General features: G+C 40.6%; 11 protein-coding genes, 3 non-coding genes and 2 pseudogenes across 25 annotated transcripts; 8 read left to right on the top strand and 8 right to left on the bottom strand.

The window, feature by feature from the left end:
* The first annotated feature begins 9,508 nt into the window (after positions 1–9,508).
* Positions 9,509–29,000, top strand: Slc25a51 (solute carrier family 25 member 51). 3 transcript variants are annotated; one of them, XM_027930823.2, is made up of 4 exons: positions 9,509–9,617; positions 13,755–13,879; positions 18,116–18,190; positions 25,273–29,000. In XM_027930823.2, the coding sequence occupies exon 4, from the start codon at positions 25,315–25,317 to the stop codon at positions 26,206–26,208; it is 894 nt and encodes a 297-aa protein (XP_027786624.2). In that variant the 5' UTR covers positions 9,509–9,617; positions 13,755–13,879; positions 18,116–18,190; positions 25,273–25,314; the 3' UTR covers positions 26,209–29,000. The 3 variants fall into 3 exon arrangements, with proteins under 3 accessions (XP_027786624.2, XP_027786626.2, XP_027786625.2); XM_027930824.2 differs by lacking the exon at positions 9,509–9,617 and adding an exon at positions 10,368–10,459; XM_027930825.2 differs by lacking the exon at positions 18,116–18,190.
* A 10,351-nt stretch (positions 29,001–39,351) lies between these two features.
* Dcaf10 (DDB1 and CUL4 associated factor 10) lies at positions 39,352–84,816 on the bottom strand. The gene is made up of 7 exons (XM_027931077.2): positions 84,187–84,816; positions 73,395–73,508; positions 60,435–60,632; positions 51,318–51,520; positions 49,057–49,170; positions 46,742–46,887; positions 39,352–45,482 (listed from the first exon to the last, which is right to left on the bottom strand). Exons 1-7 carry the CDS (start codon positions 84,735–84,737, stop codon positions 45,114–45,116), a joined length of 1,695 nt encoding a protein of 564 aa, XP_027786878.2. The 5' UTR covers positions 84,738–84,816; the 3' UTR covers positions 39,352–45,113.
* LOC114089275 (small ribosomal subunit protein uS14-like) lies at positions 52,938–53,176 on the top strand (annotated as a pseudogene).
* Positions 56,859–56,981, top strand: LOC114089327 (small nucleolar RNA SNORA38). Its single transcript, XR_003582153.1, has one exon. It is a non-coding gene; the product is annotated as a small nucleolar RNA SNORA38 (small nucleolar RNA).
* Positions 84,817–85,585: 769 nt separating the features above from the next.
* On the bottom strand, positions 85,586–102,931 carry LOC114089121 (uncharacterized). The gene is made up of 5 exons (XM_027930849.2): positions 102,853–102,931; positions 94,041–94,220; positions 90,697–90,796; positions 87,968–88,098; positions 85,586–86,021 (listed from the first exon to the last, which is right to left on the bottom strand). The coding sequence occupies exons 1-5, from the start codon at positions 102,889–102,891 to the stop codon at positions 85,758–85,760; spliced, it is 714 nt and encodes a 237-aa protein (XP_027786650.2). The 5' UTR covers positions 102,892–102,931; the 3' UTR covers positions 85,586–85,757.
* Positions 102,932–104,260: 1,329 nt separating this feature from the next.
* Exosc3 (exosome component 3) lies at positions 104,261–109,538 on the top strand. 2 transcript variants are annotated; one of them, XM_027930970.2, is made up of 4 exons: positions 104,261–104,608; positions 105,665–105,814; positions 107,677–107,828; positions 109,089–109,538. In XM_027930970.2, exons 1-4 carry the CDS (start codon positions 104,285–104,287, stop codon positions 109,288–109,290), a joined length of 828 nt encoding a protein of 275 aa, XP_027786771.1. In that variant the 5' UTR covers positions 104,261–104,284; the 3' UTR covers positions 109,291–109,538. The 2 variants fall into 2 exon arrangements, with proteins under 2 accessions (XP_027786771.1, XP_071456862.1); XM_071600761.1 differs by lacking the exon at positions 107,677–107,828 and having other exon boundaries at positions 109,089–109,204.
* A 1,596-nt stretch (positions 109,539–111,134) lies between these two features.
* Positions 111,135–125,380, bottom strand: Trmt10b (tRNA methyltransferase 10B). 5 transcript variants are annotated; one of them, XM_027931110.2, is made up of 9 exons: positions 125,329–125,380; positions 123,780–123,980; positions 123,204–123,312; positions 122,313–122,437; positions 119,957–120,109; positions 118,245–118,323; positions 117,304–117,371; positions 112,187–112,310; positions 111,135–111,631 (listed from the first exon to the last, which is right to left on the bottom strand). In XM_027931110.2, exons 2-9 carry the CDS (start codon positions 123,963–123,965, stop codon positions 111,525–111,527), a joined length of 951 nt encoding a protein of 316 aa, XP_027786911.1. In that variant the 5' UTR covers positions 123,966–123,980; positions 125,329–125,380; the 3' UTR covers positions 111,135–111,524. The 5 variants fall into 5 exon arrangements, with proteins under 5 accessions (XP_027786911.1, XP_027786913.1, XP_027786912.1 ...); XM_027931112.2 differs by lacking the exon at positions 125,329–125,380 and adding an exon at positions 125,226–125,282; XM_027931111.2 differs by lacking the exon at positions 125,329–125,380 and adding an exon at positions 124,927–124,998.
* Positions 125,381–130,050: 4,670 nt separating this feature from the next.
* Positions 130,051–299,601, bottom strand: Frmpd1 (FERM and PDZ domain containing 1). Its single transcript, XM_071600458.1, has 16 exons — positions 299,574–299,601; positions 178,787–178,891; positions 164,039–164,196; positions 163,146–163,248; positions 159,905–159,950; positions 152,961–153,068; positions 148,830–148,925; positions 145,791–145,916; positions 144,522–144,641; positions 143,359–143,495; positions 142,091–142,217; positions 141,855–141,950; positions 139,520–139,702; positions 138,473–138,617; positions 135,315–136,136; positions 130,051–132,377 (listed from the first exon to the last, which is right to left on the bottom strand). Exons 2-16 carry the CDS (start codon positions 178,885–178,887, stop codon positions 130,051–130,053), a joined length of 4,695 nt encoding a protein of 1,564 aa, XP_071456559.1. The 5' UTR covers positions 178,888–178,891; positions 299,574–299,601.
* Positions 299,602–308,389: 8,788 nt separating this feature from the next.
* Tomm5 (translocase of outer mitochondrial membrane 5) lies at positions 308,390–312,238 on the top strand. Its single transcript, XM_027930983.2, has 2 exons — positions 308,390–308,601; positions 311,721–312,238. Exons 1-2 carry the CDS (start codon positions 308,481–308,483, stop codon positions 311,753–311,755), a joined length of 156 nt encoding a protein of 51 aa, XP_027786784.1. The 5' UTR covers positions 308,390–308,480; the 3' UTR covers positions 311,756–312,238.
* A 16,920-nt stretch (positions 312,239–329,158) lies between these two features.
* Fbxo10 (F-box protein 10) lies at positions 329,159–381,145 on the top strand. Of its 2 annotated transcripts, XM_071600758.1 has the most exons (12): positions 329,159–329,304; positions 355,470–356,060; positions 359,610–360,443; positions 365,453–365,602; positions 368,358–368,494; positions 370,537–370,607; positions 371,071–371,133; positions 372,073–372,225; positions 373,102–373,371; positions 374,684–374,997; positions 376,897–377,078; positions 379,316–381,145. In XM_071600758.1, the coding sequence occupies exons 2-12, from the start codon at positions 355,476–355,478 to the stop codon at positions 379,488–379,490; spliced, it is 2,934 nt and encodes a 977-aa protein (XP_071456859.1). In that variant the 5' UTR covers positions 329,159–329,304; positions 355,470–355,475; the 3' UTR covers positions 379,491–381,145. The 2 variants fall into 2 exon arrangements, with proteins under 2 accessions (XP_071456859.1, XP_027786891.1); XM_027931090.2 differs by lacking the exon at positions 371,071–371,133.
* Positions 345,369–345,441, bottom strand: Trnae-cuc (transfer RNA glutamic acid (anticodon CUC)). Its single transcript has one exon. It is a non-coding gene; the product is annotated as a tRNA-Glu (tRNA).
* A 1,606-nt stretch (positions 381,146–382,751) lies between the features above and the next one.
* Positions 382,752–398,952, bottom strand: Polr1e (RNA polymerase I subunit E). The gene is made up of 12 exons (XM_027931069.2): positions 398,774–398,952; positions 398,183–398,286; positions 397,035–397,111; positions 395,688–395,773; positions 393,909–393,967; positions 392,796–392,940; positions 390,451–390,558; positions 389,748–389,844; positions 387,526–387,659; positions 385,719–385,800; positions 384,176–384,307; positions 382,752–383,082 (listed from the first exon to the last, which is right to left on the bottom strand). Exons 1-12 carry the CDS (start codon positions 398,847–398,849, stop codon positions 382,929–382,931), a joined length of 1,254 nt encoding a protein of 417 aa, XP_027786870.2. The 5' UTR covers positions 398,850–398,952; the 3' UTR covers positions 382,752–382,928.
* Positions 398,953–406,871: 7,919 nt separating this feature from the next.
* On the top strand, positions 406,872–439,378 carry Zbtb5 (zinc finger and BTB domain containing 5). Of its 2 annotated transcripts, XM_071600755.1 has the most exons (3): positions 406,872–406,993; positions 434,617–435,784; positions 439,295–439,378. In XM_071600755.1, the coding sequence occupies exons 2-3, from the start codon at positions 434,621–434,623 to the stop codon at positions 439,325–439,327; spliced, it is 1,197 nt and encodes a 398-aa protein (XP_071456856.1). In that variant the 5' UTR covers positions 406,872–406,993; positions 434,617–434,620; the 3' UTR covers positions 439,328–439,378. The 2 variants fall into 2 exon arrangements, with proteins under 2 accessions (XP_071456856.1, XP_027786879.1); XM_027931078.2 differs by lacking the exon at positions 439,295–439,378 and having other exon boundaries at positions 434,617–439,100.
* Positions 414,292–423,432, bottom strand: LOC114089122 (adaptin ear-binding coat-associated protein 1 pseudogene; annotated as a pseudogene).
* On the top strand, positions 426,528–426,662 carry LOC114089325 (small nucleolar RNA SNORA70). The gene has a single exon (XR_003582151.2). It is a non-coding gene; the product is annotated as a small nucleolar RNA SNORA70 (small nucleolar RNA).
* Positions 439,379–440,333: 955 nt separating the features above from the next.
* On the bottom strand, positions 440,334–450,890 carry Grhpr (glyoxylate and hydroxypyruvate reductase). 3 transcript variants are annotated; one of them, XM_071600756.1, is made up of 10 exons: positions 450,739–450,804; positions 450,274–450,384; positions 448,840–448,970; positions 447,971–448,043; positions 447,324–447,440; positions 446,169–446,257; positions 444,634–444,738; positions 443,869–444,004; positions 442,287–442,417; positions 440,334–440,669 (listed from the first exon to the last, which is right to left on the bottom strand). In XM_071600756.1, the coding sequence occupies exons 2-10, from the start codon at positions 450,276–450,278 to the stop codon at positions 440,548–440,550; spliced, it is 909 nt and encodes a 302-aa protein (XP_071456857.1). In that variant the 5' UTR covers positions 450,279–450,384; positions 450,739–450,804; the 3' UTR covers positions 440,334–440,547. The 3 variants fall into 3 exon arrangements, with proteins under 3 accessions (XP_071456857.1, XP_027786857.2, XP_027786858.2); XM_027931056.2 differs by lacking the exon at positions 450,274–450,384 and having other exon boundaries at positions 450,739–450,890; XM_027931057.2 differs by lacking the exon at positions 450,274–450,384 and having other exon boundaries at positions 450,728–450,800.
* Between the last annotated feature and the right edge of the window lie 567 nt (positions 450,891–451,457).

The following is a 451,457-nucleotide window of genomic DNA, read 5'->3' as shown; positions in this document are numbered from 1 at the left end:
TGTTCAGCAGACATTTCACTGAGTGCCTCCTGGTCCTCAGCTCTGATAGATACAGACAGGGGTGAGTAGACCCAGCCCCTGGCCTCAAGAAGTTTCCAATGTAGAAAAACAAAATTCTACATGATACAGTAGAGGTGGCCCCAGGTATACAAGAGCCCAGATGGGGAGGAATTGAATCCACCACCACCAGGTCAAGCTGGGCCTTGGAGGGTGTTGCAGGCCCAGGAGCAGGCATTGGGATCCTCGGAAAGCTGAAGGGCCCGGTGGGGCTCACCTGCCTTGATAGGAGACGGCAGGGCTCCTGAGGCTCCCAGGGCTTCTTCCTTTGGAGGCAAATCAGGGCAAGGGAACAAATGTTCACCTCCCCCAGCCTGGAAATCATTCTTTTTTTTTTTTTTTTTTTTTTAAATCTGGAGGGTTTGACATTACTAACTTTTTTTTTGAGAGAGAATTTTTTAATATTTATTTTTTAGTTCTCGGCGGACACAACATCCTTGTTTGTATGTGGTGCTGAGGATAGAACCCGGGCTGCACGCATGCCAGGCGAGCGCGCTACCGCTTGAGCCACATCCCCAGCCCCTGGAAATCATTCTTGGTCTCCCTGAAGGCTCAGGAGATTCTGGCCTCCTTTTCTAGAAGAGGCAAACAAATCCTTAAGGAGAGGAGGGTGGGGCACAACTCCTGGCACACAGTCTCCCATTGTCTGCCCATGCCCATGGTGACATCATCTGTGCAGACTCCGTCTACCTGAGGCAGGGAAGGCCCCTCCTCTGTCATCATCAGCATGGGGTGGAGCTTGCACTGGAGCGACCTCTAACCCTCTCCTCCCCCCATGCAACTCCCAAGAGTGGCCTGGACTCCAGGTGATGCCCCTGGGCTCCTCAGGCTTGGGTCTCCTCCCTTCTCACCCCCAACGACCAACCAACAGGACCACCAACACCTCCATCCCTCAGGTCCCACCCCCACCCCCCCTCCATACACACATACAGGATGTCCAAAAATGTCCCTGGGCTCAGCCAGAACCCAAGAGCAAGAGCAATGCCAGTTTCTGCCACCCAGGAATTTCCTGAAAGGATGCAGAAAAGAGCACCTCTAACCTACTTGGGGGGGGGGGTTATATCTGTTTAAGTTCAGTCCAAACACTGGGCATGAAAGAGATGGCATGGGCTGGTAAGCAAGAAGCAGCAGGCCAGACACAGGAAACACCTTCTTCAACAGAGTCTGCAAGCAGTGGTGGACCCAGCAGGCCCAGAGAGGGGCAGGGGCCCACCCAGGGCCATACAGCAAGTCCAGCTCCACATGCTTCAGGGTGCTGGAGGGTGGCCAGCGCAGCTCTGGGAAGACTGAGGTGGGGCTCATCTTAGAGGTTATGAGCCAAGTTATTCCTCACCTTTCTCTCCCCTTCTGAGTGGGAACATCTCAGGCAGGCAGTGGCTGGTGTCATCTCTGGTTCTGGGAAACAATTTCCAAAGGAGCCCCAGTCTGAGCATACATCACCCATCAGAATGACTCCAGTGTCCTCGTGTGGTTCTCCTCGGCATTGCAGCCAGACCCAAGGAGAAAAACAGCCTCCAAGTCACAGGGCCTGTTCCAGATGGAGAAACAGGACATCCTAGACAAAGGGAATGCACTGAGAGGCGCTCGCTCTTTGACCCCCCAGTCCAGGGCTCTTCCCTGTGTGTCCTACAATTCATGGCAGCAGAGGAAGAAGGTCAGGCTAAATCAGGACAGCTCAGTACAGAACAATTTTACACAATTTTTTAAAGTTACTGACTTTGTGGTTAAAAAAAAATTAATATGTACTTGCTGAATTTGTAAATTCCAGGAAAATTTGCATTTCAGAAAAATATAAAGATAACTACCCTAAACTCAAGAGAACAATTAGCATTCTGACATATCTCCTCAGTTTTAATTCTATGCCTGTATATTTTATCTTAAATGAAACTGGGCCTGAACTTATATAGTTTTATACCCTTTTCTTTTTTTTTTTTCTTTTTTGCATTTAACATAGTGTCATGTCATTTTCCCTTTATGTTATTAAATCTCCCACAACATGATACTTTTCATAGCTGATTATATCCTATCTTCATTTAGGTAATTTACATTTAAGTTTTTGTAAACAAGCTTCTGCGGGGAATACCTTTGTTCAGAAATCTTTGTCCATATTTTTGTTTTGTTTTGTTTCATTCAAGGAGAAATATTTAAAAGTGGCATTTCTGGGTCAAAGGCTAGGTACATATTTGAGTTTTTCTGTCCACCAGAGATTAGGAGTGTCTAGTCTATGTCTAGGAGTGTCCCCAAAGAAAAACTATACAGTTGCATTTAGGAACTTTTAACCATGTGGACTTTGCCAAAAACATGAAATGTGAAATGAGCATATGCTAATCAGTTTCCTTTCACCAAAGAGCTTTCATTCAGGCAGGGGGCCATGGGGCAGGACAGGAGACCACCTGGGCTTTGCTTATAGGGTGACCAGTTATCCCCAGTGAGGAGCTTTCCAGGATGCAGGATGCTCAGTGTTAAAGCCAGAAGGACTCCAGCAGTTGGTCACATCACCTTAGCTGTCATGCCCCTGGACAACCCCTTGCCTTCTGCTAGCAGAAGCTTCTTCTGCCCTAGGAGGGTGAGGTGCTGGGATGTGATTTGAGTCTGGGAGGACCCAGAGACACTCAGAAGGAGCTTCATCCAAGGGGCTGGGGTTGTGGCTGAGTGGTGGAGTGCTTGCCTAGCATGTGGGAGGCACTGGGTTCGATCCTCAGCACCACATAAAAATAAAATAAATAAATAAAATAAAGGAGCCTCGCCTCCCTTATGGGGTACAGGAGGTAGGTGAGAAGAGGAATAGCTGTCATGGGGTAGTGGTGCAGCATCTGACCAGGCTCACGTTCTAACTCCATCCCTTTCCAGCTGCATCCGCAGCTGCAGAGAGCTTCCATTTCCTCCAAAAGAAGCCACCTCCCGGGCTGGGGATGTGGCTCAAGCGGTAGCGCGCTCGCCTGGCATGCGCGGGGCACTGGATTCGATCCTCAACACCACATAAAAATAAAAATAAACATATTGTGTCCACCTAAAAAACTAAAAAATAAATATTTTTTTAAAAAAGTTAAAAAAAAAAGAAGTGACCTCCCTGGGCTGGGGTCGTAGCTCAGGGGTAGAGCGCTCGCCTCACATGTGCGAAACCCTGGGTTCAATCCTCAGCATCATATAAAAATAAAAAGGTGAAATAAAGGTATTGTGTCCAACTACAACTAAAAAAAAAATAAATATTAAAAAAGAAGAAGTGATCTCCCAGGGTTAGTGCAAAGATTGCCTGCAGTTTGGATGAATGCCCTTAGCATGGCTTAGCATCATCAACCCTCAGATAACATCAGCTAGCATGAGAATAAGGAGTAATGGCAGAGGCCATGGTCTAAGTGCCCAGAAGTTCTCCTGTAGGAGGTGAGAGTGGACTGTGTTTTACAAATGAAAAATGCCCCGAATTAAGGACCTCTAGGGATGGAAGCCATCTGCAGCACTCTCTCTAATACCCCACCTCTGCACTTAAATTAATTCTAACACACTATGGCAATTACCTAAGTAATAGGCATCTGTTGTGTTTACTATTTAAATAATTCCCACATTTGATATTTATTCCAACATTCGATCTATTTATTGTCTCTTATTTAAATGCTAAATCCCTGCTGCATCTCTACTTGTTTAAATATTAAACATACTTGTGTTCATTATTTACTGTCTGTCTCCACCTACTAGAATGTAACTAGAATGCCAACTCCACACGAGCAGGGATCCAGGAGAGCTCCTAGCACATAGTAGGTGCTCAGTAAATATTTGTTAGATGATGTAACAATGCTACAAGATCCCACGAATGATGAGCTTGCTCTGTGCATGCTTCATATAGTACGTGCATGGGTCTCCCATGATGAGGGCCTGCTGTCACGATAAGAAACTGAGACTCAGAATGGTTAAGTGACACTAGGAAAAGCAGACGTTGGATTTAGCAGTGGGATCCCAGAAGAAGGTCCCACCTGAGAAATGGATGGGATCTGTGGGGAACTACAGAGTCCCTTCTTCCCCAAGAGCAACAGAGGGTGCCATTCAGAGTCTCAGAATGTGGGCACCAGGAAGAACCCTCATTGTATAGACAAGATATTGAGGCTCAGAGAGGGAGACCTTTACCCCAGTGACATCACCAAAGGTGCTGGATCAAGTCTTCTGACCTCAGCAGGCTGTTTCTGGTTCGGTTGTTCCCAACTTGCCTGATCATAAGGTTCACAATTGGTTTTTGTAAAGCTACAAAGTCCTCAACTCTTCTGCTTGGAGATTTCGACTTGGGTCTTGGGTGGGCCTTGGGATCCTCTTTTTTTCAGAAGCTCCCCCAGGGTGTCTTATAATCAGAGCTTGGGAGATACCCCTCCATAGGAAAGGGCAGTTTGCAGGCAGCTCAGACCCACCTGGGCATTGCACAGTGCCAGAGAGTAGGGCATCAGCTACCAACTGTGCCTCTGTGTCTATCTGTTCCTAAAAAATGGAGGTGGTGGAGGCCCGGTCTCCCTCTCACCGGGCAGAGGCAGGTTCTGGGACTTCTCTGAGCACATGATAGGTGCAAATCGAAGGAAATAATGACTGTGAAACTGCTTAGAAAACCCAGAGAATTATGCAAGTGTCTGTCGTTGTTTTTTTGACTCAGCCCTTGCTAGATAAAAACGTGTTTGAATTTCACAAGTATGTGTCACTCAGATGCCAAATAAGGTGTCTCCTGGTCCTACTCAGAGGTCAGCAACTTTTCTGAGCCCTGAATTACCAGGGACCACAAACTTTGCTCACAGGTGTACCTCGGAAAGGGCAAAGTTAGCTACGGTAACCAGATCACAGACAAGGAGCAGCCTGGTGACTCCTCCCCTAAACACTTCTTCCTGTCCCATGTTTTCCTAGAGCCCACCTTGCGCGAGTCCTAGTCATCCTTTGTGAATCACCTCTTCCAGGCCGCCTTCCTGGACTGCAGATAGTACAACTTCCCTCTCCTATCACCACCCTTGGTATTCTCCCACTTCCAGCAAGCTGATCATTTCTCCTCAGGACTGGGCTCCCATTTTGCTCTGGGCTGCAGCCTCACCCACCTACAATTTCCTGAGTTCCAAAGGACCCTGTGTTTCAAATCATGGGTGATTATTATGGGCCAAGATATCAATGAAGAGCTACTGTTTCCCAAAATTGCCTGAGCAGTATCACCTGGGGCTAGTGTCACATCTATCCAGGTCAAGTGGGGCTCTCCCCTAGAAATTCGTGGGACTTGGGACCTATTTTCAACCAAATTTCTAGGACTTACAATAGCAATCTTTCCAATCACAGGAACCACCTGTGAGCCTGTTCAGTGCCAATCCTGGCTCACTCAGGCCAGCATCCACATTGCTCACGAGCTCTCGGGTGATGATGATGCCACAGGTCCATGGTCAAGTTCAAGTGATTCTCATCTTCAGGCACAATGGAGAAGCAAGACTTAGGTGCTGTTAATCTCAACCTCAGCACCTCAGGGAACTTTTAAACCTGCTAAGGTCCAGATCCCACTGCAAACCAGTTAAATAGGACTCTCTGGGGAAGGTGGGCTTTTGCTGCAGAGCTGAAGATGGAGCCCAGGGCCTCCTGCAGGTCAAGCATGGGCTCTACCACTGAGCTGCAGCCTCAGCCTTTGTTGGCTTTGAAGGCGATTCTTTTTTTTTTTTTAAGAGAGAGAGGAGGGAGGGAGGGAGGGAGGGAGGGAGGGAGAGGGAGAGAGAGAGAGAGAGAGAGAATTTTTTAATATTTATTTTTTAGTTTTCAGCGGACACAACATCTTTGTTTGTATGTGGTGCTGAGGATCGAACCTGGGCCCCACGCATGCCAGGCTTGAGCCACATCCCCAGCCCTGAAGACGATTTTAATGGTTCTAATTGCACTCATTAGACTCTGATTCTAAGGATTCCTATTCTAATGCGCAACAGCGTTAAGGATCACTGATTTCGCAGAGCCCCCACCTGCATTAAAATTAATGAATGACCAGCAGCTCAGGATGCTGAGGCAGGAGGATCACGAGTTCAAAACCAGCCTCAGCAACTTAGCAAGACCCTAAGCAACTCTGTCTCTAAATAAAATACAAAAAAAAATAGGGCTGGGGATGTAACTCAGTGGCTGAGTGCCCCTGACTTCAATCCTCCGTACCCCAAAAAATAAATAGACCTCACAGGCATGCCTCAATTAACCTTGGTCTTGATTATGTGTGTCATAAACACAAATGCATGTGAGCTGCTAGATTAAAGCAGGTTTGAAAATGAGCCAAAGGACTTCGGGTGTAGCTCAGAGATAGAGCTTTTGCCTAGCACGCGTGAGGCCTTGGGTTAGATCCCCACCAAGGGGAAAAGAAAAAAAAATTGAAAATGAGCCAAGAAGAAAGAGAGTAGGTCTTGGAGTTCATGGACCAGTCATGGGGACAAATGTTCTGCACAGATCAAGGACACAGGGTTGGGCCAGAGCTTCCAGCAGGGCGGGGAGTAGGGAGGTGCCAGGAGGGTGATGGGAGGCCATGAGGTCAGACCAGAGTCAGCAGTACTGAGGAGCCTGTTTGACCTGAGCAATGAACAGAACGTTGTCTTCTACGCACAGAGGACAAAACCTGCGCAGCTCTGGGTGTGCAAAAGAATGCAGCGTTGGGGGAAGGGAACCTGCAGTGGTAGCCCTGGGGATGAAGCCTAGAGGGCGGGAAGGGGAGTGGCTGAGATAGGCCCAGTGGATTGCAGAGGCCTGGGAAACATGAGAAAGGAAGGTCACTGACCCCTTGTTAGGGGATGACCGCAGGCAACCTTCTCTGGGCAGAGCCGTGCATAGTAGTGAGACTCCACTGACAAAGCGGTTGTTGGGGACACAAGGGACAATGAAACTCAGAGCACTAGACAATTTTCCAGGAAGCTTTTTTGTGGGGTGCTTAAGCAAAAATCCATCAGCAATATTCCCATGTCCCTCTTTTCCCAAGGACAGACCCTCCCTTTTTACTCTTTGGTCCTGGGGATGGCACACAGAGCCCAAAGCGTGCTAGGCAAGTGCTCTACCATTAAGCGATACCCCTTTTAACAGCTCTGCTCTTCACCAGCATTTCATTTTGGCAAACTTGTCCTAAGCACTATTTTTCCCAAGCCCTGAGTTGAAGGACCAAGAGTCAGACAGCTCTGCCCTCGTGAACTGGCAGTGAGAGAGACACACACTTAGGAGTGACTATAACAGAGGGTAGGAGGTCAGAAACGACCCCCAAAATCATGCTACGAAAAGGGAGAGGCAAGAGCAGTCTATTCTGCCTGGGGCAAGTAGGGAAGACTTCTAGGAAGAGGAGGCAAGAAGACCTTGAAGGACTCCTATGTTTGGTAAGGATCTGATGGTCACCGGGAGAAATAGGATTCAGGAGCTCAAGGATTTGCAAAACATGAAAGACTGCCCAGGTCTGAAGCATAAAAGGTAGTTTGGGATAAAGCGGACAGGGAGGTGTCAGAGCCAGGACAGGGAAAGCCCTGTGAGGCCAGTTAAGGGGTCTGGACTGACTGGAAAGCCAAGAGGGAACCGAGGGAGGTTTTGACGCTGAGTGACATGGTAACAGGAGGGCGAGAGGGGGCTATCTGATGGCTGAGAGGGAGGTGTGCAGAACAGTTCAAGGGACTGGATGATGTGTGAAAGTTCACTTTATGATGAATTGTGAATTTAAAAAAAAAAAAAAATAGAGGGTTTTTATTTCCAACATTTGACTGCCCAAGAACAGCCAATTAAGGGCCTGGAGATTTATGACTAGGAAGCAGAGGCTGGAGGGGCGAGGCCTATGCTGCGGCCTGGACTGGCTCAGCTCCAGACTCCAGTGTTCCTGGGGAACCTGGGATTTTTCTCACTCTCTTGAGTTGGTTATGCCCCAATTGTATGTTTAATTTTCATCTTTCCCTTCTCTTTATGTTTTTTTTCCACAGGAGAATAACCTCTCCATTCTAATGAAATTAATTATTTATGCCATATTCTGAACATACTGGATGCCTGCCTGCCTTATTTATTTTTTGAATAATACATCTGAATAGGAACTCACACAAGCCAGGGGCCAACATAATTTTGAGGTAAATGCCCTTTCCCCAATGGTTGTCTGATTAATTGTTTTAAACTATGGTGTAGCCTTGTCTATATTCTGTGGAGTCAAAAATTTATCCCTTACCACACTAAGGAGATGCCAGAGACCTTAACTGGCAGTCAAGATTCACACTGCCTACCCCCTGACCTTGAATATCCTTATCTTCTGCTCTGACCTTCTCCACAGGTCCAAATTCTGACCACTCATCCTCTAAAGCCCAGTTCAAACCCCTCCTACCCTAGGAAGCCATCACTGTTAACCTCTCAAAGGGAAAAGCCCCTCATGCTTCTAAATTTGCAGTCTTCTGTTTCTATGTCTTTTGTGAGATGCTCGGTTCCCTTGGGAGGACCTGGCACACAATAGGCACCTCCCAGAGTGTCGAAGTGGGGAGCATTGCCTCCTGTAATTAAGAAGCAGATAAACACAGGGCAGGGATGGTCCCTCACCTAGAGCTGATCCCACCATCAATGCTTCACTTTGACAGTGAGATCTCCAGCCTCAGGCTGGAAGGAGGGGAAGCATGAAGAAGGGCCAATCGTGTGGTCACCTTGGGGTCCTGGTCCTCTTCTGCACGCCCATAGTGCCTGCTACCATCCCCAGGTGTGCCCCAAGTACAGTGCATGCTCTTCACACATTTGATAAGCTGCTTGGTGCTCTCTCTCTTCAAGCTGACTTGTATCCTATAACTTCCCATATCTGTGGTGTGCTTTCCAGCTTATGAATTAGAGCATTATTTCCAGTAAGAATCATTTATGACGGCCAAGGGACGCGTTCAGGCAGGGGTTACTTTTCCGACAGGGATTTGGGTTCAGGTACCAGTGACTTGACCAAGGTCACTCCTAGGAAGGGCCAGGGATACCACTCTGACCCAGGACATCTAACTCCAAGACCCCACAAGTTGTGTGAGGGTCAAAGGAAAAAGGGTTTAATAGTGACTTGCATATCCTAAAGTACATTTAACAACAAAAAAAACAACGGTGTTTTGTGAACGGCGGTATGGAGTAGCTGACAAAATGCACCCGAAGGTTTGAGCACATCTAACCAAGGATACAAAGCGCTAGCCGCCCAGAAGGGCACTGTCGGGCCTTCCGCGCACGCGCTTGCCACCCCCAATGAAGGATCTCCAGGCTCCTCCCGCACACTAGGGAACGCGTTGTTGTTTCTGGCACAGTGAGGCCACCGTACAGCACCAAGGCAAGACACCCTGGCTAGCGGAGCTTCACAGTTTAACTATAGGTGAGACGACGAGCCCCTCAAACCGCGCGGACCGCAGCCGGAGAAATACACCGGCGTCCCACAGCAACGCGCGGGCTTAGGGAGAGGCGGTGTCCCTCTCACGTGACCGGAACGGCGCGCAGCGCTCCCCGCCTCGCCCCGCCCCACAGATTGGTCGAGGTCTGCGCCTGCGCGGGCGCTGGCTCGCGGGCTCGCTCGCCGCGGTCCTGCGGGCCGGTGGCTCGGGGCGTGGGGCCCGGCGCCCGCAGCCATGGTAAGTACGGGAATGTGATGGGGAACCCCGGGCTACGCTCGGCATCTGAACAGAAGGAGGAACAGCATGAAAAAGGATCGAGGAGGCGGCCGCCACCGTGGGGACTTGGCCTTGCTTTGCGCGCGCGCACTGCGTCTCCCTCGCGGACTTCCCAAGCCCCGCGCTACGGGCCCGGATCCGAGCTCTCTTGGTCCCTGGCTCTCCGGCCCTCCTGGACCTCTACGGGCGCCGGGGCAGCGTAGCGACCATCCGCGCGAAGACTCGGCGCCTTCGTTCTCTTGGGCGCTCTCAGGCTGAGGAGGTTCCTCTCCGGGACTTGGGAACCGCTGGGCGGGGAGGGGCCGTGCATCGCCGGCGCCCGGGGTGGCCAGCGCGGGCACCGGCGGAAGGGCATCCACCCACCGCCTCTGGAGGCAGGGATTCCGGCATTCTCACCACCGGACCCCAGACTCTGGAGTTCCAGAGACCGAGGAGATCCTGGTGATCTTGCTTGCCCGCTCCCCCCTATTAAGAGATTGGGGAAATGGACGCCTGGAGAATGCTTTTTCTTAGACACCATATTGCATCGCGTTGTACGAAAACAGTTTACCAAGGCTTTTTGGGATGGGTGTGTTAATTGTTAGTCTCTCTACTGATTATTTACTGTTAAGTTTGGCTAGCTGAAGCATGTCAGAGGCTCGCTCTTTTACCCCTTTGGCATAACCTTTATTTTATGCCTTACAGTTCTACCCAGTTGGTCTTAGTTCCACCTTCTGTTTCTCTACCTGCAATCTGTGAAACAAAAGCCCTTAAAATACGTGAATAGTGACCTTGCCATTTGGAGCTTCCTGCGCCTTTGCATTGTAAGGATTACACGGAATCAGATGTGCTAGACACTTCATGTCCCATAGTGGTTCCATGTCACAGGTTAGAGGCTTTGGACCTGGAGTCATCCTTAGGGCATCTCAGGGGAAAATAACATGCTCTTTACCTTGACACGTCTGGTCTCTCATTTGCTAGGTGAAAGTAAACTCAGATCAGTGGATTTTAAAGTCATAAACATTGTTTTGTATATATAGTGGCAAAACACTGTCATAATTAGGACTAGAACCCAATCTGACCTTGTTCTGAATGCTGTCTCAGACCTGCTGACTAGTGGGAATTCACATCCTTGGAGAATTATAGTCACCCTCTGCCCAGGGTGTCTTTTTGCACATAGACCTTTATACTGGAATCACTTCTGGGTCATTTGTATCCACGTGAACTGTAAATTACAGTGGCTAAACTTTACACTGTTTCTTTAGCCACAGAAGTTTAACCTTGGCAGTTGAAAGTCACGTTCATTAACTTTGCTTCTTTATGTTAAGATAGGTTGAGCGGTTCAGGTAATGAACAATGGTAAAGTTATGGTAAATAAATTTTGCAATAAATTGCAAAGGATTACTATCCATGTTAAGGAATTTAAACACAGATCAACCTAGCAAAGAAATTAAACTGTGTTCACAACATAGTATGCATGCTAAGTTCTAAACTCTGTTGCTACAGAATACTGTGCACACTCTTTCTGTTGCTAAATTAAGAACCTATTCAAGCCATCCTGGTGTTAGGATGAAAAGAGAGAAAAAAGCTCTCCAGCCATGCTGATGAACCCAGGAAGGCACCACTACTGAGCTACATCCCCAACCCTTTTTCATGAAATTTTAATTTTGAGACAGGGACTACTAAATTACCCAGACTACCCTCAAACTTGTCCTCTGGGTCCTCTTGCCTCAGCTCCCCATGTAGCTGGAATAACAGGCATATGCCACCACACTGAGTGGAGGAAAAGCTTTAAATCTGTGAAGTCCCAGAGGTTTTCATAACATTCCTCTTTCCATCTAGGCCTAGTTTTTATTTATTTGCTTTTATTTTATTTTATTTTGGTATCGGGGATTAAACTCAGGGGCGCTTAACCACTGACTTACATCGCCAGCCCTTTTCATTTTTTCAGACAGTCTTGCAAGTTGATAAGTCTGGCTTTGAACTTGTGATCTTCCTGCCTCATCCTCCAGAGCCTTAAGCCATTTTTTTTTTTTTCAAATATGAGAATTTAAATCTATGGTAATGGTCTTAAAATTTATTTGATATAGTGGTCAGTAAATGACTGGCTAGCTTCTCTTAGCCATAGTTTTGTTTGTTTAGTAACAAGTCCCCATTATTAGAGTCATGACAAACTGGATGGAGTAACTTTAATTTGCAAAATTTTGTGAAGTAACACAAGTACCATTCCAGTAAAAATGAAAAATAAATGTGGACAAAATTCTTATTGTTGAAGCACACAGATAACTTGGTTTGTATCATCCAGAAACATGTACAAAATAGCTTCTAGGTGATGACTTTAGAATTCAAAGTATATTGGGCCTGGGGATGTAGTTCCATGGGAGTGTGTTTTCCTGGCATGCACAAGGCCTTGGATTTGATCCCCAGCAACACATACAAAATGGAGAGAGTGTGCGTGCACATGTGAGAAAGTTATGTATTCAGTATGTCAAAATGAAGTGTTTTTAACATTCGTAAGTTGTTAAAATATTGATTAATCTTGTACATTGAATATTTTTGTTGATTTTAACTTTAATTGTGAACCCTAAAGAATAGCAAATTTCTTTGCTGTTCTTCATTTCTATACTAAATTTCAGTTTTTTAAATATTGGTTAATCTTAAATTGGTAAGTATAGTACTAGTATGAGTTTTTTGTTTTTGTTTTGAGATATATATATAAGTTGTAGTTGGACACAATACCTTTGTTTTATTTATTTATTTATTTTTATGTGGTGCTGAGGATCGAACCCAGGGCCTCACACATGCTAGGCAAGCACTCTACCACTGAGCCACTACTCCAGCCCACTAGTAAGAGTTTTTAACGAAGGCTGAGGCAGGAATATATCAAGTTCAAGGCCAGCCTCAGCAACTTAGCAAGGCTGTAACCAACTCAGCAAGGCACTGTCTGAGAATAAAATATAAAAAGGGGCTCAGTAGTATAGCACCATGGGTTCAATCCCTGATACCCCAAAAAAAAAAAAAAAAATAGTTTAACTCATGCCTGTCAGCTGAAACAGTGAAAAAGTAAGGCTGTTGTAGACAAAGTGGTTAATTATTGTCAAACTCAGTACCCTGGCATACTTCTCATCTATAGAACATTTTCTTAAATTTGGTCATATTAAGTCACAAAACCTTGCTGCATTAACAAAGAGGTTAGATGATATTCTGGTACCTTTACCACTGAGCCACATTCCCCAGCCCTTTTTTTGTATTTTATTTAGAGACAGGGTCTAAGTTGCATAGGGCCTTGCTGAATTGCCGAGGCTGGCTTTGAACTTGAAATCCTCCTGTTTCAGCTTCCAAGGCAGCTGGGATTAGAGGCGTGTGCCACCCACCACTATTCTTTTTTAATATAATTTTTTTTTTGCATATAACAACACTAAATGAGCAAACAAGATTTTAGAACACATAGAAACAACTAGAATAAAATGCAGAGTATCTTAAAAAGTAGTAGAGCTTTTTGCTAAAAAGAAAATGCATAGTCTTATTAAACACTCAAATTGGGGCTAGAGTTATGGCACGGTGGTAGAGCACTTGCCTAGCATGTATGAGGCACTGAGCTTGATCTTAGCACCACATAAAAATAAACACATAAATTAAAGGTATTCTGTTTATAAAATTTTTTTCTAAAAACCACTTACATTATGAAATGCAGAATAAATTAGAATAACCGTCTAATCTTAGAAATTAGAAGAAAACCCAGACAAAGCATGTGAAGGAAGTAAGGAAAAGGAAAAGCAAATTTAAAAACTGAAAAATAAGGGTGGGGTTGTGGTTCAGTGGTAGAGCACTTGCCTCGCATGTGTGAGGCACTGGGTTCTATCCTCAGTACCACATGTGTTCATTTACAACTAAAAATATTTTTTAAAAACTCTGAAAAGTAATAAAATTGATTATTGAAGAGCTGGTTCTTTGCTGGGGGTAGGAGAGGTACATATCAGATAAACTGATTGTTCTCAATGAAAAGGAAATAAAAATACACATGGTTAGAAATATTTTTTTTAAAAATAGCCAGTGCTTAATAAGACTACAGAAATCAAACCAGAGTTTATTTTTATTTTTTACTTTACTTATTTAAAGGGAATCCAGTTATCAACATTGACTCCAGAAGAACGAACCTGATAAACCAGTAACAATGGAAGAAATTGGGAAAGTTGCCAAAAAGCTAGCATCCCTCACACCATGAGGCTCATCTGGTGTCACAGGTAATTTTTTCAAACTTCCTAGGGACAAGATAGTTTTGATAAGATTTAAATTGTTCCACAGGATGAAGAAGGGAAAATCTCAGGTTCTTTTTAAAAAGCCAGTAGAACACTGATGCTGGAACTTGATGTGATGATAGCTGTAAAATTGAAGGCTTGATCTGTTGTGAATAGTATTGTGATTTTAAAGTAATACACTAGCAGATGGCAGGCTACGAGTATAACTTGGTGGTAGAGTGCTTGATTACCATGCTCAGGCCTTGAATTTGATCCTCAGCACCAAAAAAAGAAAAAAATTATCAAATGTTATTTAATAAAACATTGAAAATGTATTTTGCCAAGCCAGGTAGGGTAGTATATGCCTGTAATCCCAGCAATTCTGAAGGCTGAGGCAAGAGGATCACAAATTCAAGCAATTTAGCGAGACCCTCACTAACTTTTTGAGACCCTGTCTCAAAATAATGGCTAGGGATGTAGCTTAGTGGTAAAGTACCCCTGGGTTTCAATCCCCAGTTTGAAAAATAAATATATATATATTTAATTTTTTTTTTGCCATGGCCAAGTAGGGTTCATTCCCATTTTCTAGGAGTGATTACATAATACAGAGTCTGACTTATAACAGTTCAACTTATAATTATTTTGCCCTTTTTTAAAAAATATTCATTTTTTAGTTGTATTTGGACACAATATCTTTATTTGTTTTTTTATGTGGTGCTGAGCACTGAACCCAGGACCTCTTGCTTGCTAAGCGAGCGCACTACCACTGAGCCACAACGTCAGCCCTATTTTGCCCTTTTTTTGTACTTTAAGTTGCAAAGCATTAGCAGTGAGCCACAGCTCCCAGCCAACCATGCATTCATAAGGGTAAACCAACAGTACTTTGTGTTGCTGAACTGGTAGGTTAGGCATATTAGATGCATTTTCGGGGGCTGGAGGTATAGCTCAATGGTAGAGAATGTGCTTATCCTGAGGGAAGCCCTGAGTTCAATCCCTGGCACCAAAAATAAGTAAGTAAATGAATAAATGAGTTTCCAACTTAGGATATTTTCAGTTTATAATGGGCTCATCAGGATATAATCCCATCATAAGTCAAGGAATATCCATACATTAAATAAATACTTCAGGAAAGAACAATAGCAATAGTTCATACTTGCTGAGTACTTACTATACTTCAGACTATACTCCTGGGTGCTTTCTCTGTATTTACTCAATTAAGCCAGCCCATGAGCTAGCTAAGTACCTTGCCTATCTTATAAACAAGGAAGTTAAGTCATAAAGAACACTTGTCAGCTCAGTAGATTATGATAGAGCTGGGATTTGAACCCAGGCAAGTAGTAGATTCCAAAGGCTCTTATATGTTATAATGGCTCTGTGTCCTGCATCTTATAATTTTAGTAGCTACCTAAAAGCATTTCACTAAAGTTCAAGGTAGATTTCTTATTAATTATGGTAGGAAAGGGGGGTGGTAGTAAAAACTGGAATAAATATACTTTCTTCTCATATTTGTAAACTTTCTTTTTTCTTTCTTTTTCTTTTTTTTCTTTTTGGTACTGGGGATGGAACCCAGGGGCACTTTGCCACTGAGCTGCATCCCCAGTTCTTTTTATTTCTTATTTTGAGACAGGTCTTACTAAGTTGCTGAGGCTAGCCTTGAACTTGAAACCTTTCTTTCTCAGTCTCCCGAGTTGCTGGGATTACAAGTGTGCCCAGTATACTCTTTATCAGATCATTGTTAGTTGATCATTAGTAACTCGGAAAAAATGGAAATCTTTTTTTCTTTTTTAGTGGTACTAGGGATTGACCCCTGGGTGCTCTACCACTGAGCTACACACACGCCCAATTTTAATTTTTTTTTTTAATAGAATTTCATTTTTTTTTAAGAGAGAGGAGAGAGAATTTTTTTAATATTTATTTCTTTTAGTTATTGGCGGACACAACATCTTTGTTTGTATGTGGTGCTGAGGATCGAACCTGGGTCGCACGCATGCCAGGCGAGCGCGCTACCACTTGAGCCACATCCCCAGCCCCCAATTTTAATTTTTATTTTGAGGCAGGGTCTCAATATAATTGTCCAGGCTGGGAGTCACTAGGATTATAGGCATGAGCCAAACAACAGAATCCATTTTCAATGGCAAATAAAATTCACAGTAAAGAGATAGGGGCCTAAGTTATAATTGCCGCTATACTAATATGGGATTTTTTTATAATTTTTTTTTAAAGAGAGAGAATTTTTTAACATTCATTTTTCAGTTTTTGGTGGACACAACATCTTTATTTTATTTTTATGTGGTACTGAGAATCAAACCCAGCACCCTGCACATGACAGGCGAGCACGTTACTGCTTGAGCCACATTCCCCAGCCCCTGATAATGTTTTAATATAGAAAAAAAAAAACTAATTTTTTTGAGTATAGAATAAAATTTTTTTTTTTCTAAAATCTTTTTTTTTTTTTTAAGAGAGAGTGAGGGAGGGAGAGAGAGAGAGAGAATTTTAATATTTATTTTTTGGTTTTCGGCGGACATAACATCTTTGTTTGTATATGGTGCTGAGGGTCGAACCCGGGCCGCACGCATGCCAGGCGAGCGCGCTACCGCTTGAGCCACATCCCCAGCCCCTAGAATAAAATTTTGTAGCCTGCCCCCACCTTTACTGGGATTGACCCCAGGGTTACATTACCACCGAGCCGCATCCCCAGCCATTTTTTATTTAGAGACAGGGTCTTGCTAAGTTACTTAGGGCCTACCTAAGTTGCCGAGTCTGCCTTTGAATTCATGATCCTCCTGCCTCAGCCTCCTGAGCCACTGGGATTATAGGCATGCACCACTATGCCTGGCCATCTTGAGCCTTTTTTATTTTGCTGAGGCTGGCCGTAAACTTGTGATCCTCCTGCCTCACCCTTCAAAAGCTGGGACTATAGGTGTATGCCACTATGCCTGGCAGGTTTTGGGTTTTCTAAGCATAATCTTTCAGATGATGTTAAATTATAGCACTGAGAAGACATCCTTCACTTCTTGTTTGTAACATAATCCTAAAGATGGGCATGGATAAATGATAAACAGGGATGCTTGAGAAGGAATAAATTCATATGGGTCAGTTATCAGTGACTGTTTTTCCCATGTCATGGTGATTTACAGGACTTGAATAATAGATAACAAGACTTCCTGTTTCTCAAACCAAAAGCCAGTATCATGCTTACTGTTCATTTCTGAGTCTTCTTACAAATGTCAAGGCAAATAAAAGGATGTTCACTATATTTATAACTTTGTTTAGGAAGTATTTGTCAGTCCAGGAAAAAGATATGTATTACAAAAGAAAAGTCAAAAATTATTTGCAATTTTATTTTTTATATTATGGAAACTAAAACAGACCTATAAAAAGGTGAGAAATAGAGGATTTAGTAAGTGGGTTGTTCTAACCTTAATACACAAGAATTGGTAACTTTTAATATACAGACAAAAACAAATTAGAAAATTAATAGAAGGAGCCAAGTGCTATGGCACATACTTGTAATCCCCAAAACTTGGGAGGCCAAGGCAGGAGGATTGCACATTGGAGGTCAGCCTGGGCAAGTTAATGACACCCTGTCTCAAAATTAAAAAGGACACTGGGTGTGGTTGTGCATGCCTGTAATCCCAGCCACTCGGGAGACTGAGGCAGGAGGATTGAAGGTTTGAGGCCAGTCTCAGCAATTTAGCAAGGCCCTAAGCAATTTAGGGAGACCCTGTCTCAGGATTAAAAAAAAAAAAAGGAGAAGAAGAAAGGGGCAATCCCTAGTTCCTCCTTCCCCTGGGCCCCCCCCCAAAAAAAGAAAAATTGAAAAGGACTAGAGTTATAGGTAAGTGGTAGAGAGACTACCCATGGATTTAATACCTGGTACCCACAGAAAAGGAAAGGAAATTAATAGAAGGAAGCAACATATTGATAACAGTATCCATATGTAAGAAATAGTCAAGAGAATAATTTAAATGCTATAAGGTTTGTGAAAAGATGTAAGAAAGATTTTTATTTTGGGGAAGGGGTTGGTATTGAGGAAGTGAACCCAAGGGCACTTTATCAGTGAGTTACATCCCCAGCCCTTTTTTAATTTTGAGATAGGTCTCACTAAGTTGCTGAGGCTGTCTTCAAACTTGCAATCCTGTCTCAGCATCCCAAGTTGCTGGGATTAGAGGCATGTGCCACTTTACCTGGAATAAGATGCAGTTTTTAAAAGGTGATCATTTTAAAATCTATACTTTACAGCCACCTCCACTATAAAACACTAACAGATTTTTTGGGAGGAATACGATGAAATACACTGAAGTTCTCCTGGAAAAGGTAAGAGAACCAGGAAAGCAGTGATGATTCTTTGAAGCGTGGAGGGGGAGTCTTGGAATAAAGAGATACATTTGGACATCACAGTTGGCTAAAACAGATTAGTGCTGGAGAATGAAGAGTAGGCCAACACGGTAGAGAAGAATGGAGTTCAAAAATAAATGCAAATCCTGGGTATTTAGATTATGCAAACCACTAAGAAAAAGAGTTTGGTTGATGGTGTTTTGCACTTTGTTATCTTTGCCTTACTCCTTCCATTGAAAGTTAGGAGAGAGATCAGTGCAGTTGATAAATGAAACCATAGAAACTGTAGAAGAAAGCCTAGGTTACTTGTTTATAATTTTTTGGAGTAATGAAGGCCTACCGAGGCCATAAAATCTAAAAGACAAGTTTGATAGATTTACTGTCCAAAGTATTTTGTTAGTACCACAAAAATGATACAGACAAAGAGAGAAAAGGATTTGCAATTCTTTTATTAATATACCTAGGTTTGATTTTCTTCATAGACAAAGACATTTACAAATCAGGGGGGAGAAGTGCTTGCAAGAGAATGGGCACCATAAACGAAAGCTTAAGAAACTTAAATGGTGAATAAAAAGGAAAAATGCCGTATTTTATTCAAAAAAATTGAAATGTAAAATAGTGCATTCATCATGGTTTAGGTACAAGGTTGCCCATTGCCGTATTGTTTAAAGGCCAAAACAAAGAAGAACAAGAAACAGTGGTTATACAGGAGGATCAGTGGTGTACAGAGCATTCTTTTGATAGAGTGCAGCCATGCAGAGCTCTCAGGCACCCCTTTGCTGATCCTCAATCCCACAATGTGTGTGCTTTCCCTTTTTTTTTTTGCTTAATAGTATGTTCTTTTTGCTTATTTTTAAAATGATAGCTAGATTGGAAGAGGGCCAAAAATAAGAGGTGGAGTGAGAGTGGTCTCAGTCGGTTTGATTGCTAAAGATGAGTGGGCCAGTGAGCCCACTCCAGGAGGGAGTGTCTGTGAGTTTAATTGATATACAGCTTTTTTCTAATCCCTTAACACATTTCTTTTATGAATTTTTATTCAAATGGTTCATTTTTTATTGTTGGATCTACAAGCAGCTCAACTCCAAGGAAACTGGCATCTCTGTATTAAACATAGTGACTTTATGATCTAACTGATTTGGTACAGGCGAAAATTAGAAATAATTTTTCTGTTCAAATTGCAGTGAAGCAACTTGTCAAAACAAAAATTTTGTTCAAGTGAACAAAATTTTTGGACTTTAGAGCTTAGAGCCACAGCTCACCTGGTCATCAGAGTGTTTAGTGAAAGGTTTGAACCCTGTCACTCTGCAGTTCTCTAGGAACAACCTGGTGACATGTAGTGGACAAAAGTTTCCTGCTTTTATTACCTTAGAGGGTTGTGCAGGGATACTCAGTCATAATTCTTAACTGAAGGCGAGTTTATCTTTTCTAATAGAAGTGTTCAGCAAGCCTGCTCAAACTCTAAACAGAGGCTCTGGACCACACATGGTACAGATGTTTACATTTTCTTAATCTGTCTTGGAAAAGGCACACAGATCTTGGTGTAACATACCTAAGAAAGGTATGTTCCATTTGCTTCACATGTGATTGAGGATGGTCTTGGGATTTTCCTGAGGGTCTCCCATGATACAGGTCCTAGCCTGCTTCTCCTTTCTCATCAGCTGCCTGTCCTCCCACCTACGCTGTGCAGAGCATACATAAGTAATTTTTCAAATATGTGATACTGTTGATCCCTTGACACAGGACCTGTGCCTCAGCCTGTGCCATTGTTGGCCAGAATGTACTCTCCCATTATGTGCCTTACTCAGCTTTCAAAGCCAGGCCAGAGGCCCTCTCCTGCCTGCCACCCACCAGACTGCTGAGAGCCCTCTGTGGGCCTTGGATACCTTGTGCATGTTTCTGTGATTCTTGTCACCTTGTAGTCTAATTATTTGCTTATCTTAATCTCTCTGAAAGAGGCATCTGATACGCATTCTCTTCATCTAATTTTCACTCTAATCTTGCAGAGGGGATGGTATTCTAATTTATAAATGTGGAAACTGAGGCTCAGAAGGGTAAAACAATTTGCCTTAGGCCACTTTGTAATTTTCTCACGTCTATCACTGTTGGCTTTTTCTTATCCTCATTAGACCATTATTATTGTTGTTGTTATTATTTATTCATATGTGGTACTGAGAATCGAACCCAGTGCCTCATACATGCCAGGCAAGTGCGCTACCTCTCAGCCCCAACCCCAGCCCCAGCATTAGACCATTATTGTTACTGTTTTAACTTTTGAAAACAGTTGAATAGACCAAGGCAAATTTAATTTACATTGAAAAATGTAAAACAGGAAAATATAGCATTACTGTGAAATTAGAAAATATAGATAAACCACTCACTTTAGCCATTTTGTGTATGTAAATTTTGATTTAAAAATAGGATTGTGGGCTGGGGTTGTGGCTCAGTGGTAGAGCACTCGCCTAGTACGTGTGAGGCCCTGGGTTCGATCCTCAGCACCATATAAAAATAAATAAAGATATTGAGTCCAATTACAACTAAATATTAGTTGTAAAAAATATTTAAAAAAATACATAGGATTGTGCCTTAGTACTGTTACATGTCAATAAAAAATTTTATTTTGCTTTTTTCTGTAACATTGTTTATTCCTTGAATAAAGGACTTATTTAAATTTCATAAGCAACATTAAACATGTAATAATATTCTGAACCTTAAATGCTTTTTTTCATGTATTTATATTTATTTTTATTTTTTAAAATTTGTCCTAATTTATAATACATGTGTATTTCAATTCATTGTACACAAATGGAGCACAACTTTTCATTTCTCTAGTTGTAGATGATGTAGAGTCTCACCACATGTGCAGTCATATGTGTACCTAGGGTAATGATGTTCATCTAATTCCACCATCTTTCGTACCCCCTTGCCCCCTACCTTCCTCTCCCTCCCCTTTGCGCAAAGTTCCTCCATTCTCCCCCACACTCCCTCTCCCTCATGATGGGTCAGCATCCACTTATCAGAGAGAACATTCCTTGTTTGGTTTTTTGGGATTGGCTTACTTCGCTTAGCATGTTATTCTCCACCTCCATCCATTTACCTGCAAATGCCATAATTTTATTCTCTTTTAATGCTGAGTAATATTCCATTGTGTATATGTACCACAGTTTCTTTATCCATCCATCTGTTGAAGAGCATCTAGGTTGGTTCCACAGTTTAGCTATTGTGAATTGAGCTGCTATGAACATTGATGTGGCTGTGTCACTGTGGTATGCTGATTTTAAGTCCTTTGGATATAGACCAAGGAGTGGGATAGCTGGGTCAAATGGTGGTTCCATTCCAAGTTTTCTAAGGAATCTCCATACTGCTTTCCATAATGGTTGACCAATTTGCAGTGCCACCAGCAATGTATTGAGTGTACCTTTTCCCCATATCCTTGCCAACACTTATTATTGCTTGTATTCTTGATAATTGCCATTCTGACTGGAGTGTGATGAAATCTTAGAGTAGTTTTGATTCGCATTAAATACTTTGATTTTTTTGTTATTTTTTATTTTTTAGAAGTAATTGGACACAATACCTTTATTTTATTTATTTTTATGTGGTGCTGAGGATTGAACCCAGGGCCTCATGCGTGCTAGACGAGTGCTCTACCACTGAGCCACAATCCCAGCCCCAAATACTTTGATTTTTTAATGATCATATAATATCCCCGTTAAGAAGGCTCTCAACACCCGTAGATACATCTTCATTTATGCAGTGGGTCCCTTACTGTTGAGCATTTAATTTTTATTCAGAATTTGCTATTAAAAGCACTGTTATGCCTGATACTGTGGCACAGTCCTATAATCCCGGACACTCAGGAGACTGAGGCAGGAGGATCACAGGTTTGAGACCAGCCTGGGTAACTGAGCATGACACTGTCTCAAAATTTAAAAATCTCTGGGGATGTGGCCCAGTGGTAGAGTGCCTCTGGGTTAATCCCCAGTTCCAAAAACAACAAGAAAGCGTTGTGATGATGTTAGGGGTGAATCTTTGCATACATCTTATGTAAGTAATTATTTCCCTAAGCTTTATTCTTAGAAGGGAAATCGTGGTTGTGTGTTGTGGACTTTGTTGTGGACTGTGGCTCCTGTGGATGTCAGCTTTCAAGAGCTGCTGCTGGTTTTTCTCTGCCTCAGCTACATACTCTGCTTGACCGTGATCACATTTCTCTGTACCTTTAGTCCTGAATGTTTCACAGTTCACAGCGGCACATGTGTAGTATTTGGAGGGGAAAACATAAGGCACTTTGTAGTTTTTTGTCCTAAGACAAATATCTTGATGAGGTATCTGACTCTGTTTCTCGTGGAAGCCCTTGTATGTGGCTTGGATGCCTTCACCTCTGGGTTCTTTTTTTTTTTTTTTTTTAATATTTTTTAGTTTTAGGTGAACTTCAATAACTTTATTTTATTTATTTATTTTTATATGGTGCTGAGGATCAAATCCAGTGCCTCACATGTGCTAGGCAAGTGCTCTACCACTGAGCCCCAACCCCAGTCCTTGCCTCTGGGTTCTTAAGTAGAGCTGCTCTAAATGTGGATATGCATGGTCTTTATGGTTCTGCTTTGTTATTTTGGATACCCAGGTGCAGGATGCTGTTTTCCATAGCAGTTGTACCATTTTGGAGTCCCACTAAGGGTGTCTGAGCATTCCAGCTTCACATCCCTGTCAGCACTTGTTACTTTCTGTGTTTCTATTGTTGTTCTTTGGTTTTGCAGTAGTAGCCACCTTCATAGGTATGAGGTGATACTGTCTTGTGGTCTTGATTTGCATTTCTCTGATCACTGACATTGAGCATCTTCTCGTGTGCTTATTGGTCATTTTGTACATTATCTTCAGAGAAATGTCTGTTGAAGTCCTTTTTTGTTTGTTTTTTGTGGTGCTGGGAATTTAACCCTGGGCCTTGTTTGTGCAAGGCAAGCACCGTACCAACTGAGCTATATCCCCAGCCCCCTTTGTTCATTTTTAAATTGACTTATTTAATAGTCTTAGTAAGTGTGCTGACTTACTGTTAAGGAATTAAAGTCAATTTTAAAATATTTAGCCTGATATATCTAAAGTATAATAAAATGACCATGTCATCCCTAAATACAGTTTCCAGGACCACACTTGCAATGTAGGAATTGTTCTGGATAATCCAATTTGAATCTTTTGTTTTTGTTTTCTGTTTGGAAAAATCAGATTTTTTTTTTAAGAGAGTGAGAGAATTTTTTTTTTTTTTTTGAGAGAGAGAGAGAGAGAATTTTTTTAATATTTATTTTTCTTAGTTTTCGGCAGACACAACATCTTTCTTTGTATGTGGTGCTGAGGATCGAACCCGGGCCGCACGCATGCCAGGCGAGCACGCCACCACTTGAGCCACATCCCCAGCCCGGAAAAATCAGATTTCGATGACTGGAAGCAAAGAGCTTGCTTGTATTTTATGAAAGCAGATGTGTTACAGGGGTAGGACTTTGCCTTGGTGCCACTCAGTAAGCAAGCCTATATGTTTAGACTTCAGATCCTTGCACTCTCTGGTCTACCTGCCTCTTATCCAAGGCAGCCTCCCACAGTCATTGCAGTCTGTGGTGTGGTAGTAGGCATGTGAGCCCTGGAGTCAGACTTCATTTCAAAATGCTGGCCCCACCAGTTACTAGGTATACCTTGAACAATGGAGAAGTTGATTTTTGTTTTGGGGGGGAGGTTTATTTTGTTTCATTTTGTTTTGTAAAACTGAGAAAATAATATAGAATTGTTTTGAAAATTAAATTATGTAAAAATATAGTACAGCCTACAGGCCTTCTGTGACCTCATTTTCCACATCTCTCCACCTCCCAGCGTTCGTACCTCATGTGTCCAACAGCACATATTTATCATAGAAGATATTGCACTGCGTTGTAATTGTTTACATTGGCAGGTTCTTCTTCTAGTTTGTGAATTTCTTGTCTTTGAATCTCTAATACTTGCCAGCGGGCCAAGTTCAAAGGTACTAAATAACTTGTATTTAGTACCTTAGTATGAATAGAATGCATGCATGCACATTTTGCTGTATTAACTACCATGGGAAGACTTTGAGTTAATTTCAGTAAAATAATAGAGATATACCATTGTTTAGTACAGCCAATAGTTAGGAAGTAGTTCAGTGGTGTTTGAACTATTTTGGTCTCAGGATCCTTTACACTATTTTTATCTATTTGTTTGTTTGTTTGTATTTAGTACTAGAAATTGAACTGAGCTACATCCCCAGCCCTTTTAATTTTTTATTTTGAGATGGTATCTCACAAAGTTGCTGAGGCTGGCCTTCCTCAGCCTCCCAAGTCATGTGCACCACTGTGCCTGGCTCCCCTCTTTTTTTTTTTAATGTTTTTTTAGATGTTGGTGGACTTTAATTTGATTCATGTGTTTATTTACATAAGAGAATCGAACCCAGTGCCTTACACATGCTAGGCAAGTGCTTTACCACTAAGCCACAACCGCAGTACCTGGTTCCACTCTTAAAAATTATTATTGTGAATCCCAAAGAGCCTCCCCCTTTCCCACATACTGGGAATAGAACCCATGGGTGCTCTACTACTGAGCTATATCTCCATCCCTAGTTATTTTTTATTTTGAGACAGGGTCACACTAAGTTGCTGAGGCTGACCTTGAACTTGGTCTTCCTATCTCCCAACTAGCTAGGATTATAGGCGTGTGCCATAGCACTTGGCAAGGGGTCTTCTGAAAATACTTTAAAGAATTGCTGATATATAGTATAGTGCACTGAATTATCACACTGAATTCCATTCATATATACTAAATTAACATGATAATGAAAAAAAAATTTATGTGACGAACTACTTGCCTAGTCTAAAAGGGAAAACGTATGGTTCATAAATTGGAGGAGGGATTAAAGAGAAATTCCATGTGTTTGTCTCTCCATGAAAAGGTTTTCCCTTGGACTAGAGGCATAATTCAGTGGTAGAGCACTTGCCTGGTATGCACAAGGCTCTGGGTTCCATCCCCAGCACCACAAAAAAAATTTACCTATTATCATTTTTTATTTGTAGGTTAAAAAAAATCCTTCATGAAGAAGAGAGACCTTAAGCAACATGATGGATTCAGAAGCTCATGAAAAGAGACCACCAATCCTTACATCTTCAAAACAAGACATCTCGCCTCACATTACAAATGTTGGTGAGATGAAGCATTACTTGTGTGGCTGCTGCGCAGCTTTCAACAATGTAGCCATCACATTTCCCATTCAGAAGATCCTTTTTCGGCAGCAGCTCTATGGAATCAAAACCCGGGATGCAGTGCTTCAGTTGAGGAGGGATGGATTTAGAAACTTGTATCGTGGAATCCTTCCGCCATTAATGCAGAAAACCACCACCCTGGCACTTATGTTTGGTCTGTACGAGGATTTGTCTTCCCTTCTCCAAAAGCACGTCAGTGCCCCAGAGTTTGCAACCCGTGGCGTGGCGGCAGTACTTGCAGGGACAACAGAAGCCATTTTCACTCCATTGGAAAGAGTTCAGACATTGCTTCAAGACCACAAGCATCATGACAAGTTCACAAACACTTATCAGGCTTTCAGGGCACTGAAGTGCCATGGAATTGGAGAGTATTATCGAGGTTTGGTGCCCATTCTATTCCGTAATGGATCCAGCAATGTCCTTTTCTTTGGTCTTCGAGGTCCCATTAAGGAGCACCTGCCTACTGCAACGACTCACAGTGCTCATTTGGTCAATGACTTCATCTGTGGAGGTCTACTGGGTGCCATGTTGGGATTCTTGTTTTTTCCAGTTAATGTTGTAAAAACTCGCATACAGTCTCAGATTGGTGGAGAATTTCAGTCTTTCCCCAAGGTTTTCAAAACAATCTGGCTAGAACGGGACAGAAAATTGACAAATCTTTTCAGAGGTGCCCATTTGAATTACCATCGATCTCTCATCTCTTGGGGGATAATCAATGCTACTTATGAGTTCTTGTTAAAGGTTATATGAGAAAAGTCGTTGGTGAAGTGCCATGTATTAACTAAATAGACCTAAGAATGTAGTTTGGTCTTATTCCTAATTGGCTCAAATATAAGTTGGTGTCACTAAGTCCAGGCTGAATGAATTATGGGCAAAGTTAATTTCCTTAAGCCTCAACAACAAAAATAAACAATAAAAAGTTTCAGTAGGAAAATTTAAGGGTTTTTTGTTGTTTTTGTCATTACCCAGGAGCTTTAGGCTTGTTGTCTGGTAAATAGCTTCTGTCTGGTGACCTTTCACAGGGTAACCAAACAGCGAAGATATGATTCTTTTTTTCCAGAACAGCCTGAAGACTTCGTTATTGAAACATGAATGCCTGTGACCAGCCAGAGAGAATGCTCTAGGGCCCTGGGACTTCTCAGGCTTACTTTGTTACTCCATTTCTTGCTTCTTGGCTTTCAGGAGCACTTGCAAAGGGTAGTCTTCATTGAACTCCAGCATTTATGTGGTAGACAAAGGAACAGAACAGAGAAGAACAGCTAATTAGGTGTAGGTGTTTCATGATGAATTGTTGGTGTTAGTTTTGAAACTAAGCACCTGTTGGGATCGTGATTGTCCAAGCTGCCTGTTTTAAATGTGGTAGAATCAAGTAGCTAATGAAAGTTTTGCTTTCTAGCTTTGAAAGTTTTCTCTTTAATTCTGACTATGATCTTAAGCCCTTCCAAAATATCCTTGTGTTAATTTTACTGATTTCTTTGCTAAAAGATGGAGGACTATAAATATTTCATGCTATTAAGAGGTCATAAATGCATATGGATCACACTCTTTTATCTTGGTTTCTTTAATGGTGCCAACTTAGCAGAGGGCTTTGACGGTTTCCCCCCCTTGAGTAGTAATATATCATATTCAAGCATCCTGGTCTTTTGAAACTACTTTTAAAAGATAAACACTTCCATAAAAGATAAACACTTCCATATTAACTGATCCCCATTTTTTTTTTCCTGCTTTCTAAATGTTACAGGGCTCAATGGGGAAGCTCAGTATAGATTTTGCTCCATGGTATTAGCAGTCTTTATTTTACTTTTGGAAATAGGGACATCTTAGGATTTGGGCATTTGGGGAACTTAGTTCTACCAGTGTGACATTAAAACAAAATAATTTAAGAGCATATGATCTAAATAAAGACATTAGAAGGCTTATTTTGAATTTTAGAGCTTGGTATTGGCTCAACAACACACTCGTACCTTATTTAACAGATAAGTTATTTGTTAAAAGAACCAGGAAATATTAGAACTTTTTTTCGAGGTAGATGAAACAAAATGACTCTAGGATCAACTGAAAAACCAATGAAACATAAGGAACATTCTAGAGAAGTAGCTTATGAATCTTTAAAAAAATCCATCTGTAAATATTATATAGCTTTTGCCTCCCAATATATGACATGAAGAAGTGGGTGGGTTTGGGGGAGGGGGTTTGCTTTGGTTTTTTCCAGTGCTGGGGATGAAACCCAGGACCTTTTGCCTGCTACACAAGTACTCTGCCACTGAGCTATGCTTCTCACCCCCCCTCCCCCGCTCCCAACCTACTTTGAAAGGTTTTTTGATACAAATTTTTCATTTTTCTGGGTAATATGTGCACATACCAACCAAAATAAATCAGGGCCTCATCTAGTAGCTTACTCAAAAGTTTTTGTGGACTTATAGTCCAAACAGTCATTTACCTCTAAACACAGTGTGGCTGGTTAAATCAGGTGACCATCCTTTCAACTGTGAAGGGTTAGGGAGCACATTAAATATTTGCAAGGCAGTAATGGAATTAAATAGCATTACAGCAGCTCTGCTTCATATTTTTGTGGTAGATACAGCAGTTCAGAGACCAAGGTACAGATGTGAGGATTTCAGAAAGCAAGAACTTGACACCAAATAAATTTTAAATAGCTTCCCTTGGCCTACTGAGTCAGGATTTAAAGGGAGTTTCAGAAGTGAATGGAGATGGCACTCCTGACCCCCAGTCACGTTTGAGCAGAGGTGCTCCGCACATGGAGCAGCCCCTGGCCTTAAAGACACCTCCGCGGGGCCTCCATTCTGTGGGCCTTTTTGTCTTTACACTCCACACAGGGGAGAGATTTAAGTTGTAAAGCACTTTTGTGAAATAAAAGTGATACGAGAATTGAAAGTGCTTTGTTTTTTTTGTGTCTCAAATGTGACATTTAAAAACAACATTGTTAATGGTTTTAACTCATTTTTAAACTTGTCATTTTTACAGCTCTTGAAGACCAAACTGCAAACACATTACCAGAGATGGTTTTGTGTTTTCCTAGACTTTTTTTTTAATTTGTCAATTCAGAACTTGTAGCCAACAGCTTTATCTGGACTTTAAGTCAAAATGTGTACTTAAGAAATTCTAACTACTCTTTTTACCTTCAGTGTGAACTGTTGTGCTAATCATTTTTAAAAGGCAAACATGATTAAATAACTATCTGAAGAGCTTTAAGTGGCCTTTCTGTTACATACATGGCACAGGCAGCTCATGAGTATAAGACACTTGAGGTTTTGTGTCCTATGCTCCCTGTTTGATGCCTCCAGAAATGTTATGAATTCTGCATTTAACACACTTCAAGTGGTACAAGCCCTCAGGACTGCACCACAGAGCAAACACAGCCTTTGTATGGTGGCAAATCTTGTGTCTTGTTCTTTTGTAGTAGGGGACAAAGTTGATGTTTTTGTCTAAATAATCAAATGTTCATCTTGACTCATGGTTGATTATATAATCACCTGCTATACATTGTGACCTGTGCAATAAAACTTGTGTATATAAACTTACATTTGGATGCCTGAAATTCCCAAGCTCAACAACAGTGAGCTATAATACTCATATAAGGCTGTGCAAACCTCTAAGGGAATACTGAGCCGCAGACAGGGTGTATGTGGGATCTAGAGGGCTTGCTTCCAGGAAGCCAATCATGTCCAACCAACAGCAGGGCAATACAGGTGAAGTACTGTGGTGTGGGAGTCCGAAAATGAAGGCAAGGCCGGAGATGGTACTCGAACAAAGGGTAAGCACTCAGACTCGGTTTCCTTTATATTAAAATCTTTGTTTTTTCATGTGCAAATAAATGATATTGAAGACTTGAATGGCATTCTCTCTAAATTTGAGGATTTTTAGCTTTTAATGCTTTTTGCTTAATATTTGCTTGCCTAAATAGCTCCCAAATTGTGTTAAAGTTTTGTTATTAAAAGCAGTTAAACACACAAACTCTTTGCTGTTTTGAGTTATGTGACTATGAGTTAAATTCAAATCTGTTAACATACTTTTAAAAAAAGTATAAAAAGTTAACATACTTTTTGTGGTAATTGGAATAAAGTTTGTTTTTTAAGCCCATCCTATTTGGTGATTTGTGATTAATTTCTTACCATTAACACTTTCTTTTTTGTGGTAGTTTATTGATCTATTGGTAAAACATTTAGCACACTGCCTTGTCTTTTAGCAGTTCACCTGAGGAATGCTGGTAAAATGAACATTTATCCTATCTTGTTTGGTCAGGAGGAAGTCCACACAAGTTAATTTTCTACATAGCTTTACTACTAAGAATTTTGTCTTTTTTGTTGTTTTTTGTAGTGCTAGGGATCAGACCCATTGTCCCACTGACTTAATAATCCCCAACATGCTTTTTTTCAGACATGGCCTCCCTAAATAAGCCTCAATTTTGGAATCCTCCCCCCTCAGCCTCCTGAGTAGCTGGGATTCCCAGCTTGCCCCACTGCACCAGTCTCCAGTGATTTAATTGCTTTAGGGCAAATCCCTTGTTAGCTCTACTCTTCAACATCACCAGAAGTAAAACCAGTTTAGGTGTAATTAAGCAGTTACTTGTGGGCAAAGCAGTTACTTGTTCCTTACAAAGAGTACACTTTTGGGGGGAAAAATGCTTTTAGCTACATTGAGATGCTTCCTATTTGTTTCAGATAGTACTAACTGCTCTTTCAAGGGTGGTCATATCTAATAATAGTATTATGGTAAGTAGCTTTCTCCTTTCTCTTGGTGGAAGAATTCTCAGAATTTTCTTTAGCACTGTTAGACTTTTCTGGGCAATGAGTGACTAAAACTTCTAGGTTTTCTTGAATTAATCACTCCTTGCGTCTCCATTAAATAATTGTGATTGATAGAGTATTTTAAATTTTTATTTATTTATTTTGGTACTGGGGATTGAACCCAGGGGCACTTTATCACTGAGCTGCATCCTCGACCCTTTTTAATTTTTTCACACAGGGTCTGAAGTTGCTGAGGCAAGTCTTGTGATCCTTCTGCCTCAGCCTCCTGAGCCACCACACCCAGCTTAAGAGTTTTGAGAAAGACAGCGTAAGGAAAACTGGGAAAAAAACATTGGAACCCAGTATCTTCCATTTGTAATTTGTGTGTAAAATATGAAAGTAATGAGTAAAAAAGAAATTAGCCAGGTGCAGTAGTGCACACCTGTAATCCCAGCAACTCGGGAGGCTGAGGCAGAATGATCAAAAGCTCAAGGGGAGGGAGGTGAAAGGAGGGGGCATGGGGTTAGGAAAGACGGTGGAATGAGATGGACATCATTACCCTAAGTACATGTATGAATACACGAATAGTGTGACTGCATACAACCAAAGATGAAAAATTGTGCTCTATATGTGTAATATGAATTGTAATGTGTTCTGCCGTCATACATAACAAATTAGAGTAAAAGAAAAAATTTCAAGGTCAGCCTGGGCAATTTAGTGAAACCCTGTCTCAAAATAAAGGCTGGGGATGTAGCTCAGTGGTAAAGTATCCCTGGTTTCATTGATCGTAGACTTGGAGATAAAAGAGGTTTTATATGTCTTGAGAAAACTAAGGTGAAGAGAAGTCCAAGTAGATCAAAACTTGTTTACTATTTGGAGCTCCTAAAGCTTCTATTATTTGTGGAACAAAAAGCACATTGCGTTTTGAGAACAATACCAAATACATTCAAATTTATATCAACTCAAACTAGAGGAAAACAGAATCTTTAATCATTTCAGTTTGCACCTTTTAGTCTCTTGTTTAGCAAATTTCCCTTGTATCTGTTCTATAAAGTTGCCTTTTTAGTACAAATCATTTTGAATTATAAGATTCTACAGACAGAGCCTTGGCTGTTTAAGACAGATTCTGAAGTCAAAAGATAAACCTCCCTTGAATGGACACTACTCCCCGACTGGATTAAGTCCCTTTCTGGGGCATGTGGTGAGTGTGCATGCCTGGCTCCATCTCTGTGAGGCCTCTGCTATGTAGCCATAGTCAAGAGGTTCTTATAATAATAAATACCTATTCCATGACTGAATTATTTTCTGATTCCAGATGTTGTCTTTATCATATTATTCTGTTTCATAGGTGCTTTTTCCCCCCTTAGGAATTTCTTTTAAGAGAAATACATAATGTATGATTCTGTTTATATGATACTATAAGAGGCAAATCTAAAGTGGAAAAAAAAATGGACGGTGAGGACCGATTGAGAAGGGACAGGAGGGTAGTACTCTAATATCTTGAGATGGAATTCACCGGTCTAAACTTTGCCAAGGTACAATTGATATTTGTGTACTTCTATGTACTGAGGATTTTTAGAAGGATGGGTACAGATGTCAGTATTTTATCCAAAATACATAAAAAATTAATATGGATTGATGGATGGCTAGAGTAGTAGATGAATGATACAACAAGCTTAGTCAAGGTTAATGAAGAACCTTGGTAAATGGAGGCTCCCCGTAAAATTCAATATTGCTGTATGTTTGAACATTTTCATAATGTTAGAAAATCATTAGGGGGTTTATTACAGAATACAGTATCAGGTGTTCAGTTCTTGTAGTATGCTAGTCACACTGCCATGAAATTATAGGGTACTACAGAAATAGACTTGCTAAAAGGGAACACAGGCTGATCACCTAGGGACTTACTTATCTTCCCCAGAAATGATAATGCTATAGCAGTCTCCCCTTAGGCCCAGACTGTCCCCAAGATTTTGACAGGGCTGTTGGGTAAAATACAGACTAATCTTTTAATTCATTCTCTCTTAAAACTGCCCTAGGGGTGGAGAGTTACCTAACACCTGACTAGACACTGAAACTTTCAACAAATACCAGGAAATTCTTCTGTGAATTAAATACATTTGTTACCCATGCAAGTAAAACCCAGGTAATACCCTCTTAAGAATAAATGCAGGGCTGGGGATGTGGCTCAAGCGGTAGCGTGCTCGCCGGCATGCGTGCGGCCCGGTTCGATCCTCAGCACCACATACAAACAAAGATGTTGTGTCTGCCGAAAACTAAAAAAAATAAATATTAAAATTCTCTCTCTCTCTTAAAAAAAAAAGAATAAATGCAATGTATTCATGCTAGGTTTGATAATTTGTATGTAACTTCTAAAAAGCAATCCTTTCACAATGAGATTTGGATCCTTCATTTTACCCCAACAAAAAATAATCTTGAGAAGGGCCTTTACTATGTAATGCCAATACAGCAGACTCTCATATCCTTAACTTAAATGACGTTCATGAAACAACTATTTTTAAAAATTGGGTTTTTTTTGTTTGTTTGCAGTGCTGGGGATAGAACCCAGGGCCAGGGCCTCAATGGTTTGAATTGTGTATGCCCTGGTTAAAGTGTCAGTTGTTCCTTTTCTGAATTTGTGGTTGTTAGCCATTGGGGCCGCTATCTACAGCTCCTTTCAGGGAGTGTGTGTTGCTGTTTCCTCTGTTTGACTTGGAAGCCACAGAGCACCAGGTCTGTTCCACAGTAACTTCAATCACATGTTCAACTGGGGATAGCTTAGCCCCAGCTGAAGAAGTGCCAACCTGTCAAGGTACTGGAATGAGGTAGCCAATGGGACACAAATGATCCACACTACCAACCTTAGGAAGCTGTTTTCTAATTGACTTCCAAGGACACATTTCATTCATGAGAAATCTAAGCCGTAACTGCATTTTTTAAATATCCATGGTTTTCAGAATTCTAAATTTTAGAATTTAGTAAAGCTACAATACATTTCTCTTACAGCATCAGCCTAGAACAGGTTAGACAAAATTCAGGGCTCCCCCTTAATCCTATGACGTCAGACACAATGGATATGGACCTAGCCATAACCTCCTGTGGTAGAGCAAATCCCCCAGGTGCTGCTCATGCATGCTAGAATTGAGCATCACTTCTCACACCCTCTGCTGGAAGGGAGGCACCTGGAGGACAACTTAGTGGACAAGTCTGGTGGATGTCAGGAAAGGAAAGCTCAGACTTTCCCCAAAAGGGGTGGGGTGGGGTAGGGTGGGAGAGGGAAGAGCATGAATCTTCCTCAAAGAATGAGAATCGTACTCCATGACCAGGATCAAGCCAGAGCAAATTAATGCAATCCCACAGCAGGTGCTTCTCATTCCTGGTGCAAGAACAAGGAGAAGCAGTTTGGGGCCTGTGTTAGCTTCCCATTACTGAAACAAAGTCCTGAGATAAACTGATTTAACAAGAGAAAAAGTGGCTGGGATGGTGCCTTATCCTGAAATCCCAGCTACTCTCGAGGCTGAGGTGAAAGGATTCTAAATTTGAGGCCACCCTTGGCAGCTTAGCAGCACTCTGTCTTTAAAAATGAAAAGGCATGGGAGAAAAAAGCCTGATTTAAAAAAGAAAAAGAAAAGAGCTGCGAATGTAGCTCAGTGGTAGAGCAGCCAGGGCTCAATCCCCAACACCACCAAAAGAGGAAGTCAGAGAGGAGAGTTCATGTGGGCTCACCGTTTGGGAGGGTCCAGTCCACAGTGGTGAGGCAGCACCTTACGGTGGGAGCACATGACTGAGGGAAGCACTTACCTCATGGCAGCCAGAAAACAGCATTAGGAGCCCATTTATCCTCTTCAGGAGCACACCCCCAATGACATAACTTCCCTCAACTAGTTCCCATCTCTTAAAGTTATCACCATCTCCCAGAAGATTTCCTGAATGATACAGTGAGCTTTAAAACACGGGTCTTTGGGTACATTTCCGATTGAAACTAAGGCAGGACCCCAATACTGGCCACTATTTTTTTTCCCTTTCCTTTTTTGGTACTAAGGATTGAACCTAGGGATACTTAACCAGTGAGCTACATAGACTCCAGTCCCTTTTATTTTTTGACCCAGGATCTCACTTAAACTGTTTAGGGCCTAAGTTGCTAAGGCTGGCCTTGAATTTATCATCCTCCCACCTTAGCCTCCCGAGTTGCTGGCATTAGAGGCATGTGCCTGGCCTGGCCTGGCCACTGTCTTAAGTGCTACTATGGGGGAAAGGGAGTCAAAGTAAGAACCCAATTCTGAGCTGGGCTCAGTGTTGCACACCTACCATTCCAGTGGCTCAGGAGGCTGAGGCAAGAGGACCGCCAGTTTAAAGCCAACCTCAGCAAGGTTGTGAGGCCCTGAGTTGCTTCAACTCAGTGAGATGCTATCTCTAAATTAAACATAAAAAAGGGTTGGGATGTGGCTCAGTGGGTAAGTGCCCCTCGGGGTTCTATCCTCAGTACCAAAGGCAAAAAAAAAAAAAAAAAAAATAAGAACCTGATTCTGAGACCTAAGATATCCTAGAATATAAATGCAAACATGCAGTCTGTCCACGCTACTCACCAGGAAATGCTGGAAAATAGAGTTGATGCATTGTTTTCTTTTTCTTTCTTTCTTTTTTTTTTAAAGAACTTAACCTTTATTTTGTTCATTTTTTTTAATGTGGTGCTGAGGATCAAACCCAGTGCCCACCTGTGCTAGGCAAGTGCTCTACCACAAGCTATGGCCCCAGCATAAGATGATGCATACTTTTCTAACCCTTCTCAAGATAATCATTGATTACTGGTAATTTCCCTTAATACATATGTATTTATTTCACCAAGGGCCAGGAAATTGCACAATTATCCCAGTATATAGAACGACTATTTGAGTATGGGTTTCTTAGTCGATGCCACTCAGATCAAGAGAGAAACTTAAGTTATATTTTATGTAGGTATAATATGTCAAAATACACTCTACTGTCATATATATCTAAAAAGAACAGGTTTTTAAAAATTGTAAGAGGGAGGGAGGGAGGGAGGGAGGGAGAGAGAGAGAGAGAGAGAGAGAGAGCCAAAGCTTAAAAAGTTTTAAGCTTTAAACTAAAAATAACCCACCCCCACAGGGAACAGATCTGGGGGAGAAAAGCATTTATATCTCAGATGGCAACTCTTAAAATATTAGTGGACCTAAACACATAGGGAGAGGCTTTCCAACTTTTTTGTGCTGATACTAGAATTTAGTAAAGCTACAATACGTTTCTCTTACAGCAAGCAAGCATGACCATCAGTAATCATAGTGTTCTAAAACAGGCTAAATACAGTAGATAATTTCTCAACAAGTTATCAAATCAGTGATTGAAAGTTGGGGCCTGAACTCAGACTTGCATGAGTCTAACTCTGAAGATTATAGGTAAATTAATCTCTTTTAAACCTTATTTTTTTCCTCTATAAAATGGGGATAACAGTATCTACTACATAAGAATGCTTTAAGGATTAAGGAATGCTGTGAAAAACTAAGTGGGAGCAGAACACTAAGCCTATCAGCACACAGTAAGCAAGCAGAATAATCCCCCAACCAACATCCACATACTTAATAACCAGAACCTGTGAGTATGTGATGTTACAGAGCAAGGGGTAATTACAGTTGCAGATGGAATTGTTTGCTCACAACCAGCCTTAAAATAGGAAGATTTCCTTAAAGATACAGTGAACCCAAGGTATTCACTGTAAGTGAAATAGGGAGGCAGGAGAGTCAAGAATCAGAGCCATACCTGTAATCCCAGTGAGTCAGGAAGCAGAGACAAGAGGTTTGCAAGTTTGAGGCCAGTCTCAACAACTTAGTGAGAACCTGTCTTAAAATTAAAAAAAAAAAAAATTAAAAATAAAAAGCTGGGATGCAGTGACTCATGAGGCTGATTTATCAAGACCCCGTCTCAAACTTAAAAAAGGGCTGGGGATGTGACTCAGTGGTAGAGCACCCCTGGGTTCAATCCCCACTACTCCCTGCTACACTATACATACACACACACAAAGAAAAGAGATCAGAAGATGCTACACTGTTGGCTTTTAAGTGGGGGAAGGGGCAACAAGCCAAGGAATGCAGACAGCTTCTAAAAGCTAGACAGGGCAAGGAAAAGGATTCTCTCCAGTGTCCCAGAGGGAGTGCAGTTCTGCTGATGCCTGGATTTTGCCTAGAGACCCATTTTGGACCTTTTTTTTTTTTTTTTTTTTTTTGAGACATGGTCTCATTATGTTGACCAGACTGGTTTTCAACATGCCTAAGCCTCCCAAGTAGGTAGGATTATAGAGTGTGCACCAATGTGCCCAGTTTACATTTGTATTGTTTTAAACCATTGTGGTAATTGTTACAGCAATAGGAAATACATGCCATTAATTCATTAATATGAATGCATGCTAAATAATCATTTTCTCTTCAATAAAAACCCTATCTTTAAGCGGGGCACAGTGGCACATGCCTGTAATCCCAGCAGTTTGGGAGGCTGAGGCAGGAGGATCATTAGTTCAAAGCCAGCCTCAGCAACCTCAGCAATTTAGCGAGGCACTATGCAACTCAGTGAGACCCTGACTCTAAATTAAAAAAAAAAAAAAAAAAAGGGATGGGATGTGGCTCAGTGATTAAATGCTCCTGTGTTCAATTCCTAGTACCAAACAAAACTAAACAACAAAGCCCCCTATTTTTTCTTTTTCTTTTGTGATGTTGGGGATTGAACCCAGGGCCTTATGCATTCAAGGCAAGCACTGTTAACTGAGCTATATCCCTAGGCCCCCCAAAACCCCTATTTTCATTTTATTTGTTGGATGTAGTACCTTTGTTTTATTTATTCATTTTTATGTGGTGCTGAGGATGGAACCCAGTGCCTCACACGAGCTAGGAAAGTGCTCTACCACTGAGCTACAACCCAGCCCCCCAAAAACCCTATTTTTAAACAGGCCAAAATGTGTCAGAAATAGCTGAATAAAAATTAGTATCATAATTAAATCAGTCTAATTTCACAAAATAATCTGAATTGAAAGAGACTTTCTCTTCTATTTTTCATTTCTTTCTTTTTTTTTTGGAGATGGGTCTCAGTTGTGACCTCCTGGGTTCAAATGATCCTATCCCCACCTTCCAAATAGCTGGGACTACACCAATATAGTCATGTCCAGTTGATTCATTCTATTTTTTGTCTTTAATGACTTACCAAAGAAATGAATGTCCCAAATAGGACTGTCATCATTCTGGTGAATGAAAACAACATGATAAAATGAACTGTCAACCACATTGTTGAATAATACAAAAAAATGTATAGCTTGACAGAAGTAAAAATTATCAACTAACCTTTCCATTGATACAAATAAAATTTCCACTGAATAATAATTTTGAAAGCTGTAAAAACTATGATTTGTACCATTTAGACTTATAAATGGCCAGAACATTAGTGAACACATGAAAGGATGAAATCTCAGTTCACCTGTTGTCTTTCTGCAGTACTGGGGATTAAACTCAAGGGTGCTCTACCACTGAGCTACATCTCCTACCCTGTTTTATTTTGAGACAGAATTTCACTAAATTTGTTAGGCTGGTCTTGAACTTACAATCCTCTTGCCTCAGCCTCCTGAGCTGGGATTTCAGGCATGTGCCACTGTGCCAAGGTCAGAACATGAGTGTAAAATGCTAACTTATGTTTCAGACAGTGGTTCATACAAAATGAAGTGTGTGTATACCAGCCAAAGCACAGTTTATCCCTGGAGGTATAGGAAAAAATGTAAACCTTGGTTTTTAAAAATCTTAATTTTCTTTTTCCTCTGTTTATGTTTTACAATGTACATGATAGATAAATAAGATACTATAATTTATAAATAATTAAAATTTGGTATGTGGGCTGGGGTTGTGACTCAGTGGTAGAGCATTTGCCTAGCACGTTCGAGGCACTGGGTTCAATCCCCAGCACCACATTAAAAAAAAAAAAAACTAAATAAACAAAAAAAAAAAAAAAAAAAAGGAAAACAAAACAAAACAAAAACTTGGCATGTATTCTAAGGTTTTTTTTCTGATGCATGATGGTAAAAAGTTAAGACTGTCATTAACAAGAACCATCAAGCTACTGCCTCTGTCACAGTTTTGTGCTTGATTCTGGTCTAAAAATGTATATCCCTGAGGTTAAAGCAAAAATTATCAAATTACTACTAAGTACAAATTTGCTATCAACCTTTTAAGCAGGTTAACCACACACAAAAAGTGTGTAAAATGTTTCAAAGGAACGTTTTTTAAAAGCACATCATGAGGTAGACTTATACCAAAATATCCAGTGCACGTAAAAAAAGGAAGGTTTATTAAAACCTTAAAATTTTATGTGGGTATGTACATAGTTAAAATCAACTCACCTACTCTACATCCATCCATTTGAAAGACTCAAAATAATTCAATGAAAAAAGAAAAAGCCACTTAGATTTTTAAAGCAGCTTTTCTATTCTACAGTGATGGACATTTGTCAAAAACCTTGAAGGAGGGATGTAGTTTTGTTTAAATTTCACATTTCAGAAGTTATTTTACTAAATCATGCATTTTATAGCTAGTTTTCAATGAATGTGAATATTTACTGGAAGGCAGGTAAGATTATATATAATTCTCATGTTTCTACAGTGTCAAAAATAGTTAACATTTAAGCAAGACTAAATTCATAATTTGTTAAGCCCAGGGCAAAATAAAATGCAGGCTTGTTGTTTGAAACTTTTCAAGACAGCTGGAGCAAGCATTTAACCAAGTATGAGGCCTTTCTCTGTGTGGGGCCCTATAGGACTGCAAAGGCCCAACACCTATAAAGCCAGCCCTTCCTCTAAGTTTATTCCAACTGCCACGATGGAATATCAAGATCTTAGTTATCTTTCTTTTGGGTCCTTAGTACAAGACTAAGCATATAAGAGAGATTCAAATGCTTGTTTAAGAAAAACTGATTCTTAATTTGTAGTTTTTCAAGTCAATGAGAAATAGTTGGTTACTTATGATCAGAACAAATCTTACCCTGATGAAGACAGTCTGTTGGTTACAATAATAAACAATTTGATTCCTCTAGTACTAAGTAACTTGCACATCACATTCTGGCTTCATGGGAGCTGGAGGCCACATATGGTGAAGGTTCATTTGATTCATTCAACAAATATTTATTGAACAACTACTCTGTGTTAGGTTCTATGCCAGGCACTGGGGATACAAGAATAAATAAGACAGTCCTGCCCTCAAGGAGCTTACAGTCTAGCATAAGAATTTACAGCACCTTAGAACCGACTAAGAAAACTTTCTGGGTGTCTAGTATATTATCAGAAACACTCCCAAGAGTCCTGAAAATGTCTAAAATTTTCCAGAAAACACTTTGGAAATGAAGGATGCAGTGAAATTTAAAATAAAATTCAAACATTCATTTTTTTAATGTAAAAAGCATGATATCTAAAAAACTTAGGGAAGCTGAAAATTCTAGCTATTTTAAAGACTTTGGACCAGATTTAAATTTTATAAGTTATTTTATTATCTCTGGGTAACACTTTCATTTATAGTGACATTTATATACACGTACAGACAGGAGATGTATGTAAGATGTGCTCCTTGGGTTTTTGATAAAACCCGTATGTCTATCATTAATTCATTTACAACCAAAGAGAGCAGCATAAAGGTAACCTAGACTTTCTTTTAATAAAAATTTCCATTATCATTTGGGAGAAATTCTTCGGATATCATTTAGAATTATCTCTAGGATATAAATTTTAGTACAATCTTATCCTATGGGCCTAAACTGTCTTTGTAACAACATGTGATAATTTAACACACATTTAAATAGTTACTGACAAAGTTTAATGGCAACTAAAATGGCATCTAAAATAGTTTTAAGTCCATCTGGATTTTCTTATTTTCCTGCACTCTTCCTCTTTACTTAAAAGCATAAAAGATCCCTGTGCATACACAGAGCTTTTGTTGTTGTTTTGCTGTACTTTGGTACATTGCTATTTTTTTTTTTTCCTAGCAGCTTCCTTAGTTTGAAGTATCTTACTTGGTTGCAACTGAAAAACTAGCCTAGCTTTAACTGGGATCTTGTATTATCTAGAAGATAAGCAGAAAGCAATCAAGGGAGCTGTCCCAGACTGTGTACTGAGAGTTTGTCCAGTTCTAATTGTAGACATTCTGAACAGCTTGGTTATCTCATGTCCCAGCTCATAATAGATGAACACTACACAATTAGAAGAAAGTGGGGAGCCTGCTAGAGGCAGGCATGTTGACAAAACACACTACTTAGGAGATAAAAAAAAAAAAAAAAACATTTTTAAAAAGTTAGCAATCTGAGGCAAATGATATATCTCAGAATTGAAGGAATCACTTCATAAAAGATATTAACTCATATTTGTTTTAGCCCTTTATATTCTATGAAATGTTTTACATATTATCAGAGCTCTCTAGGTATTTATAATAACACATTATGAATATAACTTTACATCATGAAAAAGTGAATGATACTGAAGAAGGCAGGGAGGCATACTAACACACCTGAAAGACTTGCATCAAAAATAATTACAAGTTTTTAATTTTGGCACTTAAGAGATATGCATTACTTATCCAAAATTCATATGTATGGTTTCCTTCATGACCGACACAGAGTATAACTGAGTGGATTTTCACAGTACTCAATGACTGCTGGTCACTAAATGGGGATGATTGTCTTCAGTAAGTTATCAGATTTTTTTTCCTGCTAAATAAAAGTTTAACAGATACTTGTGGATGCCAGTACCAATATATTCTAATATAGGAAACACTAGGCTTCTAAAATATTCTGAGTGTTTTCCCTATATTGCACTTTCTAGAGAACACCACCTTAAAAATTATATAAGGTGGTCTTGGTTTTAGACCCAGGAGCAGGGAACATGTGATTTACCCTTCCTTGCTTGCTTTCCTAAAATTTTTGGTATGGGCTCTTCTCAGGGATGTAACAAGGAGGAATGATATATATTCATTTCTTAGAAGCTTTAACCTTCTAAGAAAAAAAGACCACACATATTTTTTAAAGACTAAAACTGAGGTTACCTACTGCTTAGTCACTTCATTTCAAAACTGAAAGTAAGGAGTTACCACATATTTGATGTACTTCATCAACACAGCAGTGTCGTAAGTACACTGTTCTGGAGAAAGCTTTTCAAAACAGGAGAATAATCTATATCACATTTATCAACAATTGTATTATATTACCAATCATGATACCTTTTATCAATTATCATGAAAAAAAATGACTGAATAAAATTTAGAGTAAAATATAGCTGATTCGATTTTTACACAGAAAGTGAAACGGCCTGGAAATGGTAAGAAGTCATTTCTTTCAATAATATAGCATTCCTGATGCCCTTTAATTCTCTGATGACTTTTTGATCATGACCATATCTCAAGGAGAGCAAGGGTTCTTTTGTTGAGTTTGCTGCTGTTAATATTTTTTTAGTTGTAGATGGACAATACCTTTGTTTTTTATGTAGTGCTGAGGATTGAACCCAGTGCCTCACATATGCTAGGAAAGGCTCTACCACTTAGTTACATCCCCAGCCCACTGCTGTTAATTTTTTAAAATATTTTTTTAGTTGTTGAAGGACCTTTATCTATTTATATGTGGTGCTGAGAATCAAACCCAGTGTCTCACACATGCTAGGCAAGCACTCTACCACTGAGTCACAATTTTAGTCCGCTGCTGATAATTTTTAATTCTAATTTGGATGGCTCTGTTTTTACACAATGCTCCATATTCTTCATTTTCTTTTCTATTTCACAGACATCCTGCTTGAGGTTTTTTAGTAATGAATGGACTCTATGTATGCCCTGAGTCTGTGGTATTTGAATTATTCTCATAGAAACAGTCAATCTTGTACATGTTCTTTTTACACAGTATACAAGGTAAGATAAGGCCAATGCTGTAATTAAAAAAAACAAAACAAAACTTCCAGAAGATGCTGAAAAAGTAAATTAACAGGCCAATTTACCATCATTTAGATACTAAAGGGCAAAAGGATAGAGTATTTTGCACTATCTTTGGATTAAATCAAATAAAAAGACAAACCTAGGTTTGAATCCCAGTTTTGCCACCCACTGCCAACTCTGTGACTTCAGACAAGTCACTTATGGTTTCTATCACATCATGGCTGCCAAAGATTTGGGGCTAATTCTAACTATCTTCCAAGTTTTTGTGGGGGCTAAGAGTAAAGCAGATACATTATTTAACACATGATAAGTTCCCTAAAGTGGTTCAAGAACCATTGGCTAAATTTGGAGTTGGGTGGCATGTGGGTCCAGCATTTGACATGGAATCCCTTTTTTTTTTGGTACTGGGGATTAAACTCAGGGGTACTCAACCACTGAGCCACATCCCCAGGCCCATTTTGTATTTTTTATTTAGAGATAGGGTCTCACTGAGTTGCTAGTGCCTCACCATTGCTGAGGCTGGCTTTGAACTTGAAATCTTCCTGACTCAGCACCCCCAGCCACTGGGAATACAGGTGTGCACCACTTGACATGGAATCCTTTCCAAAGTTAATAAAATTTGTGGTGTCTTCTTTTGAATTCAATTTGATTTGTACTTCATAGCTTTTTTTAAAAAAAAAAAAAAGTATTTTTAGTTGTAGATGGACACACATATTTATTTATTTATTTTATGTTGTGCTGAGGATCAAACCCAGGGTCTCACACTTGTGAGGCATGTGCTCTACCACTGAGCTACAGCCCCAGCCCCCCTTCATAGCTTATTTTTAATAATAATTTTCAGTGTTTTTATCTCCAAAATTTCATTCTGTTGAATTTTTTCTTTTTATGAAATTTATGGCAAGTCTGCATTTTTACTGTGCTTTTATGTATATTTTTCCAATGGCTACAAAATTTCCAATTTTTTCAACATCTGTGGTAAGATAATCTAATTCTGTTCTAGAGTTAACATTGTTCCAAGTAAGACAGAACCTCTTACATATATGTGTGTGAATGACTATTTGGCAGGTCCTACAATAAATGTCACTTTTATTCATGTATTAGGGTTGTTTAAACATTTCTGTAAGATTTAAAGTACTTTTCTTCATATGGCTGTAATCTCAGCATCTACTCTCAAGCCCTTTTTTTTTTTCCAACCTATAAGGATATTCACAATAATACAACTTAATGACAAAGTGTTCATAAGTCATTGATTTAACAGCCAGCATATCTTAGAAATTGCCCTGAGCAAGGAATTAGGAAACTTAAACCCATGTCATGGTTCTGTCACAAATTTTGCATGATGATCTTAAGCAAGTGACTTAACTTCTCTCATTTGTCAAATAATGCAATTAATTACATTCCAAGTTGTTTTATATCTCTAAAAATGTTTTCATTTACTTATTAAATAATCAAAACACTTTGTGGGAATTATGTTAAGCACCAAATGAGTACAGAAGTATATAATGCTGTTTAAGACTATGTTTTTAAAATTGTGATTCAAAGGTCACCTGAATAAAGATTACCTGGGGCTCTTGTTAAAAATAGAGATTCCTGTCCTCTCCCTGCCTAAATCAGAATCTCCTAAGGTGATATACAGGTTTCTGTATTTTCACAATCTCTACAATGGTTATAATGCACCCTAATGTTTGAGAACCACTGGCCTAAAGAGGACAAGGCTGGTGCATGGCTTAAATTACTCCAGCTTCTGGAAAATCCCTTCTAAATATAATACATTCCATGTAGAGGAGACAGGAAGAAAGCTGCCTATTCAACAGAGCATCAGCCTGTGCTTGCCCCTACCTGATGCTTTCACTTGCTGTGTTCTATAACAAAACAGAAAAAAGGATGACACCCAGGTCACTGCCAGGATCATGATAACATCTGGAAGAGGACTGCAGCTCTCTGTTCGCTAATGGTAAGTTGAGCTTGTGACCCTTGGCTCAAGGAAGAAAGATGAGTAAAATGCCATTTCTTTACTCTTAATTCACCGTCCACCCCAATACTGTTAATACATCATTCTGGCAGAGAAAACACAGAAAGTCTTAAGTCACATTGTTCCATCTCTCTGTGGCCAAATACTGTACTAATAGTTTAAATCCTCTTCTGTACAACAGAAATGACCAAAGCCCATTTCTTCTCCTCCTTTCCTCTCTGATGTTGCTGATAGGAGCTAAATACCAAATAAGGGGACATGAGAGAGACTATAAATTCATACAAGTAAATTACAAAGAGAGGTGGTAGTATTTTTTCTAGAATTTCATAAAATCTCTCACATGAAAAAACTTTCCTGTATGATTTTATCAGGAAACTTAAAAGACATTTTGATGCAAGACTATCTAATAGTTATGAGAAAAATGCCATTATCTGTGCTCAATATAGAGAAATATAACAGCAAATTTAAAAGGCCAAGTACATTGATAAATCAAGATAAAAATTTTTTTTCAACAACTGGCATGTCAACATCCAACTTCTGAGTTTTATTCAATACTAGTGTCATGGGTTTCTCTTATCCCAATCAAAACTCCTCTGCCAAATGTCCATACAATTCATACCAACATACCAAAACTAAAAAAGAGAAAGGAAGGAAGGAGAGAAGGAAAGAAGGAAGGAACAGAAGGAGGCAGGAAGGGAAGGAGGAAACTCAACTACCATGCAAAATAACCATAAGAACTGGAGTTCAGCGGCACAGACCAGCAGGAGCAGAGGAATGCTGAAAAGGACGATGCTGCATAGTCTACTTGGAGATGCCCATATGATGCTGGATGATCAAGTACTCAGGTCACAGGTGTATTCATGGACCCATAAGAACCAGGATCTTGACCCAAACTTATAAGATCTTCTAAAAAGAAAACACTTCACCTAAATTGAAGTAATTAATAAGTCAAACACCAGAGAGTTCCTTATTTGATGTAAGTTGTGCCTAAAACTTTGGCTGATACAAAGAGACCCGTCCACTAAGGCACCCTGAGGCAATCTGACAATGTGTTGGAGAGAACTTTGTTGTCAGTACCACATCATTGTGAGAGTACAGAGATCGGATCACCCGCAGGGGACTGGATTCTTTGGGTAAACAGTCAACAAGTTCACTGCACTGTTTGTCAAATCCCAACAAGCGAATCCCATAGCCATGTGGGGAAGAAATCATTCGCCCATCAGGGCTGAAGCAAAGTTCTTTGATATAACCCCTGCCTACATTGGCTTCTTCAATGTAATGAGTCAGTCGTAGGGAACAGCGAGGTGAGACTGGTCGCACTGGAGCTCCTTCTTGGAATTCATACACACAAGTCCACTAAGGAAAGAAAAGGGAGACAAACCATGGTTACAGAGTACCAAAGAGTGCTACAGAAATTCTCATTTTTCAAAAGCTCAACAGAATGCCAAAGTCACAGGATTGTTGCAAGATATCAATCAGATGAATACTATCTCCCATTAACTAACAAAACTTGTAGGCCCCATACCTTCTTCTCTTCATAACCTGAAGTTATTCTGCACTGTGAGGTTTTAAAACCTTTTGTTCCCTGAGGCTGCCTGTGACTTCTGTAGTAATACTTTTCCTTTTCTTACAGCAACAACAATCCTGATATTTTAAAAACTTCTGGGGTACGGGCTGGGGTTGTGGCTCAGTGGTAGAGCACTTGCCTGGTATGTGTGAGGCACTGGGTTAGATTCTCAGCACCACATATAAATAAATGAATAAAATAAAGGTCCATCAACAACTAAAATTACATATTAAAAAAAAAATTCTGGGTATATCCAAGCCCTAAAGTACCTCTTCCTCTGCACTTCAAAAGCTCTTTTCCCCTCCTTTTAGTTGTGGTCTCTGGAACCACTGAGATCCTTGCTTTCCAGAACACTCTTGCTATCCAGAATCCTAAGGTCATTTAACCTTTTCCCCTTAGTCATCAGTTTAGTCTCCACCTTGCCCAGATATTCCTGATTTTTAAAAAAATAAATAAAATTATGATAATTGGCTAAAACCTCACATTTATCCAGCTTAGCTAAAACATTTCAGTGCTATGTTTACTATATATTACCTTTATTTATTTATTTTGACAAGATGAAAGAGGCAAGAATTAAGAAGCCAGACACAACCTGAGCTGATGATGGCCATTAGAGTACTTGCTAGCCTGCTACACCCAAGCAGGAGAGGAAGAAGGGTTAGCAAGGGATAAGGATACCATAAAACCACAGGGGATAGAAAAAGGATCGTCAAGAAGAAGGGTCTCTTGCCAGTCATGGTGGTGTGTGCCTGTAATCCTAGCAACTTGGGAGGCTGAGGCATGAGGAACACAAGTACAAGGCCATCCTCAGAAACTTAGCAAGGCCCTAAGCAACTCAGTGTCACCCTGTCTCAAAAAAAAAAAAAAAAAAAAAAAAGGCTGGGGATGTGGCTCAATGGTAAAGTGTCCCTGGATTCAATCCCTGGTACCAAAAAAAAAAAAAGAAGGAGAGTCTGTGGACTGTGGTCTGATACACCTAGATTTGCACACACAGCAATGGCAATTTGTCCAATGAAACCTACTGAAGATAAAGCACTGCTAACTGTACCTCCTGATCATCAGTGTTGCTTGAGCACCGAAGAAGAGTGGCCCAGCCTTTGGGGTGCAGCTGTAAGGATGTGATGCAGTTTCCACGGTCTCTCTCACCAGGTACTTCAGGGGTTAAGACTTCAAGACTATTTCGTGGTGAAACGCCTGAGAAACAAGAAAATGAGGATTAGGATTTGTATTATTCAAGGACTAAGGCTGATTTCTGGCAGTTATCTTCCATGCCTTATGTTAACACATGTAAAAAAATATATTGTTCCTCAAAATACAGTGAGTTTTGGGATATGGGCATGGGGAAAGAATACTACTATTACGAAAGAATACAAGTCCCTAGCTGGGTGCAGTGGCACATATCTGAGACAGGAGAATTACAAGTTCGAGGCCAGCCTAAGTAACTTAGCAAGACACTGTCTCAAAATAAAAATAAAAAGGGCTGGGGACATAGCCTAGGTTCAATCTCCAGTATGGGCTTAGGGGGAAGGGGGACCCAAGTTCCAATAGTAGGAATCACTGGGGACTTAAGGCTAAGACATGGAAGCTGAGCAGGGGTCCTTTGGATTTCGATCTATACCTCAGAAAGCTGTTTATTTATGGTTTATCTCCACCCCACCCCCTCGTTTTGTACTAGATATTGAATTCAGGAGTAATTTATCACTTAGTTTTATACCTAGCCCTTTTTATTTTTGAGACAGGATCTTTATAAGTTGCCAAGGCTGGCCTTGAACTTGCAACCTCCCTGCTTCAGCTTCCCAAGTGTATGTGTGGTGCGGGGAGGTCACAGGCATGCACCACTGTCCCTGGCTTTTCTTTTTAAAAATTCCCTTGGAATTACTATACCACTGATGGAAACCTATAAGGCTCTAAATTACACTGCAACAACCAAACTATACATAAGTAATAATTTCACATGTGATTGGATTTTAACGATTTTAGAGAAAAACAAACCTCCATTTTAAGCATTAATTTTGTAAACCTCTAACAAAAGCAGAAAAGAAACGCACTCTAAATAGGTAAGCAAAGGTTTGATAGTTGTATTTTCTGAAGTTTCTCAGGAGTTGACAAAAGGGGAAACTATGAAGGAGCTGAATGGAGAGGGGGTAGGAAAGACTGGAAGATCAAGGATACCACTGATTTCACTTGAGCCAGAGCTAAGTTTAGTTTTATTTGTGCAATACCTTAGAATCCACAGAAGATATCATGTCAAAAATAAAAGTTCTGACCAGGCACAGTGGTGCACACCTGTAATCCCAGCGGCTCAAAGGCTGAGGCAAGAGCATCATGAGTTCAGAGCCATCCTCAGCAATCTAGCAAGGCCATGAACAACTCAGCAAGACCTTGTCTTTAAATAAAATATAAAAAGGGCTGAAGATGTGACTCGGTGGTTAAGCACACTGGGTTCTATCCCTGGTACCAAAAAAAAAAAAAAAAAAGTTCTAATGCTGCTCTAACTCTCAAAGGAGAGCTATACTTATTTCCAAAAGGTGACCTAAAAGGCCATTTTTGGCCAATAAAGAGGAGGATAAACAGCTAAGAGCTTAGATTTGGATTTAATATGGAGAGGGGTTATAATGGAATTTGTCCAGGTAGAAAGCATTTCAATCAGGAAGTGGAGGGATGGGCAGAGAAGCTAGTTCTTTTAGAATGGCAGGGGGCGGGGATGGAAGATACAGATTAGGGCCAGATTAAGCTCATTTTATCCCACAATCCCTTTGCAACTGTCATGCGATGTACAGAAAGGGAAGAAAATGGCAAGACATTTGGAGTATCACAGGTCTGTAATTCCTGCTTTTTGGGAGGTTGAGGCAGGAGGATTCAAAGACTGAGGCCAGCCTTGGCAACTTAGGGAGAGTCCATCTCAAAATAAGAAACTGAAAAAAGGGTTGGGGTGTAGTTCAGTAGTAAGGCACTCCTGGGTTCAATCCCGAGTACTGAGGAGGAAGGAAAAAAAAAAAAAGAAATGGCAAAAGACCTAGAGTAAAAGACTAGGTGACATTCACAATCACCTGATAAATTCATTTCTCATGTTTATATAGTACTTGCACATGTATACTCTCATTTAATTTTTCCAACAATCTTGACTAGAATCTACATTTCCCAACTACTTCCTCTCCAAACTAGAACAAAGTAAGTTTGGTACATGTGATAAAAACAAAGTTCAAATTCCATTACAGATTTCAGCATAAAACGGTTAGTTGACTGAGAGGCAAGAGATAGTCTCATCTCCACTAGTTATTTTTATGGATTAAAACCAAACCAAAGAAAATTATTTGATGGAATCTGTTATTGCAAGATTATAAAATCCAGCTTTTAACCTACCTTCTCTTTGGGAGGCTCGTGAAATGTGCTTCTCAGAAGATGAATTAGAATCACTATGATGACAAGGTGAACCAGAAACTCTGGGACCAGCTGAACTCGATGAAGTGCTCAAATCTTAAAAACACAAACGAGTTTGACAATAAATCTAGCATAACTCTGGTAGTATCTCTTAACTTTTTAATTATCTACTTGAACCATATTCTAAATCATCCAAAACATGGCCAAAAAAGCTCATATAAACCTGGGGTATAACTAAGATGAAGGAAGGCAGGACATATCTTTAAAGCGTTATTTAAGGCCAAATTCCTTTTAAAAACATTTTATGCTGGGCTGGGGATGTGGCTCAAGCGGTAGCACGCTCGCCTGGCATGCGTGCGGCCCAGGTTCGATCCTCAGCACCACATACAAACAAAGATGTTGTGTCCGCCGAAAACTAAAAAATAAATATTAAAAAATTCTCTCTCTCTCTCTTAAAAAAAAAAAACCATTTTATGCCAAAAACTTGTGTATGTGAAATAAAATAAACAAAAAAACAAACCCCAACCAAATAAGCACTGGAATATCTTTGGGTATCATTTCTGTACTAAAACAGAATAAGAAAATTTAATGAAAACTGAGTCGTTTAACATTAGAATAGGGTCCAAACAACAGGCCCCATTACTGGTAACATGAATAAATCTTTCTATAAAGCATACTAAAAAATTCTATTATGTAAATCTATGTAAATCCTCTTTGAAATGCAAAGCAAAACTTTACATTAAAATCTGTGGAAAAGATAAAATTAATATGAAGTTTGGCATATTACTAGAAACTCAATTTCATCATACATTTTCAGTAGTCCCACACCTCTGCAGGGAATTCTTATTTTATTGAATTTCTTATGGTTTTATACCAGAATTACCCTTAGAAGTCAGAAAAGCTGCTGCTTCTTTTTTTGGTACCATGGATTAAACCCAGGAGTACTTAACAATTGAGCCACAACCCCAGCCCTTCTTTGTATTTTATTTTAGAGACAGGTCTCACTGAGTTGCTTAGAGCCTCGCTAAATTGCTGAGGCTTTGAACTTGCAGTTCTCTTGCCTCAGCCTCCTGAGCCACTGGGATTATGGGCATATGCTACCACACATGGCTGAAGACTGAAAAGCTTGGTTTTGAGTCAAAAAATGCCAACTACACCTTCTAGATAACTATCACTAAGCTAATTATTAGTATTTAACTTTTTTTTAAAAAGGCAATTCTGAATCTAAAAGGATTACATTCACTTTTATCAAACACCTTGCTTGCAAGGAAGTTGGTAAACTTAAATTTCTACTTTTAACAGTTAAATTGGTCAATAATAGTACAATTATGCCTGTATTTTCCCAAAAGAGTCTTCAGGAGTGGCCTTGTGCACATATGAGAAAGATTCCAACCATTTAAAGTTATCTTTTAATAGCACTTCATGAAAAGTTTGTATTTGTGTTCCAAATAATTAAGTCTGTTTTCCTCCGCTCCCAGGCCACTCTTCTCTTTCCCAAGTCAGATGAAATATATTCTCTTTATCATAAAATATTGATGAAGTATAGTATTTAAGTTTTTCTGAGCCCCAACTTCACTTAAGTCTAATAGAATCAGCAATGGGAAAAAGGACAAAGCTTTGGCAAGAGGGTGTTACAAACAAGATGGCACCAGGTACCTATGTGTGGACATTTGGAAATCTAGGATACAATACAAATTTAAAATTAAAACTCTATAATCATAACTTAAAAAGTTCTGCTGGGGGCTGGGATTGTGGTTCAGTGGTTGAGCACTTGCCTAGCATGTGTGAGGCCCTGGGTTTGATTCTCAGCACCGCATATAAATAAATAAAATAAAAGTCCATTGATAACAAAAAAAAAATTTTTTTTAAAGTTCTGCTGGATACTTTATTAAAAAAAAACTTTTCTTTCTTTAAAAAAATTTTCTTAGTTGTATATGGACAAAATACCTTTATTTTTTATTCATTTTTACTTTTATGTGGTGCTGAGGATTGAACCCAGGGTCTCGTGTGTCCAGGCAAGCACTCGACCACTGAGCTACAATCTCAGCCCTACTAAACTTTTAATTAAAAAAAGAAAAGCTGGGGCTGGAGGTTGTGGCTCAGTGGTAGAGCGCTTGCCTCGCACATGAGAGACCCTGGGTTCGATCCTCAGCACCACATAAAAATAAATAAACAAAATAAAGATATTGTGTCAATGTATAACTAAAAAAAAATTAAAAAAATAAAAAGAAAGAAAAGCTTACCTGAACTTGATGTAGTTCTCCTTGCTCTCAAAATGGGATAGCTGCCTACTTCTAAAGACTTTGTTAAGTCAAGATCATGGAGAATCAAGAGATATCCAGAGGATGTTGAGATCAACATTTTGGAACAATCTGGTGTTAGTCTCATTCGCATGAGAAAACGAGTGTGAAAGAATTTCTTATGTGGACAACCATCTTCTGTACACCTATAAAGAAACAAACCCAAGAAAACCTAGAGTTATCCTAAATTTAATGATTCAGTGATAGTCAAATTGTTTTTCCCTTCAAAACAGAATTAATAATGTATGTTTACAATTATTTTGCTCACCATTCCTTCTCTCATCTCTAACCTTCCTTTTTAGATCACTCTTTTTTGTTCTGAAGTATATCCCTCAGAATTTTGTATGTAAAACTTTGTTGAGGTAAATTCATTTTTTTTATTGTTCTGAAAATATGTATTTCATCTTTATTGAAAAAAGGTTTGGCTGAACATACAACTTAAGGTTGACAGTTACTTCTTTCTGAATAATGAGGATGTTTTACAGTTCTGGGTTCCAATATCACTATTTATAAACTTGCTATCAGTCTATCTGCTACTTTTGAACAATTGATCTTTTTCTGTCTAGTTGATCTGTCTTTAGAGTCCTACAGTTTCACATTGGTATGTGTAACTTTGGATTTCCTTTTGTTTGTATTTACTGAGATTCATTTGACTTTCTAAATCTTAAGATTTATTTTACTCATATATTCTGGAAAGTTCTCAGTCATTATTTCAATATTGCCCTTCACCCATTTTCTATATTCTTTCAGCACTCCAAAAAACTTTTGAAACATTCATATTTGACTCTCCTTGTCTCACAATTTCTCTTTCATGGGTTTGTTTTTGGCGGGTGGGGCTGGGGCAGGTACTGGGGATTGAAACCAGGGACACTCTACCACTGAGCTACATCACCAGCAACCCCCCCCCCCCCCCAATTTTTGAAAGTCTCACTAAATTGCCAAGACTTGCTCATATTTGTGATCCTCCTGCCTCAGCCTTCTAAATAGTTGGGATTACAAGTGTGCTCCACTGTGCAAGGCTTTTTCATGTTTCATATTTCCCCATTTTCATATGTTGTATTTTGAGTAACTTTTAGATATGTATCTCCTAATCTATTGTTTTAAGCTAAAAAAATCTATTGTTTTAAAGCTGTGCCTAACCTGCTGTTTCACCTGCCCTATATGTACTTGCATTTCTATAGTTCTATTAAGTTTTTAAAGTTATCAAATCTGCCCATATGGTTTCTTTGATAGACTTTTATTCCTTGTATATTTTTGTTCCTGTTTTATTTCATTTTTGTTATCTAAAAAAACATACCTATAGAAAACACATAAATAAAACAAGTAGAGCTTAAAGAAAAATGAATATTCCTCACCCACTTTAATAGTACAACATTTATACTTTAGACACTCCATCTATTTCTCTCCACTGTTGCAACCCATTTTTGTCTCAAACAAAAATACAAATATTGAGAGCTCTTTTTAAAATTTTAAGTTTTCTTCTCTTATATTGTTATTCAAAGAAACTTTCCTTTTGTATCTCTATATTATAAGTTTTCCTCGCCTTTTTTTTTTTTTTCCTCATTGCACCCTTGAAAGCAAGATGGGTCACCAACAGCTCTATTGGAGCCACCCGCAAAAATTTGACCAGGGTTCTCGCTTTTGCCGCGTGTGTTCAAACCGGCACGGTCTGATCCGGAAATATGGCCTCAACGTGTGCCGGCAGTGTTTCTGTCAGCGCAAAGGACATAGGCTTCATTAAGTTGGACTAAGTGATCTTCCTCGAATGGATTACCCAAGATAGCCACCCAGTGAAGGAGAACATGCTAATTCTTTGTACATAAAATACATAAAATAAAATAAAAGTTCTAAAAAACTTCCAAAAATGTGAAGAAGTAAAAAAAAAAAAAAGTTTTCCTCAATTTCTGCTCTGCTCATGCTTAAGAGTGGGAAACTAAAGCTGACTAGAACTATATAGTTTATATAATACACACACATTTATATATATATATATATATATATATATATATATATATATATATATATATATATATATGTATATATACGTATATATATATGTAACCTTAGATCATCACCCGAGAGAAGGCCGAGGATCTCTGTAATCAATATTCAGTACACATGTCATTTAATCCCCTTGGTTTCAGCAACATACCTGAACCTTCAACTGTTTCTGGAAACTTTTAATAAAGATTCTTCATTTTACCCTCTCTATAAAGTAAAATTAGAAACTTCTGCTAAAATGGGAAGTTGATTGCACTGATATAGGTTAAGAAAGGAAGAAGTTCTTAAATATCTCTCCTGTGAATCCTTATTTAGCTACTTAAAAAGTACCGAGGGTTGCCAGTTCCTGTGATTTTGAGGATTCTATGACAATTATCTTAAGTTTTTAACTTTCCCCCTCTGCCAGCTTAGGGTTCAGATTCCTTGGACTTACTAAATCAAGTTGCTTAAAACAGCTGCTTAGTCAGTAGTCATTCATCTCCACCATCTTTCCGGCTTCTAAAATTCTATTGTCATATTTCCTCTCCTGTTTCCCCATCTTTATAAGTTTATGCCCTTGACTTTAAAATGTCTTTTTTGTTTACTTAGGTATTACAGTGACTTAAATGAAAATTTACAATTTTCTCCATCAAGGTTACACATCTTCTTTTGTAATTTATTCCTATGTATAACAACATATTTTTAAAAATTTATTTGTTCTAATCAATTACATATGACAACAGAATGGAGCTCAATTTTTCACATCTCTGGTTATATAAATTTTTTATTATGAAAAATTGTATACATGAAAAATTGTATACTTGAAAAATTTTGCATTGACATAATCCCAATAATCAATGGGAACACAATTGATTTTTAAAATTTTCATCCTACTTCCAGCCTGCAACGTTTTTTGGTTTGTACTGCAGATTACATGGACACTTAACCACCAAGCCACAGCCCCAGTCCTTTTTTTTACTTTGAGACAGGGTCTTGTGAAGCTGTTTAGGGCCTTGCTAAATTGCTGAGGCTGGCTTGAGTTCTTGGGATTACAGGCGTGCACCACCACACCCAGCTGGACATTTCATATAAACAGAAGTATACAATAAGTAGTCTTTAATCTGGCCTTTTCATTTAGCATAATTTCTTGAGGTTCTTCCATGACACAGCATATATCAATACTATTTTTATTGCCAAATAGTATTGTTGTATAGACACAATACATTTTGTTTAACTATTAACCACTGGATGGATATTTAGATTGGTTCCCTTTTTCTTTGGCTATGATAAATACTGCTATTGTAAATATTTATGTATAGGTCTCTGTATAGACATATGTGTTCATTTCTTTTGTGTAGGTATACCTAGGAGTGGAATACAGTAACTATTATTTTAACACTTTACAAAACTGCTAACCTTTATAAAATGGTTGTACCATTTTACTTTCCCAGCAGCAATGTGGATTCCAGGAATGAGGGTTCCAGTTTTCCACATTCTTGCCAAGACTTGTTATTCATAATATTGAGTCTTCTAATCTCTGAACATGTAATGTCTCATTATTAGTAACTACTTATATTTCTTTTAGAAATGTTACATAGCATTCAGTGTACAAATATTGTACTTTTTTGTGTGTGTACGTATGTGTACTCCTGGGGATCAAACCCTGGGTCTTGTGCATGCTAGGTAAGTGCACAATCACTGAGCTACATCCCTAGCCCAAATACTACTGTATTCTTTTTGATACTATTGTGAATGCAATTGTATTCCTCAGCCATTTCTGGATTATTCATTGCTTTTATTTTTAAATAAATCTTTTTTTTTTATAGAGAGAGAGGGAGAGAGAGCGAGAGAATTTCAATATTTATTTTTCAGTTTTTGGCGTACACAACATCTTTGTTTTTTTGTATGTGGTGCTGAGCATTGAACCCGGGCCGCACGCATGCCAGGCGAGCATGCTACCGCTTGAGCCACATCCCCAGCCCCTATTCATTGCTTTTAAGTAGAAATATCTTTGACTTTTGCATATTAATCTGCCATATCTTGTTAATTCAATGAACTTGTTTATTATTTCTAGGTTTTGGGGGGAATTCCTTAAGATTTTCTATGTAGAAAAACGCATAGTAGTATACACCCATAATCCCAGTGACTTGGGAGGCTGAAGCAGAAGGATCAGAGTTCAAGATCAGACTGCAAAACTTAAAGAGACCCTATTTCAAAATAGAAAATAAAAAGGGCCTTGAGATGTAGCTCAGTGGTAGAGGGACCTAGGTTCAATCCCCAGTACCAAAAAAGAAAATATAAATAATAGAGTCAAATCTTCTAAATATGAAAACTGATTTTACTTCTTCCTTTCCAATCTGGTAGCTTTTTTTCTTCTTGCTTCATGGTGCATCCAGAGTAATGATGTAGCTCCAGTACAATATTGAATAAAAGTGGCGAGAACTTTGTTACTGATCTTTTTTTTTTTTTAAATATTTATTTTTCAGTTTTTGGCGGACCCAACATCTTTGTTTGTATGTGGTGCTGAGGATCGAACCTGGGCCGCATGCATGCCAGGTGAGCGCGCTACCGCTTGAGCCACATCCCCAGCCCTTTGTTACTAATCTTATGGGAAATGTATCAGTCTTTCAACATTAAGATTTTAACTGGGGCTGGGGATGTGGCTCAAGCGGTAGCGCGCTCGCCTGGCATGCGTGCGGCCCAGGTTCGATCCTCAGCACCACATACAAAGATGTTGTGTCCGCCAATAACTAAAAGAAATAAATGTTTAAAAAAAAAAAAAGAAAAAGATTTTAACTGTAGGTTTTCCATTGATGTCCTTTATCAAGTTAAGGAAGTTCTCTTTTATTCCTAGTTTTAGCACAAATGGGTATTGAATTTTATGTTAATTGCTTTTCAGTCTTTATTGAGATGATTATGTGGGGTTTTAGTTTTACTAATATATTACAATAACTGATTTTTGGATATTAAAGCAACATGGCATTCTTGAAATAAATTCCACTTGGTTGTGACTTATAATCCTTTATATGTATATTGCTAGATTTGACTTGCTAATATTGTTTTCAGATCTTTGCATCAATTTTATTGCAGGATATTGGCCAGCAGTTTTCCATTCTTATGATGCCAGAGTAATACTAGACTCCAAAGAATTCAGCTGGGAAGTGTTCTTTCCTCTATTTTCTGAAATAGTTTGTAATGGAATATTTGGTAAAATTCATTGTGAAGCCATTTGGGCTTGGGCTTTTCTTTGTGGGAAGATTTACAAATTACCAACTCTTTATTTACTATAGGTCTTGTGTCTAAGGATTTTCCACTTACTCTTTGAATCTGTTTCAGTAATTTATGACTCTCTAGGTATTTGTTTACATAAGTTATTATAAAGAGGTTCATAATATTCTTTTATAACCCTTTCAATTTTCTTCTGTAAGGCAGGTAATGATGTCCTTTATTTTGTTTTTAATCATGACTGAATGTTGAATTTTATTCCTCAATTGAAATAATTAACCCTCCTACAAAGGTGTGTCTTTGGATCCCTGTCTTTGGACACATAAGAATTAGAGGAAAAGAAATATGAATTTGGAGAAGTCTTTTCCAAATTTTCCCCCATGGATCAATCATCCCACATAGAAGAAGAAAAGAAAGAATCATATGGATTTATTCATTTTATCTGTTAATGTAATTAATCATATTAACAGAGTTTATATTGACAAAACATCCTTTCATTTCTGGAATAAGAATTCTCTTTTTCTAGAATCTCATCAGTTTAATAAAACCAGAATATCATTTCAGTATCTGACAGGAGTCACCTATAAAACTGATAAGGCTGTTCTTTATTAGATCAGTTTTAATTGATTTAAAATTTTTATTCAATGTTTACAGAATTGATGTTCAGAGTACTTAAATAACCAGTAGTGCACAAACACTGGAGAGTCAGAATAGATATAGTTGGCAATGCTGGAATAGAGTCTTAGAATTGTATTACTGTGCAAGAAAAATTTCAGTTACTGGATGATGGGAAGATCTTGAGGGAGGTAATCTTAGAAGAGAGGCCTAGGTAGCCAGAGGGTGACTCAGGGCAGCAAATACTTAACAAATGGTAAGGAAGAAGTTCAATCTTTTAACAACTACTTCAGCTGAATCGGTACACATTGGTTAAACATCAGTCCTGGAAAATGGTTTATTTCTTCTTTGGTTAGCTTTGCTAAGGTGTCTTTTTTGTTTGTTTGTTTTTAAATATTTTTAGTTGTAGATGGACACAATACCCTTATTTTATTTATTTTTATGTGGTGCTGATGATCAAACCCAGTGCCTCACACATGCTAGGCAAGTGTTCTACCACCAAGCCACAACCCCAGCCCAAGGTGTATGTTTTTAGTAAACTATTTCATCGAAGTTTTCAATATATTTGCATACAGTTGGTAACATTGCTACACTTCCAGCCCTCATTGCTATTATTATTTGTGTTTTCTATTTTCTCTTGATGAGTCTTTTTTTTAAAATATTTGTTGACTGACCTTTATTTATTTATTTTTTACTGATATTTGGTGCTGAGACTCGAACCCAGTGCCTCATGCATGCCAGGCAAGTGCACTACCATTGAGCCATAACCCTAGCCCTCTCTTGATGAATCTTGTCAGAGAATTACCAATTATTTCAAACAACACTTTAGAAAATTCCTTTTTATTATATTATCATTTTCAATCTTAATTTTTAACATTTTTTTGTTGTAGTTGGACATAATACCTTTATTTATTTTTTTGTGGTGCTGGGGATGGAACTCAGGGCCTCGCACGTGCTAGGCAAGTGCTCTACTGCTGAGCCACAAACCCAGCCCTATATCTTATTAATTTTGTATTTTTGTTATATCCATATATCCACTTGTTTTTTGGTATCAGGGATTGAGCCCAAGGGCACTTTACTAATGAGCTACACCCACAGCCCTTTTTGAGAAAGGGTCTCACTAAATTGCTTAGGGCCTTGTTAAATTGGTGAGGCTGATCTCAAACTGGCAAATCCTACTCCCTCAACCTCCTGAGTAGCCAGTATTATAGGCATGTGCCACTACTCCCTGCTGTGGGGGCTGAACCCACGGGGGTGGGGGGCTTAATCACTGAGCAATATCCCAGCCCTTTTTTATATTTTTATTTAGAGACAAGGTCTTGCTGAGTTGCTGAGGCTGGCTTTGAATTCTAATCCTCCTGGCTTAGCCTCCCAAGCTGCTGGGATTACAGGTATGTGCCACTGCACCCGGACATACATCTACTTTTACTGGGTTTATCCTTTTAGTTTTTACGTTTTTAAAGTAAGTTCATCAATTTTCAGTCTATCTTCTGACATTCTGAATTACTTAGGAAATGAGTTTATAAGTCTCTAAAGATGGGGAGAGAATTTCTCTTTTCTTTTCAGTACTGGGGATTGAACCCAGGGGTGCTCTACCACTAAGCTATATTCCCAGCCCTTTTTATTTTGAGAAAGCATCTCACTAAATTACCCAGGCTGGCTCCTCCCACCTCAGTCTTCCAAGTAGCTGGGATCACAGGTGTGAGCTACTATGCCTGGCTAGTTTTACTTTTAAATCCAATTTAACACTATTTTTTAACTGGCTAGTTTAGTTCATATATATTTATCATTACTGATGTCTAGATTGATTTGTAGGTTATGTGCCTACCATATTCTGTGCTACCTTACTTACCTTTTTTTTTTTTTTTGGCGGGGGCGGGGGGGTGACTGGGAATTAAACTAAGGATGCTTTACCACTGAGGTAAACCTACATCCTCAGTGTTTTTTATTTTGAGACAGGGTCTCACTCAGTTGCTGAAGGTCTTACTAGGTTGCAGAATCTAGCCTGAAACTTGTGATCCTCCAGATTTAACGTCCTGAGATGCTGGGATTATAGGCATGCACCACTATGCCTGGCACCTGTTTATTTTTTAAATGATTCTTTTTTTCTCCCCTTCTCTATTTCTACTGTCTTATTAGTTTTTTATCCTTCTATAGATTTGGAAATTGTCGTTTTTATTTCTGTTCAAATTTTCTTTCTAGATTAAAAAATACACATTTGCCTCTAAATTCTAACATATATGTTTATGTTTGTCTAAAGATGATCAATAGCTGTATCCTCTACTCAAAATGTACATCTAGAAATCTTTAATATTATCCCCTTTTTACATATGATCTCTGAAGAGCATATTTGAAAATAATCCTGATGTGTTACTATATTATCATTTCACCAGTTTGCAATAGGTATATTTTAATTATTTCTCAAACTTCAATTTTCAAATAATCAAATTCTCTATTAGCAAACATTTTATTCAAATGTTTCTCAGTGGAGGTATAACTTGCATTTTAGGTGGGTCAATTGGTCCAAAGTGAAAAATAGACCATAGAAACTATGGTCCTACCAACAAATGCCATAGAAATCCTCCCTTTTCCCCAACAATGATAACCCAAACTGCCCCATACTGTGTTTCCAAACATTACTTTCAGGATCAGTGTCACTCACTTGAGAATACTCTTTTAATGTATGAAAAAAAAAATTGCAAAAATTACAAAATAAATAGATTTAGAACTGAAGGAACAAAGAGTAAGAAATATTTTAGTTTCACAAAGGAAATAATAAAAACATTTTTCCTTAATCTCAGGAAATTCATTTTATACAGCAGTTTTCAATCATTAGCTATATGCCTTGGTCTCTTTATCATACAAAATTTTTGCTTATTTACTTTTTGATTTTTGCAGTGTTGGGCATCAAACCCAGGGCCTCATGTGCACTAGGCAAGGATGCTATCACTGAATCATACCCTGAACTCTAAAGTTTTTAGTTGTAATATGATTAAGTAACAAAAAATGGAATCACTTTTTGTTTTTTCTAAAGCCAGTTTTTTTTCTTGAGGCTTCAGTAGAATACTGAATTTGTTCACCATTTTATCTGTTTATTTTTGTGGTACTGGGGATTGTGGTATTCAGGCCTCACACATGCCAGGCAAGTGCTCTACCACTGAGCCATATCCCCAGTCCTGCTCACAATTAAAAAAAAAAATGTTTTTATTCATAATCCTAATATGGTCTCCTGTTACAAACCTGTTAGTGTCCCAAATAATGACATTTCCATCAAATCCTGATGTTACTAAGAGTCTTGTATTAGTATCGTATTCGATGTTCTTCACCCAGCTAGTGTGACCATGTAAAGTGCATACTTTGGTGTTCAATTTTCTCAGATCCCATAATGCTATTGTAGTGTCATCAGAGCAGGTAGCGAACAGCCGGTTATCAAGAAATCTACAAAAGCAGAAAAGAAAAACTGGTTTATTTAATCTCTTCTTGAGGAAAATTTGTTGAGAAACGATCTCTATATTACCTAATCAAGAAAGAGGAAAAACAAATGACTATAAACTCATTGTACAAATCTAGTGATTCTGATATACAATTAACTGTAAGTATAATTTACATAATCACAGGGCCAGGCCACTAAGATTTAATAAGAGCCACAATGTAATTTGATCCATTTCCTTTAAATTACTGATGTTTTTTGGAACTGGAAGTAGGCACAGGTAGACAGAATAGAAGGAAAGAACTTAATAATGAGAAATATTTACTCTGCTATAATTAACATCCCTTTAAATCTAGAATATTTACATTAAAAATGCTTTTCAAATTGCCATCATTTTAATTTATTAATTCAAAGGCATTCCCCAAGGAATCTCATTTAGCAACATTTTATTAGGACCAGTTAAGATTACAGGACAGACTTATTTGAAACACTCTTATAATTTAGACTTTTTATTTTGCACTAATTTCTCAATCCTTAGCAAGAGTATATTTTTATACATTTACTTAAAAGATAGCAAAGTTAACATTCACACTTAAACTGGTTTAATTTAACATTAGGATGATCTCTCTAATATATAGTGTTATACACAACTTTCTTAATCTCTTGCAAAAGAAATAAAATCTAGAGATCCTTCCAAGATAAAACCATACAAATTCTTGTCAGAAATTAATTTCAATATCCACAAACACCATTGTGACCTCAAAACTTATCCTGGTTTTAAAATTCCAGGCCCATCTTCCCCCTGCCCCTTGATATGGCTAACTCTTGCTTTCTTTTTAATATTTAGCTATCATCCCTTCCAGGAAGCCTTCCCTTTCTGTCAATATGGGGTAGATCTATCAATTCTCTTAGTTCCCAAATCATTCTACAATTATATCATAATACCTCAAACTACAGTGAAAGAAATAACTTTACAAAGCTATAAACTCCTTGAAGGCTGCCTAGTTCATGCTTAGAATTGTAGTACCCAACAAACAGTGCCAGGCACATAGGCATCAACAAATATTTATTAAATAAATAAGAAGTGTTCACTACCTAGTGAAGACATTATAAATACATAATTACATAAAATAATTATGTGGAATAAAAAAAGGAAAGAGGATGACTAGGAAAGACTTCATGGTGGTCTCACTGGTACCAACAAAAGATAAGCAGGAACTCCAAGTAGCCAAGAGATAAGCAAAGGTACAGAGGCAAGGAATGCTACTTGCGGGAAAATAGAGACAGGTAGGGGACATATCATGGATTTATTCCATAACAATCCCCAATAAACAATTTTTTTAATTATAAGTTTTTCTTGAAAATATTTTTAAATGGGAAAAAATATATCACCAAAAATAACCAGTTATTGATGTTCAGCTTAATTTCTGTATTTTAAAACCAACATCTCAAATATTTCACCATCTCATTAAAGATTTATCAACAAAATTATTTTTTTTCTCAGTTTTTGTCTCTTTTAGCTTTTATCAACAAAACCACTTTTTTTCTTTTTGGGGGGGGGGGGGGTGGGACAGGGTACAGGGACTGAACCCAGGGCCTCCAGCATGCTAGGCAAGTGCTCTACCACTGAGCTACATACCTACCCTGCAGTATTATCTTTATTATTGAGTTGTAAAATCTCTCTCTCTCTTTTTTTTTTAAGTGGACACAATATCTTTATTTTACATTTATGTGGTGGTGCTAAGGATCGAACCCAGTGCCTCATGCATGTGCATGCTAGGCGAGCACTCTACCACTGAGCCACAACCCCAGCCCGTAAAAATCTCTTTATAGTAAAGATAATATATCTGAGATTTAAAAATACAATATATTTCATACATTTTCCACATACATTCCTATCTTTTAACGTAGTCTATGTTTTCTTACTACATCAAAATTTTAATTCTTTTATCATTAAATCTATTTTTTCTCATGTAGATTTACCTTTACTAATGAGGCTTTGCAAAGTACAGCTAGTTCAATGGCTTTCATACTTGATGGAATTTTATGGATGAAAAAAAATACACTCCAAAATATTTTAGGGCTGGGGATTACAGTACAGTGGCAGAGCATTTGTCTTTAACATTTGCAAGGTCCTGGGTTTGATCTCTAGCACCACAAAACAAACAAATAAAAATCTTAAAAAATACAAAAGGCTACTGGAAAGTAAGTCAACCTTAATGAGTATCTTCATATACTTGAAATATGTATTAATATACTACCAAATATTTTATTCAGTCTACAAAAATATTATATGTACAACAACTTCAGTGTGCATTGCTAATTCTAGCAACTTGGGAGGCCTAAGGCAGAAGGATCACAAATTCAAGACCAATCCAGGGAACTTAATGAGACTTTGTCTCAAATTTTCAAAAAAATAAAAATAAAAAGGACCAGGATGTAGCTCAGTGGTAGAACAACCCATGACTAAATCCCCAGTATTGCAAAACAAAAACAAAAAAACACCTCAGTGAGATTATATTGCTGTGGCTCACAGTGTTCCCCCTGACGGTTTTTTTATTTGTTTGCTTTGCAGTACTGGAGACTGAGCCCAGGTGTCTACCAATAAGCTACATTCCTAGCTCTGTTTTGAGACAGGGCCTCACAAAGCCGTCCAGGCTGGCCTTGAATTTATGATATTCTTGCCTCAGGTTCCTGAGTAGCTGAGATTATGGGGATTATAGGCATATGTCACAGTGCCTGGTCACTTGAAGGGTTTTAAGGAAGACAGCAAGATGATTAGAGAATAGTTGAAGGGATCTCTCCTAGATGACTAGGTTCCCAAACTCTTGAATTTTCATAAAAAATAAAGTAAGATGGGGGATCAGTTTTTAAATTTTTGTTATAGAATCAGTTGAAAAAAATAAATGTTACATAAAAGGATATTTAACTTCAAAATGCAGAAAAAATATAATCTTGGCAAAAAAGTTAACAGTTTTGAGTTGAGTTTACCTTAATGAAAAATTCAATACTTTGACTTTTGTTGGCTTGTTTTGTACCTTTTAAAAAACAAGAGAATGATTGGCAAAGAGAATAATTCATAGACTACTAACAATGTTGATGAGATCATCAGTTATAGCACCTAAGACAGCTTTAATCCCCAAATAAGCAGATGTAGAAATGTAAAATATTAGAGAAGTTCTCGGAAACATGGCCCTGTCCTCTCAAACTAAAACTCAGTATGGCCTAGTAATAATTGTAAAGTATTTATAACTCCACAGTCCTGAAAATAGGAGACACCTTACATATACTGAAATCTATGTGTTTCTGCATCACCGAACTTCTCTAAATGTCCCCACCAAACTTCAACATATGATTATAACAACTCTGGATAAACTCACATTTGGATTATATGGAAGTAGGTCTTCATTATCAGAGAATAATTGGCTAAAGGAAAAAAGTAATTGAATGAGAATTCTCTTAAAATAGGTGCTGACATTTCAATGTCTAAATGAAAATGGTGTTGAGTACCTTAAAAAATTTAAACTAAAAATTACAAAAATAATTTTTTTTTTCTATTTATGTAACCATGTGCAAATTCTGAGAGCAAGAATAAACTAAATTTAGGGTTTGGGGGGTATAATCCTTCCAATGAAATTATGACAGGATACACCCATTTCATATTTGAACTCTGTATAAATCAAAATGAGTGTAATTTTTAAATAAATATTCAAAGGCTTTATCAATTTTCCCAAAAGCCCTTCCTTAGTCCTGTGAGATAGTCACATCATCTTTGAGGTGTCTGTCATTATTTCTGTTATTTTTCTTTATTCTAATTGATAATTTGTCTAACTAAATCCAATCCTCACTTACCAATGATTTTATATGTAACTTAACCAGTTCTCTAATATCACTTTTAGGGTTTTGTGAAATTCTTTGTCCTTTACAAGAAAAATTCCATGTTCTCACAGATACACACTGCATTGCATCATATTGTTTTAAATACAACAATCAGCAAGAGAGCAACAAAACCAGTGGAAGAAATAGAGCCTGGGATATTTAAATGGGTATTAGTAAATATTCTTACAATGACTTCAGGGCTTCTCCCTATGCCCTCATAATAGGGTGACCTGAATTGCTGAATGGACTCTGAAATCTAAGTACTGAGTCCACATGACTGAGAAAGAAGTAAACCTGTCTGAATGGTGTACATATTTAAGTTACAGACTTTACCCTATCTCAAAACATGAAGTAGCAGAAAACAATCTCCACAACTACTTATGTTTTTATTTCACAAGATATGTAATCTACAAAACTAAGAAATGAACTAGAAGACATTTCCAAATATGTGCAAAACGACTATATAGAACCAAACAAGAACATGTATGCCCACATCTCTGAAGAGTACAATGAAGTAGTCTAATGGAGCTGAATATGAATTTCATTTCTACCACCTGCTATATATATATGACCTTAGGTAAGTCGCTTTATTTGAGTTGCAATTTCTCTATTTCTTAAAACTGGTACAATATCTGTCTTACATAGGAACACTCTAAAGAATGAACAAAATAATGTATTAAAAGTTCTTCCCAGGCTGGGGTTGTGGCTCAGTGGTAGAGTGCTCGTCTTGCATGTGTGAGGCACTGAGTTCGATCCTCAGTACCACATAAAGATAAATAAATAAAATAAAGGTAATGTGTCCATCTGTAACTACAAAATTAAAAAAAAAAAAGTGCTTCACAGAAGGTTTGGTTTATAGTAAGATCTCAAAAAACAAAAGTTAGTATTATTAATAAGTAACGCACACTTCAGCTCATGCATCAGAAGACCCCTTCAGACCCTCGCTGAAAACTCTTAAGTTAGATGTATTTCTAAACAAGCTTCAAAATCCATTTTTCTATTCAACAGATCAGAAGAAGCAGATTCAAATTCGTTGGCATGGGGTGCTGTGGCAGGCACATAATGACAGCAGCAAATGAAAGCTGACATTGACAAAGAACAAATTTTAACAGCAGATTAGTCAAAGGTCATTTTGAGCAGGGGCAAACATCTTGATAAAGTCTATTCTTTTTGAGATGAGAAAAATTTATATGGTAAAATATTAGAAACACAGAGAAAATTATTAATAATATAGCAAACATCTGTGATACCCACCACCCAGCTTTATCGAATTTTAACATTTTGTTATATTTCAGGTTTTTTTTTTAACATTACGAACACAGTTGAAGTATATTGTGTATCCCTCCCCAACCCCATTCCCCTCCCTCCCTCTCTCCAGAGGGAACCACTATCCAAAATTTGTTGTTATTCCCCATGCAAGTTTTTAATATCATGAATTCATATATATGTATCAAGCAATAATTTAACATTATTTTGCATCCAATTTATTCTGTAAAAGTTTAATGAGCACCCACTCACTATGTATAAGGCACAGTTCTAGGTGCTAGAATAAAACAGAACAAACACATGCTTTCATCAAGCTCATGTTTGTGAAGTTTTCAAACTTTATATAAATGGTATCACACTGTATAGTTTCATTCTACAATTTGCTTTTCTGCCTTGATCTTAACATTTCTGAGGTATGTATCAGATGTCGATGCTTTTAGTTCATTTAACTGATGTATAGTATTCCATTGTAAAGTATATCAGAATTTATTTATGTTTTCTCCTCTTGATGGACATTCAAATTATTCTTAGCTCTTCTCTACCACTAATGATGCTAAAATGAACTTTCCGTTCTTTACATACCTTTGTTCACAAGTGCATTCTCTTAAAAATAATGATCTTCAATTTTACAAGATATTGCCAAACTGCTTTTCAAAGTAATTTTTACCAATTTATACTCCAATGATATCTAAGAGTTCCTATTTCTCATCATCTTTGCCAATACTTGATATTTCTTCACTGTTATTTTTATTTGTATTTCCACAACTAGTAAATTTGAATATCTTTCCATATTTATTCTCTTATGTGATTCTCTATTTTTGTTATAGGGTTATTGTCTTATTTATTCTAGATATTAATCTTTCTTGAGTATGATATTGAAAATATCTTTAACTAGATTATATCTTCTCATACTGTTATATTGTCTATAGTAAAATAGAATGAAGTCTTAAATTTTTATGTAGCTGCGCTTATCAATCCTTCTGATTTCTGCTCTTAGTGTCTCAACAATCTTTTCTCACATTTAAGACACAAACATATTCTATACTTTCTTCCAAAGCTTTAAAGGCTTGCTTTCATAATTAGGTCTTTAACTGGAAGTTATTTTCACTTATGGTATAGGCAGAGATCTAATTTTATTTATATATCTAAGTCATATGTTTTATATATTTAAACTTTTCTATTTTTCCTCCCATCAATTTGTAATGCCTCTGCTATCATATATAAATTTTTCATATATCCATAGGTCTGCTTCTAAGAGCTCTATATTCTAATATACCATCACTTAATCTATCCCTGTCCTGAGACTACATTTGATACCTGAATGGGGTGATTACTTCCATCTCCCCCCCCCCTTTTTCTTTTTTGCAGAACTGAGAATAGAACCCAGGAGTACTTTACCCAATGAGCTACATTCCCAGTCCTTTTTATTTTTTTGGTGTTGGGGATCAAACCCATGGCCTTGTGCATGCCAGGTAAGCACTCTACCAACTGAGTTATGTGCCCAGCCCTCCTTTTTATTTTTTAAGATAGGGTCTTGCTAAGTTCCCCAGGCTGGATTTGAACTTGAATTTGTAATTCTCCTGCCTCAGCCACCCAAGCTGCTGGAATTACAGATATGCATTATTATGCCCAGCTCTTACTCCCATCATCTTAAGTCCTCCAAAATTCTCTCAGCAATTCTTGGCCCACTGCTGCTCAACATGAATTTTAAAATTAAGCTTTATGAAAAACTTTGTTGAATTTTGACCCTACACATGCATGAGGATTGGTCTATAGTAAGATAATCACAAAGAAGATTTTCTGACATCACTTTACCCAATGCCAGTCTAGATGAACAAAATGGCTTCTTTACAGACTGCCTTTATGTTGAAAGTGAACTCTTTGGTGTCTTATGCAGAGTTTCCTGTTAGAATCTTTATTTTGAACTGGCCCTAAAATTAATTCTCCTGTTCCCTGTACTTCTCATACTTGTCAAAACAGAAGCTTTGCCAGGTGTAGTGGAGCACACCTATAATCCCAGTGGCTCAGGAGGCTGAGGCAGGAGGATTGGGAGTTCAAAGCCAGCCTCAGCAAAAGTGAGACCCTAAACAATTCAGTGAGATCCCATCTCTAAATAAAATACAAAATAGGGCTGGGGATATGCCTCAGTGGCCAAGCCCCTGAGTTCAATCCCTGGTCCTTGCCCTCCCCCTAAAAAAGCTTTGAGTTTTCGGGTCATCTGCACTTGGCAGATGCTTCTGGGCTAAAAGCTAGTGGAACACCTGTTTAATCCTTTGCATTCATTTTTGGCATGAGGAATTCTTTGTTATCCATTCAACTATATATTTTAAAATATATGTATATGCACACACGCGCGCGCACACACACACACACATATGGATAAAATACTTTATTCAGCATTTGCGTTTTTACTAGGAAAGATTATTTAGGATATTTAACAATTTTCTACAGGCTAGTTTTCATCTGGTCAATTTACAAGTATTAGAACTGTACTAAAGCCAGGCACTGTGGCACACACCTGTAATCGGGAGGCTAAGACAGGAAGACTGAGAGTTCAAGCCAGCCTCAGCAATTTAGTGAGGCCTTAAGCAACCTTGTCTCTAAATAAAAAAAAAAAAAAAAAAGGGATATGGAGATACAGCTCAGTGGTTAATGCCCCTAGGGTTCAATCCCCCACCCCCCAAAATAAAACAACTTAAATATTTCACTATAGTTTGGCACAGTGGCACACACCTATAATCCCAGCAATTTGTGAGGCTGAGACAGGGAAATCAAAAGTTCAGGACAGCCATGACAATTTAGCAAGACCTTGTCTCAAAATAAAAGTAAAAAGGATTAGGGATGTTAAACCATGGTAGAGCACCCCTGGGCTCAATTCCAGTACCAGCAATAAAATAAAATAAAATATTCTCATTATGACTGTAAACTTGTAATTCTTAATATTGGTTTTGCTCTGTACATTTAAAAGCTATGTTTACGGTACATAAATGTTCATGATTATTTTATCTTTTTGGCAGATTTCTCCTTTTATATGTACTGTTGTTTTATCCTTATTAATGCCTTTGTTGTTTCACCTGTCTCATAGTGATAATCTCCTACTTCTGGTTAGTTTGGTATCTCTAAAATGAATATATAATGATTTTGTTTTTTATTCAAATTGTTGACTATGTGTTTTTTAATAAAGAATATCAACACATTATATTTACTGTGAACTATTCATATTTTTGGAACCCTTTCTTTTTTTTTTTCCTTTCTGGTATGGGGGATTGAACCCAGCAGTGCTTAACCACTAAGCCACTTCTCCAGCCCATTTTTTTAAATTTTAAAATTTTGAAATAGGGTCTTGCTAAGTTGCTGAGGCTGGCCTCAAACTTGTGATCCTCCTGCCTCATTTAGGGCCCATTGCCTCAGCCTCCTGAGTTGCTGGGATTATAGGCATGCACCACCATGTCTGGTCCCTTTCTACTTGTTTTCCATTTATTCCCTCTTTCCTTTGCTTTAATTTTTTTTTGTAACTTCTTATAGCTTTCCTATCTTCTAATGATCAAGTTTTCAATATTCTCTCCCCACCTTTAGCTTATTTTAAAGTTATAACTTTTATTTCCATCACTTTAGGGTTTTTTATTGTATATATTTAATTATGCATTAATTTTAAAGCATTTGAAATTACTTAATACTACTATCTTCTTCCTAAACATGGTTAAAGGTCTTAATATATTATATCTTCACACTGAACAAAACTCTCCCATATATTCAATCTATTTGTTTTCACTGTCTAGAGCTATACTATGCAATTTGGTAGCCATTAGTCAGTCACATGATGAAAAAAGTGAAAGTAAACTATCTCAATAATTTTTATATTTGATTACATGTTAAAAGGATAATATTTTGGACATTTTGAGTTATATGTTATTAAAGATTAATGTTGTCTCTCTTTTTTTTAACATAACTACTATAAAATTGATAATTACATGTGGCCAACATTACATTTGTATTGGATATTGCTAAATCCAGAGGTTTGGTTTTTTTTAATTATTGTTACTGTTTTGCAGTACTGGACATCAAACTCACAGCCTTGCACACACTAGGAAAGCTCTCTTCCTACTGAATTATATCCCCAGCCCCAGTTTTTTTGTTTTTGTTTTATTCCTCTTTGAGATAGGGTATTGCTTAGTGGTTCAGGCTGGCCTTGATCTTTGGGGTTCAAGCAATCCTCCTGCCACAGTGGCTCCCTCCTTGCTGGTACTACAGGCCTGCTCAACCATGCTTGGCTTTGAGTTTTAGTTTTAAATGTACTCCTCAAAAATCTCTAAATTATATTCTTTATGCTATTGACAATAACATTTAACCTAATTAAAATTATTCCATCTGGATTAATAGTTACTTGGAATATAATGTGGTACAGAACATTATTTTGCTTCTCTATTTAATCAGGCTTCTAATCTAAGTGGCTTTTAAATTTTTCCCTTGATCTTTGATATTCCCAAGTTTCAGCACAACATGTAGATTTATCTTTATTTAATTTGCTTTGTCTAAAGCTAACTTTCTTTTTAAAATATTTTTCTTAGTTGTATATGGTCAAAAATACCTTTATTTTTTACTTATTTATTTTTATGTGGTACTAAGGATTGAACTCAGTGCCTCACATGTGCTAGGCAAGTGTTCTGCCACTGAGCTACAACCTCAGCCCTAAAGCTAACTTTTTTTGGTACTGTGGATTGAACTCAGAGGTGCTCAACTACTGCAGGACATCCCCAGCCCTATTTTGTATTTTTATCTACAGACAGGGTATCACTGAGTTGCTTAGTGCCGCGCCATTGCTGGGGCTAGCTTTAAACTTGCAATCCTCCTGTGTCAGCCTCCAGAGCCGCTGGAATGATAGCATGCGCCACCGATAGGGGCCCTAAAGCTAACTTTTGATTTGAGAAGTCTGGTCCCTCTCCAATACTAAAAATTTTATGCCATTATAAAATTAATTTTCCACCAATCCTTGAAAAAAACTTTTTTTTGCAATCCTTCCTATACATTGGAGTCTCTCAATTAATGCTGTCTTTTAACAGCTTACATTTTTAAAAGTTTTTTTTTCGTGTGTGCCTGAAATTTTTAGTACTATTTTCTAACTCATTAATTAATTCATCTATCATATAAAGGGTAAAGTCTATCTCATCTACTGAGGTTTTTTTTGAGGGGTACCGGGGTTTGAACTCAGGAGCACTCAACCACTGAGCCATATCCCCAGCCCTATTTTGTATTTTACTTAGAGACAGGGTCTCACTGAGCTGCTTAGCACCTCATTTTTGCTGAGGCTGGCTTTAAACTTACAATCTTCCTTAGCCTCCCAAACCGCTGGGATTACAGTTCTGTGCCAACACTCCTGGCTTCTGAGTTTTTTATTTTTAATTTTGGTGCTAAGGATTAAACCCAGGGTCTCACATATGCTAAGCATGTTCTCTTTCTCTGAGCTATACAACCCTACAATCGGGCTTCCAACCCTACAATTGAGCCAGCTCTAAATATACCCTTGCTACTCAATGGTAGGAATCAAATCAAGGGCTTTGTGTATGTTACGCAAGTGCTGTACCATTAGCTACACTCTCAGCCCCTCTCCCTCTTTTTGAGTTTTTAATATACCAACTACATTTTAAATTTCCAAGTATTCTGGCTGGTTCTTTACTACATTGATGTGTTCTTGTTTAAGCTGTTTGTTTTATAACTTTGAATTCTCTTTGAGAGTATCCTTTAATTCATTTCTTTGAGCATCCTAAAAAAAAGTTTCAAAGTTTCTCCCAATCAATGGAATACCATGCAGCTGTTAAAAAGAATAAGATCATCCCATGGATACTAATATGGAATGATCTCTATATTCAGTGAAAAAGACAAGGCATATAATAATGTAGAATGCTACCATTTATATAAAATATATGTACGTATATATTTATATGGTTGTACATGCATAAACTATCTTAGAAAGGAGAGCAAGAATTGGTAATAGTGGTTGCCTCTGGGGAGGGAAACTGGGTGGCTAGGCGACAGAGGTGGAAATAGACTTACTTTTCACTGTTTACCCTTTTGTACCTTTGAATTTTGTACCACGTGCATGTATTACCTAGTCAAAGAAAAAATAAATAATTTATTTTTTAAAATAAAGACTTTGTTGGACTACTCCATAAATTAATTTCATCCAGAGACAATGCCTGTTCTGGTGGTTGATTCTGTTATAATATTAATTTTAGATGTCTCCATGAATTTTGGAGTTTTGGTTATAGGCCAGAGTAGGAAAAGTTTTTAACTTTTTTCTGTCTCCCTATTTAATGTTTTTAAGAGTGTCTACACTTGGCCATTTGGGGTCCATGTCTACAGCCAGGGTTTATAATGACATTTCAGGGCTTCAGTTTCAAGATATTGGAAATATCACACGTAACATTCAGTCACTGATAGGATAAGCGGCTTTATTCAATTCTTGTTGATGAGGCTGAGTATTTATCAGCTAAAACCTATAGCACCAAATAGTAAAGAACTTTTGCCTTTTTTTCAGACTTTCACCAATGAGACAAAGATTCCAACTAAACCCTTGGATTCATGTACTAATTCTGACTCTGGTTCCTGCCTCACAAAAAACTAGCATTTTAAATTCTTTTACCTGAATGCAACAAAACCATTAGATATCAATGCTAGAATGAAACCCAGTAGGCCTATGGTTTCAGACCAGCTCAAAGTTTATCTGTGCTCCATTCCTGGCCCACAAAAATGTTTATATTATTTCAGAACCTGGCTATATTTTTTGTGCTATTTAATTTTAATTTACTGTTCTATTGTGTTTGGAGCAAAGCGGTTATATCAAAACTCAGTATGTTACCTTGACTAGAAGTAATTTCCTCAATTTTTTCATTTATAGAATATTTAAATAATCATAAAAGTAACAAATCTCATTTCATACAGTTTATAAAATTAAAGATAATCCATCCATTCCAACTAAACTACTGTTAGCACTTTAAAGCATTTCTTTTTAATCTTTTTCTTCTGCTTTATTTCATATTTGCACAATTTTATCATTATTTTATTCTATATCATCCCAACCATTTGACTATGTTGCTATGTAGTCTCTACAACCATTGATGACTGCATATTAATCCACCAAACCATTCAATTGTAATTTACTTCCCACATTAATGAGAATATAAGGAGCTTCAACAATGCTACAAAGAAATTCTCTATGCATGTCTTTCTTCCTCATCTGGACTTAAGGGGTAGTGGTGTGGTGAGAAATGTTAACTAACAGGATTGCCATAATTCTACACAGATTATTAGCACAAAAGGCATTACAGGACTAGCATAATACATGGCGAGGTTCATAATGATGGTCTTGATATACAAAGAGAAAAGAAACAACAACAACAACAACAACAAAAACCACCATGGAAGTGAACAGTATATTTCAGAAAAATTCCAATCCAAAATAAATAATAGTAAATTTTATAATTAAAGGAATAAACTTTATAAGGAATTAGAATCACAATTTACACACGTGGATCACTGAGGGACAAGGCATGACATATTTTCACTAACTTATAAAACAACACTTTGAATCACACTTATCAAGTTCATATGTTCACTATAATACTGACCTGATATTATTTACACAGTCTTCGTGAGCTTCAGAAAGTGTTTTTATGTGCTTTGAAGATATAGGGTCAAACAGGAGAACTTCAGTCTGTTCACAAGCAACTGTCAGAACTGACCTGAAAGCAAGTAACACATTTCTCTTGTTTAGTTTTCTAGCATTTGCTGGTTATTGATAATCACATCCACTGTGAGAAAAAATAATAGGAAATGGTACTCTCTCTCTCATACATGTGATAGGATGTAAAATAGTAGACCTAATGTTTGCAAAGTACCTCTAGTACTCGTATATATCAAAAATTTAAATATGCACAATTTCTGACAATATTTTCTGAAAATTTAAATCAAGAGAAATAATCATTATAAATACAAAGAAAAATTAATACTAAGACATGCTTCACTTTAAAATGGAGAAACTGAAAGTAATCTAAATGTACATGAAAAGAAAATGAAATAAATAAGCCATGGTATGTAACAGCACTCCTCCCTCACCCATAGAGAATACATTCCAGGACACCCACACTGGATGTCTGAAACTGCAGATAGTACCAAACCCTATGTATAGTTTTTTCATACACACACACACACACCTAAATAAATTTAAATAAATTTAATTTATAAATTAGGCACAGTAAGAGATTAACAACAATTACTACTAATAAAATAGAACAAAAAAAATCGTAAAAATATGCTTTAGTAAGTTATGTGAATGTGGGCTTTCTCTCAAAATTTTATTGTACTGCACATCTAGCAACCTTAGCATATGATTTTTTTTTTTTTTTTTTTTGTCTTTCCTTATTGAGAATTTTCACCTTTTTACTTAAAGGCCATATTTTATGGTTTGTCACTGGCATATCCAAATTGCTAGCATTGCTACTCTTGCACTTTTGGGTCATTATTAAGTAAAATAAGAGTTACTTGAACACGAGCACTGTGATGCCATGACAGTCAATCTAAGTGCCTAATGGGTGGGTGGGTAGTATATGCTGTGTGGATACTAAGGACAAAGGGACCATTTACATACTAGGTAGGACAGAGATGGCTGATGAGATTTCATTAAACTATGCAGAATGTCGTAAAATTTAAAATTTATTAGTTTATTTCTTGAATTTTTTATTATAATCTTTTTGAACTGTGGCTTACTATGGGTAATTCAAACCTCAAAAAGTAAAACCATGGATTCAGAAAACTAGCATACCATGCAGAAATAAAAAAGAAAGAGTTATCTTTACCTGGATATGAAAGAACTCCAAAATACATTTAAAAAAATAGATAAACATGCATATATGAATAAACTCAGTGAAAAAAATATACGAACAAATAATATGTCTCTTCATCGGTTATCTATAAAATGTATTGAAAAAGGTCTGGCTTACATCACCAGGTCTATTAGATATAAACTTATCAGACTTTTCCTTTATAATTTTTAGTTTTCTTCCTTCTGGCTTTCCCTATTGTAAGTTATAGTTTTACAAACCTTTTATCAACTCAATTTTGATTTGTGAAAATCCAATGTCTTTTATTTAAAGTTTCAATTTTCTATGGGCACTTCTCCTTCAGATTCAGATCTAGCAAATGAAATCCTAAGTTTTTGAAACCTCAAGTCTTCCCAGTTTTCAGTACCAATAACAGATTTTTTTTTTTTTTTTTTTTTGCATAGGATCTTGCTAAATTATTGAGACCAGCCTCAACTTGAGATCCTCCTGCCTCAGCCTCAGCCTCTCAAGTCCCTGGGATTACAGGTGTGCAGCACTATGCCTGGCTAATGGAAATGTATACACACAAGATGGAAGTGCATAAGACAAAATTTTAAATAGTCAACAGTTTCTATTCAGAACAAATTTTTTAGATAAAGCCGGAAACAGAAAAACCTCTACTAAATTGAAAATTTTTTCTTTATTTAGTAATCATGTAATTGTCCTTTAAAAGATATTACCAAAAACACTTTTATGAGATATACGAACTTCAAAGTTTAATAATACCTGAAGGATTTTGCCATGGTTTGAATGTGTTCTCCAAATTTTATGTGCCAGCAACTTGGTTCCCAATGTAGCAGTGTTAAGAAGAGGGACTTCTGGGAGGTGACTGAATCATAAGGGCTCTGTTCCCATGAATGGATAAGTCCATTCATGAATTAACAGGTTACTGTAGGAGTGGCTTTGATATAAAAGTGAGTTCTCTCTGGCATGCTTACTCTATCTCACCACTTGATGCCCTCTGCCATGTTATGATATAAGCAAAAGGTTCTTATTAGATACAAGCACCATGCTCTTGGACTTCTCAGTCTTCTAGAATCATCAGCTTAAGAATTCTCTTTCTTTTGGTGCTGGTTATTGAACAAGACTGAACTACATCCTCAACCCCCCACAATTCTATTCTTTAGAAATTATTCAGCTGTTGCATTCAGTTTTTGCAACAGAAAATAGACTAAGACAGGTTTTTATGCTAGTTAATCAACATGAATAAAAATATTCAAATTAAAATATATCATTTTTAGAAGCCACTTTTTTGTTGTTAATTAGAAGAGCCATGGAAGGAACTTTCCCACCTTTTGTGCATAAGTAAATGGATTAATGATTCTAAGAGATTCTTAAACATTATAAATAAAGATCTATAAAATTAATAGTTATTGTTTTAAACTAGTTACATTTTTATACATGGTGTGATATGTAATTTTTCTAATAGAATCTACTCCAATATCAAATTCTACACTTTTCTCATTTATAATGCCATTTTTATCACGTATTAAGTTTTGGTTTTTATATTGTGTTCTGTGCAACACCACACTATCTTTTTTTCTAAAAGATTTATAGTATATTTGCTATATGGCAAATCAAGATCTTTTCATTGTTTTATAAACATTATTTTTCTTGGCTAAATCATTTTTTTCCCCAAATGAATTTTATATATAGCATGTCAAGTCCTACTAAGAAATACTGTTGGGATTTTTTTAATGGGATACAGTGGCTACAGGTTAATGGGGTAGTATTTATAACAAAAATATTGAATCACCTCATAGAGTAACAATGTGTACCTTCTCTATTTCTAGTTTAATTGTACTCCCATTAAGAATATACTCTGGTCAATTTCAGTCCTTGGAAATTACATGAGATTTATTTTTTGTGTGGCCTGATATTAATATAGCATATCATCTTTCATTTTGTTAAATCTAGCAGTAGTATGCCTTGACATCCTTTTACTTTAAAAAAACTTCTACATTCTTATTTTCAGTAAGAAGTTTTTAAAAAATCTAACCAGGGCTGGGGATGCAGCCCACTGTAGAGTACTTGCCTAGCATGTGTGAAGCCATAGCTTCAATCCTTAGCACTACAAAATAATTAATTAAAAAAATCTAACCAACAATCTGTCTTAATTGATTTACATTTAACATAAGTACTAGTAATTTTTGAGTTTGAATCTATTATCTTAGTTTTTGCTTTCTATTTGTTCTGTTCTAGGTCCTGCTTCATCTTTCTTGCTTTTAAAATTTATTTTCACTATTCATATCTCACCCTATACTACTTAGTATATTAAATATACATTACCTTTTCCCCCAGTGTATACCCAAGAGCTTATAACATGCATCAACTTTTTAAAAAAATGAAGTATGAATTATTAGTTCTATCACTTCCTGTATGATATAAGAACTTTGGTATATTTCAATTCCTTTTATTCCATTCTAATATTAAAAAAAATTTTTTTAGTTGTCAATGGACCTTTATTTATTTACATGTGGTGTCAGGGTCTCATTAAGTTGCTCAGACTGGCCTTGAATTTTCTGATTCTCTTGCCTCAGCCTTCCAAGTAGTTGGGATTACAAGTGTGTACCACTATGCCTGCCTAAGGTATACTACTTACCAGTCTTAAAATTTGTGGCCTTGTAAGTGAAAATGAAAATTTTGTACAACTGTCACATATAGTTAAATGTAGTATTCAAAACTTAAATAATCAGTGATAATGTGAGTAGCTTATTATAAAAATACTCACCAAGTGATATTAGTTGTAGTTCAAATTGTTCAACAAATTATTCTAGTAATTTCCAATCATTTATTAGTTTTGGAAACTATAGCCATAATCTTTTGTCTTAGATATCCTTTTCTGAACCATGAATAGGAAACTGGATAAAGCTCCTCTAAGAATTTTCAATTTAAATTGATAGTCATGAATTAACCTGTAGTCTTGATAAGTTAAAAAAAAAAAAAATCACTCTTAACAGAATAGTGGCACACAACTAATCCCAGCTACTCAGGAGATTGAGGCAGGAGTATCCAGCCTCAGCAACCCTCAAAATTAAATAAAAAGGGCTGGGAATGTAGCTCAGTGGTAGAGTGCCCCTGGGTTAAAACAAAAAAAACAGAATCAACAGAAAGTTATCACTGGGGCTAAATTTTCTTTTTAGCTTTTGGGGCAGTAACAATAAATACATTAAATTTATTTAGCCCTTCAATGTTTTCTATTAATTTTACATACTATTTAACTGTAGTAACAAGTAACAGATAAGAGATAATGTAGTACTGCAGTTAAGAGCATAAGCCAGGATATAAGTCTTTTGTATTTAATGACCTTTCTGCTTTGAAGTTCCCCCAACCAAATGCAACTATACAGAGGGGAAAAATCTATTTTTGTGATCATTTTCATTGGTAAAATGAGTATTATTAATGCTTATGGAGGGCATGGAATCAGTGGACTTTGGCAAACTTATCCCACTAAATAATGATAAAAATAAACAAGAATGATAAAAATTAGGGATTTGTAGTTCAGGAATTATTCACCCATAAACCATTCCCATAGGCTTTATTCATCTGCTGTAGATTCTACTCTGCCATGGGAATGTACTATGAACCTGTAGCAGTACTACTATTCTCATCTGATTGCTTTTCGTCTCTCTGGATCTCCCCAGGGGCTGCAGTTCCCACAAATGACTAAGAGACAATTATAGGGAGAATGCCTCGAAGTAGGCTGAGCTACCTTTAGGGAAGCCAGATGATCACTGGACATTTAAGCATTTTCTGTGTGGGGGAAGGTACCAGGCAGCAGTGAGGAATAGTTAGAATAGATGCTGGCCTGCAGTTCTCTAGTGAGATGGTTGTTGACAGCCCCTTGCTAGGCCATTTCTTAACACTGTAATCAACGCTGAGGCAGTCAGATCTAAAATTTAAGGCCAACTCAAGAAATTTAGAAAGGCCCTGTCTCAGAAAATAGTGCTGGGGATGACTCAGTGGTAGAGCATTCCTAGTACTGTAAAACAAGACAAAAAAAAAAAAAAACCTGGTACAGTGGAATCAATGTTTATCAGCTTGATATGAGGCCTGACTGAATCCAGCATCTATATATACCCTTGAAAGCAAAATTTTAAGTGATGCTGTTCACACCTTTTATATCCTTGTGTTTGTCTAACTGAGGCACACTAAACTCAGTTTAACCTTCTATGAGGTAGTGTATTAAAATCTTCTATGATAAATTTGCCTGTTTTCTCCTTGAAGTTATTGAATCTTGATGTTTATATTATATTTAAAATATAAGACTCATTCAAGGCCAGGTTCATTTAAATCCATAAGCAAATACTCATTCAAGCTTCCAGGTGAACTGAATATTTATCGTTAATAATTCTATCTCGGGCTGGGGATGTGGCTCAAGCAGTAACGCATCGCCTGGCATGCGCGGGCAATGGGTTCGATCCTCAGCACCACATAAAAATAAAGATGTTGTGTCCACCGAATACTGAAAATAAATATTAAAAAATTCTCTCTATATAATAATAATTCTATCTCTAGTAACTTTTTTGCATGAAGCCTATTTTATTCTGATAATATAGCTTACCAGTTTTCTTTAGAATGTGTTTTGTTATATTTTTCTATATCCTTTAACATTTTTCTCTATAATAGTCCCCTTTTTTTTTTTTTTTTTAAAGATAGAGGGAGAGAGAGAGAGAGAGAGAGAGAGAGAGAGAGAGATCGAACCCTGGCCGCACGCATGCCAGGCGAGCGCATGCCAGGCGAGCGCACTACCGCTTGAGCCACATCCCCAGCCCCCCCACCCCCTTTTCTTTGAGACAGGATCTTATGTTGTTGCCCAGGCTAGTCTCAAAACTCATGGGCTCAGGTGATCCTTCTACCTAAGCTTCCTGAGAAGCCAGAATAGGGGCATGCCATACCTCACTTACCTTTGTTTTTAAGTTGGAGTTTGTGTGTCTATGGGGGAAGGAAGTACCAAAGATGAAACCCAGGGACACTTCAACCATGTGCTGCATCCCAGCCCAACTTCTTTCTTTTTTTGAGACGACTTGCTAAATTGCTGAGGATGGCCTTGGTCTTCCTAGTCACTGGGATTACAGACATGTACCACCACCTTTGTACTTATTGTAACTAGTAATATTGGGATTTATTTTCAGCTATTCTTTGAGCTTTTATGTCTTGCCTTACCCCATCGCTTTCCCTTTCTTACCTTCTTTTGGAACCTTTTTCCTTATTATATGCTTTTTGTTCTACTTATCTAGAAATTTTATATTCTTTCTTTTGGTTCCTCAAAATTTTTAATATGCACACTTACTGAAGTCTATCTATCTATATATATGATTTATATAATATTAATATGTGTAACATTATAATATACAATTCTTCCTCAAAGAACATAAGTAACTTACAATATTCCCTCATAATGTACATGCAATTGTTGTATATTTTACCTCCAGCTTTATTATTCTCAAAGTACATTTTTGGATTTAGTTTTATGAACATATGTAACACATTCTCTGCTCTTCATTCCTTCTGGCATCTCAGACTTTCCATTTGAAAACACTTCCCTTCTCTCTGAACTTAGAATTCATTTATTGAATTGGTCTGCTGGCAAATTCACTAAGCTGAATACGTATTTCATCCTTGTTCTTGTTAAGGACAAAAAACTGTTTTTACTGGGTATAAACATCTAGACTGCAAGTTTTTCTCCAGCATATTGAAAATAATTACCACTGGCTTTTGTGTATGTGTCAGATTAGCCAGACTAATCAGCTGTTATTCTTGTAGTGTTTCTTTGAAGGTTTGTTTTCCTCTTTTAAGATTTTACACAGCTGGGCACAGTGGCACATACCTATCTGTAATCTCAGTGACTCAGGAGACTGAGGCAGGAGGATCACAAGTGCAGGGCCAGCAACTCAGTGAAAGCATGTTTCCAAATAGAAAAGGGCTGGGAGCATATATAGCTCAGTGGTAGAGTTCCCTGGGTCTGATCCCCAACACAAAATAAATAAATATAAACATAAAGAAAAGATTTTATATTTACTTTCTTGAAGTGTCTAGGGAGGATTTCTTTTCTTGTTTTCTCTTTTGGTACCAGGGATTGAACCCAGGGGCACTTAACAACTGAGCCACATCCCCATTTTGTATTTTATTTAGAGACAGGGTCTCACCGAGTTGCTTAGGGCCTCACTAAGTTGCTGAGGCTGGCTTTGAACCTGTGATCCTCTTGCCTCAGCTTTCCCAGCTGATGGATTATAGGCCTGAGCCACGGCACCTAGCTCTAGGGAGAATTTCTGCTTGGGTTAGTTGTGCTTCTTAAATCATAGCCTGGTGCATCTCTTTAATTCTGCCTCTCTTCCAACAGCTGCCCCTCTCCATTAATCTCTCGTTTTCTTTAGGAACTAAGTAAATGTATGGGCTTTTCTCTCCATGCTCCATGTTACTAAACTTTCTTCATATTTTTAATCTTTGAATTTCTATTTATGGTGTAGATAAATACTTCATTTCTATTTTTCAATGTACTAAATTCTTATGTGTTTTTATACTATTATCTAATTTCATAACATGAAATTTACTTTTTCAGAATGTCACCTTAGGAGGTAATATACTTATTTTGACAATTTTGCTGTCACTTAAACCATTTTTTAAATTCTTTTGGAAATTACCTTCTAGTCCACATATCCTTTCTTTTTAAATACTAAATCCCTTCTAATCTGGTCTCCATTAGATTCATAAACTTGATTCTTACATTCTATGTCATTCTTCCTCCCTGTATTATAAAGTCCTTGTAAATGGCAGTGGCTATCATACTTGAGATATGAGAAATCATCTTTCTTACTACAGATATGTCATTGTCTATAAAATTACTTCAGCTCCTACACAAATGTTGGGCACACTAGTAGATAAAGTAAAAATACTAAAAAAATTGAAACACTGAACTATTTCACCTTGACAAAGATAAAAAAGAATGGCAATAGCAGTGCTGGCAAGGGTATCCAGAGATAGGCACTTGCATATGTGTTTGATAGGAATGAGAACTGGTTCTTTCTTCAGAGAACAATTTAACAATGTTTCAAAATTCCTTATAACTTTTGACTCATTCCAGGGACTTAGCTTTAAGGACATAAATTTAAATTATTTTTTGTTCACAAAGTTTTATTTAAACTTATGAAAAAATTAAATAATGCAGAAATATTAATGTGTTCACAAATTTTAGGAAAAAAGCAGGCTACAGAATAGTATGCTTACATGTTTATATTAAGCTAAATATACAAAGAAAAAATTTTCCTTGGAATCCATTCAGTCTCTAGAATAAGTGATGTTTACCTCATTTATTACCTAGGCTTTCCGCAACATACTGGCAATGAAAAATGACTGAATTATTTTAAGTATATCAAAGTTCCTAACAGATTTTTTTTAATTTTATACATTTATTAATTTTTATGTGGTGCTGAGGATTGAACCCAGTGCCTCACATGTGCAAGGCAAGTGCTCTACCACTGAGCCACAACCCCAGCTCCCCCAATCAGATTTTAAAAATTCTCTTGGAGGGATGGTGAATATGGCTCAGTGGTAAAGCCCATACCTTGGGTGTCCAAGCCTTGAGTTTGATTTCCAGCACCACAAAATAGATGAATAAATAAATTAACAATAAATGTGTGTATATATGTCTGTGTCTGGGAAAATGCAGTCTGGATTTAAATAAAAACTATGAATAATATATCCTTCATTCTAATATCCCTGGCAACTTAAATTCAATATTCATAACTCATTCTACCATTGCGTCCACCTAAAATTTCTCTCACAAAGAACAGAAACAGCTACTTCTCAAAGTCCTAAAAGTATAGGTAGGAAGTTAAGAGGAGAGGGGCCAGGATATAGAGAAGAGAGAAACTGAATGTTGACAAGGAACAGACCCTCAGTATTGGAATAGGTTAAGAACAGGACTTGTAGGAAGGAGAGAAGCTTCTCCTTTAACCAGTTTTCTCCCTTTCTCAGGCACATTCATTGCTACAAGCTCCACCCAACTGCTATGAGAAAACCCAGAGATCCCAGCACCAGGTGTGATAACCATGGCATTTACATGAGTGAAGTGGAATAGGACTTACCAGCTCAGAGTAATTCCTGATTCTGTTCTTTTGCATCTTCCTTAGTATACTGGAGGTCTTTCTTCAGAAAAGTTTTGCTTCATTGTTTCTCAGCTTTTCTAACATGATATACTGCCTCTCTTCTACCATTGGACCTTCAACATATCAGTTTTCATCTGAAATATTTCTACCCTCTCTCCAACCCCATCTTGACTCAAGATATTTACTCCTACTAATTTTTCTGAACTTGGTTCAAGTGTCAACTTTCTCTGGGAAATCTCAAACACCCTAGTCCACAACTAATTCCTTTGAGCCTTTATCCAATTTGTAGGTATACATTATGCATTATTAGTATAGTTATCTAACATCTAGTTGAACTGATGAAGTTCCAAGTTCAATAAAAGCAGTACCATTAACTAATTTTGCTCACCACTGCTAATCCTGTATTTAGAACATAACAAGTGCTCAAGAGGCATTTGTTAAAGGAGGGAATGACTAATTTTTCCTTTCTTTGCTGTTAAACTTGAGAACTCACAAGACATAGTTTTAAATATATACAGCATATTATTTTGACAATTCCTAGAGCCCAAAAGTAAACCAAGACCAGATATTAAATATCTAATTAATCAAGAAGAAGGCTGGTTTCCCTTAGCAAAAGTAGGTAGTCCAGCCTGGGAACTTCACAAATGGCCTAAATCATGAGAGCTGCCTCTCTGCAATGGCTTAGTATTTCTTTTTATTTTTTTAATATTTTTTAGTTGTCAATGGACTTTTTTTTTTCTTAAAGAGAGAGAGTGAGAGAGAGAGAGAGAGCTTTTTAATATTTATTTATTTTTTTTAGTTCTTGGCGGACACAACATCTTTTGTTTGTATGTGGTGCTGAGGATCGAACCCAGGCGGCACGCATGCCAGGCGAGCGCGATACCGCTTGAGCCACATCCCCAGCCCTGGACCTTTATTTTATTTATTTATATGCTTGCCTCACACGCGCTAGGCAAGCGCTCTACCACTGAGCCACAACCCCAGCCCCTGGCTTAGTATTTCTTGAGCAAACGAATGCACACTTGTCTCTTTCTGGCTGGTTTAGGCACAGGGGTACAGAGATTCTATAGGCTCTCTACCCTTAACAAAAGCTTAGATGAGTGAAAAGCAAACCTCGGATGACAGCGAAAGAATGAGCATTTATTAAAGATGTATTTACTGAGCACCTATGGTGTACCAGAAAGCCCTAGTTCTGGGAATTTTTCCTTCAGTCTCCCGAGCCTGAAGAGAAGCATCCCAGGCCTGCCTACTTCAAAAGGCCAGGATGGGGGTTCCGTAACGACTACGCGCTTCTGAAAGTACCAGGGGGCAGAAAAGCCAGAGGCCGAAAAAGGTCTCCAAAGCCCGGGCAGAGCGAGCGAGCTCTGGATGGCTGCGCATCCGGAGCAGAGCTGGCGGAGGTGGGGACCCACCCTCCGGGGGACCGCGCTTACCCGTCGGGCGAGTACTCGAGGTTGAAGACCGCTCCGTGGGTGCGGGTGCTGAGATACACCGAGTCCGCAGGGTGGATGGAACCATAGAGGTTAGTCATGGTGCGAAAATTGTCTCGCGCCGGGTCCACGAACAGCCCGCGGCCCAGGCTGCGTTCTCTCAGCCACCCGAACAGTCTGGCGCCGGGGCCGCCCAGGCCCGCGCTGAGGCCGTGCAGACCCCGGCTCCCGGCCCTGCAGTCCTGCCCGGGACGTCGGCGTGACGGGGAAGGAGGTGAGGGCTCTCCCAGGGCGGAGGCGGCAGATGATTCCACAGTCCCCGGCGGCGATAGGTCTCCCGCCCGCGCGGCCGGGGGCAATGGGGGAGCGCCAAGGCGGCGAGGGCTCCGGGCGGCCGGCGGGGGAGGGGCCGCGTCAGTCCCGGGCTGCGGAGCCACGGGCGGGGCAGCGGGAGAGGGCGGCCTGGCGGTAGTCGTTTGTTCCCCGTGGGGCGCCGGCTCCTCAGCTCCGGCCGCCGCGTCTCCGCTGGGGCTCCGGGGCCCGAAAGAAAACATGACCAACACCCCCGCCCCCAGCTCCCAGCCGCTGTCCTGCCGGCCGACACCTCGGCGCTCCAGCTCTAGCCGACACTTCCGGGTGCGACGGCGTAAAGCTGCCGGCTGGGAAACCTGCCCCACCGCTTGGTTGCCCTCCACCGGGGACAAGGAAAGCGGGGACACTGCAGTGTTGCGGTTTTGCAACCCCGAAGGACAGCAGTCCGGAATGGCTAGCTGTTCGTGTGAGCGACTGAAGATGCCAGGGACCCGGGTGGGTACTGACTGACTGAGGCTGGGAGTGGGTCTATAGAGGTCAGTGAGCGGTTGATGTGTCTGACCAGTATTATGAAGCTGGGCAGGATTATGTTACTATTGTCCCCACTATACACTGAGGGATGGATTACCGTATTAGGTGCAGGTCCCGTATGGTAAGCTGAATGGCATACTACCTGCTCAGCCTATAAGTATGAGGGCTCAGGTTAGTAAATTTTGCACTAAAAAGCCCTGTCTGCGCAGTACCTGAAATTGTGGACTGTTGATGCCCTGAATATCTCTGCCTAATTGCCATCTATTGTCTAGTAGACCAAGTCTTTATCGACGCTCCTTCCTACAGGAAGGGGCACATATCCAGCCAGGAGGGACTGAGAGGCACTGGAGATCTGAATCAAATCAATCTCACAAGCAACAGAGCCCAGGGTCAGTCCTCCTTGTACTGCATCTGCCAGGGAGGTCATGGAACCGTGATGGAGGTGAGGCCTCCATCACTGTCGCTGAGGATAATATATAGAACTTGCTAACAGAAAAGGGTTAATAAGAGCTGGCAGTTTCTTGGGGGAGTGAAGCAAAGTCTTCAGTAAGGGAGAGGCTGAGGCACAAGGAAACACATTTATTTACTCTTCTTCTCTATCCAATGACAGATATTTTTTTAAAAAATTACTTTCCAACTGATGTCTCCTAATACAACATGACTGAAATGATAAACACTGTTTTGTTTTGTTTTTTCCCTTTTCAGGCTTTTATACTTTGGGAGCAGCACGTTCACTCTCGATGATCACTAGTTCTGCCCATAAAGTAGAATTCTTTGTTGGGAATGAGTTTGATAAAATGAGCAAGGCGATTGGCCATGGCATAAAAAGATGAAATGGCAGCTATGTCCCAGGCATCTTCTCTACTGAAGCCATATATCTCAAGCTTTTTGAAATGGTCATCTGTTATATCATCAGCTTGGGAAACAGCAAGTGCAAACTCCAGCATTGCTTTTTCCCGAGCAGGAAGGTCAGACTTTCTCCAATTCACACAGACCTGCAAGAAAATATAGTCAGAAGCAGATTATCTTGTCTACTGAAAATAAATAATCAAACAAGGGCTTAATAAAATTGACATTGATGGTTAAAAAAAAAGTCCCTCAAGGTTAGAATAAAGGAGCAAAATCAGACTAAAACAAAGTTTTCTGAGAAAAGTAGAGCTCAAAGACTCTCTTTGACCTGCCCCCCATATCAATACCAAACAAAATATAATATTTGCAAAGAGTTTACATTTAGCAATTACTATAAATTAAGAATGTGCTCAGTGTTTTGTATTCATTATCTCATTTAATTCTTATAAAAACCCCAGACAGTTGTATTTTTATTATCATCCCCTTTTTATTGACAAACTGCAGTTCAAAGAGGTGAAGTGACTTTCCCAAGGTTATATGGCTAGAGCACAGTATAGCTGGGATTTCAAATACACTGGATTCCAAAGACTATACTAGGTAATCAATTCCCTTGCTAAAGCAAAATACTAGAAACCACTACAAACCTTAAAATAAAATAGTTTGGTGTTTTAGTCAGCTTTTTTGCCACTGTGATCAAAAGTCCTGGCAAAAGCTGTTAGAGGAGAAAAAATTTACTTGGGGTCTCATGGTTTCAGAGGTCTAAGCCCACAGATGGCCAACTCCATTGTTATGGGCCTAAGCTGAGTGTAGATATGGCAGAGAACAGCTCAGGACATGACAATCAGGAAGGAGGGAGGGAGGGAGGGAGAGAGGGGGAGAGGGAGAGGGAGAGGGAGAGAGAGAGAGAGAGAGAGAGAGAGAGAGAGAGAGAGAGAGAGAGAGAGACTGACTCTGTTTACCAGGGACAAAATATATACCCCAAAGGCATGCCCTTAATAACCCAACTCCTCCAGCCACACCATCTACCTAGAGTTACCACTCAGTTAATCCCTCTCAGTGGATTAATGCACTGATTAGGTTAAGGCTCTCTTAAACCAATCATTTCACCTCTACTTTCTTGCACTGACTCACACATGCGCTTTTGGGGGACACCTCATATCTAAACTATAATATTCAGTAAACCATTGTGTGACAACACATTCTATGACCACTTGGGAGAGAGATCCTGGATGAGCAAAAGTTGGGTGTCGAGGCAGGATGCACTCAGCAGGGCAAAGGGGATGATCATGAAATCATTTTTAGGCCAGCAAGAGATACCTTTAGGGAATAGTTTACAAAGTCTCTATAGATCAGATCAGAAGAGAAGACTGGGGAATAGTGAAAATGATGAACCTCAACTCTGAGAATAAATGCAGAGAACAGATATTTCTGTTCTCCAGTCTTAAGGATCAGGGATTTCACTATAGGGTTCAGTAGGACTTTGTAATGAAATAAACATAGTAATGATACCCAAAGGGCATGACTTTGGACAAAGTAAGGACAGGATAAGTTGTTGACTGAAGAACTGATGGGCAAGAGCAGGTGGAGGCAGTTCCAGAATGAGAAGCAAACTGGCCAATACCTGGGGTCAACAGTAAGAATTCAAAAGCCTAAAACATTGGTTTGGGCCCAGAAGGAATAATTAGTGGATGGACAAAATTCATACTGGAAGTGCAAACAGTATAATTAGCAGAAAGATGGCAAGTTTTGAAAAGAGACTCTTGCCACATTATAGTTATATATTCCATACTAAGTTAAATCTCTGAACCTTGAGTCTAAAATGGTTATAAGGCTTGCCTTGGACAGGTAGTTATGTGCATCTGATAGAATGTATGCCAAATAACCACCACTATGACTGATATTAATCTGGGGCATAGCTCTTCCTAATACTAAACATCACATACATGCAAAAGCAAGTGGGCACATAACAGGAACTGGAAGGGAATTCAAGCAATTAGAGATTTTGTTCCCTGCACCATATCATAACATGGGCTTTGTCCATTCCTCAGGTATGAAAGGCCCTGAAACTGGAACAGGAGAGGTGGGCACTAACCTGGTCAGAGAGCACTGGGTTCTTTGAGTAGACCCTGTACCAAGCACTATGGACAACCACATGGTATAAGCTCCTGTTGACCAGGCTGGTCACTACAATGATGAGTTCCTTATCTGCTCTGCTGAGCTGTCCTGGGGAGGAAGAGGAAAGAAGACCTGTTCATAATTCCTGGGCAATGGCTTAGAACCTAAACAGGTTTAGCTATATTTTAGCAACAGGCTCCGCCCACCCACCAACTTGCCTGCCATTCACTTATACATTTATACATTCATTCATCTCTTGTCCCTAGCTACCAACTGACCTATTTTGTTTTTGTTTATTTATATGGTGGTACTGGAGATTGAACCCAAACCAGGATCTAGTGCATGTTACCAAGCACTTTACCAATTACCCACATCCTCAGCCCTTTTTGAATTTTATTTTGAGGCCCTAGGATGGCCTCAAACTTTTGATGCTTGGCTTTAGCCTCCTGACTACAGGCAGGCCACCATGCCTAGGCTATTTTACTTTCTTCACAGTATGTAGTACTTTCTGAAATCAACAGACTTCTTTCTTTCTTTCTTTTCTTTTTCTTCTCCTCCTCCTCCTCCTCCTCCCCTCCCCCACTTCCTCCTTCCATCTTCTTTAGTTGTTCACTATTCACTTTCTCCTCTTAAGAGTATGTTCAAGGGGCTGGGGTTATAGCTCAGTGGTAGAGCACTTGCCTAGCATGAATGAAGCACAGGGTTTGATCCCAAGTACAACATAAAAATAAATACATAAAATAAAGGTATTTTGTCCACCTACAACTAAAAACTATATTTTTAAAAAGCAGTATGTTTGAGGGGCTGAAGATGTGGCTCAGTGGTAGAACGCTCACTTAGCCTGTGCACGACCCTGGGTTCGATCCCCAGCACCACATAAAAATAAATAAAATAAAGATATTGTGTCCAACTACAACTAAAAAATAAATATTAAAAAGGAGCATGTTTGAAATCCCATTTTTTCTCCCAGGCATGCCCATAATTATGATGATCTGGGAGGCTGAAGCAGGAGAACTGAAAGTTTGAGGCCAGCTTCAAAACTTAATGAGACTCTGTCTCCAAATAAAAATAAAAAGGGGTGGTGGGTTCAATCCCTAAAGAGAGGGAGGAAGAAAGGGAGGGAGGGAGGAAGGAAGGAAATCCATTTTTTTTTAAATTTGTTTTTTAAAATAAAAATCATATCCTCAAAGAAATACCTGGCAGATAGTACTTGCTCAGAAAATGTGTTAATAAAATACTAAATTCAAGAAATATTTTGTGAGGCCTATCAGGTACTAGGCTAACACTTAAAAGAGGAGGAAAGAAGTGGGTGTGGTGGCATAGGCCTGTGATTCCCAGCTATTCAGAAGGCTGAGGCAGGATTGCAAGTTCAAGGCCAGGATTGCAAGTTCAAGGCCCTGTCTCAAAATAAAAAGGGCTGGGGATGTAGCTCAGTGGCAGAACATATGCAAGGACCTGAGTTTAATCCCTAGTACTGTAAATAAGTAAATAAAGTAGAAGAAAAAAGAACAGACTTCCTAACTTCATGGAAGCTACTATTTGAGATAGGGATAGGCAGAAAAGGGGAGAACCCGCTTTGGTACCGGGCACAATTCTGGGAACTTTACATATGTAACCTCATTTACTCCTTACCTCAGCTCCTCAAGTGGGTATTATTAATGCCATTTTACTAGTAATGAAACTAAGGCTCTGAGGTGTTCAAATACTTTGCTGAAGTTGCTTGGATTATTTATGGCAGAACTCACATTTGAACACAGGGTTGGTCTTTTTCTAGTAGGATAGAGAAGCTGCAGAAAGATATGATGAAAATAAAAGGCAGACAGGACTCTGTATGCCATTAGAAAAGGGCAAGGAGCGGGTTGTAGGCAATCGGACAAGGAATTCTTCCTTATACATGAAGGAAGGTGAGATGGACTTTGAAGGAAAAGTCAGATTCACAAAGGCATAAATAGGAGAAAAAGCATCCCAGGGGCATAGCAAAGTTAGAAGATCTAATGAGATCAAAATGCTGAAGGGGACAAAATGTAGCTCCCATTTTGACTTAGAACATAAAGAGGGACTGAGGGTAGGAAGCAGGCTGTGACAGACCAAAGAGAACCACCCCATAACTGCTGGCTGTCTTCCAGTATCTGCCTTCTTCCTTTAGTAACAGAATCTCTTCATTTAGCTGGGCACATGACCAATCAGCTTCCCTCATAGCTAGATGTGACAGTGAGACAAAGTTCTACCCAATGGGATATAAACAGAAGTGATATATGCAACTCTTATGTCAGGACCTTAAAGAGAAAGGGCTTGTGCCCACCAGTGATGCTCCTTTCTGCTGGTACAGTGGTGATCCAGCTAAGCTTGTAGGCAAGGGCAGTCCCAAACTGTAAACAACACTTGCCAGCCCTTAGCAGCTTATATAGACTATCAGGTGAGAGTGAAAGAGTGAGAGAAAAAAATATTATTTAAACCAAAGTCTTTGTCTCTGATTAGCAGCAGCCTAATCTGAATCTAGTATCACATCCATGGTTGCCAGTTTATTTCAGTTATATATCTATAACCATAAAGCTGGATTCAGTCCTCACAGACTCAAAATCCAGAGTTGTCACAGAAGCTGAGGTTTTCCCTAATCTCATCAATCTGGAACACATGGGAAGCAATGTTGGCAAACAGGCACCTATATCTCAACCAAGAATGATTTAGCATTGTTTCTCTCTTTACCTGTTGTTTTGTTGTAGATGGCATTGTAATAAGCAAAGAAGGCTCGGAATTCCAATGGCCGGTAAGACAAAACTTTCAATATATTTGGTAAAAATCCTGTCTGCAGGGAAGAAAAGACAGGGTCACACAAAATGAAAACTAAGAGCAGAATAAACAGTAATCTGGAACTCCCCATATTGTCTGAATCCAGATGCACTCTTGGAAAGGTCATAGCCTTTTTATACATATCTTAACCTTTCAGGGTATTATAATTGTTATTTCTAAAGGTGTATAAAATGTCTTTTTGATACACAGTCTGATGAAGTTTAGAGAGTGAATGTAACAAATAAAACAAATGAGACTTATTTGAATTTAGATTCTACTGTTTAGGTCCTACCTTTTACAGACGGGCTGGTGGTATTCATTATTTCTAAGAATTAAGTTAGTAACAAGCCCCAATATTAGTAAAGTATTTTGTAAGGTTCTTTCACATATCCAATCTCATTTATCCTCTAAACCTTGTAAGGTAGGCAAGGGAGATATTATTATCCCTGGTTTACAGATAAGGAAACCAAGGCCCAGAACTGAAGGCCATACCTTGGGATTTTGAGTTTTCAGATGGCACGCTATGGCAAACAACTGTCCATTTCTTCCCTCTTGACAACAGAACCTGGATGTTGTTCAGATATGAAGTTGTCATGGATTTCAGAACAGGTTAAACCCTTCCCCACACTTAATGAGTGAATCCTGATTGTTCTAAATAAATTATGGTGATTTCATTCCACTTGTCAGTGATAGGCTGAGAAATGGACATGTGACACCATGGTGGCTACTGAGAAATGAAGGGAAGTCAGCTGGGGGCCTTCCTGGCTCTCCAAAAGGAATATAAGGAAAGGGTATGCCCTCCTCACTCCTGCTAGAAGTTGTGCAAGGATGTAATGTTTGCTGATACTATAGTCATCTAATGACTATAGGGAATAAGTCTAAGCAGCTATCACACTGAGGAAGATAGAGCTCAAAAAGGAAAGAATCTACTGGATACCTGCCTGTAATCCCAGTGATTTAGGAGGCTGAGGCAAAGGATCACAAGTTGAAGGCCAGCCTTGGCAACTCAGCAAGACCCGATCTCAAAATAAAATATAAAAAAGGGCTGGGATAGAGTGCTTGCTTAACATGTGTGAGGTCCTGAGTACCCAATTCCCAGTACCACACACACAAAAAAAGGAAAAAAATCTAGTCCTTGATGGTAACAGTAAGCTACTGAATTTTAACAATATAGGAATTTCCCTACCGCTAGACCAGCAATTAAGTGTGACATTGAATTATCCTTACTGTTAAACCAGCTAAATTGGATTTTCTATACAACTATAGCTGAAAGCACCCTAGCTGATAACAGATGCTAAAGGTTTGTTAGTGGTCTAAAAGACAGAGCATAAAGAACTATTTGTACTAACCAGGGAGAGTCTGGGGAGAGGGTTGGGAAATGGGAGAGGTGTGGAGAGCTGTTGATGGTGCCAAGGGCTCCAAACCTTTCCCACCAGAACAGCCATATTTTAAAAAAATATTTTTTAGTTATAGATGGATGCAATATCTTTATTTCGTTTATTCTTTTTTTTTTTATGTGTGTGCCTCAAATGTGCGAGGCAAGCGCTCTGCCACTGAGCCACAGCCCAGCCCCAACAGCCATATTTTTATCTTTATATAATGGATTTCCATGCAATATTTTGTTTGGAAAGAAGTGCCACAAAATTCTACTACCAAGTTGGAACAACAAAGGTTTAGAACAAATGTATGTTTAAGGAAGCATCTTATAATTTAGCAGCATAGATCACACGCTTTAAAACTACCATCAGGGGGTCGGGTGAGTGGTCATGCCTGTAATCCCCAGTGGCTGGGGAGGCTGAGACAGCAGTTCAAAGCCAGCCTCAGCAACAGAAGGTGCTAAGCAACTCAATGAGACCCTGTCTCTAAATAAAAAACAAAAAAGGGCTGGGGATGTGGCTGTGGTCAAGTGCCCCTGAGTTCAATTCCTGGTACCCCTCCCCCCAAAACAACGTCCATCAGGAAATAATATACAAAAAGATATATGTATAAACATAAATATGTATATATATGAAAAATATATACATACAAAAATTGTTACAAGTCCTAAAACTCTAAGATTTGGAGATTGTTGAACTAAATTACAGTATCTCTTTTATACAATGCTATATCATGTAACCCTAAATAATGTTTTGACCTAGAAATCAAGATAACATGATCTCATTTTAAAAAGTACAAATATATTTTTTTAAAAATATTTTTTAGATGTTGTTGAACCTTTATTTTATTCATTTATTTTTATGTGGTGCTGAGAATCCAACCCAGTGCCTCACACTATAGGCAAGCACTCTGCCACTAAGCCACAACCCCAGCCCTAAAAAAGTACATATATAGATTTATACAAACAAAATAGGGAAGAAGAAAACACCAAGATGCTAAGAGTGGTTGACTTTGTATAGTGAAATCATATTTTTATTCTTTTTAAATTTTCTGCTTTTTGTCTACTTTTTCAATAATTTTTCTTTTTTTTTCTTTGATATTGGGGATTGAATCCAGAGGCACTTTGCCACTGAGCCATATTCCCAGACTTTTTTATTTTTAATTTTGAGATGGTATCACTAAGTTACTTAGGGCCTTGCTAAGCCGCTGAGGCTAGCCTCAAATTTGGAACACCCTTCCTTAGCCAACCTCAAATTTGGAACTCTCCTGCCTCAGCCTCCCAAGTCACTGGGATTCCAGGCGTGCATCACCATCCCAGGCTTCAACATGGAATTTTTTATTTTTTGTACTGGGGATTGAACCCAGGGGCACTTAATCACTGAATCACATACCCAGCCTTTTAAAATATTTTATTTAAAGACAAGGTCTTGCTAAATTGCTTAGCACCTCGCTGTTGCTGTGGCTAACTTTGAATTTGTGATCCTCCTGCCTCAGCCTCCGAACCACTGGGATTGCAGGCCTGCACCACCACATTCGGCTCAACATGTAATTTTTTATTATAATTTTTTAAAAAAAGAAAAGATACCTGTCACACTTGTTTAAGCAACTCCTCATATTCCAATGGTTTTATCTCAACACTACAGTGCTAAACAGAACTATAGAGTGCACCTCAGTCACTGGTGGGTAGAGAACTGAATGATAAAGAAAAGTCCCAGAACCCAAAAGGAAAAAAGTAAGAGATACAACAGGACCCAAAGGAAGGGTCCATCCACAGTGGGGAAGTTGGACAGTTGGACAGGCTGCGGCAATTAGTACCAGGGGATTTCATTTAGGTAGACAAAGGTCTGCAATGGCTGTGACTCCCTGCACCAAGTGTGTCTCACCTTCTTTTCTATCTCCTCCATGAGCTCTACAATGTCAAAAGGCAGGTCCTTCTTGTAGGGAATAGGGTAACGACTGATGGGTTTGGACTTCTCTTCCTGCTGAGCCTCAAAAAGACGCAGGTTCAGGGTCACCACAGGCAACCTGTTCCAAACTCTACTTGTCACAAGGCGAAGAAAAGACTGAAAGGAAACAAAGACAGGTTGAGATGAGTTACTGAAGGAATGGCTGTACATCTGGGCTTAAAGGAGAGATGGAAAACAGGTTCCATCTCTTGGGCCAATTCCCACTGATCAGAAGTTACTGCCTTGAGAATCCAGAAAAGGATCATGGGCCCAACCTGAAACAATGCTGTAATCAGTTAGGAATGTCTGATGTGGGAATGGGTTATGGTGGCCCAAGTAATTTATATTTGCAATACTTGGTTAAAGTCCAGCCTAGTACTTCCTATTAGTAACATAATCTCCTGGGGTTCTTCATGGCTCTAGTGGCTCTTTTAAAGTCTATTAAGTGATTGCCAGGATTTTGTCATCCTCTGTCAACAACATTAACTATTATATAATGAGCACTTAATATGTACCAGGTGTTTGTTTTGGTACTGGAGATTGAGCCTAGGGTGCTCCACCACTGAGTTACTTCCCAACTCTTTTTATGTCTTAAAATTTTGAGACAGGGTCTCACTAGGTAACTAAGGGTTTTGCTAAGTTGGCCAGGTTGTTTCTCAAACTTGCAATCCTCCTACCTCAGCCTCCTGCATTGCTGGGATTACAGGTGTGTGCCACTGTGCCCACCTATACCCAGTTGCTTTTTTTCATATATTCTCCAATACTCCCAGCAATCCTGCATTTTACAGATACGAAAACTAAGAATGAGAAAGGCCACACAGAGCTCAATGTTTGAGTTAGATTAAAATTCAGAACTGCCTAACTCTAGAATCTATGTTCTTCCCACTATGTAGTCCTGTCTTTTAAAAGGAAGAAAAAAAGTAACAAAATCACATTATTCTAAGTGAAAAGGGTGAAACAGAAAAAACCTGACTAGGCAGCCCTCTCATGCCTTTTATCATGTAAAGTTATAAGAATGCTACAAGAAAATCAAAGATTATGCCTTTCTAGAAAGCTCAGTCTAGTTAGGTAATCCAAGGCTGTGAAAGATAATATAACAAAGGGCTTTCTGAAGCCAGGCTGCTTGGGTGAAAACCCGTTTCTGTCCTTTTAGTTTATTCTTTTGATAAAGTGTGGATGAAATAATACCAAATCACAGAGCTGTTGTGATGATTTAATGAATATATATAAAGCTTTTAAAATAGATCTTTGGGGCTGAGGATATAGCTCAGTTGGTAGAGTGCTTGCCTTGCATGCACAAGGCTTTGGGTTTGATCCCCAACACCAAAAAAAAAAAAAAAAAAAAAAAAACAACCAAACAAATAAAATAGATCTTTGCACTTAGCAAATTCTATATATTTATTAAACAAAATGTTATAGGTTTAGAATAAGGGTGTCATTTTTTATTATTTTTAAATTTTCTGCTTATTTGATTTTTCAATAATTTTCCTTTTTTTGGTATTGGAGATTGAATTCAGAGGTGCTTCACCACTGAGCCATATTCCTAGATTTTTTTTATTTTTAATTTTGGGACAGTCTCATTAAGTTGCTTAGGGCCTTGCTAAGTTAGTACACTGTGGACCTATCAAATGACATCTGCTTACATATTTAAATGCTAGATACACAGAAAAGATCTGGGCAGCTCCCCTCACACCCTTGTGACAGTTACTTTTTTGTGTGTCAACCTTACTGAGCTAAGAGATGCCCAAACAGATAGCTGTTAAAACATTATTTCTGGGGCCTGGGGTTGTGGCTCAGTGGTAGATGCTTGCCTACCATGTGTGAGGCACTGGGTTTGATTCTCAGCACCACACATAAATAAGTAATTAAACTAAAGATCCATCAACAACTAATAAAAATATTTTTTAAAAACATTATTTCTGGGTGCACCTTTTAGGGTGTTTACAGAAAAAAATTGCCATTTGAATAAGTAGATTGAGTAAAGAAGATCCATCCTTACTAACTTGAAGGGCTCATCCTATCTGATCCCTAACAGAACAAGAAGGCAGAAGAAGGCAGATTCACTCTTTCTTCTTAAACTAGAATGCCCAAGTTCTCCTGCCCTTAGGCATCACAGATACTGGTTCTCAGTGGCTCCCATTCTCAGTTCTCAGCCTTCAGACTTGGACTGGGAGTTACATTATCAGCTTTGTTGGTTCTCAGGCCTTCCGACTTATATGAAATTATGCCACCTTCTTTCCTGGTTCTCTAGCTTGCAAACCACAGATAGTGGAAATGCTCTATAATTGTGACCCCGTCTCAATTTAGGTGTCCTTTTATATCTATATCTGTCTCCTATTGGTTCTGTTTCTCTGGAGAATGTTGAATAATACACCACGTGAGAACTCTCCATGAATGCCACCTACTGTGAGAGCCTGCCTCTTTGATGTTCATATCCGACACTTCATCTTTGTGCCAGCAATGTTCTCCCTACGAGTAAAGTCTAGGCTATGAAATTTTATAGCTCTGTTACCTCAGCTTTCTATATCCTCTAGCCAGTGTGGTGCAAATATCCAAGTCACCAGGCCAAATCCACTGGTCTCTGAAGCTGCCAGGGAAAAAAGCTCTGCTTCATACTTTTACTATAGGGGATTTGGACTGGGAAACCAAAAGTGAGGCAGTTGACAATGACATCTGGGGCTGAAAAGTCATAAAGCAGAGTAAGGCCAGGTGGAACCATGATGTACCATAAGCATATCAAAGGAGTGAGAGGCAGAAATTGTGCGAAAGCAGCAGCTATGATGGGGAGAAAAGACTCAAGGTAGATGGGAGGAAGAAAGTTGTTAAGGACTGGGCCTGTGGCTCAATGGTAGAGCACCTGCCTTGCACATGTGAGGCACTGGGTTCGATCCTCAGCACCACATAAAAATAAATAAATAAAGGTATTGGGTCCAACTAAAAAAAATATTTAAAAAACAAGAAAGTTGTTAATAGAAAGAGATGCAGATAGATAAAAAGATACTGAAATAGGAGACAAGACTTGTTCCTGGCAGATTTCCTGGGGCCTTGCTGCAGCGGTACCTGGAGGTATCAGAACAACTTGTCGGTTTCAGTTTCCATGTGGAATGATTTAATAATGCCTGAAACAGAGTCATGCACTGACAAGAAAAATCAGAATGAAACCAAGAAAGCAAATGGGTCCTTCAACTTCTATAATTCAAAGGAAACAATGGACTTAAGGAGTAAAGCACTCCTACCATATAACTTTTTTTTTTTGGGGGGGGGGGGTACCAGGGTTTGAACCCAGAGTTAAACCCTGGGCTTAACTAACTTAAGCACTGAGCCATATCACCAGCACTTTTTGTATTTTATTTAAAGACAGGGTCTTGCTGAGTTGCTTAGGGCCTCACTAAATTGCTGAGGCTGGCTTTGAACTCTTGATCCTCCTGCCCCAGTCTCCTAAGCCACTGGGATTACAGGTGTGTGCCACTGTGCCCAGCCCATATAACTTTGTTTTAAAAATAAACAGAAAATACTCATATAATGCTTAGAACAGCTAAGAGTATTCTAAGTTGCTTTATATATATATATATATTTACTCAAAACTCATGGTACTGTTATTCTCTCCACTTTAGAAATGGGAAAGCATAGGCATAAAAAAGTTACCAAGTGTATAACTAGTAGAGCATGGATTCAGAGCCAGGCATCCAGCTCCAGAGTTCTCACTCAGAATCATGTACAGTACTGCCAAGGATGGTAACTCAGCACTATTTCTTTAAAACCTCTAAATCCAAGTCCATCTATAAATCTCAGGTCTTGTCCCCACTTTCCCCTAAATACTTTTTAACATTTTATTTCTGAACTGTGAGTAACTGTAATATCAATAAAAAGTACAAATTTTATTTGTTGAGTGAGTACTTCACTAGGCTTATTGATGGAGCCTCACAGGCGCTGACTCTACTGCTATAGTTTGGATTTGGAAGTCCCCCAAAGGCTTATTTGTTAAAGGTTTAGTAGTCAGCCTGTGGCACTACTGGGAGGTAGTAGAACCCTTAGGAGGTGGGGTTTATTGGAAGGAAGTTTGGTCACTGATGGCATGCCCATGAAGGACGCTGCCTGCCATGAGGTACTGCCTCACCTCACCACAGGCTACAGATTGAAACCTCTGAAATTATGAGCCCTAACAAATCTTCTTGAAGTTGATTATCTCAAGAATTTTGTCACAGCAATGCAAGGCTGAAGTAACAGAACTACCATCTCTCTCTCCACTGGGGGAAATCATGGCTCAGCTACCATGAGGGAATACAAGCTTATATATTTTCAAGAGAAGCTGAATGTGAAAATTCAAAATGTGGCTTGTGGTCACCTACTTTGAGGGAGGTTGCAAGTTTGAGGCCAGCCTCAGCAATTTAGCAATGCCTTAAACAACTTAGTGAAACCCTGCCTCAAAATTGAAAAAAAAAAAAAAAAGAAAGAAAACTGGCTGGGATGTAAACTCAGTGGTGAAAGTGCCTCAGGGTTCAATCTCCAGTATTAAAACAAATTTTAAAAAAATAAGACACACAAATGGCCATTAGGTACAAGAAAACTTGCTCAGCATCATTTGAAATTAGGGGAATGCAAATTAAAATCACGAGATAATATTTCATACCCACTAGCATAGCTGTAATCAAAAAGACAATAAAAATTGTGAGATGTGGAGAAACTGGGCCTGTATACAATGCTGATAAAAATATAAAATGGTGCAGCTGTTTTAGAGAAATTTGATAAGTTTTTAAAGAAACTAAATGTAAATTTATCATATAGTCCAGCATTTCTACTCCTAGGTACCTATCTATCCAGTACAAATGAACATATAGCTCTCCACAAAGACTTGTATAAAAATAATCATAGCATTAATAATAAAAAAGGAGAAAGAACCCAAAAGTCCACAGACTCGTGAATGGATAAACAAAATGTGGTGTACTGATACAATATACTACTATTCAGAATTTAAAAGAAATGAATTAATACATGCTACAAATATGTACAAAATTTAAAAAATTAAAGAAGCCAGACCAAAAACTTTATATTATTCAATCCCATCAATATGAAACACTCAAAAGAGGTACACTACAGAGACAGAAACTAAATTAGCAGTTGGGTAAGGCTGGGGTAGGAAAGGAATTGATTGCAAATGGGTACAAAGGATCTTTTAGAGTGACAAATATTCTAAAACTGTCTTTTTTATAATTGCTTCCTAGTGGGGTTGAGACAGTTTCTCATTGTGGTTTTACTTTACATTTACTGGATGACTAATAATATAAGCATATTTTGTGCTTTTATTGGCTATTTATCTATTATTTTAAGAAATATCTTTGGTCCTTTCCCCATTTCTAAATTGAGAAATTTATAGCTTTATTATTGAGTTTTAAATGTTCTTTATATATTCTAGATACATGTCCTTTATCAGTTATGATTCTTCATATATTTTTTCCCATTCCATTGGGTTTTCTGTTCTAATTTTATGAAGTCTAATTTTTCTATTTTTTTCTTTTGATGCTTGTGTTTTTGGTAATGTCATATCTAAGAAACTACCATCAGAATTGTCTCTATGTTTTCTTCCAAGAGTTTTATAATTTTAGTTCTAACTTTTAGATCGTTGATCTATTTAGAGATAATTTTTGTATTTAGTTTGATATGGGTCCAACTTTGTCTTTTGCATGTCGCTACCTAGTTTTCCAAATATCATTTGTTGAAAAGACTGTTTTTCCCCCACTGAATCATCTTGGCATCCCTGCCCAAAATCAATTGAACATTAAGTATAGGGTTTATTTCTATGATCTTAATTCTTTTCCATTGATCTATGTCTAATGAGTATTCCAGGAAAAACACTGTCTTGATTATTGTAGACTTGTGGTAAAATTTTGAAATCAGAAACGTAAATCCTTCAACTTCTTAAACATTGTTTTGGTTATTCTGGATCCCTTAAATTTTCGTATGAATTTTAGGAATACTTTGTCAGTTTCTGCCATAAAGCCATTTGGGACTGTGGCTGTGACTAGGTCAAATTTTTATACAAAGCTGGAGAGTATCATTGTCTTAACAATATTGACTCTCCTCATGTATGAACATAGGGTGCATTTCCAGCTATTTGCATCTTGTTTATTTCAACAATGTTTTGTAAGTTTTCAGAGTATAAATTTGGTAGGTCTTTTTGTTAAATTTATTCTCAAATGTTTTATTCTCTTTACATGCTACAAATATGTGCAAAACTTAAAAAATTAAGTGAAAGAAGTCAGACCAAAAACTATATATTATTCAATCCCATCTATATGAAATATTTTATAGTAGTATTTATTATACTACTATAAATGGGATTTTAAAATTTCATTTTTGGGTTGTTCATTTCAAATGAATAGAAATACAATTGAATTTTGTATATGTTCTTGAATTCTAAAACCTCAGTGAACTTTTTAATTGTAATGTATATGATATTAGCTGCGGGTTTTTCATGGATGACCTTCATCAGGTGAAGAAAGTTCCTTTCTAATCCCAGTTTAGTTTGTTTTAAATCACAATTTGTCAAATGCTTTATCTGCAACTACTGAGATTTTTTTTTTTATTGAACTTGGGCATTAGACCACTGAGCCACATCCTCAGCCCCATTTTGTATTTTATTTAGAGAAAGGGTCTCACTGAGTTGCTTAGTGCCTCCCCGTTGCTGAGGCTGCTTTGAACTTAGATCCTCTTGCCTTAGCTTCCCAAGCTGCTGGGGTTGCAGGCATGTGTTACTGTGCCCAGCTAGAGATTCTTTTTTAAATGTGTGATATTATTCACCAGTGAAACCATCTGGGCCGGGGCAGACTTCATTTGATTGCTGTTACTGATGAGTTGGCTCATAAACCTCACCAGTGTACTGCCTCTCTACACCAAAATCACCTTCACTGCCTGCTCTAGAAAATGCATTTGAGCTTTAAAATAATTTTTCAGTGCCTGCTTCTGCTTTGCTTGGAAACCCAAAACACCCAGCAGCCAAGTTTTCCCTGGCACTCTATTGGGCAGCTTTGTGGCAGAGGCTTCCAGGAGCTCCCTTCCAATGAATAACTGTCTTCAGCATTTCTTCAGCAAAGTTCTGGAGGGTAGACTTGTGTAAAGTTTCGCTGGCATATCCCCAGTCACTTGCTGCTATTTAATGAGCCATGGCCGGCCATACCTGTTCCCAAAAGATCTTGATCACTGCTACTTGGGGAGGGATAGAGCTCTTCTTTGCATATTACATCTCCACAACAGAGGTATAATGGTCATTCTCTTATATCTGATATTCCTGTTCTGTTTCTTTGTAGTATTGGCGATTGGACTCAGGAGTGCTATACCTCTGAGCTACATTCCCAGTCCTCCTTACTTTGGCTGGCCTCAAACATGATCCTTCTGTCTCAGACTTCCAAGTATTTGGGATTACAGGCATGTGCCACTATACCTGGCTCATTCTTGTACTCTTTAATGCTCCCTTTAATTCTTACTAGCCATTCCCTCATTATTCTAATGCCCTATTCTAGTAATTCTTTAAATTAATCTTTCCTTTTCAAAGTACTGTGTTTTTTTTTTCCTCTTGAATATATTCTGACTGATAGACACTATGCTTTTTCATGTCCTCCTATATGTTTGGGCCTGGTATATAGAAAACACTTTATGTGTTAATCCAACAATAGGATCATGACCCATGATGTTCATAGGCAGTTTTTACTATTTTAAGCTCTCTTTTAAAATTTTTTTATAGTTGTAGATAGACAGAAGGCCTTTATTTTATTGGTTTATTTATTTTTTATGTTTGTTTTTAAATTATAGGTGGATATCTTTATTTTTATGTGCTGCTGAGGATTGAACCCAGTGGCTCACACATGCTAGGTGAGCGCTCTACGTCTGAGCCACAATACCAGCCCTTATATGATTATTTTTATGTGGTGCTGAGGATCGAACCCAGTGCCTCACACATGCAAGGCAAGTGCTCTGCCACTGAGCTACAGCCCCCAGCCCTTTCTTTCTTTTGCCTCCTTTAGGACACATATCTTGACCCCTAACCCCCAAACCCAGGTATGTAGAGAGAACCATTTCATCCTCTGTACTGGGTGTGGGAGGATGCTCTAATCAGTTTTTTTTTTTTTTCAGCCCCATAGCACTGGGTATCTGCTGGCAAAGATAATGAACTCTCCCAGGGCAGGGACCAGGATTCAGCTGCCTGCCCAGCTCAATTTCTAATCGGAGCAAATGCGCAAAAAAAGCTTTGAAAGCAAAAAAAGCCCAACTTCGCCAGTAAGAAGTGAAAAACAACTGTGAGATGTCATCTTTCCCAACTCCTAAAGTAGCAAAAATTTCTGAAAAGTAATTTCTGGAAAAGAATCTGGAAGGTTTTGGTCATTCCCTGCAGGAAATACTCGCTATAAGTAGATGAAGGCCAGAGGTATCGGGGCACATTGGTCTTGACTGCAGGGCTCCAAAACCACGAGCCTCTAGGAGAGAACAGGCCTAATCCACTTGGGCCATCCACCGGCCAACAGCCTCAGATTTTCTATTTCTCAATCACCGCGGCCACTTTTACCACCAGAAAAGGGAACACGTGTTGTTCCAAATGTGAACTATAACTGCGAACCCATCGGAAAATAGGGCAGGCCTACGCGACTTTAAGTCCAAGGAGGCAGCCCGGAGCCGCCCACAGATCCCAGGACCTCGGGATCCCACCTGCTGCACGCGGGAGGAATTCCGCCTCCCCGCCCCACGCGCTCCCACTCACCGGCTGCTTCAAGGCGCCGAGGCAGCGAAGCACCGACATGGCGGTGCTTGGCACTCGGCACTCTAGTTGAGCAGGCAGCCTTCCGGTGTGATGGACCCTCTGGGCGTCGGGGTGCTCCGCCCCCGAATTTCCGGTCTCGGGTGACTCCGCACCTGCTTTGCCTTCGAAGCTAGCTGGGTAGATCACCCGGTGCCACAGGACTGTGGGCCTGATAAGGCTCAGTCTCCACTAATAACCTTGGGGGGTGGGGGGAGACGCTGAGGGACAATTCAGGGAATATTACCGACCTCCCTTGTTTCCTCAGTGGGACTTGAGGTTATTGCCTGAGGCATAAATTTTAATCAGCCTTAATCTATGTGAGCTTGGTCATCAGTACCTACCTGCTGGTTCCAGGCCCTCTGGAGTTGAGATGGAGTGGGGAAATAGACGAGCGCAGTTCATATCATCTCTGCCCAGTGAACTCCCACTCCTGCCAGGGTGATTAAATAAGAACAGCTATTTCAACAATCTGATTGCAAAACAAGTTTTATTTCAGTTGGCCTTTTATTACTCCAAGAGAAAATGGCCCTACAGCATCTTGTCAAATTTGGAGGTGTTAGTGATGTCTATCTTAAAAATAAAAAAGAATCTAAAAATTCACGTTGGAAGCAAAGATATGGGCAGTAGCTAAGAGACATGGGTCAGAGTCCCGCCCTCTCGATCTCCAGGAGCTCTCACCACTGCGGGGGAATTTGAGCAATTGCTCACGTGGGCAACTGAAGTGTGCTGCAGAGTACGAAGCAACAAGGCTTCGTTACTTTCTCAGGCCATGTAGGGTTAACTCATGCATATGAAAAGGTAACATATTTTATTTATATTTGGAGAGGGTCTAGCGAGAAAGATATGTGTTACACCAGTCAGGTATTGTCTATTCATGTCAGACCACCATACAAACTTAGAACTACTGCTGACAGCACAGCAAATCAAATGGGCAAGACCAATAAATCATTTCCTTATTTTATTGTTTTCCACTCTGGAAACAACCAAAAAGGTTTTATTTTGAAAAAGAAAAAAAAAAAAAAAATTCTGGTGAAAAGCCAGCTGCCTTTCTGAGCGCGAAGTCGACAGGCATGGCCTCTGGGCCCAGCCAACTTCAGTTGACTTCGTCCCTCTGCACAGCTCCTGGGGTTCTCAATCTACTCGAGCTACGCATTTCTTCTACCGGTCCGCGGACAGACTGCAAGATGGATGAACGGTTAAATACACAGTCACTACCACTTGGAAGAGGCGGGGGTGGACCGCCAGGCTGATAAAGACCAAATTTCATAGACTAAGGTCCAAGACCCAGGGATCGCACTGACGGAAACGGAAGACCCTGAGGGAGTTGGGGATTGGAGGAGGGGCAGGAAACGGAAACGGGGTACCGGAAGTGGCGGTTGGTGGCAGCTTCAGAATGGCTGAAGCTGTGCAGTTTGCGGCTGAATCTCTCGCGGGTGGCGGGGCACGAGCTGCGCGCACAGTACTTGATCAGGTGGTGCTCCCGGGTGAGGAGCTGCTGCTGCCGGAACAGGAGGATGTGGAAGGCCCTGGTGGTGCGGGGGAGCGACCGTTGCGCCTTAATGCTGGGACGCGCTCGCGATTACGTGTAGTGTGTGGCCCCGGCTTGCGGCGCTGCGGCGACCGCCTGCTGGTTACAAAGTGTGGCCGTCTCCGTCACAAAGACCCCGGGAGTGGCAGCAGTGGTGGTGTTTACTGGGTGGACTCGCAACAGAAGCGGGTGAGCTGGGACTTCGGAGGGGCAGTGCGGTAGTGAAAGTCTAATCCTGCGCCTAGGAGACTTCCTGGAAGAAGCAGGGCCGGGGCCCTGGAGCCCTCATTTTGTCAAGGTTCGCTTAGAGGCATCGTAGTCTTTTGCTTACCTCTGTCCTTTTTAGAGGGACTACGAACAATAGAAACGTTGCTTGAGAAGAGCGATCAGGAGAGAAAGCCTCTAGAGACCCTGTGTCATGATTGTCTTCAAAACCCAAAGGTCAAGAAGCTGTAGGCTTGCCTTTGGAATCCCAGAGGGCAGGACCAGCTTCAGTGAATGGAAGTCACAGGGAGTTAAAATGCTCTTAGAATAATTAAGAACTTTTATATAGAAAAAAATATCTTGACAATGGAATGGTCTTCCTTGGCTTTAAGCATCCCTGTGCTACTTACTGCTCCTGTGTGCAACAGAAGTTAGGGCTTTCTGTAATAATGCTTAAGTATGGGATATTGCCTCAAATTAACAGACTATCAGAGACTGCAAAGCCGGGCTGGGGGCACGGGCCTGTTGTCCCAGCTACAGAGGAGGGTGAAGTATGAGGATCACCGGAGCCAGGAATTTGAGATGAGCCTGTGCAAGGTAGACCCTGCTAGGTGCTGTAGTGCACGCCTGTAATCCCAGCAACTTGGGAGGCTGAGGCAGAAGGATTGTAAATTCAAGACCAGCTTCTGCAACGTAGTGAGACTTGGCCTCAAAAGGGGGTGAAGATTGCCCTGAGGATGTAGGTCCTAGATAAAAGACCCTTGCACTTGATCTCTAGTACTATGGGTACTAGGGGGGGCGGGTGGGGGGGAGGAGAACAGAAAAAACAAAAAACCCTGCAAACCCAAGAGTTCATGTTGTGATTTTCTTTTATTGAAATAGTATCATTGTTTTATGTAAGACTTACATGAGTTTGTAAACTTGAATTTTAAAATATTTTAAACATCTCTTTAATGAAAAACAAGAACTAAGGACTTAATGAAGATATCTTCCATTGATTCCTTGTTGTTTATGGCTGTTTGTTCTGATGTTTTTTTGTAGTATGTACCAGTGAAAGGAGACCATGTGATTGGCATAGTGACTGCTAAATCTGGAGATATATTCAAAGTTGATGTTGGAGGGAGTGAACCAGCTTCTTTGTCTTATTTGGCATTTGAAGGTGCAACTAAAAGAAACAGACCAAATGTGCAGGTAATGATGGGATTATTTGGTTTCAACAGTAAGAAAAATATCCATTTCTCAGAATACTTATCTGCCCCAAAGGCTACCTGAATTGTCTCCAAAGCATGAACTATTTTCCTAGTTCTACAGGATAGACTCTAAGCATCTGCTTAATGTCCTAGGCTCCAAGAGTTCTTCAGATGCTCCAGTGCCAGACCAGAGCCACTACATTGGTTCTGGTGATATTTGATCTCTAGTGAGTTAAAAGTTTATATCTGTTTTCTCCATTGTTATATGTCATGTCCATATCCATTGCACAAGGATATCAGCCATAGGCTTCAGGAGGAAAGGCAAATCATTAACATTGTCGGCCATCCATCTTGCTTAGAGGTCCTTAGAGCTGATTTAGGAGTAAACTTGTTATTGCAGATTTTCAATTTGGGCTTTTTAGATACTATAGCCATATTCTTATGTCTCCTCAGCCAGAAATTTTGACTTCTATGCACCTTTCCATCCACCTTTTATAAGTTTAACCCTATTTTGATTCTCTTTGACTCTCTGATCTTTATCTCCACTTCATAAGTTCAGATGTCAGCTTCCTTTTGGCAGGACTCAGTCAGTAGTCTCCTCATTAACATTCCTGCTTATATACAAGATTCTTCAAAGCCTGCAGAACTCCTTGGCATTACACGCTTCTCTCATCCATGTTATATCCGTCATACAGCCATGCTTAACCCATACAAACATAAATGAATTATTTCCTACTCTTGTACATTTGCTCATGCTGTTCCCTCTGTCTGGATTTGATTATCTCCTCAGTCTGTAGAACACATGCTCATCCTTTGAGGCCAAGGCTAAACATACCACCTCTGTAAAGCTATCGCTAGTTGTCACTTTTATATCTGCCCTGGCAGGTAGACATTTAGCCCTGAAGGGATTTTGTTGTTTACATGTCTATTCCCTCTGTCCTCCAAGATTAAATGCTTCTGAAAGACAAAAGTGTTTTGTTCCTCTCTGGTTCTTGTAGTCATCAGCAAACAATAGGTACTTAATAAACATTTTGAGAAGAAAACAATTCATTTTCCATTTCCTTAGTTTCTTTTTTCTTTTTTTAACCATACGATTTATTTTTATTTTTTTAGTCATACATGACAGCAGAATGTATTTTGACATATAATACATACATGGAATGTACATACATCAATCATATTGTCTATTCTGCTGCCCTTTCTATCCTCCCTATTCCTCCCCTCCTCTCCCATCCTTTCTCTCTATCCAATCTAATGTGACACACTCATTTCCTTAGTTTCATTATTTTGAAATTCAGTTCTGTGAGGTTTTTAAGCAAATCATGTATAGAGAAGTATCCGTTAATTACCACTATTCTATAATAATTTGCATGCCAGGTTTTTCCTTTTTCTCTATAAATCCGTAATTATTCAGAATAGTGCTAATAGAACTTTATATGATGGTTCTATTTTACATCTGCACCAATATGGTAGCTCCTAGTTACACAGGGCTGTTGAGCATCTGAAATGTGGCTAATACAACTGAGGGACTGAATTTTAAATATCTAATTTTAATTAACTTAAATGTAAATTTATATAAATACATGGGTACTGGTTACCATATTGAGCAACACAATGTTGAAGAGTATTCTTTGGCTTTGAGATGATTCCTACTCTAATGATTTCTTGGAGGGTGAAGGGAGGGTTACATGTATTAATTTTGCCTTTGAAGACTCAACTCCAATGTGGAATCCTAGGGTGTAATCAGCCCATTAGCCACAAAACTGTAGGTTGCTGGTATTGCTGCCTATGAAAAAGAGCCAATAGCAGCTTTTGTAGCATGGTATGCTGAGAGGATTCAATTATTCTTTTAATGTCTTGTAGGTTGGAGATCTCATCTATGGTCAATTTGTAGTTGCTAATAAAGATATGGAACCAGAGATGGTCTGTATTGACAGCTGTGGACGAGCTAATGGAATGGGTGTGATTGGACATGATGGTCTGCTTTTTAAAGTGACTTTGGGCCTAATTAGAAAGTAAGTCCTAATGCCTTCTAGCTTGCCTGTGTTCTTTTATTTTTACTACACCTGCTTTGAAATTTGGATTGTTAATAACATCCACATTTCTTCAGAGTTAAAAATCAATATCCATTTAGCCTATTTATAAACTCATAAATTTAGTTCTGCCCTTTTTTTTTAAAGTCAGTGTTTCAAATTTAGATGTATTTGGCTGTGTTGTTTACAGTGTGGTGATCCATCCTTCATGTTTCAACTCTGTCCTTTTCATTTCTTCTCTACCAGAGGCCCGCTGCTCCTTATAACCAACATACTCAGCCTAAATGTGAAAACTGGCCTTTCCTCATTCTAAGTCACTTGAATACAGGTGTATCTGCATTTGTACAAAATTATCAGATTTCACTAAGGGTGGCCAAATGCAGCTAGACTGATGGATCCTCAGTTAGGTATCATTTACAGAAGGTTCCTGTTATTCTGACCTGGTAGTTCCCACTCAGGAGAGTCTCTTCATTAGGTGTTTGGATCTTTATCTGCCTAGCTGTTTACTTCTATAGGCACTGAAGTTCAGATCTATCTTCTATGCCTTTCCTTTCTACCCATTCTGCAGATTGGAGATTGTTTGGGGTGATGTTAGAGAAGCCTGTTATTTAACTAGATAGTAGTACCTTTGTACTTTCATAGAGCCAGTGCTTTTCTCCAAGCATTAAATTTAATACCAGGGAATAACTTACATGATCAGGAAAACAAATTTAATGTGTTCTCTTAATAATAAATAAAAAAATAATAATAAATACTGTTGGTAATTGGAAAAAAAAAAAAAAAACTAATGACCCTAAAGTCCAGAATTAAGTGTTCTGACAATCTCTGGGAAGAACTTTATATATTATGCTATGTTGATGACAGAAGGAGTTTGACATCTTTGTAGTGAAGTAGCTCATTACTGTGACCTCTGGTATACCTTTGAAAAGTGTTAAAACTTCTTCGAAGAAAGGGGGCTGTGAGCTGGGTATAGTGGTACATGCTTTTAATCCAGTGTACTCAAGAAATTGAGGGCAAGAGGTTCTTGAGATCAACGAGGGCAACGTAGCAAGACCCCATCTAAATGGGGTGGGGTGGTGTGTAAAGAGGACAGTAAGTGTCATTTTATGGCTTATTCTTAGTGTGATGATGACAGTGCCTTAAATAACTTAATAGTTCAGAAAAGGAGTCTCCTTCTGAAGGATATCTAGAACACATCCTGCCTTTTTATTAAATTTCATTTTTATTCCTCTTTACCACTAGGTTATTAGCTCCAGAATGTGAAATCATACAGGAAGTGGGAAAACTCTATCCACTGGAGATTGTGTTTGGAATGAATGGAAGAATATGGGTAAAGGCAAAAACCATTCAGCAAACTTTAATTTTGGCAAATATTTTAGAAGCTTGTGAACACATGACAGCAGATCAAAGAAAACAAATCTTTGCCAGATTGGCAGAAAGTTGATACATGTGGACTTCTTCAGTGGGTCATTTGAGCCAAGAGACTATGAGTTTCCTGGGAAGTTTTTTTTTTTTTTTTCCAGGTTAATCTCTCCCTATTAAATCTTCAGAAGACAAGATGTGAATTTTGTCTTCTAAATAAAATATTTTTATAAGAAAGTTACTGGTTTTCACTCATGTTCTTGTGTGGGTGAGAAAATTTTTTAAAAATCATGTTTGTATGTTCTATACAATAAAATTTACTAAAAAGTATCATGGCTTATTTGAAGTCAAGTCCCTTCATTTTGCTAGAGGCAACTTCAATAAGAACAAGAAGTCGGCATTAAAATATTTTCTGATCATTATGATAAAACTTCTTACCAAAGGAAATGTAGAATACATAAAAAAGTATATAGAGGTAAACACAGGTCTCCTGTAATCCCATTAGTAAGTGGAAGAGTAAAGCTAATAATGTTTATCATGCAGCATATATTGTTCCAAGTGTTTTCACATGGATTAAGAAAGTTATTCCTAGTAACTATAGAAGACATTTATCCTCATAGTTGAAGAAACTGAGGCACAAGATTAAGCTTGTCCTACATTCCCAAGCACTAGGTGTATGTATTTTTTCAAAGTGGAATTAATTACAGGGTATTTTCTTAGACTGAAAAATTCATGATTGTTAAAATTCACCCCGTGCTGTGGCACATGCCTGTAATCCCAGCAAATCAGGAGGCTGAGGCAGGAGGATCTCGAGTTCAAAGCCAGCCTTAGCAATTTAAGCAAGGCCCTAAGCTACTCAGTGAGACCTGTCTCAGAATACAAAAAAGTGCTAGGGATGTGGCTCAGTGGTTAAGCACCACTGGATTCAATTTCCGGTACAAAAAATAAAAATCCAACAACTGTATATTTCATTTTCATGTTACAGAATATTTTGGACATATTTGGCTTTTTTGTTACACAAATTTCAACATGATGAGGATTTCTGAATTCAAGTCTGGCCAAATTTTGACAACCATTTTCTAGAAGGCAAACAAAGTATACCTGCTTGGGTTTTGCATAAATGGGAGAGGTCTGTGATAGGGTTGATGAGAAAATTCTTCCATGCTATTTGGTGTACTAACCAATGCCCTTTTAGGTTAAAACGAAGACTGGCAGATGATAAAAGCTCAGTAGTTCTGGGGTCAGACCTCTTAGAAGAGCTATGGGCTCCTTGAAGCCTACCTACATAGTCCCTTTAGGATGAAAGAGATTATAGCACTTATTCATTATGTTGGTACTGATTAAGAAGCATTATGTGTTCATAAAGATGTTTTTTGAAGGATGGCCTATTTTAGTTAAAAAAAAAAAAAAAAAAAAACTGATATTTATCAAATGACCATAATTCACAAAGAATTAAATGGTAAGGGATGCAGACAAAGCAAAATAATCTTTTGGTTCTGAGATAAAACATTTTCTGAATTTGCTAGCAGGTTAATTAACCCCAATTGGCAACAGTAAAAGAAGCAACTGTATATAGGACACAAGAAAAGGAAGTATATTTGATAAGAGGTAGATTAACATGCTTGCATGTCAGAACGCAACATTTTCTAAGATTCATCAATACTTTGGTTTTGTTTTTAATTTGTTACAAATATACATGAAGAATGTAGTTTGTACAAGGCTCAGAATGCAAAACTATTCACACAAATTGGAAGAGAGAGGCCCTGCATTCCTATATTCAGAACAAGGGAGTACTGGGTGAGAGCCACAGGCGGGAACAAAGTGTGCTCTGGGGGCTCAAAGTAGATAGGTCAGGTCAGGCAGATTCTGCAAAGCTTATGTGCAGCATATCACTCAGCTGGAAAAATCAGCATACTCAGAGGCAGCTGGAGAAAGTCATACAATTTAATGCCAGTTTAGTATATATAAAATAATTGATATAACAATTATTTTGCCACATAAACAGTCTTTAAAAGTAGGGTCTTTCACAAATAGAGAAGTATAAAAGATGAATTAACATATCCAAAGTCATGTAGTTTTAGAGCTAATCCTTGTTATATAATTTCTTTTTTAAAACATTGATCAGGGCACTTCCTGAGACCCAGGCACTGTGGACAATGCAAAAGCATAAAATATGGTCCCTGTCATTAGTTTATACTATGAAGATTCAAGATATCAAGTAAAGGCAAGTGTATGCCACTACTACCCTCTGCCCTTTTCTTTGGTTGAAACACCTCAGGCACTTCATCTCCTGCAGCTGCAATCTTAGGCTGCCCGTTATTCCACTGAATTTCGAAGAACATAGCCTTTTCCCGAAGAAACTCCTTTCTTCAATGCTTCAGGCCAGTTGTGAGTCTCCAAGAAAGTGGACAGGATATCAAACACTGTTAAAAGGTAAACAGAAGACAACAACCATATGAGAAAAGAGAACTAGTAAATAAATAATGAGAAAAATGGGTGTTCCAGTATATTTTATTGAACATATGTCCTCTGCATCTCACATGGTACCAGGACGGAGGCAAAGACACAGCCTTGCCTTACCATAAGGACCTCATCCTACACTAAGATACAGGCCTGTCAATGGGCAATACTGCAATACAGAGACACAGTCAACAAAGAAGGGGCCCTGACATGGCTTGGGAGAGGAAGGAAAGTTAGCTTACATGTTCTTGAATTGAACTCTGAGGAACAAATAGGAATTCATCAATCAATAAAGCAGGTCATAGGCAAGGAGAACAATTTCAACTATCCTTAATGTAGTTGGGAAGCAGGAAGAAAATGAAAAATGCCTCTTGGTGGCCAGAATACATGTCACAAAATGCACACGATGAAGTCCAAGCATATAAGTCATAGGAGACTGAGTCAAAGGGCATTATACTTAATGCAATATAGCAGCCTCAGAACTAATGTATGTTGGGCAAGGGTCACGTAAGCAGTACCTTGATTGATAGCCAATATCTCTGAATGATAGTTTTTCCCATTCTGGAGCCTGACCATGTATTCCTGGATTGGTAAGCGGGCTGTCTTGACAGAATACTCCTGGGCCTTTTGAAACGTCACCTTCTGTAAATCAAAGTTAAATACTTTTCATATTACAAAAATTATAAATGAATTATTATCACACATATGGACATGAATGGTAATCATGTAATATGCAAAGCAAACTGTGAGATCCCCATTTATGCCTATGCTAGTTTCCACCAGTAATCACAGAGACAAACATTAAAAATATGTAGTCTAGGGCTGGGGTTGTGGCTAAGTGGTGGAGTGCTTGCCTAGCATGTGTGAGGCACTGGGTTCGATTTTCAGCACTGCGTGTAATTAAACGTCCATTGATAACTGAAAAATACATATAAAAAATAAGTATATGGTAGAATGGAAGACACTTCAGAAAATGAAGAGTACTCATCCCAAGTAAGAAATGGCAGCAACACCTCACTTTCTGGGGACCATTTATTCACAAGCTTCCGTTTACTATCACTTATAAGACAAATAAAATAAGCAAAAGAGGCAGATCTATAGCTACAAGGCTTCAAAGAGCCTAAGCAGTTTAACCAGAGACTGCTCCTGGCTCGAACTGAGTAAGACTTGATTCTGGATATCTGGTGTTTTAAGCTCAGTCAATTGACAGCAGCAAATGAAAGAAAAGGAAAACAGGATTCAAGAAAATTAGGCAGCTGGCAATAAAGCAGCACTGAGGGGCTGGGGCTGTACCTCAGTGGTAGAGCACTTGCCTAGCATGGGTGAGGCACTGCGTTTGATCTTTAGCACCACATAAAAAAATAAATAAAATTTAAAAAAAGACAGCACTGAAGTGTAAGTTTCAACAATCCCATCAAAAGGAAGGGCAGAAACTGCAAAACGGAGTCATAAGAATCAAAAGAACTTAAAAAGTCCAACCATCTAAAGTTCCCCAGGGTCAGTGCACAGAACTGATGACTCTATGAGATGCCCCTGGGCCACAACTGAAGCTTCACAACATTCACTACCTTGTAAGAAATACAGGAAAGATATATATATATATTTTTTTACAATCTTTTTTAAGATATCAGGATTAAAGAGAAAGGTTTAGATCACAAGGATAATCTTCAAATTTGGGTTTAGAGGGGGCCTCAGCCATGTTGACTTTTATTTTACTTTTTATATTTAAAAAAAAAACTTTTAGTTGTCGATGGACTTTTATTTTATTTATTTAAATGTGGTGCTAAGAATCAAACTCAGGGCCTAACACATGTTAGGTAAGTGCTCTACCACTGACCTACAACCTCAGCCCCTATGTTGACTATTTCACTTCAACCACCTACCCAGTGTTTGTCTATCCTTTATAACCTCTTTCCCATTGGCTATCTGGCCTCTAGATGGACAGCCATCATGACAGAGTTCATATACCCTGGGGTGACCCATTTCAAATTGATGGTACCAGATAGCAGGAAATTATCCTTTTTTTTTTTTTTAATATTTATTTTTAGTTTTCGGAGGACACAACATCTTTGTATGTGGTGCTAAGGATCGAACCCGGGCCGCACGCATGCCAGGCGAGCGTGCTACCGCTTGAGCCACATCCCCACCCCAGGAAATTATCTTGATATTGAAATAAATTTTCCATTTGCCTTTAGTCCTCTACTCATTTATCTAGGTCTTTTATCCCAATTAAGCAAGTAAAATGGCCCTGCCACAAGATGGCCATTCAGATACTTTAAGTCAGGGATCATTCATTCCCTATGGATGCTCTTGTCTCCAGACCGATAATTTCAGTTCTGTCACTCTTCTTTGACTATAACTTAGTTTCAAGTCCCTTCATCATTCAGGTCAGCCTCTTCTGAACTTGTTCTAGTTTGTCAACATCCTTTAATTTATGGTCCTATAACTTACTGGTCAACATGAATTACAACCTTGTGTATAAGGAGGTCTAACATCTACTCTGCTTAGATGTTGGATGTGATGGCCAATCCTGAATTGTCAATTTGATTGGATTAAGTGATACCTAAGATTAAGAGGCTTCTGAGTGTGTCAATGAGGGTGTTTCTAGGAATGATTGGCATGTGGGACAGTAACTCGAACGGGAGACCCACCCTAAATGTGGGCTGCAAGATCCAGTTGATTGGGGCCCTGAATAGAACAAAAATGCGGAAGAATGAGGAAGCAACAGTGGATGCAAACTCTGTTCTTCTTGAGTGAGTGCTTGGATTGCTGTGCAATCACCTGAGGACATCAGACTCCAGCTCTTTCACTCTTCCAAAGCAGACTCTGACCAGTAACTCTCCAGGGAGTTTCCAGGCCTTTGATCCCAGACAGAAGCTAGACCACTGGGCCCTTTTGTTCTGAGACTCCAGATTCTTGGACTGAGCAGCTACTGGTTCCTCAGCTCTCCAGCTTGCAGACTATCACTGTGGCACTATCTAGTTCTGCAATCTAGTCTAATAAATTCCCTTTTTATAATCCTAAGAATATAGATTACAGACATCTAACCAAGGCTCACGGTATTTGACAATTATTTTTATCCATTCTCATATATATATATATTTTTTTGTACTGGGGATTGAACTCAGGAGCACTCAACCACTGAGCCACATCCCCAGCCCTATTTAGTATTTTATTTAGAGACAGGGTCTTACTGAGGCTGGCTTTGAACTCGCTATCCCCCCAAGCCATTAGGATTACAGGTGTGTCACCACGTCCAGCTATTCATATATTTTTGAGATGGACTTAACTATATTTCCCAGGCTGACCTCAGGGCTCTAAGCTCATGTGATCCTCCTATCTCATTCTCCCAAGTAGCTGAAGCTATAAGTGACACCACTGTGCCAGGCTATGTTTTTTGTTTTTTTAATCTCTTTAATTTACAACAGATGCCTTCTATTTTAGTTTCTATTACATTGGCCTTTTTTCTGCAAGATTTTTTGTCTTGCAGAATGGCCCCCAGTCTGGATTTGTCTGTTTCCTCATCATTAAATTCAGTTTAAACATTCTTGAGTAAGAATATATCACATCACAGGTGAGATTCTATCATACCAGGAGGCACACAATGTCATTATTTATGATACTATGTTTGATCAAATTTGGATTAGACAGATTGCTTCAATTTAATAGCATATTTTTGCCTTTATAATCTGTATTATGGTACTTTGAGATCATGTAAATGGTTCCTCCACAACTTTTCATTTATCAATTGCCTGAGTTGATGACTACATTGGGAGTGATAAAAACATTAATATTCTAATTCTATTATACATCCCTTATTTATTAGCTGTGTCTTCTTTTTTAAAAATTTTTTAATACGTTCTTTTTAGATATATATGACAGTAAAATGTGTTTTGACATACTATACATACATGGAGTATAACCTATTCTAATTAGAATCTCATTCCTGTGGTTGAACATGATGTGGAGTTACACTGGTTGTATATTCATATATGAGCATAGGAGAGTTATGTCTGATTCATTCTACTATCTTTCCTATTCCCATCCCTCCTTGCTTCCTTTCATTACCCTTTGTCTAATCCAATGAACTTATATTTCTTTCCTGCCCCCCTTATTGTGGTTATTAGTTGATATTCTATAAGAGAGTCCTGCATTATGTTATAAGTTAATGCATATAAGTTAGCATTATGAAGTCATGGAACACTAATGTTTTAAAAATAAATGCAATTAAATTGAGCTATCATTTGAGCTAAATATATTTCATATATGTGCATCACACATATGGAAAAAATATAAAAACATAAAACCTACAAAAACATTTATATAAAATAGACCCACCAACATATACTTGTGGGATCACAAAACATATCAAGAAGGACACATGTTGGGGCTGGGATTTTGGCTTAGCAGGAGAGCACTCACCTAGAATGCGTGAAGTGCTAGGTTCGGTCCTCAGCACCACAGAAAAAATAAATAAATAAAATAAAGGTAATGTGTACAACTAAAAAATTATATATATATTTAAAAAAAAAAAAAGAAGGTCACATGTTATGGTTTAGATGTGAGGTGTCCTCAAAAAGCTCAAGTGTGAGACAATGCAAGAAAGTTCAGAGGATAAATGACTGGCTTGAAAAAATGTCAACACAACCAGTGAATTAATCCTCAAAAAGGGATTCACTAAGTGGTAACTGAAGTGGGAGGGTGTGACTGGAGGAGGTGGGAACTCGGGGCTCTGGGGTATATATTTGTATCTCGGCAAGTAGAACCTCTCTCTGCTTTCTGATCACTGTGTGAGCTGCTTCCCTCTGCCACACTCTTCTGCCATGATGTCCTACCTCACCTCAAGCCCCAAGGAATGGAGCCGGCCTTCTATGGACTAAGATCTCTGAAACTGTGATCCTTCAAATAAACCTTTCCTCCTTTAAAATTTTCCTGGGCAGATCTTTTAATCAGAGCAGTGAAAAAGCTGACCATAAGAACACATAAGAAAACAGCGATTGCCTTGGGGAATAGGGAGAGAGAGACTTACTTTTCCCTATACTCCTTTATGTACATGTTAACTATTATATCCATTATAAAATTTAATAGCTACATAACATATATTATTTAGTAAATATAAACAAAGAAAATTATCTTAGAAAATATTTGTATAGTAGAAACAAAGTTTAAAATTTTAATAACACCCAAATTATTCCAATACAATTCCAGTTAACAATAACAAAAAAAAAATCTGGACAATTTTACTGAGTTTGAAGTTTTGGAATAAGATACATATTGGCAGGGAAATTAGCCAAGAAAAAAATGGCTGATAAAAATATTGTATCAATGCTTACTTGGTCAAGATCAGAGTTACCCCGGTAGATCTGAAGAGAAGACAGAAGAAAGAAACTCAAGAATGACTATTTCTGTAACTGCCACACACTACCTATATTAATTCCTGCTTCTGACTTTTGTGAGGTTCAAGACTGCCGAACTGCTGGTGAGAAGAAGGAATGCACTGATAGAGAGCCAGGCTCTTTCCTCCTGTCCCTCTAAGCTCCAAGACTCTTTGGGTAAAATTACAACAGGGCAATCATCTATAAAAGTAAGCACTACTTTTCAAAATATAGATATTGGGGCCAAAATGTACACTTACCTTCTGAATGCTTTCATCCACAAGTCCACCAAGGATGTAAACTTTGTTTAGGTCAACATCTTGAAGAGCTAATGAAAAAATAAAGGCCATTGAGATCAAATCCGTTTTATAATTTCAAAATCCAAAGAAAGCAAAAGTAAAGAAATATTAACAATAAGTTGAAATTTAATGAATAGAAAATAAAGATTTTAGACTTGTTCAATGAATCCAAAAATTAATTCTCTAAAAATACCAATAAAAGTCAGGCACGATAATGAATGCCTGTAACCCGAGCAGCTTGGGGGGCTGAGGCAGGAGGATCATGAGTTCAAAGCCAGTTTCAGCAAAAGCGAGTCCCTAAGCAACTCAGTGAGACCCTGTCTCTAAATAAAATACAAAATAGGGTTGGGGATGTGGCTCAGTGGTTGAGTGCCCCTGAGTTCAATCATCCCCGGTACCAAAAAAAAAAAAAAAAAAAAAGACCAATAAAATAGACAACCTATTGACATATCTAATCAAGAAAACAAGACAGAAGGTCTAAATCAATATTAGATTCAGAAAGGACAAAATTAAAACTAAAGAGGAACATGCAATAATTAAAAGAGAACATTACAATCAACTTAATACCAATAAATTTGAAAACTAAGTGAAATGGATGATATTCTAGAGGAAAAAATATATATATGTTGAACACTGACCCAAGAAGGGACAATGAAGAAAGCTGACCAGAGGAACTGGACTGCCTGAGAATGGAGACCCTGAATCTGTGCGGCAGTTGATCAAGGCAGGACACCTGAAGAAGCCTCTGCTCAGAAAAGGTGTACAGTTCACACCCTCGGCAAAGCAGTTCAACAAATGCCTTTTTGGGTACTTCTTGAGTGGCTTTAATAAATGGCCAGAGAATACTTAAACTAAGGGCTAGGAGCAAAGTGCTATACGAATCTGTGCAGTAAGATACATACCATGCTCTGAATCAGGAGTCAGGTATACAAGGGTTTCCAGGGGAAATAAACTAAAGCAGTCTTCTTCTGTTACATCCAGCTGAAAAATGCAAAGAACCCAATATGGTAGGAATGAGGTTAGAAGGTGGCCCACAGTTCAACAGCTAGTTACGTGGCATCTAGTTTCCATCAGGCACAGTTAGCTCTAAGTGTATCAAGAAGTGGCATGTCTGACAGTTTATTCTCAGAAAGTACTTGGTCAGGGAGCAAAGACACGTGAAAGGGGCTGGGGTTGTGGCTCAGTGGCAGAGCGCTTGCCTCACACATGTGAGGCACCGGGTTCGATCCTCAGCACCACATAAAAACAAATAAACAAAGATATAGCATCCATCTATAACTTTAAAAAAAAGACTCGAAACTATGAAGTGAGACAGAAAGTGACATGGGGCTCTCATGGAGGTACAGGGATCACACAGGACTACAGGTGAGGGAGTAACAACACCAGGGACAACCTTCTGGTAAAGGAAATGCTGGAGCTGGGTTTCTGGAAAAACAAATGGAAGAAGAATCCAAAGCAGATAGAATTGCCTAAAAAAGCAGTAAGACAGCAATAAGACAGAGAAGTAAGGAAACCATATGTAAGTGAGTCTGTTCAGCTTACATACAAGAATTATTAAAAAAAAAAGTATAGAGAAGTAAATCTGGAAGTGGCTGTACTACACTAGGGACTGCTCAGACAGTAACAGCAACACAGTCAGCTGCACAGTACCACAGAGCACACCCTACACACTCACAGCCTCTATGGATCTCCATAGGGAAGGCCACAAGTGCTCAGCCCCAGATACAAAATGCAAACACATAAGGCTGTGTGTGTGTGTGTGTGTGTGTGTGTGTGTGTGTGTATTGCTGGAAACTGAATCCAGGCCTCACAAATGCTAGGTAAGCACTCCAACAATGAACCACATCCCCAGCACCCATGAGGCATTTTTAGTGTCATTTCTTAGAAACTGATCTGGATTCTCACTTGCATATCTATCATTTATAAGATCCTAGGTATCATTTATAAGATCCTAGGATAAGAATTTAAAAGTACCTAATATTCCCTAAAACTCATCTGGAATCTAAACTACTTCAAAAAATATTATTTCTTTTCCTCCAAAAATCATGTTTCCTAGTTTTGCACCTAAGAGCAAGAAAGAAGTTATGGCATTTCCAAAAATAATTCTGGAGTTTATAGTCTATCATGAGCTATACAGGTAGCAAAACAGTCCTATTAAGTAGTGGTGATATTAGCTTGCCAATGCAGTGGAAACAAATTAAATGTTAGTAACTAATAAGTTCTGAATTTTAAATTGCAATAGTGAAAAGATGTAAATTACAGTGGCCTCAGTACCCATGGTGGACTGGTTCCAGGAACCCCTACAGATACCAAAATCCAAGGATGTTCAAGTCCCACATATGAAATGGCCTAGTATTTGCATTGAAGCTAAGCATATCCTCCTGTATACTTTAAATCATCTCTAGATTACTTATACTGCCTAATACAATGCAAATGCTATGTAAACAGTTGTTATATTGCATTATTCAAGGAATAATGACAAAAAAAAAGTTCACACATGTTTGGTACAGAGAGAGACCAGCTGTATATCAAAATAAGAAAAATTTAAAAAAAATTACTATTAATCCGTGACTACTTTTTAGATAATTCAAAGAACAAGCAAAAAGATTCTTACCAGGTAACTAGAAAATCCATCATTCATCCTCAAACATTCTTCATAGAGAGGACTATCTGTCATGAATCCAGTAAGGCAGATCCAAAAGGGTCTGTCAACTTTTTTGTTTGAACCATACAACCTTCGGATCTGTCCAGCCAGCCTACTTAATTCCTTCAAAGAAATAAGGACAACTCAGGGTGGAAACATGCCAAATCACTTTCAATTCACTATTGAACAATCGCTACACAAAATGCTATTCCAGAAAATCTCATGGACTAGGATGGCACCTTTATCTCTAGAAATAAGTACATGCAAATGTGTTATACACCCTGTGATACCACACCTCACAGATGAAAGTTCAGATGATATCAACCCAGAAATGATGAGTGAATGGAAAAACATTTTCCCTTCTGCTGACCCCACTCTTGCATATTTAATACATAAATTGGTTATGTCAGCTTTTTCCCCCCAATTATTTTTTCAAAAATTTGTACTTTTTAGTCATACATGACAGTAGAATGTATTTTTTTTTAAGAATTTTTTTTTCCTTTTTTTTTTTAGTTGCAGATAGGCACACTACCTTTATTTTAGTTATGTGGTGCTGAGGATCGAACCCAGTACCCCATGCATGCAAGATAAGAACTCAACCCCTGAGCCATAACCCCAGTCAGTAGAATGTATTTTGACATATCATAAGTACATGGAGTTTAACTTCCCATTCTTGTGGTTATACATGGTGTGAAGTTACACTGGTTGTGCATTTATATATTAACATAGGAAAGTTATGTCCAAATCATCCTATTGTCTTTCCCATTTACATCCTCCCTCCCTTCCCCCATCCCCCCTGTCCCAATCTGATGAACCTCTACTCCCCACTCCACCCCTCTTCCTATGAGTCAGCACCTGCATATCAGAGAGAATATTTGGCCTTTGGTTTTTGGGGACCGACTTATTTCACTTAGCATGATAGCCTCCAGTCCTATCCATTTACCAGCAAATGCCATAATTTCACCTTTATGTTTGAGTAATATTCCATTGTATATATGTACCACGGTTATGTTAGCTTTTATCTTAAACTTTACCAATTGATATTTACTATTTAAGCTATTAAAAAGAAGCTGATTACTGAAATTTTTATACTTCTTCAGGAATATTTGGCATCTCTGCCCGTAACTTAGGGAGATGTCATAGGGTTGGAAGTTTTAACTTTCCACCCTCATTCTAGAATGGTTATCTTATAACCTAACTTGATTTGTTTGGTAGAGGAAAAAAGTCTTTGTATTTGATTTAATCTGCTATATCAAGTAATGTAACTAGCAGAGAATTCCTAGTTCACCTTTTCAGAGGGCTAGAGGTTCCATGTAAATCCCCAGATCTACAATTCTCCTAGTTTCTCTGAAAAACATGTTAAACACTAGCACATATAACAGGAAAGTTTGAAAACAAAGAGATTTGTTTAAAGTCTCCACTGCAGTATAAGGCCTAAAATTGAGGAACATTATATGCTGCCATGACTTCTGGTGAAAACAGGAGGACCTCAAATGACCTAATTCAAGTTCCCTTGCCAACTCTGCCCCTACAGATGAGATGAGGCTCCCTAGCTTAAAAACCCTTTTTATCAAGGGGATGCAGTATAATTCCTGTTTATCCCTGAGTAGCAGGTTTTGGTTCCCTGCCAGCTCAAGGAAAAAACTAAACGAACTAGTCATATTTTCCTATAGGAATCAGGAGACACTTCACCCCCTTGATACCACAGAGCCCACATCCCATCACCCTGGTTGCTCATTTTATTCTCAAGTACAACCCCTTTTGTGGCTTTGTGGGATGGGTAAAATACTCCTCCCTAAGGCAGTGAGTATATGAGACTAAAAAAACTGCTGTTAATACCTGTTGTCAAGTACACTTTTTGTATCTGACCATCCCCAGAACCCTAGGGTGAAAATCCCTCCCTCACCAATGGGATGAATGAGAAACAATTAAAACATACACTGCAAAAAAAACTTCCACCAGGTAACCACCCCACCACATACTACCAGGTAAATAGTCCTCTTCCCAGCAGAAGGCCAAAGATTTAGGGTCTGGAGAATTGAGCCTGAAAGGTTCCATCCAGACTAAAGACACCATGAACAGAGAGATAAAGGTGGTGGGCTCAAAACAGAAGACAAGGTAACATCTGCAAATAAACCAATGGATGTATGTTCTCTTTCAGATTCTTTCCAACAGCCATATCAGAACTTAGTAGCCCAGTGTAGAGAACACTTTGGCTGGATTACTAAAGAACTACAGAAGCTGATGATGCATACTCTTCATGAAGGCTGTACCCTTTGGACCTCCCTCAGGTAAGCAGGAATTCCAGGCTTAGTGCATGTTCTACCTTCTTTGACATGTGATGAGTCATACTCAAATCGATACACAGTCTTGGTCCTGAATGTTTGGCCTCCAAGAGTTTCTCTTTGGTTAAGGCTCTCAGAAATCTTTTGCTGTGCTGGGGGCAGATGCCTATAGCAGAAATATCAGAAAAAAAAAAGAAATGGGAAAACAGGAATAATATTCTGTAAAAACAGACTTCCCGGGGCTGGGGATGTGGCTCAAGCAGTGGCGTGCTCGCCTGGCATGCGTGCGGCCCGGGTTCGATCCTCAGCACCACATACAAACAAAGATGTTGTGTCCACCGATAACTAAAAATAAAATATTTTAAAAAATTCTCTTTCTCTCTCTCTCTCTTTAAAAAAAATAGACTTCCCTTTTATTTTTGCACATAAAGAGAATCTTGAGACTCATGAAAGGTATTCATTCATTAGATTTATGACTAGCAGAGTGGTGAGGAGTGTGGGATCTGGAGCAGACAGTTGGGTTTACATCCAAGTACGGTCTGTTCATTCATTAAATTAATTATCTTAGGCATACAATTCAATTTCTATGAGTCTCTGCTGCTTTTCTTACAAAATGGAAATAATCATTCCCTTTAGAGAGTCCAGTAAAATTTTTAGAACTGAACCCAACACATAGTACTGTATAAATGTTAGTTGCTGCTGGAATCTTTACTTCTGAGTTTATAAACACATATGTCAACCAGACTACTTATATTTAAAAAGCAGCATTCAATTTTGCTTTGATACTTTGATGTCCAACAAAATCAGATAATGGGTCCTACCTCCCAGATACTTGTTTTTCCTTAAAACATAATTCCTACTCTCCTAGGAACATGAGGACATGAGTTTGCTAAAAAATAAATGATTACATCAATAATCTCATTAATCATTACCTGGATTTTCTACACGGTTGGCTTTTCTTCTTTCTTTTTCTTGCTTTCTTTTGCTCTTCTTTGCTGCAACTATCTTTTCCCAGTGTCTCTGTTTTCTCTGGACATTTTTCTTATGTTATCCAGAAAAAAAATTGTTTGAGAACTTCATAAGCAACAAAAAGGAAAATGAATATTAGAAAATTATATTATTTTTTAAAAATTATTATTTACAGGTAAAGTTAGGAGAGAAAAAAAGATCTCATCTTAAAAACAAACCTAGACTGGACTGTTTAGAGAAAATACAGCCCTGGAAAAGATATGTGACCTAGTCAATGTCAGTAAAATTCATCAGGGACAGGACCTAACCTACAGTTTAGATTCCCTGACCCTTCTCAGGTATGTAAAAAAATTTCTTTTGAACTTTATCTACTTTTCCCATGACTCAAATGAAACGGAAATATTATGATGAGCAGAAAACTAATTCACTATTTTAAACATACAAAAATCATTCCCAGTCTCTTTTTATTACTAGTAACTACCCCTGAAGCAGGGGTCTTGGGGACAATCAGTCCATCACTGAAAGCCCCCTGCACTCACCGAGCACCATGTTGCACTGCTTGTGGGGAGGGGCTCCCTGTCTGGGCAGTCACATTCCACATCAATCTGCAGAAGCTGGAAGCTTTCAGAGAGTCCATCTTCACCTATGTCTTCTAGGATGCCTTCTTGCCCCTGCAACTCTGGTGACTCTGTTCTCTGAACACTCCTTTCCAATTTCCAGTCCATGTGCCAGTCTCTGTCCTTTCAACCAGATTGGAAAAATACAAAATTACGTGAGATAATACACTATTTCACTTACAAGGCTAATTTCCTATATCCAAAAGATAAATAGTACTACTGTGCTGCTGATGGAGCAAACAGGTGTAAAATACTGACCCCTATTTATTGACCTAAGAAAAGCATGTGTCTTTCAGAGAAATATCCAGCACAGAAGCAGGTAGTAAGGAAGCCAAACATACTTTTTTGAGGACAAACATATTTCCTGACATCTCCAAGCAATGGGTGATTATTCCTTTTTACTGTGACACAGACAACCAAGTTATTTATTGTGTGGATGTTCTTTCTGAAATACACTGTATGACTATGTTTCAAACAATTTACTTTCAAACCAGTGATTTAACAAGTACTTATTAAGCATCTACTACATACAAGGTCCTATACTAAAAACATCATGGGAGAATGAAGAACCAGCCAAAAAATATGGTAAAAGGTCATGAAAGCAATCAAGAATTCTTCTAGGTTTTGGTGACTATCAAAATTCTTCAAACTATACACCACCCCCTCCAGCTGTGTGTCACTGCAGCTGAAAGCCAGTCACCAGTGTGACTGTTTAAATATCCCTTAGAAATGCTTTGTTGGAAAATATAGAGAAGCACTGTAACAGCTCACTTAAGAAATGATGTCATGATTCGGGTAATTTCTGATCTGAGAGAAAACAGGTCAGAAATGTTCTACAGTCAAGTGTCAGAGACCAAGAGTGGCACAAATAATGCCCCTGGCTTGTTCAATATGCGATTCATGTATATGATAAAAAGACCTATTTCTGATGAAAAGTAATGATCTTCCGTCCCACCTGCTTCCACCTCTAGTGGCAACCCTCGTTAACCAGTTATTTTTAGTTCTAACTCCTTAGCCTTGAAACTATATGCTTACACATGACTTCTTGATTCATCTGCTTTGAACTTACCGGCTTCGAATGATACTTCAAATCACTTAAGCAAATCCCCCTCACATTTTACATCTTTTATTAGTTTTGTTGGTTGTTTTTTTTTTTTTTTTTTGCTGTTGTTGTTATTGTTTTTCTTTCTTTCTTTTTGCGGAGCTGGGAGTGGAATCTAGAGCCTCGCGCATGGTAGGTAAGCACCCCACCAGCACTAGAACACCCAGACTCCAGACCCGGGAGCACACGGGTCCCTCCTGCCCCGCAGGCCACGAGCGCGAGCGCGAGGGGTGGGAAGAAGAGGAAGCACTAAGAAGGCAGCGTACCTCGGCCACTCGACCTCAATGCCGCCACCGGCCAAGAGCATGCAGGTGCTCGCATACTGAGCCTCTTAACTCCTAACCAACCGGAAACGAGCCCCGAACATACCTGGGACCAACGCCTCGCGCAGCAGCAGCGGCGCCCATCTGGCCCCGCCCCGAGCCCACTTCCGGTTCCGGATCCCGCTCCGAGCAGCATCCTGGGAATTGTAGTTTTCAACTTGGCAGCAAGATGCGCAATGATCTATTTTTTTTTAAATTTTTTAACATTTATTTTTTAGTTGTTGGTACACAATACATTTATTTTATTTTTGTGTGGTGCTGAGGATCGAACCCAGTAATTCACGCATGCTAGGCAAGCGCTCTACCTCTGGGCCACAATCCCAGCCCTTTTTAAATTTTTTTAAAGTGGTAGATGGACACAATACCTTTATTTTCTTTATTTTTATGTGGTGCTGAGGATCTAACCCAGTGTCTCACACGTTTTAGGCAGGCTGTCCAACACTGAGCTACAACCCAAGCCCCGCAATGCTCTTCAGAGCCTAGATTTCCTCATCTGTTAGTCGAAGATTACGATCCCAGACACCTGCCAAAGATGCAGGGCTCCTGTAGGTGACCAGGAGCCTTGTTGGCTGTCAAGGGCTGATCATTGCAAAACAGGTGAAACCATGTCTCGAATCACCACCATCTCTCAGCCTAGCGCTCCCCAACTCCCCATAGCCAACAGGGTCCACAAGCTGACACCGCCCTTCTCTGAGCACATAGCCTCTGGTCACTCTCCCTCCTCCATTTCCCTTCATACATCGATGGGGACACTGAGACTCCAGAGACATGAAGTGACTTGCCCAAGCCTTGTCTTGATAAAGACTACTAGCTACTCTTTCCTTCACTCCTGCAGTCCTGGGGGAATGCCCTTTCAGAGAGACCCTACCATAAGCAGGCCAGAAATATCTCCTCAAGAAACTAAGGCCTGGCTGGAGCCCTCCTTGGCCCATTTTCTCCTCTGGATTTCATTTGCACAGTTCCCTGCAACCCATGCTTCAATCCACTTTTTAACCACGAACACAAAACATTGCTCCCCAACCCCCACCCCCATTAAGTCTTTTTCTAAAACCCAGCACTATCAGCTATTTGCTCAGAAGCTGGCCCTGGCTTCCTACTGCCTGCTTGCAGTGCCTTGGTGAGGCCTGAAAAGTGGTTCAAATGACTTTCAATGATCCTTTCATGACTGAGCTCACACCACACCTGCCTGTCCCTATACTTCAGACTCAGCCATATTGAATAGACCCATCATCACCACCACCAAGCTCCTGTGTCCCTTCATCACTGAATGAGCTCTCATGGCTACTCTCCCATGGAAAACAAAGACATTCTGGCTGGTGTCACTGCTTCCCCATCCCCACCACATCTCTTTGCTGGATGATTATGCATCCCCTACTCCAGATCCCCCAGTGGCTTCCCAATGTACTTACATGTAAAATCCAACCATCTTCCTAAGGCCTTGAACTAATAGGTTCCTGCCTGCCCCCCCACTCTCATATCCTCTCTGTCTTCCTCCCTCCAGTTCCACTCACTGGTCTTGAAATGCCTGAAAAACACCAAGGGCCTTTGCACATACTGTTCCCTTTCCTCTCACATTTTCCATAGTTGGCTTTTATTTAGGTCTCAGCTCAAATATTTCCAGTTCAGAAGGGCCTTTCCCATCTACACTAGGTAAGACAAGCTCTTCCTATCCCTGTCTTGACACCTTCTTTGTTTTTAAAAATCACTTTTCAGTCAGTAATTTATTTTTTTAATATTTATTTTTTAAGTTATAGGTGGACACAATATCTTTATTTTATTTTTATGTGGGGCTGAGGATGGAACCTAGTGCCTCACACACACTAGGTGAGTGCTCTCCCTCTGAGCCACAACCCCAGCCCAGTAATTTATTTTTTTTCCTCTTATTCCTTCTAACTATAAGTTCTTTGAACATGTCTGACATGCTCACATTTGTATTCTTAATGCCACTGCATAGTAAATATTTGTTGACAGAATAAATTACTTTTGTCCTTTCTTGATAGATCCAAATCCTAACTACCAAATCTGGGGCCTGATACATAGTAGATACTCAATAAATACTTCCTGACATATTAGTTCTAATGAATGCCACCTCCTACAGGAAGTCTTCTCTGATTGCTGCTCTGCTTCTCACCCCCAAAATGACTTCTCACAGCACCTTACCTCCTCTCTTTGGTAACCTTGAGTACATTGTGCCTTATGTTTTCAGTCTCTTTCTCTATATGCCATGTAACCTCCAATAGGAGCTCTTGAAAATAGGATTCTCACCCAATTACTTACATCCATAGTCTGGCGTCAGGCATCACCTGGCATGGGTGTTCCATAAGTGTTTGTTGAGAGACAAAAATCAGTTGATACGATGGTGGTTGGGAAAAGAAAGGAGGGGTATACATGTCCAGCAATTTCTTAGTCATTAAACAAATGACTCTTGCACTGTAGGGTAGGTAGCTTCATCCTGCCTATCTCATATGTCTCAAAGAAAGGGCCGACTTTCTTTGAGACTTCTCCTGCATTACCTTCTCAACAAGCAGCGAAGAGTTCCCACCACTTCTGGGACTTAGTTCTTCTCATGGGAACTGTCCAGAAAAAGACCATCTCCATACAATTACTACCCAAGAAAGGTGAAGGATTTGAAAGGACAGGAGGAAAAGAAAGAAGAAAGCACATACTTCCTGAGTGCCTCAGCTGGAGGCTTCAATCCTCCTTGGCCTCCATGACTATTCTCACAAAAATGCTGAATATATAGTATATAACAATCCCTGGGATATTGGTCATGTTAAAAAATGTTTTCAGGCTATCTAAAGGAATGAGTTAGATATTATAACCCTAAGTATATGTATGAAGACAAGAACGGTGTGAAAACACGTTGTATACACTCAGTGACTTGAAAAATTGTGCTCTGTATGTGTAATATGACATGAATTGCATTCTGCCATCATGTGTAACAAATTAGAATAAATAATTTAATAAAAAAGGTATTCAAGCTATCTAAATAAGGCATCTGTTCTACTAACTAAGTGGAGACTAGTATTATTTCCTTTTGCCAGATGGGGAAACCGAGGCCCAGAGAAGTGCCTATAACACCACAGGCCACAGCCAGGATCCAAGCCCTGGTTGAGAGAAGTTCTAAGCACCTTCCCTAAACTCATGAACACATAGGCTCTGTTCACATAAATAAGTTAGTTGACTCTTTATATCCTTCTAATGGAGAAAGTTTCAAGTCCTTTTTAACATCTTATGTCTAAAAAAATTAATGCCCTATTGTTCCTATTTTCCTTACCATTAAATTACTTCAAATTTGTGTTCAAGAGCCTCATCTAAATTGTATTCAAAATATTATGTGGAAAGAAATAGCCCTCTAAGAAAATAAATCTTTTCTTGGTGCAAGTACTGAACAGGTAGTTACTCGTTAACAAGTAACTGAAAACGGTTCAGGAGAGAGATATCTTTCTCTCTTCTTCCAAGTATTGCTTTTCTGCTGACTGCAGAAAGCTGAGGAACATGATCTAATATACTCATCCCTGATCTTGCTTTTGCTAGGTGAAGGGGAGGAACCAGGGAGCCGACAGAGGGGAAGCTCTGAGCTCACAATTGGTCAGGAGTACCAGAAGGACAATGGCACCCCTTTAGTCACCTCTATTAGCCCAAGGTGAGCCACTGAACCTGGAGAGAGAACCAGGGCAAAACATTTCTCAAAGGAGTCTTAAATGTCTCCCAGAAGTCTAAGAACAAAATGTAGGGAATGGTTTCAGACTAGGAGAGCCATTCATAAATGTTGAAAGTTATTACTAACATTGATTGAGAATCTATTTCCTAGATCAATGTCCCATAATATGGAAAGTGTCAGCATCTCCAATTATAGAGCGTAAAATCAAAACACTGAGAGGTTAAATAGCTTGTCCAAGGTCCACTGCCGTTTACTAGGATTAACTGGTTCAGCTGGGATTAGTTAGAAAGGTACTGAATGTATTTCTTTTGACCTAATATTATTATTTAAAAAGCACATCTAACTGGAGCTTTAGAATTTGCCTTTTATATATTTAAAAATGGAAATGGGGGGGCTGGGGTTGTGGCTCAGCGATAGAGCTCTCGCCTAGCATGTGCGAGGTCCTGGATTCAATCCTCAGCACCACATAAAAACAAACAAATATATTATGTCTAACTAAAAAAATATATATTTGTATATATATAAATATATATATATATAAATATTATATATATATATAAATATCTATATGAAATAGATTCAAGATTCAGGGATGCAATTTCAGATCAAATACAGAATACACCTGCCTGAGGTTGGCTGTACAACTAAGGAACTTACTGTCACCTAGTGGCAACCTATGTTGCTACAGTGAGACAGCCAAGAACACCAGGCCTCCTTGGGTGGGTTGAAAACCTGGGAAGGTAATCCATCCAATATCACCCCATATGCGAAGTTTGTTGTCAAAAGCAGTGTGACATGAGAATGTATGACTATGTTTTATAGTCGCCTCCATCTTTCTCCCTCATTCCTGCCTATTTGTAATTCTCAAGCTACTAATACAAGGCCTGGCACAAAATAAGTATCCTGTGAATGTTTGTTGAATGAATATAAGTGAGTGCTTTTGACCCATACTTGTTATCACTCAGTATGATTCAGGTCAAGATTAAGCAGCAGTTTATTTGAATACTCTGTATAGTAAACATTTGAATGGGGGCAGGGGGACTGGAAGGGGGTCCTTGGGGAAGTGTCCATGGAAGGGAAGGAGCCCCTGGGCAGTTGACCTGCTTATAGGGCAGTGGATGCCCTGAACTTCTGGGTCAAACAGAACACAGCAGCCGTGAGGGCTGTGCACTGACGGGCCAAGAGTTTCACACTCAGGTCATGATAGCCTCTCTCACAGGTCAGTTTTGCAGCCTCCACGAACTGGTGGTAGGTGTACACCACATCCCTCAGGTTCCCAGCTGCTTCCCTGTGCCGGGCAGAGCAACGGCTGCAGTCTGTGAACTGGAAGCACAAGCCAGCCAGCTGGACCAGGTGCTGGAAGGTGTCACACACAGCACCCTGCATCTCTTCAGGGGACTGGTCCATTCTGATCACATGCTGACAGCTTGAAAGGAGCTTCTGAGAGCCCATGCAGAGGCGGCTCCGGCTTTCTGAAAAGTGCCAGGTGCACTTTTCTGGGGGGTGTTTGTTTCCAACCCCCCAGGAAGCTTCTAGGATGTCTTGTAGTTCCAGCAAGTTTTCCATGAGTTGGATGAAGCCCTCAGGGGTACTAGTAGGGGCAGCTTTCAGCTGTCTCAGTGCCCTGGAACAGTACTCAGGCCAGATGTGGCTTTCCCTTGACAGCAGTGCTGTGCTGCAGCTGTGAGACCGGGCAGGCCTCCAAGGTAGAGCCATCCTGCTTCCTGCAGAGGGTGGTGAGGTGAGCGGGGCCATGGGGTGTGCCTCAGGGCCCCTGTCTTCTTCCTCTGTGTCAGGCTGTGGGCCACGAAAGCATGTGGCATAGGAGAACTGGCAGCTACACTGTTCCATCCCAATCCTGGGGGCTACTACCTCCTCATTCATGCCTGCGAAACCCAGAGATGTGGCCTTCCCAAGACCGACAGAAACTGCAGGATGGCTTTCTGGGGCAAAGCAGAGGAAAGACTTCTCAGTAGGAAGGCAAATACTAGAACTGCTATCTTTGCTTTCTGATAGTGAACAATGGTTTGATGCTTCATAGTGGGACTCCTCTTGGCAGGGTTGTGGCTTTGTTAGGGAAGGATTAAAACAGACCTGCTGAGGAGTGTCTCTAAGGGCTGTACTTTCCTCTATGACATGGTTAAGTGACTCTGCCTTGACCCCCTCTGGAGGGAAGGCTGATAGAACAGTCTGCTTCCCAAGTAAAAAATCAGGGTCTAAATCCAACTCTGCCAAGTGTTTTTGTTCTTGGGCCCACAAGGCTTGGCTTTGGGCTTCTCTGCATTGTCCTTGGGGGTCTTTGGGAGTATGTAGTGGGGTCTGCTCAGTGCCTGTCCCAGAAGCTTCCAAGGAGAGGGAGGTAATTGTTTCACCATCTGCAGTACTAACGTCAAGAGCCTGAGAAACAACATTTGACATATCACCTTTCAGGCCACCTGCATTCTCCCCAGATTCCTTCTGAAATAAGTTGGTATCATATTTGTTTGTAACTTCACTGTCACTTTCCAAAAATAGTTGCTCCTCTTTTGTAGGGAATGTGGCCATCTCTCTTGAATTCATTCCACATTCATCATTTCTAGGTCCATCTCCAGGAGACAACAAAAGCTCTGTGTATTGGGTGGTAGTTTCTTGAAGATGATTTGTTAAAAAAGATCCCAATCTCATTGCCAATGGGATGCCTCCCAGCTCCAGTGAGTCTCTTTGAGAGACATTATGTGGCCTTGGGCTGTCTGGGTTGGGGTCTGCACTGGAGAGGGGGAAGGAGCTGTTCCCAAGCTCTAGGATGAGTTCTTTGGGGGCACTGCCATCGGAGTCTTGAAATGGAGACAAAATTTGGAAAGGCCTAGACTGAGCAGTCTCTGGGCCAGAGGAACCTGGGTTGGAACCACGAGGAGTGCTTTCTGAGGAACTGTCAACAGTGGCAGTTCCTTTATTGTTGGGGTCAATCCTGAACCGAATGGCAGAAATAGAACACACTCGAGAGTCAATGACCGACTTGGTTTCCATGGTCTCGGGCTCCATTTCCATGACCCTGGAGGCTGGGTTTTTGCTCTTGGTCTCCTTCAGGGGAGCCAGCAGCCCCAGGGCCTTGGTCTCCAGGAGGCCTGGTTCACCTTGCACGTCCTGCAGGGAGGACACAGTTGGGGAAGGTGCACTGACAGTCAGGTAGGGCTCCCTATCATAGTAGCACACGTCATCCACACTCTCCAGGGAGGCCGATGGCACCAGGGGGAAGGAGACCTGAGACGTGTAGTCAGTCTGCAGAAAGGACCTTCTTTTCCTCAGGGTCCTGGCATACTTCTTCGCTCCTCCCTTTCTACTTGGCTGTATTCCTTCTGGCCTGGGGTGTAGGCCATCATCACAAGTGCAAGTGTTGGCCTTACTCTGCAAGCCTGTGGCACTGGGTTCTATGGCAGAAATGGCTCTGGGTCCTGGGAGTCAAGAAAGAAAAAAATACATAAAGAGGAGAAAAAGAAAGGTTTATAGAACTTGAGCTCAGGACATGGGCCTGCCTGGATTCAAATCCTGACTGGGCTGTGTATCCTAGGCAGGTTAAATATTGATCTTCTCAATTTCCTCATCAAAAGATGGGAACAATAATTGTGAAAGACATTCTTTGATTTTTGGTTGTCTAAGATCTGTTTTATTGTCTTTTGGTCAAATCACTTCCCCCCAGGCAATATCCTTTCAGGGGATGACATCTTCCCAATAGTTACAGTCATCTGGAAGAATTACTATTATTAGGGCTGGGGTTGTTTGTAGCTCTGGTAGATTGCTTGCCATGGGAGGCACTGGGTTTGATCTTCAAGCACCACATAAAAATGAATAAATAAAACAAAAGTATTGTGTCCATCTACAATTAAAAATTATATTTTAAAAAAAGAATTATTATCATCATTATTTTATTTTTTTGCAGTGATAGAGATCAAACCCAGGATTTCATGCATGCCAGGAAAGTGCTGTACCACTGATTTATGCCCTACGCCCCTAGAATTATTAATGAAGTTACTCCCACACAAGTCAAGTGATCAGATTTACAGCCCAGTTAACTCAAATTCTCCAGGATTTCAAACTTGAATACATTGAGTAAAAACTAGTAATGCAAGTAAAGCCTATGCTTTCCAGCCATCATCTTCTGATAGCACAGATGAGGAATTCTGCTACTCAGATTCCTGGGCTGGTTGTTGTCCCTGTCTGAGCCCAGTTCCCCAGGCTTGCTGGAAATTCACAAGCTCTTACCTCCTTCTAACACTTTTTCTTGGTGCTCACGTTAACCTGAATCAGTACCAGTCAATGCTGCCATGCAGGTTAGATGAAGCCATGTGTTTTTGTAACTTGCCTAGTGTAAGGCCTATGTCTAATAGGTATTCATGAAAAGGAAGCTGCTCTTTTTGTTATTATGGTCATTTCATGTGTGAGAGGTCTAAAAGAACTTTCTTTTGACAAACAAGGGCCCCAACCTCAGTCACAGGCATGAGGGGTTTTGAGGAAGCTGGGACGGATCTTTCCGAGGGAAAAAGCACTGCTGTGAAGAAGTCTTGGGAATCAGCCAGAAGGAATCAGGATCACAGATTTGCACTTAAGAATCAGAGGAATCATCTACTTAGATGAGTTGTTCCCAACCTGGTTGCAGTGTTAAAAAAATCTTATCAAATCCCAGGTAATTCCCTAGACCTTTAAATAGGAATCTCTAAAGTTGAACCAAGGAAGGAATCCATAGTTTTAAAACAAGGCCCCTTGGGTGATTCTGATGGCCAGATATGTTCTGCCTAGGCTAACCTGTAGCCACTGATCAAAGGAGTTTCTGAGGCCCAGAGAAGGAAGGGCTCCCACAGCAAGTTAAGGCAAGACCAGAACTCAGGAGCAGGAATCACAGTTCTGGGATCCTGTTCAGGACCTCACTGGCTCCCTCCCTGTGAAAAAAAAGAGCATCCACAATGGAACTTAAGTCCCTGGCTAGACTCCTGTGATAGGGCCTGTCTGACAGTCTCTGTAGCACCCCTACCCTAACCCCAGCTTCATGGCTGGCCCAGTGAAGCAAAGTAGAGGCATGGAAGGCTGTTGTCTGGGCTCTTCAGGGACAGCAGTCTGGCCATAGCTATTCCTTTCTTTGGGGGCAGAGTCAATAACTGAACTCAGACTAGAGGGTGGCCAGTTCATTCATCATTTAGCAACAACTTTCAGGCTCTGTCCAGAGACACAGTGATGAGTGAAAACACACAGTAGCTAGGCTCAAGGAGCTCTCAGTCTTGTGGGAGAACAACACAGAATCATACAAATAAATATACCTCTACAGGCAGGGCTAAGTGCCAGGAAGGAAAGTCCCAAGTGTGAGAGAATATGTGACCAAGATGGGCAGACCTGCTCTAGTTTGGGAAATCTGGGAACCATTTCTTGAGGGAATGGGCCTCCAGTGAGACCTGATGGAGGGATGGGCGTCAGCAGCTGAAGGTCAGGGCAGACAGTAGCAGGTACAAAGCCAGGAGGTAGGAATGGGGTTGGTGCTTCTTAAAAATGGCAAAGAGATTTGTGTGTCAAGAGTACAGAGAGAGCTCAGGAGTAAGAGAGGCAGAGGTCATGTCACAGAGGGCTTCACAGTGTCCACTCAGGATCTGGCCTGTCTTCCAAGAGCAATGGAAACTGCTGGGGAGCAGGAAGTGGTGTATCAGGGAGCAGCAGGAGAGCACTGGAGTAGAAAGAAGAGAGCTGCAGCACTCCCAGCTCCTAGGAGGTCACCCAGCCTGTGTGCTGTGAGTGTGATGGTGTGTGTGATGGTGTGTGTGATGGTGTGTGTGTGTGGGGGGGGGGAGAGAGAGAGAGAGAATGAATGAATGAATATACATATGCATGTATGTCCAGCTCTCAGGTCTAGTTGGAAGCCATTATATGTGGATACTGCACACTCTCTATAGAAAAACGTACAAGGAACCTGGCAGAAATGTAGTCAACGGATCCCCTACCTTCTGGTGTCAGGGTCCCTTGGACCCCAAAAGGCCTTGAGTGCCTCTGAGAGCCTGTCAATTACAGTCATCTTGCTTCAAGGCCTCATTTAAGGTAGCCTTAGGGTCAACAAAGACACAGCTACCTCCTCTGCTGGGTATTTCTGTCAAACCCTTTTCTTTTTTTGTAAATTCTGTCAATCCACAGGACCCAGCACATATAGCCCCTCTTCCTGGAAGTCTTTCCCACTGGGGAATGAGTCCCTCCCATCTCTGCTTGCAGTCCTGACTGGAAGCCATGATGCTGGTAATTTGGTCCAGGGAACCCAGGTCTACCTTCTTGAAAGTGGACAAGGGCCCCATTTTACTCCTGTGTTGTCTTCTCAGCTTGGCCCCAGCCCTTAGGAGCTGGCTGCTGAGCCTGCAGACCTGCAGGGGGCTCACCTGAGAGCACATCTGGGGGTGTGAGCTTATCAGCTGCATCATAGTACTCCTCATCCGAGCTGCCATCCTCAAAGGCCAGCGGTGGGCGCAGGGGCAGGGCTTCCAGTGTGGAGCTGGGCTGGGGCTCAGTCCAGCCCTGCTGGCTCCAGGCTGGCAGGATAACCCCCTGCCTGGAAGTTGTGCTCTCTGAACTGTCACTCAGGTGGCTGGCTGGGGAGACGCTGGAACACAGGCTGTAGTAGTTGTCCCGGCTGCCCTCATACAGCCTGGGGTCTAACCTGCCCACACTCAATTCTGGCCCCCAGCTGCAGTTCTCAGAAGCTAGCCGTTGGGAACACTCCATCTTCTGGCACTGAGCACTGGCACTCTGGGCCAGGTCCAGGAGACAGAGGAAGCCACTGGTCTCAATCCTGTTCCTGTCCTCTAGGCTGTCAGAATCAAGATCTTCCGAGAAGCCTGATGAGCCAAAGCGGAAGAAGTCAGACCTGCTGGAGGAGCAGGCATCTAAGTCATCCTCTTCCAGGGCATCCATGGACTCGCTGGAGCCACTGGTCCTGCAGCCGCGGCTCTCGGTGTTGGCTGAGTCGGATGCTTCAGACTCGGCACTGTCTGTGGTGCTGCCAGCCCCGCAAGTGCTCGCGCCCCTCCTGGCCAGCTCGGGAGTGGGGCTGTTCCCAGGAAGCTGGTCCTCTTTGACAGACATTCTGCAGGGGCTCAGCTTCACCAGGCATCTGTCCAAGAGAGGCTCCAGCACACAGTCCACTTCAGAGGACTCCTCCGAGTCACTGCAGGCCCTGGACTCATAGCCTGCAACACAAGGGACAAGGGTTACAAAACAGCCTCCAGGACTGGCAGATGGCTGTGAGTTCTCCTGCCTCATCCAGTCAGAAGGGAAAACAGAGGTCTGGAAGTGGACGGGGCTTAAATCCCACTTTACTGACTGACACAGGATCCCCAATCCCAGGTTTCCCCACACTGTTGGGCTAACTGAGCCCCACATCTGAGCCACCCAAGGAGAGATGATTAACCCATACTCTCTTCTAAAGAGGCCTGTCTGCTCTGTCTGTGGAAACATGTTGACTGTTGAATTAGATTTTACTTTGCCATGAGCAGCAGTACTCAGCTTGCCAAGCCGCTCCTCAAATCTTACCTCTGTCCTATTTGAGCTTCAAAACCATATGGGGAATCATATTTAAAGCACAAAAAAACATCTTTAGTCCTACTCCTGATGCACTTAGTCAAACTCTACAGAGAATCTATTTTTAGCAACTTCATGGGGATTCTGAGGCTGCTAGGCTGGTACTATCCTGAAGCCTGGACTTGGGGACCCATTGGTGCTATGGGCCCTTCAGGACAGTGAAAATTCATCTAGCTGCAGGTAACTACATGGTGGGAATAGGGGCGGGGACACTGAGCCAGGTCTCTGGTCTTTCCCCCAGTGATCTTTTCTAAAACTTCTCTCTGGTCACGTCTTACTCTGCCCTCTCATGGAAGGGCTAAAACTCTCCCAAAGGAGTTAAAGATTCTCACATATGGACTTGCTGCCCCTGTCACAGGATGGACCTGACCCCCTGCACTCCTCAGCAGCCTCCTTGCTCTCCCTCACAGTGAAGTCACCTGCCTTCCAGGATAGCCCTCTTCCACAGTTCAGTCACCCTTCTCACAGTATGGCTTTGACCCTCCTCAACATCTTCCTCACCCACACCCTATCATGGTTTGGATAGATTTTAAATGTCCCCCCGCAAGTGTTCAAAGCTTGGTCTCCAGTTGGTGGTGCCACTGGGAGGCAGAGGAACTTCAGGAGGTGGAGCCTGGTTGGAGGCAGTAGGTCATATAGTCTGACCCTTCGCAGTCTGCCCCGACACCTCTTCCACAGTCTGTTGCTTGCCTCACATTATGGCTTTGGTCTATCCTCAGGCTTGCTTGTCACACCCCCTCACAGTATGAACTGACCCCTCCTCAGCAGCCTGGTGGCCTGCTGCAGACTTCCTCACCACATTCCAGCTGCACCCGGAGCTTCTCACAGACCACAGCCTTGTCTGGTGTTCCCACCTCCACGCTCCCTTTGCTCAAATGATTGTTCCTCCTTTTTTACCTGGTAACTTCAACATGTTCTTCAAGATCTATTTCAGGTACTGCCCCCTCCAGAATTTATATATCAATTCTAAACCATTTTATAGAAGGGGCTTGAACATCTGTGGATCTGGGTATCCCAGGGGGTTCTGGAACCCATCCCCCAAAGATAACATGGGATGACTACATTTTACTTTATTTTACTATTATCTATTCTCTTGAGGTGATTTACACCTATTTTACCCACGTGGAGGAAACATTGTATAAGGTGTTCTACTGAGCACCTCGTCCCACCTCCACATTCCCTGATATCATGTGGGGCACTTGAAATTGGCATGGTGGGAGTGTTTATACCATGTTTAATATACATTAAGCAACTGTTTCAAGTCAGGCTGTTTTCCCCCTGAAGCCAACATTGAGTATGGGCAGGTTGGACCCCAGGCTGAATGAGGGCAGCTGGGACAACTACCACAGCCTGTGTTCCAGCATCTCCCCAGCCAGCCACCTGAGTGACAACTGTTAAACATTTATCAGCACACCACTGGAAAGTGCTGCAGGAACAGAACAGTGCTGACCCGAAAGCCTGCTGGAAGCTGGAGCCTGGAAGCTGGCCCAGAGCCTGCCTCCCACCTGCCCTCCAATTCTTCACTCCTTACAGGACACCACCCCTAGTCTTTTTTGTCTCCAGCTATCATTCCTAAACTCAAGGCTGAGAATTTCTATTATCATTCAAGAGAATGCAAAAGAGTGCAGAGGCCTGGAGGGGAAACAGGCCATCTACTTTCTGAACACATGACACTTCCTTTTGCTGAGAAATGATGATAAAATGCAGTGGATCTTAGGGATGATTTCAGGAACTACTACAGAGAATCAGAGCATTAGCATTCCTTGGCTTAGGAGAATTTAGGTACACAGAAAACTGTTTACTTGGAAATAAATGGAGAAATATCTTCATCACCTTGAGTGGATGTCTGGGTTCCATTCAATCCACCGCCTCCCTTTGGGCTGCCCTTACCTACAAGGTTGGGGAAATGGGCCTCTCCTTTCTGGGGAAAAACTCAGCATCTCACCTTCTTCAGCAGACACGCGGTGCACTTGTTTATTTCCAGGCCAGAGGAAAATGGAGGTAACTGGGTCGACAAACAGCCTGTAGTACCCAGCAATCAGGCAGGCTAGATCTTTTGCACTGTTGGATTCTAGCAGCAATGTTAGAACCTTTGAAGGCAAAGAGAACTCTTGCTTAGAAAAGGGCAAGGGAAACAAGGCCATGTGGGGCCAAAGAGAAATACCAAGTGAACCCAGCCATGGTTCACTGACAGGCCTCATATTTGTATCAATCGGGCTCTAACTGACTGTATGTGTACACAACTGCCCCTGCCCAGTGGGGTTTCCCACCAAATCTATACTATATCTCTTTTCTCTATCCTCCACCCCAGCCCTGGCTCCACCCAGCACATTCATACAATGGGGCCCCTTTGAGACCTGACCTAGAAAAAGAAACAGGCAAGAAAAAGTAGCAGAATGAGGGAGAGGGCAATGAGAAGAATACAGCACAATTCTTGAGCATATTAGGTTAAATCAAAAGAGGGAAGGGTAAGTGTCAGAACTTCCGAGAGGCTCAGGAGGTACCTTGAACTAATTATCCATTTTAGTTTCTACCACTCAAAACTCTTGGGCAGCCATTCTGGTCCCATGCATGTGATCAAATCCTCTGGTGTTCCCATCTACCTTTTCGGAAACCGACAAACTTTGGGTTCAGAACTTCCCATCACAAAAGCACATGATCCATCTCAGTTTATATAAAAATAAACAAACTCTTCTACTCTCCTTCCTCCCTTCCTTCCACCCTCCCTCCCTCCCTCTGCAATCTCTTCCCAGCAGCTAGAACTGTAAGAAATAAATCTGTTTCTTATTGTAAAGCAAACAAAAATACTTTTAGGACCTTCTCAGGCTAATGTGCCCTGTTCACCCCTTGCCATTAGGTGGGATAGGATGGATAATCCATCCTTATAAGCAGATGTTGATTTTGTTACTGTTCAAAATTCATATAAATAATCCTAGAATAATTTAGCCCCAAATTCCAGAAGCTAAATTCAGAATCTCTTCCCCTGTATTACCTTAATGTCCTGAAGATACACTCTGACCATGCTCACTTTCTCAGACTCTTCTGTCAGCTCTACACGGCTGATGTTGGCAAACTCTGCCAATGAGGACATGATGTTGAGTTTACTATTGATAATTTGGCTAATCCCATACTTGGCTCCAACTAGAATGGCAATGTAGGATTCTCTATCCTGTAACTGCAAAAGGGAGGAAGGGGGATTAGTTTCCATTCACAAGCTAGTGAAAATACAGTCCTCATTCAAGAAATGAGATCTCCATCTGCATCCTCCTTGATTCCTATTTTAGGCCCTAAGCACGACTTTCTAAGACTATTTCTGAATATAGCCAGGTTAAAAATTTTTTTTAGGTGGGTGTGATGGTGCATGCCTGTAATCCCAGCAGCTCAAGAGGTTGAAACAGGAGGATTGCGAGTTCAAACCCAGCCTTAGCAACTTATCAAGGCACTAAGCAACTCAGCCAAACCCTGTCTCTAAATAAAATATTAAAAAGGGCTGGGGGCGGGATATGGCTCAGTAGTTAAGCACCCCTGGGTTTTATCCTTGATGCTAAAACAAACAAAATTGTCTCCCATAAAACCTCTTCCAGTTAGAGGACTATTACCTGCTCCATAAACACAATCTATTCTTTCTTTATTTTTTTTATAGATGGACACAATATCTTTATTTGTTCATTTATTTTTATGTGGTGCTGAGGATTGAACCCAGTGCCTCACACGTGTGAGGCAGGCACTCTACCACTGAGCCACAACCCCAGCCCATGTACTTTCTACCCCTATGCCTGTTTTCATGCTATGTCCTTCTCTAGGAATATCTTCTCTGCCATTGTTACCTAATGAAATCCTGGCCCTCCTTTAAAAAGTTTGCATCAAAACATATTGTCTACAGAGAGCTTCTACTTGGTCTCAGCCTCCACCTAGAACAGCCCCTTTCCTCCATATTCTCCATGTTCCCATGGTACTTTCTCTGGGCTTCTCTGATCAAACTGGGCATGTATGGCTTGTCCTAATTATTTCTATTCAAATTTTGTATTCATGGTAAGTTCCCTGACAAGAGGGTCTATATCTACTTATACTTGTAGGTACCCAGCAAGCACCCTGAGCCATTCTCTGTGACTGGGCTGCTTTCCCCATTACCAGTTCTTTCCTTTTTTTTTTTTGAGAGAGAGAGAGAGAGAGAATTTTAATATTTATTTTTTAGTTTTCGGTGGACACAACATCTCTGTTTGCATGTGGTGCTGAGGATCGAACCCGAGCCGCACGCATGCCAGGCGAGTGCGCTACCGCTTGAGCCACATCCCCAGCCCACCAGTTCTTTCCTTAAATAAGAAAGGTAAAGAGAGACTGGGGACAGAACTCCAGCCCTTGGAAACTTTGGGAAGTTTTTCTTATACCTTTGAAAGCTTCCTTTCTGCAATCTAGACTTTTCCCCACCTTTTGGGGCCTCTACTTACACAAAACCTCCATCTATTTCCCTGCTTTTCCTAACTACCTGGCACTCTTCTTTTCTCTCAAAACATTGATTCTCTTTCCATCTACATTGTTCAGTCAGCTGATTAAATAGATCCATCACTGAAAATAACTGAGAGGTACAACAAATTCTCTAAAAAAAAATTTGTTGATATTAAAAGAAAACAATAGCACACAAACAAAAAATAAGCAAAAACACTCTGATGGCAAGTTGGCTTTGTTCTGAGAGTTCTGGGGCTGACCATGTGGAGGGTAGAGTCCCTTCAATCACACCCTCAGATGCTGGTCTTCTGAAAAGCACGTGCTCCAGGCCTAGTACCAAAGGAAGAACAGCACAAAGCAGGGGGCTCTTCTGCTTATGCCCACCACTCATTTCCTCCCTTTTTCTGAACAATCAGGACCCCACCCTGGCAGTCAGTCTAACATTTCTATTTTCCTTCATGATTCCCAATTTTTCTTCTTTACCTTCGTGTACCCAAAGCTCCAGAGTACACTGCTTACAATACCCTTCACCCAGAATGCCTTTCCGCCACACTGACATCTGGCCCCACACAACCGTCTCACCTGTCCTTAATGCCTTCTCCCACCTAGACACACCCTATGTTAGCAGTGGTGCGACAGCCCTCTCCCTGTCTCATGCTTTGCTCTGTCTTGTTGGGTAGCTTGTTTTGTCCTTTAGGGCAGGATGATTCAGCTCCACCTCCCCCAGCATCTTCCATAGGGCTAATCCCAAGCCAGGGCATGATAAGTAGTTGCCTATGGCATGATATTTAGCTTCATGAATAAATTCTAGTACATGGCAGAATTCTCAGGATACACTGATCCTATTTAAGAGCATAATTCCACAGTTCTCTAATACATACCATTAAAGTAGCATTAAAGATTCTCCCACCATATGTCTTGAGCTCCCCAAGGATCTGTAGATAATTTAAACGTAGCTGAGCAGCAGAAATAAGTTGCTTAAATAGAAAAACAAAAACAAAAAAGATTGTTGAAGTCAGAGTTACTCTCGCCTAAAATCTAGGTAAGTTGAAAATGTTTTCCCTGAGGCTCACAACAGACAGCTGGATGGGGTGGGCAGAGACCGCAGCTACACTACCTTCTGTCGGGGTTCCAGCAAATTCTGGTTCCTCTTCATGTGGAAACTAATGGCCTTCTTGATGTCTTTGCCTTTCATGTTTCGGAGTAAAGTTGGAGATATAAAGTTCTCTATTCCCCAGTCTTTCCTGCCACGAGACATTGAAGACAAGCAGGCCCTTTTGGAAAGTGTACTTGGCTTTAACGAAGAGCATAATTACATTTGATTCAGTACTTATTGTTCCCATAATATAGCTATTATAAGCCTGCTTCTCCAGCAGAAGGAGTGTGCGTGCATGTGTGCGTATGCACGCGTGCTTGTGTGCTTCCCCTCAGTAGATATACATCAATACACATACTCCACACAAACCACCACAGATATTCAGGAATCAAATTCCATTGACCATTCTGGCAGCAGATGACTCTTGGTGTGGTGTGATACTCCATTAATCAGAGCAGAAGTTCACAATCTTTTTCACTATAACATATGACAACATGTGTGACACGATCACATATAAAGTACTTTTTTTTTTTCTTTTTACAATGCTAGGGAATTGGAACCCAGGTCCCCAAACATGCTAGGCAAGTGCTCTTCCACCAAGTTACATTCCCAGCCCAAATATTAGTTGTGGGGCAAATAAAAGCACCTACGAATCCTCAAAGCCAAGCTTCAGAATGGTGTTAGCCTAGAAGCCTCAAAATTCCTCATAAACTTGTTAAAAAATAAAGCATCTCGGACCCCTCTACCCTCGAGTTTTGACTAGTATATTAGGGGGTAAGAGCAAGGATCTGTTCTATTTTAAAAATATGATTTGCCTGTATGATTCCGATGCCAAGGCAAGATACAGCTGAGATTTGGGGAGGGGCTTGGCAAACCTGGGTGATTCTACTCAGAGTGATTCTAAGCTCAGAATCAGGAGTTACTAGATCCTAGGACTTGAAATGCCCTAAGGGGGGTACAATACAATAGAATTTGGTTTACACCCCATAAAAAATTAATTTCTGGGGCATTTCTGCCTTTGGAAGAGCTTTACTGAAGTTGTTCACTGATTGACCAGAACCTCTTTCCAGAAACTGGAAATTTACAAGGGAATCCTTTGTCATTCCCTTTGGAGTTGTCTTCCGCCCCAGAGGGAATAGGTGGGTTCTGACAGCTGGGCAAGAAAAGGGTACAGAGGATGGATGAAAAGACAAGGACAGACAGGCAGGTGGGTGAATATCAGCTTCCCATGGAGTCCGGCCACCTGCAGAGTCACAAATGCAGCACAGCAGCTGTCCCCTGTCACTCACTCAATGTACTTCAAAGAGATCTTCTGTGGCTGGGCACATGCGTAGATCCGCTCCTGGATGTGCAGGGCTGCGAGTCGGAGTGCAGAGCTGCATTTCATTTCTACAGCAAAACGTTCCTGGAGCACATCACTGCAGCTCTAGAAGAGATTAGATAGAGTAGTTGGAAAACAAGAACAGGAATATTGTGTCTCCTAGTTCTTTCTAGTGAAAGGCCCCAGGAGCAGGAGCTGAGTTTTGAGATGTGACTCTGACAGTTCTTGGCTGTGTGACCTCAGTTAAGTTACTAAGACTCTCTGAGCATTGGTGTTTTCCACTGCTAAATGCAGTCAGTCAGATCTACCTTACATGGTTTCTTTAAAAAAGGTAAAGTATAGGGCTGGGGTTGTGGCCCAGCGGTGGAGTGCTCACCTAGCAGGAGTGAGGCCCTGGGTTCAATCCTCAGCACCACATAAAAATAAATAAAAGGTTTTGTGCCCAACTACAACTAAAAATAAATATTAAAAAAGATAAAGTATATAGAAGCAGGTTTGAGACATATAATTTCATATAAATAGAGCGCACTGACAATATTATTCCTGCTGTTTTTTTCTGCCACTGTTTCTGTAAAACTTCGGGCAAGTCAATCCATTTGTATCCATTTGTTCTGTAGAATACTGATGCCTCAAAAGATTCTTTCCATCCAAATGAGAATGGTGTAATAAATGTCACCTCAGGGGCAGCAGAGGGGAGGACCAGGCTAGGAGTCAAGGAACCAAGTTTTGGCTCTGCCACTAAGTCGGTCCACACGCCCCCAACCCCTGCACCCAAAACCATATGTCCTTCCCAAGACTCAGTTTCATTGTCTCTAAAATGAGGCTTTGAAGCACTAAAGCCCCATTTAGCAATAAAAACTGAAATGATAACAATCTTTAAATGGATTTAGAAAATGTATCATCCACATTCAGGACTAAGCCTAAATTTCATTATTATACTGCAAATCTCCTATTACAGCAACTCAATAACAGAAAAGGGAATTCTGAGGGATAATCAGGCCCCTCCTCCTTGAGAAAAAAGGAATCCCTACTAAAGAGTTGTTTAATTGCCTGGAGCTCATGTTCAGAATAACCCAATGTGCCATCTTTGAGGACAACCACCATTACTTCAGGAAGCACAGACCCAGTCACCTGCAGATAGAGGTACTCAAAGGCCACAGGGTCTTCTTTCAAGAGGTCCAGGGGGTCCTTTGGGACAAAACACACCCTGAAGAGGCAGCGGGAGTCATGTAACTCCTCCCTTTCTACCACCTGTCAAGGGTAAAGAAGATACTGTTAATCTAGCTACCCTTATAGCTATTCCATAAAACAACTTCAAAAAGGAAAAAAAAAAAACAATGAAAGATGGACCCCAGTTTCTATTTTAATGCTACCCAAGACACAGTCATAGACCTTCATTCCTGATTTGACTCTTTTTCCCATGAGTAGAAAAAATAAAAGGTTCAAAAGAGTGATGCATCCCAATGACCCATCTCCCAGATCCCCTTTCCAGAGGAAATCCCTTTCTAATTCCTTAAATGCCTCCAGAGGTAGTCTATGTATATGTGCCCACTGACACAGGTAAATTCTTTTCCATAAATAATAAACAGTCTAAACACCATTCTGCACCTTATTTTTTCCATTTAAACTATCTTAGAGATTTAATTTGGTTTTCTTTTTCACTGCAAATGCAATATAAGTAATTTGAAAAAGACGTTGCAAGCAGCAAACTTTCTAATGGGAGAGGGACGGGGCCAGAACTCACCTGCAATGAGGAATATCCAGAGCGATTCCCTTGAGGCTAGACCTTACTCTTGCTGTCCCCCCTGCTTAAAAGGCCCCCTCCTCATTTCTAATTGTTCAACTCTTTCCCACCTTACACACTCAGCAAGGATATGTTGAACTGACCAAGGATTTGTTGTTTGGCTTTAGAAAGTGGGTACAACAAATTACTGGTTGGCTGAACAACTGAGTGGTACCCAGGGACCAGCTGTGTTTGCTCTATCCTGAGAACAAGTCTCTATACTTGTTGGATAAGTCCCACAAAAAGAGGCTTGGACACAGGAACCGATGCTCCCTAATAGCTCAATGCAGCAGGTATAGGGGAAGCTCATAAGAACCTGGAAGCAAAAGATTGGGGCTCTCTCAGCTGTGTTACCTTGAGTGAGGGGTCATCAATTTACCTCTCTAAGCCTTTATATCAGCATTGGTAAAATGGGGACCTTAAATCTGTGCTCTGCCTACCTCAGAGGAGCAGATGAAAATCAGGCCTGATTCCCATCCTATTATCTCAAGCCAAAGGAGCTCTGAGCTTCTTGGGGCAGGATAAAGTATATCAAGCCTGAAGAAGAGCTGAGTCTTTCCCTGGACTGAGGTGTGCAGCCAGCCCAGGCCTCCCAGCAGCAAGTCTGTCCTCCCTACCTGCTGGATGAGCTCCTCCTCATGCAGCAAATGTAGACGTGAGACATTGTACTGCTCTTCCAGGGCCAGGGCAAAATACTCAATACTTCGGATGGACAGCTTCTCCTTCACAGTGAGGATGATGTCCTAGCAGGCACAGAGAGTCACAGGGTCAACTGAGGAGCAGGGAGGACTTCCCTAGCCTCATTCATTGTTCCTTGATGCAACCAGGGAAGGAAAAGCCTGTTCTGAGGGGCCCACTGCCAGGTCAGCAGGGCTCCAATTCCTGCATGTCAGGTCCTTGTGGCCCTGCACCCTGCTCTCCTCAGCCCCATGCTCCAATACCCTGACATGGCCACTTGCTCTTGAATGACTTGCAAAGCTGAAGCCACCCAGTGGAGGCGTCTCTCTCCTCAGTGACTGTGCTTCACCCTCTCTCGCAGCTTCCAGTCTGCATAGTCAACTGCTTTCCAGGCAGATTCCCACCACCCACCTGACACATGACTATGGGAAATTGTCCTGACATATCCAACCTCAGTTTCTTCCTCTGTGAAATGGAGGATAATGATGCCTACCCTCTCAGAGTGGCTGGCAGGATGGAATGATAATTATGGCTGTGCTGAGGTTTTTATAGTTGCTAGACCACACTCCCTTCATTTGCCATGGTGGCTTTCCCTCTATCATTGTGAATGCCTTGGGGCACTCACACATTGTTCACTCTCATTGCACACTTTTCCCATTACTAATCAGAGGCTGCTTCTCTCCCTTCAAGTTTCAGCTCAAATGTCACCTCTTCAGAGGCCCTCTCTGGTCTCTGTATCTAAATGTAAATGTCCCTGTTATTCTCTGTTCCAGGGCCATGTTTATTTCCCTCATTGTTATTTAATATTAATTTTTTTTAAAAAACAGCCATGTTTTTTTTTCCAGTTACCTTGGAATTTATTTAAACTAAGAGGAAAAGGTCATAATGTTTTCATGCAATACACACTTGGTTCTTTAAATAACAATTGTGGCAAATAGCAGAAAGAATTAAGGAATGCTGCACTGGTGATCCATACAAAACACCAACATTTTAGGTTGCACATAACTAAAGAAATATCTTACTTTTTGAAATACTGTAATAGCCAATACACAGATATATGCTTTAGGTAGGCATAGAAAGCAATTTTAAAAAGGAAAATAAAAATCACACTGGAACTACTCAATTTCTTTTAAACCACTGAGCAAGAAAAGCAACATTGAACTTCCATATTGATTTTACATGATTTATATACAGAACCTTGACTTAAATCCAAGAGCAAAAGTTAAGACTCTCCTCCTCTATTTTTGGTAAATAATTGCATGGTAAACTTATATGACTTTTCCCTCTGGATTTTACCTGGGAGTGGCTTTTTTAATATTTTATTTAAAAGAGGGCAGGTTTGGCACTTTTATACAGATGTCACCAATGTTAATATTTCTTAGGATCTCAGGAAGATTCATATTATTTACAGCTGATAACACATAGGCTGGAGCTCCCACTAAGCCAGCCTTAGGTTTCTCCAGTTTATTTTGTGCATCAATTTGTGTAACAATCTCATCCATGTTGGTCTCCAATACCATTTCCCCCATCACCATTTCTGCAATAATATTGTGAACCTTGTCTACTTGGAAAATTAAATCCAGTTCACAGGCATTTTCAAAACATTTGTCTAAGGTTTCCACGAATACTTGAATTAGATCTAAAATGCCAACTCACTTTCTGATCTGCACATAATCTAACTGGTTTCCCCCTTTATGTAATCTGATTCCTTTCTCTTGTGGCTTTTAATATTCTCTCCTTATTCTGTATGGTAGGCTATCTCCACTTCATTCCTAGTCCTTTCCTGTAAAAAGCCCATCTACCTTTCCATGTCTGCCACAGAGGCCACTGTTTTCTGGAAGCCTTTCATTGCTACCCATCTGGAAGTTCTCTCTCCCCTGAGCCTGAATGGCACCATTCCAGGTATGTGTCTACTGTGTGTGTGTGTGTGTGCGCGCGCGCGCGCCTGCATGTGAGAGTGTATATTTTGGCTACTGCCAGTTATCTATAGCTGCATCAGCTCACCTAAACCTGCTGGTCTCCATGTTTACTCTTTCATGGTTTTTAATGATAGAAAAACTCTGTTTGCTTCTTCACTACAGCTTCACCCTAACACCACTTCCTTCTTTGTTCATATTAGAGTCATCTTTCATTGTCTCTGGATAAAATCCAAACTCTGCTGCCTGGCCATGTGAGGCCCTCCATGCCCACTCCCCAGTGACCCCTTAGCAAACAGCCTGTGTCCTGCTGCATAGTTCACTATTGCCTGGGCAAGGCCTGTTTTCCTGCTCTCTGCATTTGTTCACGTGACTCCCTCAGACTGATATGTGCTCCACCCCACAACTGCCTGTCCCTGCCTGCACTTGTTGAAATCTTAGTTGCCCTTCACTGCTCAGTTCAGGTGCAGCTTCTTCCCCAGCCTTGGTCAGCATCCTGGCAGCATGGAAGAGACAGTACTCTGCCTTTTCCCTCTCTTTATAGCCCTTATTTCATCTTGTCCTAAATACCTGGAGGAAATCTAGACTGTTCACTCTCCCTCAACTAGACTTCAGGCTCCTGAAGACAGATGCCACCCTTTACCAGAGCATCTCAAGTGGGTGCTTTTTAAATATAAGTTGAACTGACTTCAAGGCAAAACAGAGTATGCAGGGGCCTGGGCCTGTTCTCATATCTTGCCTGGGTTTTTAGCTGCTCTTGTATTTGAATAGTAGTTGGAGACAAGAGGCAGAGAAGCCTGATTACCAGTGAAGGCCTAGGAGTGTTAGAGGACCTTGGGCAAGTCACTTCACCTCTGAGTCCCAATTTCCTCCCTTGTAAGAGGTGATATGTATACTTGCTGAGGTTGTGTAACTAAATGAGATAACACAGTGCCTGGCTGATCACAAGTGCTCAGACCACAGTGACTGTGAGAACACCAAGGCAGATGTAGGGCAAGATGCTACAGGTCCTCAGAGCCAGCCAATTCTCCCAAGAAAGAGGTTCAAGTTTACTCCTATTACCTTCACAGTTGTGTTTGCCTCAAACTTGAAAGCTTTGGTCTGTCCATTCTCCAAGTACAGCTTGAGCACATTGGGCATACACAGTAGAGAATTTCCCTGGAAAACATAAGAATAGGGTTGTCTCTCTGACACAATGTTCCTGCCCCTGGGTGTGTCAAATCCTTGGCTGCCTGGTTTGGAGAGTAGGATCTTCTCTAAGCTCACCATGTCAGGGGTTGCTTCTTGGCATTAGGGAATTTCACCAAAGGTCAGTTATGCTTTGCCAATGGACACCCATGGGAACTGTTAGATCTGATGGACTGTGGAAAACAGTGACCCTTGCACAGCCCTCTGCAGTGTCTCATAACCAACAGCTGGCATTTCTCTGCTGGTTGCCACCTTTATGGGACAAATTTGGCAAATGAGACCACCAGCACACATGCTCTGCATATTGGGCTTTTCTGAGATTCTTGAACCCTGCAATGAGGGTCTGGCATGGAATGGGGGGTGGTGAACAGCTTCCTTAGCCTGAGATCCCTGTCATTTTACTGCTATATTCCCCATAATGAACCACTGCCAAAGGACAGAGGGATGCACTCCACCTCCACCCACCCCAGCCAATCACCCCAGATTTGTGAGATCTTTGAGGAACTATGCCACTCCTGCAGGATTTTTGGAAAGAAGACACAGGGCTGGTCTTGGTTTGATGACCCCATGCCAGTCAGGATTTCTGGGGTGGGGCAGAGCAGGGTTTTGGAGAATTTCCCCAGGACCAGTTCTCATAAAAAGTGATTTCTGAGTGTTCATCTACAAGTGAAAAGGGGTCTTAGGGCTGGTGTCCTCTAGAACCACTGTAAGATTATAGAGCCCAGGATTTGAATAGAATTGCCCTTCTCTACAAAGGGTTTAGGTATAAAGCTCACCTGGGTAAAGAAGTTTATCACCTTTACTTTTTTCAAAATTCCTGCGGCCTTTTCTGATGAGAATCTTGAGTCTTCTAAATATAAGAGTGCTTGTATCTTCTAAGCAAGACTCACAATCCTACTATTCTCTACACCATTTTTTAAAAACCACAGTGTTTTGTAGAGACAAAAAAGAAATATGGTCATAGTCCAGTGTCACTTCACACCTCATGAGGACAAAGGGTTTCCAATTGCTCACTCTGCTGTCATCTCACTTTTCTGGCTTTGGGTGCTTAGAAATCCTAATTTTTGGATTTCCCATGGGGGAAATTTTTTCCTTGGTACTTCATTATTCAGACTTATCAGGTTTACAAAAACATCCACAATATCACATACTTATCATCATCTAGTTTTTTCTACATTCTCTAATTTTCACTTGTATTTGTAAGTTACTTTTAGAGAGATTCAATAACAGCATATATCTAATTATATGTTCATTTGTTTTATTTTTGTATACAATTTTTAGTGGGCTTAATATTTACACTTTTAATAGCTTTCTAATATTCTATCAAATTGAAATATCAGAATTGATGTAATTATTCCTCTTCCCCGAAGAGTTAGCATTTTTTTCTATTTCTTAGTTATTTAAAATATCAATACTATAAATATCTTTAAATATATTTTTAAATAGATTTTTGCATTTAAATTATTTTACATTCTAAATTAATAGGAAACTGGGCTACTTTTTACAGCAGTCATTAATTTGTGCTTTTTTCCTCCCAAAAATGTTGGAGCCAATTTATAAAGTCCCAGTTAGTGCAGACTGTAGTTATTTTCTCAGCATCAAGGTTTCCATTTTAGTGACATCAAGCACCAAGTGTCACTTTATATCTTCCTTGGCATTTCTTTAACTGTGAGCAAAGTTAAACATATGCCAGATGCTAGTTTACTACTTAAAATTCTTCTAGCGTGGGCTGGGGATGTGGCTCAAGCGGTAGTGCGCTCGCCTGGCATGCGTGCAGCCCAGGTTCGATCCTCAGCACCACAACAAACAAAGATGTTGTGTCCGCCGATAATTAAAAAAAAAAAATTAAAAAAAAAATTCTTCTAGCGTGACTGGGTGTCCCTGAAGCTGCCTTATCATTTTTCAAAGGGAAAAGTTTAACAATCAGTTTTATCATCTTTTTAAGTATTTGAAAGGATGAATAGACAGGTCGCCCCATGAGGCCTCAGTGTTTCACAGTATCTGCCTCTTGTGGCTGATGCATACTCCCCAAGACTCTCCTTGGTGCCCAAACCTGCAAGTCTTCCCAGAGACATCATCTAGAGCCCTGCTCCTCTAAGCTCCCCATCCCCACCTAAACTCTGAGCCAGGATGACAGTAAGTTCAGGCCTCAGACCTTGTCCTTATCTGTCTTCTCAGTGAATGCCAGTTGTGGGGGAGCCGTCATAGCCCTTTTAACAAATTATTGTCTTGGCAATCTGGTCCACACTTGAGGTGACCCTATTCTCTACCTATCCTGTTACCTCCACTGCTCATTTCTGTGCACTGCTCTTGAAATCACATGTCAAATCTAAACTTAATCTGCTAAAGAGATTCAATCCACTTTCATAAATATGGACACCCAGAGACTCAAATATTGTTGACCAACAACATCATAGGTCTTTTCTGATTATTTATTTGGCTACCCTCTGGCTCCTTCCAGAAAAAATTCACCTTTCACTCAGGTCTAATGAAAGGTCTAAAAGACCTTTCTCTCAGGTCTTTTAAATGGCTGGACAGAGAGAGAATAAAGGCTTTGTAGATGTGGAGCAGGTCACCTGGATCCTTTGTTAAAAGGGCCAGGAATCCCTCCCACCCAGTACTCCTGCCCCACAATTTGCTGGTCTCTGTAGCAAGAAGACCAGATAAGAACAAATTTTTACTTCAAAGTTTCAAAATCTAATATTTGCCTGGGCATGACAGCATGCATCTGTAATCCCAGTGGCTCAGGAGGCTGAGGCAGGAGGATTGCAAGTTCAAAGTCAGCCTCAGCAACTTAGCAAGGCCCTATGCAACTTAGAAAGGCCCTATGCAACTTAGAAAGACCCTGACTCTAAATAAAATATTTTGAAAGAACTGGGGAGATGGCTTAGTGGTTAAACATCCCAGGTTCAATCTCTGATACCTGCTCCCCCCCCCCCAAAAAATCTAATATTGGCTGCTGTATTCAGAATGGCAATAGTTACAGATTATTATGTAAATTATGAATAAATGAGCCTTTATCCAATAATCCACATCAGAAACATCAAACTTTAGCCAACATTTTCACTTCCTAAATGGGTCTTCTGGCTGCAGATATAGCTCAGTTGGTAGAATGCTGGCCTCATATGCATAAGGCCCTGGTTTAATCCCCAGTACCACACACACTAAAAAAAACAAATAGGTCTTCTGAATCTCCAACCCTGGGTCTTTATGTTTCAATGAGAACTAGATAGTATGTCATAATGAAAAACAGAAGAAATGAAGTCACATAGATCTGGGTTCCTGTCTTTTCTTACTATGTGATTTTAGTAGTTAATTCTCTTAATCTCTCTAAGCCTCTGCTTACTCTTTTATTAAAATACCTCGCTTGTAGAGTATTATTGTGATTTAGGATTATGTACATAAAAAGTTTAGGTCACTTAATACAGGCTTAATAGATAATGGACTCCTAAAAAAAAGCAATCCCCACCATGTACATAACTGTTATCAATAAATCACTCTAGAGGGGATAATTAATTTGAAGGTTCATAATAAGAAATTAACTACTGGAATTTATTGAAATTACATGGGCAGAAGAAAGAAGCCTCAGGATAACATGGAGCTACACCCAGGACTTCTTTCCTAGTCCCACTCATAGCCCAGAACTCTCACCGGCATCCGTTGTTCAGGGCCTGCAGGTATCTGACTGAGGGTACACGAAGCCTCTAGCAAAAGTGCTGCTCTGTGTCCTCTCTGTGCTATGGGATTCCAGGGTTTCAGAGAGTCTATGCTAGAAAGTGCTCACCAGTTTCATCAAAAGTAGTTTCTGTGTGTGTTACTAGGAAATGAACTCAGGGAGGCACACTATACCATCCCCAGCCGCCTTTTTCTTTTCATTTGAGACAAAGTATGGCAAAATTGCCCAGGCTGGCCTTGAAACTGTGATCTTCCTGCCTCACCCTGCCAAGTGGCTGGGATTGTCTGGCTTCATCATCAGTAGTTGCAATCCCCTGACTAGTGACGCACCTGGCTGTGTCCACTGACAAGCACTTCCTCAGCAAAATGCACCTTCACAGGATTGGTCTTCAGCCTGGCCCTCTTCTCCTCAGTCAGGAAGGAAGATTTGGGAACTCCCTAAAAAACATCAACATGACATATTTTAGAACAGTGCTTCCATAAAAGCCATGTATATCTTCTCATTTCTTAAAAACACTCTGACAGCTATTATGGATTTAATTAAAACTTATAGGAAAAGATGCCATTCCATTTCAACATCTCTTTTCCTAAAATCTAGGGATCCCAACACAGACAATGCTTTCATGTGTTTGAACAGCTGAAAATTCAATATGGCAGCAAAGAGGCTATGATATGATGAAGACAGAGAACTGACTTGTGAAGGAGGAGGACTGGGTTCCAACCCAAGCTCTATTAACTTGACAGTTGTAAGAACTATCTCAAACCTAAATTCCCATGAAAGAAAACTAGAGGTGTCTGCATGTGTAAAACAAAACAAAATAATTGTGTGCCTTTGGCCAAGTCCTTGCCCCTCTCTGGCCTTCAATCTTCCCATCTGTACAATGTGAGAGGTAGAATTCCCTGAAGGTCTGACCCCTGTGACTTAACCTTTGGCCCTTCTTTACTCTGTTCTAGAGAAGAAAGATCATCATTGGTTGGTATATATAAATGTTGAAGCCCTTGGACTTAAGATAAACTGTAGCACTTGACAAGAAGAATCTTATATGATTTAGAGCAACAGGATGTGATCTTCCTGGATGAAATCCCAATACACTATTTCTCAGTCTAGCATCCTATGTTGCCCTGGTCTGAATGGCCCTTTAAGCCAGCCTCTAGGATGTTAAATGTGTAAGAGTCCTGATAGGGAGCTCTGTGTGATGTTCTGTGTAGCTGAGGGAAGAGATACGTAACAGCAATCAGGAAAACTGCTGGAGATAATGCTCACAGATTCAGATTTATCAACATACCAACATCATAAAGTATGTAACATAAGAAAATAACCCTAAAAATTTAATGCAAGAAGATATATAAATTTATTGGTAATTAGAATCTTGGTGTGACAATTCAGCACCTCAAATATATAATTTGCTTTAAAATAACAACAACAAACATTTAGTAGAAGAGAAGGGGAACTAGGAATGTTCCAAGAGACATTCACCTGTAGAAATTACTGGTCAAAAGGGATAGAAGAAATAAGTAAAAAAAGAAAATCACAATATAAGCTAGTGAGGAGAGTATCTGACTACTTTGAATGAGTTTAAAACTCTTTCCCAGGTGAATCTAGGGAGCTCATGGACAAGGTCACAAATGACATTCCACATGGGAAAAGAATGGAGGAAACATTAGGAGACTAAAGATGTTCAAATAGCAAGTTTCCCAGACAATGAATATGGAGGAGTCAGAAAAACACATACTGGTAAACTTTGTCATTAATTCTTGGAGAAATCTAAGACGAGATGATCAGAGAGCTTTTAGGCAGCAATCACTAACAACTAATATGGAGTTACCAAGAATAAGTCAAAGTCAACCAAGTTCATTTTTCTTTTGAAGATAGGATTCCAGATTGGTAAGCCAGGGTCTTGTGGATATGGAAGTATTCCTTCATTCTTGTAAAGCATTTGATAATCTCTCCTATAATCCCCCTGTGGAGAAGGCCAAAGGCAGAGCCATTAGGTAGATTCAAAACTGGTTGACCTACACTCAAAATAGTCTTGATTTCTTTCTTTCCTCACCCACCCTTGACATATTGGGCATTGAACCCAGGGTTTTGCACATGCTAGGCAAGTGCTCTACTACTGAGCTACACCCTGATTTCCAAATGAGAAACTCAGGCTCCCTTTGGCTCCATCTTTATCAATGCTGTATAGCAATGCCTTAGTTGAGGTCAGAGAAAGTGAATTTATAGTGAATGACACAGAACTGCAAGGTTTTGTTCAGAAGATTTCAAGCAGCAGAAATTGAGAGGAAAGATCAAGGAACTGGGAATCTAAAAGAAGGCTGCACAGAAAACTTGAGAAGCTAAGGGTCAAAATCCAGGAAATCACCAAGAACAAACATAAGAGGGTAAAGAAAGAGCTGAAAGGAACAAGATAAAGTGAGCAGTCAAAGTGACTGGTATAACCATCCCCACCCTAGAGACTCAAGGGAATGAGAAAACAGGCAGAACAGAGGAGAGATGCAGAGAGAGGAGGAACTTGCAGGAGGCAACCATTGTTGTCTCTAACCTTAGGGAGAACAATTCTGAAAGACTTAGATCCAGAGCTAGATCATGCTAAAGAAAATTAACTGGCCAGCAGCTGGGGGAGTCTTGGAAGAGGAGGTTTCCTGACAGAAAGGGAGATGACTGCAGCTGGCAACTGTATAAATAAACCTTTCAGTCCCACAATTCTCTGACTATAAAATGTCAGCATGCCAGAACACCAGGCCAAATCGACATGACCTGACAGGGATTAAAGTGAAGTGTGGCACTGAGGATCAAAAATACTAATTGCACAAGCATGGGATTGGGGGTGCTTGGCTTGAAAGCTATTCATTTGAAAACTAGCTCGGTATTTAGTTGACCACAAGTTTCACCCAAGCCAACAGTGTGATTGGGCTTGCCAAAATGTTAATCCAATCTCAGACTTCACTAGCATTCTTGGTGCATCTCAGAAGGGCACCCTCCATTTCCCATGGTCCTTTTTGGTTGCTGGTGGAACTGTAATCCTTTGGGGGTGCCACTATTTGGGAGAATCACCATGAAACTGGAATCCATTCAGAAAGCTACCATGGAAGTGAGAGTTCAGAAAAACACATCTATGAGAAGAGTTGATGGAACAGTTGTTTAGATTAAAGAAGAGAAGGCCACAGTTCCAGATCTGTGGGGAGCTATTTCATACCAGGTAGAGTTGTTTTTAACTAGGACTAATTGGTGGGAGTCACAGGGAAAAAGGGCTTCTCTTACATTTGGAGCTACCCAACTCTGAAACTGGCTGCTTTGAGAAAGAAAGAGCTCTCTTTCATGGAAATGTCCAACCCACAAGACCCACAGTGGTTCCTACATCTGCATATCAGTACCATGTACCTTGGCATCTAGAACTGTAAAACACCCACTTAAGTGCACTTGGGTTAGCTGGTGTTTTAAAAAGACAACTGGAAGAATATGAGCTACCCTTGATTCTAGTACTTTTAAGCTCTCCCAGGGCTCTGACCTAATTCATCAGAGAGAATTCAGCAGACACATGCTGATAACATCTCTGTGTTTTTGCTGAGGTAAGAGTTAATGCTTAAAAGAGCATTAACATGGACAAGTTGGAAAACATTTTTACATCTTTTTCGAATACCCACCCCCTGCCCTGAGTTACGCAATGTGATTTTATGAAAACAGCAGGGGTTAAGGCATACAACAGCATAATGTTATCAAGTGTGTGTTCTGCAATCTACTACCTGGAAAACAACCCAACCCTGGATATGAGACAATGGGCGTGTGAGGCCCCATGTCCTCATCCATAAAAGGGGGATAATGAGTGTACCTGCCTTGGAAGTTTTCCTTTTGGAGACATTCACTATCAGTATTAATTTTGTTATAAATAATTAATATAGTATAAATTAATATCAACAAATACAGATCTTTAAAATTAAACCAAAAATACTTTTCCATAAAATTGTATGTCCTAGAGAAGCAGTAATTAATTTCCAACTTTGGATTTTATCATTTCTAATTGATTTCAAGTCATCTGAGGATTCCAAGAATCTAAGTCTCCTTGCTGAAGCAAGACACGTATGACTGTTTGCAATGCTTGCAAAATGCTCCAGGACATTTCTGGTGAGAGGCCCAGTGTGGGTGGGGGACGGCCAATGTTCAGGGAATTTCTCAGAGGCACTGACAGCCATAAACTGGGCTGATACCTGCTTTCCCTTTAGGACCTCCAGAGAAACAGGATTCATATTACTCCTTTCCTGGAAATCTCGTGGGATTCTAAGAGTGGAAGAGAAATACAGCAATTTTCCTTTCTTTTCCACTTTTCATTTTTTAAATTTTTTTTTAGTTTTTGGTGGATCTTTATTTATTTATTTATTTATATGTGGTGCTAAGAATCGAACCCAGTGCTTCATACATGCTAGGCAAGTGCTCTAGCACTGAGCTACAACCCCAGCCCCCTACTTTTCATTTTTTAAAGGATGGTGCTATATGATGTTTCCCACCCTATTTATGTAAGTGTTTTATTTTGCTCATTTCTTGGAAATGGAGTAAGGAAAAAAATTCCCACCTAATTAAGATTAAGAAGTTTCCCATTGAGATGATAATCAGCTAAATAAAAAGAATGTCTTAACACCTGCACCACCATTTATACTGATTAGCCTTCCCTGTGCTTTATTGGTTTCACATTATTTCATAGGTTTAGAATAGAAAAATCTCCACTTATTGTGCATAAAACACTTGGTTTGTCATATACCTGGCAAACATCTTAATCCTAATTAGGTGGATATTTTCCTACTCTATTTCCAAAAAATAACACTTGTCGAGTAAGGAGGGGAGATCATTTCTTTGCTTGTGAAGTGTTTAGGAACACTTTATAGTATAAATTAATATCAACAGGAACTTATATTTTCACATAATGAAATAGCCATTTGTCCCACTGTACTGTTCCTATTGCCTAGGTACTTAGGAAATTTTTCTAAAACCTGTGACCTTATACATATCCATCCATGTTGTTTACATTTCTATGGTTTGTTTTTTATATTTAAATTCTGTAAAACCGTGTAAGTCCAGACTGTATATTTTCCAAATGTCCAAGTATGTCTTCTTGAATAATTGTTTTTTCTCCTCCTGGTTTGGGATGTCATGTTTATCACATACCTAAATTCCATACAAGTGTCTGTTTTTTTTGTTTTGTTTTTGTACTGGGGATTTAATCAAGAGGGGCTTTACAAATGAGCCACATCCCCAGCCCTTTTTATGTTTTATTCTGAGACAGGGTCTCGCTAAGCTACTTAGGTCCTTGCTAAGTTGCTGAAGCTGACTTTGAACTTGTGATCTTCCTGCTTTAGCCTCCTGAGTCACTAGAATTACAGGCATGCACCACCACACCTGGCTACAAGTATCTATTCTTGGCCTTTCTATTTGATTACATCCATATGTTCAATATTTTACAATATCTTACTGTTTTAATGATTGTGGCTTTATTAGTTTTAAAATCTGTACATCAAAGTCATCCTCATTGTTCTTGTTTAAAAATATCTTCTTGATAAGTCTCACTTTGGTATATTTTGTTAATACACAAATAAAAGTTCCATGAGAGTTTTTTGAATTTTCATCAGCATATACATTAATATAAGAATAACTGATGCACTAAGATAAAATGAGAATACTTCATCTCCCCATCAAGGAGCTTGGTATGGATCTCTTTTTATATTCAAGAATTGATTTTTTACATTCATTAATAATCTTCCTTCCTTTCATCCTTTCTCCCTTCCTGCCTTTCTGTGGTGCTGGGGATCAAAACCCCAGGGCCTCACCTATGCTGAGCACGAGCTCTACCACTGAGCTCCCCAACCCTTTTGCCCCCTTCAGGGAAATTTTAGTTTTCTTCACAAAGGGCCCACATATTTATTTTCCCTAAGGTTTTCCTATTTTTATATTTTCCCCCTTAAAGAACTAGTTCTTGAATTTATAACTTTACAACTTTTCTGTTTTCTAAATCATTATTTAGATTTAGATTATTTTCTTTAGTCATATTAGTTTTATTAGTCTTATCTACCTACTTCTGGTGCTGATTATTTAATTGGTCTATTTCTTTTTAACTAATTAAAAACAATAAAGGCTATGAATTTTACCCTGAGAATTGCTTCAACTGTGCTTAAGTTTTAAGAAATAGGTGCATGCCTGGGAGCAGTGGATGCATGCCTGTAATTTCAGCTGCTTGAGATACTGAGGCAGGAGGACTGTTAAGATTGAGGCCAACCTGGGCAACTTAGTGAGGCCCCGTTTCAAGATTAAAAAATAAATAAAATAAAAAGGACTAGGGATATAGTTCAGTGGTAGAGTAATTCTGGGTTCAATCCCCAGTACTTCCAAAAAAACCCCATAGGGTTCTAATTTATAATTATTTTTTAAACTATAACAATAGCTTTGCTTTTCTACTTGATGCCATCTTTATTTAGGAAACTGCAAATTCCAAAGGGTTAGATGCTTTTAATTAAAGTTTTGGCAATTATCAGTTTCTATTTTAAATTATATTCAGGAAAAGGAACCTATACAGTTTTTCATTTGGGGAACTTATTGCATTTTCTTGGTAGCCTGGTGTGTGGTCAATTAGGTTAGATTATTAAATTTATCTATGTCCTTTCCACCTTTTTTTGGGGGGTGTATCTGTATTAGTGTATTAGTCATTCACAATGAGAATTTTCTATCAACTTTCCTCCTTGGTAGTTGTTGCCCTTATAATTTGATCATAAACTCTCCCTTGAATAATAATAAAAAGTGCCTCTTGGCCTGTGGTGGTTCAGGATTGCCAGTTCATTCCTGTGCTCAGATCTGCCACACCTTGTCTTGTGAGCCTCAGAGTCAGTAAAACACTGTCACATTCAACAGTTCATTTGGTCCTCAAAACAATCCATTAGACAGACAAGACAATCATTGTCATAAACACTAATTTAAAAAAGTGAAAACAAAAACTAATAACTTGCCCCAGGTCATACCACTCAAAACCCATCTCTCGACTCTTAGTTTGGTGCCCTTCCTGTGGTCCCCTCTGCAGAAGCACAGGTCTGTCTCCTTCACTGGGCCATAAGTCCTTGAGGCCCAAACCATGTTCCTCCAAAGCACCTACAAGCAGGGGGTCTTCAAGCCACCCACTGCCCAGCAGCTGTTGCCTTCTGCCTTTTGACTTTCCTGCTGATTTTATGAGAGATCTCTTCCAGGGGCTCCAGGCCAAGAAGACTGAGACTAATACACAGGACAGAGAGAGATTTACCGATATGCAGCGAACAACTGTGATTGAAAGAGACTCTTCGGCTTCCCTGAAAGAAAAAAAGAAAGAATAAAAACAAAAACATTCAGTCATTCTGTATGATATGTGTGTGTACGCATGCACGTGTGTGAGAAAAAAAAACTGATGGCATAACTATAAAGCAGCCTCTTCCACATTGATTTCTTTGCTCAGCAAAACTGAGGAGGGCAGTGAGGAAAGCAGCCACCTGAAAAGGAGCTAAGCTGGCCCCAAGTGCTTCTTCTACCTCAAGGGAATTTTTAGATACACCTTCACCATGTAGTCTACACCCAGTCACCAAATTAGGGTTCCTGATTTAGTCTTATGTGATGGACAACACATCCAGTTGATACTAGCTAGTCTTATGTCCAAAAAAGTTTTAAAGAAAATGTGGCAATGACACAGATAAGTTGCTATTTCAGAAAACTTAGAGTAAACATTTCACTAAGTAGAATGAATGTCTGATGTTAAGATTTATCAGATAAAAGCCAACCAGTTTGTTATGTTTGGGTACATGAAGTTAGTAATGAGCACAAACATAATCAAGATACTAAACATTTTAGTCTTGAGTTATTTTAGATTTCAAAAATGATTAAATCAATCAGATACTTGACAAACCTCCACTTTCTACTAGTAAATGGGATCACAGAATTGATTCATTTTATCCTTTCTCTTTGCCATTGCAATATAGAGAAGCAATTTGCAAAATAATTTCATCTGACTTCTTACAATATGAACATTTAAGCCAATGCCAGCAGGTGTGTTATTTCCTCCAATGAATAACTCAACCTGAGTTTTCTTAGTGTCTGGGGACTCCTCTCCATTTTATGTGATAACAGGCCTCTTCTGAGAAAAATCACAATAAACCTAGGTCTCAGTAGCTCTCGAAAGGACATTTTGGCCTCACAAATATTTGAAGGAATTAGAAAGGTTTTATTGCCATTCCTGGTGTGTTATTTTGTTTTGCTTTGTTTTTCCCCCCTTTATAACTGCTTTTAGACACTGGAAATTAACATTAAAAGATAAGAGGTCCTGGGATTTTCACATGCAAAATATGGACGGGCCACATGTGCACAGCACACCTAGTGTCATGGCCTGCTCAAAAGCCTGAGGTGGCATGCCTCACCCCACTCCAAGAGTAGAACACTGGAACTTGCTGTGTTGGCATCCAGGACCCTCCATCATCTAGGTTTCACTTTCTAGAACATTTCTGGAGGCAAACTGAACTGTTTAGCGTCCCCTGCTACCCACCCTGCTGTTTCTACTCATCACTTTGCCTAGTTACATCTACATCTTTGGGGGCCAAACTCAACGGAGCGTTAAAGGTTCAGTTAAACACTTCTAGAACCTTTTCTGCTTTGTCAAACTACAACTTCCTTTGAAGCTGGAGGAATCTCCAGTATTTATAGTCCATTTTCTCTGCTTTTCTCAAGTACCTGCCCTCAGTCTCAGAGGGGTGTGCACAACCAGCCTGTAAGTGACTGAGCTGTGGAGCTGCCTTGCCCCACAGGATTTCTTGCCCAGCATCTGTGCTCAGTGAACAGACAGGGGGTAAATCATTACCTAAACATCCCAAATTCTAGTTTATTGCTTAAATGTTATCAATACATTTATTGATTCATCAGAGTTTGAGCTAGTCTGACAGAAATATTAGTAACACTGAAAACCTAAAAGTGCATTTTCTGAAAGTTATCATATTTTGGAAATTGCTCAATAACTGGGAAAGCAAACTTCATGATTTCCATACCAGTATTTCTTTATTTTTTAGAAATATTTTTAGTTGTAGATGGACACAATATCTTTATTTTATTTACTTATTTGTATGTGGTACTGAAGATCCAACCCAGTGCCTCACACTTGCTAGGCAAGTGCTCTACCACTGAGCCACAACCCCAGCCCCAGTATTTCTTTATTTTTAAATGAGAATATCCAATCTTTTCCTGATAATCCCATCTACTCAACTTTGTCTCTGGCATTTCTGAAACAATACTGGGCTTGGTAGAAGGGATTCTGATTTCTATGATTTGACAGACTTTCTGTCAATCTTTTATTGGCACCAAGGATTAAACCCAGAGGTACTTTACCACTGTGTCACATTCCCAGCCATTTTTTATATTTTATTTAGAGGCAGGGTCTCACCGAGTTGCTTTAGGGCCTTGCTAAGTTGCTGAGGCTGGCTTTGAACTGGCAATCCTCCTGCTTCTAGTTCCTGAGCTGCTGAGGTGACAGATGTGCGCCACTACACCAGGCTCTGAAAATCTTAAATTCTCTGTGTGTGTGTGTGTGTGTGTGTGTGTGTGTCCATGCTTCCCAAGGGTGGAGACTGCATCCTTCATTTTCTCTTCTCTGCCTTGCAATTGTAGTTGCCTATTGCTTTGTATGGGCTAAGATGATACGCCCTCAGAAATGAATTCTAGTCCCAAAGCATATCAGTCAATTTACAAAAACCACAAGTTAACTTTCACCTAATTCTACTTCTCATCTCTCTGTATATTAAAGTCATTAAAACAGTGTTGAGTAGGAAACTTAAAAGCCAGAACCTGCACATGCCTAGGGAATGTCTGGTAGTCCCTTCCCTCCTGTTGCTGACATTCCTCCTTTAATCAGGGTCACCAGTTCCAAGTGCTAACCATATTTCCTGTTTCAGCTGAGCACCCACTGTGTGCCTGCCCTGGTCTCAGTGATCATGGCATAGGTAGAGAGTGAGGCATTTACTCAAATCACCAAGGAGGCATTTAACTCAAATGACACCAAGGAGACAGTTGCAGGTTACATCAGTGAGATTATACGCCAACCAGGCTGAACCTGCAGGAACATTTAAGAGATATCAAAAGGATTAAGAAGAACAAACAGATTTGGTATCACTTTAGCTCAGTCTCTGGCATAAGTACAACAAGTTCATCAATTCTTAGAAGGTAGGACCTACGGGATATTCATTACTATATCTCCCGCTATGCCTAGCAGTGTTTTGGGCAGAGGAGGTGTTTGACAAATAAGCACCTGTGATGGCTAAGTTCTTCTGTAGGCAGGTGAGAGCAGATAGTACCAGCCCCTACCAAGAAGCCACCTCACCAGACATAGTTAGAACTCTAAAGACGGTGTTGCTCTTACTTTTTAAAGGAGACTGGACCTTCCTAAAATCACAAGATCAACTATACCATTCCTGTTGCTCATCTTGCTCTGTGATCATCTATACAGCTCTGGATGATGGGAAACAATCTGGTACCTTAGAATGTCGACTGCTCGTTCACAGGAGAGGTCTTCAGTGGTCTCATTGTTCATTTGGAGGATCTGATCACCAGGGAAAAGCTTGCCATGAGCGGAGCCTCCTGTTGGACAGAAAATAAGTAATTGGTGCTCAGACCAGGAGTGCCCAGACCCTATGTGTCACAGAGTCACAGCTGAATGGCAGCCTGAGTCCCTTGGACACTGGTTCATATGGAACTTAGTGTTCCACTTTATAAACCATGTATAATGTATATATCATCCATCAACTTCAAGGGGTGTTAAGATACTATCCTGAGAAAGAAATCTTCCCAAAGCAATAGAGCTGGTTAGTGAATCTGTTATATTCTTCTCTGAAGGACTCTATTGTGTGTCTGTGCATGTGTGTATACAAATTGAAATTAATATATTTTAACTAGTCCCAGATTTAACATCACTACATAGCTCATATATGAAAACAAACACTTGGTTTTCCCAGCCTGCTATTCTCCACCCCAGGCACAGCCTATATTTCACAAAGACTCAAGTGAAAACAAATCAATAGTTTCTATTATTGTCTGCTCAGAAACCGTTGCCAGCTAGAAGCACAGCAGGGTTCAAAGACGAGGGCAGCTTATCTAAACATTTTCATTGCCCCTGAGATTGGCCAGGTAGCTGGGGGAGGACAGACGCTTTTGGGGACCTGGGGCTCAGAGCAACAAGTGCTCTAGGGGCTCCTTTCCTCCTAGAATCAAAGAAAGGTGCAAAGCCCAAGACAGAATGTGGTCAGAATTTTCTAACTTCTTGGAGTAGGTTTTTATGCCTTTTGTTATAGGATAGATCGATGGGAGGAGAACCAGGGCTACTTTCCCCCAAGAAGCCAAATTCCTTTCACATTTTCCAGTCAACCCTTACCTGCTGTGACAGCCACCACTGTGAGAGGCAGGGTCTCAGAAATCTGAAATCCATAGTCCTGGAGGAGGGCATCTTTTTCTATCTTTACTGTGTGCCTCACAGGGGTTAGGGCCTGTGGTGGGTTCCCAGGAGGCACATCAGCTGCAGCGATTTTAGCCCTGGAAGAGACGGACTGTGTGAAAACAGAGAAAGGGAGGATTCTAGTTGGTGGCCACAAACTGGGTCAACCCCAGTAATGACAGAGAAAGATGCAGAGCTGAGCAGACATCAGTTCTCCTCTTGAGAGGGATAAGGCACAAACACCACTAATTACAAAACCATGCAGAACTTCACCCTGTGGGTTTTTGTTTTTATTTGGTACTGGAGATTGAACCCAGGAATGCTCTACCACTAAGCCACATTCCCAGCCCTTTTTGTTATGAGACAGACTCTCACTAAGTTGCTAAAGCTGGCCTCAAACCCCCCAAGTTGTTGGGATTACAGGTGTGTACCACTGCATCCAGCTTTAGCACTGTGCTTTAAAAGAGAGGTTGTGAGGTGCTGTGGGCACTCAGAGAAGGTGGAGAATGGTTTCCACTTTGCAGGGCAGGGGATAAGAAATCAGGGGAGCATTTGTTACCTGGAAGAGGTAGAATTTGAGCCACATCTTGAAAGGTGTCTAGGGTATATCTACACAGCCCAGATCCTGGAACTCATTGAATATGCTGCAGACTCAATGAATGGATAGATGAATGGATAAATGAACAGAGAAGTATTCCAAGCAGGAGATACTGCTTGAGCAGAAGAACAGGAGAAGAAAAACATGAATAGTGAACAGGAACAAGGAGTTATTTAGTTTGACTATTTGATGATGGCTAATTTTACAGATGGATTGTTTCTTTGGGGATTTAAAAAAAACTTTATATATATGTGTGTGTGTGTGTGTGTGTATCTATGATAACTTTTACTTCCCTTTAAACTATGTAACTGTGAGGATTCCAATATAAATTCCAAATAGCAAGGACTCTCTATAGTAATTTTTATAAACATATATATTGTGTCTATATCTAAATGCAGGGTAACTCGAAAATTGTATTTTCTCTTAAACTGACAAAGTGAGTCACAAGCTATTTTTCATTTGTCTGTGGCAAATGATTTTTTTCCTTCTAAAAACAGTGGTTCTTTCTGAGGAAGGTCAAATGACGATGAGATGAGGTGTTTACTGTCATTATAAACAACAGAAACGTGGAGAAGTAACAGCTTCCTGGGGTTCTGCAGTTAAGGTCTATCATTTATTCTCATCCATTTACTAAACACTGTCAGGAACTGGGCCTAATGTAACAGGACCTCACTTATTGGAAAATCACCTCTGTCATTTATAATGATCTCGAATTTCAACAAGAATCAGGAAACATGAAAAACGGTTTCATGGGGTCAAAATGCACATGACAAGTACAAGTGCAAAGCCTCCTGTGCTCCACATGTCAGCCACCGAGGAGCCCCTCAGATGGGAAGTAGATTTAGGCTCTGTCCAAATAGGTGACGTAAGCTATACAGTGAGATAAGCAGAGAGAGGATTTCTTCCCAGCAAGCAAATGGGTAATACTGAGAAGGGCCAGCAGAGACCTACTACAAGGGAAGTCACAGAAAACAGAAAATTTCTACTGAGTAAAGCCCATAGCTCTTCCTGGTTTAAAAACAAAAACTTTAAAGCTATAAAACAGCTGTTAAGCACAGTGGTGTGTGCCTATAGTCCCAGTTACTCAGAGGCTTAGACTGGAAGATTATTTGACTCCAAGAATTGGAGGCCAAGACTGGGCAACATAGAGACCCTGTCTCTTATGGGGAGGAAAAGGGCATAAAAGGGCCTTTCTAATTATCATACTGTATACTAAAAATCAGAAATCAACATTTACCTCCGTCTCCTCTCCTTCTTCTCTCTCTCTCTCTCTCTTTTTTTTTTTTTTGGTACTGGGGATTAAACCCAGGGGTGCTTAACCACTGAGCTATATCCCCAACCTTTTTTATGTTTTGTTTAGAGACAGTGTATCACTGAGTTGCTTAGGGTCTTGCTAAGTTGCCAAGGCTGGCTTTGAACTCATAATCCTCCTGCCTCAGCCTCCTGACCCACTAGGATTATAGGTGTGAGTCACAGTGTCTGGCAACATTTGCCTTCTTTTTTAAAAAGCCATAGGAGTTTGATATGGTGGCATTTGCCTGTAATCCCAGAGGTTTAGGAGGCTGATGCAGGTGGATCCCCATGTTTAAGTCCAGTTCCAACAATTTAGTGAGACCCTGCTCAAAAAAAAAAAAAAAGGACAGGGGATGTGGCTCAGTGGTAAAGTACCACTGGGTTCAATCCCCAGTACAAAAAGAAAAGAAAAGAAAAAAAAAGCCACAGGATAAAGATACCCTAGACAATAGACTTATTTAACATGACAGGAAAAATGCTTATACTATTAATCAGGGAAAGAAAAATGGTAAGAAGAATAATAAGCATAAAAATGGAGAAGTACCTTTTTTTTTTTAAAGCAGATGATGACATATACCTAGAAAATGATGAACAAAGAAACTTTCTAGTGCTACAAAATAAGTAGAGTTGCAGGATAAAAAACTCAGCCTAAAAAAGCATTCAACAGGGGCAGGGGGTAAGGGTTAGCTCAGTGGTAGAGCTCTTGCCTAGCATGTGGCCAGCCCTGGGTTCAATCCCCAGCACTACACAAAACAAAGCCAAAGCAAAAGCATCCAACAACTCATTAAAAACAGATTAGCTGAATGTACATCAAGTGCCAGGCATTCTTAATGAGTTGATACTCAACAGCTAGAAAATGCCATGAAAGGATCTAAGTCATAAAATTAGTGGTGTATATTAATTTAATGCAGGGTAAGAGAAATCAATTAAGGAGAATAATACAACTTTCCTTGAAGCAATAAAGGAAGATAGAAGTAATTGGGCAAAAGTTGTGCTGGGTTCCTGGTTGGAAAGATTAAATATTGAAAAATAAAAGCCCTAAGTTAAAATATTGACTTAATGTAATATAGATAAAAAAATCCTTCCAGATTAAAAAATATATGAGAAATTGACAGGAATTGTAGTGGTAACAACAATGGTATAATAATAACACAAGCACAACTATATATTGTAGAATAATCTAACTTGTTTTCTCATACATCTCCTTCAACCCTCTCAACAAACATGTGAGGTAGGTGTGATCATTATCAACTTTTCACATGTAGATAAGGAGACTGCATCTTGCTTTGATAATATTTAACTTGGTAAAAGTCACCTGGCTGTGAGGTAAGTTTCAAATTGGGGCTACTCTCTTTAATAGGCACGTCATAACAACTTCTAGGACACAGCTGCCCAAATGAAATCTAAGGCAAGCCTTAGATAAAAATGTAAGTTTTCTGGTAGCCATGTGAAAAAAAGGAAAAACAAGCAAAGTGAATGAATTAATTTTAGCAATATATTTAAATTTACCCAAATATACTTCAAATACTATTAACATGTAATTAATACAAAAATTATAGATGCTTTATTCATTTTCCCCCATATAATACCTTCAAAATCCAATGTGTATTTTACACTTGGAATCTATTTTCATCACACACAAAAAACTTAGCTCTCACAAAATTTACAGTTGAAAAGTAAACTTTTCATGTCCAAGTTGTTTCAAACATACTTAAAAGTTTTTCCATAATTAAATTGTCATTCCTCAAATTTGAATTACTTAAAATTAAATATTCAGTTCCTTGATCACACTAGCCACATTTCAAAAATTTAATAGCTATCTGTGGGTAGTGGTGACCATACCAGACAATACAAATCTAGAGTCTATAAAAATGCATGAAAAATGAATGAGACTCCTATGTGTGGAAAAAAAAACTTTAAACATCAAAATGGTAATTAATACATATCAGAGTAAACATCTAAAATGTACTTTTATAGAATGTGTCAAACCTTAGAGTCACAAAAACTATTCATTGTGAGATATGGGTATATTTCATGTACTATATATGATATCATGTAGATTTGGGCCTCCAAACAGAGATGTTTGAACCTAGATGGTCTGATTTGAGAGCCTGAGCTCTTAAACTCTAATACTGCTATAAGAATGAGAGCAAGTTCAACATGTAATCACACATTTGACCTCTCTCTCTTCTACAGATCGTAGCTTCATTGTGCTCCTATCAGACAGAGGCAATGATCACACGTGCTTGCTTGCTGTGGCTTTTGGCAATGAAATTGAATAGGGATTCTTTCTCATGTCTGGCAGTTCTCAAGTCTAAACATGGAGCATAATATGTCCAGCAGTTTTACTCCTGGGTATATATCCAATAGAAATGAAAATGTATGTCCACATAAAAACTTGCTCACAAATGTTTATAGCAGCATTATCTCTAACAGTTCAAAAGTGGAGACAAATCATCCACTAATGACATAGATAAAAAAATTCCATGACAGAATATTATTCAGCAGTAAAAGGAATGAAATATGGATGCGTGTGCTATAACATGGATAAGCCCTGAACACACTGTGCTAAGTGAAAGAAGCCAGTCAGAATACGTGTTATATGATTCCACCTTTGTGAACTCTCCAGAATAGGTAATCTATAGAGACAGAAAGTAAATGAGTGGTTGCTTAAGGCCAGACAAAGGAAGTTTGGGAGAAAATGAGGAATGACTGCTAATAGCTATGAGGTATCTTTTGGGGGTGATGACAATCTTTCAAAATTGACTGTAGTGATAGTTATACATTTCTGTGAATATACTAGAAATAATTGAATTGTATACTTTAAATGGATGTAAGAATGCAAAGTATATCTCAATAAAATAAAAAGGAAAGAGGTTAAAAACTAAATAAGTAAATTGATTAAAAAAATAATATCCTAGCCGAGCATGGTGGTGCATGCCTATAATCCTAGTGATTCAGGAGGCTGAGGCAGGAAGATTGCAAGTTCAAAGCAAGGCCCTAAGCAATTTAGTGAGATACTGTCTCAAATTTTAAAAAAAGAAAGAAAGAAAGGAAGGAAAGAGAAAGTAAAAGAAAAAAATCCTGCTGTGTGCCACAGCACATGCCTGTAACCCCAGTGACTCTGGAGGCTGAGACAGAAGGATCGCAACTTAGCAAGGCTGTAAGTGACTTAAAGATACCCTGTCTCAAAAAAAAAAAAAAAAAATCTAGGGATGTAGCTCAGTGGTAAAGTGCCCCTGGTTAAATCTCCAGTAACAAACAAAAATCTCCTGAGAGGAGAAAGCTTATAATACAAATATGAGAAGAACAAGCACAAATGCATATGGTAAATATCCAGATTTCAAATGCTCAGAGCAAGAAAATTGATGATTATCACATGCAGAAACAAAGCTGGTAAATAAGAAAATGTACAACCTTATTAATTAAGAAGCAAAACAGAAAGGGCTACAGAGTACTATTACATTTCTACTAAATTACCAAATATGAATAAATATAAAACCCAACATGTATTGACGCTGAGATTCAGGGCTGACAATATAAATTGGCTATTTCATTTCTCTAGGAAATAAATCAGGGAAATTATAATATGAATTTAAAACTTGATCATTCTCTTCAACCACCTATTACTCTTTGGACTAGTAATGATCCCAAAGGGAAAATATAATATAATTGCATTAGACCATAAGTTCCTAACAAGGCAAACATGGCATCTATTCATCTCTGTGTCCCCTGTGCCTAGTGAAGTCTTAGAATAGAGTATAAACTCAGAAAGACCCTGGCTCTTGCATGTTCCAAAATATTCATCACAGTTGTACTCAGAATAGTAGAAACACTTGAAACAACCCAAGAAGGGATAGATAAACCAAGAACAGCAAAGAATTACCCAAGACTATATATCAACAAAGTGTCACAGACCTATGAAACTTCAGACATGCAAGGAACCAAGGCTTTGAAAATGCAACTTCTAAGCTGTAGTTGGAATCCCTTTCCTAAAGGAGAACTGGGATTATTCTGTCCCCATGATTCCCTTCCACTCACAGAACAAAAGTCAAACTCCTCAGCTTTGCCCTTGTGGTCCTGTGTCCTCAGACCTAGGCAGTGGCCAGCATCCATATGCCCTACACTCCTTCTAGGACATTACTCTGGACAAATAATATCTTCTACACTAGTTTTAAGTGCTGGGCCTCAGCCAGCTGCCCCTGTAGGAAAGTATAAAGCCAGGTCAAAGTCCAGCTCAAATGTCACCTCTTCCTTCTCTGTTTTCCTAGCTAGACATAGTTTATCTTAGAGACCTGACTCACCCTTTATTAGAAGTTATTAGATCCCAAATATAATAAACTTTGTATTCTTTGGAAGCAGCAGGAACCACATTTTATCCATCTACATTGAAGATCTCTGCTTACAGGAAGCATCAGTGCTCAGTGGACAAATAAATAGCAAAATACTATGCATATATAGCATGGTACCTTCTATAGTTTTACCTCTCCTATAGTTAGAAAAAGGTGAAAATATATATAGAACTACAATTTGAATATAAGTTGCAAGTTCATTTTCCTTTATGTTTGCTTAATTTGGTGCATTACTCAGCCCTGTGACTACTGTCCTAACCAGGATTCATCTTCTCCATATCCCAGAGCTCAGTAAAGGGTATCATGAGGATTATGGCAGTTGCCCAAGCCAGGCTCTTGGAAGTCATGCTTGATCATTCCCTCCTCTCATCCATAACATCACATTAGTCCCAACATCAAAAGATCTCTAAAGATGTGCATTTATTTCATACATCTCCACATCTCCCATTCCATTTCAGGGTCCCACCACCAGGCCTACAGATAGATTTCTGAAATAGGCTCCTGACTGCCTCCTGCTCTTTATTCTTTTCTCTCTGGATAATTCTCCATGTAGCAGCCAGACTGATTTTACAAATGAAAACTTGTTCATTTTGCCCCTGACTTAATGTCCTAATTCAGACTCCTAAATATGGCTTAATACCACTTCTGCCCTTCACTCCAGTCTCTCAAACCAAGCCAGTCATTTTCTTTGAAACTTCTGTTCCATCCAAACTAGTGTCTTTTGAGTTCCTCAAACACTGGCCTCTGGACAAGCTCTTCCCTCTGTGTGCATGCATACATATTCTTTCTCTTGCTCTCTTTCTTTCTTTTTCCAACATGCCTAACCATGTACTCTACCTGCCTACCTGCTTCTCAAACTTCCAAGTAGGTGGAAATATCTACGGAATGTGCTGAATGTGCCCAATAAACGGTACATCTCTTTTTGAAACACACGCCATATTCATAACAACCAATGCAAAGTCTCTTGTCCTCTCTGTAGTGTAATTTGCATAGCAAGAACTGAATATTTCTTGTTCCATGTGCTGAACTCAATGCTAGCCATAGAATAAGGCTTAATAATTGTCAGGAGAACAAAAGACAGAACAAATCTTACCACAGGGTTTCAAAATGAAGAACAAAAGAAAGGACAACCCTTACCACAGGGTTTCAAAAGAATCCACTTTGATGCTTTCCAAATGGGTGGGCTTCAGTTATCTGACACTTTCCATTTGGAAGGGGGTATTCTTCAACAATGGTGGACAAATGAGGCCCCGCTGTGTTGACTAATCCCTGAACAGTGTCAGTGGCTTTGGCTCAAAGTCTGGATTTGACATTTTCCCAAAGGCCATGTTCTAGCTTTTGTTTGGAAAGGGATTACCTAAGTACATGACCAAACTGTGGCCTCTCTCACAGGGGAACATTTAATATTTGACAGTAAGCTGAAGGAAATGATTTCTGTAACAAAATTTCCTCCTCTGAAGCATCTTATAAATATCAAATGAAGCACTGATCCAAAAACATATGTCTGCTGCCTTGGTAATGACTTCAAACCATAAATCTGAGGTCATTTCTGTGATCTTACTCTGTAAGTGTATAAGACTCATCATCACACTAATGAAATTCCTGTCAGATAACCAGATTTACCCCAAGGTAGAACCAGAAAAACATGTTGAATCTATCATAAAAACAGTCTTGTGTAGGCTAATTCTAAATTTCACAGGTCATAAGTTCATACTGAGCAGATCAATACCAGTGAGAAGAAAAATTACCAGATGGAAACAGATTATGCTTCAAATCTTCTCTGACTTTTTATCTGCTCTCTGATACGCTGGAAAAATACATTTTACCTCTGTCCTGTAACAAAGAAGTTACCTTCATGTTTCAGCAAGATGTGGAGAAACTATTTTGAATCTATGTTTAAACACTTTATTGTGTTCAGCTTGAGTGATTTAAAAAGCTAAATTTGATATAAACTGGATTTTGTAATTTAAAGTCTATTCAAAGAAAGCTGAAAGAGAAGCAGGCTGAGTCTATACCAGAAAGAAATTTAGCACGTAGTCACAATCAGATGAATATGCTAGGGGCTGTGAAAATTTCTAGGGCGGCATTCAACGTTGCAAGCACAATGCTCCTACAGTTTAGAGAAAGAAAATTCTTCCATTATTACTTTAAAAATAGGATTTGAGAAACAATGGAACTTTCTGGATGTCATTTAGGAAGCTTCCAGACTGTTCTCTTCAAATGTTTCCATTTTGCCCACAGGTAAAGCAGCAATAAAAATTGGTACCTAAAAGGGGCTTGCTACACCACAAGGAATATTGAAAAGGTCAAACAAAGCTAGCCTTATAGGGACTGGGGTTGTGGCTCAGCATTAGAGCGCTTGCCTAGCATGTGCAAGGCGCTGGGTTCAATCCTCAGCACCACAAAAAAAAAATAATAATAAATACATAAAATAAAGGTATGTGTTTAACTACAACTAAAAAAAAAATTAAAAACTAGTCTTATAATTATTAAATTGGCTGTTTATAGTTGTAATGAACAAGTAAACTGGGAAAGTGTAAAAAACCAGTAGCAAGGGCTTCTGACAAAAGATGCTGCCTTATGTGTATATGTGTACACGTATGCATACATGTGTTTGTGTACACATATGTGGGTGTGCACACATGTATGTATGTGCCTTGTTCCTGTGTGTGTAGACATGTGCATGTGTCTTCATTAGTAAAAGATTCAAGCTAAGTTTTCTTTTAGTAAAAGCTTAAAGTCATTTAGAGCACCTGGAGGACTGGTTCAGACACAGATCACCAGGGTCTGGAATTTCTAATTCAGTAGGTCTGGGGGTGGGGGGGTCCAAGAATTTGCATTTCTAACATCCTTCCAGACGAAAACCTAAGGAAGCTGAAAAGAGCACTGAGCTAGGATCAGGACATCTGGGGTCCTCTCTGGTTTTGCCCCTAGTTAAGCATAGATTTATACAAGTCACCAAACTTCTGGTTATCTTTTTTATCTTCACTGAACATTTGCCGATTCTAAAATGTTATTACCTTGTCACTCCCCTCCTCAAGTCCTCCAAGCTAAGTTGAAAGAAATCTTCTTTTCAAACCCTGAAGATACAAGTAAGCAATAATGAAGAAGGTAAGAAGTTGCCTTAAGCTCTTTCTGCTTCTTTAGATCTTGTTCCATAGAAGTAACCTTTCTAGATTAAGCATAAGAGAGTTCAGTGAATCTCATGCTTAATTGCTTTAATAACAGAATTATTCTAAAGTTCAAATGGCAGAAAAGGCAGGTAGGAGTAAAAACACTGAAAACAAGAAATAGAAGCCTAGTTTAATAGATAATAAGATGTACAAAGCTATAGTAAATAATTTTAACACAGTTGTGTTAAAAATAGGTAGTTACATCAATGGAACAGAATAGCCCAGAAATGGATCCAATCTTCCACTTGGAGACACAGGACCTTCATATACAACAAAGGAGAGGGGTTGGGGAAGAATAAGTCAATTGAGAAGGGAAAGATTGCTCAGCGTTAATGGTGATACAAACCACTACTTACTATCTCAGAAAAAGATCAAGATAGATCTTCATTTCCTAGCATTCACTAAAACTCAAAATAAAGACTTACTTGTAAAATATTTTGAATTATTATAAATAGAGTTGAAAGTTAAAGTTTTATAGGATGAGGATTTTTGTAAGCTTAGAAGCAATTAACAAAGTCATCCAAGAAAAGGATACTATTTAAAACTATATAAAAATGGAAACTTTCACAGGGAAAAAAACCTGATATAATTAAATGGAAAGTTATACTATGATCTAAGTCTATTTTCTTTCCTCTTTTCCTCCTTTTCCTCCCTCTTTCATTCCTTTCTTCTTGGTGCTGGGATCACACCCAGGGTTTGCACATGCTAGGCAAGTACTCTACTACTGAACTATACCCCCAACTCCATTTTATCACTTTTATAATCATATAAACCTATAAAGAAGACGACCATTTAAATGAAAGAAAAATGGTTAAAAATTACTTTGTTTGTGGAGTTCTTTCAATGTGTTATAGTTTTTTTGCAGAGCTGGGATTTAGCTCATTGGCAGAGTACTTTCCTAGCATGTGTGAGGCCTGGGTTCAATTCCCCAGTATGATAAGGGAAAAAAAAAAGCATTTAGTATTGTGTTATTGTTGTTATTTGACAAATTTACTCCTGGATAGTTCACTCAGAGCCAGAGATCAAATTTTATGGGGAAAAAAATGCCAATTACAGGTAAAGTGAGTGAGTACAAGGCTGAAATGACTGGAATTTTTTAAAAATATTTTTTTAGTTGTAGTGGGACACAATACCTTTATTTTTTTAAATTTTATTTCATTTTTTGTATGTGGTGCTGAGGATCAAACCCAGCAGCTCGCACATGCTAGGCGAGAGCTCTGCTGCTGAGCCACAACCCCAGCCCCATGGAGTTTTTTTAATTCTGAAAAAAATATAACAGAATATGTGTGTAAATTGATATGACTGAAGATGAGTATCTGTTTCCTTTGTTTTGGACTACAGAAAACATTTTGATGTATTTCCTTCATTGCTGGCCATAGCTACCAGGAAACTCAGAGCTAATGTTAATATTAAATTATTAAAATGCTAAATCCTATCTAATTAGCTGGAAATCTTTTTATAACATTTTTATTTTTTATTTAATTTTCCCTACATGTCTTAAAACTGTATGCCATCAAAATTTTTTCTTGGAAGATGGAGGGATGGAAATTTCAAATATATTAAATAAATAATACAGTCCTATACTATGAAAGCTCTTTATCAGTATAAATTTATTGAACATTTACTACATAGTAAGCACTCTGCCACAGCTGAGAATACTTTGTAAAACAAGACAGTCATGGTCCGTGGTCTCACATGTGACAGTCGGGTCATGGGAGAAAGGTCACACAATAAGTAGGTGAGGGAGATAAATAGGTAAATGGTGAGTCTATAGAGTGGAGAATTAGCTGGGACAGATAAAGAATAAATGACCATGGCAGTGTTCCCAGGGACAGAGAGATTTGAGATAAATGTCGATGTTATTACCAAGTGTGGTGAGTGGAGGAAACAGGATGGACCCACCGTGCCTTAGATAATCAGGAAAGACCTTGTAAAGAAGGTGATGTTTAAACAATCTGAAGAATAAGGACCAGCTGTAAAAGGAAGAGAAGAAAGAACTTTCTAGGTCAACTTAATAGTGAGTAAAATGGAAAGAGCTTGATTGGTTCCAGGAATGTAGAGGGAATATAATAATGGAAAATGTTAACCAAGGTTGCAAGAGGAACAAGGTGAGGTTGGAGAGTTAGGCTGGAGCAGATTAGGAAGAGACCTATAGGCCGTGGCACAATGGAAGGAGAACCACTGAGTAGTTTGGGGAGGGGGGTGATGGAATTGGGGGCTAGCTCAAGGACAAGAGCCATTTGCATTTTGAAAAGTCTATAGAGTGGAGAATTAGCTGGGACAGAGAAAGAATAAATGACCATGGCAGTGTTCCCAGGGACAGAAAGATCTGAGCTACGTTTGAAGGCAAATCAACAGGAGCTGCTGGTGGGCCAGATATAGGGCATTCAGTACGATTCTCAGGATTCCTGATTAAGCAACTGGATGGTAAGTGGTACCTTTTACTTTACTCCTGGAAAAAGTATTTACCCCAAACTTAGGGTTTTTAATTCTTGATCATTTTAAAAGTAATCAGAGGAGAACAAGAACCCAGCCTATATCCAGGTTTCAGAATCAGAGATGAAAAACTGTTTAAACAAGCCTACATGTGATTCACTCTGGAAACACAGATGCAAAAATGCTGTCTTCCATGGGTGCTATGAGGAACTTCTCTCTTTTCTTTCTCAAGCACTTAAAAACAAAACTCCCTAGGCATGTGAAAAGATGTTCAATGTCATTAGCCATCAGGGAAAAGCAGGTCAAAACCATGAAATACCACTTCATTCCCACTAGAATGCCTACAATAACAAAGACAGATTATAGCAAGTGTTAGCAAAGACGTAGAGACACTGGAACCCTCATAGAAAGCTGGCAGAAGTGTAAAATTGTGCAGCTGCTTTAGAAAACAGTCTGGCAGTTCCTTCAAAAATTAAACATAGAGTTACCATGTGACCCAGCTAGTCCATTCCTTAAGTATATACCCAAAAGAACTGAAAACATAAGTTTGCATGAAACCTTTTACACAAATGTTCATAGCAGCATTATTCCTAATAGTCAAAAAGTGGAAACAACCCAAAATGTTTCTGTCATATAAATACATATCATGCATGTGTGTATATACACATGCTATATATTTTTGAGAGTATTTATCAACCCAAATGTTTATGATATATCAACTGAAAAATGAATAAAGAAAACATTCCATAATGGAATATTATTTAACAATAAAAATAAATGAAATAGTGATTTTTGCTACAACATGGATGAATCTTGAATACATTATGCTGAGTGGAAGAAGCCAGACCCAAGTGATACTCTATTTTAAGATTCCATTTATGTGAAATATCCAGAATAAGCAAATCTATAGCACCAAAAGTACTTTAGTGGGAACCTAGGACTAGGGAAGGAATAAATGGGAAATGACAGTGGGTATAGTGTTTCTTTTTGGAGTATTAAAAATGTTCTAAAATCAGATTGTGTTCTAAAATATATATATATGTACTAAAAACTACTTAGTTGTATATTTGGTTGAATTTTATGGTATGTGAAATGTACCTCAAAGAGGATATGGGGGGGGGGGGAAGCTTGCTAGAGGTCAATATTATCTCTCATGTACATCCTGTGAGAGAAGTAAGATGTTAACAGGTTCCAAGGTCAAATAGTTAGGCAACATCCAATTAAATGGGTATCTTTTCTGCAGAACTTTTTAAAGGTTTAATTGATACCATGTGCATAATATGTATAATGAACTAACAAGGTACATGATTAGATAGGACATAGGTAACATAATTTCCCAAACACTTCTCGTCACAGGATCGTTTTTAGTGGAGCAGCACCTCACAGGACTAAGTTCTGCAGAATACTGGGAAACAAGATGCTTTGTAGTTTCCCATTCATTCACTGAGCACTACCTGATCACCTCTAATGCTTGTACAACTCAGTCACTTCTGGGCTACAGAGATGAGGCTAATACTTTCCAGGACCTTGTGGAAGGATGGTCTAGAAGAAGGAAAATGAATGTGTTCAAAGAAGTTGAACACACCAGGAGGAGCACAATGCTGTGGCTATAATTCAAATACCACGGGGTCCCGTGGGAGGGTTCATTCTGAGTGTGGACTGGGTAACACTTCATGGAAGACCCAGTACTTCAGGCAGCCTTAACCATGGGTGGGTTCTGGACATATGCAGATGAGAGAAGGGGCCTGGTATAGGAGCCCAGGTTCAAGGGGCAAAGGGGAAGAGACAGTGGCTGTAGTAGTGAACAGTGAATAGTTCATTTTTGCATAATATGAATGAAGGCGAGTAGTAAGATAAATAGCTTGAGGGACTGTGGGTCAACCACAGAGAAACTGGAAGTCTAAACCATTTAGACTTCATTCTATAAGAAATGGGGACTCACCAAAGATTTCTGAGCAGGAATGGTCCTAAAGAAATTACTCTCTGAACCTCAGGTGTTTATCTGTAAAATGGTACTAATTCTATAGCCTTATCTCAGCTCAACGTGTGAGGATTGGGGAACTTGCCCAGTGAGCAAAGCTTCTTACTGGACAGCAGAACAGCTGTTTCCATTTCCTTTGGAAGAATGTGTGTCTCAGAAACACCTGACATGTGATATTTCATCTCTGTGGCAGGGCCAGACGGGAAATCTGAGATGGAAAACGAACACTTTAAAACAGAACATATTTTAAAGTTCTCTTGTAGCAGTCAAATCAGATCTGTATTTGATTTCATTTTATTTTGTTAAGAATGAAATAAGGACTACAAGGAAGGAACAGCTGCAGGAAACAAAGATAGGGAAAGAATATAAACAGCAGGTTGCTTGGCTCACATATCAAATACCAAGACAAGGGGTGTGTGTGTGTGTGTGTGAGAGAGAGAGAGAGAGAGAGACAGAGAGAGAGAGACAGAGAGAGAGAGAGAGAGAGAGAGAGAGAGAGAGAGAGAAAGAGAAAGAGAGAGAGAGAATATGAGCATGTATTCCACAAAGTGCATATGTACATGTGTATGAGTATGCAAGAGCATTTGTGTGACTGTGTCTGTTTCTTTAAATATGTGTGTGAGTTTGAGGTGAATGTGACTGTGCGTGTGGGTGTATGTTGGGGTGGGGGTACAGGGAAAGGCATCCCAGCCAAATCACTGAACTGTGTACACTTCTCCCTCCCATATGGTGTAAGAACAAAGCAAAGCAGGGACTGCGATCTCCAGGTGCTGCCAGGACTGGCAAAACCTCCTCCCACAGGGATACCAAATCCTGACAGATAAAAATCTGCTCACTGGGGAGTGGGAGCCTTACCGGGCTGAGCTGTCCCGGGAGCGTCGAAGCCATCTCGCTACCATTTGTTCTATTCTGTGTGCTTTCCGAGTCTGGAATAAACTGGTCTCCAGCTCTTCCATTTACCTAAAAAGAAGAAGAGCGTTCTTAAGAAGCTAACCAAAATGCTGTAAGGTATGATACTTCCTGTATTTGCCCATTTGAAGACATGCTGAGCAAATATCTAGTGTTCTCCTTCTATCTGAAATCAACATAAAGCTCAATGCCTGCAAAGTAAACACTTAGCTATCTCTGCCCTGAAGAGGCCAATCTTTGGTCAACAGAATAGCTTTGTATCTGTCACACAAGAGTGAGACAGTGCAATAGATAAGGCTTCTCAAACTTCATGACTATGTGACACTGTCTTTTCTCCCCCAACTATGTGTGCATCCCTGGACAACACAGTTCAGTGTAGCCTGCGTCAGGAACTGCAGGAACCTGGGAGCATTCTCAATCACGCTGGGCATATTCTTCCAAGTGCTGCTTCTTTGGCTCAATATTTTATATTTCATTTTTGAAGAGGTTGTTCATATGTATAATTCAACTCTAGCCTTTAAAAAAAGATGTAGCTACTTGTTGTCTACTTAAATGTTTGTGAAGAGGGTAGATCTTTTGTTAAGTATCCTTATCATAGTAAAAAATATGTATACAGTGAAAGTTCTTGACTTGCCATCCACCCAGCTCCCCTGCCCACACTGTTCTCCTGCTATCTGTCCTCCCAGAGTTTCTTCATGTCTATGCAAATAAACACAAATACAGATTTTTCTATTTCCTCAACACAAAGGGCAGTACATCACACACTGTTCTGCACCAGGGTTTGTTTTCTCCTTAGACTATACATCCTTGATATCTTTCCACATCAGTGCATAGATTCCTTCCTCATTCTTTTTGCAACTACTGAGTATTCCATTGTATGAATGTACTGTAATTTAAAAAAGAGTCCTATTGGTAGACATTTGGGTTATTACCAATCTTTCCCTATTATAAATAATATTACAATGAGTTATGTGGTACATATATCATTTCTGCATGTTTACAATTATATACCTGGATAGGTTCCCAAATATTAAATTGCTAGGTCAAAAGTTGCATGCATTTATGATTTGATAGATATTTTCAGGTTAACAAAGGAAGAAATACATATATATATATATATATATATATATACACAATATATATATATATACACACACTATATATATATATATATATATATATATATATATATATATATATATATATATGATTAATGTTCCACAAATCAATATATATTGATTTTTTTTATTATAGTCTATTCACTTTAAAAAATATTGGTCTCAGGCTGGGGTTGTGGCTTAGAGGCAGAGCACTCGCCTAGCATGTGTGAGGCACTGGGTTCGATCCTCAGCACCACATAAAGTAAAGACATTTTGTCCACTTATTACTAAAAAAATAGATATTTAAAAAAAATTGGTCTCAACTCACCAAATTAATCCCATAGCTCAATAAATACCCACACAAAATAAGATAAGACATTTGGAAATAAACATAGATACAGAACAATTAAAAAATAAGAATTATAAGATATTATGTTGCTTAACACTACATGAATACACTTGAAGACCCTGATGACATGGATAGTTTCCAAAGGAAAACATAAATGATCTAAGATGACCCTGGAAGATACAGAAAAGCTATAATTATTGTAGAAGAGAAATTTGTTAAAATGCTTCACCCCTCTTCTTACCAAAAAAAGCCATTCACAGTCTGGCTTAAAGGTGAAGTCCTACACATTCATAAGATGCAGGTCACCCTAGTGATTTGTTCTTGTTTTGTTTCAAATAAAGTTTTCACTTAGGAATAACTGTAGATGTATAATCAGGTTACAAAGATAATAATAAAAAAAAGTTACCAGATGCTCTTCATTTGGTTTTCCCTACTGTTAACATCTTACATAAGCATTATGCTTTTTTCAAAATTAACAAATTAACATTATTAGCACAATACTATTAAACCAAACTATAGACTATAATCAAATATCACCAGTTTTTTCCACTAATATTCCTTTTTCATTCCAGGATCAAATCCAGGATACCACATTGCATTTAGCCAGCTTAGTTAATTTTTCCCCAATGATATTTCAACTGTTCAAGAGCATAAAGAAGGAAACTTTCCAAATCCTTTTTAAGGAGCCAGTGTAACACTCATACCAATTTTGACAAAAACAGTATGGTGTGGTAAAAATGCACTCTTATCTATGCATACAAAAATATCCTTTAAAATTAGCAAAAATCTAGCAGCAATCAAGAAAGTAACTGTGGGATCTATCCCAGGGATATAAGAAGAGAGGACTGACAAAGGTACACAAAAATGATCACAGGACACCTAACCTGATCACTTTGAAAACCTGGAGTTGTACACTGTTCAGTCAAATGGAAGCCAAATACAAATTCAGGGGCAAAAGGCTAACAGAAACATAGGCTGCAACCAAAAATAAATTACACTTAGATCAAGGGATGTATCTAGTTTTATTCTATAATGGGGACATCAGACCTGAACACTATCTTCAGTTCTAGGCATCTCACTTTTTAAAATGTGTAGGTCAGGGGAGTTAGCACACTCCTGCATTCCAAGATACTTGAGAGGCTGAGGCGGAGAATCAAAAGTTTGAGGCCAGCCTGGCCAACTTAAAGTGAGACACTGTCTCAAAAGGGCTGAGGATATAACTCAGTGGTAGAGCACTGACCTAGCCTGGATAAGACCCTGGGTTCAATCCCCACTATCACCAGCTCCCAACACCTGACTGCCAAATATAAAAAAGTAATATGAGAGAGTAGATTTCTGGTTAGACATGGCAAATGAAAACAATGTATTAATCTCTTCTTCCCAAACTCTATATATTATAGCAAAGAAATAAAAACCATAAATCTCTAGAATAATGAGTAGAGGAGAGAAGACAACAGATGAGAGATGTCAATGATGTTTGGAAGGTAGGAAGTGTTTGGAAGAGAGGTAACAGAGACCTACGTGCATTCCCAGGGGGATGCTCATGAAAAATGAGCAGATTCTCCCAATGCCTCAGAAATTAGAGGCAGTAGGTACAGGAGAAAGCAGGAAGGAGGCAAAAGGCTGGGGTAAAAGTCTCCACAAGCAGCAATTGTCCCATCTCCATTCCACTGCCTACCCAGACCACTATCTCTCTCCCATCCTACTGGAGACAAGAGACTTATTTGCTGAAAAAATTAAACAAAAAAGGATTGGGGATGTCATGGGAGAAGAGATGTCTCTGGAGAAGGGTCCTAGGAGATCCCTGAAGGAAAGGGAAATTCGACTCCGGACCAGTGGGGTTCTTGTCATACGTGATGAAAAAGAATCTCAGCACATTAGACAAATGCACAGGAAGTAGACAGACATGCAAGGGGAAATGCAGGCTATCTGGAGAGTGAGAAGTCCCTCCTTGCATAGGAGCTCCAATATTTATAGAGGGGCAGTAGTTGGGGGCCAAACTGGAGGTAGAGCCAGAGTAAAGCCTCACATCTACGTACAGGATTTCTCTAAGCGTGCCAGTTTCCCTCAGTTTACAAGGGGGTGGCCCCAGGGCATGTCTATCAGGAGTTACAACTGTTCCAGAATGCTTTCTGCATTTCAGTGGCTCATGGATGTTTCCTTTGAGACTCAGTATATCTCTTTCTTTATCCTAAATCCTTATCTTGAGCAACCAGGCACAATAGCAGGTGCCAGAATGAAAATAGAAGGATTAAATAAAACTCTTTTTGCTGAATGACGTCTTTCTTTGCACAGTTCCCAGAATAAGAGCAGCTAGGACTTTATATCCCAAACAAGAGATTACAGAAACCTCTGGAGAACTGAAACGCACAGAGAAAAGGCCTTTAGATAATGACACCTTCAGTATTTCCCTAGTGATGAGGCAACTTATTGCAAATCATCATGCATTGAAGCCTATTTGTCCATGGGTCTGACCCATTGCCCGAAGCTTCCAATTCTTTGTTTTTACTACTTTACTATTACCTATGAATGGGCAATGAAGGAAAGACTGCATTATGAAAAACAGATGTAAACAAATAGAAGAATTCAGAAGTAACAGAGACAATACAGGAAACAAAAGAAAAAAAATTATCGATTGGGCTGGGGATGTGGCTCGAGCGGTAGCGCACTCGCCTGGCATGTGTGCGGCCCAGGTTTGATCCTCAGCACCACATACAAACAGGGATGTTGTGTCCGCCGAAAAACTAAAAAATAAATATTAAAAAATTTTCTCTCTCTCTCTCAAAAAAAAAATTTTCTATAGTTTACCTCCTCAGAAAGATGTTACGTCCATAAAGTGTCTTTTTTTAAAGTAAATTATCAGAGAACAAAATAAATACTTACAAATTATAAATAAGAGCTGGAATTAAAGAATTCAATTAAAATTTTGAACAATGTAGCCAATGAAATATTGCAGAGAATAGTCAAATGTAAATGACAGAGAAAACATACAATCCAATAAGTGTATACTATCTATCCAGAAAGTACAATATTCATGTAATAGAAGTTCTAGAAGTAGAAAATAAAGAAAAAAGAGGTAAGAAAATTCTCCAATCATTCAACAAAATTTCCCTGAAGAATCTATTTTCAGATTATTTACTAATTGCCCAGAACTGCGAATGAAAAAATACCCACACCAAGGAACAAATTATAACATTTCAAAAACTAGAAACAAAAAATACCTTACAAATTTCCAGGGGGGCGGTGATCACAAACAATTGATAGTAAAAATGGCATTGCACTTAGTAACAAAAATGGAAGCTGAAAAGACATTGAGGTTATGCCTTCAAATTTCTGAAGGAAAATATTTTCAATCTAGAATTCTATATCCAAATTCACAATCAAGTACATGTTCAGATCTCAAAAAATTTCTCTCTCACATACCCTTTCTGAGGATGATACTAGAGGGATGTGTTTCTGCAAACAAGTAAGTAAGTAAATAAAGAACAATGAATTCTAGGAAATTGGTGTTGAAATACAGAGAAGAGGCAAAAGGAGCATCTGTGATAACTCTGAAGGGATGCATCACAGAAACACCTGCAAAAAAGACCTAAAGAGCAAACTGTAGAGACTGGTGCATGAAGACAGAGATCTTTTAGGAAACAGAAATAGGAATGGTTGTATTATCTAACTTGTTTGTGTAGAAAATGTGAGAGGCTGTTGGAATGTGTGGGAAGAATTTGCAGTAAATACATGGAAGACTAAGCAAATAAAAAACATAGGAAATTATGAAATCTAGGAAATATAAAAAGCGGTGCAAGAAAGAAAATAAAATTATATAGTTCCCTACTTGGTTCAGCCATGAACATTTGCATTTCCATAATAATAGACACTGAAAAGTGATTTCTCAAAAAAAGTGATATAATAATATTGGGAAGATATGGTAATGAATATTAGTGTAGTGGCATAAGAGCTAAATCCTTATCTACCATAATGATTAGATGATGTTCTGAATTAATAAATTTAGGAAACAGTAATATAAGCATATTTCTCAGAAATATGGAAGAAAATTCCAGGGGAAAAAGCTAGAAGAGTTGAAAGAGGTTGCTTCTAAGGTTAAGGCCACTGATTTTTATTAAAAGCCTTAGTACTATTTTGTTTTTTAACTTTTAAAATTATTTAGCTCATGTTTTTATTTTATTTTTTTTTAATATTTATTTTTTAGTTTTTGGAGGACACAACATCTTTGTTTGTATGTGGTGCTGGTGAGTGCGCTACCGCTTGAGCCATATCCCCAGCCCTTAGCTCATGTTTTTAAAACTGAAGTAACATATGCTTATAATAAAACATAAAAACGTAATGGAAAATAAAATCTTCTATAATCTTGTATCCTAGAGTTACTGATTATTAATTTTTCATTCTTTTTCTACGTTTAGAGAATGTGTGTATTTTTTTTGGGGGGGGTACCAGGGATTGAACTCAGAGGCACTTAACCACTGAGCCACATCCCCAGACCTTTTTAAAAAATATTTTATTTAGAGTCAGGGTCTTGCCAAATTGCTTAGGGCTTCACTAAGTTGTGAGGCTGGCTTTGAACTCATGATCCTCCTGCCTCAGCCTCCTGAGCTGCTCGGATTACAGGTATGTGCCATCAAGCTCAGCAGAAAATGTGTGTATTTTTTAAATAAAGTGAAGAAAAGGGGCATAATTCACTGGTAAAGCCCTGGGTTTGATCCCAGCACTGAAAAGAAAAATGATATTATACTTTCCCACTTATAGTTTCATAAATATCATTACATATTAATATTTAAGCATTTACACCATCATTTAAAATGGCTATATAGTTTATTTTCTCTTATATCATAATTTATTCAATAAATATATCATCAGAAATTTATGTTTCCAGTATTTCACTCTTATAAAAGCTTTACAACAAACATCCTTATTCATGACCAATGGCCACTTATCAGGTATTTTCTTAGGATAAATACATAGAAGTAAAATTATTGGATATAAATATATATTCATTTTTTCAAATTTTGGATATATGTTATCAAATTGCTTCCAAGAAAGCAACAATTTGCTTTCTTTCCACGAGAGGACTTTATAAACACTGAATATTATCATTTAAAAAATATTGCCAAGAGGTTGGAAAGTGGTGTCTAATTATTAACTTGAATATTTAATATTTTAAGAAACACAGAAATTAAAGCAAATATCCACATTTTCATAAAAACTGGATGTTATAATTTGAAAAATATTTGCTAATGGTATGGAAAGTAGAATCTATCATTAATTTAAAATATATATGTATATATACGTAAGTATACATATTTATATAAAACAAAAGTAAAAATCACACATAATTCCATCACATTAAAAATTAGGTGAAATAAGAATTTTATTTCAAACATCCAATCCATCCCTTCAGAGGTAAACACAGTTAATAATTTGGTACGAATTCATATTAACTTTGCCCTAAGTTTATAGAGGCCAATATTACAAATATTAAAATGCTATTTCCATAAAAATTATATAATGTTACACTCAGTGGTCTCACTTAGTATTTTTTAAACCTGTGAGTACATTATGGACATATTTCCAGGTCAGAGCTCCTTATAGTTTTGATTTGAAGTTATTTGTTTACTAGTATATCTCAACATTTTTTATATGTTCTAGCCATTTATATTTATTTTTTATTATTTTTCTATTTCTGGTTTCCCCTTATATTCTTTTTTTTAAATATTTATTTTTTAGTTATAGGTGGATGCAATATCTTTATTTTATTTTTATGTGGTGCTGAGGATTGAACCCAGTGCCTCACGCATGGTAGGTGAGTGCTCTACCACTGAGCCACAACCCCAGCCCCTCCCCTTATATTCTTACTGAAATGTTGGCCTTCTCATTACTGATTTGTAAATGCTCTTTTATAAATAAGAATTATTTAAGATTCCTTTGCCAATGACACAGAGTCATATATTTCTGTGAGACTTAACATGGAGTATGATCAAGAATGTATGTTTGGTTTTCTGACAAGATAAGGACTAATCACTGAGGACAGAATAAATGTCTAGCAAAGTTCACAGGACACTTTGTTTCAAATATCAGTTGCCTCAGTCAGTCCTTCTATAGAATCAAGTTAGGTGGCAGTTTTAGGATATGGATATTAACTTTGTCTTCTTCTGAGTATCATACTTTCAGGAATCTAAGATGGCAAAGAAGCTTAAAACCAAATTATATGAGGACTCACTGAAAAATCACAGAATGCTTATTAGACAAAATTTGGGGATGACCTGTATGGTTATGGTTCACAAACAGCTTAAAAGCCATGGTGTGAGAACACAATCCATATGCTTCTGGGATGCAGAACCAGGATTAATGGGGAATGTCACAGATTGGCAGCCTTTAGCTCAGTTTAAATCAAGACCTCTGTAGGGTTCTTTGTAATCCAAGGGTGCAATGGGTCTTCTCAAGAATTGTTAAGATCCCAGTCACTGAGGGTACTGAAGCAGAGACTGAATAACCCTGCATGGGGGAAGCAGATGGGATACTACAGTGGAGTAGAGGGACCTTCTATGGAGTACATGGACTAGAAGAATTTTGCAGTTCCTTCTATTCATGCAATTTGAGGGCTCCATTAGATCTCAGAGCCAGGCAAGATGGTATGTGTTGCCTTCTGTCTTGAATTAAAACCCCTAGAGTATTTGAAAGTCCTGAGGTAACCACAGCACTGGAAGATGCAGAATTTCTGACCTCTAAATTGTTTCAGTCTCTGAATGGCTGCAGTGTTGTCAGGGATCTCAGACATGTCCACAAGTACTGAAGGTCAGCAAGCCTTTCCATTCCTTTTGAAAGTCATCAAAATTGCAATGGTTACTTACAGGGGATTATTAAGAAACTGCTGCCAAATACAATTTAGCTAACTGATTTCTATAAGCATATATGACTCTAATTAAAATAATTAATTTGGATTGTGGGTAAGCACATGCCTTCATCCAAGGATTTCCCCAAAGACCAAAGAAATGGCTACATCAACGAAGCATTAAAAGTGCTCCTTGACTCAGCAAGGTCTGAGCAGAGGATTTTTCAAGTCAAGAGAATGACCTGCTAATGGCTTTAATATTAGCCTCTGGATTGCAGGGCTAATGGAACAAAGTAAGAGACTGGATAATCCCCCAAATATTTGAATCTTCTCTACAATCTCACTGCCAAGATGTCATCTAGTCTCTAATGGTTCTGTCATTCACTGTTGGACCCATCTTGTTAACAGAAAGTGTCATTACCCAAAGCTCTGGTCCTCAGCAGTAGTGTTGTCCTCTGACCACTCTAACCACTGCCCCCAGAATAAATCAGCTACCTCCTCAGTACACTAGACTTTCTGGATTTGAACATGGAAACCTTGTTGTCTTTAAGTCTCCTCTACCCAAGACTAAACATCCTCAGTTCCTCTAATAGTTCTTCACAATACAGTGACACTTTAGATCACCCTGCTTGGGCACATATCAACTTAGCAAAATCCCTCAAAAGGCACAACTCCCAAACTGAACATGCTTCGGGAACAAAGTGAATATGAAAAGGCAAACCCTTGCAACATATTTTGCAAGTGGATAAGATAACTCAGTATGACAGGGTGATAGTTATCTCAAAAGCAAATAGATAATTAAAGAGATAAAGCTTCAAGAGGGATAAAAGAAGTGATGGAGATTTTCAGGTAACTAAACAAGCTATTGAGAAATGAAAAACAAGGAGGGAGGCAGTGAAGGATAGAAGAGAAACTGAAGTGCCCAAAACCATTTACACGAAATTGGAATTTTAAAATAAAACTGGAAAGCAATTCAAGTGAAACTGTCAGACCTAGAATTAGACTAAGAATATCCAGTTTACAAATAATAGGGACTAGCAGAGAAAAATTAAAAAGGAATGCATAAAATTATAATGAAAGTAGTAGTAAAATTTCTTGAGCTGAAAAACACCTCTGTTTTCAAATATGAAGAACCAAAAAGCAATTCTCAGATATGCTCCAAGGAAGGCTCTTACTCAAGTTCTTAAATTTCAAAGATTAAAGAATTATCCTTTGCCTAGCATGCATGAGACCCTGGGTTAATCCCCAGGAGTACAAAAAAAGAATCACCCTTAAAACTTATTTTAGAAAAAAAAAATGATTGTTTAAAAAAGAAAAGATTACATTTCATATGTTTTGCAGCATGTTATGTAGATATAGACTCAAGCTCATTATTTTTCTCTTTGAAAAGCATAAAATCTTTATAAATGATATATGACACATCAGTGAAAGACATCCCTAAGAGTCATTCTGTGATTTTTCAACCTCTTTTGTTAGCTTAGGTTTTTTTTTCCCCCCTTTTTAACTATTTCTTCTTTCCTCTTAATTATCAGCAATTTGAGCATAGAAACCATGTCTTATCCCCATTTATTATTTCTCAGGGTGTGAAACATAATAAAACTTGATTTATGTTGTTGAATAAGTAAATGAATGAATGAACAATATTTAAATAAAAGCAGAAAATTAGAATCAAATTTCACTTAATAGAGACAATGTGAATAATGTGAGATTGACAAAATCAATAGACCAATGATACAAGTTATTCTCAATAAAATGAGTAATGAGTAAAAACAAACATTAGGGAAAAAGGAAAATATTAGAATATCACACTTGTTTTGAGGATGTGCTTGCCTCACATATCCAAGACCCTAGGTTCAATCCCTGACACCACAAGGGCAGGGGAGAACACTATACTTGTTATTCACAAATAATTTAGATTAGCTGAGTTATTGGGTGACTTTGGAAGATGTCTATTTCCAGTCAGCCTGGTAAGTCTTTCTTTTCTTTTGGTACCAGGGATTGGACCCAGGGTCACTTAACCACTGAGCCACATCCCAAGTCCTTTTGTGTATTTTATTTAGAGACAAGGTCTTGCTGAGTTGTATAGGGCCCTGATAAGTTGCTGAGGCTGGCTTCAAATTCATGATTCTCCAGCCTCATGAGCTGCTGGGATTACAAGCATGTGCCACCATGCCCAGCTGATAAATCTTTCAATTTCAGCAGAACAAATTCTGGGTAACAAGATCAACTTCATAGAATGGTGCTCTCCCAAGAGTTCCATATTAACCCTTTGGGATGGAAGTGCATTCTTACTTATCAAGGGATTCCCCTACTTATGGTTTGGATGTGAGGTGTCCCACAAAGGTAGGGTGTGGCTGGGGGAGTTGGTTCTTTGTAGGTGTGGCTTTGGAGTATATATTTTGTATCCAGCAAGAGGAGTCTCTCTGCTCTTTTGATCATCATGTGAGCTGCTTCGCTTTGCCACACTCTTCCTCCATGGTGCTCTACCTCACTTTGAGCCCCAAGGAATGGAGCTGGCCTTCTATGGACTAAGATCTCTGAAACTGTGAGCCCTCAAATAAACTTTTCCTCCTGTTATTCTGGTTGGGTCCTTTTAGTCACAGTAGTGAAAAAGTTGACTAAAACACCCCTAGACCAGTTCCTTGGACATAGTGGAGGACATGTGAGATTCCATGTGAAATCTTAAAGAAGAATCTAAGTCCCATAGAGGGAGATAAAAAAAATAGGATTCTTACCAATGAAATATCCTGACAGCCTCTGGGGACATGCAGGATAAAGAAGTTGATGTTAGTCTTTCCTGGATGTGCTGAAGACACCATTTGTTACGTAAAACATCCAATTCACTGAAAAACACTCAGTGCAGGTGTTCAAGAATGAGAATGGCACCAGGAAGGGCCAGTCACTAAACTATTCACTGCCCAGTGGCAAGAGGTCCTGGCAAGGTGGTCAGCGTATCTGACTCACTTATTCTGTTGTTTCCACAAATTACTTTAACCTTCAGCTACCCAAAGGCTGATCAACTTCAGCCTGATCAACTGAAACTGAGGTAGTTCAATGTCTTTGTTATCAAAAACAAAGGATCAGAACAAAAACAGCAAAGTTAAAACTATAGGTAAATCTATATCTGCAGAATAAAAAAGGAAAATAAAATTTAAAAAATCCTATGAGAAGGAAAAAACCCCACATAGAACCTGATGTGGTAGTATATTTATCAAAACCTCTCCTCAAAATTAATAGATAACATCTCTTAACAGAGAAAATGACAGTAGCTGGCCAAGTTCTTTTAATGATGCAAAAATAACCTTGAATTTAAAATCTGACAAAGATTATACTTTAAAAAAGGAAATGTAGGTCAATTTCACTAATGAGCTACTCATAAAATTATGAAATAAGAACCTAGCCAGAAAATTTTAATAATTCATGAATTTGTGAGATAAATACACAAAGTTAATTTTACCATTCTCTCTGCTTTTGTGTACATTTAAGTTTTCCCTTAATAATCTTTTTTTAATGAAAAGTAACTGCCAGCAAAATCCAGCAGCAACATATTATAAGGATTATATACTATAATCAAGTTGGATTTGTCCTTTAAAAAAAGTTTTTAAAAAGTTAAATTTAAGGAAAAGTATTATATATTTTATCTAATAAGGAGAAAAAATGAATAAGGTAAATAATTACATCATAAGAAGCTGGAAATAATTTGTTAGATGTAACCTCATTTTCTTGTTTAATAAAATAAATAAATAAATACAGAAATACCAGGTGATTTAATGCTATTTTAGAAAGAAAAATAGAAACATTCCACTAAATGGAGAAAACAAAATTACTTTATTCATCACATTAGAGTTGCTGGCCAGTGCAATGCAAATGAACAAGAAATTGGAGAGATTTACAGCTCGGGCAGTACTTAAACCCTATAAATACCTGCAATTAGCATGACTGTATACAGGACTCAATTTTGATGTATACAACCAGAGACATGAAAAATTGTGCTTTATATGGGTAATAAGAATTGTAATGCATTCTGCTGTTTCGTGTGTATGTGTGTTCACACACACACACACACACACATATATATATAAGAAGGACTCAATTTTGAAATATTGGAGATCATGAATAATCTTAGCAAATTTGTTTAGGAGGCTTAGGAGACTTTAGGAACAAGCAAAAGTACTGGAGTAGACTTTCTGTGTATAAGAAGCCTGGACTTGTTCTGTATGGTCTAAAAGTAACAATTCATTCAAGCTCAAGAAGAAAAATATTGACTCAATCTAAAGAGCTTTTAAATTTTTCTTAGGGAAATTTTTAAACATACATAAAAGTAGACAGAATCTCCGTGTATGTTACTCAGCTTGAACACTTACCCTTTTTGCCCATCTTGTAAAGAATTTTTCATAATTAGGTTTCTTAAAACTACACTGGGGGGGGGGCTGTGGCTCAGTGGTAGAGCACTTGCCTAGCATGTGTGAGGCACTGGGTTCGAACCTCAGCACCACATAAATAAATAAAATAAAGGTATTGTGTACATCTATAACAACAAAAAAGTGTATTTAAAAAATTTTCAAAAACAAACAAACCAACAAAACTGCACTGGGCTACCCTGCTTTTCATCACCAAAGTACATAAGAATACAAAAAGATCTGCTTGTCAGAGACCCTATAGGGGACAATCAAGATTGGATGAGGACTAGACCCAACATGTTTTCCAAACTAAAGAATGATTTAGGAGAGATGAATCCATGTTATGAGCTGGTTGGGGCCAGATCATAAATAACTTGAAGGCAGGGTTTTTGTCTTAGTCATGTTTGTGTCTCTAGCTCTAACATAAAATAGACATTCAATAAATTCAATAAAGTGTTTGCTAATGTGAATAAATGATAAATGAATAAATGAGACACAAATAGGATGGTGTTAATACAATAGTAATAGACAGAAAAGTGAAATATCAACCATTCCACAATACATGAGGTCCAATATATAAAAGATATATAAATTGACTGTTGGCACAAGAAGAAAATACAAATAGGAAAATCAGAATATATGACAAATATTAAGCCTTTGGGGAGAAATAAACTACAAACTAGCACTTTCTCTTAAACTAACATAAATAAAAATGTTACATACAACTTTTCAACTTTCCTCCTTGGCTCCTGTGACACCTGTCCAGTCTCAGGCTACAACTTACTCAAGCCTTCTTGCAAACTCCCCGCTATCTTGAATTCCAAAGTTTGGTTCCCATCCTCCCTTCTCATCAGAAAAAATATAGTAACTGTTACTTCTAAACCCATGGTTTCCCAAACTTCACTGCATATTAGAATCACCTGGGGAGCTTTTAAAGCTCCCAGGTTACACGCCAGATCAATTAAATTAGAACTTTTGAGGATGAAAGCCAGACATTGGTAGTTTTAAAGACGCCCCCCCACACCCCAAGTAATTCTAGTGAACAGCAAAGTTTGGGGCTTGCTCCTCTCGATGGGCAATCCCACTTATTCCCACAATTCCTGCTGCTTTGAGAACCAATTGCCTCTTTAGTATATCTACCAAGAGGTCCAATAAACAAAGGAGCTATTTCATCTAAAACAGAATTCACCATCTTTCTTGGCTCTATTCCTCCAATGCTTTCCTCTAAGGTGGAACATGTTGTTTAAAAAGACCATCCTTTAACTCTCTAATTACCCAAGTAAAAAATTGGGGAATCATCCTTAACTCCTTGTTTTATACCTCGCATTGGTCCAGTCTCTAGGTCCTGAAGCTTTGTTCACAGTTACCTTAATTCTCACCCTCTCTCCTTTCTCAATACTACTGCTGTAGTGCAAACTTTCATTCCATCTGAAAAATTATAATAACTTCCCAGCCAGTCTCCACAGCTTTACCTTCCAACAATCTATCCTCTATGTGACTGCCAAAGTAAGATAACATACAATTCTAATCATGACACTTTTATTATCATTAATTCATTTAAAAAATTTATTTTGCAATTCTGGGAATCAAACCAGGAGCCTCTTGCATGCTGGATAAGTGCTCTACCACTGCTACCACTGAGCTGCCCCCACAGCCCAACACTTTTATTTTCAAAATCCCCCATTGGTTTTTGTTTTGTTTTGTTTTTTTTAGAATAAAGTCCTACAATAATGTGAATAACACAACTACATTAACAATACTACCATTTACTATGTGCCGGTCACTGAGCTAAGCACTTCACAGATACTATTTAATGCTTATAACAATCCTCATTCATAAAAGAAGGAAACTGAGGCATGAAGAAGTTAAATGATTTGGTTAAGAGTACACAGAAAGAAAGGGGAAGAAATGAGATTCAAAATGAGATTAGTTCAGTTTGTGCTGCAGCTGGACTGACCTTTCCATTCCATTCCCTGTCTCTCCGTCTTGGAGTCACAATCAAAGCCTTTTGTGATTTGGTCCCTGCCTACCTGTCCATTTCATCTCTCTCACTTTACCCTTCAGAGCAACTGATTGCCTGTGTTCCCCAGGTAGGCCTTGATTTCTCATGCCCTTACATCTTTGCAGATGCAATTTCCTCTGCCTAGTCCCCAACCCCCATTGCCTACCCATCAAGTTCCTATTCACACTTCCATGAACAGAAATGGTAGTACATGACCAGCAGAGAACATCCCCTCTCTGTTTTTTTTTTCCCTCATCCACAAAAACAATAATAATAATAATCCCTGTTGACTGTGTGCCAGGATGGCTGTAAGCCTTACATTCCATTCTGTTGTGACAATGCTTTGAAAACTATAGAGTCCTATGCAAATGTGAGTAACAAAGTATAACCTCTTTTTCTGAGGTAGTGTGAACTCAGGTATGTGACTCAATTTGTTTAGGGCAAAAGTTTGACAATAGAAGTTTCTCTCTACCATAAAAAGGAATTTGATCCTAAGGCTGGGGCTGCAGCTCAGTGGCAGAGCACTTGCCTAGCATGTGTGAAGCACTGGGTTCAATACTTTTTTTTTTTTAGTTGTAGTTGGATACAATATCTTTTTTTATTTTTATGTGGTGAGGATCGAACCCAGCGCCTCACACATGTGAGGCGGGCACTACCTCTGAGCTACAGCCCAGCCCAGGTTCAATCCTTATCACTGCATAAAAATAAATAAAATAAAATAATTATTTTTTATAAAAAGAATTTGATTCTGACAGATGGTCTATCACGGAAGAGCCTTGAAAACATGTTAAGAAAAAGACTCCAGACATAAACGTTCAAATATTTCATGATTCCATTTGTATGAGAATTCTATAACAGACAAATCTACAGAGATAGAAAATTGATTAGTGATTGCCAGGGGTTATGGGGAAAGAGAAACAGAAATTAATTGCTGATAGATAAAAAGTATTTTTTGCATGGTGCTCAACTTCACCTGTCTGTCCCTTCCCCCACTCCTTCCTTCCTTCCTTCCTTCCCTCCCTCCCTCCCTCCCTCCCTCCCTTCCTTCCTTCCTTCCTGTCATTTAGAGCACCTGGAGGACTGGTTCAGACACAGATCACCAGGGTCTGGAATTTCTAATTCAGTAGGTCTCAGGTGGGGTCCAAGAATTTGAATTTCTAGCATCTAGGGAAAACCTAGGGAAGCTGAAAAGAACACTGAGCTAGGATCAAGACATCTGGGGTCCTCTCTGGTTCTGCCCCTAATTAAGCATAGGTTTATACACGTCATCAAACTTCTGGTTATCTCTTTTATCTTCACTGAACATTTGCTGATTCTAAAATGCTATTACCTTGTCACTCCCCTCCTCAAATCCTCCAAGGCTCCCCATACCTAGAATCCAATCTCTTCCAGGATATCCAATTCCATCTCCCACTGCTACCCCAAAAGACTGTTCTCCTGACCAATTTGGAAAATTTCAACTATTTACTCCTCATGACAACACTTCATGTTGGGAAGTCATAACTCCATTTTGAGGGCAAAGAAACTGAGGTTTGGATAGATTAAAGAACTTTGAATAGTCAAGGGGACCCTAAAGACTCATCCTCTTCCTACCATGTAATTCTCTGTTTCAATACTGTTTTGGTTCCTAAAAATACCCTTACATAGCCCCTCCTTGTGTCTTTGTTCATGATCTCCCCAGTCTTGGAGACTTACTCAAATCCTATCTAACCATCAACACCCAGCTAGAGCGCCACCCCATCCAAGACAGGTTCCTGGCAACTAGCGTACCATGTTCCCCCAAGGTCCCCCGTCACAGTGCTGCTGTGTAGTATCTTACTCCTCCATCCAGCCTATGACCATCTTCCCTGTGCTTTGACTTGTGTTTTCTAACTTCATTTGGATTCAGGTCTTGTTTTCTGCCCCCTAGATTGTAAACTCCTTGAGTGGATTAGAGTACCTGATTTACAATCCCTTCAGGGATAGATACTTGTTGAATTTAAAATGGCAGGCTATGAATGTCTAATATGCAGTGGAAAGAACAGAACACCAGAACAATGATAGCTTTAATTCTAGAACTTTCTGAGCACAAAGAAAAAATTATTGACAAATATTTCAGGGAAGCTCACATTTGTATTTCTAATCTCAATCATTTGATGTTGCCTTGGTTCATTACAGTGATCAGAGTTCAGTGAGAGAGAGCGGGCTAGTGTCTCAGATTTGCATAAATTCCTTAAAAAGAATTCAGATTAAGATGATATTTCATTAGAAAAATGACAATACTGAAAAATGAGAGGGGACTTCTCTAATATACCATGTGATTACTCCTTAAAGCACAATTGCAAGTAGGACTCCATGAAGGAGTTTCAAATTTCTCTCTTGTGCAGGGATTCCAGTCAATCTTTCACTACAACACAGGACCTGATATGTGATGCCTTTACATGTCCTTTAACCTGTGGCCATAAAAGAAGACAAGGAAGAACTAAGTGGAATCACTTCATTTCTTATTTTGGAATAGCACTATATATCATCCAATGTCTTCTCCATTTTTTTCTCTTTTTAAATTTTTTTTAAAATTTTTATTTGTTCTTTTATCTATTTATTTGTTCTTTGTACATATACATGACAATAGAGTGTATTTTGACATATTATGCATACATGGGGTATAATTTATTCTAACTAGGATCCTATTCTTGTGGTTGAACATGATGTAGAGTTTCACTGTGGCGTCTTCATAATAAACATGGGAAAGCCTCATTCTCTAACAGGATCCCACTCCCACCTGCCTTTTTTCTTTTTATTTCTTTCTTTCTTAAACATATATATAAAAGGACTTAAAATGACTAAAAGCAGGTTTATTATCATCGATCAAAGAAAAGAGTGGCTCCCAGCTGGTTTCCTAAGGTCATATGAAGGAGCTCGGGCATTAGCATCCTCTGCCATCTCACCTTGTATCAGGTGACACAGGAGGTAGTTCATGGGAAAATACCCTGGATCACCATCACCCTGTGGTAACATTCCCCCATGCCAGCTGACCTCAAACTGCCTTCATGACTTATCATGTCAGCAAATTACCGGGCTACCACACATGTGTCACATCCACAGTTCTGCATGAAAAAGATTTAGATAATAATATTCATTAAACCACAGGTTTCATCATTCTGGGTATTTTTCACCCTAATACACATTAAAATAAATATACAACAATTTAAACAAACAAACAAACAAAACCCCATTCATTTGTATATCACCCCAAATCATCTTGAGTTCACATGATACAAAGCTCTTGGGAACCCTAGTCCAGATAATCGTCATGCCCCTCAGATTTCACATCTGCCTAACAGGATTAGACATCTCTGAGAAAGGGCTTAGTCTCTTATCTAGCTCAGTACAGATGGCCTCCATGTGGCCCTCTGGGAACCATGAGGCGGCCACAAGAATAATAAGCTTCAACAGGGACCCAGGCTGTGTCTTTCTCTTGCTAGTGATCACAGAGGGTGGGGCCCAGGTTACTCCAAGTAAAAGATGGGATATTGGCCAAACCAGTCATACACTTTATAAGATGGACAATGAGCTCTGGAGAGAATGTAGGACAGGGCTGACACTAACACAGATGCTACCTGCAAGGCCACACCTCACCAGAGCTGGTTTGCTGGGGTCCCTTATGCAGCCTCAGACATGGAAGGCAAATGATATTGCTGAACATCCTATCTCCACCTGGGTGAGAGACAGAGTACTTTACAGGGAGACAAAAGACCTTCAATTTCCTGCTCTGTTACCAGTTGGACAAGTGACCCAAGTCACATCCCTTCCTTCTCCAAGTCTCAGTTTTTGTACCTGTAAAAAATTAAGGGGTTAAGCGTTGATGCACCTTGAAAACCTTATGCTTACTCTTTTCATATGAAAATACAGAATCCAAAAATCTTTGTGCCAGGAACTGTTCTAGGTCTTGGGATACATCAAGAACAAAACAGAAAAACAATACCCTGGTGGAGCTTACATTCTGGTGGAAGTTCCCACTAGGCAAGAAACAATAGACATACAATGGAATATGATTCAGCCATTAAAAAGAATGAAGTACCAATGCATGTTACAACACAGACTGATCTTGAACACATCATGCTGACTGAAAGAAGTTGGACACAAAAGGCCACATGCCATATGATCCCATTTAAAATGTCCAGAACAGAAAAGCTACAGAGATCAAAAGCAGACTGGTGATTGTCAGGGACTGGAGGGAGGAGGGGATAGAGAGACTGATTAATGGGTGTGATGAAATGCCCCTAAAATTGTACAATTTAAAGTGGTTCAAACATGGTAAATTTATGTTATCTATTTATCATGAAAAAGTACACGATCAACCATATTAAAGTCCGAAAAAGCCAAGATAATCAAAAGAGGCTGAAAAGGGCCTGTAGATTTGACAACTAAGACCTACACAATGACACATACTCCTGGTGCCGCCTGCTGTTAAGTCACACAAAGTGCCCAGGAGCTGGACTAGAAGTCTGTTAGGCTGTCCAGCTCACAGATTTTAAGATCCGTGGGCTTTAGTGTCCCCTGGCCATTCAATATGAGGTTGTTTTCTTCTCCTTAGATTTGTTGGTTATTACAAATGCCTTGAATCTGGTTGGTTGGTTTGTTATTGTTTTGTTTTGTTTTTATATTTTCTTGACAGCCACCTAGGCATAATTCAACAAAATTGTGGAATGTGAATTCAAAATCTGGATTTTTTTCCTTTTTACTATCAAATGATTCATCAAATGTCATTGCACACCAACTAATTTTCTTTAACTTCTGGGAATGTTCGATACCACAAGTGCCAAAAACAAAACCCACGGCAACTACAGTGCTTGAAAAATTCGCACTGAAGACTCCCAGAGCTGCTGTTTGCCACCCTGGGAGACTGAGATTTGATTTCATGTGTCTGTGACTGGAGAAGGAAGGAAAGATTCCAATCCTATTATGCTGAAATAAACAATAACAACTACAACTACAGCACAAGATATTAAGAATAGCTTCCAGGGCTGGCCCCAAGATATGCTCCATAGAGCTCCTATCCATGACCTGTGACATCAAGGCTTTGTTCTGTGCTTGAGGTCCCTTCTCTGAAGTCCTTACCCTTTCTATAGACTTCGTACTAACCATGGTTTATGGGACCCCAGTCTCTGCATTTTTCAAATCCAGTCCCAGTAGTTCAGACTCCAGTTTGAAGGGTCTGCAGCCATCTCAAGCCAAAGAATTTGGTCCCCGAATCAATGTAATTCATTCCACTGATCTCAAGTCCCTTCTTTCCACTGGGATGTGTGTTGGGTATGGTAGAGGAGACCCAGGTTAACCAAACTTGGCCCTTGTCCTTAGGGGGTTCATTGTGTTATAAAGAAGATGAAACACACAGACAACTCTTTATGAATATAAGGCAGATTACAGGGTCCATAAGAACAGGGGTCTCAAATGCCCGAGGGAGTCTAAGAAAGTGCTCAAGCCGAACAACAGGGCCGCCTGTGCCTCGATCACCTCTGCCTGAGGCTTGAGAACAGCTGATTGCTGTCAGCCAGCCAAGAATGCCAGGTGCTGCCTGCCAATCAGAACCTTCGGCAAAAGTTCAGTCCAAAGGGCCTCCTTGGCTGTCTTAATTAAGCCCTAATTAAGTATTCTGCCCAGAAACCTCTTCTCCCTCCTGTAGAACTGTCCAGTTTACAGCAAGTTATTCAGGGAATCGGGTCAGCTGTTAGAAGATGGCAGCCATTAGGAACAGAGTTGATAGCTGTGAATGAATGCCAACTGGATTCAGAGACCTGTGAAAACCACAGGGCCCAGAAACACAGAGAGTCAGCCCTCATTAAACATTCTGTCCTCTGTCCCTAGCCTTGGTACAGAAAAGTGTCCAGTTTGAGTCACTTTAAAAGTTCATAGAGACTGCCATGGCTGGGAGTGTTACCTACAAAGAAAAGGAAAAGGCCACGCAGCAGGGTGCTCACTGAGGCACAGGCACTGTCTCTGAGAAGGTAGAACAGGGGGCAGGGGCTGGGGCTGGGGCTCAGGGGTAGAGCGCTGTCCAGCATGTGCGAGGCCCTAGGTTCGATCCTCAGCACCACATAGAAATAAATAAAATAAAGGTATTGTGTCCACCTAAAAATAAAAAATAATTTTTTTTTAAAAAAAGAATGTAGAACAGAACAATGTGAATGTGACCTAAACATTTCTCAAGTTTCCACTTCACTCCATCCCCACTGCCATCCTACACACTCAGGTGATAGAGTCTCTCAGGATCATTGCAGTAGCTGGTCACTGCCTTCAGCCTTGCTTTCCTCCAATCCTCCAGATTTACATTTATAAGATGTAAATCTGACCTTTTCACTCTCCTGCATAAAACTCTATGATGTAATCCCATAACTTTTATGATAATTTATTAGGTCCCTACTGTGAACTCTGAAGCCAGACCTCCTGGGCTCCTATTCCAGCTCTGTCACTTAACAGATCCATGACTATGGGCAGGTAACTCCCCACTGATACCATGTGGACAACCACAGTACCTGTCTCACAAGGTGGTTGTGAGAATTAATGAGTTAATGAATGTAAACTGCTTAAAACAGTGCCTTGCATACAAGCTCTCCATAAATGGTAGCTATTTTAATAACTTATAGACATTCAAGGATTCACCCCCCTCTTCAGTCTCTTTGCTTAAACATTTTGCTTTCAAAAATGTTTAAAAGGCTGGGCTGGGGTTGTGGCTCAGTGGTAGAGCACTTGCCTAGCATGTACAAGGCCCTGGGTTCGATACTCAGCATCACATAAAAATAAAAGAGATAAAATAAAGGTATTGTGTCCAACTACAACTAAAAAAAAATAGAAAAAAAATGTTTAAAAGGAAGAGTTAGGGAATAGAGTTGTAGCTCTGTGGTAGGGCACTTGCCTAGCACATGCGAAGCACTGGGTTCGTTCCTCAGCACCACATAAAAATAAATAAATAAAATAAAGGTATTGTGTCAATCTACAACAACAAAGAATATATATTTTTAAAAAAGGAATGAGTTAGTTCTGGAAGTTTCCTACAAAGCTATTCTGTTAAGCAATTTTCATTTTCCTACAGATTCCCCATTATAAAATTAGAGCTGCATCTCCCCCAAACAATAAGCTATGCCCTGGGAACTTATTTCAAAATCCAATAACCATATTAAGAAAAGTAACTATCTCCTAATTAAACATTAAGACAAAAATTTAATATATCAACACACTAATGCAAAATAATTACAAAATAAAAATAACAAAAGCCTCCCCCTCACACACCTGAATCTACTTCCTGCACTAATGGCAGAATGGAAGTACAGCTCTGGTCAAGCCTCACGCTTGTTGGAAACCCTTCAGTAGCAACCTATGCCTTCAGGATAAAGAACTCCAAAGTGCATATGTGCAGATCCTTCTTTTTTTGGCACTGACCTACTTATATAGCCTCAAATTTCTTCTAATTACCTCCAAATAATTCTGATCCAAACAAATTGCACTGGGTACCCCTGCCATGCCTTTATCTTTTTCTACCTCTGCCTAGAATGTTCTTTACCCACCCCCAAGATCTCCATGTCAAACCACTACCTCCTTTTAAATATCACCCATGGTCTTCATGAAGTCTTCCATGTCCTCCTCCATGACACCTGCTCTATACCATCTTCCAAGCCCTTTCTTTAAAGATGAGCTTCATGTATTGCTGGCTTGTAGTATGGTATTTCTGAACATGTGCTCCACCTCTTGAGAAACCATAAACTCAAATACACACTTAACATATGTCCTGCAAATATATGGTACTACAGTATTTGCTGAATGATGAGTAAAATAACAAGTAAATGATAGAAAAACATGGCACAATATGGTCAGAAGCTGTCTAATTTATCTCTGAGTTTAGAGAAGTAGCAAATTTTGACACTTAGGAAATATGTCTTGGTGGTTGAGACTTTTTTTGTTTTCTTTTGGATCTGCTAAACTGTTTCTATTGAAATCCTCTATTTACTTTCATTATTGGCCAATATATATTTCACTCTTGCTAGGGATGTAGGAATGAGGGGGAAGCAGAGTGAAGAACAGGAGTTATTATTAAAAGTTGGCAGCAGCAACAGAAAAATGCTCTTTGGTGAAGAAAACTCAAAATCCACAAAAGAGACAAGATGAGTCACAGCATTGGCTGTCAAAACACAGGTCATGTCAGGCAGTGGTTCTCCAACTTCATTGGATATTGATCACATGAAAAAGTCATTAAAACATACATTGCTGGGCCCCACCCCAGGGTTTCTGCAGGTCTGGGGTAGAGCTGAGATTTTGCATTTCTAACCAGTTCACTGGAGCAATACTATGGGAACCACATTTTAAGGATCATCAGTGCAGACTGTCAAATAAAATCAAGTGATTCAAGTCAAGGTCAAGAGGGTGGTTGAGACTTGCTAGCTTTAGAAATGCTTGTGCCTATATACCAGCCATGGTATATAGTGGTCTTTGGTTACATAGCTCTTTAGTGACAGAATTAGAACTTGAGCCCAGGTCCCTACCGGTCTCATCTGTAGAATTTAGCCTCTGAATTACAAGTGAGGAGGAAAAAAATCACTCTTTGATTTAGTTTTTCTCTGTGTCTTGATCTAATTAAAATGAATTTGCTAGCTTTAGAAATGCTTGTGCCCGTTTCCTCCTCACTTGTAATTCAGAGGCTAAATTCTACAGATGAGACCAGGGAAGTATAGACAAGGGAGTAGGGACCTGGGCTCAAGTTCTAATTCTGTCACTAGTGAGCTATGTAACCAAAGACCACTCGTTACCCTCTCAGGACATCATTGCACTATCTGAAACAGAGCTATTCAACCTGAAAACGTCTACTCTCCAGTCTTACATCCTACAATCTCACAATTTTGAAAACTTGTGGCCAATTTAATTCCAAAAGCATTGAAGGATTATTCTATCTATATATAAAATGATGAAGATACTGCCATTTAAAAGCACAAATGTGAGAAATAGTTGTCAGTTAAACTTGAGAAGAACCATCAACAATTAAATTGCCATTATGAAAACTGGAAGAACCTTCACTCAAACAGGTTGCATAAAGGATAAATATTCAGGAACAAATATACTGTGGAAATATATAAAAATATACAGATTAGATATTACAATTGAAAAGCAAAACAGCTTGCCTTTCTGAAAATAGTCTAGACGAAACAGAATATGTTTCAGAGTGAGAAGTCATCAACTCACCATTCAAGCAGAGCTGAAAAAACTCCTCTGAGGAACAAAATGCATGCCTCCTCCCCATGAAGACACCTCCCCTCCATCTCTGGACACTGCTCCTGGGCCTCCCAGCACACAGCTATTTTTAAAGACAAAAGGCCACATTCCCAAGATTGCAGCCACAAGAATGTGACTATCAAATGACCTTCCCATAGCTCGTCAATAAGCCCAAGTGAAGCGGGCTGTGTGGCCTTGTGGGCAAAGCTGGATGGTCTCTGTGTGGCCTGGGCACCAGTGGTTGCAGAGCCTCTGTGGCTGCTGATCCTAGGCACAGCAGCTCTGCCTCTCAACTCAAGGCTGGCTTCTCTCCTTTCAGCACCATGAGCCCAGAAGTCCTCCAGATGTCACTGTCATCCTCAAGACCTTGGCCACCTGAGCCAGCCCACAGGGGAAACCCTAGAGGGCCTTGATTGGCAAACTGGCTTCCTCTGTGCTAAGGGCAGCAGAGTTGATGACGTCAAAGTGTTCGGACACATCCCTTTAATGGCTGTAGTATATTCTGTGCCACCTAATACTTGGTCTACTGCCGGTTCTGCAGGAGTCACCTTTGGTCAAAGTTAATAGCAACGGCATTAGCTCACTAAGCCTCATAGCATCCCAGGGATGCAGGTCACCCCCAAGCACATCATCCCCCCTTAACAGATGGGGAAATGACGCCACAGGAAGATTAAATAACCTGCCCAGCCTCACACCACCTGCCACAGGTGGAGCACGAGAGGATCTCAGCCCTCATGCCAGCTTGTGAACAAAGAATGCTCTGGAGAAAGCCCTTTGCAATTCTAGGATCCCGTGCAGCATGGATGGTTTGCACAACAGAGGTTGAAAGGTAACCTTTTTAAAACTGCTCCATTTGTCTCTCTTGGCCTGTGCCTCCTAGAACACCATGAGAAAAGAATGATTTTTAAATATACAAGTATTGAATAAAAGATTGTGTGGACACAGATGCATTGGGCTGGTTGGCAGCAAGAGACCTCAGTGAAAAGGATCAGAGGAGGCAGGGGCAAATGGGGCGCTATCAGTGACCTCTGTCCTCTGTACGCCACAGGGCTCTGCACAAGCTGCTGGCCTAAAACTGTGCCCATTTCTTTCTTTTCCACAATGAACACTCGCACATCTAATGTGTCCAAGAAACTGAGAGAATACAAAAATGAATCGACCATATCTGCAGTAAAGAAGCTTTAAATATCACCAAGGAGCATACATAAATCACTAAACACAAGGTAAAAGACAGCAAGGACCACAGCTGGTAGAAGCTGGGAGTCTGATGGTGGCAGATCACTCCCAAGGTAGACAGAGTGAGCTCTCAGGAGGCTTTGAGCAGGAGGTGGCCTGTTAATGATGGTCAGAAAGTGAGATATACTGGGGTGAGGAGAAAGACACTGGAGGCAGTATCTAGGAAAGTGCATAGAAAGTGCACAGAAGATGGCACTGCATTAGTCTGTAGACCAAATGTTCAGCTCAGGATGAGAAGTGTGCCAGGTGTAGTGGCACAAGCCTACAATACCAGTGACTTAGCAGGCTGAGGCAGGAGGGCTGAAGTTTGAAGCCAGGCTCACTAACTTAGCAAGATCGTGTTCCAAAATAAAAAAATAAAAAGGAATGAGGATGTAGTTCAGTGATAAAGCACCCTTGGATTCAATTTCCAGTACTGCAAAAACAGACAAATAAACAAAACCCTGACTCTCTTTTGTCAACCATTAGGACAACTTTTAAGTTTCCTTATTTATTATGTTTGCCCCACATGGAGAACATAATACTCTCCATCAACTTCTCACCCAAGAACACTGAAAATTAATGATGAGGTAATGTCTGTGAAATGCCCAGAGCTCTTTGAAGATGTGGCAAAAGGCATCACTATAATTAATATTTAATGAGATGCTACCCAGCTCTGATCTCTTTTTCTGCAGACTAATGTTACGTTCACAGGATAAGGTGATGCCAGATTGGCCCCTAAAGAAGCATTTCCAACAGACAGTAGCAATACAGGCCCACTTTCCCTAATCCCTTACATGGGGCTCGTGGAGTCCATCATCACAAGAATGCAAGAGTGGTTTCTCACATGGGAATCCAAGGTTGCCAAAGAATTTGGGAGCAAAATGATCAGGTAGAAGGGAAAAATAGATTCCAAAGTGTGATCTTCCTTGGGACCCCATTTTTAAGTATAAGAGAGATTCCAGTGGAGACTTCAAGGGGAATTATTTTAGCAAAACCCACATCCTAAGCAAGTTAATATTTTTAGGTCTAACACAGTGTCCAAGAAAGGAAGAAATAAGAATAGCTCTGTGGGTTCAGTTACAAATGGAGTGGAGAAAATAATTTCAAAAGTTCAAGGGGAAAAAAATCAATCTATTTCCTCCCCCTAAAGCTTTTATTTCTATAAATACATTCACACAAATGGACCTAAGACCACTTTTCCTTCTGAAAACACTACCTGTTTGGAATTTGCAAGATAAATGACATGTCAGGCTAGCTTTCAACCCACTAAAGCTTAAACAATGCTCTTCAAAAGCTTATCTCTTCTTCTTAAATAATACTCATTTTCCCTCTCTGACTATAAAACTAATACATGTGCCTGGTAGAAAATGTTGAAATTTTTCATTTTTCAGAAAGAAGAAAATAATTATCCACTAAAATCTACAAGTTGCTAATTACCCTTCTAGCTTTGTGTGTGAATGTGTGAAAATACACTTTTTTTTTTTTTTTTTTTTTTGGTGGTGGTGCTGGGGATTGAACCCAGGGCCTTGTTCATATGTGAGGCAAGCACTCTACCAACTGAGCTATCCCCAGCCCTAAAATACACATTTTTTAACATCACTTGGGAACTTACTGTATATTCTGGTTTATAACCTGATTTTCTCCTCAGAAAAATACACAGTAAACTTTCCCTGAATCTTCATTATCCTACAACATTATTTTATGTCCTATACATAGGACATTCATTTTTAAACTAATCCCCTATTGCTAGGCATTTTGGTTTATCTTTAATGTCGGTATTACAAATAACATTGAGATAAACATCTTTGCCTAATACATCTAGATTTTTCTCTTGAGATAAGTTCTGAGGACTGGCACTGCTGTGTCAAAGGCTGTGCATGAGTTTTGAAAGCTCTGATACAGTTAAACTGCCCTGCAGAAAGGTTATCCTAATCTCACTCTCTCCATCAGTGGGAAAGCCACTTCTCCCATTTGCTCACCAATACCTAATTTGGAAGATTCATAAAGGGAGTGTGGCTGCTTTTATTTGCAGTTCTTTGATTATTCTAGAAGCCTATTTTCCCCAACAGTTCAGTGTCAATAGTAGTTTTCAGAATATTTTTTACTGTGCACTTCTTATCATCAAAAAGCCAACATCCAACCCCATCTGCAAAGGGTATGTCCCCTATTCTACCTCCAAGGGCAACCCAGTGGTCCTCCCTCTCTGCATCTACCACTAGTTTCCACCTTCATGCCCTTCACTCCTCTCTCAGCAAACATTTTGCAATTCTAGCAGGGCAGTCAGACAGAACCCATGGGTCATTTATTCATTCATTCATTTCTTCAACTGACATCTCTCAGGGGACTGCTATGCTTCTGGCATCATACTAAGAGAAAATAATAGACTGATACTATAAGAAGCCAGGAAAGAGAAAGTAATGAGGTCAGAGCAGCAGAAGCACACTCAAGCTAAAAGATACCTAGTTTTACTGGTAGGAGAGGGGTGGGGGGAAAGAAGGCAGGCAAAAGGAATAGCATGTGCAAAATTCCAGAGGTATGCTAGAGTTTCATGTGTTGAAGGAACATTTTCATTGTTAGGGCATAAGAAGGAGAGGCTGAAAAATTAGCTCATGCCAAATTTACATGCTGGGTTCACCTGCTGATCTGCTCTCTTTCCCCTGCATTTCAGCTCTGGCTTGCAATTCCTGCCTGGCACGGCAGACTCTTCCAAAAACCTTCCTTGAGAGCCTTCATCAGCATCCATCTATCCAGATCTTTCTGCTGGGGCAGGAATCCTGGTAGGGACACCACTCTACTCAGCAATCCCCAGTGAATAGAGGACTGTTTGCTGACTCCTAAGTATAAGTCTTATAGGTCAAGCTAGAAAAGAAACTTCTGGCTACTGATATCTCATATCCCTAGGTTCTCAACCCTGGGCTAAACTTATCTAACAGGCAATCAATAAAAGCCTATAGAATCTAAACAAATTAAATCAGGCAGAATAAACACAAGACAGGATGAGTGTACATGGGTTGGATGCATCTAACTGTCATCCAGGCAGCTGGGAAAATTGAAACTGTCTTTGAAAATTAGCTTCTAAACACAATCATGGCAAAGGATGGATTAATTCTCTTCAGGCATGTAATTCTGCATCTAGCTAGACATTTCTCAGGCACACAAAAGGTACTTGTTCAGCTGAGCTGCATAGCCCAAAGGCTTCTGTGTAAGAAAGTTAATCTATTCTAAAGGGTTTTTTGTTTTGTTTTTGTTTTTCCTTTGCAGAAAGGTAGGAAAAGAAGACAGGAAAGAAAATCCCTAACACAGACTATTTCTTCTGGGATTTTCAATACTGATAACTCCAATTCAAAGCAATAATCCTGGGAGGACCTCGTCTTCACCATTCATGTTTTCATGAAGACAACAGAAATTTCTAGATAATTCTTCCCTGAAGGTAAAAGCCCAAACATTCCTCAAGTGGCTCGTCTTTCCCTGTTCTGGTTTGGATTCCCTCAGTCCTGGATTCATCCCCTACAAAAGAATTCTTCATGCTGATTTATTTGTCCCCACACTAGGCTGTGATCTCTATAAGACTGAGGATCGTATCTCCATTCCTATGTCCCTGAAGCCTAGAACCTTACCCTACATGTACAGATTTTCTACATTGTGAAATTAAATATAGTGTCAGGGCATCAAAAGACCTTAGAAATAACCCAGTCCACAGACAGGAAACAGGCCCTGACAGGGGAAGCGATCTCCAAATTCACCTGGGGAATTGGTGGTAATCAGTAGGTGAAAGAGTGAAAGATAGAAAAAAAAAATGTCAGCAATGTTTTAAACTTGAGGAAATAGAAGGTATAGGGTTGGGAAGGGGTGGTTAATGGAATTTGAAACGGATTTCAACTTAAAGAAAAACTAAGCTTGGTCCTAGACTGTCTCTAACACATAGAACAAGTCTTATCTCTTCTCCATGACAGTCCTTCAGATAATATAAAAAGGAAATTAACATTTATCGAACATTTCCCATATGCAGGTAGAAAACAGGAATCCTGTCCTCCCTGTATCTTCTATTTTGTAAGTTTAACATTCCCTGATGATTAGTAAGCAGCTAAATAATAGGTCTCAGCTATGTGGATAGCTAGTAAACCAAGGTCTGATGGAGTGAGAAGTCCAGGCACTTTCTTCTGTACCCCATTTCCCCTCTGACCCTAGTCCTAAGGCTACAGTGCACCAAGAAAGAGCCAGCTATACTCCAGGTCAGCTTGGTCATGTCCCAGGACAAAGGAAGCACACCCAGAGGCTGCATATTAGGTTCTTGGCCTCTTCGTCCTCTGAGAACGCATCGAGTGGCATTACCCTCTGAGTTCATGCTAGCATTTGACTTGACAAGGCAGATTGACTCCAGGTGTAAGATGGAGAAACACAGAGGCCCACATATGTTCTTGACTTAGGCAGCATGCCCCCGGAGACAGTAAGGAAAGCAGTGTGCAGCAGGGAGCCAGAAGCAACTGAGGCAGTAATCAGGATCATCATTCATTCATTCATTCATTCATCAGTTGACAATACACAGAACTTGTGCCCTGGACTGGCCCCACTTCTGGGTTCTGGTTTGAGTAAGTAGCAGGGCTCAGTGCCTGCTCAGGAGAAGCTCATAATACAGTGGGGCAGGTTATACAGAAACCCATGTGACCATGCAATCTGGGGAGTGTTATTTTGAAGTGAGGAGGCTCCCTTAGCCTGGAAAAGACATCTCAGACAAAGGAAAACATTGTGATGTGGACATATTTCAAAGTAGATATGCCAAACAAGCCTTGTCAAAATAGGGAATCACTGTGCTTTGAATCCATCAAGCAAAATAAGAAGCAAGGATCTCTGAACAACTGCCCTGCCCTTAGGGCTCCAAGCAGTACAAACTGAATATCTCTGCCTTAGTAGGTGATACTTAAGGTCCCTTTTAGACCTAAGGTTCTCTCAATACAGCTCAGGTTGATGACCAGGAAAGGGGTCATCTGAAACCCTGAAGAAGACACAGCTGAAGGCATCTTTGGGCACACTGCTCTAATCATCTCTCCCCTCCTTGTCTCTTACCCATTGGGACTTAGTTGAACAGCCAGTCTCTCCTGGAAGCCTCTCTGGATCTCCTCTAAGGCATGGCCAGCTCTCTTTTGGGCTCCCACGGGTCTCTATAAAGTACAGCACCTTGCTCAGGCTCACTTACTGCCAGCTGCAGGTGGGGCAGTACTGTATGATTCATCTGTCTCCTGTCTCCTCCCTCTTAACCTCCCCAGCAACCCAGCCCTACACAGGACTTTCTAAGCAAAGCACAGTGAACTGAGCAGGTAACCAGCCTAGGAGGCTAATCTGGGCAGATGTGAGATGGGAACTCTGGGAGCAGCAGGGACAGCACTGAGCAGAGTCTGGATCTGTTCTGTACCCAGATCTTCCCAGATCACCCTGATTTTCCTTGGCTCTGCTATAGCTTGCACCAGACCCAGCACTCCTGCTTGCCCTGAGGATTCTTTTGGTGCTCTGGAATGTCAACTGCAAACAAAGTGGTGCCCACGCTTTGGGGACAAAAGCACATGTTATAATTGCATTGCGAGAGCTCAGAAGCCAGCAGTAGCTGCAGGCCACACAGGACCATGAGGCTTCAAAATAGGCAATTGTAGACAAGATTGCATTATAGTACTCTTTCAGGGTTACTACCAGGCATGTCCTTATTTTTAACAGAAAGAGATGTACACTTGATTATTGAGAATATAAATACTTTCCTTCAAGTTCAATGAGCCAATATTGGACTAAATTAGTGGGGAAATATGAGGACCAAAATTTTCCTCTGTGTCCCTTCCTTGTCCAGAGCACATTCACTGTGGGATCCTTCCTAAGCCTAACAACTGTAATGAATATTTTAATAGCTGCAGCTTCTCCTTCCCATTGATAAAAACTCCACTGACTAGCCAGAGCACGCTGGTGAAAATGAGGGTGTGGACCAGAAAGACCTGAGCTTTTCTGAACAGCCTGATCCCTGATGGCCCCACCCAGTCATACAACTGGGATGATTAGAGCAGCACTGGCACCCCTCAGAGCAGCAGCCAGGATGCTGAAAGAAGGGAGACACCCAAAATAGGCAGAAAAAAGACCAGAGGCCAGTGACCCTGGAGAACTAGGTTCAAATACACTCAAGAGAAAAGGCAGATGCAAAAGTAGCCAAAAGGAAAAATGTCCAAGTCCCAACTCCAGAAACCTACAAATGTGACATTATTTGAAAAAGTCTTTACATGTGCAATTAAGTTAAAGATCTTCAGATAAGGAACTTATTTGGACCACCCAGGTGGATTCTAAATCCCATGACAAGTGACCTTATAAAAGCGAGGCAGAGAGAGATTTGATGTAGACAGAAGAGGAGGAGGTAATGTGACCAATGAGGCAGAGAACTGGAGTGCTAGGGTCATAAGTCAAGATATTCCTGCAGACATCAGAAACTGGAAGAGGCAGAGCAAGGATTCCCCCTTATAGCGGTCAGCACTGCCAATACCTTGATTTTGAACTTCTGGTCTCCAGAACTGTAAAAGGATAAATTTTTGTAGTTTTAAGCCATGGTTATGATAATTTGTTCCAATATCCACAGGAAACTATATAGAACCTAAGAAACAGATGAGGAATTTCCGTTCCAGTGTGGTGGCCAACTGACTTGGGGCCACCCGACATCAGCCACTGGTCCCTCTGACAAAGGGCATGGAGTTCCCTAATGGCACAACACAAGACCCAGAAGAGGGCCCCTGGGGAGCCTAAGTGAGCCTAAGCAGTGCTAACACAAGCACAGACCTCTGAAATGGGGCTGCAGTGTCCTGGACTCCTCTGGGCTCATCAGACTCCACGTGTATAGTTGTCCAATTCTTAGCTCTGTCCTTGTCAGGGGACTGGATAAACCGGAGCATTCTGCCTGAATAAGGGAAGACTCTGGGGCCTGATGCCTCTTTCTGAATGTCCAAATAGCCCATGTGGCTGTCAGGAAAGAAGAAATGGACTTTTATGTGGGGCCTCAAAGGACAGAATCAAGGCCAATGGGACAGCCATTGCCTGGAGGAAGATTTTTGGCTAAGTACAATGAAGAATTTTCTAATAATCAGAGCCAACTGAGAGTAGAATAGGAGTGCCTGGAGGATTGGCAGGTCCAAGCAGACAAAGTCTGGGTGTGCTGGGGGAATTCCTAAGCCACACAAAGGCTGCTCTTGATCATCTCTGGAGCTGACAGTTGTGTCTGAGGGTCTAGGATTGGTGGCTAAAATATCGTGTAATGTGTGTGTGAATCTAGGTTTTCTACTTAGAGACAAATCACATTCTAAGAAACTTATTATGCAGCTTTTGTGAAGGACTAAGATCAGAAACTACCCAGAAATGACTTGAGAAAGAAATAATCAATTCTTGGGCTGGGGTTGTGGCTCAGTGGTAAAGCACTTGCCTAGCATGTGTGAGGCACTCTGTTTGATTCTCAGCACCACATAAAATTAATGAAATAAAGGTCCATCAACAACCAAAAAAATTTTTGTTTATTTTTTAGTTGTAGTTGGACACAATACCTTTATTTTATTTATTTTTATTTGGTGCTAAGGATCGAACCCAGGGCCTCGCACATACTAGGTGAGTGCTCTACTGCTGAGCCACAACCCCAGCCCTACAAATTTTTTTTAAAAAGAAATAATTAATTATTTCTTAGTTGCAGTGGTACACACCCATAATCCCAGTACTCTGAAGGCTGAGACAAGAGAATCCCAAATCTGAGCCTCAGAACTTAAAAAGACTCTATCTCAAAAAAAAAAAAAAAAAGGAATAGGGGTGTCGCTCAGTAGTAGAGTACTTACTTAGCTCTGTGAGGTCCTGGGTTTGAGTCTCAGCTCCACAAAAATATTTAAAAAGAACCAATTCTTCCTGTCCCTACATACAAAATGCCTCCCACTCCCAGGCATCAAGAGAGCAGAAAAGCATGTATCTCTGTATAGAAATCATTTTATAACTTCACCAGGGACCATAGCACATACACAGGTGACAGGGGAACCCTGGACAGTCTGGGTTTGATGTCCTTTCCCAGGGAAAATCAGAGAGAACAGAGGCTCTGGCTACCAGCTAAATTATTTTCATAAGAACAAATAAATACACCCTCATCTTTTTTTCTGAATTTGGGACAAAGAAAACAACAAAGTAGTAACTCAGAAGCTTAACATGTTAATGTCCACAAGTTAGCTCCGAGGAAGGTGTTTTGGGTGGGGGCAGGTTTAAGAGGCTGTAGCCTACACTGAGTATTCTGGATACTCAGGAAAGGAAGCACAGCATTTCTCATCTGTCTGCACATCTGTCTTCTTTTAAGTCAAAATCTCAGAATGCAGCACATTGCATCCGGATGAGTTCCTCTGAAGCTCTTTCCGTTCAGGATTTTGAAAATTTGCCATGTTACCCTTTTACTGAAACAGCTAAGGTTCTCAGATCATTCCTCAAGAGAGGTCAAAAGAATACACTTTCATACTTTTAGATTTACCATCATATCTTTCCTAGTCTGTAATTAGTGTTTTGGTTTTTTTTTTTTTTTTTTAACCCCACTTTTTCTCCAAAAGAGCCAGTGTTAAGAGCACACATCATTTAGCAGACATCTTGGGACATGATTGGAAGCCTGAATCTTTTCTAATCACTGGCAAAAAGGTCTCCAAACATTAAATAAGTCCCTGAAAATGCTGTCACTTCACTGAAAATAATGGCTACTGCCCTCCCATCAATTGGCCAAGCACCAAACCAAGCTTCCCACTGTCCTTCAGGCAGAGTTAATTTAAAATTTTCATTTTTTTTTTTTTTTTGCTGAGCAACAAATTGTAATCTGTAGTTACTCAAACAGATTTAAGCCAGTATTTTTACTGCTTCCATGAACATTATTAAATTTAGTATATATCTTAAAATAGAGTAGAAACAGCTGGGCATAGTAATATACACCTATAATCCCAGCTACCAGGGAGGCTGAAGCAAGAGAATCATAAGCTCAAGATCAATGTGGGCAACTTAACGAGATCCTTTCTTAAAATAAAATTTGAAAAAGGGATAGGGATGTAGTTCAGTGGTAGAGAGCTTGCCCAGCATGCATGAGGCCCTGGGTTCACCCCAGGACCTCCTCCCCAACATGCCAAATAGAAAACTACAACAGCTGTACAGAAATCAAAATTTTATATATTGAATGGTGTTAAGAACATCAGCATGTTTGGTATTTGCCAATCTTTCCATCTCAGATATTTTGGTACAGTAAAGAATGTTTTTTATAATACAATTATTGTCAAAAACTTGAAGCTTTAAGTTTTACATAGTATATTTATTTAAAATAGGCCAAATTGGAAAGCCAGATTCAACATGCAGGCTCAACTTTGAGGCTGCATGAACTGTTCATCAAACAAAGGCTCTACATTTGAGGCATCAGAATGCCAGGAGTTCGTTCAGCTGAGGACCAGATGCAACCCCTACATAGCAGCACTGAGTTTCTGGCTTGACTCAAACCACTTCAGATCTCAGAAAAATCATAGGCTGTTATCAGTCCCAAACGGCAAACACATTATCAAGCTTGTGCTAGGGGTAGGCTCTATGAAAAGGGCTGTGGAGTGAAGTGGGAAATTGTGTCTGCCGTTCCAGGGGCTCCTTCTGGGCCACAGCCACATATATCAATGACCACATACAACATGCCTTATGGCTGACAGCAACTGCTTCTCCAAGGGAGGAACCAAGTACAGTGGGAGATAAGGGTTCTAGAAAAGCCCCAGGATAAAGGGATCAGAAAGACAGCCTCCTAGGGGAAGGAGGATTTGAGCTTGGCCTTCAGGCATGGCTAAGACTGTTAAGACTCAGTTGTGAGGGAGAGAAGCCATAGAAGGGCAAAGGCCTAGAGTCCTGGGGGTCGTAAGGTATCATGGTGCTATTCTTCACCCTCCTGTCCTCTTCTTCTTTAACCACCATAAATGCTCAGCAACCTACATTAGGGCAGAAGGGAGCCAGAGTCCAGTTCCCAGCATATATGGACAAAGAAGATATATTTATAAACTGTGTCTGACTATCAAATCCTCCCGCCTGGGTCCTTGAGCACATAGTGATAAGCTTATGGGAGGCAGGGACTGAGTCTTCTGATTAACCCATCTGTAGCTTCTACTACCTAATAGTATTTACAGGACATTGGCTGCTGCTGATGTTAGTATTTGACCTGAGCACTCTCAAAATAACAAATAGCCCTTGTCTCTGGAATCAGAATGTACTCTGAGTACATAACAAATTGTCACTGCAGATCTATCCTGGTGGAGAAGTTCAAGTCAATATACAAGCTAAAACAAAAAGCACCATTTTATACTCTAATAGTGCTTAGCAATATACTGAACTTGTCCAAGAACACACTGATAAGAGGAACCAACTTTTATCAAACACCTATTATATAGTGACACTCTATTTAGGCACTTTTACACATGATCTCATTTAATCTTGTGAGTTTGAAATATCATTATTTCCCTTTGAAAAGTGAGGTTCAGAGGCCCAATATCCCAAAGCCAGTGGACACCAAGCTCAGGTTTGGAGCCTACTGCACCTCTTCCCACTGACCCTGCTTTAGAACATTCTGCCACCTCCTGTGTTTCTACCAGACTCACTGGTGTCATTTGTATCCTGGGCTTTCCTAGCTCTTTGCCTTTACTCATATCAGTTCCTTTATATATGTCACCACCTGCTGGAATCTTCTTCTTCCCTCCACCTTCTAGGGGGAAGTCTTTTCCATTCTGTTGTAATTACCATCCTCCTGTTCTTAGAAGTCCTAGATGATAAAGCCCAGAATGCCCTGTGATATAACCTCTTTATTCCTTAGGAGAATCTGAGCTCTTTGAGGAGAGGGCCTGTTAGTAAGTTTCATGTTTGTTTATTCCTGTATGAGTGGTAAGAAAGTGCTTGCTGAACCACTAGAGAATGAAGAAGGAAAAATTAGGTTTGCATTTGAATGCATCTGAGAGATAAAAGGTTCTGGACAAATTAGCTTGGAATACAAAGTATCACTTGAGAAAGGCAAACTTATGCCCCACAACTCTGCTCCAGTCACAAAGCATGCTCTCACCAGTCCTCTGACTTCATAAAGCTTGAAATTTAAAACCAGGATCTCTAGGAAGGAAATAATAAAATCACTTCCATGAGAATCTTTTCATAGTAATGCATTTTATCCACACACTGGGGAGACACTAATTGCAGCACAAGAGGAACAAGATTTGGGCAAAAGAACAAAGCTCACTTTCTAGCATATCACAGTTAACTACCTCCTGCTTATCTTGCTGCGGCTGTACCATAATTCTCCTGTTCTGAAAAATATGTACTTGCTGATCTGTAGGCCTCCCTAAGGACCCCTATAAGACCGCCCACCAGGGATGCCTGATTTAAAGTGATTTTAAATGGTCTCCACTGGAAAACATCTCAACCATAGCTTTAGATTAGAAACAACTAGATGTTGGCCTCTCTATCAGACCCCTAGAATAGTGCACTATTTTTTTTTCCAAGCAACAAATTGAGGTTTTTACAAAAATACCCACCTCACAAACAGAAACATTTCCTGATCTATAAGCCACTTTGAAAACAAATCATTATGCCGTTGAATATTTTATGATGGTCCAAAGCACTGAAGGAGGCAAAACGAGCATTCACCAAATGCTATTTTGGTACTCCCAAAGCAAACTGCAAATATTTCCTTTATTTTTTAAACATCCATTTGCAAGTGCTGGATGGATTTTTGATGAAACATTGCCTCCACCCAAATTGACCCTTTAACTCAGAACCCCAAGGTTCCACTTCCTTAGAACTTACAGCTGGAGGACCTCAGCGAACATCTAGTGAACGCTACTTTCACCTTATGGTAGAAGCCGCAAAACCAGTGGGGGACTTGCCCAAGGTCACACAGCCTCCAAGGTAGAGGAGGCACCAGGATCCAGACTCTCAACCCTGTGTTTCCACCAGACTGGGAGATTCTTCTGCTCTGAAGCTTTCTCAATACCCCTCCTAAAGCTCAGCCGAAGGTACTGAAGCTTAGCGATAGTACTCCTGAGATTCACTTCTATGGGTCCCAACATTCCTCTCTAACCCCAATGAACCCTGGAGCCGAAGCAGAGACGCCCCTCCACTCACAAAATGGCAATACAGGCTTGGTGCTCAGCGGGCAGTCCCTGGCGAATCCCTCCGGGTCCAGGTCGGGCAGGGCAGGGAGGGCGGGTCTGAGGTTACTCAGAAAATTGGCGCTGGCTGCGGCCGCACCTGAACTCAGGTTTGCCTCCCGGTTTGCCGCTCTTTCCACTAACTACACCATGCAGGTCTCGGAAACTTAAGCGACACATCGGTCGTGTGTAAAGAGTTAACCGTTGCAGGTCCTGAACTAGGCGGCGGACTAATCTCGCGTCGGGAGTGGGGACACCAGGACCGGAGGCAGGCGCGGATCACCCGGGACAGCTGATGCAGGCAGAGCGCACGGTGGAGGGCGGCGCGGAGGAAGCCGAGGGGCATACAGCTTGCAGCTGCCGGAGGCGCAGGCCTGGGGTGTGGAGACCGGCAGTCCCCGCAAAACTTTGCGGCCAAGGGACCTAGCCCTTACCTGCAGAGGAGGTGCCGCCCGCGCGGACACGGACCTGGCGGGCTGACGCTCTCGGCGAGGGGCGGCCCCGCCCAGCGGCGGGCACAGTACCGGGCCAGGCTCCTGCAGCCGCTCGGCTCGGGCTCGGCTCGGGCTCCGCCTCCCGCGCAGCGGCTGCAGCCGGAGGGGGGGCGCCAGGCCGGGCCGCGCCCGCGCCGTCTGGCGGCGGCAGGTGCTGAGGCTGCAGCTGCGAGGCCGCCAGCTGCCGGCGCCGCGACCCCCGCCCCGGGGGAGGAGCCCCGCACGCCGCCAACTAGGGCCCGGGAGGTCCCAGCCGCCGCAGTGGGCGGTCCTGCTCCCACCCGGGCCTGCCTCTGTCCGCCTTCCAGAGCTCCCAGCCGGCGCCCTGCGTCCGCCAAGTACCCATGGGGACACTGAGGCCTGAGAGAAAACGGACTACCCAAGGTCACCCAGACCCACAGCGGTCGGGGTAAAACTGGAACCCAGAATGACCTCCTTCTCACTCCTATCTTCCTCGGCTCTCCTACCCCAAGGCTTTTCAGCAGAGGGGGACACAGACGACTCTTCCTTTCCCCTATAACCTCCCCAACCCTCAGCCCCTCAGGACCTTGGGCTGAGGGGAGAGGGCAGGATGAGGGAACACATATGGCACTGTGGAACTCTCTCCCGCCTCTTCAAACTCCTTCGGTCTCGCCGGGATGCTGCACACTCTCAGCTCTTCTCTTGTCTCTCCAACCCTCCCGGACCGATCCTCAAATCCTGAGAGCCCTAAACTGCTGGAGTGTCCTGGGTGACTGCACTCAGTCCTCTTCTGACTCCTTGGGCCATCTCACCCACTCCCTTGGCTCCAGCCTACCACCTCTCTGTCCAAATAACCATATGCCTGTCTCTAACCAAGAGATACTTGACCCTTACAGTAAGGGTCAAGTATCTGGCTATACAGCCTTCTGCAAGATAGGATCCATGCCCTCAAGGAATGTAGAGTCTAGCGGATTATTAATATAGTGCAGCTCCAGTAACAATATCACATCCCAGGTGTTCAGGACACCATTGCAGTGCCTGCATTAACTTAGTGAAGGCTTCCTGGAGGAGACACTCTCTAAACAAACCTGAAAAGTCAACTGGGGTTGGCCAACAAAAGGGAAAAGTGGGGCTGAGACTGTACTCTGTGGCAGTGCTTGCTTAACACCTGTGAAACACTGGGTTCAATCCTTAACACCACATTTAAAAAATCAATAAAATAAAAGCATGATGTACATCTATAACTACAAAAAAAAAAAAAAAAAGAAAAAGAAGAAAGAAAGGAAAGTGTGGAGAGAGCATTCCAGGCAGAGGCCACAGAAACAAAGACCCAAAGATGAGGCAGTTCCCACTGAGGGAGCAGCAGGAAATCAGAGCAGAAGCCAGAAAGTCAGAGTGGCCCTTGCCGGATCAGGAATTTGTACTCTGTTCTCAGTAAAAGGCAGGTTCATGAGAAGGATTATGAGGATGGAAGGAATACAGTAGATTGTCATGTCAGACCATTGAGGGGATAAATCCAGCACAGATTGATGTTGTCCTTTTTCCAGCTGGGAGGAAGAAGCAGTCTCGCAGCATTGGAGCCAAGTGGATCCAGATGTAAGCAGGTGCTCCAGCACCTGCCTTCTCTGTATCCTTCATTCCCAAATCTAGGCTTCCCTCCAGAAACTCTCCCTTGAGCAACTCCATCTTTGAAAGGCCTCCTAGGTACTGCACCCAAGCTTTCTTTTCTCTCACTGCCCAACCCTGTGCCACTCAGGGCTGAATAAGCCTTGGCTCCTGGGTATCTGCTTCTGATCTCACTCATCTCTGTTGTAGATATGATGTACAAAGTTCTGCCCAAGGGTAAGCACTATTGGGAGAAATGGACAAAAATGGAAAATTCTGAAACCCTAGTAGAAATAAAGTAAGCCTTTAAAAAAAATAAATGTACCTTTCTGTATTATTCCTTACAACTGCATATGAATACAGTTTTCTCAAAATAAAGTTTAACTTAAAAAGTATATTGTAGATAAAGATTAATAACCAAATTTTGGTTTCCAGTGTAGGTTAAGCATCAAAGAGGCCACTTGTCAAAAAGGAAGGTAAGAACTCAAACCTCTTGTCCAGTAAGTAAAAATTTTCCCCATGGCATTTTATCCCATCCTTCTCAATTTCTTAGCTGCCTATGCCAGAAGAATCTGCCTCTTTAGGTGCTCTGTATAAACAATGCCACATTTGGCTCTAGGGACCCGCCCCCCCTCTGCTAGGGTTCCCATTCCAATTGCTCTTCCTTCTCAGCATCTTTTGTCATTTCTTCCTCATCTGCCAGTCTGGCAGATACTGAGGTTCTGCATGCTCCCCCTTAGTCTCTTTTCCCCCCTTCAGTCTCACTGAGCCATTCTATTGGCTGCATGGCTTCAGCCCAGACCTTCTTTTAACACACAACTGCCTGCTGGACATCTCCTGAATGCACTTTAAGAACCCTAGTCCTGGGTCTGGGGTTGTGGCTCAGTGGTAGAGTGCTTGCCTAGCATGTGTGAGGCACTGGGTTCGATTCTCAGCACCACATAAAAAAATAAATAAAGGGCCACCAACCACTAATATTTTTAAAAAAAGAAAAAGAAAAGAACCATGGTCCCAACACAGCTGTTTTGGTCAGCTTTGCATTGCTATGACCAAAATACCCAACAAGAACAACTTATAGGAGGAAAAATTTATTTTTGTTTATGGTACCAGAGGTCTCAGTCCATACACTCCTGACTCCATTGCTCCAGGGCCAAGATGAGGCAGAACATCATAGGGGAAGGGCATGGCAAGGAAAGCTGTCCTCCGCATGGCAGCTAGGAAATGGAGGTGGGGGGGTTGTGGAGAACGAAAGGAAAGAAGAACCCTTCCAGGGAATACCCCCCAATGGTACACCTCTTCCTGCTAGGCCCCACCTACCTGTAGTTACCACACAGTCAGTTCATTCCACTTAGTATGAACTGATTAGGTTACATCTCTTGTAATCTAATCACTTCACCTCCAAACATTCCTGCATTAACACAGGAGCTTTGGGGGTCACTTATCCAAACATAACAGCAACCAAAACCAAAATCACATCTTTCCCCCAAGTTACCCCTTCTGCATTGTTCCCCATCTCCATTGGTAGGACCATCTTCTCATAGGTACTTAAATTAGAAACAAAAGTACATTCCAGACTCTTCGTTCTTCCTGGCCCTCATATTCTATTGGTTACTAAGTCCAATCAACTCTGTCTTCTTATTCCTTATGCATGTCTCCTCTTCATCCTGCTGCCCTTGTTTCAGTTGGAGCCTTACCATTTCTTGCTGTAGTAACTGCCCCTAGTCTCAACTATTTGCAATTCATCCTCAAATACTGACTGTAATATATAATATTTTAAACCACAAATCTGACAAGTCACTTTTCTGCTGAAGATACTGCAATTGTTCCTTTTATTTATTTATTTATTTACTTATTTATTTTTGGTACTGGGGAATAAACCCAGGTTTACTACTTAGCTCCATCCCCAGGCCATTTTATTTTTGAGACACGGTCTTGTTAAGTTGCTCAGGCTAGTCTTGAATTTGCAATCCTCCTGCCTTAGCCTCCAGAGTAACTGAGATTATAGGCATGTGCTACTGTAGTCAGCTCCATTGTTCCTTTTTGACCTAGTAATAGTCTTGACATCTTAGCATGGTAATCCAACCTGTTACCACTGAAGCTTCATCTCCACTTCACAATATACCTGTATATCCTTCACCCTATGTTCCCAGGGTGCTTCATGCAATAAGAAAAGAGCACTGAGTTTTGTGGGTTTTTTTTAAAGGAGTCTTGAGTGAAACCAACTGGGTTCAAATCCCACTGCTGCCACTTTTTAACCTGTGTAATTTGAAAGGATACTTCCATAACCTCTCCGTTCTTTCTCTGCAAAGAGACCATAATAAGAATACCTACACCTCAAGCCAGACAAGATGGTACATACCTGTAATCCCAGCAACTTGGGAGATCTGAGGCAGGAGGACTAAAAATTGAAGGCCATCCTAGGGAACTTAGCAAGACTCTGTCTCAAAATTAAAAAATAAAAAGTGCCAGGATATAGCTCAGTGGCAGAGCATCCCTGGGTTCAATCCCCAGTACCCCAGTACCAAAACCAAAAAACAAACAAACAAAAAATACATATGATCTAGTAATGTTCTCTAAATTCTGAGTTTCTAGTAATGATAACCTGCTAACCAGCACTATTAGTGAGACTTATAATCATCCTATACAGTGAGGATTACTCTGCTTATTTTACAAAGAAGGACACTGAGACTCCAAGAAATTAAGTAATTCACCTAAGATTCCATAGCTATAAAGTGGCTGCCCTGAGATTCACAGGGGAGTCTAAATCACATACTGTTAAAAAAAACTTTGAATAAGCTCTTACCTCCCTCTTGTTTCCCTACTTTACCCATTGCCTGCTAGACAAGCTTTTCTTCTTCCTTTAAATCCTGGTAAAAAATACTTCCTCTTCCATGAAGACTTCCCAGTTCCTCTTTGTGCTTCTGCTATCTGAAGCATCTACATCAAATAAAGTGCCCATTACAATGGTTTGTTAACATGTCTATCACCTTTAGACCTCTTTGAGAAAGACAATGTCTTATTTCTGTCTTCCTAGAATTCTATAAATATTTGTTGAATGAATGAATAAATCAACACATAAAATATGCATAAGATTCTCAAAAGAGTTTTACCCAACAGCTGTCATTTCCATATAGATCACTTTTTTTTAAAGAGAGAGAATTTTTTTTAATATTTATTTTTTTAGTTTTCGGCGGACACAACATCTTTGTATGTGATGCTGAGGATCAAACCCAAGCCGCACGCATGCCAGGCGAGCGCGCTACAGCTTGAGCCACATCCCCAGCCCCATAGATCACTTTTAATATTTATTTTTGTCACTCTGAAGAGTAATTTTTTGGTGAGAGAATAGCATCAAATGATCCCATATTGATATAGAGCAAGATGTAGCAAGACTGAAATTTCTCATCTTGCTGTTTGGTTGTGCCTTGTCCCTCTCGAATGTCTCTCCTTTTTTTAGTGACACGATGTAATAACCCATAATGAGAAGCCATGTTGCATCCTAATGAGACTTCCTGACTAAAACATCTGAGGTTTGAATTTATTTCCCATAAGTACCATTTCAGCTAAAAGTTTGCTTTCTCTATGGCAATGAGTGTACCATTTGTCATTTGCTAAGTGCCTGGACCTTCCCTTTATCTGTATTAATCTCTTTGCATTCAAATAATTCTAAGAGCTGACTAAATAGTTAGCTTTTCTATACAATTTCACTCTTAGAATATCTAACTCTTCCTGAATGCACATCCCAAAATAGAATAGTTTATTGCTTCAAATTTCAGCTTTACTGTCTGCAGTAACCTGGACAAGTTTCTACTCTTCCTCAGAATGATCAAATTCCATATGGCTAAATAAATAAATAAATAAATAACTGGCCTTGTCATTTTATATGAAATAGTGATTTTAAACTAGATGTTAGAAACATTTATTTTGTACCACAACACAATTATATTAGCAATTTTAATGACTTCCTCTCCAGTTAATGAGAAGTACTGCAGGTGAAAGAAAGCACACTGTCCTGGGAAACAGTGCAGACAGGAGTTTCTAGTAGTGTTTTTACACTTGTACACATCTTTTTAGGATTTTAGTAGAAAAAAGAAGAGACAAGATGACCTTTCAGGTTTCTCTCAAAATTAAAAATAAAAAGGGCTGGTGATGTAGCTGAGTAGTAGAGCATCTTTGGGTTCAGACCTCAGTTCTGAAATAAATAAATTTAAAAATTAAATCTTTTAAAACAAAGAAATAGCCCTATTCAAAGCCTAAAGATGTGACTCAGTGATAGAGTGCTTGCCTAGCATGCATGAAGCCCTGGATTTGACCTCCAGCACCACATGCACACACACAAAAGTAAGAAATAGCCTTTTCCAAGATCTGTGTCAGAGTTCTAGATCCTAGTTCTCTCTACTTTGCTTCATGGCAAACCCACTCTTCTGGACTATATTTTTTTTTCCATAAGAAGAGAGAATGGTATCTAATGATAACCAAGATCCCCTGAGCTCTTCACCAAATGATTCTTTGAGATTAAGTAAGCTAAAGTGTTATCGAGTCACAAAGAGAGGCGCTGCTGTGCTCTGCAAAAGAAACTGGACGCTTATCACGAGGATTACATTACTTCTTAAGGACAAGGAAATTGTTGCTGTACAGAGAGAAATGATTACATAAAAACAACACGTTCTTACTCCCCAGGTTCTAGGACACAGACAGGGACATTCATTGCTCACTTCTTAACAATGAATCACCCAACTCACTGGGAAATACAGGGAACAGGGTGTTGGGCTAGACAATCTACCATCTGTGTATTCATGAAGCAGGATCAGTCCTCCAAAACTCCCCAAATCTTGCTCAATCACTTATCACAGTTGTTCCTACAAAGATGATCATCAATTTTTACTTTTTCTTTGTGGGAGGGTTGCTTGGGGGCGGTTAGGAAACATCTCTCCTTGCTGGATTGCTTCCTTAGCTCTCATAGAAGCTTTGCTTAGATTTCTTTTCTTGCTCCTTGATAAAACTGATATTCTAATCTATTGCTAATATGATAAACTTAGTGACTCAGAAAGAGAGGGAGAGGATGGGAGTGATATAAACTGGGAGTATAGAACTGGGAGTGATTATAACAATTTAAAAAATATTCAAGGTCTTTATGCCTCTTGTTAGATGCATTTGAATCTCATTTCTTAGGCGATAAAGCTGTTTTAAGGACAGTTTTGAATATATAGGAGTGACTTTAGCATCTTTTACTCTTTCTTTTTTATCTCTGTAAAAATCTCTTCACCTCTGCTGCTTTTGGGAGATAGCACCTGGAAGGAGTATGTGCTTTTGAGGTTATGGCCAGTCTCTGGTGTGGCCCTATGCTGGTCTCACCAACTAATCTGATCCAATTTCCAGAGGTTCGGTTCTGCTCTGAATCTGCTGGGTGACTGCAACTTTGCACCTCTGTTCTGTTCTGCTCCCCACAGCTCCAGGAGCAGATGCCACCATCTTCAGTGCTACTCCACCATTTCCATGTCACCCCTTTACTCTTTCATAGAATTTAAAGTTTGTAACACACGAGACAGAAGTGCTCTCAGTTATTTTCCCACCATTTCCTTGAATTATGCAGAACAACTATTATGATCCTGATTTGACATAAGATGAATCTGAGACAAGTTCAGAGAAGTCAAATGATCTGCATGAAGCCACAGAGTTGGTCAATGGAATTAAAATTCAGGTTTATCTGGGCCTGGGATATAGCTCAGTGGTAAAGCCCTTGCCTCACATGCTTATGAAGCCCTGGGTTCAATCCTAGTTTAAAAAAAATTTTTTAAAAATCAGGTTTATCTGGGTAGCAGAGTTCTATCCTTGGTGTGAAAAAGGTATTAGGAAATTTCATATCAAGTTATGGAGAAATTACCTCGATCACCTTAGGATGATCCAAGGGGGTTCTTAGATGACAGGGACCTTATCCTACAGTGAATGACTCTCTCACCCAACTGCCTACAGAGGGAACTCAAACTATGAGATGTACAGTGAATGGAGGGCATAGGACACTGGGACTTATAGCTGGAGCCTAAGGGAGATCCCTAGGGGATACAGCTGGCAGAGAAATACAGTGCAGAACAGTGAAGGGTAGTATCTGCAACATTGTTTAAAATTGCAATGTGAACCAAAGCCCAGGAGCCTGGGGGAATGTCCTGCCTCACTAGATTGCAGTGAAAGGTTTTGATCCTGGAATTAGCAGAGGAGCTCAGCTGACCCCAACTAAGTAGGACCCTTTGGCAGGGAAGGAAAAATTGCCTGTCCGTTTGTGGCATGTTTGTTGCCTGCCTGAGTGAAGGCCCCTGATTCTACTGAGTCTTACCTCTGTAGAGAAGAATGTCACAATTGGGTCAAAGTACTTTTTATAGGCCCACTACTAGCACACACAGCATCTTTATGTGGGTAAGAAAAAGGCATTTCATTTCAGATGTCATTGTGATAATAAGAAAACAATGCTCCCTTCCTTTGGGCGGATATAACTCCACACCAGCGTATGCAGTTCAGCCAGTACATTTTAGCTCCTTTTTAGCCTCTCAACCAGGTGCTCTTATGCAGTAGACAATATACATAAAGGCACATAGCAGCCCATAGCCTCCCCATTCATCCTGGGAGTATCCAAAGATCCTAGAGGCCTCTCCCCACTCACCTAAGCCTGGTGGATCCAGTCAGTCAAGCTTGCTCCCCTCTAGACCACTCGAAATGAAGCATTTTTCTTTCCTCTTAGAATTGCTGAACTACTACTACCAAGAGGCTACAACAGCCTGACCCGACCAGGTGATGCTGACACCAGTGGTCAAAACAGATCAGAGATCACTGAGAGGAAGTCAAAAGCTTGAGGGAAAAGACTAGGATGGATAAATAACTAGAAGAGAGAAATCATTCTGAGATAAACAGATGAAAGAATATATTTAATAAGAATTTTAAGGAGATTCAGGTAGAAATTTAAAAGAAATGATCAGAGTGAGGAAAAGTTGTTTTTGGAAATTAAACAGATAATTTTTAAGCTTAAACTTTATAGTTGTGGAAGTGAAAAACAGAATAAACACCACTGAAAACTTATTTAATGATCTGAGAGAAGAAAAAGGAGAACTATCCCACAGTACAAAGCCAAAGATACAAAATAATAGATATTATAAGTGAAAAGGTTTTAAAAAATGGATGCAATATCCAGAAGACAAGCAAATAACAGGAGGACCAAATGGAGCAAAAAATAAGAAGGGAGCAGAGCAACAACCAAAAAATAATAGAAGAAACTGGGCCCAGTGGTGTATATCTGTAATCCCAACAACTCAGGAGGCTGAGGCAGGAGGATCAAAAATTCAAGGCCAGGCTTGACCACTTAACAAGACCTGTCTCAAAATTTTAAAAAATTATAAAGGGCTGGAGATGTAGCTCAGTGGCAAAGTGCCCCTGGGTTCAATCCCTAGTCTCCCTCTCCACCCCCACCCAAAATAATAATAGAAGAAAAATCTATGGACTTTAAGATATTTGAATAATCAGATTAAAAAGATTCATTGATTGCTATGCTTATTGATTTAAAAACACAAACCTAGGACTTCCAGTCCTAAGCAAGATAAAGGAGATTCATTTCTTCCTGCTAAATACAGCTAAAAATTCTGAGCATAATGTATAAAACGTAAGACTCTGAAAGCTGGAGAGAATACGAATCAGCTAAGAACCTCAGGACTCAGGAGCAACAAGATGATGAATCCCCTCTTGCATCCCAGACAGGCACTAGAGAAGCCCACAATTAGGAAATTCCAATAGGCACAGACAAGGAAGAGGAGAAAGAGAGGGTAGAACGCAAGAAAAGCCTGATCTCTGTAGCCAGAAGAATGGGAAGAGATGCCCCTAACAAGACAAGTCTTCATGATAATATCCCCCATTCTAGCCAAAAACCAAGGGGGAAAAGTGGCACATAATCCTCTCCCTGCCATCCCTCTGCTCCTGGCCAGTGGAGGCCAAATGGAGAGCTTATACTTCCACCCCTTCCTGTGGTAACAAGGATGCCTCCGATACCACATCAGGGTGGTGTCAGCAGAGGCTGAGTGGGGAACTAGGACCCCCCCCCAACTCAGTGACAATGCAGAGGTGTTCTTATTCTTCTACCAGTACACTATCAGTGCAGGCCTACTGAAATAGAGAATCAAATAAGATCCAGACTCAGTATAATATCCAAATATTCAGGATCCAATTTAAAAACTCACTCATCGCACCAAGAATCAAAAGAATCTCACCTTGAATGAGGAAAGACAAACCACAGATGCCAAAATGAACATGCTATAGGTGTTACAATTATCTGACAAGGTTTCTAAAGTAGTCATCATAAAATTGCTTCAACAAGCAATTATATTATAACACTTCTGAAACAAATCAAAACATTGAAAATATCAGCAAAGTAATAGAAGTTAACATCCAGGTAGAGAAGTATGGAACTAGAAAATTCAATAATTGAAATTAAAACTTACAGGATAGGCTTACTAGTAGAATGGAAACAACAGAGTTTAAAATCAGTGAACCCAAGGATAAATCAATACACATAACTTGAACAATGAAAAAAAATAGATTGGAAAAACAATAATAAAGAGTGAAATTCAGCCAACATTCACATGTTCTGAGTCCTAAAAAGAGAAGAGAGAAGGAATGGAACTGAAAAAGTATTCTAGGAAACAATTGCTGGAATTTCCCCAAATTTGGCAAAAGAGAGCCTAAATTCAAGAAGACGATCAAATTCAAAACTGGATAAAAATCAAAGAAATCCACATTATTATATTAAAAACAAACAAAAAATACTTTGAAAGCTCAGAGAAATAGCACTTGATTTATAGGGAAACACCAATTCAAGTAACAGTGGAATTCTCAGTGAAATCATAGTGGCCAGAAGTAAGTAGTACACCATTTTTCAAGTGTTGAAAGAAAATCTGTGTTAGCTCAGAGTTCTATATCCACCAAAAATATCCTTCAGGAATGGGAGTGAAAAAATAAGAGAATTTGTAGCCATAAACCTAAAAGGATGAATAGAGAAAATTATGAAATATCAGCAGTGTAAAATGAATAACAGGGCAAAAAAATTACACAGTATAATATATTATCATTTTCCTCTTGAGTTTTTTTTTTTTTGTATGTTTTGTGTTGGAAGCAAAAAATTATAACATTGTCAGATGTCAATCTTGATGTATGTAGAGGTAATATTTAAGAAGTATTATATATAAAAAGGACAGAGGATAAAGGGATCTAAATGCAGGTCATGTTTCTACAGTTCACTCAGGAGTACAAGTCAACACAAGTAGATGGTGATAAGTTCTGTATGTATAATTTCACACTTGACCAACAACTTTTAAAAATGGTACAAAGAGACATACTCAAAAATACTACAGATAAATCAAAATAAAATTCTGAATAAATCCAAGTAATCCACAGGGACACAACACAAAAGGAAGAAGAGGAATGAAAAATGGAGGACAAACAGAAAATAATAAAATAGAGGCTAAGTCTTAAAATTTCAAAAATGATACTAAATGCAAATGATCTAAACACACCAATCAAAAGACAAAAGATTGGATGGATTGTTTTTTAAAATTTCTGAATTCCAAGAATAATGGATAGGGCTGGGTTGTAGCTCAGTGGTGGAGCACTTGCCTAGCACGTGTGAGACACTGGGTTCAGTCCTCGGAACCACATAAAAATAATGTTTTTTAAAAAGATATTGTGTCCATCTACAACTAAAACCAAAATTTTAAAAACAGGAATAATGGATAAACATCATGAACTTCCAGACAATGTCAATAACCTGTGTATTGAGAAAAGAGAGCCCTCCAGAATTATTTTGTGGACCCTACAAACTGTCCTTGTTAAAATATATTGCGCTCTAATATTTATTAGGCATTGCTCTAAACAGTTTATTTTATTTTAACAACTCTTTGAATTATATACTACTAGTATACATTACTAGTACATTGTACTAGTGATACATTACTAGTATCACCATTTTATAGATGAGGAAACTAAGGCTAATTTTCCCAAGGTCACTCTGGCTTGGATTCAAACCCAAAGGCTCTAATGAAGGAAACCAAAGAATCAGTCCAAGTTAGCTGCCTGAAAGGGAAAGGAAAGCTAGAGCTCTTAGGCAGAGAGAGCAGGCTATGGAAAAGCTATACCCTACTCTATGCTAGGTATTTTAAATATACTATTAATTATCAAAAAGCTCTAACAGGTATTCATTTTACAGATGAAGAAACTCAGTGAGGTTAAATAACTTGCTCAAGATCATCCAGGTAATAGGCAATAGAGTCAGAATTTAAATCTGGTTCTACCACCATTCTGTTAGGTCAATAGGCTAGAATGGCTTTTGGAGCATATTTCCCGTGATTATTGTCTTTGTTATCCCAGTGATCCAGAAAGAGAAAGGGGTCTGCCTTTTCTGGGTGGTTTTAGTCAAGCCTGCTCTGAGTTGCATTATCATCTATGAAACAGAACTAGACTCCAGCAATACTTTTCTAACTTGGGTAGAGGGAAGACCACAAGAATCCTTTATTCAACCAAATCCTATTAAACAGATACCCAATGTAAAGGACAGGTCTAAATAGGGCAAACAAAAGTGAAGGGAACTGGGTAGTGTAGGGGTGGTATAGGCCTTGACCCCTCCCCCCCCCCACTAAAATACTCTTTCTGGACCCTAGGGTCTGGGAGCAAGGACATGGAGAACTCCAGGCACACAGGAGTCTTAGGAGGCTCAGAGACTCTCTGTGTCATCTTCAGCACAGGACAGGGAGTGAGAGGGATGACGGCAGATTCTCTTAAAAACAGGGCTTTATTTGTGATTTGTTACTATGTACTGTGTAGTGCAATACTGTTTCAGCCTGTTCTTTGAATCTGAGGAACATTCTGGAAAGGATCTGGGCTGTGGTGTCAGACGTAGTTTGAATCCCCAGCTCTAGCCCTTGCTAGTCTTGTGACCTTGGACAACTAATGTAACCTCTGGGTTTTCTCCTGATAACAAAAAGATAATACTGACCTTGAAGAATGTTCTGAGCATTAAGTGAAATAGAACAAAGTTCTGTGCATGGGATCTGGGGTATTGTAGGCATTCAATAAACATCAGCTATTATTATGCATTTTGAGACTCACATACTCAAGACACTTTGTCTATCTTTTCTTAACAATTTATGGAACTTCTTCCTTTTGCTCTTACATTCTTTTTTAGGCAGACTTTTAAAAGAGATGCTACTTCTTGTAAAGAAACCCTCAAGCTTATGTAAACATAACTCAGTGAGCTCTGAAGAACCATGTACTTATTAATTATACTGAAGACAAGATATAGTTTCATAATTTAGATCCTGATTAATTAATGCCTATTACACAAGGAGGTTACCTTGAAACAAAACAAGTGTTCACAAAATAATCCAATACAAAATATAATTTTTTTTTTCAAAAATAGAAGTTGCTCTTATGAGCCTAGTATTGACAGACAAGGATAACATTATTTTACAGACTTTCAGTGTTAAAATAAGTGCTGTCTTGTGCATCATCATGTAGTTGGGGGTGTAGCCTGACCTTCCAGAACCTAGACGATCTATGAGTGGGCTTTACTGGAAGCTAAAGTCATGTCAGATTTCCTATAATGGACTGGGAATTCCTGCTATTTTCCATGAAGCTTAATGGGAGAACATTTCAGAGCATATGGTACTTTGTCAACTGATACTAATTTGTCCATTAGTGCAGCTCCAGAGGGAATTGTAATCTAAGTCCAGAGAATGGTCACTTGGGGAATAAAAATAGCTACTTATAGACCCTGCCTTCACCACAGCTCTGTCCAGTGTCAGCCTCTCCCTCCTCCTTCAGCCCTACCAGGAAGAAGTGTAGAATAGGGTGTCATTAATGGTACCTATGTAATCGACACTTGAACCATAATCCTTCAAGGCACACCACCTTAATGTCCTTCAAAGCCCTTAAGCAGACAGTATCTCACTTGACTCTCAAAATACTCCTCTGAGTGAGGTATTGTTATCCCATTTTGCAGATGAGGAAAAGAGAAGCTCACAATAATGAAAACTATTTGATCAAGGTCAGAAGTAAGTATGGGAGCTATCCTAGTTCAATGCTGTGCCCAATCTCATGGGGAATGTATGTAAACTTGTACATTTGGCCTGATGGGGTTCTATGAATTGCTCCCTTTGCTGAAAGGTGTGGTCCCAAATTTAGTGTATGCAAATTTATTCATTCAAATAAAACCAACTGGTAAGGCACTGTGCTATGTGAGGCAAAGTAGTGTCCTTGAAAGTACATGGACTTTGGACTCATCCAGTCCATAAACTGTATTAACCCTAGTAAGTGCTCAAGTGCTAGATACAATTATTGAGAGGTGCTGTAGAGGAAACAGATGAGACAGGGTCCTGACATTCAAGGTGTAAAGAACGGTGGAAAAGCTCCATATACTCAACAAGCCAAAACAACCATTTACCTGTCCGAGATTTTATTAGCAGGACCGTAGCCGCCAGTCGAAGAAGAGAAGGGGGGAGAGGGGAAGAGAGAGAGAGAGAAGGGGGAAGAGAGGGGGAGAGTAAGAGAGGTAAAGTAAGAGAAAGAGGGAGAGGAAGAGAGGAAGAGAGAGAGAGGGAGAGGAAGAGATGGGGGGGGAGGGAGAGGAAGGATTGGAGGTGATGGTTTGTGCGCTATTAGTGCCTCATGGACCTGAGCTCCCGGAAGAGAAGCACTCCAGGCGCCATCTTTACCATACCAACACAAGGCTCTAATAGGAGATACATTTTCATGTAACTGTCACAGAAGGTAGAATGTGCTCTTTGTCATCAGAGGAAGAGAAGCACTAGGGCCAAACTATGGTTGAGGTGCCCTGGGAAGCTGCAGCAAATTCTAGGGATACTGAGACATTTTAATATTTTGAGAGAAACGTAGCAATACTCAAAATCTACTGGACACGCACCAACGGCTAATTCCAAGTAGTTTCATGTTTTCATCATTAGATCAAACTACATGCCTCCTATGACATCATATCTTTGCAAAGTAGAGTTTTCATCAGTTGCTATGAAAAAGTAACACTGTGCAAAAACCAACATGGAACAGGGAATGAAAGTACTAGCATAGAATTCCAAAGTTTGAGAAGTTGAGTGGCACCCACTAGACACACATATCCCATTTAATTAATAATTGTGGTTACCTTAAAAATGAAATAAAAAGCCAGGTGCAGTGGCACACACCTATATCCCAGCAGCTGGGGAGGCTGAGGTAGGAAGATTACAAGTTCAAAGCCAGCCTCAGCAATTTAGCAATCCCTAAGCAACTCAGGGAGACCCTGTCTCTAAATTAAATATAAAAAGAGGGCTGGGGATGTGACTCAGTGGTTAAGCGCCTCTGGGTTCATTCCACCCCCCAACCAAAGAAAGAAAAAGTATTTTTTTCATTTTATGTGTATTGTTTTGCAAATGCCTACTAAATTATTAGGCTTAAAAACTTAAGTTATTTGGATCTAACTACTTAGTATGTGAAACTATTAGGAATTTATTTTTTCCTGGGGCTGCTAGAACATGAGGAAGTTGAGGAAACCCTCTTCTTAGGGATTTCAAAGGAGGGAGGGGTCACTTCAAGATGGGGGGCCAGGACTGTGAAGATCAGGATAGACTTTGAAGAAGAAAATGAATATTTGAGGCATGTGCCTTACAAAAGTGGAGTGCTGGAACATACTGCAACAATCTGTAACAGCTGTCTGTAACAATTCTCCCTTGGAACTCCAAGAACTTGCAGAATTGTGAAGCACATCAGGTACAAGGCATTATTCTCTTATCCACTTTGAGGAGCCAATAGTTGCACAGATTTAGAAAATACCTCCCCATGGGGCTGTAGCAAGTGACATCCTGGACTTTCTGCAGCACAGTATTACGATCAAATCCCTTTCTCTGGGATGATATAAGAACAGAAGATGTTTACTACACAAAAGATTAACTAAAATGAGATCTGATCCTGAAAGTCTGTGGACAGAATTTTATAATAAGACAGGTGGGCAGCCACCTCCTTGTCACTATGAGGGTGTTCTCTGAGCCACAGAGCATAATAAATCCTTTATTAAAGGCATTTTATTTTGATGTACTTTGAAAAGCCCACAAATGTTGTGGCTCATAAAAGCTAACCCTGATTACCTCTTCTCTCCTGAAATATTTTTTTCATTCATTTTTTTTTAACCCAGGGTGATCGTTTGTCTTTGTGTAGCACTTTGCACTGTTCAACCTTAATTTCCACCATGTCTTCCTATCCTCATAATAAATCTGAAAGGCAGAAGGGATGTGTTAGTCAGCTTTGCATCACTGTGACCAAAATACCTGACAAGAACAATTTAGAAGAGGGAAGAGAGATTTAAACCATGGTCAGCCAACTCCATTGCTCTAGACCTATGGTGAGGCAGAATATTATGGCAGAAAGGTGTGGCAGAGGGAAGCTTCTCCATTCATGACAGCCAGGAAGCAGAGAGAGAAAAGTTGGAAGAGGCCAGGGCACACTCCCAGTGACCCACCTTCTCAAGCCACACCCCATCTGCTTAGTTATCACCATATCAGTCCATTCAAACTATGATGAACTGATTAGGTTTTAGCATTTGCAATCCATTTTACCTCTGAACATTCCTGCATTACCACAGGAGCTTTGGGGAGACACCTCATATACAACCATAACAGGGGATAAGTAATATAGTTCCCACTTTACAGAGGGGCAAACTAATACCCTAAAACTCCTCTAGTCTCTCTACCAGTTTATGAGAGCTTTATGAAGTAACATAGAACACAGCAGAAAAGAAGAGACAGAAAAGGAAAAAAGAGGTATTTTTACTGACATAATGAGATACGTACCCGTGGTGCCAGCTGTTATGACCAATTAAAGGATCACAGTGAGCTGGTATGGAAAAGAATATGTGAAGGCCTCAAACCTTTTTTATTCCCTGAAGCAGGGAATCATCCAGGATCTAGACATATGGAAAGATGCAGGAGACAGCTATCAGTGGCAGATTGTATTTTCTAAACATGACTACAGTGTCTTCCATCCCACACATTCTTCTTATGTGTGACTTTGACAATTCTCCCATTGAATTGGGGGGATGTCTATTTTCTTTCCCTTTGAATCTGGGTAGTCTCATGGCTAGCAGAAGTAATGTTATATGACTTCCATATCAGGTCATAAAAGATGATACAGCTTCTGACTGGTGTTCTGAGGATACTCACCCTTGGAACCTAATCGCCTTGCTTAGAAGTACAAACTAGCCTTTGCAGAGAAACTACATCGAGAGGCCAAGGGTAGCTTCCAAACTTCAGGTCAGCTGAGGTCCCAGTCAATAGTCAGCATGTGAAGATATTTCCAGATAGTATTGTACTGTTAAATTGGCTTTAAACACACACACACACACACACACACACACACACACCCCAAAACAAACAAACCAAAAAACCTTGATTTATAACGTTTGCTAATTTTCATGGTATAAATACTCTGATCATGACGGATTTCAAGACTTGAAAGTTTTACTAAAACAGAATTTGGTACAAAAGGTACACTTTGGCTCTCTATAGCCAGTGTGAGCCAGCTTCAGCCTACTACTGCTCCAAATGAGTCCAGCCTCCTGATATTGAATCACCTCTAGCCTGTATCTTACCAAGAAGGCCCCAATATCATGGAGTAGAAACAAGCCATCCCATGTGCTCCATCCAAATTATTGATCCTGGAGACTTTGAGCATGACAAAATGGTTGCTTGATGACAGTTAGGGGGTGGTCTATTACACAGTGAGAATGACTAGAGCACAGGGCATTTCATATGTCCTCTGCTTTGTGGATAGAAGTTTCCAGGGTGACCAAATGAGTACTCTACTCTTAAATTATCAGCTCCCAAAAGCCAATAATAAAAAGATCACTACCACTAGAAAAATGAACAGAATATAGAGACAGATAATTTATAGTAAAGCTATTATAAATGGCTCTAATACCTATAGAAATGATCAATTTCAGCAGTAGTGCACACCTGTAATCCCAGCAACTTGGGAGGCTGAGGCAGGAGAATTGCAAATTTGAGGCCAGTCTTGGCAACTTAATGAGAGCCTGTTTCAAAATAAAAAATAAAAAGGGCTGAAACTCAGTGGTAGAGCACTCCTGGGTTCAATCCTCAGTACCAAAAAGAAAAAGAAAAAGAAAGAAAGAAAATATTCAACTTCACTTATAAAAATACAAATAAAGGCAATATTAAAGCTGAGCATGGTGGTACACATCTGAAATCTCAACTACTTGGAATGCTAAGGCAGGAGAATCACAAGTTGAAGACCAACCTATATAATTTAGTGACACCCCGTCTAGGGCAAGGGAATGGGAATGGGAATATCTAGGAATGGGAATGTAGTTCAGTGGTAAATCATTTGCCTAGCATATATAAGGTCCTGGGTTCAATCACAGGACCACTTTTTTTTTAAGTGAAACATCAAGATATTATGTGTATATAAGCAACTTCCTGAAGCTGTGACAAATTACCTGAGAAAAACAACTTAAAAGAGGAAAGATTATGTTGGCTCATGATTTCAGTCCATGGCTGACTGATTCCATTGCTTTGGGCCTGAGATGAGGCAGAATATCAATGCTGAAAGGCATGACAAAGGAAAGCTGCTCTCACCTCAAGGCAGCCAGCAAGCAGAGAGAAAGAGAAAGGGGGAGATGGTGCTTAGGACAAGGCTGTCCCCAACAGCATGCCCCCAAGGAGCTACTCCTTTCAACTAGGTTCCACCTCCTTCATTCTCTACCACCTCCCAGTAAGGCCATCAGCTACACCCCATTGATGGATTAATCCACTGATGAAGTCAGAGCCTTCATGATCTAAGCACTTACCAAGAGCCCCACCTTTGAACATTAATGCACTGGAGACCTGGCCTTCAACACATAATCCTCTGGAAAACATTCCAGATCCAAATCATAACAGTGTATTATTTATCACAATGGTAGAGATCAAAAAGTTCCATAATACCCTGTGGTGTTGAGGATGTAGAGAAACAAACTATATTTTATTGATGGGAGACAACATCTCTATGGAGCAATTTGTCAATGTCTGTGGTTCCCCCACCTATTTTTTTGTACTAGGGATTGACCCCAGGGGTGCTCTACCACTGAACTATATCTACAACTCTTTTTATTTTTTATTTTGAGATAGGGTCTTGCTAAGTTGCTCAGGGCCTCACTAAGATGCTGAAGCTGGCTTTAAACTTGGGATCCTCCTGCCTCAGCCTCCAAAGTTGTTGCTATAGGCCTGCACTACCATGCCCAGCATGTCTATGAATTTTTTTTAAATGTATACTGAAAGAAAAACATTTTAAACAACCTAATGCCCACCATTAAAGGACAGATAAATTATTCCTTTTGCTAGAATACCATGTAATAAAGTTCTTCAGATACTATTGATTAAGAACAAATTTCACAGAAGCCAAAGAATCTTAAAATAATATGCTACAATTTCTATTTTTGAAAATGAAGGAAATAGTTCTTTAAGAATGCACATCTAACTGATAATTCTGATTGACATGGGAAAGATAAGTAGGAAGTCAAAGGACAAAAAAATGAAAGTTAGACTTTCTATCTTCTGAAGTTTGAACTATGTAATGGAATTATATACTTTAAACATTTAATATTGAAAAAAATATTTTAACCTACTTCTAGGAACGAATTCAACATATTTATTTACACATGTACTTCATATGTACAAAAGTATTCCTATGGAGATATTTGAAGACTCTTGAGTCCTCTCTTCTCCGGCCCAGCTCTAAATCTGAGTGTTTGCTCTAGGAGAGATCTGTCTTCATTCTGGTCTCCACCTCTGGAGCCTCTCTGTCCCTAGGGTATTTTGGAAAGACCATTACCCAAAGCTGAGCACTCCAGACTACTGAGGCAAAGATAGCCATACACTTTCTTTTCTTTTGTGAAGAGGCAGTGGCCATCCTAAACCCTGTAATCTCTTACCCACAGCAGAATATGGATTCAGAGTGGCTTGCTTGAAATCATGAATTCATAAAGATTTAACAATACAAGAAATGCAAGTTGCTTCAGATCACTGTTGTGAGAGACTGTTCATGAAGCTGTTTCAGGTGGTGTTGGAGAAGAGCAAAGGGTATCTGCAACTAGCTAAAGAACTGCTCATGCATGCTGGACTTCCAACCTTACCCATGTAGCTCTGCATCACTGTAAGAAAGTGTTGAGCTGCTTTAGGAGGGGCATGGAGGACCTCTGTGGCTTCTACAGACATCTCTAATTTAGACACCATTATAAATTTACCTTAGCCCTTCTTGGGTCTTTCTTTTTAAATATAATATTTATTCTTTATGATTAGAAAAATAATACATAAGTATAGAATTTAGAAAATATTAAAAAAAGTTCAGAAAAAGAACACTCATAATCTTACCACATACATACCATCATTTTTTTCCTTATTTTTGTTTTGTTTCTTACAATATTGAGTGGCTGACATACAGTTTTGTATTCAACTCCCCCCCCCAGAACTGAGGATCAAACTCAGGGTCTTGTGCATGCCAGGCAAACACTCTGTTGTTAAGCTACATCCTCAGTTCTCTTAATTTTTTATTTTATTTTATTTTTTGCCATACTGGTTATTGAATCCAGGGGTATTCTACTGCTTATTTATATCCCCAGCCCTTTTTTATTTTTCATTTTTAAGATATTTTTTGTTGTCAATGAATCTTTATTTTATTCATTTATATGTGGTGTTAAGAATCAAACCCACGGGCTGGGATTGTGGCTCAGTAGTAGAGAGCTTCCCTAGCACGGGCGGGACCCAGGTTCTATCCTCAGCACCACATAAAAATAAAGGCATTGTGTTGTATCCATCTACACCTAAAAAATAAATATTAAAAAAAAAAGAATCAAACCCACATGCTAGGCAGGTGCTCTACCACTGAGCCACCACTCCAGCCCCTTATTTTTCATTTTGAGATCGGGTTTCTAAGTTGCCAAGGATGCCCCTGATTTTGTGATCCTCCTTCCTTAGCCTCCCAAGTAGGTGGGATTACAGGTGAAGGCCACCATGTTAACTGATTTTCAAAAACATGATTTATAATACTTCAAAATGGTCTTTCATGAAGATGTGCTATAATGTATTTAACCACTCACCTATTTTTAGATATTTCATTTCCAATTTTTCCTTAACTGACGCTGTGACGAACAGCTTTGTACACATCTGCCTTCTTGATTATGTTTTAAAATAAATTTCTAAAAGTGGAATTCCTGAGCCAAAGTAACTCTTGATATGTAGTATTAAATTGTTCCAGAAGGAATATACCAATCATTGTGCAAATGCAGGTACCCATTTTACCTCACCCCAAACTAAATGGGTATTATCATTTTTTAGAATACTGCTAATTATGTATGTAAGAAATGATATCTTATGACTTTAAATTTTATTTACATTTATTTGATTACCAATGAAACTGTGTTTTCATATGCCGATTGACATTTGTAATTCTTATATGAATTATCTGCTTAAGTTTATGATCTTGGGTCCTACTTGAATGTTGGTCAGATTTCAGAGGATCTGTATAAATGGCCTGTTCAATATTGTCAGGTATTGTGTTCTCTGAAGCCATCAAAATATCAGACCATTCTGAAGAGGCAAAGAAGGATTCCTTCTATTTCATTCTGTGAGGGATCAGGTCAGAAGGCAAGGAGCATACACTCTACACTGGGCCGGGAGCTAGAATACCTGGAGCCTATTCTTGGCTCAGTCTGAGTCTAGGCTCACTTTTTCTGAAACTTGAAATGGGCCTTGGATACCTGAGACCATTTACCTCACTTACAGATGAGGCAACTGAGATTCTGAGGGCAGAAGAAGGCCCTTGGCTAAGGTTTGTTGGTTGGTTGGTTGGTTGGTTGGGTGGTTTTTCATGGGAAAAGACTTTTCAGAGTGAAGATAAGGAACTATTGGTATGTATGGCCTCTCACAGCAAATGGAGTACCAGAACAACAAAGGGTGAGACAATGGTCATTTACTCATCCAAAGAGGGATCCACTCAGATAGTCTCTGCGGTTAACTGCAAGCTCTGACATTCTGTGAGTCACTCATAGGAAAGTTATCTGTATGTTCTTGGCACATATCGAGCTCCAGTCTAGGATAAGAGATTTCACAGACCATACTCTTGGGAAGAACTAGCCTGTGGCTGGCTAGATATAGCTACTTACCATCACCCGAAAACCAACCAGTTTCTGAGTCTGTCACAGTGTGTCAGTGGGGCCATATTTGTAGTGCACAGTACGCAACTTTAAATTCTGGAGCCAAATAGAAGCTAACCTAGAAAAGTATAGGGATGCTACTTCTGTGGGCCTTTAGTCTCTGCAGGGGCTTCTGGAACACTCTCACCCTCAGGGTACAAGGACATGCTCCTAGAGGTGCTCAGGGTGCAGGGCAGAGGCTGCATTACTATCACAGCCAGAGAGGAACCATCAGCCATAGCAGGGAAGATGACGCTTGCCTTCAACCCACTAAGGCACAAGTAGAATAAGATAGACTAAGTTTATTTTGTGCGGCCTTGCAGGGCAGAGCCACAGACAGTGCAAGGAAGTGTCTGGGAAGCAGCTGGAATGGATGAAAGGAAGAACTTGAGTTCACTCGTGCTTCCATGTGCTCCCGTGACTGTTCCTGGGAAGGTCATATCTTGCCTCCTGAGTCTGGAGCTCAGACACCTAGCAAGGGTCTAAGAGTAGGGGCTCTGTCAGGCTTTCTCCCTACCTAGACTGGCAAGGATGGTAGTGTTTGACTTTACAACCAGTGAGAGCAAAACTGGACCCTATCAAATAGAGTACTGGGTCCCCAAGAATCCATTTTTTTTTAATTTAAAAAATCTAATTGTAGGGCAATTCCTATTTGGGTCCCCTCTTGCCCTTGCAAGAGTTCTAGTTCTATTCTTCACACTTGAATAAATTCTACTCCTTTCATTCTGGAAAAAAATCTAACTGCAAAATAGACAAACAAAGAAACTATAGAACTCAATAAAACAATCAATAATTTAGACTTCACAGACATATACAGAATATTTCATCCATCAACAAGCAAATACATTTTTTTCTCAGCAGCACATGGATCCTTCTCCAAAACAGACCATATGTTATGACACAAAGCAAGTCTTAGCAAATACAAAAAAATAGATATTTCCCTACATTCTATCTGACCATAATGGAATGAAATTAGAAATCAATGATAAAATAAAAATAGAATCTATTCCAATACCTGGAGACTAAATAATAGGCTATTGAATGATGCATGGATAACAAAATGCATCAGGAAGGAGATAAAAAACTCTTAGAGGTAAATGAGAACTCTGATACAACATACCAAAAGCTCTGAAATATTATGAAGGCAGTGCTAAGAGGAGTTCATTACATTAAGCTCATTCATTAAAAGAAGAAAAAGTCAACAAATAAATGACCTGACATTACATCTCAAAGCCCTAGAAAAAGAAGAACAAACCAATACCAAAAGTAGTAGAAGACAGGAAATAATTAAAATCAGGGCTGAAATTAATGAAATTGGAACAAAAAGAAACAATTCAAAAAACTGACAAAACAAAAAGCTGGTTCTTTGAAAAAATAAATAAAATTGACCAAACCTTAGCCATCCTAATGTCAAGAAGGAGAGAGAAAACTCAAATTTCTAAAATTTATGTTGAAAAAGGAAATATTGAAATACAGAAGCAATTAGAAATTATTTTGAAAATTTATACTCCAGTAAAACAGAAAAACTTGAAGACACCAACAAATTTCTAGAGGCATATAATCTACCCAAACTTAACCAGGAGGACATACACAATTTAAACAGATTGATTTCAAGCAAGGAAGTAGAAGATGCCATCAAAAGCTTACCAACCAAAAAAAGCCCAGGACCAGACTGATTCTCAGCCAAGTTCTACAAGACCTACAAAGAAGAATTAATACTGATACTCCTCAAATTATTCCATGAAATAGAAAAGGAGGGAACCCTTCTAAAATCATTCTACGAGGTTAATATCATCCTTATACCAAAACCACACAGAGGCACATCAAGGAAAGAAAATTTCAGGCCAATATCCTTGATGAACATAGATGCAAAATTCTCAATAAAATTTTGGCGGGGCTGGGGATGTGGCTTAAGTGGTAGCGTGCTTGCCTGGCATGCGTGCGGCCGGGGTTCGATCCTCAGCACCACATACAAACAAAGATATTGTGTCTGCCGAAAACTAAAAAATAAATAAATACTAAAAATTCTCTCTCTCTCTCTCTAAAAAAAATTTTTGGCAAATCGCATTCGAAAACATATTTTAAAAATAGTGCACCATGATCAAGTGGGGTTCATTCCAGGAATGCAAGGATGGTTCAACATGCAGAAATCAATAAACATAATGCATCCCATCAATAGACTTAAAGATAAAAACCATATGATTATATCAATTGGTGCAGAGAAAGCATTTGACAAAATACAGCACCCTTTCATGTTCAAAACTAGGGGGTAGTAGAAACATATCTCAATATTGTAAATGCTATTTATGCCAAACCCAAGGCAAATGTTTTAGTCAGTTTGTATCACTCCCAGGAATCCCTGACTGCCTTATTTCTTCACCTTATACATCTAGTCACCAAATATTATCAATTCTATGACTTACAGCCATTCCCTCTGGTCCATTCTACTGCCACTATCCTGATATAGGTCCTCATTACTGCTTGCCTGAAGCTTTTCTTTAAAAAGTCCCTTGTTGTTCTCTCTGCCTTCCACCCCATGTACCTTCAGCCATCCAATGTACTGATGATGCTAGAGTACCTAACAAAACATAGCTCTAGTCCTGCTTTCCTGCCCCATACCTTTCAGGAAGGTGTTCATTCATTCATTTATTCATTCATTCAACAAACATAAGCTGACTGCCAATTAAGTGTGTTCAACAGTGGGAATACAATAGTAAATAAAGCAGAGATTGCCTGATATCACAATGTCTACTGTCCATTGGATTTTTTTTTCAGGGCGTGGGGATTGCGGATTGAACTCAGGGGGCTTGACCACTGAGCCACATCCCAAGACCTTTTTGTATTTTATTTAGAGACAGGGTCTCACTAAGTTGCTTAGTGCCTCACCATCGCTGACACTAGCTTTGAATTTATAATCTTCCTGCTTCAGCCTCTCAAGCCACTGGAATTACATGCATGCACCTCCACACCCAGCTTGTCCTTTGGATTCTGTCTGGCATCCATGACCCTCTACAATATGGCCCAACCCATCCACCATTCCAGTCTTCTCACCTACTACCTCTTCCATGTGCCACAGCTCTGCGAAGACAAAACCACTCAAGGTGTCTTGGATATGACCCACATATTCCCATCTCCCTGCTGACCCTTCTACTTGCCTTCCTCCCTTTTTTCACATGTCTTAATCTTACTAATCTGTCTAAGCCCAGAGCTAATTACCACATTTTCCAGGAAATATTTCTTGACCCTTTTTATGCTTCCCCCCATCAGGGTGGATATGATCTTCTTTCTTGACTCCCATAGCCTTTTAAAAATCTTTTTTTCAGCACTAGGAATTGAATCCAGGGGCTTGTGCATACAAGGCAAGTGCTCTACCACTGAGTTATATCTCTACCATTTTTAAATTTTTATTCTCAGATAGTGTCTCACTGAGTTACTCAGGCTGGCCTTGAGGTTGTGATCCTCCTGCCTCAATCTCCCAAGTAGCTGTGATTATAGGCTTGCAACATCACACCCAGACTTCTACAGTTCTCTTATCATACCTTCAGCACATAAGGTTTTCACCTGTTAGGTCCTCATTTGCAGTACTTCCTAGGCCAGACTCTGGGAGAGCAGAATCCACAGCAGTTGGATTAGGCCTGAGGATCCAGACACTCCAGCTTTTTGGAGTCCCTAGGTGGTTTATTCTGCTTTACTTTCTTCTCATCTGTGGACAGGGCTCCAAATAACAACCAAGGCAAAGTTCTGTGTAAAGAGGTAGAAAAGGGGCCTCTTCTAAACATGAAATGAGTGAGATCCTGAAAGGGAAGGTAGAGTATGGTTCTTTCCTAAGATCTTATAATCCTATCTCCTTCACCTGTAATGCTCTTCCCCCACTCTTCTCATTGTAAGTCAAGGACACTCAAATACCACCTCCTTCATGAAGTCCTCCTGGGTCCCTCCAATCTTAATCAAGTCTGCATTGAAATACAGACTAGATCTTTGTGTTCCAGACTTAGACTACAAACTCTCTGAAAGCAGGCCCTCTCTGTATTCATCATTTAGCACAGAAGCTTTCACACCACCATTAATCAATAAATATATTTTTAAAATTTAATTAGTTATAAAAATTTTAAAACTTTCTAATCGCCAAATAATTTTCATTAGCAATATAAACAAGAAGGAGAGAGAGAGATTGTTTTAAGATGTATATGAAGTACCCTAGACTTTCAAAAGAATGAACTTGATTGTTTGTTTTTGGCCTAAAATGGATTAAATACCAGAAAGACCTATCAACTTCATACATTTTATTATACATGCCTGAAGTCAGATTACAGAAATGACAATAATAAAAATAATAACAACAAAAATGTAATAGCTAGCTTATACCATGGGCCAGATATTTTGCTAGGTTCTCTCTCTCTCTCTCTCTCTCTCTCTCTCTCTCTCTCTCTCTCTGTATGTCTAATTTTTTTTAACAGAAACTCTATAAAGTGAATCCTATAAATATTCCCCCATTGATGGAAAACTACATTAAGGCTATGACAGCTAAAGTGACTTGGTCATAAGTGATAGTGCAAGGTTCCAGTGTACTTTTGTTCCTTAGCAGGATTATGATCCCGGGTCTCTATCCAGAACTGGTGAATCAGAATCTCCAGGGGACAGTCTGGAAATTTGTGTTTCAACAATAGTTATTCTTGGACTCAAGATTAGAGAAAAAAAAAGAATAGGATAGAGGCTTTTTTTTCTCTACTAGTGACACTATGTGACTTCTAAGGCTAAGTTATCAAAAGCAATATAACTTCCACCTGGCTCTGTCTCTCTTAAAATATTTTTCCTTGGAACTCAGCCACCATCCTGAGAAGAAGCCAGGCCATATGGAGAAGAACCAAGGTCCATAGTCTTCTCACTTTCCTGAGTTCACAGTTACAGCAAGCACCAACTTGGCAGTTATCCTGAAAGTGGATCCTCTGCTGGGTGCAATGGCACATACCTGTAATCCCAGATATTGGGGAGGCTGAGGCAGGAGGACCTCAAGTTTGAGGTCAGCCTCAGCAACTTAGCAAGACCTTGTCTCAAAACAAAAAATAAAAATGGCTGGGGATGTAGCTCAGTGGCACAGAACCCCTGGGTTCAACCTCCAAAACTGAAAAAAAAAAAAAAAGAGGAAGAAAGAAAGAAAGTAAGTGGATACTTCAACCCTCAACTGAACTACCCAGCTGATGCCATGTGGAGTAGGAGTCTTTCCTGCTGAGTCCAGTCTAAATGACAGTGTTGGAAACAGCATATCTTTTTATTTTTTTCTGGAAACTGCTATGTCCAGTCTGGTTCTAAACAATAGAATACCAGAACACCTTCGTATCATAGTGGTGGAAACTGTGCTTCAGAAGGCCCAAGTGACGTTTCTTTCCTGAACGTTTCTGATTATTCCAAAGTAGTTATCAGTTCTCAGAAAGACAAACAATCTTTAAACTCTCTGAGATTCAAATATATCCCATTCCTCATTTATGGTATCATTAATAATTTTTAAATTGTTTATATATTTGGATATCTTCATGTTGATTTGCCTTTTAACATCTAATCTTAAAAAACACTGAGAGTTCAAATATAGTGTGTCATTTGGACATGGTGGTCCAGACCAGCAGAAGTACAAGATAATGTTAACATTAGCCAGAAAAGCCTGGCACAGGGACAGTTCCCAGAGAAACAATTTTTAAAAATATATCATCACATATTAGCCTCATTAAAAGTCGGACTAATAGTCCTTTACATGAGTAACGTAACTATAAGAAACATAAATGAGAGTAAAGTTAAGCAGAACTCAATGGATTTTATATCCAATATTTATATACCACACCCTTCAACTTAGCTGTTGCTTGGCAACCAATCTAGGGACCTTCAATTCTACACTTTGGTCTTCTAAATTTCTTGGAGATTTCAGGGAGGTTAGCTAAATTCACAGGACCTGTTTCCATATTTATAGAACAAGGGGGATTATCCCTGCTTGTCAACTCTTTCCCTCTCACAAATAAGCATATTCACTCTCTTTGCTTGCCTTCCAAGATGGCAGTGTAGGGATATTGTGTGCTCTGAACAACTCAGGGGATGGTCAATACTGTCATTCCCTACTACAAGACCCACAGCCAGGTCAGTTCTACTGCAGGGAGGCTCAAAGCAACACCAACAGGGCAATGCCAGCACAGGACGCCCAGGGTTAGGAGAGGGTGTGACAGATGGTCAGAGGGCATTGTCTCTCCGCTCTTCCTGCCAGCACAGAGCTCTGAGGACATTCCTCACTCTATCCAGCTTTTCTGATGCCACATTGCTAGAGATAGAATTTTTCTTTGAGCCATTGGTAATCTTAGTGAATTCCCCATTAACTTCATCCAGATTATTTTTTAAAAGAAAAAAATCACAGTAAGATCATACAGAGAAAAAAAATTAAAGGAATGGCTTCTGGGATATGTTCAAGAGGTAGTTAGTCAAATAGTCCAATTCAATTGTTAGTTTGTCCACCTGAGAAATGAAAAAAGAGTTAATAAAATAATGGGTGAGGTCCCTTTGGGCCCTGCGATTCTTGGTCCATAATTCTGTGTAATTTTGCCTACACCATCCACCCTCATTCTGTATTTCTCTGACATTGCTGCATTCCTGAAACACTTAAATGATATAACTCTAATAATCTTTGCCCAAATTGCTAAAAGAATATCTTTTCTCAATATTTTTTGGTATAAAAATATAGATCATTGCAGGAAATGGGGTTGGAGCATATAGGACATTATTCCTTCCTAAAACCAGATGAATAGCTTTGTTCAATTGTTTACTTTTCAAATAGGTCTCAACACTGAATTTTCTTCACAACATAAAAAATGGGTACCATCTTTTTCTTTCATTAAGGAAAAAGTTTTGTAGAGAAATGAAAGTATTTTTGACTTTACTTCAAATACTTACACTGTTATCTAGTCCAGCTCCCTGCTTTTTCACATAAGGTATAAAGACCTTATATGAGAGGTCTCTAATATGAATGGGTAGGCTTGTTACCTACCCATTCTCATTGCTTCCTCCTTAGAAACGGAGTCCTGGGTATTGCACTCAACTGAAACTTTACATTTCCTAACCTGTCCTTCAAATATAGGCAGCCATTAGTATTTAAGAAATTATAAGAAGAAATGCTGGGAAAATTCTTTAAAGGAATAATCCTTTTTCTCTTTTCCTTTTCCTCCTCCTTGTTACCTGGAATTTGTATATGATGGTTGGAGCTCCAGCATCCATATGGCACCAGAGCTGACCTTGAAGATGGAATAATATGCTAAAGACTGTGATACAAAAAGATAAAAAGAATCTAGGTTTATAACAAATCAAGGATATATGCTGTAATCTCAAGGGCAACTACTAAAATAATAGTAATGAATGTATAACTAAGAAATACAAAGAGAAAAAATATGGAATAATAAAAAATAGTTGACTGATCCAAAATAAAGTAAGGGAAAAGAGAAAAAAAGAATATAAAACAGATGAGACAAGTGGTAAGATGGTGAATATAAACTCAAATCATGAACCCAAATGTCTAGTAGAGTTACTGCTATCATATCCACACACTGGCCAAAGAAGGGAAAATAATAAGAGAATTGGATTGAAACTATATAATGTGTTTTAATTCATTAATTCATAATGACACACAAAAAACCTAATTTGTCACCTTGGAGGATCCTAGGAAACCAATTTATTATCTTGTAAGCTGATGAAAAAAGAGGGGAGAACCACGTACTTATCTGTTTTTCTTATAAGAACCATACCCAGTTGTATGAATGTTTAACAACTGGCTGTTTAGTGGGGACAGTCCTAATTTGCATCACTTGCCAGTTTCCATGGTGTAAATACTCCTGGAACCCACAATTTCAAGTTATCAATATGACACTGGTGAGCCTGGGCCTGGGAAGAGATGTGCACAGACAGCTCTCATGAGCAGATAAGACATGGCTTCAGCATGCCACTGACCAAATCCCTGAAGAACAAAATAGTTCAGGAAGGGAAACATCTCTTTGTCAAAAGTAATCTAACAAATAAATGATAGAGTTAGAACATAATCATTTTGCAACTTCTATTGAACCAATGGATCTTGACATTGTCAACCCACAGCTCACACGACATCACACTAGGATAGACCAATCAAGACTATGTGCCTCCTGCTGAAAGAACCACTGCCCTTAGGATCTTACCAATGGGATTGAACCCAAGTCTGAAAAACTTCTAAATCCAGCTGTCAGTTTAGCAGGAAATACAAAAAAACAGGGGATACATTGAACTGCAATAAGCAAATCCAGGCTGTAGAAAATTCTAGACTGGTTAAATGATTCAGGTTTTCAACAGATAAATTATGAGAAAAAGAAGGGAGTGAAGGAGAAACTAGTAGATTAAAAAATATTTAAATGATGTAATTAACTTTTTTTCCAGTATGGGGGTTGAACCCAGGGACATGCTACCACTGAGCTACATCCCCAGACCTTTTTATTTCATTAATTTTGAGACAAGGTCTCACTATGTTGCTTAGGCTAGCCTCAAATTTATGATCCTTCTGCCTCAGCCTCCAGAGTAGCTGGGATTACAGGTGTGAGCCACTGGGGCCAACTATATCAACTTTTGTAATGAGTGAGATTAAAATATAGCATCTGGGGATGCAGAGTTGAGTGATAAAACATAAAGGAATGCAAGGAATTCACTTTAAAATCAGGAGACTTGGGCTGGAATTGTGGCTCAGTGGTAGAGCACTTGCCTTGCACGCAAAGGCACTGGGTTCCTCAGCACCACATAAAAATAAATAAAATAAAAATAAACATATTTTTTCTATCCACAACTTAAAAAATATTTAAAAAAATAAAATCAGGAGAATTATTACTTTTAAACGCATGGAGTTGAGGTTGCAACAGGACTCATGGTGGGAATCCTGGGTTGGCTTGCAGAGTTCTACTTCCTCACCTGAATTCTAAGAACCTGTTACATATAATCCTTTTAAAAACTAAACTAGACAGGGGTTGGGGATGTGGCTCAGCAATAGAGTACTCTCCTAGCATGTGTGAGGCCCTGGATTCAATCCTCAGCACCACATAAAAATAAATAAAACAAAGGTATTGTGTCCAACTACAACTAAAAAAGAAAAGAAAAAATAAACTAGCCACATGCGGTGGTGCACACCTATAACCTCAGTGGCTCCAGAGGCTAAGGCAGGAGGATCATGAATTCAAAGCCAGCCTCAGCAATTTAGTGAGCCCCTAAGCAACTCAGCAAGACTCCGTCTCTAAATAAAATATTTTAAAAAGAGGCCCAGGAAGTGGTTCAGTGGTTGAGTGCCTCTGGGTTCAATATCCAGTAAAAAAGAACAACAACAACAACAACAAAATTAAACTATATATTTGCTTGTAGTTTTCTATACCTGTGTTTGAGTTCACAATAAAAGGTGAACAGTACTGGGGTTGTGGTTCAGAGGTAGAGTGCTTGCCTACCATGCATGAGGCACTGGGTTTGATCCTCAGCACCACATATAAACAAAATAAAGATATTGTTATAACTAAAAATAAATATTTAAAAAAAGGTTGAACAAAAGCCAGATGAAAACATGTATAATTATTACATTTTTTTTAAAAAAATTTAAGAAGATAGAAAAGCTGACTATTTTTTATTGGATCATTATATACTATATATACATATCAAATTATCATGTTGTACTCCATAAATTATGTACAATTAATATAATAATAAAAAATTAAGGCACACGTTGATTTTGTTTAACAAAGCTCAAAAACAGATAAAACTAATCTGTGATAATGGTCAAGAGAGTAGCCACCCTTAGGTAGGGCTAGTGACTAAAAATAGGCACAAGAGGTTTCTGGGTAACATTCTGCTTTTTCTCTGGTTGCTAGTCACATGGGTGAGTTCACTTTGTGAAAATACATGAAAGAAAATTAATCCCTATGTGTTAATACCACCATTATTTTGGATTTTCTGTTGCATGTGGCCTAACTTAATCCAAAGTCCCATGATAAGTTCATCACAAGGTGACCTCTCTCCATTACTTTCACTGTGATGCTGCCTGCCCTGTGGGCCCTAAATGACACATATCTGTTTCTGGGGTTTGAGTCAGTCTCCTCTCTAGGAAACAGGCTACTGAGTGCCAAGTCTCCCTCTACCTCAGAAAGGCACTGTCATTCCACCACGCCATACTGAGCCATGACCTGTGCTATTACACAGATGAATTAGTCACCATCCTCATGAGCTCAAAATCCAGTGGAAGAAGAGTGCTAAATAACAGTAACAGGATTTATGTAGAAGACTCCTTTAGTAACAACAGAAACATCAGCAAAGTGAGCCTCTCTCCTTCCACAGCCAGCAAGGACAAACCACACACTCTGCTGTGTCTTAAGAATCTCCACCAGTTAGTTTCTAATCAACCATGTTTCCATTCTGGTCTTGCCTGGCTCTGATCTTTGGCCTTTCCACCATTATTGGCCCTGTTCTTCCTGTCCAGATCTGTACACTGATCTGATGTTTGCAGCTGGACATATGCAGTCTCAGGACTCTTGCTTAGTTAATTTTTCTGGATGTTTTCACTTGTTTTAAATGTCTTTACAATCGCCTGTCCTGGATCCAGACCCTATGGGGTTACGAACAGCCACAGCTACCCAGTCTCTTTCTCTTCAAATCCAGACTATCAAAGGGAAAGAGATGGGAAATCATTTTACCTCTTCCAAAAATTCTTAAATGTCAGATCTTTCAAACGTAGTACACAAGAACGAGAGTAAAAATGGAAGAAAAGGAGGAAGTAGGGATGGAGAAGAGTTTGTGAATTTGCTGTGATGATTTCTTCTTATGAAAAATAACTAAATTTGTGACAATGATGGAGCATTTCACCTAGAATTGTTTGCTCTCCAACTCCTATCAAGAGTCTGCTTGAGGGGCTGGGGTTGTGGCTCAGAGGTAGAGCGCTCACCTAGTATGTGTGAGGCACTGGGTTCGATCCTCAGCACCACATAAAAATAAATATTGTGTCTACCTATAACTAAAAAATAAATATTTTTAAAAAAGAGTCTGCTTGAAGAAGTCATATTTGGGAATGAAAAAAAAGTGGGGATCACTAAGTACTTATTCCCAGATTCTCTAAGCTTTGTCCTTGCATCAATTCAGATCACCATGAAGCTGTGTTCTAGGTTTACATTATTATGACACTCCATAGAAATAATTGCACAGAAATTACAATCTAATAAATAAAGAGCTCTTAAAAATAAATAAAAAGCAGATAACTATCCAATAAAATGATAAATAATTCACAATGACTTCTAAATGGAATTAAAAGTAAGCACCCTCTCTACTACCATTTCCCCTATAAGCAGGCTTATTCTGGTATGTGATTGGGATCCTTTGACTGATGAGAAGAAGGACAGTTGTAAGTATTCATGCTTGAAGAAACCATAATAAAATTAATTCCTGACAAAGAGATAAGAAGAAAATGAAGAAGATTCTAAAGCACTGAAAGCCAGAGCTATCAAACTAAGCACAATGGAGGGGACAGAATAAAAGGGAACTTAATAAAAATATGCAGCAATATATAAAAAGTATAATTCATCATTTTTATTGCTTTTATTTTTAAATACATGACAGTGGAATGCATTACAATATTTATTACACATATAGAGCATAATTTTTCATATCTTTGTATATAAAGTATGTTCACACCAATTCATGCCTTTATACATGCACTTTTTTTGCATTGCAATTCTTATTACACCTATATACCACAATTTTTCATATCTCTGTTTGTATATAAAGTATGTTGATGGGCTGGGGATGTGGCTCAAGCGGTAGCACGCTTGCCTGGCATGCTTGCAGTGCTGGGTTCGATCCTCAGCACCACATACAAATAAAGATGTTGTGTCCGCTGAAAACTAAAAAATAAATATTAAAAAGTTCTCTCTCTCTCTCTCTCTCTCTCTCTCTCTCTCTCTCTCTCTCTTAAAAAAAAAGTATGTTCACACCCAATTCGAGTCTTCATTCATGTACTTTGGATAATGATGTCCATCACATTCCATCATCCTTGTTAATCCCCTGTCCCCTCCCTTCTCCCACCCCTCTTCCCTATCTAGAATTCATCTAATCCTCCCATGCTCCCCCTCCCTATCCCACTATGAGTCAGCCTCCTTATATCAGAGAAAACATTTGGCATTTGTTTTTTCTGGGATTGGCTAACTTAGCCAACACCATCCATTTACCTGCAAATGCCATGATTTTATTCTCTTTTAATGCTGAGTAAAATTCCATTGTGTATATATGCCACATTTTTTTTTATCCATTCATCCACTGAAGGGCATCTAGGTTGGTTCCACAGTTTAGCTATTGTGAAAAATTGTGTGCTATAAACAATGATGTGGCTGTGTCCCTGTAGTATGTCCTTTGGGTATAGTCTGAGGAGAGGGATAGCTGTGTTAAATGGTGGTTCCATTCCCAGATTTCCAAGGAATCTCCATACTGCTTTCCAAATTGGCTGCACCAATTTGCAGTCCCACCAACAATGTATGAGTGTACCTTTTTCCCCACATCCTTGCCAACACTTGTTGTTGTTTATCTTCATGATAGCTGCCATTCTGACTGGAGTGAAATGATATCTTAGAGTAGTTTTGATTTGCATTTCTCTGATTGCGGAGATTATGAGCATGTTTTCATATATTTGTTGATTGATTATATATCCTCTTCTGAGAAGTGTCTGTTCAGGTTCTTGGCCCATTTGTTGATTGGGTTATTTGTTTTTTTGGTGCTTAGCTTTTTGAGTTCTATATATACCCTAGAGATTAGTGTTCTATCTGATGTGTGAGGGGTAAAAATTTGCTCCCAGGATGTAGGCTCTCTGTTCACCTCACAGATTGTTTCTTTTGCTGAGAAGAAACTTTTTAGTTTGAGTCCATCCCATTTATTGATTCCTGGTTTTAATTCTTGCACTATAGGAGTCTATAGGAGTATAAGGAAGTTGGGGCCTAATCCCACATGATGAAGATTAGGGCCTACTTTTTCTTCTATTAGATGCAAAGACTCTAGTTTAATTCCTAGATCTTTGATCCATTTTGAGTTAAGTTTTGTGCATGGTGAGAGATAGGGGTTCAATTTCATTTTGTTGCATATGGATTTCCAGTTTTCCCAGCACCATTTGTTGAAGATGCTTTCTTTTCTCCAGTGCATGTTTTTGGCACCTTTGTCTAATATAAGATAATTGTAATTTTGTGAGTTAGTCTCTGTGTCCACTATTCTGTACCTTGGTCTACCAGTATGCTTTGGAGCCAATACCATGCTGTTTTTGTTACTATTGCTCTGCAGTATAGTTTAAGGTCTGGTATAGTGATGCCACCTGCTTTATTCTTCCTGCTAAGGATTGCTTTAGCTATTCTGGGTCTCTTATTTTTCCAGATGAATTTCATGATTGCTTTTTCTATTTCTATGAGGAATGCCATTGGGATTTTGATCGGAATTGCATTAAATCTGTATAGTGCTTTTGGTAGTATGGTCATTTTGATAATATTAATTCTGCCTATCCAAGAGTAAGGTAGACCTTTCCATCTTTTAAGGTCTTCTTTGATTTCTCTCTTTAGGTTCTGTAGTTTTCATTGTATAGATCTTTCACCACTTTCGTTGATTCCCAAGTATATATTTTTTTGAGGTTATTGTGAATGGGGTAGTTTTCCTCATTTCCTTCATAGAGGATTTGTCAATGATATACAGAAATGCCTTTGATTTATGGGTGTTGATTTTATATCCTGCTACTTTGTTGAATTCATTTACTAGTTCTAGAAGTTTTCTGGTGGAGTTTTTTTGGTCTTCTAGGTATAGAATCATATCGTCAGCAAATAATGCTAATTTAAGTTTTTCTTTTCCTATACATAATACTTTAATTTCATCTGTCTAATTGCTCTGGCCACTGTTTCAAGAACTATATTGAATAGAAGTGGTGAAACAGTACATCCCTGTCTTGTTCCAGAGGGAATGCCTTCAATTTTTCTCTGTTTAGAATGATGTTGGCCTGAGGCTTAGCATAGATAGCCTTTACGATGTTGAGATATGTTCCTAGTTATCCCTAGTTTTTCTAGTATTTTTTAACATAAAGGGTGCTGTATTTTGTCAAATGCTTTTTCTGCATCTATTGAGATGATCATATGATTCTTATCTTTTAGTCTATTGATGTGATGAATTATATTTATTAATTTCCGTATGTTGAACCAAACTTGCATCCCTGGAATGAATCCCACTTGGTCATGGTGCACAATCTTTTTTATATGTTAAAAAGTATAATTCATCATGACCCCATCAGGTTTATCCTGGGTATGCAAGTCTGGTACAACATTTGAAAATTAATAAATGTAATTTACCCATATAAGCAAACTAAAAAGAAAATCCTCAGAATTATCCTAATAAATGCAAAAAAAGGTATTTGATAAAATTTAACATCTGATATAGTTTGGGTCTAGAATGTCCCCCAAGGGTCCTCCGTGTCCCCTTTAAAATTTCAGTCCTGTTTAGTATCAGAGGCAGGTGATTGAAACTAAGAGGTGGGGCTTAGCAGGAGGTTTTAGATCATTTGAAGCATGCTCTCAAAGAGAACTGTGGGGCCTGGGTCTATTCCTTTTTCTCTTTCATTTTCTGACATGAGGTGCCATGCACTCCTGCCATGATGTACCACCACAGGCCCAAAGCACTGAGGCCAATCAATCATGGACTAAAGCTTACAAAACTGTAGGGCATAATAAACCTTTTCCCTCTACAAGTTGAAATTTTCTCAGGAACTGTTATAGTAATGGAAAGTTGACTAACCCAATATCCATTCATTCTCAGCAAACTAGGAATAGTACAAAACTCCTTAGCTTAGAAAAGGGCATCGACAATAACCTCCTGCTAGCATACTTAATAGTGAAAGAAAGAACACTTTCTCAGTAAGGTCAGGAACAAGGCAAAGTGTCTGCTCTCACTACTTCTATTAAACATCATGCTGGAAGTCATACCTAGTGAAATAAAGGCCAGAAAAAAAAGAGAAAAAGAGCATACATGTTGGCAAGGAAGAAATAAGACCATTTTTATTGATAGATGACATAATTGTCTACTTAGAAAATTCCAAAGAATCTACAAAAAAAGCTAGCACGTTCTAATAGCTGGGTATGAAGTCAATATTTTAAAAATCAGCCTTATTTCTATACAGTAGCCATGAAAAAATGGAAATCAAAATAAAAAATAAATGCCACTTAAAAATATTTTTAGTTGTAGATGGACAGAATACCTTTATTTTATTTATTTATTTTTACGTCGTGCTGAGGATCCAACCCAATAGTGCCTCACACATGCGAGATGAGCGCTCTACCACTGAGCCACATCCCCTGCCCCAATAAGTGCTATTTTTAATTGTACCCCAAAGAATTAAAAATCATAGGTTTTAAAAATCTTTTAAATATGTGCAAGATCTATATACTAAAACTATAAAATATTAGTGAAAGAAATGAAAGGAGACCTAAATAAATAAAAAGATATTCTATATTCATAAGTTGGAAGACTAAACATTATTAAAATATGTCAATTCTCCCCAAACAGATACATACAGTCAGTGTCCTTCCAAACAAAGTTCTAGCAGGATTCTGTAGAATCTGTTGACTGTAAAATTTATATGGAAAGGCAAAGAAACTAGAAAAACCAAAATAATAAATTTGGAGGATACATACTACCTGAATTTCAGACTTTCTGTATAACTGAATTAATCAGGAGAGTCTAGTATTGGGGAAAGGTTAGATTATGGAACAGAATAGAGAGTACAGTGATAGAACCACACACGGTCAATTGATCTTCCACAAAGGCAATTCAATGAAGAAATGATATTGGTGCTACACTAAAACGGACATTTTTTTTTAAAAAAAAAAAGCAATACAAGCAAAAATCTCAATCTATATCTTCCACTATATATAAAAATTAATTCAGAGTATGACATATTTCTAAATGTAAAACTTAAAACAGAAGGAAAAATCTTGTCATCTTAGGTTAGGCAAAGATTTCTTAGATATAACACTAAAAATACAATCAAGAAAAGAAAGACTAATAAATTGAACTTCATTGAAATTAAGAGCATCAAGTCTTCAAAAGATACTATTAAGAGAATGAAAAGAAAATCCATAGATGAAGAAAATATTTTCAAATCACAAATCTAATAAAGGACTTGTATTAAAATATATAAGCAGCCCTCTAAACTTACTAATAAGAAAACAACCACTTTTTAAATTGGGTAAAGGACATGAATTTTTTACATGAATTTAAGAGGAAAGAAGATATGTGGAATTAACAAAAGAAGATAGACAGAAGGTAAAGAAGGACATGAAAGATACTCAAATCATTAGTCATCAGAAAAAATGAAATTTTAAATCACTATGAGATACCATAAAACTTCAGACCAATATCCTTGATGAACACAGATGCAAAAATTCTTAATAAAATACTGGGCAGTAACATGTAAAAACATATTTAAAAAATAGTGCACCATGACCAAGTGGGTTTCATTCCAGAAATGCAAGGTTGGTTCAACATAAGGAAATCAATAATTGTAATTCACCAAATCAAAAGACTTAGAGATAAGAATCACAGGACTGGATTATATCAATAGATGCAGAAAAAATATTTGACAAAATACAGCATCCTTTCATGTTCATAATGCTAGAAAAACTAGGGATAATAGAAATATACCTCAATCTTGTAAAAGCTATATACATTAAACTCAAGGCCAACATCATTCTAAATGAAGAAAATCTGAAAGTTTTCCCTCTAAAAACCGAAACAAGACAAGGATGCCCTCTTTCACCACTTCTATTAAACCACTTGAAACTCTGGCCAGAGTAATTAGAAGAAAGAAATTAAAAGGATACAAACTATCCCTATTTGTCAACAACATGATTCTATATTGGAAGACTAAAAAAAAAGAAAGAAAAAAAACTCCACCAGAAAACTTTCAGAACTCATAAATGAATTCATCAAAGTAGCAGGATATAAAATTAACACCTGGGGATATAGCTCAGTTGGTAGAGTACTTGCTTTACACGTATAAAGCCCTGGGTTCAATCCCCGGCACCACAAAAAAAAAATTAACACCCATAAATCAATTTGGTTCCTATATACCAATGATGAGTCAGTCAAAAGAGAAATTAAGAAAACTACCCCATTCACAATAGCCTCAAAAATAAAATACCTGGGAATCGATCTAACAAAAGAGGTGAAAGACTTGTACACTAAAAACTACAGAAAATTAAAGAAGACCTTAGAAGATGAAAAGATCTCCCGTAGTTTTGCATAGACAGTATTAATGTTGTCGAAATGGCTATACTACCAAAGCGCTATACAGATTTAATGCAACTCCCTTTAAATTTCCAATGATGCTATTTATAACATAGAAATAGAATAAGCAGTAATGGTGTTTTTCAAGATAGCAGAATAGAGAAGGTTGCTTTCCTGGCTGCTCTGTGGCATGAAACCAAGAAAGCAGACAGCTTCTCAGCAAGGTGGGTGAACAAATAAAGGGGGCCTTACTGAGATTTAATACTGGACATTCAAAGCAGATTTTAAGTTGGATATAATAAAATAAGGAAGAAACCCCCAGGACCACCTCTGCTGTTGCCACTGGAGGCAAAAGCCAGAGTGGTCCCTCCCCGAGCAAAGTGAAGGGATAAAGGAATTAAAGGAAGTTTCATTTTTAGGAATCCAGAAGTGTGTCTGGGTATGGAGAGCTTAGAGATCAAAGATACTGCCCAACTAAACTGAGGTGTGCTTCCTAATACCCTTGTGCAGGAAAGAAGCTCCATCGCTCCTGGCTGCGTGTGGAGGACAGAGGAAGAAACCATTTTGTAGCTGCAGTGCAGGGTCTGGCAGCTAGGGGAGCCAACTCCTGGCATTCCTGAGTTTGGCCCAAAATATAAGCCTGGCAAATCCACATTGCATGACATAGATTGTGCCTAAGTGACCAGAAGAAAATTAAACGTGGAGAGAGGTTTACAAAGGGGATTATTGGTCATGGAAACCCACCTGGCTCTCCCCCTTCCCCTCCAATCCAGCTGTCTGCAGGACCAGCTGGGAGAGACACTCCTAGCCAGGAATTCAAAAGGCAGCGGGTGAGAGAGATTGAGTTTGGAGACAAAACCCAAGACCCAATATGGGGCCCACAGGTGATACAGTGGACCAAGAATTAGCTCCCCCACCATATGAGTGGAACCCAGGGGAGATCCCTGAATGCAGTCTTCCAGTGTGGACTGGCAATTGCTGTTCCCTGAAAGTGCACTGATCTAAAATCTTTAGACCAATTTGCATTCAACAAAGAACCTAGAGTCTAAACCTCACCTCCAGGAGTTCCAAAGTCAGGATTACTTCTCTCACTCCAACAACCCCACCCCGAGTGTGGAGCAAGCATCACACTTCAGATGACCCCACCTAACACTATTGAGAAGGGAGCTGATAATCTTCTGAACTCCTAAGGAAACAATTCTTTAACTTTTCATCAATTTTTTTTCTAGTTTAATTTTTACCTTAATGGTTCATGGGTGTGTATATATATATATTTTTTCATGTTTTTTTCTTCTTTTTTCTCATTTCTAGCATTTTTGAAGTTTTTTATTTTTCATGGATAGTATTGTGAGGACTAGGATGTTTGGTTAGTAATTTCAGTTTTACTTTGTATTCTTTAATTTTTATGTTTTTAAAATTTTACTTTATATATATATATATATATATTTTCTCTCATTTATCTGTTTTCCTTGATTCTCTTTTCTTCTGATAACATCCAATCTCTATTGTACTCTTTCACTCATCCTTTAATTTTTTACTTCTATCTTCTCTCCTTCTCCTTCATAATCATCACATACTACATCACTTCTGTTCTCTCCCTGTCCACCATTCAAAATTGTAAACCCTTTTCGCAAACTTACTGTTTTTATTGTAGGCAATAACTGATCATTTTATTTCCATTTATTATGACAATTAACATTGTAGACATCATAACAGGAAATATTTAGTTTAATGCTGTATATTGTTTGCATTGGTGGTTGTTATTATTTGTCCCCCTAAATGGTGAGGTACTGAAAATCTTCAGGGACACTATAAGTCCAGAGGGTGGAAACTCTATTGCCTCAGATCCATACCATTAGATGGGTAGACACATAAATAACATGAAAAAGCAAGGGAACACATTGTCCCAAACAAACCAAGATACTTCAATACTAAAATCCATTGACACCACAGTGGAAGAAATGTCAGAAAAGGAGTTCAGAATGTACAAAATTAAACTGATCTGTGAGGTAAAAGACAATGTAAGGAGTGAAATCAGAGAGAAAATGTAGGAAGTGAAAGATCACTTCAATAAAGAGAAATTCTGAAAAAAATCAACTAGAAATCCTCAAAATGAAGGAATCAATAAACCAAATTAAAAATTTAATGGAAAGTATCCCCAACAGACTAAACCACATGGAAGATAGACTTTCAGTCAATAAAGACAAAATATTATAAAATCTTGAAAATAAAGTTGACAATAGAGAAAAGGTGTTAAGAGACCATGAACAGAAATTCCAAACAATATGGGATAACCTGAAAAGACCAAATTTAAGATTTTTCTGGATAGATGAAGGCTTAGAGATACAAAACAGAGGAATGCACAATCATTTCAATGAAATAATATCAGAAAATTTCCCCAAACCTAAAGAATGAAATGGAAAATCAAATACAGGAGGCTTATAGGACCCCAAATATACAAAATTACAACAGTCCCACAACAAACCACATTATTGTAAAATATCTAACATACAGAATGATGAATTTTAAAAGGCTCTGAGAGAAAAATGACAAGTCATATTTAGAGGTAAACCAATCTGGATCTCAGCTGATTTCTCAAGCCAAACCCTCAAAGATAGGAGGTCTTGAAATAATATATACCAAGCTCTGAAAGAAAATGGATGCCAGCCAAGAATATTATACCCAGAAAAATTAAGCTTCAGAATTAACTGTGAAATAAAAAGCTTCCATGGTAAACACAAGTTAAAAAAATTCACAACTAGGGCTCAGGATGTGGCTCAAGTGGTAGCGTGCTCACCTGGCATGCATGCAGCCCAGGTTCCATCCTCAGCACCACATATAATCAAAGATGTTGTGTCTGCCGAGAACTAAAAAATAAATATTAAAAAACAAAATTCTCTCTCTCTCTCTCTCTCTCGCTCTCTCTCTTTTAAAAAAAATTCACAACTAGAAAGCCTGCACTACAAAACATACTCAATAAATTATTTCATGAAGAAGAAATGAGAAATTAAACTGAAAACCAGCAAAGGGAGGAACTACTCTAAAAGAATAGTCAATCAAAGAAAATATTAATTCAAATTAAAAACCAGAAATAAATCAAAATGACAGGGAATAAAAATCATTTCTCAATAACAGTGAATATAAATAGCCTAAACTCGTCAATCAAAAGACATAGACTGGGAGACTGGATATAAAAACAGTACCCAACAATATTCTGTCTCCAAGAGACTCACCTCATAGGCAAAGACATCCACAGGCTAAAGGTAAAAGGATGGGAAAAAACATATCATTTACATGGATCTCATAAGCAAGCAGGGATTTCTATCCTTCTATCAGATAAAATGGACTTCAAGCCAAAATTAACAAGAAGGGACAAAGAAATACATTTCATATTGCTTAACAACAACAAGACATAACAATTTAAAATATATACACCCCAAACAATGGATCATCTACATATATCAAACCAACACTTCTCAATTTCAGAAATCAAATAGACTACAACACAATAATACTGGGTGACTTTAACATGCCTCTCTTACCACTGGATAGATCATCCAAACAAATACTAAATGAAGAAGTTATTAGAACTAAAAAATACAATTAATAATTTAGACTTACCAGACATATAGAGAATATTTCATTCATCAATGACTGAATATACTTTCTTCTCAGCGGCACACAGATCATTCTCCAAAAGAGACCATATCTTAGGCCATAAAGCAACTCTTAACAAATACAAAAAAATAGAGATAATACCTTGCATTCTATCAGATCATAGTAGAATGAAATTAAACATAAACAATAAGTAAAAAATAGAAGCCACTCTAACACCTAGAGACTAAATAATACACTATTTAATGATCAATGGATAGCAGAATAAATCAAGGATGAAATTGAAAAATACTTAGAGGTAAATGAGGAAAACAAGACAAAGTAGCAAAATCTCAGGGACACTATAAAGGCAGTTCTATGGGGAAAGTTCAATTGCATTGAGCTCACTCATTAAAAGGATAGAAAGTACAAATAAATAACCTAACATTACATTGCAAAGCTCTAGAAAAATAAGAACAAACCAATACCAAAAGTAGCAGAAGACAGGAAATAATTAAAATCATAGCTGAAATAAATAAAATTGAAATTTTTAAAAATAAAAAAAAATCAACAAAATAAAAAGTTGGTTCTTTGAAAAAATAAACAAAATTGATAAACATTTAGTCAAGCTAACGAAAAGAGAAAGAAAACTCAAATTACTAAAATTCATAATGAAAAGGAAAATATGATGGACACTACTGAAAGTCAGATGAGAATCACAAACTATTTTGAAAATGTATACTCTAATAAAATAGAAAATCTTAACGACATCAACAAATTTCTGGAGACATATGTCCTACCTGAATTGAATCAGAAGGTCAGAAAATTTAAACAGATCAGTTTAAAGCAATGAAACTGAAGATGCCATCAAGTGCCTACCAACAAAGAAAAAAGCCTAAGACCAGACAGATTCTCAGTTGAGTTCTACCAGACCTGCAAAGAAGAACTAACACCAATCCTCCTCAAATTATTCCATGAAAGACAAAAGAAGGGAACCTTTCCAAACTCATTCTATGAAGCTACTATCACCCTGATACCAAAACCAGAAAAAGACACATCAAGGAAAGAAAACTTCAGACCAATATCTCTAATGAACATAGATGCAGAAATTCTTAGTAAAATAATGGCAAATCCCATGCAAAAACTTATTTAAAAAATAGTGCACAATAACCAAGTGAGTTTCATTCCAGAAATGCAAGATTGGTTCAATGCATGGAAATCAATAATTGTAATTCACCACATCAACAGACTTAAAGACAAGAATCACAGGATTGGATTATCTCAATAGATGCAGAAAAAGTATTTGACAAAATACAGTATCCATGTTCAAAACACTAGAAAAACTAGGGATAATAGAAATATGCCTCAACTTTGTAAAAGCTATATATGTTAAACCCAAGGCCAATATCATTCTAAATGAAGAAAATCTGAAAATTTTTCCTCTAAAAACTGTAACAAGACAGGGATTCCCTCTTTCACCACTTCTATTCAACATAGTCCTTGAGACTCTGGCCAGAGCAGTTAGACAGATGAAAAAAATTAAAAGGATACAAATAGAGAAAGAAGAACTCAAACTATCCCTATTTGCCAACAACATGATCCTATATTAGAAGACAAAAAAAAAAAAAAAACCTCCACCAGAAAATTTCTAGAACTCATAAATGAATTCAGCAAAGTAGCAGGATATAAAATTAACACCCATAAATTCACACATCAGTGATGAATCAACTGAAAGAGAAATTAGGAAAACTACCCCATTCACAGTAGCTTCAAAAATAAAATATCTGTGAATCAATCTAACAAAAGAGGTGAAAGACTTGTACAATGAAAACTACAAAACACTAAAGAGAGAAATTGAAGAAGACCTTAGAAAATGGAAAGATCTCCCATGGTGTTGGATAGGCAGAATTAATATTGTCAAAACAGCTATACTAGCAAAAGCGCTATACAGATTTAATGTAATACCTATTAAAATTACAATGACATTCTTCATAGAAATAGAAAAAGCAGTCATAAAATTCATTTGGAAAAATAAGAGGCCCAGAATACCCAAAGCAATTACCAGTGAGAAAAGTAAAGCAGGAAGCATCACAATACCAGACCTTAAATTATACTGCAGAGCTACAAAAATGGCATGGTAGTAGCTCCAAAAAAGACATGAAGACCAATGGTACAGAACAGAAGACATGGAGACAAGCCCACATAAATACAGTTATCTCATACTAGACAATGGTGCCACAAACACACATTGGAGAAAAGATAGCCTCTTTAACAAATGGTGCTAAGAAAACTGGAAATCCATATGCAACAAAATGAAATTAAACTCCTATCTCTCACCCTGCACAAAGTCCAAATCAAAGTGAATCAAGGTCCTAGGCATTAGACCAGAGACGCTGTTCCTACAAGAAGAAAACATAAGCCCAACTCTCCATCATGTCTGCTTAGGAACCAAATTCCTCAACAAGACTCCTAAAGTGCTAGAAGTAAAATCAAGAGCATGAAGAGAGAGCCTACAGAATGGGAGAAAATCTTTTGCCACTTGCACCTCAGATAGAGCATTAATTTTCAGGACACATAAAAAACTTAAAAAACATCTAACCCCCCCAAAAAAAATAAATAAATGGGCAAAGGAAGTGAACAGGCACTTCACAGAAGAAGACATATGACTAGTCCACAAATAGGTGAAAAAATGTTCAACATCTCTAGCAGTTACAGAAATGCAAATTACAACTACACTGACATTTCATCTCACTCCAGTCAGATGGCAATTATCAAGAATACAAGTAACAATGTTGGTGAGGATGTGGGGAAAAGGTACATTAATACATTGCTGGTGGGACTACAAATGGGTGCGACCACTCTGGAAAGCAGTATGGAGATTCCTCAGAAAACCTGGAATGGAAGCATCATTTGACCCAGTTATTTCACTCCTCAGCATATATCCAAAGGTCTTAAAATCAATGTATTATGGTAGCATGCCACATCAATGTTTATAACAGTTAATTCACAAGTGCTAAGCTATGGAACCCTTCCCTAGGTGCCCTTCAACAGATGAATGGATAAAGAAAATGTGGTACATACACAGAGTGGAATATTGCTTAGCCATAAAAAAGAATGAAATTATGGCATTTGCTAGTAAATGGATGGAACTAGAGACTATAATACTAAGTAAATTAAGCCAATCCCAGAAAACCAAAGGTCAAGTGTTTTTTTCCTGATATACAGATGTTAACACACAGTGGGGTGGGGGGAGAATAGAAGTTCAGTGGATTAGACAAAGCGGAATGAGGGGAAGGGAGGGGAGATAGGAATAGGAAAGACAGCGGAATGAATCAGACATGACTTTCCTGTGTTCATATATGATTACACCACCAGTGAAACTCCACTTCATGTACAACCACAGAATGAGATCCTAATTAGAATAAGTATAAGTCCATGTATGTATAATATGTCAAAATACACTCTACTGTTATGTATATCTAAAAAGTTTTAAAAAGATATCATAACGTATCTATTAGAATGGCTAAAAGGTTTTTAAAAAAAGACAAACATGACACTATTATATGCTGGTAAAGATATAGAGCAACCAGAACTCTCACTCTCATTGCTGGTGGAAATGGAAAATGATAGAGCTCCACTTAGGGAGATGGTTTGAAAGTTTCTTCTAAAGTTAAAAATATACTACTTATAATACAGCCAAGCAATGCCTCATTACACCTTCATTTAGGTGTAATGAAAACAGGTTCATGAACAAAAATCTATTCACAGATGTTTAAATGTCTTTATTCATAACTGTCCCAAACAGGAAACAACATAAATGTCCCTCAATTGGGAAATGGATAAACAACCATCCAAACAATTGAATATAATTCAGCAATAAAAAGGAATAAATAACTGATAACTGCAACAATATGGATGAATTTCAAAAGCATTATATTAAGTAAAAGAAGCCTTGACTTGGAATGCTACATAGTCTATGATTCCATTTATTTGACGTTCTTATAAGGCAAAACAATAAGAACAAAAAACCAGATCAGTGACTACCACAAAGTATGGGTTAGGAGGACAGTTGGCCACAGAGGGGCAGGAGTTTTTTGGGCTGATGGCACTCTTCTATATCTTGGCTGTGATTGTTGCACAACTTGATTGCACAACTGTATATCAGTTTGTCAAAAGTCACAGAATTACATACTTGAAACAGTGAAATGTATATAAAATTTTACCCTAATTTTTAAAAACAAAAAATTAATAACCAATCAATTAAAAAATGGGGGAGATTGAGCAGAACTGTCTAATGATGTCAAATGCGAGGCAATATAAACCTCGATCTCTGTTTTCCCCAGAAAACAACACATAAATTCTACAATAAATATTAATGGTTTATGGAATTGTCTCTCTTTATAAAGGATATGTAAATAAAGTTCAAGGACATTCTTCAAGACTGATACAAGATAAAAACAGAAGCTATCCACAGGGGACAGCCAATATATAGACTATATAATTCACTCAAAAATGCAAATTACAGAGGAGTTACCATTTCTTCACTACCATATTGGCAATTTAGTAGAAGTTTGAAGGGTGAGAATGAATAAAAACACAATGGATTGATTACTTTAAAATTCTGGGGGAAATGTTTTTCCATCTAAAATGTTATAGCTAGACGAATGATCAGTCAAGTAGAGGAGAGAAGAAAGATATTTTCATACTTTAAAAATATCCAAAATTTGAGGCTGGGGTTGTGGCTCAGTGGTAGAGCACTCACCTACCATGTGCAAGGCCCTGAGTTCGATCCTCAGCACCACATATAAATAAAATAAAGGTATTGTGTCCATTTACAACTAAAAAATTTTAAAAAATTTAAAATATATATATCCAAAATTTGGGCTGGGGTTCTGGCTCAGTGGTAGAGCGTTTGTCTCACATGTGTGAGACCCTGGGTTTGATCCTCAGCACCACATAAAGATAAATAAAATAGAGGTATCATGTTCATTTACTACTAAAAAAAACAATTTAAACAAATATCCAAAATGTGACCTTCCATGCATCCTGTCTTTAAGAAGCATCAGGAAGAGCTTCTTTAAAACACTGACAGTAAATGAAGAAGAAAAAAGGAACGAGTTTCAGAAAAAAAGAAGAGTCAAATAGGAGAGAGTTGAAGTAAATTGGGAAGCACCAGGATGAGAGTTTATATCTAGAAAACCACCAGTGCAGACGGCACTGGCACTGGAAGCACAGGACTGTGAGAAGGATGTTTGCATGGGGAAAGCAGAATTGGTGCAGTTATGCAGTTAATCCAAAATATTGATAGGTACAGAAGAGATATTTTGGGACACTTGAGGAAAAATAGTAATAAATACAGAAAAAGTCAAACAAATGAGACAAAATACACCAAGGAAATGAGTGACTCCAAGAAAAGCTAGGGGCTGTACGAGGAGGCATGATGGGTACTTTTGGGCCTAGCAATGAAGAAAATTTGCAAGCTTATAATAATGTAAGCACTGGCTGGCAAATGAACACAAAGAAAGAAACAAAATTAGTGAAATCTGAGAAATGATGGAACTGAGAAGTAAGGAGATAGTGTAAGAACTAAATTTTCATCTTACCATAATAGGGAAATATATTTCTATTATTCCTACAGGGAATGCTTAAAATGGATAAATGAATGTATAGTAGTATAGGCATGTGATTTAGAAATACAGAGGTGAATAAAATAGAACACAATAATCGAGTGTGGTTCCCTCTGGGGAGAAAAACTGGGTGTTAGCGAGGGAGGGGACTGGAGACACTGATTGTTATTAAACACTGCTGCTAAATACCTCCATTATGGGGGAAGCCTTGATGGGAGCACGTGAAGCACAGACTTTGGTAAAAACTACACATCGAGGATTTTTCTTTTTTCCAGAGTGCCAGTTTACAGCACATCACTGGTTCTTCTGGGGTTTATAGGTTTATAGAAGTATTACCGTGTTAAAAATGTAACTATTTAAAAAGTACAATAGCATTGCCAGATGATTATGAGAGTTTAAGGAAGAGGACTTTTTCATATACTGTTAGTGAAAGTGAAAGTCGAGTCACATTTCTGGAAATACAACTTAATTATATGTATTAGAAGTTTTTGTTTAAAAAGTGTATCTTTTGATTTAAATAACCCTCTTGAAGAAATTTGTCTTTGGAGAACTCATTTTGGTTTTAGTCTGACCAGCACCCGCTCCTTTGAGAGATCCTCCCTTCCTCATTCAATAGTAATCTTGTTTATCTGTGTGACTGAGGGCAGCTGACCCACCCACCAGGTGGGCAGATGACTCAGTCTTGGCTCATTACAGTATTCTGGCCCTGGCCATAATGAATGATTCAGGGATGGGCATGTGACCCAGGTATGGCCAATCAGTGTTTCCCTGAGACTTTTGCTGGAGCTACCAAGAAAAATGCTCTCTTTCTCTAGAATTGTGAATTATTAAGACCACATAAGCTGGCAGCTCCCGGTAGTCATTTTTAAGACTTTATGGAGAGAGAGCTTGCCTGAGAATAAAGCCTCATAGAAGAGAGTGGAGCTGAGAGCATAAAAAGAGCACTGATGACATCCTTTGAGCCCTTGAATCCAGCCATGCCTGAGGCCAATATATTCCTGAATTTTTCACTTACTACAACAATAAATTCCTTTTTTGTTTAAAATAATTTGGCTTGGTTTTCTGACATTACCAGCCCAAAGAGCAATAATAATACTGAAAACACCATGAATAGGCCCAGTGATTTATCTACAGGGGTGTTCATTAGCATATTGAACACAATATTAGAAAAGTGAATGCAACAAAATATGACATTGTGAAATCATGGCATAGCCACTAAATGGCACAATAAAAATTTTACTGTAGAGGAATAACTGGATGTGAGGAAATGTTCCTTAAATATTTTTAAGTAAAAAGAATTGTAGATTAAAACAGATGTATTAAACAATCCCAAAGTTACACATGCTGAGCAGCCTACCCCTGAGTACAAAACACCAGATATGGCACGAAGAGTGACTTTTTTTTTTTTTTATCACCAGTATATCTACGATAATGACAAAAAAATTACTTTTTGTCATCTGGAAAAAATATGAAAATTATGACCTTAACTTTTATTCAGGAATTAGTATAAAGACATAAAGAATTTGTGAAATTATTATTTCAACTATGCTGTTCAGTGAACCCCATATCAAGGTGCACATTAGAAACTCTTTAGAGTTGTTTTTTGTTTGTTTGTTTGTTTGTTGTGTGTATATGTGGTTCTGGGGATTAGAACCCAGGGCCTTGTGTATGCAAGGCAAGCACTCTACCAACTGAGCTATATCCCCAGCACTGTTTAGAGTTTAATGATGAAATAATAATTTTTTGGCCAGCCAAGCCAGACGGGAGGAGGAAGCTGTCCAGCGCCAAGCCAGACCAGAGGAGGAAGCCCGGCCCCGCCCCGTGTGCTAGTCCGGAGGAAGCCCATCAACCCTTAAAACCCATTAAAGGGGGTGTGGCTACCAGCACGGTTCTGCAGCTGATCCAGGTACCCGGTTTCCAACTCCCCCACCCTTAGCTGGGATAACTCAAAATATTTCCCACAAGCTTTTGGGGGTTGTAGCTATCAACGCAAAACAACAACTGTACAGGCACCTGGTTTCTACCTCAGAGACTAGAGTAGGGAAGATACAGGTGGAAGCTCATTTCCTTTCACCCTGGCTATACCCACCACCCTGAATACAGAGGCTCAAGCTAGGAATAGACAACACTACCTACTGGAAGCAAGGCAAACAGTGTTCTGAGAGACTTTTTTTTCTCTTTCTTTCTCTCCTCCACAACTTCAACATATGTGAAACCAAAGTAATATAATATAGAGGAATTGCATATACCCCACCTTCCCCCCATTTTTTTTCTTTATTTCTATCTTACTTTCCTTTTCCTTCTCTTATTTCTCTTTTCTTCCTTGTTATTTTTTTTCTTTTTTTTTTCATTCGTATTCTCTCTATCCCACTTTCAATCTCCTAACTTTTGTTATCTATACATAGGGTAACTATCTAAATACAGATAGGAGGTTGAGTCTATACATTCTTCCATAAATTACCAGTCTATTGGTTAGAGTTCTCCAAAGGTGCTAAGTTAGTTTAACCTCATACCCTCACTCCTTTCCCTCTAAATATAACATCCTTTGTCTGAAATTAAGTTTTCTATATGCCACCAGATATGGTATGCCTTTTATGAAACTAATGAATATATTCTTAAGTAATAATTAAAACCAATATCTATAGACTTAGAATCTAACTATAAATGTATTAATAATGAAAACTTGTGCTTAGATAATGTACTGTTGATATTGGGAACTGTTAACATTGTCTTTCTCCACAAAAGAGGGATTTTGGAGCTATACAAGAATAATACAAATATATAAGGGGAGAAAAATTAACACAACAGTTTCCCAAAGCTAGAAAGAATCATGAGCAGTATGAAAAGACAAGGAAAGAAAGGACCACAAACAATACAGGTCAATTCAACATTAGATGAGGTAATATCTGCAGCTGATGGAATGTCAGACAAAGAGTTCAGGATATACATGCTTCAGATGATCTGGAGTCTCAAGGAAGACATTATACAGCAAATTCAGACAATGAAAGATCACTTCGACAATGAATTACATAAACAAATCCAAGAAGCAAAAGATCAACTCTATAGGGAGATAGAGGATATAAAAAACAAACAAACAGAAATCCTGGAAATGCAGGAAACAATAAACCAAATTAAAAACTCAAATGAGAGTATTACCAGCAGAGTAAAACACTTAGAAGATAGAACTTCAGACAACGAAGACAAAGTTTTTCAACTTGAAAAGAACATAGACAGCTCAGTGAGAATGTTAAGAAATCATGAGCAGAACATCCAAGAATTATGGGATAACATGAAGAAACCAAACCTAAGAGTTATTGGGATACAAGAGGGTATAGAGGTCCAAACCAAGGGAACGAGCAATCTATTCAATGAAATAATACTAGAAAACTTCCCAGACTTAAAGAATGAAAAAGAAATCCAAATACTAGAAGCCTACAGGACACCGAATGTACAAAATCATAAGAGATCCACACCAAGACACATAATAATGAAGATGCCCAACATACAGAATAAGGAGAGAATCTTAAAAGCCACAAGAGAGAGGAAGCAGATTACATTTAGGGGTATCCAATCAGGATAACTGCTGATCTTTCAACAGAGACTCTGAAAGCTAGAATATCCTGGAACAACATATTTCAAACGCTGAAAGAAAAAGGGTTCCAACCAAGAATCATGTATCCAGCAAAATTAAGCTTCAAGATTGAAGATGAAATAAAAATCTTCCATGATAAACAAAAGTTAAAAGAATTTGCAGCTAGAAAACCAGCTTTTCAAAACATCCTTGGCAAAACATTACAGGAAGAGGAAATGAAAAATAACAATGAAAACCAACAGCGGGAGGTAGTACAGTAAAGGAAAAACTAATCATAGAGGAAAAACAAATCATGTTAAGTAACATACATAATCAAATATGGCTGGAAATACAAACCATATCTCAATAGTAACCCTAAATGTTAATGGCTTAAATGCACCAATCAAAAGACATAGACTAATAGAATGGATTAAAAAAAAAGATCCAACAATATGCTGCCTACAGGAGACTCATCTGATAGGAAAAGACATACACAGACTGAAGGTGAAAGGTTGGAAAAATCATATCACTCATACGAACCCCGGAAGCAAGCAGGGGTGTCCATACTTGTATCAAATAAAATAGACTTCAAGCCAAAGTTAATCAAAAGGGATAAACAAGGACACTACATACTGCTCAAGGGAACCATACACCAACAAGACTTGACGATCATTAATATATATGCCCCAAACAATGGTGCAACTACGTTCATCAAACAAACTCTTCTCAAGTTCAAGAGTCAAATAGACCACAACACAATAATCATGGGAGATTTTAACACACCTCTCTCACCACTGGACAGATCTTCCAAACAAAAGTTGAATAAAGAAACCATAGAGCTCAATAATACAATTAATAATTTAGACTTAATTGATATATACAGAATATACCACCCAACATCAAGCGGATACACTTTCTTCTCAGCAGCACATGGATCCTTCTCAAAAATAGACCATATATTATGTCACAGGGCAAATCTTAGCAATTACAAAGGAGTAGAGATACTACCATGCATTTTATCTGATCATAATGGAATGAAATTGGAAATCAATAATAAAATGAGAAAGGAAAAATCCTACATCACATGGAGATTAAACAATATGCTACTGAATGAACAAAGGGTTACAGAAGACATCAAAGAGGAAATTAAAAAATTCTTAGAGGTAAATGAAAACTCAGACACAACATATCGAAATCTCTGGGACACTATGAAAGCAGTACTAAGAGGAAAATTCATTTCATGGAGTTCATTCCTTAAAAGAAGGAAAAGCCAACAAATAAATGACCTCACACTACACCTCGAAGCCTTAGAAAAAGAAGAACAAATCAGCAGCAAATACAGCAGAAGGCAAGAAATAATTAAAATTAGAGCTTAAATCAATGAAATCGAAACAAAAGAAACAATCGAAAAAATTGACAAAACCAAAAGTTGGTTCTTTGAAAAAAATAAATAAGATTTATAGACCACCAGCCACACTAACAAAGAGAAGAAGAGAGAGAACCCAAATTACTAGCTTACGGGATGAAAAAGGCAACATCACAACAGACAATTCAGAAATACAGAAGATAATTAGAAATTATTTTGAAACCCTATACTCTAATAAAATAGAAGATAGTGAAGGCATCGATAAATTCCTTAAGACATATGAACTACCCAGATTGAGTCAGGATGATATAAACAACCTAAACAGACCAATATCAAGTGAGGAAATAGAAGAAGCCATCAAAAGACTACCAACCAAGAAAAGCCCAGGACCGGATGGATATACAGCAGAGTTTTACAAGAACTTTAAAGAAGAACTAATACCAATACTCTACAATCTATTTCAGGAGATAGAAAAAGAGGGAGAACTTACAAATTCATTCTATGAGGCCAATATCACCCTGATTCCCAAACCAGATAAAGATGCCTCAAAGAAAGAAAACTACAGACCAATATCCCTAATGAATTTAGATGCAAAAATCCTCAATAAAATTCTGGCAAATTGGATACAAAAACATATCAAAAAGATCATGCACCATGATCAAGTAGGATTCATCCCTGGGATGCGAGACTGGTTCAATATACGGAAATCAATAAATGTTATTCACCACATCAATAGACTTAAAGATAAGAACCATATGATCATCTCGATAGACGCAGAAAAAGCATTTGACAAAGTACAGCATCCCTTTATGTTCAAAACACTAGAAAAACTAGGGATAACAGGAACTTACCTCAACATTGTAAAAGCTATATATGCTAAGCCTCCGGCTAGCATCATTCTAAATGGAGAAAAACTGAAGGCATTCCCTCTAAAATCTGGAACAAGACAGGGATGCCCTCTCTCACCACTTCTATTCAATATAGTTCTCAAAATACTGGCCAGAGCAATTAGACAGACAAAAGAAATTAAAGGCATTAAGATAGGAAAAGAAGAACTTAAATTATCACTATTTGTGGATGATATGATCCTATACCTAGAAGACACAAAAGGGTCTACAAAGAAACTACTAGAGCTAATAAATGAATTCAGCAAAGTAGCAGGATATAAAATCAACACGCATAAATCAAAGGCATTCCTGTATATCAGCGACAAATCTTCTGAACTGGAAATGAGGGCAACCACCCCATTCACAATATCCTCAAAAAAAAAAAAAATACTTGGGAATCAACCTAACAAAAGAGGTGAAAGATTTATACAATGAAAACTACAGAACCCTAAAGAGAGAAATAGAAGAAGATCTTAGAAGATGGAAAAATATACCCTGTTCATGGATAGGCAGAACTAACATCATCAAAATGGCGATATTACCAAAAGTGCTCTATAGGTTCAATGCAATGCCAATCAAAATCCCAACGGCATTTCTTGTAGAAATAGATAAAGCAATCATGAAATTCATATGGAAAAATAAAAGACCCAGAATAGCAAAAGCAATTCTAAGCAGGAAGTGTGAATTAGGAGGTATAGCGATACCAGATTTCAAACTGTACTACAGAGCAATAGTAACAAAAACAGCAAGGTAACTGGTACCAAAACAGGCGGGTGGACCAATGGTACAGAATAGAGGACACAGAAACAAATCCACAAAATTACAACTATCTTATATTTGATAAAGGGGCTAAAAGCATGCAATGGAGGAAGGATAGCATCTTCAACAAATGGTGCTGGGAAAACTGGAAATCCATCTGCAACAAAATGAAACTGAATCCCTTTCTCTCACCATGCACAAAAGTTAACTCAAATTGGATCAAGGAGCTTGATATTAAATCAGAGACTCTGCATCTGATAGAAGAAAAAGTTGGCTCCGATCTACATATTGTGGGGTCGGGCTCCAAATTCCTTAATAGGACACCCATAGCACAAGAGTTAAAAACAAGAATCAACAAATGGGACTTACTCAAACTAAAAAGTTTTTTCTCAGCAAGAGAAACAATAAGAGAGGTAAATAGGGAGCCTACATCCTGGGAACAAATCTTTACTCCTCACACTTCAGATAGAGCCCTAATATCCAGAGTATACAAAGAACTCAAAAAATTAAGCAATAAGAAAACAAATAACCCAATCAACAAATGGGCCAAGGACCTGAACAGACACTTCTCAGAGGAGGATATACAATCAATCAACAAGTACATGAAAAAATGCTCACCATCTCTAGCAGTCAGAGAAATGCAAATCAAAACCACCCTAAGATACCATCTCACTCCAGTAAGATTGGCAGCCATTATGCAAACAACAACAAGTGCTGGCGAGGATGTGGGGAAAAGGGTACACTTGTACATTGCTGGTAGTACTGCAAATTGGTGCGGCCAATTTGGAAAGCAGTATGGAGATTCCTGGGAAAGCTGGGAATGGAACCACCATTTGACCCAGCTATTGCCCTTCTCAGACTATTCCCTGAAGACCTTAAAAGAGCGTACTACAGGGGTACTGCCACATCGATGTTCATAGCAGCACAATTCACAATAGCTAGACTGTGGAACCAACCCAGATGCCCTTCAATAGATGAATGGATAAAAAAAATGTGGCATTTATACACAATGGAGTATTACGCAGCACTAAAAAATGACAAAATCATGGAATTTGCAGGGAAATGGATGGCACTAGAGCAGATTATGCTAAGTGAAGCTAGCCAATCCCTAAAAAACAAATGCCAAATGTCTTCTTTGATATAATGAGAGCAACTAAGAACAGAGCAGGGAGGAAGAGCAGGAGGAAAAGATTAACATTAAACAGAGACATATGGTGGGAGGGAAAGGTAGAGAAAAGGGAAATTGCATGGAAATGGAAGGAGACCCTCACTGTTATACAAAATTACATATAAGAGGATGTGAGGGGAATGGGAAAAAAAATCAAGGGAGAGAAATGAATTACAGTAGATGGGGTAGAGAGAGAAGATGGGAGGGGAGGGGAGGGGGGATAGTAGAGGATAGGAAAGATAGCAGAATACAACAGTCACTAGTATGGCAATATGTAAAAACGTGGATGTGTAACCGATGTGATTCTGCAATCTGTATACAGGGTAAAAATGGGAGTTCATAACCCACTTGAATCAAATGTATGAAATATGATGTGTCAAGAGTTTTGTAATGTTTTGAACAACCAATAAAAAAATTTAAAAAATAATAATAATAATTTTTCTCTTTTGACAAACAGGCATGCTTCCCTTTATTGGTTAATGAAAGCTGCCTAACTTATCATATGTATCTTTTTTGTGCAGACTGCCAAGAAAATTTGAATTACTTTTATTGCTAAATAATAGCAGCTCTTTCTGGATAATAGCAACAAATCCCATGGCTTTACAGTCTGTCCTGTTGCTTTGAACATCTATTTTCTACTCAAATCTCTCTCTTAAATTTCTTACCACTTAAATTTAGTATAATGTACAAAATAGCACAATCTGATTACAACCAAACCCTTTTGCTTCATATAAGCACCCTCTTTGCTGGCCACAAAGATTTTCTTGTCATTTCATAAATGTACCTTGTACTTTAGGGTCTGAGCACTTTCCTTTTTAAGTTTTTAAAATCATCTTTATTGAAGCACAATTTATATACCATAAAATTCACCCTTTGTAAGTGTACCCTAAGTACTTTTGAATGTACTGTTCTTTCCTTCTTTTGCCACTCAGTGATGTCCTCTTCTTCAAGACCCAGGTGATGTCACCTCCTTCATGAAGTCACACCCAACAAATCTAGGCACATTTAATTTTTCCCTTCTTCTATAGGAGTTTCTGTTTGCCTCTATTACAGCCCTGAGCACATTGCATTATAATTGCAAGCAATTATAATGAAGTGACACAAGTCACCTTAGACTTTGCTACCAGAACATGAATCATTGCCCAGAAGTAGTCAAGCTTCCTGAAGGAAGCTGCTTATACGTAGCACTGAATGATCTAGGGGCCAACATAACCATGGAATATCCACAAGGAACCAACTAGTTATTGTCTGCTCAGGTTTGTCAGATGCCTAAACCATGACGCATACTTCCTGTGAGGAACTCTAATCTCAGACACAAGGGTTATAGGAGAGTTTTAGATTTCAGTAAAGGGTGTGGATGAAAGCTTGGCACAGAATAGCTTCCAAGGAACATCCACAGTGCCAATAATACTATATTTTATTGGTTTTAAGGCATATCCCAATCTCATAGGTTAAGAAAAAAAAAAGATGTCTTCTTGGAACTGGTGAAGTATGGGGAATACCCATGGACTAAGTGGTTGTGTCTTCCTGAAATTCATTTGTGGAAGCCTATATCCAATGTAATTAGGAGGTGGGGCCTTTGGCAGATGATTAGGTCATGAGAGTGGAGTTCTCATGAATGGACTTAGAGCCCTTATCAGTGGCTGGAGAAACCAGAGTTCTCTTCTACTATGGGAGGACAAAACAAGATGTCAGCAGTCCCCAATCCAAGAGAAGGACCAGACTAGAACCCAGCCATGCTGGGTGTCTGACTTCCAGCCTCCAGAACTGTATGAAATAAATTTCTGTTGTTTGAGGCCACTCAGTCTATTTCATGTTCTTATAGCAACCCCAAAAGACTAAGACTGTAAGTTATTCAATGTGACTTCAAGGAGATGCAAGGAGGAAGAAAGGAAGGTTGGAGAACTTCAAGTACCAAGTACCCTATATTCTGAAAAGGTCATATAGCACCCACTATGTCCTTATTCCTGCCCTAAGAATTTTGAAATTCTTTCTTTAAAAGCACTAAACTATGAATTAATGTAAAGAGGTTTAATAAAATTCTGATTCTTCCTTATGAGAATCACTTTAATGGCTTTTAGAAAGCATCAGATATCAAATATTTTCCAAACAAAAACAATGTTGGTGGGTGGCCCTAAGCATGCACTTAGCTTGTCTAAAATGGGTCATCTAGTGCTGGAGGAAGCAAAGGTTAGGGGCTGTGACTCAGTCTGCTCCATATAGAGCAGCCTCACTCCACCCCATTCCAGTGGCTGGGAGTTAGTGACCCAGAGCAATGACATCTGCCTCAGTTACCTATATCTGCTTTAATTCCTTAATTTATAGAAACACAGAACATATAGTCCAGTGGGTCTCAAATTTGAACATGAATCAGATTTATCTGGAGAACTTATTAAAAGACAGATTGCTGCACTAGGCGTGGTGGTGCATGCCTATAATGCCAGCAGCTCGGGAGGCTGAGGCAGGAGGATCAAAATTTCAAAGCCAGCCTCAGCAACCTAGCAAGGCCCTAAGCAACTCAGCGAGACCCTGTCATTAAATAAAATATAAGAAAGGGCTGGGGATGTGGCTCAGTGGTTAAGTACCCCTGTATTCAATCCCTAGTACCAAAAGAAAAAAGAAGAGGAGGAGGAGGAGGAGGAGGAGGAGGAGGAGGAGGAGGAGGAGGAGGAGGAGGAGGAGGAGGAGGAGGAGGAGGGAGGAGGAGGAGGAGGAGATGACAGATTGCTGGGCCCCATCCCAGAGTTTCTGATAGAACAGAATTTCTACTTCTAACAAATTCCTCAAAGTTGATGCTCATTTTCTGGCTCAGGGACCACACATTTAGAACCATGGACCTGATCTAAACTATTCATTTTATGGAGAAGAAACCAGAGCACCAAGAAGGGAAGAAACTTGGCAACAATCTCACACTAAGATTATGGGAAAGCCAGGCCTGGACATAAATCCCTTCTCTTCTTTATGCTACAAGTTCCCTAGTCTCAAGGTAGCTATTTTAGTTGCCAACCCAGAGAGGGGCAATAAGTGTCTGATAAATACTCTGTGTCTTTAAAGTTTGTTTTATATTTGAAGTTTAAATACAGTTGCTAATAATCAAATGAGATACCTTGGAACATTAGACTTATTAATGAAACTCATCCAATCTAAGCTATTATCTGTTTGCTTTTAAAACTTGACTTCTCCTTCCTCTTTCTTCTGTCCTTCTTTTTCTCTGTGTCTACATTCTTCAGAGCAATTTGCAGAAAGATTTCCCCAAAGACTAATAATATGTTTACGAGTTCTTTTTTGTCCCGAGTCCAAGTGTCTCCTTCACATTTTCCGGTAAAACTCCATCCTGCTGCTGCCCCATCCATTATTACAGAAGCAGAAGGAAGACAAGTAGGACTAGAGGATGGGGGCCCACAGCCTTGCAACCCAAGGTTCTACAGCAAGCTTCCCGAGGAAATCCAAATTCATGGCAATTAGGTGAAAAGACACACAGCAAATGCTTGTTAGTCTGCAAGTTATTTTCATTTAACCCACATTTTCTTAAGAGACTGCTAGATGCAAAAGAGCATTCCTCAAGAGATCCTGAGATCTGCCACTACTTTCCTTTTTGCCTAAGCCTCATCCTGCTTTTAACTGGGCCATTGTAAGTCATGGCCCTGTTCTCGAGTACCTAATACACATCCTATTTGTTGTGTAGGCACTCAATAAGTGTGTTTATGTAAGCTGGGTTTAAGCCTGCTTGGACCTGCTGACAACTCACAGGGACCTTCTATTCTTCCCATTATCTCACAGCCAGCAGAGGCTTAGATTTCTCCACCCAAAATATGGCAGCTTTGTCATAGCAACTGAGCACCTATCCTTTGCCACCCTGATCCCAAGACTAAAGAGATTAAGAGTAACAGCTTTGGAGGAAAGCATGATAAAGTAAAATTGAGGTATTTAAAATGAAAACCCAGGGCTTGAGATATGGTTCAGGGGTAGAATGTTTGTCTGGCATGTATGAGGCCCTGGGATTGACCCTCAGCACTGCAGGGAGGGAAAAAACCTGGGAATGTGACAGAGATTAAAAAGAACAAGAAATAAGTTTTTTTTTCAGGATAGCTATTATTTTGAAAGTTAAAAAAGAAGGTAAAGGTAGAGGAAGAAAGAGAATTTCAAAGGGGTGTCATGGGGATTTAAGACAGTCCTTGAACAAGGAAAGAAAAAGATGAGGGACACTCTGGGAATTGAGGTAAGGGACTTGGGCTGGAGTACAGTGAAGGAAGTGAAAGAACTCTGCTTCTGGGGGAAGATGGAGCTGAGAGAAACATCCTTGGGTAAATACAAGAAAAACTGGGTTAGCAAAGCTGACCCAGAGGAATAGGCAATGGCTATTAAAGCCCAATTATGTGCAGATCTCTATTACACAAAAGGAAATGAAGACAAACTGCAAGGCAGTATCTGTACTCTAAACCAGTGCTTCTCAGAGTGCAAACTGCACATGAACTCCTGACACTTTTGCCAAAGCACAAACTTCAGGACCCCAACCTCAAATATTCTGATTCAGTAGGTGTGAAGTGAGGCCTATAATTTACTCTTTTAGCAAGCATCCTGATGTTGCTGCTGCTGCTCATCTGCAGGCCACACCTTGAATAGCAACCACACAGCCAGTCAAGGAGGAGGAGCACTCTTAGCAAGGAGGGACAAACGTGTGGACACAAGGAGAGACCACCCCACTCTCTGAGATAGTTGGAGGGAGAAAATGACATCATAGCCCCCAGCCTCAGTTCTCTCTTTTCTATGCCCATGCCTGCAGTTCCTTTATCTCTACACATTTTTCTCCATGTCCTTCAGCTCTGGAAATAATGTGAAGCAATTGTATCAACAGCACCCTGGGAAACATCCTTGGCCAACTGATCATGTAAGCATTTAGGAACTGCCCAGGGTTCAGGAGAGATAGGCACTTGCTGACTGCATTTTTTCACAGGGATATCTGGGACTGGGAAAGGGGAGGACTGGTGAGAGTGCAGGATCCTTGCATGCTTGTTGAAGCAAACAGTACCTAGGGATTTCTTCAAAAGGCTTCCCAGCAGGAAGCTTTCTACCTGCATTTCATCTAACATGCTTCGCCAAATCAGAGATCTGAATTCTGAAGCCAAATCACCAGTGTTAGAGATGAAGCCAGACTACCATCTCATTTCTTTCCTGCTCCTAAGGTTCAGACAAAGAAAAGCAATGAACGTACAAGAACTGAGTCTTGGGGCTGGGAGTGTAGCTTGGTGGTAGAGTGTTTCTTCACACAGGGGGAGGAAAAAAAAGTGAGTCTTCAAAAACTGATTTCAAACAGTTTTAAAGGGCTTTTCGTCTTTCAAACTGCTATCTCATCCAAATTACAGTGTGTGAAGCTCTTCCCAACTGTGAAAGGAAACTAGTAAGTTCAGATAAGGAATTCTTTGTTCACACTTGGGATATCTGGTCAAAATTCCTAATGCTATCACTCCAAGAATATATGGAGGAATGTTCCTTTGTTGAGTGGAGTTAAATATTTCCCAACTACCTTAATCCTGAGTGGTTTTAATTCCCTCTGACATGTTATTAGAGAGCAGAATGTGTTGAGGAAAGTAAGAAATCCCATGGTAACAACATTGATTCACAGATCATGCATGAGCCATGGCAGAAAGGGCAGATGTATTGAGAATTCAGTTCAAGTTACTCCAATGCCATAACTTTTATCTGAGCAGCCCTCTGGGCCAGACCCTGTACTGGTAGCGTGGAGAGTACCAAAACAAGAATGGAACAGTGCCTAGAAGTTTTTCAGTGACTTATAGCTAAACATTAATTTAAAAAATAGTTTTAAGTCCTTCATTTCATTTTCATAATAACCTTATAGATACAGCAGGAATTAATATTATCATTTTACAGACAACCTGAGATTCAACAGTTAAATTATATGCCCAAGCTTGGCCCTCTTGCTCCATTATTTAGATTTTATTACTAACTTTTGCCATCAAGTGTGTGATAACTTATCATATCAGAATCAGGTTGCAAGGTCAGCCCCTCTATTTGAAATCCCCAAGATTTAAGAAATTCCAAGACATGAAAACCTAAAACACAGCCTGATTTAGCACTCTTACATTGGTTATTCTCCATTTGTTTCCCTTCTCCCCCACACACATTTTTGCTCACTTTTTCTCCTGCTCTATATCCTCAGAAATCCACCTCTATAACCATCACCAGGTCAACTTCTTAGGTGAGTTTGGTCAATGAGAGGAACCAGAGGGAGATGGCAGGGCAAAACCTGAGAAAAGCGGAGTGATTTCTTTCCTGCTCCTTTTGCGCTTCCTAGACCTCAGCACCAACTGGATGGCTCTCCTGCCTGGCCCTCCTGGAAACAGGTAATACCAGCTCCTCCCTTACCCCTAAGGGGTAACTGTCTTCTGCTCTTGCTTATTTCTGGATGCCTCAGGAGCCCCTCCCTTGGTTCCCTTGACCCAGCCCCCACTGCTGCTAGTGAGCCTTTACTGCAGTCTCTTGAATCACCTGTATATTCAGTTTCCTGCTAGGGCCCTGAATGCCTCTTCCACCCAAAGCCCTAATCTGTAAACCCAGAGGAACAGAGTAAGCCTAAAACATCCACAGTCACAAATTCATTGATCTTTTTCTTTCAATAATTAATGTTTGTTTCTCCAGTGCTTATTTGCCACAATCTTACCTTGGGCCCTTTTTTATTCCCTACCTAAACTTGTGCTATAGTCTGTCTCCTAAGTAGACTATGGTCCCTAAAGCCTCCCACCTCCAATCAATTCAATCACAGACTCCTACTGGTGTGAATTTCCTGGTGCACAAATCTGATCATATCTTTCCTGCAATGGCTCCCCACAGTGCCTACAGAATAAAGTACAAACTCCTCATCCAACCACACAGGGCTTTCACTATATACCCAACTGTAACTACAACTCACCTGTTTCTGTACTCTCTATTCCCCAAGGCTATATCAAAACACATGACCTTTATTTTTGTTCATGCTGTTCCCTTAGCCTAGAAGGGGCTTTACTTTGAAATTCTTCACAGACTTCAAAGTTCAGCCAAACACTTCCTCCTGCCTGATGGTTTTATCTTTTTTTTTTTCTTTAACAGATAAAGAACCACTTTTTCTTCAAAACTCTCATTGGCCTTTTTAAAACATTTTAATTTTTTGTCCTCTTTTTTATGGCACTGAACCTCTCAGTACAGCAATCTGCGTCTCTCCTTCCCCACTCTGCTCTAAGCACCTTTCACAACTGGAGGCTGTCTGGTTCATGATGGTGCCTCCAACAAGCCCCAGACATAGTGTAGAGGCAATCTCAGCTGGTACACACTAAATGAATAAATGCATGGATAAATTCAATTCCATACCCCCTTAGCACTTAATGTAGTATCTAATGTGGTTAGATTTCAAAATATTTGAATGACCTACTAAACAAGCAGTATGAGTTATAATGAAGGTTCCACATGAAATCTGCATATTTGCCTTTTTTAATATTTAGTTTTTAGGTGGACACAATATCTTTATTTCACCTCCATGTGGTGCTGAGAATCGAACCCAATGCCTCATGCATGCTAGGCGAGCGCGCTACCACTTGAGCCACATCCCCAGCCCATATTTGCCTATTTTGACTATCCTTTAATTTGTACATATATTATATTATCATATGCCATTTGAAAAAAATCTCTCTCTTTGGGGAAAGTAGTGCCACACATATAGCATTTTTAAAAAAGAACAACTAAATGTTGCTAAAGCTGAAGAAAGGCCTAGAAGGGGTTTCTGAAGGGCAAATGGATGCGTGCAGCTTTGAAATATCCTACTTCTCTTTCATTTCCTATCAGTCAGTCCCATCCTCTTGCATCAAATTTAGTCTAATGAGGCTACTGCAATGTATTTATTTTGAAGTGATTGAATTTAGAAAGACATTCATCTAATATGCAATTGCTGCCACAAGCCGAATAGCTGAATCATAGCAGGGATGATGGCATTAATCTGAGGACAGCTGTTTCTTATCATTTCTAACACACACAAAAAAGCCCAGGCCAGGCTGGAGCTTCTGCCTCAGTTGCAAGATGGGACTGATGGGCTCCGAAAAAGAAATGCTTCTGAACAGGTGCCAGGAAACAAAAGGAAGAAAAGGAATGCCCTGTGAGGGACTGAACTTTTAGAATTCGTCTGTCTGACGTGTGAGGGTTACTACTAACTCTAACTAACTAACTCTTTGGGGTGCTCAAGTTGAGATAATTTGATAAGGAGAGCGGAGGCAACTGAGTGGGAACTAACCCTTTAATGAGTCTACCAATCTGTTATTTGCACCTATTAAAGAACAATGATAACAAATCTGGCCCATGCCTACATGGTACCTTACAGTTGACAATATGCTTCTGCATTCAGCATCTCAAGCAAATGAAGCAACTGCCCACATGTCCAGAACTCAGGGGCTGAATCAGGGTTTGAATATGTCCCCCAAAATGATGTGTTAGAAACCTACTCCCCAAGGTAAGAGTGTTGGGAGCTGGGGTTTAATAAAAGATGATAGGGTCATGTGGTGGAGTCCTCATGAATGGATTAGTGTCCTTATCAAAGGAGTGAGTTAATCACCAGGAGAACAGAAGGGATTATTATAAAAGTGAAATTGCCTTTTGTGCTTCCTCAGTCCTATATTCCAGCATCTTCACCCTATGATACCTTTCCTTATAATACGGCAAGAAGATGCGGCCCCTCAACTATAGACTTCCCAACTTCCAAAATTCTAAGAAATGAATTTTTCTTAAAAATTACCCAGTCTGTGGTATTCTGTTATAGTAACACAAAACAGATTAATACAGGGGCAAGTATAGTTCCCAGGAATCTGGGGAGCCTCTTCCTAAAGCAATCGCTTTAGCACTTGCCTGCTTTGGATACCCAAAACCTACCATGAAGGCATTGCTTCCCTGAACCCAGGCACTTTCACTGTTAGAGCAACACTGTCCCTGGAAACAAACATATAGCTAACTCTAACTTGTCTATGCCTGAATATGAATGCATTATCAGCACTTCTCAGAACAGCTGGCTGAGGCTTTGAGCAGGTCATGAATGTAGCAAGAGAACAAAAGGAGGCTGGAGCTTAATAAGCAAAGGATAGAAACTGGTGGCACTCTTCACTTGCTGTGCCTGTTTCCTGCTTCCTCAAAAGCTACAAAGAGCAAATAGTGCTGCCACCCTCTTGCTAAATGGGGTGAGGGGAGGAGAAAGAAAGCCAACGAAAAGTGCTTGCTTGATTGGTACCCTGGTGAGATGGCCTCACATTCTCTAGGCCTAGGGGTTGTCTAAAACAAACTTTCGCTTATGTGGTACAGTTGTAAGTTCCTTAGAGACCTGTCCCTGCCCTTCAACCTCAACCCCTGATGGTCTCTGACCTGGGGATCTCCAAATCCACTTTGGCAGGAGCTTCCTCCCCAGGCCCCAAACCCCACATCCAGCTTCTCCTCTGTTGGGGCCTATTCACTCCCCACCAGACAGATCTATGGTACTTCCCACACCGGCTCTCCCCAGCAGGGGCCAAGAGCTGCTCCTTGGAGCATTTTTTGCCTGAACAAATTATGAGAGTATTGGTCAATCCCCAAGTAGCAGCATTTCTGCTGCCAAAGCATTAGCCAGCCATAAATTTCCGGGGCGGGAGTCAGCCCAGTCCCCTGGGCCCTGACTGCAGATAGCATAGTCTAAACTCCAAGGGGTCCTGTTGAAGTGAAGTGGGCACCCATATATCCCTTACCCCTGGGGCCAGGAATGGCACTTTGCATACCAGCTGCTCCCTCTAAAGAAATCCCCTTCAAAAGCCTCCAACCATCCCCTCTTTTGACCTGTGCTGTTGGTAAATGTGCCCATGATGTAACCACTTTCTGCTAAATTATACTTTAAGTTCCTCTGGGTGGTCTTCCAACCCTACTTAGGGATCTGAGAGCTATTGTGTCTTGATTCTCTTCTAGTCTAACACCCTGTTACCATTCTCTCCTTTGTTCAGTGAATAATTACTGAAGGTCCACCCTAATGTACATCTTTCCTGCCCACTACCTCCCTTTTTTTCCTTATTCATTATTTACTTTCCTATATGTATGAAAAATTAATCATTCCCTCTGTTTTTCTTCCTTCATCCCTCCATACAAATTCCCTGATATCATTTTAGATACATGTGAGAAATGTTTTTATTTTCTATATCAAAATAGATAACAAGCAAACTAAAAAGAATTAAATGTAAAACTATAATAAATAATAAAACTAAAGGATGTCAAATAATCTTAGAAGCACAGAATTTTTTAAACAAAAAACATTGAAAGCTATCCATCAGGAGTTGGGTACTTCAAAGTGCTATTGCAAACACACAATCTAAAATATTATAGGAAAGAAAATACATTGTCATCTGCTCCTAGTACACAGGGCCTGGGACAGGAGTAGGATGCTGAGGATGATTGGGAGCCAGTAGGTCATTTCAGTGTTGCTAAAAACACAACATAACTGTGTGATGCTTTCTGTAGCATTTAAGTACAAGCGTCTGAAAAGGATACAATGAAGGCAGGAGTTGAAAGTAATACCAATTACCCTAAGACTGCTCTGCCAGACAATGGAATATCTAACAGGACTCTACAATATCATATAACAGCTGTCTACTTCACTGAGTCCTTGCATACTTGCCCCAAATAGCTTTTTAAATAATCATGATGGTTGATAGCTACTTAGAATTTTCTTCAATTGCCATGCTGAACTAAGGAATTTATGGTACATGTTATTTAATTCGCAAAACAGCCCTGTGAAGAATATACTATTTATTCTCATTTTATGGATGAGGGAAATGAATCTCTGTGATTGAGACTCTTGCCTGAAGCTGTGTGCCTTGCAAGTAGGAAAACTGCTAATCCTGCATGGTTCTTGGTGATGCCAGAGCCACTGCTCCTTCTGCTATGCTGTGATGCTCTGACTGGTGGAACAGAAAAGTGAGAGTTCCACTCCTAATTTCTCTATTGTACAGAAGTGAAGGGGGAAAAGGAAGTCTAGCCTCATTTGGAAGGCTTTAGTTTTTGTTTTGTTAAGAGCTACCTTTACTTAAGTGGCCATTTGATGGTCTTGGTGTTAGTGAAACCTTCAGCAATCACAATGACTCTCTGTTACAGAATAAGAATGGAAGGCAGTTCCCAAGTGCCTCCTAATTATTTCTTATTGAGTAAAGTACCACAGCACCAGTTTCAGGATGTGGAGGGAGAAAGGGTACAAGTGGACAGGGTTTCCCTTACCTTTACTCAGTGTCAATTGACATCTACAAAAGCAGTATACAGCTAGTAAATATCTTCAGTCTATCAAGCTAATCCATGAAGACAATATGATAGGGTCCCAGCATATCTCTATATCTCTTCGGATTCAACTTCTCTGCAGCTTTGGCCTTCCTCCATGTCTACATGAATATGCCAGTCTTTCTTCCATTTACCTTCTTTTCTTTTCCTCCATGACTATTTGTTGAGGACCTGCTATGTGCCAAGCACTGATGAGATAGATGGAGACAACTGGGGTTAAGGTTTCAGGGATCTTCTAGTCTGGTAGATAAACCAGATAAATAAGAATACAATTAGCTGGGCATGGTGGCACATGCCTGTTGTCAGCTACTGGGGAGGCTGAGGCAAGAAATTTGTTAGAGCCCAGGAGTTCAAGACCAGCCTGGATAATGTAGTAAAATCCAGTCTCAGAGGAAGGAAGAAAGGAGGGAGGGAGGGAGGGAGGGAAGGAAGGTAAGAAGAAAGGGAGGGAGGGAGTAAGGGAGGGGCATAAAATTGTAAAACTGAGTTGTGAATGGGGGATAGGTCCAAGAGAGACATATGTCACAGAGGATATGTCTGGAAGACTCACATTAGAAAAATAAAACCTTTCTTGTTTGAATAAATTTTATCCCTATTCCAACCTGAATGAAATTTCATTTCTCTGTCATAGAACCCTGGTGGCATTTTGGCTTGTATTAGTCACTTTGGGCTAGGTTTATCTCCTCCATTCCACTGAGTATAACTCACTTCATATACATATTGTGCTAGGCTGTGCTGTGCAAGAGGAAAATGACAAAGTCAACCCCAGAACCAGTTCCTCAGGGAACTCACAGGAAGAAAGCTATGCCTCACAAGGGACAGACAAACCAAGTGCTAAGGAGGAGAACGTGGGCACAACTCATGAGGAGAGGCGAACATCATGGAGTGTTCTAGGGAAGAAGTGGCATTTGAAATGAGCTTTGAAAGATGGGCAAGATTGCCCTAGTTAGAGACTAAACCAGAAGATATACTATATAAGAGATTTAGAGAAGGCAAGAAGAATGAGACAGTGTGAGAAGTGTAGTAAACCAATAAGGATGGCCTGAAGAGTACATGGTGAAGTAGAGAAAAACCTGGAAAGGCTAATTTAGACCAATACATGGGAGCTTTAAATATTAAGAAGATATTTCCACTTAATATATAGGCAGTGGGAAAAAGTTTTGAGTGGAACAATTATGTAACCAAACTTGTTTACATGGATTGTGACTAAGGAAAGAGACAGGGAGACCAGTTAGTGGGGTGACTGCAGTAGTCTAGGTGAAAGAGACTGTTACCACTTGTGAGAAGTGGTGGTGGGGATGGAGAGCTGCTACTCCTGAGTCAGGGACTGAGTGTTACTGGTGTGTCTCTGTAACAGCCAACACTATTTTGTACCCTGAGTAAGTTTTACAAGTATTTGAAACTGAACTACATTAAAGGTTCAATTGAAAAGTATGAATTTGAATTTATGTTTTGCAGGTGTTTTATTCTGTTTGTTTGAATCCTGTCACCTAAGTCATTCAATTCTATGTCACAGAATGTCCGTGCCCAAAGCTGTCATTATCTGGCATTTTGATGACACCTCAGAGCTGTGGCATTTTGGAGCAGTCCTTAACTATCTCATGCACCATTTTAGTTGGTCTGTAGTCATCTGTACCAATAGCCCTGGGTTCTCTGCTAGAGTCAGCTGGGGCTGCCCCACCTATTCTTGCCAGCTTAGTCATCTGGACCATCACTGGCAAACTTCTCAGGAGCCTGCTGAGCTCCAAAGCATTCAAAGTATGGGATCTTATGGGAAGATCTAAAGACCACAGGGCTTCTATGACCCACAACAGGGAAACCATCCAGTAAATTCATAGTCCCCCTAGGCAGGCATTTCTAGGAAAGGGTGGAAGAAAGTAGAGCAGTGGAAAACTGCAGTGATTACCCACAGACAGTGTGATCCCAGAATTCCAGATGAAGCCTGATTTTTACAACTGTGGGGATATTTTAAAATGGTTAAAATGACTCATTTAGAAATTAATGAATCTCAGCAGGCATGATGGTGCATGCCTGTAACCTCAGCAGCTGGGGAGGCTGAGACAGGAAGATTACAAATTCAAAGCCAGCCTCAGCAATTTAGAGAGCCCTAAGCAACTTGGGGAGACCCTGTCTCAAAAAAATTAAAATAAATAAATAAATAAAAAGGCTCTGCGGTTAAGCATCCCTGGGTTCAATCCCTGGTAAGAAAGAAAGAAGGAGTGAGGGACGAAATAAATAAATAAACCAATCTCAAGAGATAAGCTTAAAATTATGGAATTAATGAAGCTGCCATATGTCCCCAGAATCCAATCATGTGGTTAGATTAAGATTGAGGTCATGACTCCAGTTTAATCAAAAGATAATACTGGCTAATTTTACTGAGCATGTTGATGTGTCAGATATCTTTCTAAGCGCTGTTCTTATATTAACATATTTAATCCTCACAATAACCCTACAGTTTGAGTACTATTATTTCCATTTTCCAAGTAAGGAAATAGGTACAGAGAGGGTAAGACTTATCCTACATCACATAGTAGGCAGGAGGTGGAGCCTGAATTTCAACCAGATAAGTTACTTTCTAAATGAGCCATCTTCGGCTTCCACATATACAGAATGCAACATTTTCCTATCTTTCTGCGTTCAGAGTGTCTCTCAGTTGACTCATGAAGATATTTAGGGTCAACGTGGCACAATTGGAAAGCCTTGAATTTTGCACCCAAACAGACCTGACTCAGAAACCCATTTACATCATATATTAATGACATTGGGCAAGTTATTTAACTTTTAAGAAAAATAATGTACCTCGTCCTGAGCCTGGTACAGTGTGGGTGTTCAGTAATGATCATGAGCACAGTCTGTGTGTAGTCGGGAAAGGAAGCAAAGAGGAAGAGGATATCTTCATGCATCCACAAGTGTTTAAAGGAAAAGATTCCTGAGTTCAAAAAGAGGCATTCATACCTATGCTCCCTATAGCTTGGTGGCAACATCCCTAAGCAACAGCAGGACCTTTTTTGCTAGCTCTGGGCTCGCCAATGGGATAGGCCTTCCAGTCTAGGATTTGGTCTTTGTTGCTCCTGCTCCTGCAGCTCTGCTCTTTGAGATATGTCTAATCCTGCTGTTCTCCCTCCTAAAGATAGGCATGGGCCTGGGCACTTCTGTTAATCAAACCCTATTTCTGGAAGAATTCTCAATCATGGCTTTCATACCAACTCTTAACATCTAAAATCTGTGCTTTACTTTCATATAGATAAATTCAACAGTATTTGTTTCTTTTTCTTTTTCTTTTTTTTTTTTTTAGTGTGTGTGTGTGTGTGTGTGTGTGTGTGTGTGTTTTACGGTGAATTGAACCAGGACCCTCTACCACTGTGTTACATCACCAGAACATTTTTAAGTTTTTTATTTTGAGACAGGCCCTCTCTAAGTCACCCAGGCCAGCCTCAAATTTGTGATCCTTCTGCCTTAGCCTACTGCATTGCTGGGATTACAGGCATGCCCCACCATGCCCATCTCTTTATTTTTGATATTTCTTTTCATTGTAGGGGGAATTAAAAAGAAAACTAATTTTTTTATTGCCCATGGTAAAGCAGCAGGATATAAAAGAGAGTGGCCTGAGGTCTGAGCTCTGTCTCTGTCCCTTATTAACTGTGACCAGGAGCAATTCCAGTCAGTGCCCTCTTTATGTTATGAATTTTAAAGATGATGGGATAAAACAAAAGAATGATTCTGTTTTCATTACAAAAAAACACAGGAATGGAATGGAAAGGGTTATGATCACTGAGGTTTCATCTAATCTGTGAAATTCTGACAATGTTAAGTAAGATTGTTCTAAACCATCTGGGGCTCTCCCTTATCAATTTGGAATCTCAGGGCCATAAAATGTTGTCAGTTTTCAGGGCAACTGTGAATGATCTTCTAAGAATTAGAAATGAGATTGTCCTCTGAGAGTTAAACTAGGACATCAACACATAATGGATTAGAGCAGAGATTTGCTAAGTCACCTTAAAGAAACAGAATGGTTCTCAGACCAGGAAAACTTGATGGAATCTTAAGGAAAGCTCAATCAGAAGGGGGATTGACTAGCCATGAAAACCTAAGGAGGCTGGGTAAGCAAAACTTGGCATTGCTTATCTAATGCCATCCAGTACAAAGGAGCTAAATTAATAAGACGGTGGTCGAAAAGGTGACTGAGGTAGCCTGGCACCGTGGTGCATGCCTGAAATCCTAGCAACTCAAGAGGCTGAGACAGGATAGCAGTTCAAAGCTAGTCTCAGCAACTTAGAGAGACTCTGCCTCAAAATAATAGAAAGGGCTGGGGGTATAGTGGTAGAATCCCCAGTACAAGAAAGGAAAAAAAAAAAAAAGATGATGAGGTAATTCTGGTGACAAGTCTCTTCATATAGAGGTCCAGGCCAGATGCCTTAAAACATTCTTTTAATGTTTTCCCTGTTTTAATTCCAAACTTATCAAGCAAACTATTTATAGTTTAGCTTCTCAAACTATAAGTTTAAATCCACCTACAGGAAATGAATACACTAGTCATTGGATGTGAGCATCCTTTGGTAATTGTATTTCTTATTCAGAGTTAATAAACTGACCCCAGATTATAATAGGACTTTTCATATGGCCTGCCTACAGAGCTAGAACACTCTTGTTCTAGGACTTGGACATTTGCTACCTTCAACAATTCTAATTTTCTTGCAAATTACTAAGTGAGTGTCGTGGTTATATACAGTAGCCTTGAGAGCTTAGACCTACAACTGAGAGCTGGCAAATCAGATTTCTGAGCCTGATGGAGAGAGTCAGACATGGACCATGCAAGATCATTGAAGTAATGCCCTACTATGCAAGTCTTTGGGAAACATTCCAGCTGGCCTTTCCCAGGAGTCATTCAGTCATTGCCATTGCTCACGCCATTCCTTTTGGAACATAAAAGATGGGAGAGACTCCCCCCACTATGTTATGCAAAGATTCCTCCCATGGCAAAGCCATGGTGGGGCATGCCTGTAATCCCAGATTAATAAGTCCACACTCTTTATGCCTCTGTAATTGGGATTCCAGTCTGCCTTCCCTTGTTATTTTCCACTCTTCCCCTGCACTCAGTCTGAATGCTGAAGTTGGCATCTCTGTTGTATTGTCCATCTCTGCTTATTCCTCCCCTTAGTTCCACATGCTAAATCTCATCTTTGATTCAAGACTCAGACTAATTACTCTCTCTTCCATAACTGCTTCCAAGATTGTTACTCCAACTCAGAAGTCCCATAGTTTATCTCTTGTTCACCTGCATTTCCTATCTTGTGATGGTATATTGCCATAAAGTAGGATCTCCAGGAACTTCAGAAATAAAATTCCTTTATTTGCTCTGAGCTTCTCCTCTCTTACAGGAAAACCTTCTTAAGAAATCAGATTTATTCAGTCTTTCATTTATTTATTTGCCATTTAGCAAGTATCTACTGAGTGCCTCTATGTGCCAGGCAATGGAACACAATGGTGGAAAAGACTGACAGGGCTTTTTCCTTCATGCAGCTTCTAGTCTAGTAGAGAAGAGAGACACTGAAGAAAAAAAAAGAGTGAAATTCCAGCTTGGAGAAGTACTGTGTGCATAGTACTGTGAGGATACAGGCCTTCCTGGGAAAGTCACATTTCAGTGCAAACCTGGTAGGGACAAGCCAAGAGAAGAGGTCCTTGAGAGTGTGGGGAAAGTATGGGTTGAATGCTTTCAATGGCCAGTGTGACTGAGCTGCCAAGCAGACTACTACTTCTAGCTCCAAGCAGACTACTCCATTTATACTAACAGTCATCAAAGTATGATATGATTTGTTACATTTAAGCTTTCTTAAGTCATAATCACATCCCCACTAGCCAATACATTTTTCTTATTTGTTTCATGTTAACTTTCCTAATTTTGGTCTCAAAGGGTCACATTAATATGATGCTTTTTAATTAAAAAAGAAAAAAAAAACCCAGCTTCCACCACAGACCCTGACTGTAACAGTAACTCTGCTGTCCTGGGAAACCTGATTTCATCCCCACCACAATCATCACCAGAGAGGTTGCTCTACTCAAAGTGTAGTCTTCCACCCAGCTACTTAAGCATTGTCAAGGAGCATGTAAATTCTCATATCCCACCCCAGACCTACTGAATCAGACTCTCTGGGAGTGGAACTCAACAATCTTTTTTTAAAATAAGATTCCAAGGTGATTCTTAAGAGCATTAAAGATCAAAAATATTAAAGTGCATACATGCGTTCTACTGTCATGTGTAACTAATTAAAACAAAAAAATTTTAAAAATCACACTTTAGGAATTCTTATTGTCAATTTCATCTTCCATCTGTAAGATACAAAGTCTTTATTTTGTTAACTACTGTAGCCCCAGTGCTGTGATGCCCATCACATAACAGGTGCTTGGCATATGTTCATTGAGTGGATGGATAAATGGATTTTGTCTTCCCTGTTACACCAGAAGTTCTCTAAGAGCACAGTACTTGCCCAGTTCACATGGGGGTTCCTCCTGCACTTAGGACAATGACCTGCACATGACAGGTATTCAATAATTTTTGAAAATATGGGAAGAACTCTGGTTTTTCGGGTGCTAGTTGAATTTCTCTAGCCATTTGAGTCCTTTTCTATTCTTGGGCTAATATCTGCCTTCCCACTGGACCTAGTTCTGCCCTCTGAACCCATGAAAGACAACTCCATATCCTTTGCTCTATGGCAGCCCTTCTGATAATGAGGATGGTGACCAGGTTCCCTGCAGTCACTTACAAACAGCACACCTCTCCAGTGTGCACTCACATATTTTAAAAGACTTTAAAGTACTCTTAGCATACTTTAAAGGAGGACACACCCCTCACAGGTTTGTGGGGTGTTATGAACTCCTACAGAGAGCCAGCATGCAAGCAGGTTCTTTCTCCAAGTCAGGAAGCCAGACCGGAACTGACAGTGATAACAATAATTAATGCTTACTTCATTATTAATTATGATTTACAGGTTAATCAACATAACACCCCTGAGATATAGGTCAGAGTTTCCAGGCCCACAAATGGTGGAGGGAATGAAGCAGAATATGTATTTTGCATGCATGCTGTGGCCTGAGATCAGTAGTGTTAAGATCTTAGTGCACTGAGAGTCCATATCCAGGCTGATCCATCTACTACTGGCTTGCTCTTTGGTTGAGAGAATCACTTAGTGACCAACATATAACCAGGTCTGTGAAATGCTCAGATTCTAGGATGAGAGGTAAAGGGAGAGGAGTAATACAGAAGCCAGACCTTGAGGGCTTACTGAGAACTAAGCTCTGCATTAGGCTCTGTGTGCTGAAATATGTCAAAAATGTTTCCAAATACAACATCTCACACATAACAGGCCCAAAAGCTATCCACACAGGTTTGATATTAGTATTTGAAATAAAAAAGTGTTAGCTGGAGGCTCAGATATCATTTCCTATCCAGTTTTTATTGTAGTGGGATTTACTCTGAATCCTCTTAGAACTGATGCACTTGGGTCACAGAGTCTACTAAAATAAGTACATGTATTCAATTGCTTTGTCGTCACTGTATTGTAAATACACAAGACATTTTCAGTGATTCCTTTAGAAAAGCAAAGAAGCCTTTCAAAATCATTTATAAATTGAATAAATCCCTTCTTTACATTTTATTTTCAAGTGCAAGGCTTCTGTAAGCAATGATTCTTAACCTTTTGGGAGATTTTGAGTCCTGTGGGAATATGGTAGTAACAATATGGACTTTCCCCAGGAGAAAACATAGGTTCACACATGAACAATTGCATACAACTTCAGTGTCTGTGAAGTCAAAGCTAAGAACTTGTAACTTCTCACATACATTGCTGATGAGAGTGCAAATTTGGCAATATCTATCAATATTATAAATGCACACACCCTTTTTCATAGTCCCTCCACTTTTAGGAAATTACTCTACAAATATATATATTTTACACAAGCAAAATGCCATTTGCACAAAGGTATGAACGGAGCATTATTTATTATAGAAAAAGATTGGAAACAAATTTAATGTCCACCAACAAGGAACTGGTTAAATAAATTTTAGTATGCCCATAAATTGAATGCAATGAATCATTCTTTAAAAAAAAAAGAATGACAAAGTTATTTATGTACAGATATGATATAATCTTAAGATATATGGTATGATAAATGAAAAAAGTGACATATAGAGCCAGGCATGGTAGCACATACCTATAATCCCAGCAACTTGAGAAGCTGAGGCAGGAGGATCGCAAGTTCAATGCCAGCCTCAGCGACTTTGGGACACCTTCAGCAACTTAGTGAGACCCTGTCTCAAACAAAAAATACAAAGGACTGGGAATGCAGTTCAGTAGTAAAGTGACCCTGGGTTCAATTCCCAGTACCAAAAACAAACAAAAAATAAAAAGTGAGATATAAGAAATATAAATGGTGTGCTACCATTTATATATAAAAAGGGTTGGGGTGGGGATGTAAAATGGAATAGCTGCTATGGAAACAGATATAGCAGTTCCTCAAAAAGTTAAAAATCAGCCAGGCAGGATGGCACATGCCTGTAATTCTAGTGACTCTGCGGGTGAGGCAGGAGGATCAGAAATTTGAGGCTAGCCTCAGTAACTTAGGGAAATTCTAAGCAACTTAGTGAGATCCCATTTTGAAATTAAAAAAAAAAAAAAAAGGACTGGAGATGTGGCTCAATGGTAAAGCACCCCTGGGTTCAATCCCCAGTATTAAAAAAAATTAAAGATCAAATTTCTATATGGCCCAACAATTCTACTGCTTTGTCCCCACCCAAAGAATTGAAAGCAGGGCTTCAAAGAGATAGTTATACACTCAGATTCACAACAGCATGTTTACAATAGCCAAAAGGTTGAAGCAACCCAAATGTTCATTGACAAATGAATAGATAAACAAAATGTGATATATATAATGAAAAGTTATTCATCTATAAAAAGGAAGAAAATTCTTACACATGCTACAGTATGGATGAATCTTGAGGACAGAAAGTAAAGTGATGGTTCCCATGGGCTCAAGGGAGCAGAGAATTGGGAGTTATTAATGGATATAGAATTTCAGTTTTATAAGATGAAAAGTTCTGAAGAACATTGTTGTTGTACAACAATGCGAATGTACTTAACACTACTGAATTTCACACTTAAAAATAATTAATATTATACTTTTATGGAATATACACACTTTTTAAAAAATAGAGGAATGAAAATAAATATGTAGTATACATATAAATACCCTTGGAAGGACACATAAGAAATTGGTAGCATTGGTTGCTTCCAGAGAGGAGCTAATGGATAGGAACAAGAGGGAAACTTTTTAAATTATAAACTATATTGCATTTGTAAATTTATATATAAAACATTTGTGCATAGTTAAAAAAAAATAAAATAAAACAGCCACCCTGTATCCACCTGCTAGGTCAAGAAAAAATAATACTGTCTTTTTCCCAGAATTTCTCAGGGGGCCTTTCTTAATCATATTCTTTTTTTTTTAAGAGAGAGAGAGAGAAAGAATTTTTAATATTTATTTTTTAGTTTTTGGTTGACACAACATCTTTATTTTTTATTTGTATGTGGTGCTGAAGATTGAACCCAGCACCACGCGCATGCCAGGCAAGCACGCTACTGCTTGAGCCACATCCCCAGCCCTATTCTTTTTTTTTTAACTTTTATTTTTTAGTTGTGGATGGACACAATACCTTTATTTTATTTTTACATGGTGCTGAGGATCAAACCCAGTGCCTCATGTATGCTAGGCAAGCACTCTACCTCTGAGCCACGACCCCAGCCCTTGATCATATTCTTAAAGGAAGGCTTTTCACGATATGCCCTTTCAAATTCAAATTTCTTATAATGTGTTACCTAGTAAAAAATGCAAATCTGAAAGCTTCTGCATTCCATGTTATGAGATGGTGACTGAGATATGGTACAGAAAACATGGTACTCTAAAAATGCAGACTACACATAAGAGCCTCAAGATTGAGCATCTTAAATTGGAAGCATATAAGCCTCATACTATCCAGCACATGCCACATGCACTACTATATACATAATTGTTAAAGCCCAGATGTGAAATTAAAGTGTCTAAGTTTGCATCCCAGTTTAACCATGTAATAATTGTGTAAAGTTAAGTGGTCTCCCTCCCTCTCCATTTTATTTTATTTTATTTGTGCTGTCAAAGAAACCCAGGGCCCTTGTGCTTACTATACCATTCTACCAATAAGCCACATCTCCAGCCCTCAAGCAAGTCTTAAGCTTCACTTTCCTCATTTATTCAGTTATTCGACAATTTGAGTGTCTCTTTTATACTTACTGTGATGTTTCAAATACGGTTCTGGCCACTGGGGATATATCGGTAAAGAAAAGAAACAAAAATCCCTACCTTCATGGAGTTCACATTCTATTGCAGGGAGACAGTGAACAAATTAAATAAGTAAGAAAAAATATATAGTATGTCCAGTTGTGATAATAGTTGAGAAGACCAAAGCAGGGAATAATAAATAATCCTATTTAGTTTACTGCTCCCCACAACAAAGCAGGCTGTTGTGGGGAGCAGTAAACTAAATAGGGTTTCAGAGTAGGTCTTTCTGGGAAAGCAATGTTGAGACCTAAGAGAGAAGCAGATCCAAATCCTGTGCAGATGTGGTGGAGAGAGCATTCTAGGTGGAGGAAAGAATGAAGGTGAAGACTCTGGGGCAGGAGGAGGCTTGGCTTTCCTGAGGAAAAGCCGGGAGGCTAGAGTTGCTAGAGCCAGTAAAGGGAGGCTAAGAGAAGATGTGGTCAGAGAGGAAACTGGCCCCTGCTGAGAGGCTTTGTAGCCACTGAAAGGGCTTTGATTTCCACTGAGTCAGATGGGAAGTCCTGGAAGATTGCAAACTTGCATTTTAACAAAAGTTCTGGCTACCATGATGGGAACAGACTTGAAGGGAACACGGGCAGAAGGAAGTTTTCATCCAGGTGAGAGAGGAGGAGGTCTGAACCAGGGAAGTAGCTGTGGAGGACTTGCTGACCAGACTGGGGATGTATTATGAGCTGAGTCAAAGATGACTCCAGGCGTTTTGGCATAGGCATCTGTAAGGTTGGAGTTGCCATTATTTGGGATGAGGTTTGTTTGGGGCAAGGGGGTGAGATGGGAATATTAGGAGCCAAGTTTAAGATATTTTAAACTTGAGATGGTGCATACCTGTAGTCCCAATTACTCAGAAGCTAAAGAAGGGAGGATTGGGCTGGGATTGTAGCTCAGTGGTGGAGTGTTTGCCTAGCACCTGTGAGTCTCTGGGTTCAATTGTCAGCATTACATAAAAATTAATAAATAAAATAAAGCTATGGTGTCCATTACAACAAAAAAAAAATATTTTTTTTTGAAAAGAAGGGAGTATTGCTTGAGGCCACAGGGTTGAGACCACACTGCAACATGAAAAACACCTCACAAAACAAACTTGAGGTGCCTATTAAACATCTAAACAGAGACATTGAGTGGACAGTTGGATGTTGGGCTATAACAATGTTCATTTGTAAACTTGGAATAATATAATCATATCTACATAATAATTATTATTTGGAGAGTAAACAAGATGATACATATAAGATGCCTACCTCACATTTTACCTATAATTTTTATTAAAATTTCAATCTTCTCATTACTATAAAGTCAGGAGTGCGGTTGCCTTTGGGATCAATAAATGTCTCTGGTATCAGTTCCCAGGAATGATTTGCAAAAGAAAACAAGGCCTCAAGTCATGCCAGTGTGTTTGGAAAAGGTTTCCAGCAAACAGAGTTTAAAAGTCTGAAGGCTTTATCCTGCATTCCACAGTCTTGGTTGGGAGATTATGTCGAGTTTCTTACATAATCAGTATGTTACTTCACTGACCCAGAATTTATTACAAGTTTTGGAGAGGATCTAACATGGAAAATGAGGCAGTTTATCAGGGGAAACTGAATTCCAGCAAGGCCTCTATGGGGAAGAGTTCCCAGCCCATCCTGTGGCCTTGGTGACAATGAAGGTTTAAATGAAATAAAGCATGAGAACTGGCTGCCCTGTCTAGACTTCAATAGCTATAGATATTATCACAGGTCACAAGTTTATCTGGTTCCTTTTAAAAATGATTCACAAAAGCCATGACCTGTGTCTACCTGAAATAGCAAGCTTCTCAGAGGAACTCTCCTTGAAGAAGCACACCTTTCCAATCTTCTATTAATTTATTCAGAGATCTTTAGCTGTTATATGCTGGGAAAGTAGAAACAAAAGCTGGTGTGGTTTTATTACACACTTCTAAATCTTTGAAGCCATGAGAATCTAACATCAGAACTTTAACAATGGGATTTCTCATTATTTTTACATCTCTTTGAATTTTGACTATAAAATCTCCTGTTTGATGAATTTAGCAAGAGCAGCACAACACAGACACAAGTAGACATAGTAGCACTGGGACAGAGAGAAAACACACAGTAACACAGAGAAGGGCTCCTCCCCTGAATCCTTGTTATCTTCCATCTTTAAAAAAAACCCTCATGAACTGATTACTGTTAATGAGGAGGTCATTGCTCAATTAAACTTCATGAAGCACACATTTCATTCCTTCTCCCTGACTCTTTTGTAAGTTTCTAATAATTTCTACATTCATTGTTCCTATGCTTCAAGTGGCTGCTCCAATGTGAAAAAAATAACCCTTCCTCCCAGGAGTCAAGAGAGCAGGACACCTCAAGGACTAACCCCTAGAGGTCCCCCAGCCCAGGAGCATGTGTGAGGGGTTGAGGGCCCCCTCATATATATGCTTGCCTATAAACACCCCAATCCTGCCTTTTCCTGGTTAGGTACCCCAGAAACCTAGGAGGAGTAGAACTAAAAGATCCAAGAACTGATAACTCTGAGCTGGTAAAGTTTGTAACAAGAACTTAATGAATTTGTACCCTATACCTCTTTTATTAACTTTAAATGCATTTTAGTTTTATATGTTTCCAGCCAAGCTGAAAGGGAAAAGGAAAGAGCTTGATTCAAACACAAGCATAGTAGTGAGAGTGGGAAAGGCTAGAAAGAGGGGTTTATACCTCAACAACTCTTTGGCTTTAAAATTTAGAACTCAGGCCCACCAGAAAAATGTAGGTTTTGGTTGTTGTTGTTGTTCATGGGCACATAAAATTTATCATCTGAACCAGAATATTTCAGAGGGTGAAACAAGGGAATATAAATGCCACCAGAGGAAGAAGCATAAACTGGGCCATGGAGTCAAATCTGACATCACCTTTATCACCAAAGAAATCCTTAGACTACCCAAATTTCCTCATCACTGAAGAGACCTGACTCAAAGGAAAGTTCCAGGGCTACCCATAGCATAAATGCCCTTTTCTGCTGGGATAAATAGGTCCTGGTGTTTGTGAATGTAAGAGCACGGTTCCTTCTTTCCCTCCCCCTTATCTCATCTAACAATCTCTCTAGCCATGTTAATTGCAAAGTCCTTTTGCAGATTCTGTCTACACAGCCTTGCTGCAGCCTTAGCCCCTACACCCTTGCTCCAGAAAGTTCATTCTGAGGTCTGAAGTTTATGTGACCTGTCTCCTGAATTCAGTTAGTGGGCAGTGAAATGAATATTTAAAATTTCACTGAGAGTGACAACAGAATTTAGAATTAGATTTATCTGCCTCTACAAGCCAAAACAGAGGTCCTAAGGAAATTTCCAGAGTCCTAACAGGTAGACAGCCCTCCTCATACTAGTCTGGGGCTCCTCTAGGACACAGAATAGGCATTGCCTAATTCTATGTTTACAGTGGCCAGTGCTCAGCACAGGACTGGTATAGAGTTCACAATGTATGCTGTAGAATAATCAGGCAGCTTCCTCACCTTCCTCAGCTCTGGGTTCCTGAGTACCTATGATTTTCCTCCTCGATTTCAGTTCAGTAAAGGCAATCCTGCCCAAGATCCTCAATTAGCTGTTGGACTAGGCTTCTGCCGCCCAGCCCTCACGGACTGTCCAGTGTTCAGTGTTTCCCAGTACTACGCTGAGCCAAAAACAACCTCCCACAGACTGCAGGTCCGAGGTTTGGGCACAGGCTGAGCCTGCTGGGTTCCATTTAGTTGAGGAACATTCAACAAAGTCCATTACCTCCCCAGCCTCAGGGAGACACAGAATGAATAAGAGTCATATATAACCTTGAAAATTTATGGCATGCTGATTAATACCAACAACTCTGCAGCTAAACTGCCTGGATCTGTATCACAGTTCTACAACGTATGACCTGATTCTCCTTGGGTGAAGATTTAACCTTTCTAAACCATATTTTCCACTGTAAACTGATACAGTTTGCTTCAGATGGTTGATGTGAAAATATTCAATAATTTGGGACCATACTTGGCACAAAGTAAATGCCCAGTAATGCTTCAGCTTCTCTTCCCGGAAACCTCAAGCTTAGCCCATTTCCTTTAATTTTCTCTGGTTCTAGCTGGTTCCCTCATCTCTTGGGAGGGTCTTGTTTCTGCTCCTGGCCCCCTTGGTGCTAGTCCTCCAAGAAGGACATATCCCTACACTTACATTTGACTGGTGGCTTGTCCCCTATGATTCAAATCCAAAATCTTCTAGAGTTACAGCTAGTGTCTACTTTCTCTGAATTCAAGTAAATCGTTTTGTAACTATTTTTCTAAAGAGAAAAAACTTGGTCAGCCCAGATGAAGGGCCAGATTTGAAAGGAGTTGCCATGATCCAGGAGCCTGTGTTTCAGAGCAAACTTTGTACCTATATATTTCCAATTCTTTCAAAAACCAAGTTGGGAATCATTTTCACCCGCCTCTCGGGAATTCTTAATGAAGAGAAAGAATTTTCCCAGAATTTTTAACAATCATAATATTATTTTCTTCTCTACTGACTCTAAGTTCTCTACCAGGTGCTAAGATTTTTTAAATAGTATTTATTGGTTGTGACATAATTATTCAATTAGGCAGATATACATTTCCTAGTGCTTCTCAAGGAATCTTTAACGTGATTTTCAAAGCCACTACCAACCAGCTAAGATGGGTAAACTTCAAAATAAACTGAACCTTTTTTAACTTGAGCTATGGCAATTTTAAATTCCAAATAATCTCAATTTATGAAGTAACCATTCAATGACATTGTGTTGCTGTCATACCTAACCCAGTCAAACTCAGGTGGTACTTTTTGCATCATCTCTAGTACTTAAATGGATACATTCAGTGCAAATTGAAGGATGTAGACTCTCAGCTAATAAGCATAAAGAGTTTCCTCAGATGTGGTCATTTTATTAAGTGAAAATTAGCACTGCTCCACCACCCGCCTCCACTGACTCCAATCCTTAGAAATGCTTCCTTCTGAGAAATCTGAGTTAGATCCTTAAGATACTATGGTGAGTTATTGTCCCCCAGAGCTCTCTACTTCCAGGGTGACTTAAACAAATCTGTTCCAGCTTAGTTCCATTTTGCCAAAAAACCTCTGCTGATCTGGAGCTAATGGCTCAGTTGCCACATGCTCCTAATACACACCTGCTTTCTTCCACTGGTGTCCACAATCTTCGCAGTGATCACAGAGCATCCATCCTGGAAGGAACTCGAGAGACCAGCCAATCCAAACCCTCATTTTACCAGCATCAATTCTGGAACCTATGAAGAGGTAGACACTTGGTCAAGGTCACAAAGCTCATTCATTTAGGAGCTGAGAATATAATTGCCAAACTGAAGTTTCATCACTCTGTGGTATCATTCTTCTTCCAACCAGTTCTTTGCTCTCTGCCCTAGTTGGCTTTTGTACACTTGACATACAGTCCACACCCTTCTGGGATGTGTCAGCAGCCTGCAGGGTTCACCTGGAGTGAACTAACTCAGCTCTGCTGGCCTGGGGCCCTTTTCCTATAGAGGAATGAGTGACATGTGGTTCTCTCAGAAACATGAACAGCATATAGGGATGCATTTAATGTTCAAGTATATCCGTCACTGCATGTCTGCCAAGTCACTCATGCCAACAAGCAAGCAGAGCCTACAAGTTGTTTATAACCTCTGAAATTTTTAAGTTATTTTTCCCATACTTTCAGGTTTATTTTATTCTACAACAAAAGCTTTGGTACTGACCCCCCAAATCAACTTATTTAACTATAAACTGAGCAGTTCCTATGCCAGCTTCAAGGATTATAACATGAGAAGACATGATTCTCTCCTTTTTCAGTGGAGGAAACAGACACATAGACAATGACAAGATACTAAGGTGAGTGCTTTGACACTTGGACATGAGTAGGCACAGGTCTCATAGACATACATCTAAGCCAGCACAGGAGAGCTAGTGGAGACATTTTTTAAAAGACCTTTTTCATTTAGAATGATATAAGATTTACAGCAAAATGCACAGAGAATGCCAAGAATCCCATGTACCCCATGCCCCAGATTTCCCTAGTATGAACATCTTATATTACACAGGTACAACTATTACAAGTAAGGAGCCAGCACTGACCCATTGCTGTTATTAAACTAGGTGAGAGGTTTTGACATCTAAGATTATTTCTGGATGACATTAGGATTTAGACAGATGAAGAGATAGGAAAAGAAATTCTAATCACAAAGTATATGCAAAGATCCAAAACAAAGAATCTGGTGAGTTCGGGGAACAACCAGTAGTTCAGTACGTGAGGATAGGGGTGGGAGATTGATCAGGAAAAGAGGATAGAGGAAGAGAGAAGAAGAGGTATCAGGTTGAGGAAGGGGGTAGAAAGGGATGATGTCACTGAGGGAGATGGAGATCAGATCAATAGAAAACTTTCTAAACTGGACCAAAGCATTTATACATTTTTCTGAGGGCAAGGGAAAATAATTATTCTATACAGGATGCTGACATACAAAGATTATATTTAGAAATAACACTAAAACTGCAAGGTGGAAAGTATACCAGCAGGGATAAGATAGAAGAGGAAAGACAATTGGAGGATGGCCAGAGCAAAAGTAATGGAAGAGGGGACAGAAAGAATATGACATAAAAAGACAGAATTGGCAAAACTTAGAGGTTACTTAGATATGGGTCTTCAAGTTGACTTCCAGATTTCTGGTTTAGCAACTGGAGGGAATAGATAGTGGTGCCAGTTATTAGGCTACAGGGCACAGGAGTGAAGGTTGATTAGGAGGGTGCTATGGTTGGATTCCTAATGCAGCAGTGTTGATTCGTGCCTAAGGGGAGGTGTTCAGGTCATGATGCCTCTGACCTCATGAACGGAGTCATGCCATTATAAGAAGAGTTTTCAGGAGTGGGATTTTTCTCTCTTGCCTCCCAAGTTCCATGGAGATTCAGCAAGAAGGTCCTGACCAGACCATATGCTGGTGCCTTGATCTTGGACTTTCCAAAACTGTGAGAAAATAAACTTCTGTTCTTTACCCAGTCTCAGGTATTCTGTTTAAGCAGCCCAAAATGGATTAAGACAAAGGGAAGATGATTGTTTCCACTTTGTACAGGTGACACATGAGGTACTGATGGGACAGCAGAGGAGACAGTGAAATCAAGAGGTTGATTGAACATACAGGTCTGCGTTTCTGGGGGGAAATGAGGTAGAGACATGTTGTGGTAAAACATCATTCTCAAGATTGTAATTGAAGCTAGACGAGATTGTTCATGAGCGTAGAAGAGAAACAAGAAAGAACCTAAAAGAATTCTGCCATGTAAGAGATGACCCAAGGAAGAGATACAGAAGGAGGCTGTCAAGCATCTGGAAGAGTAGAAAGAAAACCAGAGAATGTGGTATCCTGATGCTAAGAGGGAAGAACTTTCCTGAAAGGGTCATTCATGTAGCCAACAGCACAGAAATTGAGACTCACAAGAATCCTTGCATTTGGCAATAAGGTCCTTCCTCAAAGAGGCAGTTTCAGAGAATGTATGCAGCCAGAAGCTTAATCTGTCCTTGGGCTTTAGAATGAATAGGAAGTGAGGACAAGAGGATTATGAGTGCTTGTCATTCTTTTAAAAAGATTTACTCTGAATAAGAGCACAGAGATAACTTAAATGGGACTGACAAATGATAATAGATACTGTTGTAGTAAAAAAAAAAATGTTTTACTTGTTCCATTTAGAGTATAACTAAGCCATAATTTTTTTAATGAAAATTTGTTTACTATTAGTACTAGCTATCATCTATAAAATGCCCACCAAAAGTCAAGCACTTTAAATAAATTATTTAATTTAGCACTCTAAATAACATTTTGAAGTCCATACTATGTTCCTCTTCTACTCATGAAGAAACAAAAACCCAGAAAGGTTAGACATCTGGCACAAGGTCTCAAAACAACTTCATAAAGGAGCTGGAATTGAAACCCAACCTTCATTCCAAAGCCCATGTTTTTCTACTGCAGCTACAAAGCCTCTCCTAATACTTCTTGCAGCTGGTCTTCATTTCACAGTGAGAAAGTCAAGAACTCCAATGGGCAGTCAGGGAATTCCACCCACCACTGGGAGAGATCTGAGGGAAGAGATGAATACCCAGGCACACTCTTCTTGTTCCAGAACAATCTCTGAGTAAGGAATAGAGTCTTTGGCTTTGAGTTCTAGAGGTCCTTGCTCAGGAATAAAAAAGTCCCCTTTAGAATGTGTATGTGTACCTGTGCATATAGTGTGGGGGACATAGAGCCAGATAGCTCAGAATAAACCATGCCATCATGGTTTACTAGAAAAGTTAAGGTTCTGAGTAAGAGAAAATTACAAAATTTTATGAAAATCTGAAAAAAAAAATTTTAATCTGGAGAAAAGCATCAGGGAAGACTTAAGGTTGCTGCTACAGAATCATGAGGGGAAAATGGAAACCTGCATTTCATACTCTCAAGGACATAACTGGGACTAGCAGGCACATGGTATGAAGAGGCTGGTGTGGCACTAACTAGAGTTCCCAGGAGAGTGATGAGCTCCCTGGAAGTGAAGATGCTCAAGCAGCAGCAGGGATTCTGGAGTTGGAGGCGAAGCATGGAAGAAGACCCTGAGATTTGGGGAGACCCTCTGAAGAAAATGGTTAAGGTAAGGTTTCATATTTTAAGGCCTTTATTCTCCCCTAATGAATTCTAAATCTTATGTAATGGAAATATGCGCATGTTCCTTGATTCACAATCTGTATAGCAATTAAGCTTCGATATGCAAGAAAAAAATTATCCCTACCTTTAGGAAACTGTGTTTCTTGTAAGACAATGAGTGGGTATCTACTCTAATCAGGCAGGTCTGTCATCCTGAGAACGTCAGGGAAGGGGATGGAGAAGGAATGCTGGTAGAAAGTCTAAAAGGATTATCACCAATATCAAAAGTGGTTTTGGAACTAAGGGGATTGTTTTCTTTTTTCCTTAATTCTGTATTTCTAAATATTATTATAATAAGCATTTACTTTTGTGGGAAAAGCAAATTACTAAAAATATGATATGGATTTTACATAATTATATTGCTAATAGTAAGGAAAATAAATGTTAAAGATCATTCTTTAACTTTGAGATGACATTCTACAATTATTTAAAGAACTTTTATTTAGTCAAACAAAAACAAGTTATACCAAAATAGTCAGAAATAAAATAGCTATATAAAAATATTATAGAGGGCTGGGATTGTGGCTCAGCGGTAGAGCGCTCGCCTAGCGCACGCGGGACCCGGGTTTGATTCTCAGCACCACATAAAAATAAAGGCATTGTGTGTGTCCATCTACAAAAAAGATTCTCATTCTCTCTCTCTCTCTCTCAAATTAATTAATTAATTAATTAAAATATTATAGAGAATTTTGGGTTAATTTCTTTTGGGGATGATTTCCTTTCAACCTAATATATACACAGCTACTCATTTTAAAATTCTAAATAGTGTAAATGAAATTCATTCCTTCTTATACTCAGGGCACTTAGTGAGTTTTTATCATGTATAAATACCTATCCTCGGTTTGTTGGAGGATTCAATAATAAACAATAATATGTTCCTTGTACTTGAGTTCACTTGGAAGGAAAGCACATGCTCAAAGGTCATCTAGACAACAAAGTTCTAAAAATTAGAACAGAGAAAAGGATATTATAGGAAGCAAATGCCAGGGAGGTGAAGGTTATGAAAGTTCTACTCATTCTTTAAGGTTCAAAAGTCTCCCTTCCTGAAGAAGCTTCTTGCTGAGGTCCTATCTGCTAGGTGAGGACTCTGGTTATCATCTACCACAGAACAGCTCTTATTGAGAATCTGAGGGTACTTTCCTTGTCCTGGATTTTGTGTCATTCACTTTGGGTCCTGAGTGGATCTCAAAGCCATGTTTATTTGAGGAATTCCAGGCCATGTTCCTCTGCAGGAATGAGGAAGGAGAGGTGTGGAGCTGGATAATAACACAGTCCAGACTAACGAGTGGTGGTGGGTGTGGAAGTGTGGGAAGAAGGGCTTCCCTGAGCCTGTGGGTGAACAGCAGCCATCGTTTGTCCTGGCTCTCCCAATCTGGGATCAAACAGCACCTCATTCTTCCCATCTTCACTTTTGCAGGAAGAATTTTCAGTGAGAATGTTCACAAAGTATCAGAAATAGCAAGGTATGATGGTGAAAAGCATCAAAGAGGGAGCTCAGAGACCTACCCTAGTTCCAAGTAGCTCTGTTTTTAACTAGCTTCCTTCCTTCTGGCCTCAGTTTCAGAGAGTCAAACTATTCAATACCCAAAGTCTATATCTCCCTATAAATCAGAAAACACAAGGTTCCTGTGATTTTATATTGGATTTATTCCTCAGTCATGAGTCATAAATCAATGTCTGACCTTGCAAATACAAATTCTTCCCCAGTGTAGGAAATTAAAGCACTTAATTCTCTTATGGGGAGGTTGTACACTCTGAATGCTTGCAGGCAGTACTGTCTGAGAAGTTGAGGCAAAGGAAATGGCTCCAAAATCCCTCCTGGGATCTAAATGGAAAACAAAAGAGGCTATGACATCAGCTGCCATTTCCTCTGTGATCAGACCAAATAATATAAATACCAATATTAAATTATGTGTGCATATTTTATTTTTGCCTTTCATGGCAAATCCAAGTACATCGGTTGTTCTTAGCCTTTAGTTCAAGGTTATGTACACAGAAAAGGAAAAATGAGCAAAAGTGAAGCATCTTAGAGCTTCAGGTGACTTTAAAGCTTAGGCCCAAACTTTTCATCATCCCAATGATGAAAAAAAAGGGTGTAATATGTGAAACAGCTCAACACAATGTTGACTGCCTGAAGCAAGTTTTCTCAACTTGCCTCACCTAAACCGTCTGTAACTGGTCAATACCACCACCTATATGCCAAATACGTGAATAAGCACATTTTTTAAAGGCAACAAAAGGATCCTAACCTCTTTTAATGAATTTCCTTTATTACAACTAGAGAAGGGCATGCAAAGGGGGAAGGCCAAGTTTACCAGAATGAACATATCCGAGACAGAAAGTTCACCTTCCTAGACTGTATTCAGAACCAGTCTCTCACTCTAAGATACAGCTGCTCTACATTTCTATCCACTACCCTCCTCTGTCTCAAAAGGCAGGCAAGCACCAGACCTTTCTAAGACATTGTTGTGAGAAGAATAACTCTGCCTTTTAACAGGCTAGCGGTTTGCTACATTATCTACCAAGTAACTGGTACCTATTTAACCTAGCATTAGTTGAATAAAATTCAAAGTTTAAAAACCTGTTCTTTGAACAAGAAATCTGATTGTGGGTAGTTTCTCCCTTCTTTGGCTCCCTAAAAATCCAGGCAAGTTACTCAAAAGCATCTCAGTAAAGAAAATAATATGGCAGTTCCATAGATGAATTGTTTATTTAAATTAGACCAGCATTAGGGTCTAAGTTAGAATCATACAATAAGAACATCAGAATAAGAACTTCTTCCTTCCCAATCTGTTTTGCCTCACCATTCGGATGGATCAGATGTGCCTTATTCTTCCTACAATGGCAAATGTACATACTGGCTATTTTGCTCTCTGACCACATTGATGTCATGATTGGAATTCAAAATGCATAGACTGTTAGAACTGGAAGGAACTGTCAGGAACATTTAATCCTATGTCTTCCCTTTACAACTAAAGAAGTAAAGTTGCAGTGAAACAGAGACTTGTTCCTTTTCACATGGACAGTGAATGGTAGTGTCAGATCTAAGGACCATGTCTAAGGTTTTCCTGATCAGATTATTTCTGTGGCCCCTGCTGCTTCCCAGAATCATCAAAGATTTTCCAAACATTCACAAATGGCTGACTGGAGGCTATTTCTTGGGTGTCAGCCTCTCCCATTCCAGAGCTGCCTGTGCTATTCCACTGCATGAATTATAGATGCAAAAGCTTACTTAAGTTTGGATAAGCAGATGAGTTCTTTTTCTCACCCAGTGTTTTTCATTCTGTCAATCATGAAGGTGGGTGGCAAAGCTTACAGTTATTAGTTGCCACAGTTAATTGATAAATTATATTGTTTTTAACTTATCAAAAATTCATTGTTGGGACTAGGGTTGTGGCTCAGTGGTAAAGTGCTCACCTAGCATGAGTGAAGCACTGGGTTCGATCCCCAGCACTATATAAAAATAAAATAAAGGTATTGTATCACCTACAACTAAATATATATATATATATATATATATATATATTTTTTTTTTTTTTCACTGTTGCAATGCAATGTGCTGTCAATAAGAAACTATAAATCAATTTTGTGAGTAAATTTGCAGTCATCTGGTTCATGTCTGAAAATTATATACAGTTAGCTGGTATTTATAACTTGAGGTAACAGCCTATTAACAATGTGTTGATGATTTTGTGACAGAAAGTCTGATTGACTTGAACTCCTATTTTCTGACTCCAGGAATGTCTACACTTGCAGGTACTAACTGTTAAAACTACCAGTATATCAGTAGTGTGCAGAGGAAAGAGAATTCAACTTGACAATGTAATTATCTGCAGTAGAACCTTGCCCCTTCACTTCAGCAATATTATCTACAGCTTAGCCCAGGGACCCTGCCTGGATCCCAATTGGCTGGATTCAGCCTCCAGATGATTAAGAAATAGATAAAATGTGGAAAAATGAATAGTGAACTTTATGCAATTTGATTGAACTGACCAGTTTTTCTATCTTTTATCTATTTTTTATGTGGGCAGGCAACCAAATCCAGCCAGCTGGGATCCAGATAGGGTCCCTGGTTTAGGCCATAGGTAACAAAAGGGCCACCACATGCTGGGTCTATAATGCCACCTGGGACTTTCCTTCTTTTCCTTCAAACAAGTGCCAACTGCCCTTTGCCACTTTAATAAAATGGAAAAATAAATTTTTAGTAATCTATGGGCCCAAAGTTTGACTGTCCCCTAGACTCACTGGCAGTGCATGTTGAACCTTATCCTTTCTTACCTGTCTTCTGGAGTTTTCTAGCCCACTCAGGATTTCTATGAAAGAATTGAGAGTTCTGTTTGTTCTGGAGCTTTTTATACAATTTGGTATTTTTCTGAAATCAATTTGGAGTTCTTTCTCGAACTATTTGTTTGATAGGGATTGTCAAGTGCCAATTTGTTTGGAATAAACACTAAGAGGAGTAGAGACCTATGGTGATTTGTTTGGGAGGGCTCTGTTTTAAAATTGAACTACTTCTTATGCATTGGAGCGCTGAATTCAGCCAGCTGGGATCCAGGCAGGGTCCCTGGGTTAAGGTGTCAATAACAGTAATATAATGACTTAGTGCATTTGGTTTCTGAGCTGCCTTCTCCCAATATGTAAATGTTGATCAGTTTTGAACTTGGTTTACACAGGCTGTTTATTACTAGGCCTGTATAATAATTTGTAACTACAGAAATGAGAATACAGCAATAATATGGAAAATATTAAAAACCCTGTCTCTGGCAAGTTTCACCAGCTTTGCCTTTTTGTTTTAAATCACAGAAAACTTCAAACACTCAAGTTTGAAAGACTAGAATAATTAACCAAAATAATATACCAATCACCAGCTTAAGCAGTTTTCAATACTTGCTAATATTTCATCTCTCTTCCCCAACACTTTTTTCCTTACCTGAGGTATTTCAAAGCACGTTTGTGTTGGGAAGTAAAGATTGTAATACGTAATTCAGGGAGAAGCGAATTGAGTATTCAATAAATGTCAGCTATTATTTATGGTAGAACCTATGCGCATAGCCCCTTACCGGGAGGCTTTGAAACCTCTTTGCAGGGTGGCACTTTTTGGCTAAAGGCAGAGAATATTCAAGAAACAGCTTTCAGGAGCCCGAGGCTTGGTAGCTAAGATTGCTGCTGCCCTCTTCAGGCCGCCCTTCTTCAGAGCCACAGGATTAGGATGAGGATTGTTCCTCGCAGGCTCCCGTCGCCTCGCGCGAAAACGAGGGGCGGGAACAGGAAGTAGGGTTAGGCCGAGTTCCGGGTGCAAGGCGGCTGCTGAGGACCGGAGAACTGAACGCTGCGGCTGGAAGCTGGTGAGGCAGTGCGGCGATGTTCCGGATCGAGGGCCTTGCGCCGAAGCTGGACCCGGAGGAGATGAAGCGGAAGATGCGTGAGGACGTGATCTCCTCCATAAGGAACTTCCTTATCTACGTGGCCCTGTTGAGAGTCAGTAAGTGTCCTCCCGGGCTGTGACCATAAGACCACCTTGCCGACACCGCCCAGCCACCTCTAGTTCCCCAGGCCGTTGTGAGGCCTTGGGGAGCTAAGCCGAGCTGAGCCGTCACGGGAGCAAGAGGTGTGCGCGTCGAGGGCGACGACAGTCTAGAGTCTGCGGGTCTGACTGGGGACACCGAAGCGCACGTGGTGGTGCCCCTGCGCACGAGGTTAGCTCATCCTAGCTCGCCCAACCTCAACAGTGAGTGCAAAGAGCTTCAAAGCTTATCCTAGAGCAGTTCTCTCATTTTGGAGACCAAGAAACAGTGCCAAAGGTAGGGAAATGGCTGGCCAAGGTCATCCAGCGATTCGGTGAATGGGCTTGACCTAGAATCCGAAGCTCTTAACTCCGTGCCAGGTTTTCCTCCTGTAGTGCCGACCATTGAAATGCAAAAGGTTTTGCTTCCTTGCTGTTTATTTGTACAGAAGGTGAAGTAAATAATTGCTTCTGGGGGAAGGAATGAGAGGAAAACGAGTTTATAGGATTGGTGGAAATAGAAAAATATTTGATCTTTACAGTTGGCAGAAAGTTACATCCATTATTCGGTCTTGACAGTGACTCTTTGAGGAGGGTAGGGCCTAAGATTCTTTGTATCCTTTTTGCAAGTGACTGCTCGATTTTAAAATGGAACATGAAGCATAGGGTTATAGTACACTGAATATAAGAACTGGAAGCAGCTTTATAGAGCAGTTCTCTAATTTTATTGTTGTTTCAGAAATGACTTGCCGCTGTCACTTCATTCTTAGTACAGTATCCTTTTCATTGTTATAAAATTTGTATAATGTTGTCTGGTCTGAATGGAGAGGCAGGGAAAGTCAAATCACTGAAGGCCATACCAAGGTCATGCTGTAGAAGACTTTTGATAGGCCTAGTCTGAACTCACTGAGGCTGAGGTCTCACTCAATTCAGATGTTTCTTTTACTGGGTACTCTTTCCCTGTATTGCTCTGCTTCCCCAGGAGAGGGAGCTTTGGGGAATAGAAACACGGAAATAATACTGCTCATTCAAGAACTTTCATGCATTCATATATATATATATGTATATTTTAGTTGTAGGTGGGCACAATACCTTTATTTTATTTATTAATTTTTATGTGGTGTTGCGGATCAAACCCAGTGCCTCACATGTACTAGGCAAGCACTCTACCACTGAACTACATACAACCCTAGCCCCCTTGAGAACTTTTTATAACTCCCAAATGTACTTATTTCCTCCTAAATTGTTGTTGTTGATCTAGCTGCTAGTAAAATATTTTCTTCTTAATGATTTTTGCCTTTAATTGTAATTACTTATTATCACATTTTAGGTTGAGACATAATTTTGTATATGACACAACCATATTTAAAGTGCACAATTCAGTGGTTTTCAGCATAGTCAGAAGTGTGCAGTCATCATCACAATCAATTTTAGAACGTTGTCTTTTCTTCTAAAAAAAAAAAAAAATACTCTGTCCATAATCTGTAACCCTATCCCCCTTTCTCCAGTCCTTGGTGACCACTTATTTGCAGTTTCTGTATGGATTTGCCTTTTATGGATATTTCATATAGAGGAATTATATGTGACCTTTTGTGTCTGTTATTTCACTTAGCACGTTTTCAAGGTTCATCCAACTTGCAGCTTGTGACAGAACCTTTTTTATATTTGATTAAGGTCCCATTGTATGGATATACCGCGTTTTGTTTATCCACTCATCATTTCTTATGGATTTTTCCCCCCATTAAGAATTAGTAGAGAAGGTTGGATGTACTACTGACTTTATCAACTTCCAACAGATCTCAATAGCTCAGTTTCATATTAATAAAATGTTTTAAGTGTGTATATTAAGAAAGAAGTTCATCTGTTTATTTTATTTTTATTTTTTTGTGACCACAGCACTTTTACACAGGACAATAATATCACTTCTTTAAATCTATATGATCAGGCTGGGGATGTAGCTCAAGCGGTAGCGCGCTGGCCTGGCATGCATGCGGCCCGGGTTCAATCCTCAGCACCATATACAAAACAAAGATGTTATGTCCGCTGATAACTAAAAAAATAAATAAATAAATATTAAAAATTCAATAAATAAATAAATAAATCTATATGATCACATTTAATTTTCTAGATATTTCTGTGTATGGCATTTTGTTAGACCCTTATAGTAACTGAATAAGATGCTGTGATCTGGAGGGCATAAGTGATATATAGTTCATTAAGAGAGAACAAAGTAAAAGTCTTTTTTTTTTTTTTACAAGCTCTGCCAAATTTTATTAAGAGAAATTTTGTATGTTTTACTTTTCATCAGTCTGTTCTGGCATGCTTCTAATGATATCAGAATCACTGGATCAGTGATAGACAGTGTGCATACTCTAGTATTTTCTGCACGCTGTACCCAATTACATATTATTGCCAATGTAGTGATGGACACCAGTTTATTATTGCCAATGTAGTGATAGACACCAGTTTTGGCCAACATGGCATAGAACTCTGTTTCAGATTTCTTCAAAGCTGGACAGTTGTTGGGGAGGATGACCAGTTTCACTTTGCCCTGTCTGATCATCTTCAGTGTCTGTTTGTATCCTGGCACATGCTTTCCACTTTTCATAACAAGCGGAGCCTAGAGTTGATTGACTCCAGAAACTTTTTGTCTTCTTTGCAGCTACCATTCTCCTGCCTTAAATGCAGGATGTCCCCTAGCTAAGAGCAGCCATCAAGATGGCAGGATCAAATGAGTCTTTAGAGTTCCTTCTACAGTTAAAATAAATCACTAAAGTAAAGGATTGTCATTTGAAAGACGGCTAGAGTACATCTTTATGGCCCTAAGGGGGAGAACTACCTGGATGAAAAATTTTGAATAGAATAACAATGAACTTTATAGTAATTATAGTTGAATGGCACTGAAATGAGCTGCTTTGGAAGGTGGGGAATCTCTTGCTTGTTTTTTACAAGCAGAGGCCTTACCATCATTTAGGAGTTGTTTTCAAAAACATGTTCAATTAAACCTATAAGGATCTCCACCCCCAAGTCTTTTCTGACATGTAGCCTGGGGACTGATAGACCTGGAAACTAATTTTGGGTATTTTGTTTTATTTAAGCTCCATTTATCTTAAAGAAATTGGACAGCATATGAAGATTGGACATCACAAGTTCATGCATGATATGAAGAACCTGGTTACAGTTTCTCCTCCTATCTGCAAATGAATGGGCCCAGAACGGTGTAAGAGACTCTTTGATTGAATGGACATAAAAATTCTACTTGTTAAGAACAAGTTGGGCTATGAATACTGACCTTCATAGCTAAAATATACAACAATTTGGAAAGTATGAAAAGACATCTTGTAATTATAGTGTGACCTTATGCTTGTGATACTTGGCCTCTGAATGTTGGTATGAATGTAAATAGTGTCAAACTCCCTTTCATTAATTATAAGGGGATTATGTCTGAAATGGCATGTCTTGTCAGTCATTTCTGTTTACATTTTTACTTCTGTCCAGAGTATATTTGTGAAGAGGCCCTTACAATTATGTCTTATGAAGTCAGCACCCAACCACAATGACATTTAATCACAGGACTATTAGTCTATATTTTTAATAAACATAGCAATTAAGAAAATTTGGGTTTTTATTTTTCTTATCCCACTTTCTGCTGATAAACAACAATCACTGGTGAGATTATTACAACATTGTAATAATTAAATTGTTCTTTTTGTCTTGAATTTGATAATTTGCTAATCCTGATAAAGTAATGTTAAGTTCTACTGCCAAGCAGTCTTTGTGAAAGCAATAGTACTGCTTGATGCTGAGTGCATGTAGTACCACCAAAGGAGAAAAATGCCATATTCTTAAGTCAAATAGTCCTCCAGGTTTGTTGGCATAAGGGGATAATTCTCCCCTGAGGCAACTACACTCATCCCTTTTTAGCTATTTGTGTTTCTAAATAGCATGATAGTATTGTTACTTCATTGTTTTTCTGTTATATGAATTGCTCATTGACTACTGATCAATTTTTCCCCCCCTAGGCTTCATTTTTCTATGAACTTTCCTCTAAATTAATGAAACCTTTTGCCATTTGTCTAAATTGCACACATTGTTGGTTTCATTGGGCACCCAGTTTCATCTTCCTGAATAAATTTTTCCTGGAGCCTTCTGATCTGCCCCATTCTAGACTGATAACCTTCTGTGCCTGACAAATGGCTATAACCTGGGAACTCTGTTCACTTTTTGGGGGGAGGTACCCAGGGGTGTACTCAGAGGCACTCAGCCACTGAGCCACATCTCCAGCCCTTTTTTGTATTTTACTTAGAGAAAGGGTCTCACTGAGTTGCTTAGTGCCTCACTGTTGCTGAGGCTGGCTTTGAACTCACAATTCTCCTGTCTTAGCCTCCCGAGCTGCTGGGATTATAGCTGTGCACCACTCATCACTGCACTCAGCTCCTTTCACCTTTATTGTGAGAATTCCTTTTCCTCTTGTCTGATGTTGGATCTCTTGCTTTCTGTTATCTTTTCTTCATTTATGCGTTTATTTTGATAGAGCCCTTTCTCAATTTGGGGAAAGGTGGCATTGAGGTAAATGTTTTTAAGACCTTATTGGTCTGAAAAGACTTTATTTTATTCAGATATTTGATAATTTGCTGAATATAGAGTTCTAGATTGGAAAGCTGTTTCCTTCAGAAAAAGGCATTGAACCATTGCCTCTAAGTTTCAGTGTTGCTACATGGAAATCTGAAACCATTCTGATGCCTGACCTTTTTGGGAGACCTAAATTTTTCCTCCCTTAGAAACAAGAATCTTTTGTTCATAGTATCTTACGTTCCATGTTGACACACTTTGGTGTGTTTTTATTTTAATTTACTGTGCTGGTCACTTGTTAAACCAGTTTAAACTTGAAACTTATGTCCTTTAGTTCTCAGAAATTTTGTCAATTTTATTGATGATTTCTTCCCCTTTTATTTTCCCTCTTTCTCTATTTGTAGGATGATGCTGTATTTGATGTTTTCTTTTTCCTCTATAGTCAGCCAGTTTTCTCTAAAATTGCTTTTGTTGATTTTTGCTTGACATTAGTTGTATGCTCATATTTAAAAATAGGGTACTAACAAATTGATTAGAGACTCTGAATAGATGGAGTTTGTTGATGCTGGGCTCTGCTGAAGGGCAATCTATTAGGTCATTTAATTGGAAATACTTTTATGTTCCTCTCTTTAGGTATTTCCTATTGAACTGGTCGTTCCTCAGCAAAGACTCTCCCAAGCTCCTAAGTGAAAAATGAATGACTTGCCAGTATTCTGGCAGTCAAGTGTGGGAGAGGGCTGAGGTGAGGCCCAGAATATTGTGTGTGTCTCACTATTCTCTGTGTGTTCGCTTATTGAGGCTGGGCGCATTTTAAATACAGTATATCAGCCAAAAGTGCCCAGCTTTCTACAACCCAAACTGTTTTACTCATTTCCAAAAGATAAACTTTTTTTTCCCTGACACAACTGGGGATTGAATTTACCAGTAAACTACACCTACACTAAACTACATGGCTCTTGTTATTTTTTATTTTGATACAGGGTCTTGCTAAGTTACTGAGGCTAGCCTTGAACTTGGAATCTTCCTGGCTCAGCCTCAATTGTGCCCAGGTAGAAAAGAAACTTCTAATTTGGAGAGTGAGCTGGGAAAAGGAGGCTGTTCAGCTGTGTACAAAGTTGCAGAGAGTATCTGATTACTTAGACTTTTAATCAATTCTTGTTTTGGTCTCTACCTGTTCACATTCTACTTCCAGAGACACATGAAGCCACCAGTTCCTGAGCCTTTAAGATATTCTGTGATTCAAATTCAGTAGCTTTTCCTACTGTTTGCTCAGAATTCAGTTTCCTTGGGTCTACTCTGTTATTTACTACTTGTAATTTGTTCTCCAGCTTTTAACTTTTTGTTGATATTGTCTTTTCTTCTATCTTTTCTGTTACACCTTAAAACAGACAAAAAACTTTATTGTCATTTAATGGAATTTCAGGAAGGAGAAGTATGTACATGTGCTGAATCCCATCTTTATCCAGACAGCATGTAATTTTTGAACCCTGTTGTTCTGTTTCATGGTAATCATTTATATCTATTTCTGACTTAATTGAGAAGGTACAGTATATAGTATCATGCTCTTGAATACTGGCTTGAAAAACAGGCTGACTTGATTTTGAGTCCTGACTCTGATACTTATGATATGATTGGCTTTCAGCAAGTGAACCTCTAAATTTCATTTTATTTAACTGTAAAATTAGGTAATAGAAACATCTGTCTGCTTCAAAGTATTGTAAGAATTAAATGGGAAAATGCAAGTAGGGCAGTTGGCACAATTGTTGACATTTGGTAAATATTATTAATTGTTAGTGTTTGGAGTAATGTGTTTAGAAGCGATTTGTGCTGACATTCACTGCTTAAACAAGTTCATTCATGTTTCCAGTTGCTAGGAGATAGCATGCTGATCCTCTAATTGTATACAGACTTCAAAATTATTATTCATTGTCTGAAATCAGCCCTAACCAATCATTGATGACATTCAACAGATGGAGAGGTTGAGATTCTGAAAGTTTCAGTATGGCTAATAAATAGCAGCTGGTCAAGGCTTAGGGGACTTTAATGTTTGCTTATGGTATCCTATCTTTAGATGCTTTTGTGGAGAGGGGGGAAAGGTGTGATTGTTACTCCAGATTTTAGTGTTATGTGGTATGAAAAAAATCTAATGGTTTCGTTTTTTGACTAGTTTCTCAAAATTCAGGCCATACCCTCTGAGAGATCTCAATACTTGAAATAGTTGGACTATATACATATATAGCTTAGTGGGTTTTTGTTTGTTTGTTTGTTTAATCTGTGTAGTGTAAAATATTAAGTAAAGAACCATAGCAAATTGAATGCTCTTGAAATGGGAACATTGCAAGAAAAAGAGATGGTAGAGAGGAATGTTAATCCCCCACAATCAGGTTGTGGTAGAGGAATACCACTTTAATAGGTAGAAATGTGGCCACTAAGTTAAGTTAATGTCCCCACTGCTGGCAGTAGCACAGTTTTTAAAAACTGCCTTTAGGTAAAGTGCTTGTTTAGAATAGGTGAGGCACTGGGTTCGATTCACATATAAATAAATAAAATAAAGGTTCATAGACACCTAAAAAATGAATAAAAACTGCCTTTTTCATTGTTCTTTGAAATAAGTTAGCATTACAGTTAATATGTTCAGTAGTTTGGGAGTCTGTAAATTTAAACCTTCCTTTGGCACAAAGGAAGAATACAGGAATCTGAACATTTTTCTCTTCCCACTCCTTTTTTTTTTTTTTTTTTTTTAGCAAAGCGTGTCTCTACCTGTAAGATCCAGGCACCATTCAGTATTATAGATAGTATAGAAAGGAAATCAGCTGGACATTTTACTCTGTCACTCTAATGTGATCACTTCATAAATTGAGTCATCAAAGAACCCATAAAGGCAGAGATGAGCAAACTTTCTGTTAAGGGTCAAATGGTAGGCTTTTCAGCCTAAACTCTTGTTTTAAGCAATTGTGAAAACAGCCAAAGACAGTATGTAAATGAGTGGGTGTGGCAGTGTCTCAATATATTTACCGAAATAGATGGCTGGCTGGATTTGGCCTATGGACTACCTTGTTAAAAGACAGAGAAGTTAGCAAAGTATAAAATGGTTACCAAATCACAGAAGTGTTTTATTACTTGAAAGGTGAGATATTTACTCTATTGCAGATCATATAGGGAAAATGATTTATTATAGTCTGGGCTTTACAGAGCCCTATAGGTTACTCATTTATTCATCAAAGTTATCAATTCCTACTATGTACAAGGCACCTTGCTAAAAGTTGGGGATATGGACAGTCACGGGACTGCCCTTTGAGGTCTCTCATGTACCAAAGGATGCTGTGTGAGTTGACATCTGAAAGATCTAACCTTGCTGGAGAGAGCTTCTCTGTAGGAGTGATTTTAGGGACCTGAAGGGTCAGTTGGTCATCTGGGGGAAAAGGTAGAGAAGGTAGGACCAGGCCGGGTTTTTCAAGGTGGGGAGTTTAGAGTTGCCCACTTAAAACAGCATTAGACACAGTGTATGAAGACTGGATTTGAAGGGGGAAATTAAGGGGGTAAATGAGTGGACCAATATTGAATCAGTGAAGTGAAGAAGGAAAAGTATCAAGAAAGACTCTCTGATTCCTGGCTTAAATAGCTGAGTTGATGGTACCAATTACTGAACTAAGAATAGGGTTTCGGGGGGAGATAATGTGTTCAATTTTGGACCTGAGTTGCAAGTTTTCATGAGATGGAGTGGACATTCGGATATCCAAATATTTCCAACACTTTGATTTGAAATAAATAAATATTGAGCTTCTTTTAGCTAGATGCTAATTAAAACCATGGTATGGCTGAGAGAAAGTGTGTGTGTGTGTGTGTGTGTGAGAGAGAGAGAGAGAGATAATTCAGGGTTGGAAATATTTCAAGATTGAGCACATAGGCCACAGATAAAAGGTTGCAAAATGTAATAGAACAGGTAAGGAATTTATGTAGGTATGAAGAGAATGGGTCTACAAAACAGGAAAAGGAGGAAGGAGTTTGTCAGTGTTTTAGTTTCCTATTGCTGGTCCCCTTTAGGGAATGAGTAGAACAAGTTTAGACAAGAGAGTACACCAATGTATTAGTTGAATTCCTGCAGACCTGGTGGCTTACAATAACACAGGTGGATTTTCTGCAGTCCTAGATGTCAGATGTCTAAAATGGATTTCATGGGGTTAAAATCCATGTTTCAGGAGAGCTACTTTCTTTGTGGAGGTTTTAGGAGAGACTCTGCCTTGCCACTTCCACTCTGGAGGCTGTTCACTCCCACCTCTGCTTGTGCGGTCACATTTTCTTCCTTTTGTAAGGACCCTTGTGATAATATCATAAGACCCAAATAATCTAGAATAATCTCTGAACCTCAAAATCCTTAATCACATCCACAAAGTTCCTTTTGCTGTAAGAGGTAATTCACAGGGGCTGGGGATGTGGCTCAAGCGGTAGCGCGCTCACCTGGCATGCGTGCGGCCCGGGTTCGATCCTCAGCACCACGTACAAAGATGTTGTGTCCGCCGAAAAACTAAAAATAAATAAATAAATTCTCTCTCTCTCTCTCTCTCTCTCTCTCTCTCTCTCCCTCCCTCTCCTCTCTCTAAAAAAAAAAATGTAATTCACAGGTTTGGTGATTAGGACATGGGCGCATCTTGGCGTGGGGGCATTAGGTTTGCCACATACAATGAGGGTTTAGATTTGGTGTGGAATAGTTGAGAGTTCCCTTGTGCAAAAATTTGCTTTCTTTGGGAGGTCATTTCCTTAGTCACTCAACTCTGTAGTCATTACCTAGATTTAATTCAAAGCATTCTTTTAGCCAACACAAATAATTTGTTGACTCCACTGAGCCCTATAATCTCTTCACCCTACCATCTGTTCTCTTTTCCCCTCCTACCAGGACTCTGCTCACATTTCATCATTGTGATCATTCTTGAATACACCTTCAGTTCTGTTTCCTCCCCTGGTTTCATTGTCCTTCCTGGCAAAACCCAGCTAGTTAAAGTCTGTCTGTTCCTTGGTGAGAATGTTCAGATTATGGTGCAAATCGTCTTTGGAGAGACCCTTTTAGGGAGTGAGTAAAACAAGTGATACGCCTCTGACTAGGTGCCCTACCATCCAGGACTGTCACAGCTTTACCATTCATAGTCCTAAATCTTGGGAAATCCCTCAGTCCTGAGCAAATGGGAATGTTGGTCACTCTAGTTGCAGTGGTAGCTTTAGACATCCCATGGATGTCTTATATGCTAGGGTGGCCCATCAGAGAAATCCTGCATCAGGCAAGGGGGCAAGGCCTTTGAACCCCTAAAGGACTTGATCGTGGATGTGTGCTGCTTGGTATGAAGGGGAGGCAGCTTTGCTGTGAGCTCTCAGTAGCCAACACTCCAGCCACAGGGGGAGTGAATGCTGGTGCTGGGTGTTGGTGGTTCCCACAATATCCACCACTAGCCTGTCTTCATGTGCTATTCCATTTCTCTGCTCTCATAGTTAAATGCCTCAGTAAAATTGCTAATATGCTTAATGTACTTTCTCTTTATCTCTTGAACCCATTCCAGTCAGACTTGGATCCCCATCAGTCTGAAATTGCTCTTGTCCAGGTTGACGCTGACCCCCACCTTCAGGAGAAGCAGTTAACATACTGCTCAATTGTTGAAAGCACCTCTCAGGCCTTTCATCACAACACTTTTCCTAATTCTTCTCTAACACTCTTCCTCAGATTCTTTTTGCTGGTTTCTTTTCATTTCTCCAACTTCTTTGAGAATTGCAGTGCCCCATGTGTCTGTCCTCAGACCTCTTTGTCTACAGATTCCACATCAACTTGTTCTCATCCAGCCTCTTGGTACTGAATGCCATTTTTGGGCTGTAAGCTCCCAAATTTTAAATCTAGTCTAGCCTATCCCCTTTAATTGCAGACTTATCTAAACAGCAAAGTACTTGTCTTTGCTCCATTCATGCAACCTGTGCCTAAGTCTCAGGAAATAATTTTTATCTTTCCAGTCAATTAGACCACAGACCTGATAATCATCTTTGAGTCCTCTTTTTTACCCCACACCAGTCCCTCAGGAATTCCTTTTGTCCTACTTTTGAATTACAATCAAAATCTGACTTCACCAACTTCATTTCTACTACTATGATCCAGTCCAGTCATTTCACTTCTGATTTTTTTTTCCCCTCTCTCTTTTTGGGGATTGAACTTAGGGGCAGCTCTACCACTGAGTTATATCCCTGGCTCATTTTGTTTTACATTTTGAGATAGGGTCTCACTAAGTGGCAGAGGCTGGCCTCCAACTTGTGATCCTCCTGCCTCAGCCTCCTGGTGATTACTGGTGTGTATCACTGTGTCCGTTGTCTCTTCTGAATTATTTCTACAGCCTCTTAACTAGTATCCTGCCTTCCACCCTTATTCCTGTACGATATTTTCATAACACAGCAATCAGAATGGTCCTAGTCAGAAGATGTTACTCAAAACCCTCCAGTGTCTTCCTGTTGCACTCAGACTAAAAACCAGAGTCTTTTTTTTAAAATATTTTAGTTTTTAGTTGTAGTTGGACACAATACCTTTATTTAATTTATTTATTTTTATGTGGTACTGGGGATTGAACCCAGGGCCTTGCACATGCTAGGCGAGTGCTCTACCACTGAACCACCGCCCCAGCCCAAACAAACAGCCTTTATGGTTGCTTACAGATTCTGAACAATTTAGTCACATCTTCTATAGACTCTACCTCAGTGTGCTCTAGCCACCTTGGCCTTCTTGCTTCCTCAAACAGCTCAGACATGATGATGCCTCAGGACCTTGCATGGGAGGTTTCCTCTGCGTGGAATGCTCTTCTCTTGATTTTCAAGTGCCTTGCTTTCTCTTCTTCAGGCCTTTGCCTAAATAACTTTCTTTTTCTGGTATCAGTGATTGTACCCAGGGGTGCTTAACCACTGAGCCACATCTCTAACCCCTTTTATTTTTTATTTTGAGACTGCATCTTGCTAAATTGCAGTGTTTGAACTTGAGATTCTCCTGCCTCAGCCTCCCGAGTCACGGGCATTACAGGCATGTGCCACCATGCCCAGCAAATGATATTTTCTGAGTGAGGCTTTACCCAATTCCTTTATAGACCATAGAATATTTCAGCTTATGAAGATCCAGCAAGTTATGTGCTTATGGCATTCTTTTGTATTTATGTTACACTCTAATAATCTATTCTTTTTAAATTTTTTTAGTTGTAGATGAACACAATATTTATTTATTTTTATGTGATGCTGAGGATTGAACCCAGGGCCTCACGCATGTGAGGCAAGCACTGTACCACTGAGCTACAACCCCAGTCCTACACTCTAATAATTTTTAAAAATTACAGCCTGTTCAGAATTTCATACTCCCCCTTCCCTGCCTTATTTTTCTTATCATTTAATGTATTTTTTCTTAATTATTTTGTTAATTGTCTTCCCTATTAAATACATGCTTGATGAGGGCCGGAATCTCTGTGTGTTTTATTCTTTATGAACTTAGATGAATTCCTGGAAACCAGTAGGCACTCCATATTTGTTGAATCAAAGAATTAGAATAAAGTAGTTATAATTATTTGTGGGAAATGTGAGAATAAGGTAATTAGAAAAAGGTAAGATTGTCTGTCAGGTGATCGTAAGCCCCAGATTGGTGATCATTAATTTGCAGTTGCGCCGGATGTGGCATTTTTCTCTGGCACTGCTCTGCCAAGAAGCAAACCTGGAGAAGGTGGAGAATTAGATTCATCCAGGATGGTGCCTTTGCCATGTGGATGACTTGAACTGACAGATGTCTGAGATGATACACAAGCTGCATGAGGAGGAGAAGGCAGGAAGAGAATCTAGGGGTCAGTCCCACTGAGGACAGTTGTAGGCAGGCAATAACCCTGAGACCTCTAATGCCCTAAATATCTTTCCTTCATTTTGAATGGAGAGAGAAGTTCTTACTGCGAAAAATAGAACCCGTTCATTGTGTTTTGCTTTCAGAGAGAGAGAAATTACCAGCAGTGACCTTTCAGGCTATTACCACAAGAGATGGTTAGAATTTTTTGGTTTTACAACTAAGTGTTCATGGGGTAGCCTGGAAGGGACCTTCCACCACAATTTATGCTCTTCATTTAGGAGGAAAGTGCAAACGTTTTTGTGATATCAACACATTAATTTCACGGGATAATGCTGAAACTGGAGACTTCTGAAAGATCTGATACAGCAGTGGGAGTTTAGGGGAGCCTTTCTTCACAGAAGTCAAGTTGCATTACCTCTGATTATTTGAGGTATTAAGTTGAAAAGAATTATTCTTATAAAGTGCTATTAGGTCAGTGACACAAAGCTGCTCAAGAAGTTGGAAGAGAAAAATATTTACTGCAACAATTACTTTTTCCTCTTTAACCTAACCCTCACTTTGTTTGCAAGCACTCAACTGCTTTACAAATTACCACCATGAAACAGCAATTGCTTTTCATTTATTTTCACGAGTTAAAGGGTGCCCATGGTGCAACACTCTTACCTGAAGGTGAAGCCAGCTCTTGGTTGCTGTTGCTTCACCACAGCTGCCATTTGCCTTTGATGATCTTACAGTGAAAAATAGGACCCCTTCATTCTGGGTCCTTTTTTCCTTTGAGAGAAAGAAACAGAAGGCACTAAGTGTCTCTGTTAATTAAAGGGGGTACCTGCTTTAACAAAGTATTTAATGTTTTTTCTTTTCTTCCCTCTCAACATGTTTTCTTTCTTAAGTATATCAGGTTTAGATCCCCCCTTAATTATTTTACCATTTCTAAGTTTACAGAGTACAGCAGGGGAAGGGTTAGAATCTTTTCACTAAATAATTTAGACTCAAAATATTCCTTTTATTTGCTTCTTCTCAATTCCATGTGTAAATAACATGGTAAAATCATATTTTTAGTACTTATTTGTTGGTAGAAAAAGGACTGTAAGGTAAATCTATCTTTTGTGTTAGAAGGATAACTGAGTTTCTAGTCATTATTTTTAAGAATAAATAGGTGATGGATGTCATGTACTTGAGAATCAAAGAACACTTCCTATAAAGGGTTGGAAGGATTTTCATATACTGGTAACTTGTGGTAATGGACTCCCTGCCACAGAAGAGGCTCAGATATAATGGAGGAAAGAGTACCGAATTACATATGTCACATACTTTCAGGCATCATATACAGAGGTGCTTTCCAAAACAAGTTGCAAACCAAATCACCTAGGAAGCTTTTTCCAAAGACTTTTTGACTTAGAACCATAAATCTGTTTTTCAGAACCATTGAGGTGATCTCATTAGTTCAAGAACTGCTCTGGTTACCTGGTAAATTAGTTTACTGAAAGGTCTCTTTATTTCTGAAATTTGGGAATTAGAGGCACAACTAAAAATGAAAGCAGTTTTAGGTTTCAATAGTAAAATTGTGGTATTAAGGTCTCCAGGTCTGACAGATGCTTCAAGGCTAGCCATCTTACCAGAGGAGGGTTAATTCAATACTGAAGGAACTGCTAGAGAAATGATTGACAAGATTATGAGTGTTTAGCCTGGGGAAGATGGAGATGGAAGTCAGAGAGCTGTTGTTAAAGATGAAAAAGGTTGTCCTGTCAAGGAGTAAGTATTCCAGAAGGCAGGATAGAATAAATGTTTGAAAAGTTATTCCTTGAATTTACTAACAACCACTGTGACCAAGATGGACCGTGTTGTGTAAGGGATACTTCACTGTAAATTAATATTGGAGACCCTCTAACAGGTGTTGTCACTATAGGACAAAAGTTTGTTGTCTTCCCTGTTCCTGAAAAACATTTGAGTTCAAGTACTGTCTCAAATTTTTCTGCCCCAAGAATAAACTGAATAAAACATAATTTTTTTTCGTTTTATTGATTTTATTTTTTTAAGTACACGACAGCGGAATGCATTACAATTCTTATTACACATATAGAGTACACATATATCTTTGTATATAGAGTATGTTCATGCCAATTCATGCCTTTATACATGTACTTTTTTTGCATTACAATTCTTATTACACAAATATACCACAATTTTTCATATCTCTTTATATATAAAGTATGTTGACACCCAGTTTGATTCTTAATACATGTACTTTGGATAATGATGTCCATCACATTCCACTGCCCTTGCTAATCCCCTGCCCCCTCCCTTTCCCTCCCATCCCTCTTCCCTACCTAGAATTCATCTAATCCTCCCATGCTCCCCCACCCCCACCCCACTATGAGTCAGCCTCCTTATATCAGAGAAAACATTCGGCATTTGTTTTTTCGGGGGGATAATAACAACTAAATTGAAAGGGGTAAAGTACTAGCTTTCTGGATACAATCTATTGCCAAGGCCTTAGAAACACATTTGCAGTCTGTCTAATGGAGGTGTTCACAATCATACTGTTCAGTGATGGCAGTGGGGCAGGCAGTGTAGTAGGAGGCATATAGCAGAGAATTCAGTCATGGTCCCTGCCCTTAGGAGACTTGCAATCTAGCAGGGGAATCAGTCAGACATTACATCATTCCATTGCTAATCTTTCATCATAAAAACTGCTACGAGAGTCAAGTTCAGATAGCCATGTGAACATGGGATAGGGGAGCCTGGGCCTGTTTGGTTGGGGAAGAAGCAGGGAGGGCTGTCTTAAGAAGAGCCACATCAATTAAGATTTGGACAAAAAGCAATTGGCAAGGTAAAGAGTGGGAAGAACTGAAGGCATAGCTTAGTAGTAGAGGGCTTGCCTAACATGTGCAAAGCCCTGGGTTCAGTGCCCAGCACACTAAAAAAAGAGTGGGAGCCTTTGAAAGTGTTACAGCAGATGTGTTTGAGGAAGAAAGAAGACCAATATGACTGAAATGGATTAAGCACAAAAACCAAAAAACCCTCAGTCCTTCCAGAAATTTTATTATATTTTCATACTTGATTTCAAGAAACAGTTCCCACTCTGACATCTGCTGGCTAGTGTACATTCTGCAGTTCCAAATTCCACTGTACAAGAAACAACTCTCAGTAACTTTTTTTTTGTAAAAGCTACAAAATAATAAATTTGAAATAAAACAGTCTTTCCTCCTCTGCATTTTGGACATCACCCAGGGGACAATGAACAGTTGTTAATCACATGCTACTTGTAAACATTCAGTATTATAGATATGCATATGTGGTGCTAGTTGCCTACTTTAGTACAAATTCACAAAAACAGAAATCACACTTAAGAAAAGTTGAATAAAATTGTTACTGAGACATCAAAACATTATAAAATCATGCATTTTTGTCTTTTAAAAACAGTATCTGATGAAATATTTTCAGAGTTGGAAAACATATTCTTAACAATTTGTTTCCTTCAGAAATGAAACAGCTGGGGCTGGGAGTGTAGCTCCTCAGTGGTAAAGCCCTTGCCTAGAGTACTCCAGGATCACAAAACAAAAACAACAATAAAAACAGCTGATTTTAGGGGCTGGGATTGTGGCTCAGTGGTAGAGCGCTTACCTAGCATGTGTGAGGCACTTGGTTCGATTCTCAGCATCACATATAAATAAATAAAGGTCCATCAACAACTAATAAAATATTTTTAAAAAACAGCTGATTTTAGTCCAGTGATCATTCTAGTAAGGCTAAAGATTGACTTAAAATATGTATAATAGTTTTCATCTTTTTTTCAGTCACATTAGTAATATTTCCATTTTCCACTTGTCTATACAGGCCAAAAATGGGGGAGGGAGGAGTAATTACATAAGCAGATACACAGACAAAGATTCTGTTGCACTTGAAACTGAATGTTCCACTGGTAAGCTACCTCACCATGCAGGCAATGGAAATGTTCATTCATCAGCTTACATATGAAAGTGTGAATTTAGTAAACAGTGATTTAGGGACATCAATATGTAATGTAAAAATTGTAGGTTGTTGGAAAGTGGAGGTCTATCGTAGGGAAAGAACACTACAATTAGGAGTTCAGATTCCTAGGTTATCAGCTTTTATTATATGACTGTATGAGTCAGATTTTTCAGTTGCAAGCATTAAAATCCAATTTTGGCAGCTTTAAGGGAAAAAAATTAAAAGGATAATAGAGTTAAGCATCACAAGGAAGCCTGGAGAATCAGGCCACTAGAACATCACCCTTTGCCATTTGATCACAGACCTGGTGTGGTCAGCACACCATCCCTACTGAGCATTAGGTGCCACCACTTACTTTGCCAAGGGTACAGGCACAGATCCCTGAACCAGCAAGTGTCACTCTAAAGAACTTGCTGCACTTGTCATGGTCACCAGATAATTATTTCAGAGACTTTGTTGTGTCTCTGGATCTCAGTTCAATCTGGGGAGTATTTAACTTGTAGTATTGGAATCACATGGAAAAGCAAAGGGAAAACAGAATATCTGGAATTTCCACTTCCATAGTGAAAGGCATGCCCTGCTCATAAGTGGGGAACTCCCAACTGTAGGAAGGAAGTTTAGATCCCTGAAGGGCAGCCAAAAAGGATGACAGATACCCACTATGTTGACGCTGGATAAATCACTGCCTGAGTCTAATCTTTCTAAAAGTTCACATGGCTGAGGAGATATGTATGTTCCCTTTTTCATTTGACAGTGTACACCAATTACCTGCCAGAATACAAAGAAAAACAGATCTACTCTAGTTTAATGAAGGAGAAAAATCAACAGCAAGATGGAGGCATGCACAGGACAGATGAGGGCAGAAAGAAGGGAGGAGTCAACTGTAGTTTGCAAATTATGTTCTTACATTTAAATACTTATATTTAAAAAAATCAAATCTCTCATACAGCACTGGGCATAGTGGTGCATGCCTGTAATCCCAGTTACTTAGGAGACTGAGGAAGGATCACAAGTTCAAGGCCAGCCTTAGCAATTTAGCAAGGCTCTAAGCAATTTACCGAAACCCTGTCTCAAAAAGAACTAGGAATGTAGTTCCATGGTAGACTGTCATGGCTTCCATCTCCAGTCCAACAACAACAACAAAAATTCCTATGTGGCATTTAATACTTGCAACACTAATGGAGAAGCCAGACAGCATGCCCTAGTAGAAAGCTGCTATTATGCTCCTTTGAAATTCTTAGTTATTTTATAGTTTATTTTACTGATGTATATTAATTATACACAACAGTGGGGTGTGCATCATGAAAGTAGAAGGGAGATTGTTGGGAGCTTAGCTATTTTATAAAGATGTCAAAGCAATGTTGACTGGCACACCAGCAACTCATGATTTTAATTCCTTATTGACAATCTTGTGTAGATTATCAATTTCATACAATGGGACACTTCAAAGGATTAAATGTGATGTTTTGCCAGTCATCAATAATAAGATAAATCATCAAGTTTATTGTAGTATGAGTTTCTGATCTGACCTGACCTAAGTGTAGTCTCTCTTTATCTGACTGCTTTATGTACAGCTTCATCTTTACTTTTAAAAATCATTGTCTTCAGGTATAGTGTTTTGTTTTTCCATTTATAAAAGAGCAGCGAGGGGCTGAAGTGTAGCTCAGTGTTAAAGCACTTGCCTAGCACACATAAGGAAGACCCTGGGTACGACTGCCAGCATCACTAAACAAAACAAAAACCAGCTACATTTTAGGTAACTTAGGCCTCTTTCAAAGTCCTACCAAATTCATCATATAGTAGTAGTAGCTGGAATACAATTTAAAAGAATACATAATATAGAATCAGGGACTGACAGGTCAGTGGGCCCACGGGGTCAGCTGTTTTAAACCTTAATCTGGTATAACAGTTTCTTAATATTCTTGGTAAGGTTTCTGTAACTGATATTTTCTAAAATCTAGAGGTCTGAGTCCAGTTGCTTCTTTAATCACCACTTGATGATACATAGGCATCTTAAATTTAACAGTCCAAATTTGAGTTCTTGATCTTCCCCCACCTCCAAATACACCCCTTACAATAGTTCCTATTTCAATAAATAGCACCTCTGTGGGTGCAGTTACTAGATTTAACTAGAAGACTGGGAATCCCTCTAGTTTTCCACATCAAGCCAAGTTTGACTACCTCAAATAATGTATCCCCCAACCCATTTCTCTGCACCCCCATTACCATTACTCCAGTCCAAGTCTTAGTAACCAATTTCCTTTCCACTTTAAAATTATTGTCTTTTCTCCACATAATGCTGCCATACTATTTTTTAAAGTATCAGATCACCCACATCCTCCACCCTTTCAGTGGATTCCTTTTACATAGAATTTTAAAGTTTTTATCAGAGCCTACTAAGTACTGCATGATCTGGTCAGTATCTGCCTCTCTGACCTCACTCACACTCTTGTCCCCATAACTCAAAAAACTTAAGGCAAACTGGACATTTCCATTTCCCAAAGGAGCAATCTTTTCTCCATCTACCCTGGTCGAAGAGCTTTCACCCAGGCCTTCGTTGCCTGTCTTTAAATTTGGCTAACTTCACCTTCATCTGCGAGGTCTTCCACAACCACCCTTGATTCTGTTACCAACAGCCTATCTTAGAGACCCTGACTGGATTCAGCCGCCTGCCTACTTAAGCGACAGACAAAGATGGAAAAATGAATAGTGAACTTTATGCAGTTTGATCAAACTGGGGGGCAGGAGCAACTGGATTGCTTCTCCCCACCTCCAGCCCCACAGTTATAATTTTATAGAAACAAAAAACAGGTGATAGGGGCTGGGAATGTGGCTCAAGTGGTAGCGTGCTTGCCTGGCATGCGTGGGGCCCGGCCCGGGTTTGATCCTCAGCACCATATACAAAACAAAGATCCCTCTCTCACTCTCTCTTTAAAACAAACAAACAAACAAACGAAAAAAAACAGGTGATAGGAGCCCGGCGCGGTGGCGCTCGCCTGTAATACCAGTGGTTGCGGAGGCTGAGGCGCCAAGCAATTCAGTAAGACCCTGTCTTTAAATAAAATACAAAACAGGGCTGGGGATGTGGCTCAGTGGTTGGGTGCCCCTGAGTTCAATATCCCCCTCAAAAAAGGTGATAAACATTGAGGATTTAGTTGTTCTCCTGTGTTAGCACCTGCATGGTGGGGGTTTGCAGCTCTCCCAGCCTCCATTCTTAACTTGTGGAAGTCACTCCCAATTTCAGATGGGGGGAGGCTCCTAGTTTCAGTTTGTTTCAATCATCAGTTTTAAATTAGAGTTCCTTCTATTCATTTGCCATAATTTTAAACATGTGTTGATTGGGACGGGGTGGGTACCACAGATTGAACCCAGGGAAACTTAACCAGTGAGCCACATCCCCAGCCCCGTTTTAGATTTTATTTAGAGACAGGGTCTCCCTAAGTTGCTTAGGGCCTCACCAAGTTTCTGAGGTTGACTTTGAACTTGCGACCCTCCTGCCTCAGCCTTCCGAGCCGCTGGGATTACAGGTGTGCACCACCGCCCCCAGCTAAACATGTTATTTAAATGGTACTTGATTGCTGCCTCTTCTACCCCAGAGAATTTCAGAATAGGAGCCATAACAGCTTTGTTCACTTCTGTGCCCATAATAACAATCAGCAGCAGAAGCGACTAACACTGTTATACAGCATTTACTATGTGGAATGCTTTATGCTAAGCCCTTTCCCTATAACTAATTTAATATATATACCCAGTGATCATTTGACCCTCAGCTAGTGGTCAGGGTCGTTCAGCCCCTAAGTGTACGTCCACAAAGAAAACACCACTTCCTGAAATAGCCCATTATGCTGTTAGATAACTCGGGTGCTTGGAAGAAGCTTCTTTGTATTGACCCCCCCAAGCACGCCTCCTTGCAGTTTCCGCCCACCGATTCTATTTTCTACCCCTTCTGGGGCCACGCAATGTAAGTCTGCAGCGTCCTTCCCCAAGCTCGCTTTGCAGCACCCGAAGCCCAGTCCGCCCCTTCACATCTCTCCCGGCCCCCTGCCGGCAGAAATTCCTCCCCGCAGCAGTGGTCGGGAGCCCAACCCGCGGCCAGCCGCCGCTCCCGGCAGCCCCAGTCCCGCGCGTCACGTGACGCGGCGGCCCGCACGAGCCGCCGGCAGCTGTCGGCCCCAGGCGGGGCTCGAGGGCGCCAGTCCGCCCGCCCCTGGCGCGCGCTGCAGTCCTCCGGCTGCGCTGCGGCTCGGCGGCGGGGGCTGCTTCCAGAGCACCGCGACCGCGGCCCGAGGACTCCTTACGAGGTAAGCGGCGGCCGACGCGGGCCCAGGGTGACCCACTCCCAGATCTGGAACTGCCGGGGGAGGGCAGGGGTGCCTCGAGGCTGCCTCCCGGGAACAGCGGGCGCTTCACCAGGCGACCGGCGAAGCAGGCGCCGTTCCGTCCTGGCAGAGGCTGAGCGAGTGGTGGGGCTTTGGAATGAGGGGCCTGGCTCCTGGTGAGGGGGTGCTCTAAAGCCACCTGGAGCCTCTGCTGGAGGAGCTGTCTGGTTGTTCTCTTGTAAAACCACCCTGCTGGGAGCCAGTAACTCCGCGGTTGCCTCCAGCCCTGGGGCTTTGCCAGTGTGTTAAGTCCAGGAGGAAACGTGCGACTCCGGATGGAAAGAACCTGCACCTAGGAACACGAGCAAGTCTGGGGCGGGGTACCCACTGGGTCTTCTGCGTTTTGTACTAGTGGAAAGTCTCTCTCTTTTAAGGAAGAGGGGTAACCCTTGCCTTGCCTTCCTCATGGGACTTCAGTGAAGAAGAGATGGGAAAGCCAATTGAAGAGCCAGAACTCCGGAGGCGTTCAGCCCAGGGTTCAAGTCCTAATTCTTCTACTTAGTAGCCGTGTGACCTTGGGCTAGAGTGAAACCTCATCAGTTAAAAGCAGAAAATAATAGTCCTTTCTCATACGTTGCTGTGAGAATTAAATATAAAGGACTTAGCGTGGCGTTGGGCACAGAAAGCTCATTACATAGTGCTGTTAATATTAGCATTGTTGAAGTAGTAAGGTTTAGTAGAATAATCACACTTATATGTGGTCCTAATACAATGCCATTTTGGTCTGTAGAATCCTTTCCCCTTTTGTCATTCTGGGCCCCCTTTGCCTTCTGTTTTACAATGGCATGTGAACCTGTTGTTCCTACCAAATGAGTCAGGCAGGATAGGAACATTAATTTACTTGAGCAGATGGGTATCAGATTCCCTTTGGGAGGGTGGGGGAGAGAAAAGTGCCAGGCATGTGCTGCCACCAAAAAAAGCACAGTACAGTGATTGACTGTCAGAACTGGAAGCTGCCTGGAGAACCATGTAATCCAGCTGTCTCCTTTCGCAAACAGAGAAACTGGACCTGGAATGAGGACAGGACTTTGATTTTGCTCAGGACTCAACAGAGTGTTGGCACTGGGTGGTGGAGAGGATGTACATCTTACCAGGCACTGTGCTTTCCCTATGTTCTAACATAATTCTTGCTTTATTCTACAAATAGTTACAGAGTCCCTACTGTGTGTTTGTACACCCACCAGGAACCGGAGATAGAGTTGTGAATGAAACAAACATGGTCTTTGTCCCCTTGGGGCTTTTTCCATAACTAGCTATGTTAGTTTGAGGATATATATGTTTTATAATAACATAAACATTATAAGCAATACGTTTTATAATAACAATAAGTTCCAGCTCCCAGCGAGCTTGCCTCATAGCAGCTGGCCCCAAGGGACAGCAGTACATAAGAGGCCTGAATTGTTTCATGATCCCTTGCTGTTCCACATCCCTTGTGGAAGCCTGGTGAGATTTTAGAGACTGGAGAAAACGCTGCTTTGTCAGAGCTTTTAGGAAAGGATTTCCTTCTGGTCTGGAACACTTGGACTTCTTTGTCTTTCTGGTTTTAGGCCTCTTCTTGTTGTTAAATTTCTGAAAAGAGCAACCCTTACCATAATGCCTTCATTCTGGTTTCCATGGTTATCAGGGGAATTGTATTTTTATGATAGCACAAGTAGCTATTAAGCAATGCTTGGTCAAGTCCTCAACCACTTCACCCAGGATTTGTCTTGGATTTTTGTTGCTTTTCAGTTGCAATACAGACATACCCTCCTTTCTCCCTTTTTTCCCTCCTCCTTTTCTTCCTTTTTTTCATTCTTTTCTTCAACAAACATGCACTGGTGGCAGGGCCAAGAGACGTGGGAATAAGAACAGATAAAAATAGAGAGAGACCCTGGCCTTGGGGACCTCATAATTGATGGAGGGAGAGTTGGGTAAACTGAGGACATTGCCACATCAAGAGGCAGATCAGCAGGTCTCTGATAAAAATGTACATGGAAGCCAGCAAGAGCTCTCTGAGGCAGGAGGGATAGTGACCCCAGCGCTTTTCAAAGGAAATGTCAAAGAAACTAGTTCTTTTTTATGGGCCTCAGTCACACAGGAACAATAGGTGGTGTAACAAGCATTTTGTTCTTTCAATTTGCCTTAATGAATGAACCTTCTCTTGAGTCACCTTCATGGGCTTTGTTTGAGATGCCTGTTCATTTTCCTCATTACCCTCTGTTAGCTTAATGATTAGTTTCCCACTCATCTGAAATGTTGGATATTGTATACATAAAGGTAGGATAAAGAGAGACATTAAGATTTTGTCTATTAATTTAAATGTTTAACCAGTGTTTCTCATTTCACAAGTTGGGTTCTAATGCAGTCACAGAGTTGTTGTTTTTTTTTCCCCCAAGTAGTTTCCCAAGTCCTCTAATGCCCTCAGTCGTGAGAATTCCAAGCCCTCTGGAAGCTTATGCAGTCTATAGGGGTTAGTCTTAACCATCACTGTCCAGAGGAGAGAACAGTGTCTGACTGGCGTACCCACTTTGTTATTTCTGACACAGCTATATGGTGTCACTATTGAGGAGCTGTCCTGCCTGGTCCAAAGATGTGTGGATGTGTGGTCATTGCGGCTTGACACCCTTTTTGGTCCAGAACCCTGCCAGCAGTATCCCATGCTTGGATTCCCAAGTTAGAGCTTTTTTCTTCCCCCCCCCCCCCCCCCCCAGTTTATGCTCACATTCTTAGCTATTTTCCCCAAAGCACTGAAACGGACTGAAGTTGGGAGCCACCGTCCCTCCCATCTGAAATTGGGAACGGCATCCTCAAGCCATGGAGGCTGGGAGGGCTGCAACCTCCACATCCTGACAGGTGCCAAAGAACCCAAGATCTCCAGCTTCCTACCCCTACCCTGTCTAACCTAGGCCAACTAAATTCTCCAATGTATATCACCTGGGTTTTGTTTCTATAAATTGTAACTGCTTCTGTGAGACCTGCAAAGAAATAGTCTAGCTGCTCCTCTCCCTCAGTTCAACCAAATTGCATAAAAATCACTATTCATTTTTCTTTTGCAGGCGGGTGGCTGAATGTAGCCAACTGGGATGCAGGCAGTGTCTCTGGGCTAGCCTCTTGGCAACAGCACCATATGCTGGGCCTTGTGCTGTCACCAGGCTGGGTTTCCCTGGTCTCCTGGAGTCACCCGAGACCATCCAAGATATCCTATTTTCAAATCTTTTATCAGAGCTTAAGGGCTCAATAACTTTTTTTTTCTTTTCCTAAATTTAACCCAAGTCCTTTTAGTAAATTAGTTCCACTTCTCTTCAGCATTTTAATTAACCAAGGATTCTCAGGAATGGCAGCCTTCAACAAGATGTCCACTCTAGGACTTTGGGTAACTACTCAATATTACTTTTTCACATGTAGGAGGGACCCTCAGGTGACCCTTGACAACACACTTCTTGTTCTCTGGAGATTGTCTCTGCCTACACTCCTAAGAGATTAGACAATGAAAATATACAGGACTGAAAATTTACTTGACATATATCTTAGAGGTTTGGGAGGCAAGGTTTTAATTTTTAAATGAAGGATTTTGGCCAGGGCCGGGGCAGTGGCACACACCTATAGTCTGAGCTACTTACGAGGATCCCTTGGGCCTAGGAGTTTGAGACCAATCTAGGCAACATGGAAAAATCCATCACCCCGCCTTGTCTCAAAAAGGAAAAAATAAAAAGCTGGTTATGTGATTGAAGAAAAAAGGAAGTCTTTTCAATAGTTCTCTGTTTTTCTAAGAATCAAACAATGATCAATATATTCCGTTTTCTTTATTATGAACTTTTTTTAGTATGAAAAATAACAAATATGCATACAGGAAAAAAAAATCCACAAAGGTTTATAAGGGAAATACAGTGTAATCACCACCACCTCAAGAACTGGACGTTGCCAGTACATACGCAGTCCTTCCTTCCAAATCATAACCTCCTCCCCTAGAAGAAACCACTATCTCCACTTTTATGGTAACCATCCTTTGTTTTTCTAAATAGTTTACTTCCCCATGTTTACATCCCTAAGCAGTGTAATTTAGTTTTACTACTTTAACTTCTTATGTGTGGAAGCATACTGTTTGCATTTTGTTCGACTTCTTTCGCTCAGATTCTTGCTTGTGGCATCTATCCACGTGGCAGCCTGACTGACTTTCATTGCTGATAGTGTTTGATGGTATGAATAGGTCAGAGTGTGTTTATTCATTTTATGATGGATGGACACGGATTGCTTACAGTCTCTGACTGCCAGGAATATCCATAGACATTTTCTGTGGTGTATGTGAATGAGCTTCTTTCACATACATTGTGATTTCTCCTTTGAGCTATAGGTATCTAAGAAATGCATTTCTTAATTTCCAAACTTATGAGTATCTTCTGGTTATCTTTGGTTAATTGATTGTGGTCAGTGAACTTGTTCTATATAATTTTAATTTTTTTCGAAATCCTAGTTAAGTCTATATTTATGATTAGTTGTTGTTTTTTTTAATAAATGTTCCAGATGTGGTTAAAAGTAATGTGCATCCTACAGTTATTGGATTCATTGTTCTATATAAAACCATTGTTATCAAGTTTATCGATCACATTCAGGTCTTTGTTCTTATTTTTTGCCTCTATGAGATTATACAGTTATGTTAAAATATCCAACCATGATTATGAATTTATCTATTTCACCTTTTTTTTTTTTTTTGCTTTATGCCTTTGAGCCCATATTATCAAGTGCATATAATTGTAAAACTGTTATATCTCCCTGGTGAGTTTTATCCTTAGGAAGCTGCCCTTTTTTATCCCTAGTAGATTTTTTTTTTTTTTTTTTGCCTTATATTCTATTTCATCTGATAGTAGAACTATGTCACCTTCTTAGTTGATCTGGATGAGTTATATTTTCCTGCCTTTTAGTTTCAACTTTTATGTATCCGTGTTTTAAGATTGGCTCTCATAAACAACACATAATTTTTTTTTTCAGGGGTTGGGGCAGGTCCTAGGAATTGAACTCAGGGGTGCCCTAGAACTGAGCTACATCTTATTTATCTATCTATCTATCTATTTATTTATTTATTTTAGACAAGGTCTTGCTAAGTTGCTTAGGGCTTGCTAAATTGCTTAGGCTGACCTCAAACTTGGGATTCTCCTCCTTCAGCCTCTGGAGTCACTGGGATTATAGCCATGTACCACCATGCCCAGCAGGTTTGTTTTGTTTTTTTTATAGGCTGACTCTTTGTCTTTTAACTGGAACGGTTAGTCTGTTTTCATTTAATATCACCACTGTTGTGTTTGGGTTTAAGTCTGCCTCCTTATTTTATGTTCTCTATATATTTGTCATGCCGCTCCTCCATTTTGTTTTAGCTTGCTTTCTTCTTTTGGTTTTTTAAAATCATTTTGTTTTTTGTGTTTTTACTTCTCCTGTTTTGGATGTTATATACTTTCTCTTCTTTAGTTACCCCAGAAATTTTAATTTAACCAAAGTTGATAGATTAAAGTTAGATGTGATATCCTTACTGTTTGGGGGGACTGTGCGGGGATCTTAGAAACTTGAATTTCATTTATCCCCTTCATACCTAATAGTAGACTAGTTGCAAATACAATGTATCAGCTTTGATTAGAGTCGTTTAGGGACCTACAAAGGAAAAAGGAAAGAGAAGAAAGAATTTACTTGAGAACTAGGTATTTGCGGGAACTGGTTGCACGTGATCAGCTTAGACTATCTGAACTTTAAAAAGAAAATCTCTCCCTCTTAATCCCTCAACCTTGCTTGTCTAAATTTGGCCACATTCCTCAGATGATCTATCCTGAGTTGCCCCCATTCCTGGCAAGGGGGATGGATATTCCAATTGTCTGTTTTGGGTCAGGTATCATCTTGTGTAGTAGAGGACTGAGGCACAGCCAGTGACAGCTCCATTAGGACTACATGGACTGGGAGCAGAGTTCCTCTAAGAAAAATAAAGTGTGCTGGACAGAAAAAAGTTATACCTACCACATCTACTACACTGAGTAATGAATGGCTGGGAAGTGACAGAAGGAAGAGGGTTAGAGGTTACAATTGGAATGAACTCAATCTGTATAAGAAAAAAGGGGAAGAGGTCACTGACAGGGAAGGAAGGAGACAGGAGGAGTCTGGTCTGATAGTTCCTTTGACCACCAGCCACTGAGCACAGGTGGGACATCTTGGTTGTCTGTAGCAGCAGAGGTGAGGGAGGGCTGGTGTAGGGCTGTCTGGCATGTGGATGTAGTCAACATGTCAGCTCTGGTGCTTACTGTTCTCACAGTTCTTTCCAAGTGAAACGTATACATTCATGACTCCTGTTCATATACGGGTAACCATGTTTTCTCCCATAAACTTGTGCTCCATCTCCACCCTCTAATCAAAACTTCCTGGACCAGAGATAGACATCAGAGGCACGGACAGCCCCAGTTCACAGGATCACCAGGGACCTGTGATGTGACCAGTGGGGAAAAAGAGATGCATGCTGTCTCTCAGAAATTTGAACTGGGGACTACTGACAGACAAGTTGAAATGGTAGAGAGATAGTGAGATAGAGAAGGGGCCTTTGAGGAGTCCTTGCAAGATGATGGTGATGAGGTGGAGAAAAGTTTGTGTTGAGTCCAGGTAAAGAGACTGGAGCAGGCCCAGGCAGAGTGGCTGAGGTATGAGATGAGTAAAGCCCCATGGACTTGAGCTACTGAGGGTCTTGGAGCTGCTGTGGATCCAGACTTTTCATTTTGACTCTGAGAGACTTAGCCCTCCCAGGGTCCTTTTCTTCCATTTCCATAAGCTCCTATAATCCTTAGTAGACCACAAACACCCTTATAATAAGCGCTACCTTATTTGCACTTTCAGTAAAAAGACTGCCTAGAACAGATGTTCAAAACTTGGGGGGCATTGCTCACCTGGGTTAATTTTTTTTTTGCTTCCAGTGCTGTTCCAATATCCTCTTCTGCAGAACATAACATCTTCTCTTTGCCGTTGGATGATTGGGAGCTATAAACCTTGTTGCCTTGGTTATAACAGTGGGGTCTGGACAACCATTGGCTGGCCAGGTAGTGAGCAGCTGCCTGTAGGCTAGCAGCGAGTGTAACTCTCTTTGGATCTCTTCGTTCCATACCTCACAATAGAAAACTCTGACTTAACTGATGGGTATAACTTATTTTTCCCCCTAAGGTGTAGATAGGATTGGCTTAAAATGTGATGCAGAGGGGCTGGGGTTGTGGCTCAAGAGGTAGAGTGCTCACCTAGCATGCATGAGGCATGGATTCGATCCTCAGCACCACATAAAAAAAATAAAGATATTGTGTCCACCTATAACAAAAACATAAATTTTTTTTAAAAATGTGATGCAGAAGCCAGGTATGGTGGTAGAGCCTGTAATCCTAGCAACTCGGGAGGCTGAGGCAAGAGGATCACAAGTTCAAAGCCAGTCTCAGCAACTTAGGCCCTAAGCAACTTAGTGAGACCCTGTCTCAAAATTTCAAAAAGGGCTGGGGATGTGGCTCAATGATTAAGCGCTTCTAGGTTCATTCTGTGGTAACACCCCCCATCCCAAAAATGTGATGTAGAGAGAGAAAGAGAAATGGATTTAGGGAAAGGAAGGAGTCATAGGAGAGAGGGAGTCCATCACCATTTGTTGTGTGTTTACTAAGCATCAGGCACAGTGTTAACTGCGTTCTAGCCATTCTTTCCTTTCATCCTCCTAACAACTCCCTAAGGTAGTATTACCCCCATTGTTATAGATGAGGAAGCAGAGATAGAGCTGGTCTGACTCCACTGAATGTGTAATGTCACAGTAAATTAGCCATCACTTGGTGTGGAATTGCCTCAAGCTGAGAGTGATTAAAGGGAAGTGGCTGGGAAACAGATTGTGGCTGGAGAGGAGCAGAAGATGGTGGGAATGGGACCCCAATCAGATAGATCCCTTCTCAGACCAGACTGCCTGGATATAGGCCAGAGGGAAGCAACCATAACGTATAGGTTGGTTTGGGTCCACTTGCCAGGTGGGGGTGCCCTGGACTCGTGGATTTTGGCTTGAGGTCCTAAATCTTGGGGCAAGGCTTCCTAACAGAGAACTGTCGGTCCAACTCAGACATTGTACAATACTCAAGTGCATGTTAATTGAAGGAAACGTCATTTCTTTTTGATGGTCTACTGGTGTACATATCTGGGATGGTGAGGCTAATAGGCCCTATACTATTGTTTCACAAATTAATGACCCCGGCACTGCAAGATAGGACCTGGGAGGTGGTGGAAAGGCTTTGGACTCCATTCCTGTTAGGAACCTACCTGTACTGCTTAGCAGCTCAGTAAAATTTGAGGTACTCCTGGAAGCTAGGGGTAAGACTACCCCTGCATTCTGAGTTGTTGGAAGTGCTCTTGAGAGTACCTGCCATTTAGTAAGCCCTTAAAACACCTTTTGCTGGCCCCTCAGGGTTGCCCATAGAATTTATGTGAGAATCAGGACTAAAACACAGTCTTAGGATTCCCTGCCCCATGCTTCTTCCTAGGAGAATCACGGTGAATAGGCAGTGAGCTGAAAGAGGGGAAGAAGGTCCTGTGGCTTCAAACCCCTCAGAAAACACCTCCCTTACATCAGAACACAGCATTCTGGGTAATGGCATCAAATGTCAAAGCTGAAAATAAGAAACAGCTGGTTATTTCACAGGGCGTAGAGAGCTGAGGTTTGAAGAAACAGTGAAAAGCCCAGCTGAAATGTTCATCACCTCCAAAGTTTTCAGTTTTGTCTCATTTCCAACAGTGTGTGTAGGTGGAGAAGTGCAGGGCTTTTGTGGTTCATATTTTACTCTCTAGTCCTTAAGAACAGTTTCAAACCCAAATCCACAAAAGTAGACAAATCTACTTTGATTTTAAGATTTTAAACCATTAATCTATTACAGTTGTTCAATTAATACAGTTTGTACTTACACTGGTACTTTGTATGCCTCACAATATTGAGTAACCCCTCCACCCACCTCCCAACACACACTTTTTGGTACTAAATAGAGTTCTGAGCTTCCCTAGATCATCCCCCATCCCCTTTTTTTTTTTTTTTTTAATTAAAACCTAAGCTCCCACCATTTTTGTACTGAGATTGCCAACTCTGATTTTTTTATTATTATAATAATCATGGTACAAGAACACAGAGTTCAGTCACCTACCCTCAAGATTAGCCAGTGAAGCAGAGGCAGAACCCAAACTAGAATGTGAAGCCCATTAAGCCCCTCCTGTCCAAGTCATTTAAGCAGGAGGGATAGAGCCTTTTGTACAGGCACTCAAGGCAGCTTCCATTGCCCACCCAATTAACTAGTAGCTCCCATACCCTTTGGAAGGGGTGTCTGTGTGAACCAACTGACCACTCTTTGTTTGCTTGTTCTTTTGTGGTGCTGGAGATTGAACCCAGGGCATTGTGCAAGCCCTCTACAAACTGAGCTATATCCCCAGCCCGCAAACTGACCATTTTTGCTATCACTACAGACTCCTGGAGCTGCAGCCAGACTGAACTAAGAACCGTGTCCTAAGCCTGGCTGGAGGCTCCCCACTCAGGTCTTTTGCTGATGCTGTCATCTCCTCTGCCTGCCCTTCATTCTCTGGATATCCTAGTCCTACCCATATCTCAGGGTCTAGCTCAGATGCCGACTCATCCGTGAAGCTTGGTTAAAAACAAAGACCTTGGATGAGCCTGGCTTCAATGGCTCCAATCCTCTCTTTCCAGTAGAGTGATTTGAGGAAAGGCCATTAAGTTCTCTCAGGCTTAGTTCCTTCATCTGTGAAATGAAACAATAACTACTTTCAATCAGTGCTTCTCAAGCTTATGGTGCATATGAGTTCCCTGGTGATCTTGTTAAAATGCCAGTGCTGACCTAGTAGGTGTGGGGTGGTGCCCAAGATTTGTAATTTCTAATAAATACCTAGATCATGGGAACACATTTTGAGTTGCATGGTTTTGAAGAGGTGTTGAGAGAATAAAATGAAATTATGTATGAAAGGCATTCAAGATGGTGCCTTTTAAACAGTGGTGCTTAGTCAATTGTGGCTGCTGCTGTTTTTGTTACATTCTATTATTATTGGCTGATTTCCCTGGCTGGAAGTCACATTTTTATTCCCCCGACCCCCGCCACCCCTAGGGGGTTGAACCAAGCGCTATGCATGCTAGGCAAGTGCTCTCCCATTGAGCTACATCCCCAGCTGTTTTTATTTATCTATTTGTACTGGAGATTGAACCCAGAGGCACTTAACCACTGAGTCACATCCCCAGCCCTTTTATTTTGAGATAGGGTCTCACTGTCTGAGACTGGCTTTGAACTTGGGATCACTAAATTTTTCTTTCTTTTTTTTGTGCGGTGGGGGAGGTTATCAGGAATTGAACCCAGGTGTGCTGAACCATTGAGACATATCCCCAGCCCTTTTTAATATTTATTTTGAGATAGGGTCTTGTTGAGTTGCTCAGAGCCTCACTATGTTGATGAAGCTAGCTTTGAACTTGCAATCCTCCTGCCTCAGCCTCCTCTGCTGCTGGGATTACAGGCGTGCTCCACTGCACCCATTGGGCTTTCCCTTTTCTTGTGGCACTAAGGGCTTTTCCCCTTGTACTGTGTTTCATTTTGTTTTTGTTATGCATTTTTGGGCGGGGGCGGGGTTGTCATTACTAGACTTGGGAGCAGGACCTTTGATCTGTTTCCCTATTGACCCCTCATGGTGCTTACAGTGTGGTCTTACATACAGCCAGTGTTGAATACACACTTGGGCTTTATTTACTGCCTCTCCTCCTGAGACTGGGGACACCAGATGGCCTGGAGCATGTGGATTCCTCCAGTTACAGGGGACGTTATGAGGGAGTCAGATAGACACCCTGAGCCCAAATCTTGGGAACGTAAGAAAATGGAAGTGTTTGGGGCCCACCACAGCACCTGCTCCCTACCTTCCCAGACAGTGTTTTTCCAGTTTCTTCTCAGGCAGCACACTCCAGGTGCGCAGGTCCTGGGGGATGTTCGTTACTCTTTAATTTCACACTGGAGGCCCCGATGGCAGGTAGGAAGGGCAAAACTTGAAGAGCACATTTTTAAAAAGTGTTACCTGGTTTTAGAAACCCTGTTGCTGAGTGGATCCCCATGGGTTGGTGTAAGACAGTAAATAAATGCCAAATGGAGCAACAGGCAGTGTGGCATTTGAGAAAGGAAATCCGCATCTGAGCTCACAGTGGGTCCTAAGGGGAGAATTATTGGCTTCATTCTAGATTCAGACCCCTGGAGTTAGGGACAGGGACTTATTTAGAGGAAGGCGAATCTGAAGGATAGAAACTAACCTGCTGGGTGTCCTCTTTCCCTGAGAGGCCTGCTGTAGCTCATTTGCTTCCTACTGCAGTGGGCTTCTTGGGCCCCCAAGAACCCTGAAGCCCCAGGAGTTTCTGTGTCAGATGCTGTCTTAGTCTGTTTTTTATTGCTATAACAAAATATTTGAGACCAGGTATTACAAAGAATACAGGTTCCGACAGGCATTGTGACCATGCCTGTAAGCCCAGCAACTTGGGAGGTTGAGGCAGGAGGACTTCAAGCTTGAGATGAGCCTGGGAAACTTAGACCCTGTCTGGCAGAGGAGTGGGGAAATTTGAAATCTGGGGATGTAACTCAGTGGTAGAGGACTCGTGGGTTCAGTCCCCAATATCATAAAATTCAAACATACAGGTTTATTTAGCTTATAGTTACAGAATGCAGGAAGTCTAAGAGCATACCTATAGTCCTACCTACTTGGGAGGCCAAGGCAGGAGGACGTACTGAGCCCAGGGATTTGAGGCCAGCTTGTATAGCAAGACCTGATCTTAAAAAAAAGAACAACCAAGAGCCTGCATTTGCATCTGCTGTGCCTCTGGTAAGGGCCTTCTTGCTGCATCATAATTTGGTGAAGGCATCACATGATGAGACCGCACTGTGCTAGCTTGGGTCTCTATTCCTTATTAAGCCACTAAGACCATCATAGGGCCCTACTTTCATGACCTCATCTAATTGTGATTACTTCCCAAGGCCCAACCTCCAAATATCATTAAAATGACTTTGGAGATTAAATTTCCAACACCTGAATTCCCAGGGACACACTCAAATCATAGCAGGTACCCTTGCCCAGAATTTCTTTGTTATTATTGTTATTATTAGAGCTTTATGGTTATACATAGTATTAGGGTTCATCCCCACAAATTCATACATGCATGGAAATTGATTTCACTTCATGATCTCCCCCTTTTCCCTTCTGTCCTCCCCCCCTCTCCCATTCTCCTTCCTTTACTAAACTTCCTTTTGCTCATCTGTTAATTTGTATTTGATGGGGATCTTTATGTTACCCTTCCCTCCCCCTTTCCTTTATTTTTATTCTAGCTTCCACATGTGAAAGAAAACATTCGACCTTTAAGTTTCTGGGTTTGGCTAATTTCACTTAGCATGATATTCTCCATTTACCAGCAAATACCATAATTTCATTCTTTTTTATGGCTGAGTAGAACTCCATTGTATGTATGTATGTGTATGTGTATGTGTGTGTGTATATATATATATACACACACACACACATATACATACATACACATACACACACCACTATTTCTTAATCCATTCACCTGTTGACGGGCATCTGGGTTGATTCCATCCATAATTTAGCTATTGTGAATTGTGTTGTTGTAAACATTGAGGGTTTGCCCAGAATTTCTGAGATACCTCCATGTCATCTTGAGGAAAGAAATTTATCATTTAACATTTGCAAAATTGTGAGTTTCTGCCTTTATTCTTCCATCTAACATACCTCTCCTGGATGGACTGCCTTAAAAGGTATCTCTGATCACCTCCTGAGAAATCGATAATAGAGTACCACCTCTGAGCCTGGCATTCAAGGTCTTTACCCACGTGAAATGAGTAAGAGGGGAGAACCTCAGTGTTCCAAGGGGACAGAACTGAGATCAACTGGGGAAGTAATTAAGAGCTAGACTCTGGCTCAGTTTGGGGAAGAATACTGAAGTCACTGTGGAATAGCCATAGAATGGGCCATCACAAGGTGTCCAGGGGCTTCATAATAGTGCCCTTTACAGTTCCATGTGCTCCATCAGTCAGGAATAATTAAGTTATGCTATAGTGCTATAGTAACAAATTGTCGAGTTGTTGTTTGTTTGTTCTCTTTCTCTCCTTCCCCCGCTCCTTCTCTCCCTCTCTCCTTCTCTCCCTCTCTCCCTCCCTGAAACTGGGGATTGAACCCAGGGGTGCTTTACCACTGAGGTACATCCCCAGACTTTTTTTTTTTTTTTTTTTTTTTTTAGACAGGGTCTCATGAAGTTGCTTAGAGCTTTCTAAAGTTGCTGGGGCTAGTGTTGAACTTGAGATATTTCTGCTTCAGCCTCCCAGATTGCACCTGGATACTACCCAAATTCTTAATGCCTTAACTCAAAATGAAGGTTTATTTTCCATACCCCAATCACTCAAGGATTCAGGTTACCTGGGTAGTCTTCATATATTGCCAGTTGCAGAACCAGAGCTGAATGAGAATAAGCTCTGGAGGATCTTAAATGCTGTAACCCAGAGGTAACACGTATCTCTTCTAAAAACCCATTTGCTAGCCAGGCTCAGTGGCGCATGCCTATAATCCTGGCGACTTGGGAGGTTGAGGCAGCCTTATCTCAAAACACAAAAAGGGCTGTGTATGTGAGTAAGTGGGTAAGTGTCCCAGGGTTCAATCAGTGGTAGGGCGGGTAGACATTAGCTAATTCTAGGCATATGGCCCTGCCCACCTTCAAGAGTAACAAGAGACCAAAATCTCATCAAGTGCCTGGAGGAAAAACTGGAAATAATCAAAAGGCATCAGTTACCAACAGATGGGCATTAGGTCACCACCCTCCCCCCACCCAGCATGGGTGCTGGAGATGGACCCCAGGGCCTCACACACACTACAAGAGCTCTTTTAATCATCACAATAAGCCTTTGGGGTGGTATCAAAATCCTCAATTTATGTAAGAAAACTGAGGCCCAGAGTGGTTAATGGACTTGCTCAAGTTCACTTCCAACTTGATCCCAGGTCTTCTTTGAGATAACTGCTCTTTGCCTGACGCAGCAAAGGCCACATTACTGAAAGGGTTGAAGCTAAGGAGGAGAGCCATATATTAAGGATGCTGCATCGAGGTATGGATGGCGGGTGGCTAACACAATCTATAGACAGCTTGTTAAAAACACACATAATTGTTTCTACTCTAGAGATCAAAATTCTGGAGGCCTGAAGCGGTGCTAGGAACAAGCCCTGGGTGATTCATAGGTAGAAAGTCAAGAGCCATGATTAAAGATCTATTTCTATGGGAAGTCCTACCAAATCTGGCTCAAAGATTCTCTTTACTCTGGAGCTCTGTAAGCTGCAATAGTGCTTAATTCTTTCTGTCTCATGTTGATATTAGCTGTGTTGATTTGCTTATCACTTGATTTGCTTATCATTTTTTCTCATCCCAGTGTCCCCCCAACTCCTGAAGGGCCATGTGGGAAAACAAATAAACTGAGGAATGAAAAGGATTTTTATTCTTTAATTTCTTATGCACATTGAGACCTTAAGAATCTCTGTGTAGATGGCACTGGCCTATAATCCCAGCAGCTCAGGAGGCTCAGACAGGAGGATGGCGAATTCAAAGCCAGCAACAGCAAAGCACTAAGCAGCTCAGTGAGGTTGTGTCTCTAAATAAAATACAAAATAGAACTGGGGATGAAGCTCAATGGCTAAGTACCCCTGAGTTCAATCCCCAGTACCCCCCCCCAAAAAAAAAAGAATCTCTGTGTAGGCTGGGCATAGTGGCACACACCTATAATCTCATTGACTCAGGAGGCTGAGGCAGGAGAATTGCAACTTAGTGAGACCTTGTCTCAAAAAAATAAAAAGAACTGGGGTGTAGCTCCATGGAAATGTGTACCTGGTTCAACCTCCAGTAACAACAACAACAAAAGAATATGTGGAAATTTCTAGGTTGATGCAGCTATCTCATGGGGAGGGGGGTGATCCCCAAAGCTCTGTTTACATAGTAAATTATGTAAGACTAAGAAAACACTAATTATTCACCTAAAAATTGGAGGTAAAGACTTGATGGAAAGAAATTCATTTCTGCTTATTAAAAGCAGTGTTAATAAGTATGTACTTTTTGCTAGATATTAGATGCTGTATTGGATTTTTGCTGTATTCTAACTAAACTGTGGCCTAGGTTTTTGTTAATGGGCTGTTGAGTAACCGTGACAAACCCATCTGGGACCAAAATTGGCAGTGCTGGATGCTATGAGATGTAACATGGAGCACACAAGGGGTTGGCTGGGTGGAATATGTGATAGTAAACTAGGCTGAAGTTGGCAGGGAGGCAAGCTTCAGTGGCCAGCACGGTGATTGTAATGTAGGTAGTATTATCAAAAGTTCAGTCCTGTCCCCAGTGCCCATCTAATAATTAGGACAAGGTTTTGAGAAAAAGGGGAAAGAAGTTTTATTGCTTTGCTAGCAAAGGAGAAACACAGGATTTCTGTCCCAGAAGCTGTGATTTTGCCTGTCAGGGGAAATAGGGTTTTTAAAGAAGTGATTCAAAGGCTACATTTCAGGTGTGCCTTCTCAGGGGTCATAATTCACTTGTGGACTTGGGAGATAGCCATTTCTTAGAGTCGGCTGATTCTGTCCCTGAGGTTTGAATTACTTTACTCCTATTGGTGTAGTTTTTTCTCAAAAAAGATAATTCAGCCTAGGATGGGACAAAGGGTAATCTTGCTTCCCCCAAAATTGGGAAGAAGGAGAAGAAAAATGGGGGGTCAGTTTTTAAATAAGGCTCATAGGTAAGCAGAAACAATTTTGTCCAAAGCATGGATTGGACTCCTGTTTCATTAATAGTGATTTAAATCACATGCCTCCAAAGAATTGGAATATTAGCAGAGGTCCCAGGGAGAGGCCTGCATGAATAGACATGAAGCCTCTTACCTGGAAGGCTATGTAGATTAAGGTTAGCTTGTTCACTCTTTTGGTGGTGCTGGGGATTGAACCCAGGGCCTCATGCATGAGAGGCAAGCACTGTACCAACTGAGCTACATCCCCAGCCCAGCTCATTCACTCTTAAACACCTACCTGTCAGAGTTGTTCCTTGTAGAAGGAAAGAACTTCTTGGAAAGTACATAGTATATGGCACACCCTGGAAAAACAGTACCCAGTTATACTCAGAAGAACTAATCAGAAAGTAGGACGTGGGGTGGAGAACAAGAGGTCTAAGAAGAAGTAGGTCAGAGCTCTTATAATGATCAAAAGATATTCCTTCCAGATGCAGCAATTGGTCCTGTTTAAAATGAACTGGCCCTCAGGGATGAACTGTTTGGATAGTAGATGGTTTGCATACTTTCATATGGGAAATTATAAAAATGGGGATAATATAATTCTTCTAGTGATTTTAAATTGAGGTCAACAGTTAATAAAATATGTACTAGGTGAGCACTTTACCACCTCTGAGCCACAACCCCAGCCTGAGGTGTTTTTTTTTTTAAGAGGCTAGAGACATTCAAAAAGAAAAGTGTAAACTGTGTGGGGACATAGTGTGATGGGGGAGGGGACAGCATCTATTATATGGAAGGAGGAGACTGAATCTGAGCTAGTTAGCAGAAGTGGCCTGCGTGAAGGGTCGGGGCTAGATAGAAGAATTATAATATGTGAAGTCTTTGAATTCAGAGAACCAAGTACAGGTTACCAAGACTTATATGGAGATAGCAAAATAATATTTTTTATTACTTTGTAACTGAGGGGAGCCAAGAACATATGATCATCCCTCAGCATCTGTAGGAGATTGGTTCCAGAATACCACCCCCTGCCCCACAGCCACACAACCACAAATACCAAAATCTGCCAGTGTGCAGCAAGCCCCTCATGTAAAATGACATAGTATAGCTGGGTGCACACGCCTGTAATCCCAGTGGCTCCAAAGGCTGAGGCAGAAAGATTGTGAGTTCAAAGCCAGTCTCAGCAACTTAATGAGGCCCTAAGCAACTCAGTGAGACCCTGTCTCTAAATAAAATACAAAAAGGGGGTGGGGATGTTGCTCAGTGGTTAAGCATCCCTGGGTTCAAGAACCTGGTACCAAAAAAAAAAAAAAAAAAGACATAGTATTTGTATATAACCTATGCACATCCTCTCATATACTTTATTTTTTTTAAATTTATTCTAATTTGTTATACACAACGGCAGAACTCTCATACACTTTAAATCATCTCTGGATTACTTATATAATACCCAATACAATGTCAGTGCTATATACATAGAGTGCTATATAAATAGTTTTGTTAAATTGTACTGTTTAGGAAATTGACAAGAAAATGTCTGTACCTGTTCATTACAGATACAATTTTATTTTCAATAAGCAGTTGGTTGAATCCATGGATATGGAACTGTGGACTAGAGGGCCAGCTGCAGCTGGCAGGGAGGGGCTTATTGAGGCTGAATTGTATTTAACCCCCTCAGAGTGGCCCTGCTGTCAGAGCTCCTTCTTCATGCAAATAGCACTGTGATAAGAAAAGCAACATTTGAATTATAAAACAATTAGAGACAGAGCCCTGTAAAGCTTTCTGAAAGGTCTTGAGTAAAGTTGGGATGGATGTGGAATGCAAAAATGAGACCTTGTGAGGGAAATAGGTTATGTGAGAGTCAGACAAAAAGGTTATTTCAGCTTGCTGAGGGTGCTACTGGTTGGTTGGAGATAATGATAAATCATCACTTATTGGCATATTTGATTGAAAGAACCCACAGGCTGGAAAAACTCAAAACCCTGCTCTCAAAGGGCCTGGGACAGTGGCACAGGAGTTATCTCAGTGCCTTATAGCTAAGAATGCTCTTCTTGTCTTGAAGAGTTGGAACTGAGAAGGGAGTCAACTTTGGGTGTTGAATCTTCAGAAATAAGTACCCAGATCCTACCTGAAAGAAACTCACAGTCCTATGGAGGATACAGAAGTCCACCAAGTAGGCTTAGAAAAATGATCAGGCCAGTAGAAATAAGCAGGTCTGATACCCAGGTTGTGGTTCTGAAATATAACCTCCATTAAAAGAAACTAGGACAAAAATATATTGAATTGATTTTTGACAAGAGTACAAAAGCAATTCAATGGAGAAAGGCTAACCTTTTCAGCAAGTGGTGCTGGGACAGCTGGACATCATAGGCACACAAATAAATAAATACATAAATAAATTAACTTCAATCTGAACCTTATCTCCAAATAAAAAATGGATCATAGGCTTAGGTGTAAAATGTAAAAGTATAAAACTTTTAGGAAAAAACGAGAGAGAAAAATCTCCAGGATCTAGAACTAGGTAATGAGTTCTTAAACTTGACTTCAAAAGCATAATTCATAAAAGGAAAAAATCTCAAAAATGTGTTGGTGGTGTGGTGCAGGCCTTAGGATTGACAAAGAGATCAGGGAAACAGAATAATAGCCTAGAAATAGATCCACACTATTGATAGCTGCATAGGAAAAAAAATTTAGAAAATGAACCTCAATCACCCCCTCATACCATATCAAACATTAGTTCACAGTGGATCATAGAACAAAAGTAAAAGTTAAAAGCCACAAAGTTCATAAGAAAATATAGGAGACTGTATTTATGACCTAGTGATTACCAGAAGTTTTCCAGTCAAGAAAAAAATTAATAATCATGAAAGAAAAAATGGTAAAACTAGCTAGGCATGGTGGTGCAAACCTGTAATTCCTGTAACTCTGAAGGCTGGAGGATCACAAGTGTGAGGCCAGCCTGGGCAACTTATCGAGACCCTATCTCAAAATAAAATTTTAAAACGCTAGGGATGTAGCTCTGTGATAGAGTGCCCTGGTTTCAATCCCCAGTACCATCCATACACACACACACCCCAGAATGAAAGAAATGGTAAAACGAGAACTCACTCAGTTTACAAAGTTCTCATCAGAAGATTCCATTAAGGGCAAATCACAAACTGGGAGAAAATATTCACAGAACATAAATCTGGCAAAAGATATATAAGGACATCTTATAACTCAATAATAAAAATATTGCCTGATTTTAAAATAAGCCAGAGATTTGAATAGGCACTTCAAAAAGGAGATACATGGATGACTGCCTGAAAACATGCTCAACATCATTAGTCATGAGGGAAACAAATGAAAACCAAAACAGTATAGCATTACATACCAGAATGGTAACATTAAAAGACGGACAGCAACAGGTGGTGAAGTTGTAGAGGAACTGTGTTTCTTGGACATTCTTGGTGTGAAATGGTAGAGCCTCTTTGGGAGAAGGGCCCACTGATACCACTCCTAGGTATTTACTTAAAAGAAATTAAAACAGGTTCTCAAAAGCACTTTTTGGAACTATTCGTAGCAACGTTATTATAACAGTCAAACTGGAAACTGTTCAATCTTCCATCATAGGACAATTGATTTTTTTTTAAGAAAATGATATATTAACATATGCAGTAAAGTACAATTCCACAGTAAAAAGAAATAAACTATTGAGATATGCAACAGGAGATGAAACTCAGATTATACTGAATGTAAGAAGCCTTCCAAAAGTATATATACTCCATGATTTCCTTTATAGGAAATTCTAGAATAGACAAAACTAATGGTGGAAAATCAGAGCAATGATTTCCTCTTGGGGTTGGAATTAACCGAAAAGACTCCGGGAACTTCCTGGAATGTTCCCTTTTTTAATAGGGGTTTGGATTACACATGTGACTGCATTTGTCAAAATTCTACAAAAGCATACTGTGGAATGTCCATAATAAAGAATGTGGCATTCTAAAGAGATAAACTATTGATAAACAAAACAGCTTAGATGAATATCCAGGGACTTATGCTGAGTGTGTGTGGGGGAAACCAATCTCAAAAGATTGCATACTATATGAATTAATTTATATAATATTTTTTAAATGACCTGATTTCAGAAATGGAGGACAAATTAATGGTTGCCAGAGATTAGAGGAAGGGGAGGCAGCTGTCAGGTAGGTGTGATTATAAAAGGCCATTGTGAAGGATCCTGTGTGTCTTAGCGTGGTGGTGGATATACAAACCTACACAGTTAACAGTTGTACAGAATAAGCACAGAAACACATAACTAAAAATAAAACAGGAAATCTGAATAAAATTATCAGTGTCCTTATGCTGAGCATGATCTTATACTGTAGTTTTGTAAAATATTACCACTGAAGGAAATATGAGCAACATATGCAAGGGACCTCTATATTATTTCTTATAAATGGATGTAGATCTGCAATTATATCCATACTTAACAGCTTCTTAAAGAAACGACTGATACCATGTTTGGGCAGAAAATGTATAAAATAAGCCAGGAACATTTGGACGTACCAGAGAGCTAAGAAGCTATCAGAGATTCCTGGGTTGTGTCAAAGGGACTGCAGAACCAACGCGAAAGATGGCTCAAAGAGAGACAACCATAAATGTGCCTCCTGCTAAGAAGACGGCAGTACCACTTACTAGGCATCCTGGGGGTGGAATACAGGAGTAGAATCCAGCAAGTCTCTGGATCCAACGGCCAACATGCAGGAAATACTGATGTCAGGGGAAAAAGTTGAACTCTCCCATGAGTATGCGTGCAGTCGGGAAAAATCAGACTGTGGGAAACTGGCTAAAAGGGTTGGGTTCTTCAACAAATAAATTGTAAAGAAGCGACAGAGAGAATGGAACCTGTAGATTAAATCAGAATCAAAAGACCTATGAAGCTAAAACCCTAAGGACAAAACTAAAACTATGGTACATGGGAATGCATACTTGCAAGATAAAACCATAAAGAAGTACAAGGACATGATTAATTTAAGGATGTGAAAAACAGGACTTTAGAGACTATCTGAAGCAGGAAGAGAGAAAAAGGAGGGAGAAGAGAAGAAATCAAGAAGCTTTCCCTAGTTACTGACTTGAGCAGTCAGGTGGAAAAAGCTGGTGCCATTGACCATGATATAGAATACAGATGGATGGAGAGATTATAATATGAACTGTTTTAAAAACTGAGCCAGGCATGGTAGTGCATGCCTGTAATCCCAGTGACTTGGGAGACTAAGGCAAGAAGATCACAAGTTTAAGGACAGCCTCAACAATATTATTGAGGCTCTGTCTCCAAAAAAGAAAAAGAAGGGCTGGTATTGTGGCTCAGCGGTGGAGCGCTCGCCTAGCACGGGCAGGACCTGGGTTCGATCCTCAGCACCACATAAAAATAAAGGCATTGTGTTGTGTCCATCTACAGCTAAAAAATAAATATTTTTTAAAAAAAGAAAAGGAAAGGAAAAAACGGGCTGGGAACATAGCTCAATGGTTAAAGTATCCCCAGTACCAAAAAAATAAAACTGAGATGAAGTTCACATACAATGGATTGCACATTTTGAAACATACTATCAGTGAGGGTTTTTCAAACATATGCACCCATGTAACCAATATACCAATCAAGATATAAAACATTTCCTTCACTTCCAAAGTTGTCTTCAAGACCCTATGGCAAGCAATGTTCCGATTTTTATCACCATAGATTAGTTAGGTCTGTTTTTAAACTTCACCTAAATGGAATTATAACATGAATACTTAGTCTTTTGTGAATGGCTTTTTTTTCGCTCCCAACGTGTTTTTGACCTCCATCCACATTATTGCCTGCATCGGTAGTTCATTCCTTTTTATCGCTGTATAGTATTCTGTCATGAATACATCACAATTTATTTATCCAGGATTATGTTGGTGAACATTTGGGTTGTTTCCAGTTTTTTGTTGTTTTATTATTATAACTGAAGCTGCTGTAAGCATTTTTGTATGGGATTTTTTTGGAAATACGTGCTTTAATTTTTATGTGTAAATATCTAGGAATGGAATTCCTTTAACTGTAGAAGAAAGTGCCAGTTTTCTGAATTGATGCTAGTAATTTATACTCCTACTAGTGATGGAGAGGTCTGTCTGGCTGCTTCACATCTTTGCTAGTTCAATGCTTTGGGTACTTTTAATTTTAGCCATTTCAGTGCATACAAAGTGGCATTTCATTATGGTTTTACAGTCTGAGCTCCCCAATCTAAAAATCCAAAATTTTGAATGCCAACATGATGCCACAAGTCGAAAATTCCGGAACACAAAACTTTGTTTCATGAATAAAATTACTTAAAATATTACATAAATTATTTTCAGATTCTAAGACATGAAACATAAATGAATCTAATGTTTAAACTTGGAGCCCATCTCCAAGATACTTCATTAGTTTATGCAAATATTCCAAAATCTGAACCATTTCTGGCCCCAAGCATTTTGGATAAGGGATGCTCAACCTACAATGAATACTATGATTTGAGCTTATGAATTTATTGGCTGCTTATTTTTCTTTTGTGAAACTTTTGTTCAGATCTTTTGCCTATTTTTTTTTTTTTAACATTTTGGTTACTGAGTGTGCGATTTCTTAGCATTCTGGATACAAGCCCTTTGTCCCGTATGTGTATTGCAAATATCTGCTCCCATTTTCTCTCTTGTCTTTTCTTGTTCTTAATTGTATTTTTTAATGAACAGAAAATTTAATTTTGATAGACTGGTTTATTAGTTTTTCTTTACCCGGGGGTTAAAAATTTTATTTTCCCATGTTTTCTTCTAGAAGTTTTACAAGCTTTAATGTTTAGGTCTACAACCCATCATGAGTTGGTTTTTGTATAGTCTGAGGTATGTGTCAAGGTTCATTTTTTCCCCATACAGATACCAAATTGTTATCTGTGAATATTGAGCTTTTTATTGAAAGGCTTTTCACCCTTGAATTACATTGACCCTTTTCCAACTCAGTTGACTGATACATGTGTGGCTCTACTTGGAACTCTGTTTTTCTAGGCCATATTCAAGTATATATTCTGGCTGTTGGGTTGAAGGTGTCTAGATTTTGTTCTCTTTTTTTCAAAGAGTGTTCATTCAGTTTCATTCTACAGATGGTAAAATCAATGGCAGAACCTTTTGATATGTCAGGCTGGCTTTTTTTTTCTAATAGTTTTTGTTGTTGTTTTGATGGGAGAAGGAGTAATTATATTTGTTGTCATTGTATCCATTTGTTGGTTGGTTTTGCACATTTGTTGGTTGGTTGGTTTGGCAGTGCTAAGGATTGAACTCAGGACCTCATCCATTCCAGGCAAGTGCTCTACCACTGAGCTACATCCCCAGCAGGCCTGCTTTTATTCTTCAGATTTGAATTAGAATATGGCCAATTCTTCCTGAGACTCCAAATGAATTCTCCACATTGTCTGGGCTAGAATTCCATTGTCTCCCAGCTCTGCATGACCTCTAAGGTTCACCTTTTGGTTCTCAACCCCATACCAGGCCTTCTCCACTAGGGCTCATGCAGTCTTGGCCTGCACATGTGCAGCCCGGCTGTGCTGCTCTCTCTGGTCTGGTACCTTGCCTTGCAAACACCAGTCTCTTCAGCAGCTCAGAACTCAAATCTGCCGCTCAATGAGACCACCACTCTGCTCAGCCTCCATCTCTCCCCACCACAGTAAGAAAGTGCCCCGGATGAAAAGGCCTTTGTGGCACTCACCTCCCACCTTCTCTTTTTCTCAAAAATCGTGGTCCTGAGCAGCTCATTGCCCAGTGCCTGAGTGTATATTCAGTTGCCTCATATATTTTATCCAGCTTTATAATTGTTTATGGCAGAGGGGGGACTCCAGTTCCAACTATTTTGTCATAACCTAACATGGAAGTCAGAGTTCAGTTTTGGACATAATGTTGATTTTTTCCCCTTGTATTTTATTTATTTATTTTTAATCTCTGGAATAGCCAAGTAGAAATGCCCAACAGGAAATTGTGCATTCCCCTAAGGAACTCAAAAGAGACATCTGGGGTTGGAAATTCAGATTTTGTAGTCATACATGTACAGTGGTAGTGGAAGCTAAGGAGATGGATATGATCACTCAGCTACAGAATTGATGCAGAAATGGATAAAAGAATGTTTTTCTCTTAAAATGACCAAGACAATACAGCTAAAGAAAGAAGTGAGGGACGGGAGATATCAGTATCACAGAACCACCATGAGTAAAGTGGCGTTTATCTAGGGGAATGGTCTTTCTCTATGAAGTGTAACAGTGCAGAGCCCAGCTTTTCTCCAGTGCTGCTGAGGACCTGGTAAAAAGTGACCATGACAGAGGAGCCTCCATGCCCAGGCTCTAGTACTAACCTGTAGAGTTCAAGCCACACCAGGCTTGAGGAAGCTGAGCATTTCTTCCAGATGTGATCACACGTTTGTGCTTCTAACCTTATTGGAATTAGAGACCTGATAAGTATGAGCACCATTTTCAGAAAACTGAGAGGAAAAGCAAGGCCCTGGGGAGGAAAGCCGTTTGACGGAAGGTCAGTCGTGGAGCCTGCCCTGTTCTAGTTCTTATTTCCAGTTGTCTAGAAACAGGCTAACAAGTTCTCTAGGTCATCTGTCTCCTCCACCCTTTTGGTTTTCAGATGGGCAAGTTGACACATAAGTTAGAGGGACCTCGGGTGTGGCTCAGAGATAGAGCACTTGCCTAGCATGTCAGGCCAAGTGTGATCCCTAGCACCACAAAGAAAATAAAAATAAACAAGAGGGCTCGAGGTACAAGAACAGAAATTCAATGAGGTCAGCTTTGCCAAAAGGAGAATCTATTATAAGAGCAAAGAGACCCGATGGCATTCAAAGGGCAAGGATAAAGCTGAGCTCTGGGGAGAGGACTGAGGCGAGGCCTGCTCCAGAGAAACTGGAATGCTTCTGCTCTTTTCTCGGCTTTTTTTCTGTGTCTCTGATTCATTCTTCTCTCATTATAGACCCACTTCTGCCTCCCATCTCAGGGAGAAATGATCACCAGCAACTATCTCTGAGTTTATTTGTATTTATTTAAATATTGTGTATTTATTACTTTTGGCAGAATTGGGGATTGAACCCAGGAGTGCTCTACCACTGAGCTAACCTCCAGCCCTGCCCATTTGTTTGTTTGTTTGTTGAGACAAGGTCTCACTGAGTTGCCAGAGCTGGCCTGGAACTCTCAATCCTTCTGCCTCCAGCCTCCTGAGTCTCTGGGATTACAAGTGTGCGCCACCAAGCTCAGCCTATTCCTGAGTTTATAGCTTAGGAAAGAAGGCATCCATTTCCCATCATTCAGGAAGGAAACTACCCTGATTTTAGAATAGCACCTCATATTCTCTTGGAAGTCTCGAAGAGCCATTTGGATCAATTGCAGCCAATCAGTTGCAGCTTAGGAGTTGGGGTATCGTTTTTCTGTACACACATCTTCAGGAAGCCTCTGTAACTGTGTGGTAAAAATCAGTAAGAGAGAAGGATATTTTCCAGAGTAAGCAAGGAGGCAGATGGCTGAGCAGCCAGTCTACTAAATGTTTAGGACATTAGGATTACATCAGTAACCAGTGACTGAGCCAGGACCAAAACCCACGCAGTCTTTCCAGGGGCTGCCCCACATGGAAAACAGTAGCAGTGATTTGATCTGGGAATGAGGAGAAACAGACAGATTCCATTCTTCTTCCTACTGGTAATGAAGAGATAGTAGTCTCTTCCCAGGGAACCTAAGGGATCCACACCCATAGGACCATCAGAGCCAAAGGTAGGTTCCCTCTCTATGAATCCAAACCCTTTCAGTTACAAGTCACAGAAACCCAAATCAAACTAGTTTTAGCATAAAGGGGATTTATGGAAGGCCACTGGAGCCCCTCACTAGATTGAAGGAAGAACCGTAGATGTGAGGGCATCTTTAGGAATCTGTACTCGGCACCTCCAGACACATACAAGTGTACTCATCTTTTTTTCATACTCATTTTCACTTTTCATCCTCCATCTCTATTCTTTTCTGCTTCGCTCTTGTTCCACAAGGTTTTCTCCATGGAGAGGGGTACCTAGCTGCCAGCAGTTCTGGAGTCATATCCTTAAAGTGTCTGACCAAAGAGAAAAGAGTCTTCCTTCTAACACTTGGTCAGAGAAGGATTCTGATCGCAGGAATGGGGTCCTTTGATTGGCTGGGCCTTGTTCACTCGCTCATCCCTAGGGAGATGGTGGGGTATGTTATGAAGGGGAAAGGTAAACAGGGTAGACAAAAGCCTCTTCTCTTTTGTGTCTTTCTCCAGGTGACCATGGAGGCTGGAGGCCTGCCCCTGGAGCTGTGGCGCATGATCTTAGCCTACTTACACCTTCCTGATCTGGGCCGCTGCAGCCTGGTGTGCAGGGCCTGGTATGAACTGATCCTCAGTCTTGACAGTACTCGCTGGCGGCAGCTGTGCCTAGGCTGTACGGAGTGCCGCCATCCCAACTGGCCCAACCAGCCTGATGTGGAGCCCGAGTCTTGGCGGGAGGCCTTCAAGCAGCATTACCTTGCCTCCAAGACATGGACCAAGAATGCCCTGGACTTGGAGTCCTCTGTCTGCTTTTCTCTATTCCGCAGGAGGAGGGAACGACGCACCCTAAGTGTCGGGCCAGGCCATGAGTTTGACAGTCTGGGCAGCGCCTTGGCCATGGCCAGCCTGTATGACCGAATTGTGCTGTTTCCAGGTGTGTACGAAGAGCAAGGTGAAATCATCCTGAAGGTGCCTGTGGAGATTGTAGGCCATGGCAAGTTGGGTGAGGTGGCCCTGCTAGCCAGCATTGATCAGCACTGCTCAACCACACGCCTGTGCAACCTCATCTTCATGCCAGCTTGGTTCTCACCCATCATGTATAAGGTGGGTGTCACATCCAGTAGATGCCATCCAGCCCTGAACCCAGGGGCATGGCCTCTTCTCAATTTTTGTTGGAATTGAGAGTTCAATAGCTATTCCTGTACACACAGTCCTCTGAGGTCTGAACCCATTGAGAAATGGGCACAGTTTTATCCCCATCAAAGCTGTATTAGAAAATGAGCCTTGGCTTTGGGGTCAAAACTGCTGTTCCCTTTCCAACTAGATTCTCTGGAGCTACAGGTTGAGTAGCCTGGTGGGCAAGCCAGGCTGCAACATGGTGAGAGGAAGCAGAGAACTCATTAGCTAGCTGCTCATGGCAGCGGGTGAGCCAGAGAGAAGGTCATGCAGGGGCAGCAAATCTCAACACATGAACACCCCGCCCTACGCAGGTCAAGGAAAGTCAGGCTTTTACCAGGAGTGGCTACTTCTCAAGGGTGACTGGAGAAGGGATCAGGAAATGTTATTCCAACACATTCCTTCCATGAACACACAGATGTGTTCAGAGCAAAGCATGTATGAAGGCATTGGTAGTTCCTGGCACAACAGTCTACAGCTTATGTCTTGCCTACCTTCTGCAATATTTGGATTATGTACCTATTTGGTAAAAATTATATTTCCCCTATTACTACCATTAGTAGCTTGTCTCTTGCATTTGTAATGGTCATTATACCACCAGCCATTTAGGAAGCACTTGATGTGCACTCGGTATGGGCTTTACAGCCGTGATCTCACTTACTTTCCCTATAGTCTGATGGGATGGGTAGTGTCATCTGATTTTATAGATAAGGAAGTTGAGGCTCAACAAGATTCAGTGATATACCCAGGGTCACAGACTCAGTAGGGACAGCTAGGATCCAAAACCCGTATTTATAATCTAGGTGACTTTCCATCCATGGCCTCACTTGATCCCCTCAACAAACACTGTGGCAGATAGAGTAGATGTGGTGTCCCCGTTTTGTAGATGAGGGGTACTAGAGGTTAAAGATGCTAAGTAACTTTCTCAGGTGGTTAATTAGTGAGGTTAGAGCTCAAATTTGGGCCTCCTGATCTAAGCACTTATAAAATCACATCATGTTGGATTCCTTGAAAGCTTAAAATCCTGCTTTTTTGACTCTAGAATGTTTTATAAGGACTGTTAGAATTGTTAGAATTGAGAGTTCAATAGCTATTCCTATACACACAGTCCTCTGAGGTCTGATATGTTTCCCGTGTGCTGGTCCACAGACATGGAAAGGGGACATTGTCTAGAAACAATATTCCAGACCCCTCATTTTCATAATATATTAATTATTTGAAGAATATGTTAATTTCAGTCTCTGCTTCCCCCTCAGCAGTGTAGCCATAGGCCTTCAAGGGAAAGAGCCTGGCCTTGGGCCTCTGGGTGGCCCACCATTTGGCTTAGTGCTTGGCGTGAATTAGTGCTCAGTCCATGATAGTATTTTGTATAAAAGAGGCACAGTGGCCTGAAATGGCCTTTCCTAAAAAAAGCAAAGACTAGGACTATTCTCAGCAGTTTGCAGTGAAACCCGAGGACCCTAGCAGTGGCTGTGCATCTCCAGAGCACTGGCCTTTATCCTTAGAAAGGATTAAGGAAGACAAGATGGACTTAAATTGCAGCTAGAAAAAAATAAGTTAGCTGTAAGGAAGGACTTGGAGAGGTTAAGGGGACTTCAGCTCTGGGACAAGCTTTCAAGGGAGGCCACTGCTAGAGAATTTTAAAGATTGTTCAAGGGATAGGTGTGGCTGGACTGTTAAATGGAATCACGAGACACCCCCTCCTTCATTTTATGGCATCTGATAGTATTTGAGATCCAGAAACAGGTCCCCCCACCCCCAGAAATATAAAGCAACTGGGTCTTGCCAAGCTTGCCTCTCAGTGAGGCCTGGAGCCAAGAGGCCCAGATGAATTATGCTGTGGGTTCAGGGCTTCCCCTCCCCACCTCAGACTCCTGAGGGCTCTCTGTTCCTTGTGTTCCTGACTCCAGACAATAATGGTAACTTTTATTGCCAGCTTTGCACCTGGCACTGTGCTTTATGCTTTATTAACTAATAAGCCCTGGGCTGCAGACAAGGAAATTGAGGCTTAAAGAGGTGAAGTCATTTGCCCCATGTTCATGCTTGAGAAAGGCAGAGCCAGGAGCTGTCCTGCATGGTCAACCCTCCAGAGCCTGTGCTCTTAACCACTCCTTAGGACTTCCTGGCTCTGGCGGCATACTTGGTCCTCTCTCTAGAGAGGTGATCTGCTGTCTTGCTGTGCCCCCATCAGTCACCATACAGACTCACCCTTTCCCAGCACCTGTCTCAGCTCAGGTAGGGCTCAGCCCTCCTGCCTGCTCTCCTCCACCAGTGATCAGGGTTCCATGAGGCCTTGAGTTCAGATGTTCAACAGGGCAGAAGGTTCAGGTGAAGGGCACCTGCCTGCAGGCCCAAGAGAGGGCAGGAATGAAAGGAAAGCACTTTGAGAGCGTGAGACCTGGAGAAATGCCTGTGATTTGACACATTCTTCATATAACCCAGTCACTGATCAGGGACTCCCCTGCCTTTTGGAGGATTGGTAAAGTTTTGCTCAGTTCCCAGCTAATGCCTATATTTATAAAAATTCAAACCTCTCAGGACCAGGGTATAGCTTAGTGGTAGGATACTTGCTTAGCATGTGTGAGACCCTGTGTTCAAATCACAGTGCCACCTCCTACCCCCAAAATTTTTTTTTCAAAGCTCTCCTGAGCTCTAATCTCTCCCTTTCCCTAATCTCAGGGGGAACAGGATTACCTTTCTTCCCCATCCTAGGCAGAATTATCTGTCCCTGAGTACACACCCGCCATAGGAACAAGTAATCCAGACTTTGGAGATGGTATCAGAAGATCTCAGAAATGACTATCTCCCAATTAACAAGTGAATTACAACTCCAACAGAGAACACGTAGAATGTAGCCTTTGAATTACCTCTTTATAAGCACCCCCATTCCTGGTGTGGGCAGAATCACAGCCTTTGGGACAGGAGTCCCTTGTGTTTCTCTTTTGATAGCAAAGCAATAAACCTTTTTCTCAAAAAAAAAAAAAAAAAAAGGCTCTTCTGACCATTTTGGATCCTCTCCAGAGTGACCCCCTCCTGCTTTATCTCCCTTATTAACATGTGTCAATTCCATCTCACCCAGCATCTCCAGATATAGCTTTTACCCTCCTTCCAACTTTCACTACAAAAGAAAGGGAAGGGAAGGGAGGGAGGAATTCTCACTAAGCATTTCACAAGTATTAGGAGAATCCACTGAAGACATGTAGGAAGGCCATGATGCAAAGTGAGAACTTTTCTGCCATCATCCACTCCTGTCCCCCTTCCTTGGGATCAGAGGGGAACTAGTGCAGGCAGCTCCCAGTTTTTCTTCCTGTCTGGTGCAGAGCAGTTCCCCAGCTCAGGCCCTGGTAGGGAAGGGGAGATGATTGATGGAACACATGGCCTCTCCTTGCTCTACTCTTCTTAAAGAGCACCTGGAGAGCTGACCACCAAAGCAAAGCTTAGCCCTCTTACACCCGGTTTCTCCTTTTCATTCTCCAGACCACATCAGGTCACGTCCAGTTTGACAACTGCAACTTTGAGAATGGGCACATTCAGGTTCATGGCCCAGGCACCTGCCAAGTGAAGTTTTGCACCTTCAAAAATACCCATGTCTTCCTGCACAACGTGCCCCTGTGTGTACTGGAAAACTGTGAATTTGTGGGCAGCGAAAACAACTCTGTGACAGTTGAAGGTCACCCATCAGCAGATAAGAACTGGGCCTACAAGTATTTACTGGGGCTTATCAAGTCCTCTCCCAGCTTGCTCCCCACAGAGGATTCTGACTTTTTAATGTCCCTGGACCTAGAGAGCCGGGACCAGGCCTGGAGCCCAAGGACCTGTGACATTGTCATCGAAGGCAGCCAGAGCCCGACCAGCCCAGCCTCTAGCTCCCCAAAGCCAGGTTCCAAGGCTGGCTCCCAGGAGGCAGAGGTGGGCAGCGATGGGGAAAGGGTGGCCCAGACGCCAGACAGCAGCGATGGAGGCCTGAGTCCTAGCGGTGAGGATGAGGATGAGGACCAGCTCACTTACAGACTCTCCTACCAAGTGCAAGGCCCGCGCCCCGTTCTGGGCGGCTCCTTTCTGGGCCCACCGCTGCCAGGAGCATCCATTCAGCTGCCTAGCTGCCTGGTGCTGCACTCACTGCAGCAGGAGCTGCAGAAGGACAAGGAGGCCATGGCCCTGGCCAGCTCCGTGCAGGGCTGCCTCATCCGCAAGTGCCTGTTCCGGGACGGGAAGGGAGGTGTCTTTGTCTGCTCCTACGGCCGAGCCAAGATGGAAGGAAACATCTTCCGGAACTTGACTTACGCAGTGCGGTGTATACATAATAGCAAGGTGCTGTTGTAAGGGCTGAGTGTAGACATGAGCCTTACTTTGGGTCACCAGAAACATGACTATTGATAGCTGAGCCAGCTCCTGCGGCTTTGTGTAGGAAGGGTGTGAGGGGCTACTTTGCATTTTAAAAATAATCTTTTCTAAATCTTATTAACACACACAGGACTTTGTGTCCATCATCTGATTTGGACAGGGCAGAAAGTTTTCCCATTTCACAGAAAAGGAAATAGGCCAAGAGAGGGAAGGTGTCTTGCCCAGGGTCACACAGTAAGTTTGAGGCAGATCTGAGACTAGCACCCAGGTCTTCTGCCTCCATTCACTATATCACACAGCTTCTCAAACCTGTTGCCCAAGTCCTAATAGAAGAAGCAAGGTAAGAGAGAATTCAGGGAGAAATGATCACAGCGTTCCGTGCAAACCCGAGCAGGGTAGTTGCAAAGGCTTCCCAGAGGAGATGTCTATGCTGAGTAGGATGAGTGAAGGTTCTGGGGCAAATGGGACATGTGTGATGAAAAGGGGATACAGAGTGGGACATTCCAGTAGCAGAAACATCTTGTGCTGGGGGTCCTGGGTGTGAGACTGACTTCACTCACGCATCAGGGACAGGTTGAAAAGACTCAGGCAAAAAAGAGCCACCCCACCCAGGGCCTGGAAAGCCCTGACAAGACACCGGAGTTGATGCTAAGAGCAAACCACCAGCCATTGCTGCCAGCAGCACCTTACATTTGCAGGCACTTTGGATGCTTCATGACAGCCTAAAAATCTCATACACGATTGGTGACAGGAAAGGCTCTTCTTTCTTTCTGCAGGGAAAGGATGAAAGTAAGGAGAGAGGTCCTCTCTGAGGAGCAGGTGCAAGACAGGCCTTGCAGAAGGCATGGCCCAGCACCTAGGTTTGAGTATCACATCTCTGTTATTCACTGTGCACATTACCTTTGCTTCTGTACAGGAGAAGTAAGCATTCCTACCTTGTTTCTCTCACTAAGGTTGAGGATCCAGTTGCCATAGTATTAGAAATTGTCCTCAGTAAACTAAAGGGCACTGTACAAATGTCAAACATGGATCTTACAGGTTTCTAGAATGGTTAATAGCAATTGCATTTTAGTAGTATATTACCCAGCCCACTTCCAAAGAGGATTTTAGGTGATATTACCCAGAAAGCATAACATAAAAGTGTACTATAAACAGAAAAGAAAATGATAAAATAAAAAAGGAAGGATGTTGGGGGCTGCGGTTGTAGCTCAGTGGTAGAGTGCTTGCCTAGCATGTGTGACACACTGGGTTTGATTCTCAGCACTACATACAAATAAATAAACAAAAATTCATCAACAACTAATAAAAATATTAAAAAAAAAAAAAAGAGGAAGGGTGGCCAGGCATGTTGACACACTTCTGAAATCTCAGTGATTCAGGAGGCTGAGGCAGGAGGATCACAAATTCCAGGCCAGCCTCACAACTTAGCAAGACCCTCAACAACTTAGACTCTATCTCAAAGAAATAAAAAAGGGCTGGGGTATAGTGCAGTGGTAGAGTGCCCCTGGGTTCAATCCCTAGACATGTATTAAAAAAAAAAAAAGAGGAAGGATGATGGTTTTGCTCTTAGACACCATGATGAAAGGGTCTGGTTCAAGCCCTCAGGGAGGGCTTTCCTCCTTGCATAATTATTAAGAATATGCCTGTGATCTGCCACTAAAGTCCCTTGGATTAATGATACTACTTATCTCCAAGGCGTAGCAAGGATAATTATTATAGGGCACATATGTAAAGTGCTTAGCCATGTAGCTGGTATATAGCAAGTGCTCAATAAACTCATTTTTTAAAAAAGGTGTTGACAGTCCAGTGTGAGAAGTTCAATGACAGAGCTGCCATGGGTGGCACAAGAGACCTGAAAGGGGAGCATCGGGTCCAGCCTCAAGGAACCATGAAAAGTTTCCTCGAGGAACAGTGCCTGGCCCATGCTATTCAGGAGGAGTAAGAGTTAGCAGGGTGAAGCTGTGTGGCACCAGGTGTATGTACAAAGGCCCAGCAGTAAGGAGCTACAAGTCGCTCAGCAGGCCAGAACTGGAGATGAGAGTTGCCAAGGAAGGAAACTGGAGTCTAGTCAAGGTCTTGCCAACAAGATTGGAGTTGACCTTGAGGTTTGCTGGGAGCCTGCTGAGAGATTTTAAGCAGAGGAGAACTATATACAGATCTGCCTTCTAAACGCTTCTTCCGTGAACCTCTTAGAGGACTAACTGGGAGAACAAGGCTGGAGGCAAGGAGGTCCATGAGAAGCAGTTGATGACTGTGGTCCAGAGACAGACAGGAGGGGACAGGGAATAGTCGAGAGCACGAGGCCTGGATTTACGGCCCAAGCAGCTGAGGCAATGGCTGGAGCTTGAAGAACATGAGCTTGGTTTGGGGTACCTTGAGTTTGCAGCACTTGTGACATCTGGCAGATATGCCATCTTGTCTGGATCTGGAGCTTTGGAGAAAGATGTGCACTGACATGCTGGCAGAGTGTAGGGACTTGGCTTTGTGCAGGCCATCACTGGAGATATCCACATGGACAGACAAAAAGTTATACAGCCTTAGTTGTAGCCCTCTTGAACAACTGCCTCCATGGGACTTTTAGCAGGAGTTGTGTGGCCAGAAATTCCTGATGAAGCTCTAGTATTTTTCACCTGAAAAAAATATATATATTCAGTGTTTTTTGTTGTTGTTGTTGTTTGTTTGTTTTGTTTTTTTTGTTTGTTTTGTACCAAGGATTTAACTCAGGGCACTCAACCACTGAGCCACATTCCCAGCCCTACTTTGTATTTTATCTAGAAATATGGTGTCACTTTTGCTTAGGCTGGCTTTGAACTTGCAATCCTCCTGCCTCAGCCTCCCAAGCCCCACTGGAATCACAGGCATGCGCCATTATGCCTGGCCACATTCAGGGGTTTTTAACTTTAAAAAAAAAAAAAAAAAGGTCCACAATGTTTCATGCGTACCCAGCATCAGGTTCAATGGCATGCTAAGCGGCATGATAGACGCAGGGAGCTGTGTGGGATTGTGGGGCTTACTGAGCCTGTCTCTGTGCTGCATTCAGCCCATTTGACTCTAGAGCATCCCAGCAGGGTGAAGGCTGGCAGAAGGAGCCCAGTCACTTGAGGTTTCAAGATGAAAAGCAGCACCGACTGTGATGTTCTCCTTCCTGCGGGTTGGAATTTATAGTTGGAAGTCAGGTGTCTATAATAGGCCAGCAGAGACCGAGGCAAATTGTGTTGATGTTTGGAAATGCTTTTGCTTGCTCTTTTGGGATCAATCTCATAGGGAATTGGATGATGTCATCTGGATTATCCTCTGTGTCCCGTGGGCTTCAGTTTCCTCTATCTCAACCTTGTGCTGGTTCTGTCTGTCCTGAATCTTCCCTTTGCACCTGCTCCGCAGAGGCCTCTCCTTGCTCTCATCCTCCCCACCTCATTAGGCTGCTGTTATATGTCACTCTGCACAAGTGAACCTGCCAGCATGGTGACAGATTTTCTTTATTATCCTGGTTCATCCTTAGTCTGGGCAGGTGCTATGTCCACAGGTCTTGGAAAGGACTTTGTCAGTGACCCTACCTCACCCCCAGCATAAAGGGTGCTCTCTCAGAGGCACTGACCCAAGATGGGTTCCTCCCACTGCCCCCAAAGGTGAAGCTGTTCACTGGGTGGCACAGGGTTTGCTGCTCTTGTCCCAGATTCCAGCTACTTAAGGCTTGTGTTATAGGAAAGTTAGGGAAGAGTCCAGGAGGGGCCTGGTGCCTTTCTCAGAGTCAGCTATCTTTTCCCCCAAACCTGAACTTCCAAAAAAAGTTGTCTCCTGCTGTCCTGCCCCCAGTCTTTCTCCATGAGCACCCAGGGAGATCCATGGAGAAGTAAATAGGTGCAGCTACCACCAGTTTCTGTGCTCTTTACCTAGCTCACAGTTAGCCTTGAACAATTCATTAAGAATGTTAGCAGAATTCTTACCAGATTGTATGGCAGTCATTGTCCTGCACCCTCAGCTCTCTGATGAGTTCCAGAAAGGTTTTTATGTTTGTGCATACTATCTTATTGTCTTGTAAGTGTAGGAGCAGCTTTTTCCATCATAAGAAGAATCCAGGACCTCCTTGGAATTGGACTTCTATTATACTCCTCCCAAAATTTATCCTAATATATTATATTGTTTAATAGTAGTACACAATTTATCATAATGTATTGTGTTAATATACAGTTGTTTAAAACCACCTATACTTACTAAATGTAAGAAGAAAATATAATTGAAAACATCCTCTAAATAAGCTTGGTACCTCCTTTAAAGGAGGCTTTCTTATACCAGTATTTCTATTTGTCCCTTAGTTTGGAGTCTCAGTGGTTTTTCCATACCAGCTAGAACACCAAGATCGGTTCAAGTTAGGCACAAGTAGACTTCTTCTTCTTCTTCTTTTTTTTTTTTTTTTAAGTAATTTGTTTATTGGTTGGTTGGTTTTTCAATTGAGAATCAGCCATCATTTCATAAAGTGGAAGGGAAGGTGGTTCAGGAGAATCTGTGGTATCTTATTTGGTGCTGGCTCAGACAGGTAAATACTTGGAAAGATACAAATAGCAGTGATAGATCTAGAACTTGATTCCATTAAAAGCAGCTGTGCCCCTGGACCCCTGGGAAGTCTTTGTGCAACCCTAGTGCATAAAGCTTTAAGACCCCGAATCCTGTCTTCTGTAAGCATCGTTTGCATCCCATCATCCAATCTTGCAGCTTAGCCCTGGAGCCAAGCATCAGTCCAAGTTTGTAAAGCCGCAATGTGAAGGTGTTGGGTAAGGAGCCCACAGGGCAATGCCAAGGCAGGCAGGTGTCCTGGGAGCTCACAGTGGGAGGGCGGGTGCGGAGGGAGGCACTCCTCTCACCTGTGGTTAACAGTAGGCACCCGTGGGGACCAGCTGGGAAGAAAAAGACTTGAGGTGTGTGATCTCTAACAAATTCCCTGTGATAGGAGAGTAAATGGCTTTCTCTCTTCTGCTTAGATCGTCATGCTCAGGAACGACATTTACCGCTGCCGAGCTTCAGGCATCTTTCTTCGCCTGGAAGGCGGAGGCCTGATCGCGGGCAACAACATCTACCACAACGCAGAGGCTGGTGTGGACATCCGGAAGAAGTCCAACCCGCTCATCCTGGTACTTTCCTCTGTCTTCCTCCCCTGTTCAGGCTGGCTCTCAAGGATTTCAGAAATCTTTTCCGAGGATATTTAAATCAATGTTGCCGTCTTGAATTTACATGCTTCCTGTTTGCAGGTAGTTTCTGCTCCTCTCTGTGTGTCCTGTGACTCCGCTTCTTTTTGTCTTTCCATACATTAGTAATGGCTTTGGAGAAGTTGCTTCCTGCCCTTTCCCCATCAGTGAAGAAGAGCATGGGATGGACAGGGAAATTCCACAGGGCCCTCCCAACAGCCCTGATAGGTTATGGGTGGCTTTGAGTTTAAGAATACAGACACAAAAGCCAGCTCCTTGGGACATGACTGTAATCCCACTGACCCTGGAGGTTGAGGCAGAAGGATCACAAGTTTGAGACCAGCCTCAGCAACTTAGTGAGACCCTTTCTCAAAATAAAAAAAAGGTCTGGTAATGTGACTGTTTGGTAAAGTCCTTCTGGGTTCAATCCCCAGTACTCAAAAGAAAAAGAATACATACATAGTGTCTGCTCCAAAAGACACTTGGATTTAAAAACAAGCCCCCCAAAAGACTCCCTCATTAGTTTCTTTCTTTTCTATAAAATCAAGAGGGCATGTAAGATATATAGTTCAGAAAATGATTTGTTTCATGGATATTGTGAGGACATATTGAGTTTGATTTTATACCAATGTGAAAACCACTTAAAAATCTTAGAATTTCTGACCAATGATCTAAGAAACCAGCCCCCTTTTCAGTCTGGCATTCCTGAGAGACAGATTTCCAGAAATTGTGCACTTGGAAAAGTAATAGCCAACCTTAAGTGTAAAGTTTATTATATGCCAGATACTTTCCTAAGCACTGTGTAGATATTTACTTAATTCTTCTTTAATCCTTGTGTAGCCTTGGAAAGTAGACATACATTATCCCCATTTTACAAGTGAAGACACTGGCCACAAAGAGCAAAAGGATCTTGCCCAGCCACATAACCAGTGACAGCTGGGATTTGAATCCAGGCAGTCTGACTCAGTTGATGTTCTTAGCCCACTATATCTAGACTGGCAATGACAGGGTAGAGAAAGGAAAATTCCTAACTATTTTTAAAAAGACACACTAGCCAGTGTCCTCTGTCCACCACTCCACTTGCTGTGTTCCTGTCACACAGCAGGTGGCTGATGCACTGCCTTGGCCTAGGAACTTACTATCGCTGTTGCCAGAGATCAGAGGAGTTCTCTTTCCTATAGGCAGAGGGAAGAGGGGTAGATCACCTTAGCAGGTGGAGGGGGAAGAGAACAGAACAGCATGTTTCAGTCCTTGCTTTGTGAGTGGGGATGAGGGTGGATATACTGTTGCATATGCCTCACTCTCTGAGCTTGTCAGCTTTCAAGGGACTTCTCTCAGATAGTGGTTGCCTCTGTGGGTCTGCCAAACCCTTCAGAAATCAGGAAAGTAAGACTGAGGGTGTAGCTCAGTGGTAGAATGCTTGCCTAGCAGGCCCTAGGTTCCATCCCCAGCACCAGGTGGAGGGGGGGAGGTGTCAGGAAAGTAAGTGACAGTAAGGAAAGCTTGCAGCATGAAATGCTTTAAAGCAAACTCCATCATTGTCTCCATAAAATCATTTTGGAAGAGATTTACCTAGCCTTTAAGGGTGGGATTAAGCCAATAAGGTGGCACATGCCTGTGATCCCAGTGACTCAGGAGGCTGACACAGGAGGATCCCAAGTTCAAGGTCAGCCTCAGCACCTTAGCAAGACCCTGTCTCAAATAAAAACCAAACAGGGCTGGAGAGGTGGCTCAGTGGTAAAGTGCCCCTTGATTCAATCCCCAGTATAAGGGCAGGAGCAGAATGAGATTGTATTTCAGGAAATAAGGTGAGACAATGTTTTTGTAATGTAAAAAATATTAAGTCTTGGGCTGGGGCTCAGTGGTAGAGCACTTGCCTGGAACACATGGGGCACTGGGTTTGAGCCTTAGCACCACATAAAAATAAAATAAAGGTATTGTGTCCACCTACAAATAAAAAAATACATATTTAAAAATATATAATTAAGTTTCTACAAAAGCAACTAACTGGACTGGAAGACAGAAAAACTAGGTTTCAGATCTAGCTCTATCACAAATGTACTATAAAATCCTGGCCTGTTTCTCTGTTTACACAAAGTATCAGAAATATATATCTTTTAAGTGTCCTGAAGCTCAAATACTTCCTGTGACCCTCACAGGACAGCTGATTCCCCCAGCATTTGTGTCCTTCCACAGGCCTTCTCCTGAATGAGACATGAGGACCAAAACCAAATGGCTCCTGCCCCTCTCTGGATATAGTCCCTCTGGACTGCTAACATTCTATTGACCCTGGGCACTCCCCTTCCCTGAGACATGGGCTTCCTGGCCATGGGAGATGAGGCCTGAGTGGACAATTGTGGTACCCTGACTCTGGAGAGGCTCAGAAACTTTCCGTAGCCTGCCTTGCAAATGGAACCCAAGAGACCTCAGCAATAAATACCAGTGAAACTGTATCCAAGAGGCTGGGGGGAGAATTCCACACACACACACCCCCGCCGTCTCCCTCGCTGTTTCCATACATGCACCTGTGCAGGAACAGCAGGGCAGCAGCGTGGTCCTATCCTTTTGCCATGTGATAAGGATCGTTGGTGACCTTTTCTCCACCATGTTCATCCTGGGCAGTCGGGTGGCAGTGATTGAGCACATGGCTTCTTGCTACAGGTCAGTCCTATCTTCTCTGATGTCTCGTTTTCACTTGCAGTGTAACCAGATCCACCATGGCCTTCGCTCCGGCATTGTTGTCCTTGGCAATGGGAAAGGCGTCATCAGGAACAACCAAATCTTTTCAAATAAGGAAGCTGGCATTTATATCCTGTATCACGGAAATCCAGTCGTGAGGTAAGTGGCACTGTCTGGCCAGTCCACAGTCTCCCTCTTTTCTGTTTCCATACTCCCTTTTTTTCCTCCAATTGAAAACCTTTTTTGTTCACTACAATAACTGTACAGATGCAAATAAAGAAGAGACTTTGCTCATATCCCACCCCAATAACACAGTTGCTCTTGTGCTTCTGGCTCCCTTCCAGTTAACTGGGTGTAGGCATTCTATTCAGCAAACATTACTGAGCACTTCTAACAAGGGATAATAAAGGTAAACAAGGGGTAGACCCTGCTCACCAGGCACTTACTCTAATCTGGAGGACATGCATGTGCAGAAATTCAGTGTAAGATGAGAATAGCACAGAGATTTCCACTCACACGCCAACTCTGCTCACCTGATAGAGGCTACCTCCGGTGCCTCGGTGTTAAGATTCTAGGGCTACATCCGGCCTCATATGAGAACATGCTGGGATCCATTAGTGATGTGAGCCACAGGTGGGAAAAGAGGTATCAGGACTGGAACCCTGTATCTGCCATCCCTGTTATAGTATGGAGAAGATGGCAACAGAGTGGAATCAAGAGAAGGAAAGAATAGTTTTGACTAGAGGATATGTATGGGAAGGGCCATTGGAGATGGCCCTAGAGTTGACTTTGAAATAGGTATGACTTGGACTCCTGTGGAGCTGGGGGTGGGCATTCCTAGCAAAGGGAAAGCATGAGCAAGAGGCAGCAGATCCAAGGGTGGGCAGACAGTCCACTGTGACTTGAGAACACCAGAATATATTGAATTGGGACTGTCCCAAGAAATTTGGACCCAGGGGTCATGGCAGCATGACCTTTTATAGCTGGGCAGCAGTCTGTCTGCCATGCCGCCAGCGGGAAGGAATGGTGGAGAAAAAGGCTTGAGCCTGACAGGAAGGGTCCTGGCTGAGGAAGGGGAAATTGCTTCTGGCAAGATAATGGGGAATATTTAAAGGTTTTTGCGCAGAAGAGTCACATGGTTATGTCTTTACTTTAATAAAATAGCTGGCAATAATGTGTAGCAGGTGTAATCTGAGGTGTTTTACCCCAGCATCGTTCCATTATAGGTGTTGCATGGCTTTGATATTTATCACTCGGAAGGTTTCAGAACTCTCCATTTTTTTGATATTCCAAAATTTTTATCCATTCCTATTACTATGAGGCAGATAATTTTTTTCTGTTAAAGGCACTTATTAAACTAACTTTTATTTTATTTATTTATGTATTTATTTATTTAGTACTAGGGATTGAATCTAGGGGTGCTTAACCACTGAGCCACATCCTCAGTCCTTTTTAATGTTTTATTTAGAGACAGGGTCTTGCTAAGTTGCTGAGGTAGCTTTGAACCTGTGATCCTCCTGCCTCCACCTCCCAAATCACTGGGATTACAGGTGTGTGCCACCATGCCCAGCTTACTAAAGTAACCTGTGCTTATAGTGCAATGGTGCTGGGGAACTGTTGCAGAGTTTTGAGTGAAGAATATCATGATGAGACCAGTGTCATGGGTTTTTAAAAAATGAAGGCACCTTGAGAGAATATATTGTGCTTTTTCCCTTTTGGTTTCTTCGTAATAGGAAGCAGGACTCTGGGCAAGGACACAGAATGAAGTTTGAGATCCCTGAAATGGCCAGGATGAGGCAGGCCATAGCATCTTTTTTGCCACTGAGAGATAATGACCTATACCCCCAAGCTAGCTTAGCATAGCCTCCTATGGATTCTTCATGCCAGCAAGACTTTACCTGTGGTCCATGCAGCACGGTGACATCTATTTAAAATTATGTTTATATGTAGATGACAGTAAAGAGGAACCACAAAGAACTGGATATCATTGTGCTTCCATTATATAGTCATGGGCTGAGTTTTTGGTCAGGCTATCCCAGGGACAACCAAAGGTTTCTAAATTCATGTCTTATAGGACTTGAGGAGCTGCTTTATGCCCCTTTGAACTTGAACCATTGGGAAATCCACCAAGGAAGGCATTGTCTTGAAGCAGATGTCGGTACCCTGGCCTCACTCTTTGTCTTACTTGCCTTCCGTTTCAGCGGGAACCACATCTTCAAGGGCCGTGCAGCTGGCATAGCGGTGAACGAGAATGGCAAAGGCCTCATCACAGGTATGGGATGGGAACTGTCTGAAGCCATGGCTAGCAAAGACAGTGGACAGCCAAGCCACTGTCCCCTGGTATCACCCCCACCAGCTTCAGGACCTTACACCACTCCATGCAAGCTCGCAGGGTCGTGGGCTTCATGCTGGCCAGGCTTCTCATGAGATGGGCGTGGCACAGCACCAAAGGAGTGTCTGCTCTCTGCCAGGCCCAGAGCTGACAGTAGCTCAATGGGTACCTCACAGTCCTTCCAGAAGCACCAATGTCAGATGTCCTATGGGCTTCCACCTACTCTGGAAATCTGTCTGGCCAACACCTGCTCATCCTTTAGGTCTTGGCTCCAGCATCCCTTCTCAGGAAAGGCTTCCCTGACCTCCTCTTAGATACAGATACTCACTGCACCCAGGATGCCTCCTCTGCAGGACATTTATTTAATTTCTTAGAGCTTTGTTTTGTCCATCTCTTATGTTAGGCAGCATATTCCCCAAGGCCAGGATCAAGTCTGCAGGATGCGTGGATGGAGGCTCAGCACAGAGTGAGTCATGCCTGGGATCTTGGCCCAGGGAATCCCCTGACTGCATCCAGCTGCCATTCATCCACCACTTAATGAGCACTCACTGTGCAGGCCCTGTTCTAGGAGCTGGAGACACAGCAGTGAATGAAATAGATGCTGTCCCTGCTCTCAGGAACTGACATTTTAGAGGGGAAAGCAAGTGAATAGTTTAAGCATACATATACAAGTAAAACTGGCCTGGGGTGATAAGGGCTTTATAGGTCCTTGGCATGAGATGATAAAAGTGTTGCTCAATTGTGTGGTCAGGGCAGGCCTTTCTGAGATGGTAAAACATCAGTTAGAACCCAGAAAGTGGTAAAGAGCCAGGGAAAAAAACTCCCCATACAAGGTCACCCCGGGGAACAGATTTGGCACGCCTGAGCAGAGATCACTTGCAGGACTGGAGTGTGGCAAGCAAGGGGGAGAGACATGAGATGGGGACACAGAAACAGAACAGGGCCAGTCACACAGGATTTCAGAGCCCTTGCATCCTAGTCCCAGGAGGCTGCGAGTCTGCCCTGCTGGAGAAGCCATGTACAAGACCACCCTTCTGACTTGGGACCTCTTAATCCACTCCTGGAGGAGGGGATAGCTCCTGGGAAGAGAAAAGGGTCTAGTCAGTGGAGCTGAGGCTGAGCAGGAATGGCTGGATTCCACTTCTGGGGTTCGGAAGCCAGCTTGCTCTTACTCATGGGTCTCAAGGCCACTGGGCACAGTGGGTGGGAGCTATGAGAGTGCACACACACAAACCTTGCCCTTGGGGAAAGCAGACAAGGTCCTGAAACAGCAGTGGACAAACTCTGGGGTGTGGATTGCTGACACCCTGGTCTGGGGTGTCCTTTCTCTTAGCTGTGTGAGTCCTCATTGCCAGCACTGCAGGTGACCTTTGGGTTTTAACTTTCTTTACACCTCTTTTCATAGAAAATGTCATCCGTGAGAATCAGTGGGGAGGTGTGGACATCCGCCGCGGAGGGATCCCCGTCCTCAGGAGTAACCTCATCTGCTTTGGCTACTCAGATGGTGTGGTCGTAGGCGACGAAGGCAAAGGACTAATAGAAGGAAATACTATCTATGGTGAGGAGCATGTTCCCAGGGGTTGGTTCTGGGGTCCAGCCCCACCAAGGAGACAGGAAGCCACATTCCATCTCCAGCCTACAGGTACTGAGAAAGTCACCAACTTCCCTGGGCCTCAGAGACCTCATCTGAGGAACAAGAACTGCCTCAGGCCTCGCTTAATAAAGAGTATCTATTGTAAATGACCCATAATACACCCTGAGCCCATTAGGTCAGCAGAGCAGAGGCTTTTCCCTATGTAAAATAGTAAAAGCAAGAGCTGGCTTATGCCAAGAGGCTGCCTATTTAAGCTCCAACACATCTAACTCTCCTGTTGCTCCAGAAAATTGAAAATATAATGGGAAAACAGGATAATGAGAGAGAGAATTATTCTTCCTCACTTTGTGGCTTTAGGCAAGGCCTTAATCTTTCTGGACTCTCTCTCTAGTAATAATTACAGATAGCATTTATTCAGACCACCTCTCTGCTGGCTCCTTTCTATGTATTATCACATTTAATCCTGACTGCCTTCTAAAGGTACAGTTAGGAGGAAACGGAGGCACAGAGATTTGATAACTTTCTCAAGGTCACACAGCTAGGATGTGGCAAGGCTGGGATTCAAACTAGGGCTACTCCCTCCGTACAGGGAGGGCTTGGCACTGCCACTGTTCCTGATCTGGCAATGTGGCTTGACAGCACTTTTATACCTGATGGAATGACCCTGGCTTGAGATTGACCTGGTCGTTATCCTCCCTCTTGTATGAAGGAGAAGCCAACAGCCTCAGGTGCTAAAGTGACTTATTCCAGGCTGCTGCCTTTCTGCGTCCCGGTTGGGGAGACACGGTGCTAGGTCACCCGTTGCTACATGTCAGTAACCAGCTCTTCTCCCTGTCCCAGCTAACAAGGGCTGTGGTGTGTGGATGATGTCATCCAGCCTGCCCCACGTCACCAGCAACCATGTGAGCTATAATGGCCTGTATGGAGTGGCAGTTTTTAGCCAGAAGGATGGCTCCAGTGAGTTCCCTGGAGGCCATGGGGCCCAAGAGAACTTCAGCGAGGACGGGGATGCCATCCTCTGGGAGACAGAGCTGGAGAAGGAGGACGATCCACTGCGGCGGCCCCTCACTATAGCCCTTGTGGAGTCCAACAGTATTAATCACAACGGAGGTGAGTGTGCCCCCAGCCCCAACTGCAGAACTCACTCTCTTAAGGACCCTCCGCAGACTGGTCCCAGCGTGACCTCATCAGCTACTTCTCTCTGCCACATTTTTACCTCCTACCCTACTAGCTTCCCTCTTGCCTGAAATTCCTTCTCCCATTCAGACATCCCAAGTCACCTTGAACTTCTGAACACTGTGAACACATCTGTCCATCCTCTCCCTGGAATTTTGCTCTCCTCCCATCCCCAATGACATGTTTATAGGGCAAGAATCACTGACGGGTGCCAGTGGGGAAGGACTCCATCCCTGGCTTTCATCTGGGAGTCACAGAGGACAAGGAGAGCAACAGCCAGCAAGCAGCCCCAGCCCACCTTTCTGGGAAATGAGTTCTGTCCCCTCTCACTCAGGGTTTCCTCCATGTGGTCATGCTGTCCGTCAAGACAGGCAAAGCCACATAATTCACAACTTATTTTTGCTGTTCTCAACCAAGCCAGGAGAACCTGCAGGCAGATGCCCCTGAGAGGTTCAAACTCACAGGCTCACAGCTCAGCTGCTTCCATAGGTCCCAGTCATTGTTCCCCACACCCTCCCCACCCTGCCACCCCCGCTCTCTTGCTGCATCAGAGGGCAGATGTAATGCCACAGAATCCTCCCCACACCAGGTCTGGCACCATGCTCTCTGTCCCTGACAAGACAGGGGCTCTACTGCCTGCTCTGGGCTTTGTCCTACATGTATACAGTGTCTCTGGGCATACCGTCCCCAAGCACCATTTTTCCTTTCCAAAATATCTAACACCTTTTTTAGACCCATATTACTTAGCTTGACAAATTTTTCTACTCAAAAATTATAGAATGTCCCTGATGAAGAAAATGTCCCAAAATAATAGAGAGGCAGATTCCAGTTCAGTATGGGAAAGAAAATGCCTTTCTAGCAGGTAGAGTTGTCTGGAGGTGGCATGGGCAGCCTTGAGGAGGTAGTGAGGTCCTTGTCACAGGAGGTACAAACAGTGGTAGGATGCTATTGTAGGAGGCATTCAAGACTGGGTTGAGAGCTTAGGCTAAAGGTCCAGGGGCGCCAAAGAGTCTTCTCCTAGCCTGTGTCCCTGGTTGCCTTTCACGAGGGCTTGCTTCAGCAGGGAGAGTTTTTCTGATACTCCTGGGTTTCCTCCTGCTGTCTCTCCTCACTGAGAAGATGAGACCCGAGGCCAGCTCTGAGTCACTGCCTCTTCCCCATCTCTCTCCTGAGGCATCCAGTTCAGGGAAGGCTTTCTTGACGGGTGTTGTCGGGGCTGACCTGCTTTCTCCCCTTCTGCCTGCAGCTTCAGGACTCTATGTCCAGAGCAGCGAGGCTCTGCAAGTCATCACCAATGTGATCCACGCCAACGGGGACAGAGGTATCACTGTGGCCCAGAGCGGCCAGCTCACCCGTGTGGCCAACAACAGCATTTCCTGTAACCGCCAGAGTGGGGTCAAGGTGGAGGCCCAGTGCAAGGTGGAACTTCGGGGCAATGGTATATATGACAACAGAGGCCATGGCATCATCACTAAGGGCGACAGCACTGTCGTCGTTGAAAATGACATCATTGGCAACCGGGGCAGTGGTCTGCAGTTGCTCCCCAGGTCTGACACTAAGGTGAGGAGATGCACATGTGTGTGATGTGTGGTGCTGACACAGGGCCCAGCCGTGGGACACAGGGCCAGCTCTGGCTCATGCTATGCTCTGAGAAGCAGAACCACAAGCATTCAGCCCTGTAGGAACATCATCCTTCCTGTCCACACTGGGCCTGGGAGATGTGGTTGGGCCTTACACAGGAGCAGACATTGGAACAACAATTCACCTGCAAGAAGCCAGGAATGGCCACTCACAGTGGCACATGCCTGTAATCCCAGCTGCAGGAGGCTGAGGCAAGAGGATTGCAAGTTCAAAGACAGCCTCAGCAAAAGTGAGGTGCTAAGCAGCTCAGTGAGACCCTGTCTTTAAAAATATAGGTGGGGATGTGGCTCAGTGGTCGGGTGCCCCTGAGTTCAATTCCTGGTCCCTTCCTGCCCTCCCCCCAAAAAGCCAGAAATGAACTGGGCAGAGTGACACACACCTGTAATCCCAGGAATTCAGGAGGCTGTGGTAAGAGGATCACAAGTTTGAGGCCAGCTTGGACAACTTAATGAGACCCTATCTCAAAATAAAAGGAGCTGAGTTGTTCCCTCAAATCCTCAGTACCTAAAAAATAAAGAAAAGCCAGGAATGGGGATGTCATCTCCTGTACTCATGGAGTTGGAAGCTTCCTGAGGTATCAATGTATCTTCATGGTCTCCAGATCAAGATCGCCTGCCCCAACAGAATAATCTTGTACAGATCCTGTTATCCAGTAGGTGCTTAATGAGGAGAGAAATCCTGCCTCCAGGCATTTGATTGCACTATTCTCTGTGTACTGAGAGTCCCTCTACCTTCTGTGCTACCTCAACTGTGCACCTTAGATGTCGCCTTCTTCATGAAGACTCCCTGATTTCCCCAGGCCTTTGAAGGGCCCCTTTTCTGGACTTCTGTGATACTTATGCCCACCCCTGCCTCACACAGCACTACCCACAGTGCTCCATATCTGTTCCTTTACCTGTTTGTCTCCTCACAAGTCTGTAAACTCTGGGCACTTTTATGCAAAGCATTGTGCTGAGTGTGAGGGTTTCCCTGTAGGGCTAAACAAATGCAGTCCCTACCTTTGCAGAATTATAATCCCAAAGGTGGTTTTCAGTTCTGCAGCTCCATGAGTTGGTGACTTAAGCAAAGAGTAAAGAATTCCTGGGCTGGGGATGTGGCTGAAGCGGTAGTGCGCTCGCCTGGCATGCGCGGGGCGCTGGGTTCGATCCTCAGCACCACATAAAAAAATAAATAAAATAAAGATGTTCTGTCCACCGAAAACTAAAAAATAAATATATATATTAAAAAAAGGAATTCCTTGACTTTGCATCTGAGGTCAGTGGGAGTGATGGAAGGGAGGTGGGGCTCACTGTTGCCTCAGTTGGGTGGCCAGTGGCCCTGGCTTCTGGCACCAATATCCCCTGTTTCCAGTCCTTTGCACATTGTTCCCTCTTCCTGGATAACTCTCCTCTCCTCCACACTGACTATCACTGCCTCCAAGAAGCCTTCCCAGGTTCCCCCAGGCTGATCTCCATATCCTTTTCTGAGCTCCCGTGGATCTGTACTGACCTACCTAGCATACTCAAACCCCTCAAGGGTTTGTTCTTTTGCAGTGTTAGGAATGGGGGTCTTCACTCATGATGGGCAAGTCCTTTACCACGGAGCTGCACCCCAGCCCTTTAAATATATATATATTTTTTGAAACAAGTTCTCACTAAGTTACTCAGGATGTCCTGGAACTTGCAACCCTCTGTCTTAGCCTCCCGAGTAGCTGGGATTACAAGCCTGCACCGCTATACCCAGCTTTGTACCCCTTGGTTTTATAACTGATCATTCGCTTGCCTGGTTCCCCCCACTGTGAGTCTCTGAGGTGTGACAAGCTCTGGCTACTTCTCTCAGGTACTAAAGAACCGGATCCACTCATTCCGAGCCTACGGCATTGCAGTGCGGGGCCGCGCCAAGGCCCTGGTACAGGAGAACATCATCTTCCAGGGCAAGAGCAACAAGACCATCTTTCAGCAGATCTCAAATAACCGAGAATGCATCATGCAAAACAACAAGTTCCTGGTCTTAAAGAAAAAGTAAGTGCCTGGGGCTGCCTAAACTAGTCTTCCAGAACCACAGCAAAGTTGCTGGGGAAGCCAGACCAGGCCAGTAGTCATTGCTGCTGCCCTGCTCCCTGCATCCTGCCAGCTGTTGGCTCTAGTCAGGTAAAGGCCTGTCCTCAGGTTTTGTGACAGGCCGGAGCTGAGGACTCGCCCCCAACTTTTTTTTTTTATGTGTATGTGTGTGGTATTGGTTATTTAGCCCAGGGACACTTTACCACTGAGCTACATCCCCAGCCTGTTGTGTTGTTTTGTTTGTTGATTATTTTGAGACAGGGACTTGCTAAGTTGCTGAGGCTGGCCTCAAACTTGCAGTCCTCCTCCAAATTGCTGGGATTATAGGCATGTGCCACTGTGATTTTGCCCAGTGGGGGAAAAACTTTTTTTTTTTTTTTTTTAGTACTGGGGTTTGAACCCAGGGACACTTAACCACTGAGCCACATCCTCAGCCCTATTTTTTATTTTATTTAGAGATAGGGCCTCACTGAGTTGCCAAAGCTGGCTTCGAACTTGTGATCCTCCTGCCTCAGCCTCCCAAGCCACTGGGATTACAGGCATGTGCCACTGTGCCTGGCAGGAAAAACTTTTTTAAGAGTTGGGAATAGGGCTGGGTGGGGTTGTGGCTCAGCAGTAGAGTGCTCGCCCAGCACGTGCAAGACTCTGGGTTCGATCCTCTGTACCACATAAAAATAAATAAAATCAAAGTATTGTGTCCAACTGCAACTAAAAAAAAAAAAAAAAAAAGAGCAGTTGGGAACATGTGGGTTTTAAATCTCCGTTCTGCCAATTACTCAATTACTCATTGTGTGACCTTGGGAAGATCACCTAACATTTCTAGGCCTTAGTAAAATCTAGTTAATAATACCTGTTTTGTGGCACCAATTTAGGATAAAATAAAATCTTGTGACCTAGATGAACATCTGAGGTGTTATATAAATGCTAGTTGCTGCTGCTGCCACTGTCCTTGTTTCAGTGCCTCTGGGTGTCACTACTGCCTCCCACTCATCAAGCCTCTTTGTCTCCTCTCCCCTAATACCAAATTTCAGGCAGTCACCAGGCCCCTCTTGATTCCACTTCTAAAGTGATCTTATATTTGGCATCTGAGGTCTCAGCACCTCACCATGAACTGTGGCCAGAGTTACCAGCACAGCTGCCTCACTTGTTTATGGATGGCCTCTGTTCTGAGTGGTCAGCGCTTTGCTGTACGGTTGTATAAATAACAGTGATAGCCAGGCCCAGTGGCGCATGCCTGTCATCCCAGCAGCTCGGGAGGCTGAGGCTGAAGGATCATGAGTTCAGAGCCAGCCTCAGCAACTTAATGAGACCCTAAGTGACTCAGTAAGACCCTGTCCCAAAATTTAAAAAAAATAAGTAACAGTGATAGGCCAGGTGTGGTGGCGAAGGCCTATAACCTCAGCGACACCCCAGTCCAGAACATAGTCTTTTGACTCTGGTTCTTTCACTTGGCTTAGCCCATTCAAGGTCCATGGTGTTGCTTTGAGTGGCTTGTTCCTTGTTGCTGTTGAGTAACTTCCATGTGTATATGTAGAAATTTGCTCATTCATATGCTGAAAGGCTGGTAGTTGCTAGTTTTGGGTAGTTATGAATAAAACTTCTATATATGTTCATGGTCACATAGCTGGGGGAAAGAGGATAGTGAAAGAGATCAAATGATCTCATTTCCAGATCCTTATTTAAATATGGAGAAATTGAGGTCTTCGGAGGGAACTTGCCCAAGGTTCCATGCAGAATTATAGAATTAGAGGCAGAGCAGGACTTAGAATGCAGGAGGTTTGTTCTTCCATGTCATGTCCCACCTCTCTGGGTTATCACTAACTCAGGAGACAAAACCTACATCCGGATTTTTTGTTGTTGTTTGGGTTTTGTTTTTGTTTTTGTTTTGGTACCAGAGATTGAACCCAGGGGCACTTAACAATTGAGCCACATCCCCAGCTCTCGTTTATTTTGTATTTTGAGACAGGGTCTCACTAAGTTGGTTAGGGCCTTGCTGAGTTGCTGAGGCTGGTTTTGAACTCGTGATCCTCCTGCCTCAGCCTCCTGAGCCACTGGGATTACAGGCATGCGTCTCTGCCCCCAGCTGACCTACACCTGGATTGTAACATGGGGATCCAGTGATCTGGAGCCCGAGATGAGAATGTTCAGCAAGTGCCCAGACCTCCCAGAGTTCACTGGCTTTCCTTTTGTACATCCAGGTCTGACACATGGCGCCTGGTGAACCCACCAGCACGGCCTCATCTGGAAAACTCTCTCAGGGGCCCCTCTGCAGCCCATAGTGGGCAGAAAGTGACAGCCATGGCAACCAGGATCACAGCCCGTGTGGAAGGGGGCTACCACAGCAACCGCAGCATCTTCTGCACCATCCTGTAAGGACAGACATCTGCCTCAGGCTCAGGCCCTTGCAGGCGTTCAGAAGAGCTGGGGCAAAGGTCCTGGGATGGAAGCAGTGCCTGAGAACACTCCACCCTTCCCTCCTCTTTCCCATCATTCCCTGGAAAACCACAACCCAGTCCTTCTAGGGACTAAGAACAAGGTACCTCCAGACCCCTTCAGCTCCACAGGCCTCAGCAGGAAGGAACTTGAAAATGCTTTTCAGGAAGGAACAGAAATGGTTTCCAGTCACCCCAGCACTTGTGGAGATTATACAGAGTTGGGGAGACTCACAGTTCATGAAGCTTTCGAGTCAGGATTCCTCTGAGTTATAGGGAACCTTGTTTTACACACACCAAATCCAGACTCTTCTCAGGGAAGAGATTTAATTCTGAGGGAGGGAAGTGATTCTGGCGGGAAGGAGACAGCTGCTCCAGAATTGCCCCCTTTCCTGGACTTGCCATGCCCCTGGTCTCCCCCACAGCCTCCCAGCTGTCTCATGAGGCTTCCTTATGAATAGTTCTCTTTGACTTGGACGTGGCCCTATAGGGAGGAAGGGGCTTGGGATGGGAAGTCCCTCATGAAAGGCTGCCCTGGGGATGACAAAAGGACATACTACAAACAGGAGCCTGCGGCAGGTGCTAGTTAGGCTGGGCAGTGCAGGGATGCAGGAAGCTCCACTGTCCTCAAGGAGCTCCCAAGCTCAGGAGGATGTTAGTCCAGTGCCTGCTGCAGGGTTCAGACCTCATGTGAGTGCACCCCCACAGCTGCCCTCCAGGCCCCAGCCTGTCCAGATCGGGGTGCTGGGCCCTGGATATGTCCACCTTCTCATGGGTGATCACCTGCCTTTACCAGCCTTGCCGTGTTCCCCACTCTGTGCCTTGGCGCCAGCGTTCCTCTTCCCAGCATGCCCTTCTCTGCCCCACCCATTCCTCAAGGTTTAGCTTAGACACTGCCATCTTCACATGCTCTCCCCTCACTCAGATGACAATGTTGTTCCCGTCTGAGCCCCAATTGCCCCTCTGCTGTTCCCTCAGGGCACTGAGCACTTTTTGCCTTGTTTTACAAATATCTGGGTCCACACTCTGTCCCACCCACTTGCCTGTGAACTCTCTTAGGCCACATCTGTATCCCAGGTCCCAGCCCAGAGCTAGGGTGGGGGTAGTGGCCTGAGTGAGGAGAGGAAGGCCAGCTCCCAAAGGGCTTTATCGGACTGTCCTGTGAATGTATCAGGGTTCCAAAGCCAGTGGGACTGGGTCCCCACAGTTTGAGGGGGCTGTCCAGATGCAGGGCCAGCTCAACCTCAACTATCCCCTTCCACTCAGCCTCTCAAGCAGGGCCTTCACCAGCCTATTGGGGTCACTGTCCAGCACTTCCCCAGGCTGATTCTGTCAGGCCCCAGGTGCTGCTCTGGTGGGGTGGGTTGGGAGGGGAGTAGAGGGAGCCAGGAGAACTGGCTTCTCCGTGAAGACTTTAGACACAAAAGCGCTGGTCCCTCCCATCCCCAGCACTGTCCTTTGCACTTCTGTTTGGTGGCCCCAATGTGAGTCGCTGTACAAAATGCTGCCTTTGTTATTTTGTAAGAAATGACTTTTCTGTGAACCAAGAACTTGTGAAAATCTCAGTAACCAAATAAAGTTCTATATTTTAAAAGAGGCATATTAGAGGACTCTTTGGACACTTGCTGGAGATTCCAGAGGCCAGATAAAGGCCCAGCAGGGCCCTGACCTTCCCAGAGGTGCCAGTACTTCCTCCACAGGAGACGACATAATCTGGGGACCCACTTATCAGGGAGCTTGTTGGAAGGACTGCCTTTCAGAGTTGCAGTGTCCTGTGTCACCATCAGGTTATTACTCCAGTCCAGCCTGTCCCCTAAGGTTTTGTGAAGATAAGTTATAGGCCCTCCATGTAGATCGCTTGATGGTCAGCAAAGAGTCCTCAGATGCACAAACACTTCTTCCCAACTTCAGTTACTCAGCCTCTTAAAATTTTTGCTATAGCTGGGTGCCATCACACATACTTGTAATCCCAGCAGCTTGGGAGGCTGAGGCAAGAATTCCAATCTTGAGTTCAAGGTCAGCCTCAGCAATTTAGCAAGGCTCTAAGCAACTCAGTGAGACCTGTCTCTAAATAAAATATAATAAAGGGCTGGAGACATGGCTCAGTGGTTAACTGTCCTGGGTTAAATCCCCTGGACAAAAAAAAAAAAAAATTACCGTATCTATCCACTGAAGAAAATCTAGGACTTATTTTTTGTGGGTTTTTTTTTTTTTTTTTTTGTCTTTGAATAATCTTCCCTGAAAATGGTTTGGTTTAGCTCTTAGCATCCTACTCCTGAGCTCTTAGGAAACTTGCTTTCTTTTGGGCTACATATTTCTTCAGGACAAGATACATTTTGGAATGGTTTCATGTCTTTTGAGCTTTTTTTCTTGAGTTGCTTCCCATAGAAGGGCTTCTCAGAGGAGCATGAGCTTTCTTGTGTATCTCCTTATGACTGGAGTTACGGTGTCCTTCAGTTAATGAGAACCGTTTTTTTGTAAACACCTTCATCATATTACATGATATACCCTACATCACCCCTAATGTGCTTCCCACGTACTCCATTAAACTGCTTACCTTCAGGGTCATTTGGGATTAAGGGACAGACAAGCCTCTTCCAACGGCTCCTTCAGGGACCCAGAAACTTTATTGCCAATAGATCTGACAAGGCCAAACTCCAAGGAGCAGATGAAGGTACCAGGTGGTCTGTGAGTGTTTTACCCTCCACTCCACTGTGGCCTTAGCCAGACAGAAAAACTGGGGTTATCACTTCTTTTTTTTTTTTTTAGTTATAGGTGGACACAATGTCTTTATTTTACTTTATGTGGTGCTGAGGATTGAACCCAGTGCCTCACACATGCTAGGTGAGTGCTCTACCTCTGAGCCACAACCCCAGCCCTGGGTTATCACTTCTTGATTAGGCTCCACCTTATAACAGCAGGCTATAAATCAGCCTGTCTGGCAACCCAACCGCACTAGCAACCCACAGTTTTCTCTGGATAAAGCTGGAAGCCTCTACTTCAGTCACCACTGTGCTGGATTCCCCTCTTCACCTCCTCCTCTGGCCCTTCCAGATTCTTTATCAACCTCCATCCATTAGATTTGGTTCAGGGTTTAGCCTGGTAAAATCTTTTGATTCCAACTTTCTAGATGCCACCCTTCAAATCCCCACAAAGGTGAACCAACATGAGAAACACACCATCACAGCAACACCAGAGGGAATTTGAGTCCAATCTAGCCACCACTTTATATTTCTGCATAAGCCAGGCATGACCAGGATGCTGACTTCATCCCATGCCAAAACAAGGCTTCTTTTTTCCTCTTCCTAAAAATAAAACTGGAAGTGAACAGAAGCAGTGGCTATGATGTGGCCAAAAATGCTGTCTAAAAGGCACACATCTAGGTAATCCTCCTCCGTTTTGACTGGTAGTCCGAGACCTGGGGCAGTGGGATGGACAGAGTGCCCAGCTTGTGATCCTCTTCCTGGTCAGCTGCCAGAGACACCTTTCTTTTAGAGATCTTCAACCTCATAGCTTTGGCTATCTCAATCATCCTAAGGAAGAAACAAGCAGAAAAATGGAGAGAGAGCTCTCAATGTGGTTGTTCAGGACAGCTTGGCAGGAGGGAGTAGCACATTCATGCTCCAGGCCATAAAGACAGAATCCCAAAAGTGGCCAAGCCCCAAGCAGGTAGACAAGATGCCCCACCCCCCAAAGTTATCAGAAAATTTCATTTTAATGTGTTGTCATCAGAAAACAGTCATACAGGTGATGGAAAACTAGGTCTCTAGATCCCTATTAATAACTGTCTTTACCACCTATAACCAAAGTACAAAAGCAACCAGGTCTGAGCACTTGCTAGAACTGACAGACTCCTAGTTCTACTAGTTTTATTTCTCTACCTCATTGCATGTGCCAATGCTATTTTTGGAAAGCCCTCAGAATACCTTCCATGGTCTGCTGGACAAGTGTAGACAGAGGTGTCATCACAGGCTTAGAATACCATCTGGAGCCTTGATGTCAAATGCCCCTCGATCACCAAAAAAGGATCCTGGAAAGCTCTGCCCTCTATTGTTGGAATCTACTCTAGCAAGGCTAGAAGGAGCCTGAAAGATCATCCCTACTCCCATTTAGTCAGAGAAGCTTAAATATGGTGTCCATGCCAACCAGTGGCTTCACCTTCCCTTGAAGACCTTCCATCAACTCTGAGAAAGCTCTGCTTGCTAAGATGAAGGTGGGTTCTCTGAAACTTCCACCCCTGGATGTACCACTCAGAACCATAAGAATTCCTCCTCCCAGTGACAGGAATTCAGAGAATGGAGGCTGCCTGGTAATCCAGAAACAGGACGCTATGGCAAGACTCAGGTGTGAAGAAGCCCAAGACACAGGTGTGAAGAACCCGAGGAAGTCACTGCTCTGGACTGCAGATTCTTCAACTGTTTTTTAGGGAAATTAATGAGACAGCATGAAGGAATTTAAAACTGTGCCAACACAGGCACTCAAAATGTCTAGGTGAAAACCATCCTCTGGTCCCAAGTTCTTCCCATATGAAATACCCCAGGTTCCTTGATGTTGCCCCTTGATGTTGGTGTAGAGACATACCAAAGTATCCTAGAAGGAGCTTTTTATTCAAAATGCTGTGCTCACCTTTTTTCACTGAGTTTCAAGTCTCTCTGTAACAGTGTCAGGTCAATCTGGAAGTCATTTATGTGCAAAGCAAGTATGATCACATATGCAGTGATCTTCGCCTTCATAGAATTTGAAATGAAGTTCCGTAAACTGTAAAATCAGTGGCAGGAAAGGAGAAACAAAATTAAATTCCAAAAGCAAAATAAGAACATCTGAACATCCTTAGCATTCAATGCCTTCCCAACCTGGGGAAAGGAGGAACTGGATCAATCTTTCTTCTTTCTTCCAAAGTGCCAGAGCTTCATAGCAAGCAGAGAGTCAAACCCAGAGCATCCTCCTGAGCAGGAGAGAGAAAGCTGCGCCTGCACCCGGGGGGTGCTAGCGTCTCATACTGGTGAGGGCCCTCCAAGTCTGTCCCTGCCTGCTCAGAAGGGCTGCTAAGATAATAATCACCCCAAACTCAGTTGCTGTTGCTTCTTCCAAGCCCACTCAGGAGCAGGAAACACTACACAAACGGCTGAAGGAAACCCAGGGATGCTGCATGGGCTTCCTTCCCCAGAGTCCTCAGGGTGGCTTGCCCTTTTCTACAGCACTAGTTCTGTGGGACATCAGGAAGGGCTCCTTGATGGAAGTGTGTAAAGTAAGTCTCTATTGCAGGGCATTCCACAGCCATTTTTTTTTCTTTTTGGGGTACCGGGGATTAAACCCAGGGGCACTTAACCAATAAACCATATCCTCCACCCCTTTTATTTTGTTTTGAGACAAGGTCTTGCTAGGTTGCTGAGGCTGGCTTTAAACTTGTGACTCTCCTACTTCAGTCTCCCAAGCTGCTGGGATTATAGGTGCAACACCATGCCCAGCTCTGCAGCCTTGTGTGTGTGTGTGTGTGTGTATGTGTGTGTGTATGTGTGTGTGTGTGTGTGTGTGTGTGTAGACTGCAGATTTAACTCAGGGGCACTCGACCACTGAGCCACATCCCCAGCCTTATTTTGTATTTTATTTAGAGACAGTGTCTCACTGAGTTGCTAAGCACCTTGCTGTTGCTGAGGCCGGTTTTGAACTTATGATCCTCCTGCCTCAGCCTCCCAAACCTCTGGGATTACAGGCATTCGCCACCACACCTGGCTAATATCTATAAAAGGTATTCACAGCGGCACATGCTTGTAATCCCAGCTACTCAGGCAGAAGGATCACAGCCTTGACAATTCAGTGAGATCCTATCTTAAAACAAAAAGGGCTGCAGATGTAGCTCAGTAGTAGAGTACCTGCCTAGTTTGTGCAAGGCCCTTCAATCCCCAGCACTACACGGGGAAAAAAAAGAGAGAGAGAAAATATTCATGAAAAATAAAGTGAACTTTTCCATAGGGGAGACACACACACACACACACACACACACACACGTCCTCAACTTAATTGATACCAGAAACCCACCAAATGGCAGCAATCTCTTAGCACTGCATCTTTATGAACTTGGCTTGAACCCAAGCCCCTACTCCTCACTCACATACCCCACCTGCTTTCTTCTTCACAGGCAAAAATCCCCAAAATCAACTTTCCTGACCTGCCATTGTTGTAAGTCAAGCAGGTAAAGTGCTTCAGCAGTTTGGTATTGATGATGTGGGGAATTCCAGGTCCTAGGGCACCTATAACACAAAGTTGTATTTAATCATTTTCATGAAAAAAAAACACAGGCCATGCCTCATTTGTGGGCTGGGAGAAGAGGTGAACAGCTGGGCCACTATGACAGAAAGAACCATATGTTAAGAAAAGCAGGAGCCCAAGATTCAGAACAGTCACTTTAAAATAAAATATGAGCCAGGCACAGTGGTGCACACCTGTAATCCCAGCAACGCAGAAAGCTGAAACAGGGGGATGACAAGTTTGAGGTCAGTCTCAGCAGCTTAGTGAGACCCTGTCTCAAAATAAAATAAAAAGGGCTGAAGATATAGCTCAGGGTAGAGTACCCTTGTTTCAATCCACAATACAAAAAAAAAAAAAAAGAGATGGAATGAAATGGACAATATAAGGAAAATATGCTCAGATATGCTTTAGCCTGCAGATCAGATACACACAAGAGATGTGTATGATGGGGTCACGACCAGACAGATCAATCACTCCAATGAGGCCTCACGATGCAGAATAAATAAGACATTAGAAAACAATAATAGAGGGCTGGGGTTGTAGCTCCGTGGTAGAGCACTTGTGAGGCACTGGGTTCAAACCTCAGCACCACCACATAAAAAACAAATAAATTAAAAAATAAAGGTTAGGGACTGGGGTTGTGGCTCAGTGGTAGAGTGCTCACCTAGCACGTATGAGGCCCTGTTCGATCCTCAGCACCACATAAAAATAAACTGATAAAAAAATAGGTATTGTGTCCAACTACAACAATAAAAATAAAATATTTTAAAAAAATAAAAATAAAGGTTAAATTCTTAAAAACAGAAATAAAGGAAACGAAATAGATTTTGGAGAAATCCCAGGGAGAGAGGGAAGAAGAGAGATTTGAATGTGCAAATAAGAACTAAACAGGGGGCTGTGGCTCAGTGGCAAAGCACTTGCCTAGTTTGTGTGAAGCACTGGATTCAATCCTTAGCACCACATAAAAATAAACAAATAAAATAAAGGCATTCTGTCCATCTACAGCTACAAAAGTAAATAAATAAATAAATAATAAAAGAACTAAATAGGGCTGGGGTTGTGGCTCAGTGGTAAAGAGCTTGCCTAAGTATATGTGAGGCCCTGGGTTTGATTCTCAGTACCCATATAAATAAATAAAATAAAGGTCCATTGACCACTAAAAAAAAAAAAAGAACTAAATAAATACTGAAAACATTAATACAAAACCTTGGGTACTCAATCTCAGTAACAATGACTGACTACAACTGTGCAGAAAACCACCAACGTCTCCATCAGCATTTCCAACATTGCCACATATGGTCCTGGCTACAGGTGACAGTGGGATTACCGTTAGAAAACTCTCTCCTTTCCTATTTCAAATAAATAAACATAACACAAACCTAACAAGCAAAGCCAAACTTTTCTCTCCCTTCTGTTCTAATAGTCTCTTAACATGTGCATTCACTTTGACCTGGATACTCCACTTTGCATAATGCAGAATTGTAGTGAATGTTAGCTCTGGAAGGCCCCCAAGCCATCATGCAATCTCCAGGTAAGGAGGTCCAGAGAGAAGAGTGAGGCCGGCAAGTCCTCTAGCGTGCCAACAACACAAGGAATGGTACTGTTGCAGTTAAAAATTAGGATGTGGACAGATGTATGTATCTTCTTCCCTTTTAGAACTGATCTGAGATCTACAGACAAATAATGGACCAGAAATAACTAAAATAAAATGTCTATCATGGACTTACTTTTCCGCTTTATCACTTTCTGGGCTCTAAATTTGATGAGGGTGTCTAGAAACCATATGCATCGGGCCTGGTGATCTCGGTTCTCTTCATTTGATGGCAAAGACTTCAACGCTTCTATAACAGTGGAGCAGTGGCTAAAATAGGGAGAAAAAGGGACGAATGTGTCAGAGTAAGACAGACTCTGTCAGGAACCATCCCTCACTATGAGAACTGAAGGCCATACACACTGAAGGCATCTGAAGGCCCACCATATTCAAAATCCTCATAGCAGGAGGTTTGTGGTTAAGGGAGTGGAGGGGTGGAACACGGGGACACTGTAAAGGGCCAGATAGTAAATATTTTAGGCTTTGTGGGCCATACGGTCTCTGTTGCAACCACTCAACTCCATGTCATGGTGCAAAAGCATCCAGAAATAATACTTATAAGAGTAAATAGGGCTGTGTTGCAATAAAACATTAACTTACACTTTTACTTATTCATAGGCAGCAGGTCAGACATGGCATATGGGCCAGTTTATACCTCTGGATTAGTAGTAAGGAGCATAGGTTCTAGAGTCAGATTGTCTGGGTTTGAGTCCCCTCTCTGAAATCTGCTCAGGCAAGTTCCTTTACATCTCTGTGTCCTGGCTTCATCTATAAACGGAAGCCACTGATAGCATCTGTCTCCCTAGGGACTCTTTCTGTGTTAAAAGACACTGCAGCCAGGTGTGGTGGCACACGCCTATAATCCCAGCAGCTCGGGAGGCTGAGGCAGGAAGACTGTGAGTTCAAAGCCAGCTTCAGCAATGGCGAGGAGCTAAGCAACTCAGTGAGACCCTGTCTCTAACTAAAATACTGGGTATGTGGCTCAGTGATCAAGTGTCCCTGAATTCAATCCCCAGTACCCCCCGACCCCCCCCCAAAAAAAGACACTGCAAGCTGGATGTAGTGGCACATGCCTGTAATCCCAGCAACTAGGAGGCTAAGGCAGGAAGATCACAAGTTAAAAGCCAGTCTCTGCAACTTAGTGAGACCTTGTCTCAAAATAAAAAATAAAAAGGACTGGGGATGTAGCCCCTGGGATCAATTAATAAAAAAATAAATAAAAAAAAAAGACACCGTTAGCCAGGCATAGTAACTCAAGTGGTTAATGCAAGAGAATCACAAGTTCAAGGTCAGCCTGGGCAATTTAGTGAGACCCTGTCTCAAAATAAAAAATAATAAGGGCTGGGACATAACTTAGTGGTAAAGTGCCCCTAGATTCAATCTTTAGTACCACAAAAACAAAATAAAACACTGCAAATAAAGTACCTAGAAATCTAGAAGAGTGTCTGGCACAAAGCTAGAGCCCGATCCCTATTAATTGTTATTTTTATGTACTGTACTACTACCATCAGGATCCTGGACTTGGAGATAAAAAAGCTCTTCAAGTTCACCATGTAGCAGCATCATTTTACAGACAAGAAAACTGAGGCTCAGACAGTAAGAGCACACAGTTAGACAGGGCAGTGCTCAGGGTCTCAGTTCTCAGACTCTCAGCCCCGTGTTTATTCCTGTGCCTATCCCAAATCATGATCACATTAAGACAACTAAGAAGCAGTAAAGAGCTCTTTCCAGAAATGTACCTTTGTAGCCAAAAAAGAAAAGCATTTTCCAAGGCTTTGGATATCACTGACCAGTCAATTTTCAAGACAAAAATTGGGAGACCCAATCTAGGATTGAAAACATTTTAGCAATTTATTTGCTCAAAATAACATTATCAAAAGAAAAAAACTCAGAAGCAAAATAATGTCACCATCATCATTTAAAAACAAAAAAGTTATTTTAATGGTAAAAGGGGAGAGGAGGAAATAATCTCTGAATTATTTAAAGTACACAAACTGAACTTTAGAAAAGCTTGCCCTGCATACTGTCATAGAGAAGCCATCCCTTCAGCCAGCACCCATTCCCAGACAGGCATTTGGGTGCTGCCAATGACAATCAGCATCAGCATAACACTGGGGGACAAGAACTAGCTCTGGTCCCAGCCCTAGACTACAGTTCGCCACCCTCTGCCCAGCTACAGGTGTCAATGCCCTCCCTTGAATCCACCCACAGCTCCGAGAGGCCCAGGGTCTAGAAAACAGATTTATTCATGTTCGAGGGCTAGCAGATACCTTCTCACTGACTGGCACCCTAAGGTCTTGCTTCACATCTGACTCCCTATTTCCCAATATCACTGCCCATCTGCCCAAGTGAAAGTACCTGTTTTCTTCAATTATCTTCAGTATTTCTTTTGATGTGATCTTACTGAAAGCTTCAGATGGGCTCTTAAGAGCTTCATACTCTGCAGAAGAAAGAACTAGGTGCAGGTCAAGAACACAATCTGACCAAAATGGAAACATTCAGCCAGAAAAATTACCACATAGAGGCTTCATTTCGCATATGGGAAAGCTAAGGCTCACAGAGGGGAAGAGGCTCATACAGGAGAGCAGGGCAACTTCAGACCCTGTTGTCAGGCTCCAGCCCAGCGCTCATTTCCTGCTTGGGCTTCTTTGCCTTCTCTCCCCTATCACAGTGCCAGGGCCAGCATTCCCATCTAACTAGACCCATCAAGTAGTAAAATTCTACACTCCAAACCTTTTCACAAAACTGGTCTGCCCTAGACTTCAGACATTGGCCAACTCAAAAAGTCATATTTTGATTATTCGTGGAGAGTGACCCCTGTGGGTTGAGGAGTAGCCTTTGGCATGTTGCTTAGGAATGGGTTTGAGTCCCAGGGGTGGCTCCCTCAGCTGGTGAGGAATTCTACCTGACCTCCTGGTGACAGCACTGGTACCAAGGGCAAAGGTCTGTTGCTTCTGTGAAGATCATAGGACCAAGGACCTTCAGACAGCCTGGCTGTGCCAATGCGTACAAATATTACAACTTATAAAATAAGGCAGCTTTTCTACCACAAGAAGGATACTGTCTTCAAATTTATACACATCTTCAGGTTTGGCTGCATCAGCATAGCAAGGAGGAAGGTAGAGGGAGTCGTCTTGCGAGTCATCCTGGATGGCATCACTGACCAGAGCTTTAAAGTAAAGGTAAAATTAGTGTTAGTATCACCCTGTTCAGCTTCTGGTCCCCAACATTCTTTGCAATCTGTGCAGCTGAGACCACAAATGGTCCAGAAATCCGAAATCTAAATGCTTTTGCCAACATGTCCTACCATCAGGCCAACTGCTGCAGGACTCCCAGGCACAGGAGAGGGGAATACAGCAGTTTCCCTCCAGTAACCTGAGCTGGCAGACAGGCCTGCTAGTGAACATATATAACACAACATGAGAGAAACTCAAAGTGAGAGACAAAGCTGGAAATGCAGCATGGTGGTAAAGCACTTACCTGATACGTATAAAGTCCTGGGTTTGATCCCCAGCACCCCAAAAATAAAAAAATTAAAAAGTGAGAGGTATTCAAAATGGCCTTTAATAGCTTAACTTCCAAAAAATCTCACTACACATTTTGAGTGAAAATGAAAAATCAGAATATACATATCAACAGAAATAGAGATGTCCTAGAAAGGAAAACACAACATTGTAAAGATGTTGATTCTCTTCTTATTAATCCCAATTGGATTTCTGAAAATAATTCTTAAGATTATCTGGGAAAGAAGAAGAAACAGAGTGATATAAAAGGGTTTATAGGTTCAAGAGTTGCATATATGGGGTATATGCAGAGGCGGTAGGATGTGTTCTTAAGGGAGGAAGAACAAAAAACAATAATAAAAAAGTAGGAGTAAAGAGTTAAAGAAAGAGAAAGAGACAGCAGTAGAGCCTGGCTGTTGGCAAGAAAAAAAAGAGAGAAGTAGAAACAGAAGAAAACAGAGTTGTGAAAGGGTCAACAGAAAGTCAATGCGACGTATATTAATCAAAGACCTAACCTTCCAAATGAAAAAAAAGAGAGAGCATGAAAAGAAAGTTACCTTAAGGAAATGCTAAAAGCTAAAAAATACAACAAAAAACAATATGTATGTGTACAAATGCACAAATGTCCATCAGTTGTCAATCAATACACATTCAAAAATCAAAACCTAACAAAAACAAAACAGCAAAATCGTCAATGAGAGTTTTTTGCCTGCTGTCTGTGCCAAACTGCCTTTCTGTTTCTCAGCTTCCCTTCTCAGCGGGATGGCGTGAACAGCTATGGAAGATGCTGGCAACTTGACTTTAGGCTCTGTTCGATGAGATGCTGCAAGTGAAGCTCCCAGGGGCAGGGATTTGCTGTTATTACCCCAGGCATTTTTTATGAGGGGAATTTTCCGGTGTTAATGAATCAATGAATACATGACCAGCCACATCAAGTATAGCCACTAGAATCCTAATTCGAATAAATAATACTCTACATATGTATAATTTGCCAAAATACATTCTACTGTCACATATAACTAAAAGGAACAACAATAACAAAAAGGGATATAGAATGGATGAAGCAAGGAATGTGAAACATTCTGGCTTCCTTGAGGAAATAATCATTGTAAAGTTTATGTAAAGATTTTTAAAAATGAATGAATGAATGAATCACCTGGAAGAAAAAGCATACTATGACAGCAAATACATTAAAAAAAAAAAAAAGAAGGACAAATTTGCCCTATGAGACGAAATCTAATGAGAAGGCTACTAAGAGTTAAAGAAAAAGCCTTATGCTGCTACAGGAATAAACCATGGGAAGAAAAAACAGAACACAACTAAGTATCTAACATGCAATAAAATGGTAAGGATGTCCTTTTTAAATTACCCAAGGATGGAGTTGGGGGACAAATGGCTAACCACTGAAGAAATATAAAATAAAAATCTGTATCATATGCCAAAAATAACAAAGAAATTGTAAAAGTACTAAAAAGAAAAATAGGAAGATATTATGTAAGTCACCAAACCTGGAAAGATTTTCTTAAAATTTCTAGAATTCCATTCTTACTAAACTTTCTCTAATGTTCTTATCAGCCTTTTTAACCAAAGCTCCTTAGACTCACAAATGGTGAGACTCACAAAGGAAGCCTTCTCCTTTCTCTGTGCCCTGCAGACTATTCTTTGCACTAAAGATGGACTTGGGTATGCCATTCCCAGGCCTGCCTCCTCCACTTGACTGTTAAGCCACCCAGGGCAGCAACACATCAGATGTTTCTTGCTGCTCTCAGAACCTGTCCCTCAGCAAGCAGCAGTAAAGAACGCAGCCTTAACTCCTACTATTGCCATCTGTAAAGCAGTTAGAAGATCTCAAGAGAAAGCTGTCTTTTTGGGCAAATTCTTAACCCAAGTTCCAGCTGCTTACCATCCACACCCTTTTTATCAATGATATTCTCTGCAGCTTTAGATACTGCAAGATTCAATGATTCACTGCCAACTTTGTTCATTCTCCTGGAGTTCAGAGCTCGTTTCTGTTTGGTGGTACCAAAGGCTTCAATGCAAGAATCCATCTGTGCAGGAAACAAACCTGGTTACTAGGGACAGGGCAGATGGGCACTGCTACATCTATCTGTGGGACAACAAAGGAACTCTAAGCTCCTGAGCTATCATCACCTCATCTGTAAGTCAAGCTATCATTCCTATCATAACTACCTCCCTCATGGGTCTATTGCATACATTAAGTGATATTGCCAGACTGAAAACATCTTATTTTATAAGATATAAAGGCTATTTACAAATTAACAGTTTTTCCATCAGTAAAATAAAATCACTTGACTAGAATTATGGTTGGTAAATTTGTGGCACACAGCTTACCATCATCCCATTCTATATCTACAATAGACATTGCTAACAGACTTCTCACTCTTTCCCCTGAGCCACAGTAGCCACACACCTCCACTTCAATATAATTCTTCAGGCAGCACTGAAGATCCAATCAATTTGCTATCCTGAGGTGAAATGACTTTTATAGGAACTTTCTATATTGAAAAATGCTGTCTAGTTTTTTTTTAAATATTTTTTTAGTTGCAGATAAACATACAGTATCTTTATTTTTATGTGGTGCTGAGGATCGAACCCACTGCCTCACACATGCGAGGCAGGCGCTCTACCACCGAGCTGTAGCCCCAGGCCCCTGTCTAGTTTTTTTTTAATACGAAGGTTTCCAGGTACAATCAATATTTTCTGAAACTTGAACTAATCTAAAAACAAGTATTTTAGGGTGTGGGGATACCAGAGCATAGGTTCCAAACACTGGCTCAGAGCTGCATTCAGCTGCCCCAGATAGGGGCAGGCCTCCATAAGTAGGAACTCTCCTGAGAACCACAGACTTCATGAGCTGGGAGCAGCCAGGGAGAACAGAGTTCAATAAACTCATTGTACTGATGGAGAAACACATGCCTACAAGGAACTTGGTTAAGCCCCCACATCTTAATTTTTTATGGGCAAATTCTTAACCCAAGTTCCAATTCACACTCACCTTATCTCTGAAAGTTTTGTTCTGGCTCTCCAGTGTGAGTTGACTCTCGGCGGACTCATCTGTGGAAACACAAAACACAAGAGAGGGAGTCTTGCTATATTACCCAGGGTGGTCTTGAACTGGGCTCAAGTAATCCTCCTGCCTCAGCCTCCCAGGTAGCAAGGACTACAGGCACATGCTGCCAGGTCAAGCTCTGTAAGGCCTGCAGATATTAAGTGTTCAGTATTTATTTGTTTAACAATAAATCTAAGAAAAACAGATTTCTTGGACTGGAGATGTAGCTAGTGGTAGAGCACTTGCCTGGTGTGCACAAGACCCAAAGCCCAGAGTTCAATCACCAGCACTGCAAAAAAGAAGAAAAAAAAAAAAAAAAAAACAGCAGATTTCCTTCCTTATTACAGGACTTTCCTAAGCCTTAAGTCAATGCATTCTGTGAATATTCAGTTTAAGTACACAGTTAAGAGAACTGGAGATTAGGGAGTCAAATGAAGGACTCATCTGATCCAAACTCTTCATTTTATAAATAAGGAAAAATGAGTCTCCAAATGAAATGACTTGACCATATTAGTTCACCATGCAGGCAGAAATAAGTTAGAAACCAAGTCCTCAACTCCTTCCATAGTTTTCTCTCCTGGTGAAAGAACTAACAGCAGACATAAACATGGAGGTATATATTTCTTATATGATGTTCTCTAACCTTCCACAAAGAACTCAAATAAGGGGAAGTCTAATCTGGTAGACAAGAGCACAAGCCCTGGAGTGACCTTGCCTGAGCTACATCAGCAATGCACTCTACCCAGTCATGCTAACTCTGTGCCACACACATCACTGGTTAAAAAAAAGGGGGAGGGGGGATAAACAGGCCAGGTGCAGTGGTGCACATCTGTAATCCCAGTGGCTCAGAAGGCTGAGGCAGAAGGATTGAGGGTTCAAAGCCAGGCTCAGCAATGGTGAGGCACTAAACCACCCAAAGAGACCCTGTCTCTAAATAAAATACAAGGGCTGGGGATGTGGCTCAGTGATAGAGTGTCCTTGAGTTCAATCCCCGGTACCACATGAAAAGGAATAACAGAACCTATGAAGTAAGTGACAGTGTACTGAAGGTGTTCAGAACAGTGACAAGCATACAGGAAGGAACCAGTAGTCAGGTTGTATGTGAATGTGTGTGTGTGTGTATGTGTGCTAGCCAGTACAAACCAGTACTAATAAACATTTTACATTCAAAAACAAAAATGTGTTTAATCAACAAATTAATAAACAATTTTCTGTGCCTCCTGGAATTGAGAATAACATTTGAAGAGTGATTTAAATGTAGTTATTTACAAAGCAAAGAATTCTTAATTTTGAGCCTCAAAATCCGTAGGAAATTTACAGATGGGTATCAAGACACAAGAGTCTTTTTCATGTAAAATCTGAGATCTATATATTTGAGGGGGGTTCTGAGGATTAAACCCAAAGGCACTAAGCCTCATCTCAGTCTTTTTTAAATTTTGAGACAGGGTCTTGCTAAGTTTACCAGCATCACTAAGAATTCAAGTTTTGAGATTTAGGGAACAGTAGCCTCTTAAATCTGACACTACTATTTATCATTTTAGACAATCTCACTCTAGCCCTGAGCATTCTAAGAATACCAGAGAAGAAATGCAGCTTCTTCTACCAGATTAAGGGGGGGAAATTTTCCCCAAATTAAGACAATATAGGCACTTTTCATCAAATGAAAACTCATCCAGCAACACAAATTATGCAGCATTATTGTGAATTTTCATGCCAGGGACCTACCTGAAAACAGTGGCTGCATGTTGAACAATTCAGCATCATATACTTCCATCTGACCAGAGGTCTTATTCAAAATTCCCACAAAGTGCCTGAATAAAGAAAAATAATGCTACAATGCTTTACTAAAAAGGTACAACTTCCTTCTTTCTGTTTAAAAGCTCTCAACCTTTTTTCTGTCCCAACACACCTGAGAAATGCAACAACTTGCTCATGAGTAACAAAAATCTACTTCAGCAATAAATTCTCTGCATGAAGAGGAAAAAGGAGGGTGTGGGAAAGGAAGAAAGGGGACATGAGGTAGCTCTGGGGAAAAAAACCACATCTGGACTCATTGGTGTAATGGGAAATCCTTCTGAAGTATAAGAATCTACAATTACACTAGAACTTACTGTGCACATAATTTTTATGGTGGAAAATGAAGTAAAAGCTTGTTAATTATGGGGAGAAGAACAATCTGAAACACAGCATCTCTTTAAGTGAATGATGCAGTATTCAGTTTTAAGGATGAATAAATTCATCTATTTTTTATCAGGCCATGGTCCAGTGGGAGCTCTGACAGGGCCTTGTTTGTGGTTCACTATTGGTAACAATCATAGGGACCATGACTGTATCATGCCAGCCCCAGACATTTCAGGGTGGGCAATCTTCATTGTAGAGAGAAGATGAGGGATCAGTGAAGTACAGAGCTGCTCAGTGACTGAGCTGCACAGAAACCTGGGCCCAGCGGGTGCAGTGGCAGGCACATGCCTGTAATCCCAGCAGCTCAGGAGGTTGAGGCAGGAGGATTTCAAGTTCAAAACTAGCCCTAGCAATGGTGAGGCACTAGGCAACTCAATGAGACCCTATCTGTAAAGAAAATACAAAATAGGGCTGGGGATGTGGCTCAGTATCAAGTGATCCTGTCTTCAATGAAGAAAGAAAAAGAAAAAGAAAGAAAGAAAGAGAAAAGAAACGAAACGAAACGAAACCTATGCCCTGGGCTCATGATTCCCAGTCCTGATTCTTCAATACAACCAAATCCTTTTCTTATACTTGGTCCCAAGGCAAACCTCAGGCAAGCTTTAACCTATAGAACATACATTCCAAATTTGTGGAGAGTGCTTTTAGAATAAGACCGTTACAAATAAGTAGTTATAACAAATAAGTGGAGTCTTTGGGAAATTCAACAAATACAAGTCATCTTTTCCTTTCTAGGAATGTCCTCAGGATGATACAAGGACCCCTGGGGTCTAGAAACGTAGGGACTTGGTACACCTGCCTAGATTTCCCCAATGCCCCTAAAATAAATATGGAGAAGAGTACCACCACCACCCCCATCACCTTTCCTGCTGCACCTCTCCCCACCATTACCTGCACAGAGTGTTGCATTTAAGGGCTCCAGTCCCAAAATTGTTTCCAACATAGGAAAGTCTGTCTGTTTCAGCTGCCTAAAATACATAGAGAGAGGAACTCTATTTACAACCAATGTTGAAAGGTATTAAGTATGGTCTCTTTTCTACATTTGGAGAAGTTTTAGAATGAAAGACCACAGTGGGTTAGCATTAGGAGATGATTCAGTCCCACTATCTCTATTGGAATCTGGGCTATCCCTGAAGAAAAGGCAAGAGGGCCTTAGTGCTGGTTTCCAACTGGTTTGAAGAGTTCTTGGGGGACTTGCAGCACAGGACTTGACAGAGAGGTCCTGAACTCCCAACACTTACAGGTGTGTGAAAAAGTGATTCTGCAGGCAATTTCCAAACCATTCTTTTTTTTTAATAATGTTATTATATTTTTTATACCTTTGTTTATATTTATGTGGTGCTGAGGATCGAACCCAGTGCAAGCAAGCACTCTACCACTGAGCTACAGTCCCAGCCGGGTCCAAACCATTCTTGAATCTTCTTTACCCACCTCTTCCATGACTGCTCTTCATATACCCTCAGAACTAGTGCAAATGGCCAATTCATTTCCTGGTCACAGCCAAGCTTTCCTGCTTCCCTGTACTTGTCCCTGCTACCCTCTTCATTTGGAAAACCATACCTTGAGTGTTAAACCTTCCCCCATTTTTCAGGACTCAACTCCAATGCACTCTCCCAGGAAGGCATTCTTGTAAGCAGATCTCTCTTCCTACTGAGTTCACTATGTCCTGCACTCTCCGCACCTCAGATCTTGAACTTTGTCTACTGTATGAGTATCCCTCATGGACAGTTCTCAACCCAGTGCTACCAGCATCTGGCGGGTGGAGGTCAGAGATGCTACTGAATGTCCTGCAATGTGCACAACTGCCACCCATTACAAAGAATCATCAGGATCAAAAAACAAATGAATGAAACACTTCAAATATCATAAACCAGGATGGTGCCCATTCCCATACCGCAGGCTGCTAGGGCTCAGAGGAATTCTTCAAAGGTCCATTTGCTCCTCTACTTATTCTCCCTTCCTACCCTCCCACATCTGTCCATATCAAAAAGGACTCCTGAAGCCCACAGAGTGAAGGCAACTGCAACTGCAGCACTTACTAGAATTCGCTGTTTCCGCTTCCTGGGATTTGTGGAGTCGTTGCTGTTGTACAAGGTAAAGCGCATGTTGCCTGGATTCTGCAGCTTCCCATTGGAGAACTGGACTGTAAGAATGCAGTCCAACAATGAGATAGGAGCAAAAGGACCCACGGTGTAGCGGGGAAGAACTGGAGTATCACTGAGAGTGACAGTTAGAATGAGGAGGGCAAGGAAGAACAGGTCCTGACCTAAAAGGGGACTGAAAAAAGTCCTGGTCCAGTTGGGAAGAGGGGATGGTGGGGGGCGGGACTCTCAAAAGGCGAGGCTGGGGCTGGAAGGCATGATTAGGGCAATGAGGCTGAGGGAAGAGGCCTGGTCCAGACCTAAAGAGAGGGAGAGAGACAGATGGGGCAGGAGAGAGACTTAGTGAGGGGATGACAGGGTCCCGATACCGTCCTGAGAAAAGAAAGGTATCTGGTACGTCCTCGTGCAGGTGGCTGGTAGTGACGGAAGAAAAATGGGATGACCGGGGAGCCCTGTCTCAACGCCAGGTAGAGGAGAGGTCCTGGCTCAGCTGGGGAGGGAGCAGAACGCAGGGCGGGAGGACTTTACCCAGTACAGCTCTCTGACTCTCGTCCGGCTCCCCACAGTACAGCCACCTCGCACTCGGCAACATCTCTGCCGCCATCGTGCCGGTCCCACAGTCAGGTCCCAGAGAGGAAAAAGTAGCACAAACACTTTAGTTAACACGCGGGAGCCCCAGTGCAGCGCGACGGAAGAGGCGTGGCCTCCACAGGCCCCAACCCGAGCACGTGAGCAGCGTGGCTCCGCCCCCAGGCGCTGGGCACGTCATTCCCACCCACTCGTGACCCCACCCCCTCCGCCCACGCCGTGCCACACCCCCTCCTTGGTGGGTCTCTGAGGCACGGCTCCTGATTTGCCCTGCCCTCGGCCTCCACGGTTGGGGTTTGGTGGGATTGGAGCCCCAATTGCCGAAAAGCCCTTTAGCTTCAGCCTGACTGGGTCTGGGACTTCCTCTGATTAGGGTGGACCTGGACCGTGGGAAGAGGCCCAGCTAGCCCAGAGCATTTAGGCAGAGGTTTCTAGGGTAGGTTAGAACCCGGGTGTGAGGGGCGGTGTTGAGGGACCGGGTGGGGTGGGGGGGTCGTGTCTAACTGATGGACATGTCTGTTTGTCCTTGCGGATTTTTTCCGTATGGGAATTATCAGAGTAGGAGAGGGTAAAAGCAGGGCCTTTAAGCATGGACTCTAAGGGCCGTGAAGTTCAGGGTTGACTCCTCACTGTTCTCCAAAATACTGCCTCTGGAGACCTCACCCCACCTCCTCACCCAGGATCTTCTGAATTAACCTTGACACCTGCATACTCCTTTGCTGAGCACTTGTTACATTTTCATTTTCTGAAATCAACTAGTGTAGGGCTCACAGACAACTCAATCATAGGCTTATAGAAACATTGCAAAGCCGAGCGAGATGGTACACAATGCCATCCAGTAATCCCAGCTACTCCAGAGATTGAGGCAAGAGGATCACAACTTCGAGGCAAACCTCCACAACTTAGACTTATCTCAAAATAAAAAGTGAAAAGAGCTAAGGATGTAGCTCAGAGATAGGATACCACTGGGTTCAGTCCCCAGTATCTGCTTCCCCTAAAAAGGAAAAGAAACATTGCAATTACAGTGCAAGGAACTATTCTTAATCATTTAAAGTAAATTGTCAACCTACTATCCCATTCACCCCTGAAGACTATAGTTATTTCCTATGAACAAGGACGGCTATAGTTTGAAATCTGGAATGTCCCCCAAATGCCCGTGTGTTAAGGCTTGTTCTCCAAACCGTGATGACATTGGAAGATGGTGGGCCCAATGGGAAGTCTTTACCTTATTGAAAGGCTGTTCTCAAAGGAAATAGTAAAATCCCCCACCCCTCACTCTCTTTCTATTCCTGGCTATGAACTAAGTGGCTTTGCTGCCATGATGTGCTGCTTCCCCAGACCCCAAAGCAACTGGGCCAATGGGTCATGAACTGAAACTTCTCAACCCATGAACCAAATAAGCCTTTCCTTTTTACAAGTTGATTATTTCAGGTATTTTGATACAGCAGTAAAAAGTTAACACAAGAATCTTCCCTAGGTTACAAGACAGCCAACAGAGCCAGAAAATTAACATCAATACATTATTATCATATAACCCCCACACACCATTCCTTTACCAATTGTCCCAATAGAAGAAGACCTTGTCAAGAAGAACATGTTGCATTTAGCTGTCAGCTCTTTCTTTGATTGGAAGGCTACTCTGCTCTATTCCATCTAATAGTTTTTGAATTATATAGTTCAAGAAGGGAAAAGGAACTTAATTGTCTAAATATTTTTCTGCCTCCCCATTTATCTTTTCCTCAATTTATTTTCAGTTAACAATAAACAATTTTTAAACAATAAAGAGACATTTGTTTTTCTTGATGTATCACCCACTCCTGAAAGAGTGTTTACGGAAACTGTATATGCTCAGTAAATGTGTAATGAAATGAATGACAAGGCAAGGAATAGGTTTGAATCCTGGGATCCTATCGCAGGGACTAGAACTCAAAAGATGTCTATAGTCTTAGTTGAAATCAACTAGTGTAGGGCTCACAGATATCAGATACTCTGTAGATGTCTGAATGAAAATTAACAGTTAAATGGGGCACGGTGGCCCTAAGTTACAACAATATAGCCAAGAGAACCAGAAAATTAACATCAATACCTTATCATCACATAATCCTCAAGTAACAAGTGCACACCTGTAATCCCAGCAGCTAGGGAGGCTGGGGAAGGAGGATCGCGAGTTCAAAGCCAGCCTCAACAACAGTGAGGCACTAAGCAACTCAGTGAGACCCTGTCTCTAAATAAAATGCAAAATAGGGCTGGGGATGTGAGTTCAATCCCTGGTACCCCCACGCAAAAAAAAAAAATGAAAATTAACAGTTAAGGAGTAAAAAAAAGACAACAATAGCATAAGGAACCAAATGTAATTCTTGAGATAGGTGCCTTGACTACTCATGACATGTAAATACAAGGTCTTGCTACTCAATGTGGCCCATGGAAATAGAGACATCATCATCTGGGATTTTGTTAGATGTGTAGAATCTCCAGCTTGATCAAATCTGAATCAGAATCAGCCAATGATTTGTGTATACTTGAAGTCTGGGAAACTCAGTTGTTCCAGATCAACTCCTTTGACAGACATATTCTGTGAAAGACTTCAGGATGGATTGCTTTAGAGTTGGGGGGACAAGTAAAGAGTACCATACAACTGTTGAGGGTAAAAACCTTCCTGAATTACCACAGGCAAGAATTTAAAGTGATAGAGATTCTATCTGGGGAAGTGTTAATGATTGGGTAGCTGGCAAGGGGGTTGCAGTATACCCCTATGTTTTTTAATTGTTTTAACCATGGTTCATAACATAGGTACACACACCATGTACATATACATACACACATATATAACTGGGATAGGGCAGGATGGAGGGAGCCTTACTCAGGCAGTGACCAAAAGATGAAAATCCACAATGGCCTCTTCTGGATTAAAATCATAAATAATCACAGGTAGAATTTACATAAAATGTTGCCAGACCTGGTGGTACATGCCTGATATCCCACCTACCTGGGAGGCTGAGGCAGGAGGATTGTGAGTTCAAAGCCAGCTTCAGCAACTTAGTAAAACCCTGCTTCAAAACAAAATATAAAAAGAGCTAGAGATGTGGCTCAGTGGTTAAGCACCCCTGGGTTCCATCCCCAGTACCAAAATAATAACAATTATATTTATTATTTACATTAAATGTTCATCAATTTATTTTGGAAATTCAGAGACATCTGGAATTCTTTCTTAGCATCTTTCAGAGAAGGAAGACTTGATTTTTGAAGAGAAGCAAAGTTCTCCGTTCTCAGAGAAATATCTCCATCTGCTGGTATTTCAGGATATGGCTAATGAAGACTTGAAAAGGCAAGGCAGATTCTACTTGCAGTGACTCACACTGTATTCTGAAAAGTGCTACTTCCATCTCTCCTCTTCATTTCCTTTCTTGCACTTCTGCCTCTTTTTCTTCCTTTATTTTCATCTGTTTGTCCCCCTCTTATGTTCTTTCTTCTAATATTCTCTTTCTCTACCTTCATATGACTGATGAAGACTGTGTGTGTACTTACAAGCAATTTGCTCTTTATAAGGCAGGACAGGATTTTTTTTTTTTTTTTTTTTCTTACGAGGAACTGAATCTGCCTTCTGTAGCTTTCCAGTTCTTCTGTCCAGGGTCATGCAGAATACAACCAGCTTCTCTATCCTGACCTCTTCAAAACCTGAATATTCTTATGCTTTTCATTTACCTGCTCCTCTCCTGCCTCAGCAATTCCTTCCATATTTTCAGGTGTTACCCCCAACTAAAATCTGTAGTTTCCTCTTCTGATATCCTGGTCACCTCTTCTGGACATGCTCCAGTATATCTGGATCCTCTTCACTCTGTGGGGCCCCACATGGGTCAATAAATACTCTAGCTCTGACTGGGAAGCACAGAATAGAGATAACCCATCACTTCTCTTCTTCTACTCCATGCTTCTCCATTATGTACATTTATTGTGAGCATCTATAATTCTCAGTTAACTTGTTTGGGGCAACAACAAGTAAAAATTCCTAACTTTGCTTCTGCTAAGTCACATCTCCCTTGCAATTTTTTTTTAAACAGAAACAAAGATTATGTCTCACTGAAGACTAAGACAATCTTTAACATTTTTAGCATTAAAGTTTTTTTGAGGGGTTGTTTGGTTTTTTGGCATTAGGGGCACTTAACTAGTGAGCCATATCCCCAGCCATTTTTTTACATTTTATTTAGAGACAGGGTCTGACTGAGTTGACAAAAAAAAAGGTCTTTTTGTTCCTTTTTTCTTCATCCTTAAGGGTTAATTGAAATTTTTAGTATTGCATTTTATTTCCACTATTGGTTTAATTCACTGGTTGCCTTGTGGTAAATATGACTTAGTTTACTGGGGCTGCTAAAACAAAACACTATAAAGTGTGTGGCTTAAACATTTGTTTTCACAGTTCTGGAGTCTGGGAAGGCCAAGATCAACACAGTTCTGGAGTCTGGGAAGGCCAAGATCAAGGAAGATTTGGTTCATGGTGAAGGTCTCCTTCCTGCCTTGGAGATGACTGTCTTATTACATCCTCACATGGGAAAAAGAAATCTGGTGTATTTTATTTTTCCCTTTGTGGATTTAACCCAGGGACACTCTACTACTGAGCTACATACCAAGCCCATTTTTACTTTTATTTTGAAACAGAGTCTCACTAATTTGCCCAGCTTGACCTCAAACTTGAAGTCCTCTTTTCTCAATCTCCCAAGATGCTGGGATCAGAGGCATATATCACTATGCCTAATTCTTACTAGGCACAAATACTGTCATAATCCCATTCAAAATGCATATGTTGAAGTCCTACCCTCTAATGTGATGGTATTGATTAGGAGCTGGGGCCTTTGGAAGGTAATTATTTCTAAATGAGGTCATGAGAGTGGAGTGCTTATAATAGCTATTTAGCCTATTTTGGATTTTTTAGTGGAACAAACAATGCTATAGTAAATAACTTTATGTATATGTGATTTAAAAATATTTTTTAATATTTATTTTTTAGTTGTAGTTGGATACAATATCTTTATTTTATTTATTTTTATGTGGTCCTGAGGTTCGAACCCGGGACCTCACACATGCTAGGCAAGTACTCTACCACTGAGCCACAATCCCAGCCCTATATGTGATTTTATACGTGTGTAAATCTGTATGATAAAGTCCTAAAAGTTTAATCACTGAGAATGAAGGTATTTGTATTTGTAATTTTAATAGTTGGGAGGAAAAAAAACTTTTTTCTCTACCAACTCAGATCCAGTGACTGAAGGCCTATGAATTAACTGAAAAAGATTCACAAGAAAAAAATGTGTATGGGAATGGGAACACGCAATGAAGAAGGTCTCCAAACAGCTGAAGTTAAGAATTTATACACCATCTTAAATTCCTTTTTTTTTTTTTTTTTTTGTACCAGGGATTGAACTTGGGGACACTGGACCACTGAGCTACATCCCCAGCCCTATTTTATATTTTATGTAGAGACAGGGTCTCACTGGATTGCTTAGCACCTCGATTTTGCTGAGGCTGGCTTTGTACTCAAGATCCTCCTGTCTCAGCCTCCAGAGCCAGTGTGCCTGCCCAGGCCCATCTTAATTCTTAAGAAGGAGATTTAGGAACATAAACAGAAGGAAACTAATCAGAAAAACAAATGAAAGTTATAGAGTCATTTATTTATTTGCAGTACTGGAGATTGAATCCAGGAGCTATCTACCACTGAGCTACATCCCCACATCCCCAGTCCTTTTTTTTTTTTTTTTTTTTTTAATTTTGAGATAGGGTCTTGCTAAATTGCTCAGACTGGCCTCAAACTTGCTGGCCTGGAACTTGCAATCTTTTTGCCTCAGCCTCCTGAGTAGCTGAAATTACATGTGTATGTTATCATGCCCAGTTCTTTTCTTTTTTTCCTCCAACAAAGCTCTGGTGTACAGCCTCAGATGTATTTTTCCAAATTTGTGTATTTCAATAGAAATTATAATAGAAATCATTTATAGAAAATGCCAATTAGAAGGGAAAGAATGAGTATTTTAAAAAATGTATAAGGATTGAGCGCTCTACTACTGAGTTAAATCCCCAGCTGTTTTTTTTTTTTAAGTTGTAGATGGACTCAATATCTCTATTTTATTTATTTTTATGTGGTGCTGAGGATCGAACCCAGTGCTTCCGCATACAAGGCAAGCGCTCTACCACTGAGCTACAACCCCAGCCCCCCAGCCGTTTTTGTTTGTTTATTTTTGAGACAGGGTCTCACGAAGTTGTCCAGACTGGCTTCTAACTTGTGATCCACCTGCCTCAACCTCTGAAGTTGCTGGGAATATAGGAACCTGCTGCCGCACCAGGTTTAAATTTCGACGGAGATTACCATATTATCTTCAAAGAGAGCATCAGTGATATCCCCATCAGTAATTTGGAAGGGTGTTCACTTACAAGTCATTTTAACTTTTGACAGTCTGTAAATTTGAGATAGTACCTAGGCCACATAATTATTATAAGGCCCATATGCTTAAGGATCTCCTATAGTGCCTGGTTTATTGTCAACATTCCATATTATCTATTTACCCAATATGGTGATATATATATGCGTACTAACCATAAAATATTAGGGAATCTGAACAAAACTGACCATCACACTTTATCGAGGCTTTAAATAAACAAACCCAAACTGAGGGATGCAATCAGCTGAAATGATATTTGGGTGTTAAGTAACATTAGAAATCTGGGAGTTTCAACTTTAAGGAAGTCCTGGGATCCAGGCTCTCCACCACCACCAACAACAACCGCAAAGAAATCAGCTGCATTCGCGAGCCTTTGTCTCCCGGGCCACGCAGAGCTCCCGGACAGCTCCTGCACAAGGCCCCTAGGGCTTTCATCTTCATCTTTCCCTAGGGAAAGGAGGGCTTCTTCCCGCGTCGCAGAGCCGGGCGCCCTGGCGGGGCCGCGGCGACCCATCTGGGTCAGCGTTCGCGTTCTCCATCCAGCTTGCACCTGGGAGCCTGGCACCAATCCCGGAGCTTGGTCGTTTCTGACCTTGCGACCCTTTCACGTCTGTGACATTGCTGGGAAAGCTTAGCGCTTCCAATTTTTGTTGAGGGGTGGCCGAGTATAAACTTGGTTCTGGAGATTACAAGGTTGCATGATCTGGGACACGGAATGCACAGTCAAGACCCGGACTCAGAAATCTGGACCCACCTGCCAGGATCTACAGGGGCCGCCGTTTCCAGACTGGCCGCCAAACCTGAGTGGACGTGGGGCATAGTCCCACCTAATTGTCATCAGATGAAAGGCATTTTTTAAATTCGGCCTTTTAAGCATGGATTTGGCTTAACCTAAACAGCTCCTTGGGACTTCGTTTTATCTTTTCCGCCATCTATATGCTGGGAACAACTTCCCACCGTGTGCGTGGATTTCGCCAAGCGAATTCACTTCAAAGAAGGAGCACAAAAGAACCGAAGGGCCAGCGCTGCGAGGATGGAAAAAACTGTTTAGGACCAGGCAAGTGCGGGACGTACTACCCTGCAGGCCCGCCTCCCGGGAGCATTCAGCCCTCAAGCAGTGGTGATTATGATTGGCAGAATTAGGCGGAAAACCCGCTTGTCTAGCCACAGCGGATTTTGATTGGCTGTGGCACACAGTCACTTTTCTATAGTCCAAACCCGGAGTTGCTTAGTGATAAATCCCGCCTTAAAGGCATTTGATAACAGTTTTAAGGCAAACGGTGATTGGCCAGAGCGCTCACGGATTCGGTCGGTAGTAAACAGAGCCGGGCTCTTGGGACTGTGGATTGGTCAATTTTTCAGGGGGCCGAGTAAATTCCTCCGGGTTCCGCGGGAGACTGGCTGCACTCCACCCCGGCTCCGCCCTCCCCTTTGATGATTGGTTGCATCCCGGTCGTAGGGGAGGAGAAATAGAGCGGAGTAGGTGATCTTGCATTGCGTCACTTCCGTTTACTGTCGGCCGCCGCCGCGGTGTTCACAGAGAGTCGCGGCGAACCGGCAGAAGGAGCTGAGAGAACGAAAGGAGGGGCGGGCGGGGGGCGGGCGGAAGGGAGAGGAAGTCCCATCACGGAGACGCCAGTCTGGACGTTCCCGCCTCCTCCGACACTATCGGGTCGGATCGGAGAAGGGTCACCGCCTCCTCCAGCGGGGAGAAGGGGGGCGGAGCCCGGCTCAGGTGAGGCGACCCTGTCAGCAAGAGTATGATGGCGCGAGCGCGGCACCTGAAGACGGTTGAGCACCCGAGACGCGCCAAGGCGTCAGGGAGCGTGCGGACGCGTATTGGTGTCCCCGGCCTATCCCGCCTGTCTTTCAGAAGGGGGTATTGTTACCCTTCGGATCCGAGGGGCTCGGCGGGTGGGAGGCGGGTTCTTCTGCGCAGGCGTCCCCAGTGTCCCGACGCCAGGCTGTCTGCCTGCCGGGTGGGGCGGGGGCTCGTTCCCCTGCGGATCTCCGGACGCAGACATAGCTTAACGGGATGGAGTGGGAAAGGCCTCCCGACCTGCAGCTTGACGAAGTGAATAGAGAATCTGGTGCCCTGCGGGAGGAAGTCGGGTGGCTCTCTTGCCCCCATCCTGTGTCTTCTTGAGCGAAGAGGTTTCATTTCATCAGAGAAAGGCCATGGGCGATCTGGATTCGGGAGCCGGCGGCTGACTCGAGGGGTGGAGTCAGTATTTTGGAATGCCCAAACTTGTTATTAAACACTGAAGTGTTTAATAACTAAATAGGCATTCATTGGATGTCCACTACTTCAAAGCTTCGTGTAAGAAGCTGTGGGAAATTAGGTGGTTAAGAGACAGCCATCCCTCCTTCTTCCTGTTTGGAAAACAGATTTGTACATAGATACAATATAAAGCAGTGAATGGGGGTGAGTTTTGACTGTTAGGTTTTTTTTCCTTCTGAAATGGTCATTTACTGTTGTCAGTCTGTCTTCTGGCATAGTAGAAAGTACTGTAGAAGCTAATTCCTAAATAGAAGAAAATTTTAAATAATTTGGAGGAAGAATTTTAGGTAAAGACAATAAAAAGTTTGATGACTAAGTAATGTGTTCTGGTTCTGATTAATTTGAATAGAAGAAACTCTTCACTTTCAAGAACTGAAAAAAAAGTTTCCAAAATATGTATATATATTTTTGAGTTGTAGCACATAGAAGATGTTAAATACATTGGTTATTTCTTCAGAGGTTGAAGAGAATACTGATACCGGTCTTGGAGATCAGGAGAGGGTCCTTGTTCCCCGATGTTGAAAATTAAACACCTGAGAACCGCCTACGCAAGTGTAGAAAACAAGTTTGTTTTTTTTTTTTAAAGAAAAGATATAGCAACAGACTTCTCCTAAGAGAAGTGATCCTAGAGCTGGGTGTCCGTGGAAGTGGTTGTGACTTGCTCTTTTACAGATCCTAGAATCTCCCTTTTAATCGTTACCTTCTCTCTTCTCCCAGTAGCCTAAGGGTGGGAAGGAACTGGAGCACTGGGGCTATCTCTAGCAACCTGTTGGGCCCAGGAGTGTAATCCCGGAGGTAACTGTTAGCAACCCATTGTCTTTTCAGCCCTCATCTTTTCACTGGATCATTTATTCCTACACTTACTACCTGACCTTGGCACTCTGCCTCAGTTTGCTGAGGAATGTGACATTTCCTGTCCACTCCGGCCAGGCAGGGCTACAAGCAGATTGCTTTTTGGCAAAGAAAGCTTGTGGGAGAGCAGCATAGTAGACTCATTTTATAGAATTATTCTCTTAACCCCTTGTTCCCACCGTTCTCATTTGTCTCTTTATAATATCATCCTTAATCATCATTGGTGATTTATTGCCCTTCATGGGATGTTGTGCCTTAGATAATCTTAAAAGGTGGGCTTGGAGCCTCATTGTTTTTTTGGAGAATTTGCTTTTCATTTGCTAAAGTCTTCTGATTTCCGTGGTGAATTTGCTTGGCTGTAAGCTAAAAAGTTGGAGGGGAAAAGTCCAGAAGGGAAGAGGAGAAAGAATTTTAAAGAAAAGCCCCTAAGCCTAAAGAAGGCCTTCCACTATTTGCTTTAACCCTTCTGGAAATCTCAGCAAACTTGGGAACACTGACCTGGCCACCACAGTCAGCTTGGTGACTTGCCAGGTAAGATTAATGGGCTGAAGATCTGTTCTATGTCCTTGAGTTTTGCTGAATAACGGGACCAGGACTTTGAAAATACTGAGATCAATTTGTTTTCTAGAGATTTGCTGTTTTTCTCTTGAAAATTGTGTCAAAACCTAACTTTTGGTTATCTGGGGGTGCTGGCAAGCTGGATTTTGGTTAATTGATGTGTCTAGCAAAATTCTATGAGTGATGAGATTTGGAATAAAAGCATTTTATAGTGGAGTATTTTCCTAAACTTAGGATTAGTGTTCTCAAAAGAGACAGATTGTCACAAAAAGTAGAAGTATTTTTTTTAAAATCACTTGAATGGCAAAATGCATGTAAATGTTTTAGTTTTAATGTACTTAGCATTAATTTTATCATATTAGAGATTTAAAAATATCTTGTGTTCAGTGAAAGTGACAAAACTTACTGTCCTGCTGACATAGATTCTTGAATCTGCTTCTTATTCCCCCTGGAAAGGGAAAAAGAGAATGCAAGGTATTGATTCATGTTAGCTTTCAACTTTTTAAAAACGTAAATTAGTTGTAAATACTTAACTCCTCTGTTAGTTTTGAACATATGATTTTTTGTTTTACTGTACTTAACATTTCTCAAATATGGATGTTTTCTAGTAGAGCCAATTTTTGTTTATATAGCAGGTGGGATGAAATATAACACTACACTGTACCTTTTGTCTTAAGTATGGAGTGAGTTCTTATATACTAAAAGACCACTGTTTTTCTTTTTCTTTCTTTTTTTTGGGGGGGGGGGTTACTGAGGAGTGGTCTACCAGCGAGCTATTTCCCAAACCCTTTTTATTTATTTATTTATTATTTTGAGACAGGTCCCACTAAATTGCCCAAACTGGCCTTGAACTTGTGAACCTCCTGTCTCAGCCTCTTGAGGCAGTAGCTGGCATTACAGGTATATGCCATTGTGTGTTGTCGTGTCCCCCCCCTGTTTCCAACTCTTATATTTAAAATGATTAGGATGAATTACTCCATCTTTTTTTCCTGCACATAATATTGTTAACATGATGTAATTGATTTTTCAGTACTCTTAATTTGTCAGTTTTAGTTTAAAATTCCCTCAGTCATCTTCCTGTAAAAATATAAGGCTTTTACCTTTGTAGTCCTGTTTTTGTCTCTATTATGAAGAGAATATGAGGAAGGAGGACAAGAAAAAAGAAAAACCACTGTTTGGGGGTTCAGATGTGACAGGAATCCAGAAATGCTATAAAAATCTAAACACATGTAGTCACATACATTGTATCTAATTAATTAATTTTTTTGGGGGGTACCAGGGATTGAACTCAAGGACACTCCGCCACTGAGCTACATCTCCAGTCCTATTTTGTATTTTATTTAGAGACAAGATCTCACTTGGGTTGCTAGTGCCTTGCTTTTGCCAAGGCTGGCTTTGAACTCACTATCCTCCTGCTCCAGCCTCCCAAGCCACTGGGATTACCCATTGTGCCCGGTTGTTGTATTTTATTTTGAATAGATGGTCCACTGTCATTTACTAAACACTATTGATTAAAAAATTTTTTTTTAGTTGTAGATGAACACAATACCTTTATTTTATTTATTTTTACGTGGTGCTGAGGATCAAACCCAATGCCTCACGTGTGCCAGGCAAGCTCTCTACCACTGAGCCACAAATCCAGCCCAACACTATTGATTTGATAAATGATTCAGAAGTGAAGGGATATGCTGCTTTTGAAAAGTAAACTTGGTCAAAAAAAAAAGTATTAAATCCATTTTTTAAATCTTTTCTACTAGTAAGGCACAAGTGATAATTGTCTCCAATACGCTGGCATGGTTTTCTTCTTAATAAAAATTTAGCTGTTTGTTTTTAAATTAAGAAATAAGTTTCTTGATCTGTCAGGGGTGAAAAACATTGAACACTATTTTGTTTAATTGCTGAAACGGTTTCAAAAGGGGTAACTGGAAGGGTGGCAGGAAACATTTTTTTTTAATATTTATTTTTTAGTTGTGGTTGGACACAATACCTTTATTTTATTTATTTATTTTTTATGTGGAGCTGAGGATCGAACCCAGGGCCTCGCATGTGCCAGGCGAGCGCTTTACCACTGAGCCACAATTCCAGCCCAGGAAACATTTTCTAAGTAAGAGGGAGAATACATTTAGGTTTTTTTATTTGTATTTAATTTTTATTTTTTTAATAACTTAATTAATTAATTAATTAATTTATATGTGGTGCTGAGGATCGAAACCAGGGCCTTGCACATGTGAGTCAAGCACTCTACCGCTGAGCCATAACCCCAGCCCCACATTTAGATTTTTTTAAACGGAGATTAAAATGTAGTCTTATATTTAATATGCAGCTAAAAGGAGCCATTAATGATGGGTTTCTGTAGACTTTTGGGGGGGGGGTTGTTCATTTTGTTTTGTTTTTTGTTTTTCTCTTCTTTCTGTCAGGGATTGAACCTAGGGGTGCTTAACCACTGAGCGAAATCTCCAATCTGTTTATTTTTACTATTCAGATAGGGTCTTACTAAGTTGCTGAGGGCTAACACTGAACTTGTGATCCTCCTACTTCAGGCCTCCCTCCCCAGTTTCATGTGCCAATGTGCCTGACTGTTTGGAAGTTTAAATGTAGTGTTTTCACAATGTCCTGTAGCTGACTGCCTTGGGTATGCTGGTCTTTCAGTCAGCACTCTATTGGTAGACCAAAATTTTCCTCTTTTAACAGGTAACCTTGCGGCCAGAAAGGTATTCTATTACCCTCTCCTTCTCCCCAAAGATCTGATTGCTGATTTTTGTTGGCACCAGCCTGGTAAAATGTAAGGTTGGAGAGGAACCAAGGCAAGGGGCAGTGGGGCAGAGTTCATCCTGCATCCTCCTTACCTTCCAAACTGAGATCTGTTTGCAGTGATGAAGGCTTAGCAGTGTGGTCTGTGGTGGTAGCCTGTGGCATTAGCAATAAGAGAGAATTTGAGTAAAAGAAGGGAAAGTCAGAAAATTCCCCTGCACCTCTTCCAGAATCTTTGCTCTAATTTTCACTCTCTTGTTTGTCATTTTACACACCTCTCTTTCATTCTCACATTCAGTCCTTGATTCTGACTCTGCTTTCAAGCTCTGTTCCTTTACTCCAGTTCCCTAATCCTCATGGCTGCATACTGTCTCTTCTCTGAGTGTTCTTTCATCAGCCACCTGACCCATATTTTGTTAGGGTTATTCCCATTACAGCAGAGTGAGAATTTGTAGTCAAACCTGGGTTCTTATCTCTTCTTCATTTATTGTAATAATGTTGGTCCTAGGTATAGGTAAACGGTCATCCCTAAGAGATAATATGTGTGAAGTACTCTAGAACCTGACTCTTGGTAGGTATTCAGCCCTCCCATTCTCTTTTTTAATCATCCAGCTAATAGAAACACAAAGTGCTAGTACAGTATTACCAACATGGCACAGGGACTTTTGACAGTGAAACTTGTAACAGGTTGAAGGGATACTTGTGAGTGACCCACATAACACAAGGGAATTATACGTGGTGAATTCATCCTGTATTTTTGAAGAATCAGGTTTCATATACATGAATTTTTCCATATATGTGAAACTTACATCAGTCGTTTTCAAACTTTTTGGCCTTAGAATTCCTTTATACATAAAAATCAAATTGAGAAAAATTTTTTCCTTTTTCCATATTTTTAATTACCATTATTGCATCAATACAGCATATGAAGATATATATATATATATATATATCTATATATATATATATATATATCTATATCTATAACGTGGGTACTGAATGAGAGTTAAGTACTTTAAGGATATATATATATATATATATATATATATATATCTTCATTTTCAACTTTTCAGCAATTCAAATACATAATATATTATCATCTTGAGAATACAAGGAACACAACATGGAGGAAGATTGAGAAAATAGGTTCCCAATAGTTAGTCACTACAGACTTTCTTTTTAGTGTTTTCTATTGGAATTTTTAAATGTCCTGCCATGGCTCTGTAAGAATAGAGCTGCCTAGAAAGGAAGGCAATGAAAAATAGGGACCCAAAGTTAGAAAGAGGTTAAGAGTAAAATCTAGGAGAAACAATATACTTTGAAAATAAACATAAGGATCCCTCTTTATCCAGAATCTACATATCCAAATAGGTGCTAAGGGAAGAAATTACATCCTCCCATTTAATTCTCAAAATTGCCTATTTACAAGCAAAATAGGTAGTGGCGATTTATCTGAGGAGGTGAGCTGTCTTCACAGCATTATAAAAGGAATGGCAGGGCAGAGGGAAAGGAAAGTGATGGGAGAGCAACTTGCTTTTAAGATACCATAGCTGGTGGGTATCAAAGTCTAAGACAAAACCTGTTATGAGTAAAGCTTTGACTCTCCCAACTTCCTTCAAAAATGACAATATATGTAATAGCAGCTTTCTATTGAAGAGTGAGATGGATTGAAAAAGAAATATTTATGGAAAGGGGTCAGATATCCAGGCAGTAAGGCAGCGTGGGTACTGAATGAGAGTTAAGTACTTTCAGCCTCTCTGTTTTACAGATCAGGTTAAAAAACACAAATAAAGCAAATAAAGGGGTGAATATAAATTAATGCTGTGTTTCAAATGCAGCAATGAGATGGAGCTACAAGAAATTAAACACTTCTGTAGAATATAACTTGGAAAGCACAACCCCTTCAACTTCTTCCTTCATCCCAGAAACATCGAAAGATGTCAAAGAACCACTATTCATTAAACACAACAGTAGTGGTGCTACCAATACAATCCTCTTATCATAGGAAAAGACATGTAAACACAAGAGGGTGGTGGGGCTGCACCTAGCATTGGGTGTTCGTTGAAAAGGACAAGCCTGAAGGAGGCTATACAGAAGAGACCCAGGACACCCAATTTTCTCCAAACCTACCCTTATCAAAATTCTGAATTTGTAAATACTGAGGTTAGCCTGTTCATTTTTAGAATCTGGGGTTAATGGAAAAGAAAGTTTCAAGGCTTTGTCTCCCCTGAACTTGTTCAATGGGGTTCACAAAGAGGCACACAAGGATCATGAGATGATTCTGAAATAAATTCAAGAATTTAAAAGATGGAACCAGATGCTGTGGCCCACACCTGTTATCCCAGCAGCTAGGGAGGCTGAGGCAGGAGGACTGCGAGTTCAAAGCCAGCCTCAGCAAAAGCAAGGCACTAAGCAACTCAGTGAGACCCTGTCTCTACATAAAATACAAAATAGGGCTGGGGATGTAGGTCAATGGTCTAGGGGCCCTGAGTTCGATCTCCGGTGCCCCCCCCCTTTTCTAAAAAAAGATAGGAAAAAAAAAAATAAAGAACAGATTAGAGGTCATTTTTCTTCTTTTGAGGGGAAATGACCTAGCTCCTGCAGTCCCTGGTCTTAGAAGCACCTCCTTTCTTAGTTGGAAAGTTCCCAATACTCAACTTGATAGTCTCTCCTTCCCTGAAGCCTATATCCAACTTGAGATGATTATCCATTTCCTGAGATTCTTTGGAAATCTCAGATTCCTGCTTTACCCACTTGAAGTGATCTTGCAAGGAGACATTAAAGTCAAAGGCATTTCCCCAATCTGTGAATCCAGTGCCACTTTGCCCAATAACATCCTGGATCCAAATTTCAGAGTAGTGGCTAGAATCTCTCACTGTCTCCACAGCAATACCAGGATAGTGTTCTACTAGTACTTGAGTAAAGGGCTCTCCTGAAACTTTGTCTTTGAGTTTGATAATAGGCAGTCTTCCCTTTCTGAAGTAATTTGGAGAGGACCAGTCCAGTCAGGTTGGTCTAATTTCCAATCAGATGCCCTGTAACCATGGTTGTAGGCTCAGGCAGAATCTGATAGACGCTGACATCTGGCTTCACACACAGCACAGATTCATACTCCAACTTAGTTGCAATCTTGGCTCCGCTCTGAGAAAAAAACTTAAGTATTCATTGAAAGTAACTCATTATATGTGAATATAAATAACATTTTAATGAAAAAAAACTAGTAAAGCAAATTGCATTTTTTATTTTTTGGTACTAGGGATTGAACTCGAGGGCACTCAATCACTGAGCAACATTCCCAGCCCTATTTTCTATTTTATTTAGAGACAGAGTCTCACTAAGTTGCTTAGGGCCTCGCCATTACTGAGGCTGGCTTTGAACTCATAATCCTCCTGAGCCGCTGGGATTATAGGTGTGTGCCACTGTGCCCAGCTAAAATTTATTTATTATTTTTTAAATTTTTTTAATATTTATTTTTTAGTTGTAGTTGGACACAATATCTTTGTTTTATTTATTTCTTTTTATATAATTATTTATTTTTATATAATTAATGGGTGCTGAGGATTGAACCCAGGGCATTGCACACACTAGGCAAGCGCTCTACTGCTGAGCCACAACCCCCAGCCCTAAAATTTATGCCCTAAAATTTATTTTATAATTTATAGATTTATGGAAATATTGTGAAGATAGTACAGAGAGTTCCCCCTATACCCATACCCAGTTTCCCTATTTTTAACATCTTCCATTACTGTGGTACATTTGTTATAAATAATAAAACCCTTATTGATACATTGTTGTTAACTGGAGTCCATTCTTTATTAAAATTTCCTTAATTTTTACCCACTATCTTTTTTTCTGTTCTAGTGCCTCATCAAGGATTGTTACTTTGTCATCTTGTTTCTTTAAGCTTCCCTTGGGGTGACAATTTCTCTTACTTTCTTTTTTTTATTTTATGTGTGTGTGGTCTAGGGAATTGAACCCAGGTATGCTCTACCACTGAGCTACATTCCCAGCCCCTCTTCTTTCTTTTTTTTTTAAGTTTTATTTTGTTTATTTATTTTTATGTGGTGCTGAGGATCTAACCCAGTGCCTCAGGTATGCGAGACAAGTGCTCTGCCACTGAGCTACAACCCCAGCCCCCCTCCTTTCTTTTTTTGAGGCTGGCCTTGAACTTGTAATCTTTCTGCCTCAGCCTCCCAAGTTGCTGGGATTATAGGCCTGACAGTTTCCTCATTTTTTATTAGTTTGATAAAATACTGGACAAATATTTGATGGACCGTTCCTCAGTTAGGGTTTGTCTGATGTTTTTCTTATGAATAGACTAGGGTTATGGGGAGTGGGGAATACAGAGGTAAAATGTCACTGTCATCATATCAACATGTGATATATACTATCAACATACCTTACTTATCACCCTTATTCACCTGGCTAAGATAATATTAGATTTCTCCACACTGAAGTTCCTTTTTCCTTCTCTTTCCATGCTGTACTCAGGAAGCAAGCCAAAGCATCTTTATAAAATGTTTGGAATTCTTCTGCATGGGAAATTTGTCTCCTTTTCATGTACTTATATATTTAATCAATATTTATATCAGTATGGACCCATGGATATTTATTTTATTATCTGGATTATAATTCAGTACTGTTTCATTTATTTATTTTTGGCCATGGTGGGGATCTTTCTCCTATTGGCTTCTCCCTTTCACATATTGCCATTCTTTTATTTGTTTGCTTTTAAGCACTTTCTTAATTTCTGGCGCTACATACAAGATGCTGTAGGTTTATTTTGTGTATTTCCTGCCCATTTCTACCATCAACCATTTCTCCAAGAAGCCCAGACTTTTTATTGTAGGATAGTATTTGAAACCAAGGACTGGACACTAGGAATGCTCAGAGAAATGTTATTTTTTTTTTTTTTACAAATCATTTTAATGTCTAGCTTAATAGAAGACTTCTAGGTTCTCATATCTGCTCCTACAATTACTTTATAATAATATAATCTTTTGATTGAAGTATACCAGGAAAATCCAGGATCACAAACATAGGCACTTGAAAAAGGGAGGAGTATTATAATTACTTTCTCAGATAAGTTTGGATGTCCTTTTGAATAAACTCCACAAGAAATATTTTCTTTTTTTTTTGAGGGAGGCAGTACCAGGGATTGGACTCAGGAATACTTAACCACTGAGCTACATCCCCAGCCCTTTTTTATTTTTTATTGTGAGTCAGGGTCTCATCAAGTTATGCAGGGCCTCACCAAGTTGCTGAAGCTGGCTTTGAAATCATGATCTTCCTGCCTCACCCTCCCCAGCGTCTAGGATTACATATGGGCACCACCAAGCCTGGCTCCACAAATGGTATTTTCTTAAGTGCTTAGTTGCAACATGGTATCTAAAACCATATCTATGAATTTTCATATTGATATTTATTTATTTATTTATTTATTTACTTACTTACTTCTTTTTGAGTACTGGGAATTGAACCAAGGGGCACTTTACTATGAGCTACATCCCCTGAGCTACACCCACAACCCATTTTCCCTTTTTATTTTGAGACGAGATCTCACTAAATTGCTTAGAGCCTTGCTAAATTGCTGAGGCTGGCCTTGAATTTAGGATCCTCCTGCCTCACTGGGATTATAGGCATGTACCAGACTATGTATCACTACACCTGGCTCATATTGTTATATTAAAATACATTAATGTTTTACACTTCTAATGAACTTTTTAAAATACATACTTGTATTAATATTGTTACACTTCTATTATCATGTCACTGAATTACTTAGATCTTGCAAATATTGGCACATCTATCATACAGTATTAAAAAGACCTATCACCAGTGATCTCACAAGTATTTGAGCATTGGAAAGCTATCAAACACATGTAAATTTTATAAAATTCTGATTTTCACTTGAAAGCTCAAATTTTATCATTGGCAATAAAGACAAGTTGTTTTCCTTTAAGTGGTAAATTTACTTAATTCACTTTCAAGAAAAGTACCTACCAAATATTAGTGTCTGAATAACCATAGTTTATCCTTGCTTCTTTCAGATAAGAATGTCATTCCATGAGGAAAGCAATTAGTTCAGCTCATAACTCAAAAATTGCACAAGTGCTTTTCCTTGAGGCAGTGTTGTATTTCAGAATGAGCACAACTACTTTGGGTATACATCACATATTATTTAAGAAGATGTACTTGAGAATTGAGACTTAATAATAATAATGTAGAGAGGATGAGACTAGATTGCCAATGGAGTCATTGTTGTAGTACTGGCAGTGTTCAGCACAGACATTAGAGACAGCATTCCAGCCAGGTTATTCTGATACCTTAGCTCAAGCTAGGGTATCTGGCCTTCTCATCAGTTCTATGATCAGACCAGTAGACTTTCATTCTCCTTTCCCCCACAACAACCCAGTACTGAGGATTGAATCCAGGGGTGCTTTACCCCTGAGCTGTTTGATACAGAGTCTTGCAAAATAACTGAGGCTGGTCTCCAATGTGTTATCCTCCTGTCTCAGCTTCCTGAATTATTGGGATCACAGGCATGTATCATTACACCTGAGACAGTAAATACCTTTATGTTTAATTAAATAAGATCAGTTCTGTTGCTGCAGTCAAGAACCCTGCTAATTCTGTGATTATTAAAATTTGTGGCAAGCCTGGAGCATCTTTTAGTGCCAGAGATAAGAAAGTGGCCAGTTGAAGTGGCACATGCCTGTAATCCCAGTGACCTGGGAGGCTGAGGCAGGAGGATCACAAGTTCTAGATCAACCTCAGCAACTTAGTGAGACCCAAGTAACTTAGTGAGACCTTGTCTCAAAATAAAAAATAAAAAGGGCCAGGGATGTAGCTCAGTGGTAAAGCACCCTTGGGTTCAATCCCTGGTACCAAAAAAAAAAAAAAAAAAAAGAATATATTTTGTGAAATGAAAATAGTGTATCATCACAATATAAATGTAGGAATAGATATATCCCAGGAGTCTTCTATTAAACTAGACATTAAGAAGAGTTGTTTAAAAACATCAAAAACAGGGCCTCTCTGAATATTGCTAGTGCCCAGAGCTTGGTTTCAAATACCATTTGAAAAGTGATGGTAGTCTTTAGTTCACAATTAGGTGCCTCATAGTTAACCTTTCTGATGACTTGTGGTAATTAAAATTAGTAATCATTAACATTACTGAATGCTCATTACTGAATGAACATTCACTATCTAGTGACTTTCTAGCCTTACCTACTTTCCAGCCAAACTAGACACGTTGCTTCCCCCTCACCAAATATCCTTCCAATCTTTATCTGTGTCTAGAATGTACTTTACATCTCATTTTTTCTAAATCCAAATGAAGACCTAGCTCTATTTTCAGTGTCACTGTAAAACTGGAGATAACCTTTGCCTTTGCCAAACCACAGATTACATTTCACCTGTTACCCTTAATGCTTTCTACTTCATAATAGGGTTATTTGTGTATGTGTTATTTCTGCTAATCACCTGTGCTTCTTATTACTGTGTGGTACAAATCTGTGATCCACAGGACTTAACCTTGAACATAAGTACTTAAAAACATTAGATGGATGAATTTTTATATACTAAATACACGAGTAACTTTATGGACTGTTAAGATCTGGAGGGCTGCATAACCCCTCCATGATGTGGTGCCAAGCTGTGGAACCTCTTTTGTCCTTAGTAAGTAAGCTCTTTTTTTTTTTTTTTTGCTACTTCCAGTTATCTCAGGTAAGCAGCTACCCCTTGCCCTTGCTATAGAGTTGCTATTATTGCTCACCATAAACCAGGCAATGAGAAAAACTTGAATTTTGTTTATTTAAAACAAAAGACGGTAAAGACTTGAGGGATTTCCTGTGAGAAAATCTTCCATACATGGCTTTAGTTTTTACTTTGGATATTTTGAGACTTTTTCTTCCTGGTTTTTGAATGATTTTAGAATTAGTTTAGATTAATGTTATATTTCATCTATATTTATCCAAAATTTACCAACCTTTGTATCAGTCATTAGAGGGGAGAGAAAACAGTCCTCAATAAACTGTTTTAATGAAAAAAGCATTTTGAATCTGCACTAGAAATGTAAGTAGAGCACTGATACCTTTTCTCACTCAAACTGAGTTATGAAGTTTTAGGTCAGTTTATCCACTGGGATTTTGAACTAGAAAACAAGGTGGCAATGTGATGCTAAAGGCTTCCAGCCCTAGCCTGCCTTTGTCTCTTGTGCTCACTGGTAAGTTACTGAGGGATTCCTGTTTTATAGACTTAGTCTGTCCAGTTTCTTGAGCCATTCTTGACAGAAAACTGGAGAGACAATGACATTAATCATGCTATCAGATCTGGTATCTGGGAATAAACCTCGACACGTTTGTGTACCCCTAGTCCCAGCCTTCCTCTACTTCCACTTTGTTGGTAAAATCAGAGCAGTGGATCTATGTTATAAGACTCCTCTGAGTCTGATGTGGAGCCCTGTCAAAAATCCTAGCCTAGGGCTGGGGTTGTAGCTCAGTGGTAGAGTACTTGCCTTGCATTCATGAGGCACTGACTGGGTTTGATCCTCAGCACCACATAAAAATAAAATAAAGATATTGAGTCCACCTAAAACTGTCTAAATAAATAAATAAATATTAAAACAAAACCCTAGCCTAGGGTGGCTCATACTTGAAATCCTAGCAACTTGGGAGGCTGAGACCCCAATTTTAAAGCCAGTCTCAGCAACTTAGTCTTTAAGCAACTTAGCAAGATGCTGTCTCAGAATAAAAAGGCTGGAGATGTGACTCAGTGGTTAAGTGCCCTTTGGGGTTCAATCTCCAGTACCATAAAAACAAACAACAACAAAACCCCCAACTAGACTAGAATGGGTAGGAAGCAGTTGTCCCTAAAGACGGAGTAGACCAAAAGATGTGTGTGTCCTTTGAAGATAGTATCTGAATATTGATTTGTGGGGAAATGGTTAACAAGTTTCACATTATTCAAGTTACTTATTGCAATGTAACAAATCACCTCAAAACTTCATGGCTTAAAACAACAAAAATCATTTATTATTTCTAAGAATGCTGGGGGTTGACTGAACTCAGTGAGATGATTCTTGGAACCTGTCATGTGGGACTTTGCTTAGATTGTGCTCTCTGACATTTATTTTCATCTATATCTCCTCTATAAAATGTAAAAAGAATTCTCTTATTTATTATTATTATTTTATTTAAAAATTTTTTTGGTACAAGCGATAGAACCCAAGGGCACTTAACCACTGAGCCACATTCCCAGCCCTTTTTATTTTTTAATTTTGAGACAGGGTCTCATTAGGTTACTTACCACCTTCCTGTGTTGCCGAGGCTGGCTCCAAATCTGCAATCCTCCTGCCTCAGCCTCCTGAGCAACTGGAATTATAGGCATGCGTGTACCACCACGCCCAGCAGAAAAGTTCTCTTTAGTTATTTTTCTGGTACAGTTGTATCTAGATTGGAGACACTGAATGATAAGAATTTCTTAAAATGTTAAGTGCTTCCTGTAGGTAGCAACTTTGCAGGTCCTGATGTGTGAGTATGAATATATTTTTCTTTATAAACTAAGTATATTATAGAAAAGCATGTGGTATGTCAATGTATAAAACAAATAGTTTTAAATATGCTGTTAACCGGCTTTTCTACTAAGACATAAATGAATATATGGATAGATAGAGAGATAGTTAGTTAAATCTGGATAAGGACCCAGGTCCTTCCTAAGTTGCCCAGGCTGATCTCAGAACTTGTGGTCCTCCTGCTTTAGCCTTCCTAATACAGAGTAGTAAGTTTTATATGTCCCAAACTAGCAGGATTTTTAAAATAGCCCTTCTAGATCCCAAAAGGTTATAGACTATTTATTTAGATTTTTCTGGGCAATATAATTTAAACCTATATTTGACTATGTGGCAGAGACCCAACAAACCTGGTGCTGTAGTTTGGATATGGTTTAAGTGTGTTCTGCAAAGATTCAGTGTTGGAAACTTGGTCCCCAGTGTGATAATAAGAGGTGGTGGGACCTTTAAGAGGTGGAGCACAGTAGGAGATCATTTCTGGCCCCTCCCTGCTTTCTGACTTTCTGTCTCCCAGTATGAGCTCTTCCTTCTGCAAGCTCCTGCCATTGTTGTGCCATCCAGCATGAGGTGATATAGCTAGGAGGGCTCTTTTTTTTTTTTTTTTTTTTTAATTTTTTATTGTTGGCTGTTCAAAACATTACATAGTTCTTGATATATCATATTTCACACTTTGATTCAAGTGGGTTATGAGCTCCCATTTTTACCCCATATACGGATTGCAGAATCACATCAGTTACACATCCATTGATTTACATATTGCCATACTAGTGTCTGTTGTGTTCTGCTGCCTTTCCTATCCTCTACTATCCCACCTCCCCTCCCCTCCCCTCCCCTCTTCTCTCTCTGCCCCCTCTACTGACATTCATTTGTCCCCCTTGTATTATTTTTCCCTTTCCCCTCACTTCCTCTTGTATGTACTTTTGTATAACTCTGAGGGTCTCCTTCCATTTCCATGCAATTTCCCTTCCTAGGAGGGCTCTTATCACAACCAGCACCACACTGTTTGAACTTTCAGCCTTGAAAAATGTGAGCTAAATAAACTTACTTTCTTTTTTTTTTTTAATATTTATTTTTTAGTTGGACACAATATCTTTATTTATTTATTTATTTTTATGTGGTGCTGAGGATCCAACCCAGGACCTCGCACGTGGTAGGCGAGTGCTCTACAGCTGAGCCACAACCCAGCCCCAAACTTAACTTTCTTTATAAATTACCTAGCTTCAGATATTAGGTTAAGGTAAAAGGGGAATTCATTGCCTCATGAAACACTGAGTCCTACAGTAACATTAACTTCAGTCATGGCTACATCTCAGGGTCTTAATATCATCAGGACATGATCTTCAGCTACTGCTTTCTTTTGTGTTTGCTTCATTCAAAAATAGAAAAAAAAAATGGCCACCCTCGATCCTAGATTTAAATCTCCCCCATAGTTTGTGATCTAGGTGAAAACAGATCTCTTTCTTGAGAGTACCAGCTAAAATCTCCAGGGTGGACTGTAATTGGCTTGGGTCGCTCTGAAAGAATCATAGTAATCAATGGGAATGGGTAGCAAGTTGTTCATCCTCCCTGGACATCTGTCCACTTTTAAACTTACAGGCTTGGGGCCTTATTTAAGAATGGATAGGAAGTGATTTTCTCCAAAGCCATAGTAGACAGACCAAAAGATGTGTGTGTCCTTTGGAGATAGTATTTGAATGTTGATCTATGGGGAAAAAATATTAACTTTCATATTATTCAGGGTATTTATTGCTGTGTAACAAATCACCTCAGAACTTCTTGGCTTAAAACAACAAAAATTGCTTATCATCTCTAAGAATTCTAGGGTTGACTGGATTGGCAAGGTGATTCTCTCTTAGTCTGTCATGTGGTTATAATCAGGCAGTGGCTGGGATTGAAATCATCTTGAAAGAACTGAGGTTAATTCCAGCTGGGCTTTCTCAAAGACAGCATGTGGCCAGGTTCCAAGAATAAGCTAAAAAGATGAGGCAAAAATTGTGTCCCCTTTTATGGCAGTGATCACAAGTCACATGGTGTAACTTTTGCCATAGTCAGAGACTATGCCTGACTTTAAGGGGAGACGATATATCCCATATCTGTCTATCCCTCCTCAGTTATTATTGCCATACTGGGGATTGAACCCATATAACCCCCATACCTCCATGAGAACAGCATCAATGTCACATTGTAAGAAAGTATATAGAATGGGAGATCTGAATGTTACCTTGGCAAATAGACTCTGCTACACATGTTGCCTTATTTCAGATGACTAGTTTTTGTAAAAAAAAAAAAAAAAAAAAAAAAGAAAGAAAGAAAGAAAAGGAAATATAAATTAAGCTATGCTGTATGCTAGTTCTTGGGTTGTCCTTTTGTTGACCAGATTGTTTTGTTGCCTCGTATATCATATAGTATCACTTTTTAGCTCTCTGGCATTGGTTCTCCCTTCTTCATTGCCTTTTTGGTTTTTGCTAATTAATTGTATTGACTCCTCAATGCATAGTTTTATTAGATGGTTAAGGCAGTAACCAGCATACATATGTAAAAACAGAAAGGCCCTTCTTCCTTGCTCCCCAGCAGGGTGGTGAGTTTATAAGTTCACCCTGTAGGAGCTCTCCCTGGAACTTTGAATCTTTTTTTTTTTTTTAATTAATTAATTTATTTATTTATTTATTAGTTGCTCAAGACAATACAATGATCTTGACATATCATACAGGAACTTTGAATCTTGAACAGATGATGTCATTATTTAAAGAAGTGTTGGAGGCCATTTATTATAGGGATAGTACTTAAAGGAGATTCATGGGGCTCTTGGGACTGTGGGTTTTGTGTTCTAGTCTTTTCAAAATTCCTTTGGCTGCTGTTCATTTCTGAGTCTGGTTCTTCAGCTTTCTAACTAAATCTTTGAGTCTTCAGAGAGCCTTCTAATTATCATTCAAGAAAGCCAGAGTTGGGTTCTGTTGATTATAAGCCTTAACTGACAGATTATCATAACTACAGCTAGCTGTATTTTATACCTAAATAGATTTATTTCTTGTGATGTGTGATATTGCCAGAAAGCTTAATTGAAAAAAGTGATACTTATTTTGTTAATGATTTTTGTTAAAGTAATATTTACTAACTTTTAACAGTGGGCCTCTTAACAACAGTGGTATCTTAGAATCAAAAGAATTAAGAATTATTTTTGTTGTTGTTGGAATTGAGATTTCTTATTCACAGAATGGTTATGGGATGGGGTTGGAGATTGGGAATGCAAAATATGTTATGTAACATATATTTACTATTGGACTGTAGCATCTATTGATCCATATGATTACATATCACTTTATTCTTTAGTAGCACCAAATGTGCATTACAGATACTGTTGGGATCTGGCCAGATACCTGTTCTGTGCACTCCTGCTACAGCTTCTCTGAACTTTTGCCTCTAATGGCTTATATCTGTGACTCTTTCAAGGACTTCCTTTGGGTGACTGGCATCAACTACTGTAAGGGCTTGGCAGTTTACATCCCCCTGAGAAGTCTCTTGGCTGTTGACTGACTGGTGCAGGGCTATGAAAGACCAGTTCCTTTGCCTTGAATAAGCTCAAATTTAGAGACATTTTTAAATACTCCAGAGCTCCCTTGTTAGATCAGGCTAAAGCTAGATTTTGTCTGAAATTATACCCTTGCTTGGCTGCTATTTCTTCCTTCTCTTGCTCCTCCCTCCCAGTTTCTCCTGGGAGAACCTCTTGATATCACTTAGACTTGAATCCTTCTCTCACAGTCTACTTCTGGGGAATCTAAACTAAAATAGCATGAATCATAAGCCTTCCTCATATTCATAATCTTTGGAAACACTTTTGGGAACATGGTAATACACTGCTATTTCCAACGCATTCTTAGAATATTGACTTTTGGCACTTTGGGATGGCCAAAACATATATTAAAAACGACACTAGTGCATTAGCTGCATTTCTCATTTGGTTTAACTCATGGCTCCCTTTTTACCTTATTGAGTTATGCTGGTGTTACTAGATATTAAATAGCTTATCTTAAAAGTCAGTCATTGCAGTCACAGCAGTGGATTGTCCCTCACTATGCATGAATCCTTACTGCTCCATTCAGAAAAATTGGTCAGTATTAATTATTTAATTGCATTGCCTGGTAGGTTATACAGTCACTGTTTATTTCAGTATTGCATCATGAGAAGCTTTTTATCCTGAAATGGTTTCAATAATAAAAGATTTTTCTTTTCCATAGCATTTGATAGATATTTTCATTTAGAGGGCTGGGGATGTGGCCCCGTGGTGAAGTTCTTGCTTAGCATGTATGAGGCTCTGGGTTTGATCCCCAGCTTCACCACAAAAAAGTGTGTGTGGGTGGATTTTCATATAGAACTATTTGGTACTGATGTGGGTTTTTTTTTTGGGGGGGGGCATCATCATTTGACAGCTTTTTCTAATTGTTGGAGTTGTTATAGTCTGTTTAGGTTCTTTTTGTTTTTTTTTTTTCCCCAAATCAGAGGTATATGTAGTTTGCTGAGGCATATGTAGTTTACTTAAAGAGTCAGGTTCTACAAGATTTGTTAAGACAAAACACCAGGTTTACTTATTCTTCCTGCTTCTAATGCTTTTTGTTGTTGTTATTTTTTTCTTCATGACTTATCACTTTCAACTCTTAGCTAATTCTTTGGGTATTACATATGCATGTTAAATAATATGCATGGAGCTAATTCTTAATTTTTTAATTTAGGCAGTATTTATTGAGTGATCCTTGGTTACAGATGAGACTTTTGTTCTTGACAAATTTGGTTTCTCCTTTTAAGTTCTGTGTGTGTGTGGGGGGGGGGGGGTGGGTTGCTGGGGATTGAACCCAGGGCCTTGGGCATGCAAGGCAAGCACCCTACTAACTGAGCTACATCCCCAGCCCTCTCCTTTTAATTCTGACAGTTTTTCTGTATGCATTTTAATGTACATCCTTCATTCCCCCATCTTTCCAATATAGTTAGAGATTTTACTGATCAGCTGTTCTCTAAGTATGGACCAGGGACCCTTGTCTTACCCCCACCCAGACTTTTTCAAGGGATCTGTAAGGTCGGAACTTTTCATAGTAATAATTTAACTTACTTTTTAAAACAATGTACAAAGGAGTTTTCCAGAGATATTTTCCAGAGGCATGTATTGTGTGATCTGACTGCAGAAGCAAATATGAGAATCCAGTTGTCTTCTGTTGATGCAAAATGCAAAACCATGTCATTCATTTTTTAAAAAATATTTTTCATCTGCAGCTAATTAAGCCAACTGGGTTCCTTTACTTGTGGTGGCCCAGTGTGCAATGGCTGTAAACAGCAACCTCCTCGGTAGTGTATGCAGCCTGTTTCTCATATGGGTTGCCCTAAGGGACCTTGGAGACAGCACTTTGAGTAGATGTTCATATTTCTGATCTCATGGTGTCCCTCATCTAGGCTCCAAACAGGTATGTGGGGTGCCTTTGGGAAACCCCAGGGAACAGTGGCCAAGGTTCACATTGGCCAAGTCATCATGTCCATCCGCACCAAGCTATAGAACAAGGAACATGTGATTGAGGCCCTACGCAGGGCCAAGTTCAAGTTCCCTGGCTGCCAGAAGATCCACATCTCAAAGAAGTAGGGCTTTACCAAATTTAATGCTGATGAATTTGAAGACATGGTGACTGAGAAGCAGCTCATTCCTGATGGCTGTGGGGTCAAATATATCCCCAATCGTGGTCCCCTGGACAAGTGGCGGTCCCTGCATTCATGAGGGCTTCTAGTGTGCTGTCTCCTTCTCAGTCACACACACACCAATATATCCTGTATTGTATCCAAAAAAAAAAAAAATATATATATATATATATATATATATTTTTTTTTTTTTCAGTTGTCAATGGACCTTTATTTTATTTATTTATATGTGATGCTGAGAATCAAACCCAGTGCCTCACACATGCTAGGCAAGTGCTCTACTACTGAGCCACAACCCCAGCCCTCAATTCATTTTTTGAAAATAATTATTTTTTTGTGAAATGCTGACATATAAATTTTTAAAAAATTATTGTTATGATGTCACTTTATTGAGCACTAACTAGGAAACCAATGTAATTGTTCATTACTAAAAATAGGCAAACAATTTTTAAAAATCACTTCTCCATTCCCTAGAGTTTTGTCCCTATTCTGTTTAAAATTCACTCTATTTCTTAGCACACCCCAGGCAGAGTCATAGTCAGGGCTTAATAAAAGACAAGTTGAAAATTTTTACATTGCCTGCACATCTACACAGTATAAAAATCAACTCTTCTGTCCTTTTCTTGTTTTGATTCCTTCACTTCTGGAACAATCACCTCTTACCCAGTAAAACTAGGCATTTCCAAAGTCACCTGCACATTACATATACTTGGAGGAGCTCTAGTTTTCAGAGGGATATCATAGTGTGTGTGTATCATTTGCAGCTGCCCAGAATCTTTTGAAAATCTTTCATTCGGGGTTACATTTGGTTAGCCTGCAAATTGTGAGTCCCTGTTTCCTAAGGTAGAATCATAGTTACTACAGTACACTATAAGAACTAGATTCCCTTGGTTCTGCATATATATCTGAGTGGAGTTGGGATGCAGATGTGAGCCATGGACAGTATTGAGCATTTAGACTACTCTGTTCAAAACTGTAACCATTTAAATTAATTAAAATTAATGGAAATAAAAAGTTCAGCTCCTTTGTCTCACTAGCTACATTCAAGAGCTCAGTAGCTATGTAACTAGTATACAGCATAACAACAGAACATTTCTATCATCATAAAATTTCTATTGGACATTTCTGGTCTAGAAGGCAACAATGGCAGGTACTCTTCTGAGTAGTAAGCTAGAGCAAGGGACTTGCAAAGCAACATGTGATAGAATGGACAGTGGCAGTAGTGCTTTCTCTAGAATGGTTCCTAGATGTCTTTGGGTATTCCTTTCTGGCTTTGGGGCATCCAAGTATAGTTTTCATGTCCTTTTAGAGATTTTGTGATTGTCCTAATATCTAATCACAAATCTCTTTCTGTTTAAATTAGCTTAAGTTCATTGTAACTTAATTGAGAATTCTGATTTATACTGAGATGCTTTCTGACACACTTGATATTGGAGAGGGACAGTTGAATAATTGGTGCAATTTTTTTTGGCTCTGATTAACTTTGATCTTGGTGGATTTGATTTTCTTGCCAATCCAAACGATCATAAATTTAATGATTATATTGGGATGAAAGTAGGTGGCTATTGAAGAAAACTTAGTTTGGAGTATCTCCAAAAGATAATTGTACACGGATGTAAGTAAAAGACAGGTGTCTTTTCAAGTTTTGATCATCTCTTGTTACCATTCAGAACTTCCAGAGCCCCTGGAGAGCAGGAATCTTGAATCTTCTTTATTGCCCTAAAGATGACCTGCTAGCAAGGCATAACAGGAGTCCCCAGCAGCCCTAAAGTATTTTGAGAAGAGCCTGGAGGAACATTTGTTGATCTCAAGAATTATATGGAGGTTTGAGTGTAGGGCTTATGGAAAGTTAAAAGATTATATGCACTGTTTACCCATCTTCTTATATTACTTAAACTTCTGTCTTTGTTGGGGTCATTTTAGCTACCTCAGTAGCCTCTCCTCAAAAGTCTCTGGGCCTTTGGACAATTCCCTCAAAGTGCTGCTTCTGTGACCATAATTTCTTTTTGCTATTTATGCTTGTTCTATAGAAAGTAGGGACTGAATATTTTAGTGAATGACCTTTTGGGGAAAAGGGAGGTGGTTTCTTCTTATACTCAAGATTTAATTGACATATTAAAAGTAAGCTATTTTTTTCTCATAACTTCTGTTTATTGCAAAAGAAAAACATTGAAAAGAATATTACATTCTTTAAAATTAAAATTTTGGGTTGAAATGCTGTTTAGTTGGGAAGTAGCAAATCTTACCTGGCAGGGTTGTTTTGAAGATTGTAAATAAAAAGTACTTAGCTTAATAACTGCAGGAATGTAGAGGACTTGAGTAACTGAACTATCTTTTATTATTACTTCCACCACTTACCTCCAATACTGTCACCCACACTGCTGCTGCAACATTGCCAACTCTGTTCTCTCTAGGAGAGAAACAATAAGCTGAATGTCTGCTGCTTTTCTGATAGGGCCCAGTTTTACATGGTCTCTAGTTTCTTAGTGCAACTCTGGGGCTTGTACAGCTTCTGCAACAACTCCCTGTTGTTTCAAACCAGAATGTTTCTCCCTTGTTATTGCTACAAAGTGGTCACTTTTTGAATTTGGCACTTACTAGTATATGAGTTTACTTTGGAAGGTAGAGGCTACCATACCTGTGAGCTGTAATTACATTTTTGTTTAATCTCCTCAAAATCTTGAGCTCTTGGTCCCTGAGTGAGTTGGGCAGGGGTCCAGTATGGTATCTGCTGCTGCCCACCACTGTTGGCTCTTTGCTGTCAGCAGGAAATCTTGGCAAAGCAAGTAGGTATGTGGCAGTGGCTGCCTCCTTGTCTGTCTAGCTCTCCCACATCTGATAGTAAACAGCAGACATCTTCATTGGGAAAGTGTGTTCAGGTGATATATTTTGTTGTTGAAAAGTCATCAAAAGTTAAAAAAAAAAAAAAAAGTAAAAGAATATGGCCAACATGTGGCTACTGCTTGGATACATCATTCCAATATTTATTTCCAGGTATAATGCCAGCAAAATGGCATATTATTCTCAGTTGCCATAGTAGACCCTTGGTTTTGGTGAATTTAGAGTTTTCCATTTCATTTATTTCCCAGGATCCTGAACAACTTTGGCCTGAACAAGTGGTTGAGCCTGGTAAGCCGTGTATCCATGTTGGCCTCTACCTCTAGCAATTTTTGTGAAATGCCATAATAGTATTTGTGAATTTGGAGATTTGCAAAAATATCAGGGTATATAGCTTTAGAATGTTAGGATCTAAGCCGGGTGCTATGGTACATGCCTGTAATCCCAGCAATTCAGGAGTCTGAGGCAGGAGGATCACAAGTTCAAAGCTAATCTCAGCAATTTAACTCTCAGCAACTTAACAAGAGAGTCTTTCTTAAAATAAAAAGGGAAAGTTCTGGGAATATAACTTAGTGGTTAAATACCCTGGGTTCAATCCCCAGTGCCAAAAAAATAAAAAATTAAAAAATGTTTTTAAAAATTTAATCTTAAATATATATATTTATATTTTAAAACCCACATAGTTCCATAAGGCTTATAGTTATTTTTTTTAATTGCTGCCTTTTCTTCCATGTCTCCTACCCCACTTCCCATGTGAATTTGCCTCCCCTTACTCCTAATATCCCATGTTATGACTATGTAAATCTTGTCCGCAAATGAACCACTTGGTATGCTACAACTAAACAACCTCTTATTTTTCCTGGGGCTAATCATTGCCTCATTTAAAAATTTTCTTGTTTCTTTAAGAATGTATTTTTACACTTTGATGAAACTGCTAAAGGCTTCCCATTCTCATCCACATCAGGTGATCTATCCATTCCTTTTTTTTAAAAAAACCCTTAGAGATTTTCTTCTTGGCTACTCCTTCTTCCTCTATTCTAGTCTGAACTGGTTGTTCTTGGCCCACTGCCTAGTTGTCATCTCAAGCTTTATCACCATCTAAAATTCTCTTTGCCTGTCTTCTGTGGTGGGTATTCTGTTTTCTATGTTGTTCCTTGATCTTTCCCTGATTTATTCTCAACTTTACGGCTTTAGAAGCTTCTTGAGACAGAAGATGAGGGAAGTAAAACCTTGCATTTTCAGTTCTTGCTTGTCTGAAAATGCCTTGGTTTACCCTCATAATTGATTGGTAGGATGTGGAATTCTAAATTAGAAATAATTTTCTTGGAGAATTTTGAAGGAAATATCTTCTAGTTTTCAACATTGCTTTGAAAAAGCCTAAATGTCAATTTTATTCCTGATTCTTTGTCACCTGCCCCCAACTCAGGATCTTTAAATCTCAGATGTTGTAAAATATCGTGGTAATGAGCCTGGTGTAGTCATTTGTTTCTTCATTCATATCGTTGAGCATTTAGGGGCTCATTTAGTCTTCATAAGAAAATTCTTCGGTTCTAAAATTTGTCCTGATATTTCTTAAATTATTTTTCTCTTTCTGTCTTTTGTCTTTCTTATAGTCAGAGTTGGACCTCATTACTTAATTCTTTTTTTAAAACTCCATTCACTTTTATTTCTCCTTTGTTATGTCTTTGAGAGTTCCTCAATCATTCTCTTTCAGCTCTTCCATTAACTTTTTGAAAAAACTTTTCATGCTGGGCATGGTGGTACACGCCTATAATCCCAGTGGCTCAGGAAGAGGATTACAGGTTCGAAGCCAGCCTCAGTAACTTAGCAAAACCCTGTCTCAAAATAAAAAATAAAAGAGGGCTAGGATGTGGCTCAGTGGTTATGCATCTTTGGGCTCAATCCCTGGTACAAACACACACAACTTTTTGCTATTTTTAATTTCTTCTTTTAAAAAAATTTAAAAGTACATTATTTCATGGATGTACTGTTCTTTCTTTCTGATGATGTTAATTATAGGTGTTTTCCCCACTGAGTCTTCTTTGCTTTTTCTTGCATTGCTTCTGATTCTTCCAAATGCTTCCCTGTCCCCATTTGTTTGCTGCTTTGTCTTTTGTTTTTTCTTCCAGTTTATGTTCCTCCTAAATGTTCATGTTTAAGAGTGAAGCACTGACTATGGTTGGAATCTGAGTAGGGACAGATGGGCTTCATAATGTGGAAACTAGATGGAGTCCCAATTGTTGTATCGGAGGGGCTTCCAAATATCAGGTTCTCCAGAGAAGAATCTCCAGGCTACTTCTTGGGTGGTATGAGTCTGGCTTCTAGTCTTCTAGCTGAAAAGGTCAGAGGGTATCCCATCATTTGAATGCAAACTTTAATTTAAAACTTTAGCTTTCAGTGTAGTGCTGATCCAGCCTCAGTGGTCACTTAGTGCCCTGAGTACAGGTTCAATTCCCCAGGCCCTGCAGGAGACTGGAATGCTTACTTTCCCCAGCAGGCCACCACTGCGAGAGGCAAGAGCCCCTTCCTTGTCTCCTGTTGTTCCCCTATCATAGCACTTGTAATTCTTTATATTAGAGTTGCCTGTTTCCCTTAAGGAACTGAATCCGATCATTTTCTCTCTATTAACTTAGGTGCATTAGCTATTTGTGTCCTGAGGCTTAGCCATATTCAGCCAAATCCCATCCCAGAAGCCACAGATTGATTCTCTGGAGAGGGTGAAACAGCTTTTAGCTCTGTGGCTTCTTCAGCTGAAGAGCCTGTGGGCAGAAGGCACCAAGGAATGCCTTTTGAGAGTTACTGGCCTGGTATTTTAACCACATAATAAGAGATTATCCCAAGTCAAGGGTAGGGGACTTTGAACCAGCAGTCACAAAGTTCCTAGGAGATGTAGTAGTTTCTCAGATGAAAATAGGAAGTTCTTATTTCTAATGAGTCCAGAAGATAAAAACATACAGACATTTAATGTCTTCTTTTTAAATTTTTTAGTTTCAGATGGATACAATACCTTCATTTTATTATTATTTTTTTAATGTGGTGCCTAGGATCGAACCCAGTGCCTCATGCATGCTAGGCAAGCAGCACTCTACAACTGAGCCACAACCCCAGCCTAACATTTAATGCTTCTAAACACAGCATTGGAAAGCTATAGAGATATATGTGATATTTTAAGTAGTCAGAACAGTGAGTTTAGTACAGACTCTGTAGTTCAAAGTAGACTCTGAAAAACTGGCTTTGGACCAAGATTGTTTATCTTGTTTTCCTTTCCCATTTGTTTTTTAAAATTTATGTATAGGTTTATTGGGCTTTCTTGAGTTATAATGTATATACCATAAAATTGCTTATTGTAACAAATATGCATATTTTAGTACATTTTTAGTTGTATACCTGTGACCATAATTAGAACATTTAGAATTAGAACATTCTGTCATACCTACCCCTAAATCCCTTTTTCCATTTGTATTCATTCCTTAATCCTGTCATCTACTGTCTCTGTAGATTTATCTTTTCTATGCCCATGGGATTTTTTTAAATTGAGTAGACTTTCAGCCACGCCTCCTGTTTTCATCTCACATTTACTTTCCTTCTCCTGGCACCTGAGCCACTTGTTTCTGAGCCTTTGTGGAGAGGGATTTATATATGTCAGGTTGTTTTATCTACTGCCAGTTTAAGAGCATTTGGGGTATGCAAAGACTGTATTCATTCACTTGCTTCCCAGCTTCCAAAATGTCATTGATGTCTTTTCTCCCTTTCTGATTTTTCTAGAGTTCATACCTTTATTTATCTATTTACTTGTTTTTTATTTTTTTAGTTATAGGTGGATACAATGTCTTTATTTTGCTTTATATGGTGCTGAGAATCGAACTTAGTGCCTCACGCATGCTAGGCGCGTGCTCTACCTCTGAGCCATGATCCCAGCGCCCCCTCTACCTTTTTAAAAAAATGTTTTGTTTTGTTTTTTTTTTAGATGTAGATGGACCTTTGTTTATTCATTTATTTCTGTGGTGCTGAGGCACGAACCCAGTGCTTCACACATGCTAGGCAAGTGCTCTACCACTGAGCCACAACTTCAGCCCCTAGGGTTTATACCTTTAAGATGACAACAACAAAACCAAAAATTATAGTATCTTTTTTTTTTTTTGTACTAGGGATTGAACCCAGGATTACTTAACCATTGAGCCACATCCCCAGCCCTTTTTTATACTTTATTTAGAGACAGGGTCTTACTGAATTGCTTAGGGCCTCACTAAGTTGTGGAAGCTGGCTTTGAACTTGTGATCCTCCTGCCTCAGCCTCCTAAGCCACTGGGTTTACAGGCATGCGCCAACGTGCCTGGGTGTAGTGTCTTTTTAATGGGGTTTCAGGAATGGGGTTGGGGGGGGAGTGCATGTGTGTAATTTACTACCATCTAGAACCAGAAATCTTCCAGTTTAATTTTGATTTGCCCTTTTGCTTATTTAAGGTTGTGAAGACTGGAATTTCTTGGCATTCATTTGCTGCTCTAGAGAATGTAGAATCCTGACAGACTTGTGTGAGGTCAATATGCCTTCACACACACATTGGTCTTTTCTAACTCAGACCCTTGGTGTTCTAAGTGGGTCATATGAAATTATGGGAAGCTTATAAGGAGCCCACGTGTGTACACAAATTGGCATCTGCTCCTTATTTGACAAATTCTTAGTTTGGGTGCCCCTCATTGGAGACATCACAAGGTTTTAACAGGTATAGGCTTAGCCATCTGTACCTTTCTTTTTGTCTCACCCTTTGTGTTTTGGCTTTGCCTTATGCTTTTCTAAGTCTTAACACTTTTCTTTCTTTGTTTTTCCTATAGGATCATGGATTTTCCTGGTCACTTTGAGCAGATCTTCCAGCAGTTGAATTACCAGAGACTTCATGGCCAGCTGTGTGATTGTGTCATTGTAGTGGGGAATAGACATTTTAAAGCCCACCGCTCTGTGCTGGCAGCATGCAGCACACATTTTCGAGCTCTGTTCTCAGTGGCAGAGGGAGATCAGACCATGAACATGATCCAGCTGGATAGCGAGGTAGTGACAGCGGAGGCCTTTGCTGCGCTGATTGACATGATGTATACCTCCACCCTCATGCTGGGGGAGAGCAATGTTATGGATGTCTTATTGGCAGCCTCTCACCTGCATTTGAACTCCGTTGTTAAGGCATGTAAACATTACCTAACAACAAGGACGCTGCCCATGTCTCCCCCCAGTGAGCGCGTTCAAGAGCAGAGTGCCCGCATGCAGCGCTCTTTTATGCTGCAGCAGCTGGGACTAAGCATTGTGAGCTCAGCCCTCAATTCCAGCCAGAGTGGTGAGGAACAGCCAGCCCCCATGAGCTCATCGATGCGCAGTAACCTGGACCAGCGGACACCCTTCCCTATGAGGCGCCTTCATAAGCGCAAGCAGTCTGCAGAGGAGCGGGCCAGACAGCGCCTCCGCCCCTCCATGGATGAGTCTGCCATTTCAGATGTCACAGCCGAGAATGGGCCTTCAGGGGTTCATTCTCGGGAGGAGTTCTTTTCACCAGATTCCCTGAAAATTGTGGATAATCCTAAAGCTGATGGAATGAATGACAACCAGGAAGATAGTACTATGATGTTTGACCAGACTTTTGGTGCTCAAGAAGATGCCCAGGTGCCTAGCCAGTCTGACAACAGTGCTGGTAACATGGCACAGTTGTCCATGGCCTCTCGTGCAACTCAGGTTGAGACTACTTTTGAGCAGGAAGCTGCAACTGAGAAAAGTGGCTTCCAATGTGAGAATCCTGAGGTTGGCCTTGGTGAGAAGGAGCACATGAGAGTGGTGGTAAAATCTGAGCCTCTGAGCTCACCTGAGCCTCAGGATGAAGTGAGTGATGTGACCTCTCAAGCAGAAGGCAGTGAGTCCGTAGAAGTGGAAGGAGTTGTTGTTAGTGCAGAGAAGATAGACCTCAGCCCTGAAAGTAGTGATCGGAGTTTTTCAGATCCCCAGTCCAGCACGGACAGGGTAGGTGATATCCACATTTTGGAAGTTACAAATAACCTAGAACATAAGTCCACTTTTAGTATTTCAAATTTTCTCAACAAGAGCAGAGGAAGTAACTTTAGTGCGAATCAAAACAATGATGATAACATTCCAAACACCACTAGTGACTGCAGGCTCGAGGGCGAGGCCCCTTACTTGTTAAGTCCAGAGGCTGGGCCTGCAGGCGGGCCCTCCTCTGCCCCTGGCTCCCATGTGGAGAACCCATTCAGTGAGCCTGCAGACTCCCACTTTGTCAGGCCCATGCAGGAGGTGATGGGCCTACCCTGTGTGCAGACTTCAGGCTACCAAGGAGAACAGTTTGGGATGGATTTTTCCAGGTCTGGTTTGGGCCTCCACTCCTCCTTCTCCAGGGTAATGATGGGTTCCCCCCGAGGAGGAGCCAGTAACTTTCCATACTACCGCCGCATAGCTCCCAAAATGCCAGTTGTAACTTCTGTCAGGAGCTCACAAATCCCGGAAAACTCTGCCAGTTCCCAGCTAATGATGAATGGGACCACATCCTCATTTGAAAATGGCCATCCCTCCCAGCCTGGCCCCCCACAGTTGACCAGGGCATCTGCTGATGTCCTATCAAAGTGCAAGAAGGCCTTATCAGAACACAATGTCTTGGTTGTAGAAGGAGCTCGCAAGTATGCCTGCAAAATCTGCTGCAAAACTTTTCTGACTTTGACAGATTGCAAGAAGCACATCCGCGTTCACACAGGTGAAAAGCCGTATGCCTGCCTGAAGTGTGGCAAGAGGTTTAGTCAGTCCAGCCACCTGTATAAACATTCCAAGACTACCTGCCTGCGCTGGCAGAGCAGCAATCTTCCTAGCACTTTGCTCTGACTATTTGTCCTCAGGAGACAGTGCCAGCTAGTTGCGGGACTAAAACTAAAATCGTTTGGTGGGTGGTTAATGCCATTGGGTTTGAGGCTTCCGCTGCCCAGTGGCTCTTGCAATTTTCAATGACTAGTAAGTGGACAACTGTTCATGTAGCACTTGTGCTGCAGCATTTCTGAGTGAAATGCGCATCTGGGGAGAGGGATGTGATCCCTAGAACCAAGTTCTTCCTTAGGGTTGAGTGACATAGTCATAAAGTAGTTTGTAATTGATGTTAAAAGTGGCACACTTAAAAATTGAAGTGCAAAAAATTTTTTTAGCAATTTTTGTAAAGCTCTGTGAAGCATTTAATTACATATCCTATATGTAATGGGAATATTGTATCCCTGTACAGCGATGCAAAGTACACTTATGTGTAACCAGTGGCAACTTTGTGCCTGTCTGAAAGGAAGGCCCTTGAAGACAGGCCTGTTTGCCACAAATGCTTTAAAGTGTATCCTGAGCTAGTCCTAGGCCTCAGAAAGTACTGTATTTTTTATTTTTGTCTGATTTGCAGTCATAGATACTGCACTTTGGTGCTGACACTGGGCCCAGGGCAAGCATTCTCTTAGAATAGGTGTATATACTTTTGAATACATCTCTGTTGGATAGATGTTTTAAAAGTTTCTGGTTTTAAAGGCCAAGTTGTAAACGGAGTATGTACTTATATGGAGTGACAAGTAAGGTATTGTTTCTGTGTGTGCGGTTTTAGCAGTATTTTAACCAACTCGTATTACTGATGTCACAGTTCATCTTTGAAAGTCAGGAAAGAGCTAGTGTTTGTCTTTGTTCTGATGATGTGGAGTCATGTTTTGTGGGGTTTTTATGGTGCATTTACCTTTTGCTCCATCCAGACCTCAAAGGCCAGTCCAGTCTGACGCATCCCACCCTCGGACAAGCCCGTTCTCTGCTTCCTTTCTTCCTGTACCCACTATGGCATCCCTCCCAGGCCTAGATTCCTGTTTTCAGTTACAAACTAACCAAAAATAATGCCACCCCTCCATGGGTTTTATTATTGTTATATACCATACTTTAAAAGTATAGACCCTAAACTTTTAGTTTGTTCTCCCAACTGAATACTGAGTGTAGTTTGAAATCCAAATGTGGTAGTGTTCATGGACCAGTATTTTCCAGGCTCTGTAAGAGAGTAAGGCAGTCCATAGCACAGAAGTCACCAGGAGCATTCAGAACTGTTGGGAGAAGCATTTGGGTCACTTCCCAGGGCCTTTATGGGCCTTCTTGTCTCACTTGCCCATTTGGGTCAATGCCCAGGGCCTTTCTGGGCCTTCTTGTCTCACTTGCCCAGCTTCACCTTGCTGTCCTCTGACACCATGCTATCGAGGGCTGTTGGTGGCACCTGTATCAGGCCACATCCTGGCTCACATAAACCAGGGGAAACAGCACAGGTTCATGCATCTCTGTAGAACTCAGTTAGGTTCATGCATGAACATGAGTTCATTTTATTTTTTTAATATGGCTTTCTCAGAGATACTAAACCATTTTTGTGCATAATTCAGAGAATTTATTCAGTTCTTATGTTTAGAAAACTAAGTATTTATGTGTCACCTAAAACAAAACTGAACGTGTCTTCTCCTCTTAATAATCTAGTGTGTGCAGTTACAAATCTGTGGATAAGCCCATAATGTTCACAGAGGGCTTGGCATCTCCTAGGAACTGATTCCCAGAGAGGAAAGCTCAAAGGGAAACCTGTGACTTTTCCTTTTGAGCAGATGTGGGAAAGACACCATTGGAGGATATGGGGTCACCTGTGAAATCCAGTTCTACGTGTGGCTCATTGTCAGCAGTCCTTATCCAACAAGTTGTAAGGGGTTCTACAGCTACCACCACCATGTGACGTAGGACCCACATCCTGTGAGGAGTCAGATGGGTCAGCATGGAGTACAGGAGGCCCTGCCTGGGCCTAGGGCAAGAAGCCAGTGACGCTGGCAGAACAGTGCAGCCCTCCTTGCCTTCCATTTTGAGGAGGTGCTGCCAGGAGCCTGTCCTCTTGTCCCTGCTCAGGCATAAGTGTACTTTGCTTTGGGGCCTGCCTCTGACACTCCTGGAGCCTTGCCTCTCCACTGCTGGATGGAACCTGGAATCTCATCTACCTCTTAGTTTCTACATGTGAGAAGCGAGCTTGCAGGCCAGTGTCCCTCCACATGCTGTAGCACTTAAAAAATAATCCTAACGTTCCCTGAAAACCAGTCCCTGGGTTCCTATGATCTGGAGTTTGTACCTGGATTATCTGGTGTTGGGGACCTGAGTTTTGATTGGTTAGCCTTAATCACAGCCTGGCATAATCATGTAGAATCTCTTCTGGTGATCACATCATTAAGTTCATCAGGGCACCCATGTCAGTGGTGCTATGCTGGTCAAAAATTGAGATTTTGAAATAAAAAATTTGTCATATTTATGTCTGTAATTATGTGTTCTTTTTCCTTGCTTAAGTTGTTAAGGTTGAAACAAAATAGGGAAGTAGTAGTTATTTCTCTGTTAGCCCTGCTTTGACTAGTACTTTTTAAAACTGAGCCCTCTATATAATAAAATTGTCAATCCATAACAGTAATTAGGTCATTCCACTCAAATTATTCCTTCTGCTTTCTCCAGCCCTTCATGTCTTTGAGCTGTGGACTTGGGTGAGCTCTCATTCTCAGTCCACCCACTTATTCTCGAGGACCAGCTCGACCATGGACTTTGTTCTGTACCTGCCTCCCAAGTTGAAATCTCCATTTGCCAGCATGGCTTGGCTGGGGAAGAGCTAGAAGCTGATTCAACACAAAGCAGGACTTTGGCAACAGCCCTAGTGGCCTGGCCTTAGGAAACAGTGAGTAAAGGTTGATTAAAAAGCACATCTAGCCAGGCACAGTAGTGCAGGCCTGTAACCCCAGCAATTTGGAAGGCTGAGGCAGGAGGATCACAAGTTCAAAGCCAGCCTCAGCAATTTAGTGAAGTCCTAAGCAACTTAGCAAGACCCTGTCTCAAACTAAAACAAAAGAGTCTGGAGATGTGGCTCAATTGATTCAAGCCCCTGGTACCCCCCCCCCAAAAAAAAAAAAAAAAAAAAAAAGAACATCTAGCCAGGCTCCCATGGCACACACCTGAAATTCAGGAGGCTAAGGCAGAAGGATCTTTCAAGTTCAGGGCCAACCTAGGCAATTTAGTAAGTCCCTGTCTCAAAATTAAAAGAGCCTGGGATGTTGCTTAATGGTAGAGCACCCCTGGGTTCATCCCCAATACCAAAACAACAAACCCTAACTACCTGGGGGGCAAAGCACAAGATGAACAAAAGAAGCAAAGTGTTGATGCAGAAACAAATTTTGAAATTAGGAAACTCACCAGCTTCCAATTACTCTCACCAAGAAAAGAAGTGAGTTGTGACCTGCCCAATCCTTTCTTCCAATTAACTCGCCTTTGCAATATGTTCTCTTTAATTTCTCTGATGATCTAGGTGTCAGGTTCAGGTGCCATGGTTAACTGGGCTGCGCTTGGTGAGGGATAAGGGAAGAAATTAAGGCAGGATCTAAACATTAAAATGCCCAGGTGAGGGCTGGGGTGGGAAACAGGCAGCTCATTAGATGCCCCGAATTAGCAAAGGTAAGCAAATTGTCCTTTTGTTAGCTTCTGCCAGTCACAGGCTGAGACAGTCTCTCAGAAAATTATTTAATAATAGAATTACATGCTTTTGGCTCAGGTGTATCAAAGCACAAGAGGCAAGCACAACTGGCAGCACCAGTCTGCCCTGGCAGGATCAGTACAGAGCAGACTTCCCCGTGGCTCTTGCCTGTGGGTCCAAATTCAGCCGGGTGTGTCCAGTAGAACCTCAGGGCACTGTGGCTTCGGTCGTAAGGTCTCTTGTCTGGCTATAGCTTGAGTTCACTGGGCATTGGCTCCCCTCTCAGACCAGCTAGCAAGTTGTTAGCCGCCAACAAGGACATGATGTTGCGAGTTCTGTAGGTGGCACTGCCTACGTGGGGTAGGATGACTAGAAAAAGAGGAGATAAGGACAGCTCAAGACTGTAAGCCAGGTCTCCTTCCATGCCATGGATTTTCCAGTAAGAAGGAAACAGAGAACCTGCCTCAGTGTTGTTCTGTTTGCCTTCCCTCCTGTCACTCCCCCAGGCCTGGGGTTCACAGTAACAGAAAGGGGCAGAGGCTACTGAAACCCAGACACAGGTGGACCAGCAGATTTTGTAGCCTAAACACAACCGGGGCAAGGTGTAAGGGGCCTTGGTGCCCATCTAGACCCACCCCTTTGGTCACTAGATGGTGAAACCAGTCACCAACTTAGCTCAGGAGCTTAGGACTCTCCACCCACACCCTGTGACCCTGGAAGGGATGCCACAGGGCTTTTGACCCAACCCTCAACCCCACTCAGAGCAAGTGAAGTCTTTTGTCCCTGAAGAGTTCCTTTTGAAGCAGTGCCCATGGTGCTGAGCTGGCTCCAGACCTGAGGGAAAGGGGCCAGTTTTCTGGCTCGGAGCAACAGCCCTGACATTACAGCCAGTGTTCCTTGCAGGCTGGCATGGGGTGGGGAAAGTAGAATTTCTGAGGGATTCAATAAAGAGAACATTCATTGGGAAGACTGTGAAAGACTTGTTTGCATTTCCATTCTGGAATGTGAATGGACAACCCACAGCCCTGACCACTCAGTGAGTCCGGAGGCAGAAACCATAGCACTGTCTGATCAGAGAACTATAAAGAATTGCTATTAGGTATAAGTTGTTAACTAGGTAGCTGGAGAGGCAGAAAGCATGCACTAAGGCTGTGGTTCTCTAAGGATGGTACCAAGACCAGCAGCATTGGTGTCATCTGGGAATCTGTTAGGGGTGTGCACAGTCTCAGACCCCAGCCAAGACCTGCTACCCATAACCCCTTGGGGTGGGGCCCAGCAACCTGTGTCGGCTCAGTCCCTCTAGGTGATCAGCAAAGCATGAGAACCACTGCACTCAGTTTCCCAGATAGTGACTGCCAGAAGTTAGGGGGAAGGGTGGGATTGCTGAAATGCAGAAGGCTGAAGGGCCCTAGGAGCTAAACCTCAGACTCCTGGGGTGCCACTGACTGGTGAGGCCCCAGAAATGATTCTCCTGATGCCAGGGCAAGAAGTTTCACAAGCCACTCCAGGCAGGCAGGCAGGCAGATGGGAAGGCAGGAGGAAGCCGGCATCCAGTGCCCCATACTGACGAACCTGGCAGCACCAGAGGGCACAGGAGAAATGGGGTATACAGAGGCCCTGCCCTGCCCACAAAGCAGAACAGAGAAGGGGGTCTTTGCTGAGAGAACAGCTTTATAACTGGTACTAGTTTTAAATACTAGTATTGTCATTACTTATTTCTCATACACTGGGAATAACAATTTATAGTAGTGGGATTTACCCATGGAGGTTGGGGTAAGATATAAAGCCAATCCACTGTTCGTCTTAACAAATCCACCCATTCTCCTTTAGGGACAAAGAGTCACTAATAGCCTGAACATGCATGGAGTTTGGCTATGCCCCTTGTGTTCAGCACTGTTCACGTAGCTTCACACCCAGCCCACATGACCACCTCTAAACACTGGGCCCACCAGGCAGTGATGAGTGTGTGGAATGCAGGGTCCTTACCACAGTTCTTCAGGGTCAGGAGTGGGTGGTCTGTAGGCAGTGGTTCCGGGGTCGTCACGTCCAGTCCAGCAGCTGCAATCTGACCACTGGCCAAAGCTTGGTACAGGTCATCCTGGTTTACAACATCTCCCCTGCAGATGACAGTTGGTGATATGGGTGCCCCAATGCTCCCTCCTTCCAGGCCACTTTTAGGGCAGAACAACCCACAATATGAATTTTTCCACTAACCTAGCACTTGGTAGTGACTTTTAAAGCAATATATCTTAGAGTACACTTACAGGAAGTCTTTTTCTTTTTTCCTCTTTTTTTTCTTTTGGCATAACTGGGGATTGAACATAGGAGTACTCTACCACTGAGCTACACCCCCAGCTCTTTTTACTTGAGATAGGGTTTTGCTGAGGCTGTCCTTGAACTTATGATCATTCTGCCTCAGCCTCCCAAGTCTTTGGAATTACAGGTATGTACCATGGCACCCAGCAGGAATACAGATCTTATACTCAGAGAAACCCTAATCCTGACACTTTCTAGGCAAGTGACCCTAGTGAAGTATCGCACTTCTCTGAACTTCAGGCTCCTCCTCTGTAAGACAGAATACCATCTAGCTCCCACTTATATGCACTATGGCATAAACAGGGCCCAGAAGTCTGCATTTGTTTTGGCCTTCTTGGCGGTGTTTCTAATCAGGCTGGCCCCAGACCACCCACTGAGAACCACAGCGTGCCATCAGGCACCTGCCCAAACAAGGGCAGAGAAATGAATAGATACCAAACTGTGTCCATCAAAGTGAGCCACTACAGAAGGAAAGAACTGAATTTCTAGCAACTTTAGAAGGCATTAAATCATACATGTGCACAGTACTGAGCACCCATGTGTGCTCAGTAAATGGCACACATGGGTGCTCAGTAAATGGCAGGCAGGGCTACCATTGGCCACCAGCGCAAGTCCTTGATTCTTACACTTTGCACTTCTGTGTAGCTAAACACTGGAAACTACAAACACTTTTGGGGTGCATGAACCCTCATCCAATTCCTTCCTCCAAACTGATTTAAAAGGTTCAAAGGGTATCAACTGGGAAGGGGTTAGAGTGGCAGAGAAGGGAGGTCTGCCCCCAGTACATGCCCAGTTACCTGAAGGCACACCTGGGGATATGTGGGGGAGACAGGAGGAGTTTTAGGGTCTGACTCCACAGAAGCATGAAGGTTCAAACCATCACTGAGCTCCTGGCAGGCTCAGCAGTGTGGGAGGTCAGCCTCCAAGAAGCCATCCAGATCAGAAAGCCCAACTCTTTGTGGTAGGGAAAGACCTGCCTCAGGATCCCTGGTGACGTGCCGCCAATATCAGGCCTTCACTCCCCGAGCCACACCACTGTGTGGCTCTGACTGCTTTTCTTCCTATCCTGCTGCGTGGCCTTAACTATGTTTCTGAGTTGCTGGTCCATCAGTTGGTTTATGGTGACGGCAAGCTCAGCCTGAGCTCTCATCAACAACCCACAGGGAATAAAACCCCAGACTACAGCAGCCATCGGGGAAGCCCCTCTCCAGGCCTCCTGGGTGACCCAGGGATGCCCGGTGCCTTAGGCTACCTGCTGATGTTGACAAACACGGCAGTTTTCTTCATCTTCTGGAAGAAGTCCCTGTTGCAGAGGCCCTTAGTTGCAGGGGTTAAGGAGCAGGCTACGACGATGAAGTCAGACTCCGCGGCCAGTTGGGCAATGGGCACTAGAGATGGGCAGAGCTCCATCAGAGGCTGTGTCCAGGTTAGGGACAGCAAGATGGTGTACCCCCAATCCCCAAAACAGAACCTCCCAAGACACTTCCTGAAGGCCTTGTATCTACCTGGACAGCTCTATTAGTCTTACAGGTAGGGAATGGCCAGACAGGGGCAGGAGGTTCACAAATGGCCCTCAAGGTCACACAACAGGATCTGGGCTACTCTGGATTTCACCACTTTCAGGATGGATGTGCCAAGGGGGAGGAATGGTTGAGATCCAGCCTGCCCTCTGCTCACCACACTGTGCAGCACCCCCTCCCCTCAGGAACTGAACCCACCTGGACCAGGTACATATGCAGCCTGGGTTGAGGATCTCCAGATTAAGGATAAGGAAACAAAGTGCTCAGCAACTCTTCAGCCCTGCACATCCCATGGTTCTGCCCATGGGTGGAGGGAATGCCCTGCACCCCCCTGAATGTCCTGTGCCCAGTGCAGGAAGATAACACACCAGGGCCACGCAGTCCCCAGACCACCTGGAACTCCTGCATCTCACCTGCCAATGCCATCATTGAAGAAAAGAACCTACTCTCCCCCCCAGCAGCACAGCTGGCTCCTGTGGAATCGAGGTTTTACTTACCAAACTCCGCCTGGAGTTCTGCTGCTTCCTGAGGCTTGGGCTGGCGCCCTGTGTACAGAAATCTCTGGACACCAAATGGTTTCAGACGCTGTGCAATGGCCTGACCTAGAGGAAATGAGTCAAGAGTCCATAGCTTGTTCCCTACCCTTCAGAGGGCAGGGGCAGCACCCAGCAGCTCCATGGACAGGAGACCCTCAGAAGTAGGGCCTTTTATCAGTACGCTCCCATGTTAACTGTTCCTGTCTTATCAGAGCTCAGGGTTGTCTAGGTGTAACCAGGCCCCAGCCAGCCCACTAACTTCAGGGATCTGGAAGCAGTGCCATAGCTCCTCTGTGGCTGTGACTGGCTTATGCTGTCTTCACATGGCCCAGTCATCTTGAGGGCATTTGTGAACCTTCTCCAAGGACTACACCTGGCAAACCAGGAGATGCCTGGCAAGTGGTCTCCTCCCTCCCTTTAGATCCACTGCTTCTGCCAAGGCAGTCTAGACTGTTTGGTGGTTTGTCCACCTGCCAACTTGCTTTAACCTCTAAGACCTTTTCAAATATGCTACTGCTGAGACAGGCTTGGGCAGTTGCTGGGCTCTTCCATGCAACTCTCCAGCTTGCTCCAGACAGGTTATCCACACTCCCCACCCTTCACCCCTGCACCAGGAGGATAATGAACCACTGACAGCTGCCTTCCTGTTAGACTTCTCCAAATAGGAGCCACTGGAAGAAAAGTGGCTCTGCTGCACCTGTAGAGTGACAAATAAACTCTGCCCACTGAGCCCTGTGGTTCCTGAGAAGGCTTCATAAGTCAGTGTCTTAGAGAACCCAGGTCTGGGGGAGCACAGGCTCTCCCACAGTAAACCACTCCTCAAAGCCCCAGCATCTGTAACCACCTTTTTTTTTTTTTTTTTTAATTTGCAGTACTGGGGATTGAACCCAGGGGTTATTTTACCACTGAGCCACATCCCCAAACTTTTTTATATTTTTATTTTGAAATAAGGTCTCATTAAAATTGCTAAGACTGGCCTCTAACTTGAAATCCTGCTTCAGGCTCCTGAGTCACTGGGATTATAGGCACATGCCACTACACCCAGCTATTATTTATTTGAGACAGAGTCTTGCTGAATTGTCCACGTTGGCCTTGGACTTGCGATCCTCCTGCCCGAGCCTCCCCGGTACCTTCATCTGTTTTTTTTCTCCCTGTGGTGCTGGGGATTGAACCTAGGGCCTTGTGCCTGCAAGGCAAGCACTCTACCAACTGAGCTATATCCCCAGCCTTCATTTGTTCTTTATGGAGCTAGAAGTCTCAGGAACCCTGGCTTCTAACACATAGTGTGTCCTGATTTTATTTATGGATTCCTTTGCCTGTGTTCTGTGAAGTTGTGTCTTCTCATCACAGATGTCCCTACAGCAGGCAAAGTGGCCTGACAGTATGCAGTTCAGGCAGCCTTTCCAAGAAGGACCCCTGGCATCCAGGTGTGGGGCACCAGGCACTGGGTACAGCCGCCAAGGAAAGAGCAGGCAGGCGTGTTGGGGGGGTCTTACCTATGCGCCCCAGCCCCACGATGCCCACAGTGCTCTGCGTGAGTCCGTAGCCACACATCCATAGGGGTTTCCATGAGGTCCAGCCACCACTGCAAGGAGGAGAGAGGGTGAGCGGCCTGGCCTTGGGCAAGACAAGGGCCCACTGGGACTCACACACCAGCACCCCTGCTGTGGTCCCAGATTTAAACCTGCCTCCAGGTCAAATGACTGCATGTGGGATGGGTGACATCCCAACCACTCAGCACTGTGAGAATGCCGTAGGGACCACTCCTTCCTTAAAGCCACCAGGGGACACAGAAATTGAGGGCTCCCAGGCCTCAGAGGCTCTGGCCCCTTTTGCACATGGGGAAACTAGAAAGGGTAATTTGCCTGAGGTCACACTGCCAGGGAACTGGGATCTGGGATTCTAGATCACGTTCTCTCAGTAAAGCCACAGTGTCCCTGTTGCCCTAGCTTGAGCCACCACTGTGAGTGAAGGTGCTGACTCCCTGACAGGACAGTGAGAGGACACTCAGCACCACGTGAACTCAGCCATGTCCCCCGCTTGGCCTGCGTCCTAACCACCTTCTATGGGGGCCTGCACATACACCTCTGCCCACGCTCCCACCACTCCTGCTCCTGAATGCCTTCCCCGACTCTAGAGGTGCAGAGTGGAGTCCCTCATTGGGAACCCACAGGCCACAATTCTGGCCTTTATGAAGGTAGATGGAACCCACGGTGTGCTCCACATGGCACCCTCTGCAGGTCTGGAGTAGCACCCTGTTCCTAACACTGAAAATTCATGAGCCTCGTGGTAATGTGGTCAGATGTGGCTCCCCAAAGGATTATGAGACCATTTTGGCCCTCTGGGCTTCTTGATTTGGGCACCCTGGGTGCTCAGCATCACCCAGTGCACAAGAGGACTCTACCTGCCACCCTGCGATGCCAGCCCTGATCTGCTCCCACGCCCTCACCAGCCAGCAGAGTTTCCTCATCCCTTAGGTACCCTCTTCCCCCCAACTTTACCACGGGCCCTGTTGGCTGCAGCTCTGCTGAGTCCTCTCCCCTCATTAGCTGGGGCACAACCTGCACCAAGAGCACATCTAGGCCAGGCTAACTGCAGTGCTCAGAGCCCGCTGCTGAGTACAGCCCACTTTCCCACCAAGAATCACTCACTTCTTTACTTCCTCCATGGCCTCTGGCAACCGGCGGCAGGTGGTGAGTAGCAGAGAGACAGCAAGTTCTGCAGTGGCATCTGTCAGAACATCTGGGGTGTAGCCCACCCGGATCCCACTAGGAATCAAACATCTGGTGGTAACATCCGCCTCGAGCACCTTCACCAATGTCTACTGTAGTGTCATGTCCATGATGTTGTTTTGTTCCTTCTTTGCTCTGTCTACCAGGAAGCTCAGAATTGTAAATGAGCACTAAGGAACTGTTAGTCCTCATTCCTATTTGGGTTATCTCCCATGTTAGGAGGGATATGAAAATGGAAGATTGGAATTTAAAGTCTGGGGCCAGTAACTACTTAATCTTTCTGAATGTCCTCATTGGAAAAGAACATAATAATAACACTTGCATTTTCTACATCTAGGGGAGTTGTGAGGATCACAAAAGGTTTAACAAACATGAAAGGGTGATATCAGAGGTACCCACTGTTTCTGACCTTGAGTTTGTTTTAACTGACTGGTATACCTGTGGATAAAATTCATCACCAGTCACCTGAAATTCCCACTGAATGGTCAAGAGCAAAAACAAATGGCTCCCACTCTCTTGAGAGTCGCCCTCATTCCAGGATGCTTTCAGAGCCCCAGCTACCTTACCGCTTCTTGATTTCATCCAAAGCCAAGTGGTCGACGCCCACGGACAGAGTGCTGATGACTTTGAGGTTGGCCCCTGTTGTATGGAAAATGCATTGTTTGCGTCTTTCCTCACGGAACTCAAAGCCTTAACACTGGGGACTATCCAGTGGACACCTGTTTATTATTATTTTCCTAGACAAAGAGAAAAGCCTGGCATCTCTGTTCCTCAGGTAAATCTTCAAACACACACAATGGCTCAGGGAGGCTGTGTCCTGGCCCAGTCACCAGAGGGCTGGGGTTCCCACCAGGGCCTCAGACACCAAGGCCCCTCTTTGACCCACTGGACTGTCCACCCAGTGAGACCTTAAATCTCCATCGGCCACCCTAGGGTCTCCCCATGGATACTTCTGAGAGTGCTGAGATGGTAGCTGGGCAAGGTCAGGGCTTGGAGTGGCTTGCTCTGATTCACAAGAGTCTCTCCAAATGTGGCAGCCTTGGAGTCAAATCTTCTTCTCCAAAATGCCACAACACAACTTCACAGGGGATGGTGACCTTCCCTGTGAATGAGGTCATGCAAACATCCTAGATGCCTGTTGGTGCTGGGCACTGAGCTGCACACAGACCCAAACAGGGCAGGGTCTTGCTCAAGGTCACAAAGTAAGTTTATGGTGGGGTGGGAGGAGGGCCCAGTAGCTTGAGTGCCCGCCCCCAGCCCTACCTCATGGGCTCCACCCTACAGTCTTTGCCCTCCTTGGGCCTCCTCCAGGGACTCAGAGCAGGGAGGAAGGGCATCAAGAGCCAGATGGGAGCAACTACTCCTCTGGTCACCACTTCAAGGGAGGCCCTCAGAATGTACAGGCCTGAGGCAGCCTCAGAATCCATGCACACACCTGCAGCATCTAGGATACCCTTGTCCACGCGATCAGAGAGGAGGCAGAGCAGGCCGTGGGCCCCCACCACATGACGCTCCAGTTCCTTGCTGGGGATGGGCTCATCTGAATCCCACTGCTCCACCTCGCAGCTGAAGGGAAGGAAGACCAACCACTCAGGAGATGCAGGGCCCCAGCCCCTCTCAGACTGGCAGGCAGCATCTTCTGCTTGCTCTGGCTTCAGGCTGCCTGGCGCTGGTTCAGGCGAATCAGGGCCAGATGTGGGCGACCTCAGAAGTGTCCACAGAGTGGTTGGGGTGGGAGTGAAGGGCTATCACAGAACACAGGAAGCCAACAAAGGCTTGGGGCCCCCAGATCAGAGCCTAAGTGGAAATGGGGAAAGTCCTGGGGACAGTTCTCAGCTCTACACCAGAAGAGTTTTCTCACATTCACAGGGGGCATTTGGGGGGCCAATTATAGGGTAGGATGGGGAGGGGGGTGTTACTGCATTGGATAGAGCCTGGCTTCAATGATCACTGGTAGTGTGCGAATGGAGCTGTTTCAGCAGCTATGCGTGGGGATGTGAGTCTAGGGCTCTTTCTGTTCTATGAGTCCATGAAACTCAAAACTCCCAACATAGACTTTGCCAGGAAAGATAAGTTCAAGGCCAATCAACCCGGAGGAGCATTAGGGTGTGCTTCCACAGAGCTCCTGGAAACTGGGTACTCCTTCCAGCCAGGGCAGCCAGGGCTTGGGGCATAGCTCAGTGGTAGCATGTTCAAGGCCCTGGGTTTGATTCCCAGTACTATGAAAAGACCGAAAAAGAATTCAATGCAGCCAACATATATGATGAGTCTGTATGTAAGCAAGATGCAGGATGGCTGCTGGCACCTCCCAGCAACCCCTGCAACAGCCCCTGCAGCAGCCTGACCTGAGCCCCCATGTGAGCATGGCAAAGGTGCTACAGCAGTGGGGGATTCCTCTTCTCCCTTTAGTACAAAACAGGCCCTCAGTACATGCTGTGTTACACTGAACAGAATTCAAAAACAAATCTCATTTTCCCTAGAACTGGTTCCTGAGGCTGGGTGCCACCTTTTCCCTGTCTGATACTAGAAGTGCAAACACTGCAAGATGCAGAAGTCTGACTGTGGTCACACAGCTCCATCACCTAGAGCAGTGTGACTCTGGGCAAGGTATTCACCCCTTCTGACCTTTTAAATTACTAAAATACAAATTTAAATTACTAAAATACTAACTTCACAGTGTTACAAGGATTAAGTTTACGTATGTAGGCACCTGGCAAGGCTGGCCCACAGAAGTGGTTCAATGGAAAAAGAGTCAACAAAGTCCCCTGCCAACCATCTACGTGGCCAGTACAGTGACCACCACTAGTCTCTGACCCCACCTGCTATCAGCCAACCTCACAAGATAAAGAATTAACAGCATGGACCTTGCCTCATGGGCAATCTCTCTTCTCAGAAGGCTGATGACCAACGCTCAGGGTCCCTCCTACTGGCCCAGTGCCAGGTCCTGAGTTCTGGCTAGAAGCCCGGGAAGAGCTGGACCCTAGAAAAGATAATCAAAGTCTCCCCAAAGCCCGAATCCTGACCCGGCCGGACACAGCTGGAAAGTCTGACCAAAGCATAAGCTCCAGGCCCTGTCTGTCTGGTCCCTGGTATCACCTCAGCCACCTCCATAAACAATTGGGGTCTCGCAAGGACGCCACCAGCCCGCCCAGCGCAGCTCGGGGCGCCTCCTAAGGAGCTCCTGGAGATCGCTGAGTCACCCAGCGCAGGGTGCCTGGGACTTGGGGGCGGGTACCCGCCAAGCGCGGCCGGGCCGGGGTGCTGAGGCTCCGCAGCCGCTGGCGCCTACCAAGACGGCCCGCCCCGCCGGGGACTCCGCGCACCGAGCTCTTACTCTGTGGCCTGGGCGAGCGCGGCTCTGCCCTCGGGAGGGATCCTGCGAGTAATGAACACCTTCATGAGTCTCGCCAGCCTCATCCAACCCGCAGCCGCTGGACACTGACGGACCTAGCCCAACCCACCACGACGGAAATAGGAGCGGAGCCGTGGCGCTGGCCTGGGCGGGGCATCGAGGGGGCGTGGCCGGAGCTGGAGGCGGGGCGGGCTGGTAGTGCGCAGAGGGAGCTGTTTTGCAACTGTGCGTGGGGATGGGAGTCTAGGGCTCCACTGTGCTTTGTGCTTCTGTGTGTGCCTGCCTGCCTGCCTGCCCTAGTGGCACTGAGACTGCTTCGGTCGGGGTCGGGAGTGACACAGCTGAGCATGAACATTCTCTGACCCAGAGGCTGGGGGCCTGGCAGGCATGATTAGGGTTTGGAAAGGGTAGAGGGGCACCCAGCGTCCTCTGTGGGTTTGTATGTGGATGTCCGTGGCTGTGTAAATAGGCTATCGGAGTGGGGAGGAAAGAGGGATGCCCTCATCACCTATGTTAGGTATGTTCCATCCTGGCCACACTATTCCAGGCAAGGACCTCTGGTCACACATACTGGACTGACCTTGTCCTGATATTCTTACTCTCAGAAAGTTGCAAAGAGGTAGTCTGACAACAGGAATAACCCTTGTAATACTTGGGACAATTCCCTATATGAACCCACAATTGTGAAGGGAAGTTTAACC

This window comes from Marmota flaviventris, chromosome 13 (assembly GCF_047511675.1).
Source record: "Marmota flaviventris isolate mMarFla1 chromosome 13, mMarFla1.hap1, whole genome shotgun sequence".
NCBI classification, from domain to species: domain Eukaryota; kingdom Metazoa; phylum Chordata; class Mammalia; order Rodentia; family Sciuridae; genus Marmota; species Marmota flaviventris.
The sequence above is the reverse complement of the archived record's forward strand: the minus strand, read 5'-3'. Positions and strand labels throughout refer to the sequence as shown.

Bases quoted from the DNA above. Each gene is read 5' to 3' on its own strand.
- Zbtb5 (XM_027931078.2), top strand. From the start codon at position 434,621: ATGGATTTTCCTGGTCACTTTGAGCAGATCTTCCAGCAGTTGAATTAC.
- Slc25a51 (XM_027930825.2), top strand. From the start codon at position 25,315: ATGATGGATTCAGAAGCTCATGAAAAGAGACCACCAATCCTTACATCT.
- Trmt10b (XM_027931110.2), bottom strand. From the start codon at position 123,965: ATGGACTGGAAATTGGAAAGGAGTGTTCAGAGAACAGAGTCACCAGAG. The intron at 122,438-123,203 runs GTAATGATTAAT...TTTCTGCTATAG, and splicing joins CAACCGTGTAGAAAATCCAG to GCATCTGCCCCCAGCACAGC. The intron at 118,324-119,956 runs GTAAGAATCTTT...TGCATTTTTCAG, and splicing joins ATGGATTTTCTAGTTACCTG to CTGGATGTAACAGAAGAAGA.
- Grhpr (XM_027931056.2), bottom strand. From the start codon at position 450,821: ATGAGGCTGGCGAGACTCATGAAGGTGTTCATTACTCGCAGGATCCCT. The intron at 447,441-447,970 runs GTAAGGTAGCTG...TTTGATTCCTAG, and splicing joins TTGGATGAAATCAAGAAGCG to TGGGATCCGGGTGGGCTACA. The intron at 440,670-442,286 runs GTAAGGACCCTG...CTCTTTTTCTAG, and splicing joins CCTGACCCTGAAGAACTGTG to TCATCCTACCCCACGTAGGC.
- Fbxo10 (XM_071600758.1), top strand. From the start codon at position 355,476: ATGGAGGCTGGAGGCCTGCCCCTGGAGCTGTGGCGCATGATCTTAGCC. The intron at 368,495-370,536 runs GTAAGTGGCACT...CTTCCGTTTCAG, and splicing joins CACGGAAATCCAGTCGTGAG to CGGGAACCACATCTTCAAGG. The intron at 374,998-376,896 runs GTGAGGAGATGC...TACTTCTCTCAG, and splicing joins TCCCCAGGTCTGACACTAAG to GTACTAAAGAACCGGATCCA.
- Polr1e (XM_027931069.2), bottom strand. From the start codon at position 398,849: ATGGCGGCAGAGATGTTGCCGAGTGCGAGGTGGCTGTACTGTGGGGAG. The intron at 397,112-398,182 runs GTAAGTGCTGCA...TATGTATTTTAG, and splicing joins AGCGGAAACAGCGAATTCTA to GCAGCTGAAACAGACAGACT. The intron at 395,774-397,034 runs GTAATGGTGGGG...TTCTTTATTCAG, and splicing joins AAATGCAACACTCTGTGCAG to GCACTTTGTGGGAATTTTGA.
- Exosc3 (XM_027930970.2), top strand. From the start codon at position 104,285: ATGGCTGAAGCTGTGCAGTTTGCGGCTGAATCTCTCGCGGGTGGCGGG. The intron at 104,609-105,664 runs GTGAGCTGGGAC...GTTTTTTTGTAG, and splicing joins TGGACTCGCAACAGAAGCGG to TATGTACCAGTGAAAGGAGA. The intron at 107,829-109,088 runs GTAAGTCCTAAT...CTTTACCACTAG, and splicing joins ACTTTGGGCCTAATTAGAAA to GTTATTAGCTCCAGAATGTG.
- LOC114089121 (XM_027930849.2), bottom strand. From the start codon at position 102,891: ATGTCGGTGCTTCGCTGCCTCGGCGCCTTGAAGCAGCCG. The intron at 94,221-102,852 runs GTGAGTGGGAGC...GTTTCCTTTCAG, and splicing joins TCGGCGCCTTGAAGCAGCCG to TCTTTTCTTCGCCTTGTGAC. The intron at 90,797-94,040 runs GTGAGACACACT...TCTTCCCTGCAG, and splicing joins TGGAGGAGATAGAAAAGAAG to ACAGGATTTTTACCAAATAT.
- Dcaf10 (XM_027931077.2), bottom strand. From the start codon at position 84,737: ATGTTTTCTTTCGGGCCCCGGAGCCCCAGCGGAGACGCGGCGGCCGGA. The intron at 73,509-84,186 runs GTAAGCGCGGTC...ACTTGCTTTCAG, and splicing joins CTCGAGTACTCGCCCGACGG to GTCAGTTCTGACAGTTGCTT. The intron at 60,633-73,394 runs GTCAGTATTATA...CTGCTTTTGTAG, and splicing joins GACTGTGTAAATAATATCAG to ATTTCTTGATAACCGGCTGT.
- Tomm5 (XM_027930983.2), top strand. From the start codon at position 308,481: ATGTTCCGGATCGAGGGCCTTGCGCCGAAGCTGGACCCGGAGGAGATG. The intron at 308,602-311,720 runs GTAAGTGTCCTC...GTTTTATTTAAG, and splicing joins CGTGGCCCTGTTGAGAGTCA to CTCCATTTATCTTAAAGAAA.
- Frmpd1 (XM_071600458.1), bottom strand. From the start codon at position 178,887: ATGGAAGAGCTGGAGACCAGTTTATTCCAGACTCGGAAAGCACACAGA. The intron at 145,917-148,829 runs GTAATAGGAGTA...TGTGCCTGCTAG, and splicing joins AGGCAAACACAACTGTGAAG to GACATCATCCTCACTGTGAA. The intron at 136,137-138,472 runs GTGAGATGCTGA...CTTGTGTTGCAG, and splicing joins CCGCGTGTCTGCTGAAGAAG to GCTATGAGTCCAGGGCCTGC.